Below are 500,587 nucleotides of genomic sequence, written 5' to 3' on the forward strand. Positions count from 1 at the left end.
GCAGATCAACCAGAAATCAAATATATATAACGCTACTGTAGGCGTAAGTAAGCCATTTGGATTCTCCTATGGCTATTTTCTAGCCAAGTATTAAAGCACACTACTATGCCAGATGAGATGACGCTGAGTTATGAAAAAAATAAACGTAAAATAAAAAAGGAAATGGCAGACTGTGCCTAATTGAAATACAACCCCGGGCCCTAATAAATTTTCCCACTTCGGTCTTTGCGATGGATATGTGCGTCACTAAGCGCAAAACACAGTGGTCGCAAGTCTCACTCCAAATTGCTCACAATTTGCTAGTAGATGCACTGCAGCAACTACTGCCACCAGCAGATCAACCAGAAATCAAATATATATAACGCTACTGTCGGCGTAAGTAAGACGTTTGTATTCTCCTATGGCTATTTTCTAGCCAAGTATTACAGCACACTACTATGCCAGATGAGATGACGCTGAGTTATGAAAAAAATAAACGTAAAATAAAAAAGGAAATGGCAGACTGTGCCTAATTGAAATACAACCCCGGGCCCTAATAAATTTTCCCACTTCGGTCTTTGCGATGGATATGTGCGTCACTAAGCGCAAAACACAGTGGTCGCAAGTCTCACTCCAAATTGCTCACAATTTGCTAGTAGATGCACTGCAGCAACTACAGCCACCAGCAGATCAACCAGAAATCAAATATGTATAACGCTACTGTAGGCGTAAGTAAGCCGTTTGGATTCTCCTATGGCTATTTTCTAGCCAAGTATTAAAGCACACTACTATGCAAGATGAGATGACACTGAGTTATTAAAAAAATAAACGTAAAATAAAAAGAAACTGGCAGACTATGCCTAATTGAAATCAAACCCCTAATAAATTTTCCCACTTTGGTGTTTGAGGTGGATATGTGTGTCACTAAGAGCTAAACACAACGGTAGCAAGTCCCCCTGCAAATTCCTCACAATATGGTACTAGCTGCACTACTAGTGCCAGCAAGCCCAGCCACAAGCAAATAAAAAAAAAAAGTATAACGTTATTGTAGCCCTAAGAAGGGCTGTTGGGTTGTTGTAGAATCACTCCTGCCTAACAGTAAGCTAATAGAACACCCTAACGCTTTCCCTGACCAGCAGCAGCTCTCTCCCTAGCGGCATCCAGACAGAGAATGATCCGAGCAGCGCGGGCAGCGGCTAGTCTATCCCAGGGTCACCTGATCTGGCCAGCCAACCACTGCTATCGACGTGTAAGGGTACCACGTCATGCGGGGTGGAGTGCAGAGTCTCCTGGCTTGTGATTGGCTCTGTTTCTGGCCGCCAAAAAGCAAAACGGCGGGAGCTGCCATTTTCTCGAGCGGGTGAAATACTCGTCCGAGCAACGAGCAGTTACGAGTACGCTAATGCTCGATCGAGCATCAAGCTCGGACGAGTATGTTCGCTCATCTCTACTTGCTATATATTTTTTATTTTTTTTGTGTGTACTCGCAGGCTGATATGGACTTGGATGCCAGGGAGGCGGCCTGTAATAATCAGGTGTCCACAGTTTTTGACACCAAAGGGAATACAGGATAAAATGTGGAGTTTAAAACATTGACAGACAAACTTATTAATGCGCACAAGAGCTTAACTCGAACTTGATGAAACATCTGCAGTCTGGAAGAATACAAAACATGATGCATTATCCCTAGAGGCCTATGGGTCCAGATCTTCCCAGCTTGGGAACTACAGGGGCAGTTTAAAACCACTTGGGAGAATGGTCTCTATCAATGCCCTATTATCCTCCTCGATTTGCTATTAACACATGATTACGATTTGCTAAAGCATACGAAAGGGAATATCCGGTTGTTGGAAACTAAGTTATCAACGTTTGATCAAACTACACTTGTACAGCCATTCCATACAAAATTAAAGGAGGTAATACATAAATATGAAAAATATGTCATACAAAAGAAATATGACAAGTTCACCAGAGATCGTTATGACTACTAAAAAAGAAAAAGGCCTATAGGTGAACACATAAGGGCAATTTACGGAGGCTCAATAAACATAAACATAAATAAGGAAATGTCTTCACGTGAAATGTACCCAACATACAGAAAAGGGGACTATGGCATTGGTGCTCACTGAGTGTCACTGGTGCTCCCGCGACCCATATCGCGGGTCGCGGGCTCACCATGCCCTCCCGTACTTGGCCTGCGCTGCTCACCTGCCCCCTCTCCTGATTCCGGTCTGTGGGCAGTGCACGTTCATCCCTGTCTCCTAGGGGACGCCAGCTTCAGAAAATTTAAAGGGCCAGCGGCCAGGGCTGGTTCTAGACAAAGTGGGGCTCCGGGCAAAACTAAAAGTGGGGCCCCAAAATAAAACTATTTTATGATCAGTCGCAGTCAGTAAGAGGCTCCATTTAGTATGGTAAAACAAATATGTAATATGGGAGAATTTTATAGGTGATAGATAGATGATAGGGATATAAAAGGGCAGCATGGTGGCTCAGTGGTTAGCACTTCGGCCTTGCAGCGCTGGTCAACATCTGCAAAGAGTTTGTATGTTCTCTCTGTGTTTGCGTGGGTTTCCTCCAGGTCCTTTGGTTTCCTCCCACACTCCAAAAAATTACTGGTAGGTTGAATAGATTGTGAGCCAGCAATACCAAAACTAAGAGCTTTAAGAAAAATAATTGTACTTTATTAACATACCAAAATAGTACACATAAGCGACTTCCAGTAGAAGTTCTTGGAAGTATAAACACTAGGGGAACCAAGGTGTCCCAGGTGGAAAGTGGAACTGACACAAAGTACAAAAAATACACGATGACACGCGTTTCGCACTGATGCTTCGTCAGGAGCTTCGACGAAGCATCAGTGCGAAAGGCGCGTCGGGGGTGTATTTTTGGCCTCCCTTCTGACCGCCGCTTTGCCTACCTTCATAATGCCTTTGGGTAAGTGTGACCTGCACTGTTGATATTTATCAATACTGGATGGTACCTCCGGTCTATTATAGTGACTTATGTGCATTTGGGTCCATCTTCCCTTAATCAGACCTATTTTTGGACGTGGTATTTATTTGATTATCTTTTTCTGGCACACTTTGATTTTGGGGCACACAGAGGAAGGGGGGTCATTTTGTGTACTTTGTGTCAGTCCCACTTTCCACCTGGGACACCTTGGTTCCCCTAGTGTTTATACTTCCAAGAACTTCTACTGGAAGTCGCTTATGTGTACTATTTTGGTATGTTAATAAAGTACAATTATTTTTCTTAAAGCTCTTTGTTTTGGTATTGCTGGTTCTTGATTTTTGAGAGCGGATGAGACTGCATACGTGGGCTTTATTGTTTTTTTGTGAATAGATTGTGACCCCCATGGGGACAGGGACTGATCTGACAGGCTCTGTGCAGCGCTGCGTAATATGTGTGCGCTATATAAATAAAGAATTATTAATTATAATTATTATGATAGAAGATAAATATGAAAGATGGTATAGATTTCTAGGTGCAGAACGATAAAGTAGATTGTATATACAATAGATGGATGTGAGAGATAAATACAGTAGTAGAGAAATAGAAGATTGATAGAGAAAAAGCGAGATTTATAAATGGTCAGATTATAGGAGATAGATAACTAGACAGACAGATATATAGACAGGAGATAGATGATAAGCATCTTCAACTGGGAATTCAACCAAGGGTATTAACCCTTTCACCCCCCGGGATTTCTGGATATTTTTTTGTGTTATTGGCCAGAGCAATTTTCACAATTTTGACGTTTAAAAATAAAATCATAATGACAGCAAAAAGAATTAAAGTAAACCCAACAAACCATATATTTTCTGAAAGAAGACACTTGCCCCATTTTCAAAATTGCATTAAAGAGTTTATAGACATAGGCGCCTTCATGCAATTTTGATTCAAACTGAAACATTTTATGAAAAAAATACTTAAAATTTGACTTTGAATGAAAATATTTTCATTCACATCTCCTAAATGTAATAGATGGACATGTGTAGAGTTCACAAATGTCCCATATTGATATGTTCACATTAATAAATCCATATATTATCACTAAAACTGTAATAACTAAATTTTAAGAGAGTCACAACCTGCAAAATATATCAATAAAACAGAATAAAAAGGCGCCATAAAACCACTAAAATATGCACAAATTCAGAATATTTATATAAAGAAAACATACTTTCCTAAAACAGTAAGATGTGAGGAAATCATACAGACCCTACATGTGTATATTCATCAAAATATGCAGCAAAGGGAATGTTAAATCCACAGGGGACACCAAACTCTTTTTGCAGATAGTGTCACACAGATCTATCATTGTTTGCTCCCTTACACAATGGTAACCCATATATATAACTATATATTCATAAACCGAGCTACTGAGATAATAAAAGTCACATTTAGATGTGCGCCATTGTATTAGCAGCACAATAACAGAACCCTCTGCGCTTCATAAGAATTTGAGTAAAAACGTCATAGGTGTAAATAATGGAGGATGGTGGGAAATAAAACCTTTATTCCAGAACATGTGGGTGTTTTTGGTGTTACATATAACTTTATGGACATGTTCCGGGTTGCGGTGTTAATATGTAGCAACATTAGGATCGAATGTTTATCGTATCAGTCAGATTTTGCAAAAAAAAACTAAATAAAAGGTAATAAGAAAGAAAGTGTGTTCTTAGATAGCTCAGCATAGAGAATGGTTAAAAACATGAATATAAGTTGATATTATCCCTTCTCAAAATCTAGTAACATATAAAGTGAATATTTCTATTATCTGTGAGGTGCAGCAGCTCCTGTGTCCCGCAAATTCTCCCTGTAGCTGATGGCTAGGAATCTGGAGTGGGTTATACACTCCAGGGGGCTGTATCTTTGGCTCTGTGACACATAGAACCTCACTTCTTTTTTCCCATTAAAGAAGAGAGTCTCAAGGGGCGTGGCCCGACGTGCGATGGGAGCAGTCGCACTCCCGACTCACCATCCTAAATTGATCCTGCTCGGGTTCTTCAGCCCGGTCCCGAACGAACCGGAACGCCGGTGACAGCTCACAGGATCCGTGGGCAGCGAAGTGGTGCTTTGCCGAGCCGCCAGAAAAGCAAAGGAGGTGAGGGAAAGGAGAGTACGCTAGCCACGCCGGCCAAACAAGATGGCGCCGCCGCGACGGAGCAGCTACATGCAGTAGCGGCGTGCCTGAAAAAATATGCCAGGACAGTGCAACCAGCATCAGGCACGTCCAGGGCTTCTTCTGAAGAAACACAGCCACAAATGCCCACCAGAGCGACAGGTGCTGGGACATCCTCGGCAGGCAGCTATGCTGGAGCAGCGGTAAGGGAGAGAGAAGCTGCTGCAGATGCCATACTATCAGAGGGACCCTCACTGCAGGATATATTTGAGGTAGTCACGCAAAGTGGGGCTGCTATAAGCGCTCTGGGCACTCAAATTGGAGAATTGACAGAAGAAGTGGGCCTTAATAGGCATGATATACGGAAAGTTAATGAAAGAGTGCGTGAGGTGGAAGATCGAGTAGGAGTTTTGGAGGATAAGATACCGCCAATGCATCGTGATATGGGCAGAGTGGTGCACAATATCTCTAACTTACAATCCAAAGCGGATGATTTGGAAAACCGATTACGGAGAAATAACCTACACCTGATCGGGATCCCTGCGAAGGTGGAGGGGCAACAACCTGCTGAATTCTTAGAGGATTGGTTTATAACTCAATTTGGAAAGGATACCCTAACACATCTGTTTGTTATTGAAAGAGCACACCGAGTCCCGGCTCGTGCACCTCCTGTTCTTTGGTTACTCCATTATCGTGATAGAGATATTATATTGCGAGCAGCAAGAGACAACCCTGATCTTATGCTTGGTGGGCGTCGAGTTTCGATATTCCCAGATTTCTCAGCAGAAGTCCAAAAAAAGGGCACAATGTTTGGATATCAAAAAGCAGCTGAGAGCCTTACAGTTACCATATGCTATGTTGTATCCGGCTCGCTTAAGAGTAGTGGCTCTTGGACATGTGTTCCTTACACCAGCAGATGCACTGAATTGACTGGATAATAATGAAAACAGACTGCGACGTCAAGATCCTGAGTAAGGACTATGGTGCCATCTAAAGGTCAAGACAAATACAACCGCTTGGTCTATAGAAAGAAATGTACTCCACAAGATGTTCATTGAGCGTTGGAATAAGTTGTTTCGCCGGTTTCTGATTGGTTCGGGACTTGCTGGAAAGCCTGGGTTTCAAGTACCTACTAGGGAGTAGAAGTTATCTGTGGATGTGACAACAGATGTCTTTATAACTTTTACTGCAGAGATGACTCCCGGCTTCAGGTTTTGGGCACAATTGCTACCCCTGTTCCTCTTAAGAGGGGATATGTCTAATATATCTTATATGGGTGTTTGTGTTTATATGTTTTTCATTACAGTTTTAGTTAAGGGGAAATTGTTTAAAGCAGACGGAGGGGCTTCAGGTCCTGTTAAGATTGATATACAAATGGGCCAACTATCCACTAATACTAGAGAGAGGGAACCTGTCAGGTCATCTTTATACTTGGGAACATGACAAACATAATTAATGTACTTTTTTGGAATGTGCGGGGATTGGGAGGCGCTGCCAAGAGATGAGCTGCATTCTCTACTCTGCAACAATACCAACCAGCAATAGGGTGTTTAGCAGAAACACATCTGGTAAAGGATAATCTATCTATTATTCATAGGGCATGGATGTCTCAAGAGTTTCACTCCACATATACTACCCACTCTAGGGGGGTTAGTATACTAATACACCGGGCTATTCCGTTTTCCTGTATAGAAAAGAAGAGAGTCTCCTCTTTTATAATCTAAAATTGTATTTCTAAGTGTCAGAAAAGCAGAGATATTAACTGTCAAACTGCCGTCGGAAGTGATTTTTTTATATATAAAAATCGCACCTGATTTTCTCACTTTAACCCTGAATATCTAGATTCATTTGAAAGAAGAGATTCTCCCCTGCCAGCAGTTATTTCCCAGAATTCTATTTTTTCTTTTTAAATCGCTTTATTGGCACAGAAATTAAATGGTACAGTATCAGAAAACAAGAAACTACATCAGAGATAACAACATAGATCTTGATGCAATCATTTGTCATGTGTAATACCGTTTGTACAAAAGCAGCGATCTAGTAAACCCCTCCCCAACATATACATAGAACAGTAACCAACCTGGTCGAGTGTTGTCAAGAGAGAAATGGAGTTAAAGAAAAAGAAGTAACAATGGTGAGGTAACAAGGTAACCTGGCACCCTACATATGGAGATTAACCCCTTAACGTTGAAGCCACTTTTCACCTTCCTGACACGGCCCATTTTTTAAAATCTGACATGTGTCTATTTAAGTGGTTATAACTTTGGAACGCTTTAACATATCCAGTTAATTTTGAGATTGTTTTTTCGTGACACATTGTACTTCCTGTTGGTTGAGAAATTTAATCAATATATTTAGTATTTATTTATGAAATAAATGGAAATTTGGCAAAATTTTTGAAAAAAACAATGTTTTCCAAATTCAAAATTTTCTACTTTTTGGAAAGTTGGTCATATCACTAAAATAACTTGATAACTAACATTTTCCATATGTCTGCTTTAACTTGGCATCGTTTTTCAAACATCTTTTCCTTTTTTTAGGATGTTAGGAGGCTTATAACTTTAGGTGCAATTTTTCAGATTTTCACGAAAATCATCAAAACCTACTTTTGGAGGGTCAATTTAGTTAGAAGTGACTTTATAAGGCCCACATGACAGAAACCCCCCACAAATGACACCATTTCAGAAACTACACCCCTCAAAATATTCAAAACAACCTTTGGGAATTTTGTTAACCCTATGAGCGTTTCATGAGGGTGAAAGATAAATGAAAGTGAAATTACAGAAATGTAATTTTATTTTACTATAGATTCATTGAACACTAAAATTTGCACCTTCACAATGGGTTAAAAAAGAAAATGCATTTTACAATGTTGAGGGCAATTCCTCCTGAGTATGCCAATACCCATTTTGTCACTGTACCCTGCTGTACGGGCACAGGGGGGCACTTGGAATGGAAAGAGCGTTGTTTCGTTTTTGCAGGGCAAATATGGCTGAAAAAGTTTTCATGTGACAGGATGCATTTGGAGATCCCTAATGGTACCAAAACAGAGGAAAGCCCCAGCAAGATACACCATTTTGGAAAGTACACCCCTTGGAGAGTTTAGCAAGGTGTAATTTGTGTAGTTGCCCCAACAGGTGTTTGATTCATTTAGGCCCCAAAATGGAAAAAAGGTAAAAAAAAATTTTCTCAAAAAAGTCACTTTTACCCCAAATTTTTGTAAGCCACAAGGGATAAAAGATTAAACAACCCCCATAAATGTGTAAAACTATTTCTCCTAAGCACAGAACTGCACCACTTTTTCATATAAAGTGTTGTATGGGTACACAGTAGAAGGGAGGGCGTTGGCCTTTTAGAGGCCAGATTTGACAATCATCCTTTACATGTGTCAGGATGCATTTGGAGAGCCCTAGTGGTACCAAAACAGAGGGGAACCCCAACAAGTGTCACCATTTTGGAAAGTGCACCCTTTGGAGAATTTAGCAAGGTGTAATATATGTATTTTCCCCTACAGGTGTTTGCTTCAATTAGGTCCCTAAAAGGAAAAATATGAACATTTTCCCAAAAAAGTCACTTTTACGGCTATTTTTTGTATCCCATAAGGCATTAAAGATAAAACAACCCCAAAAAATGTGTACTAGCATTTCTCCCGAGTATAAAATTTCCCCACACATGCAAATAAAATGTTGTATGGGTACGCAGTGAAGCTCAGAAGGGAAAGAGGGGCGTTGTCCTTTTAGAAGCCAAATTTGACAGACATCCTTTACATGTGTCAGGATGCATTTGGAGAGCCGTAGTGGTACCAAAACAGAGGGGAACCCCATCAAGTATCACCATTTTGGAAAGCACACCCCTTAGAGAATTTAGCAAGGTGTAATATGTGTATTTGTCCGTAAAGTTGTTTGATTTCATTAGGACTTAAATAGGAAAAAGGTGAAAATTTTCTTATAAAGGTCATTGTACCCCTAATTTTTTATAGCCACAAGGGATAAAAATATGTAATAACCCCCCAAAATGTGTAAACCTATTTCTCTCGAGTGTAGAAGTACCCCACATGTGTATATAAAATGTTGTATGGGCGCACAGTAAAAGGGAAGGGGGATGTTTGCCTTTTAGAAGCCAAATTTGACAGAAATGTTTGACATGCATTTGGAGAACCCTAGTGGTATAAAACAGATTAGAATCCGAAAAGTGACCCTAATTTTTGAACGCACACCCCTTAGAGAATTTTGCAATGTGTAATATATGTATTAATGATCCAATTAGGCACTAAACATTAAAAAGGTGAACATTTTCCTATAAATGTCACTTTACCCCTAATTTTTGTAAGCTACAAGGGATCATATATTAAATAACCCCAAAAAAGGTGTAAAACTATTTCTCCCGAGTGTAGAAGTACCCCACATGTGCATATAAAATGCTTTATGGGCGCACAGTAGAGGAAAAGAGGGATGTTTGTCTTTTAGTGGCCAAATTTGACAGAAATCCTTCACATGTGTCAGGATACATTTGGAGAGCCGTAGTGGTACCAAAACAGAGGAAAACCCGAAAAGTGACCCTAATTGTTGAATGTACACCCCTTGGGGAATTTAGCAAGGTGTAATATGTGGTGTAGGGTAATACACGTCGTGAAATGAGCATTTTGAACATATAGGTGGTTTCCAAATATGATGTGCAATGGAGTCCAAGATGGAAATTGCAATTATTTCTGGAAAGTTCAGTGCCCGTTATGTGGCGCCCCTTATGAAATAATGGAGGGGTATAGGGAGCAACGTAACCTAACAGGTGTTACAATTATTCATTTTACCTAAATTAATTCACAACAGGTTGGGCGTGAATTGTGAATGTGTTGCGTATAAGGAGGTAGAATATACCAGGGGACCAACTAAACTTTTGTCACTCTGGAGGTGTCGCAGGTCTCTTAGTAGTATATAGTGTCCATCCTAACTCCTCTTTTGGAACAGACTCTTTATTGAGTCCTACCTTTAGAAGCAGCAGAATTCACCCGGAAAATGCTGTCCTGGAACATCTAAACCAGAGGTACTGGGGCCCCGTCCTTCTTGTCCCAATATTAGTTTCCTAATACCTTCCTCTTGAAAACGGAGAAATGATACGGCAGGACGTGCACATTGGAAAAGCCCGTAAGAGTTGTACAGCATAATCTGTGCAATGTGCACGGCCAGCGCTTTTGTACCATATCTTCGTTTTCCGTAGGGAAATTATCGCCAAGTGTTGCTCTTATTCACGCTAGCGATGCCCATTGTGACGAATATTGCTGCTTTTGGCTGGACCAAATCGACCAGCCAATAGTGGCAAACATGGACAGAGAGGGGCAACAAAATCCCTCTGGACCGCAAGGCACAATTGGTGGCTGTCAGGAACAGCCGCCACCCTGCCCCGATCACCGTGTCTACAGACATAGTGACCGGTATTACTGACGTCATAAGTAAATTCGCTGCTATTGGCTCGTCTGAATTGATGAGCCAATAGCAGCGATCATGAACTGGGGGTGTGGGGGGGACGGAACCATTCTGGTCCATGGGGCAGGATGGATGGCTGTCAGGATCAGCCGCCATCTTGCCCCGATCACTGTGTCTGAACAGTGTTGGCAAGTCACTACCCGCCGCACCGTTCTATAACAACGCGCGTTGGGAATGGGCTATACAATCTTTATTTATTTTTTAAGCAATTTAGTCAGATAAGGGATTATTTTTTGGGAGACGAGATGCACTGTAAAAAAACCCTTTATTTTAGAGGGTGTTTAGCTTATCGAAGCAATTTTATTAACTTTTTCAGTGTGGAGGAAAATAAAATCATCAATTTTTGTTTTGGATTTTTAGCATTTTTTTGGGGGGGTGTTCGCTGTAGCATAACAATAATATACAGGCGGCCCCCTACTTAAGAACACTCAACTTACATATGACCCCTAGTTACAAACGGACCCCTGGATATTGGTAATTTATTGTACTTTAGTCCTAGGCTACAATGATCAGCAATAACAGTTATCACAGGTGTCTGTAATGAAGCTTTAGTGTTAATCCTGGTTCTTATGACAATCCAACATTTTTAAAATCCAATTGTCACAGAGACCAAAAAAGTTCTGGCTGGGGTTACAATGATAAAATATACAGTTCCGACTTACATACAAATTCAACTTAAGAACAAACCTACAGACCCTATCTTGTATGTAACCCGGGGACTGCCTGTATTATCTTTATTCTACGGATCACTACGATTACGGTGATACCTCATTTATATAGTTTTATTTATATTTGTCCAATTTTATTGAAGGAAAACTAGAATAGAAAAAATTACATTTGTTTTAGTATTGCCATTTTTATAGCGGCATAACTATAGTATTTTTTGGTTGACGGAGCTGGTTGTGAGCTTATTTTTTGCGTGGCAAGTTGATCTTTTCAGTGATATCATTTTGGTGCTTATAACTTTTTTGGATCACTTTTTAGAACATTTTTTGTAAAGCAATTTGATAAAAAGTTTTAATTTTTGGCAAGTTTTTGTGTTTTTTTTTTACCACGTTCACCTATAGGGTCCAATTATGATTAGGATTTATTGTACAGATTGTTACGGACGCGGCGATACCAAATAAGTGGTTTTTTTTTGTGATTTAGTGTTTTTTTATACTTTATTACTTGTGTACAGGGAAATGTGGTGTTTGGGGGGATTTTCACTTTCTTTTATTATTTATTTTTATTTTAAAAAACCTTTATTTATTGTTTTAACTTTTTTTTACAGGTAATGACATCTAAGCTTGAACAAGTGATCTTCTGAGGTTAGGGGTTAACACCCGCGATTGGAGAAATCTCCGATCGCGGGTGTTAGAGGCAGGTGTCGGCTATAATATATAGCCGACACCCGCAGCTTCTGGCGCCGGCTCCGTTCAGGAGCCGGCGCCAGAAGCTTGACGTAATAATACTGCATTTTGCGGGAACGCACCTCCCACCATGCAGTACTATTACGTCAAATGTCGGGAAGGGGTTAAGGAATCCCTCCCCTGTCGACAATACACAGAGGAGCGCAGGAAGGGAGCCTGCGCTCAGTTACAACCCTTGGAAGTCCAGTATGAACCATCTTGCAAATCTGAAATATGGAGCAACCCTGGGTGGGACTAGAGGGGAACATGAACAATGGTGCCTAGAGCAGCTGCACCTTGGCAGTAGGTGAACTGTACAGTATAGACACCCACTTAAGAAACCTTGGCCTGAACCCAAATCTTTCCAGTACTGCCAACAAGTACGGCCATTCTACTCAATCAAATGCTTTGGCTGCGCCTAGCGAGGCCAAGGCCCAATGTTGCTGTTCCCACCACCCCACTTGGGAGATAACCTGGGCCACTGAAATATTATCAGACATGCACCTGCCAGGCTAAAGCCTGCTTGATCCAGATGTATAATTTCCGTTATCACTCTACTTAAGCAATTGTCCAGGATTTTAGTTAATATTTTATAGTCATTATTAAGGAGTGAGATGGGCCTATGTGAGCCACACTTCTCTAGGGTCCTTTCCTGGCTTTAATAACACCATCTTTGAGGGTGGACAGCAGGCAACCCCTATCAAATGCTGCTCGGTACATGGCAGATAGGTGGCGAGTAAGAGATGTTGCGTATTGTAAGTAGACCTCTAAAGGGACACCATCAGGGCCTGGTGCCCTACCCTTGGCCATAGATTGAAGTGTTTCAGTGTTCTCCCCCTGCACACCCTGCCGGATCTTTGTGTCTAGTGCCTCAGAGAAAGCTGTTCCATGCGATTTACTGTGTTTATGAATCCCTGTTGTGACCCCGCTTCCGTTATTGACTCTAATCCTGTGCTGCCTGTCCTGACCTTCTGCTACATCCCCGACTCTGATCCTGTGCTGCCTGTCTTGACCTCTTGTCTGTTCCTGACCACGAGTTTGCCTTACTAATTTGTACTTTGCCTTGGCCGCCACTGCAGAGAAAGTTGCGCCTGTGGAACTTCCTGATGGTATTCCATGAACGGTGTCCAATATAATGACCACACAAGCATTAAGCGAAAATAGATTTCTTTACTTCAAATATTTCAACGTATACACTCTTAATTCAAAGTGTTAGTCTGTCCCATAATAGATGATACCATAGTGAATTAAACTTTCCAAGTTCAGCTTGTAAAGATAGTAGCGACTAGGATCCTAGGAGTCTATTCTATGTTCTTAATATCTTATAAACCATGATTTCATCCTTCCGGATACATTCATTATGAAGAGTTTGAACTTAGACTCACATTTAGTTGGATCCCAGGGCAGAGACACTGACTCCTTAGACGCCGAGCAACGGTCTAGTGAGCGCCATATTTGCTGTGACGTTTCGAGGGACACGCCCCCTTCTTCAGACATGACACGCTCTCCACCGTTCGCGTAAGTTATAGTCACCGAAACCGGAACCTCTTAAACATATACCTTAATATATACAAATAATTAAAAACATTACATCTGTTATATCTTATACACAGCTTAGCTATCCTTCAATATCAACCTTTTAATGTTTCTCTTACAGAAAGATATTAAAGTTACAATCTTCGTTTAACCCTTTCGGCCTCTTTGTCTCCAATTTACAGATCCAATAAACCTCTCTTTGTAAAAGGCGTTTCCTTATTTGTTCTCTATCATTTCCGAATACCTCTTCTAAAACCATCCATCTCAACTCTGATACTTGATGTCTACATTCTTTAAAATGTTGCGCAACTGTAGTTTCCCCATATTTTTTCTTTTCTAATGTTCCTTTAGCTGTTTCTATTTCTTGTTTCCCATACATTCTGATAGCTGACCGATGTTCATTTAGTCGAATTTTAATTTGCCTTGAAGTTTGCACGTATTAGACGATTAGCAAGTGATTTACCTTTTTTGTAAACAAATCTAGGTTTACACTTAAATAAGTATCCATATTGTGGATCGTATTTTAACATACTCCAATGTTTAAGAATAACTTTTTTAATCAACGAAGAATGATTATCATATGTAGATATGAATAGATGGCCTCTATCTTTTTTCTGATTTTTTTTTTATATAATTGTATTTTTATTATCATTTTTCAAATAAAATATATAACAGGCAAATTATCATGTACATATTTCACATTGAAGTTTTTCAATAGTAAAACAACTGAAAGACAAGAGAGAAAATTTTTTTTTTCCCCAAAGGGTATCAGCAGTTTAAATCTACCATTTGCGTATCACAATGTAAAATGTTTACAATAATAAAACAAATACCAAAGACGGCATCAACACTATGCCTAACCGGTCTGGGGGGGTTGGGGAAAAGGGTACAGACAAAAAACAGTCATTCATACTCACGATGACAACAATTAATACTTGGGTAGAAACTAAAGGAATGTCCATGTCACTCTCCTCCTCCTGCTCGTTCTTCTATCCAGTAGCGGTACCAACGTTCCCAGGTTTTATCAAACAGTGGGATACGATTATTCAGGGAGGCAGTCAGATATTCCATACTGCGAGTTTCCCTTACCCTAGAGAGTAAGTCCATTCGGGAGGGGGGAGCTTGCCTCTTCCAGAATTGCGCTATCAGGCACCTCGCAGCTGTAAGAATGTGTAAGCTCAGTTTTGTGGTCGCCTTGGCCATGGGGTGCGGAGAAACATTCAGCAAGTGAAATAATGGGGAGAGTGGGATGTCCACCGCTACGACCTCCCGAAGGAGAGTCTTTACCTCCTGCCAAAAAGGCTGCACTAATGGGCACGTCCAGAAGATATGTTGAAGAGTACCTCCAACTGAGCCACATCGCCAGCAAGTATCTGGCGTATCCGGAAATAGTCTGTGTAGCAAGGATGGGGTATGATACCACTGCATCATCAGCTTGTACTTGTTCTCCTTATGTGTGGCGCATAAGGAGGTCTTAGCCGCCCTGTGCCAGATCTGCCGCCATGTGTCTTGAGATATTGGTGCAATGGGTTCATCTGGGCTGGGATGTAGCAGAATCATGTAGATATCTGGTATAAGGCCAGAAGTCTGGGTAGCAGTTTTGCAGATGTGCTCAAACGTAGTGGGTGCCGAAACTGTCTCAGCGCTGTCTAGGGATTGTAAAAAGTGCCTAATTCGGATGTAGTGAAAATTGGCCGCATGCGGGAGGTGGAATTTATCCTGTAGGGCAGCAAAGGGCAAAATCTTCCTATCTCGGTAATCCACAATGTCTGCAAATCTAAACAAACCCTTCTCATGCCAGTGTTTAATTTCCTGCCCAGCCCCAGCTTGTTGCATGAGGGGAGTGTGTAAGAAAGATTGCATAGGAGAGCACTGAGACACCAGTGGGAACCTGGTCAAACAGGCCCTCCATAACTTAATCATGAATGAAATAGGGCCTAGTTGGGGGTCAGGTGGCGCAGGCGCCTCTTTAGGCCAGAGGTAAGAGTTAGGATGGAAAGGGGCCAACCACAATTTCTCTATCTCCATCCACTTAGAGAATGCCAGTAAGGTGGACCATGCTGGAATACGCCTCAAATGTGTTGCCCAGTAGTATCTGGTGATATCTGGCACCGATAGGCCGCCCCTAGATTTATGAGAGAGCAGAACAGACCTGGAGATCCTGTGTCTCTTTTTCGCCAAGATAAAGTGTAATATTGATGCTTGCAGAGACCTCAGAGCACCCAACGGCACTGGTACTGGTAGGGTTTCAAAAAGATAAAGCAGCTTAGGTAAGATAGTCATTTTAACCGCTGCTATCCTGCCAAAGAGGGAGAGGGGGAGACTGTTCCAATTATCAAGCAGGGTCCTTATTTCCTGAAAACTGCCAGGGAAATTCTGCCCATACAGTGTATTATAAGAGGGGGTCAGAAGTATCCCCAGATACTTAATGGCATCTGCTTTCCAATTATATTTGAATGTGGCCTTCAATTGGTCTACCAGCGGTTGGGTAAGGTTGAGAGGCAAAGCCTCCGTCTTTGAGGTGTTTACTTTATAGCCAGAAAGACGTCCATACTGCTGTAGCCTCGCTTGTAGGTTGGGTAGGGAGATTAGAGGTTGAGTGATGGTGAGTAAGATATCATCTGCAAACAATGACAATTTGAATTCCTTGTCTCTCACCATAACACCATGGATATTAGGGTCCTGACTAGAGATGAGCGAACATGCTCGTCCGAGCTTGATGCTCGTTCGAGCATTAGCGTACTCGAAACTGCTCGTTGCTCGGACGAATACTTCGCCCGCTCGAGAAAATGGCAGCTCCCGCCGTTTTGCTTTTTGGCGGCCAGAAACAGAGCCAATCACAAGCCAGGAGACTCTGCACTCCACCCAGCATGACGTGGTACCCTTACACGTCAATAGCAGTGGTTGGCTGGCCAGATCAGGTGACCCTGGGATAGACTAGCCGCTGCCCGCGCTGCTCGGATCATTCTGTGTCTGGATGCCGCTAGGGAGAGAGCTGCTGCTGGTCAGGGAAAGCGTTAGGGTGTTCTATTAGAATAGTGTTAGGCAGGAGTGATTCAACAAGAACCCAACAGCCCTTCTTAGGGCTACAATAACGTTATACTTTTTTTATTTTGTTTGCTTGTGGCTGGGCTTGCTGGCACTAGTAGTGCAGCTAGTACCATATTGTGAGGAATTTGCAGGGGGACTTGCTACCGTTGTGTTTAGCTCTTAGTAACACACATATCCACCTCAAACACCAAAGTGGGAAAATTTATTAGGGGTTTGATTTCAATTAGGCACAGTCTGCCATTTACTTTTTATTTTACGTTTATTTTTTCATAACTCAGCGTCATCTCATCAGTGTGCTTTCATACTTGGCTAGAAAATAGCCATAGGAGAATCCAAACGGCTTACTTACGCCTACAGTAGCGTTATATATATTTGATTTCTGGTTGATCTGCTGGTGGCTGTCCTTGCTGCAGTGCATCTACTAGCAAATTGTGAGCAATTTGTAGTGAGACTTGCGACCGCTGTGTTTTGCGCTTAGTGACGCACATATCCATCGCAAAGACCGAAGTGGGAAAATTTATTAGGGGTTGGATTTCAATTAGGCACAGTCTGCCATTTCCTTTTTTATTTTACGTTTATTTTTTTAATAACTCAGCGTCATCTCATCTGGCATAGCAGTGTGCTTTCATACTTGGCTAGAAAATAGCCATAGGAGAATCCAAACGGCTTACTTACGTCTACAGTAGCGTTATATATATTTGATTTCTGGTTGATCTGCTGGTGGCTGTCCTTGCTGCAGTGCATCTACTAGCAAATTGTGAGCAATTTGTAGTGAGAGTTGCGACCGCTGTGTTTTGCGCTTAGTGACGCACATATCCATCGCAAAGACCGAAGTGGGAAAATTTATTAGGGGTTGGATTTCAATTAGGCACAGTCTGCCATTTCCTTTTTTATTTTACGTTTATTTTTTTAATAACTCAGCGTCATCTCATCTGGCATAGCAGTGTGCTTTCATACTTGGCTAGAAAATAGCCATAGGAGAATCCAAACGGCTTACTTACGCCTACAGTAGCGTTATATATATTTGATTTCTGGTTGATCTGCTGGTGGCTGTCCTTGCTGCAGTGCATCTACTAGCAAATTGTGAGCAATTTGTAGTGAGACTTGCAACCGCTGTGTTTTACGCTTAGTGACGCACATATCCATCGCAAAGACCGAAGTGGGAAAATTTATTAGGGGTTGGATTTCAATTAGGCACAGTCTGCCATTTCCTTTTTTATTTTACGTTTATTTTTTTAATAACTTAGCGTCATCTCATCTGGCATAGCAGTGTGCTTTCATACTTGGCTAGAAAATAGCCATAGGAGAATCCAAACGGCTTACTTACGCCTACAGTAGCGTTATATATATTTGATTTCTGGTTGATCTGCTGGTGGCTGTCCTTGCTGCAGTGCATCTACTAGCAAATTGTGAGCAATTTGTAGTGAGACTTGCGACCGCTGTGTTTTGCGCTTAGTGACGCACATATCCATCGCAAAGACCGAAGTGGGAAAATTTATTAGGGGTTGGATTTCAATTAGGCACAGTCTGCCATTTCCTTTTTTATTTTACGTTTATTTTTTTAATAACTCAGCGTCATCTCATCTGGCATAGCAGTGTGCTTTCATACTTGGCTAGAAAATAGCCATAGCAATAGGATAGCATCGTTTGGTTTTAAAAACTAAAAAACACAAAAAAAAACAAAAAACACAAAAAAAAGTTAAAAAAAAATTAAAGTTATAACTCTCATTTTCAAAATGTTTAACCCGAGGGCTAGGGGTAGAGGACGAGGGCGGGGACGTGGGCGTCCAACTACTGCAGGGGTCAGAGGCCGTGGTCCTGGGCGGGGTGAGACACCACCTGCTTATGAGGGAGCAGGGGAACGCCGCAGAGCTACACTCCCTAGGTTCATGTCTGAAGTTACTGGGACTCGTGGTAGAGCACTGTTGAGGCCAGAACAGTGCGAACAGGTGATGTTGTGGATTGCCGACAATGCTTCGAGCAATTTGTCCACCAGTCAGTCTTCCACGCAGTCCACCCATGTCATCGAAATCGGCACTCCTCCAGCTCCTGCACCTCAGCCTCCTCCCCCCCAGTCTGCCCCCTCCCAGGAAAATTTGGCATTTGAACCGGCATACTCTGAGGAACTGTTTTCTGGACCCTTCCCACAGTCACAAACCACTTGTCCGGTTGCTGCTGAGCAATTTTCCGATGCCCAGGTTTTCCACCAGTCGCAGTCTGTGGGTGATGATGACCTTCTTGACGTAGTGGAAGAAGTGTGTAAAGAGGTGTCCGACGATGAGGAGACACGGTTGTCAGACAGTGGGGAAGTTGTTGTCAGGGCAGGAAGTCCGAGGGGGGAGCAGACTGAGGGATCGGAGGATGATGAGGTGACAGACCCAAGCTGGGTTGATAGGCCGGGTGAACACAGTGCTTCTGAGACGGAGGAGAGTCCTCGACCAGAACAGGTTGAAAGAGGCAGTGGTGGGGCCAGACGGAGAGGCAGGGCCAGACCTGGTGCATCAGCGCCAAATGTGTCAACTAGTGAAGCTCCCGTGGCGAGGGCTCCTGCGGCGAGGGCTAGATTTTCAGAAGTCTGGAGGTTCTTTAAGGAAACACCGGATGACCGACGGACTGTGGTGTGCAACATTTGCCAAACCAGGATCAGCAGGGGTTCCACCACTAATAGCTTAACTACCACCAGTATGCGCAGGCATATGAATGCTAAACACCCCACTCAGTGGCAACAAGCCCGTTCACCTCCGGCCGTGCACACCACTGCTGCTTCCCCTGTGTCAGCTGATAGTCAGCCCCCTGCCCAGGACCCTGGCACAAAAACCCCATCGTCTCCTCCACGATCCTCCACAGCATCCACCAGCATTCAGCTCTCCATACCCCAGACGCTGGAGCGGAAACGCAAATATAGTGCAACCCACCCGCACGCCCAAGCCCTTAATGTCCACATCTCCAGATTGCTTAGCCTGGAGATGCTGCCCTATAGGCTAGTAGAGACCGAGGCCTTTCGCAACCTCATGGCGGCGGCCGCCCCTCGGTATTCGGTCCCCAGCCGCCACAACTTTTCCCGATGTGCCGTCCCAGCCCTGCACCAGCACGTGTCAGACAACATCATCCGTGCCCTGACCAACGCCGTTTCTGACAAGGTCCACCTGACCACGGACACGTGGACGAGTGCTGCCGGGCAGGGCCACTATATATCGCTGACGGCACATTGGGTTAACTTGGTGGAGGCTGGGACCGAGTCTGACCCTGCGGCTGGTCATATACTGCCGACGCCGAGGATTGCGGGGCCTACCTCGGTCCAGGTGTTTCAGGCCTACTATGCCTCCTCCACCTCCTCCTCCGAACTACCATCCGTGGGCATGGCGCCATCAGTCGGTAGCTCTAGGCACAGCAGCAGTGCCGTCGCTAAGCGACAGCAGGCGGTGCTCAAACTGCTGAGCCTAGCCGATGAAAGGCACACCGCCCAAGAGCTATTACAGGGCATTCCACATCAAACTTGTTAACTTTCTCGCCACCCTGCTGTGTAATCCACAAAAGATACTGGCAAACTTTTATCATTTACCGATATTATTTCAGCGCTTCTTGCGCATCTGTTTACATTCCCCTCTCTCGCCATATCCCAAACTTATAAGAACGCTACTACACTTGATCTTATACAAAAGGTTCTTAGAAGTGCTGTTTGGGGAGTAGCCTAGAGACAGGGGCTTGGATTGGCGAAAGCTCGCCTGGAAGCGGAGCGCCAGCTCCATCCCAAGATCCAACTAACATAGTTTTAAGTGCAGCACCTTTAATCTACTACTAGTTCACTGCCTCCATAATAATAATAATAATCTTTATTTATATAGCGCCATCATATTCCGTAGCGCTTTACAAATCATAGGAAACAAATACAAATGTAATGTAACAGAGCACAACATTTGTATGGAACAACAGGAGTGAGGTCCCTGCTCGCCAGAGCTTACGGTTTATGAAGATGATGGGGTCACACGAGGTAAAAGAATTTTTAATGGTCAAGCCATTCTTCTTAGGGAATAGAACAAAATATAATAAATGGAATTGCTGTCGCTTGAACCACTCAGCCGTCACCAGGTCCAGGTTGAATGGGACTGCATAGAAGTCTGGTGCCTGTTGGTTGCTGGATAACAGATGGGAGGACGACACAGGACGGGTTAGTAGAAGAGTTAAAACTTCATGCAGTTAATGAGTGTTATAGGCTTGCCTAAAGAAATGGGTTTTAAGAGCACGTTTGAAACTTTGGAGGTTAGGTATTAGTCTGATAGTCCGGGGCACAGCATTCCATAGAATTGGTGCAGCTCTAGAGAAGTCTTGGAGACGCGAGTGGGAGGTCCGCACTAGGGTAGAGGTTGATCTAAGATCACTGGCGGATCTAAGAGCACGGGTTGGGCGATAGACTGAGATAAGAGAGGAGAGGTAGGGGGGTACAGCATTATACAGAGCTTTATGGATGAGGGTTATTATTTTAAACTGTATTTGAAAGGAGACTGGCAGCCAGAGCAGCGACTGGCATGAACTGTAGGCATACATGGTCCCCTTATCAAACGAGCTGTGTCAGGCAGAATTTTGGGTTGTTTTCATGGCTTCCACAACAAACTTGTTAACTTTGTCGCCACCCTGCTGTGTAATCCACAAAATATACTGGCAAACTTTTATCATTTACCAATATTATTTCAGCGCTTCTTGCGCATCTGTTTCCATTCCCCTCACCCGCCATATCCTAAACTTATAAGAACGCTATTACACTTGATCTTATACAAAAGGTTCTTAGAAGTGCTGTTTGGGGAGTAGCCTAGAGACAGGGGCTTGGATTGGCGAAAGCTCGCCTGGCAGTGGAGCGCCAGCTCCATGCCAAGATCCAACTAACATAGTTTTAACTGCAGCACCTTTAATCTACTACTAGTTCACTGCCTCCATACATGGTCCCCTTATCAAACGAGCTGTGTCAGGCAGAATTTTGGGTTGTTTTCATGGCTTCCATGTTAACTTTGTCGCCACCCTGCTGTGTAATCCACAAAATATACTGGTAAACTTTTATCATGTACCGATATTATTTGAGCGCTTCTTACTCACCTCCTTTGGTTCCTCTCTGCCACCCATTGGTTTGAAGCCTGAGTCCATTTAGGGTATGTCGCCATGCCACTCTCTAGCCTACCGCTGCTGCCGCTGCCTCTGCATGAAGTCCCCTATAGTGTCAGGGTCAATTATTGGATGTTTTAGATGCTATCTAGCTTCATTCTGTCACTCTGTCATGGCCATGCTGTTGCCCATAATTTTGGCATAATGGTGCGATTAAGCAGCCTCAGAGGCATCCATGCATGCTGCCCCTGCTGTTTCCTGTCCATTTCCGTGGTGTTTCCATCCTTTTCTGAGGTTCCCAGGTGTTTGGCCAAGCTTCCCTGTGCAGAGCCTTGGTCCCCTTGAAAAATGCTCGAGTCTCCCATTGACTTCAATGGGGCTCGTTATTCGAGACGAGCACTCGAGCATCGGGAAAAGTTCGTCTCGAATAACGAGTACCCGAGCATTTTAGTGCTCGCTCATCTCTAGTCCTGACGAATAATGGAGGCCAGGGGTTCAATGCAAAGTATAAACAGGAGAGGAGAGAGTGGGCAACCCTGACGTGTACCGTTTCTGATCCGCAGAGGTGGAGAGGACGCATGTGGGAGCTTAATTTCCGCCGTGGGATTTGAATACAACCCCCTCAAGGCTTGGAGAAAGGGACCTGTTTTGCCTATGTGTTCTAACACTTGAAACATAAAGGGCCAGCTGAGGCGATCAAACGCCTTCTCAGCGTCCAAACTGAGAATCAGGGCCTGGTCGTTTTGTTTATTAACTGCATCAATGAGATCAATTGTTCTCCTCGTGTTGTCACCACCTTGCCGTCCAGGTACAAAGCCTACCTGGTCCTTATGGATTATCTGAGGGATCCACTGAATCAGGCGATTGGCCAGTAATTTTGTGAATATTTTCAAATCTGCGTTCAAAAGTGCAATCGGTCTGTAATTAGCACAATCGGTTGCATCTTTCCCAGGCTTGGGGATAAGGGTATGATATAAGAATGGGTAAAAGTTGAAGGCATGGGTTCACCTTGTAAGAACGCATTGAACACTTTTGTCATATGTGGCAGCAACACAGGGGAGAAGGTTTGATAGTAAAGGTATGTGAGCCCATCCGGGCCCGGGGATTTCCCATTAGGCATTTCTTTGATCACCTCCTCTATCTCATCTGTCGTTAATTCTAAGCTGAGGGCCTCAATGGCCTCCGAGGGGAGTCCAGGGATGGAGCAAGACTTCAAAAAATCCAGTAGCAACTTATTTCTAAGGTCCTCATCTAGGGGTAGGGTGTTTGGCAGGGAATATAGCTTGGCATAGAATTCTTGGAAACGAGAGGCAATCTCTCTCGGGTCATGTAATAAGTTCCCCCCAGAATCCCGAATGATGTGAGGAGTCTGGTGATCTCTTTTCTCCCTCAATTGTCTCGCCAGAAGAGAATGGTGCTTGTTTGCCCGCTCGTAATACCGTTGCCTAGTAAACACCAGTAATTTCTCAACCTCTTGTGTCTGGACCTCTCGTAACTGCTCCCTAACCTCAATTAGCTGTTGGAGTCTCCTTTTAGTTGGTTTAACTAGCAGAGCCGCCTCCTGCTTACCAATCTCCTTTCTCAGCTCCTTTTCCAGATGGACTCTGTTTCTTTTCAATCTGGTTCCCTGTTCTATATAATGACCTCTGAAGACCGCTTTATGCGCTTCCCACATCATAGGAATAGAGGGAATAGAGTCTTCATTAAGCTGGAAATATTCCCGTAATGCTCCATTTAGCTCCTCCTTGATCAGGGGTTTTTTGAGAAGGGATTCATTCAAGCGCCAATGACAGACCCTAGTTGTGGAGGGACCCTCTCTAAGCTGCAGATAAACTGGCGCATGGTCTGACCAAGATATGTGTCCCACCTCTGCGGTACTCATCATTCGCAAGAATTGTATATCCCCAAACCAGTAATCTATACGGGTATGGGTGCCATGTGGCGCAGAGTAAAAAGTAAAGGAACGGTCCCCCGGGTTGCCCACTCTCCATAGATCGTACAAAGCAAACCTCCGAGATAGTGTTCTGCGACCTAGTGGTGGGATTGGGGTTGATTGCCAGTCGGTCCATATTTTCTGAAAAAATCACATTGAAGTCCCCTCCTAGCAGTAAAGGTGCCGGTCTAGCTATTTTATTCAGGACTTTGGTAATGAAGCAGACCTGTGATGAATTGGGGGCATATATATTGAATAAAAGCACAGGTGAGCCGAACATTTTACCCTGAACTATGATAAAGCGGCCCATGGGATCTGCCGTCACAGTTTCAGGCACTATGGGGCATGAGGTTGCAAACAGGATCGCCACTCCCGCTTTCTTGTTCTCTGTGGACTCCATATAAGAGACTGGGTAGAGATGCTTAGCAAAATTAAAATTCCCCCGTCGCATCATAATGCGTCTCCTGCAGAAACACCACATCTGCTCTACTTCTCTTCAGCTCGTTAAGCGTGAGTCGTCGCTTACGAGCTGAATTTAGCCCTTTTACATTTAGCGTCAAGAGCCGGACCATGGTGAGCTTACGAACAGATACCCTTGGGCAACACTCGCGGCGCGCTCTCGCGTGATATATGTGTCTGATCCTAGGGGAGGAGGGGATGAGAGAGGCTATATGTAGCTTCTACAGCAAGGCGTCCGTATGGGAGTGAGGAGGAGTGTTGGCGTGTGCAGGCCTAAAACGTCAGAGACACTAGGGAAGACGGACAAGGATTATGACGAGGGGGGGACAAAACTTACACACCACAAAACAAACAATTAAATACGAATAAAAAACACACGAAAAAGTAATAAGAAAACAAGAATAAATTATCAATTCTATAACCAGAGAGAGGAAAGACTTCCTGCCTCTAGTGCAGGTCTATTCAGCCGGTCTACCCCTAAAGTAGGGGAGTATAGTCGGCTGATCCGGAGCCTCCACCCCCTATTTAAACCCTAAACCAGGGTCAGAGGGCAGGATCCAGAAGAGACCCACCTAATGGGGAAAACGTGGCAAATATTGAAATACTTCAAGTACAGTACTACACTAGATTAGATACTTTGAAATATCACTAACCCTCCAGAGATTAACCCCGGTGCCTTCATGCATATTACTACCTAAAATTACTAAAGAGGGGATGAATACCCCGACAATAAGCAAACATAAGCGAACATGAGACCCCCTTCAAACAATCAAGAACACAAACTGTAAAGGATATATATCTGGCAGGCAATCTCCTCTAATCGTAAGAGTCCTGGGATGGAGCTCTGGTTCGTGGTCTCCGTCTCTTTTGTTGCGGCTGATTCTTATTCTGTGGTAGGCGGAGTTGAGGGGGGAGACCCCCCCAATCATCCAGTCGTGGGGTCTGGATGTTCCAAATGTCACAGAATTCCTGCAGCTCCTCAATCACGGAGAGCGTTGCCGTTATCCCATCTTTGGTGGCCGACAGAGCAAAAGGAAAGTTCCAGCGATAGGAGATGTCGTTCTCGCGTAAAATATCCAGCAGCGGTCGTAAGATTCGCCTCTTCTGAAGAGTGATCCCAGAGAGATCCTGATAAAGCTGTATGGCATCACGATTGAAATCAAAGTTCTTGTTTTTCCGCGCCGCCAACATGAGGCGTTCCTTTAGCTCAAAGTCATGCACACAACAGATAACGTCCCTCGGGTTTCCTCCCAGTGTTTTAGGCCTCAATGCTCTATGAGCTCTATCAAGCTTCACCTGCGTTTCCGGCTCTCCTAGTAGCGCCGAGAAGAGTGTTTGTAGCGTGGCCCGAACATCCTCTTTACCCTCCACCTCCGATAAACCCCTCACTCGTATATTATTACGTCTTCCTCTGTTATCAAGGTCCTCCAGGTGCCTGGCCATATCTTGTAGTGTAACAGATTGAGAATGTAAAGCATGTTGCGTATGTGTAATCTGACGCTTTGAGTCCGCCTGTGCAGCTTCCAGAACATCAATTTTCTGCGTCATACACTGAATATCACGCCGTACCTCCGAAATTTCAGATTTAAAAGCCTCTTTGACTTCAGCAATTAAGGATTTAAAGTCCTCTTTAGTAGGCAAATTCTGGAGATGAGCATGCCAGTACGGTTCTGATGTCAATGGTCTCTTATCTGCTGTAGCGTCCATGCTGCATGGCTCAGGTGATGATTCCCACTCTGGGGAGGGCGCTGCATAGCGAGTGAGGGTGGGGGTAGCACTCAACTCTTCCTCTGGTAACTGTGACCTAGGGATATATGGGACCCCAGGGACAAATTCCCCTGGCTGCGGTAGCTGGGGGGATCTTAGGGGGAGGCCCTCAGAGCGCTTCCCCTGTTCTCCATTTTCTCCCTGCTCTATGCCCATGGAGCTTTGCCCTTTTCTGGGGCCTGTGACTAGGGTGAGGACTTTGTCACGGACCTTCCATCTTTCTCTGGGAATACCGTCATCTGGGTGGTAACTTACTGGTTCTCTAAGATGTCACATTTCATTCCACTGCCAGGTCTGCGATCAGCTCCTTATTTTGCCAGCCTGTTCTTCACTCATATCTTTCGGCTACATGGACTTCCTCTGCACGTCGTTTCAGGCCGAGAGCTCCACGCTTCACGCTTCTGTTGATCTCTATGTAATCAGCTTCAGGTGAATTTGGACTTCTCTTCTGCGTTATATCTGCAATCAAATGGACAGTTAGAGGGGGTTAATAAAACTCTTTTGTCTCTGCCCGTCTGTTGCTGTGGGCAGAGTTGTCTTATAACTCCCTGGACTCTGAGTCCGCTGATGCAGCCTCTTTTTTCATTGTCTACCGGCAAATTCGTCACCCACCTCTTGCTCTGTTCCCGTTCCCACGGATGTTCCTGCAGTAGAAGAGTTGGTGCAGGACCTCAAATCAATCTGGGATCAGGGTCAGTCTCTACTTCGGACATCTGCCCGCACCAAGACCCAGGCCAATAAAAAGTGTAGGTCTCCTTCAGTCTTCTCCTCGGGTGACAAGATGTGGCTATCTTCCAGATACATCCGGCTGAAAATCCCTAGCTACAAGCTTGGACCACGTTTTCTTGAGTCGATAAAGCACATAAACCCTGTAGTGTATAAACTCTGGCTTCCTACCACTATACGCATCCCGAACTCCTTCCATGTCTCTCTCCTGAAGCCTCTCATCTTTTAGCAACCTCCTCCTCCTGCTCGCAAGACTGACTCCACTAAAGTCTTCAAAGTAAAGGAGGTTCTGGACCTGAAGACTGTGAGAGGTAAGTGGTTCTTCCTTGTTGACTGGAAGGGGTTCGGGCCCGAAGAAAGATCATGGGAGCCAGAGGACAATATCCTGGACCACGATCTCCTACAGAGATTTCTCCAGCTCAAGAAGGGGGGAGGTTGAAGGGAGGGGTACTGTCATGGGTGCTCCCACGACCCATATTGCCAGTGGCAGCCTCATCGTGCCCCCCCCCCGTACTTGTTGGCGTGGCTCCAGTGCTGCTCACTAATTTTATCATAAAAGATTTATATTTTATATGTTATCAAAGGTACTTAAGGCTGTGAAAATCCCCCAGGGAGACCAATTGTGGCGGGGATTAGAAGCTTGTGTGTAGAGACTTCCGGTTCCGGCCCCGCCATATGAGGTAGCAAGAGAAGGGACCTCCACCACCCTAACACCGGACAAATGTCAGAGCCAGCCATGAGAGCCGAAACTGGGAGGCGAGGGGAGGGACATCAAGCTGCAGCTGACCGGCAGGCAGAAGAACCGGAGCGCAGATTCAGAAGCGCACCACAAACCTGCGCCACAAACCTGCACCACAAATTTGAATCAACTTAGGAGAGGTTAGTGGCAGAAAGGTCCCCCCCTGCATCTGACATCTTCCCACACATAACAGCATCCCTTATAAAGCGGCCATCATCTGGGGAGAGACCCAAACATTTGGCGGTAACAGAGTGAAGCAGTGACAGCGACTATAGCTGTTAGATGGCAGACGCCACAGCATGAAACAGCAGAGAAACAGGAAGGCGCAGAGATCTGCCATTGAAACAAATAACACTCCTGGCCTTCCGCACCAGCACTGATAAGTTCTCAGAGATATTATAGCAATAATCGTACGAGTGCACTAGCCTCCCTCACCAGCACTGATAGGTGCTCAGATACATTATAGCAATAATCCTTCGAGTGCACTAAATTCCCTCATCAGCCCTCACCCATGCCCAGTGACATTATAGCGATAAAGGCTGCAACTATTACCTATCATAATAACCCATAAACACAAGGAGAAGAAATGCCTGAAGATGACATGGGAGATTCAGACACAAGCTCACAACCTCAGACCAAAGCCCCTATAAATTACAAAAAGCTGGCTAAGGAAGTTGCTAAGAAAATAGCTCCTAGTATACAGGAGACGGTTTCTACAGCAATTGAAGACACACTACAGGCTTTGCAAGTGGAAATTGACACTCATTCACATCGCTTAGATGAGGCGGAAGGCGCATATCCACCTTAGAAGATGACCTAGCAGTGGCCTTAACAAAGATAACAGCAGCTACCACAGAGTCAGCCAAAATGGCAGACAATATAGATCTTGAAAACAATTGCGTAGAAGCAATGTACTTATGGTGGGATTGCCTGAAAGTATCACTCTACCACACTTACATAGGATCTTCTCGGAAACGTGCCACAACTCTTAGGGATGTGAGGGCCAGTTAAAGTCGAGCGGGCCCACAGAATTGGCCCTCTCAGGGAATCGTGATCCCCATCATCACAGCAAACAGGAGGGGAGAAACGCCCAAGACAGCGATATCTAAATACCTCGACTACTCAAACAAAGAGGCCATACTACTTGCATACAGACGACTACGGGAGCCTCTAATGATAGAAAATACAAGAATCTTGTTATTTGCAGATTATTCTACAGAGCTCACCAGGTAAAGATGGGCCTTTAGTCCCTTATGTTCTGAACTCTTCAAAAAGCACTGGAAATTTCAATAGCTATATCCTGATCTTCTCAAGGTAGTTTACCCAGATGGCTCAACACACACTTACACTGATCCACGACTGGTGGAAGCAGCATTGGGAGAACCATCTAAGGAGAGGGGATCTCTGGAACCCCGGAGAGTTCCTATGTCGCAGTCTGGCTCCAGCACAAGGTCCTCATCAGCAGGGATGGCCGAGGGTAAGCATCAACGATCAGCCAGACAGCAAAGAAGATAGACGAAAGAACATTAGAAACGACAGCGATTTATATGAGTGACTATTGTGTAGCTTGAAAGGGACATTGTCTGTGGACATAAATATGGGCTGGCTAGCTAAAAATATCAGGTTTAAGGAGGGTGGTTTGTCTTCCTAAATATTAGGAAGTCAACAAAAATTCGTATGTGTTGCTCGTGCCAAATGATTGGTTCGATTGTCACTTTACTAATTTCTAAGTTAATTTTAAAAGGAAAGTTTATCATTGTTTTTTCTTATTTCAAAACAAGTTGTGATGTATCTGGCAAATTTAAAGAGGGCATAATTGAATCCATTAAGTGTACACAGAGTAGACAGTGAGGAATTTATCATATAATGCAAACCACATGTCACTAAAGGTGGTTTCCTGGAACGTCAAGGGTCTTAGGTCCCCACAGAAGCGCTCAATGGTGCTGCGTCACCTAAAAATCTTGCATGCAGATGTTGCAATGCTGCAAGAATCCCATTTGACTGACACAGAAACCAAGTTCATGAAGCGCCTGTGGGTGGCTGAGGCCATTGGTTACTCCGATGCACATAAAAGGGGGGGAGATCGAATGCTGATTAGTAAAATCTCACACGTGGCTAAGGATCATATTAAGTATTTAGGAATAAAGATAGGACACAACATCATCATCTCTCTACAATAAAATAAAATAAAAACTGAGCTAATGCGATGGCAGACACTACCACTAAACATATCGGGCAGAGTGCATTTAGTAAAAATGATCAGCTCTGCCAGACTACTTTACCCAATGCAGACTTTGCCGTTATTGTTAAAAACCTCAGATGTGCGGTGCGAGAGTTAAACAAAACATTCACCACATTAATTTGGCAAGGAAAAAGGCCCCGAATAACCCTGCAAAAGCTAATGGTCAGTAAACGGAAAGAGGGGTTGAATTTTCCAGACATCAGACGTTATAACTTAGAATGCCTGACCAGACATACAATGGATAAACTCAGCCAACCACTACTCTAACACCAAATTAGAGCAAGCAATGCTTGGACCCTGTGGCCTGGTAGCGGCCCTCCACATTCAATAGCTTTTCAGAAAGCTGCCACCAATAGCTAAGCAATCCCTACTGATGAAAGATACAATTGCAACTTGGAAAATACTGCATAAAGATACCACCTCAGCGCACAAAGTATCTTATGTTATGGAATAATCCGGATTTCCCAGCAGGGTCAGTCAACAAGCTGTTTATACCCGGGGGATAAAGCGTATTCAACAAATATTACATCCTGTCAGGATTTGGGGTGTGTGAATCCCCTGGACCACGACGGGAGGGGGTACTAGCCGACACCTGGAACCGGAGTCGAAGTGGCACCTGGTCTTCACCAGAGCCCGCCACAAAGAGGGTTGGACTTGCTGCGGCAGGATACCACCAGGTCGTTCAACAGGTGCGACTAGCCCGCGGTAGCAGCTGAGGTCTAGGTACAGTAGAGACAGTCTCGTGATCGGGTCCAGGCACACGGTCAAGGCAGGCGGCAGAGATGCAGGGTCAAGTCCAAAACGGGGTCAGCAACGGGAGGTCCAGGCAGAAGGGGACGGGAACACAGGCACAGGAACACAGCAACACGGAGGAACACAGGTAACGCGGCAACACAGGACTCGGGAGCAAGAACACACAGGAATGCTGGAGGACACAGGAATGCTGGAGGACACAAAAACGCTGGAGGACACAGGAACGCTGAGGCTGAGAGGCTCAAAGATCCGGCAAGGGTCACAGGAAGGGGCAGAAACTTTAAATCGGCGCGCGAGTGACGGCGCGCGCGCCCTGGAAGATGGGGGCACGCTCGCCAAGCCGCGGGAGTCAGAGAGGACATTGCGGGAGCCAGGGAAGGTGAGCAGGGCCCAGGACCGTGGGCAGCAGCAGGAACACGGGTGCGTCCGCGATGCGAGACAGCGATCGCGGGAGCACCCATGACAGTATCCCCCCCTTCGGCCTCCCCCTCTTCTTCTTGTGGCCAATAAACTTCTGGAGGAGAGTCTGATCCAAAATGTTCTCTCAGGGCTCCCAGGATCTCTCCTTGGGCCCAAACCCCTTCCAGTCTACAAGAAAGAACCACTTACCCCTCACGAACTTCATGACCAGAACTTCCTTAACCTCATAGATGCCAGGGGAATCCGCCTCAGGAGCAGGAGCAGAGGATTGCTGGGAGAAGCGGTTCAGGTTGACTGGTTTCAAAAGGGAGACATGGAAGGAGTTCAGGATGCGTAGACAGTGGAAGAGGAGGGTGAGGAATACGTCCATAGACCACGAAGAACAGAGCCAAGCCAGTAGACCCAGAGTCCAGGGAATTATATGAGAACTCAGCCCAGGGTAGGAGGTCAGCCCAGTTGTCCTGACGGGCTGAGACGAAGTGGCGGAGACAACAGCCCAAAGTCTGGTTCACCCTCTCCACTTGACCATTAGACTGAGGGTGATAGGCAGAAGAAAAGTCAAGGTTGACCTGCAGTTGGTTACACAAGGAATGCCAGAACTTTGACACAAACTGGACTCCTCGATCGGACATGATGTGCAGCGGAAGACCATTCATCCAGAAGATATGTCTGAAGAAAAGGCTGGCAAGCTGTGGAGAAGACGGAAGACCTGGAAGGGGAACAAAATGTGACATCTTTGAAAACCAGTCCGTCACCACCCAGATGACAGTACTGCCCGAGGAGACAGGCAGATCGGTGACAAAATCCATTGCCACGTGGGACCACGGGACCACAGTCCAGCCGGCTTGAGACGAGAGGCTTTGTTGCGGGCACAGGAGGAGAAGGATCCCCCAAACTGCCGAACATCTTTGACCAGGTCTGGCCACCAGTAGTAGTGGGAGATGAGGGCCATGGTGCGTTGCACCCCAGGGTGCTCAGCCACATGGGAAGAATGTCCCAAAGACAAAATCCTCTTCCGGAGAGCAGGTCTAACATATGTCTTGCCAGGAGGCAGCTGCTGAAGATCTACTGGAGCTGCAACAAGCTGGTCTGGAGAAATTATATGCCAAGGAGCTGGTTGCTCTCCAACCACATCAGAAGCACGGGATAGAGCATCAGCATTCTTGTCAGCCGGACGAAAATGGATTAGCAGGTCGAAGCGGGAAAAGAACAAAGACCACCGGGCTTGCCTGGGAATCAGGCGCTGGGCTGACTGGAGGTATAACAAGTTCTTGTGGTCAGTGTACAAACATACAGGATGAAGAGCACCCTCGAGAAGATACCGCCATTCTTCCAGAGCAAGTTTAATGGCAAGAGCTCTGGTTTCCAATTGAATAATTTCAGCTGGGGAAAAGGTTTTGGAAAAGAAGCCGCATGTGGAAGTTCGGCCCTGTGGATACTTTTCTGGGTGAGGACCTCTCCAGCTCCCACGGAGGACGCATCCACCTCAAGAAAAGGTTTGTCCATATCAGGCCTAGAGAGTACTGGAGCCAAGGCAAAAGCAGACTTTAACTTGGAGAAGGACTCTTCAGCTGTAGGAGACCAGGAACGTGGATTGGCACCCTTCTTAGTGAGAGCCATGATGGGAGACACCACAGTGGAGAAATGGGGAATAAACTGTTGATAATAATTTGCAAACCCCAGAAACCTCTGTATGGCTCAGAGGCCCTCTGGGTGTGGCCACAGAAGAACTGCTGACAGTTTGACGGGATCTATCTAGAGGCCTCTGTCGGAAATTATATAACCTAGAAATGGAGGGCTGTGCTGGTGAAACTGGCATTTCTCCAGTTTGGCGTACAGATGGTTGGCACGAAGTCGACCAAGAACTTGACGTACGTGTCTCTGGTGGGATTCAAGGTCCGGAGAGTACACCAGGATGTCATCCTGGTAGACCACGACACATGTATGGAGAAGGTCCCGGAAAATATCATTAACAAATTTTACGGCCTTAGATTAAAAGAAATCTTTTGGTTATGTTAAATATGTTATATTATTTGCGTTTATTGAGAAACAGCTGACCAGTCCTAAGAGTGCACATATGTGCCTTGATTTGCATGAAAGATGGAGGAAAAATTTGAAAATGAAGAGAGGGAGGAGATGGAATGTGACAATTTCTAGATGGGCCAAAACCTTACATGACTGACTAACTAGGACATGGAGAAAGATTGCTTTGGTCGTACCCATGTGCAGATTGCATACTATGTCCTTTGGTCTTGCGAGGAGACAATTTTGAGAATCCAGCAAATCTAAAGAATATTCCACTTTGATCCTATATTTACTATCGGACACAAAACATCATATATGGCCTAGTGTGTCCATGTCTGAAATTATATGTGGGCCAAACCGGTCAGGAATTACTCAGAAGAGTTCAGAAGCATATTTCCACAATCTACAACAATGAATGTGCAGCATCAAAAGAAAACCGGTTGCAAACCTTCAAAAAGGTTCAGACAGGACCCACAATGTAGCGTAGTCAGCGATGAAGCAGCACTCCGTATTAGGAAAACTAGTGACTTTATTCCACCATAGAAATTCAACGTTTCACCTTATCAATAAAGGCATTTTCAAGCATCATGTGTCAATAATCAATCGGTTTATATAGAGGTGAACTAATCACCAACATATGTGCAAAAAAGTGACGTCACAAACAGTACATACAAATATTATAATAAATATATTCCAACAATCATATATCATGGAACACATTACATATTACCTTAAAGTGGCAATCAATTTGGTCTAAGTAGTGTTGAAGTCTTAATGGATTTTTGACTTGGCCTCATTGGCTCCCTGGGGGATCAATGAGGATAAGTTGTTTTCTGGCTTCTATAAAAAGGGAGGTATGATATACTTACTCTTTATATTATTTTTGGATATACACACACTCTCTCACTTGCACTATTTGGCTCATCCTATGGATTATCTGCCTTCATCGTTTGCACTGTCATTTTTGTTTTTTACATACACTTTTTCTTTTTCCTTTGCTTTCTCTTCTGTTCTTTTCTCCTCCATGTTTTTCTTTTGTTTTATCTTTCCCTTTTTCTCCCCCACCCCACTTCATTCACTTTCACACCCACATCCTTCCCCCTCCTTCTCACCTTCATGCCCATTTCCTTTTGGTCAAGTTATAACCCCCCCCCCCCCACACTAATTTTCATTTCTTATTTTTCTGCTCTTTCTTGTTTGTTTTTTTGCTCTAATGCCACACTATTGTGAATCGGCTTACATGCTTCTTGCCTCTCTGGCACATTTTTTTCCCCATACACCTTTTCACCATGCACAAATAATTAGCATATTCCACATATTAGTATACACATACCTCCATATTTAGGAGTAGATGAATTGTCACAAATTTTCTTTGTGTACTTGTACTTTCACTTGTGTGATATAGACACACATTATTTTCACTTTTATTATCATTCCTATAAGGTTTTTAAACATTCTTATCCTCCATAGGAGCCTTTTAGGTACTCCATTCATATAAGATATATAGTTGTTGTCCATCCGCAAAACCCCATTATGTCCCAAGGACTCGCCATTAATCTTGGAGTCGTTATGACTTGAAACTATGACGGGTTGTTATCCTTCACTCCATTCCTTTCTACCTGTGAATCTACATGAACTGGGTGCTTCACTGTATTGAGTGTAGTTACATACACAGAAATGTTATTGGTGCCTACATTAATGCACATACATTGTTTGATGCGGATTCAATCTGACATGATATATGTATTGTAAGAATGTGAACCTAGGGGGCGCTGGAGAGTGACCCACAACCAAGTTTGAAAAGGACCTTGACCACTCCCATCCCTGGCCAACTCCAGAGGGAGAGCTCACAGCTAGCCAGTGCTGTGTGTCCTGCAGTCAGCAGGAGGACTTGGGACCAGTTGGAGACAGACAGGTGGTCTGTCCCAAGAGGACTGGAATCCAGTAAGGACATTGTTTGTTTGAGCTCACCAAGAGCCAGAGCACTGAGGCGGAACCCCAGCAGTGTTCCTTGAACCTAGAAGGGAGCTAGGGTTCAAGAAGTGAGGTAGTGCCCTAAGTAGAGGCTAAGCTGTTTGTTATTTTTGTTCCTGTAAATGTTTTAACCCCTTAAGGACGCAGGGTTTTTCCGCTCATTTCTCGCTCTCCAACTTCAAAAATACATAACTTTTTCATTTTTACGTGTACAGACCTGCGTGAGGGCTTATTTTGTGCGTAACAAATTCCAAATGTGGAAAAATTTGTGGGCTCAGTTTTTTCGACTTTGACTGTGCACTCAAAATAACATCTCATTTTTATTCTTTGGTTCGGTGTGATTGCGGTGATACCAAATTTATACAGGTTTTATTGTGTTTTAATACATTTTCAAAAATTAAACAAATGTGTACAAAAAAGAAAAAACATTTTTTGCCATATTCTGACGCTAATAACTTTTTCATACTTTGGCGCACGAAGCTGTGTGTGGTGTCATTTTTTGCGAAATGAGCCGACGTTTTCATTGCTACCATTCTGAGGTCTGTGCAACATTTTGATCATTTTTTATTTCATTTTTTATGTGATGTAAAAAGGTGTAAAAGTCGCATTTCGGACATTTGGGCGCCATTTCCCGCCTCGGAGGTCACTGCCGGCCGTAACCGATTTTTTATTTTGATAGATCGGGCATTTTGGGACGCGGCGATACCTAATATGTTTGTGATTTTTACTGTTTATTATGTTTTATATCAGTTCTTGGGAAAGGGGGGTGATTTGAATATTTAATATTTTATACATTTTTTTTATTTTTTAAACTTTTTTTTTCTTTTTTTTCCCACTATTTCTTAGACCATCTAGGGTACATTAACCCTAGATGGTCAGATCGCTCCTACCATATACTGCAATACTTCTGTATTGCAATATATGGCATTTTTTCAGTACATTCATTACAATGAGCCACTGGCTCATTGTAACGAATCTGCAGAAGCCATGTAGCCTTGTGTCAAACGAAGACCCGAGGCTACCATGGCAACTGATCGTTCGGCGGCGGCAAATTAAGGGTTAATAGCCGCGATCGGTGCAAGCACCGACCGCGGTTATTAGCTGTGGGGGTTTTCTGCAATATGCAAAAACCCCCACCCTTTTATGAAGAGGACTCAGCCCGTGAGCCCTCTTCATACACTCCTTATACCTCTGCGCCGTAGAGCTACGGCGCAGAGCGTTAAGGGGTTAAAGCTGCATAAAGCCGTTTTCTTTAGGATTGCTACAAGCTCCTACGTTACTGTTTTTGGCGCTCCGCACCACAAAAGTCGCCTGTGAGGTCCAGAAGCTTCTACCTTTGATGCTAAGTTACCCCCAAACCCCACAGTACATATACTTTACTTTATTTGTATGCACCTTTCTGTAACTCAATGGTTATTGTGTCTGTGAGCATGTGCGGTTCTGATATGAGTGCAGTGTGTTTGCACATGGGCCGTGTGTATGTGTGAATGATCCCTGTATAAGTTTAAGTGGTTTCATACTATTATATATTTATGTAATACTCCTGGTTATGCATATATTGTTTGTTGTATTGGGGATTTTATATTAGGCTTCTATATATATACATATATTTTTACTATTTATACTTTGTATAGACACTGGCTTTAACTGAATTAAGCACATGGATTTAAGTATATAATTTTTTTTTTTTTTCTTAATGTTCATGTTCCCAAGAATCTAATGGGCATAGGTCATCACCATTTATTAACTTATTCATCTAAGTGTACAACTCACAAAGAATACTAGGTAGGGCTCATATAAGCACACATCGCGTCTAAAATCTTCTCATTTATATATTGCCGGCAATGCCGGGACATAGGAATGTAGCGTGCATGTGCGGTCATTCCACCTGACGTCACCTTGAGAAAGCCACATTGCTCGGCGACATGTGTGGGGTGCTTTTCGGGCTCCTTTCCCCAGACTGTACACCACATGGTAATATCTCCCTGAGCTGTTGTTTACTACTCCCGTCGGTCGGCAGCTTCATCAGCAGTTTTTTTTCCTGTGTAGGAGGTTAGGAGAATCCAGCACTGCCAGACCCTCCTGACCGCTGTAAGGGAGATCGGGTGATGCCCTGATATAGAGCTGCACCCGATCTCCCAGAGAGGAGAGTCTCCGCACTGCTCTCCCCTCTCCCAGGTGTACCTCTAGGGATGTCAGAATCATGTGACTGATTACATGCTTCTTACATCACCACATACTGCCGAGAATGGGGACATGCTGCCCTGATACAGGGTAAGAAGAAGGGTAAGAGGGAAATAGGGGAAGGGGGGAAGGGGGTGTGCAGGGTGTTCTGTGTGTATAGCTTAGCTGTGTGTGTAACTGTATGGATGATGCAGAGCTGTGTGTGTAACTGTATGAATGATGCAGAGCTGTGTGTGTAACTGTATTGATGACACAGAGCTGTGTGTGTAAATGTATGGATGATGTAGAGCTGTGTGTGTAACTTTATGGATGCTGCAGACCTGTGTGTGTAAATGTATGGATGGAGCAGATCTGGGTGTGCTATTCTTTAGTGCGACCAACAGGGATATTTTAATTGGTGTAAATTATATTTTTCCTTTTTTGAAAGCCTAAATCTGGGGTGCGTCCTATAGTAAGAAGCGTCTTATAGTTCAAAAATACATATGAACTTCAATAAAAAAATTTATTTGGTGCTACATGACACGTTTCCTGTGCATTTTTCATTCCATTAAAGGAGGGCTCTGCACTGGACATTTCATTTAAGGGGGACTCTGCTAAGGACATTACATTCAAGGGGGTCTCCACTGTGGACATTTCATTTAAGGGGGACTCTGCTATGGACATTACATTCAAGTGGGTCTCTGCTGTGGACATTTCATTTAAGGGGGACTCTGCTGTGGACATTACATTCAAGGGGTCTACACTGTGGGCATTTCATTAAAGGGGGCTCTACAGTGCAAATTACATTAAAGGGGGGTTCTGCAGCTGACATTTCATTAAAGGGGGACTCTGCTGTGGTCATTACATTCAAGGGGGTCTCCGCTGTGGATATTTCATTCAAGGGGGTCTCCACTGTGGACATTTAATTACAGGGGGGCTCCGCTGTGGACATTAATGGGGAGCTCTGCAGTGGACATTACATTAAAGGGGGGTTTGCAGCAGACATTACATTTGAAGGGGGCTCTTTAGGGGATGTTTCATTAAAGGGGGGGCTCTGCAGTGGACATTACATGAAAGGGGGAACTCTGCAGCAGACTTTACATTTAAAGGGGGCTCTTTAGTGGATATTCCATTAAAGGGGGGCTCTGCAGTGGGTGCTGAGTACAGTGACTTAGCGTTCAGCATACGATATATCGGATGCAGAGCTGATGCCAGTTCAGCTCAAGATCTGAGCCAAACTGGCATCGGAATACACTGGGTGCTGACCGCACCATTTAAACTGCCTTTGGAGGGTCTTTCGTTGCTATGGCACCCCTGGGGTTCGATCAGGACCCCAGAGCTGCCTGTAGGCACTGCCTGAAAGATGGTGTCTGTGACTTCATTTTAAAGGCACAGTGTCAGCCTATGCACGTGCATAGGTTGACACTGCTAGTACCCTGCAATACATCAGTATTGCAGAGTTGTCAAGTTCTGCCCCTGTTCACACAACCTCAAATTCTCTAATGACTGATAACATTCACAGAGTGAGCTCCAAGAAATCAAACCAAGACAAAGTATGGTATAATATCTCAATCTAGAATGTCAAATCTAGTAATGCCATGAAAGGATAGGCAGATGTGAGAATGCTTTTTTCGTGTCACAAAGTATTATACAAGCAGGACCTGGGCTTGGTTACTTAGGGATAAAGAAGTAATGTCTATAGGCCACTGGTTGGTAAATTATTACATGGGCATTGCAGACACAAAGGGGGATATTTATCATACGCTGGCGCTCGTGCACCAGCGTATGATCGCCCCGCCACTGCAAATTCGCAACCCGATACATCAAGAGGCTTCTGCCTCTTGATGTATCGGGCTGCCAGCAGCGCAGCGTTTATCTTACGCCAGGCAGGGCCTGGCGTAGAAAAAAACACAGCCGGCGACTTTTCACGTATGAAAAGTCGCCGGCAGCAGCGAGTGCGCAGACGCGGGGACAGTAACGCCCCGCGCCGGCCCACTCCCGTCCGGCCGCGCCCCTCGCTCGGCCAGCCGCGCCCCCCCTTCACGCCCCTTCACGCCCCACTGGCGTGAAGGTGGCGGATTGGGGAAAATAATCGCAAAAGCTAGCAATAAGCTAGCATTTGCGATTATTTCAGGGCCTCTGCGCCACTGGTGGTGCGCAGAGGTCCTGATAAATATTCCCCAAAGGCTCTGTTTCCCTGAAGTGAATATAGTATAGTAAATCCCTCTTGATAGATGTAAGCATTGGCTAAGGGGGTCTTGCATTCCTTTGGTGGAGAGGAGTGTACTTTGATCAGCTTCAGCCATAATCAAAGTTTTCAGCATTCAGCAAGCATATGAAAAAAAAAAAAACATTTTCATTAATCATATAACAATACTTCACATAGTATTATCATGTCCCATGGTGGATATGGTAAAAAAGTAAAAAAAAAATGATTCAATAAAAAATAATGTAATAAATCAATAAAAATGCCCCATAACATATAAAGAGACATATAACCGCCAAAAAAGTCTAAATCATAACACAAACCCCACATATATAGTATCACCGCGTCCGTAACAACCCATAGAATAAAACTAAATAACTATTGAACACGCGCGATGAACGTCATTAAAAAAAAAACTGTTAAAATCCTGCCAAAAATTATGATTTTTACCTATACAATCCCACAAAAAATGCAATAAAAAGTGATTAAAAATACATTTGTACTCCAGGATACTGCTGCAACATGTCCAACATGTCCCGCAAAAACAAGCCATCAACCAGCTCCATAGCAAAAAAATTTTAAATGTTATGCCACTTGGAAGATGGCAATGCAAAAATGATAGATTTTTCCCACATAAGGGTTTAATTTGACAAATTAAGTAAAACTTAAGAAAAAATATTCAAGCCTGGTATCCCCGTAATAGTATTGACCCATAGAATAAAAATAACATGATTATTAAGCTATATAGTGAACACGAAAAAGAATAAGTAAAAAAATCCAGTACAGAATTAACGCTTTTCTATTCCTGCCCTCAAAAAAAAAGTTCCTTAATTTTCAACAATAGGGGATACCAACCCCAAAATGGTAACACTGGAAAAAGCATCTCATCCCCCCCCCCCCCCCCGAAAAAAATGCTGTCACATGACCCCAATAATGAAAAAGCATAAATTTTATAGCCTGTAAAAAGGGCCAATGAGAAAACTAAAATCCTGGCAACTGTAGGTCCCTCCTTCCCTCCTGCGCCTCGCTGTGTGCCCATAAAACAAGTAATGGCCACATGTGGGGGGTCTCTGTACTCAGGAGAAATTGCATAACAAATTGTTAGATGGGTTTTCTCTTTTTATCTTTTGGAAATGTGTCAATTTTAGGACTAAATTAATGTATAACCAACAAAGTTTGACCATTCTAAATTTCACCTCCATTTTGATTTGATTACTATGAAGATCTCAAGGGGTTAAGAATCTTCCTAAGAGATGTTTCTGATAGCTTGAGGGGTGCAGATTTGAAAATGGGTTGATTATATAGGGTTTTGATTTTAAATATGTAAAATTTAATTCAAAACGGTATTTATCGCCAAAATAGTCAATTCTGAAAATCCAGAAAATCGCTATTTGATTTGACATCAAAATAAATTATCCAGACATTTCAGAAATTATGAAAATGTAAAGTAGACATATGGGAAATGTTATTCAGAAACTTATTTAGGTGGTAAATCTATCTGCCTGAAAACGCAATGATTTCGAATTTCGAAAATGGCAAATTTTTCAAAAAATGTATCATTTTTCTTTTCATGTAAATAAACACAAAACTTATCAGCCGACATTTACCAATAAAATGAAGTACAACATGTGGGGAAAAAACAATCTCAGAATCACTTTGATAAGTAACAGTGTTCAAAAGTTATAACCATATAAAGCGAAGCAAGTCAGAATACAAAAAATGGGACTGAGCCCTAAACTATAAAATGTCTGCGTCCATAGGGGCTAAAGGGGGGTTCTTCAGCAGACATTACAATAAAGGGGGACTCTGCTGTGGACATTATATTCAAGGGGTCTACGCTGTGGACATTACATTTAAGGGCAGCTCTGCTGTGAACATTACGGGGACTCTGCAGGAGACATTACATTAAAGAGGGGGCTCTGCATGGGACAATACATAAATGGGGGGCTCTGCAGGGGACATTGCATCAACGGGGGACTCTGCTGTGGACATTACATTAAAGGGGGCGAGGGGGCAATGTCGTGGACATTACATTGAAGGGGGTTCTGCAGTGGACATTACATTAAAGGGGGAACTCTGCGGCAGACATTACATTTGAAGGGGGCTCTTCAGGGGATGTTTCATTAAAGTGGGGGGGGGGGCTCTGCAGTGGATATTACATTAAAGGGGGAACTCTGCAGCAGACTTTACATTTAAAGGGGGCTCTTCAGTTGATATTTCATTAGAGGGGGGCTCTGCAGTGGACATTACATTAAATGGGTGCTCTGCAGTGGACATTACATGCAACGGGGTCTCCGCTGTGGACATTTTATTAAAGGGGGTCTCCACTGTGGACGTTTTACTAAAGGGGGTCTCTGCTGTGGACATTACATTAAAGGGGGGCTCTGCAGTGGACATTACATAAAGGGGGTTTATGCAGCAGACATTACATTAAAGGGGGTTTTGCAGAGGACTTTTAAGGGGGACTCCGCTGTAGACATTACATTCAAGGGGGTCTCTGCTGTGCATATTTGGTTGTGGTTGTGGTGTGAGGGATATAAATGATATGTGGGGGCACAGTGTGGTCAGTTGTGGTTTGAGGGGTATATATGATATATGTCAGTGTTTACAGTGAGGTCAGTTGTGGTGTGAGGGGTATATATGATATCTGTGGGGGCACAGTGTGGTGGTCAGTTGTGGTGTGCGGATATATATGATATATGTGGGGGCACAATGGGGTCACTTGTGGGTTGAGGGTCAGGTGTGAGGAGTATATTATTACTATATGGTCACTATATGGTGGTACATACTGGTCTGTGTGCAGGTTATCATATAGTATTGCAGTATTATTAAGTCATTATGTAGTGGTAATAATCCTGATGTAATGTTATTATTTGGGCTTGTACAGAGGTGTCACTAGTGATATTGTCCTGTCCTCGGTGGTGTTTGTATAATAACAATATCGCAGTAAAGATCATCAGTAAGTGGAGTTTATATGTGGTAAATTATTGGTAACACTGGTCTGTGTATAGAGTCTTGTGCTCATTATCAGGATGTTGATATTTTCTTTATGTTGTGGTGATGCTGTGTGCTGCATTTTGGAGGGATCATTTATAAATAGTTGTGATATTGTTTGGAATATTGGTCTTATGGTAGTTTTAATTGGTTACAGTATTGTGGTATCATTATTTTATAATAGTATGGCAGGAGTTTTTTTTGTTTCTAATATCTCTAGAGCTTTTAAACAGTATAACTATGTGGTACCTTTTTACTTATATTGTTGTGGGAGGGGGTCCCGCATTGGCTGCAGAGCTGGGGAGGCCCCATCCTAAATGAGGTGCTCCATACCACTGGGACCCTTACTCTGGCCTTGTATACAGTAAATTAAGATTCACAATAGGCATTAAGAACTTTATTGAAAGAGCATAAGTCAAAGTTACATACATTTGCACATGCATACAGCGTATATTATGTCGCAGCACAGACCACAACACGATATACAATAAATTAAGATTCACACTTAGTGTTTTTTTGTTTTGTTTTGTTTTGTTTTTTACTCAAGGGGGAAAAATAGGAAAGGGAACCTGCCAAAAGTCCACTTCCTGGTTTGGGCTATTTGCATAATGTACACATGACCCACAATCCCCTGCAAAAGTCCAAATCAAGTGAAGAGTGAGTGTTTTCCGCTGTTGCTGGGATTCTCCCTGAGGTGAGCTTCCAGGCAGGCTACCCAGCTCACAGCAGGGGGTCTAAATCTAGTTGGGCACAGCTTGGCTCGCCCTTCTGTGTCCTCACAGTTAAGACATAAATTCCTGCTTAGGCACTGCGGCGGCGTTGCTGCTACTCGATATACCTACAGCGGAGAAGGGATGGTCTCCCACCATAGAGCTTCTCCTCTTTGTCTCACTGTCTTCCTGCTAGTGTATAATCCAGCAGGCAGTTGAGGACAAGTCTGTAGCAGTCCAGTGTAGTCAAGGCTGTCTTGTGCCAAGTAAGGAGTCTCCTGGTACACCAGATTGCATCCTTATGGCAATTTATAAGGAGCCAGGTGTCCTGGATATCCTCAATGGCATGAGTGCCCTTGGACAGTCCATAAAGTACCGCATGGTACGTCATGGAGCTCCTAGGCACAGAGTCTTGGAAATGATGTTCCAGGGCATCCAACAGGCTCTGAGCAAAGGGGCACTCTCAGAACAGGTGCAGAGGGGTCTCCTCCTTCCAGGGGCACCTGGGGCAGTAGGGAGTGTTTCTCAGTCTTTGGGCCTCCCTTAAATGGCCATCCACGATATGTCCTTGATCCTGTTGAGTCTGCCCCAAGACACTTTGGCCCAAACAGTCCTGGCCGTGTCCTAGGTGAATCCTGGGACAAATTCCAACAAATCTTTGGCTCGCATGAGCTTGTGCACGGTCTTTGGTTTCCACAGGTCGGGCTTGATGCTCCCTCACAAAGCGGACGGCCTGGCCGTAGTACCAGGGCACATCACAGTTGCAAGGGAAGTAGCTGTCCCACTTGTCCCAGCCAAGCCCCCTCCAGAGGGGAAGGAGGGAAAAGCGAGACATAGACAGGGTTCTGCGCACACAGTCGCAAACAAAAGAAATCCAGAGCAAAGTGGAGATGTCCGTGACACCTTTGCCTCTCTTGCTTGGCTCCTTGAACATGACTGCTCGCTTGACCCAGTCCATCTTTGAGCCACAAACAAAATGAAAACTGGTCCTGGTAACAGCCTTGCAGACGGGTCCGGGGGCCATGCCTGTGCCCCGTACTGTAGTAAGGGCAGCACCTCGGTACGCAGGACAAGGGTTTTCCCCTCCAAGGAGAGCTGTCTGAGGCTCCGTAGAGTGACTCTGCTGTTGACTTTGGACAAGCGTTCTTGCCAGGTCTTCGGGGCTGCGCCTTCCTTCCCGAACCAAGTCCCTAGAAACTTCATGAAGTCCTGCTGAATGGTGAAGGGGAAAGGGGCAGAAGAAGCAAGCTGCCAGTCTCCGACTTTTTGCAGTTGACTTTTGCCCCCGAAGCCTGTCTGAACTCCTCACAGATCTGGACGAGTGCCATTACCGAACTCTGGTCGTCCATTTACAGCAAGCACTTGAACTCGTTGCGTCCAGGTCCCGGTGCGGTGATCCCTCTGATCTCTTCGTTTTGCCGGATAGACTCTGCAAACAGCTCTATAATGCAGACAAAAAGAAGAGATGAGAGAGGACAGTCCCCAGATAGCACCGGGAAGGGGTCAGTCTTCCAGCCGTTCACCAGCACCAAGCTGTGGATATCAAGGTACATTAGGTCCACATATGAGCAGAACCTGAACCTGCGCAGGACCTGGCCCATGAAGTGGTGCGAGACACGGTCGAAGGTCTTCTCCCTGTCCAGACTGACCAGGGCCGGCTTCCAACATACTGCAGGGAGTCCCTCACCAGGTCCCAGATCTGGTTGTTAATGCAAATTGTGAATCTTAATTTATTGTATATATATATGTTGTTGTCTGTGCTGCGACACAGTATACGCTGTATATATGTGCAAATATATGTAATTTTGACTTATGCTCTTTCAATAAAGCCAACCTGAGGTCCTGAGCACTCTGGAAGAGCTTTTCAACCAGAATATCTCTGTACTTGGCCACATTCATCTTCCCTTCTATTGCAACAAGTCATCCTGTCCCTGCAGCTGAAAAACAACCCCATAGCATGGTGCTGCCACCACCATGTTTCACTGTTGGGATAGTATTTGGCAGGTGATAATCAGTGCCTGGTTTTCTCCACACATAGCACGTAGAATTAACACCAAAAAGTTCAATCTTCATCTCATCAGACCAGAGAATCTTATTTCCTGTAGTCTAAAGCTCTGACTGGTGGAGGGGTGCAGTGATAGTTTACTTTCTGCAACTTTCTTTCATCTTCCTTCTTCATCTCTGGAGCTCATCCACAGTGATCTTGGGGTTCTTCTTTACCTCTCTCACCAAGGCTCTTCTCCTAAGACTTCTTAGTTGGCTGTATGGCCAGATCAAGGAAGAGTTGTGATCCTCTCAAACTTCTTCAGTTTAAGTATTATGGAGAACGCTGTGCTCTTATAGGAACCTTGAGTACTGTAGAAAATTTTTTGAAACCATGTCTTTGCCTTGCCACAATTCTGTCTCTGAGCTCCCTGGGCAGTACTTTAGACCTCATGTAATCATTCACTGTGAGCTTATATCAACAGGCACATGCCTTTCCTAGTCAAGTCCAATCAAATTAATTAAACACAGCTGAACTCAATGAAGAACTAGAACCTATTAAGAGAATCAGAAGGAAATCTGAGTTAAAGTGTAACCATCATTTCAAAAAACTTTTAATATGTTGTAGGGCAGGTAATTTTAAGCCCTTTTGCAATTGGATTAGTTACCCGAATCTTGCTCCTTCCTCTTGTATTCTGCAGACTGCCCCTAGATGTCAGCAATCTCACATATGTCTGTTGCTAAGCTCATCCCGTCTTCAGAAAGAAGCTGGGACTATGGAAGGAGAGACACGCCCCCATCCCCCTCCATGCTCACAGCTGATCACCTCATGTCTACAGCAGTCATGTGCTGACAGGAACACTGACTAATGTAATAACCAAATACCTTAACTTATCTTTCCCTCAGCTTTCCCTGCTCCTGTATACTGTATAAACACAAAATCCACACTGACAGAAACTGCAGCCCCCCTCCACCCATCACCTCACACTCCACAGGAAATGGTAGGAGAGAAGAGACTCCAAGCTGTGCCCTCATGTGCTGTGCTGAAGTTTTTTTTTTTTTTAAACATTTTATTTGGTTTTTCAACATATAACATAAAAAGAAAAACTTAAACATTCAGTATTTTGCTGGAAGCAGAGCTGATGTGCAAATATTGTTAATCATGATACATTCTCTGGTACAACAGGTGGAAAAATTGTACAGAATAGTACATGAAATGACATGAAATAACATGAAAGTGAAGACTGCGGGTGCCCCTGGGGGGGGGGGGGTTGTTGTTTTATTTGTGCTTGTCATTATGTTGCTAGGACCCGCTGCTTGGTCTATCGTGGATGGGGGGAGGGAGCCCTGCTCCTCTGCAATATGATCGCTCTGAATATTATATTTGTAGAGCTCCCAATGTGCCTTTGAGAAATTGTGTGTTGTGCCATTCAGTAAGACGAAATGGTGTGACTAATTCTATCATTTCTGCCCTTGACATATGTGTGGTAATAAACGTTTTCCATTTTCTGAAGAAACCTTTGGCCTGCTTTTATTTATGCCGTATGGTTTCCAGTCGATCTAGCCTAACCAAATTTCTCATTTGTGATACTACTTCCATAAAAGTGGGCACGGATGATTGAATCTAATGGTTCATTATGCACGGTTTTGCTACTAGTAGTAGGGCATGAATGTCTAAACGGATGGTGTAATCATCTTCTTGGTCTTCCCCTCCCTCTTCAATATGCAGGTGAAAAAGCAGCGGGTCCTTGGGTAAGTTAACTTTCCAGTGAGCATGGATATGATCTTTGATTGATTGCCAGTAGTTTTGCGAGTGATCGCATTGCCATAGGCCATGCCAAAGGTCTGTATTTTGTTCTGAACACTTCGGGCATGCTGTTAGCCTATCGGATTTGGAAGGTGTCCTGGGAATGTTGAAACCATAGTAGGCGTGACGTAGAATCCTAAAGAAGGTTTCCTTCCATTGTTCACTCGCCACACACTTTCTAACTTTGGCCCATCCCTTTAAGCTACCCTCATAGACTTCCCTCTCTGGGAACTTTCTGGCCCAGCATTTTCCCATGTGCAATTGGGTCCCTTTAAGCAACAGTGCTTTTATACTTGTGTATAATGAGGAAATGGATTGAATACTCTGTGGGGTCCACATGAAAGATGTAAAGCTAGTCTCGGAAGCCTCTTTTGTTACATCAGCTACCCTTTCCCTGAGAAAATGGTGTAGTTGGTGGTATGTAAATGTGACGCACCCAGTCAGTGTGTATTTATCCTGCAGCTCCTGTTCCGTCAACCATCACGGTTCAGCCCCGTGCAGTAGATCTCCTACGTTCCTAATTCCCTTTTCTTTCCACAGCCTGTATAGGGCGCTCTCAGTGCCTGGAGTAAATTCTTTATGGCCCCATAGGGGCATATGCTTAGAGAGGAGGAAGGTAAGAGAGTATAGTTTGCACACTTCTTCCCACGCTATCATTGTGTCTCTCAATACTATTGAGGCCTTTGCCATTGTGGGCCATTTATTGTATTTTGTGTGTAAAAGTGATACTAAATCATGCGGCGCTGCGAGTGCTGATTCTAGTTCCCCATTGGAAAATTTGTTCGTAGTATGGACCCAATCTGTTACGTGGCGAAAGAGGTTCACCAAGTTATAGCCACGGATGTTGGGCAGATTGACTCCCCCCTCCGATTTATCCAGCATTAGTTTTCGGGCTGTTATCCGGGGTCTCTCCCCCCTCCATATAAAGGACTGGAATGCTTTCATAAGTTTATCCACATCAGAATGTTTTAATAAGATAGGTATGGTTTGTAGTGGATACAGGAGCCTGGGGAATGGGATCATTTTTATTAGGTGACATCTACCCAACATTGTGAGGGGAAGTTGTTGCCAACGCGTTAATTCTGCTAGGATCTTGGTGATGAGTGGTGGGTAGTTGAGGGAACTCGGTGATCTGCCTATTCGTATATGTGTTTGTGTGCTAACTTGATGTCAATGGTAGATGGGGGCCAGTCGGGTCCTCTATGGTGCGTGCAGAGGTCAAGAGCTTCACTTTTTGTAATGTTTATATGTAAGCCTGCAAAACCCCCGAATTTTTCTATGTGGTCTAGTACCCTTTGGAGTTCTTGGGCCGGTCCGAAAGAAAGAGAAGTATGTCGTCCGCGAACATAGCTAGCTTTACTTCCTGGTCACCCACCCTTATACCACTGAATAGGTCTGTGTCCTCTAATACTCTCACCAAGGGTCCAGTGCTAAATCAAAGAGCAGCGGAGATAGTGGGCAGCCTTGACGTGCGCCCTTTTGCAGTTTAAATGTGTCTGACATGAAGCCCGGGGTGTAGATGTGTGCCTTGGGATCATTATATACACTCACCGGCCACTTTATTAGGTACACCATGCTAGTAACGGGTTGGACCCCTTTTGCTTTCAGAACTGCCTCAATTCTTCATGGCATAGATTCAACAAGGTGCTAGAAGCATTCCTCAGAGATTTTGGTCCATATTGACATGATGGCATCACACAGTTGCCGCAGATTTGTCGGCTGCACATCCATGATGTGAATCTCCCATTCCACCACATCCCAAAGATGCTCTATTGGATTGAGATCTGGTGACTGTGGAGGCCATTTGAGTACAGTGAACTCATTGTCATGTTCAAGAAACCAGTCTGAGATGATTCCAGCTTTATGACATGGTGCATTATCCTGCTGAAAGTAACCATCAGATGTTGGGTACATTGTGGTCGTAAAGGGATGGACATGGTCAGCAACAATACTCAGGTAGGCTGTGGCGTTGCAACGATGCTCAATTGGTACCAAGGGGCCCAAAGAGTGCCAAGAAAATATTCCCCACACCATGACACGACCACCACCAGCCCGAACTGTTGATACAAGGCAGGATGGATCCATGCTTTCATGTTGTTGACGCCAAATTCTGACCCTACCATCCGAATGTCGCAGCAGAAATCGAGACTCATCAGACCAGGCAACGTTTTTCCAATCTTCTACTGTCCAATTTTGATGAGCTAGTGCAAATTGTAGCCTCAGTTTCCTGTTCTTAGCTGAAAGGAGTGGCACCCGGTGTGGTCTTCTGCTGCTGTAGCCCATCTGCCTCAAAGTTCGACGTACTGTGCATTCAGAGATGCTCTTCTGCCTACCTTGGTTGTAACTGGTGGCGATTTGAGTCACTGTTGCCTTTCTATCAGCTCGAAACAGTCTGCCCATTCTCCTCTGACCCCTGGAATCAACAAGGCATTTCCACCCACAGAACTGCCGCTCACTGGATGTTTTTTCTTTTTCGGACCATTCTCTGTAAACCCTAGAGATGGTTGTGCGTGAAAATCCCAGTAGATCAGCAGTTTCTGAAATACTCAGACCAGCCCTTCTGGCACCAACAACCATGCCACGTTCAAAGGCACTCAAATCACCTTTCTTCCCCATACTGATGCTCGGTTTGAACTGCAGGAGATTGTCTTGACCATGTCTATATGCCAAAATGCACTGAGTTGCCGCCATGTGATTGGCTGATTAGAAATTAAGTGTTAACGAGCAGTTGGACAGGTGTACCTAATAAAGTGGCCAGTGAGTGTAGGTTTCTAATGAATCCGTAAAATTTCCCTGAGAACTGCACGATTTTACTCCTGAGTGCTTTATAGAATTCTGCCGTGTACCCATCAGGGCCCGGCGCTTTCCCATTTTTTAAGTTGGAGATGGCTCTGCTCATCTTTTTTAATGTGATGTCTGCGTTCAGGGTATCTAATTGGGACTGAGTTAGTCGTGAGGTGTTAATGTTTGCCAAATATTGTTGAGCCTCTCCCTCCCCTACAACCACATCTGTGTATAGGTTGGAATAGAATTCTTTGAGTGTGGTACCTCTTTTGGGGATGAGACTAACTGACCTGATAATGTACGAAGTGTGTTGATGTGGGTCGGTTTATGTTGACCTTTAGTCAGCTTTGCTAGCATGCTCCCGACTTGTTCCCATATTGGAAAAGCTCTTCTTCAAAGGGTTGGTGATATTGCTCCTCATTTCTATCTAGCCAGATCTCATATGTTGCTCTAGCATCCTCCCATGCCTGTTTATTGATTGAGGTGTTGTCATTCAAATATGCTGTGTTGCATTGTGCGCCAGGCATCACGTAGTCCTGTCTTGTGAATAAAGTTGAACAGTGTCTGATCATTTGGGAGTGTTATTGTTTGTGTTGCCTGCTGTGTGGTGGGGGTGCGTTTACGGTCTTCGGCCGTGGATGAGACCGCATTCATATCACCTCCTAGTATCTTCAGGTCATTGCTGTCGTTCAAAAGAGTAATAATAAGTTGATCAAAGAAGGGCCCGTTTGCCTCATTTGGACCATATATGTTGTAAATAGACCACGTCTCCACCTGATAATCTATCTGGAGACTAACCCATCTTCCTTCTGTGTCATGTGTCTGGTTGGTAATTTTTCCCGTAAAATTTTTATGTAGGGAATTACGGTTTTGCACAGGGAAGCCCACCACCTCTCCTACCCAAAATTTCTTGAGGCGCCAATAGTCCTCATCTTCTAAATGGGTTTCCTGCAGCAGGACAATATCTGGTTGTGCCCGCCCTAGGTGTCTCAAAATTCCATGTGATGACTTTCATACTTTACTTGTTATGATAATGTCATGGTTCCAGAGCCGATTTATTGTTTGCATTAGGGCAGATCGGTGGTGAGCTCCCTTTTTCCGTAATTTTTGAACAAAGCCCCCCCCAAGGCATTGCACATCTAACAACTGCTTAACATCTCTAAAATTAATTACCCGGTACAGCTTAATGGCAAAATACCAATACATACAAACACTTTAACAGTGAATACACTACAACAGTAAAACTAGTGCCTTTTCAGCACCTAACTTAAGCCTATGAAGGAGTATAGACTCAATCACCCTCTGGGCTGTGTGACTTCTCTTTTTTCGGGGTAAGAGGAGCACCTGGAGCTCCCGGCTTTAATATCTGGAACCGCCTATGTTTGGCAAATGCAAGTGTGATGTTGTGGCGTGTTGGCTTATGTGTTCTAACCAGTGGAATGTGTGCAAACTACACACATCCATGTTCCGCATGTGTGAGGTGGTGGGGTATCGTGTCAGGAAGAAATGTTTAAATTAAGGTGTAGGTGGCATGTCCAATGTATTTAAATATTCCGAATTGCATTCTCTTTTCCCGGCATGTGCCGTCTTACCCCACCAGCAGTCTAGAATCATACTCTCCTGAGTGATCTAGGGAAGTTCAATCCAGCCTCCGGAGAGGGGGCCTAGAATCAAGGCTGCTCATCCGACGTCTCGAGCTCTTGCGAGGTGATGGTGAGGCTTCTCTTCTTCTTCCTCCCGCTCGGGGTTGGGATGCTGTGAGTACACAGTGTTTCATTAGTGCCTCTCCTGACTTCGCCGTCTTCGTAGAACACTCTCAACGTTGCAGGAAACGCCAGTTGAAATCGTATACGTTTCTCCACTAATTCTGTGCATATTTGGATGAACGCTCTTCTCCTCTTTGTGACCTCTGTGGAATAATCTTCGAATAGAAGCAGTTTGGAATTTCTAAATATCAAGGGGCGAGTGCGTTCGCAAAATGCCATTATGATGTCAGTTTTGTCATTAAAGTCCAAGTAGCGCATGATTACTTGCCTAGGCCGTAGTGTAGCCAGATCTCTGGTGGAGAGTTGTGAATTTGTGAGCCCGTTCCACCCTGCATCTGCCCGTGATGCCCAAGGCATTCGGGAGTTCCAGTTCACAGGTTTGGAGATCCCCAGGGGGAATCGATTCTGGCAGCCCCACCAGTCACAAGTTATTTCTCCTGGAGCGGTTCTCGATGTCATCTATTTTATCATTCATGCGTTTAACTTCTAGGGAGACTTCCTCCAGCTTGCGTCTCGTTGTTTCTTGTGAATTTTCTGTGTATGAGACTCTTTGTTCCATTACTAGTAGCTGATTGGCCTGTTGTGTTAATTCTTTTTGGAGCGATTGTACTGCTGTTTGTATGGAAGATTCCAATGATTTTTGTATATCTGGAGCTAGTTTCGCCACCAATTCTGCTGCTAGTAGCTGGTAGTTCAGTTGTAAGGCTGTTATGGCGGTGCTGCCTGCGTTGGTTGTTGAGCACATTATCTGTCTCTCATTCTCCTCAGAGCCACTTGCAGTTGGTATGTCAGATATGGCTTCCTGTGTGGTCGGCAAAGAGGTCAGTTGTTGGCTCGGCATTGTGTGGCCCTCTTCGGGGTCTTCTGCGCAGTAGATATCTCTCCATGCACTCTATGGCTAGGGGAGAGCTCCTAGGCTGCGTCCTCACATCCCCACGCCAGAACCGGAAGGGGGGGAGGTCCCGCGGCGAGGGCTTAGCTGGGGAAGGTACACATGTGGGATGTGTTGCTGCTGCGGCCCGGGTTCGCGGTGTCAGTGGCTGGTCTGACTGGCTAGCTATGCTGACCTTTTATCTTTGATCGGTCCGCGGCCGATGCTGTGCACTGCTGTGTTCTGCGCTTCAAGCTTCCCGCCACGTGGCAATGGTGTGCTACCAAGGGGTCGCCGCTGCTCTTTACTACCGCTTCCGTGGCTTGTGTCGACACCCGGACACTTTCCGAGCCCCTTGTGTGCCGTCCTGACCTGGTCGGTAATTTGCGGGTGTTTTGTAGCCGGGGCAGATCGCTCCTAGACTACATCCTCACATCCCCGCGCCAGAACCGGAAGTCTGTGCTGAAGTTTTACTTAGATAGTAGGTACATAGATAGACAGACAGATAGATAACTTGGCCTGGCCTGGCCAAGTTGAGAGGAGGAACGAGTCTGCCCTGATGTTCGCATAGCAGCTCGCCTATTGGGGAGAATTATGGTCTCTCAGCAGTCACCGGATGGAATCAGGCAGGTCTGCCCTGATGGATGCATGTCAGCCTGCACTGATAACTGGTGGGGGTAAAGTTCCTCGGCTTATGAAGCTGTGATCTAGCTGGAGGGAGGGACAGGCCTGCCGTGGTGCTTGTGTGGCAACCTGCCTTTTTGGACAGGGCTATGACAGTGAGCAGAGCTGCCCTGATCTATGTGTAGCAGCCTGCTACTAATCCAGGGGGGAGGAGGGGGGTCCCGCGGCGAGGGCTTAGCTGGGGAAGGTACACATGTGGGATGTGTTGCTGCTGCGGCCCGGGTTCAAGGTGTCAGTGGCTGGTCTGACTGGCTAGCTGTGCTGACCTTTTATCCTTGATCAGTCCGTGGCCGATGCTGTGCGCTGCTGTGTTCTGCGCTTCCCGCCATGTGACAATGGCGTGCTGTGGCTCCGATCACCAAGGGGTCGGGGCTGCTCTTTACTACCGCTTCCGCGGCTTGTGTCGACACCCGGACACTTTCTGAGCCCCTTGTGTGCCGTCCTGACCTGGTCGGTAATTTGCGGGTGTTCTGAAGCCGGAACAGAGCGCTCCTAGGCTGCGTCCTCACATCCCCGCACCAGAACCGGAAGTCTGTGCTGAAGTTTTACTTATATAGTAGGTACATAGATAGACAGACAAATAGATAAGTAGATAGATATGTAGATAGATAGATATGAGAGATAGATAAATAGATAGGATATGCATAATTTCTACTTGTCTTATTTTCCTAAAATATACTGTAATAGAAACAATGAAATCAAGATGGCGCCGGCATCGTGGACCGCACCTCAAAGTTTTGAAGCTAAGGAATGTGGGCCTGACATCAATGTGCGACAGCAGGGAAGTTCTCCAATCAAGAGAACCATGAGCTGGGAACTCTCCTCCTTCTTCTGCTTCTTTCCTATTTTTCTATATAGGCTGATAGAACAAATAAAGCTTGTGCAGTGCTGATTTGCCCCAGGCAATCTTAGCATGAGTGAGACTTGAATCACTAGTCATCTGAATCATTCCTTACGACGTGCACACATGCATTTAATCGGTTTGATTAGAAACACGCAGAAAACGCACACTAAAAGAGGATATCTTAACCCCTTCCCGACATTTGACGTAATAGTACTGCATCGCGGGAGGTGCGTTCCCGCAAAATGCAGTACTATTACGTCATGCTTCTGGCACCGGCTCCTGAACGGAGCCGGCGCCAGAAGCTGCAGGTGTCAGCTATATATTATAGCCGACACCTGCCTCTAACACCCGCGATCGGAGATTTCTCCGATCGCGGGTGTTAACCCCTGGCATTTCAGAGGAATCGGACCCCCCCCCAATTTTCTTTTCACCCATACATTCAAGAGTTAATAAAATCTCATCAATAAGCTAATGACCCACTAAAATGAAGTATTTGTAAAGTGCATCTCATGTCGCAGAAAATAAGCCCTTATATGTCCAAATTGCCAAAAAAATAAAGATTGTATAGCCAATAAAAAGTGACAATGCATAATCTGCTCTGAATGGCGCAGCTTCCCTTCGATGCCCTGGCGTGTGCCCATACAGCAGGTTACCACCACATATGGGGTATTATTATACACGGAAGAGATTGGGTATCAAATTTTGTGGAGCGTTTTGGTATTTTATCCACTGAGAATTTGTACATTTTTTGAAAAACATATTAATTTTGCCAAAAAAATTTTACTTTCAAAATTGCATCCGATTTTGTTTTAACCCCTGTAAAACAATTAAAGGGTTAACAAACTTCATAAAAGTTGTTTCACGTACGTTGAGGGGCGTAGTTTCTATAATGGGGTAATTTATGGGGTTTACTTTTATTTAGGTCTCTCAAAGTGATTTGAAACCTGAGCAGGTCCCTCAATAGCAGGATTTTGCGTTTTTTATGAAAATATGAAAAAACGCACCTAATGTTCAAAGCCCCATAACATCCTACAAAAATAAGACTATGCATAAAAAACCATGTCCACATAAAGTAGACATTTAGTGAATGTTAGTTATTACGTTTTTTTGCAGTTATGACTATGTATGGAAAAAGTAGAACATTTTGAAGTTCAAAAATCCAAAATTTTTCCAAATTTTCACCAAATATCTGATTTTCTCATAAATAAATGCAAAACATACCACCAAAATTTTTCAAATAACCTGAAGTACGATGTGTTACGAGAAAACAATTTTAAAATCACTTGGATATGTTAAAGCGTTCCGAAGTTATAACCACTTATTGTGACACAGGGCAGATTTGAAAAAATGGGCCGTGTCAGGAAGGTGAAAAGTGGCTTCAGCGTTAAGGGGTTAAATCCTACTCTAACAGTTGGAGGCACCGCTGGGATCCACGTGATCAGGACCAGGACGCCCTCTCGTTCCGGCACTGCTTGCAGCCTTGGGAGTGCCGCTTCACGACTAGGACTGATCAGCCCACTATCACGGTAAGTTTCAGATTACATATGTTGACCTGTTACTTGCCTGTGACTCAGGGGGCAATACCTGTGACTGGAGGCCGCCGGGATTGGAGGGTAAATATGTATAGCCACCTGGTGTCCTGCGTTGGGTCTGAATTGTTAGACACCTCTGTGTGAAATTAAAACAAGTGCTTTGGCTGCTGTGTGTAAGCGCTTTGCTGAGCCATAACAGAAAGGGAGGGGGAGGACGTTCGAAGGTCACATAAGATACTGAGAGAAATGGAAAGAGAGAGATTGCAGAGAAAAAAAGCAGGCACGTGACAAGTGCCCGGGATTCTGATACAGGTGGCCAGGATACTGGATAATAGGCCAGGTGTCATGGATTTTGTCAGAAAATATTGACAAGGAATTAATTCGGACAAGAGAGATCATTAAGGGGGACATTCTGATAAACCTCTAACTGACACACAGTGAGCTAAGTCTCTGTAACTTGTGAAGGTCAGCCCTTATGCCGGTGGGCAGCTGCACCAGTAAGGGTCTTGGGATAAATTATGCTGTGGTCTCAGAAGAGAAAGGATGTCCTCCCGGAGGGAACCACTGGTGCGCTAGCGATAGTTCAGTGCAGGGAAGGGAGAGATGCACAGACAGAAGGTTGATGTAAGTAGACAGAAGGTTGTTGAGTTAAATAGGACTGTTGGAAAAGTGCAAAGTGGATATAATGGAACATAAGGGTGGTAGCATTGTGGTTAAAAGAAAAGTAGTAGTGAAGGTTTGAAGGTTTTGGGATGTGTCAGAGGATTGTGCAAGTGAGAAAACTTGATCAGATTTGCAAACAGACACTTAGACACTCTGGCTTTGAAGGATGGACCAGGACAGAGTGGCAGCAATCCTTCAGAGTGCCCAGATAGAGACATTTCAAAGTTTTTGATGTGGAGAGAATTTCAGAAAAAGAGATTTTATTATATTTTCCTCGAGAGGGAAAGATGGCTTCTGGAATGCAGACTCCACCCCTGTATCTGGTGGTTAGAGAAGATGACACGCCCTACCATCCTTCAGTGGCGGCCATCTTAGGACAGTTTATATTCCCTTCAAGTCAATTGCCTATGACTCTACTCTGTTGGCAGCCATAAAGGCTGGTTGTGGGTTTTTGTTGTAGTTTAGCAGCTGAGCATCCTTGAAGAGTCTTGACAGATGTCTGGAATAAATAACGGCAAATAGTGATATTTCAGCTAAATTTGAGATCTCTGCATGGATGATTTAAGGCGTGGGAAGCTGGTTGGTTTATTATGGTCTAGCTAAAACTTATTTGCATCCTGAGATTTAGAGAAAAATTACTATATAAAGGTTTGCAATGTCTCTGATACCTGCTTTCTGGTGTTCAAAGGGTTGACGAGGCAGAGCTAGGGACAGCTTTGGGGCTATTGAGCTGCGTTATCTGTGTCTGTGTTTTGTTCAGAACTGACAATTACGTTCACAGAAAGCTGAATTTCTCCATATTGAGCTGCTAGTGCCAATGTTTACAGTATGGAGGGGGCACACCGCTGCGTTTAGAGATCTTTTCGACAGTCTAAAAAGACTTGAAGGAATTTGCTTGTGGTACAAGTCCTGTTTATGCCATGGAATGTCCCGCTGTGTACCCCACGAACAGACAAAGCAAGAACAAGCCCTCCAACTATATGACAGAGCTTATGACTGACTTTTATTCCTTTTTGACTAAAAACCAACACAAGTGTACCTGACTTCTGTTTGAGATGCTGGCCAGAACTTTACAGATAGCGTAGAGCGCTGGGCTGGAGATGTTGTGGGGAGAGTCCCGTGTGTCTGGATGAGATAAAGCGGAGACGTAAACGTTAATGGAAGAGTACCACAGGAACTGTTTACAGCTTTTGGACACATGGGCTATGACCTGACAGTGTAGTGTACATCTATTACCAGCTAGTTGCAAGCTGTTTTGTAATGGGTTGTTACCAAAGGTGTTAAAGGGAACCTATAAAGGTAGATTGGGTGGTAGGTGAATCAATAGGACATAAGGATAGCCCTTTTAAGGGCTAATCCTTACATCCCTGCACTTTTTTGCTAAATTTTAATAGCCAGATATGTAAATGTTATGCAGCTACTGGGGCGTAGAGTAGCCACATCTGAGGTTACACGGGGCGGCTACTCCATGCCCCAATAGCCTTGCTGTTCCTCCTACCCAAAGTCTTCAGAGCGCAGCTCCTCGCAGCTGCGTGCCTTCGCCAGACGAACCTGCCGTCTGCGCATGCGCAGAACAGCAGGCCCTCGCCTGTGCAGCTCCGGCTTCAGAGCAGTGACCGCACAGGCGCGGGCCTGCTGTTCTGCGCATGCGCAGGTGGCAGGTTTGTCGAGTCGAGGGCGCGCAGCTACGAGGAGCTGCTCGCTGAAGACTTTGGGTACGAGGAACAACAAGGCTACTGGGGTGTGGAGTAGCCGTCCCGTGTAACCTCAGATGCAGCTACTCCACGCCCCAGTAGCTGCTTAACAAAATTTACATATCTGGCTATTAAAAGGTAGAAAAAGGGTGCAGGGACGTGAGGATTAGCCCTTAAAAGGGCTATCCTCACGTCCTATTGATCCACCTACCACCCGACCTACCTTTATAGGTAGATTTGTGGTGGTAGGTTCCCTTTAAGGGACTAGAGACATCTCTGCCAGACTTGTGTACAGAGGGACTGATAAGACTGTGAGTAACAGAGAGACCAGTTTCACAGACCACCGTCAAAGTTAGACTGACAAAAGTTGCAGTCCGGTGACAGCCAGACCCAAGTGGCCGTGCTTCAACTAGCAGGGAGGGGAGACATTACCGAAGTCACTGCCCACACTCTAGGAAACGGAGACGGCCCTGACAAGGCACTACAAGGGTGGGTGGTAATGGACGAGGAAGTCAGCAAGTACATCCCCCCAGACACAGTTAGCTCATTTCATTGTAAAACTCTCCCCTGTTAGCCCGATGAAGATTTAACCCATTCCCAGTCAAGAAAAAGACCCAGAAAAAATAGCTGGACACATGTAGGATGGTCCATGACCTCCAAGCTGCCAATAAGCGTACTGATGCCCAGTGGTTCCTAACCCACAAATCTCACTGACAGCAGTCCCTGAGAGTGACATATTCTTCAATGATTTGGCAAATGTTTTCCTCTCTGTACTCCTACAGTACCTATTTGCCTTTACCAGTTCAGTATTCCAGTATACCTGGTGCAGATTTCCACAAGGGGGGGGGGGGTAAGGAGTAAAACTCCCCAGTACAGCCAGTACTCCATGGCCCTACAGGGAGTAGACTGGCAGACTAGCCCCTTACTGGATGTTCTCCTTTTAAAGAACGTGGATGACCTACTGTTTCTGTGCCTCCATTTTTCAGACTCGCCAGGATGCATCTATTGACCTTATGTGTTTTCTGTTCCAGAAGGGTTGCAAAGCTTCCAGAGACAAACTCCAGTATTGCCAGGAGAAGGTGGTCCTCCTAGGCCACTGCTTCTCAGCTACAGGCAGAAACCTGACAGAGGAAAGAAAGCTGGCAGTCCAGAATATGCCCCTGCCCTGAGGCCCTAAGCCTCTTCACATGTTTCTAGGACTGGCCAGCTACTGCAGGTAGGTGCCAGGTCTGCTGCCTCCAGCCTGCTGCTGCCCCTTGATTACTTCATTGCCACTACTCAATTTGCCCTTAGTCAGGAGGCAATTGATGCATTCCACAGCCTTAAGCTGGCAAATCCTGTCTGCCCTGGTCCTAGGCACACCCCACTGGACCAGACCTTTTATTTTATTTTGCACTAAGTATCTAGTCCACACCACAGGTGTCCTAGCCCAGGAACGTGGTGGCCTCCCCAGTGGCTCACTATTAAGCCCAGGTAGACTCAGTCATGAGGGGAGCATGTGTCAGTAGCTGCAGCCAGCAATCTGCTCAGCAAGGCCAGTAAGTTGATCCCAGATTCTAGATCACTCAGTTACTGTGTAAACCCCACATGACTTGCACAGTGTCCTCACCCAAGTACAGCTCAAGTATTTGAACAAAGGCCAGACAGCTCAGACTCCAGTGTACACTCCTGATGCCCTAGGACACACTGAAAAGCTGCACAGCTCTGAATCCTGGTGTTCTGTCAGCAGGTTTCAGGGGGGGTGGTGGAGAGAAGAGTGTTTAACCCAGATGTTGAGTTTTTTATCATAGATAGCTCCAGGTCTGCAGGAGAAGACAGATGGTTCTACACTCTATATACAGTGGTCAATGGAGCACGTGAGGTAGTACAATCAGAACCACTCCCTCCACACAGGTCAGCGCATGATGTGTAGTGATGGCACTCAGGGAAGAGCTACAGCTGGTGGAAGGTAAAAAGGCAAACATCTATACTCCAGGTATAGTCCTGGGGTCTAAACATGACTATGAACCCATATGGAAGGCTAGAGATTTCCTCATCTCTGCAGGGACCCCCATTCAGCATGGCACGCTGGTTAAAGAGCTCATGGATGCTCTCTTACTTCCACAAGAGGTGGGGATAGTAAAAGTAAAAGCACACACAATTTGGTAACTTCACAAGCCAAGGGCAAGTATGTGGCTGATAGGCGAAGGCATCTGCAGAGATGGAACCCAGAGACTGTCCTGAATTCTCAACGGTGAGTTCTGAGCATTGCTACCCCTGTCACTAGACTAGTGAAAGCCTGTATAGGCTGTACCCGCCACAACCCGGGTAAAATGGTAAAGACCCCACAGAAGGTGACACCCAAGCCGCTGTATCCCTTCCAGAGACTGCAGATGGATTTTATCCAGCTATCAAAAGGTGGTACGTAGGAATATGTGCTTGTGTGCATTGATCTCTTTCCAGGGTGGCCAGAAGCTTTTCCCATGACCAAGGATACTGCCAGAGCTGCAGTCAAGAAGTTGGTGAGTGAGATTTTTCTGCAGGTTTGGACTCCCAGAGACCAGACCAGAGTACAGAGTGTACGGAGTCCGGTCGCAGAACCCACTTCACTGGACAGGTAAAGACTCAAACCTTGTCCCTCCTGGGTGTAGAACAGGCCCTGCCCATCCCATACCTTTCCCAAGTTAGTGGTGGGATTGAGAGACAAAATGGCACTCCTAAGTTACAGATCCAGGAGGCCATGGAAGAAACAGGGAAACCATGGCCCGAGAGCCTTCCTGCTGCCCTCTATTTAGTTAGGACCACCCCAACAGAAAGGCAGGATTGTCCCCCTTTGAGATACTTTTTGGCTGTGCCCCCAGACTAGGCCCCTACTTTCCACAGACCCTATAGCTGATGGTAGGAAACTAGGTGGAATATGCTATACAGTTTGATCCAGGCCTTGGAAAAGGTCTGCAAAAGTGTCTCTGATTCCTTTTTCAGATCCAGACAGAGACCTCAGGATGCCTACTCTGAAGCTTAGAGACTACGAGGTGGTAAAGAGACACACCAGAGAGAGAGTCTGGAGCGTCATCTTTTCCAAGTCCTGCTGACCAGTGCCATGTCTGTGACGCTGAGGGGAAGCTGGCATGCCTCCATGCTTTCTATTGCAAACGTACTTTTTCTTCTTGCTAGCTGGTCTCTTCTGACTGACTGTATGCTCAAAGACACCCCAACCATGACTAGATCTATATGGCTGACCAGGATGCCCCCCAGATTTTACCTACGGTTGGTGAAGACAATGACCTTCTTTAACATTGACAGCACAGGCAACCCTGTATTAGCAGTGTCTGATGTGTACTGGATTTGTGGGGATAGGAGAGTCAGGTCTAGAGGCTGGGAAGGTGAGTGTGCGGTGATAAAATTTGTACATTTCTTCCTCGTGATCCCCAAGGAGAAGATTGATCAGACACATAAAGAAAAGGTGGAGAATCCCAAAGGATAAAGGTATAAGAGAGAAGCACCTAGATGACAACATTTATATAGATACGGTAGGAGCACCACAGGGGGTCCCAGATGAGTACAAGGCCCACAATCAGTTATGGGCAGGTCTAGAGTCCATTATTCCCCAGAGAGCTATGAGCAAAAACGTTGATTGGGTTAACTGTGTTTATTGTAACCAACAGAGATTTGTGAATTATATCCAAGATGCTTTCCAGAGCCACATGGCTTTGGACATGACCTTTGCTGAGAAGGGAGGAGTCTGTAAGATGGTTGGAGCGGTTTGTTGCATGTACATCCCGGATGACATCGCCTATATAGATCTCTTGAAAAGATTGAAGGACTGTCCAGGGAACTCAAGAGAAAGTCAGAAGTGGAGGCTATATCCTTCACTTTGTGGTTGTGGGATTGGAAGGTTTTCCTTTAAGTGGGGGTGATATTGGGAATTGTGATTTTGCTCTTGTCACCTATTGCATAATGAAGATATCCCTCTAAGATCAACCACCCCTGAAACATATCAAACAACAGAGGTAGAGTAGAGATTTGATTACCATATGTAAAGACCACTAAATGGGGGCACAGCCAACAGGGGTCTGCTGTAATCCAACTGGTGAAGAGGAGAATGAAGCACATATGGGCAGTTCTGTAGGTCCTTCTAGATTTAGGGGGGGGGGCTGTTAAGATAAACCTAGCTGATAGATCAAATCTTGTCATTTCTACTTGTCTTATTTTCCTAAAATATACTGTAATACTGTAAAGTTTTAAAGCTAAGGAATGCGGACCTGACGTCAATGTGCGACAGCTAGGAAGATCTCCAATCAAGAGACTACATGAGCTGGGAACTCTCCTCATTCTTCTGCTTCTTTCCTATTTTTCTATATAGACTGATATAGACAGCAAGGAAGATCTCCAATCAAGAGACTACATGAGCTGGGAACTCTCCTCCTTTTTATGCTTCTTTCCTATTTTTCTATATAGACTGATAGAACAAATAAAGCTTGCACAGTGCTGATTTGCCCCGGGCAATGTTAGAATGAGACTTAGGGGGGGCGTGGCTGGACCTTGACGAAGATGGCCGCACACTGAGAGAGCTCTGCTACCCCGGTGCCAGATTTACCCCAAAAGAGAGGAGATACCCTGGCCCCTAAAGCTAAAAAGACCCCTGGAAGGGGAGTGAAGACCCCTGGACCACGATCAGCCACACCGGGAGGAGATAAGGCACTTACCCGGTACCTCCGCTCCTTTCCCACCACTGAACCACTGGCGGGGTCTGCGCACAGTCACAGAATGCCGGCGAAAAAGGCTCCGCCAGCTTCACCGAGAGCCACGCTGACACCCGCGGCTCCAGCGGGTAAGCGCGGCTCCCCGGACACCTCTATGTTGCCCCCGCAGATGCGGCGCCATGCAGTGGCTTCCCCGCAACACGCGGCCTCCGGTTGCCATCTTGGCGCCCATGCGCCACAAGTTCAGCAGGCTTCCCCACTGGCGCAGCAGCGACAGTCTTCAGGCGCATCGACTAAGGAGGCATGACAGGGATCTCCCAGGCAGCAGCATGGAGGTGAGAAGACATCCCAAACTATTCACCCTTTGCTTATAGATGATGGCTTTCCCCCTGTGGCATCAGGTCAAGGTGACTTGCAAACACAGGCACCACCTCTCAGATCCCCGACTATATCGCAGCCAGGGGTGTTCACACCTGGAATTCCATACGTTCCGTTGTCACAATCACTTGGTGATGACATCAGTGCTACTCCTGCCATGGCACGCTATGCTGCACCCCCCCCAGAATGGGAGTCCTCACCCGAACAACAATTTACCTCATCTGCTGAGGACGGGAGATTACCGGTCCCTGACCTAAACTGGCATGCTCACTTGCGGAATCGGCCCACTAAAGAGGACTTTAAGTGTTTGATGGCTGAGGTCAAAGAAACCTTTAAAACCGAATTTTCGGAGATGAGACGTGATATCCAGTCCATGACGCAGAAAATTGACACCCTGGAAGCTGAGCAAGCAGACACAAAATGTCAAGTTTCTCATACACAACAGGTTCAGCACACCCAGTCTTCCATGTTACAAGATATGGCCAGACATCTGGAGGACCTGGATAACAGGGGCAGGCACAACAATATTCGGGTGAGGAGCATCCCTGAAGTTGAGGGTAAGGAGGATGTCCGTTCTACTCTCCAAGCCTTATTTTCTGCACTGCTGGGGGAACCGGAGACGCAAGTCAAACTGGACAGAGCACACCGAGCACTGAGGCCTAAATTGATGGGGGCGAACCCGAGAGATATCATCTGCTGTGTCCACGATTTTGAGCTAAAAGAGCGTATTATGTCCCTGGCAAGAAGAAAGAGAGATTTCACTTTCAACGGGGTGCAGCTCTATTAGGACTTGTCAGGAATTACTCTTCAGAAGAGGAGGATTATGTGGCCATTGCTGAATGTGTTACATGAGCACGAGATCTCCTACAGATGGAACTTCCCATTTGCTCTATCGGCTACCAAAGATGGAGTCACGACCACACTATCTGCAAGTGCGGATTTACAGGAATTCTGCAATGTCTGGGATATCCCGACTCCAAAGATGGATGACTGGGACCTCCTCCCTCCACCGAGGTTTCAGTGGCTAGATGGTAGCCAACCTCAGCAGAAACGACGAAGACCGCAAAATAGAACCTCCTCTAGAGACTCGCGTGATTAAGGGCGACTGACCGCCCTGCTGCATATCCTTTACAGTTAACTTTTTGTGTCATGTTGGTCCAGGGGAGGGGGATTTCTTTTATATAGTCCTACCTCCAGGGTACTTCCTCTCTTAATTTGTTAACTACTTAAGTGCACTAAGGCACTGGGGTGCTTCTCCCGGTGTAACGTCTTATTGTAATTTATTGTTTAACTCTTTTTCTTAAGTCGTAATAGACTTGTGCTTCAAAGTGTTTATAGACCTTTAGAGGTCTCTGTTGCCACACTACCCCCCGTAAGTGGGTCCTGCTCAGACCTTACCCCCCTAGCTTTTAGGTGGTTAAGGATTCTGGATCAGCCGACTGTACTCCCCAAGTTCAGGGGCAGACCGGCTGAATAGACCTACACTGGAGATAGGAGGGTTCTCCTCTCTCTAGTTTCAGGATTGTCATTCTATTTTTCCCTCCCTACCTGGTTTGTCCTATTTACTTGTTTTCCCTCCCCTGTCGTTCCTGATTGAGTGCCTGTCTCCCCGACTGTCTGCTGTGTCTTTGTCTTTGTAGAGACCGTCCTGAGGTAAAATCCGCATAGGGGACACTACCTGCACTAACCCCATGCATTAGCTGTTTAATTCACCATGGTCCAGTTCCTGACACTGAATGTGAAGGGGCTCAACTCGGCCCGTAAGCGTCGCCTCGCCCTTAAAGAGCTGAAAAGATCTAGAGCCGATGTAGTTTTCCTCCAGGAAACGCACTTTGACACCACTGGGAACCTTAATTTTGCGAGGCATCTATACCCTGTCTCCGATAATAAAAAGGCGGGAGTAGCGATCTTATTCTCTACTTCTTGTCCCATCGTCCCGGAAACAGTAACCTCGGATCCCAATGGGCGATACATTATCATCCAGGGTAAAATGTTTGGGTCCCCAATTCTCTTATGCAATTTGTATGCCCTCAATAAGTCTCAGGTTCGGTTTGTCACCAAAGTCTTGAACAAATTAACTAAACTCCCGCTAGCGCCATTACTGCTGGGGGGCGATTTTAACATAATTTTTTCAGAAACCATGGACCGCTTAGCAATAAACCCAGCACCCCCAGCAAGATCCCAAAACACCATCTCGACGGCCTTCTGCAGGGTCATCCGAAGTTTCGCCTTGTATGACTTATGGAGGGTGGGCAACCCGGGTGACCGCTCTTTTACCTTCTACTCGGCCCCGCATGGCACGCACACCCGTATTGATTACTGGTTTGGAGACATACAAATACTGCGGCTGATGCAATCTGCAGAGGTGGGGGATATTTCCTGGTCAGATCACGCACCAGTACACTTGACACTAAGGCAGGACTTCTCTTCAGTCAGGGCTTGTCACTGGCGCCTAAACGAGTCCCTTCTTAAAAAACCCTTAATTAAGGAGGAGCTTACTGCAGCCTTAAAAGAATATTTTCACTTTAATGAGGAATCCATACCCTCCATCCCTATAATCTGGGAGGCCCACAAAGCAGTTTTTAGGGGACACTGTATGGAGCAAGGGGCCAGACTCAAAAAGAACAGGCTGCATTTGGAAATGGAACTGCGCAAGGAGATAGGCAAGCAAGAGGCAGCACTTCTAGCTAAACCCACTAGAAGTCGCTTACACCGGTTGACAGAGACAAGGGACGGCTCCGGGAAATTCAAACGCAAGCAGTGGAGAAACTACTTGTGTTCACTAAACAAAGATATTACGAGCAAGCCAATAAACCACACTCCCTGTTAGCGAGGCAGCTGAGGGAAAGGAGAGATCATCAGGTTCCCCATGTCATACGGGATGCTGCAGGAGGCTTACTTCATGACCCGAGAGCAATAGCATCACGCTTCCATGAATTTTACGCCAAACTATATTCCCTACCAGATACCTTGCCCTGTGACGAGAGTCACAGGAAAGCAGCTCTGGTTGATTTTTTAGAATCGTGCTCCCTTCCAGCGCTACCCCGGGAGGCTGTAGAGGCCCTCAACTCAGACCTAACACCAGATGAGATAGGAGAGGTAATAAAGGAAATGCCCAATGGGAAGTCCCCTGGCCCGGATGGGCTCACATACTTGTACTATCAAGTTTTCTCCGGTGTGTTGTTGCCCCGTATGACGAAGCTATTTAACACCTTCCTCAAAGGCGAACCCCTGTCCGAGACCCTTACTCACTCATACATTACTCTTATCCCTAAACCGGGGAAAGACGCAACTGACTGTACCAATTACAGACCAATAGCACTCTTGAATACAGATTTGAAAATATTTACGAAATTACTGGCCAATCGTTTGATTCAGTGGATCCCCCACCTGATCCATAAAGACCAGGTTGGGTTTGTCCCTGGTCGGCAAGGGGGTGACAACACTAGGAGAACAATTGATCTTATTGACCTGGTTAACAAACGGGGGGATCAAGCTCTGGTATTGAGCTTAGACGCGGAAAAGGCGTTTGACCGCCTTAGTTGGCCCTTTATGTTCCAGGTCATAGAACAAATCGGTATACGGGGCCCCTTTCTTCAGGCGTTGAAAGGGCTATACTCACACCCCACAGCCCAAATCAAGCTCTCGCACGCATCTTCCCCACCTCTGCAGATACGGAATGGCACGCGACAGGGCTGCCCGCTATCCCCGCTTCTGTTCATACTGTGCATAGAGCCCCTGGCTTCCATCATCAGGCAAGACCCCAATATTCATGGTATTGCACTCCGGGATAAGGAATTCAAGTTGGCGCTTTTCGCGGACGATATTTTGCTTACTGAAACTCAACCCCTTGTCTCCCTGCCCAATTTGCAAGCGCGGCTGGTACAATACGGGCGCTTATCCGGATACAAGGTCAACACTACTAAGACGGAGGCTCTGCCGCTTAATTTACCGCAACCGTTAGTGGACAACCTCAAGCTGTCCTTTAAATACAACTGGAAAACGGACGCTATTAAATATTTGGGGATATTACTGACTCCTTTATATGGCTCCCTCTACGCACAGAATTTCCCTGGGCTTTTCCGGGAGATAAGAACCTTGCTGGATAAATGGAATTCCCTTCCCCTTTCTCTTTTTGGCAGGATAGCAGCGGTCAAAATTACCATCTTGCCTGGGGGGGCGTGGCCTGGATGAGCTGCGGGACAGACGTGCTGTGCTGAGCTTCGTCTTCAGAGCCTAAAGCGACTGATTATAAACAGTCACGGACACCGGAAAAGTGGACCTACCGGCTAAACTACATCAGCCTAACATGATGACCAGAAAGAGGTCATCTAAAGGGGGTCCGAGGCGCTTAACAGACTTCTTCTCAGCCCGAGAAATCAGGCAAGAAGCCTCCCAAAATGGCGCCGCAGGACTGCTCAGCGTATCTTCTTCCCCGTCAGAGAGAGACTCGGGAGAGGCGGCAAGGAGTGCAAAAGACAAGGAGATGCACTCACCGGAGGCCAGCTCTTCGGGAAGCACAGAGCCGCAGTCACCGGGGAGAGAACAGCGGCCAAGGAATACGCCAGGAGGATCTTACAAGATGGCGGCCGACACCGCATGTCAGGGTGAGTCACCACGCGGCAGCCCTGATAAACAGAGATTAAGATTATCCCAAGATGTAGATACAAATGAGTCTGAACCAGAGGTAGAGACAGCTACTGCCCTAGACCCACTACTAGAATTTCCTTCCTCAGAACAGACTGCATCAGAATCGTTCATGAAAGGGATGATGATAGCGTTCAGAAACTCCCTGCAGATGTACTTTACCTCAAAATTGGCAGTCACCCAAGCTGATATTACTGAACTAGGGGACAGAGTGGATCATCTTGAGAACAAAATGGGAGAAGTGACCAGTTCTCATAACGAATTGATAGAAGCACATTATGCTTTGGAGGAAGAGGTACAAGCAATGAGATCCAAAATGGCGGACATGGAAGACAGGGGAAGACGAAATAACATCAAAATAAGAGGTATCCCTGAGTCAGTCGGTCCAACAGACTTGAGAGAATATGTTACATCTTTTCTCCAAAATGTTCTGCCTACAGTACCAGCTGCAGAATGCATCCTAGATAGAGTACATAGGCTTCCTAAACCTAAAGGGGTCCCGGATAACTTGCCAAGGGACGTTATTACACATATCCATTACTTCCATGTAAAAGAAGCATTAATGATATATGCCAGAAAAGCTAAACAGCAACAGGAACCCTATGCAAACCTCAAAATCTATGCAGACTTGTCACAGGCAACTATTCAAGCCAGAAAGAAATTTCTTCAAACAACGATAACCCTGAGGAACAACAAAATTCTGTACAAGTGGGGCTTCCCTACTAAACTTCTAATCCGAAGAGAGGATACAACGCATGTGCTGACTAACCCAGAGGAGGGCCCAAATCTACTCACTACATGGGGACTAAAAATAGAAGAAGTCTTACAAAATAGAAGCCCGAGACGTCCTTCTCCAATTGAGAAACAGTGGCAACAGGCCTAAGGTGTCCAAGGCCGGAATCAATAAAGCAACCATAATAGGCCAGGAGGCGAACCAGGTAGAATGTATTCCCCCGAAATGGTGCAGGTTATAACATCCCCTGCAGAATGTATGATACTGTATGTGTCAAGGAGATATTAATTGTGAATGTATAAGATGGGTTTAACAACAGGGTAATTACAAACTTTGTTTAAATATTTGGCATCTATTGAAGTGTCCAGGCAGCTTTTATGACATTCTGGAGCTTTAACAGCCTGATAACCTCTGAACTGAAGACTGGTCTGTTCAGACCCCAAAGGACATTTGGTCTCCCTACCCCCCCCCCCCCCCTCTTCTGCATCAGGATTTGGAAACAAAGAACTGTTTAAATATTCCTGGACTCTCCCCCCTCATTATCACTTTGCCCAATCGTGAATGACCCTCTGGACTAATTAATGAATGGGAGGTTCTGAAATCTGAACCAAACTGAGAAGTTATAAAACAATATGAAATCCAAGAATTGGTGTTCACATTTTGGGGGCTGCTTGACAAGCTGAGTGTGTTCCTCATTTCTCCCACCTCCAGGGATCAGGATTTACTTTAAGTTTTAAGTTTCTGTTATTTTTCTCCCTTTTTATTTTATAACTGTTTTGCCGTGTTGTGTGTCATTTTATTTTGTAATTCTTTTGTTTTTAATATCTTTTTTTTATGCACTGATCGACTTTTTGTAATTAAAGCTTTTCACTTTAATTTTGGTCCCTGTATGCTCTGCGAACTCATAGCCTTGTGAAGTGTGATTAGCTGTGTTACTGCTAGAGTGCTGAGTGTGTATGTCTAGTGGTGTGACAAGGTGACTGCTTGAGAGCAAGAGTTGATGTAGAGTGGGATACTTATTGGTCCCAGTATAAATGCAATAAGTGGTGGCAGCGGGTCTGGTGCTGGAGTGCTGGAGCTGTATGAGGTGTGATTTATGCTCAATTTGTGTCCTGAGTGAAAGGTGAGTGCAAATTTGAGTAGGCTAAATTAACCCGTACAGTTGCACCCCAAGTCACGTGACGAGGCGGCGGTGTCCTCGCCGTGACAGTATGTTTTACACTTTTCTATTTCCAGTAGAAGTGTGTTATGGTGGAAGCAGCAGGAGCCATATTTCCCGGCTTTCACTAAAAAAGTTTGTATTTGTTTGTATTTTATAAGGTTATTTTTGTTACAGGACGTGACAGGTCAATGTATGTATTTATACAAAGGTGATAATTACCTGGAGAACAACAAAGCGGTAAAATACTTAAAAGATGTCGGTTAAAGTAATGTGTATGAATGTAAAGGGATTAAATTCCCCATTTAAAAGGGCGTCTGTATGGAAAGATGCAAAGGCTGAGAGGGCAGGAATTATTTGTCTACAGGAAACACATTTTGAGAATATTGCCCAATATTCAAAAACAAAAGATTTCCCCATATATATATGGCCAATGCAGGGGTGAAAAAAGCAGGGGTACTAATTGCTTTCAGGGATGATTTGGAGGTAAAGGTAACTGAGACTTTAAGTGACAAAATGGGAAGGTATATTATAGTGGTTTGTACTATTAATTCAGTTCCATTCACACTGGTAAATATATACGCTCCAAACAAGTCACAAATAAAATTCCTGAACAAATCTTTCAAGAGGTTAAGAAAGATTCAAAAAGGAAATCTGTTAGTGTTTGGAGATTTTGACATAATCCCTAACCCCAATATGGATACAACAGTGAGAAGCAGGACACCCCCCATATCACTAGATAAGTGGCTGAGAAAGGAAGCTTTATATGACACATACAGATGTATGAACGTGTCTTCTAGGGAATTCACATTTTATTCACACAGGCATAAGTCCTTTACAAGAATAGATTTATGTGTAGCGGACACCAGAGCACAATCACACATATCAGATTCTAGTATAGGCACACTCACCAATTTTTGTTACTCTGTCATTCTCCAGTAATATCCCTTCGCAGTGGTATTGGAGAAACACACCATTCATATATTCCCTGCCCTCATATAAGGAAAAGATCTCCCAAGCCATACTGGAATATTTCCAACACAATGTCAAATTAAGGGTGGATCTATATAACCTTTGGTTGGCCCATAAGGTAGCGGTGAGAGGAGTCCTTATGCAGCTGGGGTTTCAGTTTCAAAAACAGAAGAATAAAAGGGTGAAGGAACTACTAAATGTCCTACAAAAAACAGAAGAGGAAATAAAAATAAACCCTACCCCCTCTAATAGTCAAAAATTAACAGAAACTCGCCAAGCACTAAGATCTACTCTTTTATCTGATTATGAAAAAGAGCTACTCTCCATTAGAGCCTCATATTACACAGCGTACAACAAGCCTAGTAAATTAATGGCCAATAAGGTCAAATCCAGGAGAACCAAGTCGGATATCCCATTCTTATATACATCACAGGACAGGAAGAATAAGGAAACCCACCCTATAAAAATCGCTAACTTGTTTAGCAAGTTCTACTCGTCTTTATATAATTTGAAAGACGATCAACAAACACCCCAACCTTCCCCAGATGCGATAAACGCATTCTTAGCAACAGTCCATCTCCCACAGTTATCAATTTCTCAAAAAGAGTCTTTAAACAAACAAATAACCGCTGAAGAGATCGCTTTAACTATAAAGCAACTCAAAAAACACAAAGCCCCTGGCCCATACGGGTTTTCAAATGAGTACTATATCACCTTTGGCCATCTTCTCACTCCCTATCTTATATCTATTTTTAATAAAGCAATGAAAGATGGGTCCCTACCCCAGGAAATGTTAGAGGCAACTATAATCACTATACCCAAACCAGGGAAGCCACCAACAGTCCCTCAGATTTTTAGACCTATTTCACTTCTTAACAGTGATACTAAACTATATGCAAAAATAATAGCTCACAGACTGTTACAAGTTTTACCAGACCTGATACACAATGACCAGGTAGGATTCACAAAGGGCAGACAGGCACCAGATGGAACTAGGAGAATCATTAATATTGTAAAGATCATGGAGGACGCGCGGACGCCTTCTCTGCTCCTTACATTGGATGCGGAGAAGGCGTTCGATAGAATCCATTGGTCATATGCATTCTCGGTCCTGTCCAAAATGGGGTTCGAGGGCCCAATTAAAAATGCCATCCAAGCACTATATTCCTCTCCTTCTGCGAAAGTAATGTCCAATTCAGTTATGACGGTTCCTTTTAAAATCACAAATGGAACTCGTCAGGGGTGTCCATTGTCGCCATTGTTGTTTGTAATGGTAATGGAACCACTGGCGGAGTGGATAAGATGTGACTCTAACATAAGAGGAGTAGCTGCCGCATTGAGGCAAAATTGGCCTCTTCGCCGACGACGTGATCCTGACCCTAACTTCAGTCACAGAGTCTCTTAGAGCAGCACAAAAGGTATTACAGGAGTTCAGCCAAATATCTTATTATAAAGTGAACGAGGGCAAATCTCAGATATTAGGAATTCACATACCAGTACAGCTGGAACTTGAGTTAAAAAGGGAATTCCCATTTCAATGGGCCAAAGAGCACATCCCCTATCTGGGAATAGAGATATGTAGCCCTATTAAACATTTTGCATCTATAAACTTAGACCCACTTGCGAAAAAACTTCAAGAGGAATTAGATTCGTTAGCTAAGCAAGAAATTTCTTGGATGGGTCGCATGGTTTTATACAAGATGATAATTCTTCCGAAAATTCTTTACTTCCTACGCACCCTAGTGATCCCAATTCCCAAAAATACATTTTGCACCTTACAAAAGCAGATGCTAAACTTCATATGGAAGAACCGTAAGCCTAGAGTAGCAGCCAACACGTTATATGCGTCAAGAGACAGAGGGGGCATGGGGGTCCCCAACTTGAAAAACTATCATAGAGCAATAGTAACACAACAGTTAAAAAAGTGGTGCACCTTGGATCACAATACTAGCTGGCCTAATATTGAGGCATATATGGTGGGGGACAGACCGCTAATACATTTGCTAGTGGCGCAACTGGCAAAGCCAGGTAGAGTGGAACAGGAAAATTGGGGGCCCTCGATTAACTCCTCAATAGAAGGTTGGAAAGAATTGGTTAATGCAATGCAAAAAGACTCCCCGTCCAAGGAAGTCCAAATTCCGCTGAGGTGGGTGGAGTTTATGATTCCGAACATTTCATTAAAAGGGTGGAAGGATAAGGGTATAATCCACGTGGGTGACTTATTCAACAAAAAGGAAGTTAAATCCTTTGAACAATTAAATTCTGAATATGATTTAGGGGGTAAAGAGAAATTTATATATCTACAAGTTGCACACTGTGTCAAGAGTCTGGCCAAACAAACGGTAGACATCCCGACAGGCCTGGCCAACCTGTTCTCAACAGAATTACCTAGTCCAAAGTTAGACACTAGTTTTCTATATGAGATATTTCAGAAAGAAGCTAGCGACACACTATCCAGACCAGTATTGAGGTGGCAGGAAGATTTGGGGAGACAAATTCATACCAAAGAGTGGAAGACAGCAAGCATTTGGGCTAAAAAAGCCTCAGCAAATGCCAATCTGATGGAAGTCCATCTAAAATGTGTCACTAGATGGTACCTTACCCCTGCCAGACTTTCCCAAATATAACCTGAATCAACTGACAGATGTTGGAGATGCCAGAGAGAAAGGGGAACTATCTATCACATTTTCTGGTTATGCCCTGAATTAAAGAACTTCTGGATAGAAACATTCCAGCTATGCTCACAATTATCGAACACACAAGTCTCAATAAATCCGGCACTCTTGGGGTTGGATATCTGCAACATACCCTATAAACATAGGAGACTAATAGGACATATTATTTTGACGGCAAAACTCCTGATAACCAGACTCTGGAAGTCTAATACCCCCCCTAATATGAGAGCTATGCGCAGGGGCGGACTGAGAATTTAAAGTGGCCCTGGAAAAAACTGTAAAAGTGGCCCCATTCTGTGGGCGGAGTCAAAACAAGTAGGTGTGGCCTTGTTATGTGGGTGGAGTTACTAAACTCCATACAAACTGTTAATAGATGGTCTAAATCAACATGTACAGTGGAGAGAAAGAGACTCATACTGCCTCCTTGTACATGAATAATACTTCTATTTTAAAAGCACACAACTTAATACTGCCATTTATGTACACTAAAAACATACTACAATACCTTCTCCAATAAACAAGAATGTAACTACTATAATACTACTGCCCCTAAGTAAAATATATTGTAATACTGCCCCCTTTGTACAAGAACATAACTCCAATAATACTGCCCCCTATGTACAAGAATATACCTACTATAATACTGCCCCCTATGTACAAGAATATACCTACTATAATACTGTCCCCTATGTACAGGAATATAACTACTATAATACTGCCCCCTATGTACAAGAATATACCTACTATAATACTGCCCCCTATGTACAAGAATATAACTACTAGAATACTGCCCCCTATGTACAAGAATATAACTACTATAATACTGTCCCCTATGTACAGGAATATAACTACTATAATACTGCCCCCTATGTACAAGAATATACCTACTATAATACTGCCCCCTATGTACAAGAATATAACTACTAGAATACTGCCCCCTATGTACAAGAATATAACTACTATAATACTGTCCCCTATGTACAGGAATATAACTACTATAATACTGCCCCCTATGTACAAGAATATACCTACTATAATACTGCCCCCTATGTACAAGAATATAACTACTAGAATACTGCCCCCTATGTACAAGAATATAACTATAGAACCTATATTACCCCTGCATTAGGGGAGGAGCTATGAGGCAAAAACAATTTCCAAACTAGTAAAAAGTAACAAGATTTTATTAGATGTCAGATAAAACCATAATTAAACAAACAATTTACACAAAATAGTATGACAGGGTTACACAGTGGACATACAGCAGAAGAAAGGCAGTCATACCCGGACATAGCAATTTGCACAAGGGTAAAACCAATGATTAGACTGGTATATAGATTGTAGGCATATTAGAGGCATAGAGATGCACTCCAGTAATGGCATAGCCAAAAGCTCATGCCTGTGGAAAGCCACCTGTGGGCGTATGGATACCAGTCCTTACCGTATAGTAGATAGGTGTGCCAGAGGTCCGGGGATGACTGCTATAATACTGCTCCTATGTACAAGAATATAACTACTATAATACCACCCCCTATGTACAAGAATATAACTACTATAATACTGTCCCCTATGTACAAGAATATAACTACTATAATACTGCCCCCTATGTACAAGAATATAACTACTATAATACTGCCCACTATGTACAGGAATATAACTACTATAATACTACCCCCTATGTACAGGAATATAACTACTATAATACTGCCCCCTATGTACAAGAATATAACTACTATGATACTGCCCCCTATGTACAGGAATATAACTACTATAATACTGCCCCTATGTACAGGACTATAGCTACTATTACTAGTAGCCAGCACCCCCCCTACCCCAGTATATAGCCAGCCGACCCCCTGATATACAGTCAGCGTGCCACCCCAGTATACATCCAGCCCACTGTAATATATATATTATATAGCCAGCCCCCCTGTCCTCCTAGTATATTCAGTCCGCCCAGTATACAGCCAGACTGCCCCTGCCACAGTGTACAGCCCCTGCCCCAGTATACAGCCTGCCAGCCCATAGCCCCAGTGTACAGCCTGTCAGCCCATAGCCCCAGTATACAGCCCATAGCCTCAGTATACAGCCCATAGCCCCAGTATACAGCCCATAGCCCCAGTATACAGCCCCTGCCCCAGTGTACAGCCCCTGCCCCAGTGTACAGCCGCTGCCCCAGTATACAGCCCCTGCCCCAGTATACAGCCCCCGCCCCAGTATACAGCCCCTGCCCCAGTGTACAGCCCCTGCCCCAGTGTACAGCCCATAGCCCCAGTATACAGCCCCTTTCCCAGTATACAGCCCCTTTCCCAGTATTCAGCCCCTGCCCCAGTGTACAGCCCCTGCCCCAGTGTACAGCCCCTGCCCCAGTATACAGCCCCTGCCCCAGTATACAGCCCCTTCCCCAGTACACAGCCCCTGCCCCAGTGTACAGCCCCTGCCCCAGTGTACAGCCCATAGCCCCAGTATACAGCCCCTTTCCCAGTATACAGCCCCTTTCCCAGTATACAGCCCCTGCCCCAGTGTACAGCCCCTGCCCCAGTGTACAGCCCCTGCCCCAGTATACAGCCCCTGCCCCAGTATACAGCCCCTTCCCCAGTACACAGCCCCTGCCCCAGTGTACAGCCCCTGCCCCTGTGTACAGCCCATAGCCCCAGTATACAGCCCCTTTCCCAGTATACAGCCCCTTTCCCAGTATACAGCCCCTGCCCCTGTGTACAACCCCTGCCCCAGTGTACAGCCCCTGCCCCAGTATACAGCCCCTGCCCCAGTATACAGCTCCTTCCCCAGTACACAGCCCCTGCCCCAGTACACAGCCCCTGCCCCAGTGTACAGCCCCTGCCCCAGTGTACAGTCCCTGCCCCCGGTACACAGCGCCAGCACAGTACATAAAAATAAAAACACATGAACTCACCTTTCCGATGCCCCGACGCTGCGTCCCTGCTTGATTCAGTGCGGCCGCGGTGACAGCTCCGTACGGGCCGGCGTCGCACAGACCATGACGTCGGCAAGCGGCCCGTACGGAGCTGTCACCATGGCCGGATTGAATCAAGCAGGGACGCAGCGGCGGGGCATCAGAAAGGTGAGTTCATGTTTGGTTTTTTTCCACCGGCCCCGGACCGGGCCAAAACCAATCAGCCCACCGGGATTTCTCCCGGTGGGTCCTATGGCCAGTCCGCCCCTGGCTATGCGAGACATTTTAGCAGAACATTGCGCATTTGAAAGATTATTAGCACTGAGAAATAAAAGAATCCCAGCATTTCATGAAACATGGGACCCTTGGCTTGTCATGCATCCAAATCTGTCTCCACTGATTAAAGGGCTGAACGAATAAGGAAAGAGTAGGTGGTCGATAATAACGGGATGAGAGAAATAAGGGCCTCTCTACCATTCCAAGTAGGCACAACTATTAATTGTCAAACTTTAACTGAAGCCAAATTCTCTAGGGTATAGATTCATAGTTGCAAATAGTACTTTGCACTAAGCCTGTCATGTTAATTAAGTTTAGAGTTTAAAGTTTGTAGTTGTGGTTTCAATAAGTGAGAAAGCAAATATAGGTATCTCTATATACCATGAGTATACACCATATGGCACCACAATGGCATAAATATGCATGTTATCCACACACTGGGTACGAGGTAAAGTTGAAGTACAAAATGATTATATATTATACAAGTGGTAAAATAAACTGTATAGAGTCGTGATTGATATTGTACTTAGGTAAACAGAATTGACATGTATAGCATTGTGGTTATTGTACAACACAAAGTATTATTATATGCATGCTATGTTTGTAAGAAAAATTCCAATAAAAAATTTATATTTTAAAAAAAATGACCATCTTGCCTAAGTTGCTATATGGCTTTGAGACGTTACCAGTGTCGATTCCACTAAGCGCACTGCGAACTCTGCAGGCAATGATCTTGCATTTCATATGGGACAAAAAGAGACATAGGGTTTCCAAGTCAGTCCTGCTGTCCCACAAGTCTAGGGGAGGCTTGTCAGTGTCACTAAGTATTATTGGACGACCCACCTGAGCATTCCAGCTTTGTGGGCATTCTCCAAGTGGATGGAGATTGAAAAATTGTGGTAAGCCCCATTCCACCCCAACTCCTACCTCTGGTCCAAGAAACCGCCCCCGACACCTAGCTCTTTGCTAGGTCCCATTGCCTTCACAATCAGAGTCTGGAAAGCTCGTATGAACAAATTCCCCTTGGTGTCACAGTGTTCTCTGATGCAGTCTTTTTTACAAACCCCTTCCTTGCAGTGCGCAGGGGCTATGCAGGATTTCAAGCCCTGGCACGAGAAGTGACTATTCAGATTTGCAGACATTGTGGACTACCGGGATAGGAAGATTTTACCCTTTGAGGCCCTGCGAGATAAGTTCAACCTCCCGCCCTCCGCCAATCTATACTACATGCGGGTTAGACACCTGTTGCAATCCATGTAGGGTACTGAGACGGTCTCGGTGCCTACGGTTTTTGAGCATATATGTAAAAATGCCACTCAAACAGCTGGTCTTATTTCAGACATTTATATGATATTATTGCACCCGGACCCAGAAGAGCTGATTACACATCCATACATGACCAAGTGGGAGGCCATAGTGGGGGAGACGATATCACAGGAGACTTGGCAGTTGATTTGGCCGAGGGCTGCGGAGACATCTCGTTGTGCCACGAATAAGGAGAACCAGTACAAGATAATGATGCAATGGTACCATACACCTTCTTTGCTACATAGATTGTTCCCTGACACATCTGCTGGCGCTGTGGCCTCGCTGGTGGGACCCTTCAGCACATCTTCTGGAGCTGCCCATTCATACAGCCTTTCTGGCAAGAGGTGAAGGCCCTCGTCCAAGCGGTCACAGCGGTAGACGCCCCACTTTCCCCTCTATTCTACCTACTGAATGTCTCTCCCTAACCCCTGGCCAAGACAACCACCAAAATGTTTTTGCACATACTCACTGCAGCCAGGTGCCTGATATCACAATTTTGGAAGAGACAGGCCCCCACCTCTCCCCTTGACCTTCTCTCCAGAGTGAGGGGTATTCGCACGATGGAATCCCTAACTGCTTCTTTGGACAACCGCATTCTGGCTTTTGATAAGGTATGGGACCAGTGGGACCGTTTCTGGGCAGAGGAGTTGGGGCGTGAGGAAGGGTGAAGCGGTCATCCAACTGGCTGGGGAGAATCTTTTCTCTTTGTTTACATGTTGCTTGTGGTTATTGTGAGTATGAATGGTACCCTTGTGTCTCTATTATTGGTTGACTGCCCATTTCTAGGCCTATGTACTGTTGGGATTCTGTGTCACGTGGTAACACACCTGGAATCGTTGTTTAGTTATTATGTTTGATAAATGAATAACTCCTAGCCAAAGTAACAGATTGATGTAAATTCCTGCTCCTAGATCCGATAAGTCCTGTTTTTTATATGTTTAAATTGGAAAAATTGTACTGCCTGTTTATTTGCTGACATGTGTCATCACATTGTATGGTAAACTTTTAATAAAAATACAATTATATATAAAAAAAAAAAAAAAAAAGAATGAGTGAGACTTGAATCACCAGTCATCTGAATCATTCCTTACGACGTGCACACATGCATTAATTTGATTTGATTAGAAACACGCACACTAAAATAGGATATCTTAAATCCTGCCCTAACAGAATCGGCCTCTGGCGCCGGAGGAAGAGTTGAAGAGGTCAAGCGGTTCAGGATGACTGGCTGGAGGAGAAAAACGTGGAAGGAGTTGGGTATGCGCATGCTAGGAGGTAGTCACAATTTGCACGCCACCGGGTTGATGCGACTGAGGATTTCAAATTAACCCAAGAACCGGGGTCCCAATTTGTAGCCAGGAATCATCCGCCAGACGTATCTGGAAGACAACCAGTCAGCGGGAGCAAAGACAGGAGGTGGTCTGCGTATTTTGTCCACTTGATGCTTGGTCTGAGCAGAAGCTTGGAGCAATGAAGTACGGACTTGTTCCCAGATGGCTTTTAGATCCTGTACCAAGACCTCCGCAGCTGGAACATCAGCAGACATGGATAACGGAAGAAGAGGCCGTCAATGCAGTCCATAAATAATAAAAAAGGGAGCAGAACCAGTCCAGGGAATTGTAGGAGAACTCTGCCCATGGTAAAAGAGAAGCCAGCAACCCAAAGTCTGAAGTCAAAGTGGAACCCTACACCAAAACTGTAGCCCTAAATTCTACTTTAAATGCAAAATCATGCCATCCCAAGCACGTCATAAAAAACATTCCAGTGGGTGAAATGGTCCGCATAAAACGGAATTGCACTGACGAGAACACATTAAAAGATAAAATTGACAAAAAGAAAGGAGATCTCAAGCAAAGAGATTATCCCAACTGGATGCTAGATAGAGCACATAAAATAGTACAGGACATCCCCAGAAAGAAGTTACTGGAAGAAAAGAACGAAAAAGACAAAACAGAGACTAGATTTAACAACAAACGTATGTCACAAATTACATTTTCTACCACATATAGCCTACAATTTCGTGAGATTACACAAATTGTTAATAAACATCTTCCTATACTCTATATGGAGGATAACCTGGGGTCCTTACTTCCCAGTAAAATCAACTGTGTGGCCAGAAGAGCTCCCACTCTAGGTATGCAATTATCCCCCAGTTTATTTCTCTCTCAGCATGGGTCTCAGGATAGGTGGCTTCAGGTCACAGGCTTTTTTAAATGTGGACACAAGAAATGTATTTGTTGTAATTACTCTGCACCCAACAAACAATTTGAATCAGCGCGCACACAACAAAAATACAAAATACATAAGTACATTAATTGCAATACAACGTTTGTTATATATCTTATTACCTGTACTATTTGCGATCTTCAATACGTCGGCTGCACAACATGCTCGCTCAAAACAAGAATACGTCGTCACATATCAGATGCAGGAAAAAAGGATTCCATTAATGTTTCTATGGTATCCCGGCATTTTCAAAATATCCACAAGGGCGATTGCTCAGGGTTATCTGTTACCGCTATAGAAAAAGTTACACGTCCTGTCAGGGGAGGCAACCACAGAAGGAAACTTCTCAATAGACAAACCTTCTGGATCTTCACACTGCAGACACGTGTTCCTGAAGGCCTGAACAAGAGGCAAGATGTAATTCACCAATACTAGTTCACACTTCCTATCTGCATGCCATCATCAAACATGTTCCACAGTGTATATGAAATGCCTGCCTTGTATTTTTAACCATAATGTTATGCTTTTATATATCACACACACGTGGGGTGTGATATCACAGTGTTGCACATCACGTGATTGTGGTAAACGAGTATATCTACTTTCCGTTTATATTTCCATAGTAGCCATGACTAAGGAGATGTATCTCTGAAACGCGTAGGCGATTGTTGGTCTCCCCACTACCCTGTATACACACCAATTGAGCGGTTCTTCTGTATGCCGATTTTCACTTTTTTAAGAAGTTTCTGAATAAATTTCTACTTTTATACTTACGTGGGTTCCGTTGAAGCTGGATTTTTCTTTTTTCCAAAGTCTGATTCACCCTCTCCACTTGGCCATTTGACTGAGGGTGATAGGTGGAAGAAAAGTCCAATTGAACCTGCAGCTGGTTACACAGAGACCTCCAGAACTTGGACACGGACTGAACACCTCGATCCAAAATGATGTGCCGAGGAAGGCCATGAAGCCGGAAGACATGCTGGAAGAAGAGATTGGCCAGACATGGAGCTCAAGGCAATGAGGGACAAAATGAAGGATCTTGTGGTCCGTGTAAATGCTGACTGGAAATCGGGCCCCCTCCAACAGATGGCACCATTCTTCCAAGGCAAGCTTGATAGATAGAAGCTCACAATCTCCAATTGAATAGTTTCGTTCAGCGGAAGAGAAAGTTTTGGAGAAGAAGCCGAGGGTGAGAATGCGCCTTAGGCCCTTTCTGGGTAAGGACCACCCCAGGTACCACGGAGAAGGCATCAACTTCCACAAGGTTTTTCGGTATCAGGTTGGGTAAGAACTGATGCAGAGGAAAATGCAGTCTTTAACTTCGTGAAGGCCTCCTCTGCTGCTGGAGACTAAACATGGAAATTGGCACCTTTCTTCATAAGCGCCACCATCGGAGCTACCAGAGATGAGGAATGTTGGATAAACTGTCTGTAATAGTTTGCAAAGCCCAGAAACCGCTGTATAGCGTGTAAACCAATAGGACGAGGCCATTGAAGAACAGCAGAGAGTTTGGCAGGATCCATCTGGACACCTTTGTTGGAGATAATATAGCCGCTAGTGAAATTGGATCTTTTTTTTAAGTATGGCATACTAAGGACCTGCAACTGAGGACCTGGCGTACGTGGGACTGGTGGGACTCGAAATCCGGAGAGAACACCAGAATGTCGTCAAGATAGACCACTAGAGAAACCATATACCAGCTCACCTTCCCTTTGGTTATAGGCACATGTAGTTGGACAGGCACGGGCCACCTTGCTGCTCAGGTATAACGGAATCCAGAAATGAGGTCACGGTCCAGCCAGACTTTCCACTTTACATATCTTTATTCAATGAATCACCGATGACAGCTCAGACATGGGTAGCGTCTACGGGTTTCAAGCGGAACACCCGCTATTAATCATGACAAACATATACTGTGACACAAACACTACACATTTTTAAATCCCTCGCTGAACAAGGCAGGACCTATTCTCCTCCCTGCATCACTTCCGGTATGTTGCTGAATATGCATGAGAAGGGGAAGGAGAAGCACTATCATGGGTGAGTATACAGCTTAATTTACATTATGTATAGAAGCATTTGTGTTACATAGGTTTAAATTCCATTAAAAAGACCCAAAACCGAGGTTGACGATATGGGATGTCGTCGCAACAGCGACTTGTATGGTTGGACGAAGTCCCGTCACAGGACGGTGCAAGTCTGAAGCAATCTAAAGCCAAAAACGGAATTAGTTATCAATAAAACCCGTAATTATATTTGTTATATAACAGGAACAATATACAAAATAATGGTATTGTTAATTTCGTAAAAGATATTATAAAAATATCAAGGCTGATAACGTGATCACATTATATACACTCTAAGAGACCGTTTTCCGTGATTTTTACAATAATGATACATCATTTCTTTTTTCATATTTAAGCCAAATGGAAAGCGTGTCTCTAAGTTAAAAATCCAGAAGGCTTCACGGTTGCTCAGGATGTCACTTATAGTGCCTTCTCTTGCAGTTTTATGTATTCTTTCAATAACATATGTACTTAGTCCATATTGCCCCTATGAAAATTCAGAAAATATTTAGACGCCACCGATAAATTGCAGCCCTCAGGATGTGAAATATTGTAAGAATGTTTTGTTAACCGAGTTTTACATTTTCGCATTGTTTGGCCGACATCCATTAAATCGCAGGAAAAACATTTAATAATGTAAATTACGTAATGCGAATTGCAATAAATAAAACCATGTATTGGAAAATGTCGACTGCCCTCACTGTTGGTGAAAAACTTCTTTTTATTTTCAGCAAATTTGCAGGTGGTACATCTCATTCAATGGCAGTACCCCTTTTTTAGGCAGAGAGGCCACCATAGCCCTAATTGAATGGGCTTTAACGGTCTCTGGAGTATTCAAGTCTTGGGAACTGTAGGCTACAGTACAGTAATGATGGTATTTATCCATCTAGTAATTGGTGCTTTCTTGGCCCTGTTCTTTCCTCTGAATTTTAAGAGGATATTAGCATCTTTCCTCCAAGGCTTCATTGTCGTGATATACTGTAGAAGAGTACTCCTCACATTCAGTGAATGCCACGTAGTCTCTTCGGGAGATCTTGGATTCTGACAAAAACAGGGTAGAATGATTACGATGAAAGCTAGAGGATACTTTAGGAGTAAGGTTTTATCAAGAATTAAAGTAATCCTATCCTCAAAGATCTTTAGATAGTGGAGAGGGTGGATAGGGCCTGTATCTTTCCCAGTCTTCTAGCAGATGTTATTGCTATAAGGCAGGTAGTTTTCAATGTAAAATCTTTAATGGAGGCTTTACTTAAGGGCTAGAAGGGAGGACCGTTGAAATAGTTAAGGACAGGTCCCAATAGGGAATACAAAATTTAAGATGTGGTCTTAGTCTAGAAGTTGGCCTCACAAACCTTTGAACTCATCTATGATCTGCTAGAGGTGTATCAAAGAATGTGCTGTGAGCAAATATCTGGACTTTCAGGGAAGAAGTATTTAGGCCCTTATCAAACACGGCTTATAAGAAGTCTAAGACCTGAGAAATATTAGGAGATAACTGGTTAGGAGGACTAGATCCATGAAACAATCTTTTCCATATCTGAATATAAATGACATTAATCACAGATTTATGACTTGCCTTCAGGGTAGACACTACTTGGTTCAATACGGTACGGATGATCCAAAGAGACAAGGTGCAAATGCATACATCAAAGGTGCACTACAAGTCTGGCTAAATGCATCCAACTGTGATGCCAGAAGGGCTGGTCTACAGAGAAGAAATGTGCCATTTTGGCATTTTAGTGGGTAGCAAATAGGCCTGTTATCGGTTGAGCCAACCTTCAACTTAAATCTGTGAATATGTTGTTGTTCAGACACTATTCGTTCTGGTGGGTCAGGTTCCGGCTGAGGTAGTCCACTACACCGTTCTATTCCCTTTTCAAGTGTATAGCTGAGACGGAATCTTTTTTGATAGCAGAAGAAGGTCTGGGTTTCTTGCACCACCTTGGTGCCGCAGGTATGCTACTGTAGTTACGTAGTCTGAGTACATTTTGATGTGTTCGTCTTTCAGCATAAGGGTACTGATTTTTAAGGTCTCTCTTACCACTCTCAGCTCATGATGGTTTGAGGATCACGATTTTATGGATATTGGCCATTGACAATGGAGAGGATAACCCCCTACATTTGCTCCCATGCCTGACTGGACAATATTCAATTCTGCAGAGTTCTCGTATGGTTCTAGCTCCACTGAACATATTGAATACATGCAGTTAGTACTTTCATGGCTTCTCTTATTGAGCAGACTTGTCTCTTCTGGAAGGCTGTGATCTTACTAGGACTGCTCTTTGACTGATGGAACACTGAGATCAGGGATATTCCTAGAAAACTCTGTATTCTCTGTACTTGGAAATAGTTTAGATTTTTCCCAATTGATTATCCATCCTAGTGGATGCAAGGTCCTTCAAGTCAGATCCCTGTGTTGCGTCACAACCTGTTCTGTGTGTGCAATGATTAGCAGACCGTCTGGAATATGGAATAATCATGACATCTTTTGTTCTCAGGAAAGCAACTACTTCGATCATAACCTTTGAAAACGTTCTTGGAATGGAAATAAGCTTCCTCCCCTTCTGGTATCAGTACTTCTAACCTCAGAAACTTTTGAGATGATGGATGTATTGGCATCTCTTAAGTCAATTGTGCACATAAATGCACCGGGTTGTATCAAATTAGCTGCAGAGTTCACCATTTCCATTTTGATCTTCCTGTAATGGATGTGCTTGTTTAAATTTTTTAGGTTATAGATGAAACAGAATGACCTGATGGGTTTCTTTATGTACCCCTACGGGACTCAGCATCTTTTGGCCTTTAGGACGTGGCCCCATTTTTCAAATCTGCCCTGTGTCACTATAAGTGGTTATAGCTTTGGAATGCTACAAGATATCCGGGGAATTTTGAGATTTTTTTTCTCGGGACACGTTGTACTTCAAATTAGTTTAAAAATTTGGATGATATCTTTTGTGTTTAGTTATGAAAAAAAACAAAATTTGGCAAAATGTGGCAAAATTCTTTATTTTCAAAGCTCTAAATTCTCTACTTTTGAAGCAGACAGTCACAGCACCCATATAAATTCATAACTTACATTTCCCAAATGTCTGCTTTATGTTGGATTTTTTTTAAGATTCCACATATTTTACTAGAATGTTATGAGGCTCAGAATTTAGGTACCATTTTTCACATTATTTGTAAAATCCCCAGAACCCGTATTTAAATGAACCTGCTCAACTTCTAATTGATTGTGAGAGGGCTAAATAATGGCTAGACTTAATTACCCCATTATGGAAACTACACCCCTCAACGTATGAAAAACCACTTTTAAGAAGTTTGTTAACCCTTTAGGTGTTTTATAGGGGTTAAAACAAAATGTAGGTGCAGTCTACAAATTGCAATATTTTTTTCACAATACACTCATTTTGGGTGGAAAATTAAACATTTGCAATGGATTAAATGAAAAAAGGCTCCACAAACTTTGATACACAATTTCTCCCGAGTACACCGATACCCTATATATGGTGGTATCCTGCTGTATGGGCGCACGGCCGGGCATAGAAGGGAAGGAGGTGCCATCCAGAGCAGATTTGCATTCTCAAATTGTACAGGCTATAATTTTTTTTCTTTTTTTAATGTGAACCTATAGGGGCCACATGAGATGCACTTTTCTGATACGTAGTTTTGGGGCATCTATATCTAATTGGTGAGATTTTATTAACTCTTTGTTGGTCGAGGAAATAAAAATCATCAATCTTTAGGAAGATTTTTTTTGTGTTTTTTTTTTGGCCGTTAACCATAACATAAAATTAGTATATTATTTTTATTCTACGGGTCGCCACAATTACGAAAATACCTCATTTACACTCACCGGCCACTTTATTAGGTACACCATGCTAGTAACGGGTTGGACCCTTTTGCCTTCAGAACTGCCTCAATTCTTAGTGGCATAGATTCAACAAGGTGCTGGAAGCATTCCTCAGAGATTTTGGTCCATATTGACATGATGGCATCACACAGTTGCCGCAGATTTGTCGGCTGCACATCCATGATGCGAATCTCCCGTTCCACCACATCCCAAAGATGCTCTATTGGATTGAGATCTGGTGACTGTGGAGGCCATTTGAGTACAGTGAACTCATTGTCATGTTCAAGAAACCAGTCTGAGATGATTCCAGCTTTATGACATGGCGCATTATCCTGCTGAAAGTAGCCATCATATGTTGGGTACATTGTGGTCAGAAAGGGATTGACATGGTCAGCAACAATACTCAGGTAGGCTGTGGCGTTGCAACAATGCTCAATTGGTACCAAGGGGCCCAAAGAGTGCCAAGAAAATATTCCCCACACCATGACACCACCACCACCATCCTGAACCGTTGATACAAGGCAGGATGGATCCATGCTTTCATGTTGTTGACGCCAAATTCTGACCCTACCATCCGAATGTCGCAGCAGAAATCGAGACTCATCAGACCAGGCAACGTTTTTCCAATCTTCTACTGTCCAATTTCGATGAGCTTGTGCAAATTGTAGCCTCAGTTTCCTGTTCTTAGCTGAAAGGAGTGGCACCCGGTGTGGTCTTCTGCTGCTGTAGCCCATCTGCCTCAAAGTTCGACGTACTGTGCATTCAGAGATGCTCTTCTGCCTACCTTGGTTGTAACGGGTGGCGATTTGAGTCACTGTTGCCTTTCTATCAGCTCGAACCAGTCTGCCCATTCTCCTCTGACCTCTGGCATCAACAAGGCATTTCCGCCCACAGAACTGCCGCTCACTGGATGGTTTTTTTTTTCGGACCATTCTCTGTAAACCCTCGAGATGGTTGTGCGTGAAAATGCCAGTAGATCAGCAGTTTGTGAAATACTCAAACCAGCCCTTCTGGCACCAACAACCATGCCACGTTCAAAGGCATTCAAATCACCTTTCTTCCCCATACTGATGCTCGGTTTGAACTGCAGGAGATTGTCTTGACCATATCTACATGCCTAAATGCACTGAGTTGCTGCCATGTGATTGGCTGATTAGAAATTAAGTGTTAACGAGCAGTTGGACAGCACTCGACTTATACTCGGGTATACAAAAATAATAAACTTACTACTCACCATTCCAACGGCCCGGACAGCTCCTCTTCATGTTCATGCCGCAGGTCCGCGGCAGCTCCATGGCCGCGCCTCTTCTGTCTTCATGCCGGCTCAGGGCCGCGACAACTCCGCATGTCAGCCGCTCAACTGAGATGTCAGCCACTGTTGGCGTCACTGAGTGCGCCGGGCAGCCGTTCGCACGGAGCTGTCGCGGCCCTGAGCCGGCATGAAGACAGAAGAGGCGCAGAAGAGGCGCAGCCACGGAGCTGTGGCATGAATATGAAGATTAAGAGGAGCTGTCTGGGCCGTCGGAATGGTGAGTAGTAAGGGCTGGCAGGCTATATCGATAAAGGGGCTGGCAGGCTATATACATAAAGGGGCTGGCATGCTATATACTGAAAGGGGCTGGCAGGCTATATACTGAAAGGGGCTGGCAGCTATATACTGGGAGGCTGTGACCAATGCATTTCCCACTCTGGGCTTTTACTCAAGTCAATAGGTTTTTCCAGTTTTTGGTGGTAAAACTAGGTACCGCGGCTTATACTCGGGTCGGCTTATACTCGAGTATATACGGTAGGGTTTTTTTTTACCGTATATACTCGGTAGTATTTTTACTGAATAAACAGTAATTTGGCGAAAATGTTGTTAATTTTAGCATCACCGTCTTTCATGCATAACTGTTTTATTTTTTGCCTCGCAAATCTGGTTAGTGCTTATTTTTTGAGCGAGAAGGATTGCTCTTTTTCGTGGTCTTATTTTAGAGTGCATAGCATTTTTTTATTACTTTTTAGAGCATTTTGTAATAGGGTATTAATTAAAAATTATCTTTGTAGCATTTTTTTTTTTTTTTTACAGGGTTCACTTTGCGGATCTAATAACAATTCTGTTTTATTATGCAGATTGTTACGGATGCAGCGATACCAAATATGTGGGTGTTTTTTGTATTTTATTCAATTCTACTGAATGAATCATTTTATATTCATAACTTTTTTATTTTTCAGCTGACAGATCTGGTTAGGGGCTTCTTTTTTGCAAGAACAGTTGTTCTTTTTAGTGGGCTTATTTTAGAGTGCGGAACTTTTTTATCACTTCTGAAAAAATGATCTTTTTTCAGAACGTTTTTGCGCTTTTTTTTCTCCGGCGTTTACCGTGCGGGTCCAGTTATGATTCTGTTTTATTATACAGATAGTTAAGGACACGGAAATACCAAATATGTGGGGGGGGGGTTGTGTTTTTTATACTTTATTAAGTGTTTTTATGGGAAAATGACATTTTAGGGGAATATATTTTTATGTACTTATTTTTTATTTATTCTAATGTGTAAACTTTAGTGTTTTTACATTTTTTACTTTTGCATACTTAAACTTGAACTAGCGATGCTCTGATCGCTGGTTCAAGTTCAATACACTGCACTACAATACTAATTCATTGTAGAGCAGTGTAAACTGTCTGAGCATGCAGACGCATGCGCAGACAGTTTACAGTCAGACCCGGAAGGGATCTGACTTCCAGGCACTCGGCAGACCTCATGGCTGCCCAGAAGTGGATCGGATCTCCTGGTAAGCGGCACGGGGGATCCGATCCAGAGCAGGAACACCCTTCAAACATAGCCGCGGCGTGTACGGGGTTAACACTCAAGATCGGAGACTCTGTTTGTGAGCCAGTGCACGTTATAGCACGTCCCAATGCGGGATGTATCTACCGACAGGGACGTACTATAACGTCCTGGTGCGCCTAGGGGTTAAGAACAGTGGTGAGTAAAATCCTCTACTCTGATTTTCTGGAGGAGCCAGAGTAATTACGCTCATCTTTAGGAGTTTTTGAGTTTCCAGCCACAGCTGTGTCTTAAGATTTTGTGATGGCTGCTTGGTGAGAATATAATTTTGGAGAGGAAGGGAGGTTAACTCCAGTCTGTACCCGTCTTCCACTATTGATAGGATCCAGGGATTTCATGTGATCCGATTCCACTGTTAATGGAAGAGTAGCGACCTTCTACCCACGTCAGCATCATTGTTTTCCGTAGGGCTGGGCAGAATTGCAAGAGCTAAGGAGAAACACTCAAAATAAATCAATATGAAAGTGGATACTTTCAAAAAGAAAATCAGCTCACCAGAAAGTCCAGACAATTAGATTCTCCGACTCCAATAGCTCCCGCACGGACAACCTTGGCCACAGGTGCACACAGAGCAAATGATTGAGAAGTAAGAGTACATCCAGCTGAGCACGGAAAGTCGGCAAATAGATTAAAAATGCCAACATTTATTGAATCCTTTTTAAAAATAGACATGTACAGCACAGTACATAGGATGGAAGAAAAAAGACATACAGGCTACAAGCCTATGCGTTTCGGTACACGACCTTATTCATGGCTTCTGCATTACTTACTACAAAATCGCCTTATAAACGTCACTTCCAGATCACATGGTTTCACAATCAAATTTAACTCTTACTATACTGAAAACATGTATAAAAATGTGTTAAAAACATTATGTTTTTATAAGCAATGCATAATCAATGATAAACAGAGGAACCACATTTTAACAGAAATGAATCAGATCTTGTTTCTTATTTAACCCCTTAACGCCGAAGCCACTTTTCACCTTCCTGACACGGCCCATTTTTTAAGTGGTCATAACTTCGGAACGCTTTAACATATCCATGTGATTTTAAAATTGTTTTCTCGTGACACATTGTACTTCATGTTAGTTAAAAAATTTTGGTGGTATGTTTTGCATTTATTTATGAGAAAATCAGATATTTGGTGAAAATTTGGAAAAATTCGCAATTTTCTAAATTAAAAATGTTCTACTTTTTCCACACATAAGTCATAACCCCAAAAAACATAATAACTAACATTCACTGAATGTCTACTTTATGCCTCAGTGGTTTTTTATGCATACTCTTATTTTTGTAGGATGTTATGGGGCTTTGAACGCCAGATGCAATTTTTCATATTTTCATTACAAAAGCTAAATCCTGCTATTGAGGGACCTGCTCAGGTTAGAAGTCACTTTGAAAGGCCTAAATAAAAGTAAAACCCCATAAATCACTCCATTATAGAAACTACACCCCTCAACGTACGTAAAACAACTTTTATGAAGTTTGTTAACCCTTTAATTGGTTTACACGGGTTAAAACAAAATCGGATGCAATTTTGAAATTAAATTTTTTTGGCTAAATGAATGTGTTTTTCATAAAATGTACAAATTCTCAGTGGATAAAATACCAAAACCCTCCACAAAATTTGATACCCAATCCATCCTGCGTATAACAATCCCCCATATGTGGTGGTAACCTGCTGTACGGGCACACGCCAGGGCATCGAGGGGGGAGCTGCGCCATTCAGAGCAGATTATGCATTGTCACTTTATAATGGCTATACAATCTTTATTTTTTTGGCAATTTGGACATATAAGGGCTTATTTTTTGCGACATGAGATGCACTTTACAAATACTTCATTTTAGTGGGTCTGTAGCTTTTTGATGAGATTTTATTAACTCTTTAATGTATGGAGGAAAACAAAATTGTCTATTTTGGGGGGGGGGGGGGGTTGTATATTTTGGGGGTCGTACACCGTACACTAAACATACTATAATATTTTTATTCTATAGATCACTACGATTATGGTGATACCTCATTTATATAGTTTTTTTTATATATTTTACAATTACAGGAAAAAACGAATATAAAGAAAATCTCATTTGTTTTTGCATCGCCATCGTTTCGGAGACGTAACTTTAATATTTTTTGGTTGACAAAGCTGGTTTATGGCTTATTTTTTACGTGTTGAGTTGTTGTTTTCAGTGGTACCATTTTGGTGCACATAACTTTTTTTTTATCACTTTTTGGAACATTTTTGTTTAGGGATTTTATGAAAATTTACAGGATTTCAGGATTTTTTTACGGCGCTCACCGTACGGGTCCAATAATATTTCTGACTTATTGTAAAGATTGTTACGGATGCGGCGATACCAAATATTTGGGGGGTTTTGGTGATTTTCCGTTTTTTTTTACTTTATTAGATGTGTATAGGGAATGTTTGTGTTTAGGGGACTTTAACTTTATTTAATTAATTCTTTTTATTAAAAAGTATGTTTATTTTGTGTTTTTAACTTCTTCTCTTTACTTTTACAGGTTAGCTTGAACAAGTGATCCACTGATCACTTGTTCAAGCTATTCTTCACCTAATACAGTGTAATACAGATGTATTCCACTGTATTATGTGACACACTGAGCATGCTGCGCATCCTCAGTGTGTCACAGCCGGGTCCTGCCAGAAGGCAGGACCCGGCTCCCCGGAAGGAGATCGTGCAGCCCCGGGCACTGGCACTTACACAGGCGCTTACCGGGGGGGGGGGGGTCGATTGCAGTCAAATGCCCCTGGTGTTAGGGGTTAATACCCGCGATCGGAGATCAGAGATAATATATAGCCGACACCCGCAGCTTCTGGCGCGTGCTCCGTTCTGGAGCCGGCGCCAGAGGCATGACATACTATTACTGCATTTTGCGGGAACGCACCTCCCGCTATGCAGTAATAGTACGTCAAATGTCGGGAAGGGGTTAAACCATATGGGACTCTTGTTTGCAACGTGAAGATCCAAAACGTCTCACGATTCAGGAGTATACGCTTTAGATCTCCACCCCTCTTTGGTTTGGTAATTTTCTCTATCCCCTTATTAACTGTAATACCCAGTATGTGGTGTACCAGATTCGTTGCACCGCATGCTGCCTTGATTACATTGGGTGTACTACCAATAGTTTAAAAACGCGCATAAGAAGACATCTATCTGATGTCAGTTCAGATGGTGCGGTTCACATTTCTGCAGTATCAAAACACATCAGAGACTGTCATGCAGGTGATTGCAGCGTTCTTAAATGCAAGGGGATAGAGAAAATTACCAAACCAAAGAAGGGTGGAGATCTAAAGCATATACTCCTGAATCGTGAGACGTTTTAGATCTTCAGGTTGCAAACGAGAGTCCCATATGGTTTAAATAAGAAACAAGATCTGATTCATTTCTGTTAAAATGTGGTTCCTCTGTTTATCATTGATTATGCATTGCATATAAAAACATAATGTTTTTAACACATTTTTATAAACTCACTGGCCACTTTATTAGGTACATCATGCTAGTAATGGGTTGGACCCCCTTTTGCCTTCAGAACTGCCTCAATTCTTCGTGGCATAGATTCAACAAGGTGCTGGAAGCATTCCTCAGAGATTTTGGTCCATATTGACATGATGGCATCACACAGTTGCCGCAGATTTGTCGGCTGCACATCCATGATGCGAATCTCCCGTTCCACCACATCCCAAAGATGCTCTATTGGATTGAGATCTGGTGACTGTGGAGGCCATTTGAGTACAGTGAACTCATTGTCATGTTCAAGAAACCAGTCTGAGATGATTCCAGCTTTATAACATGGCGCATTATCCTGCTGAAAGTAGCCATCATATGTTGGGTACATTGTGGTCATAAAGGGATGGACATGGTCAGCAACAATACTCAGGTAGGCTGTGACGTTGCAACGATGCTCAATTGGTACCAAGGGGCCCAAAGAGTGCCAAGATCCATGCTTTCATGTTGTTGACGCCAAATTCTGACCCTACCATCCGAATGTCGCAGCAGAAATCGAGACTCATCAGACCAGGCAACGTTTTTCCAATCTTCTACTGTCCAATTTCGATGAGCTTCTGCAAATTGTAGCCTCAGTTTCCTGTTCTTAGCTGAAAGGAGTGGCACCCGGTGTGGTCTTCTGCTGCTGTAGCCCATCTGCCTCAAAGTTCGACGTACTGTGCGTTCAGAGATGCTCTTCTGCCTACCTTTGTTGTAACGGGTGGCGATTTGAGTCACTGATGCCTTTCTATCAGCTCGAACCAGTCTGCCCATTCTCCTCTGACATCAACAAGGCATTTCCGCCCACAGAAGTGCCGCTCACTGGATGTTTTTTCTTTTTCGGACCATTCTCTGTAAACCCTAGAGATGGTTGTGCGTGAAAATTCCAGTAGATCAGCAGTTTCTGAAATACTCAGACCAGCCCATCTGGCACCAAAAACCATGCCACGTTCATAGGCACTCAAATCACCTTTCTTCCCGATACTGATGCTCGGTTTAAACTGCAGGAGATTGTCTTGACCATGTCTACATGCCTAAATGCACTGAGTTGCCGCCATGTGATTAGCTGATTCGAAATTTAGTGTTAACGAGCAGTTGGACAGGTATACCTAATAAAGTGGCCGGTGAGTGTACATGTTTTCAGTATAGTAAGAGTTAAATTTGATTGTGAAACCATGTGATCTAGAAGTGACGTTTATAAGGCGATTTTGTAGTAAGTAATGCAGAAGCCATGAATAAGGTTGTGTACCGAAACGCGTAGGCTTGTAGCCTGTATGTCTTTTTTCTTCCATCCTATGTACTGTGCTGTACATGTCTATTTTTTAAAAAGGATTCAATAAATGTTGCCATTTTTAATCTATTTGCCGACTTTCCGTGCTCAGCTGGATGTACTCTTACTTCTCAATCATTTGTTCTAAGAAGAAACACTCTCCCTTTTCCACCTTTAGGGTAGCTCCTTTTCCTTTATATGGAAATCTTCTTTTGTTAGGTTCACGAAAGGGAAGACATTACTGCGGCTTGTCAGGAGAGTAGTCCAGGTGTTGCTGGCTTCACAAAGCAGTACCGCACGCAGCATTATAGATGGACAATGGACAGTGAACTCCAGTGCACTTTTAAGTAAATATTTTCTTGATTGGTATATATGTTTTTTTTTAACCCCTTAAGGACGGAGGGTTTTCCGGCTCATTTCTCGCTCTCCAACTTCAAAAATCCATAACTTTTCCATTTTTCCGTGTACAGACCTGTGTGAGGGCTTATTTTGTGCGTAACAAATTTTACTTTCCCGTAATGTTATTTATTTTAACATGCCGTGTACTGCGAAGCTGAAAAAAAATTCCAAATGTGGAAAAATTGAAAAAAAACCGCACGTGCGTCACGTTCTTGTGGGCTCAGTTTTTACTACTTTCACTCTTCGCTCCAAATAATATGCCTACTTTATTCTTTGGTTCGGTGCGATCGCGGTGATACCAAATTTATATAGGTTTTATTGTGTTTTAATACATTTTCAAAAATTAAACGAATGTGTACAAAAAAGAAAAAAAATTTTTTGCCATCTTCTGACGCTAATAACTTTTTCATACTTTGGCGCACAGAGATGTTTGAGGGGTCATTTTTTGCGAAATGAGGCGACGTTTTCATTACTACCATTTTGAGGTCTGTGCGACATTTTGATCATTTTTTATTTCATTTTTTATGTTATGTAAAAAGGTGTAAAAGTCGCATTTCGGACATTTGGGCGCCATTTCCCGCCTCGGAGGTCACCGCCGTCTGTAACCGTTTTTATATTTTGATAGATCGGGCATTTTGGGACGCGGTGATACCTAATATGTTTGTGATTTTTACTGTTTATTATGTTTTATATCCGTTCTAGGGAAAGGGGGGTGATTTGAACTTTTAATATTTTATTAATTTTTTTTATTTTTTAAACTTTTTTTTTTATTTTTTTTTTCACTATCTTTTAGACCATCTAGGGTACATTAACCCTAGATGGTCAGATCGCTGCTACCATATACTGCAATACTTCTGTATTGCAATATATGGCATTTTTGCAGCACATTCATTACAATGAGCCACTGGCTCATTGTAACGAATCTGCAGCTGCCAGATAGCCTCGTGTCAAAAGAAGACACGAGGCTACCATGGCAACCGATCGCCGCCCCCCGATGACGTTCGGGGGCGTGGCGATCGGAAAAAAGATGGCGGCGCCCACGCGCCGCCGTCTTTTAAACGCCGCCGGCGACTTTGCCGGCGGCGTTGAAGGGGTTAATAGCCGCGATCGGTGCAAGCACCGACCGCGGTTATTAGCGGTGGGGGTTTTGTGCAATATGCAAAAACCCCCACCTCTGTATGAAGAGGACTCAGCCCGTGAGCCCTCTTCATACATCCCTTATACCTACGGCGCAGAGCGTTAAGGGGTTAAAGAATTCAAAAATAGTTAATAAAAAAAAATTGCTGACTTTTCAGTGGTTTCCAGAGACTTGGACGAGCTATTAAGTGTATTTATAATTATATAGCAATTTTTTTTTCCTCCTGTGATACCAGCACCAACATAAAAAAACATCCCCGTGGTGGGAATTTACCAGGTGCCATTGTGGTTCGAGGAAGCAACATTACCAGTAATTCAGTGTTTCCCCTTCACCATGACAGCACCCCCAGAAAGAATTATAGAGAAAGGTTGATTTAGTTGGACGAAGGGGGGGGGGGCATAGAGGAGAGAACCTTTCTGCCAAAAGGCAAACCCAGAGAACCTGCCACATCTAAATGATACTGCAAGTGGCTGCCTGACAAATCTGTCCCAGTGAGGCATCTCCTGTTGTGGCAAGTGTTGAGCCATGGTAGAATAGGCATAAATGTGTTCAAGAGCAGATTTTCCATCTGCTTCATTTGTCAGCTGGATAGTAGTCCTGATCCACCTAGCAATAGTGGAAAGTACAAACTATCTGATTTTTACCAGGGCCTAGAACTCACATCTCGGTTATTAAAAGATCTTTCTCTGTTTGAGGGTTACTACAAAAGAGGGGAGGACAGCCTCCTGAGACCTATGGACGCTAGTGATTACCTTAAATTCATAAAATAATAAATCTCCTTTTACTAAGAACATTTTTAACAGACTTCTTTACCTCCTACCTGAGGGCACCACAGAGGGATTCTAGCCAAGAGGACGATTTTTCAGCCATAAATTTTTCAATGCCAATATCGCAAGAAGCCTTCTCATAACCAGTCTGTCACTACAAATTATGCAGGTTCTGTGATGTGTTTTGTTGGTTGCTTTTTGGGTGCCTCTAAAACAGCATGAAATCTACCATCATCTATGTATTGAAATATGAAAAGGAACTCAGCAACCTGAAGTAATGTTCCCGGGGTCGGGGTTCTTGGTGGTAAAGGGGATCACACCTCTCATTTGATATGACAATGAAAAAACCACCCCAACTGGTACTAGGATCTGGAGAACAGCAATCCCATAATAACTCCCAAGGTTTAAGTAACCTGCCAAAGCAGGGGCCTAAGGAGTGGGTAAAGCATAAGGACACTCCCTCTTCCAGTCAGTGCTCATCAATATTCAAAAAATTATTAGATACAGCAGAGACCAAAAGTTTGGAAACACCTTCTCATTCAAAGAGTTTTCTGTATTTTCATCACTATAAAAATTGTAGATTCACTCTGAAGGCACAAAACTATGAATTAAGACATGTGGAATTATATATTTAACAAAAAAGTGTGAAAGATGAAGATTACTCTTACCGGTGATTGGATTTTCCGTAATCTCCACAACAGCACTTGACAGGAGGGACAGGGACAGGAAACAACTTGAAATCTATTTAAAGGGTTTCTTGTTCCTCAGTCTTTTCCGAGGAGTTTAGATGCTTAAACTTTATTTAACACAAACTAACAATACTAACTTACAAACTTACTCCAATTACTGGTAAGAGTAATTTCCATCTTTTCCTAACACCTCTACAATGGTACTTGACAGGATATAAAACAAAGGAGTGATAACTGGGTTGGGACAACTGCCGAGAACACTTTTCTACCTGAAAGAGAGATCGGAAGAACTAATATCCAACTTATAATGACGGAAGAATGTCAAGGGATTCTTCTAAGTGGTTCCCTTGCAGATCTGTTCTACTGATGCAGAGGCTTTTTCAATTGAGACTGTTCTTGTTAAATGAGCTTGCAGATTTTAAGGTGGTGGATATCCTTGGAGCTTGTAACAGTCTGAAATAGCATTCTTTATCCATCTAGCGATGGTAGCTTTACTGGGTGGAGCGCCTTTATTTTTCACCTGAAAATGTATTAGTAAATGAACCAATTTCCAGAAAATCCTTTGTAGCTCTAAGGTATACCAGGACACATCTTCTCACATCCAAATGATGAAAATCTTTTTCTCTCTGAGATTTTGCATCTTGTCAAAAAGAGGGAAGAACTATTTATTGTCTATGAAAACCAAAGACCACCTTCGGTAAAAACATGGGATGGAAAGTTTGCAAGACAAAACTGGTATCTCCGCTACTCTTCTTGCCGTGGTGATGGCCAATAAAAGAGCAGTTTTAAGCAAAAGACATCTTAGAGATATTTCTTGTATGGGCTCATAAGGAGGTTTGATCAAGCGTACTTGAACCAAAGATAGACTCCAAGGTGGGACACTGGAGTGGACAAAGGGATGTATCTTCTCATAGGATTTCAAAAACCTTTTGACCCAGCTATTCCTGCTCTGAAGTAAAGTAGCGATTACTGGCTCTGAAAGCCCTTTACCCTTCAAGATGTGTCTTTTAGCATCCAAGCAGTTAACTTCAGATGAAAAAAATTTGGGTGATGGATTGGTCATTGAGATAGAAGTTCCAGGTTCTGAGGAAGGGTCCTAAAGTCTCCTGCTGAAATCTGAAGGAGGAGGGGAAACCACATTCTCTTCTCCCAAAAAAAGGTTATCAAGTTTACTTGTGAGAGTGTAATCTTCTAAATTACATTGGAGATGAGGGGCAAATGGAGGGAATGTGTTGGGAGAGAGCGTCAGGGTTGTCTTCCTGACTTGTCCAGACGTACACGGCTCAAAAAATCTGCTTTGAAAGAATGAGCAGGAGAGTGAATGTTCTTTTCTGCCCAGCAGAATATTTGAGATGTCAGATTGTTTAATCTCGTGCTCTGCATGTTTGATTAGATAAGCCACTGTGGTAGCATTGTCTGATGTTATTTTCTCATGACATGACCGGATTTCTGAAGAAAATGCAACAAGGGCTTGATCTCTGAGGTTTGAGGAGGCCCTGCTCATCTCTTGGTTCCAGACTCCCTGCACTGTAGCTGTTGAGGTATGGGCACTCCAACCCTCTTTGCTGGCATCTGTTGCAATTACAACGTCTGAAGGTGGTTTTCAGGGGACATCCCTTTGTAGGTTCTTTTTTATGAACCACCAGTTCACAGGATTTCTTTATTTCCTGTGGTAGCGTTATCTTTTCTTCCAGACCCAACAATGTCTTTGTTCCAAGCTGACAGAAGGAACATCTGAAGGGGTCGCATGTGTGTTTGAGCCCATAACACCGAAGGTATCATGGATGTCAGAAGACCGATAAGTCTTATCACTTCTCTGATGGCGTATCTTTCTTCCTGAAAGCATAAATCTTCTGTGGGAGAGAGATTACCTTCTCTTGGGCTAAGAGAGACATTTGGCTGCAAGCGTCAAGTAACACTCCCAGGAAGCATTTTTGTTGAGACAGCCACAGGTCTTTTTCTTGATTCACCAGCCAAACTAGAGAGGTGAATGTTTTTAGGGTGAAGTCCAGATTTTGGAGTAGGATTGATAGGGATTGTGGTCCTAGGAGAAAATCGTCTAGATTATGGACAATTTGTATTCCGTTCAGGTGCAACAAAGCTGATACTTCCACCATCACCTTAGTGAACACCCTTGGGGCTGATGACAGGCGAAAAGGAAGCACCCGGTACTGAAAGTGCTGTACTTCTCCTTCTATACATAATGCAGATCTTAGAAACTTCTGTGAATTCTTGTGGATTGGACCGTGATAATATGCATCTCGCACATCCACTGTCGCCAAGAATGCATCTTTGTTCAGTAGGCAAGTAGTTGATTTTATCATTTCCATTTTGAATCTCTTGTAAAGTAGATATTGGTTCACCTGCTTCAAATTGATTATAGATCTGAATGCCCCGTTTGTTTTTTTCTTCAAGAACATTGAAGAGTAAAATCCCCTGTTCTTGTGGAACCCTGGATAACATGTTATTGTTCAACAGGGAGTAGACTTCCTTTACTAGGAATTCTTCATCCGCAGGCAGTTGTACCAAACAAAATCTGTCTTATGGGGGCTGAACTGAAAATTCAAAAACGGTAACCTTGACTGATGAGATCCAGGATCCATGGTGACGATGCGAGCTTCTTCCAGACATGGAAAAACTTTAACAGTTTGCCACCAACTAGAAGATTGGCGTCATTGTGGATTTTGCTTACTGGTGGATGGCTTATTGAAGAAGATATTCCTATTCCTGTTTTTGTATGGCTTATTGAAGTGTCTTTTTTCCTGGCATCAGTTTGAATCTTCCTCTGATCACAAAATTCCTGTTCTTGAGAAAATTGCTTTTTCTTTTCAGAGCCTTTTTCTTAAATATCATCCACACTTGATATGAACAGACGATCACCTTCACAGGGTATTCCAGCTGATTTTTATAACCTATATCCCCTGACCATGTCCGCATCCATGTGTACCTGCTTGATGAATTTGCAAGGGCTGCTCATCTCACCGATAGCTTTATAAGGTCTGCTGATGAATCTGCCACATTGTTAGCCACCTTCTTTAATAAGGATAGGGATGCAATAATGTCTTCTCTTGGTGTTGCTGCCGAGAGATGCTCTCCTAATTGGTCCAGCCACACAGACATTGATCTAGCAGTACAGATTTCTGCTATACTGGGTTTAGACCATAGCCATGTTGGTCTCCCAAGATCTTTTTAATAATGATTCCGCCTTTTTATGCATGGGATCTTTAAGGAGTCTGGTGTCTTCAAAAGGTATATATGGTGAATTTTTTATTTTTTTTATGCATGTATATTGTAGCCCCTGCCCAGGTATGTCCCTCTTCCTCACAGAGCATCTGGCATCACCTTATGGCGGAGACATTCAGCCTGGAAGACAGTATAACAACAAACACATTACCTAGAACGCTGGGTTCCTAAATCATTTCAAATTTAATGCCAGCGTGTGTCCACATTGCAGGTCCTCAACTTCTGGTCTGATGCAATTCCACAGTGGAACGCAGACGCCTGCCATAAAACAGGAGTGTCTGGGACGCCGAGCAAAGGATTCTTCTGCAGGGAGGTATCGCCCTATACCTCCTTGCTCTGTAAGCAGTGTACCCGGGACAAGCCCCCGCAGGAAGACTGTAGTCTGCCCGCTCTGCCCTCACGAAGGGACTCACAGCCAGGAGTGGGAGGGACAACACACCCCCTGCGGCAGCCCTGGAGCCCAGGACTGGGACCAGGTAGGCTACCACAATAACTTGCTCCTCCACACGCTTTGGGAGCAGGATTCCAAATATCCCACGTACAGGAAACAACTGAGGTACAAGGGGGAGGGACCCTTTTAAATAGATTCAAAGTTGTTTCCTGTCCCTGTCAAGTGTCATTGTGGAGGTGTTAGGAAAATAAAGTCTTATTTTCTAGGTTCTTCAAAGTAGCAACATTTTGCTTTGATTACTGTTTTACACACTCTTGGCATTCTCTTGATAAGCTTCAAGAGGTAGTCACCCGAAATTGTCTACCAACAGTCTTGAAGGAGTTCCCAGAGATGCTAAGCAATTGTTGTCCTTCTTAGTCAAGCCCTTACACAGTCTGGAGGTGTGTTTGGGGGTCATTGCTCTGTAAATGATGGTCCAACTAAACGCAAATCAGATAGAATAGTATGTCGCTGCAAGGTGCCAAGATCCTCTTAACAGTTGTTGTAGAGATGTGTCTGCTGCTAGAACTCTGTGTGTCATTGACCCGATCTCTAATCTGACCTGCTGTTAACCTGTGATTTCTGAGGCTGGTGACTCGGATGCAGCAGAGGTGACTCTTGGTCTTCCTTTCCTGGGGCGGTCCTCATGTGAGCCAGTTTCTTTGTGGTTTTTACACCTGCACATGGGGACACTTTCAAAGGTTTTCCCAATTTTTCAGACCGACTGATTTTCATTTTTTAAAAGTAATGATGGCCACTCGTTTTTCTTTATAAAGGTCTATTCAGTAGGACTATCAGCTGTGTATCCACCAGACTTCTGGACAACACGACTGATGGTTTTATAAAGGCATTTATAAAGGCAAGAAATCCCACTTATTAAACCTGACAGTGCACACCTGTGATGTAAAAACCTTTTCTGGTGACTACCTCTTCATCAAGAGAATGCCAAGAGTGTTCAAAGCATTTATCAAAGCCAAAAGGTGGCTACTTTAAGGAACCTAGAATATAAGACATACTTTCAGTTGTTTCACACTATTTTGTTAATTAATAGTTTTGATGCCTTCAGTGTAAATCTACAATTTTTAGTCATGAAAATACAGAATACCCCCCCCCCTCTCTGGGGATGCCGTTATGGTGAAGGGAAATAATTTAAATACAAACTGGTTTCCATTATGTTTTAAGCATAAATATTTTTATTCTAAAACATAAAAATACACTCAGTGAATTAAACTGATAACTTGTTCCAGCTGTAATCAAAAACTCACCGAAATGGCAGTTTTATTGTTAAGAATATGGTAAATGAGTTTAATAGGACAGCTTTAGCATATCTTCTGCACAGCCCCATAAAGAGACAATGTACCACAAAAGCATGACTTGAAAGGTAAGGTCCACTTTATGAATGTAGAAAACATTTCAACCTGGCCTAAATTGTGTTATCCCCTATACAGTAACATATTGATGCACATTTAGTGAGTTAAACAACATGCTACAAATGTGCACAAAATTGACTTGTGCTGGACTAGCCAATGTTTACAGATTTGTAATGGTTTAAGACTTTTCCTCATATTAGTGAAATACTTTATACGCAAATTGGATTATTTAGAATTTAGGTGGAATAGAGTTAAATTCCTGGTGGACAAAACTGTTAAACAGTGATAAGAAGGGTTATTTCTAAATGATGCCCGATAAATGCCCTCTGATCAATGCCTCAGCGCATAAGAAGACTGTGTTTAGGGCCATCCACACGTTCCAACTTCTCAAAGTGTTTTCTTGCATTCCGTATATTGATTAAAGTGGCTGCCGAGGCTGCAAAAGAGTGGATAATATTACAATTAGGAATGAGATTTATGAATACAGTACATAAATGTTTCAGCTCTACATATAAACCACCTTGATTTTAGAACTTATATATTTTATCTTAAAATATTTCAATGACTGATCACTTTTAAATAGACATGTAAAGTACTTTTTATTCAGATTTTTTTTAAGCCGTTTGGGCTTGCTTTCTGCATAACAAATTGCACTTCATAGTGAGAGTATTCCAAATATAGTGAAATTGATAAAAAAAAAAAAAAAACAAAAAAACAACACGTGCGGCATATTCTTGTGGGCTTGGATTTTATAGCTTTCATTGTGCGCCCCAAATTACATGTCTACTATATTCTATTTTTCAGTACAATCACGGGGGTTCCAAATTTATATAGCCGTTACACGGCTAAATGCCAGGAATAAACGTTATTATATTTTGATAGACATTTTGGGATGCAGCGATAACGAACATATTTATGATTTTTACTGTTTATTTATATTGAAATCAGCTCTAGGGAAAAAGGGGGCAATTTGAATTTCTAGGTTTTTTAAATTAATTTTCTTTCCCTTTAATTAATTTTTTTACCATTTTTCCAGACACCCTAGGTTCTTTAACACTAGGTTGTCTTATTGCACATTGGAATACATCGAAAAAAAGAGAGAGCCTCGGGTCTTTGTGTGACCGAGACTGTCATAGCAACGGATCAACGCTCTCCGATAATTCAGCGGGGAACGACGATCTAAGCCAAGATAGCGGTGCCCATTTGCCACCAGCTCTTTAATGCTGGCAGCGATAGATGGGTTACCGGCCACCACATTCTGAGCAATTTCAGGTTTTGATAACATACCGCAGCACTCTATCAAGTAAGGGTTTTTTTTAATCACTATAAAAACCTTTTATTCTTACATGGCAGCTTGCCAAAATGAGCAGCGAGTCAGGGGGAGTCCAAACACCCCTCCCTTCCTCACTCCCAGCTACTCCTTCCTTCCTCCGAGGTCATCCTGCTATGATCTGTAAATGCCTGCTGTGGCAAGGAGGATGAAGTTGGAGGAGGGGCGGGGAAGTAGCAGTCTCTCTGGCATGCTGATGATTCTGGTAAGCTGCCAGGTAATATTAAAATGCTGTTTTTATGGTAATAGAAAACCCTGCCTTTTTAGCTAAAAAAAAAAAATAAATTAAAAAAAGTTTCCATTACTTCCCCACTTCATTGATAACTAGCTGCTTAAATGAGTTGTAATGCTCCAGTAAACCCTACATTTACTTTGCTGTATGTCAGACAGGGCAGGTAATTTTAAGCCATTTTGCAATTGGATTAGTTACCCGAATCTTGCTCCTTTCTCTTGTATTCTGCAGACTGCCCCTAGATGTCAGTAATCTCTCATATGGCTGTTACTATGGACATTTCATCTTCAGAAAAAAACAATGACTACGGAGCAGGAGAAACGCCCACATCTCTCACCCTGCAATCAGCTGATTACCTCATGTCTCACTGCTCCAGCAGTCATGTGCAGGGAGAAGCCCTAACTAATGTAGTGACCAAACACTTGTGTATAAACAAATAATCCACACAGACAGAAACTGCAGCCCCCCTCCCCCCAGGAAGTGGCAGGAGACACTCTCCAAGTCTGCAAGCTGTCCTTTCATGTGCTGTGCTAAAGTTTTACGTAGATAGATAGATAGATAGATAGATAGACGGACGGCCAGATAGATAGATATGAGATGGATGGATACGGTGTCATTGGTCAGCAGCAGGTGCTTGTGAGGAGGTGACAGGGGGCAGGTCCCGCCCCCATCTTGCTCATTGTCTTTTTGCAAGCTGGAAGCTATGGTTGCTATGGGCCAAAAGAGGTACTTAATGAGGACCGAGAGGCAAAATACTTGAGGAATGATTACCAGGGACACCTGGAGCAGAATTGTTTTTTTAGTTTTTTTTTGCTCAGAATGACGGTTTCACTTTAAGCCATGAAAAGCACTCCTTAGCTAACAACAACTGGGCTCTGTAGGTTTAATTAGCTCCACAACCATTTAACAAAAAGATTAATAAGCCCTTTTCTTGTTCGCCGTTTCCTACATGATACTGTAGGCAAAAAAATAATAATTTAAAAGCAAGAAGACCCACTGACATACTGTAAACAATAAACATCAACAAAGAAATCGGAGAAACCCATTGACATCAAGACAAAAAAACCTGTACATAAGATGCATCAAATTATATAGAACGGTATATACGTCTCAAAGTTTGACAAATTGGCCGATCTTATATACAGCAACGCAGACTGCTGCAAAAGAAATTTAGTATGATCCTTGAAATAACTAGTATGCCTATAATCCTGCATAATAATATGAAGAAATCAAAAGCACAAATTACAACCACATTTACATTTGCAAAATAGCAATGCCTAGAAACTTACGAATTGAGGGGTCAGACATTACAACCATGACGTAGGTGTTGGATGTGAAAATATCTATAAACGCAGCAAAGTTGGAATTTCGCACTTCCATGCTTTGAAAAGATGCGGCCAGTTTACTGTGAATAAAAGAGACATGAACAGTTATTTCCATTGAAGTAACAAAAAAAAAAACAACATATTTTATTATTTAAAAAGTAGAACCTAAACTTGTGAAGAAAGCTAGGATTACACAAGTTGCCTAGTGCCACTTGCCTAGTTTCATCCTCCGCTTTATCTTCAACCATTTTTAAAGATCCGTAGCAGCCCCCCTTGAGCCCTGTTGTGTCCACTTCTACAGTACTACTTCGTCATGGAATTGGCCATGGGATGAGCCCTCTCCAAACACTGAACTTAAAATTTTAAGAACCCCACTTTCCCCAAAAGTGATATCAAATAAATAAAAAGAATAAAATCCTATCTCCAAGTCCAAAATAGCAAAAATTATCAACCTATGGAAAACAAATATTTCCGTCTTTGAACCCAGAAACAAAAAAAACAATCAGACAGAAAAGGGCCAGGTCATGGAACGCGTTAACGGGGTCATCCCATCTCACAAAGGTATGGCATATACATATGACATGCCATTCGTGTCTGAAGCATGTCTAGAATGGTTGGGGTTCCCAACATTAGAAAAGTTGTGAATGTGCTGGCACCTCTCTTCACTGCATCCACTGCACCAATAGAAAGGTGGGTGGACACTTGTTCTGGTGAAAGGTGCAGTTCCAGTATCAATCAGATATGTGGATATGCTATGATTTTGAGATGAACATACCTACTTACTAGAAGACAAGATTTTAGCAACTTAGTTTTTTCATACCTGCAGCTTAGTTTGAACTGCTTTATTATATTACTTATTTTCTCAAACCGGTGAATGTCGCGTTGCTCCTTACACTGATAATGAGAAATTACCTGAAAAGCAGAAAATCCAAAAATTACAACAATGCTCAAAAGTACCTAGAGTTTAGTGAACCTTAAAATGTAAAAAAAACTCACCAAAAACGTAGCCCTCTCAAATAACAAAACTTCATCTGCCTCAATAATCTGGGCAAAATTACGCAGGTTGGATTCGAGTTGCTGGACATTAGGAATCAGTTGATAGACAATGCTGGACCAGGCCTGAATATAAAAAGCACACAATGGAAAAAATCATGAAAGGTGAAAGTATAAAAACATTTGACTTCTAAGAAGGAAAGTACCAAATACCTTGTATAATGTCTCATCCCAAATAGAAGTCCTAAAACAGGCACAATCCAGTGGTCTGGAAAGGCGCCTTAAATCTTCTTCTCGTTCCTTAAATATCTAAAAAGACAAAAAGGATATAACTCTCTGCATTCAGAAAGAAAATTAAAAAACTGCAATCCTCTTTGGGTCACATCCTCATTTGAGACTGAAAAAAATGTTACAGCATGAACACCATTTTTTTCTGGTAAAATGGTCCATATGAAAAGTCTAATGTGTCTGCAATAACATAATAATACTCTGTTTATGTTACTGCCATTTCTAGATGGATCCAGTTCCTAATTATTTCACTGACATTAGCAGACCCGTCTGAAGGAGAGTTATGTAAAAATGGTCCATGTGAAAATTCCTTTTAACCCTTTCTTACCAGGCCTTTTTATACGTATTGGCCTAAGGGCCAGAACTTCTTTTTTTTAAACAAATAAATTCGCTAGTGTGCGAGGGTTGTTTTGATATATATTATGTGGTTTTTGGCAAATGGGGCTACTATGGCGATGTTTTTTATATCTTCAGGAGGGATTTTTAAAAATTTTATAAGGAAATATTAATGTTTATTTGTACATATTTATTAATATTTAGTGTGTGTGTTTTTACTTTATATGTCCACCACAAGATCATAAAAGACACCTTGGAAAAATTTCCATAGATTTTTTTCCTTACATCTATTAAAGCCCCAGTTACAGGGGCAAACAACCCCCAGGCGGGAAAGTTCCCCAGCTCTGCTTAATCCTTTCCGATTTGGCACTGCCGGAGATATCCACTGTTAAACAAATGTGATTTTTAAATAAAGATCTCAATTCCCAATTGTAACATTAACAGTGAATACTACTGGTTTTGTTTCACCTAGAAAACACAATAGTGGTATGATATTAACCCCTTAGCGCTCTGCGCCGTAGCTGTACTGCGCTGAGTCCCGCGAATAGCGCTCAGGGCAGTACAGCTACTGCGCAGAGACGATGCCGGTTCAGCGCTGTATAGCAGCCGAACCGGCATCGTTAGCCGCGGGATTTCAACGGTAATCTACCGTTGACATCCCCGGCTAACACCCGCGGTCGGAGTGGGCTCCGATCGCGGGTGTTTAACCCGTTAAATGCCGCGGTCAACGCGACCGCGGCATTTAACATGCCTTCTGGGGGTCTTTACATCACAATCGGCCCCCCCGCACCGTTTTCGGGGGGTCCGATTGCTGTTTTGCCACCTCTGGGGTCCGATCGGGACCCCAGAGAAGCCTGGAGGGTTTACCTTTAAGATGGCGTCTGTGACGTCATCTTAAAGGCAAAGTGTCAGCCTATGCATCTGCATAGGCTGGCACTGATAATACCCTGCAATACATTAGTATTGCAGAGTATTATCAAGAACAAGCAATCAGATGATTGCTTGTTCATATCCCATGGTGGATCATGTAAAAAATGTAAAAAAAAATGTTTTTCAATAAAAAATTACTTTATAAATCACTAAAAATGCCCATAAGCCCCAAAACATATAAAGAGACATATAACACTCAAAAAAGTCTAAATCATAACACAAACCCCACATATATAGTATCATCGCGTCCGTAACAATCCATAGAACTAAATAACTATTGAACCCATATGATGAACGCCGTAAAAAAAAAACGTTAAAAACCCGCCAAAAATTATGATTTTTACCTATTATATCCCACTAAAAATGCAATAAAAAGTGATCAACAAAACATATGTACTCCAGAATGATATTGTTGCAAAGAACAACATGTCCCGCAAAAAACAAGCCATCAACCAGCTCTGTAGCCAAAAACGTAACAATGTTATGCCACTTGGAAGACGGCGATGCAAAAATGATAGATTTTTCCCCACATTAGGGTTTTATTTGGCAAATTTAGTAAAACATAAGAAAAAATATTCATGTCTGGTATCCCCGTAATCGTATCGACCCATAGAATAAAGATAACATGATTATTAGGCTATACGGTGAACACAAAAAAAAAAAAAAAGTAAAAAATCCAGTACAGAATTGATGCTTTTCTACTCATGACCTCAAAAAAAGTTCCAAAATTTTCAACAATAGGTGATACCAACCCCAAAATGGTAACACTGGAAAAAGCATCTCGTCCCGCAAAAAAAATGCTGTCACATGGCCCAAATAACGGAAAAGCGAAAATGTTATAGCCCTCAAAAGGGGGCAACCAGAAAACTAAAATCCTGGCAGCTGCAGGGTGCTCCTTCCCTTCTGCGCCTTGCTGTGCCCCCATAACACAAGTAATGTCCACATGTGGGGGGTCGCTGCACTCAGGAGAAATTGTAGAACAAATTTTATGGTGAGTTTTCTCTTTTTATCTTTTGGAAATGTGTAAATTTTAGGGCTAGATGAACGTATAACCGTCAAAATTTGACCATTCTAAATTTCACCGCCATTTTGATTCAATTACTATGAAGATCTCAAGGGGTTAACAATCTTTGTAAATGCTGTTTCTGATAGTTTGAGGGGTGCAGATTTGAAAATGGGTTGGTTATATAGGCGGTTTTGTTGCTAAATATGTAAAATTTGATTTCAAACAGTATTTATCCCCAAAATAGTCAATTCCGAAAATACGGAAAATCGCTATTCGATTTGTAGGCCGCGTGACGTCAAAATAAATTATCCAAACATTTCAAAAATTATGAAAATGTAAAGTAGACAAATGGGAAATGTTATTCTGCAAGTTATTTAGGTGTTAAATCTATCTGCCTGAAAACGCGGTGGTTTTGAATTTCGAAAATGGCAAATTTTTCTAAAAATTCATCATTTTTTTCTTTTTTTTGTAAATAAACGCAAAACGTATCAGTCAAAATTTACCACTAAAATGAAGTACAACATGTGGGGAAAAAACAATATCAGAATCGCTTTGATAAGTAACAGTGTTCAAAAGTTATAACCATATAAAGAGACGCAGGTCAAATTTCAAAAAAAAGTTGCGAGCCTTGACCTGCAAACAGGCTGCGTCCTTAAGGGGTTAAAGGGGATATTGTTTTCATATCACAGAATACGTGCCACAGTGCAGGAGCTATGACCGCTTGAAGTTAGACACCCTCTAAGTCAGCTGAAAATATAATGTAGGAGCTTCAGAAGACACTATGCAAAAGTATGGGGATGGGTTGACAGATTTACATTTTTATAATATTTTGGTAAGGGTTTATTTTACAAAAAAAGTAATTGTTCAAGAAAATACAAAGAAAAAACTGTAAGGAAATGTAAAGCGGTTCCAAAGATTTTGCCAATTTAAGAAGAGTAGACTTAAAGAAGCCACGATGGCAGACAAGTAAATAACATCCTTAAAGGGCTTTTCCCATGAAAGTAAATTCTGAAATCTCAATCCCCTAGTGATGTTTACACAATTAAGATAATTTTTAACCCCTTACTTAACATTTTTACTCAGTTTTATTGCCGTTTTAGCTGCTATTACTCAGTGATGGTCAGTGTAAAATCCCAGAGTGTGGGCGGGGACTCTCTAAGCAGGCACTGTATGATCCATTGTAATCAGGGTACAGGGTTTATATACATTTTCATTTACCTTCTGAACTTTGTACTAGTACCTGACACATAGAAAGAGAGAGATGAGAGATTATGAGATGCGTGAGATGCATATTTCACAATGTCAGCACTGCTACATACCTGTTCTCACACTATGAGAACTCCTGTGCCTCCCTCCCCCTCCCAGGATAAATAACTTATTTGCCTGTAGCGTGCAATTTCTCTCCCCTCAAGATGTGATGTTTGCCGGCAGGAAGTGAGTGAGTGTCTGACAGCTCCATCCTGGAGTGCAAGGGGGAGGGGCTAGAGGCAGAGAATATTTAACGGACACCTGTCATCAGGTCTGTGTCACTTGTCCTGTCACTACTACCTGTTGGAGCAGCTCACAAGGATCCATCCCAGCATTTATCTAGTTATTTCATACATTAATCATTATAAAATCATCTATTCTTTATCATGTAAATGAGGCTGGTCACATGGTCAGAGGCAGTGATGTCACCCCTGTTACCCCTCCCCTCCCCCTGCTCATGTCTGTGTGTAATGTATAGTAAAGCATGGCTAGTGTGTGCGCTGCATCTGCCCACATGCTGCATCCTCCTAATATACAGGTGAGAGACACAGACATCAGCTACACATGAATCTGACATGTTCTGCTGTAACATGGCTGCCTGGAGCTGCTGTATCTCTCCTATACACACACACACAGGCTGCAGGGGGCGTGGCCACCAGCAAGCACATCATTATACAGCCTCACATCATTATACAGGCTGTCAGTCAAGCACTGGGGGTGTGGCTGTGCCTCCCACTCATGAATAGAGTGGACAGCTTGAATATGCTAATGCTTCATTGGACATTTCACAGGTCATTTGCATACAGCTTTAGGACCTCATTGCTTAGGTTTACAGGCATGTAGAGGGACAATGAAGGGATGGAGGCAATGCTCTCTAATGGCAGTTTATGAAAATATATTTAGTTTAGGGGGGTTATTTTGCATGACGGGTTCTCTTTAAGCTCATGCGCCGTCAGACAGAAAAGCAAGCTTTCCCGACCTGAAGTCAGAAGATACAGGGTCGGAAACCAGGGGCAACTGAAAATGTGTACAGTAGGACTGATAGAGACAGGTTGGAATTAGATCTGTAAAATGCTGTATTTTTGTTAATAACAGGGAATTAGAGAATGTGTTATTTTGTTATCCTGAGTACATTTAAATTTGTCGTTGAGGGAATACCCCTTTAATCTTTTTTGAATTTCTTTAGTTCCTATACCAGTCTTCACAAAAAGAATACCAATTAAAACTACAATGTGTGAAAAAATCTTTCCATTACCATGGTGTGATTACTAACCAGGTCTCTTTGGTCTTCTTGTACTAAATCCATTTTGTGAACCAAGCAAAAAACCTTGGCATCCGGAGAGTTCTGAAGAATAGCCTCCAAGCAGGACTGATAATAGTGCATGTCCTTCTCTAGCTCCCTACTCTCGACATCAAAGACGTAGATGAGGACTTCAACGTTGCGGAAGATGTTATCCCGTTGGCTAGTAAAGTAGTTCTCCATGAATGTATCCTGACTGTGGATGGAATTAACTTATTATATACAAACAAACATACATGGATGCATTTATAGATTTTAAATATCTGGATTATTACAGCATTACAAAAAAAAGCCTCACAAAAACACACTTTATATTTCAAAATAGCTGACATCATTTATGAGTGCCAAGAGCATTTTTGTCCCTTAGTGACTTTCCAGTTAAAATATAACAAATCGTAGCCAATGCGCAGTAAACAGTACCTGTTTGAAAACGCCTGCCCTAACCCTAGGCAATCCTCCCTGCTAGGTTCCAGTGGGCTAAAGGAGCTTCTACAATGCTTATGCAATCATCCACCTCCTATACCTGATATGCTCAGGACAGTGTTGAAGTCCTTGAAGGAATTTTTCAACTAAGCAATCTAACTTGCGATCACTGAGACCCCAAACGATCACCAAGTTAGGCTTGTGGATAGGGCCTAACTTGCTTTGCGGCAAAAAGCCCTTTAAGCACTGAAAAATAAAACATCTTTCCAGGGGAGAACGCTTGGGATTTTAAATCAGCAGAAGCTTTATACCCCCTTCCTGCTGATGCCCGTTTCCATTATTGCCCCTTTTCTTTAAAAGCCCATAACCCCATTTTTTACAAAACAAATTGCACTTCCTAATAGTTGCATTTAACCATTTCACGACCCGTGACGTAATAGCCTGTCACGGGTCGGCCACGGGTGAATGGAGAGGGCTCATGGGCTGAGCCCTCTTCATAGCCAGTCAGTCTTTGCTGCATATTGCAGCAAAGACTTACAGGCAACACCCGCTTTGCCGGCGGCTTCAAAAAGATGGCGGCGGTGAAGACCTGTGGCTGTCTCGTTTTTACCCTTTCATTACAATGTGCTATGGGGATTTTCCTCCTCATTCATTACAATGTGCTGACATTGTAATGAATGAGGAGGAAAATCCCCATATACGGCCATACAGTAGTATGGCAGGATCATTCGGACAACCGGGGGTTAAAGTATCCTAGGGAGTCTGAAAAATAGTAAAAGTAAAAATTAAAGAAAAAAAAAAAAAAAAAAAAGTAATAAAAAACCCTAAAAATACCCTCCTTTCCCTGGAACTGATATAAATAAGCAGTGAAAACTACCACATTAGGTATGAGGCGTACGAAAAATGCCCATTCTACCAAAATATAATAAGGGTTTTTTTTACTGCATTTAACCCCTTAATAGAGAATAGTGCCCAAAGTCGAAAATGGCACTTTTTTGTCATTTTGAAAAATATTTTAAAAAATCTATTAAAAGGTCTTACAGTCCTAAATATGGTAGCATTGAAAACTTCATCAGAAGTCGCAAAAAATGATGCCACCCACAGCTCTGTACACTGAAGTATGAAAAATTTATTAACGCCAGAAATGGCAAAATAAAAAAAAAAAAAAAAAAAAATTCTACACGAGTTTTTAATTTTTGTAAATGTATGAAAACATTCTAAACCTATACAAATTTATCATCATCGTGAACGCACCAACCCAAAGAATAAAATAGACCTTTCATTTGGGGTGCACATTGAAAGCCGTAAAGTCCAAGCCCACAAGTAAATGGTGCAAAGTGCAATTTGTTACGCAAAAAATAAGCCATCACACAGCTCTGTACGTCTAAAAATAAGAAAGTTATAGATTTTTGATTGTGGGGAATGAAAAATGAAAATGGAAAAAAAAAAAGGGGACGAAGTCCTGAAAGGGTTAATATTGTATGCCACATACTGTGAAAAAGGGAAAAAAATGAAAATGTAGTGAAAGAACACATTAGCCCCATTGTCTTGTAGGCTCTGCTTTAACTATTCTTTCCAATTTTTTTGGGGGAAAAAAAAATTGTGTGCCCAGCATATACTTCATATCTAACCCCAACACCCACAATGTGTCATTTCCTGCAGCCCCCGATCTATATGCCCCCCCCCCCCTTATAGTGCTCTCTTATTTAACCCTCTCTCGATACAGTAGTTCTCTTTATAGTGCCCCTTTTTTGGTAGCCCCTTTATAGTTCCCCCTTCTAATAGTACTCCTTTTTCTACCATTCGTATAATTCAACAAGTATGGGCTCCCATAATTATGTCTCCTGCACGACCCTCATAATAACGTCCCCTGCTACAGTCCCCATAATAAAGGGAATAAATTCCCTCCATTGAGTGTGAAGCTGAAAGCGAGTGGCTCCAATATCTCAACCGAGACTGAACTGCAAAGCAAGGATCCAATAACTTCAGGTCCAGTGTATTATATTCCAGGCTGTGATATGGTGAAAATATTTGACCATGATATACTTTAAAGTTACCTAATCGGTTAACAGAACAACTTATTAGTAAACTAAATTCATATTTCTATATAGTCATGACCTGTTACTTACCCACCACAATCCCATAGATTCAGCACCAAATTCCCCAAAAATCGGACATGAGAGTGCTCAACATCAACTGGAGATGGAGGAGAAAGAAGCACAGTTGTAACCACAGAAATATCAGTGCACAGTATGGCAGCCACTGAATAAGTTCTTACTTGTGGCACCCAAGCGACGCGTGTCTCGTGCAATGTAATTTGCAAAGATGATGGATCTCATGCTAGTCTTTCCGGAACCACTCTTCCCCATCAACAGAACCTAGTGGAATCAGAAAAAAATCTTACATGACTTCTCTTACTAGACATCCATTATGTTGGACTTTGTCCCATCATCCTTGGTCAGTAGTGTGCCGGTTATTCTGATTAACTTACCTTTTTCTTCATGGCTGAACTGGGCATCACACAGCCAAATAAATCTGCAAAATAAAAAAACAAGCATGATCAGATGACTACTGCCTGATACACTTACATAGCAGCTCAATCACTAGAGAGCATTGGGGAATCACCATAGGAAGCCATGTTAGAGTAAGATAAACCACGTCGTGAGCCTCTATGTGGAGCTATTCCATACATAGAAGGCTGAGGTGCTAGGAGCTTCCCCAGCTCACACATTACACATGCTTAGGGCGGGCTCCACAAGGTGATAAGACCCTCACTACCGATCACTCCACATACCCCGCTAAACTACATCCACCCACAAGTCGGCGTGCTATCCCCGGAGCCCTCCATCTCTAAATCTACACCACACACCTCACGAGTCTCCTGCTCCAACTATGTCTGCCCACAGCAACTGAAACAATATGAACGACCTCCCTTGTCGCTCCCTACACCCAAAACAGGACCCGGATGTTTACGAATCACATGATTCATCACACGTGACAGAGGCGGAAGCTGGAAAGGGAACTGTGGGAGGCAATAAACAGAAGTTCTCGAGGGTAGTGAGAGCGGCGGCGCCCTCCTCCCAGCAAGTTGTAGCAGTACGCGGCTGGACATTGCATCTCATTGGCGGCTTTTGTAGTGGTTTCCTAATACTGTTGTACAAATCCTGATTTGTACTGCGGTGTCATGCAGAAGGCTTGCATGATAAAAAGGCCCCTTCTAGTGCGATAGGTGCAGTCTATCATTGTAAGGTTAGATCAGCCCCTCGAGGCCAGAACACGTAGGTAAGGGCTTCTTCAACTCTGGTTTTGGCCTCCTCTCCATCTTTTGCAAAAGTTACAGGAAGCCTATCACCAGAAATTGACCTGACAATCCATTACCAGTATGTTGTGAAACAGATCATCACCTTCCAGACCCAGTTTCTTTCCTGGCTCAGTGTGAGGGCATCATTCATGAGAATAATACCGCCACACAATAACGTGGGTGGCAGCTTGATGCCTTCAATACTGAATTGCCTTTTAGTATTCAGTATCAGAGGCATCAAGCTGCCACCCACAACACGTAGTTTAACCCCTTAAGGACGGAGGGTTTTTCGGCTCATTTCTCGCTCTCCAACTTCAAACATCCATAACTTTTTCATTTTTACGTGTACAGACCTGTGTGAGGGCTTATTTTGTGCGTAACAAATTTTACTTTCCCATGATGTTATTTATTTTAACATGCCGTGTACTGCGAAGCTAAAAAAAAATTCCAAATGTGGAAAAATTGAAAAAAAAAACCTCACGTGCGTCACGTTCTTGTGGGCTCAGTTTTTATGACTTTCACTCTTCGCTCCAAATAACACGCCTACTTTATTCTTTGGTTCGGTGCGATCACGGTGATACCAAATTTATACAGGTTTTATTGTGTTTTAATACATTTTCAAAAATTAAACGAATGTGTACAAAAAAAGAAAAAAAAATTTTGCCATCTTCTGACACTAATAACTTTTTCATACTTTGGCGCACGGAGATGTGTGAGGGGTCATTTTTTGCAAAATGAGGCAACGTTTTCATTGCTACCATTTTGAGGTCTGTGCGACATTTTGATCATTTTTTATTTCATTTTTTATGTTATGTAAAAAGGTGTAAAAGTCGCATTTCGGACATTTGGGCGCCATTTCCCGCCTCGGAGGTCACCGCCGGCCGTAACAGTTTTTATATTTTGATAGATCGGGCATTTTGGGACGCGGCGATACCTAATATGTCTGTGATTTTTACTGTTTATTATGTTTTATATCAGTTCTAGGGAAAGGGGGGTGATTTGAATTTTTAATATTTTATTAATTTTTTTTTTTTTTTTAACTTTTTTTTTTTTTTCCACTATTTTTTAGACCATCTAGGGTACATTAACCCTAGATGGTCAGATCGCTGCTACCATATACTGCAATACTTCTGTATTGCAATATATGGCATTTTTGCAGCACATTCGTTACAATGAGCCACTGGCTCATTGTAACGAATCTGCAGATGCCAGATAGTCTCGGGTCAAACGAAGACCCGAGGCTACCATGGCAACCGATCGCCGCCCCCCGATGACGTTCGGGGGTGCGGCGATCGAAAAAAAGATGGCGGCACCCCAACGAGGGGGTTAATAGCCGCGATCGGTGCAAGCAGAAGTTGCAATACTGAAGCATCTTTTTCAAGAGATGTACAGATTACTAGTACACTGCACAATAGAGATTATCAGGACAGTGTTCTTCACAGGGCTGAGAAGATAGCAAGGAGTAAAACATGACAGTCTCGTTTATCCAAACAAATAAGGAAACATAAAGATATTCCAGATGTAGTCTCTTTTTTTTTTTAAACAAACTTTATTGAAGCCAATTCAATGCATACACTTGCATTAGTACATATTACAATACATGTACCCCAAGCCTATTAAGCAGCTTCACAATTTTTCTATTTTTACATAAGCTTACATTATTATTAGACAACAATTTCAAAACTAACAACAAACATTTGTCAGGCATGACAACATGATACTTCATTCAGGTTCACAACACAGGAATGTGTCTTTACGTGGGCTTTCCCCCATCAGGAAAATTCATATCCCTTGGTTCCTATCAAGGTCAAATTGTGTGGTTGATTTATAATACATGGATTTTAGCCACAATTCCCAATCATTATGAAATCGTTTTATTTTGCCTTCACTTCTCGCCAACAGCTTTTCCATGATACAGTTCAGATTCACCCTTCTAGTGAGTTCCACAAATGAAGGGACATCTACAGATTTCCACAAAGAGGCTATCAATGTTAAAGCTGTTGTTGTTATGTGGAAAATCACTCCCCTTTCTTTTGGTAAGTAATTAGTATTTCCCAGGCCCAGCAGCACTGAGGCCGGTGTTAGAGTTATATTTATACCTAAAGATTTGGATATCATTGATTATATTTGGTTCCAAAATCTAGCAATGTAGGGCAGTCCCAAAAAATATGTAGCATAGTACGTACCCCTTTCCTTTATGGCATCTTCAGCATATTGGTGAGGAATTTAAATACATTTTGGCTAATTTGACCGGCGTATAATACCACTCAAAAAAAAGTTCTAAAGGTTGCCTTCCCAATCCTCTATTTCAAACAATACTTCTAATACCTTGTTGATATATGTAATTATAGCATTAATCCCTGTATTAGTTATGGCTTTATTTGCCATACTAATTCCTTTATTTAGTTTAGTCGGGTTTAAGAAGACCTTACTGAACAGAGAGTAATTTGCATCTTTTATCGAAGGTTGAAGAGCAGAAATAAAATGACGAAGTCTCAGATACTTGTAGAGGTCCTGCTTTGGAATTTGATATTTTGATTTTATCTCTGAAAATGCCAATAAATGCTTCTCACCCCATAAGTCTCCTATAGAGGAAATTCCCAGTTCTACCCAGGAACTTAAATCTAAGTCTTCCACAAAATGTCCTATCCACTTACATGGGAAATCTCTTATTTTCAAGTTTAGTATTGGGTTATCTAACATGTATGAGCGCCATTGCTTAAGCCATGTTGAAGCTGTCGCCAGGGATGGACTTGGTAAGTCTTTGCCTACGACTAAGGCCCAAAGGTGCATTGCCATAAGTTTATTTCTCAGAACTTCATTTTCTATGTGCACCCAGTGTTTGAGAGGCATTTGTAACAACCACTGCCTAGCTTGCTCTAATATTACTGCTTCATAGTATGCTAGTAAGCAAGGAAGGCCCAATCCACCCTCCTGCACGGGGCGATATAGCATCTTGGCCGTTATTCGTGGTCTTCCCTGCAACCATGTATATCTTTTTACCACAGTTTGCAATTTTTTTCCAGGAAAGATTTTGGTACAAAAATAGGGACATTTCTAAAGATATAGGTGATCTTAGGGAGCAACATCATTTTTATTGTGGCCACTCTTCCAACCCATGATATTTGAGCCTTAGCGTAGAGTGCTAGATCCTTCTCTGCTTGGGCTAGGAGAGGGGTGTAGTTATTTAAGAACATTTTTCCCATGGGATATCTCAATTGTATGCCTAAATATGGTATGGAGCCTTCAGCCCATTTAAAAGGGAACCTTAGTCTAAGTTGAACTTTCTTTTGTGTGGGAATATTCATTGCCAGAATTAGTGATTTTCCAGCATTCAGCTTGTAATATGAAATCTTACTGAACTTATCCAATATTTGAACGATAGCCTCTAAGGAAGACCTTGGATGCGACACAGCTATTATCACATCGTCTGCAAATAAGCCAATTTTATGTTCCACAGATCCTACTTTAATACCTGAGACATCTTTTAATACTCTTATAGATTCTGCTAAGGGTTCCATAACTAATGTAAAAATTAACGGGGAAAGCGGGCATCCTTGCCGGGTTCCGTTGGTAATATTAAAAGACCAACAAAGCAAAAAAAGACTATTTCCTTTAAAACTTAACTTTTACTAGTATCAATATTTTCAAGTGTCACTTCCAAAGTTCAAAAAACAATGTACACATATACACACAAAATACAAACCAGCATAGAAGTAAAAAATGGAGCAATCTTACCAGGACGAAGGTCGGGCATCATGATATACACTCACCGGCCACTTTATTAGGTACACCATGCTAGTAACGGGTTGGACCCCCTTTTGCCTTCAGAACTGCCTCAATTCTTCATGGCATAGATTCAACAAGGTGCTGGAAGCATTCCTCAGAGATTTTGGTCCATATTGACATGATGGCATCACACAGTTGCCGCAGATCCATGATGCGATATTGGATTGAGATCTGGTGACTGTGGAGGCCATTTGAGTACAGTGAACTCATTGTCATGTTCAAGAAACCAGTCTGAGATGATTCCAGCTTTATGACATGGCGCATTATCCTGCTGAAAGTAGCCATCATATGTTGGGTACATTGTAGTCATAAAGGGATGGACATGGTAAGCAACAATACTCAGGTAGGCTGTGGCGTTGCAACGATGCTCAATTGGTACCAAGGGGCCCAAAGAGTGCCAAGAAAATATTCCCCATACCATGACACCACCACCACCAGCCTGAACCGTTGATACAAGGCAAGATGGATCCATGCTTTCATGTTGTAGATGCCAAATTCTGACCCTACCATCTGAATGTCGCAGCAGAAATCGAGACTCATCAGATCAGGCAACATTTTTCCAATCTTCTACTGTCCAATTTCGATGAGCTTGTGCAAATTGTAGCCTCAGTTTCCTGTTCTTAGCTGAAAGGAGTGGCATCCGGTGTGGTCTTCTGCTGCTGTAGCCCATCTGCCTCAAAGTTCGACATACTGTGCGTTCAGAGATGCTCTTCTGCCTACCTTGGTTGTAACGGGTGGCGATTTGAGTCACTGTTGCCTTTCTATCAGCTCGAACCAGTCTGCCCATTCTCCTCTGACCTCTGGCATCAACAAGGCATTTCCGCCCAAAGAACTGCCGCTCACTGGATGTTTTTTCTATTTTGGACCATTCTCTGTAAACCCTAGAGATGGTTGTGCATGAAAATCCCAGTAGATCAGCAGTTTCTGAAATACTCAGACTAGCCCCTCTGGCACCAACAACCATGCCACGTTCAAAGGCACTCAAATCACCTTTCTTCCCCATACTGATGCTCGGTTTGAACTGCAGGAGATTGTCTTGACCATGTCTACATGCCTAAATGCACTGAGTTGCCGCCATGTGATTGACTGATTAGAAATTAAGTGCTAACGAGCAGTTGGACAGGTGTACCTAATAAAGTGGCCGGTGAGTGTATATCCCTGTAGTGGACCTGTGTAAGGGGGATATTGTGTATGCTCACCCTATACAATAAACCCCACCATAGGTTGCTTAATCAAAATGTTATTGTTACCTTTTATGCCCATATCCTATTTTCTCCCACTTCTGGACGCCACCGGATGTATCTTTCGTTCATCCGAGGGGTATCTATATTAGGATGCACACCAAACTTCAAAGATTGCGCGCCTTTTGTGTATCTCTGTCCTGTTTAAGCTATGATGCACCGGAATTAGTTCATAACCGGAAGTGATCACCATCTCCCTGAACATGAAGGCGCTTGCGCGATCGGGAATCTAGTAGTTGAGGTATAAGTCCCATCCTCATTTGTGTCATCGCCTACGTCACTCACAACAATATGTGTTCCAACGTGGAACGCATGATGTATGCGCCACTTTTCCGCGACCGCTCATGCACAGATAGGGCTGTGTGCGTTCCAATATGAAACGCATGATCGTCGCGCCCTGGTGACGAGGTCTTATTCTGACTAATTTAGCCTATACGCTTTAATCTGGGGATTAGATGCATCTTATATGGTATTATGGGCAAATAAATATTCTTTTAAGGACCAACGCCTTCCTAGTGTAATATACTCTCATAACTCAATTGAGCCCATGAGTGTATATGGAAAAAAATCACCAATTTAAGGGATTTAACACAGTTATCATTTATGGTTCTGAAGTGACCTATCTAAGTAGAGATACACAACTATCTACTGTTGTTGAATCTGTTGTTATCCATATCACAAGTTTTTATCTGTTTTAGGGGTATCTAACAACTTTATATCGCCACTTTTTATTTAAAACCTGTCAGTCTGATATTGGGGTTGTTGTCTCCTGTCAAGGTGGCAGCCAAGCTAGTAACATTTTGATAACTATTCGTTTGTCGTATCATTATTAATCGTATCGCTTGCATTGAGGTTGTGTGAGTATTTTTGGCTGGACTCCTCTGGTGGGTCCCATGTCTATCCTAGTTGACATTATAAAAAACATCTGAAGTCCAATTGTTCATTTAGCCCCATTGGGCTTACTGTCTGAAGTGCAAAGATCCAGTAAGACTCCTTCTGTAGAGTCATTTGTTCCCAATCACCCCCCTGGGTGGCTTCTTCACTACATCAATACTCATAAAGGTCACAAATGATTTATTTATTCCCACCATGTGTCTGGTTTATATGTCTTGCTATTGATGTGTCATTTTGTTTGTCAATGTCCAATAGATGTTCCCCTATTCGTCTTCTAAATTCCCTGTTAGTTTTCCCAATGTATTCCATACCACACTCGCATGTCATTTTGTAGATAACCCCTTTTGTCCTACAGTTTAAAGTGTTTGATTTAAAAACTGCGTCCGGTATTGGTCAAGGTAAAAGACTTGCTGGTTCGCATTAAGGGACAGGCAATACAGCCACTACAATTGAAAGTACCAGTTGGGATATTCTTGTTAAGCCATGTGGTGTTATGTGGAGCTGCAAAGTGGGATTGGACCAGACGGTCTTTAAGTGATCTGCCCTTCCTAAAGGTAATCTGTGGGGCCTGGGATCCATTCTTCACATTTGGTGGAGCTGCTCGATCATACAGGACTTCTGGCGGATGGTGTTTGACACCTATAGCAGAGTGTCTGGTAAGACGATACAATTCAGCCCACAGGTTGCCCTCCTTTCCGTGCTGCCGGGCACCATCTCCTCCATCAAAAAAGGACTCCTTCGCCACTTTCTCACAGCGGCAAGGACCGTGATCCCTCGACACTGGAAGAGCCCTCATCCACCCACAGTTGTGGAGTGGATACAGGAGCTTCGCTACATACGCAGGATGGAGGAGTTGGTGGCCGAGGACACGCCTGATCCGAGTAAGACAGCCACTGTGTGGAACCCTTGGGAGGACTACCAGCTAACCCCGGCCTTTCAGGATCTTTTTGCCTAAAATAATTCGGTCTCTTCTCGAATCTGTATCCTTTCAGAACTCTTGCATTGCAATTAAGCAACACGCCTGTAGTGCACTGCCAAAACATGACACGGAAGCCATCCCTACCCCAGACCCCTCTCCCTTTCCCCACCCAGTTATTCCCTTCTCGTCTATGTTTTGTATTGTCTACCCCCTGTTCGTATCTTTGTCTCGTCTTATCACTGGAAGGGATGGGCAGACCCCCACAGCCGGTATCTTACGATCTCCACCTCAATATAATTTCACAGCCTGCTGCCTTGCCATTCTGTGACATGATGTGATATGTATCTTACTGCAGGGGTCCTGCGAGACCACCCTTCTTGCCTTGAAAATTCTGTTTGCACTCGTTATTCATCAATAAATGTTGATTGAACATAATCTGTGGGGCCTCACCTAAGACGTCTTTTATTTCCGGATCCATTTGTAAAATGTTCCAATATTTCTGGATCACTTTTGAGGCCTCCTTTGCCCTATTGTCAAAAGTTGTGATTAGTCTGATCTTGTTGTCGGGAGGAGAGTCTCCTTTCCTTTGCATCAGTTCTCTACGATCTTTATCAATTGCTGATCTATAAGCTTTTCTCAGGACATAATTGGGATAGCTCCTTTCTCTAAATCTTGCCCTGAGGTCTTTCGCCTGGGTTCTGAACTCATTTGGTTGAGGTGGGTTTTCTGTAAACTTTTGTATTTAACTCTCCACTGCTCTCTCTGTTGATCTCAAGGTCGAGAAAGAGAAGGGTCTCTTTGCCTATTTCAAAAGTGAAACCCAAATTGATCTAATTGGTATTGAGATCTTTTACGAATTCACAGAAGGATTTCTCATCCCCTCTCCATATGACCAAAATCTCATCAATATATCTGACCCACAACTCTACCCTCTCCACCATCTGTGCCTGTTGTTCGGTGAACACAATGGTTTCCTCCCACAAGCCCAGGAGCAAGTTGGGTCAGAAGGAAACTCAGTAGTTCCAATGTGAATTTGTAGTGTGGAATAAATTGATTACCCCTCGAATTTAGGAAGTGTTCTACTCCCTTAAGACCATAAGACCCTTAAGACATGGGGAATAGAGGAATACAATGCTTCCACATCAATTGAACACAGTATACATCCCTCTCCCATGAAAATTTACGTCGATTTGACGTATTAGGTTGGCAGTGTCTTGAATGTATGATTGAAGGGAAAGAACGAATGGATGTAAGATCTTATCAAGGTAGATGCCTATTTTTTGTGACAGGGTGTCTACTCCTGACACAATGGGCCTCCCTTTTAAAGGAGTCAGGCCCTTATGGACTTTGGGTAAACAGTAAAAAGTGGAAATTTCGGGGGGGGGGGGGCGTGGCCAACTGCCGTAGGAGATGGACGCACTGTGTGCAAGCTCCTCTGCCCAGTAAAGTATCCCCAGCCATCCTGCCCTTAAAGGGGGTCTGACACCCCAGAGAAAGTGACCTCTATCTCCAGGGGGCTTATAGGGTCCCATACAAGTGCCTTTGTCCGGGTGCACTTTGCTGCCGAGTGGCCCCCACGGACTCCCGGGCCTCATCCACTGCCAGAGGCCTTCTGGCTTCATAACAACAAGGCCTGTGGCTGCCGCTCCCCATCGCTGCCCCACCGGAGCATAAGGTGGGCTTCTGTGACTGTGGGGGGGCCTTCCCTAGCTGCCGCCTACCTGTGGCACGAATCCCCGGCCTCGCCTGGTGGCAGCTCCCGGCTCACGTGTGCCCTCACCCGGACCGGAAGTCGGAGGCTCACCGCTGGCTCCTACATTAGCCCAGCCCTGCCTGAAGCCCCATCTGGCCTTCGGATCCCTGTGGGAGCCTCTGCAGCCCGTTCCCAGCACCCAGCAGGCTCTGAGGCCCTCAAGTTCAGTGAGGCCTACTAGGCCGCAGGAGCCCCGGCCTCGCCTAGCGGCGGCACCCGGCCCGTGAGCACCCTCACCCGGACCGGAAGTCGGACACTCACCGCTGGCTCCTACAACAGCCCAGCTTTGCCTGCAGCCCCATATCACCTCCAGATCTCTGTGGGAGCCTCTGCAGCCTGATCCCAGCACCCTGCAGGCTCTGAAGCCCACAAGTTCAGTGAGGCCTACTGGGCCTCAGAAGCCCCGGCCTCAAGTAAATCTGCTGCCCGACCTTAGGGCTCTGCATCTGGGAAGGTGATCAGGAGCCTTCCCCAGTGACTACACTGTGGATCCCACTATTTGGTACCCAGGACCACTGTCAGCAAGGGCCCCTGGACCAAGAGTTATTGTTCATGGACTCTACTATATCTTCTGTTAAGGGGCTAAGTCTGTATACTGCTCTTCCAGGCATAGGGTCATCCTCCCGGCGTCCGTTACGCATCCATCAGGACGGATTGCTGTGGTGTTCCTCCCCATTGTGTGCACCCTTTGCCTGGTTCCCCTGCTGGCAGCTGAATACCACACTCTGATACTCCAACATCAGGTCAGTTGTGCTGGCGAACGGCTTGCCTGTAATTTACTACGTCCATGTACCAGAGGGCGTGTGATTATTCATTAATGTGAGCGACAGCACCTCCTCAGCTACTCGCCATTATCCTGCGATCTATCCTGTGTCCCCCTGGATTTTTACAAAATTCCGTACCATTTGAGAAAAAAGGGTGGTAACACTCCCAAACGTAGTATGGGTCCCTCTAAGGCATCGTCTGCTGCGGATAAGCTGAAAGAATTTGCCCGTGGCTCTAATCAGCATGGCGCTCGTGCAGGGTCCAACTCCGACCGATCTTCTGCAGCAGCATCTCCTGCATCAGCCTCCTCTTCTGAGACCCCTACAGATAAAGTGCCTACTCTGAAGGAAGTGTCACAACAACTCCTGACAGCGATACTGGAAACCAAAACCTCTCTGACCACTAAGATTGATGAAGTGAGGGTAGATGTTGGTCTGCTCCGTCAGGATCTCCAAAGCCTTCGAGAGAGGGTGTCCCATGCTGACCTGGACGACAGAACCGCAGATGTCCCTGATAATCTTAGAGAACTGTCGCGCAAGGTTGAGTTCTGGCGCCAAAAGGCCGATGACCTGGAGAACAGGTCCCGACGTAATAATCTGCGCATTGTGGGCCTCCCTGAGAGGGCTGAGGGTCAAAGACCAGCTGAATTTGTGGAGCGATGGCTCAGGGAGCTCCTCCCGGATGCCCCATACTCCTCGGCATATGCAGTGGAACGTGCTCATAGAGTTCCTGCTAAAGCTCCACCACCTGGTGCCCCACCACGGCCTCTTTTAGCCCGAATGCTGAATTGTAAGGATCGGGACACTACTTTGCAGTACGCTAGACGAGCAGGAGAGCTTCGGTTCGAGAATACTTCAGTCTCGATATTTCCTGACTTCTCTCCAGAATTGCAGCGACAGAGAGCGTCCTTCGTGCAAGTCAAGCGGAAGCTGAGAGAAAGGAATATCGTTTACTCCATGGCCTATCCAGCTAGACTTCGAGTCATAGATGGTGAGCGGTCGATCTTCTTCTCTACTCCTGCAGAGGCGGATGAGTGGCTGGCTCGTAACCGCCGCTCGCCCAGGCGTTAATATCCGGTGATCTTCTCTTTTCTCTTTCAGGGACTTGGTTCTATGCTGACTCGGGACATTACGGGTTTGGTGAGATGTAGAATTCTTTACAAAGTTATCCTGTGGTGCTTATCCAGAGGGACAGATTTTCCTTTACTTGAGCGAGTGGCTGATGTATCGGCAGGTTTGTTTGTGAATTGACCCACAGCATATCCCAGCTGCTTTGTGGGTCTTTCCCCCATAATTATCTCTTTAGCCACTTTTATGACATGGCTCAACTGAGCTGGTTTGTTTTTTTTCTTGTTGGAAATGTTTTTTGTAAATGGTCGAGGGGGAGGGAGGGGAGTATATTTGAGGCAACAGGGTTACTTCTGCTATGTTCTAACACTGCATGGGGACTCCTGGCAAGAGAGGTGCAGTCTTTTCTCATGTTAGGCGCTATCAGCCTCATATTTTATGCCTTCAGGAGACCCATATGATCCCTGAGACAACACATTATCTAAACAAGCCTTGGGTACAATGGGCCAAGAGTTCATGCCATACCTCTTATTCCCGTGGTGTTTCCCTATTGATCCACTCTTCCGTGCGGTGGGACCCCCAAAGAGTGCAAATAGACCCTGAGGGTCGATATGTATTTGTTTATGCTCTACTATTCTCCAGGCCAACAATACTGATGGGTATATACAACCCTCCCCCTGGTTCCCTCCAAATCCTGCACGACGCAGTTACGTTTGCATCCCAGTACCCAGGGGCTGAAATTCTATTAATGGGGGATCTGAACCTAGTAATGCACCCTCATATAGATCGCTTCTCTGCAGGCTCCGGCTCTTGCCATTCTCCAGGTTCCTCACAACTTGCCCTGCTCATGTCAGAACTTGTCTGGATCAATCTGTGGAGGTCTTTTCACCCGTCATTACAAGAGTTCACCTGCCACACAGCTAGATTTCATGCTTTGTCTAGAATAGATTACATGTTTGGCACCCCTGGTATCCATGCAAATACGGCTGACATTTCCCATCTGCCCCGCTGCCTGTCAGACCACAGCCCTATTATTCTTAGCTTATCATGGGGAATGGAGGGGAGGATGCTGAGTAATAGGATTCATCCCTTCTGGCTCACTCTTATTAAGTCTATAGATAGAATTCCAGACCAACTATCACAGTTCTTTGAGATGCACAATGCTGATCTAGATGACTTACTAACATGGGATACCCTGAAGTCCTATCTTCGAGGTTGCCTGCGCTCATCTATCTCTTTTGTTAAAAAGGCCTCGGCACTGCAAGAGGAGGAACTGGCCAGGGCCTGTAGAGAGGCGGAGTTGGCCTTTGCTAGGAACCCAGACGAGGCAAACAGGGAGCGCTGGCTATCATTGGGCAGGGATTATCTTACGGTGGTAAAGGAAAAGGCAGCTAGAAGGCTCTTTTTCAATAGACAGTCGTATTTTGAAGCAGACAATCAATCAGGTAAGCTGTTAGCTTGGTTGGCAAAGAGGGCATCTTCCTCCCCCCCGGTATTATGCATTAAATCCACAGCAGGCCCAACAGTATCATCTTCAGATGACATTCTTTCTGAATTTGCTACTTTCTATAGGGAGCTTTACACATCCAAATTCTCACACACAACTACTGAACTAGCTGAATATTTAGATGAACTTACATTTCCCGGCCTTTCTCCCGAGAGCGTTGAGTTGTTGGAGGCCCCTATATCCGAAGATGAGATCACTGAAACGCTCCAATCTATGGCAAAGGGTAAGGCATCGGGCCCTGATGGTCTCCCTTTCGAGGTCTACTTACAATACGCAACATCTCTCACTCCACACCTATCGGCCATGTACCGAGCAGCATTTGATAGGGGTTGCCTCCCACCCACCCTCAACGATGCCACTATTGTGGTGTTATTGAAGCCGGGAAAGGACCCAGAGGAGTGTGGCTCATATAGGCCCATCTCACTCCTTAATAATGACTATAAAATATTAACTAAAATCCTGGCCAATCGCTTAAGAAGATTAATAACGGAAATTATACATCCGGATCAAGCAGGCTTTATTCCTGGCAGGTGCACGTCCGATAATATTCGTCTGGCCCAGGTTATTTCCCAAATGGGGTGGTGGGAACAACAAGATTGGGCCTTGGCCTCGCTAGACGCGGCCAAGGCATTCGATTCAGTAGAATGGCCGTACCTGTTGGCAGTACTGGAAAGATTCGGGTTCGGGCCTAGGTTTCTCAAGTGGGTGTCTATACTGTACAGCTCCCCTACTGCCAAGGTGCTGGTGAATGGTTTACTTTCCTCCTCCTTTTGCCTCCACAGAGGTACCAGGCAGGGTTGTCCCCTTTCACCGCTCCTGTTTGCAATTGCAATGGAGCCCCTAGCCATCCGGATTCGCCGTGATGCCGCTCTTCAGGGGGTACGAGTGGGGGCACGGGAAAATAGAATTAGCCTTTATGCCGATGATGTAGCGTTGTATATGGCTAACCCTGCTGCCACCCTTCCCAGGGCCATCTCAATTATAAATAGGTTTGGTGACTTCTCAGGCCTCCTCATTAACTGGGATAAGTCCTTTCTTATGCCACTACGTAGGGAGGGTTATGGTTGGGGTCCTGAGTTCTGCGGCCTTCAAATAGTGGAGGGATTTCAATACCTGGGTGTACATATTGTACGGGACATCTCCTGTTCCTTCTCTCTTAATATAGCCCCTTTGGTGACTTATCTAAAAGATAAGGTAAATACTTGGAGGCTCCTGCCTGTGTCTGTGGCTGGACGCATAAATTTACTTAAAATGATTGCATTGCCTAAATTGTTGTACACCCTAGAGCATGCGGATATCCCAGTGCCCAGACGTTTTTTTGTGCAGCTGGACTCTTTGTTCACCTCATTCATCTGGGGGAGTGGGCGTGCTAAACTCCGTCTGTCCACTTTGCGTCTCCCTAAGGCACAGGCGGGGGCTGCTTTGCCGGATCCCTTCTTGTATTACCTGGCGGGTCAGCTTCGCTATCTCCGTAGTTGGGTGTCACCTGGGCAGATGCCAGACGCTGAAAGCCACCTTGCCCGGTTCCTCCACCTACGCTCCCTGTGGCCAGTATTGGAGCCTGTTGATTATAAGCCTAACCACCTTCTTCCTTTGCATAGGCTGGCCAGACAGGTTTGGTCTCATGCCAAGAAACTATCAGCTGCACTGGGCACCCTTGTTCATGTTCCCCTCTGGTCCCACCCAGGTTTGCTCCATCTCTCAGATTTGCAAGATGGTTCATACTGGACCGCCAGGGGTCTAGTGAGCATTGCTCAACTTCTTGGGGAGGATGGGGAGGCTCTCTCTGTGGAGGCAATTAGATCCGCTTTTGATGTCCCAGATAGGGAAGTCTATCATTGCCTACAGCTAAGGCACGCTTTTCTGGCTCAGTTCCCTCCGACAGAGACTGCTTTCTCCTCATTCCCACTGATTGGAATTCTACGCTCTCAGGGTCCTAGAGGCCTGGTATCTGTTATCTATACCCACCTCCTTTCTGAGCTGTTGGAGGGTCCCCCACTGCCAGTCAGAGCCCGATGGGAGGCTCTCATTCCCTCATCGGATGAAGACTGTGGGGCGGCCCAGGAGTCTCACACCTCGGTATCACCGGCAGCCAATAATAAACTAATTCAGTTGTTCATCATCCATCAATGCTATATCACTCCAGTCAGACTGTTCCATATGCATAGATTGCCGAACTCTAGATGTCACAGATGTCATGTGGACAGAGCAGATTTCATCCACCTAATATGGACTTGCGATTACATAGCCGTATTCTGGACAGAAGTAGTTTCTCTGCTGTCTGCTATCCTGAATAAACCGGTCCCTACCTCGCCGGCCCTATGCCTGTTGGGAATTACCCGGGAGGATGACTGGTCCCATTATGAAGCTATTTTCTTGAAGGAAGCTCTGTTTTTGGCCCGTAAGGCCATTGCCATACGCTGGATGGCTGATCGCTCTCCTACTGTCTCTCAGTGGAAGAAACTAGTTAATCTGACTCTGCCTTACGAGGATATAGTGTACAAACACCGCGGCTGCCCGGATAAGTTCCGAAAGGTGTGGGGCTCTTGGTGCTCTTCCCCAGATACTCTTTTTAATGTTCGCAGTCTGAGAGAGTCTCTTGTCCCTTTTCAGTGAATGCAATAATCGATGGAGGTCATATTATTATAATTTTACATATTACAGTTGGGCACCCTTCCTGCACTCCTTTGTGCACTGTCAACAGGAGGGATTCCTTGCTCTCCAGAAATAGGGTGGTGGGTTACCTTGTTGCCTAACCATTGTTACTACCTTTTCTTTAACTCCATTTATCTCTTGACACCTCTCGACCAGGTTGGTTACTGTTCTATGTATGGGTTGGGGAGGGGTTTACTGGATCGCTGTTTTTGTACAGATGTTATCACACATGACAAATGATTGTGTAAAGATATATGTTGTTATATCTGATGTACCTCAGCTAATGATCCTTGTTTTGTGATGTTGCACCGTTTCATTTCTGTGCCAATAAAGCGATTTAAAAAAAAAAAAAAAAAAAGTGGAAATTTCGGTAGGAGGAATCTTGACTCTTCATCATCGATTAGGTTATCCCTTCTGGCCTGATGAATAATGTCTTTCAGTTCCGCTTTATATTTTACTGTAGGGTCTTTTTCTAAGACAGATTTTATGGTTATTTGTTCATTCTTCTCCAGATATTTTAATGCCAGCATTTGTTTAGTTACATTGTGTCTGTGATGATGGGGTTGAAGATTTTTTAAGTCTTCCATCACCAGATTCAGGAACCGTTAGGTGGCATCTTCACACTTTTGTTCCTCAAGTTGGTGAAGGGACCAGTTCCCAAGTCATGTTGTGGTTCATCATTGAGGCTAAATAGTAATCTTACATCATTTAATAGGTCAGGTGGTATACCTAGCTCCTTACAGGTCCTCATTTCTTGTTTCTTGAAATGTTTGTGCCATCTCAATTTTCTTATGAACAGGATGATATCTTTTATCCAAGGGAAACTCTCAAAATCCGATGTAGGAACAAATGACAAACCCTTATTTAGAACTTGTATCTCGAGTTCACTGTATATGTTGAAATGTTAATTACCTGACTTGGCGTTGGGGATTGGGATTTTGAGGGGGTGTCGGGTTTCGATTCCTCAGGGGATATGTTTGTTCTAAAAAACGGGTCTCCCCTGTCTGTTGATGCTCTGTCTTTTTTCTACCTCTGCCTCCTCGACCACTACCACCCCTTCCTCATGACCTAGCTCTCTCTGAACTACTTCTAGATTCACTATCTGATCTCTCAGTGTCGGTTGAAGAGGCTCCAGTATCTACACTTTTTTGTAGTGATTGTTCTCCAATTTTAGAGTATGCTTTATTGTTTTTAAAATCTTGGAGATCACGGACAAATTGTTTGTGTTTTCGTTCTTTTAAATGCTACTGGAACTTTTCCAATTTAAACTGTAGTTGGGATTCTTTTGTATTAAAATTTTAGAATTATAGATGTGGTCAAGTTTAGTTGCGTAATATCACCTTGTATATTGAAGAAAGTCTAAATGGTGAGTAAAATATAACTTTTAATATAGCTTTGCTAAAAAATGATAAAGATAAAATGGTGTGTAGCTGTATATTGTTACTCCTAGAAGATAACAGTCTAAAACATATTGGGGAAGATTTATCAAGCTGTCTGAAAGTCAGAATATTTCCAGTTGCCCATGGCAACCAATCACAGCTCAGCTTTCATTTTACCAGTGCTCATGAATATTTTAAAGGGGAGCTGTGATTGGTTGCCATGGGCAACTAGAAATATTCTGAATTTCAGACAGCTTGATACATCTGCCCCATTAGGTCTAAGTTTTGGCGTCCTTATTATTCGTGAGGAGTGTATCAGTGACTACGGTAACAAATAAATGGTTACAATATAATATACAAGTAGGACTGATCTCTGAACGGTTTGGCTCGCCAAAAGTAGTGCTAGGACCAAGGACGAGGCACCATCATCCGGACATTTCTGTCTTGTTGTTGATGTTATTGCTGTCTGTGCAAGTTGGAGTTGGTGTTGATAGTTCGATCAATGGTCCAAAAGCAGTCACGGAGGAACAGTGCAGGTGATTAAGTATACACAGGGTGTAGATACAACTGTTGAGAGGGAAGAGGGATAGATACGATTGCCGTACTATTGCCGTATTTTACTAGTATCAATATTTTAATATGGACCTGTGTGTAAGGGGAATATTGTGTATGCTCACCCTAAACACTATACGGTCCCTAGAACCCCAATTGCTCCCGTTCTTAAAAAGTTTAGATGAGCATCCAGCCATTGAAAAATATGCAGATGGTAAATTATAAAGTGCCATCATTCCTCACCTAGCTGCGTCAGAAAATCCAAATTTCCTTAAAGGGTTTGTACGGGCGTTCAATGTAAAATTTAATTATCCTATCTTCTCTACTTAATGTTCCGCCTTTAGTATACCCATGTCTTTGAATTTTCTGTGTATTAAATTTCGTTTTTAAAACGTTTTAATACCTTTTATTGCTGGTGGCATGAATCAATGACTAAAGATGGCCGCCGCGCTCCGCATGAACACTTCACTTCCCATGATACCACACTCCCACGGAGCAGTGTTGTGCGCGCCGGCATGCACGCCATGTATGTACAGCTAGTTCAATCTGGCCAGGCAGCGTGAACAACACAACATCGAACATGGTGAGTAGAAGTGAAACACTCAAATTTACATGCATATATTCCTCCACCCAGTCAAACTTTTTTATTTGCATATAAAGTGCATTTATGTTTCTATTATCCTGTCTGACATTCAATATAAGCATTATCCCCATATATATTCAAACCCATTGCCCGAGTAATAAGCCAGCTATCATTGCCCAAGTATATCTCAAGCCCACTGCCCCAGTATATATCCAGCCCACTGCCCCAGTATATAGCCGAACCCCTGCCCCAGTATATAGCAAGCACCCTGTCCCAGTATATATCCTGCCCTTGCCCCAGTATATATCCAGCCCACTGCCCCAGTATATATCCAGCCCACTGCCCCAGTATATAGCCAAACCCCTTCCCCAGTATATAGTCGAACCCCTGCCCCAGTATATATCCGGCCCCTGCCCCAGTATATATCTAGCCCCTTGCCCCAGTATATATCCCACACACTGCCCCAGTATATAACCAACCAGCATCCCCCCAGTATATAACCAACCAGCATCCCCCAGTATATAACCAACCAGCATCCCCCCAGTGTATAACCATCCAGCATCCCCCCAGTATATAACCAACCAGCATCCCCCCCAGTATATAACCAGCCTGCATCACCCCAGTATATAACCAACCAGCATCCCCCCAGTATATAACCAACAGCATCCCCCCAGTATATAACCATCCAGCATTCCCCCCAGTATATAACCAACCAGCAGCCCCCCAGTATATAACCATCCAGCATCCCCCCAGTATATAACCAACCAGCATCCCCCCCAGTGTATAACCAACCAGCATCCCCCCAGTATATACCCAACCTGCATCCCCCCAGTATATAACCATCCAGCATCCTCCCCAGTATATAACCAACCAGCATCCCCCCCAGTATATAACCAACCAGCATCCCCCAGTATATAACCAACCTGCATCCCCCCAGTATATAACCATCCAGCATCCCCCCAGTATATAACCAACCTGCATCCCCCCAGTATATAACCATCCAGCATCCCCCCAGTATATAACCAACCTGCGTCTCCCCAGTATATAACCATCCTGCATAAACAACCTTGCATCTAGAAATCTATATCATCTTTCAGATTTATCTTCTATCATCCATCTATCTAGAATTTATTTCTAATAAATCCTCCAACAGTCACATATTACAGATACTTACCCGACGACTACTAGTAAACCACAAAGCGTTAGGAGTTTTTTTTTTTCATGTGTTTGTGAAAAACTTGGCATATTCACAAGTGCAGCCGATATATGGCTATTGTGCCTGAATTTGTTATCCTTTGTAAGATAAGTGTTAGATCGTTCATGGTTGTAAAATTGAAATAGCTAGGCCCCATGTTAGGCATTGAAATGTTTAATACCGCACTGTTACAGGAATTTTATGATATGCAAATTAGCTTTTCGGACTCTTGTCTCCGGGCTCTGACTCTTTTCCTCTCTCTGGATGCTGGTGAACCATGCCACATGTATCTCTCTAAAGCTTTGAAATCCAGTCACAGTGATTATGGATTAAAGTGAATGATATCTTTATTCAGCAAACAAATATAGTGACGTTTAGGGCGCCTTTAATCCGAGCGGTTAATCCACCAATTCTCCAGCGCTGAACCTGCATAGAAGTCATGCATCTCCTATACCTTTGCAAACTGAGTCTGATGAAGGTCAGAGTTTGCCCGAAACGTCACTTTTTTGTTTGCTGAATAAAGATATCATTTACTTTAATTCATAATCAATGTGACTGGATTCCACATCTTTATTTGCTTATGGGATTGGGTCCCTATCCAGAGCACCCGAATACACAAAGCCACTGGTGTGCGGTAGGACTCCTGGACAACATTTTTCTCTCTGCCAGCTCTACATCTCTTCAAATCATTGCTCTGCCTCCTTGTACTTATGGACATACAGTATAAACCTCTATGTTCTATGGGAAATATTGTGTTCCTTTTTTTTTGTCTTACATCCATGACATGTGATTTGTGCGATCAATGCAGTTCATTCAGCATTAGAATAATTAAAAAATGTACATCATGTATGTGAGAACATGATATCACAGCAGCCTCCATAGAGGATCAAGAGTAATATAAGTCCATGGAAGCTGCTATGACTACATGTGATAAGATCCATGCAGGAGGTACATTTTGCTATTGTTATCATGCCAAAATACCCAAGATTATGTCAATCTGGTCACATGACTTGAACTGTGACCAGTTAGGAGGCATAAGGCATGGGGAGGACTAGATGTGCGGAGACGACTGAGTAGGACACACCCCCCCTAAGATGCAAGGTATTATAAGACAAAAGGTGATTTATGTGGATCTAAGTCAAACCTTTTAAAATAATAATTTATTTCCCTCTACATTAGCTAAAGGCTTCTTCTGCTTGCAATGATATTGAAGAATATATGTTAGAAGAAGATATCGTTTTAGTCACTGATGAGGTAAAAAAAAAGATTTAATATTTTAAAATATTTATGTTCTTTAAAATGTAATCTTTTATTAATAGCAATGTACAAATCTTCTTTAAAAAAGGTTAGTCAACCAGAGTCAGAAGAAGAAGAAGTAGTAGAGGGTGACAGAGAAGTACCGACTACAGACAGAATCCACAGTGCGGTAAGTAAAATGTTGCCTCAACCCTGCCGAATATGTATCCAAACTATCTCAGATGTCGAACATGCATCAATAAACTTCCTTTTCCTTGATGCATACAACAAAATAGACTGTATAGCGCATTTATTAAAAAGTGGAAAGTCATGTTTGTGTGGCTGCCTATTGGTACACACCTAAATATAAATTTTAGTTTATGTTGTATTCATATATTTTTCTGTAATGTTTTTATTAGGAAATCCAGGAATTGATTGAAGACTTGTCTTATAGATTTTTATCTGGGGCTCAAACCCCTAATCATTGTAAGGTGACTTTCAAATTAAATGAGTCTGTGTCCAGTGCTGGAATTTGACTAACTTGAAAGAAAAGACAAGACCTGTCCTTGCAGGAAGTTAGCAACAAGACTGATAAGTTTATTGAGGGACTGACATTTATAGAAAACCATAAGGCACTTTACATAAGGCGTGTAATTAGGAAAGCAGCAACTATAATTGGGTGTTCACACCCAGGAAATGTAACACTATTGGATGTAAGCACACAAAGAAATGTAGAACCATTGGCTGTCTTCACATAAACCAAATGTCCAGATGTGCACCTGGATACCTTCCATTAGGTGGTGCTAGTGAGCACTAAGTCTTTGTGTGCTGAGGGAAACACCCAAACTTTAATTATCACTACACAAAGTTATATGAAATGAATGCTGAGTCTTTAAAATGTCCAACAATATGTAAGATGGCGTCTGAGTCCAGTGTAATATCTTTAACATTTCCCCCCTTTTGAGCTTTGCATGGCCTGTAACTATTGTCCAGGGTGACCTCCTCAAACTCCAGGTACCCACAGGTAGGCTAAGCCCTTACCTGCTGGACTTGTTAACTCTTCACCAGATCCCCTGGAGGCCAGTCACTCGGGGGTTACAGGCCTGCATACTCAAATTATATCATTGTGTTTCCATAGTTTATGGGTTTATTAACAGGCTGGTTCTTCAACAAGACGGTATCCTCCACACCGGGACTTCTCCTGTCATGGTTCTTACCACCTGGACGGCCATCTGGGACATGGTGGACTTGATGAGGGGGACCACACAACGCACAATAAGTGACTAGAGCAAAATCACAATCCCCAATATCACCCCCACTTAAAGGAAACCCAACTACAAAGTGAAGGACAAAGTGTCCACCCCAGAGTTTCTCTCGAGTTCCCTGGACAGTCCTTCAATCTCTTCAAGTGCATGGGTAATGGATCCATAGGGGGCGATGTCATCTGGGATATATATGCGACAAGCCACTCCCACCATCTTACAGACTCCTCCCTTCTCAGCAAGGATCATGTCCAAAGCCATGTGGGTCTGGAAAGCATCTCCGATATAATTCATAAATCTCTGTTGATTACAATACAACCAGTTAACCCAACCAACATCTTTACTCATAGCTATCTGGGGAATAATGGACTCTAGACCTGCCCATATCTGATTGTGGGCCTTGTACTCATCTGGGACCCCCCTTCTGGACTGTATCTATATAAATGTTGTCATCTAGGTGCTTCTCTCTCAGACCTTCAGAATCCTTTGGGATTCTCTACCTTTACTTTATGTGTCTGATCAAACTTATCCCTGGGGATCACGAGGAAGGAATGCTCAAGTTTTATCACCGTACACTCACCTTCCCAGCCTCTAGGCCTGACCTGACTCTCCTATCCCCACAAATCCTGTACACATCAGACACTGCTAATACAGGGTTATCTGTGCTGTCAATGTTAAAGAAGGTCATTGTCTTGTTGCACCAACTTTAGGTAAAGTCTCCTACCCTGGTGGCATCCTGGTCACCCCTATAGATACAGTGATAGTCATGGTTGGGGTGTCCCTGAGCATACAGTCAGTCAGAAGAGACCAGCTAGCAAGAAGAATAAGTTTGCAATAGTAAGCGTGGGAAGCATGCCGACTTCCCTCTAGCTTCACAGGCGTGGCACTGGTCCGCAGGACTTGAAAAGGACCATCTTAGTGAGGCTCCAGACTCTCTCTCTGGTGTCTCTTTACCATCACGTAGTCTCCGGGCTTCAGGTTATGCGTCCTGAGGTCTCTGTCTGGATCTGAAAAAGTAATCAGAAACACTTTGCGGACCTTTTCCAAGGCCTGGCTCAACTGGCATGTTCCACCTGGTTTCCTGCCATCAGCTATAGGGTCTGTGGGAAGTAGGGGCCTAGTCTGGGTGCACAGTCAAAAAATACTTCAAACGGGGACAATCCCATCTTTCTGTTGGGGTGGTCCTAACTGAATGGTGGGCAGCAGGAAATCACTCGCACCATGGTTTCCCTGTTACTTCCATGGCCTCCCGGATCTCTAACTTAAGAGTGCCGTTTAGTCTCTCAAACCCACCACTAACATGGGAAGGGCAAGGGGTGTGCAGGGCCTGTTCTACACCCAGGAGGGACAAGGCTTTAGGTCTTTACCTGTCCAGTGAAGTTGGTTCTGCGACCGGACTCTTTGGTCTCTGAAAGTCCAAACCTGCAGAAAAATCTCACTCACCACCTTCTTGGCTGCGGCTCTGGCAGTAGCCTTGGTTGTGGGAAAAGCTTCTGGCCACCCTGGAAAGAGATCAATGCACACAGGCACGTACTCCTACGTACCACTTTTGATAGCTGGATAAAATCAATCTACAGTCTTTGGAAGGGATACAGCAGCTTGAGTGTCACCTTCCGTGGGGTCTTTACCACCTTACCCGGGTTGTGGCGGGCACAGACTATACAGGCTTTCACTAGTCTAGTGACAGGGGTAGTAATGCCCGGGGCAAACCACTTATGGTTTATGAGCACTAGCATGGCCATTTTGGATGTGTATGTGTCCGTAGGCTACTTGACTTACTGTCGGGTGCAGGGCTCCTGGCAGGCACACCCTCTCTCCCAGCATCCAGGTCCCATAGGCATCTGGGCTCCAGCTTTCCTCCACACTCCCTTCACTTCTGATGACTCTCGGGCCACCAGGGACTGGAACACCTGTGGATCAAACGTTTAGCTCAGAACTCACCGCTGAGACTTCAAGACAGTCTCTGGGCTCCATCTGTGCAGCTGCCTTCGCCATCCCGTCAGCCACATACTTGCCCTTGGCTTGTGGAGTTACCAAATTGTGTGTGCTTTTACTTTTATTATCCTCACCTCTTGTGGAAGTAAGAGAGCATCCATGAGCTCTTTACCCAGCTTGCCATGCTTAAAGGGGGTCCCTGCAGAGGTGAGGAAATCTCTAGCCTTCCATATGGGTTCATAGTCGTGTTTAGACCCCAGAACTATACCTTGAGTATAGATATTTGCCCTTTTACCTTCCACCAGCTGTAGCACTTCACTTCACATCACTTCACCTCCTGCGCTGACCTGTATGGAGGGAGTGGTTCTGCTTGTACTACCTCATGTGCGCCACTGACCACTGTAGAACCGTCTGTCTTCTCCTGCAGACCTGGAGCCACCTATGAGAAAAACTCAACATCTGCATTAATCACCCTTCTCTCCCCCCTCTCTGAATCCTGGAAGACTGGCGACAGATTGAAGGATTCAGAGCTGTGCACCTTATCAGTGTATCCTGGGGCATCAGGAGTGCACACTGGAGTCTGAGCTGTCTGGCCTTTGCTCAGATGCTTGGGCTGTACTTGGGTGAGGACACTGTGCAAGGTATGTGGGGTTTGCACAGTAACTGAGTGATCTAGGATCTGGGATCAACTCACTGGCCTTGCTGAGCAGATTGCTGGCTGCAGCTACTCACACATGAGGGGCTCCCCTCACAACTGAGTCTAACCGGGCCTAATAGTGGGCCACTGGTAAGGCCACCACGTTCCTGGACTAGACACCTGTGGCCTAGATACTCAGTGCAAAATAAAACAAAAGTTTGATCCAGTGGGATGTGCCTAGGGCCGGTGCAGACAGGATTTGCCACCTTAAGGCTGTAGAATGCATCAATTGCCTCCTGACTAAGGGCGAATGGGGAAGAGGCAATGCAGTCAGAAACGGCCAGCATCAGGCTGGGGGCAGCAGACCTTATCCCAGGCTGCAGGAGCTGGCCAGTCCAAGAAACATGTAAAGAGGCTTAGGGCCTCAGGACAGGGGCACATTCTGGACTGCCAGCTTTCTTTCCTCTGTCAGGTCTCTGCCTGTGGCTGAGAAGCAGTGGCCTAGGAAGACCACTTTCTCCTGGCAGTACTGGAGCTTGTCTCAGGAAACTTTGCAACCCTTCTGGAACAGAAAACACATAAGGTCAATAAATGCATCCAGGCAAACAACAACAGTAGGTCCTCCGCATACTGAAAAGGAAGACATCCAGTAAGGGCCGTGTAGTATGGAGTACTGGCTGGGGGAGTTTTACCCCCCTTGTGGGAATCTGCATCAGATATACTGGAATACTACACTGGTAAAGGCAAATAGGTACTGGCAATCCTCATGTAGGGGCACAGAGAGGAAAACATTTGCCAACAGGGAAGAGTTCTACAATGAAATGCACTAACTCTATTTGGGGGGGGCTTTCAGAAGAGGGGGACTATTCTTGCTGACATCCTTGTCCATTACCACCCCCCTTGTCCCGCCCTGTTGGGGCCGTCTCCGTTTCCTAGAGTGTGTCTCTAGAGTAATGTCTCTTTGTATTCTTATCACAAGCAAATTCCTTTAAGTCTTTTTAGATTGTCAGCTCTGTTTCCCCCACTCAACACAGATGCTTTCTGTGTGCTTCAAGGCCACTTCTCACAGACACAGATAAGGCAAAGCAAAACCCAGCTGCACAGCTGCCCACAGATCTCACCCTGATTAACTCTTTCAACTCCAGAAAGCAGGTACCAGAGACATTGCAACACTTTTTCTAGTAATTTTTCTGCAATTGTCAAGATCAAATAAGTTTTAAAATAAAATAAACATACAGCGTTGCACACTCAAGACCCTTAGCAAATGTTTGAAATTGGTGAAAATATTCACCTGCCGGCATTTTATCTCAAACGTCCACCAGGATGCCTCAAGGGTGACTCAGCTGCTATCCTACAACCAACATAAAAACACAGTTGTTTGTGGTGCACAGTTTGCCCCTTAAGGAGCTACTCACGGTATAAGACCGGTCCACACAGTCTTTGAAAAAGTCCACAAAATAGAGAAAAATATTTTCACTATGACCGGAGCTCCAAGGATTCTAAAACTTCGATGAACAGCACCAATCTTCAATTTCTCCTGCTGAAAGTATGTCACCATTCAGACTAGCACCATCGCACTCTCATTCTCCTCCTTTATTATATTGTAAAAAAATCCAATAAAAATGCGCATATCACAAATTCACATAACGGGACGCTAGCTTTCTATCCGCCCGACCCAGGGTTTCGCCGGCAAGGCTTCTTCCGGGGCGTTGCTGTTGCTTCGATGTGAATTTGTGATATGCGCATTTTTATTGGATTTTTTTACAATATAATAAAGGAGGAGAATGAGAGTGCGATGGTGCTAGTCTGAATGGTGACATACTTTCAGCAGGAGAAATTGAAGATTGGTGCTGTTCATCGAAGTTTTAGAATCCTTGGAGCTCCGGTCATAGTGAAAATATTTTTCTCTATTTTGTATCCTACAACCAGCCTACAGTGTAGAGTTATAGGCAATTAACTTTCAGGGACTTGAAAAGAATATACTGTCTTAAGATGGCCGCCACTGAAAAATGGTAGGGCGTGTCATCTTCTCTAACCCCCAGATACGGGGGTGGAGTCTAAGAGGGTGCTGGTCTGCATTCCAAAAGATTTTTTTTTTTTTAATGAGCACTCTCTAGGATTCCTGTCCCTCTGTCCTGGTCCGTCCGTAGTCACTGGTCTAAGTCTCCAGTAATCAACCCCATCCACTTTCCTTTGTCATTAACTCTCTACTTACATCAAAACAACCTTCTGCCTGGGTGTGCCACTTTTTGTCTTTGAGCCAGCCACCATTTTCATCAAGTGCTGTCTCCTACCTTTGCACACTCAGGGAATCATCTAACATACCCAAAACTTCAATACCTCATAACTTCCTTTTACCCACTCTTTACCTTTCCTGTGTGACACTATGTCAGTCGCCTTTTTAGGTCTGCAGTGTCCAGCTACAGTCTTACTTTGCTCACTACCCATTTTGTGGAATCTGTGGAATACCTGATTTTGTTCAAGGGCTATAGATATCCTCCGTACATACAGCTCCAGACTACCCCGCTACCTATCAGTACGTACAAATTAGAGACCTTCACACAATATTTCAGAAATCAAGGAGATAACGCTCAACTGTAAAATTCCTGTCAGTGTCCTTCCTGCCTCCACTGTCCTTCCCGCATCACGGGGCCGCATCAATCCCAAAGGAATTATACGTAAATTTGGCCAGAATTTGTCTCTGCAAACTTCCAGATTCTATCCGCGCTTACATGAACAAAAATCTCCACCATCACAAACTTTCTGAACTACATCAACAATTCACAAGAGGGCACTGCAGACCTTTTTCTACAACATACATAGTCACATCCAGTCTCTGTCAGTCACTTTACAAGAGTTCCTTTGCCGAAATTATAGTGAACATACTATTATATATGGACATGTAAGGCAAAGTACATATTATCACACAAGGAGATCACCTTACCCAGTCCCTTTCAGCCAGTGAAACAGAACTACAGTCAAGGTAGACAAAAATAGACTTGACTTACCCCGACGAGCGCTCATTGTCAGTTCTGTTCACTGGCCGCCTGCACTCTTGCGGAGGTCACCTCGATGGTTAGATGTCCATAAAAGTATGGCCACCCAGGAGACCCAATTCCTATAGATTTTTATCTGGGGCTCAAACCCCTAATCATTGTAAGGTAACTTTCAAATTAAAGGAGTCTGTGTCCAGCGCTGGAATTTGACTAACTTGAAAGAAAAGACAAGACCTGTCCTTGCAGGAAGTTAGCAAACAACAAGACTGATAAGTTTATTGAGGGACCGACATTTATAGAAAACCATAAGGCACTTTACATAAGGCGTGTAATTAGGAAAGCAGCAACTATAATTGGGTGTTCTCACCCAGGAAATGTAACACTATTGGATGTAAGCACACAAAGGAATGTAGAACCATTGGCTGTCTTCACATAAACCAAATGTCCAGATGTGCACCTGGATACCTTCCACTAGGTGGTGCTAGTGTGCACTAAGTTTTTGTGTGCTGAGGGAAACACCCAAACTTTAATTATCACTACACAAAGTTATATGAAATGAATGCTGAGTCTTTAAAATGTCCAACAATACGTAAGATGGCGTCTGAGTCCAGTGTAATATCTTTAACACTTGCGTTCCTCCATCCGATCCCAATACAGTGCAAATGACTTCTGCTTCACAAATGACCCCCAATGGGCACCAGGTGAAGAGTGACCACAGGACGACATGGACATCGAAGGCCGTCTGCTCAACACTGACTGGTGTCAGTGTACCAATTGCTCCCGAATGAATTCTGTGCCTGAATCCATTTGCTGCAGAGAGCGTGATGAACTGAGAGACCTCTTCAGTTGTGAGATTGACTGCATCTCTCACCATGTTATGTTTCGCGAGCGATGTCTTTCATGAGAACAACTGATACATACCTTATACCTAATAGGCACTTTTACTGGAAGGGTTCAAATGTGCCTGCCAACAGGTTAATTATTTATTTATTTCTTTTTATTTTATTTTATGTGTGTTGTAAAATTATTATGTTCTACAAAATCTATTTTCCAATTTAATTTTTTTTGTCTTCCTCTTAGGGTGTTAATTTTTTCATAACATAATATAAATATATAAACACTGTATCTACTAAAATATATGGCAAGTTTTTCATAAAAAAAGGGCTCACAAAGCATAGCTCGGTTTATACAAGAGTAAATGGAAAAAAAGTCTACTCACCTTCCAACGCACCCCATCCGGCAGGTCCTTTTTTATCCATCATTGTCCCTAAATCATTTCCATCTACTGGTCCGTTACAAACACCGTGAGATCATCCGTGCCCTGACATTATAATGTGTGTGCATGATTATACTATAGTCAATAGCAGTTACAAACTGTATTTGTTAAAAATAGGCTTCCTGGCTTATACTCATGTGGTCTTTTAGTCGAGCATACATGGTATATATATATATATATATATATATATATATATATATATATATATATATATATATATATATATATTATCATTCTAACATTTATTTATTTCTGTCTTTCTAGGTCCTTACGTTATGCTGCATACAGATCCTACATTGCATGGGTACATGGACACCTTGGCAAGCATTACAGAATTCCCATTCCCTCTTGTGTGGTTTCTAAAATTCGTAATTCCTACCCTGAACAATCCGGACAATACACAGGTTTCCGTTATTACATGGATATGTCAATCAGTAACACTGATGCAGAAATGAATTTTTAAAAAAAGTTGTAATGTTTTCAAATTTGTTATTTATGTTTATAAATATATTCTATTGTTATTTATTTGTTTTATGACAGATTTAGAGTTTGTTTAACATTTTTACACCAAGTTTTATTTTTATAATCTAAACCTATGATCCTTTTGTACAATTGGTGTTATTGTTCTGATTTATCAAGTTCGTCCTTATGAATGTAATCTGCATCTTTACCTAGCATTGTGTCTAGCCTACAGAATTTTTTATGTCGAATTTCTGTCCATAAAGCTTTCTTGTAATAAAACTGCTTGAAGATTTATCATTCTCTGGCTGTTGTAAATTTTATTAGCAATGATTCCTTTTTTCAATATTAGTGTTGTTCCCACGAGTATGTTTCTATACCTTTAATAATAGCAAACATTGGGGTGATGCGAGAAAGTAAGAAGCACAAAGATTTCCAAAAAGTGTATATAGATTTTTATTGGTTTATTTATCCAAATCAAACAAAAAAGGCACAATTGTGTTGTTAAGGCTTTATCACAAATCAAACTTTCTCACCAAAATATATGAACTTATCTACTGAAAACATACAGGCAGACAAAAAATGTAATTTAAAAAAAATTATAGGGATAATATTCAACTCAGCAATAACAACACATATCTTGACATCCTCAGTCGAGAAAGGCTCTTTTTTTTTTCTAACAATCTTAGAACTATGGGCTATCACTATTTTTATGAATTGTTCTATAAACACATTTTTTTGGGGGGGGAATTTCAATTAAAAACGACTAAGTAATTTTTCAATCAGTTCCTCTTTTGGGGGGCACGGTATTGGAGCAATATTTTTTGGTAGATTCACTGCTTCAGAATGCCATTCAAAAATTTTTTCACCGGCCAAGAACAATAGCACATCGTTGTTGATAGCTCTCGCAAACTGACTTGATTTTGGCTCATAAAGTACTTTTACTACCCACGCCTTACGATCCTTGGAATATTCAATGCGATGTCTTTGTCTGTGTTGTTCTTCCGCTGTTTCATTACCAAAACTGCCAGTCAGAGTCGCCTGCAACCTGCCAACATTTTCATTATGGTCTATAATGGCCAACTGCGTTCTTGCCACCATAGAATCATAAAAAAATGCACCCTTTTTGGTCCATATTTTAAAACACTGGCATGAAATACTTCTAGGGCTCCGGTGTGACAGAAATCTGAGAGATGTCGAATGTCCCTTAAAAGAAAACTATGTTCTATCACAGATTTAAATTTGACATGGGCTGCACTTTCTTCTTGTAGCCATTTAGTTGTATGCGGCAATGTAGGATGGCAACACTGATGGTATAGTTGGCCATCAGTGTTGGCCAACACTGATGGTATAGTTGGACCACTCATGTTTGTTTACCACATGTTTGCTTACTGATAGCCATTGCTTGCTGCCTCTAAAGTTAGATCATGTTCATCAATTTCAGCCTGGATTGGCCCAGTAAAAAATCACTTGTGGTGGAGTGCAAGAAACTGTGAGGGCAATCCAGAACTACTTGTTGAAAAATGACTATCAGTACGCAAACATGTGGTAAACAAACATGAGTGGTCCGATGGCCAACTATACCATCAGTGTTGCCATCCTACATTGCCGCATACAACTAAATGGCTACAAGAAGAAAGTGCAGCCCATGTCAAATTTAAATCTGTGATAGAACATAGTTTTCTTTTAAGGGACATTCGACATCTCTCAGATTTCTGTCACACCGGAGCCCTAGAAGTATTTCATGCCAGTGTTTTAAAATATGGACCGAAAAGGGTGCATTTTTTTTATGATTCTATGGTGGCAAGAACACAGTTGGCCATTATAGACCATAATGAAAATGTTGGCAGGTTGCAGGCGACTCTGACTGGCAGTTTTGGTAATGAAACAGCGGAAGAACAACACAGACAAAGACATCGCATTGAATATTCCAAGGATCGTAAGGCGTGGGTAGTAAAAGTACTTTATGAGCCAAAATCAAGTCAGTTTGCGAGAGCTATCAACAACGATGTGCTATTGTTCTTGGCCGGTGAAAAAAATTTTGAATGGCATTCTGAAGCAGTGAATCTACCAAAAAATATTGCTCCAATACCGTGCCCCCCAAAAGAGGAACTGATTGAAAAATTCCTTAGTCGTTTTTAATTGAAATTCCCCCCCCAAAAAAATGTGTTTATAGAACAATTCATAAAAATAGTGATAGCCCATAGTTCTAAGATTGTTAGAAAAAAAAAAAGAGCCTTTCTCGACTGAGGATGTCAAGATATGTGTTGTTATTGCTGAGTTGAATATTATCCCTATAATTTTTCTTTAATTACATTTTTTGTCTGCCTGTATGTTTTCAGTAGATAAGTTCATATATTTTGGTGAGAAAGTTTGATTTGTGATAAAGCTTTAACAACACAATTGTGCCTTTTTTGTTTGATTTGGATAAATAAACCAATAAAAATCTATATACACTTTTTGGAAATCTTTGTGCTTCTTACTTTCTCGCATCACCCCAATGTTTGCTATTATTAAAGGTATAGAAACATACTCGTGGGAACAACACTAATATTGAAAAAAGGAATCATTGCTAATAAAATTTACAACAGCCAGAGAATGATAAATCTTCAAGCAGTTTTATTACAAGAAAGCTTTATGGACAGAAATTCGACATAAAAAATTCTGTAGGCTAGACACAATGCTAGGTAAAGATGCAGATTACATTCATAAGGACGAACTTGATAAATCAGAACAATAATACCAATTGTACAAAAGGATCATAGGTTTAGATTATAAAAATAAAACTTGGTGTAAAAATGTTAAACAAACTCTAAATCTGCCATAAAACAAATAAATAACAATAGAATATATTTATAAACATAAATAACAAGTTTGAAAACATTACAACTTTTTTTAAAAATTCATTTCTGCATCGGTGTTACTGATTGACATATCCATGTAATAACAGAAACCTGTGTATTGTCCGGATTGTTCAGGGTAGGAATTACGAATTTTAGAAACCACACAAGAGGGAATGGGAATTCTGTAATCCTTGCCAAGGTGTCCATGTACCCATGCAGTGTAGGATCTGTATGCAGCATAACGTAAGGATCTAGAAAGACAGAAATAAATAAATGTTAGAATGATAAATATATATATACCATGTATGCTCGACTAAAAGACCACATGAGTATAAGCCGAGAAGCCTATTTTTAACAAATACAGTTTGTAACTGCTATTGACTATAGTGTAATCATGCACACACATTATAATGTCAGTGCACGGATGATCTCACGGTGTTTGTGACGGACCAGTAGGTGGAGATGATTTAGGGACAATGATGGATATAAAAGGACCTGCCGGATGGGGTGCGTTGGAAGGTGAGTAGACTTTTTTTCCATTTACTCTTGTATAAACCGAGCTACGCTTTGTGAGCCCTTTTTTTTAATGAAAAACTTGCCATATATTTTAGATTTTGCCAAATGCCACACATCAAATTCATGAATAATGTGTTGATAATTTTCTCGCATAAGTTTCCAAATTCCTACATGGCGATCCGTTGCTATTATTCCAACATTGACTCCTTGTTCTATCAAAGAGCATAAAGTCTTCTCAAAAGCTATTTTTTCAAGTAAAACTGAGGTAGTGGGAGGTATTAGCTGTTCAACTGTGGCTTTTGGCTTCCATCATTGCATAGATATTGTATTTAGCAGAAAAGCCAGGGCTGTCAGCATGCCCATCTCCTGCTAAGCAAACAGCTTTGTTTCCATATGAGGATATAATGTTTTTTTGCTGATCCAACCAATAATTATGTATTGGTGCATAAAGATATTTTCGTTGATGCTCATAGTATGTTGTATGTGATATCCCCAGTAAATTCAATATATGGAAGAAATTTGAAATGCGTAGAAAATTACAACCGCTCATCAACACACTTGAAGAAATAAGAACATTGCCAGCTGGCACAGAGTTGATTCGAGGCTGACTACGCCACATACAGCTGATATGTCCACTCTGACATTGAACGTCAACTATAATTTGACTTCCGAATCTTCTTCTATGGAAATGGGTTAGTTTATCCTTACATCGTTTGCTGTAAGGGCACGAATCATAGATATTAAATATTCTAAAGAACTTTTGAACACTATATATTTCTCTTCATCAGCATAACTCAATTCTGAAGAACCGAGCCATTCAAAGTTACTTGATGTTTCCACCAGAAAAACAACTTTCTTCTTCACTCTCCTCTGCAATATTAGAAAGATGGAAGGAAGTATCCTGTTGGTGGGCACTGGGGAACGTTTCTTCAAGTAGATTTTCAAAGTCAGTTGAAATGTTTCTTAGTGATTGAGTACCCAAACTAACTTGGGGTTGTTCCTTGTTGGAGATGTCGCTTGTAACAATTGTCGTCACGGCCCTTTGCTTCTTTGAATTTGAATCAGTTTCTGATATTACTAAATGTAATAGTGAAGAGGTAGATGATACCATTGATCCTTTCAAAGGGGTAGAAGAAAGTGGAGGATTGTCTGCTGGCGTTGCTGCTGTAGACTCAACTAGTTTTCTTTTACAACCCTTTTTTGGCAGTTTCAATTCTTTTTGTGATTTTGTTTTTTCAATTTGTATGGTGTCTTTAATTGTAGAATGTGATTTCAAAACCAGGGATGCAGGAGTTGGATTCTGGATCTGGCCAGTTTTTTCTGTAAGTAGATCACATTGTATGCCAATGCTATATTTTTTAATTTTCAAAAAGGACGGCCTATTATAAATATAAACTGGTTCAGTCATGACTGCACGTTCAGTGGTCTCTACAGATTTTGATGATTGCTGCAGTATTGTTGGTGTTCCTTGGATTGCAAGAGTTCCTGGATTTTGTTCCATTACCTCATGACACATCACTAAGGGCACTTCCACAATAATAGTGTCCCCCGCTTCTATCGTAGTGGCTGGAACAAAGATTTGTTCCAGTGCTGAGAATTGGTAATTTTTTTAGTGGTGGTTATTTCTTGACTTTTGAGGCTTGAGGATGGAATTTGATCTGGAATGTGCGGGCTGAGCCCTCTCCATAGCCGGTAAGTCTTTGCTGCATATTGCAGCAAAGGATTACCGATAACACCCATGATCAGTGCTAGCACCGATCGCGGGTGTTTTCACAGCGATGGCTGCCGGCAAAGCTGCCGGCAGCCTCAAAAAAATAGCGGCGCATGGTACTGTCTCCATGGTAGCATCGGGTCTTCATCCGTTTTAACCCCTTCATTACAATGTGCTGATAGCACATTGTAATGAATGTGGAGGAAAATCCCCATATACTGCCATACTGTAGTATGGCAGTATATGATAGGATCGATCAGACAACCTAGGGTTAAAGTACCCTAGGGAGTCTGAAAAATAGTATAAATAAAAATAAAAAAAAGTTAAAAAAAATTATAATAAAAAAACCTAAAATTTCAAATCACCCCCCTTTCCCTAGAACTGACATAAATATAAATAAACAGTAAAAATCATAAACACATCAGGTATCGACGCGTCCGAAAATGCCCGATCTATCAAAATATGATAACGGTTTTTCAATGCGTTTAACCCTGTAACGGAAAATAGCGCCCAAATTCGAAAATGGCACTTTTTTGCCATTTTGAAAAATATAAAAAAATCTATAAAAAGTGATCAAAAGGTCATACAGTCCTAAAAATGATATCATTGAAAATATTATCAAATTTTGCAAAAAATGACACCACCCACAGCTCCGTACACCAAAGTATAAAAAAGTTATTAGCGCCAGAAGTTGGTTTTCATTTTTGTAAATGTATGAAAACATTATAAAACCTATACAAATTTGGTATCCCCTTAATCGTACCGACCCAAAGAATAAAGTAGACGTGTCATTTGGGGCGCTCAGTGAAAGACGTAATATCCAAGCCCACAAGAAAATGGCGCAAATGCGTTTTTTCACCATTTTCATTGCATTTGGAATTTTTTTCCCGCTTCTGAGTACATGGCATGGAATATTTAATAAAATAAAAATTTAAGGTACAGTATGGTAACATTTACAGTAAAATGGACAATGGTAATGTTGTTGTTGTATGCCTTATGTTTATGAGCGACAGTTTTCCTGCTATATACCTGAATTTAAATTAAAAAAAGGACCATGTTAAATTCAAATCTGTTTTTTTTTTTTAATTTTTACCAGTGTTTTGTATGCGTTGGAAAAGGGGTAGTCTTATACGGCGAATATATCTTAAACTCTATATTTTAACAGGAAAGTAGGGGGGTCGTCTTATACACCAGGTCGTCTTATACGCCGGAATATACGGTATATATAAATTTTTAAGCAACAAAATTTAAATTATTAGCTTACTTAGTAGTACTACTACTATTACTACTATGAGTACTATTGCAAAGGTTCAAAATGGCAGCGAAAAAAAAAAGAATTTTACATTCTATGACAAAGTCATAGTGATAGTGTGTGCAACAGTTTTTCATTGTTAGTCTAAGGTATTGATTGCTTGAGTGGGCATACATATATAGATGCATTTGACCTTTTAAATTATTTATAAATTTATATTGTCAAGAATAATTATTTCATTTTTTTCAAAACTTACCAATGAACTACACAGAATATTGTCTCAGAATTTCAATCTCAGTAAAACAACCCGGGAAGATACAATATAAAAAGCCGACGCCAATACAGTTGATTTTACGTAGACTGCAAAGCAATAAACATATTGTTTAATTAATTTGAATTTTTTATCATATAAATTTATAAAGACAAAAAAATATATTTACATACACACCTACAGAAGACAAACCCCGGTAGAAGAGCTTTATGGTCCCCATTAGGAAAGTAGCTATTACAGGCAGGCTAGTAGAACAAGATCACAATGAAAGAAACTATATAAGATTGTAAGTCCGAGAAGGCCTTTCTGATATTCTGCAACAGTGTTCCATAGTCACATTAGCCACCAAGGATCCATGCATCATATATAGAGACACTATCCAATAGTCACATTAGCCCCAAGGATCCATACATCATATATAGAGACACTATCCAATAGTCACATTAGCCACCAAGGATCCATGCATCATATATAGAGACACTATCCAATAGTCACATTAGCCCCAAGGATCCATGCATCATATATAGAGACACTATCCAATAGTCACATTAGCCACAAAGGATCCTTGCATCATATATAGAGACACTATCCAATAGTCACATTAGCCCCAAGGATCCATGCATCATATATAGAGACACTATCCAATAGTCACATTAGCCACAAAGGATCCTTGCATCATATATAGAAAGCCAGTCTAGAATAGTCACATTAGCCCCAAGGATCCATGCATCATATATAGAGACACTATCCAATAGTCACATTAGCCACAAAGGATCCTTGCATCATATATAGAAAGCCAGTCTAGAATAGTCACATTAGCCCCAAGGATCCATGCATCATATATAGAGACACTATCCAATAGTCACATTAGCCACCAAGGATCAATGCATCATATATAGAGACACTATCCAATAGTCACATTAGCCCCAAGGATCCATGCATCATATATAGAGACACTATCCAATAGTCACATTAGCCACCAAGGATTCTTGCATCATATATAGAAAGCCAGTCTACAATAGTCACATTAGCCCCAAGGATCCATGCATCATATATAGAGACACTATCCAATAGTCACATTAGCCACCAAGGATCCTTGCATCATATATAGAGACACTATCCAATAGTCACATTAGCCCCAAGGATCCATGCATCATATATAGAGACAATATCCAATAGTCACATTAGCCACCAAGGATCCTTGCATCATATATAGAGACACTATCCAATAGTCACATTAGCCCCAAGGATCCATGCATCATATATAGAGACACTATCCAATAGTCACATTAGCCACCAAGGATCCTTGCATCATATATCGAAAGCCAGTCTAAAATAGTCACATTAGCCCCAAGGATACATGCATCATATATAGAGACACTATCCAATAGTCACATTAGCCACCAAGGATCCTTGCATCATATATAGAGACACTATCCAATAGTCACATTAGCCCCAAGGATCCATGCATCATATATAGAGACACTATCCAATAGTCACATTAGCCACCAAGGATCCTTGCATCATATATAGAGACACTATCCAATAGTCACATTAGCCCCAAGGATCCATGCATCATATATAGAGACAATATCCAATAGTCACATTAGCCCCCAAGGATGCATGCATCATATATAGAGACAATATCCAATAGTCACATTAGCCCCCAAGGATCCATGCTTTTTACTCAGGACCAGTCCACAGTAAAAAAAAATTTCAACACCGGTGGGTGCCTCACAATAGCTATTTGCCACTCTAAAAGGTTATGGAGGAATATTAGCGAATAGTCCTTCTAGAAAATAAATGCAGAGTTGACAGTCACCTTTGCCCACCTGCCCAGTAGTCATCACAATCTATGATGACTATAAAATAGATTGTTATGGCCAACAGGAGAATAAAAGGTTGCTTACCTCTCGGTACAGAGAAGGACACACCCTGGTAATAAAGTTCCAGCTGCTCTGGCAGACAGTGCGGCTGAGTACCCACCCTGTACGCGCAACCGCCCTGAACCAGAAAACTCACATGTGCGAGCAGCATGCACTGCAGAGAGAGCCTTCTACGAATGCATTCCAGGGACCCTTCCCGCTACCCATGCCAATCCGTTTTATCATGTTGTTTGTATATCTTCAATAAAAGTCTCTTCGATTTTACCTACCTGGATTGAAGTTTACTTTTGAGCCGGAGTTCCTCCTCCCTTTCCTTGTAAACAGCTTTGGTTTGGCAAACTTACAATTATCTTAGAAATAATGAATTATTCGTAATAACTGTAAATTGGTGGTTGCCAAATCTTTCTTTATTGCACCTTGTGGCTAGCAATGTCCGTGGCCATACAACCCCTTTAATATCTCTTCAAGATACCCCCAATGAACTCGATTGAACGCCTTCTCTGTATCCAAAGAGAGAAGTAGAGAAGACGTTCGAGTCCGCTCCACAAAGTCAACCAGGTTTACTAAATCTGCGCGTACCATCTGAGGAGACCCTCCCCCTGACGAAGCCCACCTGATCTTGGTGTATGAGACCCGGCAGGAGAAGGGCCACCCTATCAGCAATAATCTTAGAATATAATTTAAGGTCTGGAATGGAAATTTGGAGGCCTATCTGGATCTTTACCTGGTTTGGGCAGAGTACTAAAGAAGGCCATAAGCATTTCCTTTGGAATGGTACCAGTTGCTTGAATAGAATTGAATATTGCAACCAAATATGGGATTAATGTATGCATATGTTCTTTATAGTAATCGTTAGTGAGCCCGTCTGGACCTGGGGCTTTATTTCTTTTAAGAGCTTTTATCGCACCCTCTACTTCAGGGCCTGTGTTCAATGCTGACACAGATTCAGACTGTTATGCAGTCAGGGTGGGCAAGGTAATCCCTTCCAGAAATGACTTGATGGCTGTTTGTGTAGGTTGCTGTATTTTAGAATAATTTTTTAAATTATATAAACTGGAGTAGTACTCGGCCATTACCTCTGTCATTTGTTGCGGGTCATACACTTTCTCTAGTTTTTCAGATATCAAATATGGAATCCTGCTTTGCGCATTTCTCTTTTTGAGCTGAGCAGCAAGCACTTTGCTGGCCCTGTTACCCAGGGCATAGTGAGAGGCTTTCATTTTACGCATTGCCCTTTCAAATGTGTATGTTTTAGCTGATGTTGTAGTTCATTAATCATCTCAGCCCTATGAGGACAATATATATTTTTATTAAGTGAATGTAAGAGTGAGAGTCCTGATGTGATATGTAATTTCTTCTCCTCATTTATCTTTTTATGAGCCGCTGCTATTCTCCTAAAATGATCTGTCATACTCATTTTGTGTGCACACCATAAAAGATCTGACGATATGTTGTCTTTGTTGTTATCTAAGAAAAAATTTTCTAGAGCGGATGTAGTTCCCTCTTTAAATTGAGATAAGTCCAGTAGATAATTTTTTAAGCGCCAATGTGAGGAGCGTGGCTTGTCACATTGTTCTCCTAGATGAATGGGCGCATGGCCTGACCAGCCTATAGTGTCTATTTTTGACGAATGTATCCTTGAATATAGGAGTGGATCAGCCAAAAATAGGTCTATACGGGAATACATTCTGTGCGGGTGAGAAAAGAAAGTGTAGTCTTTTTCCTGTGGATGATGTAATCTCCATACATCCAAGACTTCTTCCCTATGGGATAATTTGAATAATTCTGTAGCAAAGTCACCTTGACTACTATGAGGTGTCCATAACTGGCCATGTACTCATATTGAAATCCCCCATTAATAATAAAGATCCTTGTTTTCAAGTATTCACTCTTTCAAACAGTGTGCGATAAAATTTGTTTTGGCCAGACTTTGAGCCATATACTGTCACCAAGGTATATACTATATTGTTAATATGACAAACTACTATAAGGAACCTAGATGCACAAAATGTAAAGCATGTAGAAGCACGGGAGAATCACCGATGGGGGGTATACACAATTTTACTTCGTCTGATAATTCACAAATTTATAATATAGAGCACTTTGCCACTTGCGATTCCATAAGGGTAATATATATGGTCATCTGTCCTTGCGGTTTAAAATATGTGGGGAGGACTATAAGACAATTGAAAACCAGAATTGGCGAACATTTTAGAAATATTAAAAATGGAAAATTAGATCACTCTTTGTCTGCGCATTATGTTAAGTACCACCATAAAAATCCTAAAGGTACCCTCTTCTTGAGTTTGGAACAAGTGTCCCCACACTGGAGAGGAGAGGATTTAGAGAAAAAAATGAGCCAGAGAGAATCCTTCTGGATCTTCCAATTAAAGACCTTGATTCCTCTGGGACTCAATTCCGATTTTGAAATTAAATGTTTCCTGTGACCACTGACCTTTATATTGGAATCTAATTTTTAACATAATTTAATTTACTTTTATTTATAATAAAAAATGCTACACATTAGCACTTTCTAGCACGTAGAACCTTCATCTAATATATTGTAAATCTTTATAGTTCTTTTGATAGAGGTTTTTCCATCTTTATGCTTATCTGTATTTCTACTTTTACTGTTTTGTAAATTATTTTATTTTTTATGATATTCTGCTGCTTTAGATATGTTAATATGTCTTAGATCATCTCCTTAATGTACTGATCACGTCACTCCGTGACAGATTCTGTGATAGACTAATTACTATAAATAGTTAACTTTTTACACACGTCGGTAACCCCCGGAAGAAGCCGTGAAGGCGAAACTCTGAGTCGGGCAAGGAGGACTGAACGTGCATTTTTAAATTTCACATTGAAGGCCTTTTTAAACATTTGTTTGTGAGTATATTGATTAAACAATTTTATTCCGATTATAAGAACTTGCTATACTATTTCGTGTCTTATTACCTTATGGGAACGGATCCGGAAACATTTGGAGCTTGGCAGCACTTGACAGTTTCAAGTCGTAAGACTGAGGATCTACACCCGGAAGCAACTGTGCCATTCAAGCAACCCAGCGACCGGTGAAGGTACGCTTACGCTGGTAGAAGAAACGACGGGAGAACCTAGGTCCTGGGAGACAGAGCATCAGAGGTACTGTGCAAACTAATCTAAACACCTCTAAAGTGTGCCTGCCCCATATACATTGTGGAGCTGACAGAGATGTTGAAGCGGTGAATAATTTTTTATCTTTTGGACAATTGTTGTTTTTGGACTTTTTTCTCATTTTCTCCTGCGCTGTCTCGTTAGTCTTGCTGTAATTTTTTGGATGATTTGTTGTATAAGATACATTTGTGAAGAATTGTATTTGGTGATTCTTGGTGCTCATCTCAGTTTTGCAGTGGGTAAATTGTTTTTCTTACTGTAAGGAACCTACCTTGAGGATCTACTAATGTTTTGATAGCTGCGAACGCTAATGTCTTTTTAAAAGCTAACATAACCCCTATCTTTTTTTCTGGGCGGGAGATACAAATATGTGTGGGAATTGCTGATGTTGTAGTCTAAAGATATCTGATTGATTTATATGCGTTTCCTGAACGCAAAACGCATCCGCCTTAGATCTTAAGGCTTCTCTCCACATCTTGGACCTTTTGAATGGACTATTAAGTTTGTTTACATTAATAGATGTGACCCTTATTGCCATGTTTACCAGTAATAGCAAAGCTAAAATATACCCCACATACAATGAAGTACACTTTTCATTTTTTAAATGAAGTAACATGCCTGACCAGAACAAAAAAAAACAATAAACTTAAACTGAAAAACTGTTATTACTCCTACTGATGTTACTCACTGATACAAAGTCTCGAAAAAGCCCATTATAGGACTTATATAGAAAAAACGTGTCCGTCTGACCCAGCCATACCAGACCCAACTTGAGGGAGATCTGTTACCTCACGGGTAGTGAATCTCACCTGGCCAAATAAGTTGAAAACAAGAGAAATTCAAGACTGTGGGTAGAAATGTAACCATTTTACCCCCTCTTGGACCGATCATGATTTCTGCACTGTTTCCCGTTTTTCCACAACATGGGATGGATGTGTATGTTGCTGAGGTGTGGTCACATCTTCCTCCATAGGTAGTCCTGATTCTTGCATCAAATCGTGTAATTTAGATGGAGATGAAACAACCACGTTTCTGCCTTCTTTATTTATAATCATCTTGACAGCGTATCCCCACTTGTATTGTATATTCTGGGATCACAGAATTCTTGCTGCTCCTTGGAATTCTCTCCGCCTGGCAAGAGTGAACGCTGACAGATCGGTGTATAGAGTGATCCCCCAAATTCTTTCTGGAAGGTCATCAATCTCCCTAGCTGCACACATAATTTTTTCTTTAAAGTGAAAAAAATGCAGTCCAGCGATGACATCTCCAGGCAAATTTGGTGGTAAATTTTTAGCTTTTGGTAGCCTATGAACTCTGTCTATAAGTAAATCTGCTTGTGGTGTTTCAGGAAGCAAGGTGACAAACATATCTGTTAAAAATTTGTTAAGAGCCTCCGGCTTCACACTTTCAGGGATCCCGCGGAACCTAACATTGTTCCTACGGGACCTGTCCTCCACATCTGCAAGTTTTAAGCGGAGTTCCTTCACCTCCTCCTCTAGGTTGTTGCTTAAAGGGGTATTCTCGTCTGGGCATTTACATTCAGTTTGATAAATCTGCCATATATAAACATTTCTTCAATTAGATGTTATTAAAAAAAATGTTCCTGTGTGAAGATAATTTCTCATAAATGTAGCCTTGTTGTCCCTTAGAAACGAGATGGCTTCCTCGGATACGGCCACCTCTGCCTGAGAGATTGCACAGATAAACAAAAAGGTTTTGTATATGAAATGTCCAGTAGTTACTGCATGTCCTACACCGGTGCTGTAGTCATGATTGCTGAATCCAGGTGGTCCGGCAGGACTCTATAGCGCATGTCTGGCCACCGCTGCCAGAGTGTGACGTGGTCGTAACCGAGGAAGCCATCTCGTTTCTAAGGGACAACATGGCTATGTTTATAGTAAATTATCTTCACACAGGAACTTTTTTTTTTAATAACATCCAATTGAAGAAATATGTGTATATGTGTATATGAATGTATAAGAAATATGAATGTGAATGCCCAGACGAGAATACCCCTTTAAGTCCACTAATTCGTTGTGGGCCAATGTCAGCTTCGCCATCTTGGATTCCATGTGTGTCATGCGTTCTCCCAGTACTGTGCATTCACTCTGTAAGACCTGTAGGGCTGATTGTATGTCTTGATGTAATGAGGTTCTCACTTCCCCCTATAAAGCTTTAAGCCGGACGTCAGACACTGGTGTATATGAGGTGGTAGGCAAAGTCGAACATGGAGATAGCATATGCTGCGCCTGAGGTGCCTGAAGCGATGGCATGTGTCGCGGTGAAAATAGTCCTTAGCTACAGTTTGGCTTTTCCGGTTCCAGTGCCGGCGCCTGGGAGAGGGATAATTGCATTCTAAGTGCTGGAGATGTTCCCGAGGAAGAGTTCTGCGAGGACTCCGGAGATCTCGCCTGCTGTGAGCCTGAGCGTCCATCCCCAGAGTTTCTGGTGCCATTTTGTGATCTTGTGGACAGGGAGAACGCGGTGAGTTTTGCTGGCCCGTTCTTTTTTCTCGCCTTGCCCATATTACCGACAGGTTGTGTGGTTACTCTTCTTACTCCTGTAAATCAGAATCACCGTCGCTTATAGCCACTTAGTGCCGTTATGTGGGTCTTGGAGCACGGAGCGCAGTCACACACGTCTCACTCCATGCACTGCCGGCCACCCCCCCCCCCAAAGAAGGGGTCCAGTAATTATCACAGTATCGTTAAATATATGAAGGGCTAAACATTAGATATATATCTTGAATTATTCCAAACATAATGTTTCTGTCTCTGTATTTGTGCACTTAAACTTCTATGGAGTGGGATATAGAGCGATGGTTACTATGCGATGGTTACTATGCGCATGCGCTAATCAATCAGCTAATCAATCAGCCTTTTTTCACCCGTTATCTGCCTCCAACAAAGAGAGATTTCCAACAAATCTCTCTGGATGACTCGTGCACCAGACTACACAGAGGAGTTTGTGTCCCAAATTTAACGGTTTACATGTGTGGGTAGCTCAAAGCATTTTTACTTTAGTAACTCCGCTAGCCAAGCTAGTCGGAAGGCCAGACGCAGGTGCTGCAGACAGCCGGTAATGTCACTCTGCTGTCTGCTAACCACGCACATGCGTGTGAACAGAATAGTGTAGCTGGCCTGAGAAGGAGGAGGACCTCGCAGGTACCTTGGGAGGTAGCTCACGCACATGCGCAAGCTTAGCAGACAGCATGGTGGCCTTCCTGATGGGAATATCAATGAGGGGGCATGTATATAAATTATCTTTCGACAGAACCAGGAGGCACTGAGCTAGCGGCGAGGTGAGTGCCTCAGGCTCATTTCCATAAAGTTAGAAAGTGGATATTTTGGGGTAGCAGACATGCCAGGAAGACTCCCAATTCACCCCTGGTAACGAGCATGCATTTGGTGACAGACTACCACCCCTAAATGTGGTGGTCGATGTCCTTTGACGTTGAGGGACTTTAGGAGTTATCTGCTGTTTTTTGTGGTACTGTGAATTCTGATTAGTACAATAGAATTCATAATTGCCAGTTCGACACAGTGTCAGCTTGTTCCATGTATGTTTTCCATGAGCAATCGTTTGAGGTGGCATACTACTTTGTGGCATTTGTGAAAATTTCTTATCTGGAAGCCCAGATTATGGATTTAACCCCTTAAGGACATAGACTGTTTGTACTTTAAGGTCAGTCCTTTTTTTTTTTTTTTTATTTGACCAGTGTATCTTCTTTGATATATTCCTGTGATTTTGAGATTATATCATAGTATCATAGTTTATATGGTTGAAAAAAGACAAATGTCCAACAAGTTCAACCAAGGACGGGAAGGGGGGATGAGGAATGTTTTCTTGTGAGACATTGTATTTTACGTATGTTAGTACAGGCAGTCCCCGGGTTACTTACAAGATAGGGTCCAGGGGTTTGTTCTTAAGTTGAATTTGTATGTAAGTCGAAACTGTATATTTTATAAATGAAGTTCTAGAAAAAAATTTTTTTTGCCCCAGTGACAATTGGAGTTTCAACATATTTTGCTGTAGTCACCTTACAGCTGATGACTGCAGTCTGGGACTATAGTAAAGCATCCAGAGAGCTTCACCAGAGGTCACAGTGGGCAGAGGGGTCCGTCTGTAACTAGGCGTTGTCTGTAAGTCGGGTGTCCTTAAGTAGGGGACCGCCTGTAATATCATTTTGCTGATCAGTTAATTTTTTGGTAGGTAATGGAAAGGACCCAGAAGAAATCACGTGGGGATCCGGCGCTCAGAAAATAAATCTTCAGAAGAGCCACAGTTTATGATTCTAAGAATATATTGTAAGAAAAATAAAAAATTTTTGATTCAGAAGCTACCGGCTTCCACCCTCCTCTTTTATACAAGTATTAATTGATGCAAGAGGATGAGGAGCTATCTGCCTTGTTTTGCTGCTATTTGTTTGAACATACTACGCTAGGTCTGCACTTTTTTTCTCCCTTTCTATTCCTCTTGCTTTCTGGAGATATTCCAGTAAAATTCAGAGGTACTGCCAGTCCAAAGTTTTTTGAGAGGTAAAAATTCAATAATTTGGGAAAAAAATTGAAAAAAATGAGAATTTTCAAAGTTTAAAATGTTCTACTTTTTAGACAAAAAGGGGAGAGAAGGCCACAGCATCTAATATGATGAAAAAAGGTTAAACCTTTATTCACGCAGGCATAGAAAAAACGTTTTGATTCACAATCGAACAATCTTTGTCAAGCATTTAGACAGTCTACTTTGTCTACTTATTAGACAATCATATCACAATTTTGGTCTTCTTTTTATTTCCAAAATTTATTTTATGTTTCCTTTTTTTACGGATGTAAACTAAAAAGTTTTAGTTGCAACTTCTCAGATTTTCAAGAGATTTGAAAAATTCTAAATTTTTGGTTACCAAATTAGTTTGGAAGTGCCCTATAAAGGCTTATGTACTATAAATCCCCACAAGTAACACCATTTTATAAACCTCAAACTAATTAAATCAGCATTTGAGATATCTGTTAACCCTTTGACTCCTTAAGGACGCAGCCAGTTTATAGGTTAAGGCTCAGCCCCATTTTTTGGATTCTGACTTGCGTCGCTTTATATGGTTATAACTTTTGAACACTGTTACTTATCATAATGATTCTGAGATTGTTTTCTCCTCACATGTTGTACTTCATTTTAGTGGCAAATTTTGGCTGAGTTTTGTGTTTATTTATTAAAAAAAGAAATGATGAATTTTTGGAAAAATTTTCCATTTTCGAAATTTGAAATCATTGCGTTTTCAGGCAGATAGATTTCTCACCTAAATAAGTTGCTAAATAACATTTCCCATATGTCTACTTTACAGTTTCATAATTTTTGAAATGTCTGCATAATTTATTTTGATGTCATGCGTCTTACAAATCGAATATCGATTTTCCGTATTTTCAGAACAGACTATTTTGGGGATAAATACAGTTTTGAATGAAATTTTACATATTTAACATCAAAACCCCCAATATAACCAACCCATTTTCAAATCTGCACCCATCAGAAACGGCCTTTAGGAATATTGTTAACTCCTTGAGATCTTCATGGTAATTGAATCAAAATGGAGGTGAAATTTAGAATGGTCAAATTGTGTCGGTTATACGTTCATTTATCCCTAAAATTTACACATTTCCAAAAGATAAGATAAAAAGAGAAAACCCATCTAAAAATATGTTATGTAATTTCTCCCGAGTACAGAAACCCCCCACATGTGGCCGTTACTTGTTTTATGGGGCACAGCGAGGCGCAGGAGGGAAGGAGCGCCCTGCAGCTGCCAGGATTTTAGTTTCCTCATTGGCCCCTTTTGTAGACTATAAAATTCTAGCTTTTTCGTTATTGGGGCCGTATGATGTCATTTTTTTTTTTTTGCAGAATGAGATGCTTTTTCCAGTGTTACCATTTTGGGGTTGTTATACCCTATTGTTGAAAATTTAGGAACTTTTTTTGAGGACAGGAGTAGAAAAGCATCAATTCTGTACTGTATTTTTTACTTTGGTTTTCACTGTATAGCCTAGTAATCATGTTATTTTTATTCTATGGGTCAATACAATTACGGGGATACCAGACATGAATATTTTGTCTTACATTTTACTAAATTTGCCAAATAAAACCTAATGTGGGGAAAAATCTATAATTTTTGCATTGCCATCTGGCATAACATTTTTGCTTTTTAGGATATGGAGCTGGTTGATGGCTTGTTTTTTTGCGGGACATGGAGTACATATGGTTTTTTGATCACTTTTTATTGCATTTTTTTGTGGGATTCAATAGGTAAAAATCATCATTTTTGGCAGGTTTTTAACAGTTTTTTAACAGCGTTCATCGTGCTGGTTCAATAATTATTTCGTTTTATTCTACGGGTTGTTGTGTACGCGGTGATACTATACATTTTTATTTTTATGGTTACTATATATTTTTTGTTTTGTCACAAAAATTCAATGGATTTTTAGTTGGGGGAGTATACAGTATATTCTGATTCAATGGATTGTGAGTTTAGATCCAACTACTGTATATACTCCAGTATAAGCCGACCGAGTACAAGCTGAGACCCCTATTTTTAACACAAAAAACTGGAAAAAACCTATTGACTTGAGTATAAGCTGAGGGTGGGAAATGCATTGGTAACAACCTCCCCATGTAGTACATAGCCTGCCAGCCCCATGGTATATAGCCACCCAGCCCCTGTAATATACAGCTTGCCAGCCCCTGTAATATATAGCCTGCCAGCCCCATAGTATATAGCCAAACATAAAGGAGCAGTCAAGTCGGTCAAAAGCCTTTTCCGCATCTAGGCTAAGCAGCAGCACTGACTTGGATTCTAGGTTGATTATAACCCATCTGATCTTTATTGATCAAAGAGGGGAGTAACTTAATAAGCTTGTTAGCCAAGATGCGGGTAAAGATCTTAATTCAAGAGTGCAATGGGCCTGTAGTTGCTGCAGTCCGTCGTGACCAGGTTTGAGTATAAGGAAATAAAGAAAGACAACATGTCCCAGTGAGGGCATGTCCCCTCCATAAAAGAATTAAACGGGAAGCATATGCGTAGCCAAGTCATCTATGAAGACTTTATAGTAGAGGGAGGTGAACCCATCTTGGCCAGGGGATTTTCCTCAGGGTAGTGTTTTTACCACCATGTCTCATTCCTCCCTTGTAATAGGGGCATTAAGACTGGCCACTGCAGATTCTGTTACCGTAGTTTTGGCAGTTAGCAGGAGGACAGTTAATCTTGCAGCAGACGCTGTCTTACCCTGTCGTATTGGGGTAAACCACTCGGTAGTGAATATAATGCAGTATAATATTTATGGAATGAGCGGGCTATATCCCTGGGATGGTATCTAAGGTTTTCTCCCTCATCTTTGATGGCCTCTGGAGTGCCCTTCTCTAAGTAATTGGGCTAACATTGCATGTGCCTTTTGAGAATGTAAGAAGCTTTTCTACCTTCTGATATGTGTGATCTTTCAGGTGTGCCCTTGCTGCTATCAGGGCTCGCAAGGTAGCAGTGTTAGGGCGGGATATCATTCTATCTTCTAGTTCTTTAAGGCCCCTTCCACACTTGCGTTGCAGATCACGTCAAAGTTTGATCAGGGTGCGATCAAGGGTTTGGTCAGTCATATTAAAATCCCCCGTAACAGGGCCGGATTAAAGGCGGTTCTCCCTCAGCATCTTGCCCCCCCCCCCCCCAGGGGGCCCCCACCATCTGACAAAGTTTGCCGACTCATACGTGCCGGAGATTCAAGTACGCGAGCGGAGCTGTGTCCTCTGGCGCTCTGTGCCCCTGGCAGCTCAGTTGTGCCACGCCCACTGTCAGTGCCCTGCCTGCAAGATGACTGTGGGAGTGATGAGCAGTGGCGCTTCTCTGCAGTGCATCGCTCCCACAGTCATCTCGGCAGTGCATTGTTCCTACGGGACCTGTCCTCCACATCTGCAAGTTTTAAGCGGAGTTCCTTCACCTCCTCCTCTAGGTTGTTGCTTAAGTCCACTAATTCGTTGTGGGCCGATGTCAGCTTCGCCATCTTGGATTCCATGTGTGTCATGCGTTCTCCCAGTACTGTGCATTCACTCTGTAAGACCTGTAGGGCTGATTGTATGTCTTGAGGTAATGAGGTTCTCACTTCCCCCTATAAAGCTTTAAGCCGGTCGTCAGACACTGGTGTATATGAGGTGGTAGGCAAAGTCGAACATGGAGATAGCATATGCTGCGCCTGAGGTGCCTGAAGCGATGGCATGTGTCGCAGTGAAAATAGTCCTTAGCTACAGTTCGGCTTTTCCGGTTCCAGTGCCGGCGCCTGGGAGAGGGATAATTGCATTCTAAGTGCTGGAGATGTTCCCGAGGAAGAGTTCTGCGAGGACTCCGGAGATCTCGCCTGCTGTGAGCCTGAGCGTCCATCCCCAGAGTTTCTGGTGCCATTTTGTGATCTTGTGCACGGGGAGAACGCGGTGAGTTTTGCTGGCCCGTTCTTTTTTCTCGCCTTGCCCATATTACCGACAGGTTGTGTGGTTACTCTTCTTACTCGTGTAAGTCAGAATCACCGTCGCTTATAGCCACTTAGTGCCGTTATGTGGGTCTTGGAGCACGGAGCACAGTCACACACGTCTCACTCCATGCACTGCCGCCCCCCCCACCCAAAGAAGGGGTCCAGTAATTATCACAGTATCGTTAAATATATGAAGGGCTAAACATTAGATATATATCTTGAATTATTCCAAACATACTGTTTCTGTCTCTGTATTTGTGCACTTAAACTTCTATGGAGTGGGATATAGAGCGATGGTTACTATGCGCATGCGCTAATCAATCAGCTAATCAATCAGCCTTTTTTCACCCGTTACCTGCCTCCAACAAAGAGAGATCTCCACCAAATCTCTCTGAATGACTCGTGCAGCAGACTACACAGAGGAGTTTGCGTCCCAAATTTAACGGTTTACGTGAGTGGGCAGCTCAAAGCATTTTTACTTTAGCCGCTAGCCAAGCTAGTCGGAAGGCCAGACGCAGGTGCTGCAGACAGCCGGTGATGTCACTCTGCTGTCTGCTAACCATGCACATGCGTGTGAACAGAATAGTGTAGCTGGCCTGAGAAGGAGGAGGACCTCGCAGGTACCTTGGGAGGTAGCTCACGCACATGCGCAAGCTTAGCAGACAGCATGGTGGCCTTCCTGATGGGAATATCAATGAGGGGGCATGTATATAAATTATCTTTCGACAGAACCAGGAGGCACTGAGCTAGCGGTGAGGTGAGTGCCTCAGGCTCATTTCCATAAAGTTAGAAAGTGGATATTTTGGGGTAGCAGACATGCCAGGAAGACTCCCAATTCACCCCTGGTAACGAGCATGCATTTGGTGACAGACTACCACCCCTAAATGTGGTGGTCGATGTCCTTTGACGTTGAGGGACTTTAGGAGGTATCTGCTGTTTTTTGTGGTACTGTGAATTCTGATTAGTACAATAGAATTCATAATTGCCAGTTCGACACAGTGTCAGCTTGTTCCATGTATGTTTTCCATGAGCAATCGTTTGAGGTGGCATACTACTTTGTGGCTTTGTGAAAATTTCTTATCTGGAAGCCCAGATTATGGATTTAACCCCTTAAGGACATAGACTGTTTGTACTTTAAGGTCAGTCCTTTTTTTTTTTTTATTTGACCAGTGTATCTTCCTTGATATATCCCTGTGATTTTGAGATTATATCATAGTATCATAGTTTATATGGTTGAAAAAAGACAAATATCCAACAAGTTCAACCAAGGACGGGAAGGGGGGATGAGGAATGTTTTCTTGTGAGACATTGGGGCACATTTACTTACCCGGTCCATTCGCGATCCAGCGGCGCGTTCTCTGCACAGGATTCGGGTCCGGCTGGGATTTAAGATGGTAGTTCCTCCGCCGTCCACCAGGTGGCGCTGCAGCGCCGAAGATAATCTTAACGCCCCGGAATGCACCATCCCATAGAAGGTGAAGGTGAGCGCTCCCCAAGCGACACATTTCCGGTTTTTAAATGCGGCGGTTTTTCCGAATACGTCGGGTTTTCGTTCGGCCACGCCCCCCCGATTTCTGTCGCGCGCATGCCGGCCCCGATGCGCCACAATCCGATCGCGTGCGCCAAAACCCCGGGGCAATTCATGTACAAGCGCCGCAAATCGGAAATATTCGGGTAACACGTCGGGAAAACGCGAATCGGGCCCTTAGTAAATGACCCCCATTGTATTTTACGTATGTTAGAACAGGCAGTCCCCGGGTTACTTACAAGATAGGGTCCGGGGGTTTGTTCTTAAGTTGAATTTGTATGTAAGTCGAAACTGTATATTTTATAAATGAAGTTCTAGAAAAAAAAATTTTTTTGCCCCAGTGACAATTGGAGTTTCAACATATTTTGCTGTAGTCACCTTACAGCTGATGACTGCAGTCTGGGACTATAGTAAAGCATCCAGAGAGCTTCACCAGAGGTCACAGTGGGCAGAGGGGTCCGTCTGTAACTAGGCGTTGTCTGTAAGTCGGGTGTCCTTAAGTAGGGGACCGCCTGTAATATCATTTTGCTGATCAGTTAATTTTTTGGTAGGTAATGGAAAGGACCCAGAAGAAATCACGTGGGGATCCGGCGCTCAGAAAATAAATCTTCAGAAGAGCCACAGTTTATGATTCTAAGAATATATTGTAAGAAAAATAAAAAATGTTTGATTCAGAAGCTACCGGCTTCCACCCTCCTCTTTTATACAAGTATTAATTGATGCAAGAGGATGAGGAGCTATCTGCCTTGTTTTGCTGCTATTTGTTTGAACATACTACGCTAGGTCTGCACTTTTTTTCTCCCTTTCTATTCCTCTTGCTTTCTGGAGATATTCCAGTAAAATTCAGAGGTACTGCCAGTCCAAAGTTTTTTGAGAGGTAAAAATTCAATAATTTGGGAAAAAAATTGAAAAAAATGAGAATTTTCAAAGTTTAAAATGTTCTACTTTTTAGACAAAAAGGGGAGAGAAGGCCACAGCATCTAATATGATGAAAAAAGGTTAAACCTTTATTCACGCAGGCATAGAAAAAACGTTTTGATTCACAATCGAACAATCTTTGTCAAGCATTTAGACAGTCTACTTTGTCTACTTATTAGACAATCATATCACAATTTTGGTCTTCTTTTTATTTCCAAAATTTATTTTATGTTTCCTTTTTTTACGGATGTAAACTAAAAAGTTTTAGTTGCAACTTCTCAGATTTTCAAGAGATTTGAAAAATTCTAAATTTTTGGTTACCAAATTAGTTTGGAAGTGCCCTATAAAGGCTTATGTACTATAAATCCCCACAAGTAACACCATTTTATAAACCTCAAACTAATTAAATCAGCATTTGAGATATCTGTTAACCCTTTGACTCCTTAAGGACGCAGCCAGTTTATAGGTTAAGGCTCAGCCCCATTTTTTGGATTCTGACTTGCGTCGCTTTATATGGTTATAACTTTTGAACACTGTTACTTATCATAATGATTCTGAGATTGTTTTCTCCTCACATGTTGTACTTCATTTTAGTGGCAAATTTTGGCTGAGTTTTGTGTTTATTTATTAAAAAAAGAAATGATGAATTTTTGGAAAAATTTTCCATTTTCGAAATTTGAAATCATTGCGTTTTCAGGCAGATAGATTTCTCACCTAAATAAGTTGCTAAATAACATTTCCCATATGTCTACTTTACAGTTTCATAATTTTTGAAATGTCTGCATAATTTATTTTGATGTCATGCGTCTTACAAATCGAATATCGATTTTCCGTATTTTCAGAACAGACTATTTTGGGGATAAATACAGTTTTGAATGAAATTTTACATATTTAACATCAAAACCCCCAATATAACCAACCCATTTTCAAATCTGCACCCATCAGAAACGGCCTTTAGGAATATTGTTAACTCCTTGAGATCTTCATGGTAATTGAATCAAAATGGAGGTGAAATTTAGAATGGTCAAATTGTGTCGGTTATACGTTCATTTATCCCTAAAATTTACACATTTCCAAAAGATAAGATAAAAAGAGAAAACCCATCTAAAAATATGTTATGTAATTTCTCCCGAGTACAGAAACCCCCCACATGTGGCCGTTACTTGTTTTATGGGGCACAGCGAGGCGCAGGAGGGAAGGAGCGCCCTGCAGCTGCCAGGATTTTAGTTTCCTCATTGGCCCCTTTTGTAGACTATAAAATTCTAGCTTTTTCGTTATTGGGGCCGTATGATGTCATTTTTTTTTTTTTGCGGAATGAGATGCTTTTTCCAGTGTTACCATTTTGGGGTTGTTATACCCTATTGTTGAAAATTTAGGAACTTTTTTTGAGGACAGGAGTAGAAAAGCATCAATTCTGTACTGTATTTTTTACTTTGGTTTTCACTGTATAGCCTAGTAATCATGTTATTTTTATTCTATGGGTCAATACAATTACGGGGATACCAGACATGAATATTTTGTCTTACATTTTACTAAATTTGCCAAATAAAACCTAATGTGGGGAAAAATCTATAATTTTTGCATTGCCATCTGGCATAACATTTTTGCTTTTTAGGATATGGAGCTGGTTGATGGCTTGTTTTTTTGCGGGACATGGAGTACATATGGTTTTTTGATCACTTTTTATTGCATTTTTTTGTGGGATTCAATAGGTAAAAATCATCATTTTTGGCAGGTTTTTAACAGTTTTTTAACAGCGTTCATCGTGCTGGTTCAATAATTATTTCGTTTTATTCTACGGGTTGTTGTGTACGCGGTGATACTATACATTTTTATTTTTATGGTTACTATATATTTTTTGTTTTGTCACAAAAATTCAATGGATTTTTAGTTGGGGGAGTATACAGTATATTCTGATTCAATGGATTGTGAGTTTAGATCCAACTACTGTATATACTCCAGTATAAGCCGACCGAGTACAAGCTGAGACCCCTATTTTTAACACAAAAAACTGGAAAAAACCTATTGACTTGAGTATAAGCTGAGGGTGGGAAATGCATTGGTAACAACCTCCCCATGTAGTACATAGCCTGCCAGCCCCATGGTATATAGCCACCCAGCCCCTGTAATATACAGCTTGCCAGCCCCTGTAATATATAGCCTGCCAGCCCCATAGTATATAGCCAAACATAAAGGAGCAGTCAAGTCGGTCAAAAGCCTTTTCCGCATCTAGGCTAAGCAGCAGCACTGACTTGGATTCTAGGTTGATTATAACCCATCTGATCTTTATTGATCAAAGAGGGGAGTAACTTAATAAGCTTGTTAGCCAAGATGCGGGTAAAGATCTTAATTCAAGAGTGCAATGGGCCTGTAGTTGCTGCAGTCCGTCGTGACCAGGTTTGAGTATAAGGAAATAAAGAAAGACAACATGTCCCAGTGAGGGCATGTCCCCTCCATAAAAGAATTAAACGGGAAGCATATGCGTAGCCAAGTCATCTATGAAGACTTTATAGTAGAGGGAGGTGAACCCATCTTGGCCAGGGGATTTTCCTCAGGGTAGTGTTTTTACCACCATGTCTCATTCCTCCCTTGTAATAGGGGCATTAAGACTGGCCACTGCAGATTCTGTTACCGTAGTTTTGGCAGTTAGCAGGAGGACAGTTAATCTTGCGGCAGACGCTGTCTTACCCTGTCGTATTGGGGTAAACCACTCGGTAGTGAATATAATGCAGTATAATATTTATGGAATGAGCGGGCTATATCCCTGGGATGGTATCTAAGGTTTTCTCCCTCATCTTTGATGGCCTCTGGAGTGCCCTTCTCTAAGTAATTGGGCTAACATTGCATGTGCCTTTTGAGAATGTAAGAAGCTTTTCTACCTTCTGATATGTGTGATCTTTCAGGTGTGCCCTTGCTGCTATCAGGGCTCGCAAGGTAGCAGTGTTAGGGCGGGATATCATTCTATCTTCTAGTTCTTTAAGGCCCCTTCCACACTTGCGTTGCAGATCACGTCAAAGTTTGATCAGGGTGCGATCAAGGGTTTGGTCAGTCATATTAAAATCCCCCGTAACAGGGCCGGATTAAAGGCGGTTCTCCCTCAGCATCTTGCCCCCCCCCCCCCCAGGGGGCCCCCACCATCTGACAAAGTTTGCCGACTCATACGTGCCGGAGATTCAAGTACGCGAGCGGAGCTGTGTCCTCTGGCGCTCTGTGCCCCTGGCAGCTCAGTTGTGCCACGCCCACTGTCAGTGCCCTGCCTGCGAGATGACTGTGGGAGTGATGAGCAGTGGCGCTTCTCTGCAGTGCATCGCTCCCACAGTCATCTCGGCAGTGCATTGTTCCTACGGGACCTGTCCTCCACATCTGCAAGTTTTAAGCGGAGTTCCTTCACCTCCTCCTCTAGGTTGTTGCTTAAGTCCACTAATTCGTTGTGGGCCGATGTCAGCTTCGCCATCTTGGATTCCATGTGTGTCATGCGTTCTCCCAGTACTGTGCATTCACTCTGTAAGACCTGTAGGGCTGATTGTATGTCTTGAGGTAATGAGGTTCTCACTTCCCCCTATAAAGCTTTAAGCCGGTCGTCAGACACTGGTGTATATGAGGTGGTAGGCAAAGTCGAACATGGAGATAGCATATGCTGCGCCTGAGGTGCCTGAAGCGATGGCATGTGTCGCAGTGAAAATAGTCCTTAGCTACAGTTCGGCTTTTCCGGTTCCAGTGCCGGCGCCTGGGAGAGGGATAATTGCATTCTAAGTGCTGGAGATGTTCCCGAGGAAGAGTTCTGCGAGGACTCCGGAGATCTCGCCTGCTGTGAGCCTGAGCGTCCATCCCCAGAGTTTCTGGTGCCATTTTGTGATCTTGTGCACGGGGAGAACGCGGTGAGTTTTGCTGGCCCGTTCTTTTTTCTCGCCTTGCCCATATTACCGACAGGTTGTGTGGTTACTCTTCTTACTCGTGTAAGTCAGAATCACCGTCGCTTATAGCCACTTAGTGCCGTTATGTGGGTCTTGGAGCACGGAGCACAGTCACACACGTCTCACTCCATGCACTGCCGCCCCCCCCCACCCAAAGAAGGGGTCCAGTAATTATGACAGTATCGTTAAATATATGAAGGGCTAAACATTAGATATATATCTTGAATTATTCCAAACATACTGTTTCTGTCTCTGTATTTGTGCACTTAAACTTCTATGGAGTGGGATATAGAGCGATGGTTACTATGCGCATGCGCTAATCAATCAGCTAATCAATCAGCCTTTTTTCACCCGTTACCTGCCTCCAACAAAGAGAGATCTCCACCAAATCTCTCTGAATGACTCGTGCAGCAGACTACACAGAGGAGTTTGCGTCCCAAATTTAACGGTTTACGTGAGTGGGCAGCTCAAAGCATTTTTACTTTAGCCGCTAGCCAAGCTAGTCGGAAGGCCAGACGCAGGTGCTGCAGACAGCCGGTGATGTCACTCTGCTGTCTGCTAACCATGCACATGCGTGTGAACAGAATAGTGTAGCTGGCCTGAGAAGGAGGAGGACCTCGCAGGTACCTTGGGAGGTAGCTCACGCACATGCGCAAGCTTAGCAGACAGCATGGTGGCCTTCCTGATGGGAATATCAATGAGGGGGCATGTATATAAATTATCTTTCGACAGAACCAGGAGGCACTGAGCTAGCGGCGAGGTGAGTGCCTCAGGCTCATTTCCATAAAGTTAGAAAGTGGATATTTTGGGGTAGCAGACATGCCAGGAAGACTCCCAATTCACCCCTGGTAACGAGCATGCATTTGGTGACAGACTACCACCCCTAAATGTGGTGGTCGATGTCCTTTGACGTTGAGGGACTTTAGGAGGTATCTGCTGTTTTTTGTGGTACTGTGAATTCTGATTAGTACAATAGAATTCATAATTGCCAGTTCGACACAGTGTCAGCTTGTTCCATGTATGTTTTCCATGAGCAATCGTTTGAGGTGGCATACTACTTTGTGGCTTTGTGAAAATTTCTTATCTGGAAGCCCAGATTATGGATTTAACCCCTTAAGGACATAGACTGTTTGTACTTTAAGGTCAGTCCTTTTTTTTTTTTTATTTGACCAGTGTATCTTCCTTGATATATCCCTGTGATTTTGAGATTATATCATAGTATCATAGTTTATATGGTTGAAAAAAGACAAATATCCAACAAGTTCAACCAAGGACGGGAAGGGGGGATGAGGAATGTTTTCTTGTGAGACATTGTATTTTACGTATGTTAGAACAGGCAGTCCCCGGGTTACTTACAAGATAGGGTCCGGGGGTTTGTTCTTAAGTTGAATTTGTATGTAAGTCGAAACTGTATATTTTATAAATGAAGTTCTAGAAAAAAAAAATTTTTTGCCCCAGTGACAATTGGAGTTTCAACATATTTTGCTGTAGTCACCTTACAGCTGATGACTGCAGTCTGGGACTATAGTAAAGCATCCAGAGAGCTTCACCAGAGGTCACAGTGGGCAGAGGGGTCCGTCTGTAACTAGGCGTTGTCTGTAAGTCGGGTGTCCTTAAGTAGGGGACCGCCTGTAATATCATTTTGCTGATCAGTTAATTTTTTGGTAGGTAATGGAAAGGACCCAGAAGAAATCACGTGGGGATCCGGCGCTCAGAAAATAAATCTTCAGAAGAGCCACAGTTTATGATTCTAAGAATATATTGTAAGAAAAATAAAAAATTTTTGATTCAGAAGCTACCGGCTTCCACCCTCCTCTTTTATACAAGTATTAATTGATGCAAGAGGATGAGGAGCTATCTGCCTTGTTTTGCTGCTATTTGTTTGAACATACTACGCTAGGTCTGCACTTTTTTTCTCCCTTTCTATTCCTCTTGCTTTCTGGAGATATTCCAGTAAAATTCAGAGGTACTGCCAGTCCAAAGTTTTTTGAGAGGTAAAAATTCAATAATTTGGGAAAAAAATTGAAAAAAATGAGAATTTTCAAAGTTTAAAATGTTCTACTTTTTAGACAAAAAGGGGAGAGAAGGCCACAGCATCTAATATGATGAAAAAAGGTTAAACCTTTATTCACGCAGGCATAGAAAAAACGTTTTGATTCACAATCGAACAATCTTTGTCAAGCATTTAGACAGTCTACTTTGTCTACTTATTAGACAATCATATCACAATTTTGGTCTTCTTTTTATTTCCAAAATTTATTTTATGTTTCCTTTTTTTACGGATGTAAACTAAAAAGTTTTAGTTGCAACTTCTCAGATTTTCAAGAGATTTGAAAAATTCTAAATTTTTGGTTACCAAATTAGTTTGGAAGTGCCCTATAAAGGCTTATGTACTATAAATCCCCACAAGTAACACCATTTTATAAACCTCAAACTAATTAAATCAGCATTTGAGATATCTGTTAACCCTTTGACTCCTTAAGGACGCAGCCAGTTTATAGGTTAAGGCTCAGCCCCATTTTTTGGATTCTGACTTGCGTCGCTTTATATGGTTATAACTTTTGAACACTGTTACTTATCATAATGATTCTGAGATTGTTTTCTCCTCACATGTTGTACTTCATTTTAGTGGCAAATTTTGGCTGAGTTTTGTGTTTATTTATTAAAAAAAGAAATGATGAATTTTTGGAAAAATTTTCCATTTTCGAAATTTGAAATCATTGCGTTTTCAGGCAGATAGATTTCTCACCTAAATAAGTTGCTAAATAACATTTCCCATATGTCTACTTTACAGTTTCATAATTTTTGAAATGTCTGCATAATTTATTTTGATGTCATGCGTCTTACAAATCGAATATCGATTTTCCGTATTTTCAGAACAGACTATTTTGGGGATAAATACAGTTTTGAATGAAATTTTACATATTTAACATCAAAACCCCCAATATAACCAACCCATTTTCAAATCTGCACCCATCAGAAACGGCTTTTAGGAATATTGTTAACTCCTTGAGATCTTCATGGTAATTGAATCAAAATGGAGGTGAAATTTAGAAATTGGTCAAATTGTGTCGGTTATACGTTCATTTAGCCCTAAAATTTACACATTTCCAAAAGATAAGATAAAAAGAGAAAACCCATCTAAAAATATGTTATGTAATTTCTCCCGAGTACAGAAACCCCCCACATGTGGCCGTTACTTGTTTTATGGGGCACAGCGAGGCACAGGAGGGAAGGAGCACCCTGCAGCTGCCAGGATTTTAGTTTCCTCATTGGCCCCTTTTGTAGACTATAAAATTCTAGCTTTTTCGCTATTGGGGCCGTATGATGTAATTTTTTTTTTGCGGAATGAGATGCTTTTTCCAGTGTTACCATTTTGGGGTTGTTATACCCTATTGTAGAAAATTTAGGAACTTTTTTTGAGGGCAGGAGTAGAAAAGCATCAATTCTGTACTGTATTTTTTACTTTGGTTTTCACCGTATAGCCTAGTAATCATGTTATTTTTATTCTATGGGTCAATACAATTACGGGGATACCAGACATGAATATTTTGTCTTACATTTTACTAAATTTGCCAAATAAAACCTAATGTGGGGAAAAATCTATAATTTTTGCATTGCCATCTGGCATAACATTTTTGCTTTTTAGGATATGGAGCTGGTTGATGGCTTGTTTTTGCAGGACATGGAGTACATATGGTTTTTTGATCACTTTTTATTGCATTTTTTTGTGGGATTCAATAGGTAAAAATCATCATTTTTGGCAGGTTTTTAACAGTTTTTTAACAGCGTTCATCGTGCTGGTTCAATAATTATTTAGTTTTATTCTACGGGTTGTTGTGTACGCGGTGATACTATACATTTTTATTTTTATGGTTACTATATATTTTTTGTTTTGTCACAAAAATTCAATGGATTTTTAGTTGGGGGAGTATACAGTATATTCTGATTCAATGGATTGTGAGTTTAGATCCAACTACTGTATATACTCCAGTATAAGCCGACCGAGTACAAGCTGAGACCCCTAATTTTAACACAAAAAACTGGAAAAAACCTATTGACTTGAGTATAAGCTGAGGGTGGGAAATGCATTGGTAACAACCTCCCCATGTAGTACATAGCCTGCCAGCCCCATGGTATATAGCCACCCAGCCCCTGTAATATACAGCTTGCCAGCCCCTGTAATATATAGCCTGCCAGCCCCATAGTAAATAGCCAGCCAGCCCCTGTAGTATACAACCTGCCAGCCCCTGTAGTATACAGCCAGCCCCCTGTTGTATATAGCCTGAGCAAAGAATGGCCATCAGTAACCTTCCCATTATGCCATATGTTATCAAGGCTGCAAACATAAAGGGTCTCCCTCACCATCCCCCCCAGGGGGCCCCCACCATCTGACAAAGTTTGCCGACTCATACGTGCCGGAGATTCAAGTACGCGAGCGGAGCTGTGTCCTCTGGCGCTCTGTGCCCCTGGCAGCTCAGTTGTGCCACGCCCACTGTCAGTGCCCTGCCTGCGAGATGACTGTGGGAGTGATGAGCAGTGGCGCTTCTCTGCAGTGCATCGCTCCCACAGTCATCTCGGCAGTGCATTGTTCCTACGGGACCTGTCCTCCACATCTGCAAGTTTTAAGCGGAGTTCCTTCACCTCCTCCTCTAGGTTGTTGCTTAAGTCCACTAATTCGTTGTGGGCTGATGTCAGCTTCGCCATCTTGGATTCCATGTGTGTCATGCGTTCTCCCAGTACTGTGCATTCACTCTGTAAGACCTGTAGGGCTGATTGTATGTCTTGAGGTAATGAGGTTCTCACTTCCCCCTATAAAGCTTTAAGCCGGTCGTCAGACACTGGTGTATATGAGGTGGTAGGCAAAGTCGAACATGGAGATAGCATATGCTGCGCCTGAGGTGCCTGAAGCGATGGCATGTGTCGCGGTGAAAATAGTCCTTAGCTACAGTTCGGCTTTTCCGGTTCCAGTGCCGGCGCCTGGGAGAGGGATAATTGCATTCTAAGTGCTGGAGATGTTCCCGAGGAAGAGTTCTGCGAGGACTCCGGAGATCTTGCCTGCTGTGAGCCTGAGCGTCCATCCCCAGAGTTTCTGGTGCCATTTTGTGATCTTGTGCACGGGGAGAACGCGGTGAGTTTTGCTGGCCCGTTCTTTTTTCTCGCCTTGCCCATATTACCGACAGGTTGTGTGGTTACTCTTCTTACTCCTGTAAGTCAGAATCACCGTCGCTTATAGCCACTTAGTGCCGTTATGTGGGTCTTGGAGCACGGAGCGCAGTCACACACGTCTCACTCCATGCACTGCCGGCCATCCCCCCAAAGAAGGGGTCCAGTAATTATGACAGTATCGTTAAATATATGAAGGGCTAAACATTAGATATATATCTTGAATTATTCCAAACATACTGTTTCTGTCTCTGTATTTGTGCACTTAAACTTCTATGGAGTGGGATATAGAGCGATGGTTACTATGCGATGGTTACTATGCGCATGCGCTAATCAATCAGCTAATCAATCAGCCTTTTTTCACCCGTTATCTGCCTCCAACAAAGAGAGATCTCCAACAAATCTCTCTGGATGACTCGTGCACCAGACTACACAGAGGAGTTTGCGTCCCAAATTTAACGGTTTACGTGAGTGGGTAGCTCAAAGCATTTTTACTTTAGCCGCTAGCCAAGCTAGTCGGAAGGCCAGACGCAGGTGCTGCAGACAGCCGGTGATGTCACTCTGCTGTCTGCTAACCACGCACATGCGTGTGAACAGAATTGTGCAGCTGGCCTGAGAAGGAGGAGGACCTCGCAGGTACCTTGGGAGGTAGCTCACGCACATGCACAAGCTTAGCAGACAGCATGGTGGCCTTCCTGATGGGAATATCAATGAGGGGGCATGTATATAAATTATCTTCCAACAGAACCAGGAGGCACTGAGCTAGCGGCGAGGTGAGTGCCTCAGGCTCATTTCCATAAAGTTAGAAAGTGGAAATTTTGGGGTAGCAGACATGCCAGGAAGACTCCCAATTCACCCCTGGTAACGAGCATGCATTTGGTGACAGAATTCCACCCCTAAATGTGGTGGTCGATGTCCTTTGACGTTGAGGGACTTTAGGAGGTATCTGCTGTTTTTTGTGGTACTGTTAATTCTGATCAGTACAATAGAATTCATAATTTCCAGTTCGACACAGTGTCAGCTTGTTCCATGTATGTTTTCCATGAGCAATCGTTTGAGGTGGCATACTACTTTGTGGCATTTGTGAAAATTTCTTATCTGGAAGCCCAGATTATGGATTTAACCCCTTAAGGACATAGACTGTTTGTACTTTAAGGTCAGTCCTTTTTTTTTTATTTGACCAGTGTATCTTCCTTGATATATCCCTGTGATTTTGAGATTATATCATAGTATCATAGTTTATATGGTTGAAAAAAGACAAATGTCCAACAGGTTCAACCAAGGACGGGAAGGGGGGATGAGAATTGTTTTCTTGTGAGACATTGGGGCACATTTACTTACCAGGTCCAGTCGCGATCCAGCGGCGGGTTTTCCGGTGCTGATTCGGGTTCTGCCGGGATTCACTAAGGTCCGTACGCCGATATTCACCAGGTGTCGCTGCTGCGCCGAGGTCCGCCGGAGTTCACCTGCTTTTTTCTGGTGTATGTGAGTGCTTGATCTTGCGACACAAATGGCTTTTTAAATTCTGCGGTTTTTCCGAATGCTTCGGGTTGTCCAGTGGCCACGCCCCCCGATTTCTGTCGCGCGAAAGTCGGCGCGATTGCGCCAAAAATCGATCGCGTGCGCCACAATCCAGTGAAATACAGCGCAAAGAGGAAATATTCGGGAAAAACTCGACGGATTCGCAGCTGCGGACCCTTGTAAACCACTCGGTAGTGAATATAATGCAGTATAATATTTATGGAATGAGCGGGCTATATCCCTGGGATGGTATCTAAGGTTCCCTCCCTCATCTTTGATGGCCTGTGGAGTGCCCTTCTCTAAGTAATTGGGCTAATATTGCATGTGCCTTTTAAGAATGTAAGAAGCTTTTCTACCTTCTGATATTTGTGATCTTTCAGGTGTGCCCTTGCTGCTATCAGGGCTCGCAAGGTAGCAGTGTTAGGGCGGGATATCATTCTATCTTCTAGTTCTTTAAGGCCCCTTCCACACTTGCGTTGCAGATCACGTCAAAGTTTGATCTGGGTGCGATCAAGGGTTTGGTCAGTCAAAAACTGACATTTTGCGTCATAGTTCAATCAGTTTTTGAGTCAGAGTTTGTTCAGTGTCTCAGTTTTTCATGCGCATTTTGAATGCAATTTCAATGCGTTTTTCACACGCAGATAATGGGGCACATTTACTAAGGGTCCGCAGCCGCGAATCCGTTGGGTTTTTCCCGAATATTTCCGCTTTGCGCTGTATTTCACGGTGTTGTGGCGCACGCGATCGATTTTTGGCGCAATCGCGCCGTCTTTCGCGCGACAGAAATCGGGGGACGTGGCCACCGGACAACCCGAAGGATTCGGAAAAACCGCAGAATTTAAAAAGCCATTTGTGTCGCAAGATCAAGCACTCACATACACCACAAAAAAGCAGGTGAACTTCGGCGGACCTCGGCGCAGCAGCGACACCTGGTGAATATCGGCGCACGGACCTTAGTGAATCCCGGCAGAACCCGAATCAGCGTCGGAGAACGCACCGCTGGATCGCGACTGGACCGGGTAAGTAAATGTGCCCCAATGTGTGAAAAACGCATTGCACTTGCAGTGCATTGCAGTGTGTTTTTGATGCATCTCCATAGACTTGTATGGTGCGTTTTTCACGCACATGACTTGCAAAAGTAGAGCATGTCGAGATTTAAACACGCTTGTAAAAAAACGCGTGTGTGCGCATGAAAAAAAATACAAGTCTGAAAAAGCTCATTGATTACAATGGGTCAGAGAGCAATGCAAATTCTGCGCATCAAAAGCACGTGCAGAAAACGTGCGTGAAAAACGCAAGTGTGAAAGGGGCCTAACTTTTGCCATTATCTTTAAGTCATAAGCAGACGCCGTCTTTTTTAGCCTGGCAAACAAAGCCATTCACTCACCCCTCACCACCACTTTATGTGCCTCCCAGAGTGCCATCTTAGAGGAAAGTATTAAGTTCTCCTTTGTAAAGAAAGTGTGCAATGCAGACCACACTTGCTCACAGAGTGCGGGGTCTTTAAGCATTGACTCGTTCAGTCTCATTCTGCACAGCTTTGTAGGGAAAATGGAATGAGATAGGTTAACTGTAACAGGAGCGTGATCCGACCATAAGATGGCACCATAAGATGGCGCCAATGTCCACCGAGAAATAACGTGTGGCAACTGTGTGTGTGTGGGAATAGAAGGAGAAAGAACGGTCTCCAGGGTGATCAACCCTCCACAAACCATATAGAGAATGTATTTGCTTGCGAAATTCTCTTCTCTCTTGAGTGCTAGAGATAGGGTTATTAGATAAGGATAGTCTATCTGTTGTCACGGAGAAAGCCATATTAAAATCCCCCCTAACAGGGCCGGATTATAGGCGGGGCTGCCCCACCATCTTGCCCCCCCCCCAGGGGGCCCCTACCATCTAACAAAGTTTGCCGACTCAAATACGCGAGCGGAGCTGTGTCCGCTGGCGCTCTGTGCCCCTAGCAGCTCAGTTGTGCCACGCCCACTGTCAGTGCCCTGCCTGCGAGATGAATGTGGGAGTGATGAGCAGCGGCGCTTCTCTGCAGTGCATCGCTCCCACAGTCATCTCGGCAGTGCAACTCCTGCTTAAGTTATGGATGTCCGGGGGGTGGGGGGGTTCGGAAGGGGTTGTGCCGCCTGCCGCTGGCTATTCTAGTGTCTCCACTCTGCGGCGTTCTGTATCGGAGAAGCTCCGATGCTGCTTAGAGCTGTGACAGAGCAGAAAGTGACACGCGCTGACACTTCCTGCTCTGTCACACTAATGACTGAAGCAGCGCACAGGACGGTAAGCGTCCCAGCGCTGGAAGCGTAGTGACGTCTTTACGCTGGCAGCGCTGGGTGCGTTACACTGTGCGCAGAAGATAGAAGCCAGGAGGAACCCTCCCTCCACCTCACCGACACAGCCGACCGCCCAGTGGCACAGCCAGCAACTCTCCCTTCTGCCGGCTTACAACGCTGGCCGCCCTTCCCCAAGCTCTGCGCTCACTCCCTGCCCCCCCCCCCTCGGATGACACAACCGACAGACTCGGGAGCCCCCGCCCACGGGATCCTCATCCTCCACTCCATCCGATCCTCCGCTCCTCCTGCCGAATACAGCCAGCCGACTGTAAGTGACTCTATGTATGTGATGTTTCTATGTATGTGCTGTGTGAGTGTGTGTATGTACTGTGTGTGTATGTGCTGTGTGAGTGTGTGTATGTACTGTGTGTGTATGTGCTGTGTGAGTGTGTGTATGTACTGTGTGTGTATGTGCTGTGTGTGTGATTGTATGTGCTGTGTGTGTGTGCTGTGTATGTGATTGTATGTGCTGTGTGTGTGTGCTGTGTATGTGTGCTGTGTATGTGCAGTGTGTGCGTGTGTATGTGCTGTGTGTGCGTGCTGTGTGTGTGATTGTATGTGCTGTGTGTATGTGTGTGTAATTGTGTGTGCTGTGCTGTGTGCTGTATGTGCTGTGTGTGTGTGCTGTATGGGCTGTGTGTGTCTGCTGCATGTGCTGTGTGTGTGTATGTGCTGTGTGTGTGCTGTATGTACTGTGTGTGTATGTGCTGTGTGTGTGTGTGATTGTATGTGTTGTGTGATTGTATGTGCTGTGTGTGTGTGTGTGCTGTGTGAGTGGATGGTGTGTGCGGGTGCGCTGAATGTATGAATATGGTATGTGTGTATATGCTGTATATATTGTACATATGCGTATATGTTTTATGTGTATGTATATGCAGTGTGTCTTTTATATACTGTATGTACGTGTGTACATAAATGTGTAGGTATAAGCATAGCTCCCAACCGTCCCGCTTTTGACGGGCCAGTCACGGTTTTTCAGACCTGCCCCGCTGCCCCCGACACATAAGATAATGTCCCGATAAGCTCTGCATTGTCCCGGAACAACTGGCTTGTGGTCCCGACACAATGCACAGCGGAGAACATGCGGCAGGAGCTGCAGATTGTACTGATTATACCTGGCAGAGCCGAGTCTCCTGCCTCCTCAGTGCAGGCTCCGCCCCCAGTGTCAGTCTCTGCCTGAGAGACACAATCTCCTGGGTCACGGCAGCAGGAGATGAGCTGATATGGGGCAGATTGTGAGAGTCTCCTCTGCAGCTCCGTTCAGTTGGGTCACAGAGAGGACAGAGGGAGAGATGCCTGACACCAAGGCTGCAGATGAAGAGCTGCCTCACAAGTAAGAAGTAATCCTGCTCTGTACTCCATGTGCTCTGACTCCTCTTATTCCTGCTCCTTGCTGTGTCCTCTCTCCCCCCACATTTAACCCTCTGCTGACTGAGGGCTCCACAGGAGACATCAATAAGTGACTGAATAGGTGACTGCCACTTATGTCATAGAGCAGTGATGGCAAACCTTTTAGACACTGAGTGCCTAAACTACAACCAAAACCCATGTATTTTTCGCAGAGTGCCGATGCGGCAATTCAAGCCGTAACTTATTACTCCCTGCTCTGTCACATGTTTAAATTGTATAGGCACCTGAGGACCCCAATACAGTAGAAGGAAGGAGTAGAAGTTTGGATTATCATTGTAGTTTCTTTCTAGGGTCCTGGGCTGCCTGTGATTGCAAGAGGCCTTGAGTCCTGTCTGGCGAACTCTGCGCTGGGGTGATGGCAAGGGTGCCCATATAGAGGGCTCTGAGTGCCACTTCTGGCACCAGTGCCATAGGTTCGCCACCACTGTCATAGAGTAACATGTCAGTGTATGGTGGAGTACATGTGCCTATGTGTGACTAGAGTGTATTTATATGAGTATGTGTGTGTAACCTGAAGGGGTTGTTTTGGAAACCAGCTATTAACCCAATACCACTGACTGGAGTAACAGTACATCAGCAGGAGGCAAGGGCGTATGGAGAGGGGTCACAGACAGAGCGTTCTCCATACAGCAGGGGTAAGTATTGCAGCTAACGCCCCAAATTGGTGCAAGCAAGGAGGAGTAAATGTGTAAAAGAGGAGGCTGAAGGAGAGGAGGATAGAGGACAGGGTTGGCTGGGACAATAGGATGAGGCTGGAGGATGCTCGGGACAATAGGATGAGGCTGGAGGATGCTGGGGGACAATAGGATGAGGCTGGAGGATGCTGGGGGACAATAGGATGAGGCTGGAGGATGCTGGGGGACAATAGGATGAGGCTGGAGGATGCTGGGGGACAATAGGATGAGGCTGGAGGATGCTGGGAGGACAATAGGATGAGGCTGGAGGATGCTTGGGGATAATAGGATGAGGCTGGATGATGCTGGGGGACAATAGGATGAGGCTGGAGGATGCTGGGGGACAATAGGATGAGGCTGGAGGATGCTTGGGGACAATAGGATGAGGCTGGATGATGCTTGGAGACAATAGGATGAGGCTGGAGGATGCTAGGGGACAATAGGATGAGGCTGGAGGATGCTTGGGGACAATAGGATGAGGCTGGAGGATGCTGGGGACAATAGGATGAGGCTGGAGGATGCTGGGGGACAATAGGATGAGGCTGGAGGATGCTGGGGGACAATAGGATGAGGCTGGAGGATGCTGGGGAACAATAGGATGAGGCTGGAGGATGCTGGGAGGACAATAGGATGAGGCTGGAGGATGCTGGGGGACAATAGGATGAGGCTGGAGGATGCTCGGGACAATAGGATGAGGCTGGAGGATGCTCGGGACAATAGGATGAGGCTGGAGGATGCTGGGGGACAATAGGATGAGGCTGGAGGATGCTTGGGGACAATAGGATGAGGCTGGATGATGCTTGGGGACAATAGGATGAGGCTGGATGATGCTTGGAGACAATAGGATGAGGCTGGAGGATGCTAGGGGACAATAGGATGAGGCTGGAGGATGCTTGGGGACAATAGGATGAGGCTGGAGGATGCTGGGGACAATAGGATGAGGCTGGAGGATGCTGGGGGACAATAGGATGAGGCTGGAGGATGCTGGGGGACAATAGGATGAGGCTGGAGGATGCTGGGGAACAATAGGATGAGGCTGGAGGATGCTGGGAGGACAATAGGATGAGGCTGGAGGATGCTGGGGGACAATAGGATGAGGCTGGAGGATGCTGGGGGACAATAGGATGAGGCTGGAGGATGCTCGGGACAATAGGATGAGGCTGGAGGATGCTGGGGGACAATAGGATGAGGCTGGAGGATGCTTGGGGACAATAGGATGAGGCTGGATGATGCTTGGAGACAATAGGATGAGGCTGGAGGATGCTGGGGACAATAGGATGAGGCTGGAGGATGCTGGGGGACAATAGGATGAGGCTGGAGGATGCTGGGGGACAATAGGATGAGGCTGGAGGATGCTGGGGGACAATAGGATGAGGCTGGAGGATGCTGGGGGACAATAGGATGAGGCTGGAGGATGCTGGGGGACAATAGGATGAGGCTGGAGGATGCTGGGGGACAATAGGATGAGGCTGGAGGATGCTGGGGGACAATAGGATGAGGCTGGAGGATGCTGGGGGACAATAGGATGAGGCTGGAAGATGCTGGAGGACAATAGGATGAGGCTGGAGGACAATAGGAGGATGCTGGGAGGACAATAGGATGAGGCTGGATGATGCTTGGGGACAATAGGATGAGGTTGGAAGATGCTGGGAGGACAATAGGATGAGGCTGGAGGATGCTGGGGGACAATAGGATGAGGCTGGAGGATGCTGGGGACAATAGGATGAGGCTGTAGGATGCTGGGGGACAATAGGATGAGGCTGGAGGACAATAGGATGAGGCTGGAAGATGCTGGAGGACAATAGGATGAGGCTGGAGGACAATAGGAGGATGCTGGGAGGACAATAGGAGGATGCTGGGAGGACAATAGGATGAGGCTGGATGATGCTTGGGGACAATAGGATGAGGTTGGAAGATGCTGGGAGGACAATAGGATGAGGCTGGAGGATGCTGGGGACAATAGGATGAGGCTGGAGGATGCTGGGGGACAATAGGATGAGGCTGGAGGATGCTGGGGGACAATAGGATGAGGCTGGAGGATGCTGGGGGACAATAGGATGAGGCTGGAGGATGCTGGGGGACAATAGGATGAGGCTGGAGGATGCTGGGGGACAGTAGGATGAGGCTGGAGGACAGGAGGTTGCTGGGGAACAGTAGGATGAGGCTGTGTGACAGGAGGATGAGGCTTCGGACAGGAGAAGGCTGGAGGACAGGATGAGGATAGAGGAGGGAGGGGCTGGAGGACAGGAGCAGGAGGCTGGAGGACGGGAGAAGGAGGCTGTAGGACAGGATGAGGATGGAGCGGGCTGGGGAACAGGAGAAGGATAGATGACAGAGGTGCTGGGGGACAGGAGGAGGATGATAGGAGGTGGCTGGGGGACGGGAGCAGGAGGCTGGAGGACAGGAGGCCACAGGATGAGGAGGCTGTAGGACAGGAGGCCGCAGGAAGAGGAGGCTGTAGGACAGGAGGGCACAGGGTGAGGAGGCTGTAGGACAGGAGGGCACAGGGTGAGGAGGCTGGGGGACAGGAGGGCACAGGGTGAGGAGGCTGGGGCACAGGAGGGCACAGGGTGAGGAGGCTGGGGCACAGGAGGGCACAGGGTAAGGAGGCTGGGGGACAGGAGGCCACAGGGTGAGGAGGCTGGGGGACAGGAGGCCACAGGGTGAGGAGGCTGGAGGACAGGAGGCCACAGGGTGAGGAGGCTGGAAGACAGGGGGCCAAGGGGGGGGGCTGGAGGACAAGATGCCACAGGATGAAGAGGCTGGAGCACAGGGGCCTACAGGAGGAGGCTGTGGGACAGGAGAAGGATAGAGGACAGGGGGCCTGATGGACAGGAGGAGGATGCTGGAGGACAGGAGGAGGTTGCTGAAGGAGGAGGAGGATAGGGGACAGTGTGGGCTGGAGGATAAGAGGAAGCCGGGGGACAGCAGGAGGAGACTGGAGAACAGGAGGAGAATAGAGTACGGGAGACGGGAAAAAAGGCTCAAGCAAAGGGGCCACAGGAGGAGGCTGGAGGAAAGGAGGCCACAGGAGGAGGCTGGAGGACAGAAGACCACAGGACGAGGCTGGAGGACAGGAGGCCACAGGAGGAGGCTGGAGGACAGGAGGCCACATGAGGAGGCTGGAGAACAGGAGACCACAGGAGGAGGCTGAAGGACAGGAGGCTACAGGAGGAGGGACCACTGCATGTGAGGAGGGGTGGGAGTAGGAGTACAGATAGAATTATGTGTAAGTTTGGGGAGATAAATATAAGTGCAAAACCAAATGTAAAGGGAGGATAAAATTAAAGAGGGGGTTTGTATGTTGCAGAGTTGCATTAGGGGTATTTTACGGGTCCATGGGGGGGGGGTTGTTCAAAGTTAGGGGCATCGTACTATGGGCTATGCCTGTAGGTGGGGAAATGGGTGTGGTTTAGAAAAAGGGGGAGGGGCTTTTGTCCCTCTTTCTCTCGCCCAAAAGTTGGGAGGTATGGGTATAAGTGTATACATGCATGTATGTGTGTACAAGTATAGAATGTGTGTATATGAAAGTGTATAAATGTGTGTAAATGTATAAACGTCTCAAATATGTATGAATATATTTTTTTAAGGCTACATTCACTCGCTCAGTGTTAGGTTGCTTCAGAGATCACTTGGCCCGCCTTCTCCCCACACCGAGTGATCTGTGAGCCCACTAAAAGAGGAGAAGTGGCAGTGTGAAGTCCTTCTTTTAGTAACTGTACAAAAAAGAACTTTGAGTAAAAAGACACCCTACACATGGCCCTCCCCATGCCACCTATAACTGAAGGTCTCACCTCACCAAAATAAAGAAGGTGCTCAGTTACGGGTGGCCTTAGATAATAAGCCCCTTTTACACAAACATTATGGGGACGTATATTTGGCCGCACAATTTGCAGCAGGATATGTTTCCCCATAGACGTCCTGTGGCAATAGTACAGTGAACACAAGGTGTGTCTCTGTCCTATAATGTTCACAGAAAAAGAGCTTGCTCTGTCTTTTCCTGTAAGGGTGATGGCACACGTGGCGTTTTTGGCCTGTTTTTAAGAAGTCCTTTAACCCCTTAACGCTCTGCGCCGTAGCTCTACGGCGCAGAGGTATAAGGGATGTATGAAGAGGGCTCACGGGCTGAGTCCTCTTCATACAAAGGTGGGGGTTTTTGCATATTGCACAAAACCCCCACCGCTAATAACCGCGGTCGGTGCTTGCACCGATCGCGGCTATTAACCCCTCCAACGCCGCCGGCAAAGTCGCCGGCGGCGTTTAAAAGACGGCGGCGCGCGGGCGCCGCCATCTTTTTTCCGATCGCCACGCCCCCGAACGTCATCGGGGGGCGGCGATCGGTTGCCATGGTAGCCTCGTGTCTTCTTTTGACACGAGGCTATCTGGCAGCTGCAGATTCGTTACAATGAGCCAGTGGCCATAAGTATTGCAGTATATGGTAGGAGCGATCTGACCATCTAGGGTTAATGTACCCTAGAAGGTCTAAAAGATAGTGAAAAAAAAAATTAAAAAAAAAGTTTAAAAAATTAAAAAAATTAATAAAATATTAAAAGTTCAAATCACCCCCCTTTCCCTAGAACGGATATAAAACATAACAAACAGTAAAAATCACAAACATATTAGGTATCGCCGCGTCCCAAAATGCCCGATCTATCAAAATATTAAAACGGTTACAGGCGGCGGTGACCTCCGAGGCGGGAAATGGCGCCCAAATGTCCGAAATGCGACTTTTACACCTTTTTACATAACATAAAAAAATGAAATAAAAAATGATCAAAATGTCGCACAGACCTCAAAATGGTAGCAATGAAAACGTTGCCTCATTTCGCAAAAAATGACCCCTCACACATCTCTGTGCGCCAAAGTATGAAAAAGTTATTAGCGTCAGAAGATGGCAAAAAATTTTTTTTCTTTTTTGTACACATTCGTTTAATTTTTGAAAATGTATTAAAACACAATAAAACCTATATAAATTTGGTATCACCGCGATCGCACCGAACCAAAGAATAAAGTAGGCGTATTATTTGGAGCGAAGAGTGAAAGTCGTAAAAACTGAGCCCACAAGAACGTGACGCACGTGCGTTTTTTTTTCAATTTTTCCACATTTGGAATTTTTTTTCAGCTTCGCAGTACACGGCATGTTAAAATAAATAACATTACGGGAAAGTAAAATTTGTTACGCACAAAATAAGCCCTCACACAGGTCTGTACACGGAAAAATGAAAAAGTTATGGATTTTTGAAGTTGGAGAGCGAGAAAAGAGCCGGAAAACCCTCCGTCCTTAAGGGGTTAAAAAAATGCACATGTTTTTGACAGGTTTGACCATTTATTTAATTTAAACTGGTCAAAAACACATGCGTTTTTTGACGAACTGCTTAAAAATTGGCCAAAAACGCATTCAAAATGCCATGTGTGCTATCACCCTAAGTATGGTCAGGTGTCCCTATGGAAAGGGGTGAGCACTGCTAATCCGTCCGCCTCTAAAGCTCTGGGCATGAAAACATTGTATATAGTGATTGCTGGGGGCTGGAGGCATTGACTGTAGTTTCCGGAGTAAATCAAACAAAAAAATTTGGGATAATGATGAGAGCAAAATTAACACATCCAATAGAAACTATAAATGCAAAAAAGGGAGAAAGCGGATGTGATATGAAAAAGTATATAAATCTTTATTGAGTAAACAAGTACAGGTTAAAACCAGTTAAAAATCCCATTAAGGGAAAGACAAACAAGAGATCCCCCTGTGCCCAGTAATTCATGTAGAAAAATCAGTACAGATAAACAAGATGAAGCTGTAACAATTGAGTCTGGGCTTCCAGTACAGTATTAAAGTGCAAAGTATAGTGCTACAAGTGGTGAGTAAACAGGCAGTAATATATGAACAAAAATAGCTACATTACCACTGGGAGTCGGACCTGGGGGAGAGGGAGATCGCAGATGCCCCACGCGTATCACCCCTCAAGCGGGCTTCCTCAGGGGATACCATGAGAGTCTAGCTCGCACGCTTAAATGGTGTGTGTCTGCTCTGACGAGACACGGACGCCGAAAGAGAATCCGCCCACTTCCGGTCCGGCAACCGGAAGTGGCGCAAGGATGTCACGTGATGCGTTCCACTTGTGCTCTGGGAATGACTTCTGGAGGAGGTGTGTATGACAATGCTGGAGAAACGCCCCTGATGATACACCAATAGCTGTATTCTAGAATATTGTGGGATAATGATATATTTGAACCATGGGTAAAAAGAAATACTCGGCATAGAAAAATAATGATGAACGAACGATATGGCGTAAGTAATTACAAGGTATACAAAGCTAAGTATGAGTCAATATATACAAAGCCCGTATTAATAGAAATAAAATACACCAAAAAGATGTCAATAAGTTGTGGACATAGTGTTGTCGCGAATATAGTGGAAAATATATTAAATAGGCACAAATGAAAAAAATATATATATAAAACGTGGTGTGAAATATGCATCGAACTGCGAAAATAGATTTTGATTAACAAACCACATATCATACGTATTGCCCAAGGGCAAAAAGACCAATGACAAATAAAAACATCCCTGAAGGGGATAATAGAAAAAAACCCAAAAGTAAAACAAGTATCATATAATATGAATAGATATCGACAAGGCGAATACAGTATGAAGCACAAGTGGACACAATACGGACGACGACGGAACAAAGAAATGTTTTTTGACGAATCACATATCATGCGTGTTGCCCGAAGGCAAAAAAAAAATTGAGTCAAAAACATCCCAGAAGGGACAATAAAAAAACAAAAGTGGAACGAGTATCATAGTGTATAAAAGAAATACGAAAACATGTCAGAAGGTGCTAGCAAATGCCCAAATAGATAATATTAGAAGATCATAGAGCGATTAGTGGAATATATCACAAAAAATTGCAGACCAGTGTATCACGTAACGGTATATCAGACCAGTATATCACGAAATCTTGCAGACCGGTGTGAAATACACAGTGATGTAAAATCATTGAAATGTAAGTTAGGCGATACCATGACTGGCGGCGGATGATCGGCCACAAAAGAAACCATGCCCCGACAGAGCAGACACAATGTGTGGTAACAAATAAAAAATATATAAAAAATAATAAATAATACAATTGATAAATATTCAATAAACATGTCCTATGGAACATTATACAAAAGTGTCACAGATAAATAGTAGCAAAATATTGGTCTAGTTCATGTGGAAAAAAGACTGGGGGACCTAGCGCGGGACAAACAGCAAGGACTATATGAAATGAAGACCATATTAGAGCACATACAGTATAGATCGCAAGGACTGTATAAAGTCCCAATGGAGAAAAAAGGAGAAGAGGAAACTTGGTGAGTTGTTGACGTGGTATGCAGAGGATGTTCCACTGGACAGATCGCCCCTTATTTTTCAAGAAAATAAGCATTATGAGGTGTAGGTCAATATGGAGCGCCACCTTCCTGGTGAAGAAATCCGACACAATATTAATTATTAATTGAAAACCCAGAATGTAGGTAGGGGAAGCCCAAATTGTGCAAGAGAAGGATATAAAAAGGAAATCCGGGAGTGAATTATCATAAATAGGGATGTGATGTGAATTAAACAAAGAAGAAAAAGTGGGAAGAGGGAAGAATGGGGACCCAATGCAAACTGAAATATAGGGGGTCCAGTGTGGGGTGATGAGTGCCACGACAAGTGTCGGTGAGGAGGGCCCAAAGAAACCTAGTAAGTGGTCCAATGCAGTGAAGACAAACAAGGAGCAGACAAAGGTGAGGTGAATACCATGTGAAAGAGGCGGTGATAGCTAGAATTGTATAAAGGTAATGGTGCCCTAATCCAGGGGGGTGCGCCCAACCTAACACCTAAAAATTGATTATTATTGTTTATAATGACCTGTGAAGAGTAATTCTTCATTCAAGCCTTTTGGGGCTATCGTGTCCAAGGTATAGATCCACCTTGATTCACTCCTGAGAAGCCGTGGGGTTAGACTTCCCCCTCGGGAGTTTTGTTTGATCTTCTCCAAGCCGATGATACAGAGATCCTGAGTGCGGCTTCGATGGTGCTGGAGAAAATGAGAAGCCACCGAGGTGATTTTCTAGCCCTTGTGTAGGTCTGAAGCAGAGGTATTGATAGTCGAGAGGTGTTGTTGACACCTTCTACGAAGCTCTTGTGTAGTTTGGCACACGTAGAGTTTTGGGCAGGGGCAGATTAAGACATAGATGGTTCCTTTTGTCTTACAGTGAATGTACTCTCTGATCTTGAACTTGCCATGTGAAGTGGGGTTATCAAATTCCGTTGTGCGGATCATATGTGGGCAAACCGAGCAGGTGCCACAGGGAAAAGAGCCACATAAACGAATGCCTCTGTCCAAAGGGATTCCTGGACGTTGAAAATGACTATTCATAAGGATATCTTTTAGATTTCTGGAGCGTCGTACAGTGAGTAGCGTTTTTTCAGTGAGGAATGGGGCGAGTCTTATATCGCTTTTTAGAATTCCCCAATGTCGGTTTAGAACATCATGTAGTTCGCTCCACTGGTTGTTAAATACCGTTACTATCCTAGGTTTTGATTCCGTCTGCCAAACTCTGGTTTGGAGGAGATCCCTGTGAGTGCTATTCTTGGCACGTATAAATGCCCCTGAGATGATTTTCTGCGGGTAACCACGGTTCCTAAGACGAGATGTTAGGTCTCTGGCATGGTGTTTGAAGTCTAGGTCATTGCTACAATTTCGTTTCAGTCTCAAAATCTGCCCGGTCGGTATTCCATTCTTCAGATGTTGCGGGTGAAAACTAGAAAAATGCAAAAGACTGTTAGTCGCTGTTGTTTTCCGAAACAATGAGGTGGTCAAGATAGGGTGCACATAAGAAATGGTAATGTCCAGGAAGTCAACTGATGATTCAGAGATGTTGGAGGTGAGCTTGATGTGCCAAGGATTCATGTTCAATGTTGAAATGAAATCCTGACATTCCACTTTCGACCCAATCCACAGGAAGAGAATATCATCGATATATCGATGCCAGCCGACCACTCTCTGTTTAAATGTATCCAACCGAAAGAGCACGTTCTCCTCCCACCATCCTAAAAATAGATTTGCGTAAGATGGTGCGCACTTGGCGCCCATGGCTGTACCGGAAATCTGCTTGTAATATGTGCGATCAAAAATGAAATAATTTTGGTGAAGGACCAAGTATAAGAGATCCAGGAGGAAGGAATCATGCCTTCTGTCAGTGGACCACTGTCTGTCCAAAAAGTAGGTGACCGCCGTTAGACCTACCTTATGCTCAATGATAGTGTATAGGGCCTCCACGTCTAGTGTCACCAAAAGGATGGAAGAGGGTGCTTTAAAATTTTCCAACTGCTGAATCAAATGTGTGGTGTCCCGGACGTAGGAGTCTAACCTATAAACCAAAGGTTGAAAATAAAAGTCAAGGTAGGTACATAAATTTTCATTAAGTCCCCCTATGCCCAAAACAATCGGGCTCCCGGGAGGTTTTTCAATGAATTTATGGATTTTAGGGAGCATATAAAAGGTCGGAGTTTTAGGTTTATCGGTGGTAAGGAACTTCACTTCTCCTTTATTGATGATTCCCGCATGCAGGACTGCTGATAGTAGGCGATCAATATTCTCCTTGAATATAGATGTTGGATCGGAGGGTAAGGTGGTATAGAAGTTCGGGTTTCCCAGTTGTCTCTTGGCCTCTTCCAGATAAAGGGAGGTTGGCCAAATGAGATATTGCCCCCTTTATCGGCTTCCTTAATTAGGAAGTCCTTTTGTTTCTGTAGATTGAATAGAGCAACACGTTCTGCATGCGACAAATTCTCCCTTTTGTTCCTATCAATTTTAAGGGCTCTAATGTCCCTAGTTGTTTGCTCGTAAAAAAATATGTAGTGCTGGGAAAAGTCTACAGCTGGGTGTTCTTTGAGAAGGAGTGCGGGTTGTGAATTTCCTCCTACCTGAAGTGTCCGATGCGTCGTTCAATAAATCCAGGAGATCTCTAAAGGTTTGTCTGTCCTCTTCCGGGAGGCTGTCCGCCAGATCAGGTTGGTGGTACAGGAGTTTGAACGCTAGTTGCCTGCAAAATAGATAGACATCCTTAGTCACCTCGAATTTATCGAGTCTGTTCATAGGTGAAAAAGACAGATCTCTTTGCAACACCAATAATTCAAGATCTGAGAGTACATATGTTGATAGATTGACAATCTAAAGGTTCGATTCGTTACCTGATTGGGTGTTTTTTCTGCCCCTTGCCTGTTGTTCCCTCTTGTGGCTTGGTGACCAGTCGCGGTGTCTGGGACCACGTTTCCTTGTATTACAGTGATTGCCAATGGACTCATCCTGGGAGCGTGTCGCATCCATCGGGTGGGAATATGATGTTTTGGGGTGAAAACATCTCCTATTGCCCCTGTGGGTCCAATGATAGGCTTTGCCTTTTTCGTAGTCTTTCTTGTCTCTTTGAAGTTTGTTTTGCTTGGTTTGAATTATATTCTTTTCATAGGTTTCAATAGTTTCTTTTAGTTTTTTACTAAACCGTTCCACCAAAGAAGATGAATCGAAGGAAGTGAGGCGTGATTCCAGTTGTTTGATCTGGTCGCAATGTTCGTTTAGCAAGGTGCGGTCATGATCCAAGAGCATGTTGACTAGGACAAGTGAGCATTGTGCAAGTCCCTTTTCGCACTGTTTATTGCCGTCCAAATCCACCTCCCAAGATGGAAAGACCTGCACTCTCAGGCCTCTTGGAAATATATGCAGTTTCAAGTATTCCTCAAGGCTGCGGATATTCCACCACAGTCTGGTGATGCTCTTATGTGCGTTTATTAAATCATTTGAGAATTTGGGAAAGTCACTGTTAGTGGACGATTCTGTTGTGTCACTAAAAATACCCATGAAATGGTTCGTCCAGGCTGCTTCCCGGGCTTGCAGGTCCATCTTTACCCCCACAGGTTAAAGGTCACTATTAACTAAAAAATATATAACATTAACAACTCAAAAGGATCAAAAATGTAATCCATAGGAATGACAAAAATGAGAACCCCGGAACAACAGGGAAGGAAAGCATCCTGTTGAATATAGTAAATCAAACTAAAAAATTTGGGGTAATGATGAGAGCAAAATTAACACATCCAATAGAAACTATAAATGCAAAAAAGGGAGAAAGCGGATGTGATATGAAAAAGTATATAAATCTTTATTGAGTAAACAAGTACAGGTTAAAACCAATTAAAAATCCCATTAAGGGAAAGACAAACAAGAGATCCCCCTGTGCCCAGTAATTCATATAGAAAAATCAGTACAGATAAAAAAGATGAAGCTGTAACAATTGAGTCTGGGCTCCCAGTACAGTATTAAAGTGCAGAGTATAGTGCTACAAGTGGTGAGTACCTACAAGTAAACAGGCAGTAATATATGAACAAAAATAGCTACATTACCACTGGGAGTCGGACCTGGGGGAGAGGGAGATCGCAGATGCCCCACGCGTATCACCCCTCAAGCGGGCTTCCTCAGGGGATACCATGCGAGTCTAGCTCGCACGCTTAAATGGTGTGTGTCTTGCACAATTTGGGTTTCCCCTACCTACATTCTGGGTTTTCAATTAATAATTAATATTGGGGCACATTTACTTACCCGGTCCAGTTGCGATCCAGCAACGGGTTCTCCGACGCTGATTCGGGTTCTGCCGGGATTCACTAAGGTCCGTGCGCCGATATTCACCAGGTGTCGCTGCTGCGCCGAGGTCCGCCGAAGTTCACCTGCTTTTTTCTGGTGTATGTGAGTGCTTGATCTTGCGACACAAATGGCTTTTTAAATTCTGCGGTTTTTCCGAATCCTTCGGGTTGTCCGGTGGCCACGCCCCCGATTTCTGTTGCGCGAAAGTCGGCGCGATTGCGCCAAAAATCGATCGCGTGCGCCACAATCTCGTGAAATACAGCGCAAAGCGGAAATATTCGGGAAAAACCCGACGGATTCGCGGCTGGACCCTTAGTAAATGTGCCCCATTGTGTCGGATTTCTTCACCAGGAAGGTGGCGCTCCATATCGACCTACACCTCATAATGCTTATTTTCTTGAAAAATAAGGGGCGATCTGTCCAGTGGAACATCCTCTGCATACCACGTCAACAACTCACCAAGTTTCCTCTTCTCCCTTTTTCTCCATTGGGACTTTATACAGTCCTTGCGATCTATACTGTATGTGCTCTAATATGGTCTTCATTTCATATTGCTGTTTGTCCCGCGCTAGGTCCCCCAGTCTTTTTTCCACATGAACTAGACCAATATTTTGCTACTATTTATCTGTGACATTTTTGTATAATGTTCCATAGGACATGTTTATTGAATATTTATCAATTGTATTATTTATTATTTTTTATATATTTTTTATTTGTTACCACACATTGTGTCTGCTCTGTCGGGGCATGGTTTCTTTTGTGGCCGATCATCCGCCGCCAGTCATGGTATCGCCTAACTTACATTTCAATGATTTTACATCACTGTGTATTTCACACCGGTCTGCAAGATTTCGTGATATACTGGTCTGATATACTGTTACGTGATAAACTGGTCTGCAATTTTTTGTGATATATTCCACTAATCGCTCTATGATCTTCTAATATTATCTATTTGGGCATTTGCTAGCACCTTCTGACATGTTTTCGTATATTTCTTTTATACACTATGATACTCGTTCCACTTTTGTTTTATTATTGTCCCTTCTGGGATGTTTTTGACTCAAGTTTTTTTTGCCTTCGGGCAGCACGCATGATGTCCACAACTTATTGACATCTTTTTGGTGTATTTTATTTCTATTAATACGGGCTTTGTATATATTGACTCATACTTAGCTTTGTATACCTTGTAATTACTTACGCCATATCGTTCGTTCATCATTATTTTTCTATGCCGAGTATTTCTTTTTACTCATGGTTCAAATATATCATTATCCCACAATATTCTAGAATACAGCTATTGGTGTATCAGGGGCGTTTCTCCAGCATTTTCATACACACCTCCTCCGGAAGTCATTCCCGGAGCGCAATTGGAACGCATCTGGAACGCATCATGTGACATTCCGGTTGCCGGACCGGAAGTGGGCGGATTCTCTTTCGGCGTCCGTGCCTCGTCAGAGCAGACACACACCATTTAAGCGTGCGAGCTAGACTCGCATGGTATCCCCTGAGGAAGCCCGCTTGAGGGGCGATACGCGTGGGGCATCTGCGATCTCCCTCTCTCCCAGGTCCGACTCCCAGTGGTAATGTAGCTATTTTTGTTCATATATTACTGCCTGTTTACTTGTAGGTACTCACCACTTGTAGCACTATACTTTGCACTTTAATACTGTACTGGGAGCTTCATCGGTTTATTTGTAGTGATTTTTCTATATGAATTACTGGGCACAGGGGGATCTCTTGTTTGTCTTTCCCTTAATGGGATTTTTAACTGATTTTAACCTGAACTTGTTTACTCAATAAAGATTTATATACTTTTTCATATCACATCCGCTTTCTCCCTTTTTTGCATTTATCGTTTCCGGAGTATGCGCCTCAAAAACGGAATTTGAGCCCTGTTAGGGGTGTATACGTTACATAGTATGACAGCCTGACCCCTCAATGAACCTTCTAAAATGACATATCTACCTTGAGGGTCCACCTGGGAGGTGGATATAGTTTTAGGGCAATTACGTGACAGCAAGATTGCTAATCCTGCCTGCAGGATGCAGGAAATGGTGTCGGGCAAAGTTGAAGGTCCCTGCTTGGTAGAAATTGGTTTCTTGTATAAAAGCAACCTCAGCTTTTAACAGACGGAGCTCTCTAAGCAATAGTCGGTGCTTAACATTAGTATTAAGGCCCTTAACATTTAATGTAACACAGTTAACCATTACATAGGATGGAGATAAATAGTAGCAACCTAGTCACGCTCATCCCCTTTGTATAAATTCGAGACCAACACCACCAGCGGTATGAGCGGCCAGCCGGTATACCACCGTTAGTTCTGAGTAGGCTGCAGCTCCTATGGAAAGGAAAAAACAAAAGGACGGAGGGTACCACAAGACATTAAACACCTGTGAATATGAAGTAACAATCTGAATTGAGGAAACCAGGCCGCGGACACCTGGCAAGAGGCAAAATAGCACCGGGCTCCCAATCCCAGTGCCAACCATCTGAATCACAGGAGGGGATCCGACAGTGGTCATGCCCCTAATGCACCGAGACTATTCCCCCCACGCACCCACATAATCCCCCAGCAACCACTGGGGTACATTCCCTTCTATTAGTAAAAGTAGAACCTAAACCACCTTATAGACCTTATTGAGAAGCTGTTTTATCTCTTCAGGAGAAAAATAAAAGAGGAGAAGTAAAAAGAGTTAGAGAAAGCACGTAGAGGCTTATTTACTAAGGGTCCACAGATCGCATGTCCATTGAAGTTCCCTACGTTTTTGGGATTTCTGCCGCTTTGACAGGTATTTAGAAGGGGATTGTGTCGCATAGGATCGGATTTCGGTGCAGTGGCGCTAGCTTTCATGCGTCAGAAATGGGGGGGGGGTGGCCGTCGTACGATCTCACTGATTCGGACTGAGCGCAGGATTTAACATTAAAATTGTGTTGCAACCAATGCATTTACATACATCGGGAAGAAGATGGTGAACTGAGCGAAGAAGCGACAGATGTAGGATATCGGGCACACAATCTTAGTGAATCGCAGGACAGTGCATCGTCGTTGCATGATGGACTTTCGGGAAATCCGATGGACCGGGTAAGTAAATGTGCCCCATAGTGTATCAGACCATCATCTGCACTAGAGTTCAACCCTCCGGCCCATCACCAGTATGTTATGGAGTCAGGCATTCGGGGACCGCCCTGGCGTCGATATAGCAGGGGGGTATATATGGAGGGTTGTTTTTTTGTCTGGACCGGCTGACAGGCAGGTGGAGGTAGTTGTGGGATCTGTATGTCCAGTTCCTTGCAGAAGCGTTGTAACTCAGCATGTGAGCGCAAAGTGGCTGGGTGGCCATACCACCATGCTATAAGGGCAAAAGGGTAACCCCATCAGTAAGGTATCTGGTGTTCTCATAGCACCACCAAGAGGGTGCAAGTGCCTCCTCTTTTGAAGTGTAAGCAATGAGAGATCTTGAAATAATTGCACCTGGGAGCCCGGAAAGTTAAAGTCTCTTGTTGTTCTTGCTTTTGCCATAATTGCCTCTTTGGTGAGAAAGTCATGCACACAACATATGAGATCCCGCGACGGCAGGATAAGGCCAGCCTTATTTTATTTTTTTATAATTCTGTTTTTATTATTTTTTAAGATATAACATGTAACATGAATAGTACAATATGCATTACAGGCACATATTCCACATTTATACAATGAAGATATTATGCTCAATACATAAGTGGTGGTCATATGATTGATTAAATGCAATGTACAGTTATCAATGGTACCACATTTTTATATCTTGCCTGTATATTTAGAGCAATGTTACAACAGTCACATTCTAAAGAATAGGTAAACAATAAACATATGTTTAAACTCAGAAATTAACTTGAAGGGGGGGTAAGGGGGGGTATAGGTAGGGTATTGATCTCCCATCCCTTTTGTGGCTTAATAATATGCTGGTAACGGTGGTGGCATCAGTAGTCATAGCAATGGTATACCTCACTATATCTTTCTCTTAAATCAAGTATTAGGATTGGTGTTACTTGAGTGAACCTCCAGATTGTTATTATTCTGGGTAGGGGCAGGGGGTGGTTGCCCTTCCACGTACCGTCTCCAAGGGGACCATATCTTACTGAATTTAGCGTGGGTGTGGGAAGACCAACTGGATAATTCCTCCATTCGGCATAATTGGGAAACTTTCCCTTCCCATGCAGGGATGGATGGGGCTTCTGTTTGCCTCCTGTAAAGGGGGATCAGTGCCTTTGCTGCTGAGATCATGTGAGTGATTAAGCGTGTCTGTGACAAACGAATACCTCCTGGTTCTAGTCCCAGGCATATCAGTGGGAGAGACAGCTTTGCTGTAGTGGGGATACCTTGTTAATAATGTCTTGCACCTTTTTCCAAAAATCCTGGATTTTTGGGCATGTCCACCAAATATGTTGGAATGTTCCAACTTCTTTTTCACATCTCCAGCAATACCCAGTTTCATGTAGACCCCAACTATGTAGTACATCTGGTGTCTTGTACCATCTTGCCAATAATTTAAAATGATTTTCCTGAAGGCGTACACATTGAGAAAACCCATAGGGATGCTTCAGTATCCATAATTTTTCCTTTTCACTCAGCGTCACACTCAGCTACTGCTCCCAAGACGAGATGTATAGTGGGTTATCTGGTGCCCTAGCTGTTCCTATGCTATCATAGAGATAAGATATTGTTGTGGCTTTTGGTGCCCCTACCGCAACCGCTATGTCTAGCAGGGGGGGGGGGGGGGGTACTTGAGTGTTCCATATTTTTTAACAAAGGCTCGGCAATATGACCTGAGTTGTATCTTTATGAATTGTAATTGACCATGCCCCTGTCTTCTGTCCTTAAGTTCGTCGTCCGTGATTGAGTCTACCTTCTGTAATAGTTCTCTAACAGTCAGGTCCTCGAATTTTGTCCACCAAGCTGGAGTGTCTGTCCATTTGTCCGTCAGAGTCATGGGGAGTAGGCTAGCTGGCATCAGCGGTGAGGGATATGGTGAGATCTTTAATTTATGGTTGATTTTATGCCACACTTTAAACATTGCCATGACTATTTCACTTGTACAATCTGTCTGTTTCTGCCATGGAGGGGGTATCCAAGCTCTGCCCTGAAGGTCTCTCTTAGTGGTTCCCCAGGTTGCTGCCAGTACATCCACCTCGTCCGTTCTCTGCCTGAGTTATGCCACCCTTGCAGCATGTGCCGCCCAATAATACATTTGTACATCAGGAAGACCAAGTCCACCTCTCCATTTTTTGCGAATGAGAAGTGCGTGTGCTTGCCTGGGTCTCTTCCCTCTCCATAAATATTGTGAAAACAATTTCCGTATTTCTGTGAAAAATTTATTTGGGATTAAGATTGGCAGCATCAAAATTGGGTATAGTATTTTCGGGAGTACATATGCTTTGAGAACATTTTTTCTGCCCATCCAAGAAATGTGGGGGAGGTTATACGTATGTAAAAGTCAGTCTGCTACCAATGTGGAGAGGTTCAGTTCGTACAATTTTTTAACATCGCTAGGTAGCTTGATGCCCAGGTATTTTATGTGGTCATCTCGCCAAGCGAATGGAGATGCCGGCTTTAATTTGGCCGCTAGGTGCTGTGGTAAGTTAATATTCAAAATTTCAGACTTATTTAAGTTCACCTTAAAATTGGCTAAGTAGTCAAATCTCTCAAAAAGCTCTTGGAAAACTGGGAGTGATGACTGTGGGTTCGTTATTAAAAAAACTAAATCGTCCGCAAAGGCTGCTAGATGTAGTTTTTCCCCCCCTAATGTCAAAAGCTGTATGCGTGTCTCCTGCCGTACATGTTGCACCAAAGCCTCCAGACAAAGGATGAACAGAGTAGCGGACAGGGGACAACCCTGTCTGGTGCCGTTCGTAATGTTAAAGGTAGGTGATAATACCCCATTAACCCTTATTTGTGCCAATGGATGTAGATATAGACTGAATATTGCAGCTATAAAAGCTGGGGGAAAGCCAAATTTCCCTAGAGTAGCTTTCATAAAGTGCCAGTCCACCCTATCAAATGCCTTCTCGGCATCTGTGCCGAGAAGGATTAGCGGGGTTTTGTGGCTTCGGGCATAGCTGATGGCATGGGTCAGTTTGAAAGCATTATCCTTTCCCCTTATAAATTCTGTTGCTCAGGTGATATTAACGTGGGGAGAAAGGGGGCAATGCGAGACGCCTTCAATTTGGCCCAAATCTTCAAGTCAACGTTTAGTAGGGATATCGGTCGATAGTTTCCTACTAGTTCTGGATCCCTACCTTCTTTGTGCAGTATGGTAACATGTGCGAGGAGCATGGATTTGGGCATTGGTGATCCCGCAGCAGCACGTTACAGACATTGGCTAGATGTGGGAGTAATAGCTCGCCTAATTTCTTATAATATATTATAGAAAAGCCATCCGGCCCTGGGCTATGGCCACTAGGAATGGAGGCTATTATTTTTTTCAGCTCCGATACGGTAACAGGCTGCGTGAGGGAGTTTACCTCCTCTTCACTTAACTGAGGCAGTTTTAGAGCCTTAAGGAAATTCTCAATTTCTATTGTTCTTTCAGACAGTTGTAGCGAAGTATCGCTGTTGCGAAGATTATAGAGTCCCATATAATATTGGTGGAACACTTGTGCAATCTCATCGGCTTTAGATACCTTTGACCCCGTAGTGGTGGTAAGTGAGGATATATAAGTTCTAGATTGTGCTTTCTTAAGTAATCTGGACATGGTTTTGCTACATTTATCGCCATGAGCATAGAAGCGGTGTTGCGCTCTGGCGTAGATCTTAGCAGTTTGGATATTGAGTGCGTCCTTCAAACATTCTCTTACTCTGAGCAATTCTTTTTGAGTTCCTAAAGCTCTTGATTTTTTATGTTGCCTCTCCATTGCTGCTAGCTCGGTTATGAGCTGTCTTATCCGTGCCATCCTTTTCTTCTTAACCCTAGCTCCCATTTCCATTAAATACCCTCTAGCAAGGACTTTTTGTCCCTCCCATAGAACTAAGGGGTCCTTAGCTAAATCCTTGTTGTCTGTAAAAGATAGCATCATTTTAGTAGTCAATTCCTTCAGTAGAGTATCGTCTTCTAATAAAGTGTCGTTCAGTCTCCAAGTCCAGTCTCTAATGGGCAGGTGTGCTAATTTAAATTCAGTGGTGACAGGGGCATGGTCTGAAATAGATATCACGCCAATGTCAGCTGCTATAACCTGATGTATACCTGTAGATTGTGTGAAAATATAATCTAATCTCTGGTAAGAGTTATGAGGTCTCGAGTGGAAGGTAAAATTGGAGGACGTGGGGTTAATTAATCGCCAAGTGTCTATTAACAAGGAATCTTGTAATGCCATCTTCATCTTCCGTAATGCACTATAGGGTACTGCAAAGTGTCCGGTCGAGGAGTCAGTCAGTGGGTCCAATGTGACATTTAGGTCTCCTCCTATTATGAGGGTGCCTTCAGAGAACATTTTTATGGTTTCTAAAGTGTTGCATAACCATGTGCTTTGTCCCTTATTCGGGGCATAAACTGATGCAAAGGTATACATATGATTCCCAATAGTACCTTTAACGAGTACGATCCTGCCCTCTGAATCTCTGTAGGAGTCGCAGTATGTAAATGGTAAATCCTTATGGAAATCGATGGTACCCCCCTTGGAAGCTGAGGTAGGGTGACTACTATGGTACCATTTGTCAAATAACGTTTTAGGTAGACGTGGGATGTGCTTATCTCTAAAATGTGTCTCCTGTAGGAGGATTACATCAGTCTGCAGCTGTCGCAGTAGGAGCAGGAGCTGAGTTCTCTTACTTGGGGCATTTATTCCCTTGACATTCCAGGTGCAAACTTTTATACTAGCCATGTGGGGGGTTTAAAGTGTGGCAGTACTGCTACCTGAGCTGTGTGCCTTTCTCGAGTTGATATTGGCAGATTAGAGATAAGGGGGGAGATCAGGAGAAGTAGGGGAAACATGTTTGTAGGAAGGGTAATACTAACAAATAACTTGTGAAGTGTAATCCGTAGTTGGGTAAAAGTACTCAGGAATAGTGTAAGCCCCTTAGGTCTCGGGGAGTCCACTCTTCCTGGACCTAGGCGCTGTAGTGTGCGGGGGGTCTCTACTTCTATCTTGTTAAAGTAGGTATGTGGGTTTTTGGGCTGGAAACCTCATGTATGTCGCACATTAACAGTATGATCCCCTGACGAAGCCCGCTGAGCCGGGCGATACGCGTGGGGCATCTCTCCCCGGACGCAACCTTCTTAATTGGTAATGTAGTTTTGCACCATATATATTTTTTGCTCATATCGGACCTGGCTGCATATTGACCATACCTGTTATGTTATTCTATTTACCTTCCCTTTGGTCCTGAATGACATTTATGTGCACTTTTTGAAACCACTTGCCTATGGTCTGTGTACCGTCTTCATCTGTGGTTGCTCTGGGGAATTTGTTTGATATGTACCCAATCCTGTCTTTTGGGTTTTTAAGTATGTTTTAATTGTTGTATTAATAAAGTTTATTCTATGTCATCCATACACATCTCGTTTTTCTTTCCCTAAACATCATTACTTTTTGGATGTGTGACGTAACCTATTTATTTCTATTGTTGCCCCACCCATCTCTAATAACTGCACATTAACAGTATACATAACAACCTTATACAGTATAATACAGTAGAGCATTAAAGTAACAACATTATGTAATAACACTGTGTGCTGGGGCTCATTAGAAAGGGGGTCTCAGAGACATTGGATGCGACAGAGGGGGGGGGGCTGCCCCTACAGATATAATAGATGGGTCACAAAAACTCTCTGTGTCCTTCCCTGTTAGACATGGATAGGTACCTGTCTGAGGAGGGAAAATGCAAAATAAAGAGGAAAAAAAAACACAACGAAAAAAAAACACAGACATTTAGAACTGGCCTGTGGGCCATTTAGGAAAACTCTGTCCTGAGAGTCACACCATAACTCAAATTGGCATTGGTGCCCCCAGGAGTATGCCCATTCAAATGCAGGCTAGCTCCCAGGGAGGGTCAACCTGCAAACAGATAGATGAATATCACTCACGAATGTTCGGAGGGAGCCATCATGGTGCGTTGTGCTTCTGTGGCCTTTTCCGGTCCCTTGGGGGCTTCAGAGACTCTACCATTTTCCATGGAGATGAAGATCTCAGCGACGGGAGCTTGATGTCATCATTTGCTGGAAGCCAAGATGGAATTGCTATCGGGTCTACCGACAGACATCTCCACGCCTTGGAAAATCTTTTGGGTTACGGATGCTTACTTGATGCGCAACTTTCACAAAGTGGAGCCCGAAGGGGAACAGCCATTTATACGGGACTCCTTGTTCCCTAAGCTTCTCAAGTAGCGGTCGTAATGCTCTGCGTTTGGCCAGGGTCGAGGCTGCCAGGTCCTGATAAATCGCTATCTTGGCCCTTTCATATTGCAAGTCCTCCTTATCCCGGGCTTTTTGTAGAATGGCCGCCATGTCGATATAACTCAATGGGCCACATATCACATCCCGTGGTGGGTCTGTTGCAGTCGATTTTGGTTTTAATGCTCTGTGCACTCTTTCTATGATCACTCTCCCAGCTTTCTCTTCTCCTATGAGCTGGCTGAATATTTGTTTCATAATTGCAGGCAATCCGTCTGAGGCCCAGCTTTCCGGAAGACCCTTGAGACGTATATTCTTCCTCCTGCTCCTATTTTCTTGGCCTTCTAACATTAGCATGACCTGATTAATCTGTTCATCCTTTGCTTTCAGCTTCTCTCTCACTGCTTCAGCATAAACAGTCATTTCCTCCTGTGCTGCTTCCAGCTCCTCAACCCTGTGCCCCACATGTCTCACCTCTGTCTTTATTTCATTTAACTCCTTCATGACAGGTTTTAGAGCTGAGGTGATTGTGGCTTTCAGCGCTGCTTGTGAAATTCCGAGCAGGTCACGACCAGCCACATTTGTCTCACAGGGTTCTTCTCCCCTGGATTCCTCACCCGTGTCGGAGTGCACATGGTCTGTCGGCGCCATCTTGGATTTCGGCCTGCGGTAGGAGAGATCAGTATTCTCTTTTGATTTATTACTGAATCCTCTGGATTTCTCTGCTTGTAAGGGGCTATACTTGTTCCCCTTACCACTGCCTCCGTATTTCACCATGTCTGTTGATTGCTCTGCTCTGGTTTGGTTTCCAGCCTCTCACACACGGAGCTCATGCCTACCCCCCCCCCCCCCAGGCCAGCCTTATTTTATGAGTAGCAGGCCTACCTAGTATCAAGTTAAAGAGATTCTCAAGCGTCTGAGAGATATTTGCATCCGCAATGGACTCCAGCAACCCCCAAATTGGTATGTTATTTCTCCGTCCACGATTATCTATATCTTTCAAGTGGCATTACATTACTCTAAGAGCTTCAGACTGGTCAGAAACCATGGAAGTTGTGAGACATACCCTTCAAGGGTTTCCACTCTCGAGGCTATATGTTGCAGGTCTTGACGAACTGAAGAGATTTTAGAGCGGCAAAATTGTGAAATTTCTAGCGGGAGTCCATGAAATTCTGCATAAGCAGGCCTTGAAGGAGAGGGTAGTATTTCCTCGGCCACCATAGAATGTCGGGCATATTGCAATAGGGAGGGGGTCGCCCGTAGTCTGTCTTCTGATCCATTATCTCCCCATGTATGGGGGTGAGCACACTCCCTCCTGGGCTCTTTCTTTACTAGCCTTAGATCGGCTTTCTGGAGATTTGTAAGGGGAGGTGGGACAAGCCAGATTAGCTATGCCACTCTATCCAGACTCAGTGGACTCAGTGCCCATTCTCATTCGTAAAACTGACTGGCATTATCTCAAAGCATCCAAACAGTGGGTGTCTATAGAGGCATATCTTACTCACCCTTACATTCGGACTATCCCTTGGCTGCAGCCCGCTTAACGACCAGAGAGCTTCACACACACCCTCTTCTCCCCATATTTCTTCCATTAATGGGACAGACTGGTTTCCCATTTTGCAGGGCCCTTTTAACCCTTTAAGGAGGAGAAATCCCCCCCCCCCCCCAGGGGAAAAGCTGGGTTGTAAAATGGGGGGGGGGGGGGATTTCTCCTCCTTCTGGGAAGTGGAAGCAGATACCCACATGGACCAGGTGGTGAGCGGAGATATTACTGTATTGGAGGCCCTCCTCGGGCTTCCATTCCCCCCGGCCCATTTACTATCTCAGCTGTACACCCAGGTTTTGTGGCAGCATAGGACTCAGTTATCCTTACCGAAGCAGAATGGGTAAAAGCCTTCTTATTCTCCCATAAACTATCCCTACCCTGCAGCGCACAGGAAAAGAATAATAAAATTGTATCATGGTGGTACAGATGCCCCCTCACGTTCCATACGATCTCCAGGAGTCTCGGAAATTAGCTGGCGTTGCAGAGGTGGGATCCATTCTGCATGTCTGGCGGAGCTGCTCATTGATACAGATCTTCTGGCGGGTGGTGTTTGACACCTACAGCAAGGTATCTGGTAAGACCGTACAGTTCAGCCCACAGGTCGCCCTTCTCTCTGTGTTACCAGGCACCATCTCCTCCATCAAAAAGGGCCTCCTTTGCCACTTCCTTACAGCAGCAAGAACTGTGATCCCTCAACACTGGAAGAGCCCCCACCCCCCCTACTAATGTGGTGTGGATACAAGAGCTCCATTCTATACATAGAATGGGGCAGCTGGTGGCAGGTGACTCACTAGACCCATGCAAAACAGCCATGGTTTGGGCCCCTTGGGGCCACAGCCTTTCAAGATTTCTTTATCCGAAACTACTAGGAAGTACGGTCAGGCCCATTGAGTATGTCTGAAGGAGGACTTGGAAGCCGCTTTACAACCCCCCTCCTCTACCCCTACCCTTCTTTCCCTATCATCGCCCTGTTTGTTTTGTCTTGTCTCATTTGTCTTCACCCCGTCTGTTTTTAGTATATCATTTTGCTGCTGGAATAGGTGGTCGGTATTCCTGCAACATGTTTTAACTATCACCTCTGCCTCAGCACAACCCTACAGCTTGTTATTATGCTACATCATGATGCTGAATATGTTTTACTGCTGGGGTCCTGCGAGACCACCCTTCATGAGAACTGTTTGAACTGTTTTTCATTAATAAATGTGGATCAAACATAAACAGTGCAATATCTTCTTCACTTCTCCATTAATTTAATAAAGTTTGCCATAAAGAATCAGTGGTATAATTGTCAGTTTGGGGGGGCAAGACAACCAGACAGTGAGCCCTAAGGCTGAACCCCCCCACTGTCCCTACCTACTTGCCTCAAGACAGCTCTAGCAACTGCGGACAACCTCGGTGGCGGTCCCTATACTATGTAAGTGACACACGTAACAGGACAAGACATACAACACAATAAGGGGTAGTCGACAAGCCAGAATCAAAACCAGAAGAATCGCAGTACAAATTCAGTGGGCAAAAAACGGTAGTCAAAAGTCAGGCAGAGGTTCGGCAACGATAACAGAAGGTACAAAGAGGTCACAGGGAAATATGGGGAGCTGGGATATCCAGGTAAGAACAAGACAATAGCCAGCACGCAATTGAGCCACTAGCTGCCTTATAAGTAAAGCTGGAGAGACAGACAAGAAGCTGATAGGACTAGTGCTGATTGGAGCTGAAATCACCTGCATCAGTCCAGCAAAGACCAGGTAACTCATTAACTGCTGGACCAAAGTCATCGGGTGTGTCCAGACTCCAAAGGCACAATTCACATTGCACATTACTGTCAGAACTAGCTGCACCACCGCAATCGGGCGTGTCAAAACCCCTGAGACACAATTCACACTGAACGGTTCTGACAGTACCCCCCCTCTTATGAGGGGCCTCAGGACCCTTAATCATTGGACCAGGCTTAGAAGGATTATGTAAATGGTACCGCCGGACCAGACGGGGCGCATGCATGTCCTTAGCAGAGACCCACGTGCGCTCCTCCGGTCCGAAACCCTTCCAGTGGACCAGATACTGTAAGGAGTCCTGTACCCAGCGGGAATTCAAAATTTTCTCCACCTCATACTCCAATTCCCCCTGGACGATGAGTGGAGCCGGAGGAGGTGAAGGCAACACCGGTGGCACATATCTTTTAAGAAGAGACTTATGAAACACAGGATGGATACGAAGAGCATTGGGTAGTTTCAACCTAAAGGTTACCGGATTAATGATTTCCACAATGGTATAAGGTCCAATATATTTGGGTGCCAGTTTCCCTGACTGCACCCTAAGTTTCAGATTTTTAGCTGAAAGCCAGACCTTCTCACCTAGTACATATTGCTGGCCAGATATACGTCTTTTATTAGCATGTCTTTGATAAGACTCTTGGGCTTTTACCAAGTTCTGATGAGCTTGGGCCCAAACTGTGCACAGTTTAGAGAAAATGGCCTCGGCTGAGGGATTAATAGATTCTGCAGAATGAACAGACGAGTACCTGGGGTTAAAACCATAATTACAGAAGAATGGTGACATCTTAATAGCACGTTGTTCATGATTGTTTATAGCAAACTCTGCTAGAGAAATGAAGTCTTTCCACTTATTCTGAGTATCAGCCACAAAACATCTTAGAAATTGCTCTAACGATTGATTGGTCCTCTCTGTCTGTCCATTTGTCTGAGGATGGAATGCAGACGAGAAGGACAGAGAGATACCTAATTTGCCACAGAACTCTCTCCAAAACCTAGCCACAAACTGGACACCCCTGTCGGAAACAACATTCTCAGGCACCCCATGAAGACGTAGAATATGATTAATAAAAAGTGTGGCGAGTGTGCGAGCGTTAGGCAGTTTACGTAGTGGAATGAGATGACACATCTTAGAAAATCTATCCACCACTACCCAAATGACTGTCTTACCCTTAGATAGTGGCAAGTCGGTAATAAAATCCATAGAAAGATGCGTCCAAGGTCTCGTAGGGACCGGTAGAGGATGTAACAGACCCTCGGGTGGCCTACGAGGGACCTTGGACCTAGCACAAACCTCACAAGCTTCGACAAAAGCCTTGACATCTCGAGCCCAAGATGGCCACCAGTAATGGCGTGAGAGCAGATACTTAGTACCTGCCACACCTGGATGACCAGACAAAACAGAACTATGAATCTCTTCAAGAACTCGGAGTCGAAGGTTAGGCGGTACATACAACAAAGAGTCTGGAGTGTTATGAGGTGCTTGACCCTGAGATTCTGCAATCAGGGTCACCAAGTCAGGTTGCAAAATAGACACTACTACCCCGGGTCTTAAAACAGTATCAGATTGAGTTCTGGGGGAACTTTCTAAATCAAAGCTACGAGACAAGGCGTCAGCCTTGATATTACGGGAACCAGGTCGGTAAGTGACTTCAAAATCGAATCTGGTAAAAAACAAAGCCCATCGGGCTTGACGTGGCGAGAGACGTTTAGCATTGTCTAGGTAAACCAGATTCTTATGATCAGTGAGTACCACCACCTTATGTTTGGCACCTTCAAGGAAATGCCTCCATTCATCAAATGCCAACTTGATGGCCAATAGTTCCCTATTACCGATATCATAGTTACATTCAGCTTGAGAGAACTTCTTTGAGAAGAACGCAATAGGTCGCAGGTTAGTGAGAGTGTCCGATCCTTGGGACAACACCGCTCCTACCCCTACCTCTGATGCGTCCACCTCCACAATAAATGGACGTTCAAAATTAGGTTGAGTCAGTACTGGGGCCTCTGAAAAACACTTACGGAGCTTGTCAAATGCTCGGATAGCCTCATGAGACCAGTTGACAAGATCTGCCCCCTTCCTGGTGAGATCAGTAAGTGGTTTGGCTATAACAGAAAACCCCTTAATAAATTTCCTATAATAATTAGCGAACCCCAGAAATCTTTGTAAGGCCTTCAAATTATTGGGACGTTCCCACTTTTCGATGGCCACCACCTTAAGGGGATCCATACGGAAGGAATTAGGGGTGACGTAGTAACCCAAAAAAGAGACCTCCTGGATACCAAACTGACATTTAGACAACTTAGCAAACAGACTGTTTTGTCTAAGCAGTTCCATCACTACCCGAACATGTTTTATGTGTGAAGCCCAGTCGGGAGAAAAAATCAAAATGTCATCTAAGTAGACCACAAGAAAACGACCTAGATGCTGACGAAATATATCATTCACAAAATGTTGAAAGACCGCCGGGGCATTGCATAAACCGAAAGGCATCACTAGATATTCAAAATGACCCTCTGGTGTATTGAAAGCGGTCTTCCATTCATCACCCTCTCTGATTCTAATCAAATTGTAAGCCCCTCGCAAGTCTATCTTGGAAAACCATTTGGCCCCCACAATTTGGTTAAATAAGTCAGGAATCAGGGGTAGAGGGTGTTGATTCTTAACAGTGATTCTGTTAAGTTGTCGATAATCTATACAGGGTCGTAATCCCCCATCCTTCTTTCCCACAAAAAAGAACCCTGCTCCCAATGGGGAGGAAGATGGGCGAATGTGACCCTTCTGGAGACTTTCCTTAATGTACTCCCGCATAGCCTCCCTTTCTGGACAAGACAAGTTAAAAATACGACCTCGAGGAAACTTGGCACCGGGAATTAATTCAATGGTACAGTCGTATGGTCTGTGTGGCGGCAATCCGTCCACAGCTTTTTCATCAAATACATCCGCATAATCGGACAAAAAACTCGGAATACCCTCTTCCATGGAAGAGCACTCAGCAAAAGAAACCACCTCACAATGGGAGTCACATTCAGTACCCCATTTTACCAGTTCCCGGTTTGCCCAATCAAAAACAGGATTGTGCTTCTCCAACCAAGGCAAACCTAAGATCACATCAGACGACAGGTTATGCAGACACAAAAACTTCATACGTTCCACATGAACTGCCCCCACCTTAACCTCAAGGCAGGGAGTGATGTAACGTATATCCCCCTGAGCAAAGGGGGCTGAGTCTGCTCCTGTGACATTAACAGGAGATTGGAGCAGAAGGGGACACACCTCTAGACCGGAAAAGAACATAGGGTTAACAAAATTAGCAGAAGACCCCGAGTCAATCTGAGCATAACCAGAGATGTTTCTCCCTCCCAAAGACAATGAAATAGGCAATAATAACTTATTCTTATTGGTGAAGGTTACCTGTTCGCCTGAGTGACCCCCTCGATAGTCACTCAGGCGTAGAAGTTTTCCGGCGGTGGTCCAGGAAGGGATGGACATTGCCGGACTCGATGTCCTGCTTTCCCACAGTAGAAACATAAGTTGTTCAACACACGATATGCACGTCTGGTCTTGGCATCAGTAGAATCCACTTGCATAGGTTCCTCTGATGGGGGTATAGCAGAAGGGGAAGGACTAGGGTTGGTAACACGAATAGGTGAAGGTCTAAAAGCGTCTGATGTACCTCTCTCCTTTAGCCTGTCTCTCAAGCGTCTGTCAACTCGGATAGCTAATGTCATGCTATCCTCAAGGGAACTAGGCGTGGGATAAGCTACCAACAGATCCTTCAACCGATCATTCAGTCCGACACGAAACTGAAATCGGAGTGCCGAGTCATTCCAAGTGGAGGGACCACTCCACTGCCTAAACTCCGAGCAATATTCCTCCACAGGACGTCTACCCTGCCTCAGACCTGTCAAGTGACGTTCAGCATTAGCTGCACTATCCGGGTCATCATACAGTAGCCCTAGGGCCTGAAAAAACCCATCCACCGTCTGCAACTCAGGAGAACTAGGAGGTAACGAGAAAGCCCATTCCTGTGGTGACCCCTGGAGTAGAGACATAACTATGCCCACCTTCTGGACCTCATCCCCAGAAGAGCGGGGGCGCAATCTAAAAAACAATTTACACCCCTCCCGAAATGCACAGAATCTCTTTCTATCCCCACTGAACTTATCTGGGAGTTGTACAGGTGGCTCAGGTGGTGCTGGGGAAGCCATGGTAAACTGACGTGGGGCCGTCTCCTGCTCATGAAGCCGAACAGCTAGTTCCTGCACCATGGTGTTGATTTGCTGCATCTGTTCCACAATATTTGTCAACGCAGTTCTGCTGTCCATGACAGCGACAGTATATTGGGCTGGCTATTCTGTCAGTATGGGGGGGCAAGACAACCAGACAGTGAGCCCTAAGGCTGAACCCCCCCCACTGTCCCTACCTACTTGCCTCAAGACAGCTCTAGCAACTGCGGACAACCTCGGTGGCGGTCCCTATACTATGTAAGTGACACACGTAACAGGACAAGACATACAACACAATAAGGGGTAGTCGACAAGCCAGAATCAAAACCAGAAGAATCGCAGTACAAATTCAGTGGGCAAAAAACGGTAGTCAAAAGTCAGGCAGAGGTTCGGCAACGATAACAGAAGGTACAAAGAGGTCACAGGGAAATATGGGGAGCTGGGATATCCAGGTAAGAACAAGACAATAGCCAGCACGCAATTGAGCCACTAGCTGCCTTATAAGTAAAGCTGGAGAGACAGACAAGAAGCTGATAGGACTAGTGCTGATTGGAGCTGAAATCACCTGCATCAGTCCAGCAAAGACCAGGTAACTCATTAACTGCTGGACCAAAGTCATCGGGTGTGTCCAGACTCCAAAGGCACAATTCACATTGCACATTACTGTCAGAACTAGCTGCACCACCGCAATCGGGCGTGTCAAAACCCCTGAGACACAATTCACACTGAACGGTTCTGACAATAATGCATAATTTTTAACCCCTTAAGGACCACAGCCATTTTACAGCTTAATGCTCAGCCCCATTTTTTGGATTTTGACTTGAGTCTCTTTATATGGTTATAACTTTTAGTGGTAAATGTTGGCTGATAAGTTTTGCGATTATTTTCCAAAAAAAAGAAAAAATGATGAATTTTTTGAAAAATTCGAAATCATTAAATTTTCAGGTAGATAGATTTACCACCTAAATAAGTTGCTGAATAACAGTTCCCATATGTCTACTTTACATTTTCATAATTTTTGAAATGTCTGAATAATATATTTTGATGTCACGCGGCTTACAAATCGAATATCGATTTTCCGTATTTTCAGAGTTTTCTCTTTTTGGATAAATACTGTTTTGAATATTAAATATTTTGTGTTACAAGTCATTTTGTTTTTTATAGGAGAGCCATTGCAATTAGAAATATCCTGGCCCCAAGTGTGCTTAGACAACATAAACCAAATGGTACAGATAACAAAGATAACTACGTTTCAAAATGCCACAAAACCAGATGTTGCAAAAACATCAAGGTTGGAACATCATTTAAATCTAACAACAAATAAAATGTTCCATATAAAAAACAAAATGACTTGTAACACCAAATATGTCATTTATTTGAGTGTGAAATATGTGAAATATGCCATTTGCAATACATAGGAAGGACAGTGCAAACGCTACATAATCGTTTAAATAAACATAGGGAGAACATAAAGAAAATTTTTTTATTGCAGTGTCTCGTAGCACTGCTCCATCCACCATCCTAAAATAAAATGCCCCATTTCCATCCAACCGATAGATCACGTACCTGCCACCTTATCCAACAGGTTCCCGACACTCTGCCGGAGGGAAGTATATTGGATATAGAAATTGAATACACTAACACCAAATGGCCTAAATGAGATCAATGAAACCATCCTGTGAGAAAGATCTAGTCCACCAGCCGCAGACGATAAGGAGTCTGTTTCCACAAAGCCAAAAAGTCAGTGTTATATACCAGTCTACTGGAACATAGCATGACATAAGAGTATGCTTACCTGTCACAAACGAGGAAGAATCCTCTTCCTTGAGGAAAACCAGTCAGCGCTACGGGATAGTTCGCTAGAACTACTTATATGATCCATCCAGGCTCCCGTAGCTCCGGTCCTAATACCATCCTGATACTTACATCCAAAAGCGGCTCTTCAGAGTCACTATAGAAACCATGGTTTGACCTCCTGAGGCACCTGTAGATGTAGTCCAGATACCCCACAGACACATGGGAATAAGAGTCTTTACACAGTAAGGTGTGTGTATATATATATATATATATATATATATATATATATATATATATATATATATATATATACACCTTACTGTATATTTTTGAATGCCATCTTTTTCTCATTATTTGCCCTTTTAACTGTAGCTGTAATCTAGCCCGTCTATACTTGTTACCTATTGGAATAAATTTAGAAGTATAAAAACCCAGGATAGATTTGAATGTCTCCCATTTAACATTAGTATCCTCATGTGACAGTATTTGATCCCAGTCTATATCCTGTAGTGCAGCCCTGAATTTCTGGAAATTAGCCCTCTTAAAATTCAATGTTCAATGCGACTGTTGTAAACCTAAAAATTCAAATCACCCCCCTTTCCCTAGAATTGATATAAATATAAATAAACAGTAAAAATCATAAACACATTAGGTATCGCCGTGTCCGAAAATGCCCGGTCTATCAAAATATGATAATGGTTTTTCATTGCGTTTAACCCCGTAACGGAAAATTGCGCCCAAAGTTGATAATGGCACTTTTTTGGCAATTAAAAAAAAAATTAAAAATTCTATAAAAAGTGATCAAAAGGTCATACAGTCCTAAAAATGATAACATTGTAAACGTAATCAAAATCCGCAAAAAATTACACCACCCTCAGCTCCGTACACCAAAGTATGAAAAAGTTATTAGCGCCAGAAGATGGCAAAATCCCCCCAAAAATTTTGTACAGGAGGTTTTAATTTTTTTTAAATGTATGAAAACATTATAAAACCTATACAAATTTGGTATCCCCGTAATCGTACCGACCCAAAGAATAAAGAAGACATGTCATTTGGGGTGCACAGTGAAATCCATAAAATCCAAGCCCACAAGAATATGGCACAAATGTGTTTTTTTTACCAATTTCACTGCATTTGGAATTATTGTGCATTCCCAAAAGGTGTGTATTAGGGTGCCTTTAGCTCCACATCCCCTCCAGCACATTGGCGACGAGTTTGGATATGCTTGGTGGATTCGATCTGGGGTATCATACCATCTCATGTGGACTTTTATAGCATTTTCTATGTGGGTAGTGCATTTGAGCGCTTTGTATAGAGTGGTGATTGCTTTCTCCCATTCGTTTCTAGATATTTTGTATACTAGGTCTCTTTCCCATAGTCTGTATGTATAGCTGTTCTGGAATTTTAAATGAGAGGTTAAATGTGAGTATGCAGTCCCCTTGTGGGGTGGTGCACTAATGTATTTAGTCAAGAGTCAAATTTGGGGTTCAGATCTCCTAATTTGTTAATGAAGTGCTTGACTTATTGGGTAGGGGATATTGTTTTTGAATGTCGTGGAATGTTAAAATGCCGTTCTCTCCTTTAATCTGCCTAATTGTGTGGATCCCAGCTTTTTTCCAGGCTTGTAGATTGAGGTCCGGTGCTGCATACTCTATTGTCATGTTGTTAAGCTGTAGGTTGGCGGATTGGGCTGTTGATTCTTTATGTGCTTTGAGCCACACTTCTATAAGATTGCGAGTTAGGGGAAGTAAGGATTTGGCTTGTGGTAAGTCCCAAAGAGAGGCATTCAGTAGTGTATCTATTTTATTATTTGTTGCCATTACTTCTTCTATTTTCATCCAGGGGGATGGTGATTTACCGTTAAGCCATTGATTAGCCTGCTGGAGTATAATTGCAGAGTAATATCCCCTAATATCAGGTACTCCTAGGCCACCAACGAGTTTGTGTTTAGATAGAATTTTATGTGTGATGCGGGGCTTGTTCCCTTTCCATATATATGATGACATAATGTTATGAGCTTTGGTAAAAAAAATCTTTTCGGGAGGTCATGGGCAGTGTACGGAATAAAGTAGTCTAGGCAATAATAACATTTTGTAAGCTGCAACTCTTCCTAGCCAGGATACTTATTTAGCATTGATTTAGCTTCTTTTTCTAGAGAGTGTAGTAATTTTTTTTATAGTTTTCTGAGTAGAGTTTAGAGGAAGGGTGGGTGACTTGTATTCCCAAGTATTGGATAGAACTTGATCTCCAATCGAAGGGGTATTTCTGTTGTAAAAAGAATAGGGGTTCGGAGTCTATGAATAAAGGAAGAGCTTGTGTTTTTGTGGTGTTGAGTTTGTAATATGAAATGTTTCCGAAGGTCTGTATCATGGACATTACTGATTCCAGTGAGTCCTCTGGATTTGTAAGTGATAAGATAATGTCATCGGCATATAGCGATATGACATGCTCAGTGTCGCCCACTTGCACACCGTGTATTGAGGGAGAGTGCTGTATGGCGTAGGATAGGGGTTCTAAGGATAGGTCGAAAATTAACGGGGATAAGGGACATCCCTGGCGAGTGCCATTTGATATGTCAAATAGACTCTTGCTGATGGGGCTGAGTATAGGTTTCCTATTGCTTTTATGAAGTCCCCTCCAAAACCCATTCGCGAGAGGACCGAGAAGGCGTAGCTCCAATGTATGCGGTCAAACGCCTTCTCGGCATCTAGAGCTAGTAGTATGGAAGGTGTTTTCTTAAGTTCTATGTAATTGACCAAATCAATAACTTTCCTCGTGTTGTCTGAGGCCTGTCTATTCTTTATGAAACCTGTTTGGTTTTCACTTATCAAATCCGGTAAGAATTTCATGCTAAAATTTTTGCATAGATCTTTGTGTCTATATTTAATAATTAAATTGGCCTGAAGTTTTGAGGGCAATCGGGTGTTTTCCCAGGTTTAGGGATGGTGACTATCAAGGTCTCTTGGTTGACCTGCTGAACTTTTAATTGACTGTGAGAGGCCTAAATGATAGCTAGAATTGTTAATGACCCCATTATGGAAACTACACCCCTAAACGTATGAAAAGGCACTTTTAAGAAGTTTGTTAACTCTTTAGGTGTTTTATAGGGGTTCAAACAAAATGGAGGCGTGGTCTACAAATTGTAATATTTTTTGACAATACATTCATTTTGGGTGGAAAATTAAACATTTGTAATGGATTAAATAAAAAAAGGCTCCCCAAAGTTTGATACCCAATTTCTCCTGTATGATACCTGCTGTATGGGCGAACAGCCGGGCATAGAAGGGAAGGAGACGCCATGCAGATTAGATTTGCTATGTCACATTGTACAGGCTATAATTTTTTTTTTTTTATTGTGGACCTATAAGGGCTTATTTTTTTGCCACATGAGATGCACTTTTCTGGTACATAATTTTGGGGCATCTATAGCTAATTGGTGAGATTTTATTAACGCTTTGTTGGTGGAGGAAATGGAATTCATCAATTTTTAGGAACAATTTTTTGTGTTTTTTTTTTTTTTGGCCGTTTACCATACCCTAAAAATAGTATATTATTTTTATTCTATGGGTCACCACGATTACGAAAATACCTCATTTATATAGTTGTTTTTACATTTTTTTCCCATTTCTACTGAATAGAAAGTAATTTGGCAAAAATGTTAATTTTAGCATCACCGACTTTCATATGCATAACTTTGCATCATTTTTTTTGGAGCATTTTTTGAGGTTGTTTTTTACGAGGTTCACTTTGCGGCTCCAATAACGATTGTTTTATTATGCAGATTGTCACGGATGTAGCGATACCAAATATGTGGGGGGTTTGTGTATTTTATTCAATTTTACTGAGTAAAAACTAATTTGGAGAAAATTTTGTTCATTTTAGCATCACCATCTTTTCATATGTAGAACTTTTTTATTTTTCACCTGACAAATCTGGTTAGGGGCTTATTTTTTGCGAGAAGAGTTGTTCTTTTTAGTGGTCCATTTTAGAGTGCGTAACTTTTTAAAATCACTTTTTAGAGCATTTTTTAAAAGGTATTAATTAAAAATTACCTTTTTTTGGAATGTTCTTTGCGGTTTTTATTCCTGGCGTTTACTTGACGCTGGTTCAAGTCCAATACACTGCTCTACAATACTTCTTCATTGTAGAGCAGTGTAAACTGTCTGAGCATGCCGACGCATGCTCAGACAGTTTACAGTCAGACCCAGAAGGGAACTGACTGCCTCGGACATCGGGCAGCCCCGGAGCATTAGGCCGACTTCGGGGCTGCCCAGAATAGGATCGGATCCCCCGGTAAGCGGCACGGGGGATCTGATCCATAGCAGAAACACCCTTACATGTCGCGGTCATGCATGACCCCGGCATGTAAGGGGTCAACACCCGCGATCGGAGGCGGTTCCAATCACGGGTGTAAGCGCGATCTGAGGACACAGATCGTGAGGAGAGAGGGAAGGAATCTGCCGGGCAGCAGGGCTGAAGTCCTGCTGACCCAGGGAGATCCGGGGCACGAGCCCCAGATCTTTTGACCTAACGATGCCCCTGGGGAAAACATTAATACTTTGGTGGGATTATTTTTAACTTGTTTCGAAAAAATATTTAAGATGTTTTTCACTGTACTTCCCTACCTTTCCAAAAAGAGAAGGAAAAGAAGAGAAAAATAATAAAAGTATCTCAACTAAAGATCCGTAAAGGCCTACATACACTGTAGTTGTACTAAAGCAATGGTGGATGCTTGAAAAAAAATATTATAGAACAGTTAGGAATGAAGCTTTTTTGCCTACAGAAATTAGATTGTCCGCACTTACCATGTGTCCTGAACCTAAATATCAATGGCAATGGCATTTGATCCATTGAAGGAACTGGACAAGGCTACAGTACTAACATTTCAACAAATAATACACAAACTGAATATACTGCAGATTGAATTCTTTAATTTACTTACTTTAGGGATTAAATCCTATTTATCTGCTTCCAGGTTATTTAACAAGGGTTGGTGGCAGGTTTTTGAATCTAATGATAACATGAAAGGTGATATTTCGCCTATACAGATTGGTTTGGACACAGTTTAACAGAGTTACATTGGATGCATTGGTAAAAAGAGCCATATAGAAACATTAATTAAATTGCATACAAGAGGGTATGCGGCCCCAAACAGATTGGCAAAAATGTATCAGATGTACTCCTGATTGATTACATTCTTGCCAGCACAATCTGAAAATCTAGCTCATGTATGGTCAACTTGCCCCAAAATGGCAGGAATCTGGAAGGATTGTGATAACTGGTGTTAACGGAATCAGGAGAATAGAAACATGTTTGTGGGAGTACGGTGTATAAATGTGGACAATTTTGATAATCATTGGCCAGCCTTCAAAAAGTGGAACACTATTATAATTAGGAATATGGTACAAAAGGGACTGTCTAGACCATCAAGCACTTTTTGCTTTTTTTTCTGTATTTTTTTTTTTTCCTTCTTCTGCTCCTTTTTCCTTCTCTTATAAATGGTATTTATTTTTGTATATGCAAATGGGAGGTTGAAGAATGTGTTTGCAGTAAATTAGCTGCTTTAGATTTTGCAGCACCTAATCAACTTTGTGTCAGCACTGTGTCTCAGGTGAAAGGCTGTAAGAGCTATATGTGCCTTAGCAAAGAAATAAGAATTCCTGGCTTCATAGAGGCTATAGCTTCAATACTTTTACTCAAAACAAGAGGCAGAAATTCAATCCAAATGTTTATTTCAAATCATGATATTTACATTTTGTGATGAACAGGTCTACACAGTTTTAATTACTTCAATAAACACAACAAAACATATTTGGGTTTTGAGGCATAAAAATTGCAAATTACACTACAAAAACAACACATAAGAAGCAAGAACGATGCACTAGCTCAACGATAATAAGGAGTGAATGTTCTAAGGATGACAGAAGGCATTCATTTAATGTCTTATTCTTATCTTCATAAAAAGGTTGATCAAATAGTAGTTCCTTTGATTTCATAGATGAATTTGCATGCCCCCATTATGCATAGGCAGTTATACTGAAGTTTAGAGCCCCCAGATAAAAATAAAATAAGTAACAATCAATTTTTAGCAAAATATTTAGAGGGATTGTTAAAAGAAATCCCTACAATTTTAATCACAGCACATGTGTAAACATTTTTACTTTTTGTACTCATTATTATTATTTAAGACCCTTACACTTTGGCTTAATTTATCACAGAAAACATGACAAAAATAGGAAACCATTACTTAAGCAGTTTATGATGATTTACTACAGAAACTTAGCAGTGCTAGAACAACAGGTTAGTTATGGTGAATGAAAAATCTGCTGATCATCTCAGTTTACACCAGCACTAGAATATTCCATTGCTTTCTTAAGTTATGAAAGAGAACACGAACAACAGATTAATACTAGTGTAAATCCAGCTTGCTTGCTTTGTACTGATTGTATGTTGCAAAGTTATCCACTCAATACATATGTTAAAGTAGTTTTCCAGGAATTACTGTTGATGACCTTTTCTCAGGCTTTTTGGTGCTGATAATACCTTAAGGCCGGTTTCACATTACTCCATGCTCAGTCCGTGATCACACTGCCGTGGACTGAACTCTGTGCATAATATTGATATATCATAGTATATAAGGCTGGAAAAGTCCATCAAGACATACCTTTAAGAATTAAACAAATGTTTTCTCTCATAACTTGCAATATTTTTGCTTTCCAGAAAGTCATCCAAGCCAAGGTTATGTATAGTTAGATACTCCAGCTTAGCATCTACAACAAACCCTTTTTGTATATTTGCACCACATTTGCTATGCGCCAGTCCTGTGGAAAAGAACCACTCCTTAAGGAATCTTCAAATATTAAAAATAATGATCTATCACAGTACATAGCTCGTGCAGGACCCGGGGGTGCATGCCATCTGGCCCCGGTGATTTATCTTTCTTAGTGGTTGCGAGGCGGCACCGTACCTCTTCCTGGGTTAATCTGCTCACATTCTAAATAGAATTTGCATTATTCTTCATCATGCCTTCCACCATGGGATTTTCTGGGTAAAGGGTTATTCTTCAGAGGGATTATTTTCATTTATATACTTAATAATTAATTTGGGATTATTTTTACTCTCTTTTGCAATATTTCCTTCAGTCTCTATTTTAGCTGCCTCTGTTTTTTTTACAGAATTGATTTTCTCTCTATAATCCTATAAACCCTCATCGCCTCATCCTTCTCACTTATTGCTCGCCTTACAGTATTCGTTAACTGCTTTGGCTTTTTCTTGTTTCTCTTATGCTTTTTCCCATATAATGAGTTCTTGTTTGACTTGGTACTAAAGTCAACACAATAATTATGCCTAGACTAAGGAATTCTTCAAAAAGTCCTGAAACTGCACAGACATTAAATACTTTATTATAGGGAAATATGTTGACACACCATGTCAGCAATGTTACTCTGATTCTAAAATAGTAATTTGGTGCTGAATATTTAATATTTCTGCAACACCTACACACTGCTATTGGAATTTAGACAATTAGAAAAGGATCATCATGTAATAGAAGACATTAAAGGAAACCTACCATTTCAAATGGTCGGTGTAAGCTGTAAACACCGAGCACCAGCTCAGGGTGAGCTGGTGCCGGTGCTTAGTTTCGTTAGTGTTAAAACCGCGGTATCGCAGTTTTAACACTTTTTAAACTTTATAGCAGAAACTGCTTCGGCGCTGCGTGCGCGCGCCTACATAGGAAATGCCGCAGGCGTTGCGCACGCAGCGCCGAAGCAGCTTCTGCTATAAAGTTTAAAAAGTGTTAAAACCGCGATACCGGGGTTTTAACACTAACGAAACTAAGCACCGGCACCAGCTCACCCTGAGCTGGTGCTCGGTGTTTACAGCTTAAACCTACCATTTGAAATGGTAGGTTTCCTTTAAGAGATCCAATACATTTAGCAGTTTAAGCTTCTGCGCCAGTTTTCTGTCGGATTTTGCATATTCTTTTTATTGCAAACTGCTTGCAAATGTATTTAAGAAGTGTCCATGGCACAGATTTGCACTTTACCCGAGGAAGTTGTCAGCTCTGCTGGATATCAGCATATTGGAATCATCATATTCTGGTGCACAGTCGGACCGCGCGCCACATTTTACACGCCAAGTTTGACAGAAGTGTGTTGCACTTTTTCTTCTTTTTCTGCACCCTGCTTAAGCAAGGAGAACATGCGCCACAATTCCTAAATCTACTAAGAAAGGTGTATATGTACAACTAAATAATTTATACTGTCAAACAGATGTTAAATCCAATAAATATAGTAGCCAACACACCAAACAAAATATCCAAAGAAGAAAAATCCAAGAGGGTGTGTATAGGGAATAAATTCAAAAACACTTTATTTATTATGCAATACAAAATCCATAAACAAAACAAGCGGCTTCAAGTTTAAAAACATATAAAAAGTACAAGAAGTATTTCAAAAGACACTGATAAGTTTATGTAGCAAGATCCTCACAATACATATATAACAATCCCTCTTGAAATGAATAAAATAAATTATCCAAGAGTGGTACCCGTATTTGATTATATCCAAACTTAATACCAGAAAAGATTAAGTAAATGTTCAGATAATAACTAGGGGCACATCTGAGGGAAAATGCAACGTCGCCATGCGACTTTCGATCAGGGTCTTGAACACAGGTTGTCTTTTGATGTACTTCTTGTACTTTTTAAAAGGTTTTAAACTTGAAGCCACATGTGTGGATTTTGTATTGCATAATAAGGAGTTTTTGTATTGAATGACTATACACACCCTATGAGCTTTTTCTTCTTTGGACAATTCCTGAATCTGGCACACTTTGTACACTACACAGGCAAACTGCACAAAGGGCAGTTTGCACGGTTTTTGATAAATCTGGGCTATTATTTTTCTTGTACATAAAGTTTATTGCATTGATATTTGCTCTCTTTTAACATCGGTTAAATGGGTGGGTCACACATATATATTTAATTCAATGGATTTTTAGTTGGTGGAGTATACAGTATATTCTGATTCAATGGATTATGAGTTTAGATCCAACTACTTTATATACTCCAGTATAAGCCGACCAAGTATATGCTGAGACCCCTAATTTTAACACAAAAAACTGGAAAAAACTTATTGACTTGAGTATAAGCTGAGGGTGGGAAATGCATTGGTCACAACCTCCCCAGTCTATAGACAGCAGCCCCCTGTAGTATATAGCCTGCCAGCCCCCTGTAGTATATAGCCAGCCAGTCCCCTGTTGTATATAGCCTGCCAGCCAGAAGAGGACATGTGTGGGGAGGGAGGGGGGGGGGGTGTCGGAAGGTGAGTACACATTTTTTTTTTTTTCTTGACTTTACTATAAGACGAGGTGAGGTTTTTCAGCACATTTTTGTGGTTATACTTGAGTATATACAGTACTAGTTTTTATTGTTTAGAGGATATCTACCACCAGAATAAATGTAAACCAAGATTGTAAACCTTCTCTGAAAGGCATAGATACATGCTTAGTGCCACAGAAGGAGAAACTAGTATTTTCTCCATCACATGCCGCAAAGTGCCTGGATGCACCTTAGATACCTTGGGGCATATTTATCATACGCTGGCACTGGTGCGCCAGCGTATGATAGCCCCGCCGCTGCATGCTCGCAGCGGCATATATCAAGAGGCTTCCACCTCTTGATGTATCAGGGCAGCCGGCTGCCTGGCGTAGGCCAGGCAGAAGGTGGCGGATCGGGGCAAATAATCGCAAGTGCTAACAATAAGCAACTTACTTAGCGCAGAGGTCCTGATAAATATGCCCCCTTGTGTCAGCATTTTCTGCACAACAAAAGTATTGCACCTAGAAGACCCACATTTCCCACCAGATGTTATGTGTTGTGATAATTGACTTAAACATGCTTGGGGACAAAATTTAACCCAAAGAGGGTGCTCTTTTAAAAATAATAGAATATGCAATGCAGTTTATCATCCTGGTATGAAATGGGAATATTTATTTATTTAGATTTATGTATTCAGTAGAGAACACAACCTTAGTATCTTTAGTGCTGATACTCCGTTCATTATTCAGAAGATCAATATGATCCTATTTTATGGTGTTAAACAGGAGAGCTGCTAACAACCTGTGTTTTGTACTCATTAGCAATACATAATCTGCTTTTAGCCACTTCTAATGATTTAGACAGGAAAGGTGTCTTGAGATTTTTGCATGCTTTTGATTTAGGTTAAGAATCCAGTCCTGTTTGTGTAAATTACTTAAATGGGTTGTCCAGCGGTGGAAAAACATGGCTTCTTTTTTCCAAAAACTGTGCTGAACATGACCATTGGTAGTGCATGGTATTGCAACTAAGCTCCATTCATTTCTATATCTCTAAACTTTAATGTATTCACAAACCATGGTCGTGTGTGGCGCTGTTTATGGGAGATAGCAGTCCTTTTTTTCAACCTCTAGACAACCGATTGAAAGTTTTGCAGCATATTCCGTAATAATGCAAGTGAATAATAAGGAAAAAATACTTGCCATATTCAATTCAGTATATTGTATTTTGTATTAGTTGCTGAACCACCAAAAGGTGATAAGCGAGAAAATAGAAATATGGTACAAGCACAGCACTTCTTACGACAACTTACAATAATATACAACTCCAACTGGTATCCAGTCGCTGAATCCAATTAAAAAGGTACATGTAATAGTAGTTTACATATTTCTAAAAGATGTTTGCTCAGATGATTGTTGGCAGTAAGTTTTAAAACCCAAGGCAACACTATTATGCAGATCTCAAAGCTGTATATGAGTTGCATTAGCCCTCAGAGCTCTCTGAATCTTAAAGTAAGGTTCACAAGGCCATGTCAGTTCAGGAAATGTAGGCTTCACCTAACCCGTTTTTTGGGCAGACACAGAACGCGTCTATGTGACTCAGGCCTAAGCCTTGAAATATAGTTTGAAATATACAAAGTTCTGTTTAATGAATGACTTTTAAATTGGCTTTAGTGGAGAAGATTTATTGAGTCTTTGAGTAACTATGCTATAATCTAGTTATAATCTACACCACATTCTAGCACTTTTTGAGATGGGAAGACCATTACAGCTGCAGTTCTCTGAGAAGTGCTTCATGGGGCACAAATGAAGTAAAAGTTGCAAATTAAAGTCAGGGTCGGCCTAGGGCACACCAGTGAAATAGATTCTGAGGAAACACATACTGTTACATGGAAATATTACTTGTATATTATTAGGCCACATTTACAGAATGTCTGAAAGGCACAATAAATGCATCAGTCAAAATGCATCCTAAAACAAATCAGTATTAATCATTGTAAAAACACGGATGTATTTGTATGCGTTTGCAACGAGTTTTAAAATGCAATGCAAACACATAATTTGAATGCAGCCTAAGACCATGTGCACAAAATGCCGTTGAATTGTGTTTTAAAATACATTTTAGTTGCATCTGGAAAATCTCCTCGGTGAATGCAGACTCCTTTCGGAACTCAGATGTGTTTAGACCTAAATGCTTGTGATTGCTACTTACCCTGTACAAGCATTTAGGTCTAAACACGTCTGCATTTTGGGAGATTCTCCAGATGCACCTAAAATGTAATTCAATCTTGTGATCATGGATATCCAGCATTAGGTAGGACTAATTAAAAGCATTTATTGCCTCTGCCAGCTTCTAATGTGGCTCCTCATCTCCCCCTCATATTGTGGACCTCATCTCCTCATATTGTTGCCTCTCATTTCCTCCATGCATTGTGGCCCCTCATCTCCTCCTCATATTGTGACCTCTAACCTCCTGCTCATAATGTGGCCTGTCATCTCCCCCTCATATTGTGAACCACCTCATCTCCACATATTGTGGCCCCTCTCATATCCTCCTCATATTGTGACCTCTCACCTCCTGCTCATATTATGGAACCTCACCTCCCACTCACATTGTGGCCTGTCATCTCCCTCTCATGTTTTGGACCCCCTCGTCTCCTCCTCATATTGTGGCTTCTCTCCTCTCCCTCTTTTATTGTGGCCTCTCATCTCCTCCTTGTATTGTGGCCCCTCATCTCCTACTCATAATGTGGCCCCTACTCTTCCCCCGATATTGTGGCCCCTCATCTCATAATGTGGCCTCTCATCTCCCCCTCATATTGTGACCTCTCACCTCCCACTCATATTGTGGCCTGTCATCTCCCCCTCATATTCTGAACCATCTCATCTCCTCATATTGTGGCCCTCCCACCTCCTCCTCATATTGTGGGCCTGCTCATCGTTTCCTTATTTTAGGTACATAGGTGCTGATGAGCCAGAGTGGCTCTCAGGGTTGTTACCAGTGACCTTCCATTTGCAAAATGTTACACTATGCAAAGAGGTCTCATATATATATATATATATATATATATATATATATATATATATACACAAAACTCCTTCACTCCAAGGCAGAAGATGAATAAATGGTGAAAAGAGCAAAATACAATCCTCCATACAGAGTAGTTAAGAAAATAGACTAATTCCACGTTCACACTTGTGCAATCTTTCTGGACTAGCATATAGGAGATTTTTGTTGATACACAAAGTAATCCACTTGCATAAACTTGTGTATATATATTGAGACTTCATTGCGACAATATCTGGGTGTTCAGCTCATATGAGAAGTATCCCACTTTTGTCAGAAAAAATTCTAAATTGTACTTCCACCTTCTAGTAAAAGCAGCCCCCTTAGAGAAATCTACCACATGGATGCAGTATTGTACACTAAGCATACTTGCATGCTGGTGTGTGTCCCCTGAAACTTCACCTGTTCTTCCCTTATTTTCTAATGGCCTCATTTTGTAGAAAAAAAAAATCACTAGGCCACAGAAGCCTGTGGGGAGGAGACAGGCAGTAACACCAAATAGAGGTGTTCATAATTAGCAGACGACGGAGCCAGAAGAGGTTTCTGTGACGTAGACAGGAGTGTGGAGGATCATTTGCATAATTTTAAAAGTACATTTTTTTCCCAAACTAGGCCAATAGAAGATACAGGAAGAATGGGTGCTTTCCAGCATGTAAGTATGATTGGTGTAAAATACTGCATCCATCTGGTAGATTTTCTTTTAAGAGGACATGTCACCCATTAAAAGGCTCTAGGAGCTGCTTTTTTATGGGTGACAAGTCCTCTTTAACATCAAGCATGACTTTTTTTTTAGAAAGGCTAATGACATGATGCGGGGTAAAAGCCAAACCTGTATATCTATTTGATAAGGAACGGATTCCCAACTGTTTTGGTGTTTGCATCTCTTCAGTACAGTGTAGGGAACTGGTTTAGAGTGAGAGGTTTGTGACTAGGTCAGGAAGAAAGAGCTTTCCTTACTGAGACTTTGGCTATAAAGACCACCTTAATGTGCTGTTTGTAAAAAGCTGCATGGTCATGTAGTATGATCAATACAAATTCTGGAAGGAAAGTGAACCCTGTATATACTAGTTCCTAAAGTTCTTTTGGCACTAACAAGGTACGAAGTGAAATGCAGGGTACTTTTGCAGCCTCATGATTTACGGTGATATGGTTCAAAACTACTTAAAGGGATTTTAAATTAATTTAAAGGGGTTATCCGGGTTTAAAAATTTTTTTATGGCCGGGCTCGGGAGGGCTATTTAAACATAATAAACATGTACTTACCTCCTCCGGTGCTGCCGATGTCCCGCGCCGCGGCCAGTCTTCTCCGTGCGCCGGTTTCAGTACAAGGGCGCACAGGGAGCTTCCGGCCGGCCGGATGCTCCCTTTGCACCATCTCCCAGCGCTTACAACGCTGAGAGATAGGGACGGATGGGAGGAACCGTCCACAACGCGGACCGGAAGCTCCCTGTGCGCGGCTTCCGTGCCCCTGTTTGTTTACAGGGGCACGGATCGAAGTGACTGCGGCGCGGGACATCGGCGGCGCCGGAGGAGGTAAGTACATGTTTATTATGTTTAACTAGCCCTCCCCAGCCCGGCCATAAAAAAATTTTTAAACCCGGATAACCCCTTTAATACTAATCTAGAAGGATATAATCCCCTGATAAATGAAAAAGTGGGACTTTTTAAATGTAAACAACCCACTGTCATCTTTCTAATACAGGTCAGAGAACAAAGCAGGAACAGTTTCCAATTTATTTTACATTAGCTTTTCATAAAATGTAAACTCTGTAAATGTAACTCTGAAAAAGATATTTTAGGAGTGAAGAAAAGACACAAGGAGTGGAGGGAGTGTGACACACTAAATTTGTGGTTGCAAATAAGTTACTAGCTAGTTACCTTTATATTGTGAGATGAGAGGATGAACTTGAGAAAAGTTATGTCATACAAAAGTACAAAATTTGCAGCACATAGGAAAATGATGCATATTTTTTTTTCTACCAGCAGGTACTAACACATATTATATACTTTAAAACACCTCAAATACAAATGATGTCAAATCAAACACTTTTTAAAAATTTAACTTTAAAATGGCAAATAACAGCCACACTTATATGTCACACATTTTGTAATTTTTTTGTTTATGCAGTATTTGTGTTACAAACTAGTTATTTTCACTAGTTATCCTAAAAGGGAAAAACTCCTCCATAGACATTTAACCAACTGAAAGTGCATTGACAGAAAATCTTCTGCTATTCAGTCACTTTCAAAAGTATTTTAGTACAAAATGATACACTGGAATATTGGTGGTTCAGTTTTGTTGATGTAAGGTTTCAATTATTGTCTTTTCAATGTCAGGTTGTGGCCTTAGACAAATAGTATAGGTCAGTAATTGGAGATCAGTGGATGTCTTGTTGGGCATCCAACAGGACATCCGCCGCAATAAGCAGATTACATCACAGTGAAAAGAGCAAGATGGCTTTGTACACTGTGTAGTGGTACCACCCCAGAATGGCCTCTGCAGAGTATGTATAGTGCCATCTGTTCCCAGCTTAGGTCAATTGACTGTTGTGGGTATCCAGTGCTATATCTACTTATCTTTAAGCTGACCATACACAAGCCAAAAGAAGTGTTGAGCAGTGGCTTATGTGTATTGGTAGAATCAGGAGGAGAAGCTGTGAATCAAATGAGTGTATGTGCATTTTAAAGCATACCTATCCTTACCTAGTATACAACGTTCTTGTCTGCAGTCTCTGTACATTTGCAACTAATTCTCTGCTGGTGGGTCCCAGCTGCTCCTGCTCTTTCTAACATTCCCTAAAGGCTTCTATGTAATCTATGATTTCCGTGAGCTTCAGTTTAATGCAGGGGAAAGTAGAACTTTGTTGGAATAAAAAAAATGTTTTTTTGGAATACAGATTTATGCAAAGTTTGCTGAAAAGTTTGAGTCAATATAGGTGTAAGATTTATTCCAGCATTTGTATTGTGGAAACTAGAATCAGAAGTTCCCGTTCCCTATGCAGCTAGTTGATTTTGTTCTATAGGAAAGCTTAAGAGGAGGACTGTATGTAATATGATTCTATTCTAATATTACAACCTTTTAACAACTGCCTTATATGAATTTACAATGAAACCCAGAATAAAAACAAAACATGAAAAAAAATGAAATACAAAAAAGCTAAAAGACCTTTTTTTTAAAAAAACAAAGTGAGGGTGTAAATATGTTCAAGTGAAATTAGATTGTCATGTGTGTTCCCCATAATGGGTTAAACGTTAAGAGATATTTAGGCATTCGCATATCAAACTAACTAGGAACAAAATTCTGTATAGCTCTTACAATTATGTTCCATATTATGTCTTCCAGCGATAATGTAGCAAACAAAGTAGGGACTTCATATAAAGGTCTCAAAGTAGCCATTGGTTAAATATGTTTTCCTGAATAATAAAACTACAGGTTCATTGTTCTGAATAGTTAGAAACCGTTTAGTTCAAAAGACTGTTGAAAGAATACAGCAGACTCAAGGTGTTCCCCTCCCCACTATGCTCTTAATGCAGCTTGTCAACCACTTTTCAACCACTTACAGATCAGTGCTACCAAAATAAACCCACATTGGGAGAGATTTATCAATGTGTCGCACATTAGACCAGTGCACAGTTAGACTGTACAGACTTCTGTGTCTGGTTGTGGATGACAAATCTGTTGTAGTTACAGACTGGCATGTCGTAGTTTGCACCATCCATTAGTACCAACTAATGACATGTCAGTCTGTAACTACAACAGATTTATCATAATTTTTAAACTACTGACACTTTTCCGACCAGTGCAAAATAGGGAGGCTGGTCTCTTAAATTGTTGTCCCAGAATTTGGAGTACGGTAGTAGACTAAACCATTAGTCTACTACTCCAAATTCTGGGACAACAATTTATTTTATGCCATATAGACTTTTTGCTCTGAGGCCACTGCCCTTGTTAAGAGGCCAGCCTCCCTATTTTGCACTGGCTGGAAAAGTGTCAATAGTTTAAAAATTATGATAAATGTGTTGCATTCTTTTCTAAAAGAATCAGTTTTGTTTCCTCAATTTAAGCTATGGTATGTAAGTGTAGCCATAGAGAAGGAAACATATGCGTAAATTAGCATGTGTAAACAATGCATGCCCAAAACTTGAATTTAAGCAGTCTTAGTGACTTGCACACTAAACTGCCAACTGTTCAGACACATATGGATTTGCTGAATAATATATCCCTAAAGTGGCTGATATGTCCAGTGGTGAGATTCGCATAAACTATTGCATTGGAGTAGCTTAAAATCATTAAAATCTCACACGTAAAGGCAGGAATGACAGAAGGTTTAAAAACGCCTTAAGAATACACTGTTACTAATGAAGTAAGGTGTTTAATGCTAAGATTTAACTTGGACACAATGCGGAAGATTTATCAAGCTGCCTAAGAGTAAGAATGTGCTTTGATGCCCAAGGCAACCAGCTACAGCTCAGTTTTCATTTTACCAGTGCTCATGAATATTTTAAAGGGGAGCTGTAAATGGTTGCCATGGGCAACTAAGCACATTCTTATTCTTAGGTAGCTTGATAAAGCTGCCACAATCTGTTACCAGCCAAATAAGATTACATGTTTTTTACTTAAAGCCTATACAGAATCTTTATTCTAATAAAACTCAGCCCATCTTCAGAAATTCAGGTTTAAAGAGGTTTGCATAAAAGGAAATAGGTTGTACAGTGTGTTGTCTCTGAACCTGAAGCTTGTAGGATTTACAAATGTATAAACCAAACCAGACACCTTAACTAGGAATCTGGCTTCAGTACAGTGCAGTCCAGATCACTATATCAGTTTAAAAAGTGTAGTAGTATAAACTATACAATAAGCTGAAGCAGCGAAATGCAAAAAACAATGTAATAGTAGAGAATGACAAATTATGACTGGGGTTTCACTGTACATGTACAGAAATATGTATTCAAGTATTCAAAAAAAATCACAGTTCAACCAAAGGAAATACTGCTGGTTAGAATACATTTTAAAATAGGGCATTACCAAAAATAGCACTTTTAGCCAAGAAAAGTTACTGGTAGAGGACATAACAAACAGCACTGGGTGTAGGCAATGGATCATCAGTGCAGTATTAGAAAGGGATACAGTAGCCTGTGTAGACATGTATCCAAACCATGGGCTGAACAGAATCACATCAACAATAATCTCTTACATTTAGGACTGCAGTAGTTCACCTTTAAAAACAAGCAACTTACCCATCTAGGGTAGATATCACAGTGAGCAAAAAAGAGAAATTAGACATACTTCATACATCAGCCAGTCAACATTAGATAATACCTGTTGGCAAAAAAGTAAGATGTCCAACTTAAATGGGTGAAATCATTATTTTGGAATCATTCCTTTGATTGCTGATTCTCGGTTGACATATGTAGCCCAATACACCAGATTAAAGATCGCAAACAGCACAGGGAAGACAATGCGAGAAATCTTATCAATGCGACTGACACTGTTATAAGATTTTTTTCCATCTAGAGGCTTCAGCTCAGCATGTGGAGGAGAAAGATGGGGTGGAGGAAGGGCTGCATTCTTTGCAATGGCTGCCAGTGCTGGTTCTTTTATGTTGAGAGTGTAGGTTGTTCCCACAATATTGTATGTTGTGTTTGATTTTTTCGCCAAGATTATAGGTTCCTTCATCTAGGAAAATACAAAAGTATCATCATTATGAAAAAAAATCAACATTATGAACATGTTAAGTGTATATAAACATATTAATTGTAAAGGACCTTTAGGTTTAAAAGGGTGTTCAGGGAGCGTGAATATTAACTATTAGTATATTATAGTTTGCCTTTATGACCATTTACATCATTTTATGAGCTTTCTAAAGTGGGCATCTACTTTCTAAAAGGAGTTATCTCCAAGATACTACACAGGATACTACAACTCACATTACCCCTCAGTTGTCAGTAACAGCTCCTCCCTCTCACGCTCTGTTGCCATAGTTATGACAACTAATAAACTACATGTTTCTCTCACCTACTATAACTATGACATAACATTACCTCAGATCATTAAGAATGCTTCTCACCACAACACTAGCAATATTGGATATGTTATATACTTTACCATGTGTCAGCATGTGATAAATCCTCCCCTTTATTAGTATAACCTGCCAAGACCTGACTTTCTCCATCTACTTTGCCATTTAGTCTTTTCTGTGTAAAAAAAAAAACTCTCCCCCTCAACATACAGTCCGAGGAATGAAGGAATGAAACACACTCTCTTCTCTTGAATGGTTCTGTTTGGCATTTAACATGGATGTACCAGTCTACAGCTTGTGAAGGTAATGCAGCTCAGCTGTAGAAAAATTAATGTAGTTGAGCTGCAATTCAAATTTGAGACAATCCCATTAAATCCACCAACAAGCAAAGTTAAAAAAACACCTGCTTACAAATAGCTTTCTATATATCAGCACTCCCCGAATCCTTCCAAAATAGTCCCATGTAAATACTTACCTCCTGTCCCCTCAGCTTTCTAACATGCAGCCCCATATAAATGCATATACAAATCCATATAAATCCTGTCCCCCTAGCCTCTGTCAGGATTTGGGATGCGTGAATCCACTGGACCACCGCGGGAGGTGGTACTAGCCTGACGGGGCAGCGCAAAACCGCCAATACACTCTTCTCTCGGACACTCCAAATTAGGGGAGCATGCGTGCACTTAGTAAGAGAAGACAGACTCAGGTTCTGTGTTGTCTCAGCTCATGCTCTTAACTTGCCATGCAGAAAAGAGAACTGAACTAAACTTTATTTCCTGATACACAACTTTTTATATTCATACAAAGAGGTGTGGTTACATACATTAAAGTCATTACAATTGGTTATAGCTAAGCATATATGTCTGGCCCCCGACCCTTGCTGATTGGTCCTCAAAATTAGACCTTAGTTGCTATGCTAAGGGAATTTCCAGTCACCGTTGGTTAGGAAATCGACCGCTAGTCTGGATGCTGGTGGTATTCTTAACAAACATCTGCTTTTTGATCATAAGACTTGAGTTTCACTGACAGTTGCATGTCTGGTTAAAACTAGTTTAAGGGAAAAGCTCTGTATTTCATAACAGGCAGAGTACAAAAATGTAGGACAAGTGGCACATGTATACAATCATAAAGCATATAATTATTATGGACATATAATCATTATCTTGACCCTCACAAGCCGACAGCTGGGACCGGAGTCTAAGTGGCACCTGGTCTCCACCAGAGCCCGCCGCGAAGCGGTTTGGACTTGCCGCTGTAGGGTACCACCAGGTCGTTCAACAGGTGTGACTAGCCCGCGGTGGCAGCCGAGGTCGAGGTACCTTAGCAGGAGATAGGTTCATGGTCAGGTCCCGACACAAGGTCAGGGCAGACGGCAGAGATGCAATGTCAAGTCCAATCCGGGGTCAGCAACGGGAGGTCCAGGCAGATGGGAACGGGAACACATGCACACGGGAACTCATGGGAGCAGGAACACATGGGAGCAGGAACGGAGGATACACAGGATAACCGCTAGGTAGCTTTTTCTAAGGCTGTGAGGGACAAAGATCCCAGAAGGGTCACAGGAAGGGGCAGGAATTTATCTGGGAAGGTGGCAGGCCAGCAGCAATTATCGGCACACTGGCCCTTTAAATCTTTGCGAGCCATCGTGCGCGTGCCCTAGGAGATGAGGACGCGCGCAGAACCGCAGGGACCGCCGCTGGGGCCAGGAGAGGCGAGTTCAGCTGTGTAGAGGCTACGGGGGCACAAAGAGGGACATGGGTGCACCAGCGATTCGAGACCGGGATTGCGGGAGCACCCGTGACAGAACCCCCCCCCCTTTCAGCCTCCCCCTTTTTGGGCCTGAGAAATCGTCCGGGACATTATCCGGGACATTATCTTCTGGCTCCCACGGTCTCTCCTCAGGACCAAATCCCTTCCAGTCAACAAGAAAGAATCGCCTACCTCTCACCGTCTTCATGTCGATGATGTCCTTCACCTTGAAGACATCGGTGTGATCAGCCTGAGGCGACAGAGGAGGAAGAAGTTGCTGGGTGAAGTGGTTCAAAATGACTGGTTTGAGGAGAGAAATGTGGAAGGAGTTGGGAATGCGAATGCTAGGGGGCAGTCTCAATTTGTAGGCCACCGGGTTGATGTGACTGAGGAATTCAAATGGACCCAAGAACCGGGGTACCAATTTGTAGCCAGGGATTTTCAGCCAGACATACTTGGAGGACAACCAGACCTTGTCACCAGGAGCGAAGACAGGAGGAGGCTTGCGTCTCTTATAGGCTTGGAGTTCAATCTGCTCCCAGATGGTCTTCAGGTCCTGTACCAATTCCTCAATGGCAAGAACATCCGATGACACAGGCAGAGGAAGAGGGGGGCGAGGATGTAGTCCATAATTGATAAAAAAAAATGAAGCAGAGCCCGCGGATGCAGAGTCCAAGGAGTTCTGCCCATGACAACAATGGACCAATTGTCCTGATAGGCAGAAACAAAATGGCGTAGGTAGCAGCCCAGGGTTTGATTCACTCTTTACACCTGCCCAATAGAAAAGTCCAGTTTTACCTGAAGTTGGTTGCAGAGAAAACGCCAGAATTTAGAGAGAAACTGAACCCCACGGTCAGAGATGATGTGCTGGGGAAGTCCATGGAGAGGGAAGATGTGACGAAAGAACTGGGTGGCAAGGCATGGAGCAGATGGCAGACCTGGCAGAGGAACAAAATGGGACATCTTCAAAAAATGGTCAGTCACCACCCAGATGACGGTATTGCCTAATGAAAGCGGTAGATCCGTGATGAAATCCATGGCCAGATGAGTCCACGGACAGCTGGGTATCGGCAACGGCAGAAGAAGACCAGCAGGCTTGAGATGTGACTGCTTATTCTCGGCACAGGAAGCACATAAAGCTATAAAGTCCCGAACATCTTTAGCCAGATCTGGCCACCAGTAGAATCAGGAAATGAGGGCGACAGAGCGCAGCGCCCCAGGATGCCCAGCTACACGCAAGCAATGTCCCAAGTCAGATTCTTCCTCCGAAGAGCAGGTCCTACATAGGTCTTGCCAGGAGGTAGTTGACAAAGATCCACAAGCACAGCTAGTACCAGTTGTTCAGGTGGGTTGACATGCTGATGAACTAGTTCCTCCCCAATGGCTTCCGAGGCACGAGAGAGGGTGTCAGTCTCAATGTTTTTCTCAGCTGTCCGGAAATGAATGAGAAAATCGAACCTGGAGAAGAAGAATGACGAGCGAGCTTGACGTGGAGCAATCTGGAGATAGAGGAGGTTCTTCTGGTCCGTGTAAATGCTGACCGGAAACCGAGCTCCCTCCAGGAGGTAATGCCACTCTAAGGCGAGTTTAATTGCCAGTAGTTCTCGATCTCCTGTGGAATAATTCCTCTCTGCGAAGGAGAAGTTCTTGGAAAAAAAAAAAACACAGGTGAGGGTCTGGCCTTTGGGACCCTTCTGCATGAGCACCACACTGGCCCCTACTGAGAAGGCATCCACTGTCGGGACATACAAGAACTTGAGCGGAAGAAAACATAGACTTTAAGTTCTTGATCGCGGGTGTTTTCTTGCGCCGCCATCTTTATGAGGATCGTCGCTCCCCATGACCTCATCGTGGAGCGGCCATCCGTCGCCATGGTAGCCTTGCGTGTTCCATAGACCCAAGGCTACTTCGTTTTAACCAATTCATCACAACTAGATTTATTTAGTCTGGAAAAGAGACGACTACGAGGGTACATGATTAATTTATTTAAATACATGAATGGTCCATACAAAAAATATGGTGGGAAGTTGTTTCAGATTAGATCAAATCAAAAGACGAGGGGGCACTGTCTCCGTTTGGAGAAATCAAGGTTTAATCACCGGAGGCGACAGGGCTTTTTTACTATGAGAACGGTCAATCTGTGGAATAGCCTGCCTCAGGCGCTGGTCACAGCAGGGACAGCGGATAGCTTCAAGAAGGGTCTAGATGCCTTTTTACACCTAAATAACATAGATGGTTATGTTATATAGAATTGTTTCCCCTAAATCCCTTCCTCATCAAATCCCTTCCCTTCCTTGGTTGAACTTGATGGACAAGTGTCTTTTTTCAACCGTAGAAACTATGAAACTATGAAACAATGTGCTATTAGCACATTGCAATGAATGAGGAGGAAAATCCCCATATATTGCCATACTTTAGTATGGCAGTATATGGTAGGATCGATCAGACAACCTAGGGTTGTTAAAGTACCCTAGGGAGTCTGAAAAATAGTAAAAATAAAAATGAAAAAAAAAGTAAAAAAAAAAAAATTAATAAAAAAAACCTAAAAATTCAAATCACCCCCCTTTCCCTAGAACTGATATAAATCTAAATAAACAGTAAAAAATCATAAACACATTAGGTATCGCCGCATCCAAAAATGCCCGATCTATCAAAATACACTAACGGTTTTTCACTGCGTTTAAACCCATAACGGAAAATCGCACCCAAATTAAAAAATGGCACTTTTTTGCCATTTAAAAAAAAATAAAAAATTCTATAAAAAGTGATCAAAAGTTCGTAAAGTCTGTGGCAGGGTGGCTGCCACTAGAGAAGCTTTTGGGCATAAAATGTGCATTTTGCCTTATGAAAAGCTGAGTAGAAGACAGACCTGGAAAAGTTGGGTCTGTCTAATTAAGTTGATTAGTTTTCAGCTGGAGGGGCTGCACTAATACATGGGGCAGACTTCACACTGGGCTCCACCCTGGGGAAGAGACAGGCTACGGCAAAGGCCTGTGGAGCGGTGGCAGTAAACTGTTACTGTGTTTTTGGGGTGGCTGGCAGTAGGCCAGCACCTGGTGAGGTAGGGAACCTCGATGTGTAGTTAGTGCCGGAGAGGCTTAGGTGTTATTTTTATGTTTTGAGTTTGTGTACTGCCAAATAAAGCTGGCTGAGGCCAGTTTTAACCTTACTCACATTGTGTGAATTCCCTGTGTGTGCTGGTCGTCTGCTTAGGAGACGACGATCCCCGGAGCTAATCCCTTACAAGTCCTAAAAATAATATCATTGAAAACATCAAAAGTCGCAAAAATTTACACCACCAACAGCTCCGTACACCAAAGTCTGAAAAATTTATTAGCGCAAGAAGACGGCAAAATTAAAAAAAAAAATTCTGACAGGAGGTTTTAATTTTTGTAAATGTATGAAAACATTAAAAATCTATACAAATTTGGAATCTGCGTAATCGTATTGACCCAAAGAATAAAGTAGACGTGTCATTTGGGGCATGAAGTGAAAGCCGTAAAATCCAAGCCCACAAGAAAACGGCGCAAATGCGTTTTTTCACCAATTTTCACTGCATTTGGAATTTTTTTCCCGCTTCCCAGTACACGGCAGGGAATATTCAATGCCGCCATTATGAAGGGCAATATGTTACACAGAAAACAAGCCGCCACACAGCTCTTTACGTATAAAAATAAAAAAGTTATAGATTTTTTAAGGTGGGGAGTGAAAAATGGAAATGAAAAAACAGGAAAGGGTCCTTAACTGGTTAATATACCATACAATGTACTGGCAAAGCTGGAAACAAATCAAACTGCAATGAAATTGATTAAAAATGCATTTGAATCATTTTCTTGTTGGCACTTTTCTATGGCTTTCACTGCATGGTCCAAATGACACCTTTCCTTTATTATTTGGGTTATTATGATAACCAAATTTATATAGATGTACAATTTATTCTTTGTGCAGCAGCCACGCTCGTCTTTCAGACCAAACGCTACACGGATGTCTCCAGTTTGTGCCAATCACTGCACTGGTTGCTGAATTAAGTTAAAATAATAACCTTCATCCACAAAGCTCTTCATAGTGCTACACCTCTCTATGTCTCTTCTCTGATCTCAGTCCATCGACCCAACGCATGCTCTTTGATCTGCCAGTGATATTAGATTAATCTCTACCTTAATTTGAACCTCTCCAGGATTTCTCCTGAGCTGCACCAATTCTCTGGAATGCCCTTCCCTGGACCAAGAGATTAATACCCAACCTACAGAGTTTCAAACATGCTCTTAAAACCCATCACACTTGCTAACCGCATGAAATGTCAACTCTGTCTTTACTAATCCACCCTATGTCCTCCACCCGTCAGTTCCAAGTGCCAAGCACCAGCCTTCTCTGCAGTCACTTTCACCTTGGACTTGGTATATGAGGAAGCGGCTAATGACTTGTTCAAGCAGCAGAATTTTTATTTATTAAATTATTTTATACTGTTCACTTGTAAAGAATGGCTTTACCATTATTCCTTTTTTGTGTCACCCCCTTCATCCTCAGAATGTAAGCTCTTGGGAGCAGGGCCCTCACTCCTAGTTTTCTATATGACTGTTTGTACTGTGTATTGTAACATTATATTTGTAAATGTCCCCTATGATTTGGAATTGGACTTTGGAAACGCTATGAAATCTGATGGCACTATATAAATAAAGATTATCATTATTATTATAATTTTGCAGTGCTCCTCCTGATCTTTGTTCCACAAAGACAGAGGTGTTCCTGCCGCTAGGCCATTGCTCTCCTGTTAGGGCCTCCAGGATATTAGGCTGCTAAAAACAGCAAACCTTGTGGCCACAGCTCACATTGACAGGGCCGGCTCCCGCACCCAGCTTACCTGGGCAAGTGCTGTGGCCGAGAGAGCTGCCGGGGGCCCACACGCACTGTGCACATCTTCACCGTTTACAGCAATCACTGCCTTAAGTCTGGGACCCATGGACATCACCAAACGCTGGGTTTCCTCCTTCTTAATGCTTTGCCAGGCCTTTACAGCCGCAGCCTTCAGGTCTTGCTTGTTTGTGGGTCATTACGTCTTAAGTCTGGATTTAAGCAAGTGAAATGCATGGTGAATTGGGTTAAGATCTGGTGATTGACTTGGCCATTGCAGAATGTTCCACTTTTTTGCACTCATGAACTCCTGGGTAGCTTTGGCTGTATGCTTGGGGTCATTGTCCATCTGTACTATGAAGCGCCGTCCGATCAACTTTGCAGCATTTGGCTGAATCTGGGCTGAAAGTATATCCCGGTACACTTCAGAATTCATCCGGCTACTCTTGTCTGCTGTTATGTCATCTATAAACACAAGTGACCCAGTGCCATTGAAAGCCATGCATGCCCATGCCATCACGTTGCCTCCACCATGTTTTACAGAAGATGTGGTGTGCCTTGGATCATGTGCCGTTCCCTTTCTTCTCCAAACTTTTTTCTTCCCATCATTAGGTTGATCTTTGTCTCATCTGTCCATAGAATACTTTTCCAGAACTGAGCTGGCTTCTGGAGGTGTTTTTCGGCAAATTTAACTCTGGCCTGTCTATTTTTGGAACTGATGAATGGTTTGCATCTAGATGTGAACCCTTTGTATTTACTTTCATGGAGTCTTCTCTTTACTGGTGACTTAGAGACAGATACACCTGCTTCACTGAGAGTGTTCTGGACTTCAGTGGATGTTGTGAATGGGTTCTTCTTCACCACAGAAAGTATGCAGCGATCATCCACCACTGTTGTCATCCGTGGACGCCCAGGCCTTTTTGAGTTCCCAAGCTCACCAGTCAATTCTTTTTTTCTCAGAATGTACCTGGCTGTTGATTTTGCTACTCCAAGCATATCTACTATCTCTCTGATGGATTTTTTTCTTTTTTTTCAGCCTCAGGATGTTCTGCTTCACCTCAATTGAGAGTCCCTTTGACTGCATGTTGTCTGGTCACAGCAACAGCTTCCAAATGCAAAACCACACACCTGGAATCAACCTCAGACCTTTTAACTACTTCATTGATTACAGGTTAACGAGGGAGACGCCTTCAGAGTTAATTGCAGCCCTTAGAGTCCATTGTCCAATTACTTTTGGTCCCTTGAAAAAGAGGAGGCTATGCATTACAGAGCTATGATTCCTAAACCCTTTCTCCGATTTGGATGTGGAAACTCTTATATTGCAGCTGGGAGTGTGCACTTTCAGCCCATATTATATATATAATTGTATTTCTGAACATGTTTTTGTAAACAGCTAAAATAACAAAACTTGTGTCACTGTCCATATATTTCTGGCCCTAACTGTATGACAGAAATTGTAAGTAGATGGAAGAAAGTTGCAGAGCAAGTGACCAGAGTGTTATGACAATAACGGACAAATGACTGGACAGACAAAAGACAAAGACAAAATTCAGGGAAAAGTTCTACCCCCACCCTATAATGGCCCTGGGTGATGGACTTGCAGAGTATATGGAAACAAAGACCCAAACAGGCAGGAGACATGTGCAGTGTGTGAGGAACCTAGACCCAACCCCCACACTGGAATATATCCGGTCATGACTAGATTAGTAAAAGTGCGGGCTCTGTAATGTGTAATTGGACCCCCAGAACAAATAAATAGTGTTAATACTCCATTTACAGCTTCAACTGGTTCTCCTGTATGGGGCATCCCAACTTGATAAACATTAGTAGACCAGTGGTATGGAGAATGATGTATTGCCTAAAGATCTTTGGATCTGCACCCACAGCTTAGTCGGGAGCTTCAGGGGCCCGTGCGGCGGCACATCACAATGTCTGCTGCACAGACTGCGCAGCATTTCCGACCCGGTCCGACCAAGGCGTGGGGCCCTGCTATATGGCGCAACAAGGCCCCTCCCCACCCCTGTGTATCTGTCCCTGCGCCTGCCCCTGTGTATCTGTCCCTGCGCCCGCCCGTTTCTGCCCCCTCCTTAAAAGTCCTGCGTCGGCGATCCGCCCACCTTCTGTAACTCCTCCAGGTTGCACCACGCGTCCCATGTCACGTGACTGACGCGACCTGACGTCAGGTCGCATAAGTCACGTGACCAGAGGCGCGCGGTGCAACCTGGATGAGCCGAGCCGCCATTTTCATCTGACTAGCCGTAAAGTGAAGGTATGCGGAAGAAGACATCACCGGAGGGTAAGTATATGTTTATTATTTGTATAGGGAAGTCTTTTTTATTAGTTAAGGGAGGCCCTAGGGGCTTTTTTATTAGTCAAGGGAGGACCTAGGGGCTTTTTTATTAGTCAAGGGAGGCCCTAGAGGCTTTTTCATTAGTCAAGGGAGGCCCTAGAGGCTTTTTCATTAGTCAAGGGAGGCCCTAGGTGCTTTTTTATTAGTCAAGGGAGGCCCTAGGGGCTTTTTTATTAGTCAAGGGAGGCCCAAGGGGCTTTTTCATTAGTCAAGGGAGGCCCTAGGGGCTTTTTCATTAGTTAAGGGATGCCTTAGGGGCTTTTAATTAGTTAAGGGATGCCTTAGGGGCTTTTTATTAGTTAAGGGATGCCCTAGGGGCTTTTTATTAGGGAAGGGATAGAAAAGGTCTCCAGGCTAGATACAAATGATCCAACTTAAAACCTTTTGTGTTTGTTTAAGGTTTCTTTATTAGCTTGAGCAAGACACGTTTCGAGCCCGGACCGGGCTCTTCCTCAGTAGCATGAAGCATGCAATAACATCAGTTTGTTGGGCTTATATATAAAAAAAAAAAATATTTACTTTTAATAGATAAAGTGCATTTTCCTATTGACACAAGCACAATATATCTATGTATATGTTCTCTATGATAATAAGTTGTTTTTTGCAGCTATTTTACCTCTTTTACTCTACTTTTTTTACTTTGTCTTTTACTGCTTGATTTATATGCATCATCACATTACTAACTTTAATTTAAGAAAGCAAAAAAGGAAGAATTTTTTTTTTTTTTTGCTATATAAGCCCAACAAACTGATTTTATTGCATACTTCATGCAACTGCGGAAGAGCCCGGTCCGGGCTCGAAACGTGTCTTGCTCAAGCTAATAAAGAAACCTTAAACAAAGACACAAGGTTTTAAGTTGGATCATTTGGCGCCGTATCTAGCCTGGAGACCTTTTCTATCCATGATACATACTCCATAGATAATTCTTCACCACGGAGACCAGGAAGGCTGCCGGATCCACCAAAACCACTAAAATCTCGCTAAACGTGTTGTCCCGGCTGTACAACAGGAGAAGGTGAGCACAACAACTATCATTACTATTTAACAAATCTTTAAAGGATTTCACACATGTGGCGCCCTCTCTGTATCTCTTCTTCTATTTGAGCTTTATTAGGGAAGGGAGGCAGCTAGGGGCTTTTTTTTATTAGAGAAGGGAGGCCCTAGAGGCTTTTTATTAGTAAAAGGAGGCCCTAGGGGCTTTTAATTAGTAAAGGGAGGCCTCCAGGGGCTTTTCATTAGTGAAGGGAGGCCCTAGGGGCTTTTTTATTAGTAAAGGGAGGCAGCTAGGGGCTTTTTATTAGTAAAAGGAGGCAGCAAGGGCCTTTTTATTAGGAAAGGGAGGCCGCTAGGGGCTTTTTATTAGGGAAGGGAGGCCGCTAGGGACTTTTTATTAGTAAAGGGAGGCAGGCAGGGACTTTTTATTAGTAAAAGGAGGCCGCTAGGGGCTTTTTATTATTGAAGGGAGGCCACTAGGGGCATTTTATTAGTAAAGGGAGGCCACTACTGGGACATGTTATTAGTGAGGGGAGGCCACTGCTGGGACATGTTATTAGTGAGGGGAGGCCACTGCTGGGACATGCCACTAGTGAGGGGAGGCCACTGCTAGGCGTGTTATTAGTAAGGGGTCCCCTCACTGATAACATATATTGAAATATATATATATATATATGTGTGTGTGTGTATACATGTGTATATAAATTATTTTTTGATGCCTTTTCTTTATTTCTATTTTTTCAGATCTGGGTATGCTGATTCATACTTCGCCTAATTCGGTGGACTACATCAATGACCTGGATTATTTTTTTTTTATAAAATGGTTAACAAGGGGTTGTTGGGGAGTTTTCATTTTAATAAAATATATTTCTTTGTGTGTTTTTTTCTACTCAAAACTTGCCTTAGTAATGGTGCTGTCTAATAGACGGCGCCGATAACTAGGAGCGGGGCCTAGTGTTAGCCGGTAAAAATGGCTTAACAGTAACCCCCTAATCACTACCCTGGTACCCACCGCCACCAGGGGTGCCAGGAAGAACTGGGTACAATCCAGAACCTGACCGTCTATAGATGGTCAGGTGCTGGGGCGGCTGCAGGCTGGTATTATTGGGCTGTGATGGCCCTATATCAATGGGCACTCACACCCCAGTAATGTTAGGGTGCTGCTGCTGTATTGTATCTGGCTGGTTATGAAAATGAGGGGGAACCCCAAGTCATTTTTTTTAAAACTTATTTTACAAAAAGGGTATGGAGACCCTCATTTTCTATGACCAGCCAGATACAATACAGCTGCAGCACCCTGATATTATTTGAATTTGAGCACCCACTGTTTTTGGGCGGAGCCCAATACCAGCCTGTAACCGCCCTAGTACCTGATCATCTGAAGACGGTCAGGTACTGGATTGTATCCAGCTCTTTACAGCACCTCTGTTGGTGGTGGGTACCTGGGTAATGATTAGGGGGTTAATATCAGCCTTTTTTACCAGCTAACACAAGGCCCCAGTCCAGGACCATTACTAAGGCAAGTTTTGAGTTAAAAAAAACAACATTTTTTAGGAAATATTTTTTATTAAATTAAAACCTCCCCGACACACCCTTGTCAACCATTTTATTAAAACAAACTATCCACATAACTAAAGTACTCCACTTAAAGAGAACCCGTCATGCAAAATAACCCCTCTAATCTAAATAGATTTTCATAAACTACCATTAGAGAGCATTGTCTCTATCCCTTCATTGTCCCTCTACATGCCTGTAAACCTAAGCAGTAAGGTCCTAAAGCTGTATGCAAATGTCCTGTGAAATGTCCAATGAGTCATTAGCATATTCAAGCTGTCCACCTTATTCATGAGTGGGAGGCACAGACACACCCCCAGTGCTTGACTGACAGCCTGTGTAACGCTGTGATGGCTGCTACATGTGCTTGCTGGTGGCCACGCCCCCTGCAGCCTGTGTGTGTATGTAGGAGAGATACAACAGCTCCAGGATGCAGCCATGTTATAGCAGAACATGTCAGGTACTTGTGTAGCTGATGTCTGTGTCTCACACATGTGTATTAGGAGGATGCAGCATGTCAGCAGATTCACTAACTATGCTTTACTATACATTACACACAGACATGAGCAGGGGGAGGAGAGGGGAGCGGGAACAGGGGTGACATCACTGCCTATGACCATGTGACCAGCCTCATTTACATAATAAAGAAATGATGATTTTACAATAATGAATGTATGAAATGACTAGATAAAGGCTGGGATGGGATCCGTGTGAGCTGCTCCAACAAGTAGTAGTGACAGGACTAGCCTTTGAAGGCTTCTAAATGAGCCTGAGGGGCTTCACGCTCCATAGAAGTTAAATGACATCTACCAACAGGATGAAGGATTGTAAACCAAGCACACTGACATACTGGTATGCGCCCCCTCTGGCAGGATCCCCCCAGCCTTCGGGGCTCCAAGCTCCAATGACCGCTATAGAGTCTGGAGTCCCTGAGGCTCATTTGCATAATTTGTGAAACCTTTTTGTTGTAAAAACAAGGTCCTAAGAAGCTAAAAGAAAAACAGAACCTACGAGAGGGGGCACTGTTAAATATTATTGATGAACAATATTCTAATTTGGGTGTGAAAATGTAATCAAGAGTTGATCAAGCACAACATGGTCAATGAGAAACAAATGTGAGGATTGAAATACAAATGGTGAGTTAGTGTGTAATAACCATGAGTGTAAGATAAGGACCATGTATGGGCAGCATTGGTATTATATTGTTGTATGTACATTCTTGACATATATTTAAAAACCTATGGAAGGAAGCAACCTTCCCCCAACCACATCCTATCACATGGCATTAGTTATCCTTTACTATATAATGGTCTCTGTGTTAGCTGGTCATAAAGGAATGTTACCATATATGGTTATGGACAAGGCCAATGGATGAGTTTGGCTCATAATGCAACTCTATAGGACTGTAGTCTTTAAAAGTGACTCTGTCCAAGGGGGATGGACATTGAGCACATCACACACACCAAGCTCGCTCTCACACGCTGACATATGGAGGAGATTTAAGGACACAAGATGGAGATGAAGAATGAAGGAAGAAAAGACCAACACAAGATGAAGAAACCTTCACCTGAACATAATTTCATGGACTGACTGACTGTAACACATGACTAATAATCTGCACAAGTATTCTGCAACCTGGACGACGACAATAAACGTAACTTTTTATAATAATTACTCTTAGTCCTTCTATTTTTGGAAGAACATACTAAAGTACGCGGGAAAGAATTAATATTCAATACGATAATTTATTACATTTGGCGAGCCAGCCTGCGACTTTGTTTTTTAAAATTTTTTTTATATTCTCCTCTAACACTTGCAAAGGGGGGAATTCCAATTGACTCTCATGTTGGTGCAAGTGTTAGAGAAATCAACAAAGAAGAATCTATAGGAGTGATGCACGTGATCTTTCCCAGACATACTACATACGGTGGCCTGAGGAGGACAACAGGTGTCAGGATTCCAAGGTTGTAAGTATGGAAATCATTGATTCTTTTACTAAGAAATGTAACTTAGAGTTTAAGTCTGTGCCTAGTGATCATTCAGATCTAGAAACTGTTTGGTTAAGTTTATATGATGAATGTCAAAAGGAGAATAAAAAGATAGAAAGTAAACGTGTTTCTGTCAGTAAAGACAAAGAGAAATTGAGGAACATTCTGCAGATGGTAAAAGTCTATCATCAGGCAGTGCTAGACAGATCCATAGTCAGGAGCACTAGTTCTACTCTTAATACAGATAATGTGATCTGTGAGGAGATGGATAGTGCAGGTGATACATGTGATGATGTAACTCAGCAGAATGACCAGGGACAGGTCTGTGTTCTCTCTGCTGGAGGTGACTCTGTGTCTGCAAACATGGAAGAGTCTTTTCAGAGACAGATATTAGAGATGAAAGAATCCAGCTTAAAGTTAAAAATGCAGAAGCATTTATTAAATCTTTGCAGAGAGGTTCCCACATATGATGAGAAAATCCATGTGTGCAGGAATCATGAAATCTTTGAGAGTTTTGTGGAGAAATTTGATTTATCCAATGAACATAAAAATCAGTTGTTTAAAATTTGGCTTCCTCTAAAGTTTTCGAGACGATTAGAATCAGAAGATTTACTTGATGACGAGTCTAGGGAGTGGTCACATGACAGTGACGTAGACAGATTGAAGAAGTTACTCTGGTGCACTACAAGTGACAGCATGCCTTCATATGAGATTTTACATGAACTGAAAATTGGTAGAAAGGAATGTACCTTCTCATTTATGTCAATGTTTGAGAGAACGTGTAAAGCAATTGGAATTTGTAATCCTCGCTCAATAGTGAGAGAATTTATTAAGAAATTTACATTCCTTAATGCTGTTGCACTTGTATTTGCTTCAGATCAATCTTCTTTATTAGATGCTACAACATTTTTTGATAATATTAGAAAGTATCAGAGAAAGAACAAATCACAGAATCAGAGAGAGAGTATAGAGAGAACAGAGGCAGATGGTTATAGAAAGTCATATAAGAGAACCCTGCCTGAGCAAACACAAGAAGAATATACTCCTAGAAGAAAGGTATATACTCCAAGGAGAAAGTGGGACAAAGTCTATGAGGAGCGTAGAAATCTGCATGTAGCAAGGAAACCTTACAACATGATTACACAATCTGCTCCACCTAGTAATTCCCTGTTACCTGTAAGTAAAGAAATCATTCAGTGTGAACTGTCTAATTGTAAAGACAATGTAATCGGAGAAGAGAACATGCCAGATGTAAAGGATAGATCATCAGACATATCCAAGGCTTTGGTAAACAAAGCTAAAAATATTCAGGAGAAGGAAGTCCCCACAAGTGACGTCTCCTCAGTCATGGAGAGGAAATTAGACAGAATGCAGTATTGTGAATTTATGAATGAATCCACCAAATCCATGTATCATAGGAAGGACACATTGAGGAGGATATTCAATGATATTGTAGAGGGAAAGATTTTTAGACATGGGTTGGGTATTGGCTGAGAATATACCCCTGTATACTACTGACTACTATTGGTATAATGACTACGGCTTGTTAATGGATATGGTTTTCAGATAAGAGGTTTGACGGAACAAAAAAATATAGTTCTGGGACTTATGTGACAATAACCTTATCAGTGTATTGTGCACATTATTCTATTTCTATATGGGCAAGGTAGTGTCATACATGATGTTATACATAGGCCTGAATAAGGTAATCTGATAGCAGTATCGTGTTTTAGTTTGTAAAGTCTTAGTTAAGCATTTATTACATCTCTAAACATGTAGAAGTCAATATAAATTATTCATCTAACTCTCAATATGTAAAATTATTGTTGGATTGAATATATTTTTAATATTGTTCCTATTTTTTCTTCAAAAAAGATACAGGAAAGAAGCAGCAATGCAGTAAAGATCTTCTGGTGTTAATATGATAGAGATATTGATTATGGTGATTGAATAAGAGAAATAATCAATTAGAGATAAAATGATTGTATAAAATTAAACAATGTGTAACTTGTACATCATACAGAGATGCTGCTGCCTGGTTTACTCTTCTGCATGAGCATGAATAACACATACTAATATCTTGAGCTTTGGCCATACATACATGTCATTGTCTATGTGTGTCTGTGTTTGTTGTATCCTGTGATCTGCAGATCTGTGACGTCTATTGTCAGGCCTGAGAATAAAAATTGTTTGTCTTTTATGTTATTTGTTGTCCAAAATGAAGTACTTCATGTCTAAAGTGAAATTGTGGTTAAATAATGGTAAATGTAAGAGTTCATTAATGGACAATGAACAAGTCCATATACATCAGTATATGAGGAATGTGTGAAGACTCTGAGTGATGATGGCAGCTGCAATGAATCATGAATGGTAGGAATGTAACCTCTATGTTAGTAGGAAAAATGACATGTGATGGAATATTTTTTTAATTTGTTTTTCATCTATTTATGTATCAATTTATGGATTCAAGTTTTGGGGATTTTACTTTTATTTTTATTTTAATTGTTTTTCTATGACTTACATAAATGTACACACATAACACGTACATTTCTATACATACACGCAATCTTATACATGTAAATCAAGGGAACATACGTGATGTATCTTTATTTTTTGGGTTTATTTGACAAAATATGCAATGATTGACCATCTATAATATTACAAGGAAGATTACCCACAGAGATTCTGTAGGATTATGTTTCAGACAAGAAGGGTCTATGGTATAACACATGGAGCAAGATCACTGACAATGCATAAGTTTAATATTCTAAGTAACTGAACGTTCATTGGTTGACAGGGATGAATAATATATGTGAAGTGTTATCCATACTAAATTCAGTATGAGGGGATGATGAAAAGTTTGGAATTAAAGAATAAGGGTAGGATATTGCATTTGGGGACAATACAATATGCAATACAGTAAGAGTAAATGGTTTTCATTCAAAAGACAAAATGGTTGTTCCGAAAAAGAATGGAACATTGAAGTGTGATTAAATAAATATTTGGGTTATATGCATATTTGATTAAAGGTATTAGGGTAATCTTAAGGTATTCATTAAATAAATGGCTCTTGTTCTTGAATTCAACTAATAAGGAATCCCATGATGTACTGGAGATCCAACAGGATTCCTGACATTTGTCAATATTAATGTGATGCTTATTGTTAATAATATTTGTTATTTTCAGTAGTAATTAATAACAATGTTATATTAATTAGTTATTAGTAACAACAATGAATGATATGGTTAACTGTGATCGTTATAAGTTAGGTATAATCACCGATTTTGGGTGTAGATTTAGGGCAAAAGAAGATGTCTTCAATCAAGTCTCCAAATAAATGGAAAAGACTTTGAGATTTATTATGGATCAAAGACTGATACTTACAATTACAAGTGCTATAAATCCCATGAAGGTAAAGAATTGATGTGTAGATGTCTTAGGTAACAACATGAAGGTGATAATGTTACACCTTATGGACTTATCTGATGGACTGTGTTATCACTAAATGAATGACAGCTGATTATTATAATGCATCCAGATGACAATAATTGGACTGAGATTGTTTTGGTCAAAGATGTCACCAAAGTGAGAAAAGGGTTATTGATACAACTGTGACTAAGGACTGTTATACTTTGACTAAGGTTACACTTTGCTACTGAAGGAGACATTGTCAATGTTAACCCTTGCATTGCTATCACAGCTGTTTCAGTGAAGAGAGCACTGATGACTCCCAGGGGGAACTCAAATTACAACAATTATTTTGAGTCAAGTAAATTCCAAGGAGGTGACTGCTGTACGGATATCATAAGTACATGTTCCTTACGGAGACTTTGGTTTTACATCTATATCTTTCTAAGACTTTGTGGTACATACTGGAAGAAACTAACAACAAGGAAATGTAATTAAAGGTTTCTGCACATAATAATCTATCAACAGTAATAATAATACATCTACATTCTAAAGACTAACTAATCCTTCTACTGGACAAGAAGATGATGATGACCATAAGAAGATGACAGGAAGCTTCATCTAGCTTAAATTTAGTATATAGTTTATCAATTTATTTGTATTTTGATCACAGTACACCATAACATTTATTAATATAATAATTTGTAGAAATGAGTTAATATTGATTGATATTCATATAAGGACAATTAATTATTACAGACATTCTAAACAAAAGAAAAATCATCCAATGATTTATAATATATTTGAATATTGTTATTGTATTTTGAGGGATCAAACAGATGTATCTCACCCTCAAGAGGGGGAAATGTTAAATATTATTGATGAACAATATTCTAATTTGGGTGTGAAAATGTAATCAAGAGTTGATCAAGCACAACATGGTCAATGAGAAACAAATGTGAGGATTGAAATACAAATGGTGAGTTAGTGTGTAATAACCATGAGTGTAAGATAAGGACCATGTATGGGCAGCATTGGTATTATATTGTTGTATGTACATTCTTGACATATATTTAAAAACCTATGGAAGGAAGCAACCTTCCCCCAACCACATCCTATCACATGGCATTAGTTATCCTTTACTATATAATGGTCTCTGTGTTAGCTGGTCATAAAGGAATGTTACCATATATGGTTATGGACAAGGCCAATGGATGAGTTTGGCTCATAATGCAACTCTATAGGACTGTAGTCTTTAAAAGTGACTCTGTCCAAGGGGGATGGACATTGAGCACATCACACACACCAAGCTCGCTCTCACACGCTGACATATGGAGGAGATTTAAGGACACAAGATGGAGATGAAGAATGAAGGAAGAAAAGACCAACACAAGATGAAGAAACCTTCACCTGAACATAATTTCATGGACTGACTGACTGTAACACATGACTAATAATCTGCACAAGTATTCTGCAACCTGGACGACGACAATAAACGTAACTTTTTATAATAATTACTCTTAGTCCTTCTATTTTTGGAAGAACATACTAAAGTACGCGGGAAAGAATTAATATTCAATACGATAATTTATTACATTTGGCGAGCCAGCCTGCGACTTTGTTTTTTAAAATTTTTTTTATATTCTCCTCTAACACTTGCAAAGGGGGGAATTCCAATTGACTCTCATGTTGGTGCAAGTGTTAGAGAAATCAACAAAGAAGAATCTATAGGAGTGATGCACGTGATCTTTCCCAGACATACTACATACGGTGGCCTGAGGAGGACAACAGGTGTCAGGATTCCAAGGTTGTAAGTATGGAAATCATTGATTCTTTTACTAAGAAATGTAACTTAGAGTTTAAGTCTGTGCCTAGTGATCATTCAGATCTAGAAACTGTTTGGTTAAGTTTATATGATGAATGTCAAAAGGAGAATAAAAAGATAGAAAGTAAACGTGTTTCTGTCAGTAAAGACAAAGAGAAATTGAGGAACATTCTGCAGATGGTAAAAGTCTATCATCAGGCAGTGCTAGACAGATCCATAGTCAGGAGCACTAGTTCTACTCTTAATACAGATAATGTGATCTGTGAGGAGATGGATAGTGCAGGTGATACATGTGATGATGTAACTCAGCAGAATGACCAGGGACAGGTCTGTGTTCTCTCTGCTGGAGGTGACTCTGTGTCTGCAAACATGGAAGAGTCTTTTCAGAGACAGATATTAGAGATGAAAGAATCCAGCTTAAAGTTAAAAATGCAGAAGCATTTATTAAATCTTTGCAGAGAGGTTCCCACATATGATGAGAAAATCCATGTGTGCAGGAATCATGAAATCTTTGAGAGTTTTGTGGAGAAATTTGATTTATCCAATGAACATAAAAATCAGTTGTTTAAAATTTGGCTTCCTCTAAAGTTTTCGAGACGATTAGAATCAGAAGATTTACTTGATGACGAGTCTAGGGAGTGGTCACATGACAGTGACGTAGACAGATTGAAGAAGTTACTCTGGTGCACTACAAGTGACAGCATGCCTTCATATGAGATTTTACATGAACTGAAAATTGGTAGAAAGGAATGTACCTTCTCATTTATGTCAATGTTTGAGAGAACGTGTAAAGCAATTGGAATTTGTAATCCTCGCTCAATAGTGAGAGAATTTATTAAGAAATTTACATTCCTTAATGCTGTTGCACTTGTATTTGCTTCAGATCAATCTTCTTTATTAGATGCTACAACATTTTTTGATAATATTAGAAAGTATCAGAGAAAGAACAAATCACAGAATCAGAGAGAGAGTATAGAGAGAACAGAGGCAGATGGTTATAGAAAGTCATATAAGAGAACCCTGCCTGAGCAAACACAAGAAGAATATACTCCTAGAAGAAAGGTATATACTCCAAGGAGAAAGTGGGACAAAGTCTATGAGGAGCGTAGAAATCTGCATGTAGCAAGGAAACCTTACAACATGATTACACAATCTGCTCCACCTAGTAATTCCCTGTTACCTGTAAGTAAAGAAATCATTCAGTGTGAACTGTCTAATTGTAAAGACAATGTAATCGGAGAAGAGAACATGCCAGATGTAAAGGATAGATCATCAGACATATCCAAGGCTTTGGTAAACAAAGCTAAAAATATTCAGGAGAAGGAAGTCCCCACAAGTGACGTCTCCTCAGTCATGGAGAGGAAATTAGACAGAATGCAGTATTGTGAATTTATGAATGAATCCACCAAATCCATGTATCATAGGAAGGACACATTGAGGAGGATATTCAATGATATTGTAGAGGGAAAGATTTTTAGACATGGGTTGGGTATTGGCTGAGAATATACCCCTGTATACTACTGACTACTATTGGTATAATGACTACGGCTTGTTAATGGATATGGTTTTCAGATAAGAGGTTTGACGGAACAAAAAAATATAGTTCTGGGACTTATGTGACAATAACCTTATCAGTGTATTGTGCACATTATTCTATTTCTATATGGGCAAGGTAGTGTCATACATGATGTTATACATAGGCCTGAATAAGGTAATCTGATAGCAGTATCGTGTTTTAGTTTGTAAAGTCTTAGTTAAGCATTTATTACATCTCTAAACATGTAGAAGTCAATATAAATTATTCATCTAACTCTCAATATGTAAAATTATTGTTGGATTGAATATATTTTTAATATTGTTCCTATTTTTTCTTCAAAAAAGATACAGGAAAGAAGCAGCAATGCAGTAAAGATCTTCTGGTGTTAATATGATAGAGATATTGATTATGGTGATTGAATAAGAGAAATAATCAATTAGAGATAAAATGATTGTATAAAATTAAACAATGTGTAACTTGTACATCATACAGAGATGCTGCTGCCTGGTTTACTCTTCTGCATGAGCATGAATAACACATACTAATATCTTGAGCTTTGGCCATACATACATGTCATTGTCTATGTGTGTCTGTGTTTGTTGTATCCTGTGATCTGCAGATCTGTGACGTCTATTGTCAGGCCTGAGAATAAAAATTGTTTGTCTTTTATGTTATTTGTTGTCCAAAATGAAGTACTTCATGTCTAAAGTGAAATTGTGGTTAAATAATGGTAAATGTAAGAGTTCATTAATGGACAATGAACAAGTCCATATACATCAGTATATGAGGAATGTGTGAAGACTCTGAGTGATGATGGCAGCTGCAATGAATCATGAATGGTAGGAATGTAACCTCTATGTTAGTAGGAAAAATGACATGTGATGGAATATTTTTTTAATTTGTTTTTCATCTATTTATGTATCAATTTATGGATTCAAGTTTTGGGGATTTTACTTTTATTTTTATTTTAATTGTTTTTCTATGACTTACATAAATGTACACACATAACACGTACATTTCTATACATACACGCAATCTTATACATGTAAATCAAGGGAACATACGTGATGTATCTTTATTTTTTGGGTTTATTTGACAAAATATGCAATGATTGACCATCTATAATATTACAAGGAAGATTACCCACAGAGATTCTGTAGGATTATGTTTCAGACAAGAAGGGTCTATGGTATAACACATGGAGCAAGATCACTGACAATGCATAAGTTTAATATTCTAAGTAACTGAACGTTCATTGGTTGACAGGGATGAATAATATATGTGAAGTGTTATCCATACTAAATTCAGTATGAGGGGATGATGAAAAGTTTGGAATTAAAGAATAAGGGTAGGATATTGCATTTGGGGACAATACAATATGCAATACAGTAAGAGTAAATGGTTTTCATTCAAAAGACAAAATGGTTGTTCCGAAAAAGAATGGAACATTGAAGTGTGATTAAATAAATATTTGGGTTATATGCATATTTGATTAAAGGTATTAGGGTAATCTTAAGGTATTCATTAAATAAATGGCTCTTGTTCTTGAATTCAACTAATAAGGAATCCCATGATGTACTGGAGATCCAACAGGATTCCTGACATTTGTCAATATTAATGTGATGCTTATTGTTAATAATATTTGTTATTTTCAGTAGTAATTAATAACAATGTTATATTAATTAGTTATTAGTAACAACAATGAATGATATGGTTAACTGTGATCGTTATAAGTTAGGTATAATCACCGATTTTGGGTGTAGATTTAGGGCAAAAGAAGATGTCTTCAATCAAGTCTCCAAATAAATGGAAAAGACTTTGAGATTTATTATGGATCAAAGACTGATACTTACAATTACAAGTGCTATAAATCCCATGAAGGTAAAGAATTGATGTGTAGATGTCTTAGGTAACAACATGAAGGTGATAATGTTACACCTTATGGACTTATCTGATGGACTGTGTTATCACTAAATGAATGACAGCTGATTATTATAATGCATCCAGATGACAATAATTGGACTGAGATTGTTTTGGTCAAAGATGTCACCAAACCGGTGAGAAAAGGGTTATTGATACAACTGTGACTAAGGACTGTTATACTTTGACTAAGGTTACACTTTGCTACTGAAGGAGACATTGTCAATGTTAACCCTTGCATTGCTATCACAGCTGTTTCAGTGAAGAAGCACTGATGACTCCCAGGGGGAACTCAAATTACAACAATTATTTTGAGTCAAGTAAATTCCAAGGAGGTGACTGCTGTACGGATATCATAAGTACATGTTCCTTACGGAGACTTTGGTTTTACATCTATATCTTTCTAAGACTTTGTGGTACATACTGGAAGAAACTAACAACAAGGAAATGTAATTAAAGGTTTCTGCACATAATAATCTATCAACAGTAATAATAATACATCTACATTCTAAAGACTAACTAATCCTTCTACTGGACAAGAAGATGATGATGACCATAAGAAGATGACAGGAAGCTTCATCTAGCTTAAATTTAGTATATAGTTTATCAATTTATTTGTATTTTGATCACAGTACACCATAACATTTATTAATATAATAATTTGTAGAAATGAGTTAATATTGATTGATATTCATATAAGGACAATTAATTATTACAGACATTCTAAACAAAAGAAAAATCATCCAATGATTTATAATATATTTGAATATTGTTATTGTATTTTGAGGGATCAAACAGATGTATCTCACCCTCAAGAGGGGGAAATGTTAAATATTATTGATGAACAATATTCTAATTTGGGTGTGAAAATGTAATCAAGAGTTGATCAAGCACAACATGGTCAATGAGAAACAAATGTGAGGATTAAAATACAAATGGTGAGTAAGTGTGTAATAACCATGAGTGTAAGATAAGGACCATGTATGGGCAGCATTGGTATTATATTGTTGTATGTACATTCTTGACATATATTTAAAAACCTATGGAAGGAAGCAACCTTCCCCCAACCACATCCTATCACATGGCATTAGTTATCCTTTACTATATAATGGTCTCTGTGTTAGCTGGTCATAAAGGAATGTTACCATATATGGTTATGGACAAGGCCAATGGATGAGTTTGGCTCATAATGCAACTCTATAGGACTGTAGTCTTTAAAAGTGACTCTGTCCAAGGGGGATGGACATTGAGCACATCACACACACCAAGCTCGCTCTCACACGCTGACATATGGAGGAGATTTAAGGACACAAGATGGAGATGAAGAATGAAGGAAGAAAAGACCAACACAAGATGAAGAAACCTTCACCTGAACATAATTTCATGGACTGACTGACTGTAACACATGACTAATAATCTGCACAAGTATTCTGCAACCTGGACGACGACAATAAACGTAACTTTTTATAATAATTACTCTTAGTCCTTCTATTTTTGGAAGAACATACTAAAGTACGCGGGAAAGAATTAATATTCAATACGATAATTTATTACAGGCACTCACCAGTATGTCAGTGCAGTTGGCTTACATATCTTTATCCTGGTGGTAGATTTCCTTTAATGTAGCCTGGAGCCGCTCAGGCTCATTTGCATATTTTTAAAGCATATTTTCTTAAAAATCTATGGCATAGGAAGTTAAAAGAAGAGAAGATCTCGATAAAGAGGACACCAGTAAGTAAGTGTATTTGGTTAATAATCCATGATCCTGATCGTAGATTTCCTTTAAATAATGGATGTCCTATGTTTAGCTACACCATGTAATGTCCACATCGGTCTGAAAACTGGTTTGTACATGCAGATACTACTTTATTGTGGTTAAATACATTGTTTGCATCTACAACTCAGCCTAAAACATATATAATCCCACATCAAAACAGTTGATCTGTTGAACAGCAAAAGACTCTTTAAAATTGAACTGTGCAGTCTTAGATTGTAAAGAATCACTTATATTAAAGACCAATATATATCTGGAACTCTGTTTTGCTGACAGGGCACACATATCTCTTCACTATGTCAAGTCATCACCATCTCAGTGGCGCTCAAAAGCGTAAAAAAAGAAAGGAAGAGAACTTGAAGAGTCAAAAAATGAAGAAAATAAGTAGCTTTTTTGTGGCCCCTAAACCTGTGGGTGAAAGCAGTAGTACATCTATAGCAGATGTAGAGGAGGCAAGTGCAGAAAATTTTTCACTTCCAAATGTTACAACAACCGAGGTGGAGGGGTGTGCCCAGACTAGTAGTGAAGAATTCCACAATTCCACTGCTACCAGTCAAAATGCAAGCACATCTACCAGCAGCATTTTAGAAAGTGCTACTGCTTCTGAGTATGTCACTGATAGGGCTAATTATCCTGTAACAATTTCTGACCGAAACGTTAAAAGATTCATTATTTCCCAGGGCCCATGCAGACCCCCTGGCCCGTTCCCTAGATATAATGACAAAGATAAAAGATGCTTTTCGGAAAAATATTATGATCGAATTACACAAACTGGCCTTAAACTTCCTGTCACATGGTTGTGTTATTCTCCCAAGCTGAATGCTGTGTACTGTGAGCCATGCTGGCTGTTTGGGATCGCAAAAAGCAGGGTTTTGAACCAGCTTGGGCAAAAGGCATCAATAAATGGAAGAGCTTAACCACAAAAATACAATCTCATGAAAGCTCAAATGCTCATGTTGATTCCTGTGTCGTATATAACCAATGGAGGAAGAAGGGCACAATAGATGAGGAAACTGAAAAGCAAATAAGGAGAGAGAAGAACTTTTGGAGGCAAGCTCTACAAAGGATTGTTGATGTGACATTAACTATGGCAATGGCCAATCTTCCATTTCGTGTTCATCGAGAAAATTTGGGGGAAATTAATAATGGAAACTTCCTCTCCATAATTCAACTTTTAGCAGATTATGATCCAGTTCTTCATGAACTAATTGGAATGACCCAAAGATCCATAAAATATCTGAGCCCAAAAATCCAGAACGAGATCATCCAAATTCTTGCGGGACAAGTCCAAAAAGAAATGGTCTCAGACATTCAACAGACACAGTTTTACTCTATTATAATGGATACTACAAAGGACATATCAAAGGTTGATCAGCTGAGCCAGGTTTTCCGGTACGTGTCTGTTGACAGAGCAGAGAATGGAAGAGCAACCAGCGTGAAAATATATGAAGTTTTTTTTTTTTTTCTTTTTTTTTTTTTACCATTAAACGATTTTTATTGAGAAGTTTTACAACAGCAGAAAACCATGACAAAGAAATGGTGTCAAGCGTAAAAGCGTGTACATTCAGAAACTGAGTGTCCATAATTTGCTGTAGTACGATGAAGAAGAAAAAAAAAGGGGGGTATCTCTTCTCCTCTTACACAGAGGTTTCTTTGAGGAGATGAGAAATGTCTTTGTTTACACAGATACACAGCGTTACAATTTATACTGCAATCAGTAATATCTAACAAGAAAAATGGGAATGAAAACAAGGGGTAGAGGTGATATAGACATTGCAGGGTATGGAGGGAAAGCGTAAAGCGTAGGGAAGTTGGGAAGGGAGTGCAGGACAGCTTTGGGTGAAGGCCCATAGGGCAGTCTTTTTGGGGATTTTGACTACTTTTCATTGAAAAGTGGTGAAGTCGGGGGAGCGATGAAGTATTTTTAGGTTAATATGCTGTAAAAGATCAGAGTGCTGCAGGAATAGAGAAGGATATTATTGCCTATATAGAGAGCAAAGGCTTGAAATTAAGTGTCGTGGCCAAGGGTACGATGGAGCTGCAACCATGAGTGGCATATACTCTGGAGTGCAAGCGAGGATTGCAGAAAAAGAACCAAATGCTCTTTATGTACACTGTGCAGCACACAATCTTAACTTGGTTCTACAAGATGCAATGGCCAATATCAAGGAAGTTGCAGGTTTTTTTGATGTAGTACAGAATTTATACACATTTTTTGCTGACAGCATAAAACAATGGGAAACTCTTTGTTCATTCTCACATTGGCATTGAAGAAGTTGTGCCCTACACGTTGGGCCTCACGCTATGAATCCTTGCTTGCTTTACGTTTTAGTTTTGTTAATGTATTGCAAGCACTATCTAAGATTGTCCTTACCTCTTCAAAAACAAAAAGAGAGGAGGCAGCACCGTAAAAGAAAAATAGAGTCTTTTGAATTCATATTTTTAATTGTTCTGCAGACAACAATTTTGGAAAAAGTTAATACTGTTTCTAAAGTCTTGCAAGCAAAAAACACTGATTAGTCTGAAGCCTCAAGATTGATTAAGAACATTGCTTACAGTTTTGGGCAATACAGGAATCAGTTTGAGGAAGCAAAACAAATTGCAGTTTCGCTTGCACAGCAGTGGGGCATTTTATCGCAGTTTGAAAAGAAACGGATCCCAAAAGTCAAGCGTCATTTTGACGAATGGGCAGTTGATGAGAGGTTAAATGATTCAGAAAAACATTTTCAAGTTACAGTTTTTTTCCCATGTTTAGATATACAGGCAGTCCCCGGGTTACATACAAGATAGGGTCTGTAGGTTTGTTCTTAAGTTGAATTTGTATGTAAGTCGGAACTGTATATTTTATCATTGTAATCCCAGCCAGAACTTTTTTGGTCTCTGTGACAATTGGATTTTGAAAATGTTGGGTTGTCATAAGAATCAGGAGTAACACTAAAGCTTCATTACAGACGCCTGTGATAACTGTTATAGCTGATCATTGTAGCCTAGAACTAAAGTACAATAAATTACCAATATCCAGAGGTCCGTTTGTAACTAGGGGTCATATGTAAGTCGAGTGTACTTAAGTAGGGACCGCCTGTAGTAACATCTCAGCTTCTAAACAGATTTATGGGAATGGACAAGGTTCTTGGTCGTATTAATATTATTCAGCCTGCAATGCTTTCATCTGGGTCTGATGATGTTCTTTTCCAAACTGCATCAAATCTCCAAGAAATCTACCAGGAAGATTTATCATCCTGTTTTCCTGCTCAACTGCTGAATTCAGAAGTCATCCTCTATCAGTGATCTGGCTCACCTCCTTCTGGTAGACAACAGTGCCCTTTCTTCTACACTACCGGACGTGTGTGTAGCCTTGCTACTTTTCTTAACACTACCTGTGACAGTAGCTGCTGCTGAAGGATCTTTTTCTAAGCTTAAATTAATAAAAAACTACTTGAGGAGCACCATGTCAGAACAAAGGCTTTCCGGGATTGCGGTTCTGAGCATAGAAATTGAGCGAGCTAGGAAACTAGACATAGACAGCATTGTGGACACCTTTGCTGAAGTCTAGGCGCGCATGCGTGTGTTCTAAGAAATTCTCTTCTGTGTAAGTGTAAAGTTATGGGAAGTTTTACTAAAACAGTTCCATGCATGCTTTGTTTTAAGTGACACATATTGTCAATTTTTGTACTATGCTAGGAATATAAGCAGTGAAACCTTGTTCAGATGATAGCCCAAAGGGGGGTGTTGATCATATAGGGGTTTAGCACAACTGTTTTTCTTAGATGACAGGCCAAAATTACATTGAAAACTGATCTTCCAGGGTTGGTCTTCTTACAGGTTATATATTGCAATACAGTATATGAAAAACATGCTAAAAATTGAAAAAAAAAGTGCACAAGAATTATGGTCTGTATTGTGGGGTGGACTTAAAGAATTGGTCTTCTGTAAAGGTTACACTGTATATCCTGCCCTTAGGTCTGGTACAATAGTGACAGTATGTCACAAAGACTTCAGGCTCTTGCTGCTCCATTGTGGCGATATAGAGTAGAAAAAAGTCTCTTCTTTTTAACTGTGATGACACTTTGGGGCAGATTTATCAAGCTGTCTGAAAGTCAGAATATTTCTAGTTGCCCATGTTAACCAATCAAAGCTCAGCTTTCATTTTATCAGTGCTCGTGAATATTTTAAAGGGGAGCCGAGATTGGTTGCAATGGACAACTAGAAATATTCTGATTTTCAAACAGCTTGGTAAATCTGTCAGAAAGTTTATGGTTATGCAGTGAACAAGCAGAACTTGTGATTTGCTTGCCTACTCCTTTAACAATGAATACAGCTAAAGTAAAACCTCTAATAAATATTATTTTTGTTGATTTTCCTAGGTTGATCATCCCTCAAAAGTTCTGGTTTCTATTAATGTAAGTTAGAAAACTTGAAATGTATTTTATAATCAATGCTGATTATAGAAACATGAACAGAATTTGGATTATTTATATATTTTTTTCAGGTTGGCGAGTTTTTCATATATTTAATATGTTCGAAAAAACAACATATGTTTTCAGAAGATGAAAACTAGTTGAATATGATACTTCCTGTCCAAGTAAGTTTTGACGAATTACATATAAGTTAAGACACTTTTAAATTTTTTTAGAAATTTTATACCGTTCTATAATTACAAATAGTTACATAATTACATATAGCTTTATGCAAGATTAACCGCTATCATTTCTTCCTAGATGTTTTAAAGTTAAAATTTATATCAAGCAAGAAGTGATGGAAACATGGTGCTTTGGGTTTCAGGTAAGTTATGACTATGACCTGATAAAATATGGTAAACTATAAATGCCTTAAGTGTTATTCCTGTGTTAGTTACTCTGTATACTTACAATATAAAAAACCCTTATATATGTTCAAAATGGGCAGTTAATGGGAAAAGGTCATCGGCGAGGTCATCGGCGAGGTGTGTGTGTGTGTGTGTGTGGGGGGGGGGCCCAGCCAAAAGTTTGCTATGGGGCCAACTCATTCCTAGTTACGCCACTGGTGTTATGAGTTTTATTCCATTATACAGTCCTGCAGATTATGGCAAAGATATAAATATTTGTTTTGTCTATATCACGTATAGTGCTAGTGGTATTTCATCAGAGTTACGAGATGTTAGGAAAGTCCAGCACACAATTGTAGACATTATCCTTTGCAGGCTTGGACCTGAGAAAACTTGTGATGTATGTTTAATAACATTAGACATGTAGTGTAAAACTTTATAATACACCTAAAGTTTGGAGGGTGTGATCAAAAGTTTTAGCAATCTGTGTAGGATAATGGAGTGAAATTAGATGTTACAATGGTGTGTTAGATTCCTTCTTTGTTATCCTGGCATGCTGAGACACATAGTACTACAGACACCACAGGGAGAAGGAGGGGGCTGCCCCCCATTGTCTAGGTATTATTGAACACAGGAGGGGGAGGATGACAAATGATGAGTATGTGTGTTCATTACTGAGGACTGATAACCCTGACAACCCAAAGCAGATTTTGGTTTGATTACCTGCAACTTCTGTATTTGTAATGGTTTAACCAGGAGTAAAACCTTCCCATGATCCTAAACCATTAGTCCTATTCAGCAGCTATGACTGAGATAATTATTAGGAGCTTTTCAAACAGACGCTATAACACTCCCCAGAAGCCTCCTAAGTCACTGGCTCAAGTGATGCTTTTTCTCAGTAACGCCGTCTCTCCGCATTGTCCCCAGTATGACCGTATAGTTTTATAATAAGGCCTAAGGAATTTGCATACTGTATGTCTTCTATTATACAGCATTGGTACATCACCATGGTCCTATGTTTTTCTGGAGTTTATTGTTCATTTTCTATTGTTTTCATTTAAGTTAAAGCCAAGTACCTTACAGAGGACAGGAAACAGACCAGAAGCTCTGCTGATCGTGTGTAACATGACAACCTGGGCCCTTTGTGGTTTTGTATCCTACTGCTGCCTATACATACAAAGCTTCTGTAGTAGTTTTGGACTATCATGTTAGTATTTCACCTCTACATGACTAGAAACCTTGGTTATAAAGTGCCCTCTTTATGATGTTGTATTACATTGAATTCAGCTACACTACTATCGCTAGATTCAAAAGGGGGATAGATGAGGTAGAGAGGTTGTATCTAACAATTTTTATATTATCTTAATGATAAATATGTCAAAACTGAATATATCACTAATCTGCATTTTGAGTTTTTTGTAGATGGCTTTAGAAACCAGGAATGAGGTTTGCAGCGGTCACACAACATGAGGTAATACAAGCAGAACCACTCCTAACCTACCTGTCTGTACAGGCGGCGGAGGTGAAGGCACTAATGGTGTAAAGTGGCAGAGGGTAAGAATGTGACTATGTTGGGATTCCTTATGATTCCTGACCTGATATAGTCAGTTCATCAACAATTATTAGACTTTTAAATAGCTGATAGAGGCCTTGGTGTTACATAAAGGTACATTCTAGAAGGTAAAACCTATAAAGCTCTAATACATGAAGTGACCATACTGGTTACTAGAAAGCCTAGGCGAAAGGAGCCTGGATCAGTACAGTCCGTGACCCTCGCTGGCCCAGTAGGGTTATCTATACTCCTGTCTTTATAGAAACAGGCTTCACAGGTGAGCAAGCAAGAGTGGAGTAAAACTGGGACCCAATGGATGGAGGGTGGACTACGGCAAAAAGGTGACAAGCAATGTCTGCCAAGGGCCCATTACCCTACGATGGTTCAGTGCACCCACAGGGTGAGACACCAGTCTAAGAATCTATATGCTTTGTGGTGGATAAGTATTGAGTATCACTTAGATTTACTTTTGCTACTGTCCATTTACACAAGTATGTTTATATGTGCTTAGTACAATGTAGGGAGAGTAGTGAAAACCTCATACATACACTACAAAGCCACTTTAGCCCTTCCAGAGGTTGCAGATTGGCTAAGTACGGCTACCAAAGGTAAGTAGCTATGAACATGTGCTTGTGTGTGTGGACCTCTTTTCTGGGTAATCTGAACCCTATCCTGTAACCAAAGCAACTGTAAAGACTACAGCCAGGGATCGATGAATACGTTCACTTATTCTAAAGGCTATAACGGGTGATAAAGTAAAAAAAATCTCTATTGGGGTAGTAATATAGTTGATGACAGCACTAGGGATTAAATAGGCTTTTCTCCTACTTAGGTTGTTTTTAGAAGGATGATCATATACTTCCCTTTGGTTTTTCAGAGGTGTCATGGAGAATTGGTGGAGATATCCAAAACCTGCAGAAACATTTTTTTCTTAGGTGCAAAACCTTGTATATGTTTTAGTTGGAGAACCTGATAAAGTAGCCAGAGCACAGGACCCGCACCCAGGTGATTAAGTGGTCCTGAAGTGACTCACCTGAAGAGTCTTTTGAAGGGTCATTCCAAGTACACATCCACATGTAGAGACTACAAGGAGACTGCAACAGTTTTAGAAGAAGAGTGCAGGACCCAGAGACTGCGGAAAATGAACCTGTGTTTCTGAATGCTGCTATGGACATTGTTGATCTTACCACTTGCACCATATTGGAGAAAGATTGTGATCATAATGTCTTTTATGGTCTGTGCAAAACAGTATGCTGTATACTATGTCTAATAGTACTCAGGGGGTTGGTAGGGTGACATGTCATACGATATAGACCAGTGGATTTATATGGGTTGTGTTGTGATGTAATGTTCAGGATGCTCAGGAGGGAATCAGGTGAAGTGGTCAGATAAGTCCTGGATGTATGATTAGCACATGTCAATGTAGCACCTAAGCAGTACCTAAAATTATTCACAAAAGGGGGGATTGTGAGGGAACAGAATCTATTTTGTTATGTGTTCTCCATCTTCTCTTTTACTATGCCTATATTGTTAGAAAACAACATTTATGCATAGTACCATCCCCCTCACACACAGATGTCTTAGAGATCATTTTACATGGACACATTGGGGCAGATTTACTTACCTGGTCCGTTCGCGATCCAGCGGCGCGTTCTCTGCGCTGGATTCGGGTCCGGCCGGGATTCATCAAGGTAGTTCCTCCGCCATGCACCAGGTGGTGCTGCTGCACTGAAAAGCATCTGAACGCACTGGAGTTCACCGGACCGGACCAAGTGAAGGTAAGCGCGTCCCAAGCGACACATTTCTTTTTTTAAATGCGGCGGTTTTTCCGAATCCGTCGGGTTTTCGCTCGGCCACGCCCAGCGCCGATGCGCCACAATCCGATCGTGTGCGCCAAAATCCTGGGGCAATACAGGGGAAATCGGCACAAATCGGAAATATTCGGGTAACACATCGGGAAAACGCGAATCGGGCCCTTAGTAAATGACCCCCATCCTGTCTAAGGGAAAGTATGTGATGCATGCCCAGTAAAGTTTCTTTGTTTCAAAAACCTATAAGATCTCTCTGCTATCTAAATAAAATTGGAATCGTCTCAACACATGTGACTGATTCTCCGAGCAGCTCCTACTATACAACAATTTGGACCCACATCACATCAGAACCATGTCACATCCCAACAACTACCCCTGCAAAAACATTAGTTGCCACCTATCTCGTCTTCCTTCACCAGTACAAATGGTCTTTTTTAGATTTAGGTCCTGCTCAATAGCTACTCCTCTCAACAAGATCCAAGCAGAACCCCATAAACCAAGCCAAAAACAGGGGTATAATCGGCACTCCCACTAACTTACATTTGCATGTAAATTAAATAATGTTTAGTTGCTACAAATTGTAATTTTCTATAGGTACCTGTGGTGCTTTAAGTCCAACAGTCAGAGATAGGTAATATGGTCCCCTATACATTATTCCATTTGGCATTCATAGTTTCCAACCCAAATCGCTAGTGTGGGTAGGACTCAAGGAAATAAGCTGTTATCACCTAACCTCCTGGCTCTTATTGAGCCCTGGTTTGGGAGACTCATCACTTGACTCACTCTGACATGCAGCAAGGCATCAGCAGTAAGCACCGCCTCATCTCCGAAACGGAGCAGGCTGCTGGATGTCCGCCGGCTACACCCTAACAACGTCATTAGTGGGCTCCTCCCTTCCACAAATGACCCTGTCATAGAGTACGTTTGTTTTGTATTCATCATGGAAATAAAGAGAAAAAATCTATAATCTTGGAAGATTGGTGAATGCCGTCCTTTTCTTATAAAGAGAGCAACAAGCCAATAGACTATATATAAAAAACACCAAAAAAAAATCAAAAAACTTTCCTAATGCAATTGAGCCGAATGCAACAATTGTCAATTTATCTTCATAGATTTTATCTACTTATGAATTATCATTCCCATCAAAAGGATTAAAATGTTGTCCTTCCTCCTCTACCAATAACTTTGAGCTATTTGCAGACCTCAACAAGTTCACCAGAGAACTTATGCTACAAATATATTTTGCTATCAGAAGGATAGGAAACAATTGGAATGTCAACATATCTATTACTACTCACTATCCTTTTTCACACAAACAAGAAAAGAATTCAAACTTTAACCCAATACAGGTGGTCCAATGACTTAAAGTGGTATTCCCATCTGGGCATTTACATTTAATTAAATGCATTTGCCATATGTAAACATTTCTTCAATTGGATGTTATTAAAAAAATGTTCCTTAGTTAGTCACTGGGTGCAAAGGTCAGCTGTAAGCAGTCTGTAATTAAGTTTTATTGATAATCCTTCATCAATTAGTGTGGAGGATTGATTACAGGCGGTCCCCTACTTAAGGACACCCGACTTACAGACAACCCATAGTTACAGACGGACCCCTCTGCCCACTGTGACCTCTGGTGAAGCTTTCTGGATGCTTTACTATAGTCCCAGACTGCACTGATCAGCTGTAAGATGTCTGTAATGAAGCTTTATTGATAATTCTTGGTCCAATTACACCAAAAATTTTGAAACTCCAATTGTCACTGGGGCAAAAGAATAAAAATTGTCTAGAACTTCCATTATAAAATATACAGTTTCGACTTACATACAAGTTCAACTTAAGAACAAACCTCCAGACCCTATCTTGTATGTAACCCGGGGACTGCCTGTATTATAAATGAGGACTGAAAATAACCTAACAAAAAAGAAAACTTTACTCCAATATATCTAAAGTCCAAACATAACCATTAGAGAGGTTGGTAAGGGAGGCAGAATCAAGACAGGCATGCTTGTCACACCCGTGCCTCTCTCCAGTCCCCACATACTCCTTACATATTGAACTAATGCTTTCCCAGTTCACCACAGAACGGGATAAGGTGGCTTTTGTGATCATCCTTCTTTCTGAGGAAGCCCGGGCCTGTGCGACTCCCCTCTGGGATCCAGTCACAGCCACTCTCACTGCGTTCCTCACTGAATTCTGGTCTGTCTTTGAGGAACCTGCACAGGCATCTTCCACTGCAAAACCTGCATCAAGGGGACTCTTCTGTTGGTGACTATGGGGTTCAGTTCTGTACCCTGGCTGCTGAGCTAAACTGGAATGAAGACGCTTTGGTCGCTACCTATGAAAAAGGACTTTCCGTAGAGATCAACGATGCCTTGTCTGCATGGGACCTGCCGTCTTCCCTGAGTGGGCTTATCTTCTTAGCTAATCAGATCATTAGACATCCAGTTCTCTGAGTGCCTCGAAGAGCAACATCTTGATCCAACCCCAGTCAGGACTTGATACATTCCTCGCCTCGCTCAGGTTTTTCAAAATCTTTAGACATCCAAGATCATTAGACATCCAGTTCTCTGAGTGCCTCGAGTGCCTGAGTGCCTCTATCTTCCTCCGTGTCTGCTTCCGAGGAACTCATGCAGGTGGATAAAACACAGCTGACTCCCCAAGAGCAGACAAGACAATGCCAGTCCAGAACACTTTCTGTAGACTTGCCCTGCTCGTCTTTGGCATCCAGGAAACACGCACCTAGGGTTCTTGGGAGACACGTCCCTAGGTGAGAATAAAGCTTCTTCATACCTGCATGTTCTTGTTATGCTCAGTTTTGGAACCAGTGATCCAGTTCAAGCCTTGGCTTTCCTGGACTTCGGCTCTGCAGGCAATTTCGTGGATGCTGCTCTGGTCTCCCGGCATTGTTTTCCTTTGGTTTGTCTTGAGAAGCTGCTCGGCCCTGTATCGCACTGAACCACTATACTTGCAAGTTAGTGCCTTGCATAAGGAGAGACTTGTCTTTCTATGTCCTTCCCTGGTCCATGTACTCCGTTCTATTGGGACTTCCGTAGTTACAGCAACACGCACCTCTCTTCAAGTGGCAGACTGGGGAGGTTCTTCGCTGGGGTCCTGAATGCCAGTCTTGTTGCTTCGTGGCTCTCCGTCCAGTGTCTGCCACCTCTTCTTCTGAGTCTGCCAAGCTGATGGTGGGCCTTCCCGCTGTTTATATATCTTTGCTGATGTCTTCTCAGAGAAACAAGCTAAGACTCTGCCAGTGCACCAACCCTACGATTGTCCTAGAGAGCTGTTACCGGGCACATCTCCCGATTAAGGTTGGGTCTACCCACTCTCCATACCCGAGACTGCGGCTATTTTGTCCTATATCAAAGAGAATCTGCAGAAGAGGTTCATCCGCAAATCCTCTTCTCCTGCCGATGATGGGTTCTGCTTCGTGGCCAAGAAGGATGCCTCCCTCCGTCCGTGTATCAACTACCGCGGCCTCAATAAAGTCACGGTGAAAAACATCTCATGTCTCCCATTGTGGCATTGACTAACACTGATCCTACGCTCTCGTCTCCGACACTTTAAGATGCATTTCTAAGTCTGGCTTTCTTACTCGGTCTGACACGGAGAGACCATTCCAACTCAGACCATTCTCACCCAGAAAGGGCCCAAAGGCCAAACTCTCACTTGTGGGTTTTTCTCCAAGACCTTCTCTGCTGATGAGAGGATCGTGAACTTCTGGCTATTAAACTTGCCATGGAAGAATGGCGCTATCTTTTGTAGGTAGCTGGCAATCTAGAGCCTCCTGTACCTCCAAACTGCTCAGAGTCTCAACCCTCGACAGACTCGCTGGTCTCTCTTCTTTTCACGTTTCAATTTCCTGATCCACTTCCATCCTGCTGAAAAGAATGTCGAGGCTGATGAACTCTCTTGTGCCTCTGATGTTATTGGAGAAGAAGCAGCTCCGCGGCATGTGATTCCTTAGGAAAGACTGGTTCTTGCTGCTCCAATGGATCTGCGGCAGCTTCTTCCTGGCAAAACTTATGTCTGACCTTCCCTACGAAAAAGATATTGTCTTGGGGACATTGCTTTCATGTGGCTGGGTACCCTGGGGTGCAGCGCTCAGTAGCCCTCATTTTCCATTTCTATTGGTGGCCTGACCAGGTCAAAGACTTACAGGACTTTGTGGGTTCTTGCACCTCCTGTGCCATCTCATCTCAAACCTGCTGGTCTCCTATTGCCGTTGCCAATACCCAGCTGCCCGTAGTCTTACGTGGCCATGGACTTTGTCACAGATCTTCCATCTTCCTCTGGGAATACCATAATTTGGGTGGTAACTGACCGGTTCTCCAAGATGTTCCATTTTATTCAGCTGCCAGGTCTGCTGTCAGCTCCACGCCTTACCAGCCTATTCTTTACCCACATCTTTCGGCTTCATGGACTTCCGCTGCACATTGTCTCGGGCTGAGGAGTCCAGTTTGTCTCCCGCTTCTGGCGATCTCTATGTAACCAGCTTCCTCTGCGTACCATCCGTAATCAAATGGACAGGTAGAGAGAGTTAACCAAACTCTGGGCTGTTACCTTCATCATTTTGTATTCGCCCGTCAGGATGACTGTCATGATGTCCTGTTACCGTGGGCAGAGTTCTCCAAAACCTCCTTGGATTCTGAGTCTGAGATGGAGGTCGGTCGTGGAGGAGAGACCCATCAGGCAAGTTAAATCTGGAGGTCACACTGACCGCGGCATTTGACAGCTTAGACACCTACGGTCGGATGTTAAAGCTGACACCCCGGGTATTCCGATATATGGGACTCAGAGCATGAACAGATTAAATATTCTGAACACCTGTTGTATTAAAGCTTTCACTTTAATTTTGGTCCCTGTATGCTTTGCGAACTCACAGCTTTGTAAAGTGCGGTTAGCTGTGTGATTGAACGAATGGCAAAACATTATAGATAGTGATAAGGAAATGGTAGAATATATCTTAAAAAAGAAATATGGGTGTTTACTTGGTTATGATATATGGAGTTTATTAGAAACTGGGGTTTTTGTAAAATTTGATCAAAAAGTTGGCTATTCAATTTTTGCTTTAATGCAGTGGGTTTGGGATAGTATTAAAAATGTAAAAGGGGTTAAGGGTTGTCTAAATATAACGCCACTGTGGGGATTTTCAAAATGGACCCTGTTATGTACGGAGTCCTCAAAATTCTGTGCACCAGGCGTTATATCAAGGGGGTATAAAAACCTTTGAAAGAATGGTTTTAGATTTTGGTCTAGGGATTGGTGATTGTTTTTTTATGCACAACTTAGGTACGCCTTCAGTGTTAGATTCACAGATAAGGAGTTGATACAAGAAGAGCATCCCCTGAAGGACATTTTTGCTCCCCAAAATAGTAGAGGCCTAAAAATATGATTAAAAACGAAAATCAACTCCCTGCAATTGAATGCTATAAAAAGTGGCAAAAAGATGTAACAGACTTGTCAATAGAGGAGTGGGTGGACTCACTGCGTATGACCAAGAATACGATTAAGAACATGTCCCATATTTTCTCCCAGATTTTTGTTGTGCACAGGGTGCATATGACCCCAAAACGATTAAATTATTTTTGGAAAACAAATGAAGAAAAGTGCCCAAGGTGCAGTCTGATAGACGCCGATCTTGTACATATGTTGTGGAGATGTCCAAAGCTACATCGCTATTGGACAGGTGTACTTGATAGTTTGCAAGTAGTATTTAACTGTAGTATTCCCTCGAATCTACAGGTCAGCATTTTGGGCTCAAAAATTGGTATTCTTGGCGCACTGAGTTGCATTTGATCTATATTAAAAGGCCTATTTCTGGCAAGATTGGTAATCCTGAACCATTAGAAAGATACAAAAGCACCCATGGTGAAGGTCTGGGCAGATAGAGTGGACACTCTCTTTTATGCAGAGAAACAGGAAAAGTGTGAAAGTGGTGCAAAAAGAGATAGGATGAGGGATTTGTGGCTCAATCGACCCAGAGAATAATAATGTTTGAAGCGCCTACTATTTGATTAATGGTTTAAATAACTCCAACCTGCAAATACCATCCTGAATAATGCTATACGCTTTTTTGGGGTCTAGGTTAGTTGTCAGCCGCCAGGGGTGGGAGGGATGGGCGTTAAATTGGTACAATGATAAATGTTTTGATGAATTGGAAATGCTAATGTAATGACACTGTCTTTGAAGGTATATATACCTACTTTGTATTTTGTATTGATTTTTAAAAATAAAAAATTTATAAAAAAAAAAAAAAAGAAGGGAACTAGGGCGTCCTTAAAGGTCTTATAAAACTGATGTTAAGCCATCTGGACCTGGCTATTTCTTGATGGAGAGCCCTTCAATCACTGACTTCCTCTTCCCTGATCATTTCTGTCAAAACATCAAGAGAGGGGTCTACTCCTGGCTCAAGGACAGTTTCAGTCAGGAAAGCTGACATCACATCCCAATCTAGATCCTTCCTGCCCAAGAGGAGTGAGTAGAAGGATCTGACTACCTCCAGAATGCCTGAGGTAGACCTTTTCAGGGATCCCATGTCAATCAATCTTGTGACAACTTTACCACTTACTGACATCTTGCAGTTTCTTAAAGTGTCAGGTGAGCGGTATTTCCAGTAATCCCTCTCAGAAACCAAAGACCCGTATCTATAATAATGACAACTCTTATGCAAAGATTTCACTCTGGAGATGGCCACACGACTACTACTTTCAGTTGAGACGAGATGCTCGAGTTTCCTCCTCAGGCCCCGATATAGGCAGTACCTGTCCAGGCTCCTGAGTCTCAAGAGCTGGTGGAAGAATCTCGCCACCCTTTTCTTGAACATCGCCTACCGCTCTGACTTAATGCTACAAAGGCCCAGCAATGGTATGAGAATGTGGCTGTCGGACCAATAAAACTTCCCCACATCCTTAGATCAGGAATAGAACAGACATTTAAAGAACATTTCATTATTTTCCCAAATTCTTATAAAAAGATATTTAGCACATAAGGTTTGATCAATCCAGTATCAATTTCATATATTTTTGGAGTCCATGTTATCACGACTCTTACTGCATCAAAATGGTCACCGACTCCACGATTTCCGACTTCACAGCCCTACCCCTCACTTCCCTACATCCTTTATTTCCCCCTTACCTTTTTTTCATGTTGTATGCTCGGTGACGTGTGGTACACAGTACTGTTGTTGTGGTACCTTATTTGCATCTTTACATTTGCCTGTTCTTTTGTATTGAAAACATTTAATTAATTTTTTTTCCCTTGCTGTGCCTCTTAACCCGTATGCATGAAGAGGCGGCACCCAATATTGACGCTTTTCCGACAGTCATGACATTCATGGCGCATTCATGGCGCTTCTCTTTTTCCGACTAGTTTTGTGGCCAAAAAGAGAACCCAATGTCACGTGGATCGTACGTGCACTGCAGTCAAACATGACCACAGAAGCCAAAGGGGCTCCCACCTCTTCCCGGTGTCTCGCCCCCCCCCCCCCCGCGCTGAGTATGGGGGTGCCGATTGTCTCTATGGCAGCCCTGAGGATCGATGAAGAACCTTACATGCCTTACATGATTTCCTGCTGGTTCAGACCCAGCAGTGCAGATGTCAGCCTCTGCATTTGCACAGGCTGACTGCTATAATAGTATGGAAATGTATTAATTTGAACAAGTGATCAAGGGACAAAAAAAAGTGTAAAAAAAAGTTTAATACATAATAAAAGTCCCATAAATGCCCCAAATAGTGTAAAAATCCCAAACACAAAATGTGAAATTCACCACATAAACAGCACATATTAGGTATCGCCACATCCACAACAACCCATGCAATAAAAAAAACTATTACTGGTTCAGTATGGTGGACGCCTTAAAAAAGACACAGAAAAAAATTATAATTTTTGTGCATCCAACCAAAAAAAAAAACACCATAAAAGGTGATCAAAAAGTGACATTTAAAAATAAGCCCTAAAACAGCTAAAACAACAAAATAAATATATTACGCCGCTTAGTAGATGGCAATGCAAATTCAAGGGATTTTTCTCCCCAAATTAGTTTTTATTGTGTAGAACAAGTCAAACATAAAAAAGTGATATAAATGGGATATCACCATAACCGTAATGACCCATAGAACATAAGTAACATGTTATCTATGCTATTTGGTGTATAAAACACAAAAAAACCTCATAAATATTAAATACAGAATAGTTTTTTTTTTTTTGCAACCCTCCCCCCCAAAAAGATAATAAAGGTTAAACAACGGGGTATTGCACCCCCACATATAGTGTTACTGCAAGTCTTGAGGGGTCTAGTTTTTAAAATGGGTCCACTCTTTACTGCCCTACTATCTTAGGGTTTCAGCAAATGGGACATAGTACCTGAAATCTGTTCCAGCAAAAATCTGCTCCTAAAATAGACGCTCCTTCCCTTTCAAGCCAGTGCACTCATACAGCAGTTTGTGATCACATGTGGGATATTACTGCATTCAGGAGAGACTGGGTAACGAACTATAAGGTGCCTTTACTTTAACCCCTTCTTAAAGTTTTTGGAAAAAGATTTTCACTTGCACAAGCCAATGTTAATACTTTCTATAAATCATCTGTAGTAGTAAAAAGCTCAATATCAACGTAGATAAATTCCCTGGGTGGTGCAGTTTCCACAATGGGATCATTTATGGGGGGGGGGGTCACCTTTCTCATAGCCCAGGAACTTTTCAAATAAATAATTACACTTCGTCATCAAAATCTATAAAAGTTTAATGCCTCCTTCCGTTCTGTGCTCTGCTGTAGAACCCTATAGTACAGTGATGGCGAACCTTTTACAGACCAAGTGCCCAAGCTACAACTAAAATCCACTTATTTACCGCGAAGTGCCAACATGGCATTTTAAGCAGTAACTTATTGCTACCTGTTCTTCCGCAATTTTCAATCGTATCAACCCCCTGAGGCCACCAATACAGTTGAAAGAAGGGCAAATGCAGACTCTCATTGTAGCTTCTCTCTGGGATCTCTTTGTAGAAGGAGAATGGTGGGTCCAGCAGGAGGACCTCCAAAGACATTGCAGTTCTGTCAAAAGCCTCTCACTTTTCCCACAGTTACAAACAGTATCTCTTAAGTTGCCTGGGACTGCAGGATTTGGTTCTACATGGTGAAATCTATCCTGGAGTGATGGTCTGAGTGCCCACAGAAATGGCTCAGAGTGCCACCTCTGGCACCCGTGCCATAGGTTCGCCACCACTGCTATAGTAGTTTGCATTAAAATGAGGGTTATAGCCATACTTGTAAGAAACTGAACATCAAAATCTGTGATGTGTTTTCTCATTTTAGCCTACATAAATGAGTTAATTTTACGACTAAATAATAATTTTACTGCCAAAATGTAAAAATTCAAACTAGAACCTTTTTTTTTTAATTCTCTTGAGATGTTTCAAGGGTTAACAAGCTTAACAAATCTGTTCTAAATAGTTTGAGGGGTGTAGTTTTAAAGTTGGGGTGATTTGTTAGGAGTTTCTATTAAATAGAGCTTTAAAAACCCTAATGAAGATGAACTGAAGATGAAAATATTGAGTCTGAAATTTACTTAAAAATCCTAACTCCTAACATTCTAATAAAAAAATTAACAAATAAATAAAGCAGACATATGGTTAAAGGAAGTTAGCAACCAATTTGGTTGGTAAGACTAACTGTATGATGAGTATAACATTTAGAAAGCAGAAAAATTGGAAATATTTTCAAAATTTTCATCAAATTTCCATTCTCCCTAAAGAAGTGCAATATATTTTAACTAAAATATAGCATTAATGTGAAGGACAACATGTCATGAAAAAAAAACGCCTGAAAATAAACTCGGTATGATAAAGCGGTCCAACTGCATCTCGTGACACATGCAGATTTGAAAAATCGTGCTGTTTCCTAAAATAAGCTTGGTTCTTCAGGGGTTAAGCACACTTACAGCGCCACCCTGCTCGCATATTAATGCCACCCTATATGTTTTTCTTGTCTGACCCCATTATGTACCATTACACCTAGGAACATCTAGGCACTGGCTAGATGTGTTCACTCTATTTTTTGTCTGTAAGGATTAAGGAGTTCTGATGTTTCATTCACGGTTTAAATCAGTTGTGGCAAACCTAGGTTACTCTCACAGACCTCTCTGTGGGCATGCAGGACATTCTTCCAGGTATGCAGGTAACCTGCAGTGAGAAGGTGCAAACAGGATCAGATTGTCATTGGCCCTACTCTACCTCCTTCTCTGGGCTCCTTGTTCCTGTTACCCTTGAGAGAAGCTAGAATCAGAATCCAACCATCTGCTCTTTCTTTAATTGAATCATTGTCCTGAGGACCCCAATACCATTGAAAGTCTTTGACAGAACAGGGAGCAATAAGGTACTGCTTAAATGACCATATTGGCCCTGTGATAAATAAGTTTTTGTTTTTTAGGCCGTGCACTCTTTCTCTAAAAGGTCTGTCATCTCCTCTACACCCCAAAGGCTGCTAAAGCATAAGGCGATTTTAAACCATACAGTGAGGAATATTGAGGGTATGTCCATAGCTAACCTGGTGTATTGTACTGCACCAGTGGATGAAATTTCTGTGGTAGAAAATTTAGTCCAACCATGTAGTCATATCCTTACTCTTTGGGATTCTTCAGAAATCTGAACCAAAATGAGACTACTCCATCGATGGCAAATTTAAAGTGTAACCGTCATTCTGAACAAAAAAAAAACTAAAATACATAATTCTGCTCCAGGTGTCCCTGGGAATTATTCCTCAAAATATTTTGCCTCTCTGTCCTCATTTAGTACCTATTTTGGCCCATAACAACCAGGTTTCCAGCTCTCAAAAAACCTACAATCAGCAAGATGGAGGCGGGACCTGCCCCCTGTCACTTCATCACAATCCTATCTAATATCTATCTGTATATCTATATGTATATCTATCTCATATCTATCTATCTATCTATCTCATATCTATCTATCTATCTATCTCATATCTATCTATCTATCTATCTCATATCTATCTATCTCATATCTATCTATCTCATATCTATCTATCTATCTCATATCTATCTATCTATCTATCTCATATCTATCTATCTATCTATCTATCTCATATCTATCTCATATCTATCTATCTATCTATCACTCCAGCACAGCACATGAGGGCACAGCTTGTAGACTTGGAGATTGTCGCCTGCCACTTCCTTGTGTGAGGTGATGGGGGGAGGGGGGCTGCAGTTTGTGTCTGTGTGGATTATTTGTTATATACAAGTGTAGGGAAAGCTGAGGAGAGAGGTGCTTGATTATAAAGGTTTTTAACCCCTTAACGCTCTGCGCCGTAGCTCTACGGCGCAGAGGTATAAGGGATGTATGAAGAGGGCTCACGGGCTGAGTCCTCTTCATACAAAGGTGGGGGTTTTTGCATATTGCACAAAACCCCCACCGCTAATAACCGCGGTCGGTGCTTGCACCGATCGCGGCTATTAACCCCTTCAACGCCGCTGGCAAAGCCGCCAGCGGCGTTTAAAAGACGGCGGCGCGTGGGCGCCGCCATCTTTTTTCCGATCGCCACGCCCCCGAACGTCATCGGGGGGCGGCGATCGGTTGCCATGGTAGCCTCGTGTCTTCTTTTGACACGAGGCTATCTGGCAGCTGCAGATTCGTTACAATGAGCCAGTGGCTCATTGTAATGAATGTGCTGCAAAAATGCCATATATTGCAATACAGAAGTATTGCAGTATATGGTAGGAACGATCTGACCATCTAGGGTTAATGTACCCTAGATGGTCTAAAAGATAGTGAAAAAAAAAATTAAAAAAAAAGTTTAAAAAATAAAAAAAATTAATAAAATATTAAAAGTTCAAATCACCCCCCTTTCCCTAGAACGGATATAAAACATAATAAACAGTAAAAATCACAAACACATTAGGTATCACCGCGTCCCAAAATGCCCGATCTATCAAAATATAAAAACGGTTACGGCCGGCGGTGACCTCCGAGGCGGGAAATGGCGCCCAAATGTCCGAAATGCGACTTTTACACCTTTTTACATAACATAAAAAATGAAATAAAAAATGATCAAAATGTCGCACAGACCTCAAAATGGTAGCAATGAAAACGTCGCCTCATTTCGCAAAAAATGACCCCTCACACATCTCTGTGCGCCAAAGTATGAAAAAGTTATTAGCGTCAGAAGATGGCAAAAAATTTTTTTTCTTTTTTGTACACATTCGTTTAATTTTTGAAAATGTATTAAAACACAATAAAACCTGTATAAATTTGGTATCACCGCGATCGCACCGAACCAAAGAATAAAGTAGGTGTATTATTTGGAGCGAAGAGTGAAAGTCGTAAAAACTGAGCCCACAAGAACGTGACGCACGTGCGGTTTTTTTTCAATTTTTCCACATTTGGAATTTTTTTTCAGCTTCACAGTACACGGCATGTTAAAATAAATAACATTACGGGAAAGTAAAATTTGTTACGCACAAAATAAGCCCTCACACAGGTCTGTACACGGAAAAATTAAAAAGTTATGGATTTTTGAAGTTGGAAAGCGAGAAATGAGCCGGAAAACCCTCCGTCCTTAAGGGGTTAAAAGCTTATTGTGCCTCACTAGACCCCTTTTTAAAGTGTCCAAAAGAGGAGGCATGGTAAACTGGATTCGTCTAATAGGATAGATTCAGTACTGGACATACCTCCCAACCGTCCCGTTTTTGACGCGACAGTCCCGTTTTTTGGGCTCTGTACCCGCGTCACGGGCGGTTGGGAGAATGTCACGGCTTCCCTTCCTCTCCCCCGCCTCCTCCTGGCCCCGTAGATAAGAGCTGCAGAGCAGCGGAAGCATCGGAGCCAGGAGGAGGCGGGACCAGCCCCTGCTACCTTCTCACATGATGTCATGTGAGGTGGTAGCTCCGCCCCCGGCTGACCCCGCCCCCTCCGCGAGTCAAGTCGGAGCCTGGGAGAAGACTGAATGACTGGGACCAGGAGAGGTAAGAACCTGAGGGGACAGGGGGCCACAGGAAGAGGGGGCCAGGAGGAGGATACAGGACAGGGAGAGCTGGAGGACACAGGTGAAGGCTGCTGGGGGACAGTGAAGGTAGTACTGGGGTACAGGAGGAGGCTAGTGGGGGACAGGAGGAGGCTAGTGGGGGACAGTGAAGGCTGCTAGGGGACAGGAGGAGGCTACTGGGGGACAGGAGGAGGCTACTGGGGGACAGGAGGAGGCTACTGGGGGACAGGAGGAGGCTACTGCGGGACAGTGAAGGCTGCTGGGGGACAGGAGGAGGCTACTGGGGGACAGTGAAGGCTGCTGGGGGACAGGAGGAGGCTACTGGGGGACAGGAGGAGGCTACTGCGGGACAGGAGGAGGCTACTGCGGGACAGTGAAGGCTGCTGGGGGACAGGAGGAGGCTACTGGGGGACAGTGAAGGCTGCTGGCGGACAGGAGGAGGCTACTGAGGGACAGTGAAGGCTGCTGGGGGACAGGAGGAGGCTACTGTGGGACAGGAGGAGGCTACTGCGGGACAGTGAAGGCTGCTGGGGGACAAGAGGAGGCTTCTGGGGGACAGGAGGAGGCTACTGGGGGACAGGAGGAGGCTACTGGGGGACAGTGAAGGCTGCTGGGGGACAGGAGGAGGCTACTGGGGGACAGGAGGAGGCTACTGGGGGACAGTGAAGGCTGCTGGGGGACAGGAGGAGGCTACTGGGGGACAGGAGGAGGCTTCTGGGGGACAGTGAAGGCTGCTGGGGGGGGGGCGGCAAAGTAAGGGGCATTGTTCTATGTGGGGACCATCAAGATCAATGTTATACTATGCTTGTGGGTGTGGCAATGGGCGTGGTTTAGAAAAAGGGGGATGGGCTTTTTGTCCCTCTTTCTCTCACCCAAAAGTTGGGAGGTATGGTACTGGAGTGTGCTTGTTTTTTTAGTGTGAAGTTAGCCTTGAGCTTTCACTGCATCAGTTATTGACAAGGGTCCATCTTCTAGCAAGATATACCAAATCTATCGTATTGCATGTGCAGTGCTAATTTTGACAAATCTTTAGAATGTTTTGATTAGGTTTATTTTTAAGCATTTAATTAATATTAAATACCTCTTGTCTCCTGATTTTAAGTACAAAGGGCAGGAATTATTGGGTGAATACAGATACAGAAGTCCTGAAAGGATAGGGAAAAAACTAAGAATAACACATAATGAAGTAACACGTCATAACTCACCTTAAATGCCTGACCTTCCTGAACCCTTTTTCCATCCCAGGCCCATCCTCTTTTAGTGAAGTAATTGACTGTAGCAAATTCAATTAGTGCTGAGAAGACAAAGGCATAGCACACTGCCATAAACCAATCCATTGCAGTGGCATAAGCAACCTTGGGCAGAGAGTTTCGTGCACTAATACTTAACGTGGTCATTGTCAAAACAGTTGTGACCCCTAAAGGAAAAGACAAGAAATACAAACCTAGTAAAATTATTGTAGCGTCACTTGTGTCTTTGGACTAGGTTTACAACAGCAGTCACTGGACTCTGGGGCAGTGGCAAAACACAGTTCTGTTTCTGTGTAGTCTGAGAAAAGAGTCTCAGTTTGGCAAATGGCAGAACATTACCTGCCTCTGCATCTTACGTAACATTTAGTCGAGAAGGAATAAAAGGGTTTTTCTACTTCTCTATACTTCCAATAACAAATCTTTAAGGAGAGTTCAATGCTTCTGCACGTGAAGACATTTTTAACAACTTTTGGTATGCAAGGTATGTTGGTGACTTATTTTCTGCTGATAATACATGCTATTTTAAACAATCCCATAGACATCAATGGTAATACAGAATGGAAATACTGGAGAAAATAAGACATGCTCTTTATTTTTTTATGCCTCGCTCACAGTGGTGGACAATATGGCCATTTAGATTGATGGCCGTATTGCCCATTGAAATTAATGTTGCCGTATGCTGCCTGTATAAAAATGGTTAGGTACGGGTAACATATGGCCATTTTTATACATTCTATACCTAATTCTAATTTTCAAATACAAGCCATATTCAATATATGTTCCTTACTCACCAAACACAGTCCTAGCTGGGACAGACTCCCTGTTCAGCCAAAATGACACTTGGGACAAAATTACTGTCATTATACATGGGAGATATGTTTGAATGACAAAGTATCCAATTTTACGCTTAAGGTGGAAGTGCGTAGTCATAACAATGTATTCACCTAAGAAGCAAACAAGAAAAATAACTGGATTATAACTTGCCTATATACATGATATATATATCATATTATATCAGGGCTGGGTTATGGCATTCTGGTTCAATGGCCACCTCCATTGTGCCCTTAAGCCGTTATTTAAACTGTCGTAAACCCAGTGGAACCAGGGACAGTTCTGTTGACTGAGGTAAAAAATGGAAAAAAAAATAATCAACTGTCATTCAATCATTCACAGTTAAAGGGGTTGTGCCACAAAAGCACATGGACACACTTCAGCTCAGTGCATTGTAAACAATAATTTCACCATTTACATTTATTAAAAAATATGTACCCTTACTGAGTTATCCTGTTGTGAACTGCCTACTGGCTCCCCCTGCTGGTAGCTGTGTCCGACGTGCCTTCCTTCTGTCCTGGCCTAGTCTGCGCGATAGGACTCAGTTTCTGCTCCTCAGTTCACTGCTCTAACTGCAGATTTGCAGCCTCAAACTGAAGGAGACCAGCTGACAATGTGTAGCCAATCAGAACTGAGAGGGGGAGGGGCCGAATGATGAGCTGTGTAGCCAAGTGCAGGCTGTGTTCTGCACTACACCAGTCTCCACCAGGGCTAATAGGGGCACATTTTAGCTAACTACATCACAGTCTGCCCCTATCTCTACCTCTATCATATTGCAGTATAGCTGCCCTTCCCTCCACCATGTATCCACCATTAGTCAGGAGACTACATAGTCAAAAGATGTAAAGGAGCTGAGCCTTGACCTTCCCCTCATCTCACACATGTCCTGCAGCCCTCCTCCTTTAAGTCCTGAATATTGAATAGCCCTCTCTACTACCCTGCTGTCCTGCAAAGGGACACCTGTTCCTGAGTAGCAGAAAAACATCCAGAGGTCAGCAACATGCGAGTGTCTATCTATCCATCCAATATAGATCCATTATCTGACTCCTATCTAATTATCCCTTATTCATCTACATATGGCATATCTTTCTATGTATGTATGTGCAACATCCCCCACCGGGGCCTAGCCTTTTCTTGGGGCCTGGAGGCAGCCGGGGCCCAGAATACCAGAGTGGCTGGCGGTTGCGGCCTAGGCACGCTGATGTCACGGTGCTTGGTATGGGGACCGGAGGGCTGTCCTACAGCCTGGCAGATCTCCAGCAAGTGGTGTGTGCAAGAAATATAGAGGGAGAGGCTGATGTACTGGTTCTCCCTAGGGCAACCCCTTAGTGTCTGTAATATGTATCACTGGGTAATGGATGGTAAGCCCTTGGTGGTGACAGCCGTATCCAGGGAACAGAATGAGGCAATGTGGTGCAAAATAACTCACGGTTATTTATTAGAACAACTGCAGGCAACGGACCAAACGGCCTTTTTACAGATGCCGGATTGTTGGATATTCTGGATTATTAGAGTGGTCATGGAGAGTGGAATAGATTCACCAGCCTGGTAGTAGATTCAGGCTGGGATGTAGCCGTGTCCAATACTGGAAGCTGCAGCTTTATCCTGGGTTGGTTAAGTGTCTGTACTGGAGGTGTCTCTGGTCACTGTCTCTGATGACAGACCTGTACTCTCTAGGGAGAGCTAGTGGTAAAAGAGGTGTGCTCTGTAAGAGAGCTAGATTCCAAGACCTTGTGCTCTAAGAGGTTTCTGGAACTCAAGAGCCTTAGCCTCTCCCTGCCCAGGGGTTTTGTTAAACCCTGGTCAGGTGCTGGCTCACTCCCCAATCACACTCCAGTGTACATAAAGGAATACAATTGGATTCACATAACTTTAACCCTTGCTGTACAGGCGGGGTCCACCGCTGCTAACACCTGATGTCCAGACCTGGAACCTTACTGGAGGGTTCGCGACTCCCTCAGATAGCTCCTAACCTGGAGAGGGCACTGTTCGCAACTACCCCCTTGTCACTGTATTGTCAGGGGAGTTGCATATGTATGTCTATTATCAATGAATCTATCTATTACTCTCTATCAATCATCTTTCTATCTACCTATCATCTGTCTAGTTATCCATTATATATCTATCTATTTCATATCTGTCTATACTTCTTATATCTATCTCATATGTATACATCTACGTCATTGTCACTATCAAGTAGGCAGCACTCCAAAGCAATTGTGGTGAAGAATTGTGATCCTCTTTTAAACCATAATAAACAACAGCAACGCTGGTCTCATTTAGAGCCTTTTGTAAGCCAACTGGTAAGCAACTGAGACAGACATATGTACAAAAAATGGCAGTCACATGACCAAACAAGTCCAGCCCCTCAAATTTTCATGTTACATATAAAAATAAGTAAATCATACATTAAAGTTTCTTATAAAATTCTAAACATGCACATCATGTATTACAATATACATATAATCAATATAGTAAAAATATACAGTAGATACTTTATACAAACATACAGTGGATTATTCAAAGTCCTTTCCAGTAATCTTGACATGACCTTACACAAATAGGTTCAATAATAATTCCTTTCTTTACATAGCGCACACAGATTACGCAGCGCTGTACAAAGCTTGCCAAATCAGTCCCTGTCCCCAGTGGGGCTCACAATCTAATCAGCCTTCCAGTATGTTTTTTTTTCTGAGTGTCGGAGGAAACCGGAGGACATGGAGGAAGCCTACACAAACACGGAGAGAAGATACAAACTCTTTGCAGATGTTGACCTGGGATTTGAATCCAGGACCCCAGCCCATGTGCAGCTTTCAAAAGATGTGGCTCCTACAGCGTCTTAAAGAAAAAATTTACCATAAAAATTTAGCATGATGAACCAGGGCCACTTACGCATGAGGCGACGTTTTCATTGCTACCATTTTGAGGTCTGTGCGACATTTTGATCATTTTTTATTTCATTTTTTATGTTATGTAAAAAGGTGTAAAAGTCGCATTTCGGACATTTGGGCGCCATTTCCCGCCTCGGAGGTCACCGCCGGCCGTAACCGTTTTTATATTTTGATAGATCGGGCATTTTGGGACGCGGCGATACCTAATATGTCTGTGATTTTTACTGTTTGTTATGTTTTATATCCGTTCTAGGGAAAGGGGGGTGATTTGAACTTTTAATATTTTATTAATTTTTTTTATTTTTTTAACTTTTTTTTTTCTTTTTTTTTCTTCACTATTTTTTAGACCATCTAGGGTACATTAACCCTAGATGGTCAGATCGCTCCTACCATATACTGCAATACTACAGTATTGCAATATATGGCATTTTTGCAGGTCATACATTACAATGAGCCACTTGCTCATTGTAACGAACCTTCATAAGCCATGTAGCCTCGTGTCAAAAGAAGACCCGAGGCTACCATGGTAACCGATCGCCGCCCCCAGATGACGTTCGGGGGCGTGGCGATCGGAAAAAAAATATGGCGGCACCTGCGCTGCCGTCTTTTAAACGCCGCCGGCGACTTTGCCGGTGGCGTTTAGAGGGTTAATAGCCGCGATCGGTGCAAGCACCGACCGCGGTTATTAGCGGTGGGGGTTTTGTGCAAAATGCAAAAACCCCCACCTCTGTATGAAGAGGACTCAGCCCGTGAGCCCTCTTCATACATCCCTTAAACCTCTGCGCCGTAGAGCTACGGCGCAGAGCGTTAAGGGGTTAAAGGACACCTGTCATCAGGTCTCATCCACTAGTCCTGTCACTACTACCTGTTGGAGCAGCTCACAAGGATCCCATCCCAGCCTTTAACTAGTCAATTCATACATTAATCATTGTAAAATCATAATTTCTTTATTATGTAAATGAGGCTGGTCAAATGGTCAGGGGCAGTGATGTCATGCGTGTTACCCCTCCCCTCTCCTCCGCCTGCTCAGGTCTGTGTATAATGTATAGTAAAGTATTGCTAGTGTGTGTGCTGCATCTGCTGACATGCTGCATCCTCCAAATACACAGAGACACAGACATCAGCTCCACAAGTGCCTGACATGTTCTGCTATAACATGTGTGGTACACAGACATCAGCTACACAAGTGATTGACATGTTCTGCTATAACATGGATGCAGCCTGGAGCTGTTGTATCTCTCCTATACGCGCACACACACACACAGGCTGTAGGGGGCACCAACACCAGGAAGCACATCATTATACAGCCTCACATCATTATACAGGCTGTCAAGCACTGGGGGGTGTGGCTGTGCCTCCCACTCATGAATAAGCTGGACAGCTGAATATGCTAATGCTTCATTGGACATTTCACAGGTCATTTGCATACAGCTTTAGGACCTCATTGCTTAGGTTTACAGGCATGTAGAGGGACAATGAAGGGATAGAGACAATGCTTTCTAATGGCAGTTTATGAAAATATATTTAGTTTAGGGGGGTTATTTTGCCTGACGGGTTCTCTTTAATGCAGTCTATTTTACAGTCAGGCAGATTTACACAACAGCGGTGAATATAGGCATGAAAACAGTATCATAGACATATATACAATTAACAATTATCTGGACAATGTACAATGACAAATTTTGAACTGTTAAAAATGTAAATGTACATTTAAAGGTTCACAATATGGACAAAATTGTACCCCTGGACCCAATTTCCTCCTTTATAGCAAGTATTGCTATCTAAGAATACGTAGTAGTTTTGATCATATAACCTGCTAATGACAGGTATCATACCAGCATCAGAGTTCCTGCTTATATATTATTCTTGCTTCCGCTCCTAGTGAGGAGATTGTGACATGGTTCTGGAGTATCTATTAACCATAGTTTTGCTATAGAGGTATGATTTAGCGAGGCTAATTCCAATTCACAGCCCAGATGTGAGCATGCAGAGTTTAACAATTGAACCCATCTTTTGAGATTTATGGCTCTGTGGTAGGTGAGTATGTCTGGTAGTCCCATCCCCCCGTGAATTTTAAGACTTTTAAGCTTATCGTATGCCAGTCTTGCCTTTTTCCCATTCCAAAGGAATGATATGAATAGTGCTTTGACTCTATGGAAAAACCCATTAGGTATGGCTATAGGGAGCATCTGAAGGAGAGATAAGAATTTTGGCACAATAAAGGTCTTTAATAGGTTCTTTCTCCCCATCCAGGATATGTATGGAAGTACCATTGACGATAATTGTGTGTTGACCTTATTCAGGACTAATGTAATTTTCTCTAAAAAGGTCTTTCGGATTAGCTGTTACTTGTATCCCTAAGTATGTTAGTGAATGGTTCTGCCACTTAAAGGGGTTATGCCACGAAACAATTGACTGCAAAAAGCTGTCAAAGAGGTTAAAATATTTCAAAAATCTATTTGTAATGGTTACCTGGAATTAAAGATTCCTTTCTATTTGTTATTATGATGCTTGTTCAGCCTCTATTCTGCTCCACACAGAAGCAGATGTGGGAGGGGCCTAGCCAGGCACATGCACAGCACTGACAGCGGCAGTTATTGCACAGCCTTCAGAGTCTCCTTCCACCTGCTGTGCTCAAATAGTCCCTGCATTTACTGATCCAATAGAAGTCCAATAGAAATGTGTCATATGCCCCATGTTAAAAGTGCACCAAAAAAAGTTGGTGCAGTCTGTCAAAGCAGTGCAGGGGGCACCAGATTCATGAAGAACGTGCGCCAGAAATCCTGAATCTGGCGCCCCCTGCACACTACACAGGACACTGCACATAGTACACATGTACTATGTATTCTCACAGCATCATGGTCGGTCAGGCTGACATGCATGGCGGAAGTCTAGGTGGGTTCAGGGGAGGCAAACCCCACGTGTATTGTCACTCCAAAGTGACACTTACCCCTGAGGAAGTCACTTCGAAGTGAGGATACGCATGGAGTTTGCTGTCCCTCCATTGTTCTAGACCTCCGACATATTTACACTTTACTGCCCGCGTGACCTAACATGATACTGTGAGAATACATTGTTTTGCAACTAAATCACTAGATAGATATTTATGAGATAGATAGATATGAGATGGATAGAAAGATGACAGGTGATAGATAATAGGACTTGGATAGATAAATAGGTGACAGCTTCTCACATGTAACTGATCTTTAGAGACTTTCCTGCTAGTCAGGGACAGGGGGCCCTTTGCAGGAGAGCAGGGTAGCATGGAGGGACAGTGCATGGTGGAGAGTACAGGAGGAGGACTGCAGGACAGCAGTGTAACATGGAGGGACAGTGAATGGTGGAGAGTACAGGAGGACTGCAGGACAGCAGGGTAGCATGGAGGGACAGTGAATGGTGGAGAGTACAGGAGGAGGACTGCAGGACAGCAGTGTAACATGGAGGGACAGTGAATGGTGGAGAGTACAGGAGGACTGCAGGAGAGCAGGGTAACATGGAGGGACAGTGAATGGTGGAGAGTACAGGAGGACGACTGCAGGACAGCAGTGTAACATGGAAGAACAGTGAATGGTGGAGAGTACAGGAGGAGGACTGCAGGACAGCAGTGTAACATGGAGGGACAGTGAATGGTGGAGAGTACAGGAGGACTGCAGGACAGCAGTGTAACATGGAGGGACAGTGAATGGTGGAGAGTACAGGAGGACTGCAGGAGAGCAGGGTAACATGGAGGGACAGTGAATGGTGGAGAGTACAGGAGGACGACTGCAGGACAGCAGTGTAACATGGAGGGACAGTGAATGGTGGAGAGTACAGGAGGAGGACTGCAGGACAGCAGTGTAACATGGAGGGACAGTGAATGGTGGAGAGTACAGGAGGACTGCAGGAGAGCAGGGTAACATGGAGGGACAGTGAATGGTGGAGAGTACAGGAGGACGACTGCAGGACAGCAGTGTAACATGGAAGAACAGTGAATGGTGGAGAGTACAGGAGGAGGACTGCAGGACAGCAGTGTAACATGGAGGGACAGTGAATGGTGGAGAGTACAGGAGGACTGCAGGACAGCAGTGTAACATGGAGGGACAGTGAATGGTGGAGAGTACAGGAGGAGGACTGCATCAGGAGAGGTCAGAGCTCAGCCTGTTACTTGTGTTATCTCTGCAGCCTCCTGTGTGACCTGACTAAAGGTGGAGGGAGGAGAGGGCTGCCATATTGCTATGATCTTTGTTAGGGGAGGACTCCTCTGTGCAGCAGATAGCCATGTCTGGCTTCAGTTACCTTGTATCTGCTACTGTAGGCTCCTGTGGAGCTGGTAAGCAGTGGCCATCACAGCACAATCTCTGCCCCTCCTCCTCTCTCACTTCCTATTGGCTGCAGCGTGTCAGCTGATCTCTCAGTGTGGGAGGAGCTGTGAGCCCGTGGAGGGATCTGTAGTGCAGAGCAGCTGCTGACTCCTTGTGCGCAGACTCGGCCAGATCAGCTGTAGCTCATGACGGGACACAGCTACCACTAGAGGACGCCAGCAACCAGGACAAAAGGAGTTATCTCAGTAAGGCTGCAGATTTTGTAATAAGTGTAAATGGTGAAAGTACTTGTCACAATGCATTGGACCCAATTACAGCCATTTGTTATGGTGACACAACCCCTTTAAAAGGGGTAGAGTTCTTCAGTGTTTTTACCACATGTTGGGGGGCCGACACATTCATTGCCTCTGACTTCCTCTAAGAGTGCCACTATATGTTTGAAGGCTTGTGCAGAGTTTGTGATCATTAACTATAGTTAATTGTATGTTTGGATGTCTTCTAAGGGCCTGTAACAAGCTTTCCATAGTAAGGATAAAGAGAGAAGGCGCAGAAAATACCCATATCCGGACAGACAATGATAATAAAACGTCACTTTTAATATTATTTAAATGTAAAAAGTGGCAGTAGAAGAACTACTAACTGCTCAACTTGAGAAGAAGACTTTAACGCCGCGGCCCTTTTTCGATTTTGCGTTTTCATTTTTCACTCCCCACATTCAAAAATCTGTAACTTTTTTATTTTTCCATGTACAGAGCTGTGTGATGGCTTATTTTCTGCGTAACAAATTACACTTCAAAATGGTTGTATTTAATATTCCATGCCGTGTACTGGGAAGCGGGAAAAAAATTCCAAATGCAGTGAAATTGTTAAAAAAACGCATTTGTGGCGTATTCTTGTGGGCTTGGATTTTACGGATTTCACTGTGCACCCCAAATGACATGTCTACTTTATTCTTTGGGTCGGTACGATTACAGGGATACCAAATTTGTATAGGTTTTATAATGTTTTCATACATTTAAAAAAATTAAAAACTCCTGTACAAAATTTTTTTGGGGGATTTTGCCATCTTCTGGCGCTAATAACTTTTTCATACTTTGGTGTACGGAGCTGTGGGTGGTGTCGTTTTTTTGCGGATTTTGATGACGTTTACAATGTTATCATTTTTAGGACTGTACGACCTTTTGATCACTTTTTATAGAATTTTAAATTTTTTTTAAATGGCAAAAAAGTGCCATTTACGACTTTGGGCGCGATTTTCCGTTACGGGGTTAAACGCAGTGAAAAACCGTTATCATATTTTGATAGATCGGGCATTTTCGGACGCGGCAATACCTAAATGTGTTTATGATTTTTACTGTTTATTTATATTTATATCCATTCTAGGGAAAGGGGGGTGATTTGAATTTTTAGTTTTTTTTATTATAATTTTTTGATTTTAACTTTTTTTTTTATTTTGTATTTTAACTATTTTTCAGACTCCCTAGGGTACTTTAACCCTAGGGTGTCTGTACGATCCTATCATATACTGCCATACTACAGTATGGCAGTATATGGGGATTTTACTACTCATACATTACAATGTGCTGACAGCACATTGTAATGAATGGGTTAACCCGAAGTAGCTTCGGGTCTTCGTGAGACCCAAAGCTACCATGGCGACGGTAACCTTACTGGCTTAGTGGCTATGGAGAGGGCTCAAAACACCAATGTATAAAAATATAATACTCTTTATTTGGAAATACATACATAGGTTTGACATATATACCCTCAAATGGGAAAATGTAAATACATACAATACATGGGGGACACAAGTAGCCCAAGATGAAGGTGCATCCTTTGTCTTTCCCCTGATCTGCCCAGTGTCAGTCCAACATGACTTCGGGTGAGTGTGCAATAGCAATATGACTATTTTCCAACACTGGATGGATCTTCCAGTGCTGTGTACGGTTTACCTTTAATGTTTTGTTGCCACTTTTTCCCCTATTTAATTGAGTCTAAATATTTGACTGCATTATTTTTATTACTAACAACTTTACCCTGGGCTAACAGGGGCAGCCATTGGTCTCCTGTGCTGCCCTTTCTTTCATCTTGGGCTACTTGTGTCCCCCATGTATTGTATGTATTTACATTTTCCCATTTGAGGGTATATATGTCAAACCTATGTATGTATTTCCAAATAAAGAGTATTATATTTTTATACATTGGTGTTTTGTGGCCATTCTGGTTTCTTTTTGGTATTTTTAAACTTTCTAGCACCCTGATCTAAGGTATACACTCACTGTAGTGAGGCACGTGTAGGAGGCACCCTGAACAGTCCTACTCCTTGATCCCTCAAAAGCTGGGTCCTGTTCACACAGCTTTTTGCCTACAGCTTGATCTCAGGTCCATACTGTGAACTTGTTAGCCTTAGCCACCTGTGTTTTTAACGTCTTCTTCTCAAGTTGACCAGTTAGTAGTTCTTCTACTGCCACTTTTTACATTTAAATGATATTAAAAGTGACGTTTTATTATCATTGTCTGTCCGAATATGGGTATTTTCTGCGCTGCCTTAGGTGGCGGCCTGTGTTAATTATTGTTCCTATATCCCTGCCGCGACAGTAGGTCCAATTTTCTTGTGATTTGAAGTATTTTTGATTTGGAACGCTCGATAAAGTTTCATTAATCCTGATTCTGGCACTGGGTTTGCATATAAAGTCATTATAGCCTGAATGTATGCTAATGGAAATCCCATCTGTTCTAATGATGCTTCAATATATTTCCACTTTTATTGCGGTCTCTTGCAGTGCATATTGCCTGAATGACTCGTGTGGAATTGTGATTCCCTTCTCTCCCCGGCACAAACCCTGTCTGTTCTTTGTCTAGTAATTTGGGTAGGTATGTACTTATCCTTCTAGCAAGAAGCTTTGCCCAAATCTTTATATCTACATTGAGTAGAGAGATTGGTCAAAAATTACCACAACAATCATGATTCTTCCCCGGCTTAGGTAAAACCACTATTGTGGCTGAGAGAGCTTGCGGGGTGGCTTTTCTCCTGCTAGAAGGGCATTACACCATTTTACCATATGTGGCAATAGGTGTTTAGCAAATTTTTTATAGTAGCTAACTGTCAGTCCATCTGGACCAGGGCCTTTACCCAAGGGGAATGTGGCGAGAATATCAGCCAACTCCTCTTCTGTAACGGCTTTTAAGAGGCCTGCCCCTTCCTCTTCAGAGAGTTTTGGTAGATCTAATTTTGATAGGAAATCTTTCATTTCCTTCATTTGTGTCAGGCTTGCGGGTTGTGGATCCACTGGACCACTGCAGACGATGACTCAAGCCACTACCTGGGACCGGAGTCTAAGTGGTACCCGGTTTTCACCAGAGCCCGCCGCAAAGCGGGTTAGACATGCTGCGGCGTGGTACCACCAGGTCGTTCCTCAGGTGTGACTTGTCTGCAGTGGCGGCCAAGGTTGAGGTATAAGAACGGCAAACAATCTCGTGGTCAAAGTCCAGGCACAGGGTCAGGGCAGGCGGCAGAGATGCAACGTCAGGGTTCAATCCGGGGTCAGCAACAGGAGGTCCAAGCAGAGGGGTACGGGAACACAGAACAGCAGCACGGAGGAACACTGGTACACGGAAACACGGAGGAGCTCAGGTAACACAGGAACACGGAGGGACACAGGAACGCAGGAGACACAGGAACGCAGGCTAATCGCAGTAAAGCTTTCTCTCAGGCTGTGAGGCACAAAGATCCGGCAGGGCTTGCAGGAAGAGGCAGGCTTATATAGATTTGGGCAATATGGCCAGCGCCAATTAATGGCGCGCTGGCCCTTTAAATCTTGAGAAGAAGCCCCACGCGCGCCCTAGCAGTCGGGGACGCGCGGACCGTGGAGGGGAGCGAGCCGGGCCAGGTGAGACGCGCTGGCGGGGGCTGGGCAGCACGGGTGAGCCCGCGACCCGCGATATGGGTCGCGGGACCACCCGTGACAATTTGTTGGTTTGTGTCACCTCCCTGTTGGTTGTCAATGTTATACAGTGTACTTTAAAATTGATGAAAGGCCTCTGCTATTTCCGACGTGGTGCTCGCTATCTTACCCTCTGGTGTCTTGATGCTCTTTGCTTCTCTTTCCCCTTTTATAAGATATGCCATTAATTTGTTTCCTTTATCCCCATGGGCATAAAATTTATATTTGGAGTTTTGGTAGTTTTTGGCATGTGATGTTAAGGGTATCTAGGAGTTTTTTTCCCTAAATCTGCTAATTCGTCTTGGCACTTAATTGCGGTGGAGTGTTTAGTAATGGCTTCTAATTTTGCTATTTTCTCTAGCAGTTCGTTTAGGATATTGTTTCTCTTTTTCTTAGTTGTCACCTCCAGTGCTAGGAACTCCCCCCTGATTGCCATTTTATGGGATTCCCAGTTAAAAGTCTCCGATGTATCCCTGGGAACATTCCTCGAAAAGAATTGTTCCATCTTGCTTTCTATCCAGGCTACATCATCTCTCCTATCTAGCAGTGTTTCATTTAGCCTCCAAGTCCATTCTTTAATCGGTAGGTTTTTGATGCAAATTTCCATGATGACTGGGTTATGGTCTGATATGGTAGCTGGCCCTATGGTTACCTTTTTGAGCATATTTATATGAGAGTCTGTAATGAAAAATTAGTCTAACCTCTGGTACCTGCGGTGCATAGCTGAATAGTGTGTGAAGTCTTTCACTGAAGGGTGAAATGTTCTCCATGAGTCTATCAGACCATGATTTCTCAGGGTTCTGTTAACGGTGCCCAATGCTTTCCTGGGGTGAGAGGATTTTCCTTTGGAACAGTCTAAAGTAGGGTTCAGTGCCAGATTAATGTCTCCTCCTATAATTTTCACCCCATTTGCATATGTGTTTATTTTATGCAGAGCCTCCTTTATCCAATTCAATTGTCCTCTGTTTGGGGCATACAATGAGACTAGTGTGACCATAGTATTAACTATTTTTCCCATCACCAGTAATATTCTATCTTCTTCAACCCTCCATGTCCTTTCGTGTATAAAGGGTACCTTTGGTGATAACCATACAGAAACTCATCTTGCAGCTTGTGAGTGGGCATTGTGGAAACATTGACTGAATCTTTTCCTGGGTATGATTGGAATTTTTCCTATCTTAAAATGTGTTTCTTGTAAAAAACAAATATCAATTTTATCTCTTGGTGTAGAGTTGTGAGCGTTTCTGGGGGTTGTTGAGCCCTTTGACGTTATAGGTAGCGCATTTTAAGCTAACCATGTGAAAAACTGGCTATAGCAGGGACTGCTTAATTGAATTGGGTGACCTTTTAGGGTTTTCTCAAAATGGATACCTTCCTCACACTGTGAACCGAAAATGCTATAACCTTTACTTATTGAAACATACAAACAACATACGATAACTGTTATGGCCGCATTTGGCCATGCCTCCTTGAAATGTGGTTTCCTCCCCCCGTTGCCTGGGCACAGCATTACTGCAAAATAAAGGAAGGCGTTTTTCTCTTTTATGCTGTGACCATGCCTCGGAAAAATTTCTGGAGGAAAGGAGCGGAAAAATTGCTCTGGTGTTAAGAGCATATCCTGATCGGAGCACACAGGCTTGCTCCTTCAATTCAAAAGGGTCTCATTTAATACCCACTTGTAAATTAAATTAACTTGTAACACCAAAAATAATTAACTTAACTTTACAGTTAAACCTTGTCCAGGCCAGCTCTTCAAATATTTCACAACAGTAGCAATACATTACCCTAGGGGCTTACCGTGCCTACTTTTGGTCTCATTATATCAAGTGTCCATATTATTCTTTTTCTTTGCTTTAGGGGATTTAGTCTTCCCCGATGTTGCCCATTGGCTGATTTTAGGAAGGCTTGGTAAGTCCAGGTGTTGTTCTGTAATAGGGAGCCATAAGGTGATACTCAGGGGCTCAATCTCCAGGATCGCCCAGGCTCTTGTTAAATCCCTTGGATGTTTAATGGTGCACCTCTTGCCTTCTGTAGAGAAGGTGATCCCGAACGGGTACAGCCATTTGAAAAAAATCTTCTTTTGTCTCAAATAGTCCGTGAGAGGACGCAATAAACGTCTCTTGTATAGTGTGGACGGAGCTATGTCTTGAAAAATGGCAATAGAGGAATCTTCAAATTCCCATTGCTCTAGACACCTTTAGGATAGCTTCTGTATACCGGTAGCTTAATAAGCCACACACAATGTCCCTTGGGGGATCATCCGCTTTTGGTGGGGGCCTTAGTGAGCGGTGTACCCTCTCAATGACTATGTCTTTAGCCTTATCAGCAGATAGTAGTAGAGAAAATATAGAAAGTACCTTGGAGCGGAGCATTTCAGCTGTTATGTCTTCTGAGAGGCCTTTTATTCTGATGTTGCATCTTCTGCTGCAATTCTCTTGATCCTCTATCAGAAGCAGAGCGTTGTTGATGGCATCTGCCTGTACTCCGCTCACATATGCCAGGGCCTCGCTATGTCAATTACCGCGTTTTGCTGTTCCTCAAACTGCTCTACCCGGTAGCCGATGGATTTCACCTCAGCGTGTATAGCGGTAAGCTGCTTCATTACCGGGGTAATTGCTTATGACAGGAGCTTTTTGAGGAAGTTTCTGGACGGTGGTGCCAAGTCTGAGTGCGGTTCTTGTTCCTCTTGCCCTGTGACACTGTCCAGGTCCGAGTCCTCCGCCATGTCAGACTCCAGCCGGACTCCGGTGCCAGCTTGCCTTTCTTGGCCGGCGGGGTAGTGTGTTTTTTTGCGGAGGAATTTATCTAAACCCCCTGCGTTTTTCTTTGGTTTCGGTGTTCCCTGAGGGTCTCCCGTGTATTCTCTCTCCATGCGGACCATTTTAGCTATAGTGGGTCGCTGTATCTCAGTGGACCTTAGCCTGTGTAGCGGGAGCTCAGCAATGAGCTCCGCTCCCCTTACCAACATTTGACGTAATAGTACTGCATGGCGGGAGGTGCGTTCCCGCAAAATGCAGTACTATTACGCCATGCTTCTGGCACCGGCTCCTGAACGGAGCCGGCGCCAGAAGCAGCGGGTGTCAGCTATATATTATAGCTTACACCTGCCTCTAACACCTGCGATTGGAGATTTCTCCGATCGCGGGTGTTAACCCCTAACAGGGGCGTGTTAGGGGCATTTAAAGTGAATTGGACCCTCCCCCCCGTGGCGCCTACCGGGGGGGTCCGCTGCTCCACTCGCAGCCCCGGGGCTGCCCGATCCTCCTTCTGGCAGGACCTGGCTGTAACACACTGAGCACACTGGGCAATACACCTCTATTACACTGTGTAAGGAGAAAAATAGCTTTAACAAAGTTAGAAACATTAAATAAAAACATTTTTTAATAAAAAGAATTAAAGTCCCCTAAACACAAATATTCCCATGCAATTAAGTGAAAAAAACCCACAAAATCGCCAAAACCCCCCCCACATATTTGGTATTGCCGCGTCCGTAACAATCCGTTCAATAACTCAGAAACCTTATTGGACCCACTCGGTGAATGCCGTAAAAACAAAACCCGAAAAACTCACCAAAAATGAACATTTTTCATAAAATCTCTACACAAAAATGTTCTAAAAAGTGATCAAAAAGAGTTATGTGCGCCAAAATGGTACCACTGAAAAGAACAACTCAACATGCAAAAAATAAGCCTTAAACTAGCTCTGTCAACCAAAAAATATTAATGTTACGTCTCCGAAAAGATGGTGATGCAAAAACAAATGAGATTTCCTCTATATTCGTTTTTATCCAGTAAAAATATATTAAAAACTATATATATGAGGTATCACCGTAATAGTTGTGACCTATAGAATAAAGATAATATAGTATTTTTAGTGTACTGTGTACGACCCCCAAAGAATACGAAAAGAAAGTAAACCAAAATTTACAATTTTCTTTTCACCCATACATTCAAGAGTTAATAAAATCTCATCAAAAAGCTAATGACCCACTAAAATGAAGTATTTGTAAAGTGCATCTCATGTTGCAAAAAATAAGCCCTTATATGTCCAAATTGCCGAAAAAATAAAGATTGTATAGCCAATAAAAAGTGACAATGCATAATCTGCTCTGAATGGCGCAGCTTCCCTTCGATGCCCTGGCGTGTGCCCATACAGCAGGTTACCACCATATTGTTATATGCGGGAGGGATTGGGTATCAAATTTTGTGGAGCGTTTTGGTATTTTATCCACTGAGAATTTGTACATTTTTTGAAAAACACATTCATTTAGCCAAAAAAAAATTTACTTTCAAAATTGCATCCGATTTTGTTTTAACCCCTGTAAAACAATTAAAGTGTTAACAAACTTCATAAAAGTTGTTTTACGTACGTTGAGGGTGTAGTTTCTATAATGGGGTAATTTATGGGGTTTTACTTTTATTTAGGCCCTCAAAGTGACTTGAAACCTGAGCAAGTCCCGCAATAGCAGGATTTTGCGTTTTTTATGAAAATGTGAGAGATCGCACCTAACTTTCAAAGCATAAAAAACCATGTCCACATAAATAATAACTAACATTCACTAAATGTATTAAGTATTTTTGCTGTTATGACCATGTATGGAAAAAGTAGAAGTTTGAAGTTCGAAAATCAAGAATTTTTCAAAATTTTCACCAAATATCTGATTTTCTCATAAATAAATGCAAAACATACCACCAAAACTAACATGAAGTAGAAAGTGTCACGAGAAAACAATTTTAAAATCACTTGGATATGTTAAAGCGTTCCGAAGTTATAACCACTTATAGTGACACAGGGCAGATCTGAAAAAAATGGGCCGTGGCAGGAAGGTGAAAAGTGGCTTCGGCGTTAAGGGGTTAAGCAATTGACTGTTACATTTAAAACCTATGTAAAAGAACTACTATAATGCTGCCCTCTATGTACAAGAATAAACCTAATATAATACTGTATCTAAATATAATTACTACAATACTGCTCCTATGTACATGACTATAACTGCTATAATACTGTCCTATATGTACAGCAATATAACTGCTATCATACTGCCTCCTATGCACAGGAATATAAGTACAATAATCTGCTCTGTCATTTTCAACTGCATTTACAACAAAGTGTAAACATTGGAACATTGTTTGCAGGTTTATGTCAAATATTGAGCTGTAAATTACACACAGGGCTGCTTCAGTCTGTCCATATATAGGACTACTGACTCTTTCTACACTAGTACTCCATGTAAAGCTGCCCAATGTAGAGTAAGAGGTAACAGTCTTAGTAAAGTAAAAAAGAGTACAGGTTGCAGGTTGTCTTGTGTAGAATGTGGAGCTACAAGGAACAGCAGTCTTCTTGTGGTTGGATAAAAGTTTATTTAATTAGTGGTCCCATATTAGCAACAGGACCACTGCAGCCTTCCCGGAGATTCTAATCTTACAGTAAGAGAAGATAGTGTGTCAGCCAGGGGCGGACTGGGAATTTAAAGTGGCCCCATTCTGTGGGCGGGGTCAAAAAGTAGGCGTGACCATGCAATGTGGGTGGAGTTACTAAGCTCCACACAAACTGTTGTTAGATGGTCTAAATCAATATGTACAGCAAAGATAAAAAAAACTCATACTGCCTCCCTTATAATGGAATAAAGCTTTTTGAAACAGAACGCAACTTAATACTGTAAAAAATTACTACAATACTTTATCTGATAAACAACTATTACTATTACTACTGTAATACTGCCCCCCATATACATAAATATAACTACTATAATACTGCCCCTATGTACAAGAATATAACTACTAAAACAATGCCCCCTATGTACAATAATATAACTACTATAACACTACCCCCTATGTACTAGAATATAACTACTATAATACTTCCCCACTATGTACAAGAATATAATTACCATAATACTTCCCCTATGTATAAGAATATAACTACTATAATACCGCCCCCTATGCACAAGAATATAACTACTATAATACTGCCCCCTATGTACAAGAATATAACTACTATAATACTGCCCCCTATGTACAAGAATATACCTACTATAATACTGCCCCCTATGTACAAGAATATAACTACTAAAATAATGCCCCCTATGTACAAGAATATAACTACTATAATACTGCCCCCTATGTACAGGAATATAACTACTATAATACTGCCCCCTATGTACAAGAATATAACTACTAAAATACTGTCCCCTATGTACAAGAATATAACTACTAAAATAATGCCCCCTATGTACAAGAATATAACTACTATAATACTGCCCCCTATGTACAGGAATATAACTACTATAATACTGCCCCCTATGTACAAGAATATAACTACTAAAATACTGTCCCCTATGTACAAGAATATAACTACTAAAATAATGCCCCCTATGTACAGGAATATAACTACTATAATAATGCCCCCTATGTACAAGAATATAACTACTATAATACTGCCCCCTATGTACAGGAATATAACTACTATAATACTGCCCCCTATGTACAAGAATATAACTACTATAATAATGCCCCCTATGTACAAGAATATAACTACAATAATACTTCCCCCCTATGTACAGGAATATAACTACTATAATACTGCCCCCTATGTACAAGAATATAACTACTAAAATACTGTCCCCTATGTACAAGAATATAACTACTAAAATAATGCCCCCTATGTACAAGAATATAACTACCATAATACTGCCCCCTATGTACAAGAATATAAGTACTAAAATACTGATCGCTATGTACATGAATATAACTACTATAATACTGCCCCCTATGTACAAGAATATAACTACTATAATACTGCCCCCTATGTACAAGAATATAACTACTATAATACTGCCCCCTATGTACAAGAATATAACTACTATAATACTGTCCCCTATGTACAGGAATATAACTACTATAATACTGCCCCCTATGTACAAGAATATAACTACTATAATACTGCCCCCTATGTACAAGAATATAACTACTATAATACTGCCCTCTATGTACAAGAATATAACTACTATAATACTGCCCCCTATGTACAAGAATATAACTACTATAATACTGCCCCCTATGTACAAGACTATAACTACTATAATACTGTCCCCTATGTACAAGACTAACTACTATAATAATGCTCTCTATAAAAAAGAATATAATTACTATAATACTGGCCCTATGTACAAGAATATAACTACTATAATACTGCCCCCTATGTACAAGAATATAACTACTATAATACTGCCCCCTATGTACAAGAATATAACTACTATAATACTGCCCCCTATGTACAAGAATATAACTACTATAATAATCTGCCCGGCCAGCAGTGACAGCTCCTTGAATGCCAGCTGCGCAAAGAATATGACGTTGGCAAGTGGCTGACGTCAAAGTCTATGCGACACCGGTGCTCACGGAGCTGTCACTGCGGGAAGGACTGCATTGAGTAACTGCGGTGGAGCGTCGGAGAGGTGAGTTGATGGTTTATTATTTTTAGAACGGCCCCACCAGTCCCAGAACGGCCCCACACCAGCCCCAAGCCAGTCAACCACCGGGATTAAGGCAGACAACCAGGAAGAGAATCCAGCAAGTCGGACAGGGCATATACTCCCCCACTGTCATGCACAGTGAGCATCTGAGCGTGTGTGTGCACGCCTTTTCCCCTTCCGCATGCGCAGTGTTATAAAAAATGGATGGCGCACCGAAGTGAAAAAAACGGATATAATATGGTCTGAACACAGACATCACATCCGCATTTTTTGCAGGTGAGCAGTGAACAAGCCATTCTGAATGACCCCTTATTTTTGTCTTGTTGTCATTTAATTGTTAATTGCTTAAAATATGATAATCTCCATAATAATAAATAATCATCTCAAAAATAATAATAATCTCAATAATCATCTCAATAATAATAATGATAATAACATCAATAATAATCTCAATAATAATAAGAATATCAATAATAATAATCTCAGAGAAAATCCCTCCCTATATACCAGTGCATGGAACCTGTGTCACAGTGTAACAGTGAAGATACATAAGATTCTCCCATAGCTTAGTGGATAGAGGCTCTGTCTCTCCATGGCAGGTGGAGTGTGGAGAGTGTGGAGTGTGGAGATACAAATCCAAGATGGGGGCCCGACCCTAAAGTCAGAAGTTGTTGGGTTGTGTCTAGGGGTAACTGAAATTGTGTACACTAGGACTGACAGAGACAGGTTCGAATGTTTGTATTTTTGTTAAATAACAGTGAATTAAAGAATGTGTTATTTTGTTGTTATGAGTACATAAAAGACACTTGTCTTTGTTGGAATAGCCCTTTTCAAATTTCAATAATGCTTATCCACTGATCTGTTTAGAACCTTTTTAGTAAGGGATTAAGGAATTCGTTTTTAGAGATGAGAGATTAATCCAGAGATTATGTAGCTTGCCCTATTTGGAGTTGGGTAGTAATTTTTTTTTTTGGATCTGCCCCATATTAGGCTCCCTCTCTGAGACATAGTGGGATATTCTTCCCTAGTGTAATGCCTCCTAGCTGTTCTCCGTTCTGTCTCATCTGACCTCGGTGTGACTCACTGGCTGTGGAGCGCAGACCAGGGGACTACTACTGACATGTTGTGCTGTCATGCGCCGCACCTTTTTAAAAACACATGGGATTGGCTGGTAAATAAACAGATAGCACATTTGGCTGATTTACATGTATTTACTGTCTAGCAGGTATTAGATAATTTATGATTGTTCTATATAGGTACAATCAACTGGGGGATTTTCATCAGATGAGGGGGCTAGACTTCAATAAAGTACACCGTTAGAATGTTATGTGACAAATAATATAAGAGACAAAATAAGAAACTGAAAGAGGCATAGGATGACCTCATTTACAGTGCTGAAGTGGCATAGGGGTTATTGGCATTCTATTTTATAGATACATTTTATCTAGTCTAGTCTATCGATACAAAATTAGGCATATATTTGTACTACCCTGTTCATGTGTAAATTGCACGGACAAGAGATAATAGTTGCATCATTTACCTATGTATAGATTGATCTACTGTAAGATGATTTTTAAAACTGTGGTAAGTTAGTATAGTTACTATCTATATTGAGATGTAGAAGGTGGATGACAATTATCAACTAGTTTAAAATTAATTTACACTAATGCAACATAATGTAACTGTTTTCTTAATCCCTTTTGGGTCTCCCTATCGAGGTAAAAATCTATCTGGCCTCTCATTGCATACTCCTATCCCAGATCCCTGTCATGGTAGCTCCCTAATGGCTGAGAACCATCTAAATGATAACCCAATAGATTTGCATTATACAATTGAGGTCCAGAAGTAGACCCTCCCTTTTCTGCATGTTCTTCTAACACAATGGGGTATGCTTAATACCTCGATCTATTGAAAACCAACTTCAATGAATTCCTTGCTTCAGTGGGAAAGCCATGACCCTAACCCCTTTTGGAGGGGCATACCAAAGGGCCAGTACCTCCAAGCAATAAGAAATTGCAACATTAGAGAGAGGATATCCAAATCCAGTACTTAAGAAGGCATTCCAGAGTTGAAGTATAGATTGGTAAAAAGCCATTTGGAGGCCCCACAACCTCCGGGATCTTGGTTTACACACAATCGATATTACAAATGTGAAGATTGAGTTGCATGCCCTTTTTTAATGATGGGTAAAACCCTTTACAGCAATGTAACAGGAAAGACCTTTAAAATACAAGATAATATTAACTGTAAAAGCGTTGGAGTGATATATAAAGCAACATGTATATTTCCTGGAATATATAGGCAAAACTATAAGGGAGCTATGGAGAAGAATTGGTGACCATTTAGGAGACATCACCAACGAAAGGGACAAACCACTGGCCAAAATTGTTGAGATTTACCATGGCTGGCACCAGTCGGTAACACAATTCATGGGTATTGATAGGACCCCTTAACCAAAAAGGGGTGGTGAATGGGAAAGGAGTGTACTCCAACGATTGACAGATAGATCTTTACCCTTGATACACAGACACCATATGGATTGAATGAACCGTTACATTATGCTTCAACTATGTCAATTAAAATTGAACTAGGGGGTAGTTGTTATCTACCTTTTATATCTCAAGATATACATATACAAATTATGCAACCATTACACATGAACAAGAAAGTACACAAAGATGCCTAGTTTTCTTTTATCCTGTATATCTATCCTTGGAAAAATGTATTGATAGCACATATTGGCATACTAGTCTATCTGTATTTTTACCTGCCAACACATTCCTGCGGTGCTTTAAATGGTGTGGCGCATGATAGCACAATGTAGTAGGAGCTCTCCTTGAAGGCGCATTACCTGGCCCGCTCTCTGTACCATGTATGCACTGGATGAAGACACCCAATGAGTCACACCCAGGTCAGATGACAGGATGGAGAAAGGCTGGGCAAAATGACAATGAGACAATGCCTCTTTTAAACCAGGTCAGAGCGCGCTATCTTGGCATCTAGGCTTGATGAAACAATCCACACACACCTCCAACACTGTGGAATGGGACACAAACAAAACTTTTCCCTCTGAGGAGCCTTTTATGGAGCCATGACATATATAATAATATTAATAATTTTTATTTATGTAGCACTATCAAATTCCGTAGCACTTTACAGATTCTGGGAAACATATACAAATAAAATAGTACATTACAAAGTAATAACAGTCAGGTGAAACAATAGCAATGAGGGCCCTGCTTGCAAGAGTTTACAGTCTATGAGGTAGAAGGGGGGACACAAGAGGTATAAGAGCTTGTATAATGGTTCATTTTTATAAAGGAATGGAATAAAAATAATTCAATACCGTAAATAAAAATGCTGCTGCTTGAACCAGCCATCAGCCGTCATCTTATATACAAAGTCCTTGTCAGGGAGGGGGTCATGTTGGGAACATATAGGGGCAGCACAGACTAAACTCTCTACCTCCCCAGGATCATACTGATACCCACAAGCTTCTAGTAAATCGGGTATAAATAAAGGTTATTGGTAGGTTTTCTCCTAACCTGGAAAACCTAATTTTATATTTATTTCCTTGAACATGTAACAAAGGATGAATTAACCCCATTTAAGCACACTTGCACAACATATACACATGGTGTTTTTAAATTAAAACATAGGTCCCTATAATGTAATGTAAAAGCATCAGCCTTTATTTAACCCCTTAACGACCTGGTCCTTTTTCGTTTTTTCATTTCCATTTTTTATTCCCCATTTTGCTCTCCCCACATTCAAAAATCTATAACTTTTTTATTTTTACACGCAAAGAGCTGTGTGATGGCTTGTTTTCTGTAACAAATTGCACTTCATAGTGACGGTATTTATTATTCCATGCCATGCACTGGGAAGCTGGAAAAAATTCCAAATGCAGTAAAAATGGTGAAAAAAATAACAACATGTCTACTCTATTCTTTGGGTTGGTGCGATCTCGGGGATAAATTTGTATAGGTTTTATAATGTTTTCATACATTTACAAAACTTAAAACCTCCTGTGCAAAAATTTTGGGAGGGATTTTGTCATCTTCTGGCGCCAATAACTTTTTTATACTATGGTGTACGGAGCTGTGGGTGGTATCTTTTTTGTGACTTTTGATGTTTTCAACTTTCGATCACTTTTTCTTGAATTTTTTATATTTTTCAAAATGGCAAAAAAAGTGCCATTTTCAACTTTGGGCGCTATTTATCGTTAAACGGGGTTAAACGCAGTGAAAAACTATTATTATATTTTGATAGATCGGGCGATACCTAATGTGTTTACGATTGTTACTGTTTATTTATATTTACATTGGTTCTAGGGAAAGGGGTGTGATTTGAATTTTTAGTTTTTTTAATTATAATTTTTTTTAATTTTACTTTTACTATTTTTCAAACCCTCTAGTGTACTTTAACCATAACTACAGTATGACAGTAAATGGGGATTTTCCAACTCATTCATTACAGTGTGCAAATCCGTGATTAGATTATTCTCCCGAGCAATGTGAGAGGAGAAGCGCTGAGTCGGGCAAAGGAGTGACAGAGACTTATTATCCTGAATTTTATAATAGTTTTTACAGCAAAACCACTCAGCTCAGGGATTTAAAAATATATATTTTCTGCATCACTTTAGCTACAGCTTTCTCAAGATATGTTTGATTCATAATGCATGAAATCAAATGGTAGATTTTCTTTAATTGATGCAAGTTCTCCTCCCCCTAGTTCATTAATAGTAACCGCTTCCACCGATCACTCTGGCCAGACAGCACAAGATTTCCAGGCAACCGAAACATGCCACCGTCTGGCCGGAGCAAGCAGCGTGAATGTGACGTGAGCCTGAACGTGTCAGGCTAATTTGAATATTTTTAGAACCTTCTTTTCTGAATCATACGTGGGCTCAGGATCAAGCTGAAAATGGGCTCATCATCCCCTGGAGGTAACAAGCATAGACTGAGGTCTTCCCGCATGTGACATAATAGTAAGTCACATGTCGGGTGCGGGTGCATGGAGAGGGCTCACAGGCTGATCCCTCTCCATAGCCAGCAAGTCTTTGCTGCATATTGCAGGTGCTAGCATCGGTCGCAGGTGTTACCCGTCCAACGCCACCACCAGCAAAGCTGCCGGCTACTTAAAAAAAATGTTGGCACACAGGCACCGCATCCTGGTGAAGATCGTCGCTCCCCGTGACGTCATTGCGGTTGGTGATTGGTCACCATGACAGTCTCGGGGCTTCCGAAGACCCGAGACTGTAGTATGGCAGTATATGATAGGATTGATCAAACAACCTAGGGTTAAAATACACTTTTTAAAAATGAATTTGTGTCGCAAGATCAGAACTTACATGCACCGAAACAAAGAAGGTGAACTCCGGCGGACCTTGGCGCAGCAGTGACACCTGCGGGATATCGGGCAAAGCACCGCGGGATTGCGACTGGATTGGGTAAGTAAATGTGCCCCATTAGGTATCGCCACATCCAAAAATGCCCGATCAAAATATAATACCAGTCTTTCACTGTGTTTTATCCTCGCAACGGCAAATAGCGCCCAAAGTCTTTAATGACATTTTTTGCCATTTTTAAAAATATAAAAAATTCTATACAAAAGGGGATCAAAAGGTCTTACAGTCCTAAAAATGGTAATAATCGAAACATCATCAAAAGTTATAAAAAATGACACCACCCCAGCTCTGCCCAGCGCAAATCTAAAGGTGCGTGGGCCTTTAAATTTCCGAGTGCCGGCGCACATGCCCTAGGGAGTGGGGACACGTGCAAGGCATAAGCTAGACGGGAGCAGAAGCGTGGAGAGGTGAGTACGGAACGGGGGCCGGGGCAAGGGTGTGCTCGCGATCCGTTACATGGATCGGGGGGGGGCACCTGTGACAGTACCCCCCCCCCTTTGGCCTCCCCCTCTTCATGGTCCCAAGAAACCTCTGGAGGAGGCTACAGTCCAGAATATTCTCATCAGGTTCCCAGGATCTCTTCTCGGGCCTGAACCCCATCCAGTCTACAAGGAAGAACCGCTTACCCCTCACTGTCTTCATGTCCAGCACCTCCTAAACCTCATAGACATCAAGGGAATCAGCCTCAGGAGCAGGAGGAAGAGATTGCTGAGAGAAGCGGTTCAAGACGACAGGCTTCAGGAGGGAGACACTGAAGGAATTTGGGATGCGCATCGATGGAGGAAGGCGGAGCTTGTAGGCCACTGGATTGATGCGCTTGATGACTTCAAAAGGGACCAGGGAAGCGGGGGCTAAGCTTGTAGCTTGGTATCCTCAGCCGTACATATCTGGAAGATAACCACACCTTGTCATCCGGAGAGAAGACAGGAGGAGTCCGCCCCTTCTTGTCAGCCTGAGTCTTGGTGCGGTCTGTGGCACAGAGAAAAGATTGACGGGTCTGGTCCCAAATTGACTTAAGGTCCTTCACCAGATCCTCTACTGTCAGGACACCTGAAGGAGTAGACAACGAAACAGGAGGACGAGGGATTCGTCTGCAGATCACAAAGAATTGAGCTGCGCCAGCAGACCCAGGGTCCAGGGAATTATAGGAGAGCTCAGCCATGGTAGCAAATCAGCCCAGTTATCTTGACGGGCAGAAACAAAGTGGCCAAGATAACAGCCCAAAGTCTGATTCACCCTTTCTACTTGACCGTTCGATTGAGGGTGGTAAGCAGAAGAAAAGTCCAGATTAACTTGCAGCTGGTTACACAAGGAACGCCAGAACTTGGATACAAACTGGACCCCTCGGTCAGACACAATGGGGGTCATTTACTAAGGGCCCGATTCGCGTTTTCCCAACGTGTTACCCAAATATTTCCGATTTGCGCCGATTTCGGATCGGATTTTGGCGCATCGTCACCGGCATGCATGCGACGGAAAACGGGGCGTGGCCGAACGAAAACCCGACTGATTCAGAAAAACTGCCACATTTAAAAAAAAAATGTGCGTTCCGATGCTCTTCAGCGCGGCAGCGCCACCTGGTGGACATCGGAGGAACTGCCTTAATGAATCCTGACCGGACCCGAATCCACCGCAGACAACGTGCCGCTGGATCGCGAATGGGCCGGGTAAGTAAATCTGCCCCAATGTGCAGCGGAAGACCATGCAGCCTGAAGATATGCTTGAAGAACAAACTGGCAATCCGTAGAGAAGACGGAAGACCTGGAAGGGGAACAAAATGGGACAAATTTTTTTTTATGGGGCACAGGAGGTGCAGGATCCCACGAAATCCCAGACATCTTTGACCAGATCTGGCCCCTAGCAGTAGAGGGAGATGAGGGCCAAGGAATGTTGCACCCCTGGGTTCCCAGCCAAATGCGAATAGTGTCCCCAAGACATAATCCTCTTCCAGAGAGCAGGTCGGATGTACATCTTGCCGGGAGGTAGCTGCCGAAAACCCACAGGAGCTGCAACAAGTTGTTCAGGAGAAATGATATGCTGAGAAACTGGCTCTTCTCCAACAACATCCGAGCACGAGACAGTGCATCAGCCTTGATATTCTTGTCCGTGGGACGGAAGTGAATCAACAGGTTAAAACCCAGGAACCTCTGTATGACTCGTAGACCTTCTGGGCGTGGCCACTGTAGAACTACAGACAGCTTATCAGGATCCATCTGAAGGCCTCTGTTGGAAATTATATAGCCGAGGAACGGGAGGCTGCGTTGGTGAAACTGACATTTTAGCGTAGAGGCGGTTCGCCCGGAGGCGGCCAAGAACTTGCCGTACGTGTGACTTATGGGTCTCGAGGTCTGGAGAGAAGACCAAGATATCGTTGAGGTAAACCATGACACTGGAGTAGAGCAGATCCCTGAAAATGTCAGTCTCTATGCAAAGCCTGCTCCTCCACGCAAAGCCTGCTCCTCCACGCAAAGCCTGCTCCTAAACGCAGTGCCTTTAAGATGGCGTCTGTGATGCATGTGCATAGGCTGACACTGCTAATACCCTGCAATACATCAGTATTGCAGAGTATTATCATGAACAAGCAATCAGATGATTGCTTGTTCATGTCCCATGGTGGATCAATTAAAAAATGTAAAAAAAATGTTTTTCAATAAAAAATTACTTTATAAATCACTAAAAATGCCCATAAGCCCCAAAACATATAAAAAGACATAGAACGCTCAAAAAAGTCTAAATCATAACACAAACCCCACATATATCGTATCACCACGTCCATAACAATCCGTAGAATAAAACTACCTTATATACCGAGTTATATCGAGTATAAGCCTAGTTTTTCAGCACAAAAAACGTGCTGAAAAACCCCAACTCGGCTTATACTCGAGTCAAGGAAAAAGTAAAGTGAACTCACCTTCTGATGCTCTCGGCATCCATCGCGGCTCCGACATCGGGTCCTGGTCCGTCACAGTCTTCCTGACATCAGCCGAATCGGCACACACTATGATGTCAGCTTGCGGCTGACGTCATGGTGCCGGTCCGGGAGGGGCTGGCAGGCTATGTACTCGAGGGGGCAGGCAGGCTATATACTCGAGGGGGCAGACAGGAAGCCTATTTACTCCAGGGGGCTGGCTGGCTATATACCACAGGGGCTGTGACCAATTATTTCCCACCCCCGGCTTATAGTTGAGTCAATAGGTTTTTCCAGTTTTTTGTGTCAAAATTAGGGGTCTCGGCTTATACTCGGGTCGGCTTATACTCGAGTATATACAGTAAATAACTATTGAACCCATACGATAAACGCTGTAAAAAAAAACTTTAAAAACCCGCCAAAAATTATGATTTTTACCTATTGAATCCCACTAAAAATGCAATAAAAAGTGATCAACAAAACATTTGTACTCCAGAATGATACTGGTGCATAGTACAACATGTCCCGCAAAAAAAACAAGCCATCAACCAGCTCTGTAGCCAAAAACGTAACAATGTTATGCCACTTGGAAGACGGCGATGCACAAATGATAGATTTTCCCCCACACTAGGGTTTTATTTGGCAAATTTAGTAAAACATAAGAAAAAATATTCATGTCTGGTATCCCCGTAATCGTATCGACCCATAGAATAAAGATAACAGGATTATTAGGTTATACGGTGAACACGAAAAAAAAAAAAGTAAAAAATCCAGTACAGAATTGATGCTTTTCTACTCCTGCCCTCAGAGTTCCTAAATTTTCAACAATAGAGGATACCAACCCCAAAATGGTAACACTGGAAAAATTATCTCATTTTCTCGTCACATGGCCCCAATAACGAAAAAGTGAAAATTGTATAGCCTCCAAAAGACTATGTATAGCCCTTCTGCGCCTCGCTGTACCCCCTATAACAAGTAATGGCCACATGAGGGGGTCTCTGCACTCGGGAGAAATTGCAGAACAAATTGTATGGTGGGTTTTCTCTTTTTAGCTTTTGGAAATGTGTAAATTTTAGGGCTAAATGAACGTACAACCGACAAAATTTGACCATTCTAAATTTCACCTCCATTTTGATTCAATTACTATGAAGATCTCAAGGGGTTAACAATCTTCCTAAAAGCTGTTTCTGATTGGGTGCAGATTTGAAAATGGGTTGATTATATAGGGGGTTTTAATGCTAAATATGTAAAATTTAATTTCAAACTTATTTATCCCCAAAACGTATTTATCTCCAAAATAGTCAATTCTGAAAATATTCGATTTGTAAGCCGTGTGACATCAAAATAAATTATCCAGACATTTCAAAAATTATGAAAATGTAAAGTGGACATATGGGAAATGTTATTCGGCAAGTTATTTAGGTGGTAAATCTATCTGCCTGAAAACGCGATGATTTCGAATTTTGAAAATGGCAAATTTTTCTAAAAATTCATCATTTTTTCTTTTTTTGTAAATAAACACAAAAAATTACCACTAAAATGAAGTACAACGTGTGGGGAAAAACAATCTCAAAATCGTTTAGATAAGTAACAGTGTTCAAAAGTTATAACCATATAAAGAGACGCAGGTCAGAATCCAAAAAATGGGACTGAGCCTTAAGCTACAAAAGGGCTGCGTCCTTAACCCCTTAACGCTCTGCGCCGTAGCTCTACGGCGCAGAGGTATAAGGGATGTATGAAGAGGGCTCACGGGCTGAGTCCTCTTCATACAGAGGTGGGGGTTTTTGCATATTGCACAAAACCCCCACCGCTAATAACCGCGGTCGGTGCTTGCACCGATCGCGGCTATTAACCCCTTCAACGCCGCCGGCAAAGTCGCCGGCGGCGTTTAAAAGACGGCGGCGCGCGGGCGCCGCCATCTTTTTTCCGATCGCCACGCCCCCGAACGTCATCGGGGGGCGGCGATCGGTTGCCATGGTAGCCTCGTGTCTTCTTTTGACACGAGGCTATCTGGCAGCTGCAGATTCGTTACAATGAGCCAGTGGCTCATTGTAATGAATGTGCTGCAAAAATGCCATATATTGCAATACAGAAGTATTGCAGTATATGGTAGCAGCGATCTGACCATCTAGGGTTAATGTACCCTAGATGGTCTAAAAGATAGTGAAAAAAAAAATAAAAAAAAAAGTTTAAAAAATAAAAAAAATTAATAAAATATTAAAAGTTCAAATCACCCCCCTTTCCCTAGAACGGATATAAAACATAATAAACAGTAAAAATCACAAACATATTAGGTATCACCGCGTCCCAAAATGCCCGATCTATCAATATATAAAAACGGTTACGGGCGGCGGCGACCTCCGAGGCGGGAAATGGCGCCCAAATGTCCGAAATGCGACTTTTACACCTTTTTACATAACATAAAAAATTAAATAAAAAATGATCAAAATGTCGCACAGACCTCAAAATGGTAGCAATGAAAACGTCGCCTCATTTCGCAAAAAATGACCCCTCACACATCTCTGTGCGCCAAAGTATGAAAAAGTTATTAGCGTCAGAAGATGGCAAAAAATTTTTTTTCTTTTTTGTACACATTCGTTTAATTTTTGAAAATGTATTAAAACACAATAAAACCTATATAAATTTGGTATCACCGCGATCGCACCGAACCAAAGAATAAAGTAGGCATATTATTTGGAGCAAAGAGTGAAAGTCGTAAAAACTGAGCCCACAAGAACGTGACGCACGTGCGGTTTTTTTTCAATTTTTCCACATTTGGAATTTTTTTTCAGCTTCGCAGTACACGGCATGTTAAAATAAATAACATTACGGGAAAGTAAAATTTGTTACGCACAAAATAAGCCCTCACACAGGTCTGTACACGGAAAAATGGAAAAGTTATGGATTTTTGAAGTTGGAGAGCGAGAAATGAGCCGGAAAACCCTCCGTCCTTAAGGGGTTAAGGGGTTAAATGCCTGTGCTCCAAATACCATTCTCTTCTGAGCCCTGCCGTGTCTCCATCTTGTAGCCTATTGCCACACATGGGGTATTATCATACCCGTAACAACCCGCAGAATGATTTTTGGGGTGTTTATCCACAGTGGCATGAGTTGGGTTGAATTCATTTGTCACTACAATGACACATTTGTCATCAACACCTATGAACGAATGACTCTGAACTGCAGAAAGAGTTAGCTGAAAAAAATAGGTTACAAGCAGGGGCGGACTGGCCATTGTACCCACCGGGAATTCTCCCGGTGGGCCGGTCGGTCCTGGGCCGGTCTGGGGCCGGTCCGGAGCTGGTGCGGGGCCGGTCCGCACTCCCTAAAACTTTTCACATAATCTATAGTAACTGCATCGTACGATCGTACGATGCAGTTACTATTGATTAGTAACTGCACCGTACGCACCGCTGCTTCTGCGTCTGTGTATACACCCAGCTACACAGGTCGTGCAATCGACGTCATTGCGCGACCTGTGTAGCGTGGAGGAGGCTGGCACTTACCATGTCAGCTGTCGCCTGCCTCCGTGTAGCTCCGCGGCTCGGTGTAAGAGGCACGGAGCAGTGACGTCACTATCCCGCGCCTCTACACCAAGCCACAGAAGACCGAGGAAGACGGGAAGAAACTGCACCAAAGGGGTGAGTATGATGTTTTTTTTTTTTAATTACAGAACGGGGGGCATTAATTATATGTCTGGGAGGGGGGGCTGCATTATTCTATATTTGGGAATGGCAGTGGGCATAAATTATATGTCGGGGGGGGGGAATTATTATATATATGGGGCTGGCAGGGGGCATAAATTATATGTCTGGGGTGGGGGGATTATAGTATATATGGGGCTGGCAGTGGGCATAAATAATATGTCTGGGGGGGTATTATTGTATGTATGGGGCTGGCAGTGGGCATAAATTATATGTCTGGGGTGGGGGGGGGGATTATTGTATAAATGGGGCTGGCAGTGGGCATAAATTATATGTCTGGGGGGGTATTATTGTATATATGGGGCTGGCAGTGGGCATAAATTATATGTCTGGGGTGGGGGGGATTATTGTATAAATGGGGCTGGCAATGGGCATAAATTATATGTCTGGGGGGTATTATTGTATATATGGGGCTGGCAGTGGGCATAAATTATATGTCTGGGGGGGTATTATTGTATATATGGGTCTGGCAGTGTGCATAAATTATATGTCTGGGGCAGGGGGGGACATTATTGTATATATGGGGCTGGCAGTGTGTATTAATTATATGTCTGGGGCGGGGGGGGCATTATTCTATATCTAGGGCTGGCAGGGGGGCACTAATTATATGTCTGGGGCGGGGGGGGGGCATTATTCTATATCTAGGGCTGGCAGGGGGGCATTAATTATATGTCTGGGGCGGGGGGAATTAATTATATATCTAGGGCTGGCAGGGGGCATTAATTATATGTCTGGGGCGGGCTGGGGCCATTATTTTTATGCCTGGGTCATAGTAGGAGCTCTATCAATACTGGGGTGGGTCCGTGGTGGTGGTGGTGGTGGTGGGGGGGGGGTTAAAGGAGAGAAAGAAGAAATAAATTATCCTTCCCATTACAGTTACATTATGGGGCACTATTTGTGTGGTACTAATATTGTAGGGGGCTCTATTACAGTATTTGGGGCACAGTATTGGTGGTAGCAGAAGAAGGGACACTGGGAAAGTGCAGAACATAAGACGTCTGTGTGGTAAACTCTGCAGGAAAGCTGTGTACCTGGAGGAAGAGACAAGGTGATGGTGGAACTAATGGAGAAGAGGAACGAGTACAATCAGAGGAGACGTCACCTGATGTCACTGGATGCAATAGGTGAGGATCTCATGTGTTTTCTGTAGCTGTAGATGATAAATACTGATTTTTTTCCATGTTCGCTTCTGTGTATATATGTAGTATTATAGTAGTTATATCCCTGTACATAGGGGGCAGTATTATAGTAGTTATATTCTTGTACATAAGGGGGCAGTATTATAGTAGTTATATTCTTGTACATAGGGGGCAGTATTATAGTAGTTATATTCCTGTACATAGGGAGCAGTATTATAGTAGTTATATTCCTGTACATAGGGGCAGTATTATAGTAGTTATATTCTTGTACATAGAGGCAGTATTATAGTAGTTATATTCCTGTACATAGAGGCAGTATTATAGTAGTTATATCATTGTACATAGGGGGCAGTATTATAGTAGTTGGCTTGTACATGGGAGAAGGTATTGTAGTAGTTTTATTTTGTATATAGAAGGCAGGATTAAATGTGTTATTCTAAATGTGTTATTGTAGCATTATTCCTGTACATAGGAGGCAGTATCAATATATTCTTTCTCTGAATTCTACATGTATGGCACAGGGGAAAGGTAATTAAGGCATAATTTACTGATCGACAGGTCACATTCCTTGCACATTCGATTCACTTACTAGCAACAGATGTTCTTGTTTTGCATTAAGGCCATCTACCAACAATTTGTCTGTTATAACTCCACCCACATTATCTGACCACACCCACTTGTTTTGACTCCGCCCATAAGATGGGGCCACTTTTATATTTTTTTCCAGGGCCATTTTAAATTCCCAGTCCGCCCCTGGTTACAAGCCTGTAAGATAGAAACAGTTCTCATTATATAGTAATGGGAGCTGAGAGAGTGCTTAGCAAGTGAATACAATCACTTGCAATATAGCAAGCAGTAGCTACACAGTCAGCGAGTGAATATGATTGCCTGCAAGATAGCAAACAACTGTTACTGTAAAGTGCACGTCAGCTGACAGAGACAGGGGGTGAATGTGTGTAATAACAAGGAGTGAACAACTCGCAATGGCTATGCAAATAATAATAAAAGATTGTGTTGACAACAACACTGACATCTAGTGTAAACACACAGTTTACTTTAGATACATTGTACAACAGTGTTAACAAGCCCAGCTGCTAAGCTCACTTCGTGCTATTAAAAGCTATCAACAGACAAAAACACTGTAGGATCGCAAAAGTAATCACTTTATTAACAACTTTATCTCACTCCACACATATATTGGGTTTTTAAATGAAGTTTATTTGCTTTGAGAAATATTTTATTTCAGACCCATATGAGTGAAATCTTTTTGCAATATTCTGAAAACTATATTTACCCTGCCAGTGTCTTTAGGCCTCAAGTTCTAGAGATCTAAACCAAGAACACTTACATGCTGGTGTCTGCCCCCTCTAACAGGATCAATTTTTCTTTCTCAAGTCTTTTTTTAAAATCATCTTTTTAAAATTATACAAATGAGCCTCAGGTTCTCCTGTCTATAGGAAAGAATACTTTTCTGGCTCTCAGGAAGGGAGGAGGCAGACAGAAGCGCCAAATGGAGGCGTGAATAATTATGAGACAACAGCGCCAGAAGAATGGATCCTGTTTGAGGGTGCAGTGGCATGTACCGCTAGCGCTGCATTTACAAACGCAGCACTAGGTTACAGGGACAGGCCTCAACCCTATCGCGTATGCGGAAATGCATGCGACCGGTAACCAGAACCCGGTGTCTTGCATTGTTCTGGTTTCCATAGAAACGCATATGCGATCGGGTCAGAGCCTGCTCCCATACCATAGCAAGCATTTGTAGACACAGTGGTAGCGGTACATGCCAATGTGTTAGGCCGCTTTACACACTTGTAGCGTGTGCTGGCCAGAAGATCAGGCCTGAATGCTGAGCAACTGAAACTGAACTCAGCATGTCAGTACAGCTCTGGTTCAGTCAAGCAGTTCCAAAGAGCATATAGAACACATCACATTTACTAGTGTTTAAGGGGCCTAATTGTACCACATGTGTCCTGTGGTAGATTTCTTTTAACTTATCCAGATGATTATGAGAGTTTTTTTCATTTTTTACTTCTCGTTTGTGGTATATTTTGGTTGATCTGTTTTGTATTTATGCATATAAAATTGGAAATTTAATTATTTTACAAAATTAACAATATTCTGATTTTGGCATGTTGGCATATTTTTTTGCTGTTGAGAGGAATTTTACAGTAATGCTATTCTGGCAATACCTTATTGATTGAATTTTATTAACTTTGTTTTGGGAGGGCAGGTATAAAAAAACCCCCTGATTTTAAACATTTTTTTTGTTTTATAAACCGCGTGATGACAGCAAAATCCCATATACCATTTATACTTGGCTTATATACAAGGATATAAAAAAAACCCAAAACTTAGTACTCACCCTCAGCATCCTCTTCTCCCCGTAACTCCTCTTTGGCAGTGGCGGTGTTGCTGCCTGGTAACATCATAGTATGTGTGTGGCAGAGCGAGTAGACGTGCTTCTGTCGGCACTGCCAGGAAGTCAAAGAGCAGAAGAATTTTGGGAAGAAGAGGGCGCCGAGGGCGAGCACCAGAGGGTAAGTACTATGTTTATTTTTTTTATATCCTCGTGTATAAGCCAAGTATAAATGGTATATGGCATTTCATGGAGGGTTCTGCTGGGAACAAGTTCTTCATGGGGGGCTCTGCTGGGGACATTTTATTAATAGGAGCTCTTCTGGAGACATTTTATTCATGAGGGGCTCTGCTAAGGACATGTTCTTCATAGGTCATTCATGGGTGGCTGTGATGGGGAAATTTTATTTATGTATCTCTGCTGGGGACATTTTATTTATTTGGGGGCTCTACTGAGGACATTAGCATGTAGGGAGGTTGCTGTGTAGATTTTATTAATGAGGGGAGGCTGCTGGACATTTTATTAAAGAGTAGCCAATGCATTTTTCAAACCTCGGCTTATACTCAGGTCGGTTTATACATGAGTACATATGGTATTTAACTTTTTTATCTTTGACTTGTTTTACAGAATAAAAACTCATATAAAGAGAAGAGATCACTTTGCATTGCCATATTCTAAGAGGCATGCAATTTTTTATTTTTAAGTTGATGGATCTGTTTTAGGGCTTGTGTTTGCCGAAAGTGTTATATTCTTTATTGATATTATTTCAGGGCAAATTTAAAGGGCACCTGTCACCAGGATACCCATTTTTAGCACACTCCTAGTCCCCACAGAGCATATTACATTCACTTCCTGAGTTTTTGTACAAAAAAAATAGGATTTTACAGAAAATAAAATATATTGTATTGTACTTTTCAATGCCATATGCTCTATGACTAGGCCAATCGTCCCTGGGAGTGGCTATAGAGGAGCCGTTTGTCCCCCACCCTTGGAAAACAGCTCCTCCATGTGTCCTTTTCAAATATATGAAAACGCCCATCCCCCATCTTAGCAATCCCCCCCGGTTCCTCTATAGCCACTCCCAGGGGACAAGTGACTAGTCACAGAGCACATGGCATTGAAAGGTACTATATAACATATCTTTTTTTCTGTAAAACCTATTTTTTATACACTTTGGTAGTTTATGTAGTATGCTCTGTGAGGGCTAGGTCAACTGGCGATAGGTTCCCTTTAACTGTTATTTCTTTTTATCGTGTCGTTGGATGTGCAAATGACATAAATTTTGATGGATTTTTTCACTCCGTTTACTACATGGGTTCATTGATAATTTTATCTTTATGAAGAAAATGTTACAGACATAGGGGCACATTTACTAAGGGCTTTGCGCCACACTTCTGTCAGACTTTGCAAGTTCTTTTAGGTGTAAACGGCTTGCACAGGTATTTAAGAAGTGTCTGCGCCACCATTGTGTCGCATGTTACCGTTTGTGGTGCAGCTGCGCTGGCTTCCATCCGACACATATTAGGGGGCGTTCCAGCATGCAAATTGTGTCACACGCAAAAAGGTGCACCACAAAAAAAAGTCAGTGAACTCTGCTGGGCCAGTGCAGGGAAGCAACACGTTTTGGCGCATGTTCTTAATGAATCTGGCACACCGAAACTTATAAACAGAAAAAGTACTTTTAGTGAAGTTTCCGAAAATGTAAGGAAATGTGCCCCATAGTCATATGTTTATGTGTTGATTTTCACTTTTTTACATTGGATGGGGCATTCAGGGGACTTTTATTATTTTTAAATAATTTTTTCATTAGCTATTTTTTTTTCAGTTTTTTTTCTTCCAATTATATTACTTGAACAAGTGATTATCTGATCGCTTATTCTAAGCAATATACTGCAATACTGATAGTCAGCATCAGATCCTGACAATCATTTCCATGGACAATGCTGATATAGAAATAATCGGCAACCCTCGTCAAACCCAGTGCAGTATATTCACGGAGTATGTGGTCAGATACAAGGGATTCTGAGGGCATAGGGGTCAAATGCAGTTTATTCTGGGGTATATGGTCAGCAGGTATAGATTGTAGAACCACTTGTATGTGACCACTGCAGTGGTCATATACAGTGTATATACACTGTACCCCACGGAATACACTGCATCAGACAACTTAATCACATTACATACATTATGAGCACCGCCACAGCTGATACCTCTCCTGTCTCTGTCAGTCCGCTGTACAGATGCCAGAAAGCTTTGTACCGGAGGTCAGGAGGATCTAGCACTGCCAGACCCTCCTGACCACTGTAATGGAGATCGGGTGATGCCCTGTCATAGAGCTGCACCCAATCTCCCAGAGAGGAGACTCCTACTGCTCTCTTCCTGCAGGTACGGGACCTGCGGTGATGTCAGAGTCATGTGATTGATCACATGCTTCTTACATCACCACAGGCCTCATACTGCCATGCTGCCCTGGGACAGGGTAAGAAGAAGGGGAATGGAAGTATGTGTGGTTCTGTGTGTGTGTGTATAGCTGAGCTGAGTGTGTATAGCTAAGCTGTGTGTGTATGTGGATGGATGATGAAGTTCTGAGTGTGTATAGCTGAGCTGAGCGTGTATAGCTGGGCTGAGCGTGTATAGCTGAGCTGTGTGTGTATGTGTATAGCTGAGCTGTGTGTGTATGTGGATGGATGATGCAGAGCTGAGTGTGTATGTGGATGGATGATGCAGAGCTGAGTGTGTAAGTGGATGGATGATGCAGAGCTGAGTGTGTAAGTGGATGGATGATGCAGAGCTGAGTGTGTATGTGGATGGATGATGCAGAGCTGAGTGTGTATGTTGATGGATGATGCAGAGCTGAGTGTGTATGTTGATGGATGATGCAGAGCTGAGTGTGTATGTGGATGGATGATGCAGAGCTGAGTGTGTATGTGGATGGATGATGCGGAGCTGAGTGTGTATGTGGATGGATGATGCAGGGCTGAGTGTGTATGTTGATGGATGATGCAGAGCTGAGTGTGTATGTGGATGGATGATGCAGGGCTGAGTGTGTATGTGGATGGATGATGCAGGGCTGAGTGTGTATGTGGATGGATGATGCAGGGCTGAGTGTGTATGTGGATGGATGATGCAGGGCTGAGTGTGTATGTGGATGGATGATGCAAATCTGAGTGTGTATGTGGATGGATGATGCAGGGCTGAGTGTGTATGTGGATGGATGATGCAGAGATGAGTGTGTATAGCTGAGTGTGTATAGCTGAGCTGAGTGTGTATAGCTGAGTTGAGTGTGTATAGCTGAGCTGAGTGTGTATAGCTGAACTGAGTGTGTATAGCTGAGCTGTGTGTGTATGTGGATGGATGATGAAGTGCTGAGTGTGTATATAGCTGAGCTGAGTGTATATAGCTGAGCTGAGTGTATATAGCTGAGCTGAGTGTATATAGCTGAGCTGAGTGTATATAGCTGAGCTGAGTGTATATAGCTGAGCTGAGTGTGTATACCTGAGCTGAGTGTGTATACCTGAGCTGAGTGTGTATACCTGAGCTGAGTGTGTATAGCTGAGCTGTGTGTGTATAGCTGAGCTGTGTGTGTATAGCTGAGCTGTGTGTGTATGTGGATGGATGATGCATAGCTGAGTGTGTATGTGGATGGATGATGCAGAGATGAGTGTGTATGTGGATGGATGATGCAGAGCTGAGTGTGTACGTGGATGGATGATGCAGAGCTGAGTGTGTAAGTGGATGGATGATGCAGAGCTGATTGTGTATGTGGATGGATGATGCAGAGCTGAGTGTGTATGTGGATGGATGATGCAGAGCTGAGTGTGTAAGTGGATGGATGATGCAGAGCTGATTGTGTATGTGGATGGATGATGCAGAGCTGAGTGTGTATGTGGATGGATGATGCAGAGCTGAGTGTGTATGTGGATGGATTATGCAGAGTTGAGTGTGTATGTGGATGGATTATGCAGAGCTGAGTGTGTATGTGGATGGATGATGCAGAGCTGAGTGTGTAAGTGGATGGATGATGCAGAGCTGATTGTGTATGTGGATGGATGATGCAGAGCTGAGTGTGTATGTGGATGGATGATGCAAAGCTGAGTGTCTATGTGAATGAATGATGCAGAGCTGAGTGTGTAAATGTATGTCTATGTGTGCTGTGCTTTAGTGCAACCAACAGGGATATTTTAATTGGTGTAAAATATATTTTTCCTTTTTTTGGAAGCCTAAATCTGGGGTGCGTCCTATAGTAAGAAGCATCTTATAGTCCGAAAAATACGGTACATATATTTGGTACCAGTATTTTTGCATCCCAAAATGCCCAATCTATCAAAATATTAAAAAGATTATTCCCAGCCGCGGACATCGTAACGGAAGAGAATCGCCCAAATGTCTGTATCGGCACTTTTTCACAGTTTTTCCATCCATTTAAAATTTTAATTTTAAAGAACTAATCAAACATATACGTCCCAAATTCATATACCATATTTTTTTGGACTATAAGACGCTTCTTATTGTAGGACGAACCCCAGATTTACGCTTCCAAAAAAGGAAAAATATATTTTAAACCAATTAAAATTTCCCTGTTGGTCGCACTAAAACACAGCTCACACAGCTCTGCTACATCCATATATTTAGAAACACCGCTCTGCTTCATCCATACATTTACACACACAGCTCTGCTATACACACACACAAACAGAAATAGGAACACTCACCCCTGCTGCATACATTGTGCACTACTATACACACACACACTGACCGGGCGCTACTGTACACATAAATAAACATACAGCTCTACTATACACATATAAGGAACTGGGGAGTACTACACACATGAATACATACACAGAACTGCTATACACATATAAGGAACACACTGGGAAGTACTACACATATTACTACATACACAGCCAGGAACAAACTGGCTGGTCCCCTTCTCCCCTTCCCCCCTTCTTCTTACCCTGTCCCGGCGCAGCAGTGCAGTATCAGACCTGTGGTGATGTAAGAAGCATGTGATCAGTCACATGATTCTGACATCACCACAGGTCCTGCAGGACACTCAGTAGAGGAGAGAGCACTACAGAGGCTCCTCTCTGGGAGATTGGATGAAGTGCCAGGTCAGGGCATCACCCGATCTTCATTACAGTGGTCAGGAGGGTCTGGCAGTGCTGGATCCTCCTGACCTTTGGTCTATAAGAGGCAGGCACTTTTTAGCAAGATTTCTTCTTGCTAAAAAAACCTATATAAATTTGTTATCCCTGTGATCATTCCGACTCAAAGAATGAAAAGCAAGTGTCATTTGGAGAGCAGAATAAAACCCTTAATAACAGAGGGTTAATCTATATTCAATAAACAATTTTTTTTTTTATTCTAAGCACTTGTATTGCTATTTTTCTCTTTTTTGATTCAGGAAATCCCTGTGATCGTACCAACTAAAAGTATAAAGGAGAAGTGTCACTTGGAACGTTTCACCATTTGAGAATTTTTCTCCAGCTTTCCAGTACATTGCATAAAATATTTAATGGCGTCACAAAAAGTACAATTTGTCCTGCAGATAACAAGCTCACATAAATCACTGTTAATGAAAAATAAAAAAAGTTATCTCTTTTGTAATGGAGTAAAAAGCAAATGTAAAAACATATGACTTTGGAATATGCACAGCATCTATGAATCTGCAGGCAGTCAGTAACCCTTCAAAAACATCTTAGCAACTGTATATTTTACTACAATTATTTAAAGAAAAGTTAAAAAGTATCGTTTTTGTTCTTTACCGCTACTATCCTATTAAGCCATTTGTTTCCTTAAATAAAAATACCATACCTGTGTTATATGACATACCTGTGCTTGAACGGATTGTTTCAGTTCCTACTACTAAGCCTAATAGGTCGTATTGATTGAGTCTAGAACCATCTGGGGCAACTGCAACCGATTTATCAGAACCATTGGTCCATGCATAAACTACTTCAGTACTGGGATATGCATCTGAGAAAGAAGAAAAAAAAGAGAGGATAATAGAAATTATAAGAAACACTCCACATCTTTTCTTCTGTTATTGTGAGACCAAACCAGGTGTGGTCAAACACAAGGAACAGGTCAAAACCTCAACATTTATTGTATACAATGGGGTAAATTTACAAATCCCAATGTCCAAGCACCTACTGCTTTATGGGTCTGTTGGGAAGCTCAGGTGGTGCATGGTAAACCCAAGTCGTGGGCAGTCAACCACAGCTCCAGCACTCCAAGACTTGGATTTCCGTTTAATTTCATCTTTTTTGCATCATATTCACCAAGAGTAAAAACATGAATACCAAAAAAAAAAAAAATATTCTTTTTTCGGCTCTACCTCTTACTCATCATTTAAACATATGAGAAATCTTCACCTATTTTAGATATAACATGACCCGATTCAATGACACAGGATGAGAGGAGGGAATACATTTAATAATTAGCCGGTTCGCGACCGCGGGCCGAGCCCTCTCCATAGCCGGTAAGTCTCTGCTGCGTATTGCAGCAAAGGCTTACCGGTAACACCCGCGATCGGTGCCGGCACCGATCGCGGGTGTTTTCTTGCAGAACACTTTGCCGGCGGCTTCAAACAGACGGCGGCGCGTGGGCGCTGCCATCTTTCCGAGGATCGCCGCTCCCCGTGACGTCATCGGGGAGCGGCGATCCGTTGCCATGGTAGCTTCGGGTCTCACGAAGACCCGAAGCTACTTCGGGTTAACCCATTCATTACAATGTGCTATCAGCACATTGTAATGTATGAGGAGTAAAATCCCCATATACTGCCATACTGTAGTATGGCAGTATATGGTAGGATCGATCAGACAACCTAGGGTTAAAGTACCCTAGGGAGTCTGAAAAATAGTAAAAATAAAAGTTAAAAAAAAGTTAGAAAAAAAAAATTATAATAAAAAAACCTAAAAATTCAAATCACCCCCCTTTCCCTAGAACTGATATAAATATAAATAAACAGTAAAAATCATAAACACATTAGGTATCGCGGCGTCCGAAAATGCCTGATCTATCAAAATATAATAACGGTTTTTCACTGCGTTTAACCCCGTAACGGAAAATCGCGTCCAAAGTCAAAACTGGCACTTTTTTTGCCATTTAAAAAAAAATAAAAAATTCTATAAAAAGTGATCAAAAGGTCGTACAGTCCTAAAAATAATATCATTGAAAACATCATCAAAAGTTGCAAAAGATGACACCACCCTCAACTCCATACACCAAAGTATGAAAAAGTTATAAGCACAAGAAGACGGCAAAATAAAAAAAAAATTTTGTTCATGAGGTTTTAATTTTTGTAAATGTATGAAAACATTATAAAACCTATACAAATTTGGTATCCCTGTAATCGTACTGACCCAAAGAATAAATTAGATGCATCATTTGTGGTGTGAAGTGAAAGCCGTAATATCCAAGCCCACAAGAATACGACACAAATGCGTTTTTTTCACCATTTTCACTGCATTTGGAATTTTTTTCCCGCTTCCCAGTACATGGCATGGAATATTTAATACCATCACTATGAAGTGCAATTTGTTACGCAAAAAACGAGCCGTCACATAGCTTTTTACGTGTAAAAATAAAAAAGTTATAGATTTTTGAAGGTGGGGAGTGAAAAATGGAAATGAAAAAACGGGAAAGGGCACGGTCCTTAACCGGTTAATATCTAGTGATAGAAACTACGTAATAAATATGAGCATAACATGACAAAAAAACATTTACCATTCTGGTACAATGCATGTGTATACATTCTGCAAAACATCATCTTACTGATATTATGTTACTTTGTAGTGTGAACACAGGTATAATGTCATGCATCACCATTAGAGATGGGCAAATTTGTTAAAATTCGATTCGTCCCGATTCGCCGAATTTTTTGAAAAAATTTGATTCGACCCGAATCTAATCATGATGAATCACGTTAAAAAACAGGTATTTCCTGGCTGCAGAGAGCCTGTAGAACGTTGTGCCATGCTTAAATATGCATAGGGAGCGTGGTTTGGTCTTCAAACAATGCTGTGTTTTAGTATGACACGCACATGACAGCCGCGGCTCTTAGAATTGCTTCACTCTTCACTTCCATGTGCACTTACATAGGCCAACTTCACCAAATAAGCAAAGCGGGAACGCAGCCTGACAAGGTAACACCTGTGCCAACTCAAAAGGACCGAGGTGAGCGCCAAGATCCCACTATAACATCAAAGAGTGCACTCTTTTTACACTGACATCAGATGATTCCATAGATTACGACAGAACCTGTTCTGTTAAACGCGGATACACGTAGAAAAACCCCAAAAGAGTGCAGAGGGTGTCGGCAGTAATTCTGCATTGACGTCACTGATCATTTTGTCCTTCTTTTCACCTGTTAGTGTCCTCTTTTAATCGGTCAATAATCCATTAGTATTGCTAAAGCCGAAAACAAACAGGAGTTGATCCAGAATAGAGATGAGCAGTAAATGGGATATATGCATGTCCTCTGTGTTCTGTATCCACTCCTGCTTTTGGCTATTAATCCTGAAGCTTTTCATCCTTCTGACAGATGAAATGAAGGGGAAAATCAAAAAGTGGCAACGTCAAAGAGTGGTGGAGGGTGAAAACACTATTATGGAAATCACAGGGTGTTCCAGGGAGATAGCGGTCAGTTGGCAGCAGTATCAGTAGGCTGCAGAGTGGCACAATGACAAACTATGGAGGTGGCGGAAGCATGGTAGGCCACAAAGTGGCACAATGATAAGAGTGTGGAGGTGGCAGCAGCAGAAGCAGGAGCCCACAGGTGGCAGCAACATGGTGGCTGCAACATGGAAAGCCACAGAGTGGCACAATGATAAAGTGTGGATGTGGCATCAGTATCAGCAGGAGTCCGGAGGGTGGCACAATGATATAGTGTGCAGATGGCATCAGCAGCAGCAACAGGAGGCCACAAAGTGGCACAATGATATAGTGTGGAGGTGGCATCAGTAGCAGCAGGAGCCCGCAGGGTGGCACAATTATATAGTTTGAAGGTGGCAGCAGCAGCAGGAGCCCGCAGAGTGGCACAATTATATAGTGTGAAGGTGGCATCAGTAGCAGTAGCCCGTAGGCTGGCACAATGATATAGTGTGGAGGTGGCATCAGTAGCAGCAGGAGCCCGCAGGGAGGCACAATTGTATAGTGTGAAGGTGGCATCAGCAGCAGCAGGAGCCCGCAGGATGGTACAATGATATAGTGTGGAGGCGGCATCAGTAGCAGCAGCCCGCAGGGTGGCACAATGATATTGTGTGGAGGTGGCGTCAATAGTAGCAGCAGCAGGAGCCCACAGAGTGGCACAATGATATAGTGTGAAGGTGGCAGCAGCAGGAGCCCACAGAGTGGCACAATGATATAGTGTAGAGGTGGCGTCAGTAGCAGCAGCAGTAGCAGGAACCCAAAGAGTGGCACAAAGATATTGTGTGAAGGTGGCATCAGCAGCAGGAGCCCGCAGGGTGGCACAATGATATAGCGTGGAGGTGGCATCAGTAGCAGCAGCAGGAGCCCGCAGAGCAGCATAATGATATAGTGTGGAGGTGGCGTCAGTGGCAGCAGCAGCAGCAGGACCCCACAGAGTGGCACAATGATATAGTGTGAAGGTGGCATCAGCAGAAGGAGCCTGCTGGGTGGCACAATGATATAGTGTAGAGGTGGCAGACAATTCCAGTCCCTGGTAAAGATGGTAGGAGGCAGATGGAGCAACTGGCAGCAGATGTGTGGTATCAGGCGGGTGGCAGCATCAGAATAGTGGCTGAGGCAGGTAGTTAGAACCCAGACTCATTTCTCAACATTTGAAGGAGGCGTCATAGCTGATCTAATCTGATGCATTAGGCATTGGTGAGTTAAAATCCTGGCCAATCCAACCCTGATTCATCTTGACAAAGGTCAGTCTCTCCACCGCACTGAACACCCGCCCTGATGCCACACTACTGGCTGGCAGGACAGCTTCTCTACTGCAAACTTCGCAAGTTGCGCCCACACATCAAGTTTGGCTGCCCAGTAGTCCAAGGGATCCTCTACCTGAGGTGGTAAAGTGCTGTCTAAGTAGGCCACCGCCAGCTGGTGCAGGGTCTGCTTCATGTCCTGCTGCTGCTGGTGGCGGTTACTCTCCTCAATAGGCAGGTAAAGGAAATTGCTCATTAAGTAATCCAGACTTAAGCTGCTGCTGATGGAGCTGCTACTGCTCCTACCCCCTAGCTCCCCACAGCAGCCGTGGTAGTACTACGTGAGCGACTGCCAAGAATCCCCCGGTCAGACGTGACAGAGGATGGACAATGGCGCACATAGGCAGCGGCCAACTGTGTGTGTAGTATTTTTCTATAGCATGCCAGTTGTTCCTCCCTCTCAGCAGCAATGAAAAAGTCACCCATTTTTGACCGGTAGTGAGGGTCCAAGAGGGTGGAGAGGCAAAAGTCATCTCTATGGCGGATGTTGACTATTCAGCTGTCACTAGTTAGGCAAAGCAGCATGCTGCGGGCCTGTATAGTGCCACGGTGCTTCTGGGTCTTCTGCCTCATCTTCTACCTCCTCCGGATGCTCCTGCTCCTCCTCTCCTGTCACCTGAGTAGAAAAACCACAAATTGCACCAGACTCTGCTTGTGCTTCAATGTCCTCCTCCTCCTCCAGTTCAGCCCCCACCGGACTCATGTGGCCAGGAGATGTAGTCTCCACTTCTCCAGTGCCCTGACCAGACAGATTTTGCAGCATGAGTTCCAGGACGTTATTCATCCCGCAGTCCTGGTGACTGACAAATAACGTGGCCTCTTCGAAGGCAGGTGTCACGCATGAGCTGCCAGTGGCTGACAAAGTTACACAGGGGAGTACTCCGGTCCGCTTGCATCATCATAAAATCATTAATGACTTTTCTCTGTTCCTACAGGCGGTCTAACGTATGGAGGCAGGAATTGCAAAGGGTGGAAACATCGCATATCAGACTATGTTGGGGTAGGCTGTTCTGAAGCTGCAACTCGAGGAGGGTGTGCTTGGCTTTGTAAGAATGGCTGAAGTGCGTGCACAGTCTCCTGGCCATTTTTAGAATGTCTTGCAGGTGGGTGGAGGACTTCAGAAACTTGTTGACAACCAGATTTAACATGTGCGCCATGCAGAGCGCATGTACCATCCCTTCTCGGTGCAGTGTGGACACCATGTTCCTCTGTCTCTGTCTGTCACCATGGTTCCGATATTTATTTGTCACGGAGAAAGCCACACATTGATTTCTTGTTGCATGACGCAAAGCAGTTCCTCCCCTTTGTGACTTCGTTCGTCCAGGCAAAACAGGTGTAGAACTGCGCGACACCGTTGTGTCCTGCACATGTGGTAACATGGAGCAGCACTTATGGAGGCTGAGGTGGTGGTGGAGAAGGAGCGCAGGAACAGCAGTTTGACAACGTGGAGGAGAAAGCGCTGTCTCTTGTGGAAGTTGTTGTTGTGGCTGGGCGGGAAGCACATTCACCCAGTGGGCTGTAAAGGACATGTACTGGCCCTGACCGTAGTTACAGCTCCACACGTCCACGCTGCCGTGCACCTTGGAAAAAACTGATAAGCTCAAGGATTGACCCACCTTTGTACAAATTGGTGAAGGGCTGGCACTGCGTTTTTGGAAAAGAAATCGCGTCTTGGAACTCTCCACCTCGGTTCGGCACAAGCCATTAGTTCTCTGAAGGGTGCGGAGTCCACGACTTGGAAAGGGAGAGACTGCAGTACTAACAACTTCAACAAGAGCATGGACAGCTTTTACACCAAAGGATGGCTGGCCGCATAGAGTTGTCTCTTTGTAATCGCCACACTCAACGACTGCTGGCGCCATGCGCAGCGAGGAGCAGGAGCATCTGGACCGGGAGTTGATGTCAAAGACAAACAGTTCCCTTTGGAAGAGGTGCTGGAGCCTTGACTTGCTGAAACAGCATGTGTGCCACTAGGTGCTACTGCTGTTGCTGCGCGTGCAGGATGGACCACATCGGTTTCTCCCAGGCCATTGGATTGTGACGCTGCATGTGTTGGTGTAGGGCCGTGGTGCCAATGTTAGCTCCCTGGCCACGCTTCACTTTCTGCCCGCAGATACGACTTTTACCCACGCTCGGCTCCTCTGGTGTCTTTTCAAAAAAACTGCCACACCGCCGAGGTGGTAATTTTACTGCCAACACTCTGCACTGAGCGACTACTACTGCCACTGCCTCGCTGAGCCACTGCTTACTTGGACCTGCAAATCGGGATTTGCACCCTGCGGACGTTTGGCTCCCGTCCTCACACTGCTGCCACCCTGCTGACTCACGGCCACAGTACTTGCTGCCTGCTCCACTGCCTGACGCGCAAGCTGACACACTCTTCGCCTGACGATGAGGAATCCCCTGCTACACTCAACTCCCAAGTGCGATCAGCTACATCATCGTCAATTTGCGTTTCCCGGTCACTGCTACTCTCCTCACTGGTGTCTGTATGCACAGCCTGTCTACTGCAGGAAGCAGCGGAAGTCTGCCCCAGCTCTTCACTGCCAAGCAGCTATTGACTGTCCTCAAACACTTCGACCTTGCTGAATAGTGGCGCTGAGCCAAGACCACCTAGTAGCTCTCTGGCTGCGAGAAAGGAATAGGACAGAGGCTGGTTGAGGACAGGTGAGGGCCTCTGACCTGCTCCTGGGCCATGGCAACTAATTGTTGTATCTGAGGAACCCATGGACTCTTGGCTGGGGTTGTCAGATATATATTTGAGGAATTGGATGACCATTCAACTATTCAACAACCTTTGGGTTGTTGATCAACATATGCGGCTAGAAGACAACGGCAGTTCTGGCCTCACAGGGTCACCCCTGCATGCGACGTCCCCTTACTGTGCTGCCACCTCTGCCTGCTGCACCTGCCACCTTTCTGTCTGACATATTGGTTTATAAACTACGTGGATTTGACACGTAAATCTGGCTGTAAACTATAGCCACAAAAAGGTATGGCAATTTGCGTTATACAGATACCCCACAACTGACACCCAGTGAGAGGTCCACAAATCACTACTGCAGATGAATGTGAAACAGATTACTTGTTTTTCGATTTTGTCACTAAATAGAACTGCTATTTGGGGTATACAGATCCCCCTTAAAGAACATCCAGGGATTGGAGCAAGAATCGCTACTACACAGTACAGTAGCAGCAGCTAGATGCTACAGACAGCACATGCAGTGTAAAATGCCAGGATTGCAAATGGCAGACAGTTTTATAGGGCTGTGAGCCTGTGTGACATTACATCAGACTGCCGGTCGCTGATTGGCTTACAGGCCTGCAGATGTCATTGGGGGTGTGCCTTTCTCCTTCCCAGAGTTCTCTGCCCCATGTAACACGTTGTGCTCACGCCCATTTAGCTGAAAAAAGAGGGGGGGAAAAAAAAACTTTGTTCCCGAAAATCAATGTAAACTTCGGCTTTGTGACAAATCGAGTCTTTTGTGAAATTCGTATCTAATTCCACTTCGTTAGAATCGATTCGCCCATCTCTAATCGCCGTATTGATACTATGTTATGCAGGCAGTGTTTAGTAACTCAAGATGAGGTCCGGTCTTAAATTCATACAACTAGGTTGACTGGTGCTCATCAAGAAAATCCAGAAGCATTGCATGTTATAGTAATACCATCCCCTCCTCTTACTTTCTGCAGTCCCAGTCCAGACTAAAATGGTGGCATCTCCCTGGATGTCCTGGACATCAATAAAATGGCAAGTAAGGGTAGACACATTTACAGAATTAGTAGTCATATATATATATTTATGCCTCCTGATCCTGACCTTGAGGGGACATGATGTATAACCTATGTATCGTAAGGTATACAACATGCAATTCGTCAGCTTGTGACATGTTGAAATGTAGGTAATATTTTATGTTACAAGTCTTTTCTGTCACAAATGGGACCTGTGTCAAAAAAATAAGCATAACTTTAGAGAGGTTATGAAAACATTTAGCAAAACCAAGGTATTGCAACCATACTTGTGTTCTGTTAGAATTGGCTCTACAAGAAAAGGAGTGAGCCCAGTGTAGCTATTTTAGCCAAAAATCTAATTCCTGTATTAACTACTGATCGCAATTTCGGGTCTTCATACAAGGAATGGGTAAATATTTGTTGATGATTATTTTAAGTCATTAAATGTTAACTGTATCCTGTGACAAAGAAGAATAGTTTTTTTCCGTTTTCGTACTGTATGACATATCTAAAAATTCATCCCTGTTCCCATTTCAAATGCACAACAAGTGGTACAGCTATATATGTCCCATTTTCACATGCCCAACGGAAAGGACATCTATAAACGTGATGACAGTGACCCACGTCAAACGGCTCTATCTCCTGAACCCTGGAATCCTGGAACACAGAGATTTATCAAGCTGCCTAAGAGATAGAATGTGCTTAGTTGCCCATGGCAACCAATTACAGCTTTTACAGCTATTCATGAGCACTGGTAGAATGAAAGCTAAACTGTAATTGGTTGCCATGAGCAACTAAGCGCATTCTTACTGTTAGGCTGCTTGATACATTTCTCCCATTTTTTGTGTAATTTTAAACGGAAGAATATCATCTTTAATATAATATGTGGTTCCTTTATGAATGCTTAACAGAACCAAAGCTATCTACCCTTAAAATAATACTAAAAAGTAATTTTTATGTACAGCTAATTTTATGTAACTTTAAAGGGGCCCTAATTTACTTAGGGCCGGGCTGGGCTATTTAAAAATAATAAACATGTACTTACCTCGTCCGGCGCTGCTGATGTCCCGTGCCGTGGTCCGTCTCATCTGTGCGCCGGTTTGTTTACAAGGGTGCACAGGGAGCTTCCTGCTGGCCGCATGGCCGGCAGGAAGCTCCCTGTGCGTGGCTTCTATGCCTCAAATGGACCGTGGCGCGGGACATCGCCGGCACTGCAGGAGGTAAGTACACATTTATTATTTTTAAATAGTGTCACACAAGTGACACAGACCTGATGACAGGTGTTGCGGCCGTATACACTTCCCCACAGATAGCAATAGGCGCACAGAACAATAGAGTGCCGCACATGCACCGCTCCGTACACAGGGAAATGTTAGAACATATCCTGTTTTTTCCTGTGTGCTCGGCTGTACAGTAAGCATCCCTATGAAGAGGGGGGGGGGGGTAACTTTTTTATTTTTACAATACTAGCATATAAACTAGTGATCATGTAATCACTAGTTCATAATAATGTATTGCAATAACCATGTATTGCAGTGCATTCGTAATGTCAGCCTACGCATAGGCTAACAGGTAGACCTCTCGTTCCGGCTGGCTCCCCGGCAAAGAACCATTGATTGCATTGTGGGGTGGCGGGAGAAGAGGGAACCCATCTCCCTCACCAAGTATGTAGATCGTGCGGCCACAGCATTGTCGCACAGGCTGGATCGGCACTCATTCCATCATCTCATGTCATAAGACAGCTTGGTCACTGCTCTTACCTGACGGCCTAGCCTAAGGACCTTTAGTGACCGAGGGAAAAATCTGTATGGGTAGTAACTAAGGGGTTAAGGCTTACTCCTATTCTTTGCAATCTGTCACTTTATATGGTTATAACTTTTAAACTTTAACTTATCAAAACTATTATGAGAAGTTTTGCATGCATTTATTAAAAAAAAAATTGCTAACTAACATTTCCCATATGTCTCGTGCATGTTTTCATAATTCTCAAAATGTCTGGATAATTTATTTTGATGTAACACAACGTACAAACTGAACATTGGTGTTCTGCATTTTCAAGGATATTTCAGAATTGACTTCTTTGGGGATCATCATTTTTTTCAATAAGATTTTAAATATATGATATTAGAAACCCCATATGTATCACTCCATTTTTTAAATCTCAAGAAATTTTCCTCAAGAAATAGCTTTTAGGAAGATTGTTAACACACAAAAACGCACACAGCGAGGTGCAGAAGGGAAGGGAGGTTCATGCAATAGCCAGTTTTGCCCTATAGAATTTAGTGGGAGCAATTTTGGCAGCTACAAAATATTTGTTTTTCTGTTAATGTGGCCATTTGAGGGTTTATATTTTGGGGGATTACATGAATTTTCAGAGACACCATTTTGGGGTGGCTATGTCCTATTGATAAAAAATTATTAACTTTTTTGTGGGGGAGGGTTGTAGAAAAAACATCAATTGTCTCATTGAATTTTTACTTTTTTTGAGTGTTCACCGTATACACAAATTATATACTTATCATACAAAAAAGTATATACACTCACTTTCTGAGTGTACTGGAAACAAAATGTTAACAGAAACCATTAGGATAAGAACCATCATGTTGCCACATGACACAATCACAGGTGTGCACAGCAGCATAAGAATTATTGTGCATGGTATGGCTCCAAAAGTGTAAATCTGTCTTTTTTCCTTTTTGTGCAGGTTTACCACAACTCTAATAAAGCTGCATTTTTAACCATCAATTGGACTGCTAGAGAAAATTATATCTTTGTTATTCTGCATAACATTTTTATTTTTTGTTTACAGACCTGTTTTCGGGTTTATTTTTTTGGGGGACAAGATTCATTTTTTTTGGTATCATGTCTGGGAAAATGTTACTTTTTATCGTTTTATCCTTATTTAATGATTTTTTTTTACTTTTTATTTAACGGTGTTAAGTAACAATTTTATTTTATTGTACAGGTTGTTACTGATGTGGTGATGAGCAACATGTAGTGTTTTTGATGATGAGGCATCATCATTTATTTTTTTTTAGTTTCTATTTTATTTGCACTTTTTTAAAAAAAAACTTTTTTTTTTTTTACCTGTTTTACTTTGACCCACTGTGGAAGTTGAACAAGTGATCATTTGACAATTTCAGTGTAATATACTGCAGCATATTACATTAGCCAGCATTCTGCATAGGCTGACAGACACACTGTGGCATCTACTGGAGGCAGCCTTCATAGGTCCCTAGGGGTGCCATGGAAGCGATTGGCACCCAACTTGCCTGAGATCTTCTGGGTGAGTACCTAGTAATGCCCTATAGACCCTGCAGTTACCATGACCACAACATCTATAGGGTAAATCAACCGGGATTGCGAGTATCGCAAACACAGCTAGTGTTACGGTGGCCCCACTGTCGTACACAGCCGAAATCCTGCAGCAATCACATAGGTTCTGCTTCTGAGCCTTTCTTGAGAAGGACCTGGGGGTACTAGTAGATCATAAATTGAATAACAGCATGCAATGTTAATCGGCTGCCTCTAAAGCCAGAAAAATCTTGTCATGTATCAAAAGTGGTATGAACTCTCGAGATAGGGATGTAATATTACTACTGTACAAGGCATTGGTTCTGCCTCACCTAGAATATGCTGTCCAATGTAGTGTCAATGTTTCAATGTAGAACCACAAAACTGATAAGGGGTATGGAGGTTCTCAGTTATGAGGAAAGATTAAAACAACTAGATTTATTTAGTCTGGAAAAGAGACGACTACGAGGGGACATGATTAATTTATATAAATATATGAATGGTCCATACAAAAAATATGGTGGTAAGTTGTTTCAGATTAAATCAAATCAAAAGAAAAGGGGGCACTGTCTCCGTCTGGAGAAATCAATGTTTAATCACCAGAGGCGACAGGGCTTTTTTACTATGAGAACTGTCAATCTGTGGAATAGCCTGCCTCAGGCACTGGTCACAGCAGGGACAGCAGAGAGCTTCAAGAAGGGTCTAGATGCCTTTTTACACCTAAATAAAATTGACGGTTATGTTATATAGAATTGTTTCCCCTAAATCCCTTCCTCATCCAATCCCTACCCTTCCTTGGTTGAACTTAATGTAAATGTGTCTTTTATCAACCGTATAAACTATGATACACTATGATAGCTAGTCACTATGTTTTGGTATGGGCAGATGGCACACAGTGTTATGCCTGTGTGAACACAGTACTAACTACAACTAGACAGTCTTAAACTCCACCATATTTATCATACAGCATCAGATACTTTGATAAATCCTGCAGCAATGTCCATACAAAGTAGCAGAAAAAAGTAGTTGAATGGCACTCACCATAGATCTTCTTATAAAATCCTTTTTATTGAAATAATATTCACATTGTTGGATGTATACAAAGAGGGTAGGAAAACAAAACAGAACATCACATAGTTGTAAGCAACCGACAGCCACTTCACACTCAAGGCGCTTCATCTGGTTGACTTTTGTGAGGGGAACAAACAGTGCTGTGTATTCAAACCAGGTTGGGAAACCCCCTGACAGCCAATACAAAACCCCATTGGTTAAGTCCTATCTCCTTATTGGAGTATCCAGATGTCTATCATTCTCAGTGTGGAGACCAGTAATGGGAATATTCGTATCACCTGTTGCTCTAAAACTCCTTAGGCCGGTGACACACATGGCATTTTTGTTGCGTTTCTGCTGTGATTTCGAATGATTTGAAAATGCATGCGTTTTCACATATGCATTTTACAAATGTTTGCTTGCCTTTGCGTTTTTAAAAACGCAATGCTTGATGTGTGTAAATCACATTCAGCTGTGTCCCGTGAAATTTGTAAAAACACAGTGATCTTCATGCTGTTTGCATGTAATCACATGCGTTTCTAAACGCAGACAACAAATGCATGCGTTTTCAAAAACGCAACCACTTTGAAAAACGCAATGAAAACACACCTTAAAAACGCAGACAAAAAACGCAGGGGATAGAAACGCCAAGTTAAGAAACCTTAACCAAATACTCATTGAAAAAGCCAATATGCAAATATGATGAGTTTTTAAAGAATGCAAGAACGCAATGAAAAAAATTCAACAAAAGCGCCACATGTCACCGGCCTCCCCTGTAGGTTTGCTAAACCTTAGCCCCAAATCTGTTGGCTAAGGAGAAGGTCGCCAGACTCCTGCCTCACCTAAGATGATGGGGGCGCATGTGTGTTAAAACGCCGCTCCGTCCTGAGCCTGGGGGCTGGATTTGACATAACTATCCTCCCCTGAGACGTGCCGTGGAGGCCGGAGTGCGATTGTGACAGCATATAGGAGTGTATTTTGCTTTATAGTAAAAGTCTCCACTTATAGACACAAAGTTTTTTTAATGCATGGGGTCTGTTAGTTGTCATGGTGGGTGCAAATATGCATAATTTGAGTGACCAGTGCCAGGCAGCTGCTGCTAAAGCAAATTGAATGGAATGGATCAAGTGAGGAATAATTTCTCATGATAAGGACATAATTTTACACATACAAATCACTGGTCAGACCAAACATGGACTATTGGCCCACATTTACTAAAAACAGTGTAAACTATGTGCAGTTTGTCTGTGTAAAGTGCAGAAAGCGCTAGATTTATGAATTGTGATTCTTCATGAATTGTCATGAATCTGGCGCCCTCTGCACTGCTCTAACAGAATGCACCAATTTTTTTGGTGCGCTATAAACATAGGACGTGCAACACAATTCTGTCTGACTTTGCATGATAAATCTGGTGCACGGTCCAATTGAGCACTAGAATGCCCATGTCAGTGCAAAAAGTTGTGTTGCATTAAGAATAGTGTAGGGTGTGCCACAATTGTGTGGCATGTGCTAGAAATGTGTCTCGGACACTTCTTAAATTCCTGTGCAAGCAGTTTGGACCTAAAAGATTGCGCAAAGTAAGACAGAAAACTGTCACACGGCCCTTAGTAAAAATGGAATATTGTGTACAGTTTTGTTCACCAGTGTATAAAAAGGATCTTTTTTTTTACCTAGGCCTGTGGCCAGGACAGGGGATTCTTTACTATAAGAGCAGTGAGACTGTCGAAGATCAATATTTTCCAAGCATGCTTGTATGATCTCATCAGCAAAAGTGTACTTGGCTACCCATGATCTGACATAGTAGTGGCTTGCAGGACTAAAGACAACATGCTGCTATGAGTAACGAGAAGCTGTATTAATGAGAAGCTCATGAAATGGTGAGATCGCTGCTAGTATCTACAGATTGTAATTTGAATATCATCAGCGCAAATTACCAGCAGGTTAGTGAAATCCACAATCATAAATACAGGTCATTTACAAGTCGTAGCAAGTTGGGATTGCCTGTATGCTCTTCTAGAGGACTCTGAGTAGAGTTGGGAGAAGAAGCAGAAACAAATGAGATATTTTACAACAGAAGAAATACTTCTGTTGAAAAAACAACAGAAAGAAAAAAAGGATTGGAAGATAAAATCTGTAAACTTGCAAAAACAATACAGAAATCTGTAAGAAATGGATAAAATAAAATCAGAAAGTAAGGATTTGTGAGGCTCTAGAGGATAGATCATGTAATTTGAAATATTCTGGGACTGTCTAAATATCAGGACGGTAATGGTCCCGGTTAGACATGGGTGAATTTGTTGAAATTAATTTCGAGCCGCTTCGCCAAATTTTTCGGAAAAATTTGATTCGGCCCGAATCGAATCATGGCGAATCGCGTTAAACCAGGTATTTCCTGTCTGCAGAGAGCCTATAGGGTGTTGCAGAATGTTGTGCCATGCTCTACAACACTGCATAGGGAGTGTGGTTTGGTATTCAAACAATGCTGTGTTTTAGTATGACACGCACATGACAGCTGCCGTCATTGAGTGGTGGAGGTTGAAAACGGCATTATGGAAATCACAGAGGGAGACAGCGGTCAGTTGGCAGCAGCATGAGTAGGCTGCAGAGTGTCACATGGACAAATTATGGAGGTGGCAGCAACATTGTAGGCCACAGCGTGGTACAATGAGAAATTCTGGAGCTGGCAGCAACATGGTAGGCCACAGTGTGGCACAATGTTAGAGCGTGGAGGCGGACAATGGTAGGCCACAGAGAGACACAATGAATTCGAAGTTGAAATTTTTTATTTAAATTTGAAGATTAGAGAAGCCACATGCATTATTCATTACAGTTTCCCTGAAAATATGATCAATGGTACTGGGTGAAAAAAAACAGGATGTGTCAACAAATAGAAGTACTTTATTTCATACAGGGATGACGCGTTTCGGGGGTGTAATGGTCCCTTCTTCAGGCCCATACAATTTTAAACAGAATTCTAATGAACAAACAGAATATAGGTGATTGGTCATGGGTCGTAGAAAAGACAATACTATACATAATAAAATGTCCACAATAAAATGTACATGATAAAACTAAATGTTCAATTACAAAAATAGGTATGGAGATCGATAAAATGGAGATCAATAAAATATATAAAAATATTGTCTTAATACATTTCATAAAGTAGTTGACATAGTATGTATAGTAACGTATTTTTCGGCCTATAAGGCCTCATAGATTGTAAGCTCTTGTGACCATTGTACAAGCATTGTCACCCGGTGTCCTCCTCCTCCTCATAGATTGTAAGCTCTTGTGGCCATTGTACAAGGATTGTCACCTCCTGTGTCCCCTCCCCATAAATTGTAAGCTCTTGTGACTATTGTACAAGGACTGTCACCTCCTGTGTCCCCTCATCCTCCTCATAGATTGTAAGCTCTTGTGACCATCGTACAAGCACTGTCACCTCTTCTGCCCCCTTATCCTACTCATAGATTGTAAGCTCTTGTGGCCATCATACAAGCACTCACATCTCCTGTGTCCTCTTCCTCATAGATTGTAAGCTCCTGTGACCATTGTACAAGCACTGTCACCTCCTGTGTCCTCTATTCTTCATAGATTGTAAGCTCTTGTGACCATTGTACAAGCACTGTCACCTCCTCTGCCCCCCTCCCCCTCATAGATTGTAAGCTCTTGTGACCATTTGTCACATATACTCATACCTATACAGCCCTGGTAACTCTTGAGACCTCCTGACTACATGCCAGCATAATTCTATCCAAAGAGGAACATGGCTGCACTGCACCACCCAGTTACTTTACTGTTACTTTATTAAATATTTTAGCATACTATTTGGGGGAAAAAAATTTTTTTCTTATTTTTCCTCCTCTAAAACCTAGGTGCGTCTTATAGTCAGAAAAATACGGCATAGAGTGGCCCAATAAGCCATGCAAGAGGTAGCACGGACTTACCCTGAGAATGTAGGGGTTAAAGATGTGGCGATCCTATTTGAATGGATAACATAGGAGACGGAGGTATACATAGATAGGGGAGTGATGGGACAGTGAGGATTTTTAGTCTAAATGGATTTAAAAAGAAAGGACGATGTGACTTACTCGAGTAAAGCCTGGACAGTCGGGAGCGCTGTATGCTCACATCTCCCGCTGCCGGCTCTAATATAGGAAAGCTGGCGCATGCATGGGAGGGTTTCTGACCCGCGTCTGCGCTGTGTGTGGGAGGAGATAGGGGATGACGATGGCAGGAGGGCTGGATCACAATGTGCCAGATCACAATGGAAGTGTGCGCATGATATCACTCAGATGACGTGAGAGCTGAGGATCTGCAAGGAATGGTGAGATCCCTATGTGTATGGTGATAATGGATGGTGAGCTAATAAAGTGTACTGAAAGAAAAAAAAAGAAAAATAGATGAGAATGAAAAAGTATTGGATAGTGATAGTATAGGATCTAATAGGTACTGTTCAGTTACTACGGACAATGGACGTATCATGACATAGATGGGATGAATGCTCTCCATTTACAGAGGATAGTAAGTGGAATTTGAAAAAGGCTATAACTGTATGGTCATCAGAGATGATAAACAATTAACTGTATATGAACATGTGGTATGAAGTACAAAGTGTTAATTAGACTTTTTCTAGTGTTATATTGAGGTCCATAGGGGCACATGGTATTCATCTTAAAAATCCAATAGTTCTCTCTTTTAGTAAGTTGACTGTATCTATCTGGATGATCTTTGGGAATCTGTTCTATTGGAATTAGTGTGAGGTCATTTAAATTATGTTTGTGATGTGACATGCAGTGCCTAGACACGCTATGGAGTTGGAAACTAGTTTTTACTTTATTTCGATGCGTGTTCATCCTTTCCCTGAGGGTCTGGGTTGTTCTCCCTATATACTGTAATGTGCAGGGGCACTGCAGTAGGTATAGAATGTACTCTGAAGAGCAGTTCAGAAAGGAATTACCATATATACTTGAGTATAAGCCTAGTGTTTAGCACAAAAAAAGTTGGCTTATACTCGAGTAAAATAAATATATGAAAACTCACCTATCCGGCTTCCCCCGGGACTGGCTATATACTGGGGCAGGGGGCTGGCTATATACTGGGGCAGGGGGCTGGCAGGCTATATGCTGGGGGGCAGGTGCTGGCTATATACTATGGGGCAGTGTCCGGCAGGCTATATAATGGGGGAGGTTGTGACCAATGCATTTCCCACCCACGGCTTATACTCAAGTCAATAGGTTTTCCCAGGTTTTTGTGGTAAAATTAGGGGCCTCGGCTTATACTCAAGTATATACGGTAATCTCAAACTGTTCTCCAGTGGAGGCAGATGTAAATAGCTTGGTGCAGTGTTGTACGATCTCACAAGTGAGACATCTACTACTATTACAGCAATACGGCAGGACCATGAAACCTTCTCTGGCCACCCTGACTATCATACCCTTAACCTTTCCACATCACACTGCCTTAGATCCATGGAACACTATATCATTCTCAGAAAATCTAAGAAACTTTCTAGAGATAGATCAGAATATAAAGCTAACTCACACAGGATCTGGAAACCTGATTTGGATACACAGACAAACGCGACCAACAACACCCCAAAAAAAGTACACACGACTACTGTTCCACCCCCTCCCGCGATCAAAAATCCATCCACCCTACCCCACAATAATGCAAATAGAAATAGGGTTTACACCAACCAAAACTATAGAAACTCATCCTAGCAGAACACACTCTCAATAGAACAAAGAGGGTACCGGTACAACTTGCAATGCCATCAAGACCCCATCCCCAAACAAAACCCTAACTAAGTCCCCAGCAGGAACGATCAAGAATACTAGCACAACCCCTACTACCACTACAATGGCATCCACAAAAAATATCCCAAGTTACAAACACCTCCACTAATAATAATATACACTTCGATTCAGGCTCCACATCACCTACTCCTCAAGTCTTTATCCAATTATCACCATTACCCATTAAAGAAACCACTCTACCAGAAGATTTGTTATCATTAACGGTACATGACCAATGCCCTCCTGAAAGACTTCCTTTTGAATTCATCAACCAAGCTTTGGATCTTCCCCTCCGAACAGCTTGATGCCGTCTTTTTTAGATCTTCCTCAGATTCCAAAAACCCCACCATTAAAAGAGGAGATTGGCCCAATTATCAAGAGCCCGAAAGCAGTATTTGCTATCTTGTCCAGGGCCAACACGGGACAAAAAAGAAAAAAAGCACAAAAGGAAAAAGGAGGAGCCAAACACAACAAAACGAATAGCTAGGGAGTAGCTCAACAACAAGTACGGATCTTCAATCTCTCCTCTCACAATCTTATGAAAGAGGAGAACACACTCCTCAGCAAAGGCCTCTCGTTTTGCCCTACCACCAAATCAAAAGAATTTGATCTATTTTTAGATCTGAATAGTTTTATTCGCAAAGCAACCCTGAAAAGACACTTCGAGATTACACAAGCGAAAAGTAATCTCACCAGAAGACCCTGACAATGTCTATATCCATTCGAACTTTAAACCTGTCTCCAATTTCAACCCAGTTCAGAGTAGAGGACCATACATAGAAACATTCTTTTCAATGGTCTCCTCTGAACTTAGATCCTTAGAGAGATCCCACTCTAAATTGAAAAAAGACAACCTCTCAAGATCAGAAAGGAAAGCCTTGAACAGTCTTAAAACTAATTCTGCCCTAACCATCAAATAGGCAGACAAAGGTGGTGGAACAGTGATCTTGAATACCACGAACAATACACAGGAAAGTCTGAGGACCCTGTCCGATGAGGACTATTATCAAAAACTAGATCATAACCCGAGCAATGAACATCTGGAAACATTGAAATTGTTTACCCGGGTAACGCATCAAACTGGGATCCTAACAAAAAAAGAATTTGATTTTATCACTCCCGTATGCCCTCGGATGGCATTGTTCTACTACTTGCCAAAGGCTCATAAGGACCCTACTAGCCCACCGGGTCGACCTATAATATTGGGCATTAACTCCATCACATGCAATCGGCATATGTAGATTCCTACCTGCAGACCTACGTCAAAATCCTTCCCACATACCTTCGGGACTCCTCCCAATTAATCACGGAACTGGAAGACTTCCAGTGGGACACCTCATTCAACCTGCTAACCATGGATGTTACGGCATTATACACTAACATCTCTGATGAATTAGGGATTAAAGATATACAGAGAACACTCCAGAGAGACATATCTCTACCTACATCCCAAAGCGATTTCTTAATCCAACGCATCAAATTTATATTTCTATTTCTATTTGTAGCTTCCAGACTCAAAATTCCAACAAACGAAAGGCACGAAAAGAAAGGAGTGAGCACACCGAGTTCACCGGCATCATTTTTATGGGCGAATTCGAGTCCATCTTCATCAGCAACAATCCTAAATACATCTCCAAAATAAAGTTCTTTAGGAGATACATCGACGATCTCTTCATTGTCTGGCAAGGAAGCAAAAAAGAAGCAGCTAAGTTTGCAGGGATGATCAACCGAAACAATTGGGGGATCTCTCTGACATTAAATTTCTCCATGATCCACATCAAATTCCTCGAATTAATGTTAACAATAAACAGCAATAGAGATGACCTCCTGACAAGCACATACTGCAAAACAGTTAACGTAAACGTTTCCCGGATTACACGATTGTGCACTACAAAAGTTGGCTGAATAACGTACCATATAGCCAATTCAAGCGCATTAGAAAAAACTGCTCAGAAGAATCCACATTCAGAGACCAATCAAGACTCCTACATAAGATACTCAGAGAAAAAGGATACCCAAAGAAAATCCGGAAAGACGAATTCAGAAAAAACAAAGAACTCATCCAGAAAGAATGTCTCGCCCCTCGCAAACAACAAGACCAGACAGACGATAGGGCACTACATTTTACCACTACCTTTTACGTAGTAAAAAAGATATTGGCAAAACACTGTTCCATCTTAACTAAAGATCCCTACTTGGCCAAGATCACCCCACCAGGTCCCCGTATACAATACAAACGAGCACCTACATTAAAAACCATTTTGGCCCCTACAAAACCACGAAATGCAAAAAAAAAAAAAAAAAGGAAAATATCAAAAATTTCACAGTGCTCTCTGTTCCCTGAGTTGAAAGGAGATTATCGCTGCAATAGTAGTAGATGTCTCACTTGTGAGATCGTACTACACTGCACCAAGCTATTTACATCTACCTCCACCGGAGAACAGTTTGAGATTAATTCCTTTCTGAACTGCTCTTCAGAGTACATTCTATACCTACTGCAGTGCCCCTGCACATTACAGTATATAGGTAGAACATCGAAATAAAGTAAAAACTGGTTTCCAACTCCATTGGGTGTCTAGGCACTGATTGTCACATCATGAACATAATTTACAGTCAACTTATCAAAAGAGAGAACTATTGGATTTTTAAGATGAATACCATGTGCCCCTATGGACTCAATGAAACACTAGAAAGAGTCTAATTAACACTTTGTACTTCATACCACATCTTCACATCTAGTTAACTGTTTATCATCTCTGATGACCATACAGTTATAGCCTTTTTCAAGTTCCACTTACTATGCTCTGTAAATCGAGCCCTTTCATCCCATCTATGTCATGATACGTCCATTGTCCGTAGTAACTGAACAGTTCCTATTAGATCCTATGCTATCACTATCCAATACTTTTTCATTCCTATATAAGAACCGACAGCGGGAGACGCGAGCATACAGCGCTCCCGACTGTCCAGGCTTTAATCGAGTAAGTCACATCGGCCTTTCTTTTTAAACCCACGTAGACTAAAAACCACTGTCCTGTCACTCCCCTATCTATGTATACATCCGTCTCTTATGTTATCCATTCAAATAGGATCGCCACATCTTTAAGCCCCAACATCCTCGGGGTAAGTCCGTGCCACCTCTTGCATAGCTTGCCTCCACATGTAGGCATCATATCACATTTAAAAGTGTCTATATCCTCTCAACGTACGCAGGAGAACCTAGGACTATCCGGGCAAAGTACCATTTACTTCTATTATATTACTTACCTGAATCACACAACAGTTCTATATATGAAATGCACAAAATCAATTTTAGTTATGAGAACGCAATTATATATTTATATATTTTCCATTTCTGTTTTTTTCAACCAGTACCATTGATCATATATCCTGACTTCTACAGAACCGGGACACAGGACTACACAGCAATATCTCATCCCACTGCCGTCATTCAGTATATCTGATATCTAGCATATTTGAATCTGTTTACTGGACTTTTGATGCGCTGGGTTCATTGTTTCTGAAAATATGATGTCTTTGCAAAAAAAGAACTTCAAAGGTAGCAGTGGCAGCAGCAGGTCAGAGTAGGACAATGAGAAATTCTGGACGTGGCAGCAACATGGTGGGCCAGAGTGTGGCACAATGTTAGAGCGTGGAAGCGGCAGTGGTGGCAGCAACAGCAGCAGGTCAGAGAGTGGCTCAATGACAAATTCTTGAGGTGGCAGCAACATAGTAGGTGACAGTGTGGCACAATCATAGAGCGTGAAGGGGTCAGTGGCAGCAGCAGTATCAGCAGGTCAGAGAATAGGACAATGAGAAATTCTGGAGGTGGCAGCAACATAGTAGGCCACAAAGTGGCACAATGAATTCGAAGTCGAAATTTTTAAATTTTAATGTGAAGATTAGAGATGCCACATCCATTATTCATTACGGTATCCTTGAAAAGATGATGTCTTTGCAAAAAAATAACTTCAAAGGTGGCAGTGGCAGCAGCAGCATCAGCAGGTCAGAGAGTAGGACCATGAGAAATTCTGGAGGTGGCAGCAACATGATGGGCCAGAGTGTGGCACAATGTTAGTGTGTGAAGGCGGCAGTGGCGGCAGCAGCAGGAGGTCAGAAAGTAGCACAATCACAGAGTGTGGAGGTGGGTGACAATTCCAGTCCCTGCTAAAGATGGTGGGAGGCAGATGGAGCAACTGGCAGCAGATGTGTGGCATCAGGCAGGTGGCAGCATCAGAATAGTGGCTGAGGCAGGTAGTTAGAATCCAGACTTATTTCTCAATGTTTGGGGGAATCTGATCTGATGCATAATTGGTGTGTTGAAATCCTGGCCGATTCACACTTGATTAATCTTGACAAAGGTCAGTCTCTCCACATTATCGGTGGATAAGCGGGTTCTCCTTGGGGCAATGATGGCCCCCACCGCACTGAACACCCGCTCTAATGCCACACTACTGGTCGGGCAGGACAGCTTCTCTAATGCAAACTCCGCGAGTTGTGGCCACACATCAAGTTTGGCTGCCCACTAGTCCAGGGGATCCTCTACCTGAGGTGGTAGAGTGCTGTACAAATAGGCCCCCACCTGGTGGTGCAGCGTCTTCTCCATGTCTTGCTGCTGCTCAAAAAGGACTTTACACTTAAGCTGCTGCTAATGGAGCTGCTACTGCTCCTACCCCCCAATCTCCCCACAACAGCCATGGCAGTAGCATGTGAGCGATGACTGCCAGGAATCTCCTGGTCAGACCTGACAGAGGATGGACAATGTCTGCACAGTATATCTCTATAGTATGCCAGTTTTTGTTCCCTCTTGGCAGCTGTAAAAAAGGCACACATTTTTGACTGGCAGCAAGGGTCCAAGATGGTGGAGAGCCAAAACTCATCCCTATCCCGAATGTTGACTATTTGGCTGTCACCAGGGACATCTGCGCAAATGACTCTGAGGGACTCTCGGCCTCCATCTCCACTGGTTGTGGACAGGTGAGGTTGGCCATGCCAACTAATTGTTGTATCTGATGAACCCACAGACTCTTGGCTGGGGTTGTCAGATGTTATATTTGAGGAATTGGATGACCTAGTCAACCAATCAACAACCTTTGGGTTGTTGATGAACACACTGCCGCGAGACGACAACGGCAGTCCTGGCTTCACAGAGTCACCCCTGCTGCGATGTTCCCCTTACTGTGCCTCTTCCTGCTCCACCTGCCACCTTTCTGTCTGACATAGTGGTTAATCAACTACGTGGATTTGACACTTATTTGTTGCTCTCAACTATAGCAACAAAAAAGTATGAAAATTTTCGTTATACAAATCCCCACAATGGACACCCTGTAATTGGAGCGAAAATCCCTCTATAAACTATGTGAATTTGACACTTATCTGTTGCTCTGAACTTTAACGACAAAAAGTATTGGAATTTGCGTTATACAGATACCCCACAGCGGACACCCTGTAATTGGAGGAAAAATCACTCTATAAACTACGTGGATTTGACACGTAAATCTTGCACTGAACTTTAGCAACAAAAAGTATTGGAATTTGCATTATACAAATACCCCACAATGGACGGCCTGCAATTAGCGCGAAAATCACTCTATAAACTACATGGATTTGACACGTAAATCTTGCTCTCAACTTTGGCAACAAAAAGTATTGGAATTTGTGTTATTCAGATACCCCACAACGGACACCCTGTAATTGGAGCGAAAATCACTTTATAAACTATGTGAATTTGACACTTATTTGTTGCTCTGAGCTTTAGCAACAAAAAGTATTGGAATTGGCGTTATACAGATACCCCACAAGGGACACCCCTGCATATACAAGGAGTCTGTAGAACAGTAGAAGTCTTTCAGTACTGCAAGTAACAGAAACCTGGTATTGAACCGTTCTGACTTTCAAAGTGTTGCACAAATCTCAACGCATCGTGCATCCCTAGCCACCAGTGGGCCCTCCCAGCAGCTGTGGGCCCGGGTTTGCCGGGTGCTTGTGGTGTTGCTACAAGAACGCCATGTGTCAGCAGTGCTGTTGACTTAAAATTACAGAGGCCGGGCAGATTTTTACAGTGTTATGGGCAAAGGAGGGCCCCTGGGAAGCAATGGGCCCTGTGCGTTTGCACATACCGTCTAAATGAGGATCCCCCATTGATAATTAGGGTATTGTTCACACTCCTCTCCTTAGCTGGGTATAACACAAAGCGTTTCTATGAGTTTGCTCTGACTGCTGCACAGGAGATTTATCAGGAGAATTCCAAATTCAATAAGTGTAACTGCAGCTATTGGGATAACCAGCTGCAACCTCCTTCGCACATAGCCTTGCCCTGCTATATAAGGATCAGCTGTGTGACTGAAAGACCCCGGGAGATCTAGCTAGCTAGGAAAAGATAAACACACTACACTAGCTAGCAAATCCGTGACTTAGTTTTCTGGGCCTGATGGTGTACTCAGAATCTGTCCCTGCTGACACTTGGCAGAATATTCCACCAACGTCTTGATGGTGGACGCCGGTGATAGATAGGGGCGTTTAACTTACAATTCTCCCTGAGAAGAGGAGTTCTCTTTAATCTATCAACCCATTCTCATAATTTAAACACACTGGGGGATATTTACTAAGGGCCCGATACGCGTTTTTGCAACGGGTTACCCAAATTTTCCCTGTATTGCCCCAGGATTTTGGCGCACGCGATCGGACTGTGGCGCATCTGCGCCGGCATGCTCGCGGCGGAAATCGGGGGGCAAAAAACCCACCGCATTTTTTTTTTTTTAAAGTGTCGACACGCGCTTACCTTCATCCAGAATGGCTCGGTGAACTCCAGTGCGTTCCGATGCTCTTCAGCGCAGCAGCGACACTTGGTGGACGTCGGAGGAACTGCTGTGGATTCGGCCGTACCCGAATCCACCACAGAGAACATTCCGCTGGATCACGAATGGACCAGGTAAGTAAATCTGCCCCACTGTCTAAAGATCACCAGGAATATAGCCAGATAAATACAGAATGTGCTGATAACTCACAGGTGTCTAGAGTACTTTCACACAAGTAAAATGCATCAATCCCTAGGTAATGTATATAAATATTATTCCCTTAACACAGTATGATAGACATGTACATCATATTGCGTTAAGGATGTAAGAGGAGGGGTATGAATCTGGGGTGACACTATGTATTTTCATTGCATTTTGAAAACATCAAACGCATATGTGTTTTTAAGTAGGAACTTTTGATGAGTAATTAGTAAGTGTATATAGGTAATTACAGGCATGTAGTTATGTACTTATTTCAGCAAATTTTATATGATGGTATATAAGGGGTCCTACACCGCCCAGGGCCCATGGTACCCCTAATCCCTCCCTGCCCTGAACCTCTTGTCATAATTGTTCAAGTCGCAGATTGACCAAATCTTCATCCTATAGTTCCTACACATCACTTAGTCTAGTATTGATATTATTTTGACATGGTAAAGGTTTGAGCTTGTTATCCTAATTGCTGCACGTCCACAACTCCGCCACTGAATAGATTTGGTGGTCATCTGATGAATCTCCCATATACCAGGAGTGGGAAAGGCATATAGACTGGTGGTCATCTGATGAATCTCCCATATACCAGGAGTGGGAAAGGCATATAGACTGGTGGTCATCTGATGAATCTCCCATATACCAGGAGTGGGAAAGGCATATAAACTTTTTATGTTATGCCCAAAGAGGAGTGTGAGCAACACCCTCATGAGTTTATCTGTCTGTACAGGAGGTAATACTCATGTACAGTATGTGTGGGCTCCGCCTCCCTGGCTCTCTGTCCATTCACTTCATACAGTCCACTTGGCTTTCTGAGGATAATCTAGTAGGGTACTGTATTAGAAATTTTCTAATATTCTGCAATTGTTAATTCTGCCTTACTTTTGTACTTTTTTTGTGGTAATGAAGGTTACTCATCATTTTGGGCAGATTGAGCTAGGGAGTGCTGGGTCATTATGACCCGTGGGTGTTGGGCACACCTAATGGGTGTACCTTTTTAAGTGTTTTTAACCATTATATGTCTTGTCTTTGTTATGATTTTTGGATTAAATAAAATGTACTTTATCACTTTAGTCCAATGTACGCATCCATTCTTTCCTCTGGTTCATGACATGTATTGATAGGGATGCGTGGACATTTTTTTGTATTTATTCTATATTGGTAGTGCCTGTCCTCTCTGTTGTTTTGACTTGGCAGTATGTGTGGGCTATCACGGTTCACCTGTAGAGATTCCTTAGCCTCTGCTGACACCAAGTGGAGGAGATGGAGAATCACATGTCAAATAACATTACCTAGATCAGTGATGGCGAATCTTTTGGAGACAGAGTGCCCAAACTACAACCAAAATCCACTTATTTACCGTGAAGTGCCAACAAGGCATTTTAAGCAGTAACTTATTGCTACCTGTTCTTCAACATCATTCAATTGTATCGCCCCCCTGAGGCAACCAATACAGTTGAAAGAAGGAGGGCAAATTCAGACTCTCGTTGTAGCGTCTCTCTCTGTAGAGGAAAAATGGTTGGTCCAGCAGGATGACTTCCAAAGATATTGCAGTTCTGTCAACACCTTCTTACTAGCCCCGCAGTTCCTAACAGCCCATGAAATGTTGCTTTAAAATAGCGCTGAGAGCAGCATCTCTTAAGCTGCCTGGGACTTGGTGGATTTGGTCCTATTTGATTAACTCTGTCCTGGGGTGATGGTCTGAGTGCCCACAGAAATGGCTCAGAGTGCCACCTCTGGCACCCGTGCCATAGGTTCGCCACCACTGACCTAGATTAATTAATTAGTGACAGTGTGGAATCAACAAACCAGCCATCCAGTCTTTATGTACTCTGTTGTATGTCCCTTAGGTTATACAACTGCAACAACCCTGCCCATGCATAGGTTGGGTAGTTGTTGCGAATAGCGCCCTTTCCGTGTTAGGAGCTGCCTAGGGAGTCACATTACCTCTGCCTGGGGGAAAGAGTTAACATATCTATTGTCTCTAACCAATGCTGTGCTCTTTACTGTATAGCAAGCTGGAAGCTAATTGGATAGTGCTTCTACCTCACTAGGTGAGTATAAAATCCCCTTATGGGCGGCAGCACGAGAAGTCAGTGTACAGCACATGCCTGTGCTGCAGAAGTCAGTGTTTCACATCAGGAAGCAGATGTGGCCTGTTGTCTGACACCTTGGAACCCCACAGGTCTACCATCTGGACTCAGATCTATCTTTACCAGCCCAGTTTGACGCTATTAACCAGGATGTAAGCATATCTTTCTGTGGACCTGCACTCCGACCAACTTTCCAGCCTGCTGAACCAGCTGCTGATGTTAGGCTGTTGCCTGCTGCTGAAGTTCTAATAAAGAACTGTGAGTTGATTTGCACAACATGCAAAGTGTGATCCCTGAATCAGATTGATGGGCTCCCCATCCTTCATCATCCAGGGATTCCCATACACACCTCAGGGGTTGCCCCAGGGAGAAATTTATTGCATCAGCCTCTCCCCCCATTTTTCTTGCACACACCAGCTGCTGGAAGCTGCCAGTCTGTCGACCAGTCCTCCGTTCTCAATACGTAGCACAGTGACCTGTACTATGACCGCTCTGAAGAGGACTTCTGCCCGGAGCCTCCCATATCTCCCAGGGCTGCAATTCCCCAGGAGGTGACCCACGTTCCAATACCCAGGACCGTGAGCAGTTTGTCATATGTTTTGTATATATGTTTTTCTGTGTTTTGCACTAAACTGTGGGCACTTCACCCAAAGTGCACTTTATTTTTGGCCCCTCCAGGTTTGTAGTGTGCATAGATCTTCTGGAGGTTGCATATTACCAGCCAGCCCCCTCAACCAGTCCACAGCCGAGCCATGGGTGGCTCGATCAATTACCAAGGGGTATGCAACAACCCTGCCAATGCATAGGGTGGGTAGTTGTTGCGAATAGTGCCCATGTTAGGAGCTGTTTAGGGAGACTGATCTCTCTATGAGTTCTCCAAAAGTTGAATACTTTGTAACTGCAGCTGGGACCTCTGCCTGGGGGGAACGAGTTAACATATCTATTGTCTCTAACCAATGATATGCTTTGTTCTTTTGTATACTGTAAAGCAATCTGGAAGCTGATTTGTGAGTGCTGCCACCTCACTATGGGAGTATAAAAACCCCTTGTGTGCGGCAGCATGAGAGTGAAGCACATGCCTGTGCTGCAAAAGTCAGTGTTTCACACCAGAAAGCAGAGGTGTCTCAGACCTTGGGCAGTCAGGAGACTAAGCCCCAGAGCAGAGGTCCACCATCTGGACTTGGCTCCATCTTTACCAGCCCAGCCTGATGTTATTAAGCAGGCTGTGAAAATATCTTCCTGCGGACGACCAGCTTTCCAGTATGCTGAACCTTCTGCTGATGTTAGACTGTTGCCTGCTGTTGAAATTCCAATAAATAACAGTGAGTTCATTTGCACAACATGCCTCCGTATGATCCCTTGATCAGGCTGTTCACCATCACAGTCTCCCCTTCCTTCATCACCCAGGGATCCCCATATACACTTCAGGGGTTGCCCCAGGGAGAAAATGATTCCATCGGCCTCTCCTTCCATTTTTTTTGCACACACCACCTGCTGGAACCTGCCAGGCTGTAGACCGGTCCTCCGATCCCAATACCCAGCACTGTAACATACCGTGCCCTGGTCTGCATCAGCCAGCCAAATCAGGGTAGACTTCATCCGGTATTCTCTGTGACTTATAATGTTAGCGATCATTTAATATAGTTATTTTTCATTTGCATATATTTTTTTTTATATAGTCATCTATCAACACAAAATCAAATGTGTAGTTTTACAACACAATTGGGCAATATTATTATTAATATTTCTTCAGTTTTTGGAGTGTGTGTAGCTTTTTTGGTACAGCAGAATTATTCTAATGGTTTAGACAGCTAGAGTTTTCCTACAATCAAGTCTGAATAAAGTACAAGGAATGTGGCAGCAGACATGTCTGCACTGTTTGCATGAGTCCATGAACAAATTTGGCACAGATTGTCAGATGTAACAAATCTGTAACTTTTAAAATACAAAAAACTGATGTAAATGTGATGATATCCAGAGTGACTACATACTGTATATATGAAAATATAAATATGTGCAAATTGAATTCAAGGTGATGCCCATCTTAGCTGATGGACCCTATATAATAAACATGTTTTTAATTGATTTCAATGGAAACCTGTCATCAAAAAACCTCTTAAGAGTTTTTATAGTAAAACTGGCTTTTTCTGAAAAAAAAAATGATGTTAGATCAAAGTTTACCATTCTGTATGCAGAGCTGTGTCCCTAGTCCCCTGGGAGTGACTAGTGAGGAGTGGTTTACCCCCACCCACCCTCAGGATAAAATTTGAAGAAACTCCCATGTCTCCCATATCTCTTTACCCCCATTGCTTCCCCCCTATGGACGTCATACAAGTCTGTCCTACTCCTCACTGGCCATAGTTTGCATACAGAAAGTTAAACTTTGATTACAGGTTCCCTTTAATCTGTAAAACTGCATCAGTAAATTAATACCATTAACTATATATTTTATCAACATTTTCAATGTTTTTCTCTGTTTTTACTACATTTTCACTGTAAGTGTTACTTTTTTAAATTCTGGAAATGTAAAAATACTCACAGCTCCCAAATTTAAGTGGACACGCATGGACATCCATTGGGAAATCTTCAAGGTGCATTGTGCATTCAGCATGAATTGTGAGTCTGAAAAAAAGTTTATATTTTACTATCCTTTTTTTAACTGTAAATTTGTATTTTCAGAATAGAAATACAGTACAATAGATAACTTAATGAATACTATATATACAGTATACTATAATGAACAATACACCTAAGTTAACAGTTGGTTCAAGTCTGGCTCATTAACAAGAACACCAATTTTCTCTAGACACCACATAATTATTCCATATCTCCAATGGTCTACAATGCGTCAATATCCACTGAGAGAAGAAAATGTAAAGAAAGTAAAGTCTTCAATATTAAATATTCCAAATACATTAAGGGGGTTTTCCCACAAAAGAAAATCCCCTAGTGATTTTAACACAATAAAGATCATTTTAACCCCTTACTTCACAATTTTACTCTTTTTTTATTACTGTTTTAACTCCTATCAATCCCTCAGCTGCAAAATCCCAGGGTGTGGGCGGGTACTCTCTTAGCAGGCACACTATGACCCATCAAGTCCTGTGGGGTGACTATGTGGTTAGATTATCAGGGTACAGGTCTACATACACCCTTTCATCTGGCTTCTGACATTGTACTAACACACTGACACATAGGCTGACAGACTTTTTATACACCATTACACTGTGGGCTCTGCTACATCTCACAGATATGTGCCTGTCTCCGCCTTACCCCGAATATCTTATCTCCTTGTAGCTTGCAGTTTTCAGCCTCTCTCTCTCTCTCTGCTCAAGATCTTCTGGCAGGAAGTAATCAGTAAGAGTCTCTGAGCTCCATGCAGGGAGCGTGGCTACAGCCACACAGCAGAGACAGACAGAAACTCTGCACCACGGAGTCACACAGAAATCCAAGATGGCGTCCACCTGACCCTAAGTAAGAAGTTACTGGGTCGTGCCTAGGGGCACATTGTGTACAGCAGGACTGATAGAGACAGGTTGTAATTATATCTGTGAAATGCTGCAATTTTATTAATAACAGTGAATTAGAGATTGTGTTATTTTGTTATCTGAAGTATATATAAGAAACATATCTTCATGGGAATACCACTTCAACATAAAAACTGGGACAGACAAGACATAGGACACATTAAGGCCATAGGACCCGGGGGGGGGGGGGGGTACATTAAACTGCAGAGCGATATCATATACGGAGATGCAAATTACCATTAAGTTTAGAAAAGCCTGGGGAGGTCTTACAGCTATATTTTAATTTACATACCATTTTGAACATAAAAGGAATTCCACGGCTCCCACACCTTATAGAAGGCATCTAAAGTCTTAATAACCCCTTCAGGACTAAGCCATTTTAGGGCCAAGACAGATTTTTTATATCTGCCCTGTATCGCTATAAGTGGTTATAACTTTGGAACGCTTTAACATATCAGGGGAATATGTGTTTCGATATGAAAAAAAACTGCTAATTAACCTTATTTATTGGTTTGGTTGGTTTAGAGTATTGGGTGCAATTTTTCTAATTTTTATGAAATCGTCAAAAACCTATATTTTCAAGCGCAGCTTTAAGTGACTGTGAGAGACCTAAATAACAATAACACCCCATCAATTAACCCATTATAGAAACTACACCCTCAAGGTATGAAAAACTAGATTTAAAAAGTTTGTTAACTGGAGATGGAATTTACAAACTGTAGTTTTTTTTAAACAATACATACATTTTGGCCAAAAAACATTAAAGATTAAATGATGGAAAGCTCCCCAAAATTTGATACCCAATTTCTCCCGAGTGTGTTGATACCCCATATGTGGTGGTAAACTGCTGTTTGGACACATTGGTGGACATAGAATGGAAGAAGCACCATTTCAGAGCAGAGTTTCATTGTCACATTTGACAGGTTGTAAAATGTTTTTTTTTTTGCAATTTGGACAAATAGTGGTTTACTTTTCTTGAGATGAGATCTACTTTTCATATACATCATTTAGGGGGATTCAAAAGCTAAATTGATGAGATTTTATCAACACTTTCTTGGTGGGAGTTAAGAAAATTATTAATTCTTGTTTAGGGTTTTTAGCTTTTTTTAATGTTAATGTTTTTTTTATTCTATCTGTCACCACGACAACGGTCATACCTCATTTATATAGCTTTTTATGGTTGACTTGTTTTGTAGACTATAGAACTCATTTGGTGAGAGATTTGCTTGTTTTTGAATTGCCATGTTCTTAACATTTTTTTTTTGGTTACAGAGCTGTTTTAGGGCTTGTTTTTATTGGTATCATGTTGAGGTAAATGTTCCTTTTTTATCACCTTTTATCCTGTTTTTATGAGGTTGGATGTGAAAAAATCAAAATTTTTGTGTTTTATTTTAGGCCTATCGTATGGGTTCACTATCAATTCAGTATTCATTCAGTATTTAATTTTGTTACAGGTGATCATTTGATCACTTGTTTACTGTAATATAATACTAATCTAATACTAATCTATTACATTAGTCAGTCTATGCATTCTTAGGCTTTTTCTAAAGGAAGCCCTGTGGACCTTCATTGGACCGCGGGCTGCCAAGGAAGCAGCCGGCACCACCATGCCTTGTTACCCAGTACTTCCCCAAAGACCAATGACCCATAGACCCATGACAGCGGCATCTATAGGGTTAAACAACCAGGATCTCTACTATTGCAATTGCAGCTGTTACTGCGGGAACCAAGCTTTCATACACAGCTGCAATTGCACGGGCCTAGCTTCTGAAAATGGACTGTCGCTATGATGTAATTGTACGTTAAAGGTACAGGAACGACCCACATCCTATGACATACAATTATGTCAAGGGTCTGGAAGGAGTTAAGAGAGGTAGTCATTCTTTTCAGGGAGGTTTCTTTCAGACTTAAGAGTATTAAGAAGGAACAGGCACAAAATTGGTGTACAAGCTCAGGAACAGAGTGCAGGCTCTGAAACAGGGTTCAGAGAACAGGTTTGGGGTTCAGTGTTTCCAAATCAGACAGGAAACAGAGCTCCTGATCAAGACTGGATATAGAGTTCTGAATAAGGTCATGATACAGGGTTCTGGATACAGGATCAGGATAATGTCTTCCAGATACAGGTTCACAATGCTGGGTTCTGGATCACGTCAGACAGGATACAGGATTTTAGGTCAGGGTTCCGAATTGGGCAGGTTTCAGGAACAGGTGACAGTTTACACTAGCATTCATAGTACTGGCTTACTTTGAATATAGGCTTTGGATACAGCTTCCAGTTCAGACTGGGGTTCAGGGTACTGGCTATGGCTGTATAAAGGCTCAGATACAGGTCAGAATTTCAGGTCCAGCAAAGCAGAAACATGCAGTAGTACTACGGGTCACAGTAGAAAGTATAACCAGCACTGAGTGAACTGAGGAATTTATTCAGCCCCAGGATCCTGGTCCATCAACTGACAGATTATCCCCTGCATAATTCAACCCACATCTAACAGAGCAATAAATTGACAAACATTACACAAACAGATTTGGAGTGCAGTATATATACACAAAACATATCACCTCATGGTGTAAAGGAGGGTCCCATTGTATGTAAGTCTTAGCAGCTTATTGGGCGTGGTCATGTTGTGTGCCACAGATTTTTTTCCATTATGAAAGAAGGTGTCTGGAGTCCAAATCTTACTTGCCAACAGGTTATTCAGTGGTAGAGTTTTTATTGGTCCATCAAATTTCAATCTCTCATCCAGCCAACTTTGTCTAAAAAACACATCTATTGTGTATTCCTATAAAATAAAAATGTTAAGAAATGCAGGTAAATAAAAGAAAATAGATCAAAACCATTTTAATATTTTAAAAAAATTGCATTTGCTCCATGTTTAGATGTTTCAGGTTTTTAATATTTAATTCCCTGGTATAAACAATGGGGCTCATTTACTTACCCAGTCCTGTCGCGATCCAACGGCGCGTTCTCCAACAAGGATTCAGGTCTTCCGGTGATTCACTAAGGTCGTGCGCCCAATGTCCACCAACTGTTGCTGCTGCGCAGCACCGGAGTTCACCATCCTCTTCCTGGTGCATGTGTGTGTCAAGCGACACTTTTTTTTTTTTAAATAGCACGATTTTTCCGAATCCGTCAGGTTTTCCGATGGCCAACCCGCTCCCCCGTTTTTCCTCGCATGCAAATCGGCGCCAATACGACACAATCCAATCGCGTGCGCCAAAAACCCGGGGCAATTTGTCATAAAACGGTAAAATTTGGAAAACCCGGCGGTCCCTTAGTAAATAAAAAACATATTGGGGGGAATTTATTAAGACTGGTGCATTGAACCCCAGCAGTGGCGTAATAATAGACATAGCGGCTGCTACGGGGCCCAAGCACAGGGGGGCCCCTGATGGACAGGCAAAGAATAATGTATTCAGAACACTGATTTAGGAAGCGGCCCCCAAGCCCGGGATGGACATCCGAATTATAGAAAGAAAGGATGAGATGGCACTCACCGGTGGTGAAAAAGTCTTCTTTTATTGGTGCAGGGTAAAATACAGGGAGGCACGCAGTGCCGCTGAGCCGACGGGCCGTTTCGCGCCACTCGGCGCTTTCTCCAGGCTATGACAGCGCATGCGCGCCTCTCGCCGGAAATAGAGAGAAGGCGGAAGCCCGCACGCGCTGTCATGGAAACAGCAAAACAATCTGGTGATACTGTACACTCCGCTTATGTTCGTAAAAGAAGAAACAAAAGTACCTCCATCGCCGTAATTAACAACAACAGGTTGATACAATATATAGGCGATAAGACAAACGAGGTATCAATAGTAATAAGTTCATATAAGGAACCAGCGGAATGCACAGTAAAAAATGTGAAGTTAAAAGATGCAAAAAGCGATACAAACAATTTAAAAACACACATTAAGGGACTCCCACATGTCATAAAGGGATACATCAAGCACTGAATGTGACTCTTACTACAAAAAGACCTTCATTTCATTACGATCGTTGAGGCCCAGGGCGCCCATAGCTTCAAATTTCATGATGCACCTACTTTCTCGGCGTAATAAGTTTAGGGCACGATCCCCTCCATCTGGGGTACTTTCCACCCTCTCTATACCAGCGAACCTGAGGACATCTGCATTCCCATTATGTTGTAGTCTCACATGTTCAATCAGGCGTGGGCAGCCGACACCAGTGGTAATAGACCTTTTGTGCTCCCTAAAACGGGTGAACATACTTCTAACCGTTTTAACGATATAATATCTCTGGCACGGACAAAACACAATATAGACGACAAAAGTCGTCCTACATGTGATGAAGGCCTTAACTTCTTGGGTGACTCCTCCAAAAGAAATATTTTTAACTTGGCTGTTAAAGTCGCAATAGCGACATGTTCCGCATTTGAAGTTCCCCCTAGGGCCACATTGTGAAAGCCAAGTGCTCCGGGGGGAAGAGTATCTACTGCGGACCAGCTTGTCACGTAGAGTCGTGCACCTTCTAAAGGCTATCATGGGTCTCTGTGTGGTCAGTTGATTCAACTGGGGATCCTGCTTAAGAATATGCCAATGTTTATTAATGGCTGTTTTTATGGCGGTTTCGCATGGACCGTAATCAAAAGTAAACACGAAGCGTCTATTTTTTTCTTCTTCTACTTCTCTATTCTTATGGGTACCTCTTTTCCCCTTTAGCAATCTTTCTCGTGGTACCTTTTCTGCTTTGCATAGTGCCCTATCTATCAGGGGTTTGGGGTACCCACGTTCTACCAGTCTTAACCTTAGCTGCTCCGCCTGCATATGGAAACCACTATCTTCACTGTTCAATCTCCTAAGCCGCAAGAACTGGCTATAGGGTAAGCCTTCCTTGGTATGTTGCGGGTGGTAACTTGTGTAGTGGAGAAGTGAATTTGTGGCTGTAGGTTTTCTGTAAGCTGTGGTACACAGATAGCCATTTTGAACAGAAACCTTTACGTCCAAAAATTCAAGTTCCAAGCCGCCGAATGCTGCCGTAAACCTCATGTTCATCTGATTCGTTTGGTTAAGATAGGTTACGAAGTCCGAAAAGGACTGTCTGTCACCCTCCCATACGATGAAGACATCGTCCACGTATCTGTGGAAAGCCTTTATCTTCATGGCATATGGGTTGTCCAGAGAAAATATATAGCGGCCTTCAAAACAGGCCAAAAATATATTGGCGAGGGTACAAGCAACAGGGGTACCCATAGCCGTTCCCGTATTCTGGACAAACCACTTGCCATCGAAGGTAAAGGCGTTGTGTGACAATATTAGGCGGAGTCCCTCACATACAAACTCAATATAAGCATCCTTCTGTCCGGCATTGATCAAAACATCCCGTACACTCTCTACTCCCAAGAGCTGTGGGATACGGGTGTATAGACTTTCGACATCAATTGATGCCAGTTGATAACCATCTTGCCAGTGTATGTTACGAACGACTTCTAAGAAGGCGTTAGTGTCCTTGCGGTAGGAAGGAATATCTGGAAGGAGTGGGCGTAACAGCCAATCCAAAAATTGGGACAGGGGCTCAAAGAGTGAGCCGATGCCCGCAACTATTGGACGACCGGGAGGGTTTCTAAGGGTTTTGTGTACCTTCGGGATGAAGTACCAACACGGGTACTTGGGATATGCAGGAAGTAGTTTCTCAGCGGTGGATTCAGACAAAATGTTATTACTGACGCTCCACCTTAAGAAGTTGCGCAACCGTGTTTGAAATTTGAGAGTAGGGTTGTGGTCGAGGGGGGTATAGGTAGACTTATCCCCTAGTTGCCGCATAGCCTCCCCCACATAATAATCTCTGGTCATCAAGACCACATTGCCCCCCTTGTCCGCCGGCTTCACTAATATATCAGTACGAGTTTTTAGCCAGTTTAGGGCATGCAACTCGCCCTTGGTTATATTTTTGGGAGCTTCAGGATAAACCAGGGATTTTACATCTTTAGTAACCATCTGGCAAAAGGTGTCAATCAAGGAGCCGGCTGGTAAGGGGGGACAGAACGTGGAATTGATGCCCCCTCTGAAGGCCGTGACCTCTAAAGTGGGATCTACTTCTTCAGAGTGTCGAAACACTCCCTCCTCTAGGTCGAGGTCCAACAATAGCTGGACGTCTGCGCCTCGTACAGGGGCTGCTGTATTAGGGGGGATAAAACCTAAGGGACCCACAGTACAGGGAACCTCCCCTTCACACTGCTTCTGGGTGGTAACTGGTTTATCAGAGAAAAATTTATGTAGGCAGAGTTTTCGAACAGCTTTAAACATATCAATTTCGAATTCCACAGGATCAAAAGAATCACCTATGGAAAAACCAAGACCCTTAGACAGCAGGGACAGACAGTCCTTTGTTAGTACCACGTCTGTGAGATTAATCACGTTAGTAGCTGCAACCCCAGTGTCACTGGTGGTGTTACAATCACCAGTATCACTGGCAATAACAGTCTGAACAAGGTCCAGGTTAGTGGAATTAGTAGAGTTAGTGTCCAAATGAACTGGATATAGTGGGAGAGGAGGAGGATGAGGGCAGGAGGACTGAGGGGAAGGAGGGGGATAGGGTAAGGGCACACTCGTACCTCCTAGCGCCAGGACACCTGCTTCCTCTTGTAGCTGGCTGTACGACCTCCTCTTCTTCCTCTGCCCCCCTCTCCCTCTCCTGATCTTTCGTCTAAAGGGACAGGTTGCAATGATACTGATGGAGCCGCCCCTTGCGGTGCTCGAGGTTGATCTTTAGTGGGATCTGGAGTCTTGCCACCTTGGTCGTCCGATGCACTTGAGTCGGACTCTGTGGTCCAAAAGTCCGTTGACTTGACTTTATTCCTTGCTCCCTGAGATCTCCTTCGGTTCGGCCTTTTGGTGGACATGGTGTTCCAATCAAAGACAGATCCCGAATCGAAGTCCGCCTTATCCCTCAGAAACTTGTCGCGTTTTTTCTCCTTTACTTCTATTTGTATAAGGGATAGTCGCTTCTCTAGTTTTTTGAAGAAGACTTGACTTTGATTTTCCGTGAGTCTTGTTCTTAGCTCTGTTTTGGCTTTACAAAGTTCCATTGTTATTTTGGTATACTCTTCTTCATTTTGTTTGAGGACTAGACGCATGAGGTTTAAAGAATGCTGGAGATGTAGTTCTTTCCACTCCTGCATAAAAGTGGGTATATCCTTATATTGTGCTGGGTTCTTAAATATTCGTAATCCCTGTGGCACGCGATTGCTCGCGTTGTACGACCTCAGCGAATGGTTGGTCCAAAAAAGTCTGACTTCTTTTTCTGCAAGAGACACTATTTTATATTCAAGTGTCTTGGTACTTAACATGTGGATAGTGTCCCCCAGATTACATTGCTCGAAGAACGCGGTTGCGTTGTCTCTCCCCGTATATAAGGAAAATTCCTCGCCTTCGCCTTCCACCCCCACTTCTGTGTCCATATTCATCTCTTTTCTATGTGCTATTGTTGCTTTGATGGTGGTGTACGTTGGCGTGCTCCGCGTCGGAAAGGATAGAAATGGAACGTTGACAACGGCAGAAGGAAGCGCGGGCACCGCGCAAACACCTAGTCCAGATAGCACAACGCAGTGGAGTGGACAGGGGGTATGTATACAGGCAGATGACTATACCGTGGTGGTGCTCAATCTCAAAAACAGCAATAGTCCGATAAATAGAAAGAAAGGATGAGATGGCACTCACCGGTGGTGAAAAAGTCTCCTTTTATTGGTGCAGGGTAAAATACACGGAGGCACGCAGTGCCGCTGAGCCGACGGGCCGTTTCGCGCCACTCGGCGCTTTCTCCAGGCTATGACAGCGCATGCGCGCCTCTCGCCGGAAATAGAGAGAAGGCGGAAGCCCGCACGCGCTGTGTGTTTTCAAATTGTTTGTATCGCTTTTTGCATCTTTTAACTTCACATTTTTTACTGTGCATTCCGCTGGTTCCTTATATGAACTTATTACTATTGATACCTCGTTTGTCTTATCGCCTATATATTGTATCAACCTGTTGTTGTTAATTACGGCGATGGAGGTACTTTTGTTTCTTCTTTTACGAACATAAGCGGAGTGTACAGTATCACCAGATTGTTTTGCTGTTTCCATGACAGCGCGTGCGGGCTTCCGCCTTCTCTCTATTTCCGGCGAGAGGCGCGCATGCGCTGTCATAGCCTGGAGAAAGCGCCGAGTGGCGCGAAACGGCCCGTCGGCTCAGCGGCACTGCGTGCCTCCCTGTATTTTACCCTGCACCAATAAAAGAAGACTTTTTCACCACCGGTGAGTGCCATCTCATCCTTTCTTTCTATTTATCGGACTATTGCTGTTTTTGAGATTGAGCACCACCACGGTATAGTCATCTGCCTGTATACATACCCCCTGTCCACTCCACTGCGTTGTGCTATCTGGACTAGGTGTTTGCGCGGTGTCCGCGCTTCCTTCTGCCGTTGTCGACATCCGAATTATAATTTGCTATGGATGAGCCCCCGGGCCTGAGGACACATCATTAACAAATTATAATCTGGGGCTGTCCCACTAACTCTGCTGACTGCTGTGAACAAGCACGGCCTGCCCCACCCAGCTCACGTCCGGCCCGCACCGCCCACCGCACATGCGGCCCAGCCTTCTGATCTCACCTGTGCCCTGTTGCCCACCTCACTTGCATTCTGTCGCCCACCTCACCTGTGGTAACCTGTGGCCCACCCATCTCTCCTGCAGTCCAGCCTGCCCACCTCACCTGCTTCCTGACCCCGCCACCATGTCCCGACCCCACGTTCAAGACGCGATGTGATAACCAAGTGACAGACAGTGATGAAGGTGGGTGAGTATATTAATTATACTCACCCACCTTCATCACTGGCTGTCACTTAGTTATCACATCGCGTCTTGAACGTGGGGTCGAGACATGGTGGCGGGGGTCATATGTAAATGCATGTAAATGTGTCTGTGTGTGTATATATGCTGTACATGGATGTGTATGTTGTATATACTGGATAAGTGTGTAATATATATATATATATATATATATATATATATACTGTATATCTGTATGTATGTATTGAAGAATCCAGGGTAGGGAAGCAGCCCTCCGTATTAAACAGTGATATTTATTTCACCAGTGGAGCAAATACAACGTTTCAGCTATCTATATGTAGCCATTTTCAAGTATGACAAACAGTGATACAAGGCGGGTTTATATCCCCCGCAGGATGTGACATCATCAATGAAAGCAAATTTCATTATATTGTATCTACACTATCGGGGTACTAGTGTTTGTGCAAAAATTAGGTGCCAGTTGACAGGCATCTCGGTGTACCACTCAGCCACAGTTTGTATGAGGAAACACAGCGCATGTCTCAGAAGGGTTGCTAGGTAACAAGACTCCCAAACAGTTTACATACCTCCGTACTTAGTTACACATTGCTAGGCGTTAGCGTCTAGCTGAACCACCCATCAGAGCAGGACCAGACCTTGTGCCGATGGAAATGGGACACCGGGGTGATCAGCCGGTATCTTGTGATCGCGTTGCGGGACCAAGTACGGCCGCGATCAACCCTTGTCACTCAGCGCTATCTACTTCTGGGATGTCCGCTGTACTCTCGCTAGAACCATCTGACGGGTCCCGAACCAGCCTGAGGGTGGGCATGCGCACATCAAGCTTATGCAGAGGTAAGTATAGTAGGAGATATTCGTCCCTGTAGGGTCAGTCTGGGCCGAAATTCATAAATTAAAATATGTATACCTCATCTTTAACCCCTTAAGGACGCAGGGTTTTTTCGCTCATTTCTCGCTCTCCACCTTCAAAAATCCATAACTTTTTCATTTTTACGTGTACAGACCTCTGTGAGGGCTTATTTTGTGCGTAACAAATTTTACTTTCCCGTAATGTTATTTATTTTAACATGCCATGTACTGCGAAGCTGGGAAAAAATTCCAAATGTGGAAAAATTGAAAAAAAAAATGCACGTGCACATCACGATCTTGTGGGCTCAGTTTTTACAACTTTGACTGTGTGCTCCAAATAACACCTCAGCTTTATTCTTTGGTTTGGTGCGATCGCGGTGATACCAAATTTATACAGGTTTTAGGGCGTTTTAATACATTTTCAAAAATTGAACGAATGTGTACAAAAAAGAAATAAAAAATTTAGCTTTCTTCTGATGATAATAACTTTTTCATACTTTGGGGTACGGAGCTATGTGAGGTGTCATTTTTTGCAAAATGAGCCAACGTTTTCATTGCTACCATTTTGAGGTCTGTGCGACATTTTGATCACTTTTTATTCCATTATTTATGTGATGTAAAAAGGTGTAAAAGTCGCATTTCAGACATTTGGGTCCGTCTCGGAGGTCACCGTCGGCTGTAACCGTTTTTATATTTTGATAGATCGGGCATTTTGGAATGCGGCGATACCTAATGTGATTTTTACTGTTTATTATACTTTATATCAGTTCTAGGGAAAGGGGGTGATTTGTATTTTTAATATTTTATAAAAATTTTTTATTTTTTAAACTTTTTTTTTTCTTTTTTTCACCATTTCTTAGACCATCTGGGGTACATCTACCCTAGATGGTCAGATCGTTCCTACCATATACTGCAATACAACTGTATTGCAATATATGGCATTTTTGCAGGTCATTCATTACAATGAGCCACTGGCTCATTGTAACGAATCTGAAGAAGCCATGTAGCCTCGGGTCAAACGAAGACCTGAGGCTACCATGGCAACCGATCGCCGCCCCCCCCCCCGATAACGTTCGAGGGAGCGACGATAGGAATAAAGATGGCGGCACCCACGCACCGCCGTCTTTTAAATGCCGTCGGAGACTTTGCCGGTGACAACGGAAAGGTTAATAGCAGTGGGGGTTTGCTGCAATATGCAACAACCCCCACCCTTGTATGAAGAGGACTCAGCCCGTGAGCCCTCTTCATACATTCCCTGCACCTATGCGCCATAGAGCTACGGCGCATAGCGTTAAGGGGTTAAATTGCTGTGCCGTTATAAGTAGGATAAATACACATCTTTGCATATCAGTATCATGGATGTGTATGTATGCTGTACATGTGTGTATATTTTGTATATAATGGATGTGTGTGTAGATGTGTAGATATCCTTTATATGCTTGTGTATGTTGTACATACTGAATGGGTGTTGTGGCAGGGTGGCTGCCACTAGAGAAGCTTTTGGGCATAAAATGTGCATTTTGCCTTAGGAAAAGCTGAGTAGAAGACAGACCTGGAAAAGTTGGGTCTGTCTAATTAAGTTGATTAGTTTTCAGCTGGAGGGGCTGCACTAATACATGGGGCAGACTTCACACTGGGCTCCACCCTGGGGAAGAGACAGGCTACGGCAAAGGCTTGTGGAGCGGTGGCAGTGAACTGTTGCTGTGTTTTTGGGGTGGCTGGCAGTAGGCCAGCACCTGGTGAGGTAGGGAACCTCGATGTTTAGTTAGTGCCGGAGAGGCTTAGGTATTATTTTTATGTTTTGAGTTTGTGTACTGCCAAATAAAGCTGGCTGAGGCCAGTCTTAACCTTACTCACATTGTGTGAATTCCCTGTGTGTGCTGGTCGTCTGCTTAGGAGACGACGATCCCCGGAGCTAATCTCCTACAGTGTGTATATATGATGTATATGTGTGTGCATGTGTTGTAAATACTGGATGTGTTTGTGTATATGCTGTATATCTGTGTGTATGTATTGTATAGACTGTATGTGTGTGTGTATACACTGTATATTTGTGTGTATGTTGTATATACTGGATGTGTTTGTATATATGAAGTATATCTGTGTGTATGTGTTGTATATATTGGATGTGTGTGTATATATGCTGAAAATGTGTGTGTATGTTGTATATAATGGGTGTGTGTATATATGCTAGACATCTGTGTGTATGTTGTATATACTGGATGTATGTGTATATATGCTGTTTATCTGTGTGTATACTGTATATACTGGATGTGTGTATATATACTGTATATCTGTGTGTTTGTATAGTATATACTGGATGTGTTTGTATATATGCTGTATATCTCTGTGTATGTTGTATATACTGGATGTGTGTATACTTGCTCTATATCTGTGTGTATGAATTGTATATACTGGATCTGTGTGTGTATATGTTATATATGTTGTAAATTTGATGTGTATTTACTGTATGTGTGTATATGATGTGCATACACTTATGTGTGTATAAATGTATGAATGTATGAATGTGTAGATAGACACATGAGTAAAAATTATTGCGGTTATGTAAATGTGTGTGTATAAATATGTATGGGGGAGGAGAAGGGGGTCCCATTCAAAGGTCTGCTATGGGGCACAGCCCCTGAACACCAGTCTTAATCTCCCCCCACTGGTGTACTGCACAATGGCCATACAAGAAGGCTCTGGCCTCTTAGTATATCAGCTGTACAGTATGCTGCAGTAAAGAAATCTATGGTTTTCTGGCAGAGAATTTAGTGAATACGAAAGGTAGGGGCATTCATTCAAGCACTCAAGCCTACTATAATTGACCTTTCTATAGCAGAAAATCTAGTTTTTGAAGTGTTGCTTATGTTTAAGTGATTTATTAGTTCAGTAGCTTAATCTGGACTCTATAGCAGGCTTGCAGACAGGGCCCACTTTCCCTTAAAAAAATACATATTTCTACACTCCCACAGGTTATACAATCACACACATTTTTACATTTATATATACTTCTATACATACATACATAAAGTTGTACACTCATACATACCCGTATATACTCAAGTATAATCCGACCCAAGTATAAGCCGAGGTACCTAATTTTAACACAAAAAGCTGGGAAAACCAATTCACTTGAGTATAAGCCAAGGGTGGGAAATGCATTGGTCACAGCCTCCCAGTATATAGCCAGCCAGTCCCTTGTAGTATATAGCCAGCCTCCTGTACTATATAGCCAGCCAGCCCCTCTGTAGTATATAGCCTGCCAGCCCCATGGTATATAGCCACCCAGCCCCTGTAATATACAGCCTGCCAGCCCCTGTAATATACAGCCTGCCAGCCCCTGTAATATACAGCCTGCCAGCCCCTGTAATATATAGCCTGCCAGCCCCATAGTATATAGCCAGCCAGCCCCTGTAGTATACAACCTGCCAGCCCCTGTAGTATACAACCAGCCAACCCCTGTACTATATTTACGAGTTCTGCAGAAGAATAACAAGATAACAGTACTGCAATGTAAGGTATGTAATATTGCCAAACAATCTATTAATGACATAGATAGATCAAACAAATCATCTCCTACTAGCACTATGCTAACATCATACAGGGACCTAGGTAGGAGTGCTGTCAGATCCGCTGGAAGGGACACCGCGTCTTCTGGTCCTTCTACCCTCCATGCTGACAATGCTAGCGGTCCTCCCCGAGTTTCTGCGCGTCTCTGCACTGGCTCCGCCCCCGGTCCGCAGCGAGTTAACCCTGCTGCACACGCGGGGCAGCGGGCATCCAGGACGAGTTGGCTTTAGGTAAATTAAAGCTGTCAGTCTTCTGAATCAGCCTGGGTTCCTGCCCCTATCGGATTCTGGGGTTGGATCTCAGGCTGCATAAATTGGATCTGGACCTTCCACCTGTGCCAGTGTTTGTCTTTCTGGAACTGAATTCCTGGTCTTCTGTAGCATTGTTACTTCACCGTGGTAGTGTATTCACCAGTTAGGTTACACTCCCTTGTCTAGTGGTTTGACCTTGACGTAGCCTGTGGTGTGACCCGGCGGTTTTGCTTACCCTTCTATGTTCAGTGTCTTTACATTTTTAGTTCTCTTTTGTCGTGTCTGCTTTGGTTTCTTATGCTGTCTTGAACCCTGCTTGTTTCATCATTCTTCGTCCTGTTTTTTCCCTCTGTCTGAATACTGTCCTAATGCCCACACTGCAGTTTTTCTGTCTGTATCACCTCACTGCGGCTGACAGACCTATTTGGGTTCCTCTCACCTCCCAGGGCCTTGCAGGGTAGTTAGAAGGTTCCTGCGGCAGAGGCTCCCTACCTTCAAGGGGGTTTCTGCCTTGGTAGGGTCTAGTTAGTAGATCAGCGCAGGGTTAGTTCGCCCTCTTGCTCTGTTCTGTCAGCCTGCACTCAGACCGTGTGGTAGTTTTGTGTACAGTATTCCAGATGTGAGTTTTCCTAACAGTATCTTTTTAGATGCTGTGGTCATAGCTTCCACAACATCTTAATGAGCTGCATTGCTGAGGTGGGTTATTTAGGCATCTCTGCCATGCCTGGAAAGCAGGGGATCAAGTGAAGCCCTCTATGTCTATCCTAATCATTTGCCTTTAAGACCTACCTCTGGCTTCCAGTTCTATAGACAGTGTTTAACACACTCCACTACAATAATTGTGCAGTGCACAATAAAACCTTTAAATGATCATGTTCAATCCCAATGTGGGACTTATTAAAACTGTAAAAAAAAATTGTGATAGAACTGTGATAATAATACCAGTGTACATTTTTTTTCTTTTGTGTTGTTTTGTGTTGTTTTGTTATGAGTCATGAGGTTCCATTTGGCCAGAGCAAATGGCTGAATGGGCACCCAGCCATTGCTTTCACCCAGCCATGAGGAGGTGCTGGGCAGTGAGTCTCCAAACCCCAGGGAGTCTCTTTTTGATCAGAGAAACATGCTCTAAGTGGGAGAATTGACTCCTTGGGCGTGTGGTGGAGGAAAGTGGATCAAAGAAACAGCAGACTGTGTGGTATTTTCCCTCCAAAACTCAGACAAAGGGAAATATCATATCTTTCCATAACTGGGGCATAATACATAATTATGGGTCCCCAGTTACACGAGGCCAGCGTTATGGACATTTATTTTTCTCTAATCCTCTAGCAGATCCTGTGATCCTAGCCTAAGGATGCAGCTGTATATGCAAGAGCGACAGGCAGAGCTAGAAGCTGCCCGAGCAGATAAATTATTTGCAATAGATCGGGGCACATCAGCACTTCTTGCCCTGTGAAGAGGAATACCACCCCTTGGCCCAAACCAGCATCGTCCTCACCATATGTTTTGTTTATGGGTGGGAATAAGAGGGTGGCTATTGACAACCTGCAGGAGGTTACTGTGGGTGACAATGTCACAATGGGGTTGAGGGATACCAGTGCAGAGATGACCCTTGTGCACCCATCACTTGTCAAGCCGGAGGATCTCATCGCAGGAAGGACTCTTACAGTTGCTGGAGGCCTCACCCCTGCATTGCCCATGGCCCGGGTGTACCTGGATTGGGGGGAGGTTAAAGGGATGACAGAAGTTGGGTAATGGATAAAATTCCCACAAATGTGTTGTTGGGGACCGACCTGGGGCGTCTGGTCTCTAGATATGTAATCCAGGATGCCAATAAGGACACTGGCACACTTGGTGCCCCACGTGAGTTAAACCCTGTAATACCTGATATTTTTGGGACTGTGCCTACTGTAAATGTGTAGCACCAATTCACATATTTCTAACCTATCTTTAAATGCCATAGACAATGAATGTATACATAGCCATGATGTAGAGTTTACCTGTGTTACTAATGTGAGAGTGGTAGTATGTTAACACCCACAGCTCTGCCCCAAAAGTCAAGTGTTGTGTGCCTGTGTCCACTGTAACTCACAGTCAGAGTCTTCAGGAATCTCACCGTTGTCCTGAACCGACTGCTGTCTGGGTTACAGGAACAAAAGCAGACTGACAGCCTGTCGCCAATGGCTGAGACCAGTCACATAGCTCCCAACCGTCCCAGATTTAGCTGGACAGTCCTGTTTTTTCATAGCGGTCACGCTGCCCCTGATGTATGGGAGAATGTCCCGACAAGCCTTGAATTGTCCTGGACCACCTGGTTCCTGGTCCCGACAAAATACAGAGCAGAGAATATGAGGCAGGACCTTCAGTTTGTACCGTTTATACCTGGCAGAGTGGAGTCTACTGCCTCCTCAGTGACCATCTGTAAGCCGCTCCACCCCCCAGTGTAAGTCTCTGCTCGTGATGGAGACACAATCATCCCGGGGTCACTGCGGCAGGAAATGAGCTGATATGGGGCACCGTCTGTTATGCAGCGTGAAATGTTTCCTTGTTTCCTGTTCAGTTGTCAGGTCACAGAGAGGACAGAGGGAGAGATATCTGATACTAAGGCTGCACATAGAAAGCTGCCCTACCAGGGAGAATCCTGCTCTGTGCTGTGTCCTCCCTTCCCCCACATTTAACCGTCTGCTAACTGAGGGCTCCACAGGGAGGAGAAAGTGACTGCAACTCAGGGGCACACCTGCCACGAGGCGAGTTGAGACTCTCGCCTCAGGTGGCGCACCAACGGCTGGACGAGGGGGCGGTACCGTGTGCCCACCCGTCCATGCTGCCGCCCAGCAGTCCGCCAGTCTGCCTGTGCTGCTGCTGCTCCGCTCACTCTCTGCTCAGCTCCGTCCCGTTCCCCTCAGCTCCGCTCCGTCCGTCCCGTTCCCCTCTGCTCCCCCGCTCCGCTCCCCCCATGGGAGGATGCTGTATGCATTTTATACTACAATGGGGCACGCTGTATGTATTTTATACTACATGGAAGGACGTTGTATGCATTTTATACAACATGGGGGATGCTGTATGTATTTTATAAAACATGGGGGATGCTGTATGTATTTTATACTACATGGCGGCACGCTGTATGCATTTTATACTACATGGCGGTACGCTGTATGTATTTTATACTACATGGGGGGACGCTGTATATATTTTGTACTACATGGCGGCACGCTGTATGCATTTTATACTACATGGCGGCACGCTGTATGCATTTTATACTACATGGCGGTACGCTGTATGTTCTTTATACTACATGGGGGGACGCTGTATATATTTTCTACTACATGGCGGCACGCTGTATGCATTTTCTAATGCATGGTGGCACGCTGTATGCATTTTATACTATATAGCGGGACACTGTATACATTTTATACTACATAGCGGCACACTGTATACATTTTATACTACATGGCGGCACGCTGTATGCATTTTGCATTGCTTTATTTTCACACCAAACTCATATGATGGATCTGGTCCTGACACTCCCTGATATATTACATATATGGGCGGGCATCTCTCTATGCCTCGCCTCAGGCAGTAGACAGGCTTGGTACACCCCTACTGCCACTTATATCATAAAGTATAAAATATAGAAAGAGTGTTCTCCATACAGCAGAGGTACGTATTGCAGCTAACACACCAGACAGGTGCTGGCACCGATCACGGGTGTCAATCCAATAAATACCACCTCCGCTGCGATTTTGAGAGAGATTGTCGCTCCCATTGATGTGATCGGGGAGCAACAATGGGGTTTATTTACTGAGGGTCTGCGGCCTCATTTTCGTTGGTTTTTCCGACGTTTTTGTGATTTGCACCTCTGGGACAGGTATTTAACTGGGGATTGTGTTGTATGCGATCGGATTGTGTCGCAGCTGCGCTAGCTTTCATGCAGAAATTGGGAGGTGGGCCATCGGACGATTCAATTTGTGTTGCAAGACAATGCACTTACATACACCAAGTGAACTCATACACACAGAAAGTGAACTCCGGTGGACCTGAGCAGGGAAGAGACATGTACAGGATATTGGGTGCACAATCTTAGTGAATTGCTGCATTTCGGTCGGACAATGCACTTTCGGGGATAGCGTCAGGACATAAGTAAATGTGGCCCAATATGTCTCCATGACAGCCGGAAGTCAATATAAGACACCAGGGCCTGTCATTTATGCAGATCTGTGACAGATCTGTAAATGCAAAAAAAAAGACTAAATCCCTTTCCCTAGAGCAGATAAAAAATAAACAAAAAAAATCACAAACATGTAAGATATCCCCGTGTCACAGGGACACATTTATCATATAATGGCACAAAGTGATCCAGCGTATGATAATGCCCCTGCTGCCTGGCACTCACCGGATCCATCAGGAGGCTCACGGCACAGCTTCTGGGGTTCTTTTAATCCAGAGGCTGGAGGACAGGAGCAGGATAGAGGACAGGGTGAACTGGAGGATAGGAGTAAGCTGGGGGACAGGAGGAGGAGGTTGGAGGACTGGGTGGGCTGGAGGATAGGAGGAAGCTGGGGGACAGGAGGAGGCTGGAGGACAGGAGGATGAGGCTAGGGGACAGGAGGAGGAAGCCGGAGGACAGCAGGATGCTGGGGGAAAGGAGTAGGAGGAGGCTGTAGGTCAGTAGGATGCTGGAGAAGGCTGGGGAACAGAGGAGGCTGAAGGACAGGAGAAGGCTGGAGGACAGGAGGAGAATAGAGTACAGAGGGGCTGGAGGATAGGAGGAGGATGGAGGAGGAGGCTGGAGGATGGGAGGAGGTGGCTGGGGGATGGGAGAAGGAAGCTGGAGGACAGGAGCCACAGGAGGAGGCTGAAGGACAGGGGGCTGGAGCAGAGGGGGCTACAGGAGGAGGTTGGAGGACAGGAGACCAGAGGAAGAGGCTGGAGTACAGGAGACCACAGAATAAGGAGGACAAGGAACAGGGATCACACCATGTGGGTAGGGGTAGGAGTACAGATAGTATCATGTGCCATTTTGGGGAGAGAAATAAAAGTGGAAAACCAAAGTAAAGGGGGGTAATTAAAGAGGGGTTTTATATATTTTATATGTTGCATTAGGGGGTATTTTTTTGGGGTCCATGGGGGGGGGGTCACCAAAGTAAGGGGCATTGTATTATGCTTGTGGTGGAACAATAGGTGTGATTTAGAAAAAGGGGGAGGGGCATTTTTCCCCTCTTTTTCTCGCCCAAAAGTTGGGAGGTATGCAGTTAGAGGGTGAAACTGTTAACCAGTAGAAAGTCAGAGCGTCGCCAGTTTCAGGATGAACTACACAAGCTACGTGAAAGGGCTGGTCAGACCCCTAAGTAGGGGGACAAGGAATTACATGGGACCAGGATAGCATTCCCACTGATCCCCAGCAGGATGTATCGCCTGCTAGTTTTATCTCGCCCTTTCCAGGAGCAGCTTTTGAGAGTTGCCCACAAGATACCACTAGCATGTCATCTGGGGATAAGGAAAAGCAAAAGTCACCTCAAGCAGGATTTCTAATGGCCCAATATGGGAAACAATGCGACAGAATACTGCTGTTCCTGTATGGTTTGTCAAGGGGTGGGGAAGGCTGGCCAGGTGCAGCCAGCCCCCCTCATACCTTTACCCATAATTGAGGGCCTTTAAAGAGGATTGCTGTTGACATTGTAAGCCCTGTGATCAGGGCCTGGTAAACGCTTCATCCTGATGGTTGTGTATTATGCCACATGTTACGCAGAGGCTGTTGCATTGTCATCCATCAGGGCTGACATGGTGGCAAATGCGCTCCTCACTATATTCTCTCGCGTAGGGTTCCCCAGAGAGATGCTCACAGATCAGAGGACCCAGTTAATATCTAACCTTATGCAGTGCCTCTGTAACAAAATACAGGTGCGGCACTTTGTAGCCAGTCCTTATCACCCGCAGACCAATGGCCTCTGTAAGAGGTTTAATAGGATCCTCAAACAGATGCTCTGGACGTTTACTGATACCCATGAGAAGGAGCGGAATCATTATCTACCACACCTGCTATTCGGTTAAAGAGTGGTACCGCGGGCATCAACTGGATTCTCTCCCCTTGTGCTTCTCTATGGCAGAAATGTAAGCGGCCCCTAGATCTCATGAAGGAGTCATGGGAGGGAGAATTAGGGTTACGAGAGGTCTATGTAGTTGACTATGTCCTGAAGTTCAGGGACAGACTGCGGGCATTGACAAGGATGGTGCAGAAGAACCTGACTCAATCCCAGGCCGACCAGAAACAGTGGTATGACAGGAACACAAGGGAGAGAGTGTATGAGGTAGGCAAGAAGGTGTGGGTCCTGATCCCCACCACCTACAACAAACTCCAAGCTGTGTGGGAAGGCCCATATCCCATTCATCAACGCCTAAATGACGTGAACTATGTAGTCACGATGGACCATGTTTGCAAGAAGCACAAGGTTTTTCATGTGAACATGATCAAGGCTCATCATGATAGGGATACGTGCGTCCTGCCAGTTTTCTGCAAACCAGAGGAGGGAGAACATTTAGGATGCCATAGTCAGCACCCAGCTGTCTGGATCTCAGAAATCCCAGTTTCTTGACATTTCACCAGTAAACCGGGGAAAACCCCACTAGCCTCTCATCATGTAGACACAGGGGAAAACCCACCAGTCAGACAGGGTGCATATTGGGTTTCTACAGTGGTAAAGGCTGACTGGTAAGAGGGAGGTGGAGGAAATGCTGGGACTGGGGGTGATCCAAGAATCTCAAAGTGTGTGGGAATCACCTGTAGTGCTTGTCCCCAAAAAAGACAAGACCACAAGCTTCTGTGTGGGAGTCGGGATGGACCAGGAGGCACCAGAAGCCACTCTAAGGGTGGTAGCGTATGCCGATGATGTCACCGTTTTTGTTTCCTCGCGAGAGGAGGCACAATGGGTGATGTCAGAGGTTGACCGCTACTCAGAGGCTTCTGGGTCCAAGATCAACCGGGATAAGTGTGAGAGTCTCTGGCTGGGAGAGGGAGATCCAGGCTTTGATCTCCCGGACACTCTTCCAGGGCACCAAGACTCTGCCAAAGTTCTCGGCATCGAATTTGGCCAGGGGGATTACCCCATGCAAAACTGGGGTGGCAGGCTTAAGATCGCTGCCCAGAAAGGCCAGTGGAAGGGTTGGTCTTTGACCCTCAGAGAAAGGGTGAATCTGATCAAAACTTACCTGCTCCTGCTGCTGATATATCTGGGCAGTGTGTGCATGTTGCCAGAACCCCTCTGGACTCGGGTTCCAGCTGTTATGGGGGAATAGATTGGACCTAATGAAGAGGGAGGTTACTTACCGCACGAGGAGACAAGGAGGGTTGTGTGTGGTCAACCCTGTGGTGTTCCTAGTGAATACCTTTCTTAAGATCAATATCGCAAACCTCTGGAAAGAGAGGGCTCCTCTGTGGGTATGCTTTTGTAGGGGATGGTTTCGGCCTTTCTTCCAGGAATGGAAGACAGGAGGGCAAGTGAAGGATCTTCGTACACCTCACGAGCATCTTCCGGCTTACGCTACCCCAGTTCTGATGGCGATTCGCCGGTGGGGTCTGGGAATGTGGGAGATCAGGACCATGTCGAGGAAACTCCTCGACAAGAGGGTTCTGTTGACCCATTTCCAGAAGCCTCTGGCCCTCAGGGATTGCCCAAGTTGGGATCTGGGGGTGGGTTTAAGTCTTTTGAACTCTATCAGGATCCCCTTGAAGTTTTGGGACTTGGCTTGGCGCTGCTTCCATGGAAAGCTGTGTGTGAGGGACAATCTGAAGTGTAGGAGCTCTGAGGAAAGGGGTTGTCCCCGGGGAGGAGTGCGGTGGCCTGCTGGAGAGCATGGACCACTTCCTGCTTCAGTGCCCCTTTAACACAGAGGTGTACAACCGGGTGGGCGCTTCCATCCATTGGCCCAGGTTGGCCGGTCTCTCCTATGCGGAGTGGGCCTATGGAGCATTCAGAGGCCTGGGTGGCCGGGACCGATGCACGTTATTCCTAGTTAGTCTAGTGGTTAGGTACCACACGTGGAACGCATGGTGCTTAGTTTCGAAGCAGCATAAGATCCTCCCGGTGGATGCGGTGGTTAGGAACATTCTGGGTGACCTGGTGAAGGTGCGCTCTCTGGAGTATGAGAGGCTGGGCACGGGGAGGGCCTCTCTCCTTTGGAGGGGGTTCTCCTTTAGTGTCCCTTAGTCTGTCATCTCCGCTCCTGGTGTTGGGCTGATGCTGCACTGTAGATTTTTGTTTTGTGTTCTGAGTATATAGTGATGTAGGGTTTGCAGGCGCCGAACCTGGGCTTTATGTGGTTGGTTTATGTGGTTGTTTCATATGATTGTATTATATTTTCATATAAATATGAAATATTATATTTACATATAAACACTATTTACATATGATTATATTGTATGTATATATTGTATATAATGTGGTCTGGGATATAGTGTTAGGTTGGGAGGGGGGTGATGGTGGTGGATTTTGGAACTGACATTGGACACTGGATTGGACACTGGTCTGCACTTCTTAATGCAAACTTTGGACATTAGACCAGTGTCTGAGGGAGGGAGTGGGCATGGGATTCAGTTTAGTTTAGGGTGCATTTTGTTTATAAAAACAAAATGTTTTTGGGTGTAGGATGTGTTATTTGTGTGGGGTGGTTTGTTATTAGAGGTTGGAGGGTGTGTTCATTTATGTTAATGATATCTTATGTTGGCTAGGTGTGAATGAGGCTGGACCAGCAGGTGAGTTGTAAATATTTTGTATATATTATACATAATGTTTGTTTTGGGTTTGTTATGTTTTATATTATATATATTTTAATAAAAGATCTACAGGAAGCTGAACAGAATCACAGTTTTTGATGCTTATCCAATGCCCTGCATAGATGAGCTTTTGGATCGACTCACCAGTGCCTAGGACAGTGATGGCGAACCTTTTAGAGACAGAGTGCCCAAACTACAACCAAAATCCACTTATTTACCGGAAAGTGCCAATATTACAATTTTGAGCAGTAACATATTGCTCCATGCTCTGTCACAGCTTTCAATCAAATCGGCCCCTTGAGGCCACCAATACAGTTGAAAGAAGGAGGGCAAATTCAGAATGTCATTGTAGCTTCTCTCTAGGGTCTCTCTGTACAGGAAGAATGGTGGGTCCAACAGGATGACCTGCATAGATAATGTCCACACCTTCTCACTTTTTCTGCAGTTGAAAATGAAGTGTCGCTTTAAAAAACGCTGAAAGCAGCATCTCTTATGGTACCTTAGACTGCAGGAAGATTTGGTGGATTTGGTCCTGTTTGGTGAACTCTGTCTTGGGGTGATTGTCTGAGTGCCCACAGATAGGGCTCTGAGTGCCACCCCTGGCACCCTTGCCATAGGTTTGCCACCACTGGCCTAGGAAATTACCATCATGCATTTAAGTAGGGGGTATTGGCAGATTCCCATGACAGTGGAGGCGCAGGAAATGTCCACCTCCATCACCACCTTTGGACTCTACGGGTTTAAAGTCACACCCTTTGGCATGAAGAATGCCCCTGCCACATTCCAGCGTTTGGTGAACAAGCTGCTGAGTAAGTCTGAAGAGCTTGCTGTCTCATACCTGGACGATATTGCAGTGTTTAACTAGACTTGGGAGGAGCACTTGACACACCTGTCACAGGTGCTCAAGTGCCTCCAGGAAGCCGGTCTGACCATCAAGCCTGGAAAGTATCAGATAGGCATGTCTGAGGTGCAATACCTAAGGCACCTGGTAGGTGGGGGGACACTTAAGCCAGAGCCAGGGAAAAAAAGAAGCCATTGCAAATTGGCCCACGCCCAAAACAAAGAAACAGGTGATGTTCAGGAACAGCTGAGTACTAGCGTAAGTTCATTCCTAACTACAGTACCCTGGCCAAGCCCCTCACAGACCTCACAAAAAAATAAACTATCACAGGTAGTCAGCTGGACTGCCGATTGTGAGCGGTCCAGCGGCTATGGTTTGGGTGCGGTACTGAGCCTATACCTAAAAAGGAAACTCTTAGGGAGGTGGCCTATGCCACCATAGAAAAAGAATGCCTTGCCATTGTGTGGGCCCTACAGAAACTACAGCCCTACTCATATGGCCTGAAGTTCATCGTGTTAACGAACCACAACCCTCTCAGCTGGCTACACCGGGAAAATGGGGATAACTGCTTGGAGTTTCTGAAGGGAATTACATAACCAGAGGTCATTTTTAGCCTAGTCTATGTAGTAAGTGATTGCTTGTTCTGTGTGAATTCATCATTTTAATATAGTATAAGTAGTGCATGCATGTTCTGTGTAAATCATCAGTGTGCATTGTCTGTGTGGTTGGCTACGGCCTTCTTTGCGTAAGTAACTCATGGGTGGTGGAAGTGAGACTCCATAGAGTAGGTAAACCCCTTGTATGGACTACGGTGAGTGGAGTTCGTGAAAGGAACAAAGGCTTATTTAAAGTAAAACGTGTCACTTTATGCACAAATAACTTTAGAACCCTTTAACTTATCCATACGATTTGAGTATGTTTGTTTGTGACATGTTGTATTTCAACCCACGTGTAAATGTTTACCATTGTACAAGCCCAAAATAGGGCAAAGAGGGGATGAAGGGCCACTGTTCCTGTGGATGGCAGTAATTTAAAAACATATTAACCCCTTAATGCAAAGGCCCTTTTTCGTTTTTGTGTTTTCATTTTTCCATGTAAAGAGCTGTGTGAGAGCTTGTTTTCTGCTTAACAAATTGTACTTTACAGGATTAACACTCGAGATCTGTGCCAGCTGAGCCGTGAGCTCTCTCAATACACCCACAGCCGGCATGTGACATAGTAGTATGTCACATGTCAGAAACGGGTTAAGAAGGAAATGCACTCTGTAGATTGTTGCCCTATTCCCTAATTGGGGCTTACAAGTGAAGAAAAACCACCTGGCTTTTGGGACCTCACATGGGGCGGCAATCAAATCCACGTGCTGCCAGGATTTAAATGCTTCTGGCAGCTTTGAAGGAGGTGTTTACAGAGTTAACACCCGTGATCGGTGCCATCGGAGCCGTGAGCCCTCTCGAGACACCCACAGCCGACATGTGACGTAGTATGTATGTCACATGTCGGTAAGGGGTTAAGGAAGAAATGCACTCTGTAGATTGTTACCCTATTCCCTAATTGGGGATCACAAATGAAGAAACACCACCTGGCTTTTGGAGGTCATATTTTGTTGGAATAGATTTCAGGTACTATGTAGCATTTGTAGAGTACCTGACATACCGGAACAGAGGAAACCCCAGAAACAGTTACCGTATATACTCGAGTATAAGCCGACCCGAGTATAAACCGAGACCCCGAATTTCAACACAAAAAACTGGGAAAACCTATTGACTCGAGTATAAGCAGAGGGTGGGAAATGCATTGGTCACAGCCTCCCAGTATATAGCCAGCAAGACCCCTGCAGTATATAGCCTGCCAGACCCCTGCGCATGCTCAGTGTGTTACAGCCAGGCCCTGCCAGAAGGCACGGACGCGGCTACAGGAAGGAGATCGCGCAGCCCTGGGCACTGGCAGTCCCGGGGCTGCGATCGGAACAGCGGACTCCCCCGGTAAGCGCCGCGGCGGGGTCCGATTCTTCTCAAATGCCCCTAACACGCCGCAGTCAGCGGTGTTACAGGCAGGTGTCGGCTATAATATATAGCTGATACCCCCAGCTTCTGGCCCCGGCTCCTTTCAGGAACCGGGGCCAGAATCATGACATAATAGTACTACATTTTGCGGGAACGCACCTCCCGCAATGCAGTACTATTACGTCAAATGTCGGAAGGGGTTAAGCACCCTTAAACTTTTTTTTACCTTTTGCCACATTTCAGGCTGCAAACATAATGATATAAAATTGTAATTTCTTTGGTTAAGAAACAACAAGTTGGACACAATTGTGAAGTAGAACAAAATTTATTGGATATTTTAAACTTTTGTAAAAAATAATAAACTGAAAAGTGGGGTGTGCAATATTATTCGGCCCCCTTAAGTGGATCCTGGAGGTGGTACTTGCCGGGAGAAGTGGTTCAGGATGACAGGTTTCAGAAGGGAGACCTGGAAGGAATTCGGGATGTGCATGGTGGGAGGAAGGTTAAGCTTATAGGCCACAGGATTGATGCGCTTCAGTACTTCAAATGGACCCAGATAGCGAGGACCAAGCTTGTAGCTGGGGATTTTCAGCCGGACGTATCTAGAAGACAGCCACACCTTATCATCTAGAGAGAAGACTGGAGCAGACCTGCGAGCAGACCTGGCCTGGGTTTTGGTGCGGTTGGATGCCTGTAGTAGAGACTGCCGTGTTTTCTCCCAGATTGACTTGAGATCTTGAACCAATTCCTCCACGGCAGGAGCATCAGAAGGCTCAGACAGAGGAAGAGTTGGGCGTGGATGTCGTCCAAAGACAACAAGGAAGGAAGCGGCAGAATTCTGCCCAAGGTAGGAGAGAAGACCAATCATCCTGGCGAGCAGAGACAAAGTGCCATAGATAGAAGCCCAAAGTGTGGTTAAACCTCACCACTTGACCAATAGTCTGTGGATGATATGCATAAGAGAAGTCCAGTTTAACTCACAGTTGACCGCATAGGGACCGCCAGAAACGGGAAACAAACTGGACCCCACGGTCCGTGACAATGTGCAGGGGAAGTCCATGTAGCCAGAAGATGTGCAGGAAGAACTCGCTGGCGAGGTGTGGAGCTGATGGCAAGCCTGGCAGAGGAACAAGGTGGGACATCTTAGAGTAGCCATCCATTACCACCCAGATGACTGTATTACCGGAAAAAGATGGGAGATCCCTAATAAAGTCCATTGCTATGTGAGTCCACGGGCAACTGGGTATTAGCAACGGCAGGAGCAGACCTGTTGGCTTGAGATGTGACGACTTGTTACGGGCACAGGAAGCGCAGGAATCCACAAAATCTCAAACATCCTTGACCAGATCTGGACACCAGTAGTACCAAGATATGAGAGCATAAGATCTCTGCACCCCAGGGTGCCCAGCCACACGAGAGCAATGTCCCCAAGTTAGTATCCTCTTCCAAAGAGCTAGTCGGATATAGGTCTTGCCATGAGGAAGCTGCCATAGGTCCACAGGAGCAGCAACAACTAGTCGTTCAGGAGGAACGATATGATGAGGAGCCGATTTTTCCCAATAACATCAGAGGCACGAGAGAGGGCATTGGCTTTGACGTTCTTCTCAGCTGGATGGAAGTGAATCAGGAAGTCTAGTTGAGAAAAGAAGAGGGACCAGCGAGCCTGACAAGGGTTGAGACACTGAGCAGTCTGGATATACAGGAGACTCTTGTCGTCAGTGTACATATAGACCGGATGATGAGCTTCTTCCAAAAGAGTATCGCAGCTAGAAAGATTGCACCTCAGTCAACAATCTATCGCATCATCAAGGAATTCAAGGAGAGAGGTTCCATTGTTGCCCAAAAGGCTCCAAGAAGGGCCATCAAGCACCAGGACCATCTCTTAAAAGTGTTTCGGCTTCGGGATATGGCTACCCGCAGTGAAGAGCTTGCTGGCAGCAGACAGATGTGAGTGCATCTGCATGCACTGTGAGGCGGAGACTCTTGGAGTAAGGCCTGGTAACAAGGAGGGCAGCTCCAGAAAAAACATCAGGGACAGACTGATATTCTGCAAAAGGTACAGGGAGTGGACTGCTGAGGACTGGGGTAAAGTCATTTTCTCTGATGAATCTCCTTTCCGATTGTTTGGAACATCTGGAAAACAGCTTGTTCGGAGAAGACAAGGTGAGCTATAGCACCAGTCTTGTCTCATGCCAACTGTAAAGCATCCTGCAACCATTCATGTGTGGGGTTGCTTCTCAGCCAAGGGAATCGGCTCTCTCACAGTTTTGCTTAAAAACACATCCATGAATAAAGAATAGTACCAGAATGTTCTCCAAGAGCAACTTCTCCCAACCGTCCAAGAGCAGTTTGGTAATCAACAATGCCTTTTTCCAGCATGACGGAGCACCCTGCCATAAAGCAAAGGTGAAAACTAAATGGCTCAGGGAACAAAACATAGAGATTTTGGGTCCATGTCCTGGAAACTCCCCAGATCTTAATCCCATTGAAAACTTATGGTCAATCATCAAGAGACGGTTGGACAAACAAAAACCAACAAATTGTGACAAAATGCAAGCATTGATTGTGCAAGAATGGACTGCTATCAGTCAGGATTTGGTCCAGAAGTTGATTGAGAGCTGCCAGGGAGAATTGCAAAGGTCCTGAAGAAGAAGGGTCAACACTGCAAATATTGACATGCTGCATTAACTCATTCTAAGTGTCAATAAAAGCTTTTGTTACTTATAATATGATTGCACTTGTATTTCTGTATGTGATAAAAACATCTGACAAACAAAACCAGAGGGCAACAGATCAGGTGAAAATATAATATTTGTGTCATTCTCAAAACTTATGGCCATGACTGTAGACAATGCAGTTGTAGTAACGGGTGATACCGGAGGTACTGGACGCTGAGTAGCCAACAGTTGTTGCAGGGTGAGTTGTCCAAGCTGCTGTCCTTGCGTGGCAAGCTGTCGAGACTGCTGGACCATGATGGTGGTAAGATCAGCCAGTTCAGGTAACGAAACCTTTGCTGGATCCTGTTGGGATCAGTGGTAGTGGATCTTCTGTACCATCGCGGATGATGACGTAAGCTGACACCTGGGACCGGCGTCTAAGTAGTACCCAGGTTTCACCAGAGCCCGCCGCAAAGCAGGTTGGACTTGTTGCAGCGTGGTACCACAAGGTCGTTCCACAGGCATGACAGGTCGTAGCCAAGAGAAGTGCAGAATTGTAAGGCAAGGCAGCGGTCGGGGACAGGCAGGTGGTCGGCAGGAGGACGTAGCGGAAGGTGAGGAAGGGCAGCGCAGGAGCGAGGTCATGAACTGAATTGAGGTCACAACCTCTCAGGTGGCTTGTGGCAAATTTTAAACAAGACTTTTTATGGATGTCTTTGAGAAATGGCTTTCTTCTTGCCATTCTTCCATAAAGGCCAGATCTGTGCAGTGTATGACTGATTGTTGTCTTATGGACAGACTCCCCCACCTCAGCTGTAGATCTCTGCAGTTCATCCAGAGTGATCATGGGCCTCTTAGCTGCATCTCTGATCCATGTCAGGCGCTGAGATGTGTGAGGGTATGGGAAGGACAAGTGCAGGAGGCTCTGTGTCTGCAGGGTCCTGATACCATCCTGCTCCCAGGGACACAGGCACACATCATGAACCAGCAGTTTCTTCCCTGCAGTGGCTGGAACCTCTCACAGAGCGCTAGAAGAAGAGAGCATGTAACATAATGTGAATCGGCCAAAACACCTGCAGCCTGCTGGTAAACTCCCCCGTAAATTATATTGCCAGTCTGCCCCTGTACATGTTCGTTTTATGATTTTCATGTTGTGACTTTATTGATTTTGTAAGAAGGGATATCATTAAGGGATGGAGTATATGTATATGTGCACTGTTGATTATTAACACATGCTAGTGCTACATCCCAAGGCATAGGCTTTTATGTGACTTGGATACAGCCAGGGCCAGGAATACCAGAATGGCTAGCTTTTGCAGCCTTGGGCACGCTATTGTCACTGTTCTTGGTATATGGGAGAAGAGGCCTTGTCCAGGTCTCCAGCAGGTGGTATGTGCAAGAAAATGGAGGCAGAGGCTGATAGAATAGGTTTCTCCCTGAGGCAACCCCGATGTCTTGATATGGATTAGTAGAACAGGAAGGGTACTTGTCTTAAGTCGGCGCACACAGATACGTCAAATGCACAAGATGGATCCAATAAAGGGGGTATTTTTATTCGGTATCTTAGGAACACAACGCGTTTCGGAGTCTAATATGACTCCTTTATCAAGTGGGTAGATACTGGGGGAATAAAAGAGAGTACTTGGGGAAAAAGAAAACATATACATAGATCTATCCATATATACAGGGGAGAGTATGGTAATATTAATCATGTAGTAACAGATAAAAGTAAGTAAAAACAAAGATATATATACATACACGAATATATAACATATGTCGTGACCTTTTATAGGAAACGTGTAGAAGTTAATTTATACAAATAAATAAAAACATCCATAGTTTAGAGTCAATAAGACTGGTTAAAAAACTAGTTAGAAAATGTAAATTCAGATATCCAAAATAAATTACTGTTTTGTACATGAATGAGTCGATTGGTACATAAGTAAATAAATAAATTGTACATGAATAAAATAGATAGTTCAATAAATAAATCAGTAATTTGATCATGAATAAAAGTACCGATGGAGGTGGGATAGAGTCGCTTACCTGCAGCGCGGGTGAAGATAGGATTCCCCGGAGCTGTCAGGTGGCGCTGGCTCGGCTGTTAAATAAATGCCGACTAGTGGGAGCGGCGCGCGCCACAAGTGGATTGTGGCGCATGCGCACAGTGGAATATAACCAAGAACATGTCTGCCATCTAGTGGGGCGACATAAACATGCAGTATACTGACATGGGAGGGACGATATGTGTGCAACAGCATGCAGTATACTGGCATGGGAGGGACAATATGTGTGAGAGGTGATAGTTAATACATAAATGAGGGGTAATAATTAATGAATAAATAATAAAGTATGTAAATAAATGATGTAAATAAATGGTTAAAAGATTAATTAAATAATAATGGTTTTTTCAAAATAATAGTTGAAAAATAATTTAATGGATTAAATCTTAATCAAATTGGTGGTGATACATGGTATGAATGTTAACAATTATTGAACTGTGGATTAATGGTTTATTAATAAATAGTTGATAATTTAAATCTTAATATTGGTATGGATATAAAAAATATGTTGGTTAATGTTAACCCCTTAAGGACGCAGCCATTTTACAGCTTAAGGCTCAGCCCGATTTTTTAGATTCTGACTTGCTTCGCTTTATATGGTTATAACTTTTGAACACTGTTACTTATCAAAACGATTCTGAGATTGTTTTTTCCCCACATGTTGTACTTCATTTTAGTGGTAAATTTTGGCTGATAAGTTTTGCGTTTATTTACAAAAAAAAGAAAATATGATAAATTTTTTGAAAAATTTGCCATTTTCGAAATTCTAAATCATTGCGTTTTCAGGCAGATAGATTTACCACCTAAATAAGTTGCTGAATAACATTTCCCATTTGTCTACTTTACATTTTCATAATTTCTGAAATGTCTGGATAATTTATTTTGATGTCACGCGGCTTACAAATAGAATATCGCTTTTCCGGATTTTCAGAATTTACTATTTTGGGGATAAATACAGTTTTGAATGAAATTTTACATATTTAGCATCAAAACCCCCTATATAATCTACCCATTTTCAAATCTGCACCCCTCAAGCTATCAGAAACAGCTTTTACGAAGATTGTTAACCCCTTGAGATCTTCATAGTAATTGAATCAAAATGGAGGTGAAATTTAGAATGGTCATACTGTTCCCTTATACGTTCATTTAGCACTAAAATTTACACATTTCCAAAATATAAAAAGAGAAAACCCACCATACAATTTGTTCTGCAATTTCTCCTGAGTACAAAGACCCCCCACATGTGGCTGTGACTTGTTTTATGGGCGCACAGCGAGACGCAGAAGGGAAGGAGAGCCCTGCAGCTGCCAGGATTTTAGTTTCCTCATTGGCCCCTTTTGAAGGCTATAAAATTTTCGCTTTTTCGTTATTGGGGCCATGTGACGGCATTTTTTTTGCGGGATGAGATGCTTTTTCCATTGTTACCATTTTGGGGTTGGTATCACCTATTGTTGAAAATTTAGGAACTTTTTTTGAGGGCAGGAGTAGAAAAGCATCAATTCTGTACTGGATTTTTGACTTTTTTTTTTTTGGTGTTCACCGTATAGACTAATAATCATGTTAGCTTTATTCTATGGGTTGATACGATTACGGGGATACCAGACATGAATATATTTTCTTACGTTTTACTAAATTTGTCAAACAAAACCCTAATGTGGGGAAAAATCTATAATTTTTGTATTGCCATCTTCCAAGTGGCATAACTTTGTTACGTTTTTGGCTACGGAGCTGGTTGATGGCTTGTTTTTTGCGGGACATGTTGTACTTTGCACCAGTATCATGTCTAAGTACATATGGTTTTTTGGTCGCATTTTATAGCATTTTTTGTGGGATTGAAAAGGTAAAAATCATAATTTTTGGAGGGTTTATAACAGTTTTTTTTTACGGCGTTTATCGTGGGGGTTCAATAATGATTTACTTTTATTCTACGGGTTGTTACGGACGCGGTGATACTATATATGTGGGGTTTGTGTTATGATTTAGACTTTTTTTTTGAGTTATATGTCTCTTTATATGTTTTGGGGGTTTGGGGCATTTTTAGTGATTTATGACTTTATTTTTTTATTGAATAACTTTTTTTTTTACTTTTTTACTTTTATACCATGGGATATGAACAAGCAATCCTCTGATTGCTTGTTCATGATAATATTCTGCAATACTCATGTATTGCAGAGTATTATCAGTGTCAGCCTATGCACTTGCATAGGCTGGCACTTTGCCAGTAAGATGACGTCACAGACGACATCTTACTGGCAATTCTTGCTAGTAACTCTGGGGTCCAGATCGGACCCCAGAGTTACTATAGCAACGATCGGCGCCCCCCGAAAACGGTTCGGGGGGGCCGATCGTGGGGGAAAGACACCCCAGATGCTTGTTAGATGCCGCGGTCGCGCTGACCGCGGCATCTAAAGGGTTAAGCACCCGCGATCGGAGACAACTCCGATCGCGGGTGTTACACTGGGGTGCCGGCTATTAGTTACAGCCGGCACCCCGTGTTTCCCGATGCCGGTTCGGCTCTGATCCAGAGCCGAGCCGGCATAAGCGCCGTGGCGGATATATCCGCCACTGAGCGCTAAGTCACTGCGCTCCGTGGCGGATATATCCGCCGCGGAGCGTGAAGGGGTTAATCTTAATATTGGTATGGATGTAAAAAAATATATGTTGGTTAATAGAAAATTGGTTTATAAATTGGGATGGGTAGGGGTGGAGAGAGCGTACAAAGTGGGGGAATGGTATCTTAAGAGTAAAAATGAAGATCAAAAAGTTTTGATTAAAAATTGCTTTCTAGCGATTCATTAAGGCCACTGGGGGTGAGACAGTTCATTTTAAAAATCCAGAACATTTCTCTCTTGCGTAGGAGATTAAAGCGATCGTTCCCATCAGGGGGTAACGGAAAAGACTGAGAAATCCTTTTGGTGGTGTGTGAAGCCATGTCTTGAAACGCTATGTTTAATGTATCCATTTGTTGTATTGCACCTATGGCTGTTCATTCTTGTCTTCAGTTGTTGAGTTGTGCGGCCCACGTATTGAAGGCCGCATGGGCATTCCATTAGATAGATGACAAAGACTGAGGAGCAATTCATGAAGCTTTTAATTATAAAGACTTCGTTGGTCGTATTGCTTCTGAAAGATTTGGCTCTATGTGTAATGTTGGAACAACATTTGCAACCAGAGTTACCACATTTGAAGCTTCCGGTGATTTCCGGGAACACCGAGTTCCTTGGATTGTTTTTAAAGGGGTTTCGGAGCTCGCTGGGGGCTAGATTGTTTTTTAGTGTTCTTGCTCTCCTAAAGATGATGTTGGGTTTTTTCGGGAGATTCTTGGATAGGTATGGATCATTCGCTGTTAAAAGTTGTGATAAAGTTTATACTGGTGTTTCTCTCTGAGGGTTTTGATTGGGTAGCTTTGTTCTTGGAGGGTAGTAGGCAATCCTCTTGGGTCAGTTTTCCGGCTCTTTCTATGGTGGAGTTGATGATGTTCTTGGGAAAACCTTTGTTCAGAAATCTTTTGGAGAGTATTTGGCTTTGTTCGAGGAAGGTCTGTGTCTTTGAACAGTTCTTCCTAATGCGTCGGAATTGGCTGAACGGGATGTTATTCTTCCATTTTCTGTGGTGGCTACTTTTGTAGTGTAAAAAACTGTTTGTAATTCTTTTTCCCCTCCATCCCAGATGAGTAGAAGATCGTCTATATACCTCTTGTATAGGACAATGTTTTTCTTCCATAGGGGATTGTTCTGGATAAATTCCTGTTCGAATTCGCCCATATAGATATTCGCGAAGCTTGGGGCGAAACGTGTCCCCATTGCGGTTCCGTGTACTTGTTTATAAACTTTATTCTGAAATGTGAATACATTGTGAGTAAGAATGAAGTGGATGGAATCAAGGATAAATTGTTTCTGTTTGGTTGGTAGCGATGGGTCACGGCTTAGACAGAGGTTTATCATGTCGATCCCCTTGTCATGGGGGATGTTGGAGTATAGGGCTGATACATCTAGTGTGACCCAACGGTAAGAGGGTCTCCATACTATGTTCTTGAGTGTTATAATGACACTTGTTGAGTCGCGGAGATAGGAGTCCAGTTGTGTAACATATCTTTGCAGGTGTGTATCGACATAGTGAGACAGATTACAGGATATAGAGGATATACCTGATATAATGGGTCTCCCCGGTGGGTTAGTGGCATCTTTGTGTATTTTGGGAAGGTGGTAAAAAATTGGGGTCTTGGGATTGGTGACCCATATGTAGTCCTTTTCAGGGTTTGAAATGATGTTGTTTCTGTAGGCGTCATCAAGCAGTATTTTTAGTTCTTGTCTATGGTCTTCCATAGGGTTGGTTTTCAGGGTTTCATAGTAGATGGTGTCCGAGAGTATGTTCAAGGCCTCTGCTAGGTATACTTCACGGTCTTGGATGACAACTCCTCCTCCCTTATCCGCGTTGCGTATAGCGATGGATGTATCGGACATGAGAGTCTTCATAGCTTGTCTTTCTGTCCGTGATAGATTGTGTGAGAATTTAACTCAAATTCACTGATCGAAATTCTTTTTCTACTAGAGTCATGAACGTTTCGATGTTATTACCTCTATGGTGTAGAGGATAAAAGGTGGACTTTGGTTTAAGTCCACTGTTTCTGATTTGGGGTTCTATTTTCTCTACCGGATTAGTTAGTGGCACTACTGGATCTATTGAGTTGGACGTGGATGGGAGAGGGGGAGGAGGAGGAGCATCGGAATCCTCGACAGTTGCGGGGGTGTTTGGTGGCATAGGGATGTCAAGGTTTTTCTTTGGGAGACTGAAATGTCTGGATAGGGTTAGTTTTCTAATGAAGGATTGCAGATCTATGAAGAGTTGGAACTCATTGAACTTGGAGGTGGGACAGTATGAGAGGCCTTTATTGAGAAGGCTTATTTCTGGCGTTCGAAGTAGGTGAGTGGAAAGATTGAAGATTTTTATTTCAGCTTCTTTGTTTTCTTTCGGTACTGTGCCGGGACTAGTGGTTCCAGTGGGGTCTGCGAGGGTCTCTTTATTGCTGTTTCTTTTTCTTTTTCCTCCTCTCGTTCCTTTTCTGGATTTTTTCTTTTTTGGTTCTTGGTTGAGCCTAACTGAAAAAAAATGATGGAGCTTGGATTTTTTATAATTCTGAGGGGTACAGGGATTGGAGGGGGCTCCAGTGTTGGGTGGCGACTCAGGATTTAGTCCCGATTGAGTCGCATGCCCCTGGGGGGGTCCTGTGTGAGAGGTATGTTCCTCAGTGGGACTGGATGTGGGTCCAAAGACTGGACGCTTTGTCGTGGTTGGAATAGTACTCTCGATGGTTGTAGGAGAGGGGGAATCATGTAGAGTGAGAATGGATTCATTGATCTCTATTCTCACCGGGGAGGGATTGATTCCCAGAAAGGTGGTTGGGGGGAGATTGAGTGGGCATTCGTTGATCTCTGGAAGAGGGAGTGGCGATGGGATGGAGGGTGGTGTGTAAAAGTTTGGGGTAAGGGTAAGCTCAGTTGGTAATGGGGTCTGGGGTGGTGGGAGTTTGGTTGAGAGTGTTGAGACTTGCACGGGACCTGGTGTTCCACTTGGGTGTTTGAAAGATCGTGGGAACAGGTGGGCACTGAATGTTTTGTTGGTCTTGTTTGGAGGGTTGTGATTGTTTGGAATGTTAGGGTTTTTGTTACTGTTTCTGGAGTTTGTATAGATGGTTTTGGAATTGTGGGATGCTTTGCTTTTCCTGGGATTGTACAAGGGTTTTGATTCATGGGTTTTTGGGGTACGGGTTGAATTGTTGAGCTGGACTGCTCTTGTAGGGGTTGTGGAGTCGGTGGTGGAGGGTGGTGTGAGGTTCTGGGGTTGTTTCAACCAAAATTTGACATTTTCTGTCTTGAAGTCGTTTCTATCTCTTTGTAATTTGACTAATTTTTTGTCAATATTTTCTTTCTCGAAAGTCCTGACCCTATTTGTGATCATCCTATCGAATTTTGTGAATTCTGGATGATTATGATGGTGGCTAAGGAGATTGTGACATGTGTTTATGTCAAATGTAAGTTTTCTCATAAGCTCTTCCCTTTTGGCACATAGACGTTCCATAAGGCCACGTGCACAGGTTAAGAGATATGCGTCCCAATTCTCTGCAAAGAGGGGATCATTCCTAAAGCAGGAGTCCGTACGTATTCGGAGACCTCTGGGTACTATTTTCTCTTTAATATAGAGCTTCAGAAAGAGGACATCAATGTGATGTTGCAGTTCATCTTTCAGAAGTTTTTCTAAACGATAAAACAGTTGGAGGAGGTCTGTGGTGTTGATGGAGAATGAGTTAGCTTCCTCTGGTTCATGCAGAGGGTTAATGTTCTGACCTGAGCATTGAGCGATCAGGGCTTCTCTTTGTTGAACTCGTTGTAGACAGTAGTCCATTCTCACTTTTTCTTTTTCGTAAGATTTACGACTGGTTCTACGGCTGCTGGCACTGTTTAGAGTGAGGTCTTCCTTTAGTTACGATGTAAACCTGGGAAAGGAGTAAGGTATAGAAAGGCGGACAAGGAGAGACCAAAAAGCGCTCATAGAGTAGTAAGGCACAACTCTAATGAAGGTGAAAAGGTTGATATTTCCTGGTGCTGCCTATGGACAAGGGTCGTCGAGACACGGTTGCCAAACTGGTCTGAAAGCGTAGTCAGTAGAACAGGAAGGGTACTTGTCTTACTATATATTATATGGATTACTGATGATGGATGGATAGCCCGTGATGGTGAACAGCCTCATCTAGGCTAAGAACTTCAATTGCTTCCACCACTATGTTTAACTGTTTTAAACTGGATTATATTTGGCCGGTTGAGCAATGCCTGGTTTTCTCCACACATAACACTTAGAATTAACACCAAAAAGTTCAATCTTCATCTCATGAGACCAGAGAATCCTATTTCTCATATTCTGGGAGACCTTCATGTGTTTTTTTGTAAATGGTATGCAGGTTTTCATATGTCTTGCAGTGAAGTAGAAGCCTCCAGGACACTCTGCCATAAAACAGACAACAATGCTCTTCTCCCACGATTTCTTAGTATGGTTGGATGGCAAGGTCGAGGTAGAGTTGTGGTCATCCCAAACTTCTTACAATTAATGATTATAGAGGCCACTGTGCTCTTATGAACACAGTGGCCTGTGGCCTCTGCTAAACGTACGCCTTGAGTGATCCCTCAGTTATGTAACTATCCTTAGGGTTTATTCACACAGGTGTGTCTGCTTCTCATCCACAAAAACTGCAGAGGTTCAGTCCTTATTGTATCTATTTATTTCACATCTGCAAAAAAAAAAAACTGATGGGTTTCTAATCTATTTTTTGCCCTACCCAGTTTTTGTGGTGTGCATAAGCATCTATTGTAAGTAGACCAGGTCCCAAGCCTTCTAGAGGGCCCATGGCCACCCAAACCTCTTTGTACTGAGAAGGAAGAACCATTTCAACCATTTTATCTCATACAAATTTTCCTGGTCTCAATATACATGTATACAAGAGCCATTTCAGGACCTTTGAAGATCCAAAGCTCATTCCCAAAGAAGCTGATTCTGGTACCATAAGTAGGAAATGATTCCAGACGTGTTGGGGCAATAATATCCATACAGCCCAGAGCCCATGGCAGTCTTAATCCGTCGTTGTCGTGATATCACACTGATGCATGGTTCATTATATCAAATGGCACTGATTACTGTGATATTACCATGGACTAATTTTTTTATCCACTTGAAGTAAATAATGAATGACAGCAAGCAGAGATCTGATAAATTTATACAGGAAGTATGTTATTATCAAATTGATAGAAACAAAACCATTTGCTTAAGAAAGGTGGAGCATTAATGCTATGTGGGGGCAATCAAGATGTAACAGCACATTGTGGTGGTGCCAGGATTAGGGATGCGTGAATCCACTGGACCACCGCGGGAGGTGGTACTAGCCGACACCTGGGATTGGAGTCTAAATGGCACCTGGTCTTCACCAGAGCCCACCGCAAAGCGGGTTGGACTTGCTGCGGCAGGGTACCACCAGGTCATTCCACAGGTGCGACTAGCCCGCAGTGGCAACTGAGGTCGAGGTACCTTAGCAGCAGACAGACATTCTCTTGGTCAGATCCAAGCACAATGTCATGGCAGGAGGTAGAGATGCAACGTCAAGTCCAATCCGGGGTCAGCAACGGAAGGTCCAAGCAGATGGGAACGGGAACACAGGCACATGGGACACAGGACACGGGAACTCATGAGCAGGAACGCAGGATATACAGGAACATACAGGAATGCAGGAAGTCTCTGCAGTCAATCAAGCAGCTTCCTGATTTTTTCCTGAACACTGGCCTAGATACCGAATAATGACGTGACTGCCGAACTTTGCAGTGCAGGTCTGCTCATCACTACTAACCACCATCCATATAAGTCGGTATCTTGTTGTGATTGAAAGGCTACCTACCTAGGTGCTCCCTTGTTCGGGTCACCCCAAACAAATCTGGAGATGTGGGATTGAATAACCTAAATGTTCTCATAGGGACCAGAAGATTGTGGGGGAGGGGAGACATCTTAATAGAAGAATGTATTCTGACCAGCAATGACAGAGAAGGTTTCAACCATTTAGCTAAATCTTCTATGAGTTGCTGTATCTGTGGGGAATAATTCCGCTAAAGTGATGTTGAATAATAAGAAATGATTTGTATATGTTGACTTTTAGGCTGGATAGGGTGAAGAGCTTTGAAAGGGAAGTTTGTGGGTGGGTGCTTTATAATAGTTGGTCATCTGTGAATACGCTAACTGTAAAAGGAACCTTTCATGTCAGGATTTGAACAGATTGCCTCTGACACTGGCTCCAAAGAGAGCTGGGCATAGTGGGCATCCCTGACGGGTACCCCTGGCAATAATGATGGGATTGGATCTAATTGTGGGGAGTTTAAGTTTTGCTATTGGATGATCATAAAGCAATTGAAGGTAGGAAATTTGGTTAGAAGGAATATCAAAATGTTCCTGTACTTAAACAGGGCCAGAAGACTGTATCAAAGGCTTTCTGTATGGCTAAGGAAAGTATTAATAATAGGGAGCAAGTGCTGTTAGAGGGAAGGTTGATGTTTGGAATCATTGATCATGGCCCTGCATACATTATGAATCCCTGTACACTATGAAACAATACTCTACACATAATACATAAAAATAAAGATTATAAACTATTGCAGAATAATACATCCTACATAATACATATTCATCCTGTGGCCACTATGGTGGGGTATGATAACTGATATGAGAATTATGGAAAAAAGAGAAAAAAAAAACCGGACAGTAGAATGACAGAAAGTACGGAAAGTCATGTGTAAAGGAAGGGATAATAAAGACGTCCTCCTGCTGAAAACACCTTGTTGGGGTAGTATTACCAGCAGAAAAAGAGTGCAGTTGAATATATTCTTTATTATTTCTTATTAAAATCTAGATCGCCCACACACCAAGATGAGCATATCTAGCGTGACACATTATTTTACAGATAAAATTGCTTGACAGCCAAAAGAGTACCTGTGTGGTGAGTGGAAAACTCTATGACCACCCAGTATACCCTATAGATTCCTCCAGTTTCAAGTTTCACTCCAAACAAAGTCCAGTTAAATAACAGTTAAAGAGCATGGTAGAGGAGAAATAATAGCATTTAAACGGTATTTAATCACATATCCTATCAATCTAGACCACTAATAGGATACAGAAGTCAGAGGGGATCAATGGAATGCATATTCACATGCAATCACATTCACTTCCACATATACAATCGTTCATTGATACCATGCATTTATATCTCATTCTATGGTAGCATTTGGTAGTTCATATAGTGTGAATAGCACCCAAAATTATCAGTGCGTTTTACACTTAGATATTTCAACATAATGAGGAGACTCGTTGCTTAGTATGCAATATGTAATGACTAATATTACAATAAATCATAGACATGATGCATCATGCTAGAATATTAGATAAAACAGGCATAGTATAATTGTAAATTCAGGCCATTGGGAGCCACAGTATTCAGAAGGTAGATCCATCTGGCCTCCCTCTGATGAACCCTTCTGTCCCAATCATCTCCCCTCATTGGATATGGTATTAACTCAATTCCTATACATTTTAATACAGATGCTTGGCCATTATGGACTGAATCAACGTGGCGGGCAATAGGAGTGTCTCTTGCTTTATCAATATCACCTAGATGGTCACCCACCCTGCGACGGAACTCCTTAATCTTTTTCCCAATATACCCCTTCCCACAGGTGCATGTAGCTTTGTATATAACTTCTGTGGACTTACAGTTAATAAAGTATTTTATCTCATATGTTTTGTTGAAATTATTACTATAGAAAGTCCTTTTTGTCTTGATAAATGGACATGTAATACACCCACTGCACCTGTAGCAGGCCTTGGGTTTTACGATCTAACCATGTACCAGATGCGGAAGAGGGGACAAAGTGACTATGAACTACTCTATCCCGAATTAATCTCCCTCGTCTAAATGTTACTGATGGTTTTTTGTTAGTACATCTTCAAGATGTGGGTCCATTAGGAGGATTGGCCAGTGTTTTGCTATGATGTCCTTATCCTCCTTAGTGCCTTTAGCATATGTGGAATATCATCCTGATGATTTTATTCTCACTCCACCATCATACATCAGAGATTCCGATGATTTCCGATCCGGAACTGGCAGATTTTCGATGCTTCCATGACGTTTCCATCTATCTCATACCTGGCATCCCCAGAAGTGGCAGATGATGCATATCCGGTCATGTGATTAGCACGGCATCGTGTAGAGTTAGCGGAGGAGACAGGCTGCATAATAGGGGGGTGAAGCAGGCTGGCTGTATACTGAGGGGGGGGGGCTGGCTGTATACAGAGAGGTGAATGGCTGGCTGTATACAGGGGGGTCTGGCTGTATACTGAGGGGGCAGGCTGGCTGTATACTGAGGGGGGACTGGCTGTATACAGGGGGTTCTGGCTGGCTGTATATTGAGGGGGACTGGCTGGCTGTATATTGAGGGGGACTGGCTTTATACTGAGGGGGGAAGGCTGTATACTAAGGAGTGTTGGCTGGCTGTCAACTGAGGAGGGCATGCTGGCTGTATACAGGGGAGGAAAAGCTGGCTGTATACTGAGGGGGAGCAGGCTGGCTGTATACTGTGAATGGGGGGGGGGGCAGGCTGGCTGTATACTGAGGGGGGCTGGTGGCCGTATACAGGGGAGGCCGACTGTATACTGAGGGGGCTGGCTCTATATTGGAGGATTGGCTATATTCAGGGGGCTAACTGGTGGTGTTATATAGCATAGTAGTAATAGTAGTGAAAATAGTAATTATATTCCTGTACATAGAGGGCAGTATTATAGTAGTTATATTATTGTCCATAGGGGGCAGTATTATAATAGTTATATTCTTGTCCATAGGGGGCAATATTACAGTAGTTATATTCTTGTATATAGGAGGCACAATTATAACAGTTATATTCTTGTACATAGGGGCAGTAACATAGTAGTTATATTCTTGTACATAGGGGGCAGTATTATAGTACTTATATTCTTGTACATAGGGGGCAGTAATATAGTAGTTATATTCTTGTACATAGGGGGCAGTATTATAGTAGTTATGAAAGGGAAACAGGTATAAGTGCTCACACACCTGGATATGTAGTCTGTAATCCAGTCTCCATTCCTCAGGGATGCAAGAAAGCCTAGTCTGCCAGCCACGGACACGAATAGTGAAGACTCAAGTGCAAAAAATGGCTCAGCGTCAAATGGTGATAATCCACTCTTCTGAAACGCGTTGGTGTTTGCTATGGACTTTTTAATTTAAATGAAATAAAGGAGTACAGTCTCCCATAATCATGGTAACAATTAGCTCAATGCACAACCATATTTAAAAGAAAAAGGACCGACATGGACGGGTACACCCGATTCTGGTTGTCATTTCCTCTTTACACAGCTGATGCAATTACCACATTTTCTTACAATAAATTTTATACATTTCATTAGAAAATTGTCATGAGGTCTTCCCTCATGAGGTTCATACCTGAAGGGATCCTCGTGTTTAGATTCATGATCCAGCATTTCCTTAATGTTTTTAGCCAGTCTCCACCTATTTCTGGTCGATTAACCCCCTCCACACCAAAGGGCAGTATTATAGTTATATTCTTGTACATAGGGGCAGTGGGGGATATTTATCATACGCTGGCGCTCGTGTGCCAGCGTATGATAGCCCGATACATGAAGAGGCTTCTGCCTCTTCATGTATCGGGCTGTCAGCTGCGCAGCGTTTTTCTTACGCCAGGAAGGGCCTGGCGTAGGAAAAAACCGCAACCGGCGACTTTTCACGTATGAAAAGTCGCCGGCAGCAGCGAGTGCGCAGGCGCGGGGACAGCAACGCCCCGCGCCGGCCCACTCCAGTCCGGCCGCACCCCCCGCTCGACCGGCCGCGCCCCCCTTCACGCCCCTTCACGCCCCACTGGCGTGAAGGTGGCGGATAGTGAAAAATAATCGCAAAAGCTAGCAATAAGCTAGCATTTGCGATTATTTCAGGGCCTCTGCGCCACTGGCGGTGCGCAGAGGTCCTGATAAATATGCCCCAGTGTATATATATGTATAAGTCAGTATTAATTTGTTTTCTTTTAAAAAAGAAGCTTTATTCCTGTATAAGGGAGGACGTAAGAGTCTCTTTCTCTGTGCTGTACATGTTGATTTAGACCATCTATCAACAGTTTTTGTGGAATTTAGTAACTCAACCCACATCACATGGCCACTTCTACTTGTTTTGACTCCACCCACAGAATGGGGCCACTTTTAAAGTTTTTTTCCAGGGCCACTTTAAATTCCCAGCCCCCCCGCCTGTGAACTTGGTCTCGGCGTCACAAGCCACATACCTACCTGTGTGATAGATCGGCTTTTGCTACAAGCCGCAAAGGAGATGGCACTCTATCCATTCTAATACCCATAGGCTGTTAAGAAATTGAGATACAGTATGATTGTGCCAGTCTATATGCTAATATGGTGTTGCACTATTACTGATTTCCCTATTTTTATGTATTTTTCTCAGGGCACCCTGAGTTTTTCCCTCTGATGAGACAGATTGTGAAACGCATCAGGGAAGGGAGGTGCGGATGTACATATAGGGACAGTTTATTTGGGGACCATCCTTGTTAGAGTGGGAATTATCATTAATTGTAGGGCTAAGTGTATGGACATTTGCACCTACCTTCTCCCCATCACTAAATGGACAAGGGACCCATAGATATGCTCATCTTGGAGTGCGGGAGAACTGGATTTTAAATAAGAAATAATATAGAATATATTTTTTAACTGCGCTCTTTTTCTGCTGGTAATACTATTAGTCTGTGAGGCAAATACCTTCTGTGGCCTATTTTTGTATGCTCTGCTGACGATCAGAAGTGGGGTAGTCTAATCAGGCCCAGGTCGCAGGAGTGGTACAGTGAACTTTTATTGTTGCAAGGAATTACAGAGCGAACAGAGGGCAATTTCTGATGGCTCTTTTGAGTTTTATGGAGCAGAACGGTCATGCGTGTTCTTCTGCTCCATTACCGTAATGGAGCGACAAGGGGTTCGACTGAGGTACGTGGGACCCCATCAGTCCCCTCATTTTCGTGATCTGCGGGGGTCTCATCACTTTCAAGCTGCTTGACAAGATACTGGTATTAGATTATTAGGTCAATTTCCACTGATAGGTTACCTGTTTACTTACTCTCACCATCCCCACTGTATGGTGAGGAATATATACAGGGAGTATTCAGAACTAAATGTATCTTCAAATGTATCTTCAAGAAAAACCATCACAAGGCAAGCCACCACCTAAATCCAAGAAATTCTCCCCATAAATGCAACAATCTTATAAACAATGCTTTGCCAGGGAAGGGCATTATTATCTTAGATTAACTATGGAAAATGATCCTTTGAATCACTTACCATATCAGTGTCAGAAACTGGACCAAAACTGGTGACATATATTTCTGTCTTAACTTCTGTTACTGAATCTGAAAGCAATGAAAGACAAAACAAATCCAAATCACAACAGCGCAAAACATATTAAGTGATAAGACATTATTGTTTTTTGAGAGAAGACACAAGCAGCAAATTTTATTCATCTATTTTTTTTTATTTTTCCCATAAAAATTATGCAAAGAAAATTGCTAATATAATTCTGAGGTGCTCTGAGTGCCTCAGAAGACTAATTTGCATAATTTTTAAAACTCTTTTTTGGTGAAATCATAGACTAGTCAGTAGACTACCAGCAGACTGCCTACAGACACATAGGGGCAAATTTACTTACCCGGTCCATTCGCGTTCCAGCGGCGGCTTCTCCGCTCTGGATTCGGGTCCGGCCGGGATTTAATAAGGTAGTTCTTCCGCCGTCCACCAGGTGGCGCTGCTGCGCTGAAAGTAAACTCATCGCGCCGGAATGCACCGAGCTGGACCAGGTGAAGGTAAGCGGTCCTTATGCGACACATTTTCGGTTTTTAAATGCGGCGGTTTTTCCGAATACGTCGGGTTTTCGTTCGGCCACGCCCCCCGATTTCCGTCGCGCGCATGCCAGCGCCGATGCGCCACAATCCGATCGCGTGCGCCAAAATCCCGGGGCAATTTAAGTACAAGCGGCGCAAAACGGAAATATTCGGGTAACACGTCGGGAAAACGCGAATCGGGCCCTTAATAAATGACCCCCATAGTGTCAATACCTGATGCTCGCCAGCACAGCCAGCCAAGTCCTGACCTCCATCCTGATCGTGTTTGACAAAGACCTGAGTGTAGGTCGAAACGTCACACCTTTTGATCACTTCTGTGTAAATAAAATATCACTTTCTGGCATCAAAAACACATACGGAGTGCTTGGATTTACTTTTATTTGGATATTATCGGGGTGGGAACCCTAATCCTAAACAGCACCCAACATCGATGTGCGACCGCACAAATTAGATGAATAGTCAGTAGACTAGTCCGACTTACATGTTCCTTATAGTAGGAACTTATTTTATTATAATCTGGAACGCTGCAATTTCTCTGGAAAAGATTGTTAAAAAGTATGCAAATTAGTCTAAGTTGCTCAGGCTTAGGTCACCTGAGCACCTTTGCTAATAAGGTATTCACTGCCCCTCACTTAGGATGGTGTAAAATAGAGCACAATTTTTGGGATTATAAATAACTCAAATAAGAGAAATCTTCTGCCTGCAACATGCTTCAACATGACCAGTTTGGTAGTGGGTCAGTGTCACGGGTGTTCCTGCGACCCACATCCCAGGTGACGGGTACCCCCCCTCAGACTTCTTTACCTCTGCTCCCGATACAGCAGCCTGGCGCGTGCGCCCGCGCTTGGAGATATAAAGGGCCAGCACAACACTAATTTGTGCTGGTCATTTCCAGGAATTTTATAAAAGCCAGCCACTTCCTGCATTCCCCGCCAGATCTTTGTGCTTCATGCCTCAGAGAAAGCTTGTTTCGTTGCCTTGTGCCTGCCTGCTTATTTCCTGTTGTGACCACAGTTCCGTTCCTGACTTTGACTCCGTGCAGCCTGCCTTGACCTCTTGCGTTGTTCCTGACGTTGATCCCGTGATGCCCGTCTCTACCTCTTGAATGTCCCCGACCACGTTATTGCCTCACAAGTTTGCACCACGCCTTGGCCACCACTGTGAGAAAAGTCGCACCTGCGGAGCGACCTGGTGGTACCCTGTCGCAGCAGGTGCATCCCTTGGCAGGCTCTGGTCAAAACCAGGTGCTACATAGACTCCACTCCAGGTGTCGGCTTACACCAATGCCTACGGTGGTACAGAGGATCCACTACCTCAGATCATAACAGTCAGTAATGGAGTGGGGTGGCATTTCTTTGGAGGCCCGCAGAGCCCTCCATGTGCTTGCCAGAGGAAGCCTGACTGCCATCAGGTTCATCCTAATACAGGACAATGCTGGACCTAGAAGTGTGCAACATTTGACCAATGTCTCCTCCTGTGGTAATAACTTTTCAACACTTTAACATATCCCTGTGATTTCAAATGTTCTACTTTTTAGACAAAAAGTCATAGCACAATTTTTTTTTTTGTAGAATCCTTTTGTCATTCGTCTTATTTATGCTTCCATAACAGTATAACTGACCCTATTTTGGAAACTACACCCCTCCATGAATTAATCCAGGGTATAGTTTACATTTTAACCCCACAGGTGAACCCCAAATAAAATGCATAATGGATAGTGCATAGTAAAAAAATATCCATTATGTCATATTGTGCCCAGTTCCTGCCACAGGAGACAAACACCACAAAAATCATAATATGTGTTCTCCCGAATAGGGCAATACATATGGGGCCAGAGGTCGCACTAACATTTTTCCGGAAGGGTAATAATACTCCTCTCACCATTTTTGAGGAGTATTTTTAGCCGAGGAAGAGTATGGAATTTTCAGTAATACAAATATATAACTCCAAGTTGTATAAATTGTTAATAGCCAGCCCAAAACCCCCTACCTCCACACGCTGAGCAGGCTGAGGCTGCCGCCTGTAAATTTATTTCATTTATTTTTCGGGGGTTGAGGGTATAACACTTTTTTTTTTTACACTGTTTATTTTTTACTAGATAGTCCTTCCCAAAAACATAAGCCTTCTGACCAATGCACTTGGGTTCACTAACTAGCAAGATGTGTTTGGCCACGATAAAGTTGCTACTTACTGAGCACAAGTGTTTTGGTTCAGAGAGGATTTTTTTTCAATAGAATGAGTCTCAATACAATGTGAAAACATTGGGGTCTTTATTTTATCCCTTATTTGTAATGCCTGGATCATTGTACAAGCACTGTCACCTCCTGTGCCCTCCTCCTCCTCATAGATTGTAAGCTCTTGTGACCATTGGACAAGCACTGTCACCTCCTGTGCCCTCCTCCTCCTCATAGATTGTAAGCTCTTGTGACCATTGGACAAGCACTGTCACCTCCTGTGCCCCCCCTCCTCTTCATAGATTGTAAGCTCTTGTGACCAATGTACAAGCACTGTCACCTCCTGTGCCCTCCTCCTCCTCATAGATTGTAAGCTCTTGTGACCATTGTACAAGCACTGTCACCTCCTGTGCCCTCCTCCTCCTCATAGATTTTAAGCTCTTGTGACCCTTGTACAAGCACTGTCACCTCCTGTGCCCTCCTCCTCCTCATAGATTTTAAGCTCTTGTGACCATTGGACAAGCCCTGTCACCTCCTGTGTCGTCCTCCTCCTCATAGATTGTAAGCTCTTGTGACCATTGTACAAGCACTGTCACCTCCTGTGCCCCCCCTCCTCTTCATAGATTGTAAGCTCTTGTGACCATTGTACAAGCACTGTCACCTCCTGTGCCCTCCTCCTCCTCATAGATTGTAAGCTCTTGTGACCATTGTACAAGCACTGTCACCTCCTGTGCCCCCCCTCCCTCCTCATAGATTGTAAGCTCTTGTGACCATTGTACAAGTACTGTCACCTCCTGTGCCCCCCCTCCCTCCTCATAGATTGTAAGCTCTTGTGGCCATTGTACAAGTACTGTCACCTCCTGTGTCCCCTCCTCCTCCTCATAGATAGTAAGCTCTTGTGACCATTGTAAGATCACTGTCCCATGCAGTCCACCCATGCATAGAACCTCAATCATAACTATTTTGTATTGAATGCATCTTATGTCAGGCTCAGGTAACCACTATTAATCAATTGAACTCCCTGGGAATAGGTCAGTCACACAAACCTGTGAGAGCACCACAGCAGGCACAGGACCCCCACCACAGCAGGCACAGGACCCCCACGACAGATGACAACAAACACCTTTGAAATCAAACACTTCTCCACTCTCCTTCTAGCTCTCAGACTTTGCCAAATCTGCTAGTGTGCATGTGCAGCTATATCTATTAGTACTAGAGAGACGGGTCAGGAGGGGAGGAGGAGCAGAGACCCCAGTAGTGGTCACATGTCCTGTCCTCCTGCCTGTGCCTTGCTCCGCCCCTTTTTAGTGTAATGTGATTCCCCTGCTGCTCCCTATATGTGAAGTGACACAGGACACGGCAGCTTGGAGGAGACAGTGACGGCAGCAGTGAGGGCTCAGGGGGCGTGGCTTTAGCTTCCCTTCTGCCGGCAGAAGCAGAGTCGTCTCTGCAGTGTAGTGGTCGGGGTGCACGTGACTGCTCTGTGCGCTCCGCTGTCCGCTCTGCTCCTTACACACTAGCAGGCGGCAGCTGCACATCGCTACTGCTCAGAGCCAACGCTTTTACAAGAAAATCACCAAGCGTATTTATACGCTTGGTGTTTTTTTTGGAGAGTAAATCAGCCTCTGCATGCGTCATAGACGCTTGTAGAGGCGTTATTGCGATCTCTGTGGGGCAGTAATCTACAGGCTGGACACACATCAAGGCTTAGAAGGGAAGAAGCAGCATGCAGCATGATGTATAAGCCGTGCATAGTACATCAGGGTAAAATCTCCATGTGAATGTGCAGGGATGTGTGATATATACAGAAGCACTCATTCATACATAGTCCTAGTTTTTCTGGGCATGTTTCACAATGGTAAATGGTGTCCTTCCAAATTATTTTTTGGAGCTCACCCTGCACCTTTTTTGTGTCCTTCCCTTCTTTGTAGTTTGGGGAACTTCTCCTGGAAAGTGCTGCCCTGGTACAATACGCGTTGTGGCCTCGCTTCTAGAAGGGCTGGCACTCCCACATTCATGGTCTCCAACAAAATTCCCCTGGCCTGCACATCAATATAACACATAAGAATTATATAGTGCTATCTGAATTATGTGCATGGCCAGCTTCTTGTACCACACCCTCGATTTTCACGTGGCATTGTATGGCACCGGGTCCGCCAATGTACTTGTTATAATCCAGTATGTAGTCAAGTTTGGGGGTTTCTGTAGTGGTAGCTCATACTGGGACAGGGGTGGTGGTGTGCCCATGTATTATTGTTAAAAGGATCTCTCTCTTATATTTGTACTTAACACTCAATACAGAGTCACTGCATAGTGTCCTGCTCTCCTGCCTTCTAATTTTTTGCCCAACAGCGATTTAGGGAGACCTCTCTGATTACTGCGTACAGTGACGCAGTATTTATGGAAGTGAGGAATAGTCTAGTGGTGCTGTAGAAATTGTCCAGGTGAGGTGGAAGCCATGAGGAGCAGGAGGTTGTTATGGCGAACTGTATGTACATGTACATGGATGACTTACTGAAGAGAAAAAAATATCACGGGTTATGGGGAAAAAACATTATTTAATTCCTAAAGGTTGGACTTGATGGACTTGCATCTTTTATTCAGCCTTGTATACAATGATACTATACTATGTTTCGCAGGGGGGTATGCCTGAGCAAACTTGGCACTTAAATGGTCTAGTATGGGCCGGACTTTAAACAAACAATCATAACTGGGCTCATCTCTGGGTGGGCACTGTGTGTTGTCAGTTTAATGAAAAAATGTATGGATGGCTTCAAAGCGCATCCTGCTCTTAGCCATGCGGAACATCGGTGTGTGGTACAGCATGTCTGTGCTCCAGTACTCCCTTATTGATGGCTTCTTTACAATCCCCTTGCAGGTCACTGGAAGATAAGGAAGAGGAGAAGTAGTAGGGGACATCATCCCCACTAGCTGACTAAGGGTTCTTGCAGGTCACTGGAAGATGAGGAAGAGGAGAGGTAGAAGGGGACATCATTCCCACTAGCTGACTGTGTGTCAGAGGCCAGCATGTTTCATGTCTTCCACACTGTGTACATCTTCTGAAACATTGTACACAGAAAAATAAGATAACGTGCACCAGAAAAATTAGATAACGTACATCAGAGAAATTAGGTAGTGTGCACCCGACTACACAGTCAAACCGCACAGCGGGCACACAGAAAAAAAAATAGATATTGAGCACCAAACTACATGGACAAGCCGCACAGCCAGGACACAGAAAAAATTGGTAACAGCACCAAACTACGTGTACACCTGCAGGCGCTCTGGAAAAAAAAAATCTATCAGCACTGCGTAAAAAGGCGATACAAATGCACCTTGTTTTACCCAAGAAGCCCTAACTACCGCTAAAGATACTGTGCAGCACTGAAAAGTGTGTCCAGTGCAGAACAATGCTAACACAGCAGACTGAAAAGTGTGTTTGGATTCAGAAGGGGAGACAGGAGATGGAAAAAACGAAGGACAAGTGTGATCACACAGGGAATATACAGGATGCAGGAGGGAACTGATAGGGATCAGACAGAGTAAAAGTGATTTTGGTAACGCTCAGGAGATAAAACCTTTTGCGGGAGCGATACAATTGATCGGGCAACATCAGTAGGAGGTTCTCCAGCCTCCGATACCTGAGTCCTAACGTGATATCACCATGTCACGTGACATGGTTACATGCAATGCACCGGGTGTGCTAGTGCTGTACTAGTACGTCGCTGAGCGCAAATAGCGGGAGTGCGAAGGGGTTAATCAGATGTTTGGGTAATCTGTGGAGGAGGAATGTGTGTTTCTGAAGGTTCCTGTTTATGTTTTTTGGGAGTTTGTTGGAATAGAAGTGTTAGCTTCCCTTTGGGACTACATTTCATAGTTGCAGCTGAATATTTCTAATCTGGTATATTTTCCATTAGCTGCTGTTCTTGCAATGTGGTGTGTACACACTTTACTGCAATTTTTTTTTTTCTTTCATTGTTCTTCATTGAAAACTGCATGAATAAAAACTTGGAAAAAGGTGTATCATCGGTTCCAGTCTCTTCCTTGCTCCCCAGAATGTGGCTTAGGATGCATTAAAATTCTCTGTGTTTTTGTTTGACTTTTCATAGTGTGAACTGTGATGTATGTTGCTGGCTGTATTAAGACTACCACATCCTCTGGTCCAGCAACAGATAAGCTGCTGTGATGGACAGGCCTCTGCTCCAATCACCTGGGGCTGGGGTTCTCTGGCCACCTGAACAAGATAAATATCTTGTTCACACCTAGTTTTCTGCTAGTTATATTTCCTTGCCAACTCCATATTACATTCTCTTGCTATCCTTCTGTATTTCTGGTTATCCAATCTTTGTATTTTGACCATACCTTTGTATTATGATTTTGTGCCTTATTTGCTACCTCTGCTGTGACCCAGACCACTGACCTCTCTTTTGTGTTATTTGTTTTGTGTCCTCAATTTGGTGGAAGTGAACATTGACCAGTTCCTCGCCTCTGGTTAGGGAGGACCCAGCAAGCGGGCAGGTGACAGTTTGGGGGTGCAGTTCAGGGCTCATTGCCTTGTTTCTTTATTACAAATGAGTTAGTTATCCAGTGAATGTCCCCCCATTTCAATTAAACACTATTCTACTCTTGTGGACACCGGAGATAGCAAAGAAGAGCATTCTGTTATATCACCAGGTAGAAGCTTCAATATGTGTAGGCAACTGTTTTATTCTTGTGAACAGTGGGGGTTATCTCAAATATCTAAACTGTTAGAAGGAGCACATTTTAGTATTAAAGTGGGCAAAATGTAGCATGTCAGTCAATATACATTGTTTTTAAATACAACTCTATTGTGTATATCCGCTCACTCACGTTGTTGCTAGCAGCGTGTAGAAGATCACATTCTCCTCTGCAGCCCCCGGTGCAAGGAATCAATCAGTCCTGACGGCCGGCCAGAACATGTTGAAAGGTAAGGAAGTATTCCAGCACTCGCAAAATCTTCTAAAATCATAGCATTTTATTGAGACAATGCCTTTATACATCGATTGTTATATGCTATTCTGTTTCCCTGCTGGAACTCTATGCGCATGTGCTAATTACTCATGCGCTGTTTCACCTGGCTATGTTCCTTTTAAGAAGTGTATTTGGTGGATACACGTAGATCATGACCAAGGACTCAACAATTTAGTCCAAACGCGTAGATTGTGTATCGGTGGTCACACAAGATATGGCTGCGCGTTTTTAATGTGAAGAATAAAATGCTATGATTTTAGAAGATTTTTGTGAGTGCTGGAATATTTCCTTACCTTTCTATTGTGTATATAGTTGTTTAAGCATACATTGGACAGAGTGCTTTAAACTGTTCAATTAAATGTTAGCACAGAACTTGGTATGAACTTAGCTTAACTTTACTGGTTCCAATTCCATCATTGGGAGTTACCATAAGTAGTCAAAAAAAATTCTTACCCCCAAGTCCTGGTCTTAACCTGTTGTCATAACCATCAAGAAGTCGATCCAGGATCCTGGTGAATAAAGTGATGTTGTCTTTGCTGTCATCCACAACTTCAGGAGCATGCTTAGGTGACAACCTATGATACCAAAGAATGATAGTCAGAGCTAATAGAACTGTGTATTAAATTGAACCAAATATATTACCGTATTTTCCGGACTATAAGGCGCACTTAAAAGCCTTGGATTTCCGTGGAAATCCAAAGTGCGCCTTATAGTCCGGTGCGCCCTATGTATGGCGCTGGGCAGCGGACCATACTTACATAGGTCCCCGCTACTGGAGACCGGAGACCTCCAGCGGGAACTGCAGACCACGCGGCACGAACAACTTCTGCCGCGTGGTCTGCAGTTCCCGGTGGAGATCTGCTGTCTCCGGTAGCGGGGACCTATGTAAGTATGGTCCGCTGCCATCCTCCACCTCCCCCTCACCTTCCCCGCGTTCCCCGTCGCGTCCCGTCGCCGCGTCCCGTCGGGTCTCCGCTCCGCCCCCGGACCTCCGCCACGCCCCCGGACCCCGCGCCTTATAGTCCGATGCGCCTTATATATGGAATTATTACATATATAAGGCGCATCGGACTAATGCGCCTTATAGTCCGGTGCGCCTTATAGGGCAAAAAAATACGGTACTTTTTGGGCAGGATTTTTGCAACGGAAATTTTTCATGCATCTATTTGCATGGTTTGTATCAGGTATGAATAACAGCTGCAGCATTTGGCTTGAAACGCGTAACCAATATGCTTTTTTCCCCTAATTTTTTTTCCGTATTAACTATGGACTAAGCCTTTATATCTAAGGAGCCAGTACTGGAAGTTTTCTCTTTTGTCTGAAGTCTAACATTGCTGGAACCGGACTAGCTAATACTCCACGTGTATGGCCAACCCTACATGGAATGGACTTATCACTAATGTGGAGAGCTGGACTTTAAAAAAGAAAAGAAGGATGATATTAACAAATACTACAATTGCACTATTATCTTAGAGTGCTAATTATATTAATAATACCGTATTTTCAGACTATATGATGCACTTTTTAGCAAGAAAAATCTTGCTTAAAAGAGCCTGCAACTTATAAACCAAAGGTCAGCAGGATCTAGCACTGCCAGACCCTCCTGATCGCTGTCCTGGAGATTGGGTGAAGCACTGACAAAGCACTTCACCAGATCCCTGGGAGAGCAGACCCTCTGTGCTGCTCTCTTCCTCTCCCTGCTGTCCCAACACGAGTATTACCTGCAGGCCTAGAGTGTTTTCAGTAGTATGTGACTGATTGCATGCTTCCTGCATCAATGCAACGTCCTTAAAACCTTTCATGTTTCCAGGAGATGAGGCTAGAGAAGAGATGTGTTTGTGTGTGACCAACAGAAAATTTTAAATTGGGATCAAATATACTTTTCCTTTTTTGTATGGCTAAATCTGGGGTGCATCTAATGTTAAGATGCATCTTGTAGTCCAAAAATATATAAAAAATTCAACTTATCACACAAAATTGCTTGCAGAGTAACCTGGCTATATGGTAAAAAAATTATAAAATAATGGCTTTTAAAATGGAGAAATGCTATATTGGTAAGGCCCAATCAACAGTACCTATAATTATTTTAATTATTATTTAATGAATGGGTTCATCTGTACTGCTGATTCATTATGTCAGAGATATTTTGTGTTTTGCCAATTTTCTAACTGGTATTTCACATGTTAGTTATTATTTCCCCTTATCCGCAAGATGTTGTTGTAGATACCGGTGCCAGACAACTGTCATCTCATTGATTCAGATAATGCCAATTCTAAACAAACAGTGAACAGATGGGGAGAATGTACACATTTTCAAACAATTCTGTCATGTGCTAGAGACTATTATTATAGCGTTGAATTTACCATATTCATTTCTGCAATCTATATGAACCCAATGAAGACCAGTAACAGGATGTATAATCCCTAATGTATTTCTATGTCTCAAATATGCTTTTAATGGAAAACTGTTACAGTGAGCACTAACTTTATCCAAAATGACTGTGCATACAGAAATAGGAGGCAATGTATATTCAATATTTTCCTATAAAGCTACACACCGATCTGCTAGTTCATCCTACAACTGAACAATCTGTCTCCATGAGACACAGTAAATTGAAATAGAGAGGTTCCAGCGCACACCAGATATTTTGATTCGAAAGGGTAGATTTTAGTTCTAAGCATATGATAGTTTATTGAACATGTATATAAAACGAGGGACCACAATGCGTTTCGGAGATTAACAAGTACCCCTTTTTCAAGTGAAATTTCTCTATATACATAAACATTTATTCTTATAGAGAAATTCCACTTGAAATAGGGGTACTTGTTAATACCCAAAACGTGTTGCGGTCCCTGATTTTATATATATTTGTTCAATAAACTGTCATATGTTTACAACTAAAATCTACCCTTTCAAATCAAAACATTTAGTGTGCGCCGGTCCCTCTCTCTTTCAATTTACTGTACTAAAGCTCGTCTGGCACTCCAGACTAGAGGTCCAAGATGCAGGCTGCACCCTTGGAAATTATCTAATACATTTACAACCACATCAGGTGAGCATGTGTTATATTGGTCGCCTTATAATATCACCTTATGAGCTCTCGCCCATTTTCTACTGCTATTTCTTCTATATCAGACACAATTCTGAAGGGCTAAAACTAAGGGTTCTTTCACAATGGCTTTGTATTTCACATCCGTGGCTCAGTGATTTTCACGGATGCCTCATAAAGCCATTCATTTCTATGGGTGTTTTCACATTAGTTGATAAGTGAAAATACAAGCCAATCAGTGAAAATACAAGCCAATCGAAAAAATCTTGAAATTTTCTATTTTTTAACTGATGAGGCCGAGTCTGATGAGGCTGCAAAAACCAGGTGCAATGTTTTTGAAGCAGTATTAAACTTTCAGCTTTTTTTGCAGACACGGAGACAAAGCGGATGCATTACGGAGACAAAACGGGAGAAAAACAGAGGCACAACAGATCTGCAACTGAAGCTGAGCACAAACGCCAATGTGAAAAAGCCCTAACATAGACACATAAGATAGGGAACAAGACCTGTTGCATTGCTAAATTGAAGCACAATTATGGGAAAAAGATAGGAGGCCATAAACACTGATACGACACATTTAGAATTTTGATTTGAGATATAATTACACAGGCCTTGTGCCAAAAAGTCAATAACAATCTTTATTAACTAATCTTGTGTGAGAAGACAATTAACCCCTTAAGGACACAGGGTTTTTTCGCTCATTTCTCGCTCTCCACCTTAAAAAATCCATAACTTTTTCATTTTTCTGCGTACAGAGCTGTGTGAGAGCGTAACAAATTTTACTTTCCTGTAATGTTATTTATTTTAACATGCCGTGTACTGCAAAGCTGGAAAAAAATTCCAAATGTGGAAAAATTAAAAAAAAAAACGCATGTGCGTCACGTTCTCGTGGGCTCAGTTTTTACGACTTTCACTCTTCGCTCCAAATAACACCTCTACTTTTTTCTTTGGTTCGGTGCGATCGCGGTGATACCAAATTTCTATAGGTTTTATTGCATTTTAATACATTTTCAAAAATTAAACGAATGTGTACAAAAAAAGAAAACAACATTTTTGCCATCTTCTGACGCTAATAACTTTTTCATACTTTTTTTGCGAAATGAACCAACGTTTTTTGAGGACCATTTTGAGGTCTGTGCGACATTTTGATAATTATTAATTCCATTTTTATGTGATGTAAAAGTCGCATTTCGGACATTTGGGCGCCATTTCCCGTCTCGGAGGTCACCGCCGGCCATAACCGTTTTTATATTTTGATAGATTGGGCATTTTTGGATGCGGCCATACCTAATGTGTTTGTGATTTTTACTATTTATTATGTTTTATATCAGTTCTAGGGAAAAGGGGGGTGATTTGAAATTTTATAATTTTTTTTAAAAAAATTTTTCCTTTTTTATTTCACTATTTCTTAGACCATCTAGGGTACATTAACCCTAGATGGTCAGATCGTTCCTACCATATACTGAAATACTTCTGTATTGCAATACGTGGCATTTTTGCATGTTATTCGTTACAATGAGCCACTGCAGAAGCCATTTAGCCTCGGGTCAAACGAAGACCCGAGGCTACCATGGCAACCGATCGCCTCCCCCCCCCCCCCGATGACATTCAGGGGAGCGACGATCGGATTAAAGATGGCGGAGCGCAGTGTTAAGGGGTTAAGTGGGTTGCCTCATGACAGAAAAAATGGAACCACTGTATAAATTACTTTTCTTCCTGAGTGTAGGAAATAGTGTTGCATCTTGAGCCCTCCCCTTTAAAGGGGCACATTTACTAAGGGCCATGCACCAGTTTTCTGTCAAACTGTGCATGTTCCTTTTGAGTGCAAACTGCTTGTACAGGTATTTAAGAAGTGCCTGCCCCACAGTTGTGTAGCATGTGACCCTTTTGTGGCAGCACTAGTCATCATACAACACAAATTTCTGCACTGAAAGGGTCGTTACGATGCTTAGTCAAACCATGCGCCACATTTAACCCCTTCCTGACGCAGCCCTTTTTCGTTTTTGCGTTTTTATTTTTAACTCCCCACCTTCAAATATCTATAACTTTTTCATTTTTCCATGTACAAAGCTGTGTGATGACTTGTTTTCTGCGTAACAAATTGGACTTCATGCATATTCCATGCCGTGTACTGGGAAGAGGGAAAAAAATTCCAAATGTAGTGAAATTGCATTCGGCCATTTTCTGTTGGGCTTGGATTTAACAGATTTCACTGTACGCCCCAAATGACATGTCTACTTTATTCTTTGGGTCGGTATGATTACGGGGATACCAATTTTGCATAGGTTTTATAATATTTTCATACATTTAAAAATGCTAAAAACTATTTTGCCATCTTCTGGCGCTAATAACTTTTTTATACTTTAGTGTACGGAGCTGTGGGTGGTGTCCTTTTTTTGCGACTTTGGATGACGTTAACGTTAATGCTATCATTTTTAGAACTGTAAGACCTTTTGATCATTTTCTAAAGAATTTTTGAAAATGCAAAAATGTGCCATTTTTGACTCTCGCCGCTATTTTCCGTTACGAGGTTAAACCCAACAAAAAAAGTTATTATATTTTGATAGATCGGGCATTTACGGATGCTGTGATACCCAATATGTTTATGATTTTTACTGTTTAATTATATTTATATCAGTTCTAGGAAAAAGGAGGGTGATTAGAATTAAGTTTTTTTATTATAATTTTTTCTTCACTTTTTTTATTTTTAATATTTTTAAGACTCCCTAGGGTACTTTAACCCTAGGTTGTCTGATCGATCCTATCATATACTGCCATACTGCAGTATGGCAGTATATGGGGATTTTCCTCCTAATTCATTACAATGTGCTGATTTGAAAATTGTAATGAAAGGGTTAAAAAGAGACAGCCTCAGGTCTTCGGAAGACCCGAGGCTGTCATGGCGATGGATTGCCGCTCCCCGATGACGTCAGGAGGACGGCGTCGCCATTTTTTTAGACCACCGGCAGCTTTGCCTGTGGCGATCAGCGGGTTCGCACCCGTGATCGGTGCAGGCACTGACCACGGGTGTTGCTGGGAAGCCTTTCCTGCAATATGCAGCAAAGACTTATCGGCTATGGAGAGGGCTCAGCCTGTCCTTGGCATGTTACGTCCGATTATGTCACATGTCAGTAAGGGGTTAACATGCAAATTCCAACTGAAATGTATCACATGCCCCATGTTGCTCCATATTCCAAAAAATAAGTGGTGCACTCTGTAGGAGAAGTGCGGTGGGCACCAGAAATCCTGAATCTAGTGCCCTCTGGACACTACACAGGGAAACTACACAATGGGGCTCATTTACTTACCCGTCCGACAATAACGCACTGTGCCACGATCACATAGATCATGCGCCCGATATCCTGCACTTCCCCACTCAAGTCAGACGGAGTTCAACTTCTTTTTTTAAGTGCTTGAGCTTGCGACACAATTTGAAAGTTAAGTCCCGCGCTCAGTCAAAATCAGTCAGTATAGCATCCAGGAACAAATCCAGCACTTTCACGGGAGATGCAGATAAAATCAATGATTCTTTATTTCCAAACTTTAAAATCCATAATACAGCAAAGTGAAACGGCACACATCAGACCTTCACGTTTCGTCATACTGACTTAGTTATGGTCTAGTGAAAACAGAGACACACCTCACCTATTTCAACCCTATGTTCCACACCTGTGAAATCAGGAAAAAAATCATGTGATGCAAAATGTTAACAGGCACGCAGGATGTTGACTGCACGCAAACAAATGCTATAAAATGCCTGTTACTCTGTTTCACAGATAGTGGAAGATGTAATATACATATAGTACTTTAAAAATAGTATATATATGGGGCGTGGCCTGGCTATGGAGGAGTAAGGAAGCAACCTTGCTTAGCTCCCGGGTTTAGCCAGGATTCCGCCACAGAATCCATATCCATCCTGCCTGATCCCTCCCCACATGGGTCCCAGAAAGAAGAGGGGAACAGGGCCTGCCGCCCCAACCCCATCGAGGCCCGTACCGAAGGGAATTGACCGGTACATGGTCCCTCAGGCCTCCCAGGACACGCGGCCTCCGCCAGCAGATGCGAGGGACCTGATTGACCTGGCCCCCCCCGACGACTCACATCAAGGGTCCATCCTCACAGCCCTCCCCTGCTCACCGGGAAATGGTCCGCAGCCAGCAGAGGGACTCGATGCCGGGAGTCCGGAGCGGCAAGGTGAGCGCGCCATAATGGCGGATGTCGCGGCCTCCTCTTCCACTCAGGCGCGGGCCTGCACTTCCGCCGGGCCTCCGAAACTCCGCGCACACTGTGCTGGTGCGGCTCCGTCCTCTCCCGACCCTGCTCCGGCTCCAGAAGTTATAAAAGAGGCCGCCGACGCTCCGGTGCTGAGGACCCTGAGCCGGAACGTCCCACCGCGGCCCCTTGAGAAGTCCCACGCAGTATCTCCTGGCCTTGTTGCCCTCCGGTCAGGACTGAACGGCACATGCCTCACTCCAGTCCGGGGTGACACCTCTCCACAGCACAGCCCTTCTACAGCTCCAGTGGCGACAGGTGAGAGGCAAATCCCCCCTGAGGTTCTGGACTTTGACCCGATAAGGGTCTCACAAGTGCAGGAGGCCACAGGAACCCACCCAGGGAAGGCCATAGACCTATGTCCCTTGACCCCTGAGTTCTACCCCCCAGGAGCTGAGGGGGCCGCTGCTTATGGGTCAGCAACAGATACATCTCCCCTCCATGCAGGGTTATACCCAAATGTGACGGTCCTGAAGGCCCCTCCGCTGAGCGGTGAGAGAGGCTCGTCGCCCCCACCCCTACCTGCTGGCACCATCAGGGGTCCCCCAGGAGCCTCTCCAGATTCTCCGGGTATCTGGCATCAAAGTGCACAGATGGCACAGTCTCCTGGCCCTCCAGAGTCCTCCTTATCAAGGAGCCCGCGTTTATACTACAACAGCACCCAGGACAGTGATCCTGATCAATCTCTTGGTGAATCGCCCACAAGGGCAGCTTCAATCTCTCCGCAGCCTTTTTCAAATTATCAACGCAACCCGCTTGAAGCAGGTGTGCTGGCAGACATACGGGCTCTCCGTAACCATATCAGAGCCATCCCAACCAGAGAGGATATGGAGAGTTATGTGGCTCGCCTTGAACAATCGTACAGAGTGGAGATGGCCGGCCTGCGTGAGGAGGTCCAACAGATTGAACAAAGAGTATCCACCAACGAGTCCTCCTACCGCACCGTTACTGAAAGACTCTCAGCTCATGATACTCAGATCTCTCTTCACTCACAACAAATCCTGGCCCTCTCTGAGCAGATGGATGATGCCGAGAATAGGGGCCGCAGGAATAATATCAGAGTGCGGGGACTACCAGAAGCTATCGACAACCAGCAGATCGATAGTACCCTCAGAGCCATATTCAACAACATTCTTGGGGTCCCTGTGGACTCTCCGTTAGAGCTCGACAGAGCCCACCGAGCCTTGGGCCCTCGTCCGAATGATCTGTCGCGACCTAGGGACATCATCTGCAGAGTCCATAGATACCAGCTCAAGGAGCAAATTATGAATAGAGCACGGGAGGCCGGCAGAGTACGCTACCGGGATGCAGAAATTCAGCTGCTGCCTGACCTGTCTCGCTTGACACTCCAGAAGCGTAGGGCCCTTAAGCCCCTCCTGAACATTCTACAGGACAGGAATATACCTTACTCGTGGGGCTTCCCATTTCGCCTCCAGGTCAGGCGCGACGGCGTAACAACAGCACTTCGTCATCCTGGAGACCTCCCTGCATTCCTTGCTGCTCTTAATTTACCAGATGTTCTTATACCGGACTGGCCCTCTTTTCTCCCACCCAATCTACCCTTCCAACCAGCAAGGCCTCAGAGATTCCCTCGCCGGAGGGGCAGGAGACGCTCTCCTGACAGAGTAGGAGACGACGTCCAGGGTCCCCCCCAACCGAGATGAGGACTCATTGCCTTCAATTGGACTTGCACTCATCCTCCAGGACATCTTGGGTCTATACCCCCCTACTCAGGAACAGTGCCTCTGGTCCTCAAACGTATCCTTTATGTTGGCCCAGTGATGGCTGCCTTGTTATATAATTACAGCATTGCACCGTTACATTGATTGCTTATATACATGTTCGCTCTGCCAGTGTTTTGTTTAAAGTAAGGCATGGATAATTGTACATTGATGTTCTTTTCTCTTGGCGGTCCCTGGCCCCCGGGGGCGTCCTGCATAGACAGCTCGTTTCCCAGTGGGCCCCACGACTAGCAGGTCTACTCGTGGTATAACCTGACCCCAATAGGCTCATTTCTGTCGTTTTCGCCAGAATTTGACCCTAGAACCTTAGCGGCCTTTGAAGCTGCCTTATTATTGTTTTATTTGTTGCTTTTGAATCCCCTTCCCCATCGTTTGACCTTCCTTGAAATTTCCCTACTGTTGTCCCCCTACCCCAGTGTTATCCCCCCCCAGTGCGCACCTATCCGTTTAGGACTGAGCCCATTTCCTCGCACTAGACACGATTATGGCTCCGATCACTTGTTACTCCCTCAATGCTAGGGGGTTGAATATTCCTCAGAAACGCAGCCAGATATTGTTCCGTATGCATAAACTGAGGGCTGACCTACTATTCCTACAGGAAACCCACTTCCGCACCGATAACATACCCAACCTCAGGGATAGATACTATACGACTTGGTTCCATAGCACTCACTCTGGGGCTAAATCCCGGGGGGCATCTATTGCTATCCACAGGCACCTACAGCACGAAGTTATTGACTCCCGGACTGACCCCGAGGGTAGATATGTTTTTGTAAAAATAAAACTATGGGGTCACCTGCTGACGCTGGCTTCAGTGTACCTCCCTAATAGAGATCAGATAAGAGTCTGCCGCAGATTTCTGACTAGGCTGCGGGACTTCTCGGAAGGCATAGTGATTATGGGGGGGGACTTTAATTTCCCGATGGACCCGACTGTTGACTGTTCCGTGACACGACCCTCTCTGGCTCCAGCCCAAATGCGGAAGCTACGTAAAGCCTTGTGGGAATCACAACTAATAGACGTTTGGAGAACCCTCCATCCGCAGTCCAGAGACTATACTTATTATTCCCCGGCTCATCGGTCTCACAGCCGACTGGACATGTTCTTTTTGAGCCATCATGCCCTCACGTGGAGGCCCGCAGCGTCAGTGGCTCCTTCCTTGTGGTCGGACCATGCCCCGATCTCTCTCGCTCTAGATATCCCAGGCCCATATGCCTCGCCATGGCGGTGGCGTCTTAATGATAATTTGCTCAAGGACTCTGTTTGTCTTGCGGACATTCGTAAGCAAATTGCCGAGTTCCTTACTACTCACTCCGGACAACAACCTTCAATTCCAATACAGTGGGAGGCCCTCAAGGGTATGCTTCAACTTGTATTTATTAAGCACGGGGCCCGTTTGAAGCGGGAGAGATCGGCCAAAACCCTAGCACTCTTGTCCAGGATTAGTACCCTGGAACAGGAGCACAAAAATGGTGGGTCCCAGGCGGTATTGAATGAACTCTTGAATACCCGGGAGGAACTGAAGGAATTACTGAACCAGAACTACTTAAGGTCTGTGGACAGGAATAAACGTTTCTTCTATGAGTATTCTAACAAGTGTGGGAGAGCCCTGGCTAGGTACCTCCACCCCCGTACAACTGGTACATATATTCCACAGGTTAAGGACCGCTCAGACAGACTGACTCACGACCCCAACGAGATTAATAAAATTTTTCAGAGCTACTACGAAAGTTTATATAACTTGCAGGGCCCATTATCTGACTCGGCCGGGGCCAGAGAGCTGGAGAAAATACAAGCGTACATCAAGGATACTGCTCTCCCGAGACTAACTAAAGAGGGTTGTGAGGACCTGGAGACTGACTTCTCTGAATCAGAGGTAATGGAGGTCATCAAAACCACGCCGGCCGGAAAGTCCCCAGGCCCCGACGGCTTTACTCCCCGTTTCTATAAGATATTGAAGACTGAATTAGTCCCATTCTTGACGCGTATGTTCAATTGCATCTCCTCCCAGGCACCCCTTCCACCGCAATCGTTACAGGCCTCTATTTCCGTGATCCCCAAACCCGGTAAGGATCACTCCATCTGCGCTAGCTACCGCCCAATTTCCATTATTAACATGGATATAAAAATACTCTCTAAATTAATGGCCAACCGCTTGGGGCCTTTACTTCCAGCTGTTATCCACAACGACCAGGTGGGCTTTATCCAAGGGAGGGAAGCACGCGATAACACTAATAAGACTCTGCTTCTTATCTCCAGGGCTAAGTCGACTAGACAGCAGATGTGCTTGCTCTCGGTGGACGCAGAGAAGGCTTTCGACCGTGTACGCTGGGGTTTCCTCTGGGCCTCACTGAAACAGCTGGGCATTGGCCCTCGCTTCCTGGGCTTGGTACAGGCGTTATACTCGGCCCCCACGGCCCAGGTCCGAACTAATGGTATCCTGTCTGATCCCTTCCATATTAAGAATGGCACCAGACAGGGCTGCCCCCTATCGCCCCTCCTGTATGTTATAGTTATGGAACACCTAGCTGTTGCCCTCCGCCGGAACCCCAGTGTACACGGTCTTCAAATTGGAACCCACCAGTATAAGATGGCCCTCTATGCGGACGATCTCCTTTTATTTGTCTCGCAACCCAGAATTACTCTCCCCAATATTCTGGAAGAATTCTCAAAATTCGGCTCCCTTAGTAATTTTAAGGTAAACCTCTCGAAATCTGAGATCTTAAATGTTTCCCTCCCTGGGGCTGAAGCGCTCCATTTGGCCTCTCAATTCCCCTTTAAATGGAAGAGCTCCCACATACGCTACCTGGGTATTGATATTTCAGCAGACCTTTCCTCTCTGTATGCCCTGAACTACAAACCTCTCTTAGAGAGAACCCTTAGCGACCTCGGCCAGTACCGTGGCCGCCACCTTTCCTGGTTCGGCCGAGTTAATGTTTTAAAGATGGACATAATGCCCCGCTTTCTGTACCTTTTTCAGACATTGCCGATCCGACCCCCCAGTTTTTTTTTCTCAAAACTCCGTAGCGCTTTTCGGAGGTTTATCTGGGGAGGCGGTTCTAGTCGCATTAGCTTCTCCGTGCTGTCCCGAACGAAAGCTAGGGGGGGGGTGGGACTCCCTGACCCACGGCTATATCATACAGCGGCCATCGTTCAGCGGTTGGTAGACTGGACTTACAATACAGAGACTAAACAGTGGGTCCGGCTGGAACGCGATTTAGTATCTCCTACTCTACACTACCTTCCCTGGATTCCGGCTAACTCTAGGCCACCGGACCTTGTTCACTCACTATTCTCCCCATATTTTTTTTCCACGTGGGACGGACTGATGAGCAAGAGTACATTACTCAGGATGGGGGGCCCTTTGACTCCTTTATTTCATAATCCTGCATTCCCTCCTGGCGTGGGTAGACAACGATTCCTCTGTTGGGAGGCCTCTTCTGGCACCCGTCTGGGCCAGATAGTGGTTGATGGAACCTTACCCTCTATGGAGTCTTTGAGGGCCTCCCACCCTGATATTTCACTATCATGGCTGGAGCATAGACAACTAGCATCATACATAGCGGCCGACCCTGATCGCACCGCGTTCGGGTCGTCTCCCACGGCCCTAGAAGCATTGTTCAGATTGTCCTCCTCACCAGCCCATGCTCTTTCAACCATATACGGTCTGTTGCTAGAGGATGCCACTCCAGGTAGGCCAAACTACATTGGAGCCTGGGAAACAGCTCTCTCTACGGAACTAACAGATGAGGAACTAGATAAGGCCTTTCTATTCTCGCACAAAATGCCACTTCCATGTAGTGCTCAGGAAAAGAACTATAAAATACTCTCCAGGTGGTATAGATGTCCTTCGTGGCTTCATAGAATTTTTCCCGAGATTTCAGATGTGTGTTGGCGATGTGGTGCGGAAGTGGGTACTCTGCTCCATATATGGTGGAGCTGTCCGATTCTCCAGCCATTTTGGAACAAGGTCTTTGACGTCTACCATCAGGTTACCGGTAAAAATGCCACTCCCTCTCCTCAGTTAGCATTATTGTCGATTATACCCGGAACCATCTCCACCATCAAAAAAGGTCTCCTTCGCCACTTCTTAACCGCAGCTCGCACAGTCATTCCTAGACATTGGAAGAGCCCTCACCCACCTACAATAGTTGAATGGATTCAAGAGCTTGGGTTTATTCGTAGAATGGAGGAGTTAGTAGCTTATGACTCAGCAGACCCGGGCAAGGCAAATACAGCCTGGATCCCATGGGAAACATTCTTGAACTCTCAGGAACTTCATGATCTCCTATCATAGGCGGGCATATGCCATAGCCCTTCCCCAGTCGCTGGAACTCGGTCTTACAAATCCTCGCACCTTTCCCTCCCCCTTCTTCCCTCCCCCCCCTCCTTTTCGTTCCCTTTTTCTTATATTATCTGTACATGTTTGTTAAGTTTATATTCCCTTTTTATGTGACCATGTTGGTCATATTGCGATAATTATTCTGTACAAGCTGTCACCGCGGAGCTTTTTATTCATTGTAATACGGATTAACTCCAACTCCTAATCTACAACTTATCATTACCAAATGTTTCCAATATTTCTGATCCTGCGCGATCAGCCTTGTACAGTTATTTCCTCATTATATTTTATTGTACTGTTTGCATCTCTGTCTTGTCTAATAAACGTTGATTATACATAAAAATAGTATATACAAGTAATTTATTTAAAAAAAAATATAAGTGAACATACATGTGGAACGCATACCAAAAATGCTCAGAGCACAATAAGGGTAAACTTGAACCTGAAACTTAGCAGAATATACTATTGTGTTAGACTGCAGGGTTATTTGTATATACCGTATTTTCCGGACTATAAGGCGCACTTAAAAGCCTTGGATTTCCGTGGAAATCCAAAGTGCGCCTTATAGTCCGGTGCGCCCTATGTATGGCGCTGGGCACAGGGCAGCGGACCATACTTACATAGGTCCCCGCTACCGGAGACCGGAGATCTCCAGCGGGAACTGCAGACCACGCGGCATGAACAACTTCTGCCGCGTGGTCTGCAGTTCCCGCTGGAGATCTGCTGTCTCCGGTAGCGGGGACCCATGTAAGTATGGTCCGCTGCCCTCCTCCACCTCCCCCTCACCTTCCCCGCTCACCTTCCCCGCGTTCCCCGTCGCGTCTCGGCGTCGCGTCTCGCGTCCCATCGGGTCTCCGCCACGCCCCCGGACCTCCGCCACGCCCCCGGACCCCGCGCCTTATATATGTAATTATTACATATATAAGGCGCATCGGACTAATGCGCCTTATAGTCCGGTGCGGCTTATAAGCCGCAAAATACGGTAAATCAATTCAATGATCAATTACATTCCATCCTCATAGGAGTATACTATGGTGGTATCGTGAATATTCTTATTTGTAAACAAATCTGTAAACAATTTGTAAACAATTCGTAAACAACTTGTGAACAAACCCATAAACAAATCTGTAAACAATATTCTTATTCGGCTATTGTTTATGTAAATAAAGTGTAAACCTCCCATACGTCTATTGTCTAATGTTGAAATACACCATCCAAACATTGTTCACATTTAAATACATCATATATTATGGACAAAATCACATACCTACTAATATAATTTTTGTTTATCATTGTTTCCAGTATTATAATACAATAAATTCAAGTGAAACATATGATCCTACATTTACTCTTTTTTATTTTTCCCTTACATTAGATTGTTATCCAACTCTGAACTCAATTTGTATGTGATGCCTGTTAAAGAAAAATGAGGGGGGGGGGACTTATTATTGTCTTACGTGTACCATAATATAAGGTCTTTCCTTAAATTCATACCCAAGGGTTGTCTACTTTCTAATACAAAGATCCAAAAAGCCTCTCTATTCAATAATTTCCTTCTATGGTCCCCTCCCCTCATGGGGCGATGCACTTTTTCAATTCCTTTCCACGAGAAAGAAGCTGTATCCCTATTATGGAATTCCCGAAAATGTTTGGAGGCAGCTGATATGTTCTCCGATGTATTGGAAATATCTGACAAATGACGTCTAATCCGAATTTTGAGGGGACATGTGGTACATCCCACGTATTGTAGTTTAAAATGTTCACAAGCTATACCATACACGACAAACGTTGTGTTGCCATTTATATATGAACCCACCTTATGTTTGTTACCATTTACATAGCTTGTTACAGAATCCTCAGTCTTCAAAAAATTGCATGTTTTACAGACTTTGTGTCCACACTTGTGGTTCCCTGGAAATTTTAACCATGAATAGCCCCCTTGTTGTGTGTGACTTTTAAACAGGCTTGGGCTGACCTGGTTACCAATAGTGGGGGCTCGTCTTGTACTAAATTTTATTCCTCCTTCTAAACTCTTTGCAACCCCCTCCTGTTCCAGTATGGGTATGTATTTTTTAATTATATTTTTTATCTTCTTAAATTGTTTGCTATATGTTGTAACAAATATAACTGGTGGCTTTGGATCATCAAAAGCGGCTAACTTTTTTCTAGGTTTATCAGATTTTAACAAAGTCTCTCTGGCAATTTTTTTAAGGGCGCTGTCCCACGTTGCGTTTGCAAACGCAGATGCAGACAAAACCGCGCCCACCGGGGCGGTCCGTGGTCCGATCGCATCTGCGTTTCTATGGAAACGCCTGCGATCGGGAACGAGCCACCGGTGTTTTGCATTAATTTAACGCAAAACACCGGTGGCTCGTACCTGATCGCAGGCGTTTCTTCGGTGGGCCCAGTTTTGTCTGCGTTTGCAAACGCAACGTGGGACCGCGTGGGACCGCCCTGACTCTCCCATTGGCATTGTTTAGACTAGCATGAGAATATTGTCTTTCCCTCAGCCTATTGCATGTTTTTTCCGCCTCCAACACGAAAGCTGACTCCTCTGAGCAATTTTGTTTGGTGCGGATGAGTTCTCCCAAAGGAATATTTTCAATAACATGTCGAGGGTGACATGGAATTTGTGTGCCCCCCTATGAGCTGGTAAATTTTAAATTCATTTGGTTTTCATTTAGATATTCAGTGAACTCATTGAACTCTACTTTAGAGCTTTTCCACACAAAAACCATGTCATCTATAAAACGTCCTGCCCATTGCACGGATTGTCACATGAAAGGAGGTAAATTTCTTCCTATTGAGTCATATAAATATTTGCAAGTGAAGGGGAAAAACGGGCTCCCATAGGGGCACCCCCCACTTGCAAATAATATTGATTATCAAAATAAAAAACTTATGGGTAAGCAAAAATTCAGTAGCCATAATTATAAATTCTTTCTATTCAACCGAATATACACTATATTTGTCCAAATGTTTTGTTAGAAAATAAATGGCAAGATTGTGGGGTATAGATGAGTACAGGGCCACCACATCACATGTGGCCCATCCATAAGATTCATCCCATTTCATTTTATCTACCAGGTTCAGGACATGCTGTGTATCCTTCAAGTATAGAGGAGACACAACAGTTAAAGGCTGGAGATAATGGTTCAACCAGTTTCCCAGACTCTCCCCAAGGCTCCAGATGCCAGCTACAATAGGTCGCATCGGCGGGGGAAAAATCCCCTTATCAACCTTGGGGAGAGAGTGGAAAACCGGAGTGACAGGGTATTCTACCATGAGATATTTAGCTGTTTTTTCATTCAATATGCCCAGGGCTAACCCCTCTTGTAATAGTTTTTCTAACCCTTTTTTAAAACCTACAGTGGGGTCCTCTGTTAGTTTCCTATATGTGGTACGATCTTCCAACATATTTTCATAAAATTTTTTGTATAGTGTTAAATCTAAAAGTACAATGGACCTCCTTGTCCGCAGAGCGAACTATCAAATTTTTGTTATCTTTCAATTCCTTAAGTGCTTTGGACTCTGCTCTAGTTAGTTTGTGTTTGTTTTGATTAGTTTTACAACTTAATTTAAGCTTAGTGAGGTCCTTCTCAACTAAATCCTGGACTGTATCCATTACTACACTTCTAGACGAAGTGGGATAAAAGGAAGGATTATGTGTCTTGAAAGGTCAGTTTATCATTAATCCCCATTGATTCACATTGTAATTCTTTAAGCAATAAAATACCACATTGATCTATGAACTCTATATTCTCTATGCATTGGTCCTCCTGTGTGTAACTATCCGATGAATTCTGAACAGAAAGGCCGCGGTCACACGTACCGCTAGACGTCCGTTCATAACGCGACGCTAGCGCACAGGGGGAGGTCCTCGGCCCGAACGCACATGCGTTTCCAGGGAAACGCATGCCATTGGCTTAACAATCGTATGCGTTTTCCTGGAAACGCATGTGCGTTCGGGCCAAGGACCTCCCCCTGTGCACTACGTGTGACCGCGGCCAAACATGGGAATTGCTTGTATCAACAGTGGATGTATCTAGAAAATGTTTACGAACTGTAACATTTCTAATGAATTTGTTTACATCTAAAATGGTATTATACAAATTAAAATCATAAGAGGGGGAGAAACCCAAACCTTTACTTAGAGCGGAGTTCAAATTATCACTTATGATGTATCCCGAAAAATTGATAATGGGAAAGTCTACTTCTTGTCTTTCAAGCCATGCGTTTTTTGAGCAATTCTTTGTTGTTGTTGCATTCAATTTGTCCCTTGAGGGCGCGTTCACACGTTGCGTTTTGGTCGCGTTTTCATTGCGTTTGAAACGCATATACAACAGCTGAGGAGAGGTGATTTGCCTAATTACATCACTGTTAACGCTTCCGTTTACAAAACGCATCGTAAACGTGATGTTAACGCATGCGTTAACACATGCGTTTTGTTAACGCATGCGTTAACATTGCGTTTACAAACGTAAACAGTAATGTAATTAGGCAAATCACCTCTCATCAGCTGTTGTAAATGCGTTTCAAACGCAATGAAAACGCGACCAAAACGCAACGTGTGAACGCGCCCTGAATCAGATGCATCATCTGAAACACATGATGATGAACTGTTGTGCGTTTCCTCCGCCTCTGAAAAACTCACAGGCACTTCCCCTTGGTTTTTATTGCGTTTTATATATCTTTTCTTCAGGATTGACTTTGGGGTGTTATCATTTTTAAAGGTATGATCCTTGCGTCTCCATGAATAGACTTCATTATGTTTGTAGTCCATTAACACCTTAAGGACACAGCCTAAAATGGCCTTCAGGACATAAGCCTATTTTTCAGACCTGACATGTATCATTTTGTTGGATAATAACTTCAGAACACATTAACTTATCTATGTTATTTTGAGAAAGTTTTTTCTTGACACACTGTGCTTTATGTCAGTGGTAGATGTTAGTTATTTTTAGGTGTTTTTTATTAAAAAAGGGGAAATGTAGCAAAAAATCAAAAAAATCTGCAATTTTTCTAATTTACCATTTTTTTTTTCAGACAGACAATCTTACCATCCAAATTACTTAATAAATAGCATTTACCATAGCCCTGCGTTATATTGTAATAACTTTGTAAACATTCTTAAATTTTTCTAGGATGTTAGCAGACTTACAATAGTAACAGCAATTTATAGGACAATTTGGAAACCATGTTTATGGACTATTGCAATTAAGAAAGAGCTTTTTAAAAGAGGTTTTTAAAAAACCATCACAAATTACTTCATTTTCAGAAATGCTCCCATCCAGCTTTTCAAAAGCACTTTTAGAAAGTTTTTTTTAACCCTTTCGGTGTTTCAAAGGAATTAAAGAGAAATAGAAGTAAAATTTTGAAAAATAATTTTTTTCACTAATATATTAATTTAGGCCTAAAATGTACAAATTTAGGAAAAAACACACACCCCATTTTATTGCACAATTCCTCCTGAGCACGGAAATACCCCACATGTGGGTGTAAACTGCTTTTAGGTCATATAGCAGGGCATAGAACAGAGCGAGCACCATTTGGTTATGAGTGGGTAGATTTTCCTGAAACTGTTTTAGGCCACCATCATTCATTTACAAAGACTCTGGGGAATAGGAACATTTAAAAACCCCAACAAGTGACCTCATTTTGGAAACTACACCCCTGAAGGAATTTATTAAGGGGTACAATGGCCTTTTCTACCCCCTCTGTGTTTCACAAAAATTAAAATAATATGGAAGTCAAATTTTGAAAAATAATTTTTTTCACTAATATATTAATTTATTCCTAAAATGTACAAATTTACAATGGGTTGTAGGAAAAAGCACACACCCCATTTTATTGCACAATTCCTCCTGATCACATAAATACCCCACATGTGGGTGTAAACTGCTTTTAGGGCATATAGCAGGGCACAGAAGGCCAACGAGCACCATTTGGTTATGAGTGAGTAAATTTTCCTGAAAGTTTTATGTCACACCTTTCATTTACAAAGATTTTTGGGAATGGAAACAGTTAAAAACCCCAACAAGTGACCCCATTTTGGAAACGAAACCCTTAAAGGTTTCCAGGATAAAGCAATAGTGACTTATAGGCCCCATTCCACACTTATAGTAGATTTGAGCTAACAGAATAATGCAACACCACCATAAGTGAACCTTATTGCAAACAACACCCAGAAAGCAGAAATTATTCATCTAGGGGTATAATGAAAGTTTTTGGCGCCAGTAAAATTAAATCCAGGCAAAATCTATTTGCACATGTTGTGAAGAACACTTGTTCCTTCTGTATTCATCTAGGGGTATAATGAAATGAAATGTGGTTTTAAATTTTAGGTATAATATCACTTTGTAAATGGCCAACATTGCAATGAAATTTTGGGCATGTTTGTTCAGGATCATGTAAAAATAACAAAAATGACAAAATAACAATAAAATGAATATTCCAGGGAAGTATGGTAAGCGCGGAAACAGTCTTTGATGCACAACCCTGGCTTATCTGGGCAAGTGTCGCACTGATAACCGGTATCTTTGCGTGTTCCCTTCTTGTAACACACACAGCATTTTTTGTATGGCCGTCTTTTCTTTTCTGTGGGGGGGATCTCAGGTGGGAAATGTTGTCCTGGCACAATTCTGCTGCCGTGACTAGTATGGGATGTGCTCGCACCCTCTTCACCCTCTGGGAACAGTAATTGCTTTATTACTTGTTCTTGGTATGCCAAGTAGGTTACTTGTTGGCGGGTCTTGTGGTAAATGATAAAGGAATTATACAATGCAGTTTGCACTAAATGCTCTGCACCCTTTTTGTACCAAGTGCGGGACTTGCGAATCGCATTATATAGCTGTAGCATTTGATCGGCTAGATCAACCCCTCCCATATGTTGGCTGTACTCCTGTATGCAAACTGGCTTGTGGACTGTGGCATTGGCTCCTCTAACAGAGACAGGGGTGCTGTAATCTGCATGGATAGATGTGAGGACAAACACATCTCTCTTGTCCTTATATTTTGTCAGCATGATGTTACTCTGACACAAGGACTTGCTTTCACCCCGTCTCAATTTAAGGTCCACCAGATTTTTTGGGAGGCCTCTTTGATTCCTCCTTATTGTTCCGCAGGCCACTGTTCCTTTTTCAAGGAGGCACTGAAAGAGAGGGACACTTGTATAGAAATTATCTATGTAAAGGTGATAGCCTTTACCCATTAGGGGGAATAAAGATCCCATACAATTTTACCACTTGTGGTTAGGACAGGGGGGCACTCAGGTGGACAGATCTGGGAGTCCTTTCCCTCAAAGATATGGAATTTGTAGGTGTATCCGCTTTCACTTTCACAGAGCTTGTAAACTTTGATTCCGTACCCAGCTCTTTTGCTTGGCAGATATTGCCGAAATTTAAGCCTACCTCTAAAAAGTACAAGTGACTCGTCGATGGCTACGTTTTTTTGTGGGGTGTAAACTTCCATAAATTTCTCATTAAAATGAGTCACTACTGGCCTAATTTTGTACAATCGTTCTTGGGCATGGTCACCAGCAGCAGGACACGGACTATTATCACTGTAATGCAGAAATTTTAACAGCGCCTCAAAACGTGGTCTTGTCATTACAGCCCTGTACATTGGTGTGTGGTATAAAACGTCACTGGACCAATATGACCGGATGCTAGGCTTTTTAACAAGTCCCATATTAAGACAGAGCCCCCAGAATTTTTTTCATTCTGTGGCATTAGTGGGGTGCCAACTCTGGCTTCTAGCATAATAAGATGTGGGGTGACCGGCCAGAAACTGTTCTGCATACAGATTTGTCTGTGTAACCATTAGGTCTACAAATTCCTCTAAAAATTTTTTTTTTAAAAATCAAGTTCCTTGTACCCATCTGTATTAATATTTATTCCTGGGTTGGAACTGAATGCTGGAATTTGGGGAGAAAACATATTTGGGGGCTCCCAACCTGGGTCACTTGACTGCTCTTCACTCTGCCTACTGCGCCTTTGTGAGGGCTCATCACTGTCACTAGAGGTGTACATTAGAAAGTGTTCTTCATCACTTGCAGTGTCTGTATCTGAACACATGAAGGCATAGGCCTCATCTGCAGAATACACCCGTTTAGTCATTATAGAAACTATATTTTTTTGTATTTTTTTTTATAGTTTTATGGTAAAACAAAAAACTAACTGAAACGTCAGCGCAGGAAGGGATACAAACGCTGAAGATCTGTGTAGGTGAAAGTATATGTAATAATGTACCCCTACAGTACTAAACTGATACTATATCTATAAAACTAGAAACTAGATATTTTTTTGTATTTTTTTAGTTTTTTAGTATTTTTAATAGGTTTTTTTATTTTATGATAAAACAAAAAACTAACTGAAACGTCAGTGCAGGAAGGGATATAAACGCTGAAGATCTGTGTAGGTGTAAGTATATGTAATAATGTACCCCTACAGTACTAAACTGATACTATATCCTCCCCGCTGCCATCAGGCTGTTCAACAAACAAGGTCCAAACAGAAGTAACCTGCGCCCCCACCTAACCAGTCCCTGCAGGTCCCATCCACAGACTAAACATCAAACTGCCGATCATTGCTTGTCTCTTTTTTGTCTTTTTATCCCCCTTTTCTTTTTGTTCATTTATCCCTAATATTATTGTTGTCATAGTTTGTACTTCACTCTCTGTACCCTCTCTGCTGCTGTAACGCTCTGAATTTCCCCACTGTGAGACTAATAAAGGATTATCTTATCTTATCTAAAACTAGAAACTATATATTTTTTTGTATTTTTTTTTTACTATTTTTTTAATAGGTTTTTTTATTTTATGATAAAACAAAAAACTAACTGAAACGTCAGTGCAGGAATGGATATAAACGCTGAAGATCTGTGTAGGTGTAAGTATATGTAATAATGTACCCCTACAGTACTAAACTGATACTATATCTATAAAACCAGAAACTATATTTTTTCAGTATTTTTTTTTAGTTTTTTAGTATTTTTTTTATATATTTTTTAAATTTTATGATAAAACAAGAAACAGTAACTGAAATGTCAGCGCAGGAAGGGATACAAACGCTGAAGGTCTGTGTAGGTGTAAGTATATGTAATAACGTATGATTTTATATACTGCTTTTGTGTATACAGTATATATCCCTAACCGCTATCCCTAATTACTAGCCCTACTCGCTGTCCCTACTCACTGGCCCTAGTCACTGGCCCTACTCACTGTCCCTAATAACTAGCCCTAATCACTATCCCTGATCACTAGCCCTGATCACAAAAAAAAAAAAAAAAAATGACAGCTCCGGCTGTCACACTGAGTAAAGATGAGGAACAGGGGTTTGGAGGGGGTCTGATTGGGTTTTGGGGGGTATTTGTTTGTGAGGGGGCACTTTCCACACACTGAGGGGACAGAGTTTCGGTTCACGGCTGTGATCCTGTCACTTCTGTCACGAAATATGACAGAATCAGACCCGGAAACCAGCTCTCCCCTCTCTCTTTAACAGTGATTGGTCAGGCTGGATCCCCTGACCAATCACAGTGATCGTCGGGCAGGAACAGCTGTGATAGGTCCCTGGCCCGATGTCCGTGACGATCCGCTGTCGTTGATAGCTGTCGTCATGCACATGGTGACAGTTTCAATGTATGACGATATAGATCGTCTTTTTGCGTGAAGTACCCACGGAAAAAGACGATCTTTATCGTCTAGCGTCGCTAACGTGTTAAATCCCTCTGGATTTTTTTCTTTTAAATCTCCATGATTTTCTGTTCCATCGCTGTCATTTTTGCTTTTAATTCCATCTCCATTTTGTCAAAGTCATTTTGGATGAGGATATCTTTAATTTGATTTTTGGCAGTGTCAATGTCTTTTTTTATTTCCAATAACATGTCTTTTTCATGTGACGTGATTAATTCCATTAACTTTATCGAACATTCACTTAAAATTGCATTCCATGCTTCTTGAAAGGACTCCGAGTACACCGTTGTGGGAAACTTTTTAATCCTTAATCCTCTCGGTATAATTTTCTTTGCAATATAGGAGGTTAAAGTTTTGTAATCCCATCCAATTCTAGCCTCCTTCTCCAACAAACGTTCCCATATATTTATCTCTATATAAACTTCCTGAGACTGTAAACCCGTTTCCATGCTTGCATCAAAAATGCTCGCTATCATATTCTTTCTGTCTGTGTTCAGACTGGCCTCATTGTTTACAAGTTGTTTGCGGATTGTTTACAGATTTGTTTACAAATAAGAATATTCACGATACCACCATAGTATACTCCTATGAGGATGGAATGTAATTGATCATTGGATTGATTTATATACAAATAACCCTGCAGTCTAACACAATAGTATATTCTGCTAAGTTTCAGGTTCAAGTTTACCCTTATTGTGCTCTGAGCATTTTTGGTATGCGTTCCACATGTATGTTCACGTATATTTTTTTTTAAAATAAATTACTTGTATATACTATTTTTAAAGTACTATATGTATATTACATCTTCCACTATCTGTGAAACAGAGTAACAGGCATTCTATAGCATTTGTTTGCGTGCAGTCAACATCCTGCGTGCCTGTTAACATTTTGCATCACATGATTTTTTTCCTGATTTCACAGGTGTGGAACATAGGGTTGAAATAGGTGAGGTGTGTCTCTGTTTTCACTAGACCATAACTAAGTCAGTATGACGAAACGTGAAGGTCTGATGTGTGCCGTTTCACTTTGCTGTATTATGGATTTTAAAGCTTGGAAATAAAGAATCATTGATTTTATCTGCATCTCCCGTGAAAGTGCTGGATTTGTTCCTGGATGCTATACTTGCTGCTCCGTGGAAGGCTTACACGGTGGTCCGTGCACCGGGAGGATTACTGACTCGAAGTACACCTCGAGGGTGAGCTGGCGTATTTTCAGTCAGAATCAGTCGGATCGTCTGACGGCACGCCCCCCAATTTGTGTTACATGTAAGCCAGCGCAACTGCGCCAAAAAATGATCGCGTGCGACACAATCCCAGCACAGACACCTGTTAAACACTTGTCCAAGCCGTGCAATCCCCGAAAAAGACAAACAGTACAAGGAAAGTGTAATGTGCGACCCTTGGTAAATGAGCCCAATGTGTAGTAGTAAAAGTATTTAAACACCTTTTTGAACACATCTATATTCCATTTATAGAGGCAGTAATCGGGTTACGTAGAGGATAGTTTCTATTTATTTCTTTTTGGTTGAAGTTATATGTAAGTCATGACATGTATATGTAAGTGTAGCTATAGACAAAATTTTTTGGTCCCTGCAAGCATTGATTTTTGGGTTGCGAACAAGGAGTAAAAATAGAGGTTAACTGCAGACACCTTTGATAAAGTTGCGTCTTCCCAGTGAAGCTCTGTACATGCGGCTACTCTAGCCCCAAGCTGCAATGATCTGTAGGACACTGTGTGACATCTGGGGTAGGACTCTGATGTCACACACCCATAGTAACATTTTGCTAGGGCCTAAGGATAATTGCAGCCAGTGATTAAAGTACCGAAAAAATACTGCATCCAGAGAGCATCACTTTTGGTCAGAGTGGATAGAGAGTTTGTTACCGCTTTTACATCAGCTCAGTCCTGGCCTGGAAGACATCTTCCATAACTGCTTCTAGTTTTCCCAGACCCCACATAAATTACTGACAATGACCACAAAACTTTCATCTAATGAGAGATGTGATGCCATATTACATACAGTTGCATATAGAAAATGTTCTTAGAAAAATCACAGCATGACATCTTCTGTCTGCTATAAGAGTAATACTTTAAAATTAGGTTTTATTTGAAAAATTGTAATTTACTGCACACCTCACCACTCAGACTTTGCATGCAGCCAGATCTGTTTGTCTTACCCTCTTCCTGGTGGCAGAATGCACATCTGCAGAAGGAATCCTAGTGCAACTAATGACAGTAAAGATGTCTCTTCCTGCCCCCGTGCCATGAGGGGGCTGTCTGCTATACCTGGAGAGTAAAAGAAAAATACATTTTTGTCTTGTTTCCATGCTTTTTTGCAATTTTTTATAAGGGAAATAAATACCAATTAAAAAATATAAACGGTGTAGGTTTTAGCTTATTAAGTCAGTATTAAAGGGGTTGCTATTAGGAAATAATTGATTATGTTTGTGTAATTAAAAATGATACAATTTTTAAATATGTTTTCTGCATGAATTCCTCACAGTTTTCTAGATCTCTGCTTGCTGTCATTCACCAGCCCCTGGTCATGTGGTGTCACACAGGTGCATGTCTTGTTAAATCACACAGCTTTGATTACTCTGAGATATTAACGAGTCAAGCACCTGTGTGACATCACATGACCATGCACTAGTTTTTATCCACAGGAACTAAATAATGAAGCGTCCTGTTGATGGTTCACACGTTCCGCTAGCGCCGCGTTCATAACGCGACGCTAGCGCACAGGGGGCGGAGTTTGGGGCGATCGCATATGCGTTTCCAGAGAAACACATGCGATGGGGTTATTAATCGCATGCGTTTCCCGGGAAACGCATATGCGATCGGCCCGAGCCCCGCCCACTGTGTGCTAGCGTCGCGTTATAAACGCGACGATAGCGGAACGTGTGAACGCGCCCTAAGTGATTGTTGAGAGGGTATTCTCTGCTTCACAGAAGAACAAGATGAAATAGGGTGGTAAGATAAATTACATGAGAAGAGTACAAAGGTAAAGGATGTGGATGGTGGACACTGTGGGGATAGGTGGATGAAAATAAATCGGACAAACACTTTACATTAGTACTGCCACATAATGAAGCTTCTTGATGAATGACAGCAATCAATTGCAAATTACTTCAGTTTTCTGGCATAGACAGATTGATCTTCCCAATGTGCCTAGTCTTAATAAATTTTAAAGTGTCTCAAAAAAAAACCTTGATAAATGTGGCCCAAGACATTTTGGCACAAATTATGACAAAAAGCTGACTCAAACAGTTTGATAAATCTTTCCAAATATGCCAGAAAGAAGATGTTCTCTCTGGATTGTGGAAGGGAATGTACAAAGTGGATTGACTAAGAAAATGCAAAGGCGTTACAGGATTATAGAGGGTAAAATAAATTCTGTAAAAAAAAAAGATAAAGGTAGCAAAAATAGAGACTGAAGTATATAACTGATAACAAAAAACGAAAAAAGGATTGTGGGCCCTCTAGGGAATAACATTAGTGTCAGGATCAGTGGATCCTCTGGACCACCGCGGGAGATGGAACTAGCCAACACCTGGGACTTGCTGCGGCAGGATACCACTAGGTCGTTCCACAGGTGCGACCAGCCAGCCGTGGCAGCCGAGGTTGAGGTACCTTAGCGGATGACAGTCTCGTAGTCAGGTCCAGACAGGGTCAGGGCAGGCGGCAGAGATGCAACGTCAAGTCCAAGGTCAGCAACGGGAGGTCCGGGCAGGTGGGAGCGGGAACACAGGCACACGGAACACAACACGGAGGAACTTGGGTAACACAGGACTCAGGAGCGGGAACACGCAGGAATGCAGGAATACACAGGAACGCAGGAATAATCACTTGGAAGCTTTCTCTAAGGCTATGAGGCACAAAGATCCGGCAAGGGTTACAGGAAGAGGCAGGCTTATGAAGAATTGGGCAATATGGCCAGCGCCAATTAATGGCGTGCTGGCCCTTTAAATTTGGAGAAGGTGCCGCGCGCGCGCTCTAGCAGTCGGGGACGCGCGCACAGCGGAGGGGAGCGAGCCAGGAGCCAGGACGGGTGAGATGCGCTGGCGGCGCGCTGTCACAGGACCACCCGTGACAGTACCCCCCCCCTTCGGCCTCCACCTCCTCCTAGGCTGGAGGAACCTCTGCAGAAGATTACACAATATGTTGTCCTCTGGCTCCCACGACCTTTCTTCAGGCCCGAACCCCCTCCAGTCAACCAAGAAGAACCACTTCCCCCTCACCGTCTTCATGTGCAAGATCTCTTTTACCTCATAGGTGTTGGTAGAGTCCGCCACTGGAGTAGGAGGAGGATCTTGCTGGGAGAAGCGATTCAAGATGACAGGCTTGAGCAGGGAGACATGAAAGGAGTTCGGGATGCGCATGGTGGGAGAAAGGCGCAGCTTATAGGCCACAGGGTTAATACGCTTCAGCACCTCAAATGGACCCAGATAACTAGGGCCAAGCATGTAGCTGGGAATCTTCAACCGGACATATTTTGAAGACAGCCACACTTTATCCCCTGGAGAGAAGACGGGAGGAGACCTGCGTTTTTTATCGGCCTGAGTCTTGGTGCGGGCAGACGCCCGAAGCAGGGACTGACGAGTGTGTTCCCAAATAGCTTTAAGGTCCGTTACCAACTCTTCCACAGCAGGAACATCAGCAGACACGGAGAGAGGTAGGGGTGGATGTGGATGTCTTCCATATAGAACATAGAAGGGTGATGCACCAGCAGACTCCGAATCCAGGGAGTTATATGAGAACTCTGCCCAAGGTAGCAAAGTGGACCAGTTGTCCTGACGGGCAGAGACCAAGTGACGCAGGTAACAGCCCAAAGTCTGGTTAACTCTTTCAACCTGTCCATTAGACTGAGGATGGTACACAGAAGAGAAGTCCAGTTTTATCTGCAGTTGATTACACAGGGATCGCCAGAAGCGGGAGACAAACTGGACCCCTTGGTCCGAGACTAATGTGCAACGGAAGTCCATGTAGGCGAAAGATGTGGGTGAAGAACTGTCTGGCAAGGTGTGGAGCAGACGGCAGGCCTGGCAGAGGAACAAAATGAGACATTTTGGAAAAACGGTCGGTTACCACCCAGATAACGGTATTGCCAGATGATGGTGACAGATCTGTAATAAAGTCCATAGCCACGTGAGACCACGGGCAGGTAGGCACGGGTAACAGCAACAGAAGACCAGCTGTTTTTTGTCGTTAGGGCTTATTACGAGCACAAGAGGTACAGGACCGCACAAAATCCCGAATGTCCTTGACCAAATCAGGCCACCAATAGAATCGGGAAATTAGGGCCACAGAGAGATGCACCCCAGGGTGCCCAGCCACACGAGAAGAATGTCCCCAGGTCAGAACCCTCTTTCGAAGTCCAGGTCGCACATAAGTCTTGCCGGGAGGTAATTGCCGGAGGTCCACCGGCGTTGCCAGCACAAGTCTCTCAGGAGGAACGATGTATCTCGGGGCACAGTCCTCCCCCATAACATCCGAAGCACGGGACAAGGCGTCAGCCTTGATGTTTTTCTCGGCAGGATGAAAATGGATTTGGAAGTCAAAACGGGAAAAGAAGAGAGACCACCGGGCTTGACGCGGGTTCAACCGCTGAGCCGACTGTAGGTATTGGAGGTTCTTGTGGTCAGTGTAGATGCTGACTGGAAATCTGGCTCTCTCCAACAGATGACGCCACTCCTCCAAGGCAAGCTTGATGGCCAGAAGCTCACAATCTCCAATAGAATAATTCCTCTCTGCGGGGGAGAAAATTTTGGAGAAGAAGCCGCAGGATAGAGTTCGGCCCCTAGGCCCCTTCTGAGTAAGGACCGCTCCAGCTCCTACGGAGGAGGCATCAACCTCCACAAAAAATGGCTTCTCGGTATCTGGTCTGGTAAGGACAGATGCAGAAGAAAAAGCAGACTTTAGTCTCGTGAAGGCCTCATCAGCCACTGGGGGCCAGGCACGAGAATTGACACCTTTCTTCGTTAGCGCCACCATTGGAGCTACCAGAGTCGAGAAGTGAGGAATGAATTGTCTATAATAATTTGCGAAGCCCAGGAATCTTTGAATAGCCCGCAGTCCCACTGGGCGTGGCCACTGAAGAACCGCAGATAACTTGTCAGGATCCATCTGCAAGCCTTTATCGGAAATAATGTAGCCGAGAAATGGAAGGCTTTTTTGATGAAACAGGCACTTGTCCAGTTTGGCGTAGAGATGGTTGGCCCTGAGGCGGCTGAGCACTTGCCGTACATGGGAATGGTGGGACTCGAGGTCAGCAGAATACACAAGGATGTCATCCAGGTAAACCACCACACAGTGGTACAATAAGTCCCTGAAGATATCGTTGACAAACTCTTGGAAAACGGCTGGCGCATTACAGAGTCCGAAAGGCATAACTAAATATTCAAAATGCCCATCACGGGTGTTAAAGGCGGTCTTCCACTCGTCGCCCCTCCTGATGCGGATAAGATTGTAGGCCCCACGAAGATCCAGCTTGGTAAAGACTCTCGCACCCCGTAGACGATCAAACAGCTCCGTGATCAGCGGCAGAGGATAGCGATTCTTAACGGTGACTTTGTTAAGACCGCGATAGTCAATACAGGGGCGGAGAGAGCCATCTTTCTTGGTGACAAAAAAGAAGCCGGAGCCTGCCGGAGAGGTGGATTTACGAATGAAGCCTCTTTGCAGATTCTTCTGGACATACTCGGACATGGCGGCTGTTTCAGGTACCGAGATCGGGTACACCCGACCCCGAGGAGGAGAACATCCAGGCAGCAGGTCGATGGGGCAATCGTAGGGACGATGTGGAGGAAGGGTCTCAGCTTGTTTCTTGGAGAACACATCCTGGTACGGAGCGGGAAGCCCCCCCAAAGGCTTAGGAGACAAGGTAGAAGTCCCGACAGGGAGCGGATGTAGAACCTTCATACATTGTGATGAACAATCCGGACCCCAGCGGAGAATCTCCCCAGAAGACAAGTCCAGAACAGGGGCATGATGTTGCAACCAGGGGAGGCCCAGCAGGAGAGTGGAAGTGCACTGGGGCAGCACAAAAAAGGACAGTCTTTCTCTATGTAATGCTCCAACTTGCAGGAGCAGGGGTTCCGTGCGAAACCGGATGGGCACGGAGAGAATCTGGCCACTGACCAAGGCAATGGACAATGGCTTCCTGAGACGAACCACCGGGAAGTGATGCTGGGAGACCAGGACAGCATCCACAAAGTTCGCTGTAGAGCCCGAATCCAGGAAGGCAGAAACTTGGATCTGGGTGCCAGTGCCAACGCTGAGGAGAGTCAAGCGTCGAGAAGCTTTATTCACACCTAGGGACGCTTCTCCCGAGAAGCCTAGGTGCTGACGTTTCCCGGACGTTGGGGGCGGACAGGACAAGCCCCGACAAAGTGCCCTGGGCTGGCACAATACATGCACAGGTTCTCCTGACGTCGCCTGGAACGCTCTTGTAGAGAAAGCCGGACTCGGTCCACCTGCATAGGTTCATCAGCAGAAGATTCAGCCGGGGGCTGAAGCCGCTTTTGGAATACAGGTGCCAGGCGAGGAAGACGTCTAACACGGCCTTGGGGTTACTCGGAGCGTAGTTCCTCAGCGCGCTCCTTAAACCGCACATCAATTCGAGTGGCCAGGGTGATAAGACCACTCAGAGTTGACGGCAGGTCCCGCGCTGCCAGCGCGTCCTTGACCTGCGCAGAAAGTCCTTTCTTGAAGGTAACAATGAGGGCCGCATCGTTCCAGGCAAGTTCGGAAGCCAGGGTGCGGAACTGAACTGTGTACTCTCCCACAGATGAGTTGCCCTGGCGCAGGTTCAATAATGCAGACTCCGCAGAGGAAGCTTGTGCCGGTTCGTCGAAGACTGACCGGAACTCTGCCAGAAATTCCGAGAGGGTAGCGACAACCAGGTCATCCCTGTCCCAAAGAGGAGTAGCCCAGGCCAGGGCCTTCCCGGAAAGGAGGCTGAGGACAAATGCCACCTTGGACCGCTCTGTGGAAAATTGCGACTGCATAAGTTCTATGTGCAGGGAGCACTGGGTGATGAAGCCCCTGCACATCTTGGAATCCCCATCATACTTGCCGGGCAAAGAGAGACGTAGCCTGGGTTCAGCAGCAGGAAGATAAGCCGGGGTAGCAGGAGTCGCAGCGGCCACCTCAGGAGACTGTTGCTGATGCTGTGTGGCTAGCAGCTGTTGCAGCATGGCGATGACTTGCTCTAGTTGATTCCGTTGTGCAGTAATCTGCCGGGACTGGTGGATCACTATGGTAGCGAGGTCTGGCTGAGTGGGAGGTGGAACCTCGGCGGGATCCATGGCCGGATCTTACTGTCAGGATCAGTGGATCCTCTGGACCACCGCGGGAGATGGAACTAGCCGACACCTGGGACCGGAGCCCAAGCGGCAGAGATGCAACGTCAAGTCCAAGGTCAGCAACGGGAGGTCCAGGCAGGTGGGAGCGGGAACACAGGCACACGGAACACAGCAACATGGAGGAACTTGGGTAACACAGGACTCAGGAGCGGGAACACGCAGGAATACACAGGAACGCAGGAATAATCACTTGGAAGCTTTCTCTAAGGCTATGAGGCACAAAGATCCGGCAAGGGTTACAGGAAGAGGCAGGCTCATGAAGAATTGGGCAATATGGCCAGCGCCAATTAATGGGGCGCTGGCCCTTTAAATCTGGAGAAGGTGCCGCGCGCGCGCCCTAGCAGGCGGGGACGCGCACAGCGGAGGGGAGCGAGCCAGGAGCCGGGACAGGTGAGATGCGGGGGCAGGGCGGCACGGGTGAGCCCGCGATGTTGGTCGCGGGACCACCCATGACAATTAGGAACATGGTGGAGGGAGATGAGAAAAGGGCCAATCTACTGAATGTTGCCTTCTCAACTGTCTTTACCCAGAAAAATCCTCTGGCGGATGACACGATGAGGAATGATTGTAAATTCTCTTTTGAATGTCAACAGTTTAACTCAGGAAGAGGTACAGCGCCGCCTTAAAACCACAAAATAGACAAATCACTAGGCCCAGATGGCATAAACCCTGAGGTAAAACATGAACTATGTACCTTAATAGATAGGCCATTACTTTTAATATGTAAAGATTCCTTGAGCACTGGATTTGTCCATAACATTGTAACCCAGCATCGCCATGGGTTTATGAGGGATCATAAACCATGTCATACCATACCAGATCATAAACCGAATCATAAACAAGTGACCATCACTTTTTTATGTCAGACTTATCTGATTGGCTCCTATGATGAGGTAAGTTCCAAACTGGGCCTGGGGGAGGCTGTGGATGTTGTGTATCGGGACTTTTCCAAGGCATTTGATACAGTGCGCATAAAAGGTTGGTAAATAACATTTCTCATATATCTGCTTTACATTTTCAGAATTTTTGAAATGTCTGGATAATTCATTGTGATGTCATGCGGTTTACAAATCAAACATTGGTTTCAGGAAGATTGTTAACCCTTTGAATTCTTCATAGTAGTTAAATCAAATGGAGGTGATATTGGTCCAATTTTGTCATATGTTCATTTAGCCTTGAAATTTACACATTTTCAAAAGATATAAAGAGAAACCTCACGTGTGGCCATCAATTGTTTTATGGGCGCACAGCGAGGCCTAAAAGGGAAGGAACGCCCTGCAGATGCCATGATTTTAGTTTCCTCATTGGCCCCTTTTGTAGGCTATAAAATTTTATTTTTTTCATTAGTCAGGCCATGCGATTTTTTTTTTTTTTTGCGGGATGAGATGCATTTTCCAGTTAGATGAAGTAGGTAAAAATCCAAATTTCTGGTGGCTTTTTAACATTTTTTTACAGTGTTCATCATGTGGGTTCAATAATGATTATTTTCAATTCTCCGGGTCGTTACGGATGTGGTGATGCTATATATGTGGCGTTTGTGTTCTGATTTAAACTTTTTTTGCGTTATATGTCTCTTTATATGTTTATGGGGCTTATGGGCATTTTTATTTATTTTTATTTAAGAAACATGTTTTTCTCCTTTATTACATTACTTCTTCCACCATGAGATTGCTGGTTGCTTGTTCATGATAATACCCTGCAATACTGAGGTGCATAGGCTGAAACTGTGCCTTTAAGATCCTGATTGGACCTCAGGGCTTCCATGAAAACAATTGGTGTCCCCCGAAGACAGTGCTGGAGGGGGACAATTGTGGCCAGAGACCCCTGGCAGGCACGGGGTCACCCGCGATTGGAGATCACTCTGACCACAGCTGTTACAGCTGTCAATTCATACATTAATCATTGTAAAATTATCTTTTCTTTATTATGTAAATGAGGCCAATCACATGGTCAGAGGCAGTGATGTCAACCGTTACCCCTCCCCTCTCCCTGCTCATGTCTGTGTGTAATGTATAGTAAAGCATTGCTAGTGCCTGTGCTTTATCTGCTGACATGCTCTCCCTCCTAATACGCATGTAAGAGACACAGACATCAGCTACACAAGTACCTAACACATTCTTCTATAACATGGCTGCCTGGAGCTGTTGTATCTCTCATATACACACACAGACTGCATGGGGGAGTGGCCACCAGCACCAGGAAGCACATGGAGGAGCCATTACACCATTATACCTCACATCATTATACAGGCTGTCAGTCAAGCACTGGGGTGTGGCTGTGCCTCCCTCTCATGAATAAGCTGTACAGCTTGAATATGCTAATGACTCATTGGACATTTCATCAAACAAAAAGTAAAGTGGTGTGCCACTGTTAAATTTGTACAGAAAACATGAATTTTATTAGAACACACACCCAAACACAGACAATGCCATAAAAAAATTTTAAAAATAGTAGTACCAAAGTACATACAGTGCAATATCATGTTAGTAATACTGATAGGTACAATAACAAACCCCCTCCTGAATGGGTAGCGTAAACCAAGACCAACCCAGTAGCAATGTAAACAAATTGAAAGTGCATGTGCATATGACCAGCTGTCATAAAGGTACTGAGCAAGTAGACTGGTGCCTAGATTGTTCCCCAAAAATTGGTAAGAAGGTACGAGGCAAATCCCCAGTATACATTACAGGTTATCTGGCAGGCAGGCAGCATGGTAACAGCATCAAAGGTGCTGATTGGTACAGAGATCAGGAGGTGGAGGGCTCCCCACGTGTTACGTCTGTCACTGGAGACTTCCTCAGGGGTAAAACCTTGCTACTGGGTTGGTCTTGGTTTACGCTACCCATTCAGGAGGGGTTTTGTTATTGTATCAGAGTACCGTATATACTCGTGTATACGCCGAGTTTTTAGCACAAAAAATGTGCTGAAAAACATCCCCTCGGCTTATACACGAGTCATACAGTCATAAAAAATCTTTAAAAAATAATAAACTTATATACTCACCCTCTGGTGGCCCCGACCTGCAGCGCTGCTCCCCCGATGTACACGCGGGTCCTCTTCTGGCTCCCGCAGCAGTCTTCTGTCTTCACTAACTTCGTACCGGGCGGCGCCATGTTTTTCCTCCAGGCGGCGCCTACTATGACGTCAGCAGCGGCGTGTCATACTAGGCGCCGTCCAGGGGAGAACAATGGCGCCCGGCACGAAGTTAGTGAAGAAAGAAGATGGGCGCCGAAGAGGACCGTGCGGACATCGGGGGAGCAGCGCTGCAGGTCGGGGCCACCGGAGGGTGAGTATATAAGTTTATTATTTTCTTTTAATGCTGGGATGGCTGTATACTACTGGGGGCTGTGCTGTATACTACTGGGGGCAGGCTGTATACATACTGAGGGGGTTTGTGATTAATGCATTTCCCACCCTCGGCTTATACTCGAGTCAATAGGTTTTCCCAGTTTTTGATGGTAAAATTAGGGGTCTCGGCTTATACTCGGGTCGGCTTATACTCGAGTATATACGGTATTAATAACACGATATTGCACTGTATGTACTTTGGTACTACTATTTTTTATTGTTTTTATGGTATTGTCTGTGTTTGGGTGTGTGTTCTAATAAAATTCATGTTTTCTGTACAAATTTAAAAGTGGCACACCACTTTGCTTTTTGTTTGATGGATCCATCTTACTGTGTCGTTTACACTTTGAATTGGTGTATACTGTTGCTGTGCAGGGTTCCACATTCTTGATTGGTCATCGGACATTTCACATGTCATTTGCCTACAGCTTTAGGGCCTTATTGCTTTAGTTTACAGGCATGTAGAGGGACAATGAAAGGATAGAGGCAATGCTTTCTAATGGCAGTTTATGAAAATATATTTAGTTTAGGGGGTTATATTGCCTGACGGGTTCTCTTTAACATTTTTTGTTAAATAATAACAAAGATCCATCTCTGATCCGCTTTTTACGCCTTTCAATATAGTGTGTAAGATTGACGCTCAGAAGATTACGCACGCTGGCTGCTGGAAATTTAAAGGGCCAGCTGACCGCTGATTGGTGCGCTGGCTGAACCTCCATCTTATATTCCAGCAAGCCTGAGAGAAAGCATCCAAGCGAGTATTCCTGCCTTCCTGTGTATTCCTGCCTTCCTGTGTATTCCTGCGTTCCCGTGTGTTCCTGCTCCTGAGTCCTGTGTTACCAGTGTCCCTCCATGTTGCTGTGTTCCTGTGTCCCGTGTGCCTGTGTTCCCTTTCCCATCTGCCTGGACCTCCCGTTGCTGACCCCGGATTTGGACTTGCATCTCTGCCGCCTGCCTTGACCCTTTCCCTGGACTCGACCACGAGACTGTCCTCCGTTAAGGTACCTCAACCTCAGCTGCAACCTCGGGCTAGTCGCACCTGTGGAACGACCTGGTGGTATCCTGCCGCAGCAAGTCCAACCCGCTTTGCGCCCGGGCTCTGGTGAAGACCTGGTGCCACTGAGACTCCGGTCCCAGGTGTTGGCTAGTACCACCTCCTGCGGTGGTCCAGTGGATTCACACATCCAGAATCCTGACAGTAAGATCCGGCCATGGATCCCGCCGAGTTTCCACTACCCACGCAACCCAACTTTGCCGCCGTTGTGGTCCAGCAATCCCGGGAGATTGCTGCTTAACGCGAACAGCTGGATCAAGTTACCACCATGCTGCAACAGCTGCTAGCCGCCCAGCAACAGTTCCTGAGTCTGCTCCCGCGGCTCCTGCCACCCCAGTCTGTCTTCCTGCAGCTGAACCCAGGCTACGGCTGTCTATGACCGGCAAGTATGACGGAGATCCCAAACAGTGCAGGGGCTTTATAACCCAGTGCTCTCTGCAAATAGAACTCATGCCTTTGCAAATTGTCTCGGAGCGATCCAAGGTGGCATTCTTTGTCAATCTCCTCTCCGGGAAAGCTCTGGCCTGGGCTACCCCTCTTTGGGACAGAGGCGACCCGGTCACGGCAACTCTCACAGCTTTTCTGGTGGAGTTGCGGGCCTTTTTTGAAGAACCTGCACGGGCCTCTTCTGCCTAGACTGCTTTGTTGAACCTGTCAGTGGGAGAATATGCAGTTCAGTTTCACACCCTGGCCTCTGAACTTGCCTGGAACGATGCAACTCTCATGGCCACCTTCAAGAAAGGACGTGACCTGCCGTCAACTCTGAGTGGTCTTATCACACTGGTGACTCGGATTGATGTTTGGTTCAAGGAGCGCACCGAGGAACTATGCACAAACACCTTCAAGCTCATGTAAGACGTTTTCCTCGCCTGGCACCTGCCTTTCAAAGACCCCTCCAGCCTTCGCCTGAATCATCTGCAGAGGAGCCTGTGTAGGTGAACAGAATCTGGCTCTCCCTACAGACGACCAGACGACGATAGGAGCACCTTGTCCTGTCCATCCCCAGAGTTCTTGGGAGAAGCGTCTCTAGGAGTGAGCAAAGCTTCTCCATGCCTGACGATTCCTGTGCTCCCTGGTACCGGCACCCAGATTCAGGTCTCTGCTTTCCTGGATTCAGGCTCTACATAAAACTTTGAGGACGCAGCCTTGGTCTCCCAGCATCACTTCCCAGTGGTTCATCTCGAGAAGCCATTGTCCATTGCCTTGGTCAGTAGTCAGATTCTTTCCGTATCCATCTGGTTTCGCAGTGAACCCCTGCTCTTGCAAGTTGTTATTCTACATAAAGAGAGACTTTCTTTGTTTGTGCTACCCCAAAGCACTTCCAGTCTCCTGTTGGGTCTCCCCTGGATACAACGTCATGCCCCTATGCTGGACTGGTCTTCTGCGGAGATTCTCCGTTGGGACCCGGATTGTTCCTCACACTGTATGGAGATCCCTCATCCGCTTCCTGTCAGGAATTCTACCGTGTCTCCCAAGCCTTTGGAGGGGCTTCGCAGATGTATTCTCCAAGAAACAGGCTGCAACCCTTCCTCCACATAATCCCTACGACTGCCCCATTGACCTGCCGCCCGATGCTTCTTCTCCATGGGGTCGGGTGTACCCGCTCTCGGTACCTGAGACTGCTGCTATGTCTGAATATGTCAAGGTGAACATCCGCAAAGCCTCCTCACCAGCTGGCGTTGGTTTCTTTTTTGTCACTAAGAAGGATTGCTCTCTCTGCTTCTGTATACACTATCGCGGTCTTAACAAGTCACCGTTAAGAATCGCTATCCTCTGCCGCTGATCACGGAGCTGTTTGACAGTTTGCGGGGTGCAAGAATCTTTTACAAATTGGATCTTCGTGGGGCCTACAACCTCAACTGTATCAGGAATGGTGACGAGTGGAAGACTGCCTTTATCATCCGTGATGGGCATTTTGAATATCTAGTTGTGCCCTATGGACTTTGTAATGCGCCAGCCGTTTTCCAGGAATTTGTCAATGATATCTTCCGGGACTTATTGTACAGTTGTGTTGTGGTTTACCTGCAAGACATCCTTGTGTATTCTGCTGATCTCGAGTCCCACCAGTCCCACGTATGGAAAGTGCTCAGCCGCCTCAGGGTTAAACATCTCTACGCCAAACTGGAGAAGTGCCAGTTTCATCAGTAGAGCCTTCCATTCCTCCGCTACATAATTTCTGATTAAGGCTTGCAGATGGATCCTGCCAAGTTATCAGTACCAAGATCTTCAGTGGCCACGCCCAGAGGGACTGTGAGCAATACAAAGATTTCTGGGCTTTGCGAATTATTATAGACAATGTATCCCACATTTCTCCTCTCTGGTCACGCCAATGGTGCCGTTTACAAGGAAAGGTGCTAATTCCCGTGTCTGGCCTCCAGCGGCCCAGGAGAACTTCATGAACTTTTTCCTCTGCATCTGTTCTTACCCGACCTGATACTGAAAAGCCGTTCCTCGTGGAAGTTCATGCCTCCCCCGTGGGCGCTGGGGCGGTCCTTACCCAGAAGGGGCCTAAGGGCCGAACTCTCACTTGCGGCTTCTTCTCCAAAACCTTCTCCTCCGCAGAGAGGAATTATTCAATTGGAGAATGGGAGCTTCTGGCTATCAAGCTTGCCTTGGAAGAGTGGCGCCATCTGCTGGAGGGAGCCCGAATTCCAGTCAGCATTTACACGGACCACAAGAACCTTCAGTATCTACAGACGGCTCAGAGACTGAATCCGCGTCAAGCCCGGTGGTCCCTCTTCTTTTCTCGCTTTGACTTTCGGATCCATTTTCGTCCTACTGAGAAAAACATCAAGTCTGACACCTTGTCCCGTGCTTCTAATGTTATGGGGGAGGGATCTGCTCCGAAACATATTGGTTCTCCAGAGAGACTCGTGCTTGCAGCGCTGGTGGACCTCTGGCAACTGCTTCCCGGCAAGAGTTATGTGCGACCTGGTCTTCGAAAGAGGATACTGACCTGGGGACATGCTTCTCATGTGGCTGGGCACCCTAGGGTGCAGCGCTCTGTGGCCTTCATTTTCCGATTCTATTGGTGGCCTGATTTAGTCAGGTACGTATGGATTTTATGGGTTCCTGTGCCTCTTGTGCGCACAATAAACCCTCATGACTAAAACCTGCTGGTCTTATGTTGCCGTTACCCGTACCTACCAACCCGTGGTCTCATGTGGCTATGGACTTTGTTACGGATCTGCCTCTATGATCTGGCAATACCATCATCTGACTGACCGCGTTTCAAAGATGTCCCATTTTATCCCTCTACCAGGTTTGCCTTCTGCTCCACGACTTGCCAGTCTCTTCTTACAGGATATCTTCCGGCTTCATGGTCTCCCCAGGCACATCGTTTCGGATCGAGGAGCTCAGTTCGTGTCCAAGTTCTGGAGAGCTCTGTGCAACCAGTTGCAGGTGCAATTTGACTTTTCTTCTATCACCCTCAGACTCGCAGCCAAGTGGGGAGGGTGAATCAGACTTTGGGTTGCTACCTCCGCCACTTTGTGTCTGTCCGTCAGGACGACTGGGCTTCTCTTCTACCATGGGCGGACTTCTCCTACAATTCCCTGGACCCCACTTCAGCCGGTTCTGCTTCCTTCTTTATTAACTGTGGGCTGCATCCTCGGCCTCCTCTTCCGTTACCCATGTCTTCAGATGTTCCTGTGTGGAAGACTTGGTACAGGATCTAAAAGCCATTTGGTAACAAGTCCGTACCTCATTGCTCCAAGCTTCAGCTCAGACCAAGCGTCAAGCAGACAAGAAGCCGACCATTTCCTGTTTTAGCTCCTGGTGAAAGGGTCTGGCTGTCCTCCAAGTATGTTGAGCTGAACATCCCGGGCTATAAATTGGGACCCCTTGGGTCCATTTGAAATCCTTAGTCGCATCAACCCAGTGGCTTACAAGTTGCGATTGCCTTCTAGCATGCGCATTCCCAACTCCTTCCACGTTTCTCTCCTCAAGCCGGTCATCTTCAACCGCTTTGCCCGGCAAATTCCTCCTCCTCCAGCACCATAGGTTGATTCCACCGATGTCTTCGAGGTAAAAGAGATCCTTGATATGAAGACGGTGAGAGGTAGGCGGTTATTTCTTGTAGACTGGAAAGGATTTGGTCCTGAGGAGAGATTGTGGGAGCCAGAGGATAACATCCTGGACAAGAGCCTGCATCAACGTTTTCTCAGGTCCAAGAAGAGGGGGAGGCCGAAGGAGGGGGGGTACTGTGACGAGTGTTCCCGCGATACCTTATAATCTGGCACCTACCTTCCTACGGTGCCGTGTATTCCTGCGTTCCCGTGTGTTCCTGCTCCTGAGTCCTGTGTTGCCGCGTTACCAGTGTTCCTCCGTGTTGCTGTGTTCCTGTGTCCCGCGTGCCTGTGTTCCCTTTCCCATCTGCCTGGACCTCCCGTTGCTGACCCCGGATTTGGACTTTGACCTTACATCTCTACCGCCTGCCTTGACCCTCTGCCTGGACCCAACCACGAGACTGTCCTCTGTTAAGGTACCTCGACCTCGGCTGCCACCGCGGGCTAGTCGCACCTGTGGAACGGCCTGGTGGTATCCTGCCGCAGCAAGTCCAACCCGCTTTGCGGCGGGCTCTGGTGCAGACCAGGTCCCCCTTAGACTCCAGTCCCAGGTGTCGGCTGGTACCACCTCCCGCGGTGATCAAGTGGATTTACACATCCCAAATGCTGACATTACACTTGCATCGTTCCATTGCATTCATACTATTGTTACTACTGAAGTTGAAGTAAGCTGCTTCAAAACACGCCTACTAATTCAGGATCAACCGCTCCATATGACTATAACTTAAAAAAATCAAAGACATTTTTGGATATAGTGTTTTAACACATCTATTGGATGCTTTTAATCTTCCAAACATCGGAACTGACTAGCATTGACAGGAAGTGACTAAACTTGTGAGCGGAGGCAGATTGTACTGTATTCGTGTAGAATGCATCACACTGATTCACATACTCCGGGATGCCAGAGGAACTACCTGACCCTGCCACTGCAAAGGAAACGGCAACAATTATCATTCCAAGTGACAATATTAAGAGTTTTCTCTCTAATGACATTTGTGATTCTACTCTGCTTGCTACTTGGATATTATGCTACTGGTGCAGTGAGAGGGTCGGGCATTATTAAGACAAACTCAAATAATCGTTTTTTTGTGCCAGACTTAAAGGGAACCCGTCATGCAAAATAACCCCCCTAATCTAAATATATTTTCATAAACTGCAATTAGAGAGCATTGCCTCTATCCCTTCATTGTCCCTCTTCATGCCTGTAAACCTAAGCAATGAGGTCCTAAAGCTGTATGCAAATGACCTGTGAAATGTCCAATGAAGCATTAGCATATTCAAGCTGTCCACTCTATTCATGAGTGGGAGGCACAGCCACACCCCCAGTGCATGACTGACAGCCTGTATAATGATGTGAGGCTGTATAATGATGTGCTTCCTGGTGCTGGTGGCCATGCCCCCTGCAGCCTGTGTGTGCATGTGTGTGTGTTTAGGAGAGATACAGCAGCTCCAGGCAGCCATGTTACAGCAGAACATGTCAGATCCATGTGTAGCTGATGTCTGTGTCTCTCACCTGTATATTAGGAGGATGCAGCATGTCAGCAGATGCAGCACACACACTAGCCATGCTTTACTATACATTACACACAGACATGAGCAGGGGGAGGAGAGGGGAGGGGTAACAGGGGTGACATCACTGCCTCTGACCATGTGACCAGCCTCATTTACATAATAAAGAATAGATGATTTTACAATGAATAATGTATGAAATAACTAGATAAAGGCTGGGATGGGATCCTTGTGAGCTGCTCCAACAGGTAGTAGTGACAGGACAAGTGACACAGACCTGATGACGGGTGTCCTTTAAGAAAACCCAATTTACAGATGACTCCTAGCTACAAATAGACCTCAAGATGTTGGTAATTTACTGTAATTTAGCCCTAGGCTACAATGATCAGCTGTAACAGTTATCAGGTGTATTCAATAACGCTTTATTGTTAATCCTGGTTCTTATGACAACCCAAAATCCAGTTGTCGCAGAGACCAAAAAAACATAATTACACATTGTTGTAATTATGGGAAAAGCAAATGCAGTCCAGCTTCAAGCAGAGTCCACGTGGAATAAAATCTGGCTTTTATTGGATCAGCTTAAAAACAGCTTACAACACAGTTCAAACACATGTTTTAGCATAGGGTAGCGAGGAGACCATAAATTCCTACGTGTTTCGGAAGAAACCTTCCTTATTCATGGCTAGCTTGTGAGGTAAGTATGAAAGACTTATATCCTGTCTCACCAAAAATCATGTGACCTCTCTCCTAATGACGTAAGGAGTTACATGTACTAAAAGTTTATATATGTGTATAAGTATTAAAAAAAGAGAAGCAAGTACAACCTAGGTTGATAAGAACATATTCAGTATTAGTAAATAATATCCTGCCCTTTATCAAGACCCCCCCCCCCCTCCCCCGGGACTCTGCTTTGTGGGGTGAAGATCCAGAAGGTATCTCTATTTAAGAGTTTCCTTCTGTGATCTCCACCCCTTGTTGGATATTTAACTCTTTATATTGCTACAACAGACAGATTGGTACAATCTCCATTGTGAGCATTAAGGAAATGACGGGAAACCATAGAAGTATTGGCTGCATCTTTTTTGCCTGCATCTGAAATATGTCGGCGTATTCTAACCTTAAGTGGACAGGTTGTACAACCTATATATTTTAGATGACAAGCTTGACAGGTAATCATGTAAATTACATTTGATGTATTACAATTGATGAACCCGGAAATATTATACGTCTTTTGTGTACAAACGGATTGAAAGTTTTTACTAGGTGATGCGTAATTACAGCAAATACATTAACTGCGTCCGCACTTGAAAAAACCTTTTGTTTTAAGCCAATTCTTGGATTGTGTATTATCAGAAAGAAAAATACTTGGTGACAACTGCATTCCCAGAGTTGGTGCTCTCTTAGCGACACAGTTAATATACCACTCAAGTTATTGTCCGTGTCAGCAAGTATGAGTGGATTGGTACAGTTGCGTTTAGTACGAATCAGTTCTACAACCGGAATATTTTTAATTACATGTGTGAGACACTGAAGGGATTAACTGTGGATGGGCGGTATGTTTCCCCTAGGTTTTGCTATTATGCAAGGCCTTAGTGCTGAGGTTGTGTTGTCCAGCACCTTGGTGGTGGGAACAGCCCAATCAGCCTGCATAAAGCCGCTGAGCAGAGCTGAGAGTGTTGTCTCTCTGAGTGGAGGCTGGAGAGCACACAGCCCTGACCTCTGTGCCTGGAGCAGCAAAAGTATTTTTGTTAGTGGTGAGTCAGAGAACCATTGTTTAGTTAGCACCCTGACGGGTAGGATATTATTTTGTTTTTGATGCCTGAATGTGAAGGCTGTTTTATTTTGTTCCTGCTGAAATAAACACAGGCTAGACCTGTTTTGGACTGTACTTTGGTGTCACTGTCGTGAACTGCATCACAGCACCCCGCTACCACGGTCTCTACTGGGCCAAATCTCCCACAATGTTTAGAATGACATAATTTAGCGTTTAGTGTAGAATTTAACGCTGTCGGTTTAGTGTATGGTTCAATGTGTACTTGTGTAGTACCTGTCAGGGTAATATCCAAAAAATGCACTGTATTCTGCGATGTTTCATGTGTAAAACGCAAATGCATATTATTATTGTTCTGTTTGCCCCCAGTAGTATACAGCCGGCCCAGCCTGCCCCCAGTGGTATACACCCAGCCCAGCCTGCCCCCAGTAGTATACAGCCAGCCTAGCCTGCCCCCAGTAGTATACAGCCAGCCCAGCCTGCCCCCAGTAGTATACAGCCAGCCCAGCCTGCCCCCAGTAGTATACAGCCAGCCCAGCCTGCCCCCAGTAGTATACAGCCAGCCCAGCCTGCCCCCAGTAGTATACAGCCAGCCCAGCCTGCCCCCAGTAGTATACAGCCAGCCCAGCCTGCCCCCAGTAGTATACAGCCAGCCCAGCCTGCCTCCAGTAGTATACAACCAGCCCAGCCTGCCTCCAGTAGTATACAGCCAGCCCAGCCTGCCCCCAGTAGTATACAGCCAGCCCAGCCTGCCTCCAGTAGTATACAGCCAGCCCAGCCTGCCCCCAGTAGTATACAGCCAGCCCAGCCTGCCCCCAGTAGTATACAGCCAGCCCAGCCTGCCCCCAGTAGTATACAGCCAGCCCAGCCTGCCCCCAGTAGTATACAGCCAGCCCAGCCTGCCCCCAGTAGTATACAGCCAGCCCAGCCTGCCCCTAGTAGTATACAGCCAGCCCAGCCTGCCCCCAGTAGTATACAGCCAGCCCAGCCTGCCCCCAGTAGTATACAGCCAGCCCTTATAATAAATTAAACTCATATACGCCCCGATGTTTGGAGCGGCTCCCCGATGTCCGCGCAGCTCCGCTTCTTTCTTCCTCGTGGCTCCTCTTAAATCTTCTGTCTTCTTTAAAAGCCTGCAGGGCGCGGACATGCTACCTTCCGTCCGGCAGGGGCATACTATGACGCGCCCGCTGCTGACGTCACAGTATGCGCCTGCAGGATAACATGGGGATAACATGGCTGCGCCCTGCAGGCTTTTAAAGAAGATGGAAGATTGAAGAGGAGCCGAGAAGAAGAAAGAAGTGGAGCCTCACGGACATCGGGGGAGCCGCACGGACATCGTGGAGACCGCCGGAGGCTGAGTATATAATTTTTTTGACTCGTGTATAAGCCGAGGTGAGGTTTTTCAGCACATTTTTTGTGGTGAAAAACTTGGCTTATACACAAGCATATACGGTACATAAAATTTACACAGTAGAGATTTGATATTAGCAGATAAGACAAAGTTCTGTAAAGTGACAAATACAGAGGAAGTTAGTATAGTATTATTGGAGATTAAAAACTCAATTACAATTAAAAGTCAATTACCTGTTAAAACTGCAGCACAAAACGATTCATACGTATAGGTGGACAGTAAACTTAATTTTAATGGCTATTGCCAAGCAGCTAAAAATAAGGCAAATAAAATTCAGAGATGTATCAAGAGAGTAATAGATTCTTTTGATAAGGATCATTATACAAATCACTTGAGAGACCACACAGAATATTGGGGCACATTTACTTTGCAACATGCACCAGTTTTCAGTACACTCGGGAGGAATTGGGCATCAAACTTTGCAGAGCATTTCATCATTTAATTTATTATGAAACTGTCAGTTTTGGCCTAAATTAATTTATTTTCCAAAATAATTCAAAAGTTTCTAAATCGCAGGTCCATATTGTTTTAACCCATGTGAAACACTTAAAGGGTTAATAGACTCAATAGAAGTTGTTTTACATACGTTGAGGGGTGAAGTTTCTATAGTGGGGTAATTTATGGGGTGTTACTATTATTTAGGCCTCTCAAAGTCACTTGGAAGCTGAGTTGTCCCTCAAAATGAGAGTTTTGGGGATTTTCATGAAAATGAGAAAAATTGCACCTAAAGTGCAAAGCCTCCTAACATCCTAGAAAAATGAAAGGATGTATAAAATATCATCTCAACATAAAGCATCATCCCATAAATGTTAATTATCAAGCTTTTTGGGTAGTTTTATTTCCTGTCTGGAAAGCAGAACATTTCAAACTTGGAAAATGAACTTTTGCCAAATTTTTACTTTTTTTCAGACCGAAACACAAAATTTATCACTTAAATTTTACAATTAACATGAAGTACAATGCGTCACGAGAAAACATTCTCAAAATCACCTGGATATGTTAAAGTCTTCCAAAGTTATAACCAATTATCGATTTGAAAAATAGAGTCTGGTCATTAAGCTGAAAACTAATGTTGGTGATAAGGGGTTAACTTATATATGACTTAAGCCATCTTTCATTTTCTATAGCATTATCATTAATTAGACATTTATTTACTATTATCATTAATCTTATATATACACTCACCGGCCACTTTATTAGGTTCACCTGTCCAACTGCTCGTTAACACTTAATTTCTAATCAGCCAATCACATGGCGGCAACTCAGTGCATTTAGGCATGTAGACATGGTCAAGACAATCTCCTGCAGTTCAAACCAAGCATCAGTATGGGGAAGAAAGGTGATTTGAGTGCCTTTGAACGTGGTTGTTGGTGCCAGAAGGGCTGGTCTGAGTATTTCAGAAACTGCTGCTCTACTGGGATTTTCACGCACAACCATCTCTAGGGTTTACAGAGAATGGTCCGAAAAAAGAAAAAACCTCCAGTGAGCGGCAGTTCTGTGGGCAGAAATGCCTTGTTGATGCCAGAGGTAAGAGGAGAATGGGCAGACTGGTTCGAGCTGATAGAAAGGCAACAATGACTCAAATCGCCACCTGTTACAACCAAGGTAGGCAGAAGAGCATCTCTGAATGCACAGTACGTCGAACTTTGAGGCAGATGGGCTACAGTAGAAGAAGACCACACCAGGTGCCACTCCTTTCAGCTAAGAACAGGAAACTGAGGCTACAATTTGCACAAGCTCATCGAAATTGGACAGTAGAAGATTGGAAAAAACGTTGCCTGGTCTGATGAGTCTCGATTTCTGCTGCGACATTCGGATGGTAGGGTCAGAATTTGGCGTCAACAACATGAAAGCATGGATCCATTCTGCCTTGTATCAATGGTTCAGGCTGGTGGTGGTGGTGTGGGGAATATTTTCTTGGCACTCTTTGGGCCCCTTGGTACCAATTGAGCATCGTTGCAACGCCACAGCCTACCTGAGTATTGTTGCTGACCATGTCCATCCCTTTATGATCACAATGTACCCAACATCTGATGGCTACTTTCAGCAGGATAATGCGCCATGTCATAAAGCTGGAATCATCTCGGACTGGTTTCTTGAACATGACAATGAGTTCACTGTACTCAAATGGCCTCCACAGTCACCAGATCTCAATCCAATAGAGCATCTTTGGGATGGGGTGGAACGGGAGATTCGCATCATGGATGTGCAGCCGACAAATCTGCGGCAACTGTGTGATGCCATCATGTCAATATGGACCAAAATCCCTGAGGAATGCTTCCAGCACCTTGTTGAATCTATGCCATGAAGAATTGAGGCAGTTCTGAAGGCAAAAGGGGGTCCAACCCGTTACTAGCATGGTGTACCTAATAAAGTGGCCGGTGAGTGTATATGTACTCTTGCTTCTGGATACTCTACTTTGCCCATCTGTGGATTGTTTGTTAAATAAACTTTGCCTACTTAAAAACATATTTATAATATGTATCAAATCTTTGTAAAAATTTCTATGTATAATATGAAAATCAGCCCGCAGAGATTCCACATAATAAAAATAAGTTTGGCTTATTCATGATTTGCCTTTGAATGTGAACATGGCCAAGTGAACACATTGCTAGAGGCAAGCAAGTCAAAAGGTTTTAACAGAGGAACCTTGACCTTAAAATGATGCATACAAAGTCTCAAGAGACAGAAAATTGGAAATGGCTACAAATGTGTGCTTTTTTATTTTATTTTTATTTTAAGATATTTGCATCCATATGTATAGTATGTAGATAGTGGTTCCACAGAATGTATCTATTCTTCTCTCATTACAAATAGGAAACTGACAATAAAAAGGCACAAGTTGTCATTTCAGTCAGATACTGGTACATTTTGGATATTGAATCTGCTTTGCTTGCTCAGAAACCTATGAGCCATGGCATGAATGGTTGCGCCTGTCACAAATAATAGGTGAACTGTTTGGCAATATAGTCACTTTCAGAGACTCCTTTGTTCTCAATATGATTATGTTTTTTTCTCTAGAAATGTGTTACGATCACATTCAGGATCTGTAAAGATGGCATGTGTATCTTAACTGTGGTGGATTGTACTGGCTATTTTCTTTCTTTTTCCGTCAAATTTAGCGTCTTTCCACTGAAATGGTAGGTACTACCAATTTTTTCTTTTAGCAGTGACCTTAAAGTGTAGTTAGGGCAGAGTCAGGGGCATAACTACAGTAGTACCAGCCATAGCAGCTGCTATTGGGCCCGCAGTGTCTGGGAGCCCCAGCATTCGACCTGAGAATGGAGGATGAGCACCAAAATATACATACCGTTTATACTTGAGTATAACCCGAACCGAGTATAAGCCAAGGTACCTAATTTTAACACAAAAAACTGGGAAAACCTATTTACTCGAGTGTAAGCCGAAGGTGGGAAATGCATTGGTCACAACTGGCCCCTGCCCCCTAGTATATAGCCAGCAGCCCATGCCCCCTACTATACATCAAGCCCATCCCCCCCTGTATATAGCCTGCCAGCCACTGACCCCAGTATACAGTAAGCTCCTGCTCCCCAGTATCTAGCCTGCCAGTCCCTGCCCACGGTATACAGCCAGCCCCTGCCCCCCAGTATCTAGTCTACCAGCCTCTGCTACCAGTATACAGCCAGACCCTGCCCCCCAGTATACAGCCAGACCCTGCCCCCCAGTATACTGCCTGCCAGCCCCTGCCACCCACTATATAGTCTACCAGCCCCTGCCCCCACTAGTATATAGCCTGCCAGATCCTGCCCCCCAGTATACAGCCTGCCAGCCCCTGTCACCCAGTATATAACCTGCCAGCCTCTGCCCCCCCAGTATAAAGCCAGTAGCCCCTGCCCTACCCCCAGTATATGGCCTGCAAGCCCCTGCCCCCCAGTATATAGCCAGCCCATTCCCTCCCCCAAGCATGCTAAGGCTATTTAAAAAAAAAAATAACACTTTACTCACCTTTCCGATGCCCCCCGCAGCTCCTCTTCTTGCTTCGGGTGCTCCGGCTCCATCTTCTGGTCCTCCTGGTATTCTTTGGGATCTTCCGGCTCCTCTTCATGTTTCCGCTTACGGCCAGCACACACAATGATGTCAGCCGCATGAGAACGTCATTGTTTGTGCACCACTGGCATCGCAGGAGATCCGAAAAGGACCCGGAAAACTCCTGAAGAGGACCCGGAAGATCCAAAGATTGAGCTGGAGCACCCAAAGTAAGAAGAGGACCTGCGGGGGCATCGGAATATAATGTATACAGGCAACTGTACATTTTATAATTGTAACCCCAGCCAAAACTTGTTTGGTCTCAAACAATTGGATTTTAAAACTTTTAGGTTATCATAAGAACCAGGATTAACAATAAATCTTCATTGCAGACACCTTTAATAACTCTCACAGCTGATCATTGTATCCTGGGACTAAAGTACAGTAAATTACAAGTATCCAGAGTTCCGTTTGTAACTAGGGGTCATCTGTAAGTCTGCCGTTCTTAAATCAGGGACCGCCTGTATAACAGTACACATCTTCCAAGGAACACTGCGTGAATCAGCAGCTCAGATAACATATGTTAGAGGAGGGGACAGCAGAACAACAGAACTAGGGATCTCTAATTTGTAATTCCTGCCATCTACTTCCTCCATGTTGTCAGCAGCTGCTGGGACAGATCTGTAGAACTGTTTTAAATGTATATATCAGTGCATAAGAGTGTATAAATGTGTGGGTATAGAAATATGTATATTTTCTGAAGGGGCAAGGAACCCCATTCAGAAGTCTGCTATGGAACCCTTGCTCTCCTAGTTACGTCCCTGCCAGAGTAGTTTCCAAGGAAAGACACTGCTGGGTTTCCACGATAATAGTATTGTGACATGTTTATTCTGAGTGCTCTTAGCCTTCAAATAGATTAAACTTAAAGGGGTGTGCCACTCTTCAATAAATCTGTTCCATTAGACATGTCTAATGATTATGCACCTGTACCTTATCTCTTTTGAGAGCTTCAGCCTTTTCCTGATCTCACCATGCTCGTACCATGCATATATACAAATCTTACTCATTCATCTCATTGCCCCAGCCTGTTCTCATTGAGTCTCCCACTGTCTCTCTTTTCACTGTCCTCACTGACAGACAGAGGAAGAATGGAGGGGGAGAGGGATGAGTCATAATTCATAAGCTGCTGCGGCTCCTCCAGTTCATCAGTGCTCACACATGTAAATAAAGAATCGCAGAGAGTTTACAGACAGCACAAAACAAAGTTTTAGAAATGCTGTTTACTTGATGCACATTCAGAGATTATTATTGAAGGACAACTATCTCTGTAACTAATTCTGTCACCACAACCTGTTCACAAGGATTCCATCCCAGTCGTTATCTAGTCAATTCATATATTAATCATTGTAAAATCATCTTTTCTTTATTATGTAAATGAGGCTCGTCATATGGAGAGAGAAAGTGATGTCACTCCTGTTACCCCTCCCCTCATGTCTGTGTGTAATGTATAATGATGTAGATTTGTACCGGTTTAGCCATGGAGAGCAGAAGAAGAGTGAACAAATCAGGTGATTACTTTTTGAAGCTAACCGAGTATATTTGATGGTGAACTTTTTTGAGAATACTAGTTCTCTACGTCAGACATGATGTTATGCATGAAAATTATACCATTTTATACACACCCAGCAGTGATCATCTAAGGGTATTAAAAAAACTTTACGTTCACCTGGACGTTATAGTATGTCCCTGCGGGAAGATACTTCGTGCTATAATGTTCTGCTTCTGGCACCGGCTCACGAACGGAGCCAGCACCAGAAGCAGTGGCTGTCAGCTGTATATAACAACTGACACCGCATGCTAACACCCGCAATCGGAGCCGACTCAGATCGCTAGTGCTGACGCCTTACACGCCACGGTTAAGCATGACCGCGGCGGGAAAGGGTGTTCCCACTATGGATCGGATCCCCGTGACGCTTACCGGGGGATCCGATCCTCTTCCGTTCAGCCCCGAGGTCTGCCAAGTGCCCCGGGGCTGACCGATGTTCTGTGCAGTCAGATCCCTTCTGGGTCTGACTGTCAACTGTCTGCGCCTGCTTCTGCATGCTCAGACAGTTAACACTGCTCTACAATGAATAAGTATTGTAGAGCAGTGTATTGGACTTGAACCAACGATCAGAGCATCGCTTGTTCAAGTTTGTAGAAGTAAAAAAAGTGAAAAACACAAAAGTTTAAACATGAGAATAAAGAACAAAGCTTACCCAGACTGTAAGCCAAAAAATAAAAAAGTTATGCATATGAAAGACGGTGATGCTAAAATTAAAAACATTTTCGACAAATTACTTTTTATTCAGTAAAAATGGGGTAAAATGAAAAAAATATATATATGAGGTATTTTTATGATCGTGCTGACCCATAGAATAAAAATAATATACTATTTTTACGGTATGGTAAACGGCTCAAACCTTCCCCCCCCAAAAAAAAAAAAAAAATTGCCTAAAAATTTTTCATTCAAATAAAAGATTTTCATTTCCACCAACAACAAAAGTTAATAAAATCTCACCAATTAGCTATAGATGCCCAAAAATTGTGTCCCAGAAAAGTGCATCTCATGTGAAATAAGCCCCTATAGGTCCACATTGAAAAAAGAAAAAAATATATAGCCCGTGCAATGTGATAATGAAGATCTGCTCTGGATGGCGCCTCCTTTCCTTCTATGCCGGTCCGTGCGCCCATACAGCAGGTTACCACCACATATGGGGGTTCAGCGCACTCAGGAGAAATTGGGTATCAAACTTTGTGGAGCCTTTTTTCATTTCATCCATTGCAAATGTTTAATTTTCCACCCAAAATGAGTGTATTGTGAAAAGATATTACAATTTGTAGACCGCACCTCCATTTTGTTTTAACCCTTATAAAACACCTAAAGGGTTAACAAACTTCATAAAAGTAATTTTTAATACGCTGAGGGGTGAAGCTTCTATAACGAGGTAATTTACGAGTCTAGCTATTATTTAGGCCTCTCATAGTCAATTAAAAGTTGAGCAGGTCCATCTAAATATAGGTTTTGGAGATTTTCAAAAAAATTGGAAAAATGATACCTAAATTCTGAGCCTCAAAACATTCTAGTAAAATATGTGGAATCTTAAAAAACCATCCAACATAAAGCAGATATTTAGGAAATATAAATTAGGGATTTATTTGGGTGCTATGACTATTTGCATCAAAAGTAGAAAATTTAGAACTTTGAAAATAATTTTTCCAAATTTTTTTAAGAATTTTGGTTTTATTTCATAACTGAACACAAAGGATATGATCCAAATTTTTAAACTAATTTGAAGTACAATGTGTCACGAGAAAACAATCTCAAAATCCCCTGGATATCCCATAGCGTTCCAAAACTATAAACACTTATAGTGACACAGGACAGATTTGAAAAACTGGGCCACGTCCTAAAGGCCAAAGAGTCCCGAAGGGGTTAAAACAACAGATTGATAAATACAGGGACATCAATGCAGGACAGCAATAAACACACTAAAAACCTGTGAGGCGAGACAAGTGAGCCCTGGCTCTTACCTGCTAGTGAACTCCAGGTCAAAGATAGGAGGTCATGAAGCTGGCATGAATGTTGAGACCACTTTTTAAGGTGTAAAATCTCCGCATTAATTTATACTTAACACCTTACAAAGTGGTCTTAACATTCATGCCAGCTACATGACCTCCTATCTCTGACCTGGAGGCTATTAACAGATAAGAACCGAGGCTCTTTTGTCTCGCCTCACAGGTTTTTAGTGTGTTTATGGACGTCCTGTATTTATCAATCTGTTGTTTTATAGTTTTTTTTTAATACCCTATGATGATTACTGCCGGGTGTGTATAAAATGCTGTCATTTTTCTGTTTCATGCATATCATCATGTCTGACGAAGAGAACTAGTATTCTTGTAATGCATCTGCTGAGATGCGTCTCCTATACACATGTAAGAGACACAAACATCAGCTACACATGTACCTGACATGTTTTCCTATAACAGAAGCTGTTGGATATTTCCTAACATGGAGCTGTTGGATATCTCCTATATACACAAAAACTGCAGGGGACGGGCTTGCCAGCACCAGGAAGCAGATAGAGGAGTCATTACACCATTATGCGTCACATCATTATACAGGCTGTCAGTCAAGCACTGGGGAGTTGTTGCCTTCCACTCATGAATAAGCTGAACAGCTGAATATGATAATGACTCATTGGACCTCTCTCAGGTCATTTGCATACAGCATTAGTACCTGATTGTTTAGGTATACAGGCATGTAGGGGGCAATGGAGGGATAGGGGCAATGTTTCTAATGGCAGTTTATGAAAATATATTTAGTTTTAGGGGTTAATTTGCCTGACGGGTTCTCTTTAAAGCAGTAAAGGCATATGGGCAACTTATGTAAAGGGTGGCCAACCCCTTATAATTTTGTAAGTATATAAAGCATGCCGTAAATCCAAAATTAAAGTGTGTGCTCTTTTTCTTTAGTTGTCACTCCCATTGTCTGTAATAGTCTTGGCTGCCTCTTGACCCCACTCAGAGATTATTCATATAAACATGCCTGATTTGAGTCTGAAAAACATGGACTGTTCATTATCTGTTAAAATTTCCATGTTGCTTATGTATGTCCATTTTTTGTCTGTGTGTCATCCTTCAATTTCCTGATTTTACTTTTTACTCAGAAAAAGAACTGTGAACCTAAAATATGACCAAACATTACCTGAAATGTGCGGGAGCAATAGGCAATCATTTTGCTTTAACTCCTACCTAGAGCATGTGAACGTGGCCTCAAGGGCTTTACAAACACGTCATGGCACATGAATACCATCCTGCCCTACAAAAGCTCAGTGGGTCCTTCCCATCCAAGCTTGGCTATGTGCCCTGACAGTGGGTTACATCCACATGTAGGGGGTCCACATGCCCAATATATTCCTAGAGCGTATTCTACTTTTATTCCGTTAATGTAGATACATTTTGAAGCTAAATGAATGTATTACTGATAAATATTAGTCAATTCCAATTCAAATCTTCATTTTTTTTTTTTAATTTCGGCAAAATACATAAAGGGTTAGCTTCCTACCTGCTGTTTTGAATAGTTTGAGGGGTGAAGTTAATAAAACAAAAGCACAATTATAAAATGACGCAAAGCTGAGATATGGTAAATCTTAACTAATTTGGGTAGAAAAACTATAAGTTTGAAAAACAGAACATTTTGAAGTCTGAAAATAGAAATTTTTTTCAAAATGTTTACCAAATTCAACTTTTTTCCATTAATAAATTCAAAATATATCAACAAACATTTCCCACTTGAAGTACAAAATGTCACGTAAAAACAAACTCAAAAACAATTGGGTAAATTAAATCCTTCTAAAGTTATAACCAGATAAAGTGACACATGCTGGTTTTAAATAGGCCTTGGTCAGGCGCAAATGAGCTTGGTCACTAAAGGGTTAAAATCCCACTTCTCATAAAATTCACCAAATGAACTTCAAAGAGATGCTGCTTACAGAAAAAAGCACAGATTTTGACACAGAGTGGAACATTCACTAAGGTCCATGCAATGTTTTTTTTTATCGGACTTTCTTAGTGCAACACAGCTAGCACAGGTATTTAACCCCTTAGGGACATTTTTGCACCTTCAAAAATCTGTAACTTTTTCAATTTTCCATGTAAAGAGCTCTGTTTGGGCTTGTTTTCTGCGTAACAAATTGAAATTCATATTGATGGTATTTATTATTCCATGCCGTGTACTGGGAAGCAGGAAAAAAATTCAGAATGCAGTGAAAATGATGAAAAAATGCATTTGCGCCGTTTTCTTGTGGGCTTGGATTTTACAGCTTTCACTGAGCACCACAAATGACATGTCTACTTTATTCTTTGGTTCGGTACGATCACGAGGATACCAAATTTGTCCAGGTTTTATAATGTTTTCATACATTTAAAAAAATTAAAACCTTCTGTACGGAAAAGAATTCTTCATTTTGCCATGTTCTGGCGCTAATAACTTTTTCATACTTTAGTGCACGGAGCTGTAAGTGGTGTCATTTTTTGCGACTTTTGTAGTTTTAAATGCTTTCTTTGAGGACTGTATGGGCTTTTGATCACTTTTTTTAGAATTTTTTATATTTTTCAAAATGGCAAAAAAGTGGCATTTTCAACTTTGGGCGCCAATTTCCGTTACAGGGTTAAATGCTGGGAAAATCACTAATATATTTTGATAGATTGGACATTTTGGGACGCGTCGATACCTAATGTTTTTATGATTTTTACTGTTTATTTATATCAGTTCTAGGGAAAGGGGGGGGTGATTTAAACATTTACTTTTTTTACTATTTTTTACAAAAAAATTGTAATTTTTTTTTACCATTATTTTAGATCCTCCAGGGTAATTTAACCCTGCAGGGTCCGATTGCTAATACTATATACTGCAATACTTCTGTATTGCAGTATATACCTATTTTACTATGATTTTCAAAAGCCTGCCCTCTGCTGGCTATTATAAATCATTGCACCTGGCAAACCTACGAGTCTCAATGAGACTCTAGGCTGCCATAGCAACTGATCGCCGAGCAGGAACAGGCAGCACCTCGGACTGCCCCCTCATGAATACGCCGGACAGCTTTGCGAGCGGTCCGACGATTACATTGTACAAACGCTGCAGTGTTAGAAAGGTTTCCGGTAACGCTATCTTTCTAACACTGCAGCGTTTGTTCAAGCACTAGGAGCTGCTTACTTTAGTAAGCAGCTCCTTGTGCCCGATTTATGGGTGACAGCTCCTCTTTAGGAAGTGCCTGCACCATTTGTGTCCCATACAACCCTTTTGTGGCGCAGCTGCACTAGTCATCATGCGGGGGCGTTCTGGTGCTCAGTTGGACGGTGTGCCAGATTTAACATGCAAAATACGACAGAATTGAGTCGCACACCCCATGTTAAGGTGCACAAAAAAAATTGCACTCTGTTGGAGCAGTGCAAGGTGTGCGGCTGCATATAATTCATGGGGGGTGAGGGTGGCTGCATATAATTAATCCCCTGGGCTGTTTGTAAATATTTCATGGGGGGTGAGGTGGCTGTATATAATTAACCCCTACGGCGCAGAGGTATAAGGAATGTATGAAGAGAGCTCACGGGCTGAGTCCTCTTCATACAGAGGTGGGGGTTTTTGCATTTTGCACAAAACCCCCACCGCTAATAACCGCGGTCGGTGCTTGCACCGATCGCGGATATTAACCCTCTAACCCTTTAAAGCCGGCGGCGTTTAAAAGACTGCGGCGCCGCCATCTTTTTTCCGATCGCCACGCCCCCGGACGTCATCGGGGGGCGGCGATCGGTTACCATGGTAGCCTCGGGTCTTCTTTTGACACGGGGCTACATGGCTTATGCAGGTTCGTTAAAATGAGCAAGTGGCTCATTGTAATGTATGACCTGCAAAAATGCCATATATTGCAATACTGTAGTATTGCAGTATATGGTAGGAGCGATATGACCATCTAGGGTTAATGTACCCTAGATGGTCTAAAAAATAGTGGAAAAGAAAAAAAAAAGTTTAAAAAATAAAAAAAATTAATAAAATATTAAAAGTTCAAATCACCCCCCTTTCCCTACAACTGATATAAAACATAATAAACAGTAAAAATCACAGACATATTAGGTATCGCCGCGTCCCAAAATGCCCGATCTATCAAAATATAAAAACGGTTACGGCCGGCGGTGACCTCCGAGGCGGCAAATGGCGCCCAAATGTCCGAAATGCGACTTTTACACCTTTTTTATATAACATAAAAAATGAAATAAAAAATGATCAAAATGTCGCACAGACCTCAAAATGGTAGCAATGAAAACGTCGGCTCATTTTGCAAAAAATGACCCCTCACACATCTCTGTGCGCCAAAGTATGAAAAAGTTATTAGCGTCAGAAGATGGCAAAAAATTTATTTTCTTTTTTGTACACATTCGTTTAATTTTTGAAAATGTAATAAAACACAATAAAACCTATATAAATTTGGTATCACCGCGATCGCACCGAACCAAAGAATAAAGTAGGCGTGTTATTTGGAGCAAAGAGTGAAAGTCGTAAAAACTGAGCCCACAAGAACGTGACGGTGCAGTTTTTTTTCCAATTTTTCCACATTTGGAATTTTTTTTCAGCTTCGCAGTACACGGCATGTTAAAATAAATAACATTACGGGAAAGTAAAATTTGTTACGCACAAAATACGCCCTCACACAGGTCTGTACACGTAAAAATGAAAAAGTTATGGATTTTTGAAGTTGGAGAGCAAGAAATGAGCGGAAAAACCCTGCGTCCTTAAGGGGTTAATCCATGGAGGGGGGGGGGTGCATATATTTAATCCATGTGGTTTAGGAGGCTGTGTATGGTATAGTTTTGGGGGGTGAGGGGAGTTGCATATAATGAATCCATGCCACTACTTGAGTTTACTGCAAAGGGGCCCACTGAGGCTCTATCGCCTAAGGTCCTACTGAAACCCAGAGCCGGCCCTGCTTGGTTGTGTTTTTTTAATGGCTATTATATTGAACATACAGGCCCACATTTATCAAAACTAGTGCAAACAGCACTATGTGCAGTTTGCCCGTGTACTGTGCAGATTGAGCCAGATTAATCAATACCTCTGCACTCGTCTGGAGGTTTTTTTGCTGCAGAATTGTGAACCAGAGAAAACTGTGGCTCACGCCAGTAATAAATGTGGCGCAAACTCTGAATAAGCACTAACACGCTCCTTTAGGTGCACATTTTTTCTGTCATTTTGGACACAGTGCAACACAGAACTGGCGCAGACACTTTATAACATATACATGTGCAAGCAGTTTTGCATGTTTTTCAGTGCAGAAGTCAGACAGAAAACTGGTGCAAACGTAGGCCAAAATGTTGATAAGGGTAACATTGGTGACTATTGTGACCATATGTGTGATGTCCCATCATCCATTGCCATGGGGGTCTAGCGAACTCCCTGAAGAAAAACTTGTAACCTGCATCAGGTAGTTGCAGGATTTACAGTGTATTCCAACTATCCCCAGTTTGGGTAGCAGGCGCCATTTCACTTTTCTTGGCGCCATCAAGTATGTATGTACCTCAGGATCTCGCCACACATTTCCTTGCACGGCCAATGATGACAGCCATGAGACAGGCACCTCATAATGATGGAGCCCCGCAGCGGGCAGAAGCTACACAGCGCACACATGTTGTGACTAGATCATGGGTAATGGATGCATGGATACTTACCTCCGTCTGAGGATTCGCCTCTACTGGTTGTCGGTACAGCTGACCGCTATGGATACCTGTCGCCTCTTGAAGCCTACCACATCCCGACTCGAGCCCTGCGCTCGTCGGATCCAGCGATCCCGCCGCGATGAGCAGTTATCTGGCCTGGTCGGCCGAGGAGATTCTCATTGATGTGTGCAGGTGTCAGTCCCAGGATCACTGCCCAGTGGCTTAGACAGCTGTTCACACAGTAATCCACCGAAGCATCCAAGAGCCCTTACATGCAGGGATTTTTACATGGGAATCCAGCTGTGCACGCCCAGTGAGGATTCCCTCGTCTTTCTATGTGTACAGATTTACATAAATCGTGTAAATGATTTATGTAGTATGGCCTCTGTGTCTATTTCGTCAAACGAAGCGTTTTCCAGATGTAGGAGGAAGGGAGGGCAGGCTGACATCAGATGGAGCCAGAGAGACCCCCTCCTCTTACCCTCCTCTCTCTGCTTCCCCAGCACACCTCCCTTCTCTTCCCATTATTGCCATTTCTAGCATTCAGTACATCATTTAACACAATGAGGTCACGTGTCAATCTCTTCTGGACCAAAACGGGGAAAGAAGCTCCGGCCTGATAAAAAGAAGACCAGTGACTATAATGAAAGGGCAATGAAGGTTTATATACGTCATCCATAGAAATATCACCCCTGCAGATCATATCTTGCACATGCCAGATACTGATATTCTTTGTCATGTTATATACATGGAATGACAAAGGAAAGAAGGACTCTTAAAGAAATGCCAGTCCAAAGATCTAGTTATATGAATTATACCCACTCCCTCACACACACTTGTGCATCATCATAATGGGAAATCCTTATCAAAATTGAATATGTAAAATACCAGGTGCAAAACATTCAGATTATTATCTAAATCCATAATATTATTCAGATTATTATCAAAATCCATAAGGCTATATTCATGTTTGCAATTGTATTCCTATTTGGAAGTGCTGAACTCATTCCCCCATAGTAAATGGATGTGAAATGACAAAAACGTTGTAGAAATATTTAGAAATATAACTATAGGTTACATGAAAGGGAACAATGTCAGATTTCTATACAATGCCAACTGTAGAATATTGAAGAACAGCGTGAACATATATAGAAATTCTGAAAAAATCATTAGTTCAACATATATGAGCACAAATAGATGCCCAAATATTTGATATACCAGATAATAAAGCAGCTACAAAAACAGGTGTTTCATATGTTATGTTTATGAAAAGTCAAACTAGGGGATTTCACTGTCTAGGGCAGGGGGCACAGAGACATTGAAAAGGTTTTAAAGGGCTGGACTAATATATTAAACTTATACAGCATGCCTCATCTCCCCCCTCCCCCTCTCCCTTATGCCCCCGCTGGATTGTCCCCTTTATACATCAGTGCAGATAAACCTTTCCTTTGGTGTCTTCTGCCTTGGCCCAGCAACGCTGTGGCGTCATTGTGCTTCTGAGAGTGGTGCTGCTGTGCATAGTGGCAGAACAGAGCGTGCATTACTCCCTGCTCTGCCCCGGCATAATCAGTCACCTGCAGCAGCACACAAACTAGGAGCACGACTCCTGCCATGCTGCATCTCACTGGTGTGCTGTGTCACCCCACTCTCCCTGCCTGCTAACTATTTTTTACCAGCCCCCTTGTCGCCTGCAGGAGATGTGATTGTGACAGTGATCACATGGGCCAGTCAAAAGTACTTAGCGGCCGAGAAGCGGCACATATAATACCCTGCTCTTGTCTAGGGCTTTGTTTAAATAATTTCTACAACATACTGTATGTAGGGCTTAAAGGGGTTGGCCACATTTCAATAAATCTGTTCCATTAGACAGGTCTCAGCATGTATATATATACTTGTGTCTTTGGTTCCTGTGAGAGCTTCAGCCTTTCCCTGTTATCCATATGCTGCACTCTCCGCACAAATTCCTGTTTCTCACTCCTTCAGTACGTCTATCATGGCAGCTTTACACAGGGAAAGGGGGGAGTAGGATGAGTCATAATTTCCTGCTGCAGGTCCCTCGTATTTACCAGTGTAGGATCTTTGTTTACATGTCTATGCAGAATGCACAGAGTCTGCACACAGCAATAATGGAAGCATCAGGGATGATGAATAAATTGGGGAGCATTCAGGGATTATTATTAAGGCATATATACAGGGCTGCATCTGCCATGAGGCGAGATGAAAATCTCGCCTCAGGTGCCAGAATGCGGAGCCCTTTAAGAGCGGCATTCTGATGCTCTAATGTGGACATTGGCGCTAGAATCGCCCACCAGATAAATCACAACTGTCTCTTTAACCCCTTCCCGACGCGCGCCGTACTAGTACGGCGCGCGCCGGGTCCCGGTGCATGGAGAGGGCTCGCGGGCCGAGCCCTCTCCATAGCCGGTACGTCTTTGCTGCATATTGCAGCAAAGGCTTACCGGTAACACCCGCGATCGGTGCTAGCACCGATCGCGGGTGCTTTCACCGCGATCGCCTCCGGCAATGCTGCCGGAGGCTTCAAAAAGATGGCGCCGCCATCTTGGCGCGGATCTCCGCTCCCCGATGACGTCACGGGGAGCGGTGATCCGTTGCCATGACAGCATCGGGCCTCACGAAGGCCCGAAGCTGTCTAGTTTTAACCTATTCATTACAATGTGCTATCAGCACATTGTAATGAATGAGGAGTAAAATCCCCATATACTGCCATATTGCAGTATGGCAGTATATGGTAGGATCGATCAGACAACCTAGGGTTAAAGTACCCTAGGGAGTCTGAAAAATAGTTAAAGTAAAAGTAAAAAAAAGTTAAAAAAAATTATAATAAAAAAAGGAAAAAGGAAAAATTTAGGAAACCCGACAGAATCGCGGTCCACTGACCCTTAGTAAATGTGCCCCAGTATATTACTAAGCTGGGGGCTGTATATGGGATACAGTATATTACTAAGCTTGGGGGGGCTGTATATGGGATACAGTATATTACTAAGCTGGGGGCTGTATATGGGATACAGTATATTACTAAGCTGGGGGATGTATATGGGATACAGTATATTACTAAGCTGGGGGGCTGTATATGGGATACAGCATATTACTAAGCTGGGAGGCTATATATGGGATACAGTATATTACTAAGCTGGGAGGCTGTATATGGGATTCAGCATATTACTAAGCTGGGGGATGTATATGGGATACAGTATATTACTAAGCTGGGGGCTGTAAATGGGATACAGTATATTACTAAGCTGGGAGGTTTTGTTTGGGATACAGTATATTACTAAGCTGGGGGGGATGTATATGGGATACAGTATATTACTGAGCTGGGGGGATGTATATGGGATACAGTATATTACTGAGCTGGGGGGATGTATATAGGATACAGAATATTACTGAGCTGGGAGGGCTGTGTTTGGGATACAGTATATTACTACGCTGGGGGGCTGTATATAGGATACAGAATATTACTGAGCTGGGAGGGCTGTATATGGGATACAGTATATTACTAAGCTGGGGGCTGTAAATGGGATACAGTATATTACTAAGCTGGGAGGTTGTGTTTGGGATACAGTATATTACTAAGCTGCAGGGGCTGTATATGGGATACAGTATATTACTAAGCTGCAGGGGCTGTATATGGGATACAGTATATTACTAAGCTGGGGGGATGTATATGGGATACAGTATATTACTGAGCTGGGGGGATGTATATAGGATACAGAATATTACGGAGCTGGGAGGGCTGTGTTTGGGATACAGTATATTACTACGCTGGGGGGCTGTATATGGGATACAGTATATTACTGAGCTGGGGGGGCTGTATATGGGATACAGTATATTACTAAGCTGGGAGGTTGTGTTTGGGATACAGTATATTACTAAGCTGGGTGGATGTATATGGGATACAGTATATTACTAAGCTGGGGGGATGTATATGGGATACAGTATATTACTAAGCTGGGAGGTTGTGTTTGGGATACAGTATATTACTAAGCTGCAGGGCTGTATATAGGATACAGTATATTACTAAGCTGGGTGGATGTATATGGGATACAGTATATTACTGAGCTGGGAGGGCTGTATATGGGATACAGTATATTACTAAGCTGGGGGCTGTATATGGGATACAGTATATTACTAAGCTGGGGAGCTGTATATGGGATACAGTATATTACTAAGCTGGGAGCTGTATATCGGATACAGTATATTACTAAGCTGGGGGCTGTATATGGTATACAGTATATTACTAAGCTGGGGGGATGTATATGGGATACAGTATATTACTGAGCTGGGAGGGCTATGTTTGGGATACAGTATATTACTAAGCTGGGGGGCTGTATATGGGATACAGTATATTACTAAGCTGGGGGGCCTGTATATGGGATACAGTATATTACTAAGCTGGGGGGGGTATATGGGATACAGTATATTACTAAGCTGGGGGGCTGTATATGGGATACAGTATATTACTAAGCTGGGGGGATGTATATGGGATACAGTATATTACTAAGCTGGGGGGCTGTATATGGGATACAGTATATTACTAAGCTGGGGGGATGTATATGGGATACAGTATATTACTAAGCTGGGAGGTTGTGTTTGGGATACAGTATATTACTAAGCTGCAGGGCTGTATATAGGATACAGTATATTACTAAGCTGGGTGGATGTATATGGGATACAGTATATTACTGAGCTGGGAGGGCTGTGTTTGGGATACAGTATATTACTAAGCTGGGTGGATGTATATGGGATACAGTATATTACTAAGCTGGGGGGACTGTATATGGGATATAGTATATTACTAAGCTGGGGGGATGTATATGGGATACAGTATATTACTAAGCTGGGGGGATGTATATGGGATACAGTATATTACTAAGCTGGGAGGTTGTGTTTGGGATACAGTATATTACTAAGCTGCAGGGCTGTATATAGGATACAGTATATTACTAAGCTGCAGGGCTGTATATAGGATACAGTATATTACTAAGCTGGGTGGATGTATATGGGATACAGTATATTACTGAGCTGGGAGGGCTGTGTTTGGGATACAGTATATTACTAAGCTGGGGGGCTGTATATGGGATACAGTATATTACTAAGCTGGGAGGATGTATATGGGATACAGTATATTACTAAGCTGGGGGGCTGTATATGGGATACAGTATATTACAAAGCTGCAGGGCTGCATATGGGATACAGTATATTACTAAGCTGGGGGGATGTATATGGGATACAGTATATTACTAAGCTGGGGGGATGTATATGGGATACAGTATATTACTAAGCTGGGAGGTTGTGTTTGGGATACAGTATATTACTAAGCTGCAGGGCTGTATATAGGATACAGTATATTACTAAGCTGGGTGGATGTATATGGGATACAGTATATTACTGAGCTGGGAGGTTGTGTTTGAGATACAGTATATTACTAAGCTGGGGGGCTGTATATGGGATACAGTATATTACTAAGCTGGGGGGACTGTATATGGGATACAGTATATTACTAAGCTGGGGGGATGTATATGGGATACAGTATATTACTAAGCTGGGGGGCTCTATATGGGATACGGTATATTACTAAGCTGGGGGGGGCTATATATCGGGTACAGTATATTACTAAGCTGGGGGATGTATATGGGATACAGTATATTACTAAGCTGGGGGGATGTATATGGGATACAGTATATTACTAAGCTGGGAGGTTGTGTTTGGGATACAGTATATTACTAAGCTGGGGGGTGTATATGGGATACAGTATATTACTAAGCTGCAGGGCTGTATATAGGATACAGTATATTACTAAGCTGGGTGGATGTATATGGGATACAGTATATTACTGAGCTGGGAGGGCTGTGTTTGGGATACAGTATATTACTACGCTGGGGGGCTGTATATGGGATACAGTATATTACTAAGCTGGGGGGCTGTATATCGGGTACAGTATATTACTAAGCTGGGGGGATGTATATGGGATACAGTATATTACTAAGCTGGGGCGATGTATATGGGATACAGTATATTACTAAGCTGGGGGATGTATATGGGATACAGTATATTACTAAGCTGCAGGGCTGCATATGGGATACAGTATATTACTAAGCTGGGGGGATGTATATGGGATACAGTATATTACTAAGCTGGGGGGATGTATATGGGATACAGTTTATTACTGAGCTGGGAGGGCTGTGTTTGGGATACAGAATATTACTACGCTGGGAGGGCTGTATATGGGGTACAGTATATTACTAAGCTGGGGCTGTGTATGGGATACAGTATATTACTAAGCTGTGGGCTGTATATGGGGTACAGTATATTACTAAGCTGTGGGCTGTATATGGGATAAAGTATATTACTAAGCTGGGGGGATGTATACGGGATACAGTATATTACTAAGCTGGGGGGATGTATATGGGATACAGTATATTACTGAGCTGGGGGGCTGTGTATGGGATACAGTATATTACTAAGCTCGAGGGCTGCATATGGGATACAGTATATTACTAAGCTGGGGGGATGTATACGGGATACAGTATATTACTGAGCTAGGGCTGTATATGGGATACAGTATATTACTGAGCTGGGGGGCTTTATATGGGATACAGTATATTACTAAGCTGGGGGGTTGTATATCGTATACAGTATATTACTAAGCTGGGAGGCTGTATATGGCATACAGTATATTACTAAGCTGGGAGGGTTTGTATATGAAATACAGTATATTACTAAGCTTGGAGCGATGTATTTGGGATACAGTATATTACTGAGCTGGGAGGGCTGTGTTAGGGATACAGTATATTACTAAGCTGGGGCGATGTATATGGGATACAGTATATTACTAAGCTGGGGGGCTGTATATGGGATACAGTATATTACTAAGCTGGGGGGATGTATATGGGATACAGTATATTACTGAGCTGGGGGGGCTGTATATCGGATACAGTATATTACTAAGCTGGGAGGCTGTATATGGCATACAGTATATTACTAAGCTGGGAGGGTTTGTATATGAAATAGAGTATATTACTAAGCTGGGGGGCTGTATATGGGATACAGTATATTACTGAGTTGGGAGGGCTGTGTTAGGGATACAGTATATTACTAAGCTGGGGGGGATGTATATGGGATACAGTATATTACTGAGCTGGGGGGGGCTGTATATCGGATACAGTATATTACTAAGCTGGGAGGCTGTATATGGGATACAGTATATTACTAAGCTGGGGGATGTATATGGGATACAGTATATTACTAAGCTGGGAGGCTGTATATGGGATACAGTATATTACTAAGCTGGGGGGCTGTATATCGGATACAGTATATTACTAAGCTGGGGGGCTGTATATGGGATACAGTATATTAATATAAATCCTATTGTCCTGGAGGGGAAAAATCCCTTACCAGGATGAAGAAAAAAGCAGACTAAGAGGGATATGAAGAAATATAAAGACTTTTATTGCGTACAGTACATTTTAAAACTTGTTAAAACATCAGGTGATGAAATAGGAGGACTATAGGGGACATCACCGGACAATTCATGGAGGCCAGTGGATATAAATATCAATGGGAATAGACAAGCTTAAATGTTGGTGGGCTTACCAAAAAAAAGGGGTCATATCAAAGGAGAGTACATATTCAATAAAGTAAGCACCTAACATAAAATTATGCTGTTGTAAATGTCTTACCCTGGTAGGTAGATAACGCACTCCACAGTCCGGGATGGCACCTTCCCCGACGCGCGTTTCATCACCTGATGTTTTAACAAGTTTTAAAATGTACTGTACGCAATAAAAGTCTTTATATTTCTTCATATCCCTCTTAGTCTGCTTTTTTCTTCATCCTGGTAAGGGATTTTTCCCCTCCAGGACAATAGGATTTATGTTTAGCATGTGCAGCAACATCTTTTGGTGCAATACTTAGGGATCCACACTGGTGTACAATTATTTAATTATCCCATTTCCTTTGTTTCAAATATAGTGTTCTTGGATACAGTATATTAGTAAGCTGCAGGGGCTGTATATGGGATACAGTATATTACTAAGCTGGGGGGGATGTATATGGGATACAGTATATTACTGAGCTGGGGGGGCTGTATATCGGATACAGTATATTACTAAGCTGGGGAGGCTGTATATGGGATACAGTATATTACTAAGCTGGGGGGAAGTATATCGGATACAGTATATTACTAAGCTGGGGAGGCTGTATATGGGATACAGTATATTACTAAGCTGGGGGGCTGTATATCGGATACAGTATATTACTAAGCTGGGGGGGATGTATATCGGATACAGTATATTACTAAGCTGGGGGGGATGTATATCGGATACAGTATATTACTAAGCTGGGGGGATGTATATCGGATACAGTATATTACTAAGCTGGGGGGAATGTATATCGGATACAGTATATTACTAAGCTGGGGGGGATGTAAATCGGATACAGTATATTACTAATCTGGGGGGAATGTATATCGGATACAGTATATTACTAAGCTGGGGGGCTGTATATTGGATACAGTAAATTACTAAGCTTGGGTGATGTATATGGGATACAGTATATTACTAAGCTTGGGGCGTTGTATATGGGATACAGCAGGGGCGTTGCTAGGTCAAAAGATCCAGGGCCCGTGCCCTTTTGACCTGTGTCCCAAATGTCCCGGTGTCCGGGGAAATTTCCCTTCTCTCATGGCTATCTACATCCTCAGGACATAGATAGCGATGAGCACTGTAGTGGGGAAGGAGCCGTCAGCTCCGTTCTCCACTACAAGGAGCAGGAGACGCCATCACCCGGCATCTCCTGCTTCTAGCAGCTCACTACAGCTGCCGGGAGCACCAGGCGCCTGGTGATGACGTCACCGCGCCTCAGTGCTGGAGTGAATGGAGAGAAGCCGGGGGAGACTCAGAGGTGAGTATCAGTGTTTTTTTTTTTAAATTATGCAAGGTGGAGGGGGCAGATTGGAGACTTTATGGTGTGTATGGGGAACATTACATTACAAGGGGCTTTGTATGACATCACAGCGGGCTTTGGGGACAGTAACGCTACTGTAAACACATTGCAGAGGGGTGCTGTGGAGGACATTACAGGGGTTTTGGAGACATTACTAAGGGCTTTGAAGACTTGGGGGGGGGGGGGACTGTGGGGAATATAACAGGGGGCTTTGGAGACATTACTGGGGGCTGTGAAGACATTGGGGGATGTGTGGGACATTACTAGGGGCTGCAAAGACATGGGGGTATGTGGGGGTCATTACAGGGTACTGTGATGACATTGACATTGGGGGCCTGTGGGGAACATTACTAGTAGGCTATGATGACACGGGGGGGGGGGGCATGGGCTACATTACAGGGGGCTGTGGGGGACATCGGGGGCTATGATGACATTGGGCCGTGGGGGACATTAATGGGCACGGGGTGGGGGACAATAATGGGCACTGTGGGGGACATCTTATTGGGGGCTGTGCGGACATTACTTAGTGTAGTTATTAGGTGAGGGATTCTTTATCTGGGCATGATTAGGCAGGGCACAGTTGTTTAGTGTAAATTGCATTCTTACTTGTTAGTTCAAGATTAGGGAACATTATTAGGTGGGTGGCACACTGAGGGGGTGTAATGTAAATGATGGGGCCTTATACCGTGGTGGGGCAGTAATTGTCAGCTTTATTGTGTGTAAACCAGAATGTATTTATATATACAGGGTGACGTACAGGATAGGTTCTGTAGGATTGTTCTTAAGTTGAACTTGTATGTAAGTCGGAACTGTATAATTTAATTATAATTGTATCCCCAGACAGAATTTTTTTGGTCTCTGTGACAATTGGATTTAAAAAATGTTGGAACCAAGATTAACAGTAAAGCTTCATTACAGACATGTGTGATAACTGTTCTAGCTGTTTATTGTAGCCTAAGGAAAAAGTACAGTTAAAAACCAACATCCAGGGGTCTTTTTGTAACTAGGGGTTGTCTGTAAGTCAGGTGTTCTTAAGTAGGGGACTGCCTGTGCAACATCCCCCACCGGGGCCTAGCCCTTGAGCTGAGGCCTGGAGACAGCCGGGGCCCGCGGTACCGGAGTGGCTGGCGGTTGCGGCCTAAGCACGCTATTGTCACGGTGCTTGGTACGGGGGAACCGGAGGGCTGTCCTACAGCCTGGCAGGTCTCCAGCAGGGTGGTGTTGGCAAGAAAAGATGAGGGAGAGGCTGCTATAGCGGATCTCCCTGGGGCAACCCCTTAATGTCCCGAGTGTGAGTCTCTGGGTGATGGACAGGGTGCCCGGTGATGCAGGCAGGGGTAGTAGCAGGGACCAGACGGAGGCAGAAGTTGAAGGAAACAACTTACAGTTCGTTTATTGCAACCGGCAGGAACTGCAGAAAACGTGCCTTTAACAGGTGGAGTACTGGAGAGGTATTTGGAGGGAGCCACAGGATGTAGATCACCAGCCTGGATGTAAGAGCAGGCTGGGAGGCAGCTGTGTCCTAGAGGATGCTTCAGCTCGGTCCTGGATCTCTTCAGGTATCACCCTTGAAGGTAGGATGATACCCCTTTCCTCGCTACACTAACTCTAGTCTTATTGCTCCACTTCAGGCAGGGGCTAGGCTCTTCCTGCACTGGTCTGGTATGCTAGAGGCTCTAAGCTACTGCTCAGAGAACTACTCTCTGCTTGCGTCCTGCAGACCCAGAGGGCCTGACTAGGACCGGTCTCTCTCCTGAGAGAGATTTCTCTCTAAGAACTCATACTGGAATCCTCCAGAACATTCCTGGCCAGAGGTTTTATTACCTCCCTTTGGTCAGGTGGTGGCTGCTCCTCCAATTACCTCTCAGTGCACAAAGACAGGATGTAACACAGACATTGGTTGACATAATTACATCACAGATTAACATCTGCCTTGCCAGGCAGGATTAACCACTGCAATTTCCCCTTGATCCTATAAGGACCATGTAGTGTAATGTGGTGTTACCTACAGGTGGGACGTATTCGCAAGCACTACCTCGCCATTGCATCGGCGAGGGTGTTGCACCTGTATATAGGCTTTATGGCTTTATAACATGTTATATTAGGAAGCACCTCCTGGCACTGGATGTAACAGGTAGGGATTTCTCCTGTGTTTTATGTAGCTGTATGTGTTGTGTACAGGGGTGGGCATTACTCAAAGTGTTATGTACCGTATTTTTCGGACTATAATAATCTAAGGTGCCCCTTATAGTCCAGTGCGCCTTATATATGAACCGTACTTACAGACAACTGGATGTTTTAGCAGGATGGTGCGCCTTATAGTCCAAAAAATACGGTATATGCGTTTTACTACGGTGTATATGTTTTACCACCCTAGCAACGCCCCTGGGATACAGTATATTACTAAGCTGAGGGGCTGTATATTGGATACAGTATATTACTAAGCTGGGGGATGTATATGGGATACAGTATATTACTAAGCTGGGGCGATGTATATGGGATACAGTATATTACTAAGCTGGGGGGCTGTATATTGGATACAGTATATTACTAAGCTGGGGGGCTGTATATGGGATAGAGTATATTACTAAACTGGGGGGATTTATATGGGATACAGTATATTACTAAGCTGGGGGGCTGTATATTGGATACAGTATATTACTAAGCTGGGGGGCTGTATATGGGATACAGTATATTACTAAGCTGGGGGGCTGTATATGGGATGCAGTATATTACTAAGCTGGGGCTGTATATGGGGTACAGTATATCACTAAGCTGAGGGGCTGTATATGGGATACAGTATATTACTAAGCTGGGGGGCTGTATATTGGATACAGTATATTACTAAGCTGGGGGGATGTATATGGGATACAGTATATTACTAAGCTGGGTGGATGTATATTGGATACAGTATATTACTAAGCTTGGGGTGATGTATATGGGATACAGTATATTACTAAGCTGGGGGGCTGTGTTTGGGATACAGTATATTACTCTGCTCGAGGGGAGCTGCATACATTTTAATTTGGGAGTGAATAATGAGGCCATTAAATATATCAGAGCAGGACTTTTATAAAATTAAATAAATAATTATATATATACACAACATATATTCATAAGGGGGTGCTATATATTTACATTGGTCAGGGGAGCACTGTATGTAAAATCATATGTTACATAATAACTGGGTGGGACATATTAGTTATAGGACACAACAGATTAATGTAAACCAAATGTTGGTGTGTCTGTAATAATAAATTAGGGGTGCTGTTTATTGATTGGTGTGCATGCTATAATTCCAGTAGAATTATACTAGATGTGAGGGGTATATATTATTTGGGACCACAGTGCTGTTATCCAGGAGACTTAATACTGCAAGTGGACCCCGGGTGGAGATGTGCTGCACGGAGCTGAAGATATCTGGCCGTGAATTCAGCATTGATACGTCATGGATTGGAGAACCCGGAATAGTCCTACTGAGGGAAGAGATTAGGGTCAGACAGTAGGTGTTCTCCTTATGGAGAATTTGCCAATTAAGGCCACCTTAACCCCTTAACGCTCTGCGCCGTAGCTCTACGGCGCAGAGGTATAAGGAGTGTATGAAGAGGGCTCACGGGCTGAGTCCTCTTCATACAAAGGTGGGGGTTTTTGCATTTTGCAGAAAACCCCCACCGCTAATAACCGCGGTCGGTGCTTGTGATTTCTGCGCCCCCGAACGTCATCGGGGGGCGGCGATTGGTTGCCATGGTAGCCTCGGGTCTTCTTTTAACAAGAGGCTACATGGCTTCTGGAGATTCGTTACAGTGAGCCAGTGGCTCATTGTAATGAATGACCTGCAAAAATGCCATATATTGCAATTCAGAAGTATTGCAGTATATGGTAGGAGCGATCTGACCATCTAGGGTTAATGTACCCTAGATGGTCTAAGAAATAGTGGGAAAAAAAAGAAAAAAAAAAGTTTAAAAAATAAAAAGAATTAATAAAATATTAAAATTTCAAATCACCCCCCCTTTCCCTAGAACTGATATAAAACATATTAAACAGTAAAAATCACAAACATATTAGGTATCGCTGCGTCCCAAAATGCCCGATCTATCAAAATATAAAACCGGTTACGGCCGGCGGTGACCTCCGAGACGGGAAATGCCGCCCAAATGTCCGAAATGCGACTTTTACACCTTTTTACATCACATAAAAAATGAAATAAAAAATGATCAAAATGTCGCACAGACCTCAAAATGGTAGCAATGAAAACGTCGGCTCATTTCGCAAAAAATTACACCTCAAACAGCTCCGTGCGCCAAAGTAAGAAAAAGTTATTCGCTTCAGAAGATGACAAAACATTTTTTTTCTTTTTTGTACACATTCGTTTAATTTTTGAAAATGTATTAAAACACAATAAACCTATATAAATTTGGTATCACCGCGATCGCACCGAACCAAATAATAAAGTAGGCGTGTTATTTGGAGCAGAGAGTGAAAGTCGTAAAAACTGAGCCCACAAGAACGTGATGGTGCTGGGTTTTTTTTTCAATTTTTCCACATTTTGGAATTTTTTTTCAGCTTCACAATACACGGCATGTTAAAATAAATACCATTACAGGAAAGTAAAATTTGTTACGCACAAAATAAGCCCTCACACAGGTCTGTACTCGTAAAAATGAAAAAGTTATGGATTTTTGAATTTGGAGAGCGAGAAATGAACGGAAAAACCCTGCGTCCTTAAGGGGTTAAAGGCATGTGGAGACTTAAAGCCATATTGATGCTCCACTAGGGAATTCTGGGAAGTATGCAAAAACGTTTTCCAAGGTGTTAAATGGAAAACAAGGCCTCCTTTTGCTACCTTGAAAGGCAGCCCCAATAACACCAAGTATGACCTACAAGAAGTCTACAGTCATGGCCATAAGTTTTGAGAATGACACAAATATTATATTTTCACATGATCTGTTGCCCTCTGGCTTTTATGTGTGTTTGTCAGATGTTTTTATCACATACAGAAATACAAGTGCAATCATATTATGAATAACAAAAGCTTTTTATTGACAGTTAGAATGAGTTAATGCGCAGCAAGTCAATATTTGCAGTGTTGACCCTTCTTCTTCAGGACCTCTGCAATTCTCCCTGGCAGCTCTCAATCAACTTCTGGACCAAAACCTGACTGATAGCAGTCCTCTCTTGCACATCAATGCTTGCATTTTGTCACAATTTGTTGGTTTTCGTTTGTCCACCCGTCTCTTGATGATTGACCACAAGTTCTCAATGGGATTAAGATCTGGGGAGTTTCCAGGCCATGGACCCAAAATCTCTATGTTTTGTTCCCTGAGCCATTTAGTTATCACCTTTGCTTTATGGCAAGGTGCTCCATCATGCTGGAAAAGGCATTGTTCATCACCAAACTGCTCTTGGGTGGTTGAGAGAAGTTGCTCTTGGAGGACATTCTGGTATCATTCTTTTTTCATGTATGTGTTTTTAGGCAAGACTGTGAGAGAGCTGATTCGCTTGGCTGAGAAGCAACCCCACACATGAATGGTTGCAGGATGCTTTACAGGTGGCATGAGACAAGACTGGTGCTATCGCTCACTTTGTCTTCTCCGAACTAGCTATTTTCCAGATGTTCCAAACAATCGGAAAGGGGATTCATCAGAGAAAATGACTTTACCCCAGTCTTCAGCAGTCCACTCCCTGTACATTTTGCAGACTATCAGTCTGTCCCTGATGTTCTTTCTGGAGAGAAGTGGCTTCTTTGCTACCCTCCTTGACACCAGGCCTTGCTCCAAGAGTCTCCGCAGTCTCACAGTGCGTGCAGATGCCTCACACCTGCCTGCTGCCATTCCTGAGCAAGCTCTACACTGCTGGTAGCCCGATCCCGAAGCTGAAACACTTTTAAGAGACGGTCCTGGCACTTGCTAGTGCTTCTTGGACACCATGGAGCCTTTTTGGGAACAATGGAACCTATCTCCTTGAATTCTTTGATGATGCGATAAATTGTTGACTGAGGTGCAATCTTTCTCGCTGCAATACTCTTCCCTGTTAGGCCAGTTTTGTGCAGTGCAATGATGACTGCACGTGTTTCTTTAGAGATAACCATGGTTAACAGAAGAGAAACAATGATGCCAAGCACCAGCCTCCTTTTAAAGTGTCCAGTGGTGGCATTCTTACTTAATCATGACAGATTGATCTCCAGCCCTGTTCTCATCAACACCCACACCTGTGTTAATTTAGCAATCACTGAAACGATGTTAGCTGCCCCTTTTAAAGCAGACCTGCAATAAAGTTGAAATGTGTTTTGGGGGAAAAAGTTCATTTTCTAGGCAAATATTGACTTTGCAATTAATTGCTGTTGAGCTGATAACTCTTTATAACATTCTGGAGTATATGCAAATTGCCATTATAAAACCTGATGCAATACACTTTAACATTTGTGTCATCCTCAAAACTTATGGCCATGACTGTAAAAACATGATGTGGGATTAAGCCAAACCAGTATATCTATTCAAGATGGAACAGAATCCCAACTGTAGACAGCACTGTCTCGACCTGTTTGGGTCTCCTCACTACACTGTAGGGAACTGAATTGGCTGTGTGAGAGGCTATTGAGGGAAAGATTGTCATCTATAAGGTACTAGATGCCACTAATGACTCTCAGAACCTGTAGTCAGTCACACCGTGTCAGTGAGCCTGCCTGTGAGTATGTTAAGAAAAGTTTTCAGAACTTACTGACAGGGAACAGGCAATGGAATAGGAGTAGGTGGGGGAGGGACCAGCATTTTAATATGCACCTCAGGCAGCCAATATGCTATAATCCGTCCTGCATATAGAATTTATGTTAAAGAGTAGCCAGCCCCTTCTAGTTGCAATGCATTAAAGATGTTGTCCAACAAATTGAAAACTTAGCAACGGGCTAGGAAGGGCTGTTCTAACCCTCCCGGTCCATTGGAGACATGCCCCTGTTTGTTTACTGGGGCATGTCACCTCTAATCCAACAGTTTCTGGTGGCCTGGCACACCCACCACGAGCAGCAGAGGAGTTGAATAAAGGTTTATTTTTTTTAAGAAGTCCCTCCTAGCCCGACTGTTAAGTTTTTTTTAAGTTATCTTTAAGTGAATCTTTCATGCAAAATTGTCTGGAAAAACTAAGATTCCCTGCTTGTTGCTTGTCTTTTGATTAAGCCTCAGCTGCTACAGAACTTAACAATAGACATATCAGCTACTGCAGAACAGCATAATACACATATCAGCTGCTTTACAACCTCACAATATACATAGTTAAATAAATGTACGAAAAAAGAGAATTCCATCAAGTTCAACCAAGAAGGGGAAGCAGGGCTGAAGCAGAGGTAAAACAATCAATTCTTTGGGTGTCATTGAGGCAAACATAGAATTGATTTAGCGACACAGGTAGAATGTTCTGCCTGTGTTCACTGTATGCCACACAATGGGTAAAGGCTTCAAAATGGGTACAGGGCTGGAATGGAATAAATGCTCAGAGGCAGATTTTGGGTTCAGGATTAGGCAAGATACAAGGTTAAGGGTTTAGGATCAGGGAGGAGAGAGTGTTCATGACAGGTTCAGGGTTCCAGATGAGTAGGGATTCAGAGTTTCACATCAGGCAGGATACAAGATCAGGTACAGGTTTGGGGATCCTGATCAGGCTTGGGTTCAGGGTACCAGTACAGGTTCAAGGTTTGAGGTCCAGAAACCCAAACAGGGAGATGTACTGCAAGTCACAGGAGAATGTATAACCAGCCCTGAGTAAACAAGGGATTCTAGCAAAGCCTTCCATGGGTATGGCTCACAAGTTCAGAAGTCTGCAACCAGAGATTTCTGACAACATTATATAATCCAAAATATAAAGCTGGATGTATGTGTGTATGTATGTCCACTAAAGGAATCTGCAATTATAATCACCAAATTTTGCCATTGTCTACTGGCTGCTGTGGAAGTAGGGAATACATCACAGTTCAGCTTCTAGCAGCTACTCACAGCTCAGATTGTATTTTGCAACAGGTTATTAATATGAGCTCTGAGCTTCGATTAGTTACTGTAGGCAATAAATATACATATATAATATAGACAGCTTATGTCTGAGGTAATGTGTAAAGTAATATGATAGATATTGATAGAGAGAAAGAGAAACAGGTAGAGAGACAGAGGCATAGACAGGGAGATAGAGAGAGACAGACAGGGAAAATATGCAAATAAGTTTTTCAGGATGGGAAAAGGAAAACCACGCTTTTTTTGCTCCCTTGTAAGACAGCCCCCTTAACACCAAGCATGACTTTTAGGTTGCCTAATGACACGATGCGGATTGAAACCAAACCAGTATTTCTATTCCAGAACAGATTCTCAACTGTATACAGCACTGTTTCGATGTGGTTGCATCTCTTCAGTACAGTGTAAGGAACTGGATGGCTATATGGCTGTTGAGCTGTGAGGCTACACTATTTAGATAGTAGTCTATTGCCATCTATTGTTGGTTTAGGACAAATTCTATCTTCACTAATGATAATATTTAAAATAATGTTGCACACTAGGTATATTGGAAACAATACTATAGTAACAGTGCTTTGAGACCATTGAATGCCAATTTGTAACAGTGACAATATTAGAGTAGGGGATCAACCCTGTATATGTTAATTGTAGTAGTAACCACTGTAATCATTTCTAGCCACCACCGTTAGAGATATAATAAAATACATAGTAGCTACATAATAAATATAATATAATAATATACACTTACACAAATGCATGTGCTTTTTATTCTTATTAATATATAATGCATGTAAAACAACTCACCAAACAAAAAATTAAAAACAATTAAAAAGAGGGACAACAGACAAGCCGTGACCCTATACCAAAGAAACGCAGGAACAAGGGCACCTGATAATGGATAAATCCCCACAGACAGGTAGGCAAACCAGAACTCTATGGAAGAGGTCAAAAATCTGAAAACCTGCAATGTGTAAATAATTACCAAATGGGCAAGACAGTGACCAGAACCACGCGTACCGCAAGACAGTGAGTGTGCCCCACGCGTACCGCCACGAACTGCGGCTTCCTCAGGGGTGCCTGATGAGTACAGTGTGGTGCATAAATACCTGTAAATTAATGAAGTAACGTCTGCAGCTGTGGCCCGCCATGCAGGCAACATGGCGGCGCCCATGAGCAGGACGCTACAAGATCTCTAGAGAGGTAGTACTACGTCACTTCTGGTGTCTATGATTGACAGCTACGCTCCAGCGCGTTGGAGTCAAAAAACCAACTGTTAGCGATGTACGATTTATCACACGGGAATGCATATAGAAAATGACAGAAAAACTAGAGTGCACGTGGAGCGCTTACAGTGCCAGAACCCAAAGGAGAAGTAACAACCCTTTTTCAAATAATGGACATAGCAATAAAATACAGATGCAATTTAGGTGTTATATATACAAACAAAAGACTTACATGCATACAGGTGTGACATACCGTATTTCTATGAACGCGCCTTGAGCGCTTCAGAAAACCCACAAAATGTTGCCAGCGGGCGCCGGTAGGGTCTGCGACCGCCGATGATGTCACATGCATGCGCAGTTGGTGCAAGGATGACAGCCTGCGCCTACGGCCTGAACCAGCCTTTAAAAATGATCCATTGTTTATTGAAAATTGGGATAAGATTTTACATGATTGTTCCTTAGCTTTATTGAAATGTCTATGTACTAAACGTTTGTCTCTCTCAAAAACCTCTGCAGAAAATATAGATAATATTTTAACTAAGCTTGGCCCGTATGAACAAAGTAATAACTATAATAAGCTTAATAAGAAACTCAAACTCTCAATTGAAGTCTTTGAAAAAGACATTTTAGAAAAGAAGGTGGGTAAACTCGACAGGGATAGAAAAGATTATAGAACGGGGTCCATAAAATACTGGACCAAAAATAAAGAGGATGCTGATAAATGCAAAGACGCTCTGACTACTAACACCACACACATAAAGAAATGGCATAGAGGGCCACAAACCAATACTAAAAGAAATATCCCCAATGCTAGGAAACCATCTTCCAGTAATAGCAATTACACAAAACAACAAAAAGGGGATCGTATACAAGCCAGAACCTTTAAATCATCCCTAAACTTAGTGGCCACGGGAGGAACCAAGACAACATGCTGTAATACATCTAAACCCCCTAACTATTCCACTCAAAAGAACCCATCCTCATTTACAGAAGAACTTAATCTCCAAGGGATGGTTAGGTAAAAACCTACACTCCCCTCAGGCAAATTTATCAACATGGACCCAAACATATCCATCCTAACTGTGCATAACACTAGCTTTACGTCCTCTAGTCCGACAGAGGAAACAGTGCTACAGTTCTACACCCCACTTAATGTAAACATAAATTGCAACATCAATAATGAGGTCACGCTTGAGTTCATACGAAACCCGGAGGCACACTCTTTCAATGACTCTGTGTCTTTTTTAGGGCTACCCGGGGAGATGTTGAATCCCCCACCACAACAATACACTTTCAATCCTGTCCTAAAGGAGACTGTGTTCCCGGCTCCACCTCTGAGCCTAAAAAGAAAAAATACCGTAAGAGAGGAAGAAGAGGTGGAAGAAAAAGAACCAGGCACTCCGTCCTCACAAGAGGATTCCCTTATAGAAACGCCAAAGAACAAGAGGACCAAATAGTTAATGATCTAGACCACCGAGCAGAACTAGCTGCAGAAACTTTCCATACAGAAAAATGCACTAGCAACAGCAATCTAGTAAAGATTTTTAACCTATCGTCATACACCCTATCCCCGTATGAAATTAAGCTTCTCGAAAAGGGACTTTCATACTGTCCTACAAAGCGCTCAAATGAGTTTGATCTGTTCATAGATCTAAATAAGTTCGAAAGGAATTTAACCCTAAAAAGGCATTTTAACCTGATAGGAACCAACATAGTAAGGAAAAGTCCTGTGGCCTCAGGTTGTGTGGTCTCAGATTCTGAGCCCGCTATATCAGAACTAGCTATGGTACACACCAGTCTCAAACATAAATCTTCTTTCTATCCAACACATCATAAAGGAAATTTCGTTGAGACTTTTTACACCCTGGTCTCAACGGAATTCCACAATATGTACTCACAAGATAATATAAACCGCACCCCTACTAAGAAAAATAACCTCAGCATGAAAGAAAGAACAGCATTCAAAAACTTGGCCACTAAAGAAGATTAAGTAATCAAAGCAGCTGATAAAGGGGGGGGGGGGTATAGTCATCCAAAATAGGGACGACTATGTGCAAGAAGCAACACGTTTATTATCAGACTCAGAATTCTACCTAAGACTGGACACAGACCTGACAATTAAATTTAAAACAGAATTATATTCACTATTGGAAGAAGGGTTAACTATGGGGGTACTCAATAAGAAGGAATATCTATATTTAAGAATTGAGGAACCAGCAACAGCATTGTTTTACCATTTGCCAAAAGTCCATAAGGACACAACCAAGCCACCAGGCAGATCCATTATATCTGGGATAAATTCCCTGACATCTAATTTGTCCCACTATGTAGATCTTTTTCTCCAGAAATATGTGAAAAAATTAGACGCCTTCCTATTAGATACCGCAGACCTAATTAGGCAAGTCATTACGAAAAAATGGGATGAATCCTTCTTGTTCATTACTATGGACATCACCGCATTATATACGAACATCCCACATGATCTTGGCATACATGCAATCTCACATTTCTTAAACAAGGACCCCAATATAGGTGATCATCAAGCCAATTTTCTCCTAAGGGCCATACAACTAATCTTACAACACAACGACTTCTCTTTCCTCAATAAAATGTTCCTGCAAAAAAGGGGAACTGCTATGGGCAGCAAATTGTTTGTTGGCTTATTTGAAGAACAGATTATCTATAAACATGAAGGTTATAAAACAATGTCATTTCTACAAAAGATTCATAGATGATATTTTTATTATTTGGGAAGGTAGTGAAGTGGAAGCAAATAGATTTGTGTGTGATATTAACGAGAATGAATGGGGCCTGAAATTTACGTGTAACATCACAAATAACCATGCTGAATTCTTGGATGTAATAGTATACCATACCCCAGATTGTACTATTAAAACCAAAACGTTCTTCAAACAGGTGGATAGTAATAGTTATTTAGATTTTGGTAGTAGCCACTACAAAAAATGGTTAACAAATATACCATTCGGGCAGTATAAAAGGATCCGTAGGAATTGTACTGATCTTGATTATGCACAACAAAGCAACATCTTAACCCAAAGATTCAAGGCTAAGAAATATCCATCTACCCTTATACAAATGGCCGCAAAAAGAGCAGGGACACTGTCACAAGAAACCTGTCTCCAAGCCAGGGTTAAAGAAGCCAACAAGAAGGGGTTGATGTTAACTTCATCACGTCTTTCTCCTCGGATAGCCGTAAAATTCGGCATATTCTGAATAAGCATTGGGAGGTTTTGCTCCATGATCCGTACTTAAGAGAGATCATCCCAAAAAAACCCCACCTCACGTTCCAAAGATCTCAGACGCTTAAAAATATTCTGGCACCTAGAATATTACGTCCAACTAAAGTGAGTAACAGAAATCTATGGGTTTTTCCTCCGCATCTACGTCATTTAGATACCTCCTCTTTTGCGCCGCCATTTAGTAGGCAATTGTGTTGAACCCCCTTTCCAATTACTGTTAAGATTTATTCATTGTTGTGGAGGTCCTTTTGGAAATAGGTGTTCTTTCATAGTTGCCGCTAAAAAATTACTTTTGTTTCCTTATACTGAAGGTCAAATGGATATTTTTTCATTCAGGGATCATACAAAGAAAGAATTGATAAAAGAAATGAACAAATTAGATGACCCTATAGAAATACAACAAACAGACGATTTGGAAACAATTTTTAAACAATTACAATTATTATTAACGAAGGAAATTACACTTTTGTGGGATGTTGCATCCTTAGAGAAATATATAATAGAAAAAATGATCCCTGAAGGACTCAGGTGGCATTTACCATTTAATGGAGATAATAACCCACAAGATCAGAAACTGTGGGAGAATCTGCTTTATCAGTGCTCTTTTAAAATAATGGAGTTTATAATAGATATTCGAAAGAAAAAATTAAGATCAATAAATGACTCCATAGAAGAGCTCTGCTTGAGATTAGAACCATGTAAAAACCTAGAGGATTATGTGGAACTATCCAATCAATGCCAAAAGGTTGTAAAAAAAGTAGAAAGTGAGGTCCATTTTAAAAAACAGCAGAAATATTTTAAAGTTAAAAAGGATTATGAGAACAACTTAATTTACGAATGGCAAAAAAAGTTAGCGAAGGATATTCAGACAACAACACACCAAGATCCTACTACAACACCCACACGAAAAACCATTAACACTCAGGAGTATAGAAAAGAAGACTATAGAGGGAGAAACCAATACAGAACTAATAGGAATACCTATCATAGGGGGTTTGAAAGGAGTGATCGAAAACACTACCATAGGAACTTTGACTATAGGAATAAGTACCAGGAAAATGAACTGTACAATGGATACAATAATAATTACTACAGACCTAGATATGAAAATCGGTATAATGTACAAAGAAATGGAAACGAGCATGATGATAAATATAAGTATCAGACACAACAAGATAATCCATATAGTAGAAGAAATGATGCACGACACAATGGAGATAATTATAGACAAAATACAATTACGACTGCCAATAGATACGCCCCATTACAACAGGTTGCAGAGAGGGAGCCAGTTCCTACACACCACAATCCCCCTAATGAACTGAAAAATTTTCCCCACAAACAGAGAGGAAATGGACAAATAGCGAGATTACAAGGGATACCTATGGAGTCCAGACAGGAGAACAAATCTACACCAATAAAAAGGAAATTAGAAAGGTTAGAAGAGGAGGTAAGAAAAATGGAAGTGAACGTCATGGCCCCAAAGAGATCAAAAGACAAGTAGATCCCATAGAAAAAGGAATATTTAACCTAAGCAAGAAAACTTTATCCACTGCACATATTAGTCTCCTCTCAAAAAGCTTAAAATACATCCCTGATAAAAAAAATGAATAAATTTGATGTATTCATAGACATCCAAAAATTCATAAGGTCCATCAACTTGTTACGGAAGAGCTAGAAAACATCCCGCCACAATCGAAGCCCCATCCCAACCTGACAAATGAGGAACGGAAGGCCCTAAAGGACCTTCAAAAGGACCAAACAATAGTGATAAAACCGGCCGACAAAGGGGGGTGGGTGGTGGTAATTATGGATAAGGGCTATTATATGGATGAAATGCATAAAATTCTATCCGATACAACCACATACCACAAATTAAAAAATAATCCCACAGAGATATATAAAAAAGAATTAATGACCATCCTAGATAAAGCAAAAAAAGACAGAATTATAGATGAGAGAGAATTTAACTTCCTAAATCCCAAATTTCCAAAAATTCCTACTATTTATTTCTTACCTATATTACATAAAAACCAAAAGACCCCACCGGGACGGCCTATAGTAGCCGGTATTGACTCCATATCAAGTAGAGCATCAGAATACATTGATAAATTCCTTCAACCATATGTATGCAATACCGCTGCGTATTTAAAAGATTCAGGGACCCTGTTACAAATAATTAAAAATATCGTTGTGGATAAAAACACAATTTTATGCACCTGCGATGTCTCTTCCTTATATACGTGCATACCACATCAGCAGGGCATAGCTGCAACTACCGAATTTTTAAATAAAGACCAAAAAGTCCCCGAAGAACAAAAATGTTTTGTCATAGACCTTATGAAATTCGGCCTATATAAAAATTATTTTTGGTTTGATGATACGTTTTTTCTCCAGATGTCAGGAACGGCAATGGGGGCTAAATTCGCCCCTTGTTATGCCAATTTGTATATGGACACCTGGGAAGACAGATTCATTTTTAATAACAACCCCTATGAGAAATTCCTAAAGTTGTACAAAAGGTACATAGATGATATTGTAATTGTATGGCAAGGTCCACAAAAATGATTAGAAGAATTTATACTGTACATAAATACGAATGATTTTAATCTTTCTTTTACTTACAATTTTAGTCAGACCAATATTTGTTTTTTAGATTTAGAGTTGATTAAAGAGGATAGCAGAATTTATACAAAAACTCACTTCAAAGAGACTGATTGCAATAGTTATATAGATTTTAACAGTTGTCACTTCACCCCCTGGCTAAAATACATCCCAAAAGGGCAGTTTAAAAGAATAAAAAGAAACTGCACTAAAGAAAAAGATTATGAAGTTCAAGCAACACTCTTGAGGGACAGATTTTTAGAACGTAACTATAGTAGCGAGGATATCGATAGAGCACGTAGAGAAATAGAACTAGAAAACATCACATCATTAGTAGAAGTGAATAATAGTCATAGCAAGATAAGTGAGAAGACAAAAGATAAACTGATCTTTCCTTTTATCACTAACCACACTCGGGATTCACACAAAATAAGAAGGATTATCAAAAAACATTGGCATATCTTACAACATGACCCTATAATAGGACATAAGTTGGATGAGCCAAAAATAATCCACCGTAGATCACAAAATCTAAAAGATCACATTGTACATAGTAGTCTCAACAAGAATTCACATATGTCGGAGAAATCACACACTGGCTTTTATAATTGCTCAAGATGTAAAGAATGCAAAAGTATAGGTAAAGTAAACACAGGGGGTACACACAATTTCTCATCCTCTGATAACAAAAAAATGTATGACATAAAACAACTCATTACATGTGACTCAACTAGAGTCATTTACATGATTATATGCCCGTGCGGTTAAAAATATATTGGAAGAACTGTGAGAAACTTAAAAATGCGTATAGGAGAACACCTTAGGAATATTAAAAAAGGTAAAATTGATCACTCTTTATCCGCACATTTTGCAAAATGCCATGACAAGAACCCTAAAGGCATTTCCTTTTTTGCTATAGAACATGTATCCCCCCATTGGAGAGGAGAAGATATAGAGAAAAAAATCAACCAGCGAGAATCCTTTTGGATTTTTCAACTAAAAACACTACTCCCCTATGGTTTAAATGCAGAATTTGAAATCAAACGCTTTCTCTAATTGCTCACCACTTCTTCTCTGTCTTAGCATGTTTTTTTACAAAAAGTCACTTTTTTCACAAAAAGTCGTATGTTTACCATTGGCCTCTGTAATTATATAGCTATTTGCCACTGCACTTTGCACTAACACTTTAACGGGACACTTTGCAATATGTTTCAATTATATATAGAGTATAGATATTTTGATATGTTTCTTCTTCAAAATTAGCACGTTGTACATTGAGCTATAAAAAGCCACAATGCATGCACGGCGAGTCGGGTAGATAACACCGAACATGCATGAGAGTTTTTTACTTAAGGCCCTTTTAAAGATAAATCCTTGTGAGTATAAGAATAAAGTATACCTTTTTAAATAGAAGCTGTGTTGCACTATTGTCCTGTATCTCTTCTTCCACGTACCGCTGCGGAACGAAAAGAACTGGGATCCAGTTTCCGAGTCGGAAAGAAAAGAGACCGGCACAGCCACACGGTACACGCCGCAAGTGGATCATCGGGACCGACGAACATCACACAGCAGAATATTCGGAGTACGTGACGACCTTATTTTTACCTTGTCTTCATTCAACTTAACCGGTTGAGGACCGGGCCCTTTCCCGTTTTTTCATTTCCATTTTTCACTCCCCACCTTCAAAAATCTATAACTTTTTTATTTTTACACCTAAAAAGCTATGTGATGGCTCGTTTTTTGGATAACAAATTTCACAGTGATTGCATTGTGTCGAGCGATTTTTTTATCCTCAGACAAAAGCGGATCAGAGGGCGATCTGGGTCCCACGGAAGGAAATACAGCCAATACCTGAAATAGAGAATTATGCAATCGTTGGTCACCGAGCTACAAGCGGGGACGCCAGAAGAACAAGAAGAACGACCAGTAAATACAGGTAAGCAGGTTTTGCAAATAATTAATCTGTCGACGCATGTTTTATCAGATGTGGAAAAATGAGTGTTGGGCAATGCCTGAGCTTCTCGCCCATGCAGAGATTGGATAAATTCACTTTGGTGAAGGATATATCTCTATTGTAGACAACTTGCCTTTAAACTCTTGTATCACCAGCCGTCATTCATGGATCCCATGCCGGACCCGGATCGCAGGACTTTTATGGATCTACTGGACCTTTTGAGGGGAAACGAACAGGAATGACCCAATCCAACAGGTAGGCCACACTTTACCCCACGCATTTCCTCACAGATTACCCCTAATTTGCGGCCGTTTTTGGCCATACAGATTTTTGTATGGTTCGAGATGTCCATGACCTGAGAACGTAACCCAAATAGAGCGACAGACAATCCACAATTTACGCAATAATTCTAGATTTGTCATCAAGGAGGCTGACAAAGGCGGTAATGTGGTACTCTGGCCAACTGAACAGTACACCATGGAGGCCACTCAAATATTAACCTCAACCTCAAATATTATTCTGCTTTGCCCTCAGATCCCACAATGATCTTTAAGGCCAAATTGGACCGTCTGGTGGATGTAGCATGAAAATCTGGTATCATAACCCGACGGGAGAAGGATTCCCTTCTGGTCAAGACACCCATTACACCCACCTTTGACCTGTTGCTAAAGGTGCATAAGACAATGGAAAACCCCCCGGAAAGACCTATTGTGGTGGGGATTGGCAGCCTTTGTGAAAAGGCGTGTATTTACCTTGACTTCTTTTTACAGGGACATGTCCTGGGACTGACGTCGTACATCCATGATTCGTCACATCTGTTTACCCAATTGGAGAATTTGGTTTTTACGTTAATTAACGTGAGGTGTGGATCATCTCCATGGATGTAGAATCGTTATTATACACGAGGTGGGTATCAATAACACTGTTTAATTTCTTTTGGATTTGTTAGGCTTTGTCCTTCGACAGAAATTTTTTTATGTTCGACTACTATAGAACCTACTATAGAAAGGTCTCGGACACTGCGATGGGTGCACGCTGTGCTCCTTCCTACGCCAACCTGTTTTGGGAAGGTGGAAGGAGACCAGCGTGTACCCATCGGAGGCCTTCCGGCAGCACAACGTCGGGTGGTTTCGCTACATCGATGACGTGCTCATTGTCTGGAGGTGCCTGGTGGAGGCCTGTCTTAATTTCATAGAAGAATTGAATGCCAACTTGTACCAGATAAAGCTAACTCTGGTTTATTCCCAGAGGTCAATTTCCTGGATTTGAAAATCTTTATCCACCAGAAGAATATTGTGACGATCTTGTATAGAATGGAGACCGTGACCAACAGCCTTCTTCACTATACAAGCTTCCACCCACGCCATATGAAAAACGGAATCCCTGCTGGACAGTTTTTACAAGTTAAAAGAAATTGCAGCACACAGAAGGAGTTTTCCCTTCATTCTAAACATCTGACACCGGTTTCGGGACCGGGCTAATCCGAAGAAAGTGATTTCTAAGTGATAGGTGCAAGCAGTACCTCTAGAAGGGATACATTTATTGCAGAAAAATTTGGGCATCTTAAAAAGCAATCCAAGACTAGAAATACACATTCCTTCGAAACCCAAGATGATCGCTCGCCAAACGAGGAACTTGCAAGACTCTTTAACAAAAAGTCACTTCCAGCGACCGGCTCAAATGTTGGGACACAGACACAAATTGGCTTGTACCCTTGTGGTGAGTGTACGGTCTGTCCCTTAATATTGAGAGGCGATAACTTCCAGAATCCAGGAAATCAGAAGAATATTCAACTCCGTTCTTACGTTAATTGTTGGACATGGCATGTCGTTTATGGCCTGATTTGCCCTTGCCCTAAAGTTTACATGGGTCAAACCATACAGGAATTACGAAAACGCATTCAGAAACAACACATCTCCACAATTCACAATGAGGAACAGGACTTTGCGAATGGGAAACAATTGTCAACAGTGGCAAAACATTTCCGCAGTAATCCAGTGGGTCTAAGAGTTGTAGGCCTTGAAAGGGCACAACTGAATATTTGTGGAGGTGATCTGCCCTACTTCGCCTAGAGGCCAAATGAATCTTTAATCTGGCATCACAGGCTCCTCAGGGGATTAATGAAGACATGCTTTTCTCTGGCTTTTATAAGAAGTTTTCAGTGAGTTCACCCCTTATTCACCATTGGTTTGTCTGCTTTTTCTGGGTTCCCCATTTTTTGCACTCATGGGTCACCCTCAGTTTTGTTTTTTGTGACTCCTTAATGTTTTGCACTGGCACCTTTTTCCCTCTTTCCTTTTTCAGCCCTTTTTTCAGCCTATTTCTTACTGTTTGTCGCTTTTCCTCCCGCTCCGTGTCTGTCTCGTCACTTTTTTTTGTTCTCTTTCTTCAACATATTCACACACACTTCCACATACACACTTGTTTCACACCTCCCCCTGGATGTGTGTTTCGGTACTCTATACACCATTTTCTATACTTTTCTATTTCTGTCTTTTTTACTCTTTGGGTTTTTGGGTTGTGTGCGTGTTTCTTAGATAGTATGTATTTTGATATCACTGACAATATTTGATTCGTTGATAGATGCTCTATATATTCATTTACTTATTATTATTTTTCTTTTCCATGCATTATGCATATGGGTATCTTGTTCAGGTCTATATATTCACTTCCTTATAAGTAATTGCTGACATAAATATTTTTCTCTGTTGATTATTTTTTAAACCTGTATTTTATGATCATGCAGTTGGTTATTTGACTCCAACGAGCTGTTAATCTTAGACACCGGAAGTGATGTAGTACTACTTCTCGCAAGATCTTGTAGCATCTTGCTCATGGGTGTCGCCATGTTGCTTGCACGGTGGGCCACAGCTGCAGACGTTACTTCACTAATTTACAGGTATTTATGCACCGGCACTTTACTCATCAGGCACCCCTGAGGAAGTCACAGTTCACGGCGATACGCGTGGGACGCACTGAACCCTGGTTCTGGTCACTGTCCTGTCCATTTGGTAATTATTTACACATTGCAGGTTTTCCGATTTTCAACCTCTTCCATAGGGTTCTGGTTTGCCTACCTGTCTATGGGAATTTATTTAAGTTATAGGTGTGCTCATCGATCATCACCTCTTTTTATCTACCTGATATATGTATACCATATTTTGTGTATTGGTTTCTGGGTTCCAGGACAGTGCTCATCACAGGGCTCGGAGGACATCAGCATTATCAGGTGCCCTTGTTCCTTCTGCGTTTCTTTGGTATAGGGTCACGGCTTGTCTGTTGTCCCTCTTTTTAATTGTTTTCAATTTTTAGTTTGAGTTGTTTTACATGCATTATTCATTAATAAAGAATAAAAACATTTTTGTTACTTGACACATGCTTTTGTGTAAGTTTTTCATTTGGATGTTGTTCATGTGTGTAGCGAGATATACTATTGTATTGCTAAAGTTTGGTCCCCATTTGTTTGTGTTCACTTATGAAAATAACATTAATGGAATACCTACGTTATCCTCTTGGGGGAGCATACATTTACAATTCCCCTTTCGTCACGGGTGCTCCTGCGCCCCACGTCTTGGGTCGCAGCCTCACTCGTGATCCTTCATGTGCCCCAGCGCCCCAGGGCATCCTCTTGACAGACCCCCTCTTATCCAACCCACTTTGCCACAGGCTATGGTGAAGACCGGGTACCACTTACACTCCAGTTCCAGGTGTCGGCTTGCATCATCGTCCACTACCCCTGAACACAGTAAGTTCCGGCCATGGACCCCGCCAAGGTCCCGCTGTCTAAACTGGCTGATCTTACCACTGTTGTGGTCCAGCAGTCCCAGCAGATTCCCACGCAGGGTGAACAGTTTGGTCAAATCATCGCCATGTGGCAGCAACTGATGGCTATTCAGCAACAGCGTCATGCTCCTGCTGCCCCTCCAGCTACTCCGGTTAGCGCACCTGCTGCTTAACCTAGGTTGAGACTCTCCATGCTGTCAAAGTATGATGGAGACCCCAAGTTGTGCAGGGACTTTATTACCCAGTGCTCCCTGTACATTGAGCTTATTCCGGCTCAATTTGTCACAGAACGGTCTCAGAAGGCATTCATCATCAGCCCCCTCTCCAGGAAGGCCCTGGCCTGGGCTACTCCTTTCTTGGACAGAGAAGATCCGATCACGGCTACTCTCACAGCATTCCTTGCAGAAATCCAGTCCGTTTTTGAGGAACCTGCATGGGTGTCTTCAGCTGAGACTGCACTGCTCAACCTGCTTCAAGGTGACTCGTCTGTTGGTGACTATGCAGTTTAGTTCTGTACCCTGGCCCCTGAACTCACCTGGAATGATGCAGCCCTGACTAAAACCTTTAAAAAGGGACTTTCGGGACAACTTAAAGATGCACTGTCTGCACGAGACCTGCCGTCTACTCTGAGTGGTCTCATCAGTCTGGCCATTTGGATTGATATTCAGTTTAAGGAGAGCACTGAAGAGCTGAAGAGATGTCTCGAGCAACTGTGAGCCGGGGTTCGACGTTTGCCTCGCTTGACACCTGCCTTCCAAAGGCCGCTACAGCCTTCTGCCATGCCTGCTGCAGAGGATCTAATGAAGGTGGACGGAGCCCGACTTTCTCCCCAGGAACGCTCCAGACGACGTCATGAGAACCTCTGCCTCTACTGTGCCAGCCCAGAACATTTTCTTCAAGCCTGTCCACTCCGTCCTCGCACCTACGGTTCTTGGGAGAAGCATCCTTAAGTCCTTAGTGCATAAAGCTTCTCCATGGCTGAACATTCCCATCTTTCTCAGTGTTGGCACAGGTAGCCAGTTTCAAGTGTGTGCCTTCTTGGACTCCGAGTCTGCAGGAAACTTTGTGGATGCTGCTCTGATCTCTCAGCATCACATCCCAGTGGTCTGTCTCTAGAAGCCCCTGGTCATCTCCTAAGTCAGTGGACAGATTCTCTCTGACCCAGTCCGGTACCGCACACAGCCCTTGTAACTGCAAGTTGGAGTCCTAAATAAAGAGACTGTACTTCTATGTACTGCCTCGCTCCACCTCACCCCTCCTGCTGGGTATTCCGTTGTTGCATGGTCCCGCTGCATGGTGGTTCCTCATCCAGTACCTGTCATGGTCTCTACTGTGGCTCCCAAGCCTCTAGAGGGTCTCCCAGCTTGCTATCAGGAATTCGCTGACGTCTTTTCTAAGAAGTAAGCTGAGACTTTGTCGCCTCACCGCCCCTATGACCCTGTTGATCTCCCACGGGATTACGTTAAAGAAAACCTGCAGAGGGGGTTCATACGTTCCTAGCGATGGACACTTCAAGTATTTGGTGATGCCGTTCAGACTTTGCAATGCACCTGCCGTTTTCCAGGAATTCTTCAACGACATCTTCAGGGATCTACTACATACCTGTGTAGTGGTCTATCTTGACAACATTCTGTTGTTCTCTCTGGATCTTGAGTCCCACCAGTCTCACATACGGCAGTTCCTCAGTCGCCTAAGGACCAATCGCCGTTATGCCAAACTTGAAAAGTACCAGTTTCACCAGTGTAGTCTTCTTTTTCTCGGCTACATTATCTCCAACAGAGGCCTCCAGATGGATCCGGCCAAGCTATCTGCTGTTCTTCATTGGCCTTGTCCTGTAGGACTACGTGCTATACCAGGGGTCAGGAACTTTTTTGCCTGAGAGAGCCATAAGCGCCACATATTTTAAAATATAATTCTGAGAGAGCCATACAATATGTATAAAGGAACACAGATAGAACAATCGCTGCAGCAGTCATTAGTACAGCAAGGAGTGTTCCTCCCTGCTGTACTAAGCCACCACTGGACCAAAACAATGGTGATTCCCTTTAAAAAATAGATAATCTACATTTGAGCTTGCAATGCATGACATCTCGTCCAGCACTCGGCTTCTTCTTTTTAATGTGCTACCAGGATCTGGCTTCTTCCCACCTGAGGGTGCCAGCTTTCAGGCATGTGCAGAAGAAAGCAGCTGCCAGAGTGCTGGACGAGATGTCATGCATCGCAAGCTCCAGTGTAAATTATCTATTTTTTATTTTACAGGGAATTACCATTGTTTCGGTCCAGTGGTGGCTTAGTACAGCAGGGAGGAACTCTCCTTACTGTACTAATATCTGCTGGAGCCATTGTTCTATCTGTGTCCCTTTTAAAGTGTTGGTTTTAACCCCTTCCCGACATTTGACGTACTATTACTGCATGGCGGGAGGTGTGTTCCCGCAAAATGCAGTAATAGTACGTCAAGCTTCTGGCGCCGGCTCCTGAACGGAGCCAGCGCCAGAAGCTGCGGGTGTTGGCTATATATTATAGCCGACACCTGCCTCTAACACCCGCGATCGGAGGGGGGGTCCGCTGCTCCGATCGCAGCCCTGGGACTGCCAGTGCCAGGGGCTGCGCGATCCTCCTTCCGGGAGCCGAGTCCTGCCTTCTGGCAGGACCCGGCTGTGACACACTGAGCATGCGCAGGGTTACATTGCTCACGTGTGGCTTGGTACCCTGGGGAGCAGCGCTCTGTCGCCTTTGCATACCGATTCTACTGGTGGCCAGATCTGGTCAAGGATATTGAGGACTTTGTGGCCTCCTGCGCTTCCTGTGCTGGATTAAGCCGTCTCGTCTCAAGCCTGCTGTCTCCTTCTGCCGTTTCCTCGGGCAATACCGTCATCTGAGTGGTAACTTACCTTTTTTCCAAAATGTCCCATTTTGTCCCACTTCCAGGTATACCGTCTGCTCCACGTCTTGCCAGTCTCTTCTTCTATCACTTCTTCCGGCTCCAAGCACTTCCCCAGCACATCGTTTCTGATTTGGTTCAGTTCGTCTCCAAATTCTGGCATTCACTGTGTAACCAGTTACAAGTAAAGTTGGACTTTTCTTCCACCCACAGTCTAATGGTCAGGAGGAAAGAGTTTACCAGACTCTGGGCTGCTATCTCTGCCATTTTGATTCGGCCCGTCAGGACAACTGGTCCTCTCTGTTGCCATGAGTGGAGTTTTCCTATAACTCCCTAGACTCAGCACCTTTCTTCATCAACTATGCACTGCATCCATACCCTCCATTTCCTGTACCTGTGTCCTCTGACGTCCCTGCGGTTGAAGAATTGGTACAGGATCTTAGGTCCATTTAGGAGCAGACCTTCCTTGCTGCTTCTAGGCTTCTGCTGGAACCAAGCTCTAGGCTGATAAGAAACACGGGTCTTCTCCTATCTTCGCTACAGGTGACAAAGTCTGGTTGTCCTCTGTACCTTGCCATGGCTGCCACAGCGGATAAAGTCGCTCCTGTGGAACGACCTGATGGTACCACGCCGCAGCAAATCCAACTCGCTTGTTGCAGGCTCTGGTGAACACCAGGTGCCACTAAGACTCTGGTACCAGGTGTCTGCTTGTGTCATTGTCCGCGGTAGTCCAGTGGGTCCACTACCCCTGAAGCCTGACACCTTGCTCTATATATTATAAAGTTTAGTTTTAAAGGAAAACTGCTGTTAAGGTAAACTTAGCTGACAGATCAAATCCTATCATTTCTACTTGTCTTATTTTCCTAAAAAGTACTGTAATAGAAACAATGAACTCAAGATGGGGCTGAGACAGAAAAGTTTTGAAGCTAAGGAATGCGTACCTGACGTCAATGTGTGATAGCAGGGAAGTTCTCCAATCAAGAGACTTCATAAGCTGGGAACTCTCCTCCCTCTTCTGCTTCTTTCCCATTTTTCTATATAGTTTTATGAAACCAAATAAAGCTTGCGCAGTGCTGATTTTTGCCTAGGGCAACAGCATTAGGAAGTCTTGCATCAGCAATTTGTCTGAGTCATTATTTGCATGCTTATTGATTAGAAACACAGCCAACACACACTAAAAGAGGACATCTTAAATCCTACCCTAACACTACGACTTTGGTAGTGGTAATTTGATCTATTTATACTTACAGGTGAGGGCTTAGTAGTCTGTAATAGAAAAGTTTTAAATACTGTATACACTCGAGAATAAGCCAACCCCAGTATTAGCCGAGATCCCTAATTTTAACACAAAAAAATGGAAAAACCTATTGACTCGAGTATAAGCCGTGGGTGGGAAATGCATCGGTTACAGCCTCCCCAGTATATAGCCAGCAAGCCCCCTGTAGTATATAGCCTGCAATCTCCCTGTAGTATATAGCCTGCCAGCCATCTTTAGTATATAGCCTGCCAGACCCCTCTAGTACATAGCCTGCCAGCCCCCTCTAGTATATAGCCTGCCAGACCCCTAGTATATAGCCTGCCAGCCCCCCTAGTATAGCCTGCAGCCCCTGCCCCCAATATAATTCCTGTAAGAAAAAAACAAACAATGTACTCACTTTCCAATGCCCCTTTGACAGGTCCTCTTCTATACAGCGATGCTCCAACATCGACCCCATGTCTCTGCGCTGTCTGTCGCAGGCACCATGATGTCAGCTACTCGCTGACATCATAGTGTGTGCCGATATCGCTGCATATAGTAAAACATCAGAGGACAGCTGACATTGCGATCCCTGCAACGGACGGCACGGGGACATGGAGCCGATGCCGGAGCATCGCTGTATAGAAGAGGACCTGCCAGAGGGCGCCGGAAGGTGGGTACACTGTTTGTTTATTTTCTTAACTCGAGTATAAGCCGAGGTGAGGTTTTTCAGCACCAATTTTTGTGTGTTGAAAAACTCGACTTATACTCAAGTATATACGGTAGCTTAAAGAGTTTGTATAGGTTTAAAAGCTTTAAATAGCATCAGTCTGGAGAAAAACTACTTTTAAAAATTATTTTTAAAAAATAACTAGTGTTGGGGGCTCCTGTGCACATAACAAAGGTGGTCTTCTTTATCTACTAATTATGCACGCCTCCATCTCCATTCTTTGATTCACTACCACTCCCTCCCACCCAACTGCCCGAGAGCTGGTGGGAGGGAATGGCAGTGGTCATCGGGCTCCTGGGAAGACTCGAGGAAGTAAGCCAGCAGAAGCGGCTGCCTGATAGCAATGTACACAGCACATGCGCAAGTCTTCCGGAGAGCCGTTTGATGTCACCATCATCGTGCATGTGTACATCACTGTCGGGCACCCGCATCTGACGTGAATCAAAGAATGGAGGCATGCAGAAATAGTAAATGAAGAAGCGCCAGGCCCCCTGTGTTATGTGCACTGGAGCGCCCAGCGCATATTTTTAAAAGTAGTTTTTCTCCAGAATGACGCTATTTCCAGATTACCGAAAACCTTTCCCTTAACAGACTACTAACACCCGAACTATAAGCATAAATGGTTTAAATCACCACTACCCAAGTGGTAGTTTTCCTTTAAGTGCGAGTGGTGACCGGCATTTGTCGCACTAATACATTCATAACTTTGAGAAGATTATTATCAGACTACACATGTTTTGTGTTTTTAATACCCCAAAGTTAATTTCACATCTATATCTCATATAAACCAATAAAAGGTATGTTTTAATTAGTTGACAGTTTCAGAATTATAAGGATTAAAAAAAAGTCCAAAAAAATTGAAAAATATGCAAATTTTGATACAGAATTTTGATACGGTGATACGGAAACTTTGCCAATTATAGGTGTCACCGTTATCACCATTGACGCTCCACAGGGGATTCTGGGAAAAGAAATCTTACGGAAACTTTGCCAATTATAGGTGTCAGCGTTATCATCATTGACGCTCCACAGGGGATTTGGGAAAAATATGCAAATAAGTTTTCCAGGATGGGAAAAGGAAAATCATGTCTCTTTAGATACCTTTTAAGGTAGCTCCCTTAACACCAAGTATGACTTTCAGGAAGCCTAATGACATGATGAGGGATCAAAACCCTCATAAACTAGTTATGAGGGTTATAAAAGTTCAGCTCACCACTTCCTTGTGCCGATGATATGAATAGCTGAGCGTGGACGTACTGCGTGAGAACAAGTGGGAAAGATCCAAAAATGTAAACGAAGAGTCCATTATCCCGGTGTGAAAAATAAAATCCACTTTATTAGAAAAAAGCTCTAAAATCACATAGGGACGTCTCTACGTCGTCACGACCACGGCATTTAAACTGTCTGCTCGTGATCTCTCCCCAACGATGGCTCCCCACCCCACCGATTGCTGTGATGGCAGCCCTCAGGGACGATCAGGACCTCCGGTTGGTCTGCAGGCACTGCCTGTAAGATCCCCATTAACACATAAAAGGACATGTAATTTGAAAAAAGGTCAAAATTATAACACAATCCCTACACATACAGTATCACAGGGTCCATAACAACCCATAAAATAAAAATACATCAATATTAATCCGAACAATGAACTCAATTTTTTACCTATTTCATCCCATAAAAAATTAAATAAAAAGTGATCAAGAAAACATATCTTCTCTAAATTATACTGGAGCAAAGTACTACATGTCCCGCAAAAACAAGCCATCAATCAGCTCTGTAGACCAAAAAATAAAAGCGTTATGCCACTTTAACAGGAGGAGGGAAAAGGTGTCTACAGGGCTGGAGCATCATTGGAGCTCCTGCGCCAGGCCACTGATTTTTCTGGTTCAGGAGAATGACAATCAATGATAATCTCAATTTTTCCACCTGTATTCTACGGTATTGTTGTCCTCATGACGCTGGTACAATTGATAGTGGGTTTTGGTTGTAGTTTGGGACTTTATTTCTATTGACTTATGTGGTGCAAAAGAAGCCGATTGCATGTGTTCTTCTGTTTACCATCAGAATCAAGAATTGTAAACCAAGAACACTTACAATCCGGTGTGTGCCACCTCTGGCAGGATCATCTCTTATTTTAACTTATTTGCACCTTTTTAAAAAAAAAAAAAAAAAAAAAAAAAAAAAAGCTTTAAAAATTATACAAATTACCCCGAGTTCCTTAGTTTAATTTGCATAATTTTTAAAGCCTTTTTAGGATTTGAGATATTAGGATTGGAGATTAGTACACAGTTGAATAATTGACATGCTGCAGTGACCATGTGACCATGACCATTTTTTTTTATCCAATCCACTTTGCTGTCATTGTAAATTGTTGCTTATTAGCGATTGATGGTACCACTGTAGCTGATGGCTAGCTATACTGTAATGCCATATTGGAGGTCATTTACGATTCGCATTTTCCCGACGTGTTACCCGAATATTTCCGCTGTGTGCCGATTTTCCCTGTATTGCCCCGGGATTTTGGCGCACGCGATTGGACTGTGGCGCATCGGCGCCGGCATGCACGTGACACTGCTGTGGTGGCAACTCAGATAAGAAATGGCAGGAGAGGGGACAGCAGAACTGCAGGACTAGGGATATGTGCGCATTAGGACTATAAGGCGCACCGGATTATAAGGCATTATATATAGGTATTTTTAGGGTAGTGGTAATATAAAACTGTGCACTTGGCTTTCCCTTGAAATGCTGTAACCAAAAATGACCAGCAGGTGGCAGACCTGTGCACAGTTCAAGGCAGCTGCAGTTTCTGGGAAACTTGTCTCCAGCCTGTCACAGAGCTTTGATCTAAGAGTTATGGGCTGCTGAGGGTTAATGTTGCAAGGGTGATGAAGCAGGGGTTAAGCTGTCTCCCTCTGCCCCTTCTCCCTCCCTCCTCAGGCAGGGTGTTATTCATGTGGGGTTCCCTGTGGCTCCTTCTCTTTCCTCTGTTACAATCCTCTGCTGAGGATTGCCTTGTGATCGGCACTATGGCAGCTCCGGTCTCTCCATGCTAGGGGAGGGGAGGATGGGCACAATGTTGGTTGTAGTGCCAGGGCACTTCTGAGGGGGTCTGGTATGGGGCCCTGCCTCTCCTAGTTACGCTCCTGTGGAGAGTGCCACCATGGCCAATAAGTTCTGCCAAACCATAGAAAGCCTATTAAGATAATCACATTAATTTGCCTTTCATCACAAAGACCACCACGGATAATGACACAAGCCAACACCTGGGACCGGAATCTAAGTAGCAACCGGTCTTCACCAGAGCCCGCCGCAAAACAGGATGGTCTTGCTGCGGTGGGATGCCACCAGGTTGTTCCACAGGCGCGATTTGTCCGCAGTGGCAGCCAATGTCGAAGTACAGAATCAGCAGACAATCACCTCAAAGGAAGCAAGGAAGCGTGGACCAAGCTTGTAGCTAGGAATTTTCAGTCGGACATTTCTAGTAGATAACCACACCTTGTCACCCGGAGAGAAGACAGGAGGATTCCTACGCTCCTTATCAGCCTGGTTCTTGGTGCGGGCAGAGGCTCGGAGGAGGGATTGGCAAGTCTGTTTCCATATAGATTTGAGGTCTTGTACCAGTTCCTCTACCGCAGGGACATCCAAGGGGCTGGAAAGAGAAAGAGGAGGATGAGGAATTTGTCCATAGGCCACAAAGAAAGGAGCTGCTCCAGCACACTCTGAGTCCAGGGAACCATAAGAGAACTCACCCTATGGTAGCAGATATGACCAGTCATCTTGATGGGCAGAGATGAAATGGCAGAGATAACATGTCCTAGAGAAAAAGCTGCAAGTGAGAGTTCGACCTTTAGACCCTTTCTGGGTGTGCACCGCCCCAGTACCTACAGAGGATGCGTCAACCTCAAGATGAAAAGGTTTCTCCGTGTCAGGACTAGAGAGAACTGGAGTCGAGGCTAAAGGCGGACATCAACCTTAAGAAGGCTTCTTCAGCCGCCGAGGACCAGAGGCAGGGATTGGCACCCTTCTTGGTGAGCGCCACGATGTGAGACACCAGAGTGGAGAAATGTGGAATAAAATGCCGGTAATAATATGCAAAACACAGAAACTTCTGTATGGCACGTAGGCCTTTTGGGCGTGGCCACTGTAGAACTGCCAGTTTAGCAGGATCCATCTGGAGGCCTCTGTCAGAGATTATGTAGCCGAGGAAAGGAAGGTACTGTTGGTGAAACTGACATTTCTCGAGCTTGGTGTAGAGACGATTAGCCCGAAGGAGGCCAAGAACTTACCGTACGTGGGACTGGTGGGTCTCCAAGATGTCGTCTAGGTGGAACACGATACACGTATACAGCAGATCTCTGAATATGTCATTGAAAAATTCCTTAAAGGCAGCTGGAGCATTACACAGTCCGAATGGCATCACCAGGTACTCAAAATGTCCATCACAAATGTTAAAAGCTGTCTTCCATCTGTCACCCTTGTGGATCCGGATCAGGTTTTAGGCCCTAAAAAGGTCCAGCTTGGAAAAGACCTTGGAACTGTGCAGGCAGTCAAAGAGCTCCGTGATCAACGGCAGGGGGTAGCGTTTTTTAACCGTGACCTTGTTAAGCCTGCAATAGTGAGAGAGCATCCCTCTTGATCACGAAAAAGAAGTTTGCGCCAGCCGGAGAAGAGGATTTGCGTATAAAGCCTCTCTGCAGGTTGTCTTTAACCGGTTAAGGACCGGGCCCTTTCCTGTTTTTTCATGTCCATTTTTCACTCCCCACCTTCAAAAATGTATAACTTTTTTATTTTTACATGTAAAGAGCTGTGTGATGGCTTGTTTTCTGTGTAACAAATTGCACTTCATAATGATGGTATTAAATATTCCCTGCCGTGTACTGGGAAGCGGGAAAAAAATTCCAAATGCAATGAAAATGGTGAAAAAACGCATTTGCGCCATTTTCTTGTGGGCTTGGATATTACGTCTTTCATTGAGCGCCCCAAATGACATGTCTACTTTATTCTTTGGGTCAGTACGATTAAGAGGATACCACATTTGTATAGGTTTTATAATGTTTTCATACATTTACAAAAATTAAAACCTCCTGTACAAAAATAATTTTTTAGATTTTGCCAAATTCTGGCGCTAATAACTTTTTTATACTATGGTGTACGGCAGGGGCGTCGCTAGGTCAAAAGATCCGGGGCCTGTGCCCCGGATCTTTTGCCTTGTGCCCCGAATGTCCCGGGTCAGCAGGACACTTCTCCTGCTGCCCGGGCAGATTTCCCCTCTCTGTACCCTGTAATGGTGAACAGAGCCATTGGCTCCGTTCTCCACTAGAGGGAGCAGGAGAGACAGTCACACAGCATCTCCTGCTTCAAGCAGCTCAGTACAGCTGCCAGGAGCAGGAGACGCCGGGTGATGACGTCACCGCGACTCGGTCCTGCAGAGAACAGCGACAAGCCTGAGGAGACTGAGGTGAGTGGCAGTGTTTTTTTTTGTTTTTTTTATTATGCAGTGGGGGAGGGGAGAGAGGCACAGTCAGACGACTTAGTCATGTGGGGGACATTGCTGATGGCTACAGGGAGCGCTGGGGACATCCCTGGGGCTGTAGGGATGTTACAGGGAGCTTTGGGGGACTTCTTAGTCGGGGCTCTGGAGAACATCATAGAGGGCTGTGGGGGGCATTACAGGGGGCTCTGGGGACATTCCTGGGCCTGTGAGGAAATTAGGGGGCATTGGGGGGGCATTACTGGGAAATGTGGGGGGTATTCTTAGTGAGGGACATTAGAGGGGGCTCTGTGGACATTACAGGGGGGCTGTGCAGGACATCACAGGGAGTTCTAGGGACATCACTGGGGCCTGTGAGGAAATTAGGCGGGGTGTGGGGGAACATTACTGGGAACTGTGGTGGGTCTTCTTAGTGGGGGCTGTGAGGGACATCACAGGGAAAATGTGGGGGACCTTACAGGGGGCCTCTGGAAACACTACAGGGGGTTGTGGGGAACATTAGAGGGGGCTCTTTTAACATTACAGGGGGGCTGTGAGGGGCATTAGAGTGGTATCTGTGGACATAACAGGGGGCTCCTTGGAAATCACAGGGGGGGGGGTGTGGAAGACATAACAGGGGGCTCTTTGGACATCACAGGGGGTGTGTGGAAGACATAACAGGGGGCTCTTTAGACATTGCAGGGGGCTCAGGTGGACATTAGAGGGGACTTTGAGGGACATTACTGGGGACTGTGAGGACATTGGGGCACTGTGGGGGACTTCTTAGTGGGGAGTGTGCAGACTGCTCCTTTATGTGGACATGATTAGGCAGGGCATCATTTAGTTTAGGGTCATATTGAGGGCAAATTAGTGGGGGGCCAGAGTTAAAGATATATATAAGGTTTTATGGCTTTTACAATATGTTATATTAGGAAGCATTTATTATTTCTGTAATAACAGTATTTTCAGGAGGACTTTCTGTGTATCTGTAGGCCCCTTTCACATGATTGTATATGGTGGCCGTATGCTAGCTATATGAACAGTAGCTAACATACGGCCACCATAGGAGAACATTGTTCACAGTACAGTGAGCACACTTGTGTGTCACCAGAAAAAAGATCTTTCGTGAGAATGTGAGGAGCGGTCAACCCTGCACCTCCCCTGCCAAGCAGTCCTGGCTTGGCCGTAGCATACATGTATGTGAATGGGGCCTTACAATAAAGGCGTTAGAGTGTTAGGGGTAGCAGCAGAATAACACTGTTAGGGGGCCAAGATGCAGGGACAATGAAGAACATAAGATGTCTATGTGGTGATATCAACAAGGAGGACACATGGCTGACGAGACGTGGTGATGCCGGGCCTAATGGAGAAGATAGAGAACATATCACCTGCAGTCACTGGATGGAACAAGTAGGGATTTCTCCTGTGGTTTCTAGAGCTGTTATATGTTAGGTACAGTAGTTATAGGTCCAACCACACATGTACAGGAGTGGGCATTACTGAAAGTTCGATACATGTGCATTGGGGCCCGTGCCCCGATCTTTTACCACCCTAGCAACGCCCCTGGTGTACGGAGCTGTGGGTGGTGTAATTTTTTGCGAAATTTGATAATATGTTCAATGATATCATTTTTAGGACTATACGACCTTTTGATCACTTTTTATAGATTTTTTTAGATTTTTCAAAATGGGCGCTATTTTCCGTTACGGGGTTAAACGCATTGAAAAACCGTTATCATATTTTGATAAATCGGGCATTTTCGGACACTTCGATATCTGATGTGTTTATGATTTTTATTGTTTATTTATATTTATGTCAGTTCTAGGGAAAGGGGGGTGATTTTAAATTTTAGGTTTTTTTATTATAATTTTTTTTTTTTTAACTTTTTTTAATTTTTATTTATACTATTTTTCAGACTCCCTAGGGTACTTTAACCCTAGGTTGTCTGATCGATCCTATCATATACTGCCATACTACAGTATGGCAGTATATGGGGATTTTCTTCCTCATTCATTACAATGTGCTATCAGCACATTGTAATGAAGGGGTTAAAACGAAATAGCCTCGGGTCTTCGGAAGACCCGAGGCTACCATGGAGATGGATCGCCGCCCCCCGATGACGTCACGGGGAGCGGCGATCCCAGGTAAGATGGCGGTGCCCATGCGCCGCTATCTGTTTGAGGCTGCCGGCAGCTTTGCCGGCAGCCCACGCTGTGAAAACACCCGCGATCGGTGCTAGCAATATGCAGCAAAAACCCGTGAGCCCTCTCCATGCAGCGCGACGCGACCGCCGCCGTGAATACATGGCGGGCGGTCGCGAACCGGTTAATATACTCCGACATAGCAGCAGTCTCTGGAACTGAGAGAGCATACACACGGCCTCTGGGAGGAGAGGAACCAAGCAGGAGATCCACAGGACAGTCGTAGGGATGGTGTGGTGGTAAAGTCTCTGCTTGTTTTTTGACAAAACACTGGCAAAGTCCTGGTAACACGTTGGTAGACCCTCCAAGGACTTGGGAGTCATAAAGGAGGCCAAGACAAGTAGAGGCGCCACCATGACACTCTGGTCCCAAACAAAGGATCTCCCCTGTCTTCCAGTTAAGGAACAGTGCATGGAGTTGCAGCCATGAGAGACACAGCAGGAGAGATGAGGTGGAGTGTGGCAGCACGTAAAAGGAGAGTCGTTCCTTATGAAGAGCTCCTACTTGCAGATAGACAGGCTCAGTGTGGTAATGGACCGGATCGGAAAGCATTTGTCTGCTGACCAAGGAGATGATAAGAGGCTTCTCGAGAGGAACCAACGGGATGTGATGCCAGGAGATCAGAGCGGCATCCATGAAGTTCCCCGCCGAATTGCAGTCAGACCCCACAGAAACCTGAATCGGAGCACAGGAATAGTGTCAGGGTTGATGGTACTAGCCCACACCTGGGACCAGAATCTAAGTGGCACCTGGTCTTCACGAGAACCCAACGCAAAGCGGGATGGTCTTGCTGCGGCGGGGTGCCACCAGGTCATTCCAAAGGTGTGATTAGCCCGCGGTTGAAGCCAAGGTTGAGGTAAAATTCAGCGGGCAGTCTGGTAGTAAGGTACAGGCACTGAGTCAGGGCTGGCGGCAGAGGTGCAAGGTCAAAGTCCAAATCCAGGGTCAGCAACAGGAGATTAATGCAGAGGGGAACGGGAACACTGGAGCACAGAACACACAAGAGCACAAGAACACTGGAGCACGAGAACACACTGGAACACGGGAGCACACTGGAGCACGGGAACATGGGAACACTGGAATGCAGGAACAGGAATGCAGGAATACACATGGAGCTTTCTCTTCACGCAACATGGCTTGAAGATCCGGCAGGGAATCATGGGAACAGCCAGCCTTTAAGGAAACTCGGAAGTGCGGTGCGCTGCCCTTTAAATCTATGTGTGCTGGCGCACCCGCCCTAGGGAGCAAGCGCACGTAAGCAGGCTAGGCGGGCCTGGGAGCAGGAGCGGAGAGGTGAGTTCGGACTGGGGGCATGGAACGCGGGGGCACCCGTGACAAATAGTCAGGCGTGGAGAAGCTTTGCTCACACCTAGGGATGCTTCTCCCAGGAAACCTAGGTGCTGACATTTCCCAGATGTTGGGGGCGGACTGCGCAAGCCCCAGTGAAGTGCTCGGGACTGGCACAATACAGGCAAAGATTCTCCATGCATCATCTGGAACTTTCCTGAAGGGAGAGTTGGGTTCTTTCTACCTGCATAGGCTCCTCTGCAGACGGTGCGGCCGGAGTGGCCTATGGAAGGCAGGTGCCAGGAGTAGTCGCAGGAGTCTGATGCTGAGTGGCAAGCAACTGTTGTAGCATGCTGGTGACTTGACCAAGCTGTTCTCCTTGCAAAGCAATCTGCTGGAACTCCTGGACCACAATGCTGGTAAGATCAGCCAGTTTCGGAATCGGCACCTTGGCCGGATCTTACAGTCAGGCTTCAGAGTTATTGAACTCACTCGAACACCGCGGATGATGGCACAAGCCGACACCTTGGACAGAAATCTAAGTCACACCTGGTCTTCACCAGAGCCCACGGCAAAGCAGGATGGTCTTGCTGCACCGTGATGAAGTACAGAATCAGCGGACAAACAGGCAGATGTTCAATACAGGTGGCAAGAATGCAAGATCAGGGACGGAGCAGGAGGTCAGGGCTGGCAGCGAAGGATCAAAGTCAGAGTCAGGTCCGGGCTCACAACTGGTGGTCAGAATACAGGTATCGCAAACAGGAAGCTTTCTCATAGGCTAGTAGCACTAAGATCTGACGGGGGTTGCTGGGAGCAGCCGGCTTTTCAAGAATCCCGGAAGTGACCAGCGCCAATCAGCAGTGCGCTGGACCTTTAAATCTGTGAGCTGGCCAGCCGGAACGGGAGCAGGAAAGCGTAAAGGTGAGTGACCTAGGGACGGGGCGCCACCACGGAGAGGGGCATGGGTGTGCCTGCGATCCGATACGTGGATCGCAGGGGCACCCGTGACAAGCTTGCAGATACAGTCAATTACTTAATCAGTGTTCCTAATCATGATTCAGACATGTGATCAGAAAAGATAGTTTAACCCTGGAGGTGGAGTTGGGGGTTTCTGTCCCTCAAATATAGCTCCCACCCTTACCTGACACGCATTTCCCGGACGCGTTTCTCCTTTGATATGATTCAAAGTGTTACTGTATCAACATCTTAATATTTGCTCCACTGGGATTGTAGCTCCAACAGCGGCTGGCTGTAAACTCAGCCTCTAATAAACTGTCGATTGCTCCTCCAAGTGGTGGATGGAGTAAACCCTAGTCATTGTAGCAGTAAGGCTTTGTATCTACAGGAAAGTGCGTGCACCGTATTAAATTTCTATTAGTAAGTATTGGGACTGCCCTTGTAAGGGCGGGAGCTATATGGAGGAGCAGAGGGGCAGAAACTTTACAGCGGAACCTCCCAACTCCACCTCATACGTCTGAATCACTGATTCATTAATTAATCAACTGTACCTGCAGGCATGTTTGTAATCAAAGGCAAATTAATTATATGAATTTTGGTGCACGTTTTTTAACATTTTTAATTAAAAATGAAGTTTTAGGCACCTATACAACTCATTATATATATTGGCTGTACTAAATATCATAGAATGTAATCAAAGCTGTGTGATATGACAGCTTGTGCACCAGCCTGTCCATCACATGACCATTTCTAGCCACTGGAAGTAAACATAGAAGCTTCCTATAGAAGGACAGCAAGCAGAGATATTGAAAACGGTGAGGATTTG

The 500,587-nt window shown here is 43.2% G+C and overlaps 2 protein-coding genes and 1 long non-coding RNA gene across 5 annotated transcripts; 1 reads left to right on the forward strand and 2 right to left on the reverse strand.

Annotated features, from left to right (window-relative positions):
- Window positions 1–100,798: 100,798 nt before the first annotated feature.
- Window positions 100,799–113,400, reverse strand: LOC140076585 (ras-related GTP-binding protein A). The gene is made up of 10 exons (XM_072123175.1): window positions 113,199–113,400; window positions 112,821–112,864; window positions 112,608–112,707; window positions 112,459–112,525; window positions 109,880–110,102; window positions 105,012–105,107; window positions 104,802–104,924; window positions 104,626–104,717; window positions 103,770–103,885; window positions 100,799–101,354 (listed from the first exon to the last, which is right to left on the reverse strand). The coding sequence occupies exons 2-10, from the start codon at window positions 112,845–112,847 to the stop codon at window positions 101,257–101,259; spliced, it is 942 nt and encodes a 313-aa protein (XP_071979276.1). The 5' UTR covers window positions 112,848–112,864; window positions 113,199–113,400; the 3' UTR covers window positions 100,799–101,256.
- Window positions 113,401–133,112: 19,712 nt separating this feature from the next.
- LOC140076586 (uncharacterized) lies at window positions 133,113–140,939 on the forward strand. 2 transcript variants are annotated; one of them, XR_011849620.1, is made up of 3 exons: window positions 133,113–133,183; window positions 133,275–133,355; window positions 140,653–140,939. It is a non-coding gene; the product is annotated as an uncharacterized lncRNA (long non-coding RNA). The 2 variants fall into 2 exon arrangements; XR_011849619.1 differs by lacking the exon at window positions 140,653–140,939 and adding an exon at window positions 133,585–133,611.
- An 83,023-nt stretch (window positions 140,940–223,962) lies between these two features.
- On the reverse strand, window positions 223,963–455,729 carry GABRA3 (gamma-aminobutyric acid type A receptor subunit alpha3). 2 transcript variants are annotated; one of them, XM_072124878.1, is made up of 10 exons: window positions 455,232–455,729; window positions 422,632–422,740; window positions 397,812–397,933; window positions 389,636–389,703; window positions 348,448–348,668; window positions 344,901–344,983; window positions 315,264–315,407; window positions 275,260–275,412; window positions 274,424–274,635; window positions 223,963–227,759 (listed from the first exon to the last, which is right to left on the reverse strand). In XM_072124878.1, the coding sequence occupies exons 2-10, from the start codon at window positions 422,718–422,720 to the stop codon at window positions 227,448–227,450; spliced, it is 1,404 nt and encodes a 467-aa protein (XP_071980979.1). In that variant the 5' UTR covers window positions 422,721–422,740; window positions 455,232–455,729; the 3' UTR covers window positions 223,963–227,447. The 2 variants fall into 2 exon arrangements, with proteins under 2 accessions (XP_071980979.1, XP_071980978.1); XM_072124877.1 differs by lacking the exon at window positions 455,232–455,729 and adding an exon at window positions 422,956–423,007.
- Window positions 455,730–500,587: the final 44,858 nt, after the last annotated feature.

Source organism: Engystomops pustulosus, chromosome 9 (genome assembly GCF_040894005.1).
Source record: "Engystomops pustulosus chromosome 9, aEngPut4.maternal, whole genome shotgun sequence".
In the NCBI taxonomy this organism is placed as follows: Eukaryota; Metazoa; Chordata; class Amphibia; order Anura; family Leptodactylidae; genus Engystomops; species Engystomops pustulosus.

Excerpts from the sequence above, each read along its gene's own strand:
- LOC140076585 (XM_072123175.1), bottom strand. The coding sequence starts at position 112,847 with ATGCCCAGTTCAGCCATGAAGAAAAAG. Across the intron at positions 110,103-112,458 it reads AATCTATGGGATTGTGGTGG|TCAGGATACATTCATGGAGA; the intron begins GTAAGTAACAGG and ends TTCCATCCACAG. Across the intron at positions 103,886-104,625 it reads CAGTTCAAACTAAGCTGCAG|TAAACTGGCCGCATCTTTTC; the intron begins GTATGAAAAAAC and ends TTTTATTCACAG.
- GABRA3 (XM_072124877.1), bottom strand. The coding sequence starts at position 422,983 with ATGACAGCAAGCAGAGATCTAGAAAACT. Across the intron at positions 344,984-348,447 it reads ACCCTCCTTTACACCATGAG|ACTCACAATTCATGCTGAAT; the intron begins GTGATATGTTTT and ends ACTTTTTTTCAG. Across the intron at positions 315,408-344,900 it reads TCCACTTAAATTTGGGAGCT|ATGCATATCCCAGTACTGAA; the intron begins GTGAGTATTTTT and ends CTTCTTTCTCAG.